This window comes from Bubalus bubalis, chromosome 2, assembly GCF_019923935.1.
Source record: "Bubalus bubalis isolate 160015118507 breed Murrah chromosome 2, NDDB_SH_1, whole genome shotgun sequence".
Classification (NCBI taxonomy): Eukaryota; Metazoa; Chordata; class Mammalia; order Artiodactyla; family Bovidae; genus Bubalus; species Bubalus bubalis.
The window spans coordinates 12,940,112-13,516,827 of record NC_059158.1 but is presented as its reverse complement, the minus strand read 5'-3'; the positions used below and the strand labels follow the sequence as shown (position 1 = coordinate 13,516,827).

At 40.8% G+C, this 576,716-nt stretch overlaps 5 protein-coding genes, 2 long non-coding RNA genes and 2 other non-coding genes across 23 annotated transcripts; 4 read left to right on the top strand and 5 right to left on the bottom strand.

Moving 5' to 3' along the window:
- The first annotated feature begins 71,830 nt into the window (after nucleotides 1–71,830).
- LOC123328241 lies at nucleotides 71,831–100,179 on the top strand. The gene is made up of 3 exons (XR_006543054.2): nucleotides 71,831–72,005; nucleotides 76,046–76,140; nucleotides 99,313–100,179. It is a non-coding gene; the product is annotated as an uncharacterized LOC123328241 (long non-coding RNA).
- A 34,453-nt stretch (nucleotides 100,180–134,632) lies between these two features.
- Nucleotides 134,633–261,512, bottom strand: LOC102410567. 3 transcript variants are annotated; one of them, XR_328789.4, is made up of 4 exons: nucleotides 260,570–261,512; nucleotides 242,978–243,106; nucleotides 158,437–158,528; nucleotides 134,633–134,782 (listed from the first exon to the last, which is right to left on the bottom strand). It is a non-coding gene; the product is annotated as an uncharacterized LOC102410567 (long non-coding RNA). The 3 variants fall into 3 exon arrangements; XR_006544348.2 differs by lacking the exon at nucleotides 260,570–261,512 and adding an exon at nucleotides 243,292–243,384; XR_006639925.1 differs by lacking the exons at nucleotides 134,633–134,782; nucleotides 158,437–158,528 and adding exons at nucleotides 221,872–221,933; nucleotides 222,326–222,383.
- A 33,794-nt stretch (nucleotides 261,513–295,306) lies between these two features.
- On the bottom strand, nucleotides 295,307–441,505 carry RNF144B (ring finger protein 144B). Of its 3 annotated transcripts, none has more exons than XM_006072525.4 (8): nucleotides 441,353–441,505; nucleotides 358,697–358,900; nucleotides 332,151–332,255; nucleotides 319,257–319,317; nucleotides 306,583–306,787; nucleotides 304,117–304,261; nucleotides 299,987–300,076; nucleotides 295,307–298,844 (listed from the first exon to the last, which is right to left on the bottom strand). In XM_006072525.4, the coding sequence occupies exons 2-8, from the start codon at nucleotides 358,862–358,864 to the stop codon at nucleotides 298,704–298,706; spliced, it is 915 nt and encodes a 304-aa protein (XP_006072587.1). In that variant the 5' UTR covers nucleotides 358,865–358,900; nucleotides 441,353–441,505; the 3' UTR covers nucleotides 295,307–298,703. The 3 variants fall into 3 exon arrangements, with proteins under 3 accessions (XP_006072587.1, XP_044783532.1, XP_006072585.1); XM_044927597.2 differs by lacking the exon at nucleotides 441,353–441,505 and adding an exon at nucleotides 371,615–371,635; XM_006072523.4 differs by lacking the exon at nucleotides 441,353–441,505 and adding an exon at nucleotides 370,829–371,136.
- Nucleotides 382,701–382,772, bottom strand: TRNAA-UGC. The gene has a single exon. It is a non-coding gene; the product is annotated as a tRNA-Ala (tRNA).
- A 16,271-nt stretch (nucleotides 441,506–457,776) lies between the features above and the next one.
- DEK (DEK proto-oncogene) lies at nucleotides 457,777–499,590 on the top strand. 8 transcript variants are annotated; one of them, XR_003103855.3, is made up of 12 exons: nucleotides 457,794–457,980; nucleotides 458,365–458,518; nucleotides 463,454–463,555; nucleotides 463,780–463,889; nucleotides 465,340–465,434; nucleotides 466,317–466,437; nucleotides 473,123–473,311; nucleotides 484,453–484,588; nucleotides 484,925–485,073; nucleotides 487,746–487,814; nucleotides 492,204–492,393; nucleotides 499,161–499,590. XR_003103855.3 is itself a non-coding variant. In XM_025266044.3 (11 exons), the coding sequence occupies exons 2-11, from the start codon at nucleotides 458,374–458,376 to the stop codon at nucleotides 492,219–492,221; spliced, it is 1,134 nt and encodes a 377-aa protein (XP_025121829.1). In that variant the 5' UTR covers nucleotides 457,794–457,980; nucleotides 458,365–458,373; the 3' UTR covers nucleotides 492,222–493,783. The 8 variants fall into 8 exon arrangements, 5 of the variants coding, with proteins under 5 accessions (XP_044783521.1, XP_044783519.1, XP_025121829.1 ...); XR_006544340.2 differs by lacking the exon at nucleotides 499,161–499,590 and adding an exon at nucleotides 493,138–493,783; XM_025266044.3 differs by lacking the exon at nucleotides 499,161–499,590 and having other exon boundaries at nucleotides 492,204–493,783.
- Nucleotides 490,162–533,246, bottom strand: KDM1B (lysine demethylase 1B). 3 transcript variants are annotated; one of them, XM_044927569.2, is made up of 23 exons: nucleotides 533,100–533,239; nucleotides 532,721–532,764; nucleotides 531,407–531,465; nucleotides 528,794–528,893; nucleotides 527,772–527,899; nucleotides 526,660–526,749; nucleotides 525,985–526,096; nucleotides 524,561–524,677; nucleotides 519,108–519,146; nucleotides 516,353–516,557; nucleotides 513,357–513,541; nucleotides 510,192–510,368; nucleotides 509,764–509,838; nucleotides 507,410–507,547; nucleotides 506,358–506,529; nucleotides 503,438–503,565; nucleotides 502,175–502,306; nucleotides 501,506–501,580; nucleotides 499,301–499,417; nucleotides 498,224–498,349; nucleotides 497,161–497,283; nucleotides 495,034–495,186; nucleotides 490,162–492,078 (listed from the first exon to the last, which is right to left on the bottom strand). In XM_044927569.2, exons 4-23 carry the CDS (start codon nucleotides 528,878–528,880, stop codon nucleotides 491,995–491,997), a joined length of 2,463 nt encoding a protein of 820 aa, XP_044783504.2. In that variant the 5' UTR covers nucleotides 528,881–528,893; nucleotides 531,407–531,465; nucleotides 532,721–532,764; nucleotides 533,100–533,239; the 3' UTR covers nucleotides 490,162–491,994. The 3 variants fall into 3 exon arrangements, with proteins under 3 accessions (XP_044783504.2, XP_006072579.2, XP_006072580.2); XM_006072517.4 differs by lacking the exon at nucleotides 531,407–531,465; XM_006072518.4 differs by lacking the exons at nucleotides 531,407–531,465; nucleotides 532,721–532,764 and having other exon boundaries at nucleotides 533,100–533,246.
- A 113-nt stretch (nucleotides 533,247–533,359) lies between these two features.
- TPMT (thiopurine S-methyltransferase) lies at nucleotides 533,360–556,629 on the top strand. 2 transcript variants are annotated; one of them, XM_006072519.3, is made up of 9 exons: nucleotides 533,360–533,506; nucleotides 539,652–539,835; nucleotides 540,974–541,066; nucleotides 544,076–544,208; nucleotides 548,007–548,059; nucleotides 548,712–548,786; nucleotides 553,823–553,908; nucleotides 555,476–555,520; nucleotides 555,931–556,629. In XM_006072519.3, exons 2-9 carry the CDS (start codon nucleotides 539,696–539,698, stop codon nucleotides 556,041–556,043), a joined length of 738 nt encoding a protein of 245 aa, XP_006072581.2. In that variant the 5' UTR covers nucleotides 533,360–533,506; nucleotides 539,652–539,695; the 3' UTR covers nucleotides 556,044–556,629. The 2 variants fall into 2 exon arrangements, with proteins under 2 accessions (XP_006072581.2, XP_025121866.2); XM_025266081.2 differs by having other exon boundaries at nucleotides 533,394–533,506; nucleotides 539,635–539,835.
- A 6,160-nt stretch (nucleotides 556,630–562,789) lies between these two features.
- On the top strand, nucleotides 562,790–564,226 carry NHLRC1 (NHL repeat containing E3 ubiquitin protein ligase 1). Its single transcript, XM_006072568.3, has one exon. The coding sequence runs from the start codon at nucleotides 562,879–562,881 to the stop codon at nucleotides 564,061–564,063; it is 1,185 nt and encodes a 394-aa protein (XP_006072630.2). The 5' UTR covers nucleotides 562,790–562,878; the 3' UTR covers nucleotides 564,064–564,226.
- An 8,832-nt stretch (nucleotides 564,227–573,058) lies between these two features.
- Nucleotides 573,059–573,165, bottom strand: LOC112583171. Its single transcript, XR_003107514.1, has one exon. It is a non-coding gene; the product is annotated as a U6 spliceosomal RNA (small nuclear RNA).
- Between the last annotated feature and the right edge of the window lie 3,551 nt (nucleotides 573,166–576,716).

The following is a 576,716-nucleotide window of genomic DNA, read 5'->3' as shown; positions in this document are numbered from 1 at the left end:
TCCTTTGCTGACTTAGTTGGCAGGAGCCATCTTGCATCATATGGCATATCCTACCCACACTAAAACAGTAATCAACAGCTACAGTCTTCTTGTATTCCTGCTCCGACAGAAGGTTTGCTAAACAGACCGAGTGTTTCCCTTATGCTTAGGCACATGGCTATTAAGTAAATTTTGACAAATTGAATTATAATTATGGAAGATTCGTAGAGTAGTGACATTACTCAAATATTAAGTCATAACTGAAATCATTAAATTGGTGAATCAAAAAATTTTGCTGAAATCTACATCTGTAGATTTAAAAGAAATCTGTAACTTTAAAAGAAAACTCTACATAATGATCAGTCAAATATATGGAGAGATAAGCTTTTATATAGTCAATCATGAAACCTACCTGATTATACACAAAAATGAAAAACAAAGAGAAATAATAATCTACAGGTTTTCTTTTGGTTTTAAAATATTCTACAAGCCTTCTATAAAAAGTGAAAAATAAAAATCATTAGTTTAATATATTAGAAACCTTCCTTGAACTTTCAAGTCCTCTAAAGAATGAAAGAGAACTTAAGAGAGATAACAAACATTGTTAAGTCAAGAGGAAGAGTCAGCAGCTGTTGTCTCAGTGGAATGATTTCCTCATGTCTCATGGCATCTTCCATTTTCTACGCCCATGGCAGGGAGCTACAGTCACTGGCAAGAGATGGGATTTTTGAACCTTCTCCAAGGTGTCATTCTACAGAGAGCAGAACAACCATAGTTATCCCTATAACTCTACTCATGGGCAAATTACTCTCCATGCTTCCCACCTCACCCTGACAACATCCACCCAATGAATATTTCTCAACAGATAGAAAGGACACAAGATTTCTAGGATACTGGGCAGCAAAAGGTGTAGATGTTTTTTGAAGGGACGCTTTAACAACTCTGTTCTGGCTACTTGGATGAGGATGTTGGTTTGCTAATGATGCATTTGTTTCAAGGATCAGAAGAGAATGATGTGTATAAATATCTGCTTAAATGAAACAGAAGATTAATGTAAATTCTTCAACAATAGAGATATGAAGCTGCTGCTGCTGCTGCTAAGTCACTTCAGTTGTGTTCAACTCTATGTGACCCCAAAGACGGCAGCCCACCGGGCTCCCCCACCCCTGGGATTCTCCAGGCAAGAACACTGGAGCAGGTTGCCATTTCCTTCTTCAATGCATGAAAGTGAAAAGTGAAAGTGAAGTCACTTAGTCGTGTCCAACTCTTAGTGACCCCATGGACTGCAGCCTACCAGGCTCCTCCATCCATGGGATTATCCAGGCAAGAGTACTGGAGCGGGGTGCCATTGCCTTCTCCGAGAGATATGAAGATATAAGCCTAAATATATAAAGGCAATAGCCTAGCAAGAATTTCTCTCTTTTTTCAATTCTGATGGGATTTTATCTGCATAGACTGTGAGAGCAACTAAGTAGTACAGAGACAAAGGAAAGCTCTTTTTTTAAAGATAAGGTGCATCTGGACCTACACTATGTAGCCTGCTCACTAATGGGAAGTTCTGTATCCTTAATAAATATGCCAGGTAACCTTAGCATTTTATGCCAAGTGTGCATGTTGATAATAATAGCTGTCTCTTTAAGCCACAAACAATCTACCTTGCAGCAGTAGGTTAAATGTGGAGAGATAAGACCCCTTTAAGAACCCTTGAAGGGAAAATTGGCTAAAAAAGAAGAAAAAAGCCTCAAGTATTCCTGGAAGAAGAGTGTGAAAGACAGAAGAAGAGATTCCATATTGGTGACTGTTATGTGGTTGGTAAATGGTATCACTCTCAGTATGTTTTAGCAGCAGCTGAAAATAGTCATGGCCTCCAAGAAGCATTGCCTACGTCTATCAGTACAAGTCCTTTCAAAGAGCAGTACAGGGACCTTGGCTTGATTTAGGGTAACCTGTACACAACACTAGATCAGGTTGAATTTCTCAGATAAGTGTGACTGGTGTTTTTACCTTCAACTATGTGTATCCTGGGGTGGACTTAGACTCCCAGCTTAGGAACCATGCAGATGAGAGATCCACTGAAAAGAAGTACTTTGAGAATTTCAGACTTTTGTCCTCTGAAAACCATGCTAGAACAGAGCTCTAGGATAAGAGGAAAAGTGCTGCTATTCATTCAAATCTCCCCTATCAGCACTAGATTTTCCAGGAGTTAATGCTTGTACCTGTTCTTGTTCCTGTTCTTCCTAGTTTCTTTTAGATCATTCTGCTTCCCGAGCTCAAACTGGAGCATTTTAAGCAGTCACTGAGCATCAGTAGCTGGGCAAACCCTAGAACACTGTCAACAGCATCCTACTTTCTAACAGGATGAAATGACCAAGTTCCTTCATTTTCTAGTCCTGGATACTAAAGTAAGAAAGGAATTAGCTGTCCTTCTCTAGTTTGGTAATCAAAGTCATAATTACACATCCTCACATGCACATAGTACTTTACCACTTACAAAGTATGTTCATGAACATTCTCTCATTGATCCTTCACAAACATTCTATGAGGTGAACATTGTTATCTCCACATTATGAATAAGAACACAGAATCATGGACTCAGATCCAGGATATTTGACAATAACCTTGGAGTACTTTCAACTCTTTTACAACTGTCTCTTTCACTTCAGAAATCTTTATTTACAAGTATGTAGCACACTGTGGCTTATGGTCAGTAAAGACATGATTCTAAATTGAATTTTTTTCTGGTGAAATTATGGTTGCCCAAGGCTGCCTAACCTTCCTCCGCCCTTAGTCAGTACGAGCTCAGGTAAAACAAAGTAATTGCACCAGTATCCTAAACAAAACATAATCATGAAGGTTAAAAATCACTAGGGAAAAAAAAAATTATCCATAAAATGTGTGGATCCAAACTTTACATTGGTTGCAGCTGGGAAAAAGAAGGAATTCCTTCCATAAAAATATGTGCTCCCAAAACCCCTCCCCCTAGAATGTGTGCACTAAACAATTCATTCATGGATAATTCACCAAGCACGTTTTCTTGAGTACTGTGTTAAGTGTCAAAATATAGCAGTGAATGTGAAACAGTTCCTGCAACCAAAGGTCTATAGTCCAATCATCAGGCAATTGCAGTAGAGTAGGAAAGTGCTTATACGCTAGGAACAGCCCCCGGAGCTACATGTGCAGGAAGAAGGGTCCTCTGCAAGTCTCTTAGAGTCAAGGAAGCAACACCCGAAAGCCACCTCTGAAAAGCAGTCATTATTAAGAAGGCATGGGGAAGGGAGAAGGGAAGTTGATGTTTTCTCAGATTGGATACACTCTGTGGCCTGGATATTTCTCTCTTACCTGCACTACAGCTTTTACTGGTTTCTCTGTTTTCATTTTATAAGCTCGAAAAGACATGTTCAGAAAATTTGAGAGACTTACCCAAGGTCGCATAGCTAGTATGTTAGAGATCCAAGAACTAATACCAAGTCTGTATGACCACTGTGGATTTAGAGAAGAAAGAGCACCGGACTGGATAAAGTCAGACAACTGGAATTCTATTCTGTCACCAAATCCCTGGGCAGCCTTCAACAGGTCACTGAACAGCTATGCTCTGCTTCCCTTATCTGTAAAATGAGAAGATTTAAACTGCATGACCTCTAAAGTTTCTGAGTTTTTAGTCTAATATATTTAACTCTCATCTCCTGATGAGAAAAATTCAAGCTCAGAAAAATTCAAGTTCAAGAAAATCCTGAGAAATGAAGAGGAACTACTAACAGGTATCTATAACAATATTAATTCCTCTCATAGACATATACAGGAGGGGAGATACACCACAATACTCTCTGAAGCATAATATAATTTTTGACATGATGAATGTGTTGCTTTGGACTAATCACTCTTTTGGATGAACAAAGAATATTGCAAAATGACTACAATTTGATAGTATTTCACCTCTGTGGTTGTTGGGGTGGTGAATGGCAAATCAGACCTATTAAGGGATTTTTGTGGCTACTTCTCATAAGTTTCTTTATTTTGCTATGTTTTTATTTTCTGGTTATTGTGTAGGCTGTACAAAAGCCAACACTCTAAGTATAATGAATAAGACACTCAAGCTTCCTTGGAAAAAAACTCATGTACTTAGGGGGGAAAATTATTTAAATACAAAAAAATGAAAGAAGACAGAAAACGAGAATATTTATTAACTGCTGATTTTTCAGGGTTCTACTAGAGATATTTTTGAAGGCTAAAATCTTGTAATGAAATATTTTTTAGTGATAAAAAGTATTGTAACAGAGTTTTAAATTTATCCTTTCCATAACACTGTCTGCTTTAAAGAAGTTCATTTTAGTTATATTTTAAGACATAGAAAGTTGAAGTAATCAATCTTTCTACAGCAATTTATCCTAATGTAATAGATCTAAGAACATTTTTTAACATTCATTATTACTTTTAGCTTCATAATACCACATAAGTTAGGTAGTGAATTCGTTTTTTAGGACTGCTATAACAAATTGTCACAGACTGGGTGGCTTGAAACAATAAACATTTATATTCTCATAGTTCTGGAGGCTAGAAATCCTAAGCCAGGTTGTTGTCTGGGCCAACCTCCTTTTGAGACTCTGGGTAAAAAACCTTCATCGTGTCTCCCTAGCTTATGGTGTCTGTGTAGCTTATGTGGCCTGCTCTCTGTGTGTCTCTATGTCCAAATTTCCCTCTTCTTGTAAGAAAAGCAGTCAGATTCAATTAGGGCCCACAGTAATGACCTCATCTGAACTTGATTACATTTTCAAAGACCCTGTTTGCAAATAAAGTCATATTCACAGTTTCAGAGGTTAACTTCACCACATTTTTTTCAGGTTACAACTCAACCTATAATAGGTAGTCTTGGGGTGGTTGTTATTTTCATTTTGTACATAAGGAAACTAAGACACAGAGCACCTAAGTGTCTTCTCTAAGGTCATACAGAATGTTACTGGCAAAACAGATATCGGACATCCTGGCTTCTAACACTTAAACCAGGTTTATCCTATCAAAGAAGTATCAAGGTTTCCAAATCAGTTATTTGCTTAGAATCAAAGTTTCCATCACTCATTTATCTATTAATAGAAACCTATCTTGCCTCCAGACCAAACCACGTGAATCTCTTGAAGGATGATGAAGAACATGCTAGGTTATTATTTACAAAAATCAAATCCAATTGCCTTTGAGTGTAATTGTACCTCATTGTAAACGTTTGCTGGGGGAAATATATTCACCTTCTGAAATACATTTTACAGTGTCTACTCTCAGCTAACCTGGTGAAATAATAGGCCATTCTTTATCTATCTCCATTCATAACCCCAAATATTTTTTGGCTGCTGTAAATGGTGCTGAAATAAACTTGAAATATTCTGTGGTAAATGGGACATGCTGGAACCTTCCTCTTAAATGCATATGCCAAAAAACATTTCATTTAGGGTCATGGGAGAAAAGGAACAAAACATGGATTCTTCAAGCACCAACTAGGTATCCCAAGGAAACGGAGCCATCTCTCCTTTCTCAATTCTTTGTCCTATTTACCAACTGTATCCTCCATCTGGACAACAGTCTTCACAGGCAGCCTTCTCCACTCTGAGAATTCACTTATTTATTGCTGTGTTGGTCCAGCTATGAAAATAGGCTGTGGGCAAGGGTACAAGGCATACATTAAACCATCTCTTGGCCTCTCCTCTCTAATCCAAGTAGTTGTTTTTTAATTAAAAAAAAAAAAAAATCTATTTGTGGGGAATTCCCCAGGAACTCTTTTGCATGACCAGCTGCCTATGGTTGAGTGAATGATTTCTGACTGAATGGAGCTTCTCTTGATGTTCTTACCTAGAGATACAGGCAACAGAAAGTTCAGGTGACTACTAAGACACAAAGGGTAAAGATTTAATAAAGCCAAGGAAAAAATTCAAACTCTACATGCCTTTTGATTTTGTATGTTATTTGTAGGGCTAAACACATTCGCTTTTCATGACATCCTGTAAACTGTACTTAATTGTGATCGATAGCTTTTAGTTCATTCATTTATTAAGTCTTTCACCAATATTTTCTGAGCATCTACTACATATCAGGCATTCTGCTGGCACTGGGGATGCAGTGGTGAGTCCAAGAGGCAAAGGCCTTCCTTTTATCATGGTGGATGCATTCTTTTCCAAAGGAATATTATCACAGCCCAAATGCAAAGAAAGTGAAATAGAAAGGTAGCCGGACAGCTTGGTTCTGTCATTGTCTGTGGGACTGTGCCCTCGGGACCTCAGGTAACTTGTTTACAACAAGAAAGAGAGGGATAAATAAGCTTTGAGACTTCTATTCTTCCCCTCCTATAAACTACTGCTTCAACCCCCACATGCCAGAGCCAATAGACTGTCGTGAATACCTGGAGCTTGTATGAAGGCTTCCTCCGGAATTCAGAAATGACAGGGAGGGCTGTAGCCTTCAGAGATTACAGTACAAAGTCAGCACACACTGAAGCAGAGCACAGGTACACACTGTCTCCTCCTTCAGAAGAGAGGCCCAGCACCAGACCGGTATGTCTTGACCTCTATAACCGTATTAGCTACCACACTATTAATAGCATTGTTTAATAATGTCAGCAGTCCACAAATACTTATTGTACAATCCTAAAATTCTGTACTATGTAGTTTTTTAAAGGAAAGATTTCTTTAAACAAAAATGTCTTTTTCACATAAAATTGGTTGCTTTTTTCTTTGTGAAATATAAATCACACTATTCTCTTATTCATGGAATTTCCATAAGAGTAGAAACTGTGTCAGTCTTGTTCATCACTGGAACCCCAAACTTAGGACAGTATCTGGTAGTCAATAAATATTGGCAAAATGAATGAACTAATAATAACTATAATAACGAACGGAAAAACCATCATGCACAAACAACATCCCTAAAGCATCCCCAGGAATCATTGCAATGTTTACTTCCAAAAGGCCGAAACAAATATTTTTAAACAATCTTAAATATATATATATCTAGACAGAGTTTTTGGCACATGCCTTGCTCTTCCTTTCCCTCTCACTCTAACCTGCCCAGTAAAGGATTCTGCTTTCCCATGCCTTCTGAGAACAACCTGCAGTACCTTTCTGCAGCACCTGAGGGATCCAGGGCAAACTCAGAGGCAGCCTGCATCCATCATCAGCGCCATATAATAGAGGGCTCCCAGTCCTCAATTCCCTGTTCACCAATATAAGAACTTCATATTAAGAGCACTGGTTTTAAATTCCTCTTGCATAAGGTATAACAATAAACAGAATAATACTAGGTCCATAAAGAATTTGGGAAAACAGTGTTTAAACAGTGAAAAATTAATTTCTAGTCACAATTCCAAAACATACCTTTAAGGCTTTCAAAGGCGTGAAACACGCACACATACACAGTGTACTGTTTTGAGTCCTAGTGTAGACTCATCTGCGATGTCCCTTGTCTAATATGAATATCCTGTGATGCATCACAAGATGTAGAATTTGGAGAAATTTTTATTTAAAGCCTATGCCTGGTCATTGTAGGAATCTTCAAGGTATTCCGTCACAGTTATGAAGCACATATTATTCAAGAGCCTGCTCTATAACTATCAATATGATAAACTAATTTTAAGAATTAAAAATCTGCTTAAAAAGTGAAAATTCATTTCCCGTTTTGCCTCCACAGACTCTATTCATCAGGAATGGCAACTACTTCAATTCATTACTACATCTTTAGGAACATCTTCTTTGATGCAGGGCTTCCCTTGTGGCTCAGCTAGTAAAGAATCCGCCTGCAATGTGGGAGACTTGGGTTCGATCCCTGGCTTGAGAAGATCCCCTGGAGAAGGGAAAGTCTACCCACTCCAGTATTCTGGCCTGGAGAATTCCAAGAACTATACAGTCCATGGGATCCCAAAGAGTTGGACAGGACTGAAAAACTTTCACTTTCACTTTCTTTGATGCAAGTCTAACTCAACTGACAAATGGCAATTTCCCAGTTTGCTTGTCTGCATTTAAATCTAGTTGACTGCAAGAACAAAGAAAAATAAAAATCTTGCCATGTCTATTTTTTCCAGCAAATAAGTAACATCTAGAAAGTGAAGACTAGCCTTGATTTATCAGTATAGAAAAGAACTAAAAGTATGAACAAACAAAATAATTGCAAAGGCCAAGCACCAAATGGATGTGGTTATTGATCCTCAATGCTCCACTGTACCTCACTCTACTAGTAGAGTTCTTATAGTATTAATTTCTATTGTAGGTACTGGGTTGTGAATTAATTCATTTAGAAACCAAGTTCCCACTCAAAATAATGTTGCTTAGAGTACCCGGCATAGAGCTTTGCAACAAGAAAGAAATGTTGAATGCATGTTTTTGGTTAGAAGAATCTGAGGCCATTTGCTCGCTGAAGAGAGAACAGTCACAGTGAGAAGTAGCATTATCTTCTATCATTTAAACCTTTCAGGTAAAAAAAGAATTAGTCATTCTTAGAGAGACAGTATTAGGCTTCCCTGGTGGCTCAGATAGTAAAGCGTCTGCCCGCAATGTGGGAGACCTGGGTTTGATCCCTGGGTTGGGAAGATCCCCTGGAGAAGGAAATGGCAATCCACTCCAGTATTCTTGCCTGGAAAATCCCATGGACAGAGAAGCCTAGTAGGCTACAGTCCATGGGGTCGCAAAGAGTTGGACACAACTGAGCGATTTCACTTTCAGAGAGACAGTGTTACATGGTAGAAATCATTTAGACTTTGGGATCATATAGAGCAAGGTTGAAATCCCAGTTTCAGTTATTTTCTCTGAGCCATGAATTCAATTCTCAATTTCTTACTTATTATGTGGAAAAGATACATCTACCTTCCTGAGTTGTAATGAGTACTTACAAGTTAATAATATAAATATAATATAAAGCACTTATCATATGAATGGCATCAGTTAGTCAGTGCAGTCGCTCAGTCGTGTCTGACTCTTTGCGACCCCATGGACTGTAGCACGCCAGGCCTCCCTGTCCATCACCAACTCCTGGAGTTCACTCAAACTCATGTCCATTGAGTCAGTGATGCCATCCAACCATCTCATCCTCTGTCGTCCCCTTCTCCTCCTGCCCTCAATCTTTCCTAGCATCAGGGTCCTTTCAAATGAGTCAGCTCTTCACGTGAGGTGGCCAAAGTATTGGAGTTTCAGCTTTAACATCAGTCCTTCCAATGAACACCCAGGACTGATCTCCTTTAGGATGGACTAGTTGGATCTCCTTGCAGTCCAAGGGACTCTCAAGAGTCTTCTCCAACACCACAGTTCAAAAGCATCAATTCTTCAGCGCTCAGCTTTCTTTATAGTCCAACTCTCACATGCATACATGACTACTGGAAAAACCATAGCCTTGACTAGACGAACCTTTTTTGGCAAAGTAATGTCTCTGCTTTTTAATATGCTGTCTAGTTTGGTCATAACTTTTCTTCCAAGGAGTAAGTGTCTTTTTATTTCATGACTGCAGTCACCATCTGCAGAGATTTTGGAGCCTAAGAAAATAAAGTCTGACACTGTTTCCACTGTTTCTCCATCTATTTTCCATGAAGTGATCTGAGTGGTGCTAAATAAAGAGTATCTATAGTTTTCATAGACTTCCCTGTAACTCAAATGGTAAAAAATCTTCCTACGATATAGGAGACCAGGGTTTGATTCCTAGGTTGGGAAGATCCTCTGGAGAAGGGAGTAGAAATCTACTCCAGTATTCTTGCCTGGAGAACCCAATAGACAGAGGAGCCTGGCGGGCTACAGTCCACAGGGTCACAAAGAGTTGGACAGGACTGAGCAACTAACACACACACATAGTTTTCATATTTTTGTCCCAAGTAGCATAACTGTTAATAGTGATGAGAGTTAGAAGTATAAGGAGGCTTAGTTCCGTTCGGTAAAGTAGGAATTTTCTGTAAGTTAAAACAGCCAAAGAGCAAATCAACTGGCTGCTTTATTATGAGGTGGTGACTTCTCCCTCATCAAGAGCCTTCAAGCAAAACCTAAATGACCTTTTACCAGGCATGATGAATAGGGAATTAAGTAAAAGGCTTAAATTCTAGACCCCTTTACATGCTATATTTCTATGATGCCTTGAAATTCTTGATAATTTCTGAAATGATGAGCACAATTTTTCTGATTATTCTTGAAAAGAAAAGATAATGAAGTTAGACAGAAGGGAGGGAATTTGTCATGAGACATTGAGTTTGGGTTAAATGGTAACTTTGCATGTCCAGAAAATTAGTTTTCAGACTCATGATTTTTCCCCAGCAATAGACTTCAGAAAAATAAAAAGATCTAAACATCCCCCAGCCTCTGGCTTCCAGTTGTCTATTTAAATAGCTCTCACTGTTCCACTTCATCTTTTTCTCTCTAGTTGGGAAGCAGACATGACAAAGGTCGTTAAGCGAGTGCTGTTGATTAGCCCAGGAAAACATCCATTTACTTCCCATTCATCAGGACATGTCCTGGGAATTCTCCTCTTCAACCCTCTCAGTTTCTCAGTTGGCTATAGTTCTCTCTCCCTTCTCCCTACTCCATTCAAAAACAGGGGGAAAAAAACCTCTCCTTGTCTCATGCACAATTTTCCTCTCCTAAGACTCAGCATATTCAGTCCTACACAGAATTGCTGACTCTAAGAAGGTCTCTCAAGGCAACTTTCCAATAAGACCAAATGTCTGGCTCCAAATGGAATCCTCAGACCATTCATTGAAAGAGCCATTTTCTTCATCTCATTGCAACACATTGTTATACAGTAGCTCAATGATTCTAGAGAAGCATAAAACCTGGTGGGAGGTAGAGAGACATAGACTCTTAAGGTTTCCATGGAGTGGCCTCAGAATGTTTGTGAAATCCCTGAAAATGTGAGGGTGCACTTTGCTGTATGAGATTCCATAATTCATCAGATTCCTAAATGTTGTATATGATACCAAAAAAAAAAAAGAAGATTAAAAATCAAAGTCTTATAGGAGAAAATATTTGCAAAGAATATACCTTGATAAGGGTCTCATACACACTAGAGTTCTTTATAGAATTCTTTGAGATCCAACAACAAAAAGGTAAATAACCCAATTAAAATGGGCAAAAGATTTTTTAACTTTTTATTTTATACTGGAGTATAGCTGATTAACAACACTGTGATAGTTCCAGATACACAGCAAAGCAACTCAGCCATACATGTACATATATCCATTCTCCCCCAAACTTCCCTCCCATCCAGGCTACCACATAACATTGAGCAGAGTTCCCTGTGCCATATTTTAAGTCCTTGTTGGTTATCAATTTTAAATATAGTGATGTGTACATGTCGATCCCAAACTCCCTAATTATCCTTCCTCCTATCCTTCCCTGCTGGCAATCATGTTTGTTCTCTAAATCTGTGAATCTGTTTGTATTTTGTAAGTTCTTTTGTATCATTTCCTTTTAGATTCCATATATAAGGGATATCATATGATTAAAATGGGCAAAATATTTGAATAGACATTTCTCCAAAGTATATATGTAAATAACCCAACCAATAAACACATATACAAGTGATTAACATCACTAGTCATTAAGGAATGGCAACTCAAAATCACAATGAGCTACAACTTCCCATCCACTAAGATAGCTAAAACCGAAAGGACAGACAATAACAAGTTTTGGTGTGGATATGGAAAAACTGGAAGCTGGCTCTTTCTAACCAGTAGGTTATTGACCACAAGTTGGCAACACAAATGGACTATAACAAATTACTGATTTTAGAAAATAGGCATTTAAGAAAACTCTCTTAACCATCTCCAGCTACTGGAACCTCAATAAGTAATCATCAGTGAGAAAGTCTTCAATCTGTACCACTGACACATGGGGAAATATTGGGATTGTCTCTGAATTTCTCATATTTTCCAATCCCACAATGAAGTAATGATGCCTTCCTTCATGGTGTTATGAAGATTAATGAAATTACATCTGTCACATAATTTGAGTTTTTGTCTCAAATGTTTCTTGTGACTTTAACATGACATCCACTTGCTTTTCTATTTAACAAATGAAATGTCAGCTCGAAAAGGCATTGAGGGAGAATGAATACATGTATATGTATGACTGAATCCCTTCTCTGTTCACCTGAAACTAGACAACATTGTTAACTGGCTATGCCCCAAAACAAAACATAAAATTCAAAAGAGAGAAAAAAAATAAAAATGAATTTTTAAAAAAATATTGTTTTATTCCAATAAAACTGAGGCCTCATGGACATTGATTTAAAAGCTGAGTGACCTAATGTTTCAATTATCTACTGCTGTATAACAAGCTAACCCAAAGCTTAGTGGTTTAAAGTAACTTCCATTCTGTTCATGACTTTTTGGATCAGGGATTTGGAAAAGGGTTGGCTTAGAGTTTTGTCTCTAATCTGTGTCATCTGCTGGGGTGACTGAAGTTAGAGGATTCACTTCAAGATGACGTATTACTACATGACTTACATCTCATTTGCCTTTGTATTCTGTGTATGTCAGTCTGTCTGTCTGTCTTTCCATGCAGTGTCTCATTATCCAAGGTTTCTCCATGTGGTTTGGGTTTCTCCCAGCACTGTGGTCCCAAGAAGCCACACTTCTTACATGTTGCTGGTTTCCAAGAAGGAGGAAGCCAAAGTTGCCCGGTCAATCAAGAGCTATGCCTGGAGCTGCACAGTGTCACTTGTACTGTATTCTATTGGTCAGAGCAGTCAGAGAGCCTTCCTAGATTCATGGGAGGGAGAAGATACACTCTACTTCCTAGTGGAGGGCTTGCAAGGTCACATTGCTGAAGCGCATGTAGGATAGGAGATAATGTTTCCAGTCATCTTTGGAAAATACAATCTGCCACAGCCAGGTTCTCATCTCAACACAATTTCTGTCAACCTTTCATAATGCTCCCAATATACCTATATTTATGCATGTACATAGGGCTTCCTCAGTGGCTCAATGGTAGAGAATCCGCCTGCAATGCAGGAGACACAGTAGACATGGGTTTGATACCTGGTTCAGGAACAACCCCTGGAGGAGGGTATGGCAACCCACTCCAGTATTCTTGCCTGGAGAATCCCATGGACAGAAGAGCCTGGTGGGCTACAGTTCAAAGGGTCACAAAGAGTCAGACACAACTGAAGTGACTTAGCACACACACACATTCATATACATATACCTAGACCGCTACTGCCTACAATAGGCTTCATTGCTTGAAAAATGCTGGAATTGGACCAGAGTTCTACTTAGGATCCTTTGATTTAAAGGAACAGAGAACTTACTCAAGATTTCTTAAGAAAAATAGAATTTTCACAGGAAAACACAATACATTGGCACTGAAATGAGCAAACTCTCAAGCATCAAATGTGCCCCTTGGCCTCTATTAGAATGTTGGAGTGTATCGTCTTCCTTTCTTGGGCAAGTGGCATTCTTACAAATGTGATTTGATCATTGTGCTAACCCTTCCTCACAAGTCCACGCTGTGTAGGGTCTATCAGTTTTAAACCACAGTTAAACAATTACATTGTCTCCTCTTCCAGATTAAAATCCACAGAAAATCAATTACCACCCCACTCCCGAATCTTTTTAGTCTTTCACATCTTTCTATGTAGGCAACTACATAAGCCTTGCTACTCCAAGGATTGGTTGCCTTTTTATTTTTTTTTATCAATTATACCTTTTTATCTAATCAGCAGAGGCAGTTAGGGAATGGTGAGGTTGGTGTTAAAGATAAAGATGATATTACTTGGTACAAAAAAAAGTGGCCATCTAGACAGCATGGTGATCCATGAGCAATACAACTAAATAACCTCCAAAGTCATTCCAGTTCCAAGCGCGTATGGATTTTGTGAAGGTAATTTCCATTAGCTTGTGCAGTAATACAATAGCCTACTCATTTCACAATGACTCACAGAGTTTTTCTTAAAAAAAAAGGAAGCTACTGAGCAGCTTCCATTCCCTAGAGAGAAGAAAGCGTGCTCCAGGGACCCAGCCTCATTTCCTATAGCCATTCTATTATCCCCGCTGTATCTGTGGTTTCTATTAGCCCTTCTGTGCTATTGATCAGCCTGGTCACAATGAAAGAGCTTTATTGAATTCCAAGTAATGGAAACTCATTACATGGCCTAGATAATTAATTACCAATTCTTTCCTTTTAGTGAAATTGAAACTGGCTGTGGAGAGCAAGCTGAGTGAGCTCAGTAATGCAGACTGTTAGAAGCTTTATTTAATGTGTATGAGGAACACTCTCCACTGGCCTTGGAGATGTGTTTGATGTACTGCAGACCCTTGAAACAACCAAAGCACTTTCCTTTAAAATAAACCATCTTTTCAAATGGAATCAATTGAAAGGAGAAGGCACTTAAACCATAAAAAGTAAAGGAAAAAAAAGCTAAACAAAAATATAAATCATATAAGGATATGAATGTAAGGCATCGCTTTACTAGCACGTTTAAAGCAGGCCATCAGAGTGTTTTTAGCAAACCACTAAGTCAGAGTAGGAGGTGGTTTCATGCCTTCAATCTTGCCTTTTATGCTCCTCGCCTCACATGACTGCTGGGTACATTGCCAATGTGATTGTCAAGTAGTGAGTTACTAAGCAGGCATGAACACCTAACATCATATGTGGAGAACTGATAACATATCATTGAGAGGGACTGAAGAAGGAGGAAGATGGCTACTAATAATAGATGACATTGATTACATGCCTGCTATGCATCAGGTACTGTGTTAGGCCTTTTGCATGTATTATATCATTTAATTCTCACAACTCTACACTCTAGGTTATATTAATACTTATTTTGATGGTGAGTATAACAAAATTCAAACCGCCCCAAATCACAAGGCTATAATTCTATAACCCAAATTTAGATTTGCCTGATTAAGTCTGTATGCACACTAGGTCACTTCAGTTGTGCCTGACTCTGTGCGACCCTATGGACTATAGCCCACCAGGCTCCTCTGTCCATGAGATTCTCCAGGCAAGAATACTGGAATGGGTTGACTTGCCCTCCTCCAGGGAATCGTCCCAACCCAGGGATCAAACCTGCATCCCTTGTATCTCCTGCATTGGCAGGAGGCTTCTTTACCACTAGCGCCACCTGGGAAGGCCACTGGTTGAGTCTATTCAATCCACTATACCATATTACCCTCCCCCCAGAATTAGTACAATAAGAAGACAAGACTCCAAAAATCGTTAACAAGAAACTGAGAAAGACTTGCAGTTTATAGAGTTCAAAGTGAAACATGGAAAACACATTACACTTAAAGTGAGAAGCATAAGAGGAAATAGCTCTTTTATTACCCTCACACCCCTGCTTATGGAGGCTACTGGGGACAACACAGAATGCACTGTCAATTTGTGGTTTGCAAATCTTGCTCCTGTGATATTTGAAGCCTGAATGACAGGTGTGAAAACCAGAAATGACAGACTTCCAAAGCTTACTCAATCTTCTGTTATAAGAATTTCATTCGTTGGATTCAAAGCCAATTTTTTCCAAAAGAAACACAAGTCAGACTCCGAGAAACATTGAACTGGCCTTGTTCTTCATTCTCTGAATCCAACTCTATTATAACCATAGCACACTGAATGCCGCAGCCAGTACGCTCTCCCATCCTTGGTACATTGACGTATTCTTCCACCACCAGTTCTCTGCTCATCTAGAGTCAATAGTGTTTGTCCCCAAACCAGCTTGTACCAATTGTACTTGTTACAGTGAAAATATCATTTAATGCATTATTATATAAATCAATGAAATGAAAAGTATATAAGGTAAAAGAGCTGGTGATTGTAGTGAAAAAGAAAGCAAGGTTGAATGCTTTAGAATACTTGCTGCTAAGTCGCTTCAGTCATGTCCGACTCTGTGCGACCCCATAGACGGCAGCCCACCAAGCTCCCCTGTCCCTGGGATTCTCCAGGCAAGAACACTGGAGTGGGTTGCCACTTCCTTCTCCAATGCATGAAAGTGAAAAGTGAAAGTGAAGTCACTCAGTCGTGTCCGACTCTTCACATCCCCACAGATTGCAGCCTACCAGGCTCCTCTGCCCATGGGATTTTCCAGGCTAGAGTACCCGAGTGGGTTGCCATTGCCTTCTTCATTAGAATACTTGAGTACTGCCTAAAATATTACCATTGACTTGGGTGTAGGTAAGAAAACTGTTAAAAATTAGGAATTATATAAAAACATACAATTATCATATACTTACATTATCTAACAGGGACTTTATTTGCTTCAAATAAAGAAAATAAAGATTGAAATAGCTAGTTATGGGTAGAATTTATGCAAGTAAAATAATTCAGACATCTTCTGACTCAAGCCCACTTAATAGCTCTTGGCCCTACCTCAAAGCATGTACTTCCAATTTAAAATTAAAATTTTCATGAAACCTTGTTCTCAATCCCCACAGTAACTATACATATTTTTAAATTAATTAATCAGTTACCAATTAACCAGCTTGTCTGGGCTAAGAGACTTCCTAATATAATCATAGATTATAGATGTATACCAAATATTTCTTTAAAGGAAACAAAATAAGACTATATCATATGCACTGTGAAGGCATCCCAAGCAGTCTTGTTTGGATATATCTTTCTTTTCCTAAAGCCCTACTCTTTTTTGTGGCTGTCTTAGATTTGTCTAAACCCCCCAAATGCCTCATTACTCAGCCATCTGATTGTCACTGATTTCTACCTTTCATTGGCTCTCCCTCACCTTTTCTCATATAGACCAATGGAGAGCCTTTGGATTTTTTTCCAGTTCTGCTTAGCTTATGAAAGGCCCAGGAGGTCCCAAAAACTGAAAAATCAAAGATTCTCCTTTAAAAAATAAAATAAAAGGTTACACCTACATTTATTTTAATATTTTATCCCCTTTACATTTGAATAACTAACTTAAGCAGACCTCTATTCATTCTGAGAAAGTCTCCCCAATGAACCTTTTACTTGTTAAATATAAAGCGAAGACCCTGGGCTGAAATGAATGTCTTTGGAGAAATTTGTCACTACCAAGCAGCCAAAACTCTGCTTTGATAATGAGGTAAGAAAATTAAAAACATTCTGTGGGGGAGAGAGAATTCCATGTAGGAGGAATATGTAGCTTTTCAGAAGTATGGATTAAGTGACGGGTACATGAGGGCAGTGAGGCACTGATGTGCAGTTTCTCAGTTAGGATCTGATTTCCAGCGATCAAAGGGGCGTGGACCAAGGGGGCATGGACCAGAAGCTAACAGAACTGTTCTTAAGGGTTTTGATGTGGTTCTTTACTTAAAGCAGGTTTGGGAGTGGAGGGAAGGAATTTCCACAAGGTGGAGGAGAGAGGTAACTTGTAGATGGTTTCTAGTGTTTATAGGGTGAATTAGAGGGCTAATCCCTGGTGGCTCAGATGGCAAAAGCATCTGCCTACAATGTGGGAGACCTGGGTTTGATCCCTGGGTTGGGCAGATCCCCTGGAGAAGGAAATGGCAGCCCACTCCACTATTGTTGCCTGGAAAATCCCATGGACAGAGGAGCCTGGCAGGCTGCGGTCCATGGGTCGCAAAGAGTCGGACACAACTGAGAGACTTCACTTTTACTTTCAGAGGCCTAAAATGAGGATGTGATTGATGAAGAAGCCAAGTGGCCATTTAGATATCTGCAGGAGGAATATTCCAGGCAAAGGCAATTCCAAAGTGCAAATGTTTGAAGCAAAAAAAAAAAGAGGGGGGGGCTTGGGGAGTTTGAGGAATCATGTAGGAGGCCAGGTGGCTGGGGCTGGTTGAGCCAGGAGGGGAGTGGCAGTTGATAAGATCAAACAATGAGTGATTACATTATTTGTGGGCCACTGTGAGGCTGCTTTTTATTCATATATAACCGAGAAGACTTTAATCTGTGAGACAGATTTAAAAGTCCATGCAAAACTGAATATTATGAGAGTGAATAGATGTGACATTTATTTTTCCATTATTCAAATGCTTACTATGTGTAAAGTTAAGCAAAATGAAAGTAAAGTACAGGCATTCTCAGATAAAAGTCTTTTAGGTACAAACGAAACACAAAAGTTTAGTCCTAGGTGTCTACCAACTAATAAAACTGTAGGTAACAAAGTGAAATTAAATTATAGCAAAGGGCTATCAAAAGAGCCTCAATGATGTCAGGTATGTAAATATGAAAAAATTGTCCTTGTAAACCTTAGTTTCCGAATCTTACAAAATGATTTAATTGATAGGATTCTCCCACACTGAAATTGAGGATTTGCTACTGATATTTGATGACCTGGGACTTATGTCTGAAATGAAAGGGATATGACAGAGTTTAAGAGTTACAAATCTGAAAGGAAAAGGAAGAAGGAAACACTGTATCAGGAAGGTATGTACATACTTGTATTTAAATTTACCAGATGAGCAATTCTATGAGCATACAGAAAGAAAAACTAATGCCATGCTGCTATAAGAGACTTCCACACAGAACCCAGACAATTAGAGGCTACAAGATAACAAATTTTTGTAATACAAATTACAAAGCTCGCACAGAAGCAAGATAAAAAGTCATTGGGGGACTGCTATTATCAGGGTGTATTTTGGATTTTCATCCTCTTATAAAGTAAAGCATCAGATAAATTAATGTCTTACTGATAATTTCAGCTTTCAGAAGATGGGGGGACCCAAAAGGGCATCATGGTTAAGATGGAAATGAACAAGGAAGAATAAAATTATGAATATGAAATTGACAGATATGCAACCTAGGTTTTAGGAAGGCAGACTTCAGAATAGAGGAAAAAATGAAATGCCATGGATAGAATACCCTGAATATGGATTGTGTGCAAAATGAGGCTTCAGTACCTGCTATTTTGACTGTAAGTAAGGCCAAGAAGAAAAGAGGAAAGAACTCTTAAGAACCCAAGAAACCTGAAGGTACTCTCAAGAAGAGGTGTTAAAAGTATGAAGGGAAGGACAGTTCATTGAACCACATTAACTTTGTCAGTGTTTGATAGATGGAATATGTTCAACAACAATCTTAATTTCATTCAGAGATCAGACTTGCATTGGCCAAGACACCGAGATACTTGTGGCTATTAAGATCTTGAAATGTGACTAGCTCAAATTGAGACACACCAAGTGTAAAATACATTTAGTAAAAATGATTAATATGGAACAAAGAAAATAATATCTCTGGTTAATAAGTACTCTTTAGCTACAGTAATCAAAACAGTATGGCATTGTCATAAAAATGATACATTCTTCAATGAAATAGACTAGAAATAAATTCACACATGTATGGTCAACTCGTTTTCAACAAAAGCACCAAGAATACACAATTGATAAACGATAGTCTCTTCAAGAAATGGTACTGGGAAAACTCGATATCCACATGTAAAAGAATGAAACCAGAAGACCATATTATACCATACACAGAAAATCAACTCAAAATGCATGAAGGCCTTATGTGTAAGACCTTAAGCTATAAAAATCCTAGAAGAAAACATAGGGGGAAATTGCTTTTACATTGGTCTTTGCAATTATATTTTTGATCTGACATCAAAATTATAGGAGATAAAAGCAAAAACAAACAAGTGGGACTACTTCAAACTAAAACATTTCTATACAGCAAGGAAAACAATCAACAAAATGAAAAGTTAACCCATGGAATGGAAGAAAATATTGGCAAGTTAAGTATTTCAAAAAGAACTAACATCAAAAAATACATAAAGCACACAGATGCGCGTGTGTGCTCAGCCCTTCAGTCGTATCCAATTCTTTGCGACCAAATGGACAGTAGCCCACCAGGCTCCTTTGTCCATGGGGTTTTCCAGGCAAGAATACTGGAATGCATTGCCATTTCCTACCCCAGGGGATCTTCTCGACCCAGGGATCCAACCCACATCTCATGCATTGGCAGATGGATTCTTTAATTCTGAGCCACTTGGGAAGCCCCCAAAGAACATGTAATTCAATAGCAAAACAATTATGGCAAAACCAATACAATATTGTAAAGTAATTAGCCTCCAATTAAAATAAATAAATTTATATTAAAAAATAAATAAATAACAACAACAAAAAAACAATTTAAAACTAAGAACAGGAATTAAAGAGACATTTCTCCAGACATATAAATAGAAAAGATTTATATGAAAGATACTTTACATCATTAATCATCTAGGAGATGCAAATCAAAACCACAATGAGATATCACCTCACTCCTCTTAGGATGGTTGTTATCAGAAAAGTCAAAAGATTGGCAAGGGAATACTGAGCTAGATGGATAGGCAAAAATGTTGGGAAGAATGGAATCATTGATAGAAAAAGGGCATGAGGAAACTCTCTTGGAGGATAAAAATGCCCAAGACTTTGATCTGAGTGATAGTTACACGGGTACATACCTATGTAAAACTTTGTAGAATGGTGCATTCAGTTTTGCATATTTTGTTGACTATACAGTATGGCTCAATTTATTTTTTAAAAGAAAAAAGAATACAAAGGGTCTGCTAACATTGAATCTAAGCCTTTCAGGCTCAGTCAAGTTTTCACAGAAACATAAGGGAAAAAAATTCCCAATACATATTGATTTTCTTATTTTGGTTCTGTTTTTCACCCAGAATACCTGATTCTCAACATATCATAATTAATTTTTTTTCACTTAATTAAACCAGCAGTCCTTGCTTTCCTAGAACTTTCTTTAAAATTTAAAAAAAAATTAGCCCATGCCCATTCTATCCCTTCAATTATAACCACTACTTGTGATAATACTTGGATTTACATGTTTTCAAAGGAATATACGACACATTATTTATGATCTTTCATAAGCCAATCAGCACAAACTTCCCTGTCACTATTCACTCTTCTCTTAAAGAAACCATTATTCTAACTTCTGTCACCATATAGTTTTGCCTGATTTGAACTTCATATAAATAGAACCACAGAGTATGTTCTATTTGGTACCTGGCTTCTTTCATTCAACTTAAGGGTTTTGAAAAATAGTAGTTTGACATATCCAGGCAGACAGAGTTAGCTGTACAAAACTAAGAGCAGGGGAAACTCAGAATCTGGAATGCATTCTCCCTACTGTTATACAGAAGGTCCTGGAGCAGCTGATCCAGCTACCAATGATGGAGACAAGTTTCTGTCACTAAACTAATTTGACATTACTAATATTTCATTCTAGTTTCAGGTTTCAGCTAAAATCCTTTAAAACTCTGAAATAAATGCAAAAATGCTTTTCCTTCATAGAAAGGAAAAGGCTGCCCAGGTGGCACTAGTGGTAAAGAACCTGCTTGCCATTGCAGCAGACGTAAGAGCCTCCGGTTCGATCCCCAGCTCAGGAAGATCCCCTGGAGGAGGCCACGGTAACCCACTCCAGTATTCTTGCCTGGAGAATCCCATAGATAGAGGATCCTGGCAGGCTATAGTCTGTAGGGTCACAAAGAGTTGGACACAACTGAAGTGACTCAGCATGCCTGCACACATAGAGAGGAAAAAGAAATAAGATAAAAACCAGAGATTTTCAGATTTGTATATATCTCATCAGTCAACATATTGCATAGTATTTGGGTAATGCCTAATTTTAAAGTATGAATATTTACTTATTATCTTTCACATTTTTTTAGATGAATGATTCCTCATTAAAGTTTTGCCAAAATAAAACTTTATTGTTTCATTATATTTTCATGGGTTTTTTTCTTTGACCACAGAATGAACTTCTAAAATTCATAATTTTAAAAGAACATTCTGTGGTTAAAAATCCTGCCCATGTGCATTTATAAATAATTGGTTTTCCCTTCAAAAGCCACAACATACTTTCAAAGTTTATCAAATATTTTGAATATCCCCACAGTCATCAGCATATTATAGGTTTTTTCCCCCAATGTCACATCACTCAGTGTTCCAGTGCATTGCATAATCAGTCAGTAGGTTTTAGATATGAAAATGAAAACTTTAATAGAATTTCAAAAATGAACACACCACAAGGGCCAACTGAGAGTGTTCCCAAACCTAATCCATTTTACAGTTTTCTATCTCCTTTCCATATGTGACAATTTTAGGCTATAGAGACCAAGCTTGGCTTGTCCAGCCACGGCTTCTATTGTTGTCAGCTGAGTGACAATAACGCACAGTGTGAATGAGACTCACAGAGGGTATGAATTATTCTGCAGGATTCAGGGAACATCAGTGATCCAAGCAAAGGATGGGAAATGCTTCTTTCTTGGTGAGAAAACATATATGTCCACTTCTATTCAGATCACACAAAATCTCACAGAATCTCTAAGGCTAAAAAAATTAATATTTGACTCCTCTGGATATAGACCAAGGGAGAAAGCCAGTAGAGTTTCCCTTATTATTAATGCACAGGGTACCAGTATAGTCAACTTTGAATTCCCACTTTACTCTTGGTCTTGAGATCGTTTTGTTCTTTAGTTTTGCTGAAACACCCTCAGGAGGATGAAACTTTGCTCGGACGAATTCCAATTATCATAAAACTTCAACAAGCCAACTTATGAATATTTAGCCTTCTCCTCATGTTCAAAAGCATCCAAATAAAGATGATAATATAAAGAAATGGCCCCTAACAGGCATGATTATCAACTCTAAAGAAATGTCAGTGTCTATGGATTTGAGACATGCAACGTATTTAATATTTAAAAGACTCTTTAACAAGGTATGAACTTTCCTCTTCAATTAATTATTGATCCAGGCACTCATCTTCCTTCCATTTAGAACTTTTAAACAACGTGTCTGAAGCACTTGGGTTTGCTGTGAGAGGAGGGGGCAGTCACTGACTTGAGTTGTTTGGAAGTGTGATCAGAAAGGACTTTTAGCAATGAGGAAGAAACCCCGAACAACAATCTTCCATTATTCCTACATTTGAGGCTGTTGGAGCCATCAAGAAAACACTAAATAACAACAAGTAAATTCTGTCGAAATGTTTAGCTAAATGGAACCAAAACAGTCACAGTTGACAATTTCATAAATACATTAATTAGAAGTGTCTCCAAATAGCATGTGATTTTGAATTATTAACATAAAACACTGCATTATAAATGACTGCAAATTGCATTCCTAGTGTTCTCCATGCTTAATTTATCATGCCGGTAGGAAAATTTGCAAATTACTTCACTGTTTTACACTTAGTGGCAACTTTTATGTGTATATTATTACTTTAAGATAAAATTAAATTAGTGTACATATGTGATATGTGACATGTTATAGGAGACACTCAAAGTTGGATCAAAAAGCAGCCAAATTCCCTTTCTTATTATGGACATATTGCATTCCCAGAACTTCATTGCTAAGATTCCACCAAGATCCTGGCTACCCTTCTCTGTCTCAGTGTTCACTCTCCTTTCTTCCCTAGGGATACAGTCTACCCATACTGGTATAAAATTTTTACTGAACTGTGCAAATCATGGCTTTTTGTCAGTGAGCACTTCTTGGTATCATACTTAGAAATATTCTCTGAGTATGAAAGAGCCAGGAATCTGGCCAAACTCAACCCTGATGGATGTTGTCATTCACACTATGAGGACACAGTCTGAATATTTTAGTTTATTTGAAAGCAATGATCTATGTAAAAATTTTCAGATACTACAGTTCTTATGATTTCATCTTTTATTTCACATTTATATTGCTATTTTATCTACATACTTTCTAAAGAAGTGATTTTTCATTTGTTCTTTTTTTAGCTATAGAAACCCTTATTAAATAAAACTTAAAATGTGGGAGACCTTGGTTTGATCTCTGGGTTGGGAAGATCCCCTGGAGAAGAGAAAGACTACCCACTCCAGTATTCCGGCCTAGAGAATTCCATGGAGTGTATAGTCCATAGGGTTGCAAAGAGTTGGACATGACTGAGCGACTTTCACTTTCACTAAAAGCCATTAATCCCAGTCTGAACAGAGTAAGCCTTATCCAGGTATTTAAGAGGCTAACATAGTATGAATATTTAAATTATATACAAAAAGTATTTATCTTAAGTGTAGGCATCTAAGGAGCAGAGCCTCTCCAGGTTTTCCCTTCTAAGACAGAGTCCTCCCCTCCTCTTAGGATACCAAGGTATTGATTTGCTCGCGTTTTCTATGATCACTGTGGTTTAAAAGCCATGCACCACACTGTGGTTCTCTATTCATCTTCATCTTCCATCTGTGTTGCCAGAACCACAAATTGAACTACTCTCCTCTCTTTGAATACATATGGTGACTGGTGGTATCATTCAGCTTTAGTTAGGGGCACAGAAGAGGTCCTTAGGCCTTGTCTGCTGCTGCTAAGTCGCTTCAGTCATGTCCGACTCTGTGCGACCCCATAGACAGCAGCCCACCAGGCTCCTCTGTCCCTGGGATTCTCCAGGCAACAACACTGGAGTGGGTTGCCATTTCCTTCTCCAATGCATGAAAGTGAAAAATGAAAGGGAAGTCGCTCAGTCGCGTCCAACTCTTTGCGACCCTGTGGACTACAGCCTACTAGGCTCCTCCGTCCATGGGATTTTCCAGGCAAGAGTACTGGAGTGGGGTGCCATAGGCCTTGTCTAGCATGGGCCATATGCTCACACTCAATTCACTGATGTCTGAAGTAGAGACCCATGTACATGCTCATAAAGTATGAATTGCCATCTTCTTAATTTCTTCCTCCTTTCTCAGCAAAGCTTATGCAAAGAGTTCTCTACATTCATTGTCCTTATTTTCCCATATAGTGTTCTCTCTTCAATCCAATCTACACTCTAATTTCAACCCTACCAGTCCATGGAAATTGCTTTTATCAAAATGGCCAATAAACTCCTGGTTACTAAATCTAAAAAAAAAATAATAATAAATGTGTTGTTGCCTTGAAATTTCTCACTTGTAGAATTCACTTGTAAATTCCAGAGCTGGCTGTTCCTGATTCATTGAAATTCTCTACTTTCATGACTTCCATAGTAAACACTGCCTTCCAACTTTGCTCCTATCTTTTTGGCCATTCTACCCATGTTCCCATGTGGTCTCACCTTTTCCTTTTTGTGCCCTAAATGGCAGCATTTATCCAAATGCCATCACATCCTATCTTTGGTTCTTTTTATCCTACCCAGTTGAAAGCATATTCCATCTAATAGACTTATTTCACATATCAGTACCTTCACCCCGATTCTGACTTTAAATTCCAGATTTGTATATTCAACTACCTGCTACAAATTCAAGTTTGAAAGAATCTACATGCTTTAAAATCAACAATTCCAGAAGTAAACACATTCTCTTTTTTGACACAAACTTCTTTATGACTTAAAGGTTCTATTTCTTCAGAAATAACACCCCTACCAACCAACTCATCTTCCTCATGAAATAATCACCACTCACTCTTTTTAATTTTCTGTAGTGTACCTCTGATCTGTCTCCTCCTCTAAACCTCCACTATCAACCCTTTGGTTCAGACGTCCATCAGTCTCAAACATCTGTCACCTCAATACTATAAAGACTTTTATCTGTTCTATCTCTAGTCTTACAAAATAAAACCCAATCGCTATGCTTATTCCAGAGATACAGATTTTATAAATACAAACTTATCATGCCCCTTCCCTCAGTTTATAATCCATCAGTGGTTTCCTGTTCCCAATAAGACTTCTTGCTACGACCTACAAAGCCCCCCTAAGGGTCCTTTCCTGTTAAATTCTCCGGTCTTATCATTTTTGGTGACCTCGGAATATACCTAAATACTCTACTTGTGATTACCCTAATATAATATATTCCTTCCCAATTCTATGGTTTTATACATATCTCTCTTGCTGAATCCTCTCCCTTTTTCCTAGCTTATCTGTCTATATAAATTAGACTTATCTTTCAAGAATCAACTCAGATGACAATTAACACATTGTCACATTACTGCTATATCATTGTCTCTTTTCTCTATAGCCTGAAAAACCCTCCATATTCAGAAATTGTTCCATTTATCCATGTGCATTCTGTGATTTTCCTTGTTTGTCACATTCCAAAATGAAATGAAAAAATATGTTGAAAATTCAAAAGACTGAAAATTCACAGTTGACTTGTATGGTCAGAAAAGTATTTATGGCAAAATGAGATCTGGACAGTAGATAAGAGGAAATAATGGGAAACTAGAATTTCTTGGGCTTCCCAGGTGGTGCTGGTGGTGAAGAGTCTGCCTTTCAATGCAAGAGACTCAAGAGACGTGGGTTCCATCCCTGGGTCAAGAGGATTCCCGGAGAGAGAAATGGCAACCCATTCCAGTATTCTTGCCTGGAGAATTCCATGGAGAGAGGAGCCTGGTGGGCTCCAGTCCATGGGGTTACAAAGCAACTGAGCACAACCGAGCAACTGAGCACACAGCACAGAATTTCATGGGCAGAAACAAATTGTGCAAATATAGTAGACAGGGAACAGTGACATGCACAACCAGACTAAAAGGGCTTGGTTAAGGAAGGAGAGAAGTCTTGAAAATGTAATTGTTAGCTGGAATGCCAAGCTAAGAATTTTATAATATATAGTGAGCAAGAAGAGAGCACACTCAAAGCAAAAGTAGTCCAGGCTAACAGAGCATCTAAACTTCCTGGAGTTGTGTGTTTGTTTTAAACAGAAAATGCTTGAGATCCACTCCAGGCAATTCTGATTCAGAAGCTCCCAGGTTACTCATATATAGATTTGAGAACTACCATCTTAAAATGATAACTTTTGAAGACTAAACATAATCCATAATATATCAGAAAGTAAACTTCATGTAACTTTTATTTACCTTGATAATAGCCTGAGTCATAGAGTTTGATGACCATTTACCAACATATTATCACTCACATTTAGCCACAATTTTTTTTTAGGAAAAAGAATATTTAATTTATTTTTAAATTCCTATGTACTGGCAAAGCATATATTTGGCCCTTAACAAATTTTCATCAAGTAAATAAATAAATTTCTTAAATGATGCTAAAAAATCATAAGTAGTAGTTTTCAACTCAAGATAGAGGAATGAATACAAGCATCTTTTCTTCTCCTGCTTTTGATTCCATAAACAACAAATAAAAACAAACGTATAAGTAGAACACTATGAAGAAAATGAGAAAGAGTCAACAATGGATAGGTGACTTCAATAAAGTTTTATTAGTAAGAGTAACTTCAATAAACTTCCATTAGATAGAAATTGGATGATGTAATACTAAACGCATACAAAAATAAGCAACAATATTCAGCATTGTTAATCATTATATAAATGCAAATAAAATCCAGAATGAGATATCACCTCACACCTGTCTAAATGTCTATCATCAAAAAGTTTACAAATAACAAATGTTGTCAAGGGTGTGGAGAAAAAGAAACCCTAGGGTACCATTGGTTGGAATGTAAATTGGTACAGCCATTCCGGAAAATAGTATGGAGGTTCTTCAAAAAACTTAAAGTAGAACAACCATGCATGCATGCTAAGTTACTTCAGTGATGCCCAACTCTCCGTGACCCTATGGACCATAGCCTTCCAGGTTCCTCTGCCCATGGGATTCTCCAGGTAAGAAAACTGGAGTGGTTTGTCATGCCCTCTTCCAGGGGATCTTCCCAACCCAGGTATTGAATCTGAGTCTCTTTATGTCTCCTGCACTGGCAGGCTGGTTCCTTATCACTAGCACCACCAGGGAAGCCCAGAACTACCATATGACCTAGCAATTCCATTCCTAGGTATATATGCTAAGAAAACAGAACACCAATTCAGAAAGATATGTGCACCCCAATGTTTACAGGAGCATTATTTACAATAGCCAAGGTATGAAAGCAACCTAAGCATCCATCTGTAAGAAATTGCAGAAAGTATGTACACCAATGAAGCGATTCAGAAGAAAAGACATATGATGCAAGAGACAGAGGAGACAATCATTGGAGTGATGTCCTACAGTAGTTAGAGGCAGACTGCACAAGTGCAGAGACTGGCAACTCATTCATAGTCACAGGACTCGAGTATACAGAAACAAATATATACATATTCTGATGTTGAAAAATTGCTATTTCATCTTGAAACTAAATAAAACTGACTGGACTGAGAACCCTACTTCTCTAGTCTTATTAAGAAATCCAAAGTCAAAGAGTCTTCATATTCAAAGTTTCTGATTTCACTTCTAATTCAGAAGGGACAGTAGAAGTTTTGACAAAACTTTAAGAAAAAAAAAACAAGAATTTTTTTTTAGCAAATAGATTTTACCCATAAACATTTAGATGACTCCCATAAATATTTTGATGATTCCAGTGGAAACAAACTAAAAGTAGTATAAAAAATGTGGTTTGTGGGGGTAAAGTGTTAGAAAAACACATCTTGCTTTTCCTTATTGCAGAATATTTAAAATTAAACTTTTGACTTTGTTGAATGTGCACAACAAATATACTGTCCACCTCCAGCTTCTGGCTTGCTTGCTACGTGCCAGAATTCTGGGAAGAACATGGGAATTATTAGCATATGGAGAATAAGACTGTGTAATCCCATAAGTTCACCAGATTCCTTTCAGGAAAAATCTGATCAATACCTTCAAAATTGTTTGGCTTCCAAGTTCCAAATATATTTAAAGCTAAAGAGAATAGTATGATGAATTCCATGTATACATTGCCAACCTTTAGTGATTATTAATTCATGGCCAGTCTTTTTTCATTTATACCTCCACCCAAATCCCCTTCTTATTATGTTAAACTTCAGACAATATATTGTCCCATCTTTAAATATTTCAGTGTACCTTGCTAAAGGCTACAAACCATTTTTCTTTAAATTCAACATCATATTATCACAACTAAAAATTAATAATTCTTTAATATCATCAAATATCTAGTTAGTGATCACATTTTCCTAGCCCTCATAGTCTATTTGAGTTTGATTGAGGTCCAAATGAAGTCCATGTATTACAATGTGTTGATACACTTCTTAAAACTTCTTCATGTAAAGGTTCCACCTAAATCTTTTTTCTTTTGCATTTTATTGAAGAAACTCAGTTATTTGTGGTGGTAGCATGTCTCACAGTTTCGACTTTTTATTCCCAATAGTTTTATTTAGACATGTTTCTTTCTTTTAAAATGTTAGATCTAAATATTAATCAGATTCATGATCCAAAAATTTAACAAAACTAGTTCATAGGTGGTGTTTATGTGCCTCCATTAAGAGAAACACAATGATTGCTTGTTTTATCTTTTTTGTGATGTGAGCAGCCCTTGGTAATCATTGCCTTGATTCACTGACATCCATTATGATATTTAAATAGGTGTTCTGCTCACCAACTACAATGTGTGTGCGTGTGTACGTATATGTGTGTGTCTGTGTGTGCATGTGTGTGTGCGTGTCTGTGTGTGTGTGTGTGTGTGTGTGTGTATAGAAGGAATCCCTACCACCAACAAGCAATTCTCTGGATACAGCTCAGATCAGATCAGTCGCTCAGTCATGTCCGACTCTTCACTGCCCCACAATTCAACTCAACTGGCACTCTCTGCTATCTTCTGGGAGATAGCATTAGATTTCACAGGTTAAGGGGTCAATCCCACAAAACTGCCCCTCCCACACACACTTTAGATACCAGTCAGAAGCCTGGATTACTAACTGTGCTTTTGACCAATCAGCCACAAATTGGTTGTTCCAACGACACCCTCCAACTCAGGATGCCAATGTCAAGTCCGGGTTGTCACCTGTACCTCTTACCAACCATCTGGCTATGAATCCGAGGTTTACCTCTAGTGTTCAAGTAATTTGCTATTGACTACTCTGAGATTCAGTGGTATAGGAAGAGCAAGAAAATGCTTTGTCTTCTCCCCTTATTTATTAATTTCCAAAATCATAAGTTCCCTAGTGTAGGAGTTCAGAACAAAATATGCCCCCCAAAATATGCCACATTTGCATGAGAATTATTTTGAGCTAAAGGCAATCAAGACCCTATAGTTTCAAAAGAAACTATTACCCCTCCCTTAACCACCTAGAAGAATTTAAATTAGGGATTTTTCCCAGGAAAAAATTTATTAAGAGCAATAAATTTTATCTAAGTGGCCCTATCTATATGGCAAACATTGAATTACCAAAAATCTGTTATCGTCCTGACAATGACCCTCCTATCCCTAGAAGCCCCAGGCCCTTATCCCATTCCTTAGCTCAGGATGGCCTATATGCCTCATTTTACTTTGCTGTCTCTAAACTTCTCATGTATGTGGAGTTCCCATACATACAAAATTAAATTTGATTTTCTCCTGTTAAGCTGTCACTTTAATTCTGAGACAAGCCAGAAGAACTTATAAGGGTAAAGGAAAGCTTTCCCCCTCCCTGATACCAACATCCTCCAATGGTGACCGAGTAGATTTCTCCCGCAAATACAGTTAGGAGCCCATAGGTTTAAATATAATTTATGTTTTGATCCTTTACAGTTATCTTCCTTACTACAGTTCAAATTATCCCATCTTTGGCCAGGGTAGACTTACCAAGATTACCAAAGTCTACCTGACCCAACTCATCTGGTCTTTTATGATAAGTTATCCCAGACCCATTTTTACATATTCTCTGACAGAGGCCTGAAATCAGCGATTTGACCAAGGAGCACTGATCACTTTTCATAGTAAATAGCACTGAAAGGCCACAGTATTGACATTAGATGGGCTCACTATGGCTGGGTTGTTCTAGATCTTTCAAAGGTGAGAGAGATTTTTTTTAATTCTTCTAACTTTTAATATTAAGATAATATTAGAGATTTTAAAAGTAGCAAAAATACTACAGAGAATTTCAATATATCTTTCATTCAGTTCCCCCTAAATTTAACATCTTTTATAACCATAGTACAGTTATTAAAACCATAGTACAATTATGAAACCCATGAAATTAATATTGACATAATATTAAGTAATCTATAGATCTTATTGGAATTTTCCACTTTTTCCAATAACACTATTTTTCCTGTCCAAAATCCAATTCAGGGTATCATGTTGCATTAATCGTCATGAGTCTTTCTCTAATCTGTGACAGTTCTTCAGCCTTTTGAAGACTTTGTGGGTTTTTTTGTTTTTGATGACCTTGACACTTCAGAAGAACACTGATCAAATTTTCTGTAGTCTCTCAAATGCTGTTTGTCTATGTTTTCCCATGATTAGATGAAGACTCTATGGTTTTGTGAAGAATACTACAGGAGTGATGCTGCGCCCATTTCTTTTCTTTTTCTTTTTTTTTCATGCATCATGCAGGACCTTAGTTTCCAGACCAACTCTCAAACCTGTGCCCTCTGCCTTGGGAGCTTGGAGTCCTGTCCACTGGACAGCCAGGGAATTCCTGGGCCCTTTTCTGTGTATCATTTTCGATAGGATCAGAATAGGATGGACAGCTAAAAAGTTTGAAGAATTCCTGTGATTCATTACAGTAACAATGAAATCAGTAATTCTGTTCATTTATTCAATCAACATTGAATTTTACTTGTGTCCACCTACTGCAAATATAAAACAAAGATGATAAAGTGACCTGTGTCAGAAGTGACCTGTGCCTAAGCAGGGAGATACCTGTTTTCCCTTTTAGAGAGACATTTTGGATGATAAGGCCCCCTTACTTTCAGAGCATTTTACTGTGGAATTAGTCTTTATAACTAGTGCTCTAAAGAAGTCTGCATTATCTCCACTCATCTTAAGAAAATATATTCATGGTGGTTTTCTACTTGCAAAATGATGTTAAAAGTAGCTAGCCAATCGTGACTCAAGTGACACTGAATTTAGCACCTTCATCAAAATCTACCAAGTTCCTAATATCCCTGAGTAAATGAGGATGGTCAGCTCATTCACTGAGTTGACCATTAGTAAATTAGCTTCAGTTTATAATACATTCTGCAGAAGGTCATACCTCAAAAATACCTACTTGGTACCATTTTGTATAGGGTTCTGAAAGTGGATAGCACAAAGCCTTAAACACAGGAGATCCAATAACTGTTAGAGTGTGTTGGTTGGTTGGTTGGTTTGCTGGTTTGTGTCAGTTGATCTCAGGCTATTTAGAGGAATTCAAAATAAGGAACTACTCTAACTCTTGCATATGAAACAACGAAATTGAGCCTTCTTAGCAGTAGACATTTCTATAAAGGAAAAACAGGCAAAATTGTTGAGTGCGTGCACAAAGAAGAATGTGACACCACTCATCCTTGCCCTCCCAACTCCACACCAAGTTTCCCATCCAAGGTCCCAAGACAGCAGGATTTCAAGTTCATTTTAAGCTGAATGAACTCAGAATTACCAAGCAAGAAAGAGGTGCTGGTGCACCAGGCAGCTGTGGTTCAGATTTCATGGGTTCCCTCCTCTTGCTCTTCGCTATCAAAAGCAAGGTCTACCCCCACTGGTTCATCTTCCCAAGGTTACTATGTCAAAAGTATGGACATAATTTCTCTACTTTTTAACTTCTAAGAGCCACTAATTAGAAGAAGAGTTAGGATAAACAATTTATTTTACTAAAAATTAGAAAGTTTTAAAAGTTTTGAAATAGTAGAAAAAGAAAATGCCCTTACAATTAAATCTTGTGGACCAATATAAAACTACCTCTATTGGCATACGCTCTTAAGTTAATAGCTATCATATCCTCTGTTCCCAAAAAAACATCACAACAATGACCTTTAAGAAAATTCCCCATTCACTTGTCTTTTTTCTAACTTTTTCCCATGACATCTTTTCAAAACCTAATGATAAATTAAGGCAGTTTTTCCCCAAATTGGATACAAGTATGCCTATGCAGCTGTTTGGTTGTTTTTTTTTTTTCAGATAGGTCATTCCTTAATCATTAAAGCATCAAAGTATGGACTTCTTCCTGTAATCAAATATTTTTGGTGAAAACATTTAAAATTAGAACAACCATGAGTACATTGTTAAACAGAATGGAAAAATTCACATTAATTGTTAAGATAAAATATTAGACTCCAAAAATATTTTTTTTATCTTCTGCAGAAGCTGGTATCTGACTACAACACCCCCTCCCCACCCCCGCCCCACCCCAGCCATTCTTTACTCTCTTTTCTCTGCCATTGAGAACACTTTAAGATGACCAGTAGAAAAGTCTGAGAAGCACGGTTTCTGGTAATATCTTAGGGTGAAGGAGGGATTGTAATTTTGCCTTGTAACTTAAGACATTTGGAAGACATCTAGAAATCTGAAGACTGAAGAGTTTCCTAAGTGTTTTGTCCCTTAGCCCTTGATTAGTCCTAATTTGGGGGGTAACACATGAGCTTGCTCTTTTAATTTCAGCACATTAATCTCCAGGAGGATATTTTAAGTTAATTTTTAGCTACTTAACATGAGCATATGTACAATTTGGACATGTTACACACACACTCACCCACACACAGAGAGAGAAATTTCTTGAAACAATAGGCCCAAGAGAGTAAACGTGGAAATTCAAGAGCTAGGTCCTTACAAAATACCCTAAGAATGGAGGTGACCTACAGTGAAAACATGAAGCCTAACCCTTGGGCCCCACAAGTTTTCAGAAAACTGTTTTTCTAGTTTTGGTCCCCAGAGCCTGGAATGGTCGAGGAGTTAAAAGTTGTCCCTGAACCTGAATGAGAGAGAGTAGGCTCTTTCCCAAGAAGTAGCCTCCATATTGTTCAGAAAATTTGGTGAATCTCAAAGTCTACCATTCCTTTTATCAGCCATTCTCTCTTACCCTAGTCCCCCTGGTGGCTCAGAGGTTAAAGCGTCTGCCTCCACCGGGTTCTATCCCTGGGTCGGGAAGATTCCCTGGAGAAGGAAATGGTAACCCACTCCAGTATTCTTGCCTGGAGAATCCCATGGAGGGAGAAGCTTGGTAGGTTACAGTCCACGGGGTCACAAAGAGTCGGACACGACTGAGCGACTTCACTTTCACTTTCACTTTTCTCTTACCCTAGTACCTGGGCCAGCAGTTTATCCTGGATCCATAGAGACTGGGACAAGGAAAGCCAAGTGGGAATGCTCTTCTGTCTCTATGAATCTGAGGAGGTAGATTGCTTGTGTGGGGTGGGGGAGAGGGGGACTTTAATCCATTTTAGATTCTTGATACAGGTGGTAAAGTCTGTGTTCAACAGCAGCTGTCTCAACAGCAGCTGTCTCAGTGGGCAAAGGCAGGCTAAAGCAGTAGATTTCTGGGGGTCTAGGGCCTGGAGTCTATAAAGGATTCTCAAGAGAATATGTGGCCATCTCCTGCTGTCATTGCAATTCTACTTGAGCTTTGTGCCCAAAAAATGCTTCATGAAAAGAACATACCACATTGTGCTTCAGTTCAATGTGATCTGAGAGGAATAACACCAAGGCATAAAGAGGATCTCATGCGCTTTTTGGCTTTTTTTTTTCTTTCTTTTTTTGCTATTGGTACTTTTGGATATTCACTGCCTCTTTGATTTTCAACCCTTATTTATTAAATCAACATTGCCTTAAGTCCCAGCTGGGCCTTGTCTCCATGGTCTGTGAGTTGGGAGTTAGGTTAACTGATGGCCTTGTAAGTCCATTATCCTCTCAAAGGGAAAGAGTCAGGTTTATGAATCCATGACTTTCCCCATGCTTGGATTTCATAAGCTCCAAAACCCTCAGACAGCTTGCTTCCCCACCTATTGACTCTCCCTCAAATTCTACTACTGGAACATCATATTTTCAAGTTTAATGGAATGTTCCTTATACAAATATAAAACCTCAGTGAGGAGTAACACTGAAAAATGCTTTAGCCATTTCAATTGTCTTTCCTTTCTAAGAGCTTAAGAGTGGGCTTTGATCAATTGAAGAAGAGAGAAATGAGATATTCAGTCCCACTGAGGAGGAAGGAAAAGAGGGCAGTCACAGTGGGGCATAATCAGCAACAGAAATCTCTCTCTTATGACCTGGTCAGAATGAAAATATGAATATCAAAGAGGAATGCTCTGCCCAAATCTCTAATATACTAGGTAACATATTATCCCTAGGAAAACAGACGTGACCTGCCTAGGATATATTCTCATCAATACCATTATAAGCTTTGTTCTATTTGTTTTATATCATTGTACATAATGTTTTAGATCCATTAAAACATAGAATAAACTTATAACAACCAGTACTTATTGAGCTAGTTTCTCTTGGTAAGTTACTTTCTAGGAATAGGCACATACACCCTGGGACATCTCATGAATCCTTGAGGGTCCCATTAAATGGATTACTAACTCAGTATATTAAGCAGTACCCAGGTGGCTTTACAAATACCTAACAATTCATAACAGGTAGTCTGTGTCCTGAGAAAATCTGTCTTGTTGATCATTTTTCTTGTGTCACACATATCAAAACTGACACTGCATCATTTTAGATGCCTGTATCAAGTTAAACTCTCCTAACCTAACTAAAACGCAAAACACAAACACACACATGTGTGCACACACACAGAGTACACACTGCAGGAAATTTTTTTCTTCTTCCTTCAAATATAATCTCCAGATACAAACTGAAAATCTGCATTTAAAGCTGTTCATTAATCTGAAAAATGTAAAGATCCAAACCAGTCTCATTTCCATATCCTCAAAGTCTCTTACTCAGGCATGTTTTTTTAAACCTAATGATTTAAGCCTCGCACCTCAGTATACTGGATGCCACATTTTCATGGAAGCACCCACACAGCCTGTGCTGGTCTCCTTTTCTTCACAATGCACACAGAATCCCCATCCTCACTTCCCCACTTGTATTCTTCCCCAAAGTACACTTCCCCAAAGTATTCTTTGCTCAGCTATTCAAGTAGATGGCGTATTCACAGTAACAGAGCAGTACAGCAGAGAAAAGTCCTTCCCAGAGAATCCTTGCTTCTTTGCAAGTCTCAGGCCTAAAACACGTGCCCTTCAAACTGCCCAGTCCTACAAAATTCATTGCTCTTTGTTTTCTCTGGAACCTACTCCTTCTAACTTTCCTGTAATGCATTTTTCTCATTTTCTTGCTCTTTTTCACCCTCAGGTGAATTTGTTTTTATTGAACCCCCCCCCTTTTTCCCTCTTTCCCCTCTCTCCCTCTTGAAAACAAGATCCATTTTCTTTTGCTATGGACTATAATTACTAAATAACGTACAAATATACGGCAGTGTATATTCTAAAGGAACAGCTGCAAAATTGCTAATATTAGGTCTAATTTAGCTACAATAAATTAGCAAATGTGTGGAAGCACAATGATGACAGCATAATTATAACAAAAGTCGATGTGTTGAAGTATATGGATGACAATACATACTAATTTTAGAGAGAGAAAAAAAGAACCCTACACCAAACGAAATGCATGCGATGAACAGACGGGACTAATAGCTCAGACGCATATACTTAATGCGGCCAGTCACTGTAAAAACAAAAAGATAGATGAAGCTGTTCAAAAATCTAGCGCTAACAAGCTATGTAGTCTGAAACCATTAACTGTCAGGGGTAATAACACTCAAAGTGTTGAAGTGCAGTAAAACAGCAGCGCTTTCCTGGGATGGTGGCGGGTGCACCAGCGCACACCTGTGAAGAGGGCGCTAAATCTGTCCCCGCATTCATTATAACAGAGGGAGGAAAAACAACACTAATAATGTAAAGTATAAACGGAAAGAGCAGACAGCAGAGAGTGACATTTGCATGGTCCCAGTCAGCTTGTTAGCTGAAGTGGGTTTTAATTAGCTATTTTCCAGCAAGCAAACGAGCAAATTAGTGGCAGCCATAAACAAGAAGAGACAATCAGGCCCCAAGAAAAGGAAAAAAATGATCAGGGTGCCTTTGCAGGAGGTGAGGAGGGAAGGGCAAGGAATTACAAAGCTTTAACTGAAAACTTTTCTCAATCAGAGAATTAAAGAAGGTTTTCTCTCGAATTCACCTTAGGGATTAGCCCATCCTCCTTTCTTTTACTGGTGAGGACACTGAGGTTCACAGAAGCTAGCTAACTTGTACAAGATTACACCTCTGAAGACAGCTCTAAAAAATAAAACAAGAACAATGAAAAACCCAGAAAGGGGCATCTTCCAAGTCAGGGTTTTCCCAGAACCTGATTTTGAAATACTGTGAGTTGATCAACCTCTTAGGAGGGCAGAGAAGTGTGAAACCATGTGGCAAATTTGCATGATAATCAAGGGATGCAACTGGTTCTAACTGTAGGTTCAACAGAATGATGGTAGTTTCATATAGTCAAAAGCACCTTTTGAAAAAGTATTGTTCTGAACCAATACTCATCCCATAGTCAGTGAGTGCTTACTATGTTCTGAGCCCAGTACTAGGGGCTGAGGGTAACTTTTACTGTCTGGTAGGATGTGCAGACAGACTTTACAAATGGTGGGATGCAGACTCTGATGTAGCACATCAGAGATGCTGCTAAGCTTAAAGTGGGGAGCCATGAGGAACATTTGAGAGAAAGGACCATCAAACCTGGACCCAAAGATGCACAGCAGAACACCAGCCTCCTCACAACTCCACAATAAGCAAGCACTGACGAATTGAAGGTAGTCACCTCTGTAAAAAGAAATTTAAAAGAACCATTTGTTTCACTGGACTAGACAGGAAAAGGACTCCAAATGCATAAACAAAGAAATGTGTCATATAGTTTTTGTCGTACAATTTCATCTGATTCACAATTGGAAATATGCTGTGAAAAAAGCATAAAATGATTGGGAAATGAGGGGAAATTTGAGGTGGAAAATAATAGAAGTCAGTGGGCTTATTCCCTTATGTCATAAATTCACTCGCTGTATTAAGATTTAAAAGTATTAAAGCATGATATAACCCTAGGGAAACGCAAAAGGAAAATATAACAGCCAGGACAAAAGACTGAAGCAAATATTACCACAACGTTTGACACTACTGCAGATAATAAACTCAGGGACAGTTTACATGAAGGAGAGTAGGAAATTGAAGGCTGTATTCATCAGGAGGCATCAAACACATAATCGTTAAAATGTGCATTTACAGATTCACTATGATATGGGAGATATTTCAAAGAGCAGAAAATTGGTCCTCGATCTTGACTTCAGTATCCAAAGAATGACTTCAAATTTTATATACACAAAGGGATGGATAAACACAGAAAAATGAAAAGAGTATGTGTCCTCTCTCAACTGCACAGTTAAATAAGATATATACACATATCATTTCAGTTCAGTTGTACAGTCATGTCTGACTCTTTGCAACCCTGGTGTGCAAAGACTGGTGTGTGGACTGCGACACACCAGGCCTCCCTGTCCATCACCAACTCCTGGAGTTCACTCAAACTCATGTCCATTGAGTCAGTGATGCCATCCAACCATCTCATCCTCTGTCATCCCCTTCTCCTCCTGCCCTCAATCTTTCCCAGCATCAGGGTCTTTTCCAATGACTCAGTTCTTCACATCAGGTGGCCAAAATACTGGAGTTTCAGCTTCAGCACCAGTCCTTCCAATGAATATTCAGGACTGATTTCCTTTAGGATGGCCTGGTCGGATCTCCTTGCAGCCCAAGAGATTCTCAAGAGTCTTCTCCAACAACACAGTTCAAAAGTATCAGTTCTTTGGTGCTCAGCTTTCTTTATGGTCCAACTCTCACTTCCATACATGACTACTGGAAAAACCATAGCTTTGACTAGACAGACCTTTGTTGGCAAAGTAATGTCTCTGCTTTTCAATATGCTGTCTAGGCATATACTACATATTAATATATAATTAAATACTATGTGTATTTAATTAATATGGAATCAAAGTATATATTAATTTTTCATTCATCCAACATTTATTAAGCTCCTACTATATGCAAACATTGAATTAGACACTGGTTACACAGATATGAATAACTCTAAAGGTCATTCATGCATATCTATTTCTTTTCTTACCAGATATTAAAAGAGCTAAAGACAATGATCATGTTCTCTGATTCTTCTTTTCTTGATATTTAACAATCATATTTACTTCATCTTTTTTCATATGCTATTTCCAACTACATTCAACGTTTCTGCTCTAGTAGTCAGATTGTTTCTATCCTTTCAAAAGCATGATATTCAAAATAGTATTCAAAATACTATTCAAAATAGTATTATCTGTGTAGTACAGATTTAAACCTAATTATCATCTCTTTTGATCTAGATATTACTTCATTAACCTAACCTAAAATCACATCTGTATTTTCAGCAGCCACACACAATGTTAACCATCTTTAAGTTTACTATTAACCAATAGCTCTAAAATAGTATCATATGATGATAATATCACACATTTGGAAGACAATTGCAGGATTTTAATCCATCAATGAAAAACTGTTAGATTTTATCTGTATTTCAGCCTATTAAAATTGTGTTGTTTCCAGGTCTATTATCTAACATACTCACTACACCTCCCCCTACACCAATACTATGTCATCTCCAAATCTGTTTAGGAAATTTCTACATTTTTACCCAATTATTTATGGAATTAGGAAAGATAAGGCAAAATACCTTTACAGGGTATCCATAGAAACATCCCTTCTGACATAAAGCAATTAACAATAATTATTGTTAACTGGTTTGTGAAATGATTCACTTATCTTAGACCCTAAACCATAATTTTCCATGTCTTAGGTTCTGCTTTCCCAAGAACCAGGCCTAAGACTTGGAATTAAGGAAAGGTGGTTTATTTGGGAAGTTTCCTCAGAAAGTGCTGGTGGAGGAGAGTGGCAAGGGAAGCAAGGAAGTAGATACAGGACTCTCCGTGGAGGGATGAGAAAACTGGGGTACAGAGCCATGAACATTCCTCTCTCACTGATTGAGTGCCGTTGACAGAGGAGTTAACTCCCTGGCCTGTACGTGGGCCAAACACACTGCTGGGGACCGATAAGTCCTCAGGCAGAAAGTGGCAGGTGCTTGCAGTAATGAGCTATCAGGATGCTGAGTGCTGAGGGGATAAGGTTGGGGCACCAACATCTGCTACACGGCAGCTCATCCAGTAAGACTGCATAAGACTTCTTTTCAAGTCTCCCTCAAATTGAGATACATAGTACCAATCCCATCACCCACACTCATTCATTCCTTTACTTGGTTTGAATATTCTTTGTTGCCTAATGTTGCAGACACAATGTTATTGTCTGATGCTCTCTAACTTGAGTAACCTTGTCCAAAAATGATATTCATCTTAAAACTTATAAGTCAATTTGAACCTTAGCTTTTACCTTAGGTATTTCCTACCAATCTTTTATTTTTTATTTTTTCCTACCAATCTTTTAATGGTGTCTTTATAATACTCTGGAGAACTAACATAGGCTAATCAATCACAAACCTATAGAATACTTTTTTCTTCATTTTCTTCTCATTTTTTATGTCATGCATCCCCATTATTAAATATTTCTTTTGATTTTTCAAGTTTCTGAGGCCCCCAAAGCATTTCTGTTTTCAGGAATGTTTTCAGGCCAAACAAATGAAGAAACTAGAATTTCTGGGGGAATAAACATAACAAGATAGCATATTTAAAAGCAGATATATTACTTTGCCAACAAAGGTCTGTCTAGTCAAGGCTATGGTTTTTCCAGTAGTCACGTATGCATGTGAGAGTTGGACTGTGAAGAAAGCTGAGCGCTGAAGAATTGATGCTTTTGAACTGTGGTGTTGGAGAAGACTCTTGAGAGTCCCTTGGACTGCAAGCAGATCCAACCAGTCCATCCTAAAGAAGATCAGTCCTGGGTGTTCATTGGAAGGACTGATGTTGAAGCTGAAACTCTAGTACTTTGGCTACCTCATGCGAAGAGTTGACTCATTTGAAAAGACTCTAATGCTGGGAAGGATTGGGGGCAGGAGGAGAAGGGGATGACAGAGGATGAGATGGCTGGATGGCATCACTGACTTAATGGACATAGGTTTGGGTAGACTCTGGGAGTTGGTGATGGACAGGGAGGCCTGGCATGCTGCGATTCATGGGGTTGCAGAGTTGGACATGACTGAGTGACTGAACTGAACTGAAACATAACAAATATACTTATAAATGCACAGCTGAGACTTTCCTTGTGATCTGGTGGCTAAGACTCAGCACTCCCAATACAGGCAGCCTAGGTTCAATCCCTGGTTCAATCCCAAAGGCTGCAACTAAGAGTTCACGTGTCACAAATAAAAACATCCTGCATGCTGCAACAAATGACCCTGTGTGCCATAACTCAGATCTGGTGCAGCCAAATATATAAATAAGCATTTTTTTTTAATGCACAACTGAATTTATAGGAAATTTCAGTGGTTAGGAGACTTGAATTTTAATAGTGTGTGGTGATAAATTTGGGCTCACACAAAATGGTGACTTGAAAATACCTCCTGTTTCCAACCTGAAAAAAAAACAAACCTAAATCTTCACAAGGCTATATCCTTAATTCAAAAGTTTAGCTGGAGAAAACTCCTGTTAACAAAAAATAGATAAAAAGACACTGTTCTGTCTAATCATGAAATCCAAGTAAGATAAAATAGTTTCCCCCCATAATTTGAGCCATGCAGGTTTGGGGCTAAAATATATATACACTATGATCCTCAAAAACTTAAGGCAGTGAAACTACCTTACATGATATTATAATGGTAGGTAAAGGCCATTATATATTTGTCAAAACCCATAGACTGTACAATAACAAGAGTGAACTCCATTGTAAGCTATGTGCTTTGGGTGATAATGATGTATAGACACAGGCTTACTCATTGTAATAAAGGTACTGCTCTTGTTGGGATTTTGATAGTGAAGGGGGCTGTAGCTATGTGGGCGTGGTGTATGTATGAAATCTCTTTATGTTCTGCTCAGTTTTGCCATGAATCTAAAACTGCTCTAGTTAACAAAATCTAGTTTACAAAATAAGGAATAAAGCCATAATCATTAAATACATTAATTTAAAGGAAAAAAATATAAATACCTATACCAAAAAATTAGGCTTCCCCAGTGGTTCAGCAGTAAAGAACCTGCCTGCAATGCAGAGATGCTGGTTCAGTCCCTGGGTTGGAAAGATCCCCTGGAGGAGGAAATGGCAACCCACTTCAGTATTCCTGACTGGAAAATCCCATGGATAGAGGAGCCTAGAGGGCTACAGTCCATGGGGTCACAAAGAGCCGGACACAGCTTAGTGATGCCAACAACAAATAACAAAAAATTAAAGTCTGGATAATTATTACATTGCTTCAATCAAAAGGAAAGATAAAATTCCAATTTCATATGAATTATTCCAAGGAATAAGAAAATTTAAAAATAAATCCATCTCAATCAAAGCTAATCATTACAAAGCTAATCATACTGTAATACTGAAAACAGAATCAAAGGAAAAACAAGTCACTGGCTAATTTCATTTTTGAATACAGATGACAAATCCAATGTATTAAAAACAGCCACCACAATATCATGACCCAATTGGATTTATACCAACAATGCAAGAATTCATTAGAATTTGAATATCTATCAATTTAAAATGAAAAAATAACATTTAAATACATAAAAGAAAGGTAAGTCTAATATCCCAAGACCAGTTTATGGTCAGAAAGAAAGTCTCAGCAAACTGAAAATAGAAGAAACATTGATAATCTCATACCTGTCCAGAAAAATACAGTGGACAATACACTTAAAGGTTAAAATTTAGAAATGCAAATGAGAAATGAATGCTATACTTGGTTGAAAATGTTTCTAAAATTATAAGAATTGCAAAGAAGCAACAAAAATCTCAGTATGGCTTAGTTTAAAAGCTCAAGAGCATTTTAACATGTTGAAATTAAAGAGCTCAGCAATGTCATGGGGTTAATGTGAAAAAAAAAATCACATTTGTATACACCAACAAAGAACAGAACACGCAATCCGCAATCCGTGGTCATCAGCAGCCATTCAGTAATCCTAGTGGGATAATCTTTGAGAGCCCTAGGATACAATGTTTCTGATCCATGGACTTGTACTCATTTTGTACCTGCGCTGACACATTCTTTTATATTCTCTTTACTCCTGCCTGGAAAATCCCATGGATGGAGGAGCCTGGTAGGCTGCAATCCATGGGGTCGCTAAGAGTCGGACACGACTGAAGCGACTTAGCAGCAGCAGCAGCAGCATGGATCCTTAATATTATACCATAAACTCCAAGCACAAAAAGTAGCATTTCCTTGTTTTTCTCCTCACCAGTCAAATTTTTCTCTTGCCCAGCTATTTTTCAAGTTTCATATGGTATTTAAGTTTCTCTGAAACTTCACAGTGTGGTTCAATTCTCTTATATTTGTTCTGGGCCTATTTCTTTCTATTTTTTATTTCTATCATTTTGAAATTTGAACTAGCTAGAGAGTTCTTTATTATTTACTTCAGTTTCTTTAGGTACTAATCAGTATTCTTCTATATTAGAAATATTTGCATAGCTGGTATTGTGTTATCTGAAGACTGCAAGATGTGTGAGGATTCTCTTTTAGTCTCATGCTGTGAATCTGCCCTTGTTTCCCCAAGTTAATCTTTCTGCCTGTATCATTTAGGATGGTCAAGCTTAGGCTGTGTTGACAATTTCAAAATCACAATGTTTTATGGCAAGTTAAATCTCTCGATCCTAATACATGTCATTTGTGTTTCTGCTATGGCTCAGCTTCATGTCATCATTATTCCATATCCCAGGATGATGGACCTGCCTCTATTTATAACATTGCCTGTCTCAGGAGAAAAGAGACATGTTATTCTTACAGTTTCTGTTCTAAAGTGACACATGACATACTTTTACCACTTTTCTTTAGCCAAGATATTCATATACACAGCCACTGCTAATTTGAACAGAACAGAGCTGAATAATGCCCTGGCAGGAAGGATCACTAGTCAAAAAATCTACCACAATCCATCCTCCCAATCACCGAATACTGAGCTCAGCACCACTTGACTGACAGGTCCTTTTCTTTCTTTCCTTTTAGTACTTTAATGATATTGTTCTATTGTCACTTGACTTTTGTAGCATCCGGTGATGTCAGCTGTCTTTCTTTGTCCCCTTTTGGCCTTTTCTCTGGCTATTTTTACAATTTTACAATTTTTTTCTTCTTTCATTTTTAGTTTTCAGCAATTTGATTCTGATATGCTTTGGTGTGTTTTTCATAGTTTCTTCTACTTTGAGCACAATGAATTTTTTCAATCTGTACATTTCTAATTTCTACCACATTTGGAAAATTTTAGGTCCTTATTTTTTTTAATATATATCTGTCCCTCCTCTTCCTTTATTTAACCTCCAATATAAATTGCCTGGGAGTTTCCCAAAGACTACTGGTGCTCTATTCTTTTTTCCCCAACCCCAATCTCTATTTCATTTTGGAAAAATTTTATTGCTAATTTCAAGGTCACTGATTTATTTCTGCCAAGTCTAATCTGATATTAGCCCAAATTGGTGTATTTTTCATTCTATGTATTTTATTTTTAATTTCTAGAAGTTTCATTTGAGTCTGTTTATATCTTCTAAGATCGTGGCATCCATTCATGGCATTCATTCATGAAGTGAAGTCCCATCACTTCATGGCAAACAGATGGGGAAACAATGGAAACTTTATATTCTTGGTCTCCAAAATCATTGCAGATGGTGACTTCAAGCCATGAAATTAAAAGACACTTGCTCCTTGGTAGAAAAGCTATGACCAACCTAGATAGCATATTCAAAAGCAGAGACATTACTTTGCCAACAAAGGTCTGACTAGTCAAAGCTATGGTTTTTCCAGTAGTCATGTATGGATGTAAGAGTTGGACTATAAAGAAAGCTGAGCACCGAAGAATTGATGCTTTTGAACTGTGGTGTTGGAGAAATCTCTTGAGAGTCCCTTGGACTGCAAGGAGATCAAACCATTCAATCCTAAAGGAAATCAGTCTGGATATTCATTGGAAGGATTGATGCTGAGGCTGAAACTCCAATACTTTAGCCACCTGGTGTGAAGAACTGAATCATTGGAAAAGACCCTGATGCTAGGGAAAACAGAAGGCAGGAGGAGAAGAAAAAGGGGACGATAGAGGATGAGATGATTGGATGGCATCACCGACTCAATGAACATGAGTTTGAGCAAACTCTAGGAGTCGGTGATGGACAGGGAAGTCTGGCATGCTGCAGTCCATGGGGTTGCAGAATTGGACACAACTGAGCAACTGAATTGAACTGAACTGATATCTTCTACATCTCTCAACCTCAACCTGTGAATATGGAGTATATTTATAATAGTTATTTTTAACATGTTTGTCTGCTAATTTGATCACCCTTGTTATTCCTGAGTCTGAATGACTAATTTTTTTTTTTTTAGTTATCAGTCATAATTTCCTAATTCTTTGTATGCCTTCCTAATGTCTTTTGTATGCAGGACGCTGTGAATTTTATGTTATTGTGTGGAGGATTTTGTTGTATTCCTTTATATAGTGTTGACCTCTTTTCTGGGATGCACTTAGATTACCTGGTATTATTTTGTTTCTGTATAGGATTGCTTTGAAGCTTTGTTAGGTTAGGTCATTATTCTAGACATAATTTGACCCTACATCTAAGATAATTTTCTTCTAAGTATTTTATCCAATGCATCATATATTATGAAATCTCATTTATTTTGATTGACACAAACAGAAACTATTCTCAGTCCATGGTTAGCTTCAGGAATTGTTAGCCTGAATTTATTTCCAGTGGTTCTTTCTCTAGGTTTGGATAGTTTATTCTCCTACATGAGCAGACTGATACTCTGCCAAAGATTCAAGGGGATATTTCTGCAGATCTTCCAAGCTCTGTCTTTGTGAACTCCCTTTGTGCCAATATTTTGGCCTCCCTAAATTCCAATCAATGTCTCTAAAACTCAGTGAGATTCCATGGCATTAATCTGCTTCCTCTGTCCCTGTATAGCAGAGAGTATACATGCTCTGTGAAGTAAACTGGAGCAATCATACAGCTTGCCTTATGTGAAAGAAAGTGAAAGTGTTAGTCACTCAGTGTCTGATTTTTGTGACCCCAGGGAATGTAGCCCACCAGGCTCCTCTGTCCATGGAAATCTCCAGGCAAGAATACTGAAATGGGTAGCCATTCCCTTCTCCAAGGGATCTTTCCAACCCAGGGATCAAACCCAGTCTCCTGCATTACAGGCAGATTCTTTACTGTCTGAGTCCCTTGGAAGCCCACAGCTAACCTTATAATCAGGGATAATAATCATGTGCAGTCTGTCATGTAATATCTGATATCAACTGCTTTATATATGTCCGGCTTCTTAGTTGATTAACATAAGAAAGTAAATCTGGTACTGTTACTCCCTCATGGTCATATCCAGAATTTTCTTACTTTTCATTTAGTAAAAGAATGACATTACACAGGATGTGCTTGTGGTTGCTGTGTTTTATTTGAGAATGCTGATGAGGGTTAGGGGCTTTAAGTATTAGCCCCACCATGTGGGGCTCACATATGTGAAACATAGTTCATACATGCTGTCTATCTTGAATAATGAACTGATACATATTAGTTAAGGCAATATTTTCAGTCTCAAAAAATGATGTCATATTTGCTTGAGATGTTAATATGAATATTCCCATGTGCAGAACTCAATCCAACATTGTGTGTTTTGAATGCCATTCAAATACTGGGGGGAAGAAAAGACATGAAAGGATAGGGAGTTTATACATATCAAGCAAAACTTGATTTTTTAAAATAAGATATAACACAAAGGCATGTAAACACTTTGGCCATATTTTCATAACTGTCCCTAGGTGAATTTAAAAATGCACTGTTTAAATATTTTTCACAACCAAAACTTGCATAATTTTATCATAAAACTTCCTTGAAAAAAACTTTCCCTCAAATTGCTGGCTCTATGAAACATTTGAAATGCTCATTTACAAATGCCAGCTATTTCCCTACATACCAGTGGGTCTCAGAGAATATAAGCCTATGCTTATGCCAGACACCCCACATATGTATTAGTTTTCATGCAAACCAAACAAAAATAATAGAAAGCAAAGGGCAAGTAGATTTGGTATGTGTCAGGATCCATTGCCAATCACGTCCTGTCTTTGTTTTATCACCAGATATAAACTTTGGTGTGAAATTTTTAATGGGTTTCACTTTAAAACCCATTTTATAGTGAATGGGTTATACTTTGATAGACTCTGGGCTTTTCTTGGTAAAATATATCCTTTAAAACATACGACCAAAAAAGTCTCTTGCTCACAACAACCAAAATATGTTTTTATCAGTTATATAAAATAGAGTCAAAATGTTAGTATTTGCTTATATATTCCTCAATAGATATTAAAGAAAGATATCACAACAGCAAAATGTTTGAACAACATGGACCTTGATTAAAATTCACTTTTTCTTCTCATGAACTACGCAGATTTCAACAGAACCTTCACCCCCAGCATATGGCTAAAGTAATCACAGTATTTGAAGGTTCTGGCATGTTTTAGTTTTATTCTTGACTTTTTTTTCATTACTATCCAAAAAAAATAGTACACCAGATTCAAATATATGAATATACTACTTTAAATTATCTGTCTTTGAAATATTAACTGGTTTTTTTAATATAGTTTTGAAATTAATAGGCATTTATATAGCTAATTTGATATATTTACAATCTTTTAAAACTTCTCTTTCAAATATCTCTGTCATTCTGTATCTAAAATATTATAGTATTTTCTTTCTCACAACATAAAGATACTTTCAATTGAGTTTATATTTTTTTAATTAAATAAATTTGTTTATGTCAAAAGAAAAAAAAGCATATAAAACTTATTTTATCTGGCATTAATATCTCCTTTGCCATTACATGCTGTTACATAATGTCATAATGGTTGGGCTATTTTCATAACTGATATTATATGCCCTAGCTAAAGGCCATAAGGTTTCTCTTATGGCTCCAAAGATATTCCTGCTACCTATTTTTCTAGTCTATTAGGCATTGTAATTATGGAATTAGATGTTCTTTAAAGACTATCTTAGGCACCTCATAGATCAAAATGGTTCCTCTGAAGCAGTTACCAGATCTGTTGCACAATTACATAATTAAGTCCGTGTAGTAAAAATCTTAACAAAACTCTTTTAAAAAATAAGCAGTGTGCACTGGAGCAACAGATAACTTAGACTGCAAACTGAAAGTAGAAAGAAAGTGGTAATATATTCAATGTAAAGGTCTCTCAATAATAATTTTTATATTGAGATCTCATCTCTCAAAAGAAATCTCAGGGGAGTTGGGTCTGGCTTCTCAATTGTCCAGAACATTGGTTGATGGCTTCATTAGTGACATTTCAAGAGAATTTCTTCTGCATAAACTTGTCCAACCATCTTCCTCAGAAATATTCATAAACTCACTATAATTGGGGGCTACCAAAAAGATAAACAGTGACTAAAACGCTAAATGAAATGAATGTTCTTCATATTATCACTTAGTATATTTTAAGTCAATTGAATTCTGCTATATCCTATGTAGCTCAAGTATATAATCTTAAATACCAATTACTTATATATGTTTGCAAAGTAGAAATAAAGCAAATTAAATAACATAATAAAATTTGGAGCTAGTGCTTGCCCCAAAACTCACAAATATAATACTTTTTAAAAAACACTATTGGCACAGAAATACATAGACATTATATTACTAAATTACCCAAATTTGAAATCAATATATCAACACTGCCTTCCAGTATTGCCTGCCCCTCATTCTATAAGAGCCAGAAACAAAGATCCATCTAATCTATAGGGGAACAAATATTCAAGGCCAAATAGTCATTTAACACTTGATCCTTTCAAAATATCCTATCTTTTAGACTCCACAAATCCTCAGGTGACTGTAAGCCTTGACTTGCGTATTGTATCCAACTGATTCTTAATGACCATTTTACCAGGTCTCTTTTAATTCTCCCTACCACCAACCCCATGTGAAATTTTATGTCCTATTCATTTCTTATTCTCATCAGTTAATTTGGAATGTTGTCTCCTGTTACTGCATTTTCACTTTGACAAAAACTATCAGTGACAACTCCAAGGTTCACCTGTTGCTAATTTTTAAAGAAGAAATATATCAAACCAAAGTGCTTGTGTTTCCTCTGTGTTAATTCACTGTGTTGGTTTTCTACTGTTACACAACAAACCACTCTAAAGGTTAGAGGCTTAAAACAATGATTTATTATTATCCCTCACAGTTCTGTGAGTTGACTGGGTTCATCTGGGTTGTAATCACTTCTGATCACTCATGTGGTCGTGGTTACACAGTAGCGGAGACCAGAGTTATCTGAAGATCTGACTGGACTTTAATGTTCAACATGACTTCTACACTCACATTTCTGGGCTTTCAGCTGTAAGATTTGAAAAACTAGGAGCTGGACACGTCTTCCCACGTGACCTCCCTCCATTGCTGGCTGCTGTTCCTCACAGCATGGCAGTTTCAGAGTGATAGCTGTTTTTTCATCTGAGAGCATGTTCCTTCCAAAAGACCACCAGGTATAAACCACCAATCTTCTTATGACCCAGCCTCAGAAGGTATGCAATGCAATACCACAGAAGTGGTATTCCTTGGGTTACTCAGGGAGAGACTACAAAAGGGTATAAATATTGGGAGATGTGGTTCCTTGGGGGATCACGTTTGGATAAACGGATGGTTCACACTCATCTAATATGTTAGCTCACTTGGCAAATATTTAACAAAGCAGGATAAACAATCTAGGGAATAAGATCAAGCAAGGTATAAGGCAGTAAAAACATTCCTGAAGTCACCACGGTAGTTACAAAAATTTGTATTGTCTCTGACGAGCTCCTACTTTATATAAGCCTACAGATTCCTCCAGCCCTATTGTTGTTGAGTGTGTGTTAGTCGCTCAATCAGGTCCAACTCCTTGCAACACCATGGACTGTAGCCCACAAAGCTCCTCTACCCATGGAATTCTTCAGGCAAGAATATTTGAGTGAGTTGCCATTCTTTTCTCCAGGGAATCTTGACCCAGCAACTGAACCCAGGTCTCCCACATCGCAGGCAGATTCGTTACCATCTGAGCCACCAGGGAAGTCCTCCTGCTCTTGCTGGAGCAAATCAATTTAGGCTCTCACTCACTCCATGCTGCTGCTGCTGCTAAGTTGCTTCAGTTGTGTCCGACTCTGTGCGACCCCATAGACGGCAGCCCACTAGGCTCCCCCGTCCCTGGGATTCTCCAGGCAAGAACACTGGAGTGGGTTGCCATTTCCTCCTCCAATGCATGAAAGTGAAAAGTCAAAGTGAAGTCGCTCCATCATGTCCAACTCTTAGTGACCCCATGGACTGCAGCCTATCAGGCTCCTCTGCCCATGGGATTTTCCAGGCAAGAGTACTGGAGTGGGTTGCCACACTCACTCCATAGTACTCAAATAAATTTCAGAGTTAAACTGCCTTAAAAATAATCATGCCATAACAACTATTTGGGAGAAGGAAATGGCAACCTACTCCAATATTCTTACCTGGAAAATCCTGTGGACAGTGGAGCCTGAAGGGCTGCTGTCCATAGGGTCGCACAGAGTCGGACACAACTGAAGTGACTTAGCACGCGTGAATGCACTGGAGAAGGAAATGGCAACCCACTCCAATATTCTTGCCTGGAGAATCCCAGGGACAGAGCAGCCTGGTGGGCTGCCATCTGTGGGGTTGCAGGGTCGGACACGACTGAAGCGACGCAGCAGCGACAACTATTTAAATTCTTCGGTGATCAAAGAACGAGAAACCAATGTTTCTATCCAATTATGTTATATACACACACATGCACACATACAAATATGCTATCTGCTGGCAGGGGTGCAGTGAAACAGTCACAGTCATACCCTGCTGATGGAAACTTAAATAGCTACAACCCCTTCGGAAAGAAATTTACAGTATGTTCATCCTGCTTGACCCAGTCATACTACTTTTTGGAACTGAGATAATTCAGAAAACACACTGAACTACAGAAAAGTCTTTTCACACAAAGATGTTTATCTCAAGACTGTTTTGTGGATGAAGGAACTAAGATTTAAAGAAGCTGAATTATTCCCTCAAGTTTGCAAAAACAGAGGCATAAAGGCTTCCCAAGTGGCTCAATACTAAAGAATCCATCTGTCCATGCAGGAGACGTAGGATGCATGGGTTCAATCCCTGCTTGGGTCAGGAAGATTCCCTGCAGGAGGAAATGGCAACCCACTCCAGTGTTCTTGCCTGGAGAATCCCATGGACAGAGGAGACTTGTAGGCTATAGTTCATAGTGTCACAGAGTCGAACATGCCTGAACACGCATGCACCTTCAGGCAAGAATTTGAACCCACACACCCTGTCTTCACATTCCTGCATTCATGACCACCTTGCTATCATTTCTGATGAACAGCTTTAGGTTAAAAAAATATATATATATTCACACACATACACACACACTGTTTTAGAGAGAATACAAATGCAACTAGTTTACAAAATAAAATATGCAGGAAACAGCAAGATTGGGAGGATATAAACTAAAATACTGATAACAGCTGCCTTTAAGTGGTGATATTCTGGGTTGTTTTCCCTTCTCCTTTATATGTTTTTAAGAAGTTCTCGAATAAAAAAGAAGTTTTTTAGGCCCATAGGGGAAAGGAGGATTTGTGTGTTTTTTTTAAATCCTGAGTTGCTATTCCTTTTGTAAAGATAAGGAGCCCAGCTCTGTGCATATTTATCACAAATAACCTGGGGATACAGAATTCTAACACAAGCTAGGAAAGTTGGAATTAAGAAAAGAACCTGGGGAGATCCTTAAAACTTAGAAAGACAAATGCCACCTTTCCCTTGATAAATGATAAGTGGTTATCCTTTCACATGATAAGAAGGAAGGCTCCAGGGGCTTGGCCAAAGTGCTGGGATCACAGAGTTCCTGGAGTTCTGCAGAATCAGATTTACCTGGAAAGAACCAAGACAGCAGAAGCTTTCCTGATATTAGTTGCAGATTATAGATGAGGTATGCAATCGGGCCTAGGTCTTTTGTTAATCATAATTGATTGATTGATTAACTCTTGCACAAAACTACACATAGATTCAACAATATAATAATTCCTTAAAATATTCATGTTCATGCTTTTATTAAAAATTAATTTTGTAAACAATAATATATTGAATGGAAAGCTGGCCTATCCTTATTTTCCCACTGAGTACATCTGGCCTTTTCAGTCTCCAAGAAACCAGTTGTGGTGGTTTATCTGGACAACTGACAATATAACATAAGTAGATCTGTGGACTTCCCTGTGGCTCAAGTGATAAAGAATCTGTCTGCGATGCAGGAGACCAGGGTTCAATCCCTGGGTCGGGAAGATCCTCTGGGGAAGGGAATGGCAATCCACTCCAGTATTCTTGCCTGGAGAACTCCATGGACAGAGAAGCCTGGCGGGCTACAGTTCGTGGGGTCACAAAGAGTCGGACATGACTGAGTAACTAACACACACAGATCTGTGGATATTAGCCTTACAAACTCATATTTCTGTTGACAGAAAATATCACAGAACTGTAAGTAATGCAAAGATTCAAGACGCTCATTTCACTATCCATCCCTGTGTTCGCACCTCCTTCTTTGGTGAATCCGAGGGAGAGCAACAAAGGGAAATAGTAACTTGAAAACAAATAGGCAAGAGCTCATCCTGGTTATTAGATTTCCCTTCTTTTCTATCACTATCTTTTATTGGAGGGTAATTGCTTTACAATGTTGTGTTAGTTTCTGCTGTACATCAAAGTGAATCAACTACAAGTATACATACATCCCCTTCCTCTTGTGCCTCCCTCCCACCCTCCCATCACTCCTCTAGAGCACCGAGCTGAGCTCCCTGTGCTAGACAGAAGCTTCCCACTAGCTATCTATTTTACACATGGTAGGCTTAAAGCTCAACATTCAGAAAACTAAGATCATGGCATCTGGTCCCGTCACTTCATGGCAAATAGATGGAGAAACAGTGGAAACAGTGTCAGATTTTATTTGGGGGGGGGCTCCAAAATCACTGCAGATGGTGATTGCAGCCATGCAATTAAACGCCGCTTACTCCTTGGAAGGAAAGTTATGACCAACCTAGATAGCATATTCAAAAGCAGAGGCATTACTTTGCCAACAAAGGTCCGTCTAGTCAAGGCTATGGTTTTTCCTGTGGTCATGTATGGATGTGAGAGTTGGACTATAAAGAAAGCTGAGCACTGAAGAATTGATGCTTTTGAACTGTGGTGTTGGAGAAGACTCTTGAGAGTCCCTTGGACTGCAAGGAGATCCAACCAGTCCATCCTAAAGGAGATCAGTCCTGGGTGTTCACTGGAAGGACTGATGCTGAAGCTGAAACTCCAGTACTTTGGCCACCTCATGCAAAGAGTTGACTCATTGGAAAAGACTCTGATGCTGAGAGGGATTGGGGGCAGGAGGAGAAGGGGACAACAGAGGATGAGACGGCTGGATGGCATCACCGATTCGATGGACAGGAGTTTGAGTGAACTCCGGGAGTTGGTGATGGACAGGGAGGCCTGGTGTGCTGTGATTCATGGAGTCGTAAAGAGTCAGACATGACTGAGCGACTGAACTGAACAGAACTGAGTGTATATACGTCAATGCTACTCTCCCAATTCATCCCACCCTCCCCTTCTTCCCCTGTGTCTACAGGTCCATTCTCTATGTCTGTGTCTCTATTCCTGCCCTACAAATAGGTCCATCTGCACCATTTTTCTAAATTCCATTTGTATGCATTAATACACAGAGGTTGCCTATAGGAGTTTCCCAGGCTTGTTGTCCCTCTAGTATCTCTGGGGTTGTTGCCAAAACCAAATTAACACTGAGCAATTTGAATTTTAGAGATGAAAGGAAGATTGGACACCAATAAAATCTGTCTCATAAAAACACGGTTGCTTTTCTGAGCTGAGGAAGTTTAATTATTGTTGCTTTTCTCAGAGTTTGCAGCCTGATTGTGATTATCCTTAGTAAATTAGAGCAAATATCTTCCTTTCCTGGAAAATGAGTCCTTTCCCTCTTCTCTTATTCATCATCCACTTCCAGCCCTTCTCCCCCTCTCCAGCAAGTTCTCCCCTCCCTTCAGAGTCAAGCTCAATTAATTCTTGACACTACTACGGGCCTTTTTCATCATTCCTCCCCACAACAGATCACCCCTTTCATAAACTTTAATGCATATCAATAACCATATCTTAATCTTTTTTCTTATAGAAAGATTATCTCTTATCTATGATAGTGTTGCCAAATAAAATAACAGATACCCTGCAAGGGGTTGAGTTGTGTCCTCCAAAAAGATATGTTGAAATCCTAACCTCTGGTGCTTTTTAATGTGACTTTATTTTTAAATAGGGTCTTTGCAGATGTAATCAAGTTAAAAATGAAGTCATTAAGAGGGCCCTCATCCAGTAGGCTCAGTGTCCTTAGAAGGAGAGGAAAAGACATATACAGGGAGAATAACATGTAAAGACTTAGCAGAAAATGGAGCCATGCATTTGCAAACCAAGGATATGGGGCTATTACCTGAAGCTACAAGAGAGAGGCCTGGAATCGACTCTCCCACAGAAAGAATAAACCCTGCTGATGCTCTGAATTCAGACTTCTACCTCCAGAACTGCAAGAAAATCAATTTCTGTAATACTAAGTCACCAGTTCTGCAGTCCTTTGTTATGGCAGCCCTATGAACTTGTACACCATCCACCTGCAACCCTTTCTTTTCCTGTATCACTAGGTTGTCTATTTCTAAGTCCATGCCTATATCCTTAATTTGTTTTTTAGAAAAATTTCTTAGAGTATAAACTGTATCTTGATCTTTTTTACTTATAGAGAGATTATCTCTTATCTATGGTAGGGCGGCCAAATAAAATACAAGATACCCAGTTAACGGGGCATCCTGTATTTTTATTTGCTAAATTGGGCAACCTTAATTTATGTTTAAGAAATGAAGATGAACAATAAATACTTAAGAAGTAAATGGTTGAATCCCTAGTTATCAATTTTATGAAAAGTTATTTCTTAATGTCTATAACAGTCAATACCTTCTATTAAATTTTGGTGGCCCACACCTGGAATATTGATTAAGATGTTATAAGGATACATCAGAAGTAGAGAAGATCAAAAAAGAATAATTACATTGGTCAGAAATACAAAGGCAGGTATTATTGTGAAGATAGGAACTAAAGAGTTTCAGACTCTGCTATATGGAAAGGTTGAGTTGAAAGATCCATGATCAAAATCTAAAATCAGAACAGATATTAGTGAAATGATTAGTTTGCCAAACTTATAAAGACTAGGCTGAAAATGAAACTAATATTAAATGATCACTTTTCTGTCATACCTTTTACATACATTAATTCATTTCACCTATGTTAGCACGTAGGTATTAATAGCTCTGCATTTCTGAGATACGAGAACAAAGGTTTGGAGGTCAGAGTTGGGATTCAAACCCAAGATCCAAGACCCACACTCTTTCCACACTCACAGACTGCTTCTCTAAACCTCTGTTCCCTGAGCAGCGCAAATGAGACACAATTGAAGGAAGCACATATTTACTAAGTGTATAATACATTTTAAAAATCCACTGATGCAGAGTGCAGCCTGGCAGCAAATATAAACTGATGCAAAATTTATGGATCAATTTATGAGTAAGAAAGCCATTAGGGCAAGATGATTCACATAGAACTTACTTTTAAAATTGACATCAGAAACTACTAGAACTTCTAGAACACCTGGCTAAATTGACATGGGGTCTATTTCAGGATGATCTTCTCCATATTCTTGTGCAAATGATAAACTTAATACAAAGTCCATTTACTTCATTATCATTTAGCGTTTTCTGGAGCTACAAAACTGAATCATGTATTATAAAGAGCACTGTATTATAATCATAGACTCTCAGGCTGCCTCATTCTGTTACTTACTAGCTATGTAACAACAGAATTAAGTCACAAGCAATCTGGGCTCAGTTTCCCTCCTCTGAAAATGAGGGACTGCTTTTTAATTCCTATCTAATGAACACTTAAGAGCAAACTATGTGCTGCTTTTATTTCATAATTATACCAATACTTTCTAACTATCAGTTCCCCCACATCTTAAATGAAACTCTTCTTTATGTCTTTGTATTTCATCCTTTTATCCTATACACTGATCTCCTACTCCATGTCAGGCACTGTGCTATGTGTGATAAACAAGAGAGACAAGGTCCTTACTTTTATTAAGATCAAAAATTAAGATTAAGAACAAAAAGGAATAATTAGAATGGTCAGAACTAGACAGATGTCATTGTCAAGAGACCCTAAAATAATAAATAAATAATTACAATCTTAATAAACGTTTTGAAGGACAATTATAGAGTCCTGAGAAACTCTTTAACACTTTAACTTGATATAAGTCTCTAGCGTGAGGGAAAACTTCCCTGAGGAAATTAACATGTAAATTTAAACTTGTAGGGTGATGAGAATTTGGCAGATAAAGAGGTTGAGAGAAAGCATTCCTGATAGAACATCAAGTGTGAAGGCTCTGATTCAGGAAGGAGTTTGGTACTAAGAGGAAACAGAAGAAGGTCAACATAATGAAGAGTAGTCCGGGTGGACTCAACAGCTGAGCTGTGACTGAACAGTCACAAAGGGATAACTTTGAACACGGAACACAGAGTTTAAAAGTAGAGAATGGACAGAGTTTACATGCTTATCAAAATCTGCTGTCTTTGAGGGTGCATTAGAGTTATCCAGACAGAGGAAGGCAAGGGGGCATTCTAGACAGGGATGAAACCAAGCAAAGCCATGAAGTTTAGTTGAGATAAAGGTAAGCTATTTTGAATCCAAAAAGACACTGTTGCCTCAAAGGATACACTCAACAGAGTGAAAGGCAACCCATGGAATGAACGAATATATTTGTAAATCATATATCTGATGAGGGGTTAATATCCAGCATATATAAAGAACTCTTAACAATTCAACAACAAAAAACAAAGAAGTCTGTTAAAACTGGGCACGGGACTTGAATAGACATTTCTCCCAGGAAAAGAGAAAGCACTCTGTGAGTCAACCTGGTCGAGAATTGAGCTGCTTTGGGGACTTCTTGTTGCTGTTTTTATTCCCACTACATGACAGGCTTCAAACACCTTTAGGGCGGAGGCTAATTAATAAGAGGGTTTTCCTCAGTGTTTGTTCTGCCTGCAACTTCAGGTCTTTTCTTTGCACTTGCACCTCAGAAAGGGTCTCTTTATATCTTATACCCCTCTCCCAGCAGTAACCTCTAGTACCTGTTACTCAGTGCCTGCTAGCTGGGTGGTGGAAACCAGGGAAGATTCTCTGTTTTCCTGGCTCAGCTTTGGTCTTTGCCGGATGCCATGTCACTGGATCCCAGAGGTGGACACTTCTTACTGCTCCTGCTTCTCCACCAGCAGCAGGACATTTCTCATGGTCAAGCCCAGGGCATCTTTTTTGTTCCCACCAAGGGATAGAATATTTTGCTGTTGCTCCTTTTTCAAAGCTGCATTGGGTTTTTTAACTGTGGCCTGAAGGCAATAGAGTTTGGTACCCTTATCACAGAAGCTGGACCCTTTTGATCAGTAGGCAAAATAGGAAACAGGGATGTTACATCTTCCTCTCCTGAGGGCCTTCACTGCAGGAAAGGCTTGCCTATCGGTCTTTCTCATGAGCACCCCATGGAGAACAGAATGCAAGGGTTTCTGAGCAACCCTCCTGTCTGCAGTTCTCACAGCATCCATACTTCATGCTGGCCAACATCCAGCGTTTAGAATTTATTAAACTTTGTAGCTGAAGCTTCCTTACACCATTGCATGAAATCCAACATGTGCTATGATGAATCAAGTGCTGGTTGTACTCCATTTCTCTTCAGAAGCACCAGTCTTTCCTTATAGATTGTTGGCCCTGAGACTTAAGCTCTTGGAGAGTTCAAGAAAAGCTGTGAATTTGCCAATTATCTGCCTTTTTGTTTTTGTTGTGTAAGAGTAAGAAGGATCTCTTTTCAGCTTTCTGCACCCCAAATGGAAGACAGAAGTTTCCCCGTCACTTTTAGTTATTACTGAATTTCTCTCCTTTTAATAGCAAAACCTAACAAAGAAATTGTCTATACTCACTTTCTTCCAGCTATCTCATCCCATTTTTATATTTTTCCCCTACCACACTCAAAAATGTACTAACTATAAAATTACAAGTGACCTACAAGTTACAAATCCAAGTCAATACTTAGTCCTTATCCTACACAGCATGTCAGTAGTTCTTGACACAGCTGACCTCTCCCAACCCCTGAGATATTTTCTTATTACCTTCCAGGGTGTCACACTCTCTGGATTCTTCTCCTCCCTTAATGGCTACCCCTTCTAAGTTTCTTCCCTGAGAAGATTCCTTACCTTTCAATCTTTAAGGGATATAGTATCCCCAGAATCCCTCTGGGGACTTCTCTCCTCTATCTACATTCATCCCATCTATCTCATCTAGTCTCAAGGTTTTACATATCATTTATAAACTGATGACCCCAGATTTATATCTCCAGAATTCAGTTCAGTTCAGTCGCTCAGTCTTGTCCAACTCTTTGCAACCCCATGGACTGCAGCATGCCAAGCCTTCCTGTCCATCACCAAGTCCTGGAGTTTACTCAAACTCATGTCCATTGAGTCAGTGATGCCATCCAACCATCTCATCCTCTGTCATCCCCTTCTCCTCCCACCTTCAACCATTCCCAGCATCAGGGTCTTTTTCAATGAGTCAGCTCTTTGAATCAGGTGGCCAAAGTATTGGAGTTTCCGCTTCAGCATCAGTGCTTCCAAAGAACATCCAGGACTGATTTCCTTTAGGATGGACTGGTTGGATCTCCTTGCAGTCCAAGAGACTCTAAAGAGTCTTCTCCAACACCACATTTCAAAAGCATCAATTCTTCAGCGCTCAGCCTTCTTTATAGTGCAACTCTCACATCCATACATGACTACTGGGAAAACCAAAGCTTCGACTAGATGGACCTTTGTTGGCAAAGTAATGCCTCTGCTTTTTAATATGCTGTCTAGATTGGTCCAGTCTGTAATTCTCCTCCGAACTCCAGATTTACATGTACAACTTCCTACTTGATGTCTCCATAGCTTTGGATTTCTCCTAGTCATTTCAGTAGGAACATATGCAGGACTGAGCACCCGATTGTCCTGGTCACACTGCTCCTCCTATAGTCCTCCCCAATGCCATAAATGGCAAAATCCATACTCCTCTTTGCTTAGTCCAAAAAACTCTCAGATCTTCCTCCTCTTCCTCAATTCGTCTACTTCTTTTGCATCCTTATATCCAATAAGTCAACAAAACTTATCAGATCTACCTTCAAGATATGTGCAGAAGATGACCACTTATATTTGCCAGAATTATCACCTGATACAAGCCACCATAACTTCTGTCTTACTGCAGAAGCCTCTAAAGCTGGTTTCCCTGCTTAACTATTCTGAAGCCAGTTTCTGGTAGGCATAAACTAAGATCTCATTTGCAGGCTCTGAATCCTACAATGTCTTTCCAGTTCACTCAGAGTAAAAGCCGAGGTCCTTACCCTGACCAGGAAGGTGGCACAATCTGACCCCACAGCACAGCTCTGGCTTCACCGTCTCCTACTTTCCTGAGGTTTCTCTTGGTTTTAGCCTTACTGCCATTTGTTAACTACTGTTGCTCCTCCGATAAGCCAGGTAAGCCTCTTGTTGTTTCAGGGCCCTTGCAATTTCTCTTCTCTTTCTTGAGACGTTTTTCTACCAGAAAATCTACATATTTTATTCCCAAACCTCCTTCAGGTTCTGCTTTACTCAAATACCATCTCCTCAGAGGCCTTCCCTGGCCACTAATCTAACACTGCAGCCTCCCTTCCAACTAGGTCTTACCCTCATTTTTCCCTTTATTTTTCTTCTTAGAACTTACAGCCATCTAACAAGGTACATGTTAAGTTATACATGTTTATTGCTTTCATTTATCCCACAAGAATATAAAGGTATGGAACGTTGTATGCTTTGTTTACTGCTATATTAGCCAGGGAAAACATTCACAGCGCATAGTAGGGGCTCAACAAATATCCATTGACTCGGTGAAATGTGTCACAGTCTAAACGTTTTTTAATGGCTGGGAACTTCACTCTCCTCTAGCCTTTGTGTTAGAGCCACTTTTCTCCCCCCCACCCCACCCCCCACCCCCCCCCAACCCCCCCACCCCCCCACCACCCTCCACTTTAAAACCATGAAATGGTGCTGCCATCCTCCTTGTTGCATTGGGACATTTGAAGAAAAGAAGTTTAATCTGCTCCTTGCACTGGCAGCTCATGCACTCAGATTTACTGATCTCAGAGGGTACTTATGTACCCACTGTTTATTTACTTTGAAATTATTTTATTATCAGCTTTATATGGTTATAAACGGTTGCCAGGATCGAACGTTCTCAGAGGACTGTTATTATTCATCCTCAGGATGCTCCCTGACCTGACCTTGAGAAATAACTGCAGCTCCTTGCAGAAGCTGGAGATCATCAAATCTTCTTCACTTGCTCTACTTGCTCTGGGCCAAAGAGATTACTACCCAGCACCAAGAACGGGCTGCTGTTAACCATGGCACACTGCGACTCTCAAGAATCATCATGCCCAGCCCACACCCAAAAAGAGATACACTGAAAAAGGCCACTGGAATCGCCTCAATGGTGTTTGAAGGTTTCCTTCACATATGCCTCTTTTTCTCCCCACAACAAACAAAAAAACAAACAAGAACACAACAAACACAATTTCTGTCTTCATTCTTTAACTTAAAAAGGAGGAAAATTCTTTAAATTCTGGGAAGGAAATAATTCTGCAGAAAGTTTCAAAAATAGAACAAGCAGCCTGTAATCACACCACCCAAGGCAACCAGCTTCTTCAGTTTTGTGTATCACTTTTCTGTCTCTTCTCCTATGAATTACTGACAGAAGGAAGCTTAATGTGCCTGCAATTGCATATCTTTTTGAAAATAAATATTACAGTCATTCATTGCTCAGGTGGACAACAAAAATTTAATGGAGACAAGCTGTGAGCCATGCATTCTCCTGGACACATGGTTTATATGACCGAGAGTTGCAGCCTCTCTGTCTTCAAGAGGCTCTAAAACCAGCACGTTTCAATAGCAACACAGTGTAAACCACATCTCTAAATTCAAATTTTCCAAGAAATGGGTAAAATGGATTTTATTGATATAGTTTAACCCAATGTATCTCAAATATCATCATTTCAACATACAAATGATGTAAATTGTTAATACATTATGTTTATAATTATTAAGAATTATTAAAATTGTTATTAAGGTATATTACTCTTTCACCATACTAAGTCCTCAAAATTTGGTATCTGTTTCACTCTGGTATCACATCTCAGTTTGGGTGAGCCCCATGTCTAGTGCTCAAAGATGAAGTGAAGTTGAAAGTCACTCAGTCATGTCTGATTCTTTGCGATCCCGTGGACTATACAGTCCATGGAATTCTCCAGGCCAGAATACTGGAGTGGGTAGCCTTTCCCTTCTCCAGGGAATCTTCCCAGCCCAGGGACCAAACCCAGGTGTCCCACATTGCAGGCGGATTCTTTACCAGCTGAGCCACAAGGGAAGCCCAAAGGTGAGGAGCAACCAAACTGGCTTGTGTGTGTTCTCAGTTGCTTCAGTCACATCTGACTCTTTGTGACCCCATGGACTATAAACCACCAGGTTCCTCTGCCCATGGGGTTATCCCAGCAAGAATACTGGAGTGAGTTGCCATTTCCTCCTCCAGGGGATCTTCCTGGCCCAGGGATCGAACCCATACCTCCTGTGCCTCTTGTGTTGGCAGGCAGATTCTTTACCACTGAGCCACCTGGGAAACCCCCAGTCATACTGGACAGGGGGAAAACTACTTCAGAGGGGAAGTGTCAGTTTCATTGCATCATATCAGAGGTACCTGATTTCGTCATGGTTTATTACTAATGATCTTATTGTATTTTACTTTAATGTATCCTTGGATTATTTTACCCATGGTTTTCCTCCACAACTACTGGTATTTCAAAAATTATAAAACAGTGAAGAGTGACATTTGAATGCAAATGATGATCTTAAAGACATCTAAAAAGTTACATTCTGAATTTAATTGTCTTCAAACAAGTCACCATAAGAAACTTCATTTTCCAGTGAAGCCACCACCATTTTATTTTTCCACTTTTATATGTTTTTTTTAAATAATCTTTGCAAGAATACTATAAATAACTTTTTTCCCTGAAATACTCAAGGATAATTTGATGACCTAATGTTCCATTACCCCTGAACACAAATCAGGATATTCTCCTTCAAAACCACAATACAGCCATCAAATGTAAATTACATTGTTCACTTACTACCATCTAATCCAAAGACTCTAAAACAGTTCAGTTCAGTCGCTCAATTGTGTCCAACTCTGCAACCTCATGGACTGCAGCATGCCAGGCTACCCTGTCCATCACCAACTCCTAGAGCTTGCTCAAACTCATGTACATTGAGTCAGTGATGCCATCCAGCCATCTCATCCTCTGTTGTCCCCTTCTCCTCCTGCCTTCTATCTTTCCCAGCATCAGGGTCTTTTCCAATGAGTCAGTTCTTCGCATCAGGTGGCCAAAGTATTGGAGTTTCAGCTTCAGCATTAGTCCTTTCAATAAATTTTCAGGGCTGATCTCCTTTAGGATGGATTGGTTGGATCTCCCAGCTGTCCAAGGGACTCTCAAGAGTCTTCTCTAGCACCACAGTTCATATAGTAGCCTACTGTCCTAATAATGCCCTTTCTAGAAGAAAAAAGATCCATGCAGATAAACAAAGCACACTGAGGTGGGCCATCTCTCTAGTCAGCTTTAATTTGAGCTGGTCTTTCAGTGTTTCCTTGACTTTTAAAAGTCCTGACACTTGAAAGTTATAGGCCAGTTAATATGTGGAATGTCTCTTAGTTTAAGTTTATCCAAAGTATCCTTGTGATTAGATTCAGAACTTCTGCACAATTGCACTCATCTCACATGCTAGTAAAGTAATGCTCAAAATTCTCCAAGCCAGGCTTCAGCAATACGTGAACCATGAACTTCCATATGTTCAAGCTGGTTTTAGAAAAGGCAGAGGAACCAGAGATCAAATTTCCAACATCCGCTGGGTCATGGAAAAAGCAAGAGAGTTACAGAAAAACATCTATTTCTGCTTTATTGACTATGCCAAAGCCTTTGACTGTGTGCATCACAATAAACTGTGGAAAATTCTTCAAGAGATGGGAATACCAGACCACCTGACCTGCCTCTTGAGAAACCTATACACAGGTCAGGAAGCAACAGTTAGAACTGGATATGGAACAACAGACTGGTTCTAAATAGGAAAAGGAGTACGGCAAGGCTGTATATTGTCACCCTGCTTATTTAACTTCTATGCAGAGTACATCATGAGAAACACTGGGCTGGAAGAAGCACAAGCTGGAATCAAGATTGCCGGGAGAAATATCAATAACCTCAGATATGCAGATGACACCACCCTTATGGCAGAAAGTGAAGAGGAACTAAAAAGCCTCTTGATGAAAGTGAAAGTGGAGAGTGAAAAAGTTGGCTTAAAGCTCAACATTCAGAAAACAAAAATCATGGCATCTGGTGCCATCACTTCATGGGAAATAGATGGGGAAACAGTGGAAACAGTGGCAGACTTTATTTGGGGGGGCTCCAAAATCACTGCAGATGGTGATTGCAGCCATGAAATTAAAAGACACTTACTCCTTGGAAGGAAAGTTATGACCAACCTAGATAGCATATTCAAAAGCAGAGACATTATTTTGCCAACAAAGGTCCGCCTAGTCAAGGCTATGGTTTTTCCAGTGGTCATGTATGGATGTGAGAGTTGGACTGTGAAGAAAGCTGAGTGCCAAAGAATTGATGTTTTTGAGCTGTGGTGTTGGAGAAGACTCTTGAGAGTCCCTTGGACTGCAAGGAGATCCAATCAGTCCATTCTGAAGGAGATCAGCCCTGGGATTTCTTTGGAAGGAATGATGCTAAAGCTGAAACTCCAGTACTTGGGCCACCTCATGCGAAGAGTTGACTCATTGGAAAAGACTCTGATGCTGGGAGGGATTGGGGGCAGGAAGAGAAGGGGACGACAGAGGATGAGATGGCTGGAAGGCATCACCGACTCGATGGATGTGAGTTTGAGTGAACTCCGGGAGTTTGTGATGGACAGGGAGGCCTGGTGTGCTGCAATTCATGGGGTCGCAGAGAGTCGGACACGACTGAGCAACTGAACTGAACTGAAGAACAGTACAGAAGTGATGCTGGAGTCTTCGCATTGCATCTTAACATGTGGCATGTGATGCTGCTGTGTTTTCTTACTGGTGATGTTAACTTTGACATTTTGACTCAGGTTTTGTCTGCCTGTTTTCTCCATTGTTAAATTTCTGTTTTTCCCCTGTGAGAAAAAGTATGTGTGGAGAAGTCCTTTGAGGTGGTGAAGATCCAATTCCTCATCAAACTTTCACCATTAGTTTTACCTCCATTGACTTTTCTTGATCAGATTAATTATCACTATGCTAGTCGCCAAGTGATCATTTCCTAATGCCATCATTTTTTCCACCCTTATTCACTGGCATTCTACTGCAAAAAGAGCTTTTTCTTCTCCTCATTTATTATTCTCTTATTTATGTATCAGTATGTACTCAAACACATTTATTTCATTCAATTAGTTATAATCCACCATCATTTGCTACATTTTGTTGTTCAACTTGCCCCAGCCTTGGCCAATGGAGCCCCTTTAAGATGGTTCTCATTATCTTTTGAAGTGTTGCTATCATTCTTTAAACACTTCTTTACTTTCTGGTACAACAAAATGCTCCAAGATCACCTTATACTTTCCCTGCCCACACCCTGAAATCAGTCACTTCTCTAGAGAGTTCGGGTTCCTTGTAGTGGAGAAAGGAATTTACAAACTATGCTCTGGGCACAGGGTGTGCTCATTATTATTAGGGCATCACTGTAGTCAGGGCCTCTGTGGACAGGGCCTCAAGGACACATTCACATCTGTATTTATTTCTATCACTAGTCACATGCATTGAAAAGTGAGTTCCGACCGTCAGTTCAGTTCAGTTGCTCAGTCATGTCCGACTCTTTGCAACCACATGGACTGCATGCAGCACGCCAGGCCTCCCTGTCCATCACCAACTCCTGAAGCTTACTCAAACTGATGTCCATTGAGTCTGAGATGCCATCCAACTGTCTCATCATCTGTTGTCCCCTTCTCCTACTGCCTTCAATCTTTCCCAGCATCAGAGTCTTTTCCAATGAGTTGGTTCTTTGCATCAGGTGGCCACAGTATTGGAGTTTCAGCTTCAGCATAAGTCCTAATTAATATTCAGGACTGATCTCCTTTGGAATGGACTGGTTGGATCTCCTTGCAGTCCAAGGGACTCTCAAAAGTCTTCTCCAACACCACAGTTCAAAAGCATCAATTCTTCGGTGCTCCGCTTTCTTTATAGTCCCAACGCTCACATCCATACACGACTACTGGAAAAACCATAGCTTTGACTAGATGGACCTTTGTTGGCAAAGTAATGTCTCTGCTTTTGAATATGCTGTCTAGGTTGGTCATAACTTTTCTTCCAAGGACCAAGTGTCTTTTAATTTTGTGGCTGCATTTACCATCTGCAGTGATTTTGGAGCCCCAAAAATAAAGTCTGTCACTGTTTCCACAGTTTCCCCATCTATTTGCCATTAAATTATGGGACCAGATGCCATGATCTTAGTTTTCTGAATGTTGAGTTTTAAGCCAACTTTTTCACTCTCCTCTTTCACTTTCATCAAGAGGCTGTTTAGTTCTTCTTCACTTTCTGCCATAAGTGTAGTCTCATCTACAGATCTGAAGTTATTGATATTTCTCCCAGCACTCTTGATTCCAGCTTGTGCTTCATCCAGTCCAGCATTTCCCATGATGTGCTTTTCATACAAGTTAAATAAGCAGGGTGACAATATACAGCCTTGACATACTCCTTTTCCTATTTGGAACCAGTCTGTTGTTCCATGTCCAGTTCTAACTGTTGCTTCCTGACCTGCATACAGGTTTCTCAAAAGGCAGGTCAGGTGGTCTGGTATTCCCATCTCTTGAAGAATTTTCCACAGTTTATTGTGATCCACACAGTCAAAGGCTTTGGTGTAGTCATATTTTTCTGGAACTCTCTTGCTTTTTCGATGATCCAGTGGATGTCGACAGTTTGATCTCTGGTTCCTCTGGCTTTTCTAAATCCACCTTGAACATATGGAATTTCATGGTTCATGTACTGTTGAAGCCTGGCTTGGAGAATTCTGAGCATTACTTCACTAGCATGTGAGATGAGTGCAATTGTGCGGTAGTTTGAACATTCTTTGGCATTGCCTTTCTTTGGGATTGGAACAAAACCGACCTTTTCCAGTCTTGTGGCCACTGCTGAGTTTTCCAAATTTGCTGGCATACTGAGTACAGCACTTTCACAGCATCATCTTTTAGGATTTGAAATAGCTCAACTGGAATTCCATCACCTCCACTAGCTTTGTTTTTAGTGATGCTTCCTAAGGCCCACTTGACTTCTCATTCCAGGATGTCTGACTCTAGGTGAGTGATCACACCATCATGACTATCTGGGTCATGAAGATCTGTTTTGTATAGTTCTTCTGTGTATTCTTGCCAACTCTTCTTAATATCTTCTGCTTTTCTTAAGTCCATGCCATTTCTATCCTTTATTGTGCCCATCTTTGCATGAAATGTTTCCTTGGTATCTCTAATTTTCTTGAATAGATCTGTAGTCTTTCTCATTCTATTGTTTTCCTCTATTTCTTTGCATTGATCACTGAAGAAGGCTTTCTTCTCTCTCCTTGCTATTCTTTGGAACTCTGCATTCAGATGGGTATATCTTTTCTTTTCTCCTTTGCCTTTCACTTCTCTTCTTTTTTTCAGCTATCTGTATGGTCTCCTCAGACAACCATTTTGCCTTTTTGCATTTCTTTTTCTTGGGGATGGTCTTGATCACTGCCTCCTGTACAATGTCATGAACCTCCGTCCATATTTCTTCAGGCACTCTATCAGATCTAATTCCTTGAATCTATTTCTCACTTCCACTGTATAATCATAAGGGGTTTGATTTAGGTCATACCTGAATTGCCTAGTGGCTTTCTCCACTTTCTTCAGTTTAAGTCTGAATTTGGGAATAAGGAGTTCATGATCTGAGCTACAGTCAGCTCCCGGTCTTGGTTTTGCTGACTGTATAGAGCTTCTCCATCTTTGGCTGCAAAGAATATAATCAATCTGATTTCAGTGTTGGCCATCTGGTGATGTCCATGTGTAGAGTCTTCTCTTGTGTTGTTGGAAGAGGGTGTTTTCTATGACCAGTGTGTTCTCTTGGCAAAACTCTGTTTGCCTTTGCCCTGCTTCATTCTGCATTCCAAGGCCAAATTTTCCTATTACTCCAAGTATCTCTTGACTTCCTACTTTTGCATTCCAGTACCCTATAATGAAAAGAACATCTTTTTTGGGTGTTAGTTCTAGAAGGTCTTGTAGGTCTTCATAGAACCGTTCAGCTTCTTCAGCATTACTGGTCAGGGCATAGACTTAGATTACTGTGATATTGAATGGTTTGCCTTGGAAACAAACAGAGATCATTCTGTCATTTTTGAGATTGCATCCAAGTACTGCATTTTGGACTCTTTTGTTGACTATAAGGGCTACTCCATTTCTTCTAAGGGATTCTTGCCCACAGTAGTAGATATAAGGGTCATCTGTATTAAATTCATTCTTTCCAGTCCATTTTAGTTCACTGATTTCTAAAATGCTGATGTTCACTCTTGCCATCTCCTGTTTGAACACTTCCAATTTGCCTTGATTCATGGATCTAACATTCCAGGTTCCTATGCAATATTGCTCTTTACAGCATTGGACTTTACTTCCAATACCAGTCACACCAACAACTGGGTGTTGTTTTTGCTTTGGCTCCGTCTCTATATTCTTTCTGGAGTTATTTCTCCACAGATCTCCATTAGCATATTGGGCACCTACCAACCTGGGGAGTTCCTCTTTCAGTGTCCTATTTTTTGCCTTTTCATACTGTTCATGGGGTTCTCAAGGCAAGAATACTGAAGTGGTTTGCCATTCTCTTCTCCAGTGGACCATGTTTTGTCAGAACTCTCCACCATGACCCATCTGTCTTGGGTGGCCCTACATGGCACGGATCATAGTTTCATTGATTTAGACAAGACTGTGGTCCATGTGATCAGGTTGGTTAGTTTTCTGTGATTGTGGTTGTCAGTCTATCTGCCCTCTGATGGAGAAGGATAAGAGGCTTATGGAAGCTTCCTGATGGGAGAGACTGACTGCCATACAGGTGCCTTCTCCACTTGCTCGGGTGGCATTGTCCTGCACTAGGCCTCTACCTCTGTCACATTCTTTGCATGGTGCACTCCTCATCACATTCAAGGTCTGACATCCATGCCAGGGTGCCATTCCCAAATGCCCCCAAATGGGGACGTCTACCTTGCTCAGCCCTACCCAATAGATTTTATGAGGAATTAATCAGGGAAGAAACCAGGAAAGGGGTAGAAAAGAAGCATGATTTGAAATAGTTTTTGATTCTTGCCAAATAATATATGAGTTGAATTCTTTTAAAGGTCTCATTACTTTATAGTCATATTTTGCCACGATATTATTCAATAAATTGACTACTAATAATCAACCACTTGCTGCAATCATGAAATCTACCTCCAAAGGATAAAAATCACTAAAGAGAATCAGAAGAACATTATACAAGCTCTGTCATACCCATTATAATGGCTACCATCAAGAAAAAGAACAAAATAACATGCAATGGTAAGGATGTGAAGAAATTGGAACCCTGTGCACTCCTGGTAGAAATGTAAGATGGCTAACTGCTACAGAAAACAGTAAGGAACTTCCTCGATAAATCAAAAATAGAATTACCATATGATCTAGCAATTCCACTTCTAGATTTATACCCAAAGGAAGTGAAACAGAGACTCAAAGAAATATTTATCAACCCATGTTCATAGCAGCATTATTCAAAGTAGCCCAAAAGTAGACACACCTCAGTGTCCATCAATGGATCAATGGATAAACAAAGTGTGGCATACACATACAATGGAATATTATTCAGCTGCAAAAAGGGAGAAAACTATGACATATGTTAAAACATGGATGGACTGTGAGGATATTATGCTAATTGAAACAAGCCAGTCACCAAAGCACAAATTCTTTATGGTTCTACTTGTATGCAATACCTAGAGTAGTCAAATTCATAGAGACCAAAAGTTGATTAAAGATTCTTGGGCACTGAAGGAAAAGGGAAGGGGAGTTATTGTTTAATGGTCACAGAGTTTCAGTTTTGAAGGTGCAAAGAGTTCTGGAAATGGATGGTGGTGATGGTTCCAAAACAATGAGAACATACTTTTAATGCCACCAAGCTATACACTTAAAAATGTATAGATGAGTTAAGGTGATGAACTTAATGCTATGTTTTTTCTTAGTTCTGGCTGCTATCAGAAAATACCATGAACTAGGTGGCTTATAAACAACATGAACCTGTCTTCATAGTTCTGGAGGCTGGGAAGTCAAAAATCAAGGCAGATGGGGTGTCTGGTTAGGATCCACTTACTGTTTTGCTGATGGCCCTCTTCTCTCCATGTCCTCTCACCATGGAAAGGGTAAGGGAGCTCCCTGGGGTCTCTTTTTCAAAGGCAGTAATCCCACTCATGAGGGCTCCCTCTTCAAGACCTAGTCATCTCTCAAACCCCGTCTCCTGATACCATCACACTGGGGGTTGGGGGTTTGGTTTTAACATATGAATGGAAGAGCACAAATATTCAGCCTATAACACACGCATTTTACCATGATAAAAACATTTTCAAGAATATTGTACAAGCTCTGAATATTATTTCAAAAGAGATGTTTTAGAAATACGCCAAGCAGGCAAACATTGATGGAGCAAGTGTATAATTCCTACGTGATTATGTGGTGCCTACACTGAGAAAACAATACTCATATTTCTAAACTATCTCATTGAAATACCCATATATTTACGGTAACCATTACAGCTCTATTTAAATACAAGAATAAGAATCTTTGAGGGGGTAATATTCTATTTTGGCCTTGGATAAATTAATACAGATTCAATTTATTCATATTTTTAAGAAACATATTTCCAGAATAATTTTGGCTAAACACATGTTTGAAATGTCCATAAAATTCCTTCAACCATGCATATAGTAAAAAATGTGTGAGAAAAACAACAGATAATGCCAATAATAAATTCTTCCAAGTCTATAAAATATATTGATGCTGATTTGAATAGTGCAATCACTCTACATGAATGTTTTAGGCAACTTGGTTTAATTCAGCAAACTTCCATTGAACAGCTGTTTATGCCAGAATACAGTATTAAATAATGAGGCTATAGAGATGAATATAACATGATTCCTACCCTCTAGGATTTTAAATATCCTAGTTGGAAGAAGACGGGGAGTAAGAGGACAACTGGCATTTCCTAGGAACCTGAATACAATATCTAATGTAATCCTCACAACCTCTCTTCAAGGAGGTTACCCCCATTTCTTCAGATGAGGAAACTGAGACTTACAGATTTAAATAAATCACCCAAAGATAACTATTAGTGAAATACAGATATCTAATTTCAGCTTCACTCCATCTTATTCTGAAGTGTATGCTCTGTCTCTAGTCTTACTGTGATGTATTAGATTATACCAAGCTTCAGCACGCAATAGAGATAGTGTGTTCCTCACTCAGTAATGTCCAATTCTTTGTGACCCCATGGACTATAGCTCACCAGGCTCCTCTGTCCATGGAATTCTCCAGGCAAGAATACTGGAGTGGGTTGCCATTCCCTTCTCCAGGGAATGAGCTAGGCATAGGAGTAAATAATTATAACCCATCTCAGATGTATGTCTATACATATAGTACGTTTAGTACAGATGACACTAAAGAGCATGCAATGCAGAGAAGTGACACACAAGGTTGTGATCAACTTTGTTCCTTAGGGCAGGCTCAGAGACACTTACTTTAATAAAGTGATTAATTCTGCAATGCGATTTGAAATTAGATAGGAATTTTATAAGTGACAAGGGAGGAAAGAATATCCAATAACAATGGGAAACATTTGAAATATTTTCTTTGTCCTTTCAGTATCAAAGTCTTGCCTCTGGTAGAAATTATCCTCCTTTTCTTTCTCCTTGTCTGTATCCTTCCTCTCTTTGAAAAACTGGATTAAAACTCTGCAGTGCACAATTCTTCCTCTAATTAAGACATCTTTTCTCATTCGTTCATCCTGCTCTGCAACTCGCCCATAAGAAGGTATCTATCCCATTGCATTGGCCTTTGCTTATAAATGTTCCCAAATCTTTGCCAGGTGAGGCTGCCAGTTTGACTGTCCCTGTTATATAAATAGAAGCTTACACATATGTGCCTTTGAGTATGTTCTTTATTTTTGTAGTATGTTTATACTTGGCATATCTTGATGTGTATCATATATGCTGGGGTATAACATCTTATATCTCTTTTATATCTGCACATCATGTCTGAAATCATTTTCAGTGCATGAGGGATGCTCAGGAGATATTATTAATTGATTTTAAGTTTTCTCAAAGAACATTCATTTTCATTATCATTATCATTATGCCCACATTGGAAAAGTGTCAGATGTCAATGTCTACTTGATAGAAAGAAACTGACTCATGAATGTTAATATCTTGGTGAAATATTTTTTCATAGCTAACCATTTTCTAGGAAAATGATCTTTTCATGTAATGACTGCATTCAGACTCATTCTTCCTCTAGGGGAAAAAAAGGACATTCCTACAACACACATCTCCCAGACCGTGGGTAGTGATGGGGCTAATACAGATGCCCAGAGCTACATCCCCTACCCAGACCTGACATTCTTTTTATCCATCATACTTCAAGGATCAGATCACTAATTCATGTACAGGATAAGACAACTGCCAAATTATTAGACTACAGAGAGAAGCGCCTCAGACACCTGTCACGTTGATGAAAGCAGCACCGTCCTCTGACCTTTGCTGGTTCAAGGTCGATAACGAGCCAAGTCAGGCAGCGTGTGCCGACTCCATTAATGTGCGCAGTGTGCACACTCAGGAGCGCCGCGTCTCCTGTCAATTAGTGTGGGGAAACTAGGGACTGCTGATTACCGGAGATGTGGCACAGCGAGCCGCGGTTACCTCTACTTCTGTACCCTGCTGCATTTTAATTAGCCCTAGTCCCTCGACAACTTCTTCAGGGCTTCGTTATTGCCATCTTCAAGGAACTCAAGTAAGGCTTTTTATATTTCATGTCGCTAATTGGAAAAAATGTTGAACATCCTAGTAGTGGGGCTTGATGAGGCGCTTCTTAGAACAATACAGTCTTGACTTGCTCGGAGGGTGTGTTGCGGGACCAGGGAGGGAACCACAGGGAGAGATGGACAGCTTCCAGTAGGGAAGCCGCGGGGATGCAGCTGGGAAAGAGACAAAGTAGACGTGATGTGACTCCACGGACAGGCGTGTCCACGGAGGGTCTGTCTGTACTCTTACAAAGAAAAAGGCTGTAAGCAAGCAGGCTTTGAATCCCCAATTCAAGAAATTTTAAGAGGAATTAAAACATCTGGAAAGGGAGAAGTCTTCAGATTTCTCATACTGCTCTCTTATAATAAGAAACGACCTAAATCTTGACAAAATAATTCTATCCAGATACATTTAGCAGGGAAGTTTAAAATGTAAAAGTCAACAGAATTTGTTCTTATAAACCAACACCATGGTTCTTCGGGAACAGTGGTTCTTAAACTCAAGTGAGCATCAAACCACCCAGACGGCTTTGAAAAACAGACTCCTGGGTTCACACCCCACCTTCTTCAAGTCTCTGACTCAGTAGGTCTAGGGTCCACTCGGGGATCTGCATTGCTAACAAATTCCCAGGTGCTACAGATGCTGCTCATGGGAAGCAGAGGACCACACTTCAAGGATCTCTCTCCTAGAGACAGCTAACCAAAGTGCAGTTTGCGTGCCTGAAAGACACGGGTCCTTGCCTTTTAAAACAAAGAAAATCTTACATGTGATCACCTAAGTCACTGAAACATCAGCATGAACTTTATTTTTTTAATTTATTTATTATAATTGGAGACATTACTTTACAATATTGTAATGGTTTTTGCCATACATGTGTCTCCCCGTCCCGAACCTCTCTCCCACCTCCCTCCCCATTCCATCCCTCTGGGTTGTCCCAGTGCACTGGCTTTGAGTGCCCTGTTTCATACATTGAACTTGGACTGGTCATCTATTTCACATATGGTAATATACATGTTTCAGTGCTATTCTCTCAAATCATCCCACCCTCGCTTTCTCCCACAGAATCCAAACTTTATATGCACTAACATCATTATTTTATTTAATCATATCAACAAATATTTGGAGGGTGGGCTATGTTGTGTGAAGTTCTTTAGTGCAAGAATGTTCCTAAGGAGTTCCTTGCAAAGTAAAAAGGGCCTCTCTTTGGTAATAATGCCTCCTTCATGACACCTTCTTACTCTGTCTTTATTCATATAGGATATATCATAACTAACCACAGACCAAGCTATAGGAACAATGACCTGGGAAGTATTTGAACTAGTTGAATACATGTGTGCCATTATTGTCGAAGATTAGTTGGGTATTCTATTTCGGGACTTAATCTAAAAAGTATTCCAAACACATAATCATTATGACTATGGAGCAACATGTTTTAATATATGTAGACTTCAGTTCCATATCTATAAGATATGGAAACTCACTTAGCAATCTTGGCTCTTTCTAGCATTCAGAGTTCATGAGAGGGCTCCCCCTTCTCTACTTGAGTCAACATGTTTAGTGCCTGGTGGGGTACTCAGATTAAAGATGAACTTTTAAAATTCTGGGCTCAGTCTCTTTAGCAAGTGTTTTCTTTAATTTGGATTAGCGCCAAATTGAAAATACCTCTTCAGTTGCATCTCCTCAGTGTTCCTGGAGGCAGAACCTCAAAACCGCACTTCACATTCCAAAACATCTACCAACCCAGACGCCCCTGGAATAAGTAATGCATAAAAAGGTAACATCTATACCACAGGAAGATTTCATCTTTTGAGAAATTATTCCTAGGGCAGAAATTGTCTGTCCGTTGACATCCTTGAGAAGAGTACTGGGAGAGCATTACTTTCGAATTCGACTGAGAAATTACTTGAAATTCATACATATTTCCTCCATCTACTTTATTTCAATGAAATATTAGAATGTCCAATGCAACTGATTTAATAGCCTAGCATTCTGGAACTAGTGAATTCTGAATTCCCTCTACAACATCAAATTTATCGAGAGCTTCCAGTCAATTTCGAGTTTCATGCTGATTACATAAGATAGACTAGTACATGGTCTGTGTCCTTCAACACGTCAGGCACAGCTCAAGGTTTCAGAAACTGAAAGTCGAACCGTGACACTTTCTTCTCCCTTCTGTCCTCAGGATTTCTGTCTTTGAATGGATTGCTCAGGCACCACTCTTTTTTTTTTTTTTTTCCAGAGAGTTCGTGTAGTCCTTATTTTGCCTCTCATGGCTTTAGATAATAAAGCTAAAATTGACTTTCTCTCCACCCCAGCATACCTCAAAAACCACTAAGCTTGCATGTAGAAAATTCCCTTCATTTACCCAAACCTCTGCTCGGGGCAGAGTGGGACTTTCAGGTGCCACAGACATGTGCAGTCAGGAAGGTGAGGAAGAGGAAAAGCTCACACCCTTTCTTTTCGACATTAACCTTCCACTGACATAGGGAACATATATAAAGTCTGCAAGGATATAGTCAAAATACCAGTATTTTTAGAGGAGTAAAGCAATAGAGTGCGGGAACAGAGATGATTGCAGTAGTAGAGAAAAATAAAGACGGCTTATAAAATTTTTAAATGAAACTGGAAAATTCTTGACTGCTGGAGTCACACGTCTTTCACAGGGATCCCAGAAATGAGATGTCTTATGCATTTCATGTCTTATACACTCAAAATCTCACAGCTCAAGTTTTCATTTTCACTGTGTATTTTGGTAGATTTTGAGATTGTTTTCTTCAAGAGGTCAGAGTAAGACTCTATATACTCCTGACATAAACCTAGAGAAGACTAACTTCACAGATCAAACCATTGAGACTACATGCCGGCACATAGGCAATACTGAAAGAAGTTTAAAACCAAAAGGTTTCTGTTTTGTTTTGTTTACCATCTACTTTCATTGACATCCTTCCTGGAAGAGAGTTGTAAAGAAGGGGGAAAGAGAGGAAAAAGAGGGGTGAGTTGGGGGCTGGGTGTGTGTGCGTGTGTGTGTGTATATGTGTGACTGTGTGTGTATATGTGTGCGCACGGATGTATGTGTGTGTAGGATCAGACTGCCCTCTGGTGGACATAATTTATTTCTTTATTCTTTTAAAATACAACAAAGGAGAAAAGCAGCAAGAAAGGGAAATTAGAAAATGAAAAAGGGGGAAGAAAATAGAAAAACAAAGTAAAAAAGAAGAAAATAACAGCTTAAAATATAAAATTTAGAATGAATAGGTTTCATAAAATCTGGTTTATTACGTGGAGCTGAAGCCTATTAAAATAAGCTGAAGTCTTACTGACAATTGCCAATATCCCACACACATTCATCCCACTGCCAAATTTGGGAATGTGTGTCATTCATAGTCAGAAGAAGCTCACAGCACCATAGTCATGCCTCCGACCCTACAATGACCCAAAATAAGACCAACCAGAGCCACTGTCTCTCTGCCCGGGAGTAGACCTGGAACTGTCACTGCCCGCCAGATTGCAAGGGATTCAGGGGCCCACAAGACCAGCCCTGAAGCCCAGCCTCTAAGCTCCTCTCATTAGCCTGCACCAATGAAGGGCTCAGTGCTTCCTGGCCCTGATAATCTCTCGCTCCTCACCACTGAAGCAAGCACAGTGGTCTCTAACCTTGAGGAATTTGCAAACAATCACCTTCTGCTTGCAACACTGAAAGCTTCCTTAAATATTTAGCCAAAGGGCCATTTTGAAAATGGGCAAAATTAATTAGGTTCATTGAAAGCCATTAAGACGTCCTAGGGCAGTGCAACCAAACTGAAGCTAAGCGGTAAAGAAAGGAAACGCATGCACAGCCAGCTGTGACATATCACACACACAGGTGGGGCAGAAGGAAAAGCAAAGCAAAGACAGGAATTCTTTTTTATGCACGGATCTCTTCCTTCTATCCCAGAAAGGGCAGCCAGAGAGTCACATGAGCATCCCTCCCTGCCTACAGGTAAGAAGAGGATGTGACCACATGTGTTTCCTCCTTGTCTCTTCTCACAGGTGAACCTGGGGTCATTCTTGGCTGAGCTCCTGTTCACAAGACTGAAGGGAAATTCAAAGGCAATTAGGTTCGAGTGGACAAATAGTCATCCGGAGTGAGTGACTGACCTCTGGCTTTATGCTTGGATATTGTGTTTCTTTCAAACACTGAACACCCTGCCTAGTTTGATATATTCTAATTAGGTGCCAATCTAAAGGTGCTGATAATTTAAATGCATTTTGTTTCTGAAGTATTCAAATTTCTAGGGAACCAGGTCCTTGTCACCTCTTGGTTTGCACAAGTTACATAATATTTTATAATATGAATCTCTTTTTATTTCTCCTCTCCTCCTCCTCTCTCTCTCAATTTATTCACTATTATCATGCCTTTCCTTATTGAGAAATGAAACCTAATTATCTTCACTAAGAACAAGAGGGCGGCAGAGAATGAGATGGTTAGATGGCATCACCGACTTAAGGGACATGATTCTGAGCAAAGCCCTGGAGATTGTGAAGGACAGGGAAGCCTGGCATGCTGCAGTCCATAGGGTCGCAGAGTCAGATATGACTTAGCGACTGAACTACAAGAACCTTCACCTTGCACAAGCATGAGAAAATGAGCTTACCACTATGCCAGTAGCATCCCCTGATAAGGCAAGGACATCTCAACATCTCGACAAGATGTCCTCTTGGCGAGAAGGATACATTATACGCAGGAATCAGACAGTATGAAAGATAGTTCCACAATGGTGGAGCAGAAATTCTAAATATCATTAACAAAAAAATCTCCAAAATTTAGTATGATAAAGGTTTAATATCATAGTGAAATTCATTTCCCATATTTAAAAAAAAATTTAATTTGGATGATTACTATTGCTTGGTGGAGAGACATTGTTTACTGCAGAAGTGTTTACACTGGGAGGTAAGTCACCAACTTAAAAATCAGACAAAAAATTTTTTAATGTTTTCTTTTGAGAAACTGTGAATTTATCAAAACCAAAAATGAGGTTTTTCTTTCTCACTAAGCTGAAAAGGTCAATTTTATCAAATATCTAAATCAACTCGTGGTTGTAAATTGGACATTAGGATAAATATTATTTTAGAATATAAAGACATTACATTTAAACCTTATGTCTACCTTGTAGCAATATTGGGTGTTCATAAACAATAATATTAATTTTTGACATTTATTATTGTGTGTAACACAGTACCTCTCTAAACATAATCCAGGTTGCTAATGCCAAAATGATCTATTATAAATTGCAAACAATTTAGTTTATAAACTTTGTGCTTTTAGCAATTTTAGAAAATCAAAAATGATCTCAATTTTTGAAAATTACACCCCATTTAACATAATTCTAAAAAATGAAGCTTCCATCAATCAAGGTAGTTAGAAGAACACTTCTGTAACTAGATTAATTCATGCGATTATCATTTATAAGATTAATTTTACTTGAGGCTCATAATTATTTCCTTAGTACTAATTACTAGCTTAGGCCCACAGCTATTGACTCAGAGTTTCTTATTCATTCAGAAAATATTTATTGACTACTGGGTGGTAGCAATACATTATTTTACTTCTAACTGACGTTTTTCAAATGCTGACATTAGAGAAGAGACAGACAAGTATTTGATACAGTTTTATAAAGGTCTTCACAACCCATTGCAGTAGCACAATAAAGGGCTACCTAATCAAACACAGAAACATCAGGAAGACTTCCTAGAAGAGAAGACATCTGAGTGAAGTTTTTATAATAATAGCAATAACAGCATTTATTCTAAATGTTTCAGATTTTCAGTTAACACTCACAGCAGCCCTATGATAGATGCAATATTATTATCCCATTTTTCAAATAAGAAAGTGGGGGCAATAAGGGTTAAGCTACTTAATAAAGGCAGTATAGAGAGAAAGTAGATAATTCTGCATAAAAATATAGACTATCCTGAATCTGTAGCCCATTCTTAACCACCCACTATGATGAACTCTTTCCTATTTCAAGCAGAGGGAAGAAGGGTTCAAAGGTCCTGAGGTATACAAAAAGACTAAGCGTTCAGAGACCGGCAAGCAGATTAGTACGATTAAAGCACAGAATATAAGATGGGTGCTAGTGCTCAAAACCAATCTGAATATATCAATAAGAATTACAGACCTTGCTGGTTATAATGCTAATTCAAGCAATTGTACTAGTCAGGAAATACTAGTCTGAGCTACAGTAACAATACAGCTCTGAAATCTCAGTGACTTCAAACAACAAATGTTTCTTTCTTTCTCCTGTGGCAAGTCCAGTATGGGAAGCTCTGCTTATCACAGCAACTCAGGGACCAAGGAGAATCTGGGCTCCCTCTGAACTCTTGGCTTCGAGGATAGTTCTGGAAGGAATGGGGAAATTGCAAAGTCAAGCCCCAGCTATTACTAATAAATGCCTTGACCCAGAAGGGATGTATATTTTTTTTTTTTTTACTTTTTTTTTTACTTTTTTTTACTTTTTTTTTACTTTTTTTTTTACTTTTATTTACTTTGCACTGTCCAACACTAATTACATGATCACATCTAACTTCAACAAAGTAAGAAGGACACTCCCCCTTGTACTCAGAAGTTGAGCAGAACCAGATATTGGCAATTATGAGCAACGCACACCACCATGACTTTTTTTTTCCAGTATTGAGAGAGAATAACATGCAACATATAAAAATCTGATTTTAAGTTAGACATAGAGAGGTTAGAATCCTAACTCCACAACTTGTTAGCTTATTCTAATTAGGTACTTAACCCTCAAAACTGAAGTTCTTTTTTTTAATTTATTTATTTTTAATTGGGGGGTTCAGTTCAGTTCAGTCACTCAGTCGTGTCTGACTCTTTGCAACCCCATGAATCGCAGCACGCCAGGCCTCCCTGTCCATCACCAACTCCTAGAGTTCACTCAAACTCACGTCCATCGAGTCAGTGATGCCATCCAGCCATCTCATCTTCTGTCGTCCCCTTCTCCTCCTGCCCCCAATCCCTCCCAGGATCAGAGTCTTTTCCAATGAGTCAACTCTTCGCATGAGGTGGCCAAAGTACTGGAGTTTCAGCTTTAGCATCATTCCTTCCAAAGAACACCCAGGACTGGTCTCCTTTAGAATGGACTGGTTGGATCTCCTTGCAGTCCAAGGGACCCTCAAGAGTCTTCTCCAACACCACAGTTTCAAAGCATCAATTCTTCAGCGCTCAGCTTTCTGCACAGTCCGACTCTCACATCCATACATGACTACTGGAAAAACCATAGCCTTGACTAGACGGACCTTTGTTGGCAAAGTAATGTCTCTGCTTTTGAATATGCTATCTAGGTTGGTCATAACTTTCCTTCCAAGGAGTAAGCGTCTTTTAATTTCATGGCTGCAATCACCATCTGCAGTGATTTTGGAGCCCAGAAAAATAAAGTCTGCCACTGTTTCCACTGTTTCCCCATCTATTTCCCATGAAGTGATGGAACCAGATGTCATGTTTTCTGAACGTTGAGCTTTAAGCCAACTTTTTCACCCTCCACTTTCACTTTCATCAAGAGGCTTTTTAGTTCCTCTTCACTTTCTGCCATAAGGGTGGTGTAATTGCTTTACAATGTTGTGTTGGTTTCTGCCATACATCAACATGAAACAGCCATGGTTATACATATGTCTCCTCCCTCTTGACACAGAGCACTGGGTAGAGCTCCCTGCATCATACATAAAATTCCCACTGGCTATCTATTTTACATATGGTAATGCAGCTGCTTTTTATTAAATATAGAACATTATCCTTCCAAGATTGTTGTGAAGTTTAAATGAGAGCATGTATAAAAAGCATAATGTATGTGCTCCATTCAGTCAGTTCAGCCTCTCAGTCGTATCTGATTCTTTGCGACCCCATAGACTGCAGCACGCCAGACTTCCCTGTCCATCACCAACTCCCGGAGTTCACTCAAACCCATCTCCATTGAGTCAGTGATGCCATCCAACCATCTCATCTTCTGTCATCCCCTTATCCTCCTGTCTTCAATCTTTCCCAGCATCGAGGTCTTTTCCAATGAGTCAATTCTTCACATCAGGTGGCCAAAGCACTGGCATTTCAGCTTCAACATCAGTCCGTCCAATGAATATTCAGGACTGATTTCCTTTAGGATGGATTGGTTGGATCTCCTTGCAGTCCAAGGGACTCTTAAGAGTCTAATCCAACACCACAATGCAAAAGCATCAATTCTTCGGCACTCAGCTTTCTTTATAGTCCAACTCTCACATCCATACATGATTACTAGCAAAACCATAGCCTTGACTATTCGGACCTTTGTTGGCAAAGTAATGTCTCTGCTTTCTAATATGCTGTCTAGATTGGTCATAGCTTTTCTTCCAAGGAGGAAGCGTCTTTTAATTTCATGACTGAAGTCACCATCTGCAGTGATTTTGGAGCCCAAAAAATAAAAGTCTGACACTGTTTCCCCATCTATTTGCCAGGAAGTGATGGGACCAGATGCCATGATCTTTGTTTTCTGAATGTTGAATTTTAAGCCAACTTTTTCACTCTCCTCTTTCACTTTCATCAAGAGGCTCTTTAGATCTTCACTTTCTGCCATAAGGGTGGTGCCATCTGCATATCTGAGGTTATTGATATTTCTCCCGGCAATCTTGATTCCAGCTTGTGCTTCATCCAGCCCAGTGTTTCTCATGATGTACTCTGCATAGAAGTTAAATAAGCAGGGTAACAATATACAGCCTGATGTACTCCTTTTCCTATTTATAACCAGTCTGTTGTTCCATGTCCAGTTCTAACTGTTGCTTCCTGACCTGCATATGTATCTCTCAAGAAGCAGATCAGGTGGTCTGGTATTCCCATATCTTTCAGAATTTTCCATTTGTTGTGATCCACCCAGTCAAAAGCTTTGGCATAGTCAATAAAGCAGAAATAGATGTTTTTCTGGAACTCTTTTGCTTTTTCCATGATCCAGCAGATGTTGGCAATTTGATCTCTGGTTCCTCTGCCTTTTCTAAAACCAGCTTGAACATCAGGAAGTTCACTATTCACATATTTTTGAAGCCTGGCTTGGAGTATTTTGAGCATTACTTTACCAGCGTGTGAGATGACTGCAATTGTGCGGTAGTTTAATGTATGTGCCTAAGGCATAGTAAAAAATAAATAAATAAATGGTGGTTTCATTTTGAATTGGCTAAGAATTTGTCACTCAGGAAGCAAACTTCTTGAAAAGCATTATAGGAAAATAATTGATTAGACTGGTTACCTTAGGTTATACAATGAAATATTCAGTGAAGCTGCAGGAAATTCAAATGTATATGCTACAAACAAGAGATACTCTACTTTGGTCCTCCCTCATACTTTTTTAAAATTTATTTATCTTTAATTGAAGGATAATTGCTTTACAATAGTGTCTTGGTTTCTGCCATCCATCAACATGAATCAGCTATATGTATATATATGTCCCCTCACTCTTGAACCTCCGTGCTACCTCCCACTGCTTCCAACCCCTCAAGGTTGTTATAGAGAGCTGGTTTAGATTCCCTGAGTCATACAGCAAATTTCCATTGGTTTTTCTTATTGCTGTACAACAAATCACCATGAAGTTGGTGGCTTGAAACAATTCCCATGCATCAGCTTACAGAAGTCCAGACCAGGTGCTCCTGGGTTCTCTGGCTCCTTGCCAGACTGAAATCAAGGTATTGTCCAATCTGTGCTCTATAGTGGAGCTTGTGGCCTTCCCCAGTCTTCCGCAGTTACTGAAGAGTTCAGTTCCTTCTGGCTATGAGCTGGAGGTCCCTGACCTTTGCTGTCGGTCCGTCAAGAGCTGTTCTCAGCTCTTAGAGGCTTTCCAGAGTTCCTCACCACATGGTCTACCAAGGTAGTTTAGGATACAAACATGTGCTTTCTTCCAGATCAGTGTATACTCTTCTCTCTTACTTCTTCCTCTGCTATTAACCAGAGAAAACTCTATGCTTCTGAAAGGATCACTTGATTAGTTCATGCCCACTCCAGATAATTTTTCCTTTTATAATATAATGTAACATAATCATTGGAGTGATACTCATCATATCCAGCAGTCCCACCTACACTCAATGGAAGAGGATTATACAAAGATAAAGAAGGTCTTTGGTAATCACCCTAGAATCCTGCCTACCACATCCCTCATGGTTCTTAGAGGTTGAGCACAGCAGTGTCTTTAAATACAAATAGTGGTTCATGGAAGTAAAGCATAGAAGCATCTATGGCATAGAACACACAATCCCGAGTGCCACCTAACCTTTGATGACAAATATGATATGTACAATACTTAGTGCCAACTAGCCTAGAATTCCTGAGACTTGTTTACTTGGAAACCCATTCCCAAGTAGAATCTTCACATATTTGTTGTAAGGCAATTTTCCATGTGCCTTGTATTTCTGCACATCTTGCAAGCAGAGGTACACACCACCATTTTTTCTAGACTATCTTTTAAAAGATATCTGTAGATCAAGGCAATCTTCGAAGATGGAGATAGTGTCTCTCTCAAGAGCAAAGAACATGTTTGTTCACTAACCTATGTGGAAAAGGTATCTCCTTCTAAAGAAAAAGGCATGCATGCACACTGCCCACTAGAAAAGATTCAGATTCCATGAGTCAAGAGTTCTCTCCTGAAACACAGCACACTCTGTTCAATCCATCCATCTGGAGTCATCTGCTTTCATCCCCATGGAATATGGAGACAAAGGGAAACTGACCAGTCCAGCTACTGTGACTTCTTCATCTCTGACCTAAGATACTCATGTCTTCTGGCAGCATCCATGAAATTGTGGCAAGATAACATATTATTGTGCAAGTGGAGTAAAATCTTGGACCTTTCATAGCTCTTGACAATATTCAGTGTTTTGGAAGAAAGGATATGTTAGTTAGGCATCTGTAGGGAAAGGATGGGGTTAAACCAAAGTGTGCTTTGTTTTAAAGAAACACAAGATGTTCCAAAAAAGTCATAGTACATTCCAGCCAACAAGATACCATAGTGCAGACAAATAACAAAACACCCCAAGTGATGGACCCATTGAGTCCTCTAACAGATATAAGGAATGGACAGTGGGAAAAAATTGCTTTTAGAAGTAAAAAAATTACAGCATTTATTTGTAAAGAATTATACACACATATTTTCCCCCTTAGGTGATAAGCATTCTGGCAGAATGTACTTAAAATTACATAGATTGATTTAAAAACTAAAAATAAAGAGTTTCCATATGATCCAGCAATTCCACTCCTAAGCATATATCCAGAAAAGATGAAAATTCTAATTTGAAGAGATACATGCACATCAATTTTCATAGCGGCACTATTCACAATAGCCAATACATGGAAACAGCTTAAATGTCCAACAACACATGAATGGATAAAGAAAATATGATATACACACACATACATATACACACGCACACATACACACACAATGGAATTCTACTCATAAAAAAAGAAAGAAAGAATGTCATTTGTAGAATCATGGATGGACCTAGAGATTGTCATACTAAGTGAAGTAAGACAGGCAGAGAGGTACCACTTATATGTGGAATCTAAAAAATAATAAAAACCAATTTATTTACAAAACATAAACAGACTCACAGACATTAAAAAAAAAAAAACATAGTTACCAAAGGGGAAGGGGAGTGAGAATAAATTAGAAGTATGGGGTTAATAGAAATATACCACTATATATAAAATTGATAAACAACAAGGATTTATTATATAGCATATGGAACTATACTCCATATCCTGTAATAAGCTATGATGGAAAAGAAACTGAAACTGTATACCTGAAACTAAGTCAATATTGTAAATCAACTACAGTTAATTTTTTTAAATACTTTTAAAATTATCTAGATTGAAAGATAACTTGAATAATTTAGATTTAGATCGTCTGGTTTTATTTATTAAGGAGGGAAATCACATGAATTTTACATGAATATATTCAATGTATGCTCATTTTTCTTTTCTTCAGTACTACTAATACAAATAATATTATCTTTATTTGCATAAAATAACTTTTAAATATATCTTTGTTTAATGTCTGCATTTAATTGATTTGTAATCTACAAATGTAATTCCAACATTTGTAGACTACAGATCTTACTTTTAGAAAATGTTCCACTTCAATCCTAAAAGAAACCATTCCACTATGACCAGAGTTAACAGATTACATGAGGCAGATAAATTAGTTTTTCCATTGTTGTTGTTTTTAGTCACTGAGTCGTGTCTGACTCTTTTGTGACCCCATGGACTGTAGCCCACCAGACTCCTCTGTCTATGGGATTTCCAATGCAATAATATTGGAGTGGGTTGCCATTTTCTTCTCCAGGGAATCTTCCCGACCCAGGGATCAAACCCAGATTCTTTACCATTGAGCCACCAGGGAAGCCCAGTTTTTCCACGGGAGTTTTTAAAAACAAATGAAAAATTCTTAAGAGTTTGGTTGTTGTTGTTCAGTTGTTCAGTAGCTCAGTTATGTCCAACTCTTTGCAATCCCATGGACTGCAGCACACCAGTCTTCACTGTCCTTCACCATCTCCCAGAGTTTACTCAAACTCATGTCCATTAATCCAGTGATGTCCTCCATCCATCTCGTCCTCTGTTATCCCCTTCTCCTGCCTTCAATTTTTCCCAGCATCAGGGTCTTTTCTAATGAGTCGGCTCTTTGCATCAGGTGGCCAAAGTACTAGCACTTTAGCTTCAGCATCAGTCCTTCCAATCTTATGAGTTTAATTTCTCACAAAACTTTTTCCCTGCCCCTATCCATTAGTGCTACTACTGAATATTGAAATACACACATACACACACACACTTACAGCCACCTAGAATTCTTGTATGGAAAAGGAAATTTTTTAAAAAGCAAGGATGCCTTTGGGAGTTCAAAAAAAATTCTCACATCTAGACTTATGCTGACGTGTATTTAATATATCTAGCACATTTATTTCTCATTGTCTAGCATCAAATCCAGAGAAGGCAATGGCACCCCACTCCAATACTCTTGCCTGGAAAATCCCATGGATGGAGGAGCCTGGTAGGCTGCAGTCCATGGGGTTGCAAAGAGTCGGACACGACTGAGCGACTTCACTTTCACTTTTCACTTTCATGCATTGGAGTAGGAAATGGCAACCCACTCCAGTGTTCTTGCCTGGAGAATCCCAGGGATGGGGGAGCCTGGTGGGCTGCCATCTATGGGGTTGCACAGAGTCGGACACAACTGAAGTGACATAGCAGCTTAGCAGCAGCATCAAATCAATATTTTCAATGGTACAAGAAATGTCCTGGCCTGTGGTTTTAAAGGCTTCAGTATCTAGAATCAGGAAGGCTACAGGACACACTCCACCCCAAAATCTTTTGTCCAGCACAATTTGTTAGCTCATCACTTTTTAAAGTTTTAATTTCAGTTATTTGATTTGATGCAGCATCAAATCTTTGATTATGTTTTGCTTGGGTGTGGGATATCTACCAGTTTGAGAGTCAATATAAGTTTCTATTTCAGTTGATCCAAGTTAAAATGATAAAACCCTTTTCCACAGAGGGCGTTTACTTACCATCGGACTTGGCCGCATCGCAAACTAAAAATCATTAAGCTTGATTCAAAATTAAATCAGAAGTCAAATGAAAATATTTCCTGCATATAAGAATATTCATGGGTCATAGTTTACAAAGAGTTCATTTTGAAGGGAGAGTAAGGACTGAGTCATAATTTCTTAGCTTAGAGCTTTCTATTTTATTCTGTTACTCAGCTTTTCTTTTGGAAACTGATTCCATCAGACATCAGTCATACTCACAATGGTATCTTTTCTATATCATGGAGGCCAGGAGATATGTGTCATTCTTTGCCCTTCTATTTATTTGAGAAGACAGACATGATACAAAAAAATCAGAAATCAGATTTAAGAAGGTTAAGAGAATGGCATGGTATTAATATATGTCATTCTTAAAGTCTCAGCTTTGAAAATTTATTATATAAATTAGGTTCTGGAACTTGGAATGCTAGTATTAATTCAGTTTTGGAAATGTAAAATTATAGATTGGTATGGCTAGATAGAGATATAAACAGCCATATTTACATCCATGTTGAATGTAACATGTTGAACTTGTTGAAATTTTTGAAAATATAGAAAAATGTAAAACACACACACACACACACATTGAAGTCATCCAGTATCATGCCATCAATAATGGCCCCTATTAATATTTTGGTGCAATTTCTTCTAATATGTTTTAGTATACAAACACATATATATATATTAGAAACTGGAATGTTAGCTTTTAATACAGGCTTGTACCATTTTCCTGGGGCATAAATATGTTCCAAGAATGTAGGTGTTAGATATGGAAAGTACAGTAAAGTCAGGGTGGCCTCCAGAAGGAACAAGAATTAGGCTTGGAATGAAGTTTATTACAAGCATATCTCATTTTATTGCACTTCACAGATACTGTTTTTTTACAATTGAAAATCTGTAGCAACCCCGTATCCAGCAAGTTTATCAGCTTCATTTTTCCAACAGCATTTGCTCACTTCCTTTTTCTGTGACACATTGATAATACTTGTAGTATTTCAAAATTTTTGACTATTACTATATATTTTTTATAAATATAAAACTTTAGCAGGGGAAGAGTTGCTTCTTATGAATGAGCAAAACAAATAGTTTAAAATGAATTTATTCCTGGTAAAGAGGCTGTGAAGACTGTTGAGGTGATCACAAAGGATTTAGAATATTACATAAACTTAGTTGATAAAGCAATGGCAGAATTTGAGATGACTGATTGCCATTTTGGAAGTTCTACTGTAGGTAAAAGGCTATCAAACAACTTCGCACATCACAGAGAAATTGTGAAAGGACATGTCAATTGATGCAGCAAACTTTTGCCTTATTTTAAGAAATAAAATTTAACATAAAAGTTCATAGCCACCTCCAGTCTCCAGTAACCACCATCCTGATCGGTCAGCAGCCGTTATTATCAAGGTAAGACCTTCCAGCAGCATAAAAGACTACAGCTTGCTAAAGGCTCAGATGACGGTTGGCATTTTTTAGTAACAAAGTATTTTTTAATTAAGGTATGTACATTGTTCTTTTAGACATAGTGCTATTGCATACTTAATAGACTACAGTATAGTGTAAACATAACTTCTGTATGTATTGGAAAACCAGAAAATTCGTGTGACTCCCTTCACTGTGATATTTGCCTTATTGTGGTGGTCTGAACCAAACCCACAGTATCTCTGAGGTGTGCCTTATACTCACAGGTCTCAGAGAGGCGGTCACTATGTGCCATGCAGAACCACCGAAGAAGAACCAGAGTGGTCAGCAGGCAGTGGACAGGAGTGAGCGGAAGATCTCGGCCAGAGACTTTATTGGGATTTGTACAGGAAAGGTGAGGCAGGGCAGGGCAAACAGCTTAGTGTGAATCCTTCTGATGAGCTTTGGGACACAGAGGGGTCTTTCTTTAGTTTCCTGGTTCCTGGCACTGGGCTGATTTAGGGCAGGAGGAATATTGGTTTGGTGTGTGAGACACTGATAAGGAACGTATGTGGGGGACATGAGCCTGAAATGTGTTGGTCTGTGTATGGAAGACATGCTACTGGCCAAGCCCTTTGTTGTCTCCAAGAACTGGCTTTTAGATTACCCGGGGATGGGCAGTCTCGCCCCTGTCGGCAAGGCGACGGATTCCAGAGCATCAAGAATACGAAATAAGAAAGTGTAGCTAATATAACTGGCCTGTGGCAGCAATGGCAGCCCACTCCAGGACTCTTGCCTGGAAAATCCCATGGATGGAGGAGCCTGATAGGCTGCTGTCCATGGGGCCATGAAGAGTGGAACACGACTGAGCGACTTCACTTTCCATTTTCACTTTCATGCATTGGAGAAGGAAATGGCAACCCACTCCAGTGTTTTTGCCTGGAGAATCCCAGGGACGGGGGAGCCTGGTGGGCTGCCGTCTATGGGGTCGCACAGAGTCGGACACGACTGAAGCGACTTAGCAGCAACAGCAGCGGCTAATAATATAACTGGCCTGTGATAGATAGATATGAAATGGACAAACACAGAATTTGAGAAAATACAGAATAAAAGGTATGATCTCTTCATGACTGCCCAGTAATTCAACACAGAAACATCCCACAAGTTACAGCTACTATTAGATTTTTTAAATACTTGTTTGGCGTTTCAAATAATTTCACAATGACTGGATAGAGAAGAAAAAGACAAAAAAGAAAGAGACAAGTTCATTTATTTAAAATATAAATACATATAAATGTATATCATACATAATTACATATTATGCAATATAGTATGTATATACATATGATCATATCATTATGTTATCATTACAATATATACAAAATTTTTGTGCTTTTGCCTATATAAGGAAATTGGAAAAATAAGTTAGACTTGTAATCACTGACTTCTAAAAATGTCTACATCTTATGGAAACACTTTGTTTAATTTCCAAATGTCTGCCTTTGAAGCAATAACGAGTCTCATAGCAAATTTGGTGGTATGAGGAACTGTAGTTCACTTTTACAGAGTTAAACTCTTTTTTACTGTAGTATAATTGGCATACAATCTTGCATTAGGTTCTGGTGTACGACACAACTATTCAACACTTGTAGACATTTCAAAATGATCATCACAATGTCTATCACTACACAAGTTACAGACATTTCTTCTCGTGGTGAAAGCAACTTTCAAATTTGCAAGGTAAAGAATCTGCCTTCAATGCAAAAGACCCAGGTTCAGTCCCTGGGTCAGGAAGATCCCCTGGAGGAGGAAATGGCAACCCACTCCAGTATTCTTGCCTGGAGAATTCCATGGACAGAGGAGCCTAGCAGGCTATAGAGTCCATGGGGTTTCAAAGAGTCAGATATGACTGAGCAACTAAGACAACACAATACATTATCAACTATAGTCACCATGCTATACATTAGATCCTCATGACTTATTTATTTTATAATTGGAAGTTTTTACCTTTTTTCCCCTTTAGTTATTTCTCCCACTTCCCAGTGACCCCCTTCTGGCAACCACCAATACATTTCCTGTATACATGAGTTTTGTTTTATTTGTTCTTATTTTTTTTTAATTAAATCTTGCCATTTGTGACACAACAGACTGACTATGAAGGTATCTTAGATCTACTATTTTTCTATACCTCACTAATTTTTGCTTTTGTCTTTGCTTGTTCTTTCTTTACTTTACTTCATAGTTTTTTTCCTAACTCTTCCAGCTGAAAATTTAGTTCCTTTATTTTCACTATTCCACTTTGGCAGACAAAAGTGTTTAGTTCTATGAAGTTTCCTCTAACTGCTTTAAATGTATCCCAAAAGGTTTTTTTTCTTTTTTTTTTAATTTTATTTTATTTTTAAACTTTACAATATTGTATTAGTTTTGCCAAACATCGAAATGAATCCGCCACAGGTATACCCGTGCTCCCATAAGTTTTAGTATCCTCTAGATGTAATAATCATTATGTCTTAAGTATTCTCTAATTTCTGTTTGCATTTTTCATTTCACCCACGAGTTTAAGAGAAAGCCTTATAATTCCCAGCTTTAATTTTGGTCACTTTGTCTCTTCTCTTGTGAACTTGCCTGGAGTGAGAGCTGATGAGAATCGGGACACTGCATGCTCTCCAGAAGGGCTTGGGGCAGGAGCAGAAGTTGATTGTTGTGCTGAAATTTGGTGTATGTTTTACTATTTATAAGTGATTTAAAGTTGATGGTGTTATTTTCCTTCTGGCTAGGTTTTATGGATTGTATTTGTTCTTATTGATCCATATAGTTTTTGGAGAGTGCATGGAGAAATTCAAAGTCAGTAATAGCCATTTTTCTAAGCTACCTGGAAATCTCTGCCTTTGTTTTTAACTGAAAAGTTTTATCCCTTTGATCCAAACTTTTAGTATTTAACATTTAACTGATATTTCCCCAGCATTGGAAAAGACCCTGATGCTGGGGAAGATTGAAGGCAGGAGGAGAAGGGGACGACAGAGGATGAGATGGTTGGATGGCATCACCAAGTCGATGGACATGAGTTTGAGCAAGCTCCAGGAGCTGGTGATGGACAGGGAAGCCTGGCATGCTGCAGTCCGTGGGGTCACAAAGAGTGGGACACAACTGAGCGACTGAACTGAACTGACTGATGTGACTATCTTACAAGTTTCTTGTTTCTCCCATCACTTTTCCTTTCCTTGGATGCCAAATGTAATCTCCAACATTAAAGCTATCCTAGACTCAAAGAACTCGTAAATTACCCAGTTCAGCCTAAACTTACAGCAGAAATCTCTTCTATAACTGATCCAAAACCATACAAACAAACAAACCTGAAAATGACTATTCAGATGCTGCTTTCTTATTTTCAAGACAACACAGCCAATATTTAGAAACTTACATATATTTGGTGTTTTGACTTGGAATAAGTGAAAAAATATACTCCTAGGAACCAATGAGCAGAAGCCCATTGGCCTCATTTCAACTTATAGTATGGATACCCAGGCATACTTGTGTATGCCAGAGAACAAAAGATAGTGCAGAATAAACACAAATGCTCTTTCCTGAAGATATGAAGGGAAGGGGAAAAAGTACCATTTTATATTACAACAGAAATATACATTACAAAGTAGGTTGTAATATCTGGATAATGCTTTTAAGTGAAATGTCAGTTCTTAAAGAAATTTGACAAATATCATTAAGCATACTTTAGTGGGAAATCTGAGAAGCAATTCTCATCTAGGGTAACAGAAAAAAAAATCATTTGTCTTGTATATAAGGATTGTACACATGGCTTCCAGTGTTTTAATGTCTCCTAAAAATTTCCTGTTCATAATCAGCATTCTTATTTTCCCTAGTTGTTCTCTGTAAGACATAGTTTTCACTGACTTGACTATTCCAGTCTCACTTTTTTGCCTAGTCTCTATTTGAAATAAAATAAAATTCTTAGAATAGTTATGACACTCCAGATATACCAGATAGTCTTACATTATCTCAACCTTATTTAGGCTTTTGTAAGTGCAGTCTAACATTTAATTACAATTGTTTCTAATTCTTGAATCTCATCTTTGGTTCTGATTACATTTGGAACTCCTAGGTATTTTTGATAGGCATTATTCTGTGTAAGGAAATCCAACCAGTCCATCCTAAAGGAGATCAGTCCTGGGTGTTCATTGGAAGGACTGATGTTGAAGTTGAAACTCCAATACTTTGGCCATCTGATGTGAAGAGCTGACTCATTTGAAAAGACCCTGATGATGGGAAATATTGAGGGCAGGAGGAGAAGGGGACGACAGAGGATGAGATGGTTGGATGGCATCACCGACTCAATAGACATGGGTTTGGGTAAATTCTGGGAGTTAGTGATGGACAGGGAGGCCTGGTGTGCTGCGGTTCATGGGGTCACAAAGAGTTGGACACAACTGAGCAACTGAACTGAACTGATTCTGTGTGTAAGTGTGTAAATATATCTACAATATTTTTATATAGATACATACATACCTAAAAATGCTCATACAACTCATTTCTTAAATATCAAATTTTATATTTATCCATTTATATTTTACCCTGTCAATTTCAACCCCTTTTCCTGACCATTGAGATAATTTTGATTCTTAAACCCAAAATCCAAGGGCACAAAATAGGAGTGGAGATGAGGGTAGTTAGGAAAATAGTACTTCCATTTTTTTGAATATCAGGCCTAAGATTACCCAGCGTAGTTACAAAAACACAAAAATATTTCTTTAAACTAGCATTATGGATTTCACCTACAATGCAAGTAGGCTTCCCATAGGTTAGAAAAACATGTTTTTTAAGTATTGATTTAACTGCCTGACTTTGAAAATATGATGAATAGGACATACATAAATAGGAGCCCAGTGGCATGCAGCTAGAGGCTTCCCTCCAGCTAGACATCAATCTCTACAACAAACAATATATTCAGTTGCTGGGGTATTTCTGAGATGACCTCACTTGATTATTCTCCATCTCCACTTATCTATCTAATCTATAAGACTATTACAAAATGCATTGCTTAGATGGTATTTCTTTTTTGATTTGGTAGATTCCAATCGGTGCTCGTTAACTAAGATATGGCCTATTCACACTACTTCCTTCTGGAGAGAGAAGGAAGGAAAGGAAAAAGGGAGGGGAGGAGGGAGGAAGGAAATCATAACGGTGGTACTAGAATATGTGATGCTTTTGAACTGTGGGGCTGGAGAAGACTCTAGAGAGTCCCTTCAACTGCAAGGAGATCCAACCAGTCAATCCTAAAGGAAATCAGTCCTGAATATTCATTGGAAGGACTAATGCTGAAGCTGAAACTCCAATATTTTGGCCACCTGATGCAAAGAACTGACTTCTTAGAAAAGACCCTGATGCTGGGAAAGGTTGAAGGCAGGAGAAGGGAACGACAGAGGATGAGATGGTTGGATGGCATCACCAACTCAATGGACATGAGTCTGAGCAAGCTCCGGAGTTGGTGATAGACAGGGAAGCCTGGCATGCTGCAGTCCATGGGGTTGCAAAGAGTCAGACACGACTGAGTGACTGAACTGAACTGAGGATATGTGAAAGTCACAAAACTAATAATTAAGCCTTGAGTCAGTGTTCTCAATATTTAGACAGAAACCAATACTGGCTCAGTAACAACACCTTTGATTGCTGATTACTGCCCAAGACATCCCTTGAGATATGTGTGTCATTTTATGACATTAAAATGAAACCCTTCCTTAACACTGAATTGTGGAAAGAATTCTTGTTAGTTGAGTACATAGACACATGCATTTATTACCACCTCTCCCAAATCCAGCTAAAATGACAGAAGTAAGATTTTTTTTAAGTTAAAAATCCTCATGGACAAAGAAAATGGGAAGGAGACATCAGCAAATTAGAAACATCAACTGTTTTTCACAAGATAGAAAAAGGATACAGGAATGGTGTTGACTTAAACCTATGGACCCCAAGAGGGTAGTATCAGTGAGAAGCAAATTGCTTTATTGTCAAAGAAATTTTAAAAGTTTAAGTAATTTTAAAAAATCAGGTATTACACAGCAGGGGGTTTAAGTCTGGAGGTAAGAAAAGGGAAACTGACTTTATAAACGTGCATAAGAAGTTAAACCTTCAGGTTCCCTCTTCTGCCTCACACTTCAAGGAAGCTACCTGTTTCCCATTCTTATAGGGTAATAAGTGTCTCTTTCCCAAAGAAATTGAACCAGAAATGCCACAGCTTGAAAATGTCAGGCACAACTAAAAGCAAGGACAAGGTGCTAGAGGGAAAAAAATAGAGAGTAAGTCTATTGACTGAGAAGGTGACACAAGCCTTACAATCCCTTCCTCTATCCAGTTGCCAAAATGTCTGTAGACTGAATAATAACCCCCTGGGCATTGGAGTTGACAACCTTCCAAAATATTCCAAATAATCCCTGTCTCCTGGCACTCACACTCCATGTAACAGCCTTCTCTTGTATGTGGGTTGGACCTAGTGACTCACTTCCAATAAATAAAATATGGCAAAAGTAATGGGAAGTTTAATTTATAAAAGACGGTGATTCTCTTCTTGCTGGCCCGTTCTTGTCTTATTGGCCTGCTTACTTTAATGAAGTAACTCATCATGTGGAGAGAAGCAAGTGGCAAGAAACAGGGCAGCCAACAAACAGCGAAGAACTGAGGTGTTCAATCCAATAACCTATGAGGGACTGAATGTTAAAAAATGGTTACTTGGCTCAGTTGGTTAGAGTGGGGTGCCAACAGCACCAGGGTCACAGGTTCAATCCCCACATGGGCCCCTATAAGAATCTTAACAACAACCTTGTCGTTAAGCCTGGAACCGGATCCTTCCCCAGTTGTGTCTATAGAGTTCTAGCTAATACCTTGTTTGCAGTCTGTGAGAGATCCTGAAACAGAGGAGACAGGAAGCCATGCCCAGGTAACTGACATACAGAGGCTGTGGTATAATAGGTGTTGCTTCAAGCCACTATGTTTGGGGATCCTCTTCTATGGAGAACTGGGCTTCCCTGGTGGCTCAGACGGTAAAGTGTCTGCCTGCAATGCAGGATACCCGGGTTTGATCCCTGGGTCAGGAAGATCCCCTGGAGAAGGAAATGGCAGTCCACTCTAGCACTCTTGCCTGGAAAATCCCACGGACAGAGGAGCCTGATAGGCTACAGTCCATGGGGTCGCAAAGAGTCGGACACAACTGAGCAACTTCACTTTCTATGGAGAAATAGATAAGTGATCCAGGTATTTTTTTAAAACAACTCTCTATCAAAAATTGAGTGATCAAGAGAAAAGACCTATAGAAATGGACATATGATGGACTCTTGAGAAGAAAAAGAAATAACCCTGACCAACTTACAGTGAAGTCCATGAGGTAATAAAGTCTGCACCCTGATAAAGATCTACCACACTGCTCTGTCATAAGAACAGGTAGCAAGAGTCACCAGAAGTTGAGAGAAATCTCTGACATGGAAGGCAGGCTAAAGCAAACATACAAAAAGAAAGAAACTTCAAGGAAATAGAGACAATTCAGAAGACTGGCAAGAAGTTAAGCTCCAAACAAACTAAAATTACTATTCTCTGGAAGATTAAAAAAGATACTACATCTGTGAAACAAGAATAGAATTCTAGAAGAAGAAAAGAAGGGTCAGGAGGAAGAAGAGAATGGAGGAGAACGGGGAAGAAGAAAAGGGGGATGGAGAAGATAGGGAGGCAGAAAGAGAAGAAGACAAAAAAATAACTACTGAAATATAATTTCATAGGACTGAAAATATAATTGAGGAAAACTTTCAAACTATAAAACAAAAGGGAAAGGAATGTGTAATGTGATACAGAAGGTTAAAAAAAAAAAAAAGACAATCCACAAAGTCTCAGTTCAGTTCAGTTCAGTCGCTCAGTCGTGTCTGACTCTTTGCGACCCCATGAATCGCAGCACGCCAGTCCTCCCTGTCCATCACCAACTCCCGGAGTTCACTCAGACTCAAGTCCATTGAGTCAGTGATGCCATCCAGCCATCTCATCCTCTGTCGTCCCCTTCTCCTCCTGCCCCCAATCCCTCCCAGCATCAGAGTCTTTTCCAATGAGTTAACTCTTCGCAGGAGGTGGCCAAAGTACTGGAGTTTCAGCTTTAGCATGAGTCCTTCCAAAGAAATCCCAGGGCTGATCTCCTTCAGAATGGACTGGTTGGATCTCCTTGCAGTCCAAGGGACTCTCAAGAGTCTTCTCCAACACCACAGTTCAAAAGCATCAATTCTTCTATACAAAGTCTAGTATCTGACTAATGTGCTGGGTGCTTAATCACTCAGTTGTGTCCAACTCTTTGCAACTCCGTGAACTGTAGTCTGCCAGGCTGCTCCTTCCATGGACTTCTCCAGGCAGGAATACTGGAGTGGGTCATCATGCCCTCTTCCAGGAGATCTTCCCAACCCAGGGATTGAACCCAGGTCTCCAGCATTATAGGCAGATTCTCTACTGTCTGAGTCACCAGAGAAGCCCATCTGACTAATAGGCATTCCAAAAAAAAATTTTTTAAGGAGGGATTAATTTAAAAAAATGATAATTAAGCTTTCTCAGACTGAAAAACATGCTTCTCCATTTAGACAAAGTTCCCTGAGAGCTCAGGAAAGTGATTTAAAAAAAAAACCAAACCCTAAAGTATATAATCATGAAATTTCAGGACAACAGAGATAAAAAGGAAAACTTCATGGCTTCCTGAGAGAATAGATATAAATCATCTGCAAACAATATTGAATAAAGACAGCCGTGGAATATTCAAAAGTAACATTAGGAGCCAAAATACAAGGGAATAATGACTTCAAATTTCTGTGAGAAACAAATTTTCAACCAGAATTCAATACCTAGACAATCAACTGACTGTGAGAGCAGAATAAACTGATATGTAAGGTCTAAAAAAGTTGTAAACAAAATGCCTTTTATGTAAAGCTATTGAAATTCATGTGACAGCTAAATGAGGGTATAAATCAACAGAGAGGAGAAGACCCAGGTAAAAGGAAATTCAGTATGGGAAAAGGGATAAGATAGACTCCAGAATAAAGCAGAAAGAAGTGCCAAGACAATCACTGTATAACAAATCTAGAAAGGTTACTGCCTCGTCTGGAGCAGGTGGATTATGGGCTCCAAAACAGAAAAAATAGAATCTAACAGTTCACCTGATAATCATATTGAGCAGCTGCTGAAGATATGAGAAAAAGTTGTTGGATGTATGAGAAGAATTAGAACTAGTTTCATGCAGACAAGTTGAAACTATTTTTAAACGCAAGGAAAGAAGTTTTAAAAGAAAAAACCTTGACCATAAAATACTACTGGACTCAGCAGTGAACAATATTTCAGGAATTATTATGCTATTTCATAACTGTAAAATGTACACTCAAAATATTTTAATCAAAACTTTGAAATATAATTGTATTAAAAAGAAGGTATAGGAAATAGAGTGAGGAACACAGGTGTAAGGAGAGAAATCCTCACATACCATAAAAGGAATTTGATAAAAATACTACGAAAAATGATAAAGAAATGACAGCATCATGCATGCTAAGTCACTTCAGTCGTGTCCAGCTCTGTGCAACCACATGGACTGCAGCCCGCCAGGCTCCTCTATCCATGGGATTCTCCAGGCGAGAATACTAGAGGGGGTTGCCATTCCCTTCTCCAGGGACCTTCCTGACCCAGGGATCGAACCCATGTTTCTTACATCTAATCTGCATTGGCAAGCGGGTTCTTTATCACTAGTGCCATCTGGGAAGCCCAAAACGTCAGAATTTGGCAACCCAGGAATACTATTTATAATGTAGAATGAGATACTCCATAAGACAGATAAAATAACAGAAAATACTTTTCTATGAGAAGTGAGATAAATGGAGGAAAGTACTAGTGTTCTTTGTTATAAGCCTTTTCATTTGTCTTTAACAATATGTATATATTACCTTAATTAAAAAGAGTTTTTTAAAAAAAAACAGAAGATAATTACATAAATCTGTTTTTCTCAAAGGATGTTCCAAATCCCTAGTTAAATGAAAAAGCCATGATGCACCTTAATGTATGTGGTAAATTTTTTGATTTTCACAAAATCAAAAACAAATAAATATAGTTTATATGTGTATAAGTGAAAGGGTACAGACAATATTGAAAAATACACTCATGTTCATTCTGATGCATTTGAGAGGAGCAGAACTGAACTGGAGGAGAGAGATTATTAATTTCCATGCAAACCTTTAATCTTTGACTTGTTATAAACATTAAAGTTGAAAAGTCAATCATTTGGATTCTAAACCAGATAATTTTTATATTACAATAAAGGACATTTAATGGGAAAATTGGTGAAATTTGAACAAATTCTGTAGATTAAAGTACTACATCAGGGTTCATTTCCTGATATTAATAATTATACCATTATTGTGTTAGAGAATATTCTTGCTTTAGGAAATACTTAGGGGTAAAAGGAGCTTTATATCAGCAACTTATTCTCAATGAATTCAAATAATATACATATAAAATAAAAAGAGAAATCAATACAAAAAAAAGAGAGAGAGAAATAAAGTAGATGTGATAACATTTAGGAGAATCTAGATGAAGAGTTTAAGGGAATTTTTTGTACCATTTTTGCAATGTTTTTGTACATCTAAAGTTATTTAAAAATAAAAAGTTTTTTCAAAAGTCTAACCATGTACAAAAAAGACTCTTAGGTTACTCCCAAAAACATATCCTTGAGATTAGGACAAAAATATATTTTTTGTCATAATGTTATTAGCAAGCTTCCACCATCAGATATTCATTATAAAAATCAGTTAGGAGCCAAGAGATATTATAGCTGTGTTCTTCCTAAGACAGAAGGAAGTTAAAATGACAAATAAGACTCACCAACCTGGAGTGGTTTAAAGAAAATGCACTGTAATTGTTTTAGAAAGAGTTATTTGGAAAGAGAAATATTTTTTGCTCTGCCTCTCATATTGCATCTATATCAGACAAGTTGATCTTATTAAAGATAATTGAAATGGGATTTTAAAGCATACTTTTTTAGGTGCTTCAAGAGCCCTGAATAAATTGAAATGGAGCGAGTTCCCCTAGACACATACTTGGAGAAATTTGTTTCTCAAACTTTATGGAAGGCATTTTGAACTAGGTCAGAGTTTTGTGTTAGTTAACATTTTCTAATATTTTACTCTTCTTTAATGACAGCCACTGATTACTAGACTAAATTTAATGATGGACAAGCACATTTTACTGAGTGGTAAGCTCTATTCAATTGCTCCTCAGAGCTACCCACCAAAAACTGAAGACCTTATATTAAAAAAAATTTAGACAGTCACCATTAGGCATATGCTCTCTCTTTTACAATCTGCTTCTCTGGGTGTCGCTTTATTCACATATGCAATAAATACGATGTGTGGGAAGTGCAATTACTTAACTGGGTAATTTAGGAAAGTCAATTTGTTTCTCTGGATGTCACTTTTCCTTGTGATTAAAAAGAAGAGCATTAGATTAATAACTTCAGGTTCCTTTCCAGCTCTAAGAATGTTGTTGTTGTTGTTCAGTGACTAAGTCGTGTCCAACTCTGCGAGCTCTAAGAACACAAGCGCTAAGAATACTTGTATCGGAATTCTCCAGGGAAACAGAAACATCAGGATAGGAAGGGAGAGAAAGACAGAAATCATTTTTAAGAAACGAAGATGATCATGGAGGGGACAGTCAAGAATCTACAGAGTAGGTTGGCAGGATAGAGACCCAGGAAAGCACCATAGTCTGAGTCCAAAGGCAATCTGCTGTCAGATCCCTTCTCCAATGGAAAAGTCAGTCTTAGTTCTATAAAGGCCTTCAACTGACTACATGAGTGAGTGAAGTTGCTCAGTCGTGTCCGACTCTTTGCGACCCCGTGGACTGTAGCCCACTAGACTCCCCCGCCCATGGGATTTTCCAGGCAAGACTACTGGAGTGGGTTGCCATTTTCTTCTCCAGGGGATCTTTCTGACCCAGGGATCGAACTCAGGTCTCCTGCATTGCAGGCAGACTCTCTACTGTCTGAGGCACCAGGGTATCCCTGACTGCATGAGGCCCACCCATGTAATGGAGGATAATCTGCCTCACTTGAAAAGATTTAAATGTTAATCTCATCCAAAAACACCATCACAGAAACAGCTGAAACAATGTGTGACCAAATATTTGGGCATGATGACCCAGTAAAGTTACATATAAAATTAGTCATCATGATACTTTGTTATAGAGACAATTATGTTAAATTTTTTTTAATTAAAAACAGTGTGAGAAGGACTGTTATCTTTTTATTACAGAAAGGCCTGAGGAACTCCACCACAACTGGGAAAGCATCATAGTTTTTAAACAACTGAGATGTTCTTTATCAGTGGGCTCCCCTGGTGACACAGATGGTAAAGAATCTCCCTGCAACGCAGGAGACCCAGGTTCCATCCCTGGGTTGGGAAGATCTCCTGGAGAACGGCATGGTAACACTCCAGTATTCTTGCCTAAAGAATTCCATAGGTAAGAGGAGCCTGGCGGGCTACAGTCCATGCGGTCACAAAAAGCTGGACATGACTGAGCAACTAACATTTTCACAGTTGAGCCATGGCATGGAATGAAATTAACTCTCAAACAGTGTTTTCAGCTACCAACAGGACATGTTATACGATTTCAAAATACCGTGACTTACACAAAACATATTGAATCGTACTGTTGAATCCACCTCATATTTACTAAAGATGGTTCCAGCCTGAGTCCCAAAATGTATATCTGGAAAGGATTCAGAGGCCTGTCCCTGCATCTTTTCCTTACAGAATTGTATCTAGAGGCTTCCTTAGTAAGACTCCAACCCAGCATTTCAGTGTTGTGATGATATACTTGGAGTACTCCCATCTCAATAAAATTATTTATCTCAGAAATAAAAATACATTAACTAGTAATCACATTGTCACTTATTTAAAAATAAACATGTAGTTTTGAAAGAAAAGAGCAATAGCAATGTTATATTAATACTACTAAAGAAAAATACAAATATTTTTTATTTGTCCTTTGACTATTTTTCTTCCATGGATTCTAAGACCTTGGGATGTGGAACCAACTACAAACAAGCAACAATCAGGCCTTCACTAGTATTCCCTCATTATTTCAGAATAACTCTGACCAAATTCCACTTTAACCACTGTAGAGACCAATGAGAAAATGTAAGTGAAATAAAAGCTGTAAGTTGAGAACGTAGCACTCTCTGGTCTGTATAATGTTTCTTAATCCTTTATTCACATATGAACCTGAGGACTTTCGTTATAAAGCCAAGAAAGAACCCATGTGGTGGTCTACTTGTATCAAGATTAACTTTCTTGTTATTGAAATGAATGAAGAATGACCTTCAGAAGTGACCTTTCAGTTTGCCGGTAAGTCCTCAGATGAGCTTGAATGAAGACACTAGAGGTAAGTGTTAAGCTTCCATCCCATGTGTTACTTAGAGGGGCTGACTCTAGCTGTTGGACATATAGTGGAAGTTTAAGGAAGGAAAAATTTGGCGAGCCTTATTCATAAATATCCTCTAACCCCTCCCCAGTAGCCAACATGCCTATATGCCCACTACTCCCCAGACTGAGTGAAAACAAGTCACTCTTGTATGTTTGAAATTCCTCATTGAGTGCTATGGTAAATTCGTGGGTACCTTCCAAAAGTGTAGCTGTTCAATGATCAGTTTCTTTCCAGGGGGCTTCGGCATGAGAAGGCACAGCCTAGATGCTCTAAACTATTTATTTTTGCTAAGCCTCTCCTCTCCACAGACCACATATGATAACAAACTGATGTCAAGTTCAACAATGTGGTCATTTGCAACATATATCAAATCATCAAGCGGCGCATTTTGGACTAATGTGTCAATTATATCTCAGTAAGACTGGGGGTGCAAGGAGATCCACCCAGTCCATTCTGAAGGAGATCAGCCCTGGGATTTCTTTGGAAGGAATGATGCTAAAGCTGAAACTCCAGTACTTTGGCCACCTCATGCGAAGAGTTGACTCATTGGAAAAGACTCTGATCCTGGGAGGGATTGGGGGCAGGAGGAGAAGGGGACGACAGAGGATGAGATGGCTGGATGGCATCACTGACTCGATGGACGTGAGTCTGAATGAACTCTAGGAGTTGGTGATGGACAGGGAGGCCTGGCGTGCTGTGATTCATGGGGTTGCAAAGAGTCAGACATGACTGAGCAACTGAACTGAACTGAACTGAAGACTGGGGGTGGGGGAAACAGTGTGGCATCCATGTTTCCACACATTAAGAACCATTGTTTGCCTGTAGTTTCAAGGGCAAACGAGGTCATTATGGTCACTGTGGGCAATACAAAAAAAGAGCGGTTTAAAAGACATGAAAAAGTTCTTCAAATGGATAAACGTATACAAGAAGTGAGTGTAGCTATTAGCAAACTCGAGTGAACAGCAAGAAAGTTGGTGCCACCCCATTCCTTTCATGAGGTGTTAATTGGAAAAAGGAGATAGAATGAATCCTCACCTTCATGCCTGTGGGATAAGGAAAGAGTGCCAAATGAGTCCTGGGTCAAGGGCCCAGGTCAAGAAAGTTCCTTGCAGTAGCCCTAACCATAGCTGTTCCAAGCATGAGTGTTCTGAAGTGTTCTGGGCTTGCAGAGCCCATAATTCCTTCAACCCCCAAGACACACTAGAAAATACCTGTGACATTCAATGAAGTCCCAGCTGCCCATTTGGGTCTCTTGATATGGAACACTCAGTGAGATAGGAGGTTGTTCTCTTAATTAATAAAATAGAGACTCTATTAACTACTTCACAGGGACATTATGAAGGAATATAAAAGTGAAATTCGCTCAGTCATGTCTGATTCTTTGTGACCCCATGGACTATATGGTCCATGCAATTCTCTAAGCCAGAATACTGGAGTGGGTAGCCTTTCCCTTCTCCAGGGGATCTTCCCAATCAGGGATCGAATGCAGGTCTCCTGCATTGCAGGCAGATTCTTTACCAGCTGAGCCACGAGGGAAACCCAAGGAATATAAAGGTATATCCTAAAGGAAATCAACCCTGAATATTCATTGAAAGGGCTGATGCTGAAGCTGAAGCTCCAATACCTTGGCCAAGAGCCAACTCATTGGAAAAGACCTTGATGCTGGAAAAGATTGAAGGCAAAAGGAGAAGTAGGAGGGAGAGGATGAGAGCGTTATATAGCATCACTGACTCAATAGACATGAATTTGAACAACTCCAGGAGACAGTGGAGAAGGGAAAGACTACCCAGTCCAGTATTCTGACATGGAGAATCGCAACTTTCACTTCACTTCTAAACCACCTTGAAGTCACTCACAGCAGACAGTGGAGGACAGAGGAACCTGGTGTGCTCTGTGGGGTCACAGAGTCAGACACGACTTAGCAACTGAACAGCCATACAGTTATATGTTTTTACACATGAAGTAGGGCTGGTCATTGAAAAATCAAAGCTTTGTGTACATATGGTGTTGTGATAGAGACACAAGACACACTGCCTTTTTCTTGGACTACTTTCAGTCTTAATTAGAAGAGTTTTCTTAAAAAAGTACACTCTTAAGCTTCATGACATGCACTCCTTGCTCATTCTGTTGAGGTTGGTACTCAGCAATTTTGACTCATAAATTAATTTCTGATAAGCAGATGTGGAATTTCAAAATGGGTATTAGTTCCATTTGGGGCAATTCCTTTGTACAACCAACATGGTTCTTCGTAAACAAAAACTGCCATTACAAATCTTAGGTTCTTTCAAACAAAATGATCAAACAATGTCTGCTTTATTTCCAAGGAAACAAGCGGTCATCCATTTATTTAACTTCTGCTTCTATGGGAAATAAAAAGCAATAAATCTAAGAATCAAGCTCTTGGAGAATACTTGAGCAAAGATAATTTAGCGTCACAACACTACTGCTCAAAGTACACAGATTTTCCTGTGATTTTTTACAATAATGTCTGTAATTATTAATAATTATAGGGTACTTGACAAGGTACCCAGCAGTATATTAAATGTTTACTTTCCCTGATGGGTTTACAATCTATGAAAATGTTGATCTAACTTTTCCAACATTTACTTTGCCAGCCCCTCCCCTCTTCACCTTCACTCTCACCGCATTACCTTCTGACATATATATGTATTTTTATACATATATCCATTTATAAAACAAACCCACCAAGAGTTCTACACAGGAAGCACATCTGTCTCTGTTCTCTAGCTTCTCAATAACTTTGCCCCCACCTCATCATATTCCCTACATTTTTGGCTTTTCCAATTTCCACCCTCTACCCTCTTTCTTCATGTCTTCCTTTCCCCCTCTGCAGGCAAAGTTCCTACTTCCATGGCTACCTTTGTCTAATTGTCTAATCATTTTATATAAACATTTGAAGAAGAGGAACTTTCCAGAACATTCAAAAGGAAGGAAGGAAAGAAAGAACTTTAAAAATGTAAAGGTGGCATTGCTTAGAGAGCACCAACCACCTATTACAGAGAATAATGGCAAGTAGAACTTTCAGTCCATCCTCCCTGCCTTTCTTAACTGGGAGCCCTGTTGTTATCAGCTACAGATTGATTCAAGCAAATCACCACCCTTTGCCGAGCTCCGACAGCCAGTTTGAGGGACTGGAACATTCTGGAAAAGTTCTTTGTGCAGTCTGAAAGAGTTTAGAACTTGGAGACTCAAAAGGCAGAAGTGATGTGCCCGAGTAACGAAGGCTAAATAAATAAATAAGTAAATAAGCATGGTGAGGGGAAAAATATGGTTTCATTAGAAAAGTCCTCCAAGGTAATAGAAAACTAAAGAAATACTAGGAGAAATCAACCAAAGGAAAATTAGGAGCCACAAAACTGGAGCTAAAGTAGAATTAGAGGTGAAAGAAGCCAAGGCAGGATACAATCTCTAAGGTCAATTGATAAAATGTGTAGCAAGCGCTGAACCAACACCAATCAATACGGCTCGGGATGAACCGAATCACAGCCTAATAACCACATCACATCCATTTTATGGTGCCATCTATCACGCGAACCGCAGGAAGCAGTGGCAATTCAGCTCACTGCACACTCCAGCGAACTGGCTTCCCAGCATCGTTTGAAACCAAGAGTGCGGGAGTAGTTGCAGTGATAAAGGGGCAAAGGAGCAGAAATGGCTCGCAGAACGGCCTGTGAGCTCCTAGAAATATGAACCTGGGGCAACACTGGGAGAGAAGAGGGCCAGCGAGCACAAGGGACGCAGATAGGGAACTTCTTGCAGACTGCCTGCTCAGATTCCACATCCAATTAGAATCCTATTTGGATAGCTCTTGGACACTTTATGGAGAAAGGAATCAACAGCCATTTGAAGCAGGGGGTGAGGGAGAGGGAACAGCTGGAGGAAACTTGAATCATGAACAGAATTATGAAGAAGAGACTTGTGAGCTGGTCAAGTGATCTCAATGGAGATGAATGGACAATGGTCTCAGAATGGTGGGGGTGGGGGGGATTATATAGATTGTATTTTGCTTCTCTTTTTACACCACTGTGACATTTTGACTTTTCTCCTAAAAAATACAAAATTCTGAGAGGAAAAAAATACATACATGTTCATCAAGCAAAATCCAGAGTGAGTGCTGCACACACTGTCATCGAGGCGTCCACCGGTACATTCACTGCCTGCACACCGTCCTCCCTTCCTGCTTGTCTTATTAAGAGGCTGTGTTCTTCCCCTGGGGTGAGAATGGCAGAGACAGCTGCCAAACCTTCAAGAACTGTACCACAGGCATTCTCCAAATCTGTTTGATAAGAATTTTTTTAGGAGTTTCCTGGCAGTCGAGGGGTTAGGACTCCATGTTTCCAAGTCAGGGGGCGTGGGTTCAATCCCTGGTCTGGGAACTCACATCCCACATCCCACGTGCCATGTGGAGCATCCAAAAAGAAATCTTTTAATAAAAACTCAAAATATAGCCTATTTTGCTTCACTATGACCATTATATACTATTATCAGTTCAGTTCAGTCACTCAGTCATGTCCAATTCTCCATGACCCCATGAACCGCAGCACGCCAGGCCTCCCTGTCCATCACCAATTCCCAGAGTTCACCCAAACTCATGTCCATCAAGTCAGTGATGCCATTTAGCCATCTCATCCTCTGTCATCCCCTTCTCCTCCTGCCCCCAATCCTTCCCAGCATATCACTTGTCTTCAATTCGCTGCATTTTTACTTCCTTTCTTAATAGAGATGTCGTTTGTAGTAAGCTCAGAGTGGAGATGCATGATGTAAATACTTCAAGAGAATTAAATTCATTACAGTGTTGGGGTGCAGTCACCGTAACTATGAAAAAGGGCACAAAGTGAAAGTCTTGTTTTCACACTTCTCTGATATCTCTAGGGAATAAGTGAAGCATTTAAGTTGATTAATCAAACTGTACCTACTTTGTAAAGTATATATATAACAAAGAATATTTGGGGTCTTCCCTGGTGGTTCAGTGGTAAATAATCAGCTTTCAATGCAGGAGATTTGGATTTGATCCTAGGGTTGGGAAGATCCCATGAAGGGCATGGCAACTCACTCCAGTTTCTTGCCTAGAGAATTCCATGGACAGAGGAGCCTGGCAGGCTAGGGTTGCAAAGAGTTGCTAGGGTTGCAACCATGGGGTTGCAAAGAGTCAGACATGACTGAGTGACTAAGCACAGCACAGAGAGAGGTGATGGGGGCACTATACTGTGAGAGCACTAAATGCCACTGCATTTTCTACATTCAAGTGGTTAATCCTAAATTATATGAATCCCATTCAATTTTTTTTAAATACCATATTAGAATGGGATTGAAGATTCTGAGAGGGAAGGGCCTAATTCACCAGAAAAATCTACCTCCTGACCCATAAGACACATAGCATTTTCTTTTCTGTGCCTCTTACAGAGAAAACCTGCCACAGCCACACTCAGAGGCACATGAGATAATCTTTCCCAATCTTCCCAACAGAGAAGACTTGGCCATGCAGTCAGTTAGTCAATAGTGACTACTCCTCTGGGGCCTGGCAGTTGGCAATTAACGTCTTCCTTCCTTTTGAAGCTCAGAAGACAATGGAAACACTGTCTTCCGCTTTCAGACTTGCCACAACTCTCACAAAAATTCCCCATGAAGAGGTTTTTGTCCAATGTACTGACTGAAGTCTGGCCAGTTGTTATTGATATTGTACTTTTCCTCAGACTGATTTCTTCAATGACTTACAGCTATAGGATTTCTTAAAACAAAACCTATTAGAAGTCATCTAATCTATAATGCAAATACTTCTCATTAAAAGAGAAACAGAACAGAACAAAAACACTAAATTCATAAAAAAAAATCAGGTCTGCGGTTAAGGGCAGGGAGTTGCAGATTGGAGGAAAGCAATCAGGAAGTAACCTTCCAGTTATAAGATAAACAAGCACTAGAGGTGTGACATACAACGTGATGCCTAGAGTTAACACTGCTGCGTGGTATACAGGAAAGTCAAGAGAATGCATCCTAAGAGCTCTCATCACAAAGATAACCTTTTTTCTTTTCTTTCTATTGTATGTACATGAGATGATAGCTGAGCCTATTGTGGTAATCATTTCACAATATATGTAAATCAAACCATCACACTGTATGCCTTAAACTTACCCAATGATGTACATCAATTACTTCTCAATAAAACTGGGGGAAACAAAAGAAAGAGATGATTTTGAAAGGTGTGTTTGGTATCACTTGGTGTGTTAACCAGCGTTCTCCAGAGAAATTGAATCAACAGAATACATATATATACATATATATGTATGTGTGTGTATATATATATATATATATATAGTCATACATCATTTTATTGCACTTTGCCTTATATGCTTTGCAAATACTGTGTTTTTAGCAAATTGAAGGTCCATGGCCACCCTGCAATCCACAGGTCTACCAGTATCATTTTTCCAGCAACATTTATCTCTGTTCAGTTCAGTTCAGTCTCTCAGTCGTGTCCGATTCTTTGCCACCCATGAATTGCAGCACACCAGGCCTCCCTGTCCAACACCAACTCCCGGAGTCCACCCAAACTCATGTGCATCGAGTTGGTGATGCCATCCAGCCATCTCATCCTCTGTCGTCCCCTTCTCCTCCTGCCCCCAATCCCTCCCAGGATCAGAGTCTTTTCCAGTGAGTCAACTCTTCGCATGAGGTGGCCAAAGTACTGGAGTTTCAGCCTCAACATCAGTCCTTCCAATGAACACCCAGGACTGGTCTCCTTTAGAATGGACTGGTTGTATCTCCTGAAGTCCAAGGGACTCTCAAGAGTCTTCTCCAGCACCACAGTTCAAAAGCATCATTTCTTTGGCCCTCAGCTTTCTTCATAGTCCAACTCTCACATCCATGCATGACCACAGGAAAAGCCATAGCCTTGACTAGACAGACCTTTGTTGGCAAAGTAATATCTCTGCTTTTTAATATGCTATCTAGGTTGGTCATAACTTTCCTTCCAAGGAGTAAGTGTCTTTTAATTTCATGGCTGCAATCACCATCTGCAGTGATTTTGGAGCCCCCCAAAATAAAGTCTGACACTGTTTCCACTGTTTCCCCATCTATTTCCCATAAAGTAATGGGACCAGATGCCACGATCTTCATCTTCTGAATGTTGAGCTTTAAGCCAACTTTTTCACTCTCCTCTTTCACTTTCATCAAGAGGCTTTTTAGTTCCTCTTCACTTTCTGCCATAGGGTGGTGTCATCTGCATATCTGAGGTTATTGATATTTCTCCTGGCAATCTTGATTCCAGCTTGTGCTTCTTCCAGCCCAGCGTTTCTCATGATGTACTCTGCATAGAAGTTAAACAAGCAGGGCGACAATATACAGCCTTGCCATACTCCTTTTCCTATTTGGAATCAGTCTGTTGTTCCATGTCCAGTTCTAACTGTTGCTTCCTGACCTGCATACAGGTTTCTCAAGAGGCAGGTCAGGTGGTCTGGTATGCCCATCTCTTGAAGAATTTTCCACAGTTTATTGTGATGCACACAGTCAAAGGCTTTGGCATAGTCAATAAAGCAGAAATAGATGTTTTTCTGGAACTCTCTTGCTTTTTCCATGATCCAGTGGATGTTGGCAATTCGATCTCTGGTTCCTCTGCCTTTTCTAAAACCAGCTTGAACATCTGGAAATTCACGGTTCACATATTACTGAAGCCTGGCTTGGAGAATTTTGAGCATTACTTTACTAGTGTGTAAGACGAGTGCAATTGTGCGGTAGTTTGAGCATTCTTTGGCATTGCCTTTCTTTGGGATTGGACTGAAAACTGACCTTTTCCAGTCCTGTGGCCACTGCTGAATTTTCAAAATTTGCTGGCATATCTCTGTGTTACATTTCAGTAATTCTTGCAGTATTTCAAACCCTCCACCAACAAAACGATTATGAGTCACTGAAGGCTCAAGTGACAGCATTTTTTAGCAAAAGAAAGTATTTTTTAATTAAGCTATATACATTGTTTTTTTAGACAGAATGCTATTGCATACTTAATAGACTATCATATAGTGTAAATATAACTTTTATATGCATTGGGAAACCAAAAATTTCATGTGACTCACTCTATTTCAATATTTGCTTTATTGTGGTAGTCTGTAACTGAACCTGCAATATCTCTGAGGTATACTTGAATACACACACACACACACACACACACACACACACACACAAAGAAATTCATTGTAAGAAACTGGCTCATGTGATTATGGACGCTGAGAAGTCCCTGGATCTGCATTTGGCAAGTTGGAGGCCCAAGAAGAGCCCATGTTTCAGTTGTCAGTTTGAATCCAAAGGCAGGGAAAGACTGAGGTCCCAGCTCGAAGCAATGAAGCAACAGGTCTTCAGCTCAATGGGAGAGATCCACACACATTAAGAATGTTATTACGTTACTCAGTCTACTGATTCTGATTCAAATGTTCTTGTTCTTGTTCTTGTTGTTCAGTTGCTCAGTCGTGTCTGACTCTTTGCGACCCCATGGACTGCAGCACACCAGGCTTCCCTGTCCTTCACCATATCCCAGAGCTTGCTCAAACTCATGTCCATGGAGTCAGTGATGCCATCCAACCATCTCATCCTGTCATCCCCTTTTCCTCCTGCCTTCAATCTTTCCCAGCATCAGGGTCTTTTCTAATGAGTTGGCTCTTTGCATCAGGTGGCCAAAGTATTGGAGCTTCAGCTTCAGCATCAGTCATTCCAATGAATATTTAGGACTGATTTCCTTTAGGATTGACTGGTTGGATCTCCTCACAGTCCAAGGGACTCTCAAGAGTCTTCAACACCACAGTTCAAAAGCATCAATTCTTTGGCACTCATCTTTCTTCAGGGTCCAACTCACACCCATACATGACTACTGGAAAAACCAAAGCTTTGACTATTCAGACCTTTGTTGGCAAAGTAATGTCTCTGCTTTTTAATATGCTGTCTAGGTTTATCATAGTTTTTCTTCCAAGGAGCAAGCATCTTTTAATTTCATGACTACCATCACTATCTGCAGTGATTTTGGAGCCCAAGAAAATAAAAGTCTGTCACTGTTTCCATTGATTCAAATGTTAACATCATGCAAAAACACCTTCTCAGGCACAAGGGGCCACACATCTTGTGGCCCAGTCAAGCTGACACAACCATCACATCTGGCCCCAGAACTTTGGACTGAACGTCACATGCCCCATACCTCCCAATACCGGTCCTTACCCAAAAAAGGAGAAATTCAAATATTTATTAAATGGAGAATGTAGATCCTTTTTTCGTCAAATTTGTTTATTGTTTACTACAAGTAGTCCCCAAGCCAAATGAATCACTTAAACTGCATTAATTTTATTAGTCTTGGATAAAGGGTGTAACTGCTTACAAAAATAAAAATTAGAGTAAGGAGAGGGTTCCTGGTAGCATACACCACCTTCTTGATAACTTTTCATACCTATCAAAATATCCAGAGAACAGTAGGTAAAGAACTGGATGAAGACAGGCCCTGGAAAGAGCTGAAATAACGTGGACTAAGGATTATTACTGTCATATATTCATGTAACTAGTATAATCAGAAGACAATGTTCTACACCAACAGAGAAACCATATATTAAACATGTTCTTATGTCAGTGGCATAGCGGTTTAGGGTACAAACTTTGGAGTGAAACAACGTGACTGAGTAACAAAACCAGGCAAGGTTTTAAAGCTCAGTTTCTTTCATGGTAACCTAGGAAGGATTTGAGATGCATTTGAAACAGACTGCCACTGCCCTCCTCTTTCAATACTTCTCCTCCGCTCACCTGTACTGACATGTGAAGGACTCCAGTGGAGACCATTACTTGGAGAAAGACAAGATTTTGTTGCTAACATTCAGATATTCCAGAGGAAAGAGACTGTCAAGCAATTTAACATGACGCAATTGACAGATAACGGAGAACAGATTTTAGGAGTGAAGGACAATGAGAAGTAGCAGAGGAAAAAAAAACAAGCACAGGACACTCGACAGTTTGGTTCAGGACTCAGGGGCACCAAGGCGAGACTGAGTGTCTCAGACTGAGACATATCTGACAAAGTGATGATAAAAAGGAAAAGAAAGACTAGTCTGGAATGGGAGGCAGGAGGTCACCAGAGAAAGGGCCCCTTTGCTAAAAAGAGGCTTTCCCATATTCTTCCTCATTAAGCAGAGGAGTCTGAATGCACCCTATGGATCATAAGACAGGGAACATGATAATGTCCTACAAGGTTGGTTGATAAACAACCCAACGTTTTACAACATGGGGGAGAGGAGTGATAATGGTTTTTAATTGCCACATAAATTTTGAATGGTTCTTCAGCTCTAATCCTAGCTGCAAAGCACTGGATCATGTTATTGCTCCTCTTTCACACAGCTTGCCTCCACGATTTCACTTTCTTCGATGCGCCTCTCTATATGCAACTTGAGTCAATTGATTCCTAATGCATCAAAACTCACATTTTGCTGTAGGCCGGTGCTGTCTTGAGAAACTAGCATCCTAGGATGTGTTGAAAATAATGTGTCACCCACCCCCTCTCCCTTACAACACCATTCTCTCTTAGTAGAGGAATTAAGTTCAAGGATCTGAGTTTCTAGAATACCTATAAATTTTGATTCAGGTAGCACCACATTAAACAGAAAGCTGAGATGTTGAGAGGAACTTCCAACAATCTCCATGATTTAGAGCTGTATATCGCAAACATTAACATGCATACAAACCACCTGGGGACCTTATTAAATTGTAATTTCTGATTTAGTAGGTCTACAGCCCTAACAGGGCTTCCCAGGTGATGCTAGTGATAAAGAACCCACCTGCCAGTGCAAGTAGACTTAAGAGATGCAAGTTCGATCCCTGGGTCAGGAAGATCCCCTGGAGGAGGGCACCACAACCCACTCCAGTACTCTTGCCTGAAGAATCCCATGGACAGAGGAGCCTGGCGGGCTGTGGTCCATGGGGTCGCACAGAGTCAGACACGACGGAAGTGACTTAGCACACATGCACAAACAGTCCTACCATGGTCCTAAGTGATGCTGCTGATCTATAGTAGCACTTTGAGTAGCAAGGATTTGGAGAACATGTGACAGCCGATACTGTCACAGGTTGAGTACGAGTGATACTAACACAGTTACAAAGAAACAGAGTTAGAAGGATCTTTAGTGACCATAAGCATGCAAGCATTCTTGAGATCTTTCAAAAAGTCACCAGAAGAGAAAGGAATCTTCTCATAACTTTTAATTCTCAGGTCAACTTATGGTGCTCTAAAATGTAAAACCCAAACTCTTCAACTATACAAGCTTTTCATTCTTAACAAAGGAACAGATCAAAGTTTGAATTTCCCACTACAGTTTTATCCCTTTCAAATCTCTGGTGGAAAGTGATGGTGATAAGAGTTCAGGGAAAGGGGGGCTATTGTAATCTAGAGACTAAAAAGAATTGAAAAGACATTATCTAATTTCACTGTCTGGTTTCATTAGTAAGGAAAATGATCCCATTATGATTTCCTCAGGGTCACCCAGCAAAAGTCACATAGCTAATCACTGAAAAATGTGAGACGAAAATCAACAACTCCTAACTCTTAATTCATTACTTTGACTTCTACAGTGTTAACACTTTTCATGTTTAAACTTTAGTTTTTACTGAGTATTTTACAATGATAAAAACCTTAAACAAAAAAATAAGAAAAACTGGTTCTAATAGGGGTTTTGCATCTCAAATGGTTTACAAGCAAACAGCAGACCTGATGACCTATTAACGTGACCATCCAGCTAAAATCAGTAAGAAAGTCATGTCAGTTTATTCCTAAGGTAACAGAACCAGGAGCAAGAACCACATGCTTTTTAAAATATATTATCAGTTATGGGTCATTTGGGCTTATAATAAGTGTTCCAAAGAACTAAATGAAGATGAATTTATTGGGCAAAGCCAAGCGCCAAGGGAACTCACTAAAGACAGGAGTTATATCAAAACAAGAATTGTGTTGTCTAGTACCAAGGAAAACTGCTAAGGATGCTTCTGCCATGTAGAAATAATTTTATTGTATTTGTGATACAAAGAATAGATTTGATTAGGTTTAAGACCAGGTAAGAAACTTTACTTGAAGTTCCATTGAGGAGATAAACGTGTACACAAATAGGAAGTGAAGAGACTGGGGAAGCTGACCTTGACTTGGCAGAAAAAGAGAGTCTCGCAGGCATAGAGAACAGACTTGTCATACTGCGGGGGAAGGAGAGGGTGGGATGGATTGAGAGAGTAGCACTGAAACATATGCATCACCATGTGTAAAATAGATAGCCAGTGGGAAGTTGCTGCGTAACACAGGGAGCTCAGCACGTTGCTCTGTGACAGTCTAGAGGGATGGGATGGTGGTGGGGTGGAAGGGAGGTTCAAGAGGGAGGGGACATATGTATACTTACGATTGATTCACATTGTATGGCAGAAACCAAGAAAACACTGTGAAGAAAGTATGCTCCAATTAAAAATAAAAATAAAATAAATTTTATAGTAAAAAAAAAGAGTCTCAAACTACTAAGATGGATGCTATATAGCCAAGTAGCTAAGAAGACAGACTCTAATCTTAGATTCTCTGTGTTCAAATCTTAGCTCCTCTATTTACTAAATGTGTGTGACCTTGGGCAAATAACATATGTGTCTCTCAGTTTCCCCATTTGCACAATCACGTAAAAATAGTAACTTCCTCATAGAGTTGGATGAAGATTAAATGAAGCAATATATAGAAAGTCTTTAGAATAATGTCTGACACGGAGTGTTACCTAAGTATAAGCTACTCTAATTACTGTTCTGAAGAGGGATCTATTCAGTTCCCAATGACTTCATCTGCCATAGAATCCTCCTAGAACTGACACGGCAAGAGAGCAAAGCAGATGGCTCAGGTCTTCATTCGGTCACATAGTGACCTGCTCTCTGCCATGGTCTTGGGAGTAGTGAAACAGTACATCTCCAAATATCACATAAGCATAAGAAAAGTTTGCTCTGGGTGGTTAATATTTTTCTCACTTGGGCCTTTGAACTAAGCCAACTCCGGTAAACTTAGTATGTTTCTAAGCACAGAAAACAGACTCAACCCAGTGGGGCTGAATCTGTTACCGGAAACCTTGGCAAGGACTCTATGCTCAGAGCAGAGCTGATTTACAGTAGGGTGAAAAAACAGGAGGGAGAAATATTAAAATAAAGTGCAATCATGTTTCTATTTAAAAGTGGTTACTGCCAGCACATTGCAAAATAATGCTGGCCAGCAACCAGGAAGCCGCACCTGCACAGATTCCAGCTGAGAATCCCTGGAGCTCTCACCGTGCTTGCTCAATAGCTCTCCTAGTTAGCACCACTGGCAAAAACCTGGCAAGTCTTATGTATCCACAAACACACACACACACACACGTGCTCACACACTCACACACACCGGCCTTTCCCAAGGCCTTTCCACGCCTCTCTGCTCAGGGTGGAGATGATCTTCTCTCCCCACTCCATTTTTAGACATGTCCCTCTTCTCTATTTTCAGGTTTAAGGCATCTCCATACAGTTTTTCATGAAATCCAAAGAGAAGGGACTTGTGGGATCCCTGGCTTAGAATCTGCTCCTGACTGCCCATCTAAGCTAGACTAGAGTCTGAACCCCTTACCTTGGCCTGCAAACCCTTCAGAGTATTTTTCTCTTAGAAAATATTTTTTTCTTTTACTGTCTGAATTGAAATTATACACAGGTTTATATCCTGCCATATTGAGTGCCTCCTAAATCAAGTGCCATTTAAATTATGCATGTGCCTTTATTTTTTGCCATTTAACATCTGTACACCTCTAGAAGAAAGAGTGTGTCTACCTTTAGGAATAGCCATTAAAAAGTGAATGTTTGAGATTCTTTTATGTAATGCCCTTTTTGGAGGAGCTACTGGTGCAAAATGTACCAGCAGTAATAATACTGTAGCAGTAAACGTGCAGCAAGTTGAAGAGCTCATTCTGGTGTCTAGATGTGAATCATAAAAAGAAGTACTGAAGCAGGAAGACTAGGTGTTGAGTATCACCCCCACCACTCAGCAGCTGCCTGTCTATCTGCCCTTCGACCAGACACTCTCTGTTCCTCACTTTGCTCATCTGCACGATAGGAATTAAAGACCTCGTTTGGCTGGTCCATAGGTTTGCTGTGGAAATTGTAATGGAAATATACATGAAGGGAGTTGTAAACTACCCAGCACCTCATGGATGCCTGCCAAGTCACTTACCTAACTCAAGAACTTATTTAAAATCCCATGAAAGCAACTCAGAAAAGAGTCAATGTGTGGGCGCCATTTTTTTTTCCTTTTTGAAAACTATCTTGGTCACTTATGAAACCAAGTATTTTCTCTTCCCAACAAACATTCTCAAAATATTCTATAGCATGGCTATGAAAGACAAGATTTAATCTGATGAAAGATTAAATTTTATCCTTATAAATATATATTCTGGGGACTTCCTTGGTGGTCCAGTGGTTAAGAATCCACCTTCCAATGCAGGGAACACAGGTTCGATCCCTGGTTGGGGAACTAAGATTCCACATGCCACAGGGCAACTAAGCCCACACACCACAATAGAGAAGCCCTCATATAACTCGAGAAAGTCCACACCCAGCAACAGAGACCCAGCATAGTCAAATTTTTTTTTAATTAAAAAATAAAACAAATATACTTTCTGTTTGGTAATTTACATGTCACTTTAAAGTAAATGACTGGCAGGAGGGAGAGAACAGGGAACATGAATAGGGTCTCTAAGACTTTCTGTGAATAAGACCAGAGGGTAACTAGGGAGACTCAAGGAGTTTTAAAAGACATAAAAGAGGGGAAATATGATAGAAAGATTGACATTGATTTAGACTTATCTATTGTTTCTTCCTTTAAAGTTCTGCTGACAAATAAGATCAACTATTCCAAATATTTGTGCTTATTTTTTTTTCTTAGTATTGCATCTTCAAACAGAAAAGAGCAACCATGTAAATGAACAATTTCAATAAAATGTGCTAAGTCCATCGATGGAAAAATACAAAGGAGAGATACTTAACACAGTTCTTAGGGATCAAGAAAGACTTCTTCAAGAGGAAATTCCTATTGAGCCCTCAGGGAATTAATCCCCAAGAAACACTACTCTTTCCAGTCCGAACCGAGCCTTATTTTCTCCAATAAGCTTTATAAAAACATCTTCCACGCTTTATGTTGGACTTCTTCCATGCCCAACACCAAAGAAGAGGTTTAAGGAGCCTCCATCTTGCTTGCAACTACAAAAAAATTTTATTTTAATAATCCACAGTGTGGATTATTAAAGGCATTATTATAAAAGGCATTTCAAATGAATAAGAGAGTACACCTAGGGCCTTGAGCAGAAATCAGATAAGTTCTAAAATACATATCCAAGTTTCTAATCTTAAATTGGAGAAAGACTAAAATCTTGGTCAAGTTTATTTAAACCTCCATGACTCCATGTATTCCAGAGCAGAATTATTTTAGTAATCTGGGATTGATGAGAGAATGAATTAGTGTTTAATGTGTTCTGAAACTTTAGAATGGAAAGCTTTTTAAGTAGAATTCTTTTTTAATAATCTCTCTGGCCCTCAAGATCTTCTTCAGGTGGTTATTTTCAACTTTGTTCTATTTATAATAACTCTACAGGCAAGTAGACCAAAAACACACATTTGGACATAGCAAACTCAGGTACACATACATGATGAGTTCAGATTTATTTGCATCAGTGGATGCTGGAAGAGGAACTGCCAAGAAACAAAAAAGGATTCAAGCCCCCATTCTATTGCAGCCTTGTTGCTTTGCCATGAGCTAGGCTACTACTTTCAACTCAGGAATGTAGGTCTCTTATTTCAGAAAGGAATTCATCAGAAACTCATCAGTAAGGCTGTTGATTTGACCTTGGTGCCTGATTAGTAGTTTGTTCCTTGGTACTATACCATAATCAGGATTTAATGTTTCAAGGACCACAAGAAAATCATCTAGAAAAGACTTGAAATTTGGTTCTGATTTTCCCACTAGTACTCAATTCTTTTGAAAATAATGTGAGCCTTCTCTGTGTGCTCAGCCTACTAACACAGAATTGAGAGCCCAGGGAGTGAAATCCTGACAGTTACTATTAAGGTAAAAATGGGGTTACAGAATTCATTTTCAAAGTTTCTTTCCAGTTTAGTTAAAAAAAAAATTAAATTGGCACTACCAAATTTAATGACATGGCTACCCTGCTGAGTTCTGAGCCCAGAAAGCTATTGTCTCCCTGGTCTATGCATCCTGCTCTGCTCTAATGTTTCCTATAATGCGACTAATAACCAACCATCAGCAATAAATGCCTTGTCATCTCATTGTTGCACACAGCAATAGCTGAAGCAGTGATACTGATAAATGAACCTGCGTAATCATTTTGGATTTCTTTGTTACATCTCACAGTGTGAAGATGGCTTCGGCTCAGCACGTCCCCAAAAAACAAACAAGCGCTATTGCCATCTCCTCCATCAATCTCTCCTTATTGTGTCATTCAAACCCCTGTGCTGCCCTTGCTACCACCCATCTTCTCAGAAAAGGAACTCATCCCAGGTCTTTGAGTTTAGACCTTTGATATCCTTCTCCCATTGTTCCTTTGCCAACTGTATCTCTAAGAAAGAAATGAAAATCCAGAGAGTGAAGGAGAGAAAGGATGTGAACTTTCTCTACTTTCCAGGCTGTTGTCCTTAGGAAAAAAACATAAGCTCATTAAAATCCAGTTGAGTCTGACATTTTCCCTTTTACCTTTTCAATCTTTTTATAGTTTCAAATCATTAACGATCAGCATGAAGCTCAAAGGTAGCTCTCGCCATCTATGAAATGGTGACGCATGTGACAATGATGCTTTTGAAGAGCCTGTCACATTCTCTCCCCAAACAAGTCTCATTAATGCTGAGACTGTCTTTCTTTTCTCTCCGCTTCTTTTCTCCTGATTTCTCTCTAATTAGCTTGTTTTTTTATGTTCCCTCGTTCCACAGTTTGAGCTTAAAAAAAAAAAAAAAAAAAGAGGTGGATGTCATTTCCATGAACCCCAAGGCCAAGTTAATCAGCAGAATTAATGACTCTATTACCCATTAGACTGGGAGCGGTGGCGCTTAACGCTGAGTACCCAGTGTTCGCCCTCTACCATGCTTCTTCATTTTGCTCTGACAAATGTAAACTTTTGCTCCCTTAGAACAAACTGTGAGGTCCAGCCTATTTGTAGAGCATTTCTTTTCCCCTTCACATCCCCCAGGATGTGAACTGGGAGGAAAGGTTGAAAATGTAGCCACCTCTGTCTGCAGTGTTCATGCTATAAAGGTATCATGCCATTACATGAAAATGGATAAAAGGAAGTCTTAGGAAAGACTGAAAAAGAGGCATCACATGTATGACTCTCCACAATCCTTAATTCCTGACTGTAGAATATTTCATAGGTACAGCATCACAGAAAACCTCCCAGTATTTTTTAAAATCATACTGTAGAAATAAAAGATACATAGAAATTTAAACCAGCAGACAGTTGATTTGATAAACTTTTAACAAACAAGCATGATTGGAGGGTGTATGATTTTGAAATTCACTTTTAATGAATAGAAGGGCAAAATCTTCAAATTGTTTCCCCTTTTAACAGAATTGAGAAATAACATCCTTTTATCCTAAATGTCAGCACTCACACAAAACCAGGTACACATTTTGTATGTATTCAAAATGTTTTATTTTAGAAGCATCTGCCTAGACTCTGTCAGAAGAATAGGAAAGTTTCTACCTTTCATAACTCAACAAAAGCATCCCCTATTTTACTGTTTTTCTGTTTGAATTTTTAATGATACTGCTATCAATATAAAGACACAGAAGGCTAACACAGATTTATCTGGGCACTTAAGTAGACTTCCAAATTTTAAAAATATCAAGACTATTTCAGAAGAAACAACTGCTTTCATCCTTTTTCAGTTATAATGCCACCCTCATCTAATATAAAAAGGGTTTGGTACCATTGGGTGGGTTATCTTTGCCTAAAGAGATCATTAGCAGAAAAACTTCTTTTTAAGTGAAAATCCTGCCCTAGCTAGGTCTGAAGTACCTTGAGCCAAAAAGGAAAGTCTGTGCTTATGTCTTCCAGCCTTTCCTAGTCCTTCACCCTCAATTTATTCTACAAAATATACCTGAAAGGATATTGGCAAGGATGATAATCATAACATAGACTTCATTCTTTTGCTATATCTATTCATGGAGACAATGTCATTCTTGTTAAGTGTTCTTTCGTTTTCTTTATTTTTATTATTATTATGAAAGGAAATCCCCAGGGCATTTTTTAAAAAAGTTTAAGTCAATAGCAGAACTCAAACTTTCAAGAAAAAAGACTGATAAAAAATAAGATTTCAATGGTTATTAATGAGAGTTTTGCGTTACAAAAGGGCATTTGCAGTACTTGGAAATGAAAAGAAAAAGTTTGCAATGCTTGGAGAAACACCACGTTTAGCATAGCTGTCTTCAAATAGCATGGTAAATATAAGCCATTCAACTTCCCTTTGATGTGTAGATAGCAACAAGTATAAAATAAAGCTTATCATAAAAATAAGCAATAAAGTTTATTCAAAAAAGGAAACCCAAACACTTCATTCCAAGAGTCAATGTAGTACAGCAAGCTTTGCCCCAAATCTGAAACTTGAGGAATAAGAATTACAATCCCAAACGGCAAGCCTCTCAGAATGATTCTAGAAGAGCATGACGTGGGGATGGCAGTGCAAATTTCACCATCTTATTTGCCTTGTCTCTATACAGAGAATAATAATAGAATACAAAACCATATATTGGCAAATGAAAAGTAGAACATAGAAAACATTACAAAGATTTCTAGGACATCACCCCAAAATTTACACACATACACACAATGAGAACTGTATTCATGTGTGTGTGTGCGTGTTAATCCTTTGTCACAAAGAAATACTCATTTTATCCCATATCTTCTTTTTTTGCCTTTGTACAGGTGATGCAAGACAATGGACTTCGGGGAATTTCTGAAATGTTTTTATGTTAGGTTCTCCTCCTAAGTGCTCTCATAGAATCCTCTAGTTATCTTGAAACATTTATCTCATTTGTCTCTCCCTCCCACTAGAAAGCAACAAGGCCAAGAACAGTGTTGTTTTCCATTGTATCCTACATACATACTCCATGGCTTCCCTGGTGACTTAGGTGGTAAAGAATCCGCCTGCAATGCGGGAGATCCAAGTTTGATCCTTCAGTTGGGAAGATTCCCTGGTGACTTAGGTGGTAAAGAATCCGCCTGCAATGCGGGAGATCCAAGTTTGATCCTTCAGTTGGGAAGATCCCCTGGAGAAGGAAATAGCAACCCACTCCAGTATTCTTGCCTGGAGAATTCCATGGACATAGGAGCCTGGCAGGCTAAAGTTCATGGGGTTGCAAAGAGTTAGACACGACTGAGTGACTATGACCCACAACTGATATGACCAATTTGTAGAATACACAAGTGGAAGAAAATTGAGTTGATCAATTTAAGCCTAAAATAGCAGTTGTAAACTTGATTTTTCTTATAGATTCATCCATCAGTTCAGTTCACTTCAGTCGCTCAGTCGTGTCTGACTCTTTGCAAACCCATGAATCGCAGCATGCCAGGCCTCCCTATCCATCACCAACTCCCAGAGTTCACCCAAACTCATCTCCATCAAGTCGGTGATGTCATCCAGCCATCTCATCCTCTGTCATCCCCTTCTCCTCCTGCCCCAATCCCCCCCAGCATCAGGGTCTTTTCCAATGAGTCAACTCTTCGCATGAGGTACCAAAAGTATTGGAGTTTCAGCCTCAGCATCAGTCCTTCCAAAGAACACCCAGGACTGGTCTCCTTTAGAATGGACTGGTTGGATCTCCTTGCAGTCCAAGGGACTCTCAAGAGTCTTCTCCACCACAGTTCAAAAGCATTAATTCTTCAGTGCTCAGCTTTCTTCACAGTCCAACTCTCACATCCATACATGACCACTGGAAAAACCATAGCCTTGACTAGACAGACCTTTGTTGGCAAAATAATGTCTCTGCTTTTGAATATGCTATCTAGGTTGGTCATAACTTTCCTTCCAAGGAGTAAGCGGCGTTTAATTTCATGGCTGCAATCACCATCTGCAGTGATTTTGGAGCCCCAAAAAATAAAGTCTGACATGGTTTCCACTGTTTCCCCATCTATTTCCCATGAAGTGATGGGACCAGATGCCATGATCTTCGTTTTCTGAATGTTGAGTTTTAAGCCAACTTTTTCACTCTCCTCTTTCACTTTCATCAAGAGGCTTTTTAGTTCCTCTTCACTTTCTGCCATAAGAGAGGTATCATCTGCATATCTGAGGTTATTAATATTTCTCACCAGCAATCTTGATTCCAGCTTGTGCTTCTTCCAGCCCAGCGTTTCTCATGATGTACTCTGCATAGAAGTTAAATAAGCAGGGTGACAATATACAGCCTTGCCGTACTCCTTTTCCTATTTGGAACCAGTCTGTTGTTCCATGTCCAGTTCTAACTGTTGCTTCCTGACCTGCATATAGGTTTCTCAAGAGGCAGGTCAGGTGGTCTGGTATTTCCATCTCTTTCAGAATTTTCCACAGTTTATTGTGATCCCCACAGTCAGTCTTTGGCATAGTCAATAAAGCAGAAATAGATATTTTTCTGGAACTCTCTTGCTTTTTCGACCATCCAGCAGATGTTGGCAATTCGATCTCTGGTTCCTCTGCCTTTTCTAAAATCAGCTTGAACATCTGGAAGTTTATGGTTCATGTATTGCTGAAGCCTGGCTTGGAGAATTTTGAGCATTACTTTACTAGCGTGTGAGATGAGTACAATTGTGCAGTAGTTTGAGCATTCTTTGGCATTGCCTTTCTTTGGAATTGGAATGAAAACTGACCTTTTCCAGTCCTGTGGCCACTGCTGAGTTTTCCAAATTTGCTGGCATATTGAGTGCAGCACTTTCACAGCATCATCTTTCAGGATTTGAAAGAGCTCAACTGGAATTCCATCACTTCCACTAGCTTTGTTCGTAGTGATGCTTTCTAAGGCCCACTTGACTCCACATTCCAGGATGTCTGGCTGTAGGTCAGTGATCACACCATCCTGATTATCTGGGTTGTGAAGAACTTTTTGTATAGTTCTTCTGTGTATTCTTGCCATCTCTTCTTAATATCTTCTGCTTCTGCTAGGTCCATACGATTTCTGTCCTTTATTGAGCCCATCTTTGCAAGAAATGTTCCCTTGGTATCTCTAATTTTCTTGAAGAGATCTCTAGTTTTTCCCATTCTGTTGTTTTCTTCTGTTTCTTTGCATTGATTGCTGAGGAAGGCTTTCTTATCTCTCCTTGCTATTCTTTGGAACTCTGCATTCAAATGGGAATATTTTTCCTTTTCTCCTTTGCTTTTCGCTTCTCTTCTTTTCACAGCTATTTGTAAGGCCTCCTCAGACAGCCATTTTGCTTTTTTGCATTTCTTTTCCATGGGGATGGACTTGATTCCTGTCTCCTGGACAATGTCACAGCTTCCCTGGTGGCTCAGGTAGTAAAGCATGTACAGTGCGGAAGACCCGGGTTCAATCCCTGAGTCAGGAAGATCTCCTGGAGAAGGGAATGGCAACCCACTCTAGTATTCTTGCCCCCCACCCCCAAAAAGGGGCTCAAAGATTCATCCATAATTACCTCCAAATTACCTAAAAGCCCAAGACAACATCTTAGAATGCATAAAAGTATGTGGTCTTTTTGTGATTGTTCAAGATGAGTAACGTTGATGAGAAAAATACAAGCTCATGTCAGACATGTTACTTCATTAGTTACTTTTTTATCCTTGATTTTCTTTAGTATGTAAAATGTCAATAGTATGAGAAAATAAAAGAAAATATTCAGGTATCTGTGCTTCCATGTTGATTGCAGCATTATTTACAATTCCTTTACAATATCTGAGATATGAAAGCAACCTAATGTCATTTATGGATGAATGGATGAAGAAAAACGTGTGTGTGTATAATTCATCCTTAAAAAGGAAGGAGACTAAGTCATTTGAAAAAATATGGATGAACTTGGAGGACATTATGCTAACTGAAATAAGCCAGACACAAAAAGAAGGAAAAAAAAAAAAAACAACCGGCATGATCTCAATTAAATGTGCAACTAACAAAAAGTCAATTACACAGAAGTAGAGAGTAGAACACTGTGGGTGAGGAGGTGGGGGCAATGGGAGATACTGGTCAAAGGGTAGAGAGGTTCAGTTGTATAGAATTAATAAGCTGAATCTAATGTACACCATGATGACAAGCATAATAATAGTGTATAGAACACTAAAAACTGGCTAAGACAATAGAGTTCAAGTGTTCTCTTTAAAAAAAGATGGTAACCATGTGAGAAAATGTTACCTTGACTGTTAAAACCATTTCACCATATCTGTGTATCAAATCAGCATATTGTACACCATAAATATATTCAATTTTTAAAAAGAAAGGCATAAGTACAGCATAAATATACAGAAACATCTACTTCTTTCTGAAATCAAACCCTTTCCATGGTACAATAGAAAGCCTTTGGACTCCACCACATCTGCACTAGAATTCTAGCTTTACCATAATTAAGTCATGTGCCCATGAGTAAACTGCAACTGAGAAAAAGAAGATAATGAGAATATTCCCACAAGGGTTGCTGTGAACTGACAGGCAGCATAGGTCACAATATAGATGACCTATGCATGTTAGTTCCTTTCTCCAACTTCCTATCCTATCAATGTGACTAGTAGAAAAAGAATAAAGGAAATAGGTAAAATAGATAGAAATGCTGACATATAAGGAAAATAAACATAGAATATGATTGTTTCCTTTAAATCGAAATAACTTCCAATAACTAAAGGGCAAGAAACTCAACTAAATTTCTCTGGGACTCAAACCACTTACAGATTAAATTATTTTCTGAAATATTTTGCTGAACTCAGGGCATAGCCATGTTTAGCTGAATTTGGTAAAGGATTTGGAAACAATTCAGAAACTATGACTCATAACAAATTCATGAAGGCAAAAAATATTCCATTTGAAATTGCAGGTGTTGATTATGAAAAAGAATGATATAGTAAAATCAGGTCCCTCTGCCTTCTAGAGCTCTACATAGCTCTTCGCAGAAGGAAATTGGCTTCTATTCCTTTATTCCTTTGCAAAGCCTCCCCCAGAAAGTCTCTTCCAAACAAGATGAGTTCAATTCAACCAGTGTTTACTGATCAACCATATGTTTTGGCCATAACTCCCAGATTACCTGGAATCTGCCTCTACTACTGCACTTTTACTTCATTTTGTAAATGTCTACTTCCTTGTTTCTCTCCCCTACTAGATGGTGTGTTTCCCCAACACAGAAACCAAAGAATATTTGTCTTTAAATTGCTCTTGCTCAACACAGGGCCTGACACAAAGTGGTTTTAGAAAAAAAAAACTTGGAAGGAAGAGTGCTAAGATTATCTAACAACAAAGTATTGTGTATCCAAATTATATGTGGGTATGTACCAAGCATTGGACAAAGACCAACCTCATTCATAAAGCAAAAAAAAAAAAATTCTAAATAAAATGTTAGCAAGTTGACTCTAGCAGTACACCGAAACAAACAACAAATGAATCATTGCTAAATGGAGATCATGTCAGGAACACAACAATGGTTCATAATTAGAAAATGTATCCTGAAAATTCATATTAAAAACTCAAATGGAGAAATATAATATTATCTCATCAGATGCTAAGAATGCACTTGATAGAAAGATACTCCCATAACATGATAAAAATTTAAACTCAAAGCATATGCCAGAGCTTCAAAGTTAATAGTGAACCTCTAGACTCATTCCTATGAGAGTCAAGAGCAATAATAAATAGTAATTTCTGCTATTAACTCCATTATTTAGCATTTTAATGTATATGCATACACAAACACTTTTTAAGAACATAATTATGGGAATGGAAGAAGGTAAAATTACCATTGTTTAAAAAATGATATATTTGTAAGCTTGAAAGAAGCAAAAGATTCAACTGAAAAAGATGGGTGGAAACAGTGCTGAGAATATCAAGGAACTATGAGATGACTTGAATCATTCGAATATACTTTTAAATGGAGTTCCAAAAAGAGAGGAGAGAGTAAACAAATACATTTTTAAAAAATAATGGCCAAGAGAAAGTCTGGCCAAAGAGGGCTTCTGATCACCAGCTACAAAAGGCTCGAAAAAAGATTCTGATAGGGCCATAACTCCTGGAGTGGAGACAGTCCATGTCCCTCCACACTTGGCACCACCAGGATCCCCACAAGCCAAGCAGCTGTGCCACCTTCATGCTCGACCCTCATTGGGGCAGAGCTGCCACAGGCAAAATAAAAGTCTTGCATCTATGCATACAGGGTCGCTTCAGTCGTGTTCATCTCTTTACAACCCTGTACTGTGGCCTGCCAGGCTTCTCTGTCAGGGAAGGGGGCTCTCCAGGCAAGAATACTGGAGGGTATTGGCCAATACTGGCTGCCATACCCTTCTAGAGCACTGTATTGCCTGCTGCCCTAACTGCCAACTCCCCTGAGTACCTGGTGCTGTCAGAACCCCTGCAACCCAAGCAGCTGCACCACCTCCACACCTGGCACTCACAGGGGCAAACCAAAGTCCTCCAGGGCAACCTCAGCAGCAAACTCCAGTGGACAGCCCATATCCAGAAGTGGAAATAAAACCACAACTGAAACCCAGGGGCAGTGTGTCTAAGGAAGAACACCCAACACCTTCCCACCATCTGTACAAGCTGCAGATTAAATCCACATGATCAACTAGGCAGGCTCTGTGCCTATGGAATATATAAAAGGCTATTGAGAGTTCCCACAAAAGAAAACGCACTAGTTCTGATAGCTGTGGACATTGGAGGCAAGAACACACAGGAGTAGGAGCAAATTAGAATCTGAGTTGCCCTCACAGCAGGTCCAGAGATCAGCACAGTGTTAGAGGGCATCCTAGGGAGTCAAGATGGACCTGCGACTCACAGTGAGGGAAAGGACTCTGACAGCAGTGACTCAAGAAAAACATTTATTATTCTTATTTTTTGACTTGTTCTGTAGATACTTTTGGATTTTTTTTTCTTTACTTCCCCCTCTGTTGTAGTTGTTGATTTTATTGGCACTAAGAAATCCAATTAAGCTTTTGAGCTTATTTCTTTTTTCTCAGTCATGTTTTTTATTGCTGTTATAAATCTCTGCCTCTACATTGGGCTTTTGCAGTTCTATGGAGTTTTCCTATTTTTTTTCTCTTTTTTTAATTTTAATTTTTAATTTTTTAAACCTATTATTTTTTCTACATTTATTCCTTGTTTTCTTTTCCTACTGTTCTTTTCCCCTTGCAATTAATCTTTAGCATATATAAATCTTCTTTATCTACTTCTATTTAACTTTGCACATCTATTCTTTCTTTCTTTTCTTTTCTTTCTCTCCAATCCTCTCAACATATTTGTTTTACTTTCATTGCTTTATTTCCCAATTGGCACCTTGCTTTAGTTATGTTTCCCAGTTTGTGCTTTAGTTAGTTTTGTTCTAGTAGATATAATTTTTGGTTTCCTTTGTTTGCTGGGTCAATCTATTATACTTTACTTTTGTTGGACTGTTTTGATTTTGCTTACAGGTGTATACGTATATGTGTATATTCAGTCACACTTTTTATTGTTGTTATAAATCTCTTACTCCATGTTGGGCTTTTGCAGCTCTGTGGAGTTTTCCTTTTTTTTTTTTTCTCTTTTTTATAATTTTAATTTTTAATTTTTTAAACCTATTATATTTTTTCTACATTTATTCCTTTGCCTGCCTTTCCTACTGTTCTTTTCCCCTTGTAGTTAATTTTTAATGGATATAAATCTTCTTCATCTACCTCTATTTAACTTTGTATATCTATTCTTTCTCTCTTTTCTTCCTTTCCTTTCCTCTCAACATATTTGTTAGTTTTGTTTTCATTCTTTTATTCCCCACTTGGCACTTTGCTTTAGTTTTGTTTTCCAGTTTGTGTTTTAGTTAGTTTTATTCTTAACTGGAAATATAATTTTTTATTTCCTTTGTTTGCTGGGTCAATCTACTGTACTTTATTTTTGTTGCGCTGTTCTGACTTTGCTCATAGGTGTATACGTATATCTGTACATTCCATTATTTTAATTATCATTTGCTTGATTTTGTAGCTGCCATTTGTCTGGGGGTCATCTTTGGTTTCTCGTTTTTGAATATTTGCTTTAATCTCACTTAAAGCCATAACAAACCCCTTGTGGAATCTTCCTTCCTGACCAGAGATCAAGCCCTGAGCCTTTGGAGTGGGAACACTGACTCCAAGACCCTAGGCTATCAGAGAACTAACCCTAGGGAGTATCAAATAGTTAAGAACTCACACAAAGGAAACCACTTGAATACAACACCGGGCATCACCCAACCACCAGTAGCACCCTGTGCAGGATACCTCATCTAAACAATAAACAAAACAAAAATACAAACCCAATCATCAGCAGACAGGATTACCACCTCCCTCAGCCTTGCCCATCAAAGGAAAAACAAACAAACAAACAAAAACTCAGCACAAATCTCACCCTATACAAAGCTTACACAAACCACTATACCAACCTTAGGAGGGCAGAAACCATAAGAAGAAAGAATTCAACCTTTTTCAAGCAAAGAATTCAACTTTCCTTAAAGCTTTGGGAAAGGAGACCTCAAACACAGTAAGTTTTAAAAAAAAATAATGAAAAGGCAGAGAAATACTATACAAATGAAGGAACAAACTAAAAAACACCAAAGTCCAAATAAATGAAGAGGAAATAGGCAAATTACCTGAAAAAGAATTCAGAATAATGATAGTAAAGATGATCAAAAACCTTGAAAGTAAAATGAAGAAAATGCAAGAATCAATTAACAAAGACCTAGAAGAATTAAAGAATAAACATACAGAGACAAACAACACAATTACTGAAATCAAAAATACTCCAGAAGGAATCAATAGCAGAATATCTAAAGCAGAAGAACTAATCAGTGAGCTGGAAGATACAATGGTGAGAAAAAACTTCTGAAGAGCAGAATAAAGTAAAAAGAATGAAAAGAACTGAGGATAGTCTCAGAGACCTCTGGGACAATATTAAAAGCACCAACATCCGAATTATAGGGGTCCCAGAAGAACAAAAGAAAAAGAAAGGGTATGAGAAAATTTTTGAAGAGATTATAGTTGAAAATTTCCCCAAACATGGAAAAGGAAATAGTCAATCAACTCCAAGAGGCACAAGAGTCCCATACAGGATAAACTCAAGGAGAAACATGCCAAGACACATGCTGATAAAACTAACAAAGACTAAACACAAAGAAAGAATATTAAAAGCAGTAAGGGAGAAGCAACAAATAACATACAAAGGAAATCCCATACACTTAACAGCTGATCATGCAGCAGAAACTCTGCAGGCCAGAAGGGAATGGCAGGATATATTTAAAGTACTGAAAGATTTTAGTACTGAAAGATTAACCAAGATTACTCTATCTGGCAAGGATCTCATTCAAAATTGATGGATAAATAAAAAACTTTTCAAACAAGCAAAAGTTAAGACAATTCAGTACCACCAAATCAGCTTTACAACAAATGTTAAAGGGATTTATATAGTCAAGAAATACAAGAGAAGATATAAGATCTACAAAATCAACACCAAATAATTAAGAAAATGGCAATAGGAACATGTATATCAATAATTACTTTAAATGTAAATGGATTAAATTCTCTAACCAAAAGACACAGACTGGCCAAATGGATACAAAAATAGGACCCATATATATGCTGTCTACAAGAAACCCACTTCAGACCTCAAGACATATAGACTGAAAGTGAGAGAATGGAAAAATATATTCTTGCAAATGGGAAGAAAAATAAAGCTGGAGTAGCAATCTTCATATCAGACAAAATTGACCTTAAAATAAAGAATATTGCAAGAGATAAGGAAGGACACTACATAATGATCAAGGGATCAACCCAAGAGGAAGACATAACAATTGTAAATATCTATGCACCCAACAAAGGAGCACCTTGATATATAAGACAAACACTAACAGACATAAAAAGAGAAATTGACAGTAACACAATAATAGTAGGAAACTTTAACACCCCACTCACACCAATGTACAGATCATCAAAACAGAAAATTAATAAGGAAACACACGTCTTAAATGATGCATTTGATGAAATGGATCTCATTGATATCTTCAGGACATTCCATCCAAATGCAGAAGCATATACCTTCTTCTCAAGCACACATGGAACATGCTCCAGGATAGACCACATCTTGGGTCACACATCAAACCTCAGCACATTTAAGACAATTGAAATCATATCAAGCACCTTTTCCAACCACAATGCTATGACATTTGATATCAATTACAAGAAAAAAATGGTAAGAAACACAAACACGTGCAAATTAAACAACACATTTCTAAATAACCAACAGGTACTGAACAAATCAAAAGGGAAATCAAAAAATTTCTAGAAACAAATGACAATGAAAACATAACAACTCAAAACCTACAGGATGCAGCAAAAGCAGTCCTAAGAGGGAAGTTTATAGCAATACAATCCTACCTTGAGAAACAAGAAAAACATCAAACAGACAACCTAAATTTACACCTAAAATAACTGGAAAAAGAAGGACAAAAAAATTCCAAAATTAGCAGAAAGAAAGAAGTCATAAGGATCCAAGCAGAAATAAATGAAAAAGAAATGAAATGAACAATAGTAAAGATTAATAAAACTAAAAGCTGGTTCTTTGAGAAGATAAACAAAATTGACACACCTTTAGCCAGACTCATCAAGAATAAAAGAGAGAAGAATCAAATCAACAAAATTATAAATGAAAAAGGAGAGGTTACAACAGACAATGCAGAAATACAAAGGATTATAAGACTATTATGAACAACTATATGGCAATAAAATGGATAACCTGGAAGAAATGGACAGATTCCCAGAAAAGTTCAATCTTGCAAGACTGAGCCAGGAAGAAATAGAAATTATGAACAACCCAATTACAAGCACTTAAATTGAAGCTGTGATCAAAAATCTCCTGAAAAACAAAAGCCCAGAACCACATGGCTTCACAGGAAAATTCTATCAAACATTTAGAGAAGAGCTAACACCTAGCCTTCTAAAACTCTTTCAAAAAATTGCAGAGGAAGGAACACTTCAAAACTCATTCTATGAGGCCACCATCACCCTGATACCAAAACCAGACAAAGACAATACAAAAAAGAAAACTACAAGCCAATATCACTGATGAACATAGATGCAAAAATCCTCAACAAAACTTTAGCAAACAGAATTCAGCAACACATCAAAAAGCTCATGGAGCATGATCAAGTTGGGTTTATTCCAGGGATGCAAGGATTCTTCAATATATGTAAATCAATCATTGTGATACACCATATAAATGAATTGAAAGATAAAAACCATATGATCACCTCAATAGATGCAGAAAAATCCTTTGACAAAATTTCTGCACCCATTTATGATTAAAACTCTTCAAAAAATGGACATAGAAGGAACCTACCTCAACATAGTAAAGGCGTATATGATAACCCTAAGCAAACATTCTCAATGGTGAAAAACTGAAAGCATTCCCCCTAAGATCAGGAACAAGACAAGGTTGTCCACTCTCACCAGTAGTATTCAACATAGTTCTGGAAGTCCTAGCTACAGCAATCAGAGAAGAAAAAGAAATAAAAGGAATCCGGGTCGGAAAAGAAGTAAAGCTCTCACTGTTTGCAGATGACATAATACTGTACATAGAAAACCCTAAAGATAGTATCAGAAAATCACTAGAGCTAATCAACAAATTTAGCAAAGCTGCAGGATACAAAATCAATACACAGAAATCACTTGCATTTCTATATACTAACAATGAAAAATCAGAAAGATAAATTAAGGAATCAATCCCATTCACCAATTGCAACAAAAAGAATTAAATGTCTAGGAATATACTTACCTTAGGAGACTAAAGAACTGTACACAGAAAATTATAAGACACTGATGAAAGAAATCAAATACGACACAAACAGATGGAGAGATACTCCATGTTCTTGGGGAGGAAGAATCAATATTGTGAAAATGATTATACTACCAAATGCAATCTACAGATTCAATGTGATCCCTATCAAATCACTAATGACATTTTTCACAGAACTAGAATAAAAAATTTTCACAATTTGTATGGAAACACAAAAGACTCCGAATTGCCGAAGCAGTCTTGAGAAAGAAGAATGGAGCTGGAGGAATCAACCTTCCTGACTTCAGATTATACTAGAAAGCTGCAATCATCAAGACAGTATGGTACTGGCAGAAAAACAGAAATATAGAGCAATGGAACAAGATAGAAAGCCCAGAAATAAACCCATGCACCTATGGGTACCTTATTTTTGACAAAGGAGACAAGAATATACAATGGGGCAAAGACAGTCGCTTCAATAAATGGTGCTGGTAAAACTGGACAACTAATGTAAAAGAATGAAATTAGAACACTTCCTAACACCATACACAAAGATAAACTCAAAATGGATTAAAGACCTAAATGTAAGACCAGAAACTATAAAACTCTTAGAGGAAAACTTAGGCAGAACACTCAATGACATAAATCAAAGCAAGATCCTCTATGACCCACCTCCTGGAGTAATGGAAATAAAAACAAAAGTAAACAAGTGGGACCTGATTAAACTTAAAAGATTTTGCACAGCAAAGGAAAGTATAAGCAAGGTGAAAAGACAGCCTTCAGAATGGGAGAAAATAATAGCAAATGAAACAACTGACAAAAGATTAATTTCAAAAATATACAAACAGCTCATACAACTCAGTACCAGAAAAACAAACAACCCAATCAAAAGGCGAGAAAAAGACCTAAACAGACATTTCACCAAAGAAGACATACAGATGGCTAACAAACACATGAAAAGATGCTCAACATCACTCATTATTAGAGAAATGCAAATCAAAACCACAATGAGATATTTGTCAGAATGACGATCATCAAAAAGTCTACAAACAATAAATGCTGGAGAGGGTGTGGAGAAGACGGAACACTCTTGCACTGTTGGTAGGGATGTAAATTGATACAGCCACTATGGAAGACAGTATGGAGATTCCTTAAAAAACTAGGAATAAAACCACCATATGACCCAACAATCCCACTCCTAGGCATATACCTTGAGGATACCAAAATTGAAAGAGACACATGTATCCCATTGTTTATTGCAGCACTATTTACAATAGCTAGAACATGGAAGCAACCTAGATGTCCATCAACAGATGAATGGATAAAGAAGATGTGGTATATACACACAATGGAATATTACTCAACCATAAAAAAAGCATTTGAGTCCATTCTAATGAGCTGGATGAACCTAGAACCTATTATATAGAGTGAATTAAGTCAGAAAGAAAAATATAAATATTGGATTCTAATGCATATATACAGAATCTATAAAAATAGTACTGAAGAATTTATTTACAGGGCCACAGTGGAGAAACAGACATAAAGAATAGACTTATGGACATGGGGAGAGGGAAGGAGAGGGTGAGATGTATGGAAAGAGTAACATGGAAACTTACACTACCATATGTAAAATAGATAGCCAATGGGAATTTGCTGTATGGCTCAGAAAACTCAAACAGGGACTCTGTATCAACCTAGAGGGGTACAATGGGGAGGGAGGTTCAAAAGGGAGGGACTATATGTATACTGGGACTTCCCTGGTGGCTTAGACGGTAAAGCATCTGTCTACAATGCGGGAGACCCAGGTTCAATCCCTGGGTTGGGAAGATCCCCTGGAGAAGGAAATGGCAATCCACTCCAGTACTATTGCCTGGAAAATCCCATGGACAGAGGAGCCTGGTAGGCTACAGTCCATGGGGTCACAAAGAATCGGACACGAATGAGCGAATTCACTTCACATATGTATACTTATGGCTGATTCATGTTGAAGTTTGACAGAAAACAGAAAAATTCTGTAAAACAATTATCCTTCAATAAAAAATAATTAGTTAATTAAAAAATAATGGCCAAATAATCTCCAAATTTGATTAAAATTACAAATTTACAGTTTCAGCAAACTCAAAGCACAAAGGAGATAAAGCAAATGACACCTAATAGAAAAAGTAAAAAACATATCATAATCAAATTATTTCAAAACAGCATAAAAGAGGAAAATCTTAAAAGCATCCAGAGGAAAACAGCGGTGCATTAATTATGGAGGTAAAAAGTAAGAGTGACCCCTGACCTATCAGAAACAATGAAAGCCAGAACATAGTGGGGCAACACCTGTAAGGTAGTGAAATTACACAACTGTTAACAGAACCATCAACCCAGAGAAAATATCCTTCAGAATCACAGTCAAAATAAAAACATTTGCATGCATAGAAAATCTGAAAGAACGCATGGTTAGCAGATCAGTACAATATGAAATTATAAAGGAAATCCTTCAAGCAAGAGGAAATGATCCAAAGGAAATTTGGACTTAGGCAAAGGAATGGAGAAAACTAGAAATAGTAAATACATAGGTGGATATAAAAGTTATTTTTATAATTTTTTTAATCAGCTTAAATGATAATTGTTTCAAGCAAAAATAACATAATGTACTGAGTTTATTCTGTAGGTAGGAGTAAAATGTATGACAAAAATAGCAGAGTGCCAGGGGAAGTAAGTAACAATATATGGTTAGAGGAGTCTTATACAACATGTGAGCTGATATGATTCCAGCATGCTTTTGTGTGGAAACTGACATGCTGATTCTAAAATTTATAAGGAAATGCAAAGGTCTGGGAGTAATTTTTAAAAATAAAAATAAAGAGGTCTTACATTACCTGATTTCAAGACTTACCATAAAGCCAGTAATCAAGACACTGTGGTTGCCATAAAGATAGACATATGCTTTAATGGAAGAGAATAGTCCAAAAACAGCAACCAAATAATGACATATATACGGTCAGTTGATCTTTGACAAAGTTTCAAGGCCATTTAATAAAAAAAAAAAGGTATCTTTTCAACAAATGATACTGAAACAATTAATTAGATAGCGATGTACAAAAAAGAAATGAAATTTGACTCAACTCACGACATATATAAAATAACTCAGTTAAGAACACAGAACTAAACATAAGAGCTTAAAACTTATAGAATAAAACATAGACAATGCTAGAAACCTTGTGTTTGGCAAAGATTTTTAAAGTAGGACATCAAAACTTATAATCCATAAAAGGGAAAAATTGATGAATTTAAAAAGAAAATCTTTCACTCTTCAAGGGACAATGTAATGAAAATGAAAAAGCAAGGCACAGACCAGGAGAAAAATATTTGCAAAATACATACCCAAAAAAGAACTTGTACCTAGAACATATTCTGATGTCATACAACTTAACATAAGACAAAACAATTCAACAAAAACTGGGCAAAATATTTGAACAAACCCTTCACCAAAGAAGATACACAGATGGCAAATAAATCTATAAAAAGATGCTTAACGTCATTATTCATTAGAGACAAATTAAAGACACAATGAAATACTCCTACACACCCATTAGAATGCTTGAAATTTAAAGGTTTCTCTCCACACCAGAATAAAGTTAATACACTTTTTGTCATAAAAACCAAGAAACATTAAACACAGAGAATGATACATTGACTACATAAAATAAAACACTTCCTTATAATGGAAAAATAAAAGCACTACAAACATCTTTGGAAAACAAAGTTAACCTGGGAAATAATATTTAGAAAACATACGACAATGGGTTTCTGGCCTCAGTATGCAAAGAATTCTTGAAAATTATGTTTTTAAACTCAAGAGGACATAAACTGACAAGTCCCCAAACAAAAAAGAAAGTGACCAACAGTAACATAAAAAGATGCTCTTTCTCAGTTATTATCAAAGAAATAAAAAAGCAACTAAATAACATATTAGTAAGCTGGCTAGAGAAGGCAATGGCATCCCACTCCAGTACTCTTTCCTGGAAAATCCCATGGACAGAGGAGCCTGGTAGGCTGCAGTCCATGGGGTCGGGAAGAGTTGGACACGGCTGAGCGACTTCACTTTTACTTTTCACTTTCATGCATTGGAGAAGGAAATGGCAACCCACTCCAGTGTTCTTGCCTGGAGAATCCCAGGGACAGGGGAGCCTGGTGGGCTGCCGTCTATGGGGTCGCACAGAGTCCAACACGACTGAAGCGACTTAGCAGCAGCAGCAGCAGCAAGCTGGCAAACTGATTATCAAGCCTACAACACCCTATTAAAGGACATAATAGAAGAAAGATGTAAATAAATAAATGAATAAATGTTCTCTTATACAGAATTGCATTATAAAAACATAAATTTCTCCAAATCGTCACATATTGAACCCAAACATTACAAAAATTTATTCAAATGACCATTCAAAATTCCAATTAAGTACCTTGAAAAATGGGGAAAACAGAGTTCAAAATAGTTGTAATTATTATTCAATAAAGTCAGTATCTCATTTATTTAAAGAGTAAAATTAAGCCATAAAATTGCAAACTGAAATTTAGAAGGTTTTGTTTGTTTGCTTGTTTTAAATACTCACATAGTGGGGAAAATCTTTTAGCATACCATAAAATCTCAGAAGCATAAGACAAAATACACCGACAAATTTATCACGTAAAACTAAGAACTTCATTATAAAAGGGTAATAAAGCACGTTGAACAAATTTTTTAAATAAAAATACAAACTGGGAAGTAACATTCATAAAGCATATGACAAAAAAAATAATTTTTAATTTGCAAAGAGCTCAAAGAAATTCTTTAAATTTAAAAAAATATGACAAGAATAGGCAATTACTCAAAGGAGAAACTTAAAAATGGTCAGCAATCATGAAAAGATGTTCTTTCTTATAATCAAAAGAGACGAAAATTAAAGCAACCATACTAGTAGACTGGCAAAGGTGGAAAATATCAAAGATCTGGATTGAAAAGGGAATAGAAAATCAGGCACTTATGATCTGCTGATGAAAATTTCGATTAATATGCCCTTCCTGGAAACCATTTTGACTGGTACCCAAGCAGGAAGGCAAGGAAGAAGGGAGGGAAAAAAGAGAGAAAGGAAAGAAAATGTGTTCTCTCTTAAATGTTGCAGCCTTCCAGGCTCCTCCATCCATGGGATTTTCCAGGCAAGAGTACTGGAGTGGGGTGCCATTGCCTTCTCCGGTTATATAGGATAAATAAGGCAATATCCTGCAAGCATTAAAAGTAATATAGAATCTTTCTTGTCATGAAAAAATGCTCAAAATCAGTATAAATATATTATATATATTAATGTACAGTATATTTAGTGCAATCCCAATTTCATAAAACAACGTGTAGGAACATATGTGTGTGTGTAGGCATTCATAAGAGATAACAAACCGTTTTCATCAATAGATTAACAGTGGTTATCCCTTGGTGAAGTAATTCCACATGGTTATTTTCATATTAATCTTTATACTTTTCTAACTGTTTTTGTTTACTTTAGTTACTTTTCAGCTTTACTTTAAAAACTGAGTTTTTTAAATAACCAGTGTGTTTCAGATTTAAATAAAACTATTTTTTAGATTTAACTCATCCAATAAGATGGGAGGAAATGTTTAAGAATAATGTAGCAATTGATTCAATTTATCACATATATAAAATTACCTAAAAACATGTATTCTCTGAACAATTCTTCTATTAAGTTCATTTTCTTCAATACTCTCCCTCTTCAGAAAAGACAGAGGAAAAACAAGAAGCATTTGATAATATTCCAAATATGAAAGAATATTTCATATTCTTTTTAGTGGTTTTAGTAACTGAATTGCATTTTGGGTCAATACCCCTTTTGATATTTAAGAAGAGACAAAATAGAAGGAAACTTTAATAGCTCATCAACATGTTTCTCGTATTATTAGTGTCCAAGCAAAACAAAGCATTTGTCATGGCACGCAAAGGAAAGGAAAGAGGTATAGGAAAGCAAGATGATAAACATTTATCCTGAGTAGGTGGATTGGAAAACCATGAGAGATTCTAAAGCAGAGATAAAATCAGAAAACAGTTGAAAAAACCAAAGTCACGAACTATAGTACAGGATGGATTTGGAGGAGTAGTCTGAAAGAATAGTTTAAATAAAGTAAAACATTTATAAATCAGGATTTACAGCCAGTATTCATTCATTCATCCTTTGGTCCAGATCCAACCAGATACTATCTCCAGGTGCAATATTTGGCACTGAGATGAAAATTAAAATTAAATATTTATTGGTGCCTTAATATTATCAGAGTCTTATTCCAATTATGACCCAGGTTAGTTTCTATCTAAGTGCTGTATGATGCTAAATCCTGATCTCCCTAAAATACAAGAAATATCATCATAGAGATCTTGTTGTCTAGTGTCAAGTCTCAGAGGCTGGCTGTCTTTTGTGTTAGTGTCTGGCAATATCATACTCTTTAAATATTTAGGTGAATTTGGATTATTTTTACATTGAGGTAAATTTAACCAGTATGGCAGATAATGATTCTTCCAAACATCAGACACTTCAAAAAGTAGACATTCTATATGACCAGTCATTTAAAACACTTAATACTTTCACCCAGCCACTCTAATTCTTATGATGTAGGTGCATAAAGACTTATTTACAAATTCCAGTACAAGATTGCTTTTGACAGGGAGAAAATAAGATATGAAAGCATGTTAAATGCCCAAACAAGAACACTCCAGATAAAGAAATTTGGATTCAAACATTCTTTGTCATCATTAAACTCCACTGAAGTTATTCTTCTTTAAAATTTTGATTTTCAGAAACAACTTGTGTATCCTAGGATAAAGCAGTTCTGTGGCTCCCTGTATGGCTATGCCTTTGAAATATCTGATAATCACAAGCTGACATCCGTTCTATGTTCCACATGGAGAGCGATGACTAGTGTGGTTGGTATTTATGACTATGACTGAACTCCCTCAGATCTGCTACACAGGATGGCATGAGTAATCTTTACCATGTTACTCTGATTGCTTTGTGCCTCCTTCATTTAGGGTTTTGGTCTAAGAATACCTTCCTGGCCCATCTTTCCTAGTTGGTCACACTGTATAACCAATCATAAAAGATCTCAGATTGGTCCATGTTTTAAAGTGAGTTTGGGGGATGTTTGCTGCTGCTGCTGCTAAGTCGCTTCAGTCGTGTCTGACTCTGTGAGACCCCATAGACGGCAGCCCACCAGGCTCCCCCGTCCCTGGGATTCTCCAGGCAAGAACACTGGAGTGGGCTGCCATTTCCTTCTCCAATGCATGAAAGTAAAAAGTGAAAGTGAAGTCACGCAGTCATGTCCAACTCTTCGCGACCCCATGGACTGCAGCCTACCAGGCTCCTCTGTCCATGGGATTTTCCAGGCAAGAGTACTGGAGTGGGGTGCCATTGCCTTCTCCGTTGGGGGATGTTTAGGTACATGTTAATACAAAAAAAAAAAAAACTGTGTGTGATTCAAGCTGTCATACTGTGATGCCTGCTTATAAAGGGCATGTATATGGAGTGGTCTTGACATTGTTCCAAAGGCTGTCATCACATTATCTAGGTCACACTACAAGCAATGTACTTAAAAATTGTTCACTCCTAAGTTTTGGATAAAGAAGATATTTTAACCTGAAATTGATGATAAGTCTAAAAAAAGTAAAGCAGCATTGCACATGCCACATTACTGATTATGATCCAAAAGAGATAATTTTCTCTGTCATGGAAAGTATAAGTAACTAAGAAGCCTTACTTAAAATTTAATACTTTGTAAGGTCATGTTGATTATGACTGGCTTCTTCTTAAAGAAATAATTCCATCATAAACTTCTGATGCAAATTTTTGAGTCAATTATTTGGAACACAAATTTCCAGACAATCTAGATTCTGGAGGTAGTTCTGTTTACTTAGTTCAGTTCAAGGATTCTATTTTGCTTTTGCCACTTCTTCTCATTCAAGCAACTGATATAATTACAGCCATAGCACAGACTAGGTGACATACTTTAGTGAAGTATCGAAAGAGACTTACCTAGTTCCTCTGTCGCTCCAAGTTCAACAACTGTTAGATTTCTAACAGGAAGCTATTTTAAGTCTTGCCTTGACCGGGGTTCTATCTCTGGGTCAGGAAGGTCCCCTGGAGAAGGAAATGGCAACCCACTCCAGTACTCTTGCCTGGAAAATCCCATGGACGGAGAGGGCTGGTAGGGGGGTCACAAAGAGTCGGACACGACTGAGTGACTTCACTTCACTTTGACTGGTTCTAGACTTCTTTGGGAAAGAACAATATGGAAACAGTATACCAGATTTGAATACAACTTACTTCTCTGTGGCCCTTGAGACTCAGTTTCCCCATCTGACAATGACATAAGGAGTCATAAGGATTAAGTGAGGATGTGCTGAATAAATCGTAACAACTATATTAGTATTCATTATTATTTCCACTTTGTCACGTATCTTGGGCTTCCCAGGAGGCAGCAGTGGTAAAGAACCTGTCTGCCAATGCAGGTTAGACATAAGAGACATGGGTTCAATCCCTGGGTCTGGAAGATCCCCTGGAGGAGGGCATGAAAACCCACTCCAGTGTTCTTGCCTGGAGAATTCCATGGACAGAGGAACCTGGTGTGCTTCAGTCCATAAGGTCACACAGAGTCAGACACAACTGAAGTGACTTAGCATGCACGCACACATATCTTTGGGTAGGCATGGCATTGATAGTGAAACCTCAGCAGAACTATTAAAAACATCTCTTCTAGAACCATGAGGTCCAGTTCTCTTGCCTCCATATATAATCATTTCAGCTATCTATTACTGCATAAAATGGCACCAAATGAGGAACTCAACAACCATTTTATTTGCTCACAATTCTATGAGTCATTATTTAGAACTAGACTTTAAGATATACAAGAGGACAGGCAAATAAGCAGATCTGGAGTTCTACGTTTGAACACTATAAATATTAAAGGTTTATAACATCAAATTGCTGGAGCAGGAAATGGCAACCCACTCCAGCACTCTTGCCTGGAAAATCCCATGGATGGAGGAGTCTGGTGGGCTACAGTCCATGGGGTCGCAAGGAGTCGGACACAACTGAGTGACTTCACTTTCACTTTTCACTTTCATGCATTGGAGAAGGAAATGGCAACCCACTCCAGTGTTCTTGCCTGGAGAATCCCTGGGACAGGGGAGCCTGGTGAGCTGCCGTCTATGGGGTCACACAGAGTCGGACATGACTGAAGCGACTTAGCAGCAGCAGCAGCAACATCAAATTGCAAACAAAGACCACCATCCTATACTCTGGTCTTTCTTTTAACTTGGAGGGCACTGGGGGTCCAAAATACAATACAGTCAGCTCCAGTGCAGAAGTAGGTGGGTTCACAAAGGTTACCATGATATTTACTGTATGTGGCTTCATGAAAGAACAAAGACTCAAAGGAGAAATGGGGTAGCAGAACATTCTTTCTCTCACCAAGTTCAGAGAGGTGAGTCAGTTTCTGTTCCCCAAATCAGGGGCTCTCTTCTCCTCCTTTACCCACATTCTCGCCAAAGGTCTCACTAACACTCTTAGTGAGAGGAACTCCATGGGAAGTAGCGCAGACAATGGCAGACTTGGTGGACTGCCCTTTTACTCAGCTGTCATGTTGCAGGAAAAAATTCCACCATTCTCTTGGTGGCGTGCTGCTTAGAAGGTGATTTTAATTAAACCGTAAAATGTCAGACATTAGTATGGAGGAGGGTCAGCCTGCAGGGACAGGGGATGAGTCAGATTTATTATTCACTGAGCAACAAGCTGACAGCCCTTCTCTTAGAGAAGATTATAAAAGAAAGCCAAAAGTTCATATTGTATATAAAGCCACTCTCATTTCTCCCTGGACCAATCAACGTAGATCCATTTACACCTCCCTTCAAAGTGCGCCATGAAACTATTGGGGCGTTTGTGAAGAGGAAGGCCTGGAGAGGACTTTTCCAAGCTCATGTTTAGTGTCTAACGGTGAATGCTGGGTATTCTCTTAAATATCGTTTTTCAAGCTTTAAAACCATTTTGTTTTAGAAATGCAACAGGATAGAAATCATTTCAAGAACACTTAAATAAGACCATTCCTCACTCATCAAGACACAAGATTCTGGTGGGCTCCTACTCTTAAGACCAGTAGGGAAGGAAAACCAAACCATAGTGATTTCTGAATCTTAGTTCAAGAAGTTTATGGTCATACTGTTATTATTTGTCCCTCCCTCTTTGCCTGTATTTGCCTTGACTTAGAATCCACTTCTTCCTGGAAGGTTTCTGGGCTCCTAGCTGGGTGAGCTCCCCCTCCTATAGACTTTTACATCACCCTGAACTTGAGCCCATCAAAACTCATGCTATACTCTGCTGTAATTATCCATTTATTTATCTGTCTCTCCAACTGAACGACCTCCTCTAAAAGCAAGACCAGGCTTTACCCACCACTGAATCCCCAGCACCTGGCACAGTATCTAGTACAGGGCAGTTATGTAATGTTTGTTGAATTACTTAACCATCTTTCAATAGCACCATCCTATTAGGCCTTGACTACTTCCTTGTGATTAACTCAGTGATCTGTGTCATGGCTGAACCATGGCCAGATCTCCTCTAAAGACCCACTGGTCTTTTCTCCACACTAGACTACATCAATATCAGTAACACATAGAGTAATCTAGACAACATTCTATTCAGTCTTTGTGCCATGAACGCATAATGCTCGGGACTTTCAGAAGCACAGAGAGCTGGAGTAGAAAGGGCCCTAGAGACTTCTCTCGTTGTCCAACTGCAGCCTTTTACCCAAATGAAACCAATCCAGAGAAAAGTGACTGGGAGCAGACCTTGGGTTAGAACTCAAGCCCATCAGGGCCTCTCCGTTTTCTTAGCTTTGACAGAAAGTTACCAAAGTACGATACTGGATTAATAAACACACCTCTTTGCCAAATTTGGGCCTTTATCCCAAGCCTGTCAATGATATGCAAGCAAGGGAATTTGAAAAAGAACACCATTTTCCATTCATCTTTCTGTTCTGGCCCCCACATGCTGCAAATGGAAACCATTTGGTGGGGGCTACAGAGGTGGCGAGAGATTCACGACGATACAGTTCTGCATCGCCGCGCCACAGGCTTGTCAATAATATCTTACTTAACACGCTGTCACAGAAGTTTCCTTCAGTGTCACCTCGGCCGCTACGGTAACACTCCATAAGAAATAACGCCATCTGTTAGAATACACAAGGCAGGGAAACGCAGCTGCTGCCATCGGACAAAGATGGAATTAACCGACACTAGGCAATTACTTTCTTTTTACATTTCACAATTAGAATTTTAGTCTTGCTTTATTTGTATCACCAAAGTCACCACAACACTGGGCCTGTTGAAGTCACAACACGGCTCTCCTGGTGAAAACATGGAGGAGGAGGAGTTTAGTTGGGGATAATGGTAATTGTTACTCTGTTGTCTTTTTTTATAAATATTTTTACAATTCTGTTGGGCCATGTTAATTATAGGTAGCAGTACTAAGATAATGGATTTGTACCTAGCATTCACGTGGAGGCTCTCCTAGTACTCAACTAAAGACCAAAAAACAATTGCCAAGTGAGGTTTATAGCTGATGAGATGACCATTATGCTACACATTCAAGATCCTTTTTTCTTTTTCTCTCTTTGGTGGCAGAAGATTTAATGGAGAAGGAAGGGCCCCGGCTTATAGGAGATAGGTTTCTCATTTGAACAAAGATGAAATTCTGCCTCTCTGCTTTTATTCCATTCACTGGAAGGGAGCAGATTGCTGGCTGACTAACAGAAGGGTGGACCTATTCAGAGCTTAACTGCTGAGCTAACTCTTCAAAAAGCTGTAAGAGATCAACAATTGCCTTGGCCATACTCCATTATGAGAGTGTCAGCAAGCTGGTGTTTCTTTCTTTGACGCATTTTTTGCATGGAAATTATATGCTGTATTTTCTAGGGGCAGAGCAATAGGCAAAACCTGTCTTAACTGGTTTCCTGATGGGCAGAGTTCCCTAGAGTAGAGCAAAATCAGTGGATGTAACAAAGGGTTAAAATTGTCAGCTTTTCTCCAACTTCTGTGACTGTTTATGAATCACTCAAAGAGACCACATAACAATGATGCCACAAATGTGGAAATATCTAAATACTTGTTAACCTGAGCCTCGAGAGGAATCCTCAGAGTTCCACCCTTCTCATAATACCCTTCATAACCCTAACTTTCAGTACAGTTTCCATCCATTTGTTTTCAAAGATCTTTCATAGTTATCTGGTTCATAAACAGAATGAACCATATACCAGTTCACAGATAGAAGGGCTCTCAAAGCTCCTGGTAGAAACACTTATTCTACTTTAAGTTCACTCCAAACTCTGCAGTCAAGGCATATGCTTTTTGTAACAAAGCTACTTAATAAATAGCATACATTTGGTGAGTGCATGCATGTGTGCTAAGTCGCTTATCGTGTTTGACTCTTTGCAACCCTATGGACTATAGCCCTCCAGGCTCTTCTGTCCATGGGGATTCTCCACATAAGAATGCTGAAGTCGGTTGCCATACCCTCCTCCAGGGGATCTTCCTGATCAGGGATCAAACCAGTGTCTCCTGTAGCTCCTGTATTCCAGGCGGATCCTTTACCACTGAGCCACCAGGGATTAGCTGAAGGAATCTGCAGGCTTTGCAGAAGTCAAGTTCAAATACAGATTTTAAAAAAATAAAATATATATTTGAGCTTGACTTCCCAAAGCCTGCAGGTTCCTTCAGCTAAGACCACCCCTTATCTTTTTGGATGCCCCATCAGGCATAACAGAGCATCATCAGTAAAAAATGCTCAATGTTTATGGACAAGCAGCTTCAGACTTTAAAAGCTAAGGTGTTTCTACTTTGAAATTATATATGCTACCCAGTAGGTTTCTCAGTTGAAGTAGAAGAGTACATGACAAAATCAATCTCACAAATGAAATGTGTCTAAATTCATCACGCAAACACACGGATTTTTCTTGGCTCTATGGACCAAAATCTTGACAGACACAATGATGTCTGGTATGTAATTACATGAAGAAAACAATTTTATTACAGACTGCAAGCCTCCTCAGATCCTCAAATACAAAGGATGCTACTTAGAAAGAAACTACAATCTGTAAACATAATCCACAATCAAGGGTCTCAAAGTCACGAAACAGCACTGTTACATTTCTGATTACTAATTCAGTCAAGTACTACCAGCACTCCAGTGAAGACCAAGCAGACAGAGGAAGCCTCTAGACCAAGCTTGTCTGCATTTTATACCACAGCCATGTGTCTGGACAACCTTCAGTTCTAAAAGATGCTATTTCTGTTTGTAGCATGATTTATAAAAAGAGAAAAGATGATGTGTTAGGCATTACACTAATATTTTCAATTAATTTAGCACTAATATTAATAGTATGATAATTAATAATGATCAACTTTGTGTCCTTACTGGCCAGTGGCAGATCCAAAATCAGGGTTCAGTCACAACATTGAGCTCCTGTATTTTATTACCTTTTCTTTTCTGCTGTTTTAAGTCGTTAAGTCATGTCCAACTTTTTGCAACCCATGGACAGTAGCAGCCTGCCAGATTCCTTAGCCCGTTGGATTTCCAAAGCAAGAATACTGGAGTGGGTTGCCATTTCCTTCTCCAGAGAATCTTCCCTACCCAAGGATCGAACCCACATCTCCTATTTGGCAGGCAGATTCTTTACCACTGAGCCACCTGTGATATTGATCCTGAGAAACAAGTCAACTGGTGTAGTGTTCAACCAACATAATGCTACTGAAAAACCTGAAAGCCTTAGCACTTATATCTTAGACTAGATCAAAGAGACAATTCTCTTTAAGCTACAATTTAATGAAAATTAAATAGAAACTCACTGTTCTTCAGACAATAAATTCATACTATACTACTATTTTTAAGTTACTTCTACCTCTCTGTAAAGAAGGAATCAAAATAATAATTAGAATTTTTTAAAGTAAAAAAGTGAGATTCGCTACAAGTTCTTTTCTGAGCCATGCTTTAAAGAATGTACAGCAATGATGAAAGTACATAGTTAAGAAACTAAAAAGAAAGTAAAGATTATTTTTCCCCATGCAACGTATAAGACGAGATCTTAGGGGTCTCAAAGAGGAAAATATATACACAATCTGTTCAAACCACCCAATTTCTCATTTAATCCCCTACTTGCCCATTTCATACTAGCTCTTCATTTCTAAAAAAAATCCCTTGCCTTTCCTATCTTCCTACTGTTGTTCTCTTTTGGGTCCCATAGACTCGCTATATATCCACAGCAAGACTCAAGTTCTCACAGACATTTAGCATAATCATTTCACATAACATATGAACATTGCTCAAAGCTGCACACAGGGGAGAAGCATATACAAACCATTCTCCCCTTGATCCAAAGCAATAATTGGAAAAAAACCTCCAAGTGTGAATGAAATAAAGTCTTTCCCACTCTAGAGTTTAGATTTCCTCAGATATAACTGCTTTATTTTTTTCCATTCCAACTATTTCACTAAAAATGAACGCCTTTATGTAAGTAAGAAAGCAGAAAAGAGTAAGCTTAAAGATGGGTGTAAGAGATTCGGACTTCAGCTGTAATTCTACCTGCACCCAAGTGTGATATGAAGTGGTAAATAAGACACAACTTAGGCGAGCTTAAGACTTTAGTGTTAGCTGGAGTCTCACCTACTCCTACCCGTGAGCACATACCAGATGGTTCCATGGCAGTCAGGAGGCTTGAAATGAAGCTATCATTTAGTCTGCAGCTGGAATACACAGTATTGCCCACTTAAAAAAGATGCTCATTTATTCAGATGGATCCCATGTAAAAGGATTAGATCTCACAGGACAGGCAGTTTTACTTTTTTCAAGTTTTTAAGACATTTTAAACCTAGTGAACAGCACTCTCACCCCATCCCAGCCAATTCACTTTCAAAACCAAATTGAAATATTCCATTTCACTATGTGTATGATAATTTCTTTATACTCCATAATATTTATATGGGTTCTTAGGTTAGACTTGGCATCAGTGTGTCATCATGTTTTCATGTTTGTCTCACATTGTCATAATTACAAGTATAGCAGCCAGTTTGCCAAAGTCTATGTGAAGGTTTACATAAATTTCAATCTACCATCAATTATGCCAGCATTTTCTCAGAGTTTCAGCAATCTCCTCACTAACTTTGTATCAATTTGGCTTATCCTAAGTATCGACTGGGTTTTATCCTAGGCATATGCAATCACAGCCATATTTATGCAATATTTTTAATTTTTTATTAAGTTATTCAGCCACTGAATACTGTTACCCATATAGTCCCACTTATTCCTCTTTAGATTCCTAAAAAGATATAAAACAAGACAATAACTTAATTCATACATGATTCTGCCCAACTAATTTTCCTATATGTTTAATATAAAGGAAGCCTTTAACTTAGGTAAACAAGCACCTAAAAAATAGAGTATAAAAATGAAACGTAGGTAGTTTATAGTTCTTTAGTTGCTAAGTCATGTCTGACCCTTTGCAACTCCATGGACTGTAACCCACCAGCCTCTTCTGTTCATGGGATTTCCCAGACAAGAATACTGGAGTGAGTTGCCATTTCCTTCTTCAGGGGATCTTCCTGACCCAGGAATCGAACCTGTGTCTCCTGCAATGCACACAGATTCTTTACCATTGCACCACCAGGGAAGCTCAGTTTAGGTGATGGAAAGTTTTCAAATCTCCTGGTCCCGCCAATATATTACTTATTTAACAGTATGCAGATGAATTAACAAGAATACCTGCAGACTTCCTAGAGTAAATAATTTCCTTCTCTGTCACTACCTAGAAACCATCTTTAGTACCTCCTAAATATTCACACCTACAGAAACAAGCAATAGAAGGAGTTAAAGGGAATCACCTCCTTGGTAGCTCAGACAGTAAAGAACCTGCCTGCAATGCAGGAGACCTGGGTTCAGTCCCTGGGTTGGGAAGATCTCCTGGAGAAGAGAATGGCTACCCACTCCAGTATTTTTGCCTGGAGAACTCCATGGACAGAGGAGACTGGAGGCAACAGGCCATGGGGTCACAGAGTCAGGCACGGCTGAGCGACTAACAGTTTTATTCACTTTCATCTCTTACCAACATTCTCTCCTAAAGAAGAAAGGGTGAGAAGAGGATTGAGAGAAAAGGACACAGTGAGAAGGAAAAAAAGGAAAAAAAAACTTTTCCTTACAATTTTATTCTTCATCTTTTTTTTAAAGACTTCGACTTGAGCATCTTGGAATTAAGCTTGTGCCATGGGAAATTTCTGAATATCATAGTACAATGCACATTGAAAGTATAAATTTTCTGTAAATTTTGCGAAGCAAACTCCTGAGAAGAAGGGACTGTATATGATTAGCATTCGTGTTACCTAGCCCAGTCATTATGCTAAGGAAAAGGCCTAATCCCAGTTTAACTTATCAGCATGTTTGTGCCCCATTGTGTAAATCAAAAAGAGAAGCTACAGCTTTGAAAGAATTTTCAGATCCTGTCCTCCCCTGAACAATTGAAGGAAGTTCCCTTTCCAGAAGTTCTAGTAGAAATATAAGGTAAATGCAAGAAATGCAAGGTAAACCCAGAGCAGCAGGAACACTGCATAGTCTGTCTATAAACACAGCTCTACACAACAGCCTTAGAAGCCTTCTCAGCTACAAAAAGAAAAAATCAATTCCTTGAGTATCTTTGTATACTTACTATCTTAATTTTTCTCTAGTTTTCACCAATATTGTTACAGTAGCTACATAACCTTACTGGCAATTGATTCTATAGCTTATTCTATATAAGTTCACTTTCTGGACTTCTCTGGATAGAATAAAGCAGGTGTTTCATGAAATTGTATATAATATAATAGGTACCTAGAACTACACTTTTCGAATGCAGCAAAATAAATATACTATACAAGCTATATAATTACTTTCCTTCATACCATGAAGACAGAGTTTATTTTAAATTGACTGATATGTGCCCATTTTAGGTATCTATTTTTCCCAATTGGCATAAGAAGAAATGCTAGAAAAGCTATGACTTTGGCTGATGCATACTTTGTTCCAAGTTATAGGTTACCAGGGCAAAGGGGCAAGTCTGTTGAGATCGGTGGATATGTTTAGTCTGTATAGGAGTGGAGACAGCAGGAAATCATGGCAAAGAATCTCCAGGAATCTGACTTTCTTCTGCAGCATAGCAAGGTTAACCTGTCCCACACGATAGCACTCGGCTGTCATGCTAGAGAGATGAACAAGATTGTTGCCTGCCCTGAGAGAAATACATGAAAAAATATAGGCTTATAAAACAGAGTCGCTTGGAAATTTGGAGCTGATTATTGTAAGAAATGGTTTATATTTTAAATTCAGCATCAAAAGCAACACAGGTGGCAATTGGAATTTTAGGCTGCAAGAATGTAAAAAGAAATACTTGAAGGAGGTGTAAGAAAAGTAGCTTTAATAAAGTAAAAAGGAAGGAGAGGGAATGGAGACGGGGCAGGTTCCTCTCAGCCTCACCTTCTATCACTTTTCAGAGACAGAGTAAGTCAATTATGGACCACAGCATCACCTAATACAATTCTATTCCCTGGCTGACCTTCTCTGAACATACTTTCCTGCAGGATGTCTTGACAAGTTGCCCTGTACATCAGCAGAAAAAAACTTTCGCTACCTGTAGATCCAGAGAAGCTCATTAAAAACACATCGAGTGTGGCACAGAGATGTAAATTACTTTAAAACTCTCAGAATTTTCTCTTCTCTCCAAAGGTTACGGATCAATTATTAAGCTTTGCCACAGAAAAGTGGATCATAGTATCTGTTACCATATCACAGTTTTATCAAGCTGCCAGTCATTATCCACAACAAAGAACACAAGTTTATGACCACGCTAAACCAATTATCATCTTGGAAGGAAGAAGCGGGGGAAGGAAGGGAGACAGGAAAGGAAACAAAAAGAGATTAAAAACTATTTACTGGGTAAATAAAGAAAATTTTAACAATAATTAATAAACCAACATTTACTGCAGTAATTAGTATCTCCTAGAGGGATCTAAATGTGTTTATATCAGTTAAATACTGTCTGATATGACAAGAAAATAGCCGCATATCTAACATCAAAAGCATGTCTTTCTTCCTTCTCTTCCTCCCTTACTGTAGCAAGTGCATGATGAGCACATGAAGGAAGGTAGAATAATTCATTAGTTTGTCTCCCACAGCTTTGTATCTTCAACATTTTTTTGAATAAATACAAAGTCATAAATTAGCTTGTAGCAAAACAGAATTAATTGAATGTCTTAAATAGGATCATCAAACCAAGGTCTGAGTCAATTTATCTGCCTAAGATTTTGCTAATGTAGTTTCAGCTCATTAGGGCAAGAGTTGATGCTAAGGATGGGATATTATTAGACACAGAAAGGGAAAATATAAGATCAGGGAAATCTGACTTGCTCTGTTTCCACAAGAGAATTTCTTGCAGGTTATCTGACATTTGCTACAAATCATAAAACGCTCCCCTTCAAACAATAATCCATGATTGAAAAAAAAAATGAAGATGCTTTCATAGACTCTGAAGATATTTACACATATTCTGACACTGAGAAAGCTCTGCCCTTCATTCTCTCAAAAGTCCTTGCCAGACTCTAAAATGTCTTAGAAATACTGCATGGAACAATTGTGTGTCTGTGTGTGTGTGTGTGCATGCACACAAGTGCATGCACAACAGCAAAACACATATATATAATAAAATATATTTATTGAAAAGCAAAATACACTCTACATGTGTGTATTATACATAAACAGAGACGGAGGTCTTATTCTGATTATTTCCTTAGAAAATAAATTTTTCAGGTGTCCAAGTGAAACAAGAGTAATTGTACACAGTAAGAAAGACACGCAGCAAAGTTGTGGGGGAGGGGCATTTCCCCTGCATTTCTAGTAACAGAATCAATAACACTCTGTGATTCTTCCAGCAAAAAGGCTTCCCCACAGGAGAAGTTACAACAGTCGCTGAGCAGCCCGCCTGACCCAGGTCAGGCAACAACTGCACAAATGCCTGGTCCTGCTCCATCCCCACATTTCACTACTGTGAGCTCTCTCCTCACAGACAAGATAACATGATCTTGGCAGAACGACTTGCAATAAGTCACAATAAATTGAGGAAAATCAAACTGTTAGCCTAAGGCTTAAGTAATATTAGTTGGACCCAAAGACACCAGATTAGATTTTGATTACATTTTTTCCATTTGGTTAATCCAAATACGAAAGAATCCATATAAATGGAGCAAAACATCACCAGGGTTGCATAACTGGAATAAAATGTCCAACAGTAGTTAAAATTCTGGCTTGGTAGACAAATGAAGTTACTTATTAGGCTTGACCATTGGCAACCTACGCTGTCCATCAGCTCAGTCCTCATCACAGTGTCACCGTCAGCCAGGGAATGGTGGCATCCATGATACACACAGGTGTGTTGAGAGGATTAAAATAGAGGATGTATTCAAAGCACTTGGGCTTCCCAGGTGACGCTAATGGTAAAGAATCCACCTGCCAGAGATGTCAGAGACGCAGGTTTGATTCCTGCATCCAGAAGATGCCCTGGAGGAGGGCATGGCAATCCATTCCACTATTCTTGCCTGGAGAATCCCAGGGACAGAAGAGCCTGGAAGGCTACAGTCCAGTCCATAGGGTTGCAGTCAACACAACTGAAGCAACTTAATACTCACGATTCAAAGCACTTAACACGAGGCACATAATAAGCACTTGACACATGTCAGCTACACTATTTTTATTATTATTTACTAAATAATTCTCATTCTCATTTCACTTAGCCTTTTCAAATACCCTATGATGGTACAACAGAACCATTGTTAAATGCTCCTTGTAACTTTAAACACAACAAATATAAAACTCAACTGGTTTTAAAAATCAGGTTTAAAACAACCTAACTTAATAGAATTTATATTTCTCTTCTGCTGATGCGGAAAAACTAATGGCTGAAGCATCTCCATTTACCAGAGATATGTGACATGTTCAACTTAACAATACATATACTAGGCACAGCCTCAGATTTTCTTAGGTTAAGCAGGCTGAATTTTGCCATAATAAAAATAAAATATCCAAAAACATAAATAGACATTAATATTGTTGTTGTTTAGTTGCTAAGTCATGTCTGACTCTTTTGCAATCCCACAGACCGGAGACAGCCAGGCTCCTCCTGTCTGTGGGATTTCCCAGACAAGAATACTAGAGTGGGTTGCCATTTACTTCTCCAGAGTATCTTCCCAACCCAGGGATCGAACCCACATCTCCTGCATTGGCAGGCAGTTTCTTTACCACTGAGCCATTAGCGAAGCCCTGTATATTTATAGAGGGTTAAACAAATTTGGAAAGCAAAAATGAAAGTCAAGAAATACCTGGAGTAACCCGCAAATTTGGCCGTGGAGGACAGAATAAAGCAGGGCAATGGCTATTAGAGTTTTACCAAGAGAATGCACTGGTCATAGCAAACAGCCAATTCCAACAACACAAGAGAAGACTGTACACATGGACATCACCAGATGGTCAATACGAAAATCAGATTGATTATTTTCTTTGCAGCCAAAGACAGTAAAGCTCTATACAGTCAGCAAAAATAAGACCGGGAACTGACCGTGGCTCAGATCATGAACTCCTTATTGCCAAATTCAAACTTAAATTGAAGAAAGTAGGAAAAACAAATAGACCATTCAGGTATGACCTAAATCAAATCCCTTATGATTATACAGTAGAAGTGAAAAATAGATTCAAGGGATTAGATCTGATAGACAGAGTGCCTGAAGAACTATGGACAGAGATTCGTGACATTATACAGGAGGCAGGGATCAAGACCATCCCCGAGAAAAAGAAATGCAAAAAGGCAAAATGGTTGTCTGAGGAGGCCTTACAAATAGACTGAAAAAAGAAGAGAAGCGAAAAGCAAAGGAGAAAAGGAAAGATATACCCATTTGAATTCAGTTCCAAAGAATAGCAAGGAGAGATAAGAAAGCCTTCCTCAGTGATCAATGCCAAGAAATAGAGGAAAACGATAGAATGGGAAAGACTAGAGATTGCTTCAAGAAAATTAGGGATACCAAGGGAACATTTCATGCAAAGATGGGCTCAATAAAGGACAGAAATGGTATGGACCTAACTGAAGCAGAAGATATTAAGAAGAGGTGGCAAGAATATACAGAAGAACTATACAAAAAAGATCTTCATGACCCAGATAATCATGATGGTATGATCATTCACGTAGAGCCAGACATTTCTGGAATGCGAAGTCAAGTGGCCCTTAGGAAGCATCACTACGAACAAAGCTAGTGGAGGTGATGGAATTCCAGTTGAGCTATTTCAAATCCTGAAAGATGATGCTGTGAAAGTGCTGCACTCAATATGCCAGCAAATTTGGAAAACTCAGCAGTGGCCACCGGACTGGAAAAGGTCAGTTTTCATTCCAATTCCAAAGAAAGGCAATGCCAAAAAATGCTCAAACTACTGCAAAATTGCACTCATCTCACATACTAGTAAAGTAATGCTCAAAATTCTCCAAGCCAGGCTTCAACAGTACATGAACTGCGAACTTCCATATGTTCAAGCTGGATTTAGAAAAGGCAGAGGAACCAGAGATCCAGTTACCAACATCCGTTGGCTCATTGAAAGAGAGTTCTAGAAAAACATCTATTTCTGCTTTATTGACTATGCCAAAGCCTTTGCTGTGTGCATCACAACAAACTGTGGAAAATTCTGAAAAAATTTTATGGGAATACCAGACCACCTGACCTGCCTCTTGAGAAGTCTGTGTGCAGGTCAGGAAGCAACAGTTAGAACTGGACATGGAACAATAGACTGGCTCCAGATATGGAAAGGAGTATGTCAAGGCTGTATATTGTCACCCCACTTATTTAACTTACATGCAGAGTACATCATGAGAAATGCTGGATTGGATGAAGCACAAGCTGGAATCAAGACTGTCAGGAGAAATATCAATAACCTCAGATATGCAGATGACACTACCCTTATGGCAGAAAGTGAAGAACTAAAGAGCCTCTTGATTAAAGTGAAAGAGGAGAGTGAAAAAGTTGTCTTAAAACTCAACATTCAGAAAACTAAGATCATGGCATCTGGTCCCATTACTTCATGGGAAATAGATGGGGAAACAGTGGAAACAGTGTCAGATTTTATTTTGGGGGGCTCCAAAATCACTGTAGATGGTGACTGCAGCCATGAAATTAAAAGATGCTTGCTCCTTGAAAGAAAAATTATGACCAACCTAGACAGCATACTAAAAAGCAGAGACATTACTTTGCCAACAAAGGTCCATGTAGTCAAAGCTATGGTTTTTCTAGTAGTCATGTATGGATGTGAGAGTTGAACTATAAATAAAGCTGAGCACCAAAGAATTGATGATTTTGAACTGTGGTGTTGGAGAAGACTCCTGAGAGTCCCTTGGACTGCAGGGAGATCCAACCTGTCCATCCTAAAGAAAATCAGTCCTGAATATTCATAGGTAGGACTGATGTTGAAGCTGAAACTCCAATCCTTTGGCCACCTGATGCAAAGAACTACTTATTTGAAAAGACCCTGATGCTGGGAAAGATTGAAGGTGGGAGGAGAAGGGGATGATAGAGGATGAGATGGTTGGATGGCATCACTGACTCAGTGAGTTCTAGTAAACTCTGGGAGTTGGTGATGGACAGGGAGGCCTGGCGTGCTGCAGTCCATGGGGTCACAAAGAGTCAGACATGACTGAGGACTGAACTAACTGAAACATATATGTGTATATATGCATACATTCCTGTCATTTGAGAGCCATTATACAATCCCTAAGTATGGAATGCTTTCTATAACTATTATTTTGCATTTTATGCCCTTTTAAAACTGTGTTTTTCATATTTCTAGTTGAGTTGGAATTGTAACTAGTGCAAATTTCTAAAGTTCATACTCTGGTAGGGGAAGAGTGTTGCTGTTTGTAACAATCAGAGATGACCTTGCCCTTGCTCTGGGGAAACCAAAGATTGTTTGTTCATGGTGAATTTATTCTTATGGCCAGCAAAAATATTTCTCTGGTGCTTCAGAGTCTCCTCTCTGGTACTCTGAGTAGGCAACTTTGGTTAGTTGCTCCCACTCACATCTGAGCAGGGCTGCAATAATAGCAAATGGTCCTTGGAAATCACAGTCGCATTAGGCTGCTGTTCAAATAGCTTTTAGGGTTGTGATAATAGGAGGCATTCCTAATAACTGGTGACTCTGCGAGACCCTGCCCAGAAGGCCTCCAAATGGCAGCACACAATTTAAATTTTAATCTGGAAACAGTGGAAATGATGAGATTCCAGCTGGGGACCTTCTGGTCTGAAGGCCAGTGTTCAGCCTCCCTATTAGATGCCCCAGAGGTTCGTTGAGTCAATGAGTGAATGCCCTAGCTCTTTTTACTCTTTCCCATACTCGGTGACGTCTTCCACCCCACGCCCCAGACAGAAGCAAGTTGCATTTCTTTGCTTCCACAGAGGCTTTATTGGAGCTGATGAAGCATTCCCACATTGCTGTGATCCAACTAACACATTTGTGCCTGACATGAGTGGCATGATAATTTCATCTTTCTGACAAGTGATAACTTCCTAAACTTTTTTCCTTCCATGTGCTGGGTGGGCTTTGGGACATACGTACCCACTTAAATCTTCCAGTGAAAGCTGGCAGATGCATGCCATGGGCAGGAGGAAAGCACTTTATTTTTTCCTACAATAAGCAATAACCTTTAGTATAATAACTCAACACAAGTTAAATAGCTAAAGGGAACTTTAGTGAGACCCTGTAGGCATAGAAAAGAACAGCTGGCCATGTTAGTAATCACTGCATGTCATTACTTGGGAAGTCCACTCCCAATTCTACTGCCGACTTATATTTCCTGAGTGTTTAGCCAGTATATCACATGACAGATGAGAAAGTATCACAAAAGAACATTGGAGGCAAAACTCTAGATGTTGACATTTGGCAACGCCAGATTTGGTTTCCAATGAGCAGAAAGGAAAAATATCTTACTAACTGAAATAAAGTTGGCAAGAAAATTTTGAAGACTCCTGTAATATCCCTTGTATCTCTGTCTAAATCATTTTTAATAGGAAATTTTTTATCCCCAGTGTATGACAAGGGCTCCCAAGAATGGTGATTTGTCTCTCAGACTAAGAGTGTGAATCTAACGAAGGGATGAACATTAGTGCCTGGAAGCCTGGAATTTTCAGCTGCTTCCACTGGGCTCCATTAGAAAACCCATTCCAGCACCCCAATACCCTTGGCAGCAGAACTGCAAAGTTGTTTTGATTTTTTTTTTAAAAAAAAACACACACAGGAGCAAATTTCTACAAGGTGGAAATGGGAATAAAAACCAGTGTTTTGGAATTTTTTCTTTGCAGATAGTCATCAAATGAGGTACAATATTTGCTAACAGAGGGTAATTTGAATTATCCACGGATAGTTCAAAAACACAAAGAGTTCATTACCCAGATATCTCTATTTAAAATAGATTTGCTTTTGTTCATCAGTGCAGTGCACATGGCTGGGAAATGGCAAAGTGCCAGAATGAAACTGCTCCTAATTTTCAGAGGAGGCCACCAGCTAATTACACAGACTGCAGGTGTGAAGAGAGAAGCTCAAAGTAATCAATAGCAGTAATTAATCTGCTAGACTGGAGCTAAAGAGCTAACAGCTGGACATCAGAAATGGACACATGCAACAAGATCAGCAATAATTACCTCTTTAAATATTGAATTTCCATAGCAACAATTAGGCTTATAAATAAAGGCTGGAAACCAAGGCTTTGAGGCATGACACTGCATGGCAAACACAACATTCCCCAAATCAACCCTTTTAATAAAACACCAACAATATGCTCGGGCCGGGTCGACCAGTTGCCAGGGTGGTAAGAAGCTGAATGTAGCTCCTCTGGCCTCAGTTTTCTTGGCAGTTGGCCACTGGCTCTCAGACCTCTGTTCTGAGTCACAAAGATGGCCCTAGAAGTTTGCTTTGGGCAAGAAAGAGAGCAATGCCCTTCCATGTCACCTAGCACCACAGAGCTATCAGCTACAAGACATATGTCTCATCTGTGAAATGTGTTCCTATTTTTAAAATCACAAAACCTGTAAGCAGAATGTTTAAGGTGCTGAAACCATCACTCTTGAAGAAAGTAAGGTGTTTTTTTCAAGACCGATAAGACAGACAAGAGCCCCAGACATTGAGGCCTTTGTGACTATCCTTAACTTTATAGAAAGAATAAAGAAAACTTCTTGTTAGTGGGTTTTGTATTTGTCAGTCAATGGAAAGGGGGAAGTTAGTTGTTATTAATGTGGACTAAATGCCTGACACTATGATCTTCATCAATTTGAGCCTATTATCAATTTGTCTGATGAAGCCAAAGAGGCATAGGGAGGCAAAGACTTGCCAGGACCCCATAGCCAATAGAGGGGAGATGGGAGGGCCGTAATTTGAACTCAGCCCTGTGAGTTTTTAAAACATTTCAGCAAAATACTCAGACATCTTTGGGAAGAAAATATGTTCTCCAAAACACTACAAATTATTGTTGTGATTTGAAATGCAATTTAAAATATGTTGTTTATATTCTATCACTACCACAGAAAAATTAGTGATAGTTTGATTACTCAATAAATATTTGTTTAATTTTCTTTCATGCTTTCTCATTATGATGTTAGCTCACAACTTCCATGGCTCTTATGCAAACAAATAAGCATTCAGTAGAAAAATATGATGAACAATAATCACCAATCATTTACTTAACCAGAATCAAACAGCAGAGAAACTCTGAAATATGGAGTTAGCCAGGCACATTTCATCTTAATCATGTTCAAAACAGAGCACTTTTTATTGAGCTACTGTTCTCCGCAAGGCACTTCTCATGCATTATCTCATTTAATTCCCATGATAATAATATTATAAACTATACAATATAATTAATGCCCATTTATACCTGAGAAAATGAGGCTCAGTGAGATTAAGCAATATTCCCACGGCTACTTCTGTCAGTACAAGTTTTCTTGAGTTAGAACTTACAGTCCATCTATCCTTTCTCTCCTTGCATGCTACACTCCCTTATATTGACACTTTTTACTAATTATTATACACCTTTTACTAATTTACTAATTATACTGACACTTTTTACTAAATATGACTTTGTACTTTAGATCTCAATTTTTGGCACTTTTATAGTAAGATGCCTATTGTTTGGGCTTCCCTGGTGGCTTAGTGGTAAAGAATTCACCTGCCAATGCAGGAGACGTGGGTTTGATCCCTGGATTGGGAAACTCCCCTGGAGTAGGAAATGGCAACCCACTCCAGTATTCTTGCCTGGGAAATCCCATGGACAGAGGAGCCTGGAGGGCTACTGTCTGTGGGTCGCAAAAGAGTCAGACACAACTTAATGACTAAACAACAAGAGCCTATTGCTTAAGAAATAATACACGAAGCGAATATGAAGAGGTGCATTTTAAGAGGTGCAATCTCTTTTACAAACACAAGTGGTGGCATTCTTCTGTTGATTTAAAGTAAAACAGGGACAGTGGCAGCATTTGGCTCAAAGAGCATATGGTTAAGAATTTAGACCTTGGAATTAAACACAGGGCTTGAATTCCAGTCCCTACAGTTGGTAGCTCAGTAATTGTGGTTACTCAACCTCCCTGTAAAATGCGCATTATAATGGAAACTGCAGAGTGTTGTTAAGGGCTAAGAGTTTAGGTGCTTAGCACAGACCTGGCATATAAAAGGAACTCCTTTAGCAGTGAAATGTTACTGTTGCTATCTGTCTAATCTTTGCTATCTCATCCTCCAACTCTTTATTCCAGTCGCTCCTTTTTATTTCCACCGTTGCTAATCCGGTCAAGGCCCTTATTCCTCTAATCATGCCTTCTTCATCTCCCAGTGCCTGGCACCTCTAGCACGTTGCCTACACAGACCAGGAGAGGGCTGATTCCTGCTGTTGGGTAAATGTGGGGATGAAGGAAGCACAGCAGTACCTGTACATAAGCACACGAATCTGTGTAGACCAAGACTCAGCCAGATGGCTTCAATACGACCATCAATTGTCCCTTAGCAACACGAATTCTAAAACAGCCAACTCCGGGAAGACTTTCTGAGATTGTATCACAATGTCTCATTGCAGAGTGTCTCAGTGAAACTGAAGTGAACCTTAGGAACATGCTAAGTCTAGGTACACAAACTCACCTTGTACAACACACAGAGATGTATGTAAACCTCAACTGGTCTCAAGTTAAACTGCTTTGCAACTGCATGTTCAGTATAAACACAGTATACTCATACACATACACTACTTTTTACATTAATTCCTTACTCTCACCATTAATTGTGGGAATTTGAGGTGTGTAAGCAAAAATTACAAATATAGGAAAAGGGACTATATTCTAAGAACTTACCAAATGAATCATCATATTACATTCATATTAATCTGTGCCCTAAATAATAAACGTATATTATTTTACCAAGCTAATTAAAACATGCTATTTTTTGACTTCTGTTGGAGGCTGGATCAGAACAGAGGGAACAAAGGATATTATTCTGAATAAGACAACTCGTTTTATATTTCTTCATTCAAGTCTTTAAAGTACAAAGTATTGATTTGTTCAAGAAATTTCTACAGATAAAAATACCTCAAATCACCTCAGGTTAAATATCATTCCAGTTTTATATATATAAATAATGGTGATTCCTTTATAAATAATAAATCCATATTAATTTGCACAAAATCATTAATTCCAAATTTGTGAATTGAATAGGTACTTTGCCAAAGCTTGATATTTAAACTATCACTGGGAAAAGATGAGTAAATCACTAGCATTTGGAAGGAGAATACTTACCACCAAACTCCTCATGTCTCAGTAGATGGCAGGCAGACTTCCACTCCACAGTCCAAAAGGAATAGTTTGGAAGGGACACCTCCAGTCTCTGTCTGAATGAGAAGAGAAGCAATTTAACTGAGAAAAGAATTAAGGAGGATAGAGAAGTAGACAGAAATAAACAGTGAAGGTATGCAATGCATAGTTCCTCAAGGAAAATGCTGTCTAGTATTTAGTGGCAGATGGGTTTTGGAAGATGAAAGTAGATCACAATAATACAATATGTAATTTGATCTAAATATGACATAAAGAGAAACTTGTCTTCCAAAAAGTTAGCGAAGACTGTAATGATGTTAAACATCCAAGATTCTCATTTTTGAAAAAAAAAAATTCAAATCAAAGAAAACTGAAGGTGGCTTGGTTGCCATACTAATTCTAAAAGGAAATAAACTATCACTGGTCCCTATCACAGTCCCTACTCTGGCTCTCCATTAGCCATAGGGCTGGTAAACTGTAACCATTAATCAAACTCACGCCTCCTGCCATTCGTTCTTTATTTTATTCTTTGTTTTTGTTTTTCTGCTTCTTGATTATGCTTTTAATCTACTTTCATTATAGCAAAATACGCACAACAAATGTTCACCACTTAAGCCCCAGAACAGTTCAGTGGCATTAAGCACAATCATACTGCTGTGCGGTCAGCACTACCAGTTCAGTTCAGTTCAGTCGCTCAGTCGTGTCCGACTCTTTGTGACCCCGTGAATCACAGCACGCCAGGCCTCCCTGTCCATCACCAACTCCCAGAGTTCACTCAGACTCACGTCCATCGAGTCAGTGATGTACCATCAGCCATCTCCAAAATGTTCCCATCATCCCAAACTGAAATTCTGAACCTGTTAAATAATGACTCCCCATTTCCCCCTTCCCCGGACTCAGATAACCATGATTCTATCTCTATTAATTCGACTACTCAAGGTACTTATCATATAAGTGGAATCATGCAATGTTTGTCCTTTTGTGTCTGGCTCACTTTGATAATGTTCTCAACCGTTCACTCATACTGTAATGTGCGTCAGAATTTTATATCTTTTTAAGACTGCTATGTTACATTTTATGTATACGCCATATTTTGCCTATGTGTTCATTTACTCATGAAAGATTTGCTGCTTCTACTTTCAGCAATTGTAATGCTGCCCTGAACATGCGTGTACAAGTATGTGTTCGAGTCCCTGCTTTTGATTATTTTGAGTATGCATCCAGGATGAATTCTCTAGCTCATGTGGTGATTCTATGTTTAATTGTTTGAGAAACCTACTGACTGTTGTAAATAAAGTTTTACTGGAACACAGCCATGCTCATTTGTCTATGTGTTGCCTATGGTTACTTTCCAGCTACAGTGGCAGAGTAGAGTGGTTATAACAGAGAGCACATGGCCCACAAAATCTGAAAGTTTTCTTGCCCTTTAGAGAAAAATTTTGCCGATACCTGCAATATATCTCCAGGCACTTATAAAATACAGATGTCTGGGCATTCTCAGATACTTTGAATCAGAATCTCCAAGGGAAGGAACTATTGATACAAGGCTATATTCATATATTCTTTCAAAATGTTTCAGACACAGCTAATCTCTGAGTCGGCATTTGGGGACCCCTGAAATTGTTAAATAAAAGGATCCAATTGCCCTAAATTTTAGCAACTATAGAATTCAGTGAATCTCAGCAATTAATAAACTCACTAATGTACAACTAATCCTTGAAAGCATGTATACTGAGGATTCAGCTCAGGCTAAGCTTGATTTAAAACTTGTGTCTGAAAGATGAACATTCTGAGAATTGAAGTGAGCCTGATTTGGGACTGATGTAACACATACAAGATGAGGTATTTTAACGCTCTCCCTCTTATTGATCCATGTAATCAGTGAGCAGAATTTCTTCATCTCAGTAGTCTGTCTTATCTCTTTTAACTCCGCATCTCTGAACCTCTGACCTTTCGACAGCTTCTCTACTTTTCAATCCTGTTTTGTTTTGCTGTGTGTTTTTCTGAGTCTGCTCATTGATTTCACTCCTTTCTAGAGAATCTCAGGTCTCTTAGTCCATCTTAACATCGGTGTGTGTTCATTTTTGAGATCACAGAAGTGAAGCCCTACCTATTCTTCTTTCTCCTTTCTGATGTTCTTTTTCAATTCTTGCATGAGTTCATAGAAAATATCATACCACTGTGGACCTGTGAGCCAAATCACAAGTCAACCCAGATGTCTCAGTAATAGCACATACCATATCCCACTGAAGCAAATACAATTTTAGAATAATCTCTTTGGACTATAGAAGTAAACATTCTAGCACAATCAAAGTGAAAGTGAAAGTCTCTCAGTCATGTCCAACTCTTTGCAACTCCATGGACTATACAGCCCATGGAATTCTCCAGGCCAGAATACTAGAATGGGTAGCTGTTCCTCTATCCAGGGAATCTTCCTAATCCAGGGATTGAACCCAGGTCTCCCTCATTGCAGGTGGATTCTTTACCAGCTGAGCCACCAGGGTAGCCCAAGAATACTGGAGTGGGTAGACTATCCTTTCTCCAGTGGATCTTTCCAACCCAGGAATCAAACCAGGGTGTCCTGCATTAGAGGCAGATTCCTTACCAACTGAGCTATCAGGGAAGCCCAACACAATCAGAGTCACTCTTATTTCAGGCAATATTCATTATGAATTAATAGTATAAACTAAGATATTAGATTTTCTTAAAGTATCATTAAATAAATGCACAGGAGCTATAATTGACTAGGGCTAAATCTTGGCAGCAGCATATAACCAAAACCAGTTAACAGTTAAGTGAAAAATGTACTTTAATATGCATTTTGTCAAGTTAACAAATATTTAACATGGCCCCTATTAGGCACTAAAAAGACAGAAACGAACAAAGCATAGTTCAAAGATCCTCAGCCTTATTGAGAACAATTAGAATGTCAAGATTTTTGACAACATACTAACAGAGCTGGAGTTCATCCACCATTCATGTGGTCATCCTTCATAATGATGTACATGCTTGAGTAGATCTATGAACTTCCCTGACCATGATTTTTTTTTATTATTATCCTACAGGAAAGCTCTTACATGTTCCAGAAATCAAGCCATCTTTCTTGATTTCCAAATGGTGCTGTACTCTGTTACCTAATGCAGCCAGCTGCACCCACTCTGCACTGATTTACATGAGCTCAATGGCACCTCACTCCAGTACTCTTGCCTGGGAAATCCCATGGATGGAGGAACCTGATGGGCTGCAGTCCATGGGGTCGCTAAGAGTCAGACACAACTGAGCGACTTCACTTTCACTTTTCACTTTCATGCATTGGAGAAGGAAATGGCAACTTACTCCAGTGTTCTTGCCTGGAGAATCCCAGGGACGGGGAAGCCTGGTGGGCTGCCGTCTCTGGGGTCACACAGATTTGGACACGACTGAACCGACTTAGCAGCAGCAGCAGCAATCCTCATCCATCAGACTGCACTACACAGCTGTTGTTCTTGTTCAGTCGCTAAGTCATATCCGACTCTTTATGACCCCATGAACTGCAGCACATCAGGCTTCCCTGTCCTTGACTATTTCCTGGGGTTTGCTCAAACTCAGGTCCATTGAGTCAATGATGCCATCCAACTATCTTATCCTCTGTCGCCCCCTTCTCCTCCTGCCCTCAATCTTTCCCAGTATCAGGGTCTTTTCCAGTGAGTTGGCTCTTTGCATCAGGTGGCCAAAGTATTGGAGTTTCAGCTTCAGCATCAGTCCTTCCAATGAATATTCAGGGTTGATTTCCTTCAGGATTAACTGGTTTGATCTCCTTGCAGTCCAAGGGACTCTCAAGAGTCTTCTCCAGCACCACAATTCGAAGGCATCAATTCTTCACCACTCAGCCTTCTTTATCTCACTTCTGTCCATGACTCCTGGAAAAACTACAGCTTTGACTATATGGACTTTTGTCAACAAAGTGATATCTCTGCATTTTAATACGCTGTCTAGGTTTGTCATAGCTTTTCTTCCAAGAAGCAAGCATCTTTTAATTCCATGGCTGCAGTCACCAACTGCAGTGATTTTGGAGCCCAAGAATATAAAATTTGTCACTGTTTCCACTTTTTCCCCATCTATTTGCCATGTATGGATTCTCAAAGGCAGCAAATATTTTATAGTTAAATGTGCATGATACAGTTATAAATGGTTTAAGTATTTTATAGAAAAGAAGCAAACTCAGTGTTTAACCATTTTTTCCCTTCATGACTGAGGTTCATTTTCCTGAACTTCAGTTACTGTTCTAAAGCCCTCAAATGCTTCTCCAGTACTAAAGATTAGTTCTAATGGCCCCAATTTTTGCACTTTTAAAAATGTCCTCATTCATTCAGTGTTAGTTGCTATCTGTCTTTCTTTTCAGATATAGTGATATACTGGAAAATCCATAGGCTTTGAGGTCTACAGACCTGGCTCCAAACTGAGCTAATCACTAATTAGCAGTATAATCCTGAGCAACTTTATCAAATTCTCTGAGCCTCAGTTTCCCCACCCACAAAATGTAAATATTAAAACTTCATTAAAAACTTTGACAGCTTTTTTTAAGATTTAAAAATTAGAATTTAAGGTGTAAAATGCAGAACTAGCATAAGCACATCCTCCAAAAAAAAAAGCAACTATTACAAGTCTTTTTACTAGCCTTGCTCAAAACACTGCATTAGTCTCCCCTCTAATCTTTCTATTCATATCCTGCTCCTTTCCTCATGTGACCTGATTTCAAACCATTATCAAACTGCTTGCTACAGGTGTGGCTTTTCTGCAATATAATTCGGCTTCATGTTCTCTCCTGCTGAAAGTCATTCAATGGCTCACTAACACTATCCCATATGTATCTCCACTTGCAATTCCCTGAGAGGGGCTCTATTATTAATAACTTCCTACTGTCACCATTAAAAATTACCAATTACCAAAAACCACAAGTTTATTATTGCACAGTTATGGAATCAGAAGCCTAAAGTCAAGGTGTGCATTTCTTCTGGTGACTTGGGGAAATTCTGTTATCTTGCCTTTTGGAGCTTCTCAAGTCCACCTACATTCCTTGGCTCCTGGCCCCTTCCTCCAGCTTTAAAGCCTGCAGGACAGCATTTTTATCTCTCTCTCTCTGACTCTGACTTCCCTTCTGTCTCCCTCTTCCACTTTAAAGAATCCTTGTGATCACACTGCATATATCTGTATAATCCAAGAAAAATCTCCTTATCTTAAAGTCAGCTGACTAGTAAACTTAACTTCGCCAGCAGTTTTAATTTTCCCCTGCCGCACAACACAACATGTCCATAGGATCCAGGGAATAAGATGTGGACATGTTTGGGAATGGGGGAAGGACATTATTCTGCCTATGACAAGGACCATGCTTTGCCTTGTCCCTAAGCCTTCACACCTGCTGTTCCATCAAACTATAATGCTCCTCCCCTGCTTTTCCATCTGAGTCAATCTCCTTTCATTTGAGATGCAAACCAAGTGTCAAATATCATCTCATTCCGTAAGCTCTCGTACACCCTAACTCACTCCAGTAATCTTGCCTGGGAAATCCCATGGACAGAGGAGCCTGGAGGGCTACAGTCCACGGGGTTGCAAAAGAGTTAGACACAACTTATTTACTAAACAACAAATTATTTAATTAATGTATATCCATTGTTTTTTAGGCATAATGCTATTGCACATTTAATAGACCAATGGCACCCCACTCCAGTACTCTTGCCTGGGAAATCTCATGGACGGAGGAGCCTGATAGGCTACAGTCCATGGGGTCGCTAAGAGTTGGACACAACTGATGCGACTTAGCAGCAGCAGCAGCAGCAGCAGTATAGCATAAACATAACTTTTATACGTACTGGAAGACCAAAAAGTTCATGACTCACTTTATCATGATACTCACTTTACTGTGGTGACCTGGAACCAATCATGCCTTTTTCTGAGGTATGCCTGTATTCAAAGACATACTATTTGAAAAGAAAAAACACTCTGTGATTTTGAGCCACTCCTTTTTCTGATAAATTCTATACCTTCCCCTGAAGGAAAAGAAAGCAAAGTTTTATGGGTCCTTATTAAGTGGCTTTGTGCTGTGAAGTAGAAATCATCTCAGCCTCTGAGGAGCTAATTCTCTGTTGTTGCATGACTGGCTCATTAAACTTTAGTGCTTGGGCCCTTGCTTCCTATCCCTGGGCTCGGCCCGGGAGAGTATTGGGACTTACCAAAAAGAAAGACAAGTTCCCACCTGTGGAAACTCTCTGAGGCTGTACAGGGACAATATCTACTTCATGAGGCCTCCAGAGCCCAGACTTTTGCCAAATTATCTAATTTTTTTTTTTTTTGCCAATCTGTCTGTTGCCAAACTAAAAGCATCAATAATGATTTCTGAGAGGGGAAAAAAAAAAGTTAAATAAAACTCAAAGTGGTTGAATGTACTACATCTTGCTGAAAGGAAGCTGTCATCTGCAATCAGTATAACACTCATCAATGAACATTTCATAATGTCTGCTTTCCCTCCCAACTCCCAAATGTTAGTGTAGCAGACGACACACACAGGGAAGAAAACTGCTTTTAAAGTTCATGCCTGCTTAACATTTAAAGGCTTAGAGCAGGTTTGAGAGCATAGTATTTAAGGTGTGGTTTATAATATTTGCTAAGATACTATTACTGCCTTCTTGCTTCTTATACTAAAAAGAGCATGACTTGAAAATATTTTTAAAATATCGAATACAGATTGACTTTTTCCAATTATAAATAGATATATAGCAAATTGCATGAGATAGAATACCTACTTTATTTAAATTATTTACATGTATATAAATTACCTATTCCTGGGTAACAAATTTCTGCAAACTTAGAGGCTTAATATATACTTATTATGTCTTTTTTTTCTGTGGATTATGAGTCCAGGCACAACTTAACTGTGTCCTCTGCTCTGGGCCCCTAAGGTAGGACCACATTAGGAATACCAGATGATACAGAGATCCTGGGAGAGAATGATGAGTCAGTATGGGGAATCAAGGTGTCAGAGTCATGGTCTCATCTGGAAGCTAGACTGGGGAAGAACCCATTTCCAAGCTAACTCAGGTGGTTGGCAGAATTCATTTCTTTACAACAGGACCAAGGGCTTTGGATTAATCCAGGGTTTTATCTTCACATTTTACATGTCTTCTCATCTCTTCTCTAGAACATTGCCTTTGGCTTATAATGCATCACTCTAATCTCTGCTTCTGTCTTCATGTTGTTCTTCCTGTGTGTCTGTGTCCCAATTTCCCTCTACTTGTAAGGACACCAGTCACTGGACCAGGGCCTATCCTAATCCAGTAGGATCTCATCTAAACTTGCTGACATCCACACAGACCTTATTTCTAAATAAGGTCACATTCACAAATCCTGGGGATTAGGACTTCAACATATGTTTGGGGGGCAACACAATTCAACCCATAACAGGGAGAAACTACTCACCGTATACTTCTGGGCCCTAAAGTCAGAGTAAAGTGAGTCAGAGTTGGGGTGAAAGGTTAAGGTAAGACCACATTAGGGATGTAGGGTGATGCAGAGATCCCGGGAGAGAATGAGGAGTCAGCACAGGGAATCATCAGTGTTGCTGAAGCAAGAGTTTTTAATTTTAGGTAAAATTGGGTTGGTTCTCTGCCTCTTCAGGAGAGGATAGGGAACTAAGGTTAACAGAAAAAGGAGAGAGAGGCAGAGGAAGGCAGTTATATTAAGGTGACAAAAGTTAAAGTTTAGCCTGATTTAAAGAAAATAGAGGCCAAAGCTTCATGAGCATTAAATATAAAAATTCCAAAGCAATTATGTCTATAATGCTATGCCAAACAATTCACATAGAAGATCAAAACTGTATCGCTTAGTAAAAATGTGAATGTAGTTTTAATGAGTCACTGAATAAATATGATCTCATGAATTACTCTCATTTTTGAGCATACTATTTGCTAGGAAAGCAGTCACAAGATAATTGTACACAAACAGAAGGGGCCAAGGAAAAACCCCAGGCACTGACAATCTAAAATTGTGGAAACTACAAATGAGTAAAACTTTGTTCTTGGGATTACTTATGCTTGAAATGACGGCTTTATTCAGTCTTCAGTCTCCCTTCATTTCCCTTTGATGTCCCCACAAATCAGCGACAGCTACAGCAGGTCTGCTGAGGCAGCACTTTCCCCCCAAGTGATCTCATATTGTCTGAGAGAATATTTGGAACACTCCTTGATATGCAAAAAAAGGACCTTATTTTCAAGTGCCTCAAGCAAAGACAATGATGGCATAAATCATGTGACACAGAATAGAAATAACTACTCCATAGGGTTAAAGTTTCAAAATCAGTGCCAGAAAATGTTGCCACTGATCTTTGGAATCTTTGGAACAAAGATTTAACCATATATTTATTTTAATCCTTGATGCTGTATTTTCTACACTAAGTAAAGCAGTATGGAAAGAAAACCATCATCAATAGCAGGATACAATGAAAGGTAAAGAGGGAAATGGACACTTGATCCCTTCATGATGAAAATGAGTAGAGGTTTGTTAAATGAATTTGGAATGTGTGGTTGTTCTATTCCATTACATTCTTTATTATCTTTCTTCCTCTTTCCTACTGACCAAAGTATTAGTGTTACACAGTCTTTACTACTGGTTCTGTGATGCGATGAATCTGAGGGGTACAAAGAAGACTGAGGCACAGAGCCCCACTGGATGGAAGGGCACATGAAAATGATGTGTGCCTACCTTTCTACAGTCAGTAGATATACGAGTTGCTATGTTCCAGAATCATGACCAAGTTTACCAGTCGTTGTTGTTTAGTCACTAAATTGTATTCAACACTTTTGAGACCCCATGGACTAAAGTCCACCAGGCTCCTCTGTCCATGGAATTTCCCAGGAAAGAATAACTGGAGTGGGTTGCCATTTCCTTATTCAGGGGATCTTCCCTGACCCAGGGATCAAACTCAAGTCTCCTGCTTTGGCAAGGGGATTTTTTACCACTGAGCCACCACGGAAGCCCAAGTTTACCAGCAGAGGTTGGTAAAGTTTTTTTTTTTACCACTTTTTATTCTACAGAAACATGACAGGAAGGCAATGTGTCCTGAGAAAATAAAGTCCTCTGATAGAAAGGAGATGTTCATGGTCAGTATATGAGAGGAGGTTCCCATTATGAAATGACCTCTCTACTTTAGAGAATCCTAGGAATCATGGCAAATAATTGTTGAGATGAGATTTGTGCTTCAAGAACCAGGGAGCATCTGTGAAAATAGGCTGGAAAACTCTATTAGGAAGGCTTTAAGATTTACATCCAATGTTTTCAAAAGATTCCTTCTTCTAGACTGATTTCAACATTCCTTGTTCACCTTGAAAGAGTAACACCCTCAACCCACTGCTCATCCAAGCCTAAGCACTTACAGTCTATTTTCTGTCTCTGTCCCTGAGCTGAAGTAGCCATTGACCTTCGGAACAACAGATTCAATCGTCCTGTCTTAGTCCTCCTCCTACTCAGCCACTCTGCTATATTTGATTCTGTTGGTCTTGTCCTTCTTAAAACTCTCTCCTACTTACCCCTCACTGAATTGCATCACCTTCGTGGTCCATGTGTCTCTGATCACTGCTCTCTATCCTTCAATTTCTTGTCTTTTCCCAAATGAAAATATTTATCCTTAAAGTCTTAATTTTGCTTTTCTTTCACTCTATTTATTCTTCCTGAGCAATGTCACATATTCTCATGACTTCGATTATTATCATTGTGTGTTTGGTCTTCTACAGTGTCTCCCTAGGCTCAAGTTCTCCAAGTAGCTCTAACCTGAATTTCCAGCTGACTGCTCTACATCTTTAATGTCCCAGAAGCACCTCAAAACACTAGTATAAGACTGAGTTTACCTTAACACCACATATTCTGCAACTCCTTTGGATTTCCCTCTCTTTCTCTCCCCAACATCCAACCAACTGGGTCTGGAGATTGTTCCAGTACAGTCCCTTGTTATCATTCCCACCAACATTTTCCTAGTTTAATCACTAATTGTCACTTACAAAGGGAGTTGCTCGATCCCCTAGTGACTTCCCAGCCTCCAAAATGTCCCTGCTCTTATCTTTCCCTTACATTGTTTACAGCTCCTTGGATTCATAGTTCAGTTGCTAAGTTGTGTCCAACTCTTTACAGCCCCATGGACTGCAGCACGCCAGGCTTCCCTATCCTTCACTAGCTCCTGCTGCCTCTGCTGCTAAGTCACTTCAGTCGTGTCCGACTCTGTGTGACCCCATAGACAGCAGCCCACCAGGCTCCCCCGTCCCTGGGATTCTCCAGGCAAGAACACTGGAGTGGGTTGCCATTTCCTTCTCCAATGCATGAAAGTAAAAAGTGAAAGTGAAGTCGCTCAGTCGTGTCCAACTCTTCGCGACCCCATGGACTGCAGCCTACCAGGCTCTCCATCCATGGGATTTTCCAGGCAAGAGTACTGGAATGGGATGCCATTGCCTTCTCTGGTCACTATCTCCTGAAGTTAACTCAAATTCATGTCCACTGAGTAGGTGATACTATCTACCATCTCATTCTCTCCCACCCTCCTTTTGCCTTCAATCTTTCCTAGCATCAGGGTCTTTTCCAGTGAGTCAGCTCTTTGCATCAGGTGGCCAAAATATTGGAGCTTCAGCTTCAACAACAGTCTTTCCAATAAATATTCAAGGTTGATTTCCTTTAGGATTAACTGGTTTGATCTCCTTGCTGTCCAAGGGACTCTTCAACAGTCTCCTCCAGCACCACAATTTGAAAGCATCAATTCCTTGGTGTTCAGCCTTCTTTATGGTCAACTCTCACATCTGTATATAGCAACCCCTAACTGCTCACAGGAGAAGGCAATGGCAACCCACTCCAGTACTCTTGCCTGGAAAATCCCATGGACCGAGGAGCCTGGTAGGCTGCAGTCCATGGGGTCGCGAAGAGTCAGACACGACTGAGCAACTTCACTTTCAGTTTTCACTTTCATGCATTGGAGAAGGAAATGGCAACCCACTCCAGTGTTCTTGCCTGGAGAATCCCAGGGACGGGGGAGCCTGGTGGGCTGCCGTCTATGGGGTCACACAGAGTCGGACACGACTAAAGCGACTTAGCAGTAGCAACTGCTCACAAATTTTCAATGCCCTTCCTCACCTCCAAGAGAAATAAAGATGCCTCACCCAAGAACAAGCCACACAATGTTATCCCAAGCTACCTTTCTAAGTTTCTTTTTCATGATTGCCACACAAGACCCTACATTACAGATCCTCCCCCAGCTCCTACAACTTCATCTCTTAGCCCTTCTTCCTTTGCCCAAATTTCTGTGTCTTCTCTATCAGAGCTTATGCCTTCCTCCAAGGTCAATATCAAAGGTAATTTTCTTCATGAAGGCCATCTTCACCCCACTCCCACTTAGATATGAATATTTCTCTTTGAATCACCATTATAGTCTGAACCATTTCCTTTCTTATGGTAGAGTGTATTAGCTATTCCTTTTTTAATAGTACATGTTCCATTTTTTTTCCTTCAGTTGATTAGATTCAAGCCATCAGGAAGATAAAGGTCCTGTCTTATTCATCTTTGCATCTCCAGAATCGAGGCCAGTTAAAATTTAAGAAAATCCAAACTGCTTTTCTCTCACAGAAATGAAAGTTAAAGTAAACAAAGGCTAGAGGCTTTTGTGGATGCTTTCAAATGGCATTTGGATTCAAAATTAGTTTCTTTTCTATGTACAGAAATATAATCATTCCTCTGTCTTGTAAGACAAACTATTATCCCACTGATAACAAAACTGAAACTAGTTACCACTTTGAAAAACCTTGAAATGAAATGAAATGAGGTAGAAAGCAATGGGGTAGCTTTTTTGAAAACATACCATAATACATAAATTGCTATATTACTACAAAATCATGGTAACACATTTTCCAAATCAACTAAAAACAAATATTACTTGGGCTACTAGAAAACAATATACAATATGTACTCTACTTGTAAGATTTTCAAACCCCTAAAAATAATACTCATTCGAGAACAGCAATTTTTCTATTACATTAGAAGTTTAGGCTCACATCAATAAATACATTTGTGTTGTTTTATCTGGATACTTGAATAGTTCCAAGCAAAAGCATCCATTATACTGGTACCTTATTCTTCCCCCTCCTAAAATTTAGCTGTCAATAAGATGCCTCAGACCTTCCATCAGGACCTTCCATAATACAATATTTTTTTTCCTTTTTTTGGCCACACTGTGAGGCATGCGGGATCTTAATTCCCTGATCAGGAAGCAAACCAGTGCCTGCTGCAGTGGAAACATGGAGTCCTAACCGCCTACTGCCAGGGAAGTCCCAATACAGTCTTAAAATGGACAAATTTTTGCAACAACGTGAATAATCTTTGCAGACAAGAGGGACCAGCAAGCCTGGAGAGATGAGTGAACCTGTTCCTCTGGACCTAATTGCCTGGCTGCAATCTCATTTTCCATCACACTTTATTTAACTTTTCTTTACTTATATCACATAAATTAACTCAGCAGCCATGCAGAATAATTTTGCTTCATTTAGATCTAAATTAATGAGCGTGATCACAAAGCCATGTGTACAATTTCAATGAAGATACACTATAATTATTCTATTGTATGGGTTAGCATTTCAGCCGTGCATTAATGCATTTTGAATGCATAATATATGATGCTTTTGTGGTCTTCTGCCATAACACTCTACTAAAAAATGTCCTGCAGTTAAGAAATACTAAAATAAATTATTAAACACAAAAGAAGAGAGAAGAAAGGGGAAAAAATTTGAAAGACTAAAGAAATGACAAAGGGAGAAGTGCACTCCCAGGAATTCATTTCCTCATATAAATTTTATTTCCAGATCGCTTCATTAAGTAATGCATTAAGTTGTGCAACAATAGATCATATTTTTTTCTCAGCATTTAAGTGAGGGGTTTTGCAGAGAGGGAACTCTGGGCATTTGAGCATATGTAAGAAATGGAGAAGAGAAATCACAAAAGAACATAGGCATTTATGTTTCTGCAGTCAGTCATGAGTTATGCCAGTAAGTATCAGCTTGAGACCATGAATTATTTCTGCTCAGGCCATACAGTTCATGGAGCCCTGCTCAGGGAACACTACACCCTTAGGGCAGGCAATTATATGTTTTTAGGATTAATCCCAAACAAGACAATGTTTCAGAAATAGACACAATCTCTTTTTGAAGAGCTTTTAGTCATAAAAAGTCATTTTTTTTCTTCCCGACCCCTTAATGCCTTCTAACCCCCCTTCCTTTCCCCTCTCTATAAAAGGTATAAAACAGTGCTTCCACCTGCTAACACTCACAGACCAATAACTTTAATTTTTGGCACTTATTTACAGGCTGAATAGACCCATCCACACCTGCTTTCCCCTTAATTAGCTGGCTATCTAAAGGCTGCAGATTGGAGGCTGCCAGCTTCCTGAACGAAGAGGAAGATCATTTAGTTGCTTATGTAAGAGAAATGGGGGTGGGGAAAGGAGGGAAAAGGATCTTTCTCTTAGAGAAACCAGAGAGAGAAACATTAGTACAAAAGGAAGAATCACTCATGAAGAATAAGGGAGCAATATGTACATATTATTACATTATATATATATATAACATATATTATGATATATGTGTTTATGTTTTAAGTGACTCAAAGCCTGAAAAATAAACAACAGCCCTACCTGGCGTGATACAGTCATTTCTACTTAAGAACACCTGAAATCTTCCATGATATCGAGTATTTTTCCCAATGTGTTACTTAAGACGGCGCTCCACATGTCCTCCAAGAGGGGAAGTGACCCCTAAGAGAAGAAAAAGAACCGAGTTGGGGCCAGACGTTCCCAAGGCTCTGACGTCACTCTGCCACTGACCCACCTCTAGAATTTGGAGGAATCGCATCACTAGGGTGTCTCAGTGTCCTCATCTGTAACGTGTGGGAGCAAATAAGATGGACACCAAATCCTCCTTTGACCTGAATATCCTGCTATCATTTCAACCCTTCCCTTCATCAAGAACTACCACTGAAGCAACACGAAGACGCAGAGAAAAAAAAAAATAAAAGAAGAGTGCATTGTAAAACTTTGTCACTTTTTACCTAACTGGAATGTGTGAAAAGTTTCAAAGCAAAACAGGTGAATTTTAAGGCTGAGGGGAAATTTTCATGATGATCTACTTCAACCTTCTCTCATCGCAGATACGAAACCCAAGGGTTACAATGATATCTCTCCCAGCATCACAGAGGGCAGTCAAGACTAGAGATCAAGTTCAACTGCCTCGCTGCACAAATACCTGGTCATCTGGTGGTGAAAAAAACAATCTAACTGTACACACTTGTGGTTAAACTTGCACCGAAATACAGTCACACTCATTAGAAAAGAAGAGCACGCTGCTACCTAAAATTTAGGTGCAGGTTTATCTTTCCCTCAGAGTTTATAGTCTCTTTATATATGCAACGGGTGCTCAATATAAATTTGGTATAAATAAAAATGTACTCTCCAAAGGCCCTCCAAGGTGGGTACTAAACCAGCATATCTGTACGCTCCAGATATGCTGCAAGCATGCTGCTGGACCCTAGCCTTTCTCTCCTTAAATCACATAGATAGGTTCCACTGCCTTCAGGATCATTATCAAACTCCTCACTGTGACCTGAAGGCCTTCGTGACCTGACCACTGCCTCACTTCTGCAGCTGTATTTCTACCTGTTGCTCACCCCCCAGCCACTTGTGTTTCTCAACCGTATCGATCTAGTTGCAGTTTCACAAGCACAGGCCCCTCTCTCTTGTTTCTCCACTTCCCCTCTCATTTTTCACCTGCACTCATTTCCACTTGGACATCCTTCAGGTTCTGTATTTTACATCACTTCTCCCAAAAAGCCTTATATTTTACCTTTCTACAGCCAAGTTGTGCTTCCTAGGTGGCTCTAGCAGTAAAGAACGCCCCTGCCAATGCAGGAGACATAAGAGAGCCGGGTTCGATTCCTGGGTTGGGAAGATCCCCCAGAGGAGGGCATGGCAACCCACCCCGGTATTCTTGTCTGGAGAATCCCATGGGCAGAGGAGCCTGGCGGGCTACAGTTCACGGGGTTGCAAAGAGTCGAACACGACTGAAGCGACTTAGCACACACTCATGCACAGCCAAGTTAGTTGGTGCTGGTGCTTACGTCCACCTGATAATTACTTCACTATATTGTACTTGCATTTCATTCATCTCTCTCTCCCACTACCCAGGAAACTTGCTAAGAAAAGGAATTTTCTTCTTCTCCATCAAATGCCCCATAGCACTGTGATAGATGCTCGAAAAATATGTCAATTAAATTAATATCAAAATAGCTGAAATTATTACTATATTACCATGAATTCCTGCACTCATGGATATTTTAAAGAACTGAACATGTGTCCTTACAATTCACATAACAAAGAGTCTTTTTCTTTAAAAGTCTTTTCTTTATACTCAATAGACCCATTAACTTTCCCAGGATCCTTCAAGCATCTTCAAATATATGAGATTTGCTAACTGAGGTATGAATGCCTGGCTGTTGGCTAGGATCACCACTGAAAATTTACTATTGCACTCCAGTCTTGTAAAATAATCAATTCTAGTGTTCCCCGCAAGTCTACTGAAGAGAGTGCTTAGGAGCTAAATCCTGGCGCCCGACTACCTGATAAGTTTGTGCTCTGCCACTTAACGTAACCTCAAGCAAGTTGTTTCACCTCTCACTATGCTTCAATTTCCTCATCTGTAAAGTGAGATAATATTATTACCTATTTCATAGAGCCATTGGAGTTAAATTATATGTAAATTACATAAGTAAAAATCTTACAACAGTAGGAATTGCTCAATGCTTAACATTTTTGTGATGATAATGACCACCATAATCAGTGTCCCTAAGCATTTTATATGTATTATCTCATTTAATCTTCACAACAACTTAATAAAGGCAATATCATCTCCATTACAAATTAATACATGAAAACTTGTAATGTCATTATGTGATTGTAATATCATTGTGAACTTCTGGATGTTGTGAGAGTTGTATCTATAAATGTCAAGATTCTACTATATATTCTTTCCCTACCTCACGTCTTTATCCTCTAAAGATAATTGCACCTCAAACATCCTCATTCTATTAAAGTTAATATGATTAAAATTAAGACAATTCTCTCAGTTACCCACAAGCACAAAGCTTTGGAATGATCTTCAGTGTGTCTCTCTGCCCAACAGGCAACCAATTCTCTTCTTTAATATCTCTTGTATCCCACTCACCTTTCTGTTCCTACTTCTGCCCTCTTCACTCAGGTCCTCATCATCTGAAAACCAGATGGCTACACATTTAATAACTTTTGTTCTTAGTTTTAAAAGCTCATCAGTTTTGTAGAGATTGAGGCCCACTTTCACATATAAATTTTTTCAATTAAACCAATAAAAGTCAACCACAAACTTCTCCCAATTTCTGTATCTCTTTTGAAAACCTAAACAAAAAAAGTAAAATAAACCAGAAAAAAAAAAAAAAAAAACTCCATTCCAAAGGTTCCTACATCAACCACATCACACAGAAGGAGTTTCTGAAATAACCCAATTTGTCTGACGGGGAACATAAATCCCACATCAATTTGACTTCACTCTTTACTAGTGACTTATTTGTGCTTGGTTTTTTCAGGATACTTTAGCAAGAAGAGGTGCTTACTTAGTGAAACAAATTAACTTCTCTTCCACCATTTGGTTTCCACTGTACTGATAGCTTTTTTAAGGCCAATTATGCTCTGAGATATCAACAAATCTTTTCTCTCTACAGCTCTTATAAATAAACAGATGAAAAGAAAGATCTACCTCTGGTCTCCTATAGGGTTTGTCAGTCTTTAACTGGCTAAGACTCACCTCCAGTTAGATTTGTCTGATTCTTGTGACTTCTGGGTCATGATAAAATAAGAAAGAAAACAGTTCCAATGCTCATAAGCTGGAGAGCATTCTGGCGAGCAATCCAAGGACTACTCTCTATGAGCTCACAACTCCAGGGAAGCCACAAAGTTTAAATTATTACCATAGCCTGACTGTATGTCCAATATAATAGACCAAATCCTAGTTTATCTTCTTGAAAATCACCTCAGAGCTAGAGATGTATTTGTATACTGTCCCTGTATGAAACAGTGCATCATATACAAAAAAAAATTGTACCCAATGTCTGCAGACACTCAGTCTACAAACAGTACCTATTTACTTTGTTAATTGCAAAATATAGTGCACATTTTTAAAGATGAGCATCTCACTGAGGAGGCTTCCCAGATAGCTCAGTGGTAAAGGATTCACCCCCTAATGCAGGAGACACAGGTTCAATCCCTGGATCAGGAAGATCCCCTGGAGTAAGAAATGGCAACCTACTCCAGTATTCTTGCTGGGAAACCCCATGGACAGAGGAGCCTGGTGGGCTACATTCCATGGGGTCTCAAAGAGTCAGACACGACTTAGTGATTAAACAACAATCTCACTGAGGGGCTTTCCTGAGCCCCCTTGCTCCCATGGCTGCATTTAGAGAATTATAATACCTTTGTTTAATAATGACACCTTGAATCCACATAACTTCTCTTCACTCTAGATTCAGAATACTTTTCTACAATTTTATTTATTCTCAAAATATATCTATGATCCAAGAGTAAATTGTGAAAATTCTGAAACCATGGAGTCAATCAGAACTATTTTCCCCAGGTTTGAGCTTTAGGGTAAATGAGAGAGAAGGGATAGAAATTTGAGAGGAAAGAGGAACTTCTCTGGTGGTCCAATGGTTGAGAATCCATGCTTCCACTACAGGGGGCGTGGGTTTGATCTCTGGTCAAGGAACCAAGATCCCACTTGCTGTGTGGTGCAGTCAAAAAAGAAATTTGAGAGGAAATAAAAATGGAAATATCTTTGTATTTAAGGAGTTCCTTTAAAATACATAAAGATAGTTTATTTGAAGATATATGTTTCCTATAAAATTATTGCATTTGATATAATGATATATTATATTTAAAGAAAGTATAATCACATATCGGAGAAGGCAGTGGCACCCCACTCCCATACCCTTGCCTGGAAAATCCCATGGACGGAGGAGCCTGGTAGGCTACAGTCCATGGGGTCACTAAGAGTTGGACACGACTGAGCGACTTCACTTTCACTTTTCATTTTCATGCATTGGAGAAGGAAATGGCAACCCACTCCAGTGTTCTTGCCTGGAGAATCCCAGGGACGGGGCAGCCTGGTGGGCTGCTGTCTATGGGGTCGCACAGAGTCGGACATGACTGAAGTGACTTAGCAGCAGCAGCAGCAGAATCACATATTAAATTATTATTGAAATTATTTAGCCTTTCTAAGCCAATATTTAAGAAGTAGAGAAATTCCTCCTAACATAGAAAACTAATTGCCTAATAGTAAAGAAAGAGAAAGAAGAAAAGATGAAACAAATAAGATGTTTGGTTTTCTGGACTTAGTGTTAACTACTTTAAAATGTTTTCATTGAATTTGTTGAGAAAAAAAAAAAAAAAAAGACAGGGAGAATCTTCCAGAATACTCCTTTTTGCCATGGATGTTCTTTAAAATCATCTCTTACTCTGAACTGTTACCCTCAATGGCCTGAGTCTTCTAGTATTCTCTTCTTTACATCTCCACAGTCTTTTGAAAACTATCTGATGATTTTAAGGCTACTGTGCTTCAAAGTGTCCCAATATGTGATATTTCTAAAAGCAGACAAGTTACTTTCATGTTGCAAAGTCAGTTCAGTCACTCAGTCACGTCCGGCTCTTTGCGACCCCACGGACTGCAACATGCCAGGCTTCCCTGTCCATCACCAGCTCCCAGAGCTTGCTCAAACTCATGTCCATTGAGTCAGTGATGCAATCCAACCATCTCATCCTCTGTCGTCCCCTTCTCCTCCCGTCTTCAATCTTTCCCAGCATCAAGGTCTTTTCCAATGATTCAGTTCTTTGCATCAGGTGGCCAAAGTACTGGCCAAGACTATACTTTCAGGGATCACTTCTATAGTTCATATTGCAAAAGATGAAATAAAAACCAGACTCAAGCAAGCAGAGGATTCAAGACTGGGTCATGCAGAGGGCTTGTTGCAGAAAGCCATGGATGATGTCACACTCGACGAAAGCCCTGGGTGTGTGCTTTATTCTGCAGTAAGACAATGAAATCTTATGTTTCAAATCTAGTCAAATATGGTAGCAGCTTATTACCCCCACCTCTGCTTTTGAAAAGGATACTACTATAGATTGTTCCAGATCTCTTCTGTTAGCCCTAAATCCATCCTGTACTTTTCTCCACTGTGCACAGATCAGTACAGGAGGCTGATGTGTACAGACAACTCCATCAAGAAGCTTCTCACACTCTGGCTTCTGGTTGGGTTCTCTGGGGAGAATCCATTAGAGTAGACAGGAAATCGGAGAGTAGACAGAAATCAATGCGGACTACTCCATCAGCAAGCTTCTTACACTCCCCAGTGGGAGAACCCATTAGAGCAGACAGGAAATCAGAAAGAGGAAAAGATGAAGGTCAGGTAGTCATTCACTCAGGTCCCTTCTGCCGTCACCACAGGATGGATTCAGTCCTTACGCTGAAGGTTGCAGCTCCTGTCAAGCAGCCCTCTCCACGTATTTCTCTCCCTCTCAGGGCTCTGAGAAGTCCTCTTCTCCTCAGTCATCTGAACTATACCTTGTGGTTTGTCTACAATCTGAACACAATGTTGTAAATAACTCCCTTATTAAACACTGTTCAAATTAGCCAATTTCCCACCAGGACCTTGACTGACACAGATTATACTCAACTCCCTGTCTGAGAACAAATCAAGAGGATGAAGCCATAACTACAGATTCAAAGTCAAGAAAAGGAAATATACACAGAAGGCACAGCATCCATGTTTGGGAAAATAGCGCTGAGCTCTGAAAGCTAGGAAGTGCCCAACTTGTCTTTAAATGTTGTTCTGAACAGTCTGCTTTTAAAACAGAATGAACAATATAATGTTTCCTAACAAATAAGGCACAAAATAATTCTGAATAAACATCCTTAGAAATAGTTTGGTAGAATTTAAATTCTAGGTAGCAAAATACAAAATAGTCCTAATAATGATTTTTATGATTCTCAAATATTTTTCCCATCGAGCACTACAACACTTCCAAATATTTCGAGGGGAAATAGAAGAGAAATTTTGAAGTTTTTCCTCCCTCCTTGCCCATTAGTTTTTTCTTTTTTTTTTTTTTAAGCTTTCCTATTTCTAAATAGGCAGTCATTTTTAACCTTAGTTGAGAACTGGGGAAGCTGAGGCATGCAGAGATGGCACAGCTCACCAGTATTGGGAATAAATTTCCTTAAAAGTCATCCAGCTCTTCCTAGAATCCATACCTCTCAGCCTACCTGCTGAAAATAATATGATTATCACGACTCAACGATAATATCAAGTAATTCCTGATAGAAGTTGTCCTCCAACCCACAGTGCTGAAAACACTTACTCCACGCACACATTTTAATAGTCCATTTGGTCCTGAGCCAAGATACAGCCCTGAGCTATGGCCCTAAATGAATTCCCCTACACTTTTCATTTCTTCTAGGGAATTGGACTAATTATAGTGACTACTTTGGAGAGAGCGATAGTTTGAAAACATTGCCTGAGGGATACAAAAGTTGTTTTATTTCATAATTAGGCATTTCTGTCCCAGGGGCATTTTATAGTCATGGTTTGAAATAACAGCCATTATTTTATTACAATTTTCTATTTTTTTGCACATAAAAATATTTAGAACATGTTTTTTGCTGAGTTTTATTAGTCATAATGCCAGGAAGCGCCTGGTGTTATGGATGATGGAATTATCTTTGAGAGCTTCCCTTTAGTGTTATTTCTTCCTTATAGTCTGCATTCTCTCAGTGTTTGGTTCTGGAACTGGAATTTAAAGTGGAAATTTAATATTCCATCTGCTTGGGGAAGTGACCTGTAGATGAGGATAAAGTGGACCCCACCCATATGTCTTTCCAATCCCTTGCCCCTAGTCAGTATTATATCTCTTTTGCCACATGTATACCTACTTATACCTTGGTTAATGCTCTATTAAGAACTAGAAACATGGAATCAATTCAGCAGGCACAGACCTAACAACTCAAAAACAACAGGTGTTAAACAATGCCCTCATCAAGCAATTGGATTAAACCTCCCTCTTGGGAGATTTAATAACCACAAGGTTGTGTGTATGCACTGGAACACACACACACACGTAGAAAATAGGATAATAAAGTCATGGAAATAGAAGGGATTGTCTCATATACCTGGGCAGTTCTTTAATACAAAACAAGAATTGCCTCTATAATATCCATCAAATTTTTACATAAATTCTAGCGACAGGGCACAAGTTACCTTACAACACACACCATACTGGTTCTCTATGAGAATAGTATTCCTTATGTAGAAACAAAAATCTTATTTCCCCTTCACTTCTGCACACTGATACCAGTTCTCCCCTTTGGGGATACATAGAAAAGTCCTAATCCTTCTAATACATGACAGCCCTACAAATGTTTGGAAAACAGTTATCAATCCTTTACGGTGAAGAATATCATTTTTTGCTAGCTGGTACCCATCCTTCTTCTTACCCTTCTTCCGGTAACAGCATCTAATTTTCTATCACTGTGAAACCTTCCTCATTCTTACTCCATGTGGCTTTTTGCAATTGGAGGTACACACCACTGGAATTGTCAATAAACATATACGAATTCCTGTCCCAATGGTCAGTTTATAACTGGGCATTTGGTGAAAACTAAATCAATGAGACCCAATTCCATGTATTTTTTCATAGAATCTTTGAGGAAGAAAAGCTCTCTTTTGGCTCTGGGTTATTAGTTTTATTTCTTTTTTTAAAGACTTCTTTTGATGTAGATCATTTTTCAAGTCCTTCTGAATTTGTTACAATATTGTTTTTGTTTTATGTTTCAGTTTTTTTGGCCCTGAGGCATGAGGAATCTTAACGCCCCAATCAAGAATCTAACTTGCACTCCCTATGTTGAAAGGCGAAGTCTTAACCACTGGGTCACCAGGGAAGCCCCAGGTTATTAGCTTTAGAACAATGAAAACTCAAAGTTTCAGGCATACCTCATGAAGAGATTTTTTTGCTTGAGGAGGAGGCAAAACAAATCTGAGTCAAAGACAGAGGAAAGAGACTACATAACATGATTTGAAATCTGGATATTAGTTGAACTTCATGCCAGGCCTAGTCCTGGCCTTTTCAGTTACATAAATCAATCTATCCTACTTTTTGCATTAGTAAATGCTAGTCAGTTCCAACCACAAGTTCTGAATAATATAGGATTTTATCTGGATATAGGATAATATCTGGATTTTATTCTTTCTAAGCATATCATGTCAGATATGCTAAGTTCCAGTTCCTCCAGCTGTTCTTTAAATGATATGTCTTTCTATTTTTTCACCAACTCAAACTCACTGCTTGACCTGTTCCAGCGGGAATGAGCTTCATAAACTCTTACCCAGAGCTAAACCCAAATTATGAGATGTTCACTGTTAACTCATCTGAATCTGATAACTCATGAATAATATTGTGATGGTTAATTTTTATGTTTTTTAATTTTTATGTTAATTTGGCTAGAATATGAAACCCAATTGTCTGTTTAAACACCAATCTAGATGTTGCCATGAAGGGTAGACTTGGAGTAAAGCAGATTACCCTCCATAATGCAGGTGAGCCTCATCAAATCAGTTGGAGGCCTTAAAGAAAAGACAGAAGTCTCCATAAAAGAGAGAAATGCTTACTCCAGACTACCTTTACACTCAATCCTGCAACACTGACTCTTGCCAGAATGTCTAGCCTGACCGATTTTAGACTGGTCAGCCATCCTCCAAACAATGTGTGTGTCTGTGTATTTTTTCTACAAAACTCTGACTAACTCAAATAAGGATAGCATAGTCTTTGCTTAGGTAGAGCTCTCAGACAATAGAGACACTCAGTCCTTCTACTTGCATGAAGACTGCCCATCTTATAATTGCTCAATTCATTGATTTCAACTAAGCTCTTTATACTTTATATATAGTCCTACCACCATACTTTCCATCAACTGAGAATTTTTTTTTTAACTATTCCCTTCATCTAGCTTATTCATTAAGGTTCCCAGTTTGGGACCTACATACACTTGATAAGAAGGCTTTGATCTCTTCATTCTAGTAATTAGAAAAATGTTCATTAACCTATAGCTTATATTGGAGCCCTGCTGAACACAACTCAAGGCTCCCATCAATCAGTATCCTATTGCGTGAACTCTTTAACCAGTTGTTAATCCACCCAACAGGATTATCACCCAGCCCAAACTTCTCTGTCTTGCCTACAAAAATAGAAAACTTCCATGTCCTGTGGAAATAAAATGGCCTATGTTCACAGAACTCTTTCCATCTTTGAATCTAATAACCTACGCAAAAATACTTACTTTGACATAAATTACTGTTTGCGGACTCATTCTGGTTTTCACCAGTCAGTGTCTTCTTTTGTGAAGAGTCCTCATAGAGAATTCATCTAGAATTTTGCCAGAGTGACATCACAATACCAGCACAGTGAGCTTGGATCCTATGCTGCTGCTGCTAAGTCGCTTCAGTCGTGTCCGACTCTGTGCGACCCCACAGATGGCAGCCCACCAGGCTCCCCCGTCCCTGGGATTCTCCAGGCAAGAACACTGGAGTGGGTTGCCATTTCCTTCTCCAATGCGTGAAAGTGAAAAGTGAAAGTGAAGTCGCTCAGTCATGTCCGACTCTTAGCGACCCCATGGACTGCAGCCCACCAAGCTCTTCTGTCCATGGGATTTTCCAGGCAAGAGTACTGGAGTGGGGTGCCATTGCCTTCTCCACTTAGATCCTATAGTTTTGGTCGTTTTTAGAAATATCATGGCCCTCAAAGATTAACGATATTATTTCCATGATTGCATCTCCAAATTTTTCCTCGAAAAGTACTTTACCAAAGAATTATGTTTCACTCATTTGAAGAAGGAAGGTATGAACTTCTCACCTTTTTGAGTTTCAGTTCCCCTCTACTCATGTTATTTTCACTCGTTACAGTTTAAATGTTTTTCTTCTTGACAAAGAAAACAGATAAAACTAGGTTAAGTAAGAGGCAAGTAACCAGGAATGAATAGATAATTCATGAAAGGAACTACATCTGGATCACAAAACATGGGAAAGGTTGTACTTTCTTAATATTCCATGATACATAAAGATAAAGATTTCAAGCTCGGCCTATTAAATTAGCCAAGTATTCTTTTCAATATAACACACAGTACTGATAGTAAAGTTATCGCTCATATTTACATAAACATACACTGGATAATCACACATATTGATAACAGAAATATAACCTGCTACTACTCTTTCACAAAGCTATATATCAATATTCACAATATCCCAAGAAAATATTTTGGAATGCAGGAAAATCTTTAGTCACAAAGATTTTTATTGCATATTTATTCATGATTAAGAATAGACACTACCTATTAATATATAATCAAGAACATAGACTAGGTTACCATGTAGTCTATAAAATGATGATTACTATGAATTCGATACAACAGAAAGTCTTATGTTACAATTCGGGGTTTAATAAAAAGAAAATCTGCATAACCTGCATGATAACAGCCATGCTATACAAATCAGCAAAACTCTTCATTGAAAGGAAAAACTGAAGAAAATACACCAAATATAATATGGTTGTGGCACACTAGATGCTAAGTTTCTTAATAGCAAAAGGTATTATTTTAAAAACTAGGTTTGGGAGGTCTGTTGTTTTTTATTTTTTCCCAAAACTCTCAGGATCTGGGCATATTTTTTTATAAGAGCCAGTTAAATAGTCAAGAAAAATGATGAAAGTGATCACAGTTTCAGAATAGCATGAGAGAGGGGAAGATAGTGGGTCAGTAAAATTAGGTCATAATCTATAAAACCTTAAGAAAAGCTCTCATTTTTTCCACCACCCACACCTCCAAAAATGCATCTTCCTAATTGTGTTCTGCCGTAAGTTCTTTTCAGCCATACTTAAAGGCATTGTAACTGGCCCTTAACAGGATTTCAGTCATGAGTTAATGGTTAAAGCAGGCAGCTCATAGCACAGTCCTAAGCATGCAAGACTGATCCGTTTTGTTAAGGATAAGAGATAGAAGGAGAAGATAATTTGCCATATGTAAAGCAGCTCCCCTTCACTTCTGAAATGCACTCCTGTGAGTCCTGAACACAGAATTCATGGGAATGTAGGAAACATCAACATACACTTAACACATTGAATTCCTTGTATGAAATCACACCCTCAGAACTAATACCATTCTAGGCTTAGTGGGAGTGAGCAAAGTCATTCTGACTTGAGCCTTATATTAGTGACTTGCTGGAGCATTCCTCCAGTAAAAAGTGCCATGAGATGTTCAGTATCTCTAATTATAGAAACACATAGCACAAGATGAGAAAAAAATGATTCCCATATAGAAGAAAGGAAGAAACTAAGATTGTACTGTGACCCAACATATGATATTTATTAACAAAACTACACTGACTGAGAAAACTAAATCTCAGATATCAGAATTTTAGAAATGGCAATTTTCCAGATGCTATATGCAGAGACAGGATAAAGGGTAGAAAAGGCATGTGTATATGAAGAGAGAAGGACAAGTCCATGGAGAGGGTGCTTCCCTGAGAATTGTCTGAGAGGCGACAAACCAACGCAGTAAAATGAGACTCAAGGACAAAAGATACTAGATTTGCACTGAACTGATCGGTGGGCTGGAGACAAAGTGGCTGATGGACAGTGGGATAAGGAAAACAAAGCAAAGAGCACAGCAGAGAAGTTCCGATGAAAGTGTGCAGGAAAGTCCATTAGTCCAAGCATACAGAAGAAGCGTAGTCCTTAAAACTTCCAAACTGAGCTTAGGAGAAAGAACTAAAATTTATCATCACACGTTAAAGAAAACCTATTCATTTCATCTCCCAATAATTAAGTGATAAGTGACTGTTGACTTGTTTTTTAATAAGAAGAATAAAAGATGAAGTTTAAACCAGTGAACTGCCTGAGCCAAAGTCAGTATTTCTAGTGCCTTCGCAGACGCTGCCCAATCCTTCATGATCCTCCTCCTGTAGAACTACTCCCCCCAACCTCCCCCCCCCCACCTCCAGCTCTGCTCTGCTTCTTACAATAGAATGTGTGCATGCTAAGTCGCTTCAGTCATGTCTGACTCTTGGCGACCTTATGGAAGTGTAACCCAACAGGCTCCTCTGTCCATAGGATTCTTTAGGCAAGAATACTGGAGTGGGTTGCCATTTGCTCCTCCAGAGAATCTTCCCAAGCCAGGGACTGAACCCGCTTCTCTTAAGTCTCCTGCACTGGCAAGCAGTTTCTTTACCACTAGCACCACCTGGGAAGCCTATGTATCCATGATAAGTTGGGATAATTTTTTGTTCTTATCCATCTGCAGTGCAGGAGACCCCTGTTCAATTCCTGGCTCGGGAAGATCTGCTGCAGAAGGGATAGGCTACCCACTCCAGTATTCTTGGGCTTCCCTTCTGGCTCAGCTGGTAAAAAAATCTGCCTGCAATGTGGGAGACCTGGGTTTGATCCCTGGGTTGGGAAGATCCCCTGGAGAAGGGAAAGGCTACCCACTCCAGTATTCTGGCCTGGAGAATTCCATGGACTGTATAGTCCATGGGGCACAAAGAGTCAGACACGACTGAGCGACTTTCACTTTACTTTCACATCGTGCTTATGTAGAAGAATGCCTTTGTTCTTACAAAACACATCCTGAGCTATTTAAGAGTGATGTTTGCAATTTCCTTTCAAGCTGTTTAGAAAAAAGGAAAAAGAAGTGTAAAGAAGAAAGATACATCCCTCATGGAATGGGGAGGGGGGAGGGAGGAGGGTTCGGGATGGGGAACACATGTATACCTGTGGCGGATGCATTTTGATATTTGGCAAATCTAATACAGTTATGTAAAGTTTAAAAATAAAATAAAATTTAAAAAAAAAAAAAAAAAGAAAGATACATCTATGCATATCTTAATATGCATAGAGAGAGATATGTGCCATCACTTCATGGCAAATAGATGGGGAAACAATGGAAACAGCAACTTTATTTTCTTGGGCTCCAAAATCACTGCAGATGATGGCTGCAGCCATGAAATTAAAAGATGCTTGGTCCTTGGGAGAAAAGCTATGACAAACCTAGACAGCATATTAAAAAGCAGAGACATTACTTTGTCAACAAAGGTCTGTAAAGTCAAAGCTGTGGTTTTTCCAGTAGTCATGTATGGATGTGAGAGTTGGACCATAAAGAAAGCTGAGCACTGAAGAATTGATGGTTTTGAACTGTGGTGTTGGAGAAGACTCCTGGGAGTCCCTTGGACTGCAAGGAGATCCAACCAGTCCATCCTAAAGAAAATCAGTCCTGAATATACATTGGAAGGACTGATGTGGAAGCTGAAATTCCAATACTTTGGCCACCTGATGTGAAGAACTGATTCATTTGAAAAGACCCTGATGCTGGGAAAGATGGAAGGCAAGAGGAGAAGGGGATGACAGAGAATGAGATGGTTGGATGGCATCACCAACTCGATGGACATGAGTTTGAGCAAGCTCTGGGAGTTGGTGATGGCCAGGGAAGCCTGGCATGCTGCAGTCCATGGGGTCGCAAAGAGTTGGACACAACTGAATGACTGAACTGAACTGAGAGAAAGATAAAGAGAGAAACAGGGAGAAAAACAAATGTGGCAAAATGTTAACAACTGATAAAGAATATAATGGTGATATAGTATTTACCATTCTTTCAATTTTATATAGTTTTTTTTTTTCAAAATAAGGTTGGGAAAAACACATGCAAAACAAATACATAACCTATGATATAATGGGGGAAGCTTAGAAGTCCAAAGACTGAGTTGTGAATACAGCTCAGACGAATGTATCTTGGTGACCCTGGACAAGAAGTCTAACTTCTTGGGCTTTAGTTTCCCCTTCTATAGCATAAGGTGGATAAACTGAATGATATCCAAGGTCTCTTCCTGCAATATTAGTAGGCATTTGGGGATAAAAATAGTCACATGTCTATGCATGTTGTATTGACATATGCAGACAGCATAATAAAATTGCTATTTCTCTTCATAAAATTACTCCCTGGTAATTTCATAATTTATAAATTATTCCTCCTCAGCACCTTAGCTAATTGTGTGTGTTTAATGATATTAGCTCACTTGGCACTGAAATTGTGTTTCTTGTTCTAAGAATCAGAGTTCTTATCTATCTTAAAAAAAAAAAAAGAATTCTATGCAAAAAAAAAAGGGGGGGAAAAGGACACAAGAAAGAAAGAAGGAAGAGAGGGAGGAAAGAAGAGAGAGGGGACAAGGGCAAGGAAAGGGCAGGATGGAAGAGGGGGAAGCAGGAAAAGAAGAAAGACCTGCAAGCTGAGGGTGGCTCCAAAGAGGGATACTTTTAACACCAGAGCTGCATGGGAATGAAGGTTCCTGTTTAGCATCGTGAATCCCCCAGGTGATCCTCTCCAATTGAGAGTTGGAAATGGGACCAGTAGCCACTCTATTACCCATAAACATACTCATCTAATACATATGTGTAAAGCTCAATGGTGTCCACTAGGAGCCAAAGCAATAAAAGCAAAATGAATGATCCCAAGAAAGAGAGTAGGCCAATTTGTTAAAACTGTATATATAACTTTCCCAAAATTTCACCTAATGGACCATTTTTCAAAATTAGAAAAAATTTCAAACCTATTAAGTAGATCAATTTGTCTAATACCCTGCCTGCAGAACAAAACAAGAGAAGCTTCGTTTATCTTTTTAAAATGCAGGACGGCAGCACAAAAACCATGCTCAAAAAAGTGAATATTTATAAAAACCACTCTAACAATTTTTTACTATATACTTTTTTATATATTCTGGGGTTTTAGATAATATGCTTTTTATTACTGCATATTCTGATTTTTTTTTACTAGGGCTATACATTGTCTTTTAAAATAAATTTAAAACTTTAAAAGGAAACAAAGAAAAAGCCTCCATGTAAAATAGCATTATTATTTACCTCCGTTGGAAATGAAGAAATTTCTAGCACTATCATAATCTGAGTTGCTAAATAAATATACTGCCATCCATAAAGTGATTCAGGAAATTTTCTGAAACATAAGAAATTATGTTAACTAACATGAGAGGGTATTCATTCTTCCCATCATTGGGTAGACTGTTTACTTTCATTATTCTTGGTGACCTGCGTTGGAGTGGCCATTAACCCACGGAACAAATTTTTTTCTAATTCTTTGAATTCCAACATATGGATACTTGACCTTATCGTTGGCAAGAAGAGGAACGATTGTGGCAGAATGAAGCTGTACTCGCTCCGGTTCTCCATCAAGGGGGATGGAGCCCACCCTCTCTCCCAATCTCACCCTCTTTATTCTGCCTCCATCTTCTCTTCACCTATGCCAAAAAAAAAAAAAAAAAAAAATCCATAAAAGGATTCTTAACCACCCACATTGTCAATGTGTCCTTGGCAATATTTCAAATGCAATATAGGTGAGGATTTACTTTATCATAGAGACTGTCCGCTTGGGAAGGGTTGGAGCACACTCACTCAAAAGTCACGCCTGTCGTGGTAGCTTTCTATTGCAGCTTCTACTCTTTGTTTGGGCCAGTGAGGGACCCAGAATCTTGCCTGGAAGAGTCAAAAAGAGTCCACCCAGACCAGGTATTCAACAACACTGAGAGTTTTAGTAAGACAACAAGGGGATATGTTAAAACCCACACACTGAAGTAAGACCTCCCCAAGCACACACCTGTATAAACCCATAACAGGGATTACACAGTGTTTCCTGCTTCAATACTAGTTCCTTCTCATCCAGCTAATAGTCTCTTCTGTTCTCCAACCCGAGTCTTTCCAGAGCACGATGGCTCTTCTGCTTGTCCCTATCTTGCTCTGGAATCTCTTCAATATGATTGTCCCTAAGAGTGGCCCCCAACGCTCAAGCTTTTCATCCAGAAAGGCTGAGCACTCATTTTAAATCATGATTCTTTATAAATTGATTGCTCCAGGAGATTATTCTCCCTCCAATATGCTGTGCAAAATGAGCAAGGTGTGCAAAATGTTGACTGCTGCCATTATTTATTAACAGGAATAACTGCATGATGCGGTAGCTCTCTCTCTTACTTTTTTTACAAATACCATCCTGACCCAGCCCTCCTCCCCCAAGACCAGTATTCTGTGTAGTGTGACAACAAAAAGAGCATTTTAACCCACTTTGGTTAGGGAGCACGGTTTATTTAACCTTTGTTGAATAATATCATGACTGTCCTTGTAATACTTCCTCCAGTGGTAGCAGCAATCTGGAAAGGTCACTGGCAAGCATCACCTAATACATGGGAGCTATTCTACCCTGGCATGCACCCCAGCCTAAGCTGCTGCATGAACCATTTTAGTGGCGTGCAGGATGACTGCCATGCATCCTGACCATCATCTTACTCTCGTGAGCATGCCTCCCTTCTCCAGAGGCCTTCCCATCAGCTCAGGTCCTGGAAGTGTGGTGTCTTGATAGAGCATGTGTACTCAGTTGCTCAATCGTGTCTGACTCTTTGCGACGCCATGGACTGTTGCTGGCCAGGCTCCTCTGTTCATGGGATTCTCTAGGCAAGAATACTGGACTGGGTTGCCATATCCTTCTCCAGGGCATCTTCTCGACCCAGGAATGGAACCTGTGCCTGCTGATTCATTGGCAGGCGGGTTCTTGACCACTGAGCTGCTTGGGAAACCCACATCTTGATAGAGAGAGACATAACTATATATTGGGTTGGCCAAAAAGTTCGTTTGAGTTTTCCTCAAGATATTATGGAAAAATTGGAGTGAACTTTTTGGACAACCAGTATTTGGCTATAACTAAAGCACTGAGGTGACTTTAAGATCACCAGACTACCCAGTCCAAGTTCTTCCTCCTCCTAAAATTCTCCATAAAGCACATTGTTCCACCATACATAGGAAATACTAGGTACCTCTTATCTAAGTCATCATTCTCATATCATTTCTATATAAAAGGCAAATAAATTCCTGAATGTTTCCCCACCACCCACCAACAGCGTCCTCTGGCGGATCTCACTGGTGAGTAGAATTTAAGGCCAAAATACAGACATTGTTCAAGAAAGAACAAACCTAGTGACCCTTGCTATGCTGAGCTGCCAATCATAGCAGTGGAGTCCACACAGCTGACAGTGTGGCCTCATGCAGTGAAGGAGTTACCACCCAAAAGAGAGTATTTTTTACCTGAGCGGTGATACTAGCAGCTGAGAATTACACGAGTTCATGTAAACAACACAGTGGAGCAGTTTGGGGAAAATAAGCAGTAACTGCAGCCAACTACCAGACCAATAGACACACAGTCCTGAAAGACTCCCTCATTTACACAGCCAGAGCTGAACCCTGGTCAAAGCCAAGGGGAAGTTTAAGCAAAACCAGAGCAAAGGCCACTGGCTGAATTGCAACTCCATCACTATACATTCAGGGTTCAATACACATGGTATAGAATGTCCTGAATTTTATATATACACACACATATACGCATAACATATATAGATAGGTAGATATATCACTCTAGCACTCTTGCCTGGAAAATCCCATGGATGGAGGAGCCTGGTGGGCTGCAGTCCATGGGGTCACTAGGGGTCGGACACTACTGAGCAACTTCACTTTCACTTCTCACTTTCATGCATTGGAGAAGGAAATGGCAACCCCCACTCCAGTGTTCTTGCCTGGAGAATCCCAGGGACGGGGGAGCCTGGTGGGTTGCCGTCTATGGGGTCGCACAGGGTCGGACACGACTGAAGCGACTTAGCAGCAGCGGCAGCAGATAGATAGATGCACAACAAAGAAAAAAGTCATCTATTGGTAATCAATATTTTGATAAGCTACATTAAATAATCAATCTTGATTAAAGGCTATAGCCAAGTCTCATTAGCTGCTATTGTTTCCCCTTGGATTTTTGTTGGCTTGCTGGATTGTTTGGCCATTTTCACCAACTTCAATTAAGGAAAGAGAAAGAGGCAGAACTTTTGGAACTTAGATGGAGAACTTTTGCCCTATTCCTGTAAGTCTTTTTCTTTCTTTCTTTCTTTCTGTATTTTCTGGCTTGCAGTCTCCAATGAATATGCCCATCATTATTTTAAAAAAAATAATAATTGGTTGTTAAGGAATGAAAGCACAAAGCGTGTATATTTATTTATCTGCCTTTCCCCTCAACTCAATGGCTATTAAAGGGCAATGATAGTCCCATGGAAATAGGGTTCTTTTAACTGCACCAGAAAATGCATTTAAAAACCCAAACAAGCTAACTGCGGCCATATCTTTGTTTGGCAACCTGAGTATTCTCTTCACTTAGTCCTGCTCATAGCAACACACAAAGGATTATTCTGCAGCCAGGGATAATAGCTGATCCCATAATCTGGCACTAACACTTAGAAAGATTAATTACCCTATTAAAATCTCAGACATTACTAAGAAAATCTTTGTATAAACCTTTTAACTCACAACAAATGCACCCTCCTTGGTGCCTTCAGTTTGTTACACAATACAGGTCCTCCCCCTCCCACACTTTTCACCATTGTTTCCGGCCTCTTCAGAAATATCCAGATGCACATACTCAACAGTGCCCACATGTCGGCAAGCCCGCACCGAGCAACAGAGTCGAAGCATCTTCCTGGTATGAAGGCAGAAAGTGGGAGTGTGGTTGGAACAGATAAAGTAAAAACTCCTCCCGTCCTTAAATTGGCTCTACTGGAGATTAAGCCACAGGGGAAAAAACACTCAGTGATTCAAAGGCTGCTGCCGTGTCAGAAACCAGAGGTACCTAAGAAGATTCATGTTGTAATCCTCACACAAACTGTATGCCCAATATGTGGAACGATGAGGAGGGTTGAATTCTCGATGCTTACTATCAAAGTTTCCCTCTGGAGTAGAACATTGGCAATTAGACTTTAGGGACACCTCTGTGTTTTCATTTCCACACTCACCGTCAGCTTGTCATGGTTTCCTTTCTCCTGCAGGGTTGCCACTTCCTCAGATTTCTTATCACAATTTCGAGGAAAACTCATTGGTTTCAAGATATAAACATAATCAAATAAAAACAAGAAGCAGAGGGCCAGGGTCACAGGGTATGTCATTTATAGGTCAAACAAAAGAGACATCGAACTCCCTCCATTCCTCTGATCAATTATGGGATTTCACTGACTTTGTCATCAAAGGACCCTGATCAAGTGTTGTCCTTGGGAAAATGCTGGGATAGTGTTGATAATAAATTGGTTAAGGGTGTATAGAGTCAAAATTCCACCTCCAGACATACCGGCTGCATGAGCCCATCTGTAATATGAGTTATCTGACCAGCTCAAGCTTCAGATGCCCCATCTGTAAGATGGGAATGATAGTCATACCGAATGCATAAGAGTGTTGCGGGACTCCCGAAGGAAGTGCGTGGTGGGTGTGGCCAACCAGCTGACTCTTCCTCTTTTAGCAACATCACCACCATCATTGCTGCCCAGACAGTGAACCTTTTCAGGCTCCTTATGACCCAAGGGCTCCAAAGCATTGGGTTGGCCAAAAGGTTTGTTCAGGTTTTCCATAACATCACACAGAAAAATCTGAACAAACTTTTTGGCCAACCCAGTAATTCATCAACCACTTCAACCTCGCACACTGCTTGTCCTGATTGTCACTCTAACCACGCAATAAGATAGTGACAAAAGGTCATTCTGTAAAAGAGTCTTCATTCGACCTGCAAATACAGTAATGTAACTTTACCTCAAAACTAAGATTCCCAGGAGATACCATTTATTATGCTAAGTTGCTAAGTCACTTCAGTTGTGTCCGACTCCATGAGACCCCATAGACGGCAGCCCACCAGGCTCCCCCGTCCCTGGGATTCTCCAGGCAAGAACACTGGAGTGGGTTGCCATTTCCTTTTCCAATGCATGAAAGAGAAAAGTGAAAATGAAGTCATTCAGTCGTGTCTAACCCTCAGCGACCCCAGGGACTGCAGCTCTCCAGGCTCATCCATCCATGGGATTTTCCAGGCAAGAGTACTGGAGTGGGGTGCCATTGCCTTCTTCACCATTTATTATGAGACAACAATAAACTTTCGTCATTCTAAGTCTTTATTGTGGCAGCACCTAATTTTTTCATTCCAGCTTGGATATGCTGAATCCATGCTTTATGAATCCAGAAACTCATAGTGACAACTGACAATGAATTCAGACCTGCTGCTGATTACTTTACATGAATTATTTTATTTATCCTCACAGCAACTCAGAGTTAGGTATTATAGTTAGGCCCATTCTACCCCTGACAAAAGATACAACTGAAGCCTTAAGAAGCGAATTAACTAACCCAAGGTCATATGACCAGAGAGTGGTGGGGCTGAGATTTGAAACATGACGTCTTGACAACAAAGCATTGCCACCATGCTGCATCAGATTCCATTTTATAATCCTAGGTTTTACAGCTAGGATTCATTTTTCAACAAATCTTATTGATCATACACCATGTGCCAGTCACTGCCCTAGCACTGGTAATAACACAGACAGAAGGCTGCTTTCATGGAGCTTACTTTCTATTTGGATAAACAGAAAATAAAAAGAAAAATATATCCGTAGTAAAAAGTCATGTAGTGATTCATGCCTTGAAGGAAAACCAAGTGCAGTCAGGGACCATGGAGGGAAAGTGCTGTCTAGCTCAGGTAGACACATGACCATTCAGTTCAGTCCTGGTCTTCAGGTAGGACATGTAACATTATCCTCATCCAACAATTAGCTAATGAGGAATTGAAAAAGTAAGTGACTTGTCCAGAGCTTGCCAGAAACGAAGTATAAACTAAAAGTCAAAAAAAAACAAAAAACTAAAAGCCAAATCTCCTACTTTCTATGGCTTTTTTAGTCTGCCGTATTTAGTTTGCCTAATAATACTTCAACCTGAAATTGCACTTCCATAAATGTGTGTTTTTAAGCACAGATAATCCCTGTGTACTCATTTTTCCTCGTTGGTCCCAATAAAATGAGATCATCTAATAAAAAACAGAGTGGAAAGGGGAAAAAAAGCATCTAAAAAAAGAAAATCCTCTGAACTCATGAATAAGAACCTAAACTGTCCAGAATGAGGCCTCTCACCCTCAATTTTAAATACCTTGATTAATAGCTGATGGGATGTGCTGCAGTGTAATACTCATGGATTTGGCTCTCACGAGTAGAAATATCCTGGATCCAACACTTCAATTACTAAGGGAAAATAAGAGCCCCCCAAATCACTACTAACAGCATTGACATAATTTCCAATCCTGCTCTTTTCTTTGTCTGGGTAGTGAACAAATGAAATTTTTGTGATAAATTGATTGCTCTGTCCCATGCTGTAAGATGATGGGCATACTAATGGGCTGAATTGCAATTATGTGGTTTTGACATGACAAATATTAATCAGCTTAAACTCTCTGAAGACTATTTGGAAAACATGACCCAGTAGGGAGAAATAAACCCCATTCTTGTAACTGATTAAATGTCTTTATGGTTATTTTCTTCCCGTGCCGATTTTTTTTTTCTTTTTTAATATTGGCAGGATAACAGATTATTGACAATTGTAAATCTCAACTACAAATCGTATGACTTGAAACAAGCAGGGAAAGACTACATCTGTGAACTGAGAAAAATCCAAACTTTGGGCTGAGTTTTTCCTGGGCCGGGCGTTTGGTTAGCTAAAATCAATTGATCCATCAGTCTGAAAGTGTTAATTATCAAACATTTGCCTCTCTAAAAGTACAAATGTGACATAGATGTCAACTAGGGTGACCCTGCCTTTGAGAGTGTGATCTTGAATCTCATTCTAACTATCTTGGGTAGCACAGCAGGCCACTCAGCATTTCCAGGGGTTCTAGGGAGACATGTTTCTCCTTCACATGTTCAATTCCAATTCTCTGTTAAAGCCGTAATGTCTCTCTCCTCTCTTCTTCTCCTTTCTTTTTTATGTCAGCCCATTTATGGAACATAGCCCATTTTCCTGATTTTCCAAAAAGAATATTCGTACCTGGTCATAGGATGTAGTAGATCTTTTAGAAAAATACTTATTTGGCTATACCAGGCATTAATTGTGGCACACGGGATCCTTAGTGGCAGCACGCAAACTGTTGGTTGTGGCCTGTGGGATCTAGTTTCCTGACCAGAAATTGAACCTGGGCCCCCTGCATTGGGAGCGCTAGTCTTAGCCACCAGACCACTAGGGAAGTCCCTGTAGCAGATTCCTCACTGAAAATGCAAGACACTGCTGGCAGAGGATGTGGGATGGTTACAGTGTATTAAAAAGCAGAGACATCACTTTGCCGACAAAGGTCCCTATAGTCAAAGCTATGTTTTTCCAGCAGTCAAGTATGGATGAGAGATTCGGACCACAAAGAAGGCTGAACGCCAAAGAATTGAAGCTTTTGAACTGTGGTGTTGGAGAAGACTTGAGAATCCCTTGGACTGCAAGATCAAACCAGTCAATCCTAAAGGAAATCAGTCCTGAGTATTCACCGGAAGGACTGATGCTGAAGCTGAAGCTCCAATACTTTGGCCATCTGATGTGAAGAGCCAGCTCATTGGAAAAGACCCTGATGCTGGGAAAGATTGAAGGCAATAGCATAAGGGGGGCAGCAGAAGATGAGATGGTTAGATAACATCACCAACCCAATGGCCATGAATCTGAGCAAACTCCAGGAGGTAGTGAAGGAGAGGGGAGCCTGGTGTGCTGCTGTCCATGGGACCACAAAGAGTTGGACTTAGCAACTGAACAACACGGATCAACAGAAGACAGGCTTCTGTTCCTCTCCTGACATGTTCTGTAGCTCTCATCTACCACCATCGCTCCATCGCTGCAGGATTCTCCCTGCCTTGTGTTAGGACTCTTTCCATTTCTAACCACACATTCACACACTTATCTTCCTCCTCTTCTCTACTTACTTCACTTGCCCCTAGACTCCAAATGCCCTGTTCACTTCTCATTCAGAGTTGTTTATATAAGACCACTCTAATCCATAACATCTGAGCCATGAGGGCGTTCTTTCCCAAGTCAAAACGGTCAACACAGATAACAAGCCAAACAATGGAACTTGCCCATAGAGGAAATTCTGTGGTCATTTCTTAAAGTAAGACTTTTTTCCTCCTCTACATGTATCCCATGGAGAAAGCAATGGCATCCCACTCCAGTACTCTTGCCTGGAAAATCTCATGGATGGAGGAGCCTGGAGGGCTGCAGTCCATGGGGTTGCTGAGGGTCTGACACGACTGAGCGACTTTACTTTCTCTTTTCACTGTCACACATTGGAGAAGGAAATGGCAACCCACTCCAGTGTTCTTGCCTGGAGAATCCCAGGGATGGGGGAGCCTGGTGGGCTGCTATCTATGGGGTCTCACAGAGTCGGACACGACTGAAGTGACTTAGCAGTAGCATACATATCCCACAGTTAATATTATCTGTCTTCTCAAAGGATGGAGGAAAAGCCTTACCTACCTTTCTGTCTGCTTTGTACCTGCAGTCAAAGCCTATAACAGTTCTAGTGATTCTTCTTTCATATCCTTCAACCTACTTCCCAAGGATAATTAATACTGCCACTTCACCAGCTGTGGTATTTACATCTGAGTAAGAAAATGCTACCAATACAAACTGAAGAAAGGCTTATAAACCTCATTTGTTAAGCAGTATTGCCCAAGCTGGCAGGCCTCCAATTCACAGAGGATTTTGTGCCTGCACAAAGCACTGGAAGTCAAAATATTGTAAGACAGATCTCATTTATCTTTAGAAACCATGTGTTTCATAATAGCTGCATATTCTTGACCAGGAGTCTGATTCTCAAATGTTATCCAGGTATAGTCACCCTTTGATTGAGTGTAAAGAAGACACATATGTAGCATTATCTAAATAAAAAATACTGATTTTGTGACTATTCTTCATTATAAAATTTTTTCTGATTATAGAAACACTAGGCTTTATGAAAAAAAATGTTTTACAGGAAAGAAAAATTACGTTCAAGCTCACTGCCAAGAGATAACCACTGTTAACATTTTGCAATATTTCCTGTAAGTTTATTTTCTCTGCATATTTTTACAGATAGGAGATCACCACAATATAGTTTTGTCTTCTGATCTTGGTACCTTATTTTACATATTGATCATTTGCTATTTGTCAACACAATTGTAATGCCTATATATTAATCATTTGTATATACTAATTTACATAGCTTCACATATTATTCAGCACTCAGATTTTATAAAACCCAAGTTAACACCTTATTAAATCAGCTGTTTGATCAACTATGATAAAAATGTGTGTATATATTTAAAATGTATATACAAGGCAAATTAGAGTACAAAGGACAACATAAATAATCAATAACTTTTTTCCATTTTTTTAATGTGGTAAAATAGCCATAATATAAAATTTATTATCTTACCTGTTTTTAAGTATACATTCCAGTGGTATTAAATACATTCATAATGTTATGCAACCATCGTCACCCTCCATCTCCGTAACTCTTTTCATGTTGTAAAACTGAAAGTCTATACTCATTAAACAATAATTTCCCCATTTCTCCCTCCCCCCAGCCCCTCACAAACATTATTCTATTTTCCATCACTATGATTCTGACTATTCTAAATACCTCATATATGTCTAATCCTACAGTATTTGTCTTTTCAGTTCTGTTCCATTCAGTCACTTTTAGTGACCAACTTATTTCACTTAGCATAATAGCCTCAAGATTCATCCACGTTGTACTATATGTCAGAGTTTCCTTCTTTTTTCAGGCTGAGTAATATTCCATTGTATATACTTGGGTTGTTTGTTTTGTTGCTGTTGTTGAGTTTCAGAAGTTCTTTATATATTCTGGAAAATAATTCCTTATCAGATGTACGATTTGCAATTATTTTCTCCCATTCTTTGGGCTGCTGTTTTACACTGCTGACATTGTCTTTTGATGCACAAAATTTTAATTTCCATAAAGGCCAGTTTGTCTATATTTTCTTTTGTTTCCTATGCTTTTGGCATCATATCCAAGAAATCATCGCCAAACCCAATGTAGTTAAAACTTTGGCTCTGTGTTTTTTCTTCCAAGAGTTTTACAGCTGTGGATTTTACATTTAGGTCTGTGACTCATTTTGAGTTAATTTTTGTACATGGTGTTGGGTAAGGTACCGATTTCGTTCTTTTGCATGAATCACGTAACTTCTTAAGAAATTTCTGTAGCCTAGATGAGAAACAGAGTATTGAAGTTACAAAGAACTGAGCCAGCATCAAAGCAGCCTACATGTGAAGATGGGAAACAGAGAGGCATCCACCTCTACATTCAACCCCATCCCTGCTATCCAATACTGAAACCATACATTGCAAGGGTGGGAATGGAGAGAACTGAGATCTTGAAGAAGAAAGACATCATATTTTCCAGTGGGGTATGTCAACAGTGGACTGTCCAGGATACATGGTTTCCATTCTGCCTACTCAAAGTGCCATAAGTGGTTCCAGGTGTGAACAGATACCAACCGATTCATGATGCACTGGAGCCAGCCATAAGCTACACATGTACATATGATGTCATTTACTCCACTAATTAATCTTTGCCTCTCAAATGCATGATTCAAATTATGTTTCCAAAACTATACTCATTAAAATGCCAGCATCCATGGTATTCTGAGATTTTATGTTTGGCTTATCATCTAAGGAAAAAATCAACTGCCTCACAGTTTAACATACTCCAGTTAAATCAGCCCAGTGTCTCTAGCATAGCACCATTCTAATGACTTTGCGACTTTTAAGGCTGGAACATACAGGAAATATAAATGGTGTTGATAGTATCTCAAAATGGTATTTCCACCCTTTTTCAAATCCCAATTCCACCATCCTGTCAAAATCCTAAATTCTCTCTTAGGGCTACTGGTACCTTCAAAGACCAGGGCTTTTACTACTATTTCACCCCCAGAACTGTGGAAAAGAGACTCAAGTCATATTGTTTCCCAAATGCTCTCTGTAAAAGGATCAGCTAAGAGTTCAGGGGGAAACATCAATCTCTTACGGCACATGTGAGAGAAGCTTTTCAGGGAAATGGTTATCAGCATCACATTCAGACTCATAAACCAAGCTAAAAGGATTTGGAGGGAATAAACAGAAGAGTCTAGGGGATGAAAGTCTGTGCCCCCAAAGCCAGGTTTATTTTGCAGTGGCTCTTTATAGAACACACCAGGATGTGAGCATCTCAGCCTCCCAAACTTACCACTCTCAACGCTGTCCTGCTCTCTTGTGAAGCAACTGAAAAGGACCCATAACCTAGAGATGAATCCTGAACAAACTATACAGCATTGACCGGCTTTACACGTGGGAATCCAAAGGCACGTCCTAACAGGAAATGCTATGACTGTGTAATGCACAGTTTTATTGGAGCCAAGGGCCAATAAAGTCAACGCAGTGCTGAATAAAAGGGGATGACAAAATAAAGCAGAATAAAAAGCCATTAAGTTCTGAGATGCCACAGGTTTTCTCCCTCACTGAGCCACTCCAAGTGTCAACATGGAAAGTCAACTCTCCCAAAGTTAGCACTATGCTGTAACCAGTCACCTGTCTCCCAAGGGAAACAAAATCTGACAACAAATCCATTATGCCTTGTCTTCTCCCAGGAGATTCCTTGCTATCAGAAGGCAGAAAACTCCACAAAAGACTCACAGAGGATACTGGGCATCAAGAAACATCCCTGTAAATGGCTAGTCTTGGTATTTTCCTGAACCGGGCAACTCATGGACAAACCAAGACAAGGCATATATTCCTCCCCAACTCTCATGCCCATCTCACCTTGGTTCTAGCAGCTCTGGTTTATTTCTAGATTTCCCTGCAAACACACTGCAACTCCCAGATAAATTCTCACACTTCATTGGAAAGTTGGCCTCAACGGGTACTATTTATACTACCATCCAGGAGACTGAAAGTGAAAGTGTAAGTTGCTCGGTCATGTCTGACTCTTTGCAACCCCACGGACTGCAGCCCTCCAGACCCCTCTGTCCATGGAATTCTCCAGGCAAGAATACTGGAGTGGGTTGCCAGCCCCTTCTCTAGGGGACTTCCAGATCCAGGGATCAAACCTGTGTCTCCTACATTGCAAGCAAATTCTTTATCATCTGAGCCACCTGGGAAGCCCAAGAGACTGTGCACCCCTAAACCTGCACATTTATCCACAGAAGGAAGCGGGACAGAATCTCTGACATAAAGTACAAGGGCTGTGGAAGGGGGAAATGGCTTTATTTTCCCTTAATTACTTGAATGGAAGAGATCACCTAACCAATATCCCTAAATGATAAATTTCACAGCTTTTGTCTTTGATTTGGGGATAATTCAACAGAAAACTCTTTTTTTTTAAGTTTTTTTTTAATATGGACCATTTTTAAAAGTCTTTATTGAATTTGTTACAACACTGTTCCTGTTTCATGTGTTTTGGGGTTTTGTCCATGAGGCCTGAGGAATCTTAGCTCCCTGACCAGGGATCGAACCCACACCCCCTGCATCAGAAGAAGTCTTAACCACTGGACCACTAAGGAAGTCCCTCCACAGAAGGTTCTGGTTTCACTGTTTTTTAATCTAGGTGTGTTTTCTAGCCCAATTCTCTCTGAATCCCTCACCATACTTTTAAACTCTCCCACTGGCCTCCCATAGAGACAACTACCCTAAAGGCCCACCTGGCAGCCTGTCCGCTCCCTCTAGCCGGATGACGCAGAGAGAGACCGGCAGACTGCGGCTGGTGCATCCCGGAGATGAGGCAGAAGAGGCGGCTGGCCCTTTTCTTGGCAGCAGCTGGTTCAACCTTAGCAGGCAGCTGGCAATAATAGCCTCTTGTTTGAAGCTGGGGCAAGAAGCAGTGATTCCAACATCCTCTTCAGCATTACCCAGCTCCATCTCACATCTCCTTCTGGCCCACACAGCTCCTGTCACAGTGATTATGGAGGCAACAGTTGTGCCGTAATTAGGATCCTCCTGGGCAGGCCAATCTCAGTGACAGCAGGATGCCAGCTGCTCCATCGCCAGAAACATCTCCTTGGCATCCCTTCCTCCTTGGCATTCTTGCTCTCTCCCAGATCCTACCCTGTCCTTCCAGCTGCTGGAGTCAATAAGTTAGACTGAGACCAAGTGGACAAAATTCTCCTCTACCCCAAAGCCAAGGTTATTTATTTTCCTGATTCACTGGGAGCAGCCTCAGCTCAAGACCCAGTGGAAAGGTGCTGGGGTGTCACTCATTCTCAGTGACTCTTTGGTTGAAGATGGGTTTCAGAGATTATTGTTGTTGTTGTTGTTGAGTAATAAGTTGTGTCCGACTCTTTTTGACCCCAAGGACTGCAGCATACTGGGTTTCCCTGTCCTTCACTATCTCCCGGAGTTTGCTCAAACTCATATCCATTGAGTTGGTGATGCAATCTAACCATCTCATCCTCTCACCCACTTCTTTTGTCTTCAATCTTTCCCAGCATCAGGGTCTTTTCCAGTGAGTTGGCTGTTGGCAGCAGGTGGCCAAAGTAAAGTTTCAGCTCCAGCATCAGTCCTTCCAATGAATATCAGGGTTGATTTCCTTCCAGAGATTACCTGAGCACTTTTTGCTTTAATTCTCTCCCTCCTGACTACTTGCACAGTGTCACAGTTTCTTCTGGCCAGTGGACACCTGATAGTCACGATCCTGGTGTCTCCTCAACCCCAGGACCTGTCAAAGTCAGGATCTGGAGAAGATCTGGTGGCACCATTCATGGGACATCTGCATGGAGGAATGTCCCCTCTAGGGATGCCCAGAGTCACTTCTCATTTTGCTTTCTTATTTCTCCCCTCTTCTCCTTTTAGGGTCTTGAAACAATAATAAGCAGGAGATTCCAAAAATGCTCCCGCATATGTCTCCTGACAAAAGCAGGGGACTCACCTGGCAATGAGAGAAATCAGCCCTCTCGCTTCTCCCATTCCAAGAGAATGCGAGAAAAGAAATGCAGCGATAACATCTGGCCATGCTAAGGCAAGCCAGGAGAAGCCCCACTGCCTGCAAGACCATGCAGATCTAACTGCGCAGCTCAAGACCTAAGACTCAGCCTTCTTACTACCCCCACTTCCACTTTCTCTCCCCTTGGTTAGCCAAACTAACCATAATGAACAATTTTATGTTACTAGGGATAGAGGGTATTTTTAAATCCCATGCTCTGGCCAATGACTCAACATAAGGACAATGTTAAAAAAAAAAAGCTTCCTCATTCCCTTGAGCCAATCCACCCAGTCCTATGAATACTTCCCTCCAGGAAGAAAGCCAGACTAGAAGGGAGTGAGGCCTGTGAACCCACAAGTCCCGGGCAGAGTGGAGGGTGGGGCAACCCTCCCCACCCCCAGCTTTCTTTTAGACTTTGAAGTGCCTCAGGCACCACTTTAATCCCTGATAGATACAGAAATGAGTCCTGGGGAAGAGAAACAGGAAAAGACCACAAAGAAAGGGTTTGATTGTATTTAACAAATGGTCATGCTAATAGCTCACTGCCTGCAGGCTCTGCCATCCTGTCCCAACTAGGGGAGGAAATGACCAGCCCTTTCCAGGGTGTTCAGCTGGCAGCCCCAGGCATCTACACATCAGAACAAAGTCCTCCTGGGTTGCCAGCAGAGCAGGACGGGCAGTCACCCTACAGCAAAATGTCACAGGCTGCACCTGGCTCTCAGCCTCCGCTAAGCTAATGGACGGGTGGCGAACGGGCAGTCCTGGTGGGGAAGCCTCGGCAGTTATCACGTCCAGCAAAGACAGACTTCGCCAGTCACCCTGTCACTACGTGATCAATCAGCCGGGGCGTAAGGCAGGCGTAAGCCCTGTCCTTGGGACTGGGTGGTTGAAGAAACAGCTCAGAATCATACAAGAAGGAACCTGTCCCAGCCTAGCGTGCTGTGTGATACACAAACATCCTCAACAGCTGAGCGAGGCAAATGACTATATGACTTGCAGTGTGCATTTTCACAGCAAGGATGGTACAGCTCTTACACCATGTAACAACACTGGAAAAGTGTTGGCCCCTATAGCTTCTTGTGAAATAGAAGCAGCAAATCATTTAATACAGGCAAGAACATCTAAAAGGCTTTTTTAAAGGTATAAAGACTCAGGCTAAGGATGAGACTTGCCTCTAGCTATCCCCGGTTTGAAGGCTGTACTGATTCCTAACTAAGTGGGAGTATTATGCCATGATACCTATAATATTTAGACCTAAGTTGATCAATTAATAAACCAGTAGAGACTTTGCTGCTATTTTTTTTTTTTTTTTTTGGAGGGCCTTGTTCAATAATAACTCTCTTTTCTTTAGTGCCAGAATACGGAACCGCTCCTCACTCATACCATCGGTACTACGTGTGCCAGTTCAAGACTTGTGCCCAACTTTGGTGCCCGTATGTACAGATGGATTGAGCCAGTTGACCTACAGTTGCACACATGGACCCAAAAGAGGCCACAGCCTTTTTCAATCTTGTTCAGCCTTGGGGTCGGGGAAACAAACCTGACATTGACATGGGCACTGACTTTTCACTTGATGCGTAAACAAGAATGACGCATGTCATTCCCTCCCTAACTTTTATACATCATCCCTCACTCCCTTTCTTCCCAGCTTGCTCTTTCTACTGCATCAGGTTAATAGAGTGTTATTTCAATGAAAGCAAACCTGCTAAAAGCTTCAAAAATCTTGCAAGAAATTGTTGTGATTCAATCTTTCAAATTTTGCCATGTTAATAATCTCTTTAGACTCATAAAGAGCTTATTGGAACCAACATTGGAATTAATTGAATTGGTAGCCTCACCAAACAGAGCCGGCGACTCTATCATTAGTATTAATATAATTATGGTAGGTTTTGATATTTTTGCATTCTTTATATTAAAGGGGCAGTGTCAAATTAAGCACAAAGCAGTCTCCATTCTCTCTTTATGCCCTCATTCATAGTTCCTTCTGTGACTCAATCCAAAGCAGGATATAAAACATGTATTTATTTAATGTCTGTATCTTTGTTACTAACAGTTCTAAATGAGTAACAACTAAGTCTTCTCATTCCATAGTTTATTTTTAGGCATTTTTTGTTTCCTATTAAAATTACTCTCTTTATGGAAGCCTTACTTTTTGTGACTTGGTTCATTTTTCGCTTAGGAATATTTTCCAACTGAGCTTTCTTTCCAGATTCTAAGTCTTTACACAGTTTGGCTTCACAATCTGGTAGAAATACCAACTTCTAAATGCTAGGGACAGCTTGCACTGATATTTCTACTGCCGGATGTAACAGAATGGGCTTGGAGCCAAGAGACCCAAGTTCTGGTACCAGTCACCAATAACCACTTGTGTGATTCCTTGGTATCAGTTTTTCCTTTATCTGAAAACAACACAAAAAGAGGAAGAATGATTTCTAATGTCATTATCATCTTTAAGCTTTTTTTCTGAGTTTCTATGTTTTATGTTATAATTGCATAATGTTAAAACAACCTGTAAATACTGCTCTCACTAGTGAATCATAAATCATTCCTTTTTAAAATTTATTGTACTGCTTACTATAGCTTTATGAGAATAACTTTACACAATCGCTTGTTGTCTCGCATAATGCCATTTGGTAAAGATTTTTGCCTTAGAATCTGAATGTGTCTCTGTGTGTTGTGGAATATGTGTACCTCTGACAGGCTTAGATTTGTATGTATGCTGGGGAAGCTGGTTATAATGGGGACCAAAGGAGTAGTATTTCTGACCCTTTTGTTTAACCATTACCATCCTAGCTTCAACAGAGTTTTAAAAATCTGTATCAAGGAGATACAGTTACATTCCTTGAGAGTCAAAACTATGTCCCATTCTTTATAGTGCTCCTAGATGGCAAATAATCATATAAATAAGCCAGTTTTATCAACTACTTTAATCATGAACTGTTATGGTAGCATCTGTTAAGGGGTCATCCTTGGTAGTAGATGCTCTGTCTCAGCTATAATTCCTCACCCTGAAGAAGTTAACACTCCAGTTGGGGAGATACAGAATCATAGAACATTAGGGTTGGGAGCATTACCAAAGTTCTTCTAGTCCAACATCTATCCCATGAAATCATTATAATCGATTCTTTAATTCAAAAGAGATCATCTTAAAAAGGAAAATCCATGCACACTGCACAAAGCTGGGCAGATTAGAAGGAGGGCCACTTACTCCCTCCCTCTATCATCCAACCAGATCTGTACTAAGCTTATTAGTGAGGTTTGCAAAAATAAAAAAATAATATCCATACCATAACCCCACTGAATAAGAAAGATGGAGCTGGCACGTACCGATAAAACACATCCCCCTACGTTTCCACTCTCTCAAAAAGCCAAAGAAAATCAGGCTCTATGATTGATTGATTTGTTGTCAAGACGAGCTTGAGGAGGGAAGAGTGACCGTGTGGCTGGAGAAACCGCCCTCTTAGCTGAGTAATTCCGTGTAATCGCTCTCCCTCTAGTGGTCAAAGCAGAGATGGCAGCTCTCTGTTTCAGCCTGTATGAGGCAGGAATAGGGGTACCCAACCCCCAAAGTTTTGACTGTCTGTTTCAGAACCCCAGTGCTAAGTTATAGAACAAGTCGCCTTACAAAGACTTCTTAATTAGAACATCTTGCTTGTTTATACTGATCATGGCAGTTACAACAGACCATATGTCTTTGAGACTGCTGCTTGGCAAGACTCCTCCAATGTTTACCAAATCTATTTTGTATCCCATGCTAATAATAGTCCAGTGGGTCCCCAGGCAGAGCAATGGAGACTGAGGACTTCTTGTTTCTTCTATTACTCAGTATTCTGCCTCCATCATGTGAAAGGCCTCTTAGTTCCTGTGAAAGGATTAAACAGAGCTCTAAGTTTCCCAAATGCTGTTATTTTGGGAAACGTTTATTTCAAGAGCTAAATTGTAATCTTTTGACAAATCAACATTGAGCAATGCTCTGCACTTTGTTACACATACTTTAAACTATTCCTTTAAATAGAAAATTTCAAATGAGTGGTAAACCATTTTCTACAGTATCCATAGATAATTCTATCTTCTAGAGCCAGGATCTTTTGCTTCAGGAAGGAACAGTAGAGATACACTCCAATTTGAGAGGGTAGAACTGATGCCTGGTGCTGGTAATAACTGGTTCAAGGTCACACAGTTAGGCTGTCCCCACTGTAACAACTTGACCATGCTGTGTAACTAAAAATAAACTGAGTGGAGTGGCTGAACCTGTATTATCTATTGCCAACAAAACAACAAACAAGTGATCGATTTGTTTTATTTTGTTGACTTAGCAATAAATTACAGAGAAGGCGATGGCACCCCACCCCAGTACTCTTGCCTGGAAAATCCCATGGACAGAGGAGCCTGGTAGGCTGCAGTCCATGGGGTCATGAAGAGTCAGACATGACTGAGCGACTTCACTTTCACTTTTCACTTTCATGCATTGGAGAAGGAACTGGCAACCCACTCCAGTGTTCTTGCCTGGAGAATCCCAGGGACGGGGGAGCCTGGTGGGCTGCTGTCTATGGGGTCGCACAGAGTCGGACACGACTGAAGCGACTTAGCGGCAGCAGCAGCAATAAATTAACATGCTCAGTTCATTCCTTTGCTCCCTAGGTCTGATTTTGGTCATCCAGAAAACTCGGCTTCTATTATTCATTTTGGCACAAAGTTAGATGACAGTTTATACAGGGATCTGGGAATTAACAGCTTGGGTTCAGTGTATCATCCAAGATCTGCTTAATTTATGGGAGTCTCTGAAAAACCCATCAGACATTTGTTGTGTGCAGAATACATGTTTGATAAACTTTTCTTCCTTTAAATTGTGAACATATAATGAAGCCTTAAGAATTTTCGTTCTTGCTTCTGACAGCTCTACGCTGTCGGTGGCAATAATCCTTCTTTGTAGCATATTTTATGTCCTTGGAATGACTATTAACCAGGTATTTCTCCCTGCTTGGGAAATGTGGCAATATAGCAACTATCTGTAAAGAGGTTTGAAATAGCTTACAGAGATGAGAAATGATCATTGAAAATAACTAACACATACTGACTGCTTAACCTGTGCCAGCCGGTATTCCAAATGCCTTATCTCTATTAACTCATTTATTTTGAACAATAAACCTATAATGTAACTACTGTCGATGTGTGCTGTGTGCTGTGCTTAGTCACTCAATCGTGTCCAACATTTTGTGAGCCCATGAACTGTGTAGCCCACCAGGCTCATCTGTCCGTGGGGATTCTCCAGGTAAGAATACTGGAGTGGGTTGCCATGCCTTCCTCCAGGGGATCTTCCCAATCCAGGGATCGAACCCAGGTCTCCCACATTACAGGCAGATTCTTCACTGTCTGAGCCACCAGGGAAACCCAACTACTATTGATATCCCCACACAAAAGAAATATTCACTTTCATCAAGGTATCTCCAAATTTGTTTATCACGTGATCCCACTAATCATGATAACATTCTTCTGGGATGACTAACTGCTTCATTTTGCATTTCCTTTACCATATCAAATACCTATATTATACTCCTTTTGATTCAATACATGCTTTAATTTTTTTAATATCCACTGATGCCTTGAATTCCTTGAGGGCAGGGTTTGTGCCTTGTTTCTTTGAATCTTCTTGTTATAAATAACTTTATTATGTGCAGTGGGTGGATTTTCTGAATAGGATTTGTTTCTTCATATCTAAATTGCCTGCTGAAATTTTACAAATCAAATGGAAGAGTTTGCACCGGAAAGATTCTTATTTCCCAAAGAGTAAAAGCAGAATTTCATTGAAAGTTTCATGAGACACCAATCAAATTTAACTCTGAGAGCGTAGAACCATTTTCTTCAGCTATAAACGTACTTTGGAACTAGCACTGAAGGGGAAACAGCTGGAGAAAGTTATTCTCTGATGCGACCATGTATTCTTTAGAGATTGAAAAAAAAGTCATAATGCACGTGCTGGCGCCAGAAGATGTAACAAGAGCGAACATTGGTGGCGAGTCATTACTTGAGGGCCAGGGCTGTATGGAGGTTTTATGGTGGTGGTTTTAGTCACTAAGTTGTGCCCAACTCTTGCAACCCCCTGGACTGTAGCCTGCCAGGCTCCTCTGTCCATGGGATTCTCCAGGCAAGAATACTGGAGTGGGTTGCCACTTCCTTCTCCAGGGGATCTACCCGACCCAGGAATTGAACCCCAGTCTGCTTCATTGCAGGTGGATTCTTTACCGACTGAGCTACGAGGGAAGCCCAGGGCTGTGACTCTAGGGAATCTGAATCGAAGCCAAGCTGGGAGGTGAGATATATGTGTCAGGTTTCAGGGAACACCAAGACAACCTCTCCTAGGACACAAAAATACATTGTGTAAAATAATAGGCCACACACACACTCCGAGGTTATTGTTATTTTTTTAATCAGTTTGCCAAAACTTGGACTTAGGTTTCTCACCAAGGACAGGCATACACCTACAAACACATTGTGCTTCTTTATATTCACAATTTTGACGGGTTTACACAACATGTCCTGGGAAGAGGGAGATATTTTGCATTATACCGCTGGTTGTTACTATATGATTTCAAAATCCAGTTGAAAAATAGGGGGGAACATTTAGTCTAGTAAACTGATCATTTTATTCCAAGGTATATTTGTGTTTTCCATCAATGAAACTTTTTGAGTTAACAACTCTTAGACAGCTTTTGGTTGAAAACGATCAAGGGAGCAAAGTCCTGCCTCTTAAGATGCTTATAGCCTAGGAATACTGGGAGATAAACAGCAAGGCCCAGTAAGGGTAAACAATATGGCGATGGCCATGAGGAGTAGTGAAAAGGCTGCAAGATTCCAGAAGGATTTCATAGAGAGGGTGAGCTACTAGCTGAACATCGAAGAATCATTAAAAATTTAAAGAAGCTGAGCTGGAAGAAGACCTTCAACTAGAGCTAATCACAGAGAAAAGACTTCGAGAGGAGACTGCTAGAGGCAGACACGGGGAACATCATCACACTTAAAATAGAATGCCGGAATGTGAAAATTAAAAGTAATTTTATAGCCAGGCTAAATTTTTCAATCAATTTTTATGGTGCTCTGTAACCACGACTGAAAATACTTAACAGCAAAGTTGAAGTGTAAGGCCAGACCCAGAAAGGAGCCCATGTGCAACAAAAGTTCAAATCATTTGGCGAGCAAGAGGCAGAACAAAGGAAAAGGAACCTTTCCAAACAAGTTAAATTAAAGTTCTGGGGACATTAATACAAACAAGGCAATTAGGACAAATGCTGCTTAAGAGCCTTGTCTCTATCTCTGGAGACAAAGCAGGATACTCCACTAATCATACCAAGCTGAACTCTAAAGAATAGGATGGGAGAACTTTTTTTTTTTTTTGAAGTATAGTTGATTTATAATGTTGTGGTACTTTCTGCTGTACAGCAAAGTGATTCAGTTACACACACACACACATTCTTTTTTATATTCTTTTCCATTATGGTTTATCACTGGATTTCTTTTATTTAGTTTTAGTTGAAGGATAATTTTTTTACAATATTGTGCTCATTTCTGCCATACATCAACGTGAACCAGTCATAGGTATATATACGTCCCCTCCGTCTTGAACCTCTCTCCCACCTCCCTCCCCATCCCTCCTCTCTAGGTTGTCACAGAGCATCAGTTTGAGTTCCTTGAGTCATACAGCAAATACAGGATGTGGGTATTTTAAATGGGGAATCTTTGACTCCGGAACTATGTCTAAATTGGCTGTAACTTTATTGGCCCTTAGGGCATAAGGTCAAGACTCAATTTTTCTATCTAGTCTTCTACAATTATAATGAAGATGCTTGTTGTTTTGTGACGTAGACTGACTTTGAGTGAACACACCCAGTAGTTGACAAATAATGAGAGCATCTTCCTCTAATCAAACAAACAAACAAATGGAATGAGGGGCTCATTCCTTTCCTAGAAAAGAAGAAAAGTTTGATTTTTACTTGATCATTTAAATGACTTAATGGAGAAATAAACTCCTTCACCACCAAAGAAAAAACCCTAGATGCAATGTATGAGCACAATTCAACAATGAGAAAATCGAGAGGATCCTTAATGTTTTCGTTTCAATACTCTTTTTCCTGAAAAAACTACTTTCCCACACCTTAAGGGTATAAAACAGTTAGTACAGAGAAGAGTGAAAGCTTCATCAAGGGGCTTCCCTGGTGGTCCTGTGGTTAAGAATTCACCTTCCAGTGCAGGAGACCCAGGTTTGATCCCTGGTCAGAGAACTAAGATCTCACAAGCTGCAGGGCAACTAAGCCCACATGCTCCAACTAAGACCTGACACAGCCAAATGTATTTTTTTAAAAAGCCTTGATCAATAAGCATGAACAAGATTTTAATGCCACTGTGTCATTTATTCAGCTCCAGCCATGACCGCTCCTTACTTAAAGTTCATATCAAGTCCAGTTGGCTCTCGGGTGTTCTGGAAGGTCCTCTTCTGCATCAACTGGCGATTATTTCCTGCATTTTGTCACTTTTATTCCTTTCTACCATGGAGGTACAAATTTGATCTGCGAGTACATTCCCATACTGCTGCTTTTGTTTTTGTTTTCGGTGTGGTCAGCATCTACATTCACTTATAAAGCTCATAGCTTGGATCATCCACGATGTGCCAGGGACTCAATCTATTCATTCATTATTTCTCTGTTGTTATTACAACCTCAAATTCTGCAGATATTTTTATTGACATAATTTGCAATTTAATTTTCAGGTGATCCAAGATGACAGATTTTGATCAAAGAAATACTTGAGGAAGGACAGGTATGCTGAGATGGCTACACCACCATCTTACACACAAGGATAGTATTACCTTTTCAACAGAATTGCTCAGAAGAACTGAATTTTGTCCCCTGGATTTTACCTTGAAACGCATAATTATTTCTCAGGAGCATTTGTTAAAGTATTCAACTAATTATGATTTTATATTCAAGTAATCATTATAATGCCAAGGATAATACTGGGTTAGCCTGAACTATCTGCCATCAAGATAGGAAATAAAGCACTATCTTTCTTGCATCAACACAGAATGAAGTAAAATAAAGACTCAGCTGTGAGCTGCTTTGTTTACTGATCCACATAGAGGACCGAGGTGAGAGGTGAAATGACTCTGCTCAGATTAAATTAACAGATGACTTCCCACCTATCTCCTTCACAGTCTCAGAGCTAATACTCATCTTAGCCAGCTGTGTTAGTTAGCAAATACCTAACTAACGTGTTAACAGGGTTTCCCAGGTGGCTCAGTGGTAAAGATCTGCCTGCCAAGGCTGGAGACGCAGGAGACATGGGTTCGATCCCTGGATTGGGAAGACCCCCTAGAGGAGGAAATGGCAACCCACTCCAGTATTCTTGCCTGGAAAATCCTGTGGACAGAGAAGTCGGGTGGACTCCAGTCCATGGAGTCCCAAGAGTCAGGCACAACTTAGTGACTAAACCACTACACTTCTCCAGAGTGACTGTATCAATTTGCATTCCCACGAACAGAGCAAGAGGGTTCCCTTTTCTCCACATCCTCTGCAGCATTTATTATTTGCAGATTTTTTAATGATGACCCTTCTGACCAGTGTGAGGTGAGAAGATAATTAACTTCATTATAGTTTTGATTTGCATTCTTCTAATAATGAGTGATGTTGGGCATCTTTTCATGTGCTTGTTGGCCATCTGCATGTCTTCTTTGGAGAAATGTCTGTTTAGCTCTTCTGCTCATTTTTTGATTGGGTTGTTTGGGTAGTGATTTTTAAATATATTATTAGTAGCTATTAACAAAAGTTACTGAATGCCTACCATATATGGAATTAAGAAAAAAACATACTTACCTAGTTGTTCAGCAAACATACATTGACAGCCAATTATGTTTAGACTCTGCTGTACCAGAGGCCGAGGAGATGGGAGATAGTCTTTATTTTTGAAAGGATTTCAAGCTGATTGAAGATATAATATAGATCCCATTCCAATTAACAGAGGAGAGAGACATACAGAAAATACTTCAGGATTTCTAAGGAAGTATTCCAAAGCCTACAGGCTGAGAACAATCTTGTGTGCAAAATGAGACTAGACCTCAATGGGTGAGCAAAAAAGATCTTCACCTGCTCTCTACTTCACCACAGAAATTAAATATGTTCTTCCTTGAATTTTGTTTTCACCATGTGATGGATTTCAAGATTCTTCTCCAGTTGTCCCCCGCACTTTCTGGCAGTGGAGACCTGAGCTATGTTGAAGGAAGAACAAGCAAGAAACTGACCAGTGAGTCAAAAATGGAAGAGAAAGGCTTTGGAGGACTACCATCTGCTCATACACCCAAACCTGAAAACTCTCAGATGAAAATGAAGAAGAAATGAGTAAATAAGAAAATCTAAATAGTTTGTAAAGCTACATACTGAGGACAAGAACAGGCATCTATGCAATTTGGGATTACATCAAAAGTCAAAACACAAATTGCAAAACAATTGAAAAATACAACTTGTAAAACATCAGGCTAAAGACTGAAGCCCCAGTGCAAATTTTCCAACCATAGCCAAGGGAAATTAAAGAATTATGAAAGAGATAAAATATTTTAAGACATAGGCAAAAGGAAATGTTAAATAGTAGAGGAAATATAAAATGGAAATTTTAAAAAGAAGCACAATGAAATCTGTGGACAGATCTAAAACACCAACTCATATTCCCCCCTCAACCTTTCTGAGAAAATCTTAAGAAAAAGAATCAGCATTCATCAACTCAGAGTCTAGGAAAGCAATGCTTGTGACCCACCAATAGGCCAAAAGCAAGAACATTTCAGATTTAAAGGGCCGGAATCCACCGTGAAGATTTTGAATGAAGAGGAGAATTCAAATCAAAAACAGAAGTAAGCAGCAAAACTGGACCATCACTATCGACTCAACTATGTATTTTCAAGTGTTAAAAATAGCAAGGGGAAGGATATAGTCTCCAAAACTTTTTTTTTTAATGGAAACAAATGCCAACTGCATTCAAAATAACAAATTCCAACAAGAAAAGGAAAACACAATCTGCTAATTCAAACATAATTTATTAGGGGAAAGAAGGTTGTTGGGGAGTAGAGTACTCTGGAAACCCCTTAGCAAAAGTGAAAACTCTACAGATGGCAGGCCATTGGACGGCAATGATTTCCTGATAGTGGTAGAAAGAGAACTGCAGGTACTTCAGGGGACAGACAGAGAGGGGAGGCAAATGTAATACATCCTCAGCCTAGAAACCCAGTTCTTATGGGTGGGGCGAGGGGGACAGGGGAGGAGAGTTTCTTCCAGATGATTCATATTCTCTCCCTCTCCTTCTCCCTGTCTCCCTCCCCACCCCACACACACAAACACACATACTTTGAAACTCAACTTCCCCTCTTTTTTCCTTCAAAAAATTCACCTGTCTTGCCCATTACCACTTCTACACCATATGTTTGCTGATAATGACGTTGTATTTCAGCTAGCCATAATAAACGCTCGGGCCCTGCTCTGGCTTGGGTTCTCATCTCAGCTCTGAACTACTGTGTGACTTCACCTCCGTGAGCCTCCGTTTCCCAATCTGTGAAACGAGAGCTTAGAAAAGATGAGCCCTAAGGTCTTTTCCATTCTTATCTCTTCCTCTAAACAGTCAGTACAATTCTGCTGACTGTTTAGAGGAAGACATAAGAAATTTGCATAGAGCCTTTGAAGTCTCTGTGCAGGAGGAATGCGCCATTTAGTACCTGAAGATTGCAATTTATCTTTTTATTATTTATAAATTTATCTTTATTTAGTTAAAAATGCCCTATTAACACTTTTTGGGAGACCTAAGGGGCTTCGCAGGTGACTCAGTAGGTAAAGAATATGCCTGTAATGCAGGAGACATGGGTTCAGTCTCTGGGTCAGGAAGATCCCCTGGAGGAGGGCATGGCAACCCACTGCAGTATTCTTGCCTGGAGAATCCCATGGACAGAGGAGCCTGGTGGGCTACAGCCCGTGGGGTCAAAAAGAGTTGGACACGACTGAGCAACTGTGCATGCATTCACAGAAGACCAAAGAGTGCTCTTCAAATATATGGAAGGCTCTCACACGGATACTCGTTTCCTCAAATGGAATTGTTTTATATACAAGCCCTTAAGGCAGAACTGAAACTGATGGGTAGAAGACAGATTTAAGTTTAATATAGAAGAAATGTTTTATTCATTTGAGGATGGTCCAGATAGAGAATGAACTAAAAGAATTCCACAAATGCACTGCTTTATCCCAAGGAGATCTCTAAGAATGGGAGTGTTTGACTCTGCAAGTATGATTTGATGGTTGCTTTTACACTGACTTTCTTAGATAAAGGATCCTTCCCGATGCTTCTTGCTGCTGCCTGCCTCAGCCAACATCCTGTCCAACAGAAGGGCTTTTTAGTTCTCTGATCAAAGCCGCCCTGTGTGCAAAGTGCCCATTGTTCATTAGTGAAATGCGACTTGCACCTGCTCCGCTGAGGTGTGCTCCTTTCACTGTGTCCCTCTCGGTTTCAGCAGGCTGTAGCAAGATCACAGGGCCAGTCACCTCGGTGACGAAGGAAGCCATGCTCTGCCAGTCAAAAGCTGGACCAGCTGTGCTGGTCCTGTGTGAACCAGGTGCCCAGTGCTTCCCCAGGAACCTGCTGCCAAGCCTTGGCAGGCGGATGGACCAGCAGCTGCTCCTCTAGCTTCAGTCCTGCTCTCTCTCTCTCTCTCTCTCCCCTCCTCAATCTGAGAATCCAAGTGCAATCCCTGGGGAGACCCATTACAAGGAGGAGGAAAGAGACCTTTGAAAGAGGGAGATACAAGGGCAATGATTACAGCTGGTTGACTGAAGGCAATGAAAACCAGGAAACAGTCAACGTGAGAACTAAGACAAACTTCAACCAGTCTAAGTTTCTCACTTTCTGAACAGCATTACTCTTAAGATAGGAAAATTCACAACTGAAAAAGAAATCACAGTGAGAAAATTAACTGTTTATTAATAATATCATTGATATTACTACTCAGCATAGCTTTTTGTTGTTGCTTTCCAGCATTGGGTTAGCGTCTGCTGTACAGTAAAGTGAATCAGCCATATGTATGCATATTAATATATTCCCTTTTCCTTGGCTTCCTTCCCTTTTAAGTCACCACAGAGCATCAAATGGAGTTCCCTGTGCTATACTGTAGGATCTCATTAGCTAACTATTTTTAGATAATCCATGGCAACATGGACCCCCAATAAAACAACTGATGATGATAAAAATTAACAGCCTCAATCTAGATTATCAGGCAGCACCGTCTGCCCTGCAAGGATGCTTATTTTCTTGAGGTTTCATGAACCGATACAGACAACAGCAGCAGAAAATAAGATTACCATTGGTTCCTGCGAGCTTTCCTGGTTATAGGTTCTCTCTGTGCCATGACTCAGGAAACACTGTGAAGATGTAACTAACTTGTATGGATTTGAGCTGTGAATTGCATATTGCTTGTCCTTTTTCTAGAAAACATTTAAGCATCACTAAGCCACTCAGTCAAGGGAATGACTTCCTCCCCTGAAAGGCTCTTCCTTGCACACTGCCCTTGGAGAGGTGGCAGAGGGCACCTTCCTGAGCAGTAAATCCCAGTCCGGGGTGGGAGGGGGAAGGGAGGGGGGCTCGGGGGCGAGTGTAAATGACACTGTTGTGCAGTGACTCATCCTTTCACTGACTTCATTCACTTCTGTGTTTGCAGCCAGTTGGACAGCTGTGTTGGCCATGTGAAGTCAGAGAAATTTTTTGTTCCAAAGACAGGAAGATGGGGGTGGGGAGAGAAAAACAGATACAACAGTGGATGCGTGTGTGTGGAGCCATAATGGCTGCATGACTTCAGCCTCTCTGACCAGCTAAGAGTCACCGCATTACTCACCAGTCCTCAAAGGATGAGACGGGGCTGGGTGGACCCAACATGAAGTGAGATGGGCCTGGCAGCTGCAGCTCAGGTCCGGAAAAAGGTCTGTCCTGTGTTGCAGTGAGGTGAGGACCAGATGCTTTTCACTAAAAGGTGATTAGCTAGAAACTGAGGGAAATCAAGTTATTACAAAAATACATGAAGTAAGAACCTGGGCCTCAAAGCGTCCACAGTCTCAGGGGAGGGACGCCTGTGATCCGCCAGAAGTGTAAGCAAGGCTCTGGGCTCACCAAGAATTGCTAGAGGCTCACAGAGCGATGCAGACAGGACCACAACCAATGAACACATCCTTGTTCGTGTCAGTGGGACCCTCAGCCTCAGCTCGACACTGTCCCTCATAACCGACCAACACTCACTCTCTCATTTCCCACAAAGACGATTCCAACCCCCGCAACACTCACTTTCAGGCCTCAACCTTCTAATACAATGGTCGGCAAACTTTGGCTCACAGACCAAATTCAGCCCACCACCTCTTTTGTAAATAAAGTTTTGCTGGAACACGGAATTCATGCAGGGTAACGTCCGTGGCTGCTTTCCCACTAGAATGCCAGGGCCGAGCAGCTGTGGCAGAGACCACACGGCCTGCAAAGTCTGAACCACTGGTCATCTGGCCTTTCAAAAAAGTTGGCTGACCTCTGCTCCTCTGAACCATGTCTCTTACCCCATCAGGAAAATGTGAAGGTGAATTCTCTCAGCCTTTGGACCCAACACCTAATAAATAATCTATAGCTATTTCTGTTCCCATCTGGGTCTGTCTGGACCCAAAGCCTCCTCGGCTATTCAAGACCAGTCCCTTCATGCTGGCCCAGGATGCCATCACCCATCTTCCCTCCAGGTGTTTGCTTTCACATCTTTAACCTGAAACCTGAGGATTGGTCTTCAGCCCCCTTTTCACTCCATCATCTCTCTAACTTCACCCACCCTTAAGGAAATGTCCGATGCTCACTGTCCTATGCTTCCCTAATCCGCCTTCTCTCCTTTCACCTGAACAATGGCCCCTTAACCAGAGATCTGGCGGCCTCCTGTCTCATTCTCCACCAGTCCGATCTCCACACTGTTGCTTGAAGGCCCCCAGTCATGCAAACCTCACCATTCATCACTCCCGTTTAAAATCCTCTATTGACTCTGTATGGCCTGTAAGTTATAAATCCCTTAGCCAGTCCTCCATGACGGGATCTGGAGCTCTCTTTCCAACCTTGCCTCCCATATGTGTGCCCTGCCCTTGGCCTGTAACACAACCTAATCCCACCGTTTATGGTGGCGGTATAAATGGTGAGCCCGTTTTCTGAGTCCATCAGTTTATGAAGACAATAATAACCCACTAGGTTTTAGAGGTCTCTCTCTGGACCTCAGCCCCTTAATCGATCTACACTTGACTTTGCTCTGATGCCATTTTTTCCTGACTCTGCATTTTTGGCTCTGGGTTGTAGACCAGGATCCCACTGTGGCCTTTTGAGTTTGGTATTTATAATTAATCATTCTGGTGAATCTTGACTTTCTTCTAACCATCTTCAGCTTAGATAGTTCTTGGAATCTTTGTTTGCTTTGGACATGAACATCATGTACCAACTCTTTAAAACTCTTTGGATCCAAATCTAACTTATAACTCAACCAACGCTTAACAAGACTAGCCCCAACACCCAGGAATGAGACATCAAGAAATCTCTGTCTTTATGTTTGTTTGCTCGGTACCAAATTATTTATAGTTCCATTACCACTTCCATGGTATTTTATGCCCATGCTTGGTTCGGGATAATATTTTAATTTCTTGTTCACTTGAATAAATAATACTAGATAGTCGACATTCATCTCAAGTGTCCCATCGCCCATATAACTCACAGACTAGTGACAAGTGTTGATCAGAGGAGAAATATGGAAGAAAACCTGGATGCAAGAAGAGGGGAACATCAAGAAGTTAAGTTAACAAATTTAGGAAAAACTACAGGACAGCCCTACCTTGAGGAGAGAGAAAGAGAATGAGAACAAACAGAAAAAGTTATAACTACAAAATGACTCACATGTTTCTAACTTTAAAATAACAAATTAACAAAATGCCAGAAGGATTCTGGCCAAGGAGAGGTAAAGAATGAGCTAAACTAACATTTTCTCTGGCAACAGAAACAAACCTCATAATAATAGCATTGTAATGAGAAAAATCAAGTGTAAATGAATTAGAGATGCCGTGTTTTCCAATTAGTTCTATCTTGCAGGGGAGAAATCTTACAGCTCTATCTGAAGAGAAATTTGTGAGGTGTTAGGGACATAGAAAAAAACATGGAAATAAATAAAATTAATAGGACAAATAAAGGAGTTAATTCAAGAGTGTATATTCAAGAGAATTTTAAGATATAGGTAGTTCTCTGGCTGCCCTTGGTCTGAGCAGTGCTTGGGAATATGTGTGCTGTGCTAAGTTGCTTCAGTCACGTCCGACTCTGAACAACCCTATGGACTGTAGCCTGCCAGGTTCCCCTGTCCATGGGATTCTCCAGGCAAGAATACTGGAGTGGGTTGCCATGCCCTCCTCCGGGGGATCTTCCCAACCCAGGGATCAAACCTGCATCTCTTTGGTCTCCTGCACTGGCAGGCAGATTCTTTACCACTAGCGGCACCTATACTGACTCTTAAATGCCTCACCCCACGAACTGCATTCACATCTCAGGATTCAAACTCTTCACCTGGTTCTAACTCCTGTGCAGAGCTGAAAGACATCACCTCCTATGTGTTCAGAAAGGAGAAGAATTCAATACAAGGAGCCCTGAGAGTTTCTATCACTGCAATCTCTTTGTCCCTGTGACCCCAACACCTGGAAGATGGGTGCGTGCCCACGAGTTATTGAATAATGGCTGGCTGAGCTGTGTTGAGTCTGCCTGGTGAACTTAAGGGACATCTTCACAGAAGATGAGATCAGGAAGCAGAGAAAAGTCCCCTTCAAAACTCTAATCCAAGAAAGGAGCTTGAAACAAGATAAGAACCAACAGAAAGCGTTGTTGAGGAATCCCAAATGAATGAGTGAAGATAAGAATAGTCAATAGCATCTCGTGCCACAGAGGAAATAAATAAGAACATGACTGAAAACAGGCCATTAGATCTGACAATTAGGTCATTAATGGCTTTTCTCTGGTGCAGGCCAAATCTCATTATGGTGAGTTTTAGAGGGAATCCAAATCATTTCAGTGAGCTAGAGTTTCATAGCAGGAATGTTGCTCAAAACAGATGGCTGTTTGAGATTTGTGGATGTTTTGTTTCTCTGAGATGTTTAACCTTAATAAAATGTCTTGCCATGAAACAGTAAGAATAGCTACCATTCATCATGTACTTGCGGAGGACCCAGCACTCTGCTAAATAGTTTATCACACTATTCCTCATATTTAATAACAATCCTAGAAAGAAGGTATTGTTACATTCTGGCCGCATGGTTAGTATACACTGCAGTGAGGTGGGGACCCAGCTCCTCGGTTCCAAAGTTTGTACTCTTTCAACTACATCACAATCTTATTCCCCCCAAGTATTATGTGATTAAAGCTGTATATATTAGATCTGGGGCATTTCTTAATAAAATCACATGTCAAGGTAGAATAGCTCTCTCATGTTGAATTAGACTATTCTTTTATCTTTAGCCTCAAAATCAGTCCATAGCAAGGCACAGGGATTGTTATGAACACTCCGAATTATCCTAAAACTGTCCTCACTGAAAGAGATAAATTATGCAATGTATAGGGTGTCCAAACGTTCTTCAGTTCTTTCCTGGTTTCCTTACTTTTTGTGAACTCAGCCTCCCTTTTACTTATGTAAGTAATGATTTGGTAACCCTAAATTATTTGTGACCTTGGTTAATCCTCAGAGGTTTTCTCTTTCACACAAAATGGTGAACAGTGTGATATTTGTGGTAATGACATGTTCACAGTAAATTAACAATAAAGCAAATGTAAACTTCTCAAATTTTGTAGGGAAAACATTATCAAGTGCATATTGGTTGAATTGTAATTGGACTGAGAGAATGTCTCTGGAAAATTCTTTTTGAGTCCCTGGGGAACTGGTAAGGCAGACTCAGAAATACTATTTTGGCCCTATCAATAAGCAAACAATTCAAATTTCATTTAAAGCTCTCAGAGAGAGCTTGGCTAGTAGAGTCCTACAGTTCTATGCTGCCTGATTATTTAACCATCTTAAAATGGCTACAGTCCTACAGGTCTCTGGCCCATTCTTTCTTTTCTTGAGTATCCAGAATTGTCCCACTCTCTTCTGGGATTAATTTATATCTTTAGAAAAAGTCTGATGCCCACCCAATTTCATTCTGCCATAAATGACTTTATACTTTTATCTGCTTGCCCAAAATATTCTTTCTTTCTTCTAATCACTAGATCAATTTTCCCTGGTATACAGAAGCCCTTTAAACATATCAATTCATGCCTTATTTTGTTTTTAGAAAAGTTTCCTTGAACTGTATTTTTAAATATTGTTCTGTTATTTTGGTTTTCTTTTTGGGAGACTCCATATGCGTAAGTTTGCTGGTATTTTATTACTATAGTTTTGTCTCTAATTCTTTTTATCTCTGTATTTCTTGTTTGTTTCATTCACTCTTACCATATCTACATACTTTGTCTCCTTCTGTGCTTTCAATGGTGCCTGCTCCTCTTGTGTCCTAATTTAGTCTTCTGAGAAAACTTTTTCCTGTTTCCTTCATTTCTTCCATGATTTCTGCCAAATGCCATTTCACCTCTTCCTTTACTTATTTCATCATTTCCTGTTGTCCAGTCCTGAGTTCTTACATTTCTGCCTTGTACACCTTCATTAATCATCATTATTACTTGTTAAATAATCAAGTAATATTATGTTAGAATTTTTATCTGCTTCTTAGCAATACTTCTCTGATGCATTTCATTGTCTATAAGAAAATTTTCCTATTCTTTTCCACAGTTTGATAGTATCTCTGAATAGCTGCTTTTCCAACTCCTTTTGCTGTTACTCATATTTGAATGAGTTTAATTTTCCTGGACTGGCTTTTTGCAAAGCTTACCAGGGATAGAAAGGAAGGACTAAGGAGTTCCAGTCTGCCAAGCTTTACAGCTCATAGGCTCTCTCTGTTTCTGTCTGTTGCAACAGACTATTTCTTTTAAAAATAATGCCAGTTATTATTTAACCCCACTCCCTTTGTCTTTAAGGTTTAGAATGGTTTCTACTGATGTGATCATCCGGCTTTTTCACTGCCACACAGGACATACCTCTTACTTTCTAAGGTAGGACTCCACATTTGTTGGCACATTCTGACTTTTACTTTCTGCAGTCTGCCACCTGTGTGGCCTCAGACCCTTCCCATCTCCCCACAGTTCCACACCCTGTCACATCTCATCTAGGGTGAATTAGGGTGAACACTTCTTGGTTTGCCCCAGGATTGAAGAGGTTCCTAAGAGATGGGACATTCGAGGCTAAGGCTAGGAAAGGTCCAGGCAAACTTGGACCAGCTTGTCACCCTGAATTCATCCTTGCTCACTGCAGTTGGCATTCAGGATGGGCCCGCCACATCTGAAAGTAAACACTTACTGTCGTTTCTGAAATTCAGCACAGTTCATGCCCTGTTCACCGTCCTTCTCATTGTCCATCACCATTTACCATGCAGCTTCTTGCCTGCTTCTATTGGCCTCAGTTGTTCCTGGCAGTATGTATACATTATTCAGAGTTTAAGAGATCTCTGGGTCTCCAGGTTCTACTGAAGTTTACTCCACAAATGTCATAAAATGGAATTTGTGAATTTTTTTCATTCAACCTGCTCTATATAATTTCTGAGAGGAGAAGTGAAAAAATTCAGACTAAGCCTCTCTCATGTTTCCTTGGAGCTCAAAAGATATTTTCTATTGTCTTCATAGAGTTCTATGTTGAAGAGCCTCACTTCTGATAGAATTGAATTTCTTAACCAAGAGAACTCTGCAGTTAAGACTTTGATGCTTAGAATAAGCAGACCATGTTAGCAATACCCTACACAGAATGATAAGCCAACAAGATCAATCTCAGGCTGTGTATGCTACACATTACAAAGCACACCAAGGCACATAAAAGACAAAAGCACAAGCACCAAGTGCTATGTGGATAAAATAATAATAAAAATAGCTTGAGAAACATTGACAACTAAAAAATAATAATGGGAGTTAAATAACAGCCTGAAGAGAGGGTAGTGGAACAAAGAACCAGGTTTTGAATAAGTCCTCTTTGAATAAAAATTTGCTGGTTTTCTGGGGGCTCTGTAACAACCTAGTACTCTTGCCTGAAAAATCCCATGGACAGAGGAGCCTGGTGGGCTGCATCCATGGGGTCTCTAAGAGTTGGACACGACTGAGCAACTTCACTCTCACTTTTCACTTTCATGCATTGGAGAAGGAAATGACAACCCACTCCAGTGTTCTTGCCTGGAGAATCCCAGGGACGGGGGAGCCTGGTGGGAGGCCGTCCATGGGGTCGCACAGAGTCGGACACGACTGAAGCAACTTAGCAGCAGCAGCAGCAACAACCTAGAGGGGTAGGACAGGGAGGGAGGTAAGAGGGAGATTCAGGAGCGAGTGGACATTGGTATCCCTATGGCTGATTCATGTTGATGTTTGGCAGAAACCAACATAATATAGTAAAGCAATTATTCTTCAATTAAAAATAATTAAATTTAAAAATATAGTCAGGTTTGTAATCTAAAAAAAAGTTGCTGGTTTTTTATTTTAGCCAATTCATAAATACAGGTATAAGAATAGGCAGAATAAGCATTCCTATATGCAAAGTCTGTGCTAGATTGTGCAACTGAGCTGAACTGAACTGAACAACATTTCAAGGTAAGCATAATAAGACTGAGTGTCAGAAAAGTTACAATATCCAGTATCATTCAACTAGCAAATGCCAGAGCTAGGATTCAAACCTGGGCATCTCTGGAACCAATGTCCATACTCTTCTTGCTATACCACTCTGCCTCTTTTCTGTGAAAGGGAGAAATTAATGTAAGTTCAGTGCATGGAAGAGACACCTTGAGGGAGATAGGAACTTAAAAGAGGGGTCTGTGGAGGGCAGTCATTGAGTTCTAACCAGATGCGGCAAAAGCTCAAGTGTAAATAGTATAACTGCAGCAGGAACACAGAGGGACCAAGAAAGTCAGCAACCATATTTATCAAGATTTTTAATGCGATTGCTTCAACAAGCTAGAGAGACATTTAAGACTTGAACAACTTGGTGCATCTGGTTTCATCCCCTGACAGAAGCCCATTTTGACGAGGTGGGAATTAAATTCACAAATGTAAGAAACCAGAATAGTTTATCAGATTTCTTCCTGCTGTTATGAAAAATAATGTTGTGATAGGGAATGAGATTAAATCTCTCAAAAATCAAATTTAGGTTAAAAAAAGAGAGAGAGTGGCAGGCTAACTGGTCTACCAGAGGGAGCAGAAGTATCAGGTCTAATTCTTAGAAAATGGTTTGCAAAAGAGAAAGTCTGATTCTTCATGTCACAGAAAAGCTATTAAAATTAGATAAGTTCCAAGCTTTTAAAGTGTTAGCTTCTAGCCCCTTCCCAAATTACAAACATAATACATCTGAAGACTCAGGTGGTTAGGATGACATCATCGGAATCATGTTCCTCTTCAATCAACCCTCGTAGAGACCCTGTTAGGAGCAAAGGCCTCGCATGTCTAACCTTGGCTTCTGCATAGAGCCATCACGAATTGAAAGAAATTTCGGGTTGCAAGCCTTTAGCTCATAGGAGAAAACTGCACCATGCAGGAAACTAAATGATTGGAGGGACATATACAGCCTTGACCAGAAACCTCCCTACAATGCCATATATCTTAATTCCATTAATTTCCAGCTAGTCCAGTGAGTTACTCCATAAGAAAATATTAACCCTTTATCTCCAGATATCAGTGCATTTGGATTCCACTAGTCTTTCTCTAGCTACTCTTTTGAGTAACTACCTACTGCATACTGACCTCTTCTTTCTCTGAAAATTATTCCAATGGCTCATATAATATGAAAGTGAAAGTGAAGTCGCTCAGCCATGTCCGACTCTTTGCAATGCCATGGACTGTAGCCTTCCAGGCTCCTCCATCCACGGAATCTTCCAGGCAAGGATACTGGAGTGGGTTGCCATTTCCTTCTCCAGGGGAAGTTCCCAACCCAGGGATCGAACCCGGGCCTCCCGCACTGCAGGTAGACACTTCACCATCTGAGCCACCAGGGAAGCCTCTTAATTAGTTTTCAAATTGTTTATATAGGTAAACCTGGATGCAAACTAGAGGATAATTCTTTAAGCATTAGATCTAAACATTGTGATAATCTAGAGAGAAATCTTGGAGAAAACAGAAACCATCAGAGAGGAACTCTCTCTGCTGCCCAAAGACACCAACCACATGCATACCCATCTTTCATTCCTCTGCTGCTGCTGCTAAGTCGCTTCAGTCATGTCTGACTCTGTGTGATCCCATAGACAGCAGCCCACCAGGCTCCCCCATCCCTGGGATTCTCCAGGCAAGAACACTGGAGTGGGTTGCCATTTCCTTCCTCTAATCAAGGTCAATTCTTCCCTCTGCATTCCAGATTCTATTCTTTCTGATCTGGTCAAGAACCTTGCGTTATTAAGTGAGTATCTCTTGTAGGGTGACTCTTTTCTTTTCTATTGGTCCCTTTCTATTAGATTCAAGCAAGTTCAAGTAGCCCCAGGTTTTCAAACTTTTCCATATACTTTTTCCTCATTCTCACTAAACACTATTACTCTCTCCTCCCTTCATGGAAAACTTCCCAAGTGTCAAAGTTCCTCTATTTTCATATCCTAAAATTCCTTATGTACTCCAGTCAGGTTTCTGTTTCATTTGAGCCATTTAATTCCATCCAAAGAATTGTATAAGGTAATCAATGACTTCCATGCTATCAAATTCAATGGAGTCAATTTTTGTTTGACATCTGAAAACACACAACACTGTTCTTCACTCCTTCTGACCAAAACAGCTTCTTTGCTATCTGACTTAACACTGTTCTAACTTGATTTTCTACTCAATATACTTCATTCTCTTTTCTTCAATGCTCATCCTCTACTAACTCTTTAAATGATTGTTGCTGCTGTTTAATCACTAAATCATGTCTGACTCTTTTGTGACCCCATGGACTGTAGCCCACCAGGCTCATCTGTCCATGGAGATTCTCCAGGCAAGAATACTGGAGTGGGCTGCCATTTCCTTCTCCAGGGGATCTTCGTGACCCAGGAATCAAACCCTCATCTCCTGCACTACAGGCAGATTCTTTACCACTGAGACACTGGGAAGACCTTTTTAAATGATAGAGTTCATTAATTGAATTTCCTTGGGATCTTTCTCAGTGTATCAACAAGTGGCCTGTCACTATTGGCTTTATTTTTCATGATAGGCTGAGATTCCAACTATATAAGTGTGTTATTGTTATTTATTTTTTATGTTGGAAAACGTTTTTTCCCCTGAGTAGCAAAGCTAACATTAATTTTTTGGCATAGTATGAAAAAAGTATTTTAAAATTTCCAGGACTTCATCTTATCTGTTATTATTTGATTTAGATTTTCAGGTAAAAGGGTTATGGACCAAGGGGTGATGTCATGAAAATAGTTGACCATTGAAAATTCTCTCTCTGTGAATACAAGATTACTGGCAAAATTGTCAGAATCAAATTTTTCAGAACTCTAGAAATTAACCAAAGGCTTTCAGCAATCCAGGGAGCACTTATTCAAAAAAAAAAACAAAAACATGTCTCTTCATAAGAATAGTGAACTTTGCAGCATTTTTATTTCCATCACCCCCTCCCCACCTCCACAGTAACTTTGAAAGCCGGCAACTTGCAATCACAGTGGAAACCAGGAGCCTAGCAGCTGCTGGAGGAGGCAAAGGGAAATGGAGCTCCTCAAAGACCTGTGGGACACCGTCGAGCATCCCAGTACACATAATGGGAGTCACAAGAGAAAGAGAAAGAAGTCGCCTCTTTTTCCATTCAATGAATATTTATTAAGTAGAGTGTGCCTGGCACTATGGTTCACAGATGAAGAAAACCAGTATCCAGAGAGTGGAAGGGTTTTACCCAAGACCACTTCAGTTCTTGAGAGTCGGACATGACTGAGTGACTTCACTTTCACTTTTCACTTTCATGCACTGGAGAAGGAAATGGCAACCCACGCCAGTGTTCTTGCCTGGAGAATCCCAGGAACAGAGGAGCCTGGTAGTCTATGGGGTCGCACAGAGTCGGACATGACTGAAGTGATGCAGCAGCAGCAGCAGCAGCAGCAGCCCTTCAGTTCTTAGAGGAGAAACTGAAGGTTTTGGAAGTGAACATCGGGCACAAGGATTTATAAAGAACACCACTGAGCCACATAGTCCTGGGAGATGAGAGTCCAAAGGGCCAGAAATCTGTCTCCTCTGACCTCTCTGGACCTCAGTTTCCCAACCTTTATTCCTGCAAAGAGGAGTGGTAATATTTCCCTGAGTTTTGAATAATTCCTAACATTATGGATGAGATGTCATTTTCCATAATCTCCTGGGGTCAAGCTTTGCTGGATTGCTACTGCAAGCAATCCTGGGGGAATTGTACGTACTCACTAAATTCTTGAGTGAAAGCATATTTGAACCTCCTGTTTTTTTAAAACTGAGTACCATATCCTAAACATTTAGTTTGCTTCTTGCTTTTGCATTATGATAAATGTCCTAGTTCCTAAATCTTTCAGTATATCTTTATTTCCATAGAATAAATGCCTAAATGAAAAGGTTCTGAATAAAGCTGGTATTCTAAATGCATATGAACAGATTTTTCTCTCTCAAGTTTGCATAGATTTTTCACTTTGACCAATAATAAAAGAAAGGTTTTCACCAAAATTTTGCCAAAACTTAGTTTTATAATTTTTAATCAATAAGATTTAAACAGGTATGCCATTGTTTTAATTGGCATCCTCTGCATTACTGATAAGGTTAAACATTTTCTACATGAATGATACATTATTAATTCTTTGAGAAGCAGGTATTCATGTTCTTTCCAAGTTTTTCTATTAGTATGTTAAATTTTTCTTCATTGAGTCTTAAAAACTCTTTTTATCTTAAAGCTGTTAAGGTTTGTGAAGTGTCTCAAACACTGTAAATATTTTTTCCAACTGTTGTTTTTTTTTTTTCCATTTTAAGCCATTAAAGCATAGTATATATAATATCAGCCTTTCGGACAGGAAGAACTGAATTTGAACACCAGCTTTGTCTCCTCATAACAGTATAATCTTGAGCAAATTATTTATCCTCATAAAGCTTCAGCTTCTCATCTGTAAAATGGGAAGTATAATACCTACTGTGTAGGACTTGTTTTAAGCAATGTTAACTTGACTAATTTAAGCAAAACAATGTACTGGAAAGATACTGAGATAATTCAGCAAATTATGAAAGAGTGGTAAACAATCAGGCCTTAGGAAGGGCAACAACCACCAGCACCCCATGGGTGAGCAGCAGGAGCCCTTCCATGGACGGCCCACTAAGGTCCAGCCATCTCATGACCCAGCTCTAGTTGTTCTTTGTTCCCGGCATTGACAGTCTATATTCAAATTCCTGGTTGAGAGAATGTGACTGTCCTAATCTACATTACACACCTCTCTCTATAATCAGGAAGTGGGGCTTGATTATAGAAAAAAGAGGTGATATATGTGTGTGAAGCGTGCAGCCGAAGCATGCTTCGAACAAAAAAGACCCGGGGGAGGGACGGTGAAAAGTAAGAGAGGAGAATAAGGGGGCAGCGAAGGGGAGAGGAAAGGTCAAGAAAGACAGAAATAAGGGAGGAGGGGGGAGGGAGAGAGGAAGCTACTCCAGTACTAAGCTCCTTATCTGCCCCTTGAGTAAACTGGTAAAAATAGTACTCATTCGTAATAATGTGCAATATTTTTTCTCTGGATTTTATATATATTTAGAAAAAAAGAGATTCCATTGAAGTCAGAATCTTTAGTAAGTTTCTCATGGTAAGTTATCTTTTACTCTTATTGAACTTATTCCCAAGAGAGCCAGCCCTTGAATCAAGCTGAAAATCTTCTCAGCACTGTCAGGGCTTAATCCTCCGTAGTAACCATAAAGCACAGCAAGTCTATTCCATTGACTCTGCTGCCCTGGGATATATTACGCGTGTTTGAGTGTATTCTCGAATAGAAAGGAATCCTGAATGGAACAAGGACTTGAAGACAACCTTTCAGAAGATCCACTGCTTCAAAGCCAAAACAGAAATGCCTGAATATCAAGCTTTCAAATTTGTATAAAATAACCATGATGGAAAATTCTCCAAAAACGCTACTCTTGGAAGGGACTTAATGCTTTCTGGACTTAATTTCCTGTATTTAAATGAGTTTAATGGTATCTACCTCTCATGATTACTCTGAAAATTAAAACAAGATGAAAATAAGATTAAAATTGTAAGCACCTTTTAACAGAAATCCACATTATGCCATCTCTTTTTCCTTTGAGCCAGTTGACAGCACTATGAAAGCTTTCCTTGCTTGATTTCATACACACATATATATATTTATGTATAAATATATAAGTGTATAATACTGGGTTAACCATTAAAGTTCATGTGGGTGTTTCCGTAAGATGGTACATAAAAATCCAAACAAACTTTTTGGCCAACCCAACATATCATGACTAGTGAATATATTAATAAAGACCATAAAATATTTAACAAGAGGTCTACAGAGCATCTTAGCACTATCCAAACATGATACTACTCTTCACAGCAACCCTGCGAGTTCCATCTTACAGATGAGGAAAACAAAGCTCAGAACGGTTAAGCAAGGAGCACGTGAAAGTTCACATTTATCTCTCAGTCAAGAGCTTGTGCTCTTTTCACATTTATCTCTCACTCAAGAGCTTGTGCTCTTTCCAGTGAGCCACATTATCTCCTAGGAAGATACAATGATCCATAAGCAAATCTTTATAGAACGAGACATCACAGTAGTCAGCTTCTCAAGAATGTGATTTCTCCAGCCAGTTCTGAAAGAACATGAAGTAAACCAATGAGTGGTTTAGTGTATCCAACCTTAGCCCTGGCTTAGTTTGCAGAAGATGTTGGATGTGGGCATATAGAAAAAAAAAATCTTGTCTGCAGTTTGGGGGAAGACTCCTTGAGGGACAAGGGATTCCAAATACTATCAAACACTTCTTGAAAAGGGCTTGAGAAAACCATCAAATTTTAGGTAAGTAAGATTTTTAAATTCCTCCTCCCTCCACCCCCATTCACCAACCCAGCAATTTAGACTTTTATTTTTGTTATTAAAGAAAAGGAAGAAAAATAAGAAAGACAAAGTGAAGGAGGAAAGGGAAGAAGAAGAGGAAGAGGGTGGGGAGAAGAGAAGGCTAACCAATGTGTACAAGTCTCTTATCAGTAGTTTTCAGAACTGGTAACTTTTGATTGGGCTTCCCTGAAAGGAAAGTTATGACCAACCTAGATAGCATATTCAAAAGCAGAGACATTACTTTGCCAACAAAGGTTCATCTAGTCAAGGCTATGGTTTTTTCAGCGGTCATGTATGGATGTGAGAGTTGGACTGTGAAGATGGCTGAGTGCTGAAGAATTGATGCTTTTGAACTGTGGTGTTGGAGAAGACTCTTGAGAGTCCCTTGGACTGCAAGGAGATCCAACCAGTCCATTGTGAAGGAGATCAGCCCTGGGATTTCTTTGGAAGGAATGATGCTAAAGCTGAAACTCCAGTACTTTGGTCACCTCATGTGAAGAGTTGACTCATTGGAAAAGACTCTGATGCTGGGAGGGATTGGGGGCAAGAGGAGAAGGGGACGACAGAGGATGAGATGGCTGGATGGCATCACTGACTCGATGGACATGAGTCTGAGTGAACTCTGGGAGTTGGTGATGGACAGGGAGGCCTGGCGTGCTGCGATTCATGGGGTCACAAAGAGTCGGACACGACTGAGCGACTGATCTGATGGCTCACTTGGTAAAGAATCCGCCTGCAATGCAGGAGACCCTGGTTAGATTCCTGGGTCGGGAAGATCTGCTGGAGAAGGGATAGGCTATCCACTCCAGTATTCTTGGGCTTCCCTTGTGGCTCATCTGGTAAAGAATCCACCTGCAATGTGGGAGACCCGGGTTTGATCCCCTGGAGAAGGGAAAGGCTACCCACTCCAGTATTCTGGCCTGGAGAATTTCATGGACTATATATAAGTCCATGGGGTCGCAAAGAGTCAGACTGAGCTACTTTCACTTTCTTTCAAGCTTTGATTATTGTTTTTCTCCCCAAAGGGTCATACCATTTAAAGTCAATCTTTCAAAGAATCTGCTATATCAGCAACACAAGGGAAACTCCAAGGTACCAAGTTTTAAAATTTTATAGACATCAAATTATTTCTATGATATAAACCTGTTGGCATCACCAACTCAATGGACATGAGTTTGAGCAAACCCCAGGAGATAGTGAAGGACAGGGAAGCCTGGTGTGCGGCAGTTGATGTGGTCACAAACAGTAGGACACGACTTAGTAACTGAACAACAACAAACATACTAGAAAATCCTCCAAGGAGATTGATCCTAAAGTTTATCTCATTTGGATAGTCATAGCCTTAAATGACATTTCCTCAAATTCTCTGAATTGGAGTTCAAGAAATAAATATTATACATATCTCCTTTTTTTTTTTTTAGTATTTGGAGATGAAATTTTTTTCAACCAATGTTAGGAAAGAGTCAATCAGATTTGTATAGGGAACACCGAGGGGGCTTCAAAATGCAACTCTCCTCTCTTCGAATCACACCATCCAGCTAGACTCTGAATGAGGCTGCACTCCAACGGGATTGACATCAGCCCCACCTATCCCTGGTGGAGTCTTGTTATTAAATTATTTCTCAAAGATTCATCTTCCCCTAGTCTTCGGAAGCAGTACAGCTGGGAGTCATTAGCTGTAATCAGTGGGCAGCACACAAAAAGAGGAAGCAGTGGGGGAATGCTCTGTCTTTCTGTAGAAGCCATCTGGGCAGAGGGAATTTGGTTTTAAACCCTAGGGGGTGGGGGAAGTTATTGGGATCTTGTTATATTTGGACTTGACTTCAGACCCTAAACAAAAGAGCTTTTTTTTCCCCCAGAACTTTGCTGTTTTGAAACAGAAGTAGAAGATAGCAGTAGCAAGCTCGTGGCCATCTCACGGGACATTATGATCAAAGCAGACAACAATCTGAAAACAAAAGACAAATGCTAGTAGGTCAGGAGCCTGCTTCTGGTTTCGAGTTTTTAAAAGAAAGAAGGATCTCATCCTACTGTGAGCAATCTCTTTTTCTCTCCCCTTCCTCCCCATGCTCACAAAGAAAGCATAACTCTTCCACTAGGGGAAAAAAAAAAAAAAGAGGATTATGTGTGTCCATACATAATCTCCATAAGTACTCCATACAAAGAGACCACTTTTGACTTCTTTCATAAGAGGGGAAGTATCACATGTTTTCATTTCACCTTTTCTCTCTTTTCTCTGAGGATGCTGGTAATATGGTTTAAGAAATAAAGAGCAAGAACATACTTTGAGGCCAGAATCCTGGGTTTAATCCTGGTTCCACTACTTACTGACTGTGTGGTCTTAGCAATGTAGGCCAACTCGGGGCCCCAGCTCCCTAGCCTATAAAATAAGCTTAAGGATAGATATCTCATAAAATGGCTAAGAGAACTAGTGATGCTGTGTGTTAAGCACCTACACATACTCCCCGGAACATAGCAGACCTCCAACAATTGGCTGCTATTCTTATTGATGTTACTTATACCAAACTTTCAATAAAAGTAGCAAAACTTACCAAATCACTTCACAGGACTGGGGGCGGGCAGGTGAACAAGGGGAGAGAGTTGACAGAGTTAGGCAAACATGGCTCATACCTCCAAACCAGAAGTCCCTAACCTGAGGATATATGGGAACAAGACCACCTATAGCTGTGTGTTTTGGTTTCATCGCGGAGTATTTTTTCACTTATTTTGAGCATCTTAAAATGCATATTTGCTTTTAAAATGTATGTTTCTAGCATTCCTTGAAAAGCTGAAAATTTCGCAGCCCTGGGCCAGCATTCCTGAAAAGCAATAAAGTGCTAAGGCTGAATAGGGATCAGAAATGACATGTGTTCTTCAATTTGCCACAGTCCCCGCCCCCCTTGCCCCCCACGCCCAGCTCTTCCCAATTATAGGATTCTGAACCTGTGTCACCAACTTGTCCTGCCTGGTCTTTTTAGGCATTTGAACCTGCAATGGCTTCTCTAGCCCTCTACCCTTAAGTGCAGATGGCTGAGAATAAGAGAAAATAAAGATGTTTCGTGAAAGAAGAGTTAGTAGTTGCAGGGCAGGGAATGAAAAGAAAATCATGTAGCATCTTGATTAAGGGGTTAGTGGGCCAAGGGCACCAGACCCAGGGCCTCCTCCAGGAACTTAGAGACTTACCATTTAACTTCAACAGGTCTCAACATGCCTTCTCACATGTAAGAGGCAGCTGATATTTACTCTGACACTTTACAACATAGATATGAGGATCAAATAATATAATGTATGTGAGCAAAGTAGAAAGTGCTATGTATAAATAAAAGGTAGATGCCAAACAGAATGGACACAACATTAAAGGGAAGAAAAGCATTTGCTAGCCTATTTCTAATATTTATTATATCTTCCACAGAAATCACACAACTAAAGGAGATCTTTAAAATAATTAATCTAGCCCTCAATTTTATAGATGAGCAAAGAGGCTTCCCTGGTGGCTTTGATGGTAAAGAATCTGCCTGTAATGCAGGAGATCCAGTTCAATCCCTGGGTCAGGAAGATCCCTTGGAGAAGGGAATGGCTACCCACTCCAATATTCTTGCCTGGAGAATTCCATGGACAGTGGAACCTGGAAGGCTGCATACAATCCATGGGGTCGCAGACATGACTGAGCAACCAACTCACTCAATCTGAAACATGGGCTTCTCTGGTGCTCAGTGGTAAAGAATCTGCCTGCCAATGCAGGAGATGTGGGTTCAACCTCTGGATCAGGAAGATACCCTGAAAAAGGAAATGGCAATTCACTCCCATATTCTTGCCTGAGAAATATCATGGACAGAGGAGCCTACTGGGCTATAGTCCATCAGTCGCAAAGAGTCAGACAGGACTTAGTGACTAAACAACAATGAACTGAAACACAAGAAGCAGCTTTCATGAAGCTTACAATATAATGAAGTAAGTCACGATGTAGGAAAAGGATATGCACTGAAGAGATACCTGAAACCACGTGAGCCTCTGTTATTAAGTTTAGGGGTGGAAGTAGCAAGTCACCTGGAGCAAAAAATAATGATAATAATTGCTTTTAGAAAACAATTGCTTTTAGAATAACCTAAAAAAAAACTGAAATTGCTTCTGCCCTGAACTTCAACCTGTAAGGGTGATAGGCACCCCTGTGCTCAGAGAAAAGGATGTAAAGGACACAGGTACCACACGCAGACACAGAAGATGTCTCCCTTTGACTGCTGAGCTCTGGATGAGAGCTGATGAGCAGTGAAACAATTTGCAGACACTACAAGTCTTCTGAAGAGGGAAAACTCAAAGTGCCTGAAATTCAGAATTAGGACATCTGTCAGCAAGGACCAGAAAGGCTCTTACCCAAGGTCCACTGGCAAGAGAGGAGAGTCCCAAAGTGGAGCTCACCAGGAAAGAAGGGGCGTAAGGTCAAAACAAGGGTCTAAGAGTTCTGGTGAGTACGGGGGAGGCTGGAACCCCTTCTGCATTATTTTGGATTGTCTTTGGAACATATACCAAGATAGGATTAGATACACAAGAGATTTCTATCCTTCCAATGCCCTTGGCTGACTCCCTTAATTGCCAAATCAGTGCAATTGACAGTAAATTCATGGGAAGTTAAAGGAGGGAAAGCTCTCATCCGGCTGAAGCCATCAGGAAGGCCTTCCAGAGCAGGAGAGAAGGGCTCTGCTTCTTGAAAGATGGGCAGAATTCAGAAGGACAAGGAGGTGCAGTTGGATGTTCCAGATGGGGAAACACAGGACACTGAGGAGAGAGCGAATAAAACAGCTGGACAGGTACAAGGAATATCAGAAAATAGGGAACGGTGAGTTGGGACCAAGCCAGGAATTTTACCCAGAAGTAAGCGGAAAGTTACTAGAGTTTTGAAGGAGGGGTGAAGCCATCAAAGCCTTTGAGAAGAACACTGTGACCAGAGCCCTCTGCCTGGTGGTTCAAAGGAGAAGGGGACCTAAGGTTTTGGAATTTATTTAAGCAAACTAACAAAAGGACTGGAAAATGATTATAATACTAGTGAATACAGAAGAGATCAATGTTAGAGAAGAAAGGACTGAGCAAATTCCCATGACAGAAATCACAGAGATGGTTCCCAGAAAGAAGGACTCAAAAACAGGATCAGATACAGATAAGAAACCATTCTGAATAGCTTTTATCTTAGGGAGTCTGTATTTGAACCAATTCTGAAGTAAATGAGGTTAAGAAATGTTTATGGTAGAAGATTTGCGTGTAGAACACTGTTTTCCTCTTCTTAGTTTCAGGGCAGTCAGTCAGAAGAAATTAAGTGTAATTAAACATAAAAAAGTATCAATTAGCTCTGATTCTCCCATCTACAGAGAGAAATGACCAGTTGGGGGTGGGTGATCTAATCCTCTTTCAAGTCTCAGAAGGAGTCAGAAACAAGACATATATCTAATCACATAGGGACGTAAAGGGTCCCCAGTACCAATAGGGGCTTTTTTTCCCCAAATTAGTCCTTATTCAGCAGGGCATTATAATCTCTAAAGTAGTAATGTTTTACATCCTATGGACTTATCCTAACACAAACCTGACAGACTTGGGTGAAAAGAAATCTTAGTCTTGAATGATATTCTACTCCTACCCATCACTGAATATGTAAAACCTTTATATATCTCACAAGAGGAAGCATAATCTGGCAGAGTAAGGTCACATTGAGAGGTTCAGGATAGACGCAGCTCTTGTTGGGGAGGAAGCTAGCCCACCACAGGCTCCACACATCTAAGACCCTTGGCCCAATGCTTGCCTGTGAAGAACATCCTTCCTGCAGAACCCTCACCCCAAAGGCCCGAGGTGCAGGAAGGCGATTCACTGGGTTTGTCCACTGTGTACCACATGGGCTCAGGGAACTCGGTTTCTTTACCTGAGGGCTGGCTGCCAGAGACCTAGTTTCACATGGGAGGGTTCTACCGGAGTGTAAGGAGGGGAATCTAACCAGTCTCACTTCATTTTCCATCTCCCTTAGCAGAATGGAAAGGGCAACTTTCACTTCTTTCACCTTCCCTGGAATTTGCACAAAATCAGTCCAGTTCAGTCACTCAGTCGTGTCTGACTCTTTGTGACCCCATGAATCACAGCACGCCAGGCCTCCCTGTCCATCACCATCTCCCAGAGTTCACTCAGACTCACATTTGTTGAGTCAGTGATGCCATCCAGCCATCTCATCCTCTGTTGTCCCCTTCTCCTCCTGCCCCAATCCCTCCCAGCATCAGGGTCTTTTCCAATGAGTCAACTCTTTGCATGAAGTGGCCAAACTATTGGAGTTTCAGCTTCAGCATCAGTCCTTCCAATGATACTGCAGGACATTTTCCAAACCATGATCTGCAGAACAGGAGACACTGCTGGGTGTTCCACAACTAGATGCTGTGAGAGAGTGAGCACGCACACAAGCTTGTTATAACAGTAGCTCTGAGAAGCCCCCAGTAATGTAGGCTTTATTATCTTACTAAAGAAACCTGGTTAACCACATTTAACCCAAAGTCTCTTGACTTCAAAGAGCTTTTTTTTTTTTTCTTTTTCACAGAGTATTTTTTTTAAATCTCATAAGACACTAATGTCCTGCATAATACATTTGGGAATTGTTTTTTAATTCGAAAAATGAGGAGTGAAGTAAAATCAATATTACATAAGCAACAGTTATTTCCAACATTAGAATACAAAGCTGTGTTTTTACGTCATCTTGGTATTACAGGTCTAAAATCAAAGTCTTCATCTGACTAATTTTTCTGCATAAAGCTGTACACCCTGAATTATCTGGCATTTGTAGAGAATGAAGGAACCAAACCAGCACAGAATAACCCTCAAAATGTTTTTGAAGACAGTGACACACCTCCTCATCTTCTCTCTCCAGCCTCTTCCCAATAACGGTACACTGTATGTAACAAGCACTAACTTCTCTCTAAGAACAAAGTAATGAGTTATGATGCTCCCTCTTGTACTAATGTAATCTATATGTGAGAAGAATATGCCCGAAATATTCTTCCTTTTACAAGCATAGTAGGATAATATTTCAGTGATTACTTATATACATTAATATAAATGAGAAACACTATGAGTTACAAAATAGATAATTTGCAAGCAAGTTTTCAGTGAGTCATTTCAAATTAGAAAATTTGATAACTTCAAGCATAGACACCACACATTGTTGAAAAAACAGTGGGTTAATGAACCTGATTGTAGGTCCCCACCTCCCTCCGCCCCACCCCCCACACTTCCTGAGCTGGGATATTGAAATGGACACGAATTTACATTCCCCTCAACAGTGCCTGGGGGGGAGAGGGGGGTGGGCGGGGGCGGGGGCAGTCCCTTTATTCCACTCCCTCTCCAGCATTTGTTATTTGTGGACTTTTTAATGATGGCCCTTCTGACCAGTGTGAAGTGGCACCTCAAGAAAACATATTTTAGCAATATGTAACAACTATTTCTAAATATCGTCCCATACCAGGCTTCCTGTGAACACTGTGGACTGAGGTACACCAATCAGGTCCTTGTCCCACAGAGGGGAGATAGTGGAGCACTGGGAAGAAGCCTTAAACATGATGTTATGTTGCTGCTGCTGCTGCTAAGTTATTTCAGTAGTGTCCGACTCTGTGCGACCCCATAGATGGAAGCCCACCAGGCTCCCCTGTCCCTGGGATTCTCCAGGCAAGAACACTGGAGTGGATTGCTATTTCCTTATCCAATGTATGAAAGTGAAAAGTAAAAGGGAAGTCGCTTAGTCGAGCCTGACTCTTAGCGACCCCATGGACTGCAGCCTACCAGGCTCCACCATCCATGGGATTTTCCAGGCAAGAGTACTGGAGTGGGGTGCCATTGCCTTCTCCATATGTTATGTTAACATTTTTGTTAATGTCAATGTCTTCCTAATATTAAGGCTATTTACAAATCCTTTGTCTTCAAAATATAAGTTTTGTTCTTTTAGGACCAGGAGAGGATGAAGTGGATTTGGAAAATTAATGTTTTTACAAAATGCCCCTAATCTAAACCACAGAAGTGAAGAAAGATATAAAACATTTTGAGAAAAAAATCAATATTAGATTTGGATTATAAAAACTTTACAGTAGTTATTAAGCATAACATTTTCAGAGCATTTTATAAAGAGAAGATGAAAATTCCCAGCAGTCTTTACATCATCAAGGAATGCATTTCTCCTTGAATTTACTTCAAAGAGAAAATAGAGGGACAGCAAAGGAATACTGGGTTATAAAATGGTCTTTGGTCCCAAGTGCTCAGGAGACTAATTAAATACTTAAAGACAATTCTGATCAGAATAGAGAGTAAGTAAAATCAACGAGGTACAGAAGTAAAGCTAAGACATTCACCTGGATAATAAAGTCCTTCTCCATATGATTCAAATTATAGCCACTGGAAAATGAGAGAAATAGCAGCAGTCAAGACAGGTCAAAAGATGAGAGGCAAATGCCAGGAAGGGTGTTTGAACTGCTCATCTATGTCATTGGGCCAGTGTTATCAATGAGACCATCGGCTCTATTTTGAAGAACGTTGCTAAAATGATTCAGGTGTTAGAGGGCCATACTGAATGGTTACTTGGCTTCTCCCAATTTATTTTCCCCAACTCCACTATCAACTGTTTGAAAGGACTTAAGATTCTGAAACTCTAATGTGCCCCACTCCCCTGAGTGGGTATGTTGCTATGTAACAAAGAACATGCCAGTTTATCTTCCCCAGCACTAGGCACAGCTGGAAGGAAAGAAAAGGAAACCCATTTTAAAACATTTTAAAGCTACTCTCTATTCCAGACTATGAGACTGCTCTCTTTAGGATCTAAAATATGCTTACTTTAACCCATCTTTGTTGATACAACCACAAACTTCAGCAAATACTGGAACCAGACTCAACTAGATTTCTTATAAACTTTCATATGTGAGCAAAATTCCCCTTTGATTTTGCCTAATGTTCATCTGCTATAATTTTTACCAAGTTCTAAAAAGGAAATCTTCTAGCGTTCTCTATTATGTATTTTACGGTAAAAGGAAAAAAAATGGCAATTGGACAACACTTAGCCATTTCAAGCTATAGTAAATTTGTCTCTTCATCCTCTCAAAAACTTTTTTCTGATAGTCATCATTTATCTTTATGTTTTATAAGCAGTCCTTCTAACCCATGGAACTCTTTTTTTTTTTTTTTTTCCTGACACTCAAAGCAATGAGGGTAATCGGACTTACTCTTACAGGAGAGAAAAATAAAACCAGGAGTCAAACCTTCAGGTTGTTGGTGGTAGTTGGGTTGTGGGGCCACTTTTTTTCCTGATACAACACTTAACATGTTCACAACTGGCCTACTCTCCACTGGAGACAGGCGCTGTCCTACATGCAAAGCTGAGAGCTCATGTCCTCTGCCTTTGGCCTCAGATCGTCTCTGAGACCTGGCATCCCACAGAAAGCCAGGAGCCCTGCCTTGAGAGATCTGAGAGCCTTCTATTTCAGGCATCAATTGGCTATGTAACCCTGGACCAATCTCTGGTAGCTTCTCTGAGCTTCAAGTGCTATTCAGCCTTCCCTGACTTCCTCCAGTAGGTCTTTCTCCCTACTGTCCACTTCTTCCTTATGGAACTGTTCATATTTGTGTGGTATCAGAGAGATTTACATACAGCTGCATCTTCTCTACCAGATGTAGACAGAAACCAAGTTCACCCATATTTCTAGCTCCCTCTTCTCTCTACTCCAAGGCCCAGAGACTTGACCTTTAATAGATATCAATAAGTACTCATTAGATTAAAAACAAAACTTATAAATATATTGGGTTGGCCAAAAAAGTCATTTGGGTTTTTCCATAAGATGTTAAGGGAAAACCTGAACAAACTTATCGGCCAACCCAACGTTTCACTATGCCAGTCTCTCTTCAAATATAAGTGGGCATAGAAAAGGGTGGTCATAATTGCTAACTAGCTTTAGGCTATTTACCAGAAAAGGAAAGCCATATTCATTATGAAATTAACAGTGCTATATGATAGATAAACTTACATAAGTGTTGTATGATAAGGAATACAGGGACATCAAAATCTTGATTCCAGTTATGAAAACTTTGGGAAAGAGCAATGTGTGTGTCCTGCAGCTGGCCTCCCATATTGTTCCCATGGTGACCCTACTCTTCGGCATGTCCCCTCGGCCAAGTTTAGTCAGCAGAGAACAAAGTGCTCTCCCCCTAGTATAGCTGAGACAACCTCGGCCTCTTTTGGTACCTGGAACTCCAAGCTCTCTCCAGCATTAAAAGAAAGCACACTCACTACTACTAGTATTAAGAGAAAGGGAAGGGGCCTTAAATGTGCGACGAAATATCAACCTTGAAATCAGATGGGGGAATTCATACATTTTTAATGCGTCTCCTTTGTAAGGTGACACATTCCTACCCAGTAAGGAACAAGGCTGCCAAGGATATGGTTTCCTTTATAAGAAACTAAACACCTGTCATCTTAAAAAGTCCCCTATGACACCTCAAGATTTAAAAATCAGTTTCCTTTCACATACGTAATGACATATCCAAGAAACATGGGCTTCAGAAAGGAGCGGGATCAAAGGCCCTATGTCTGAAGACTCAGATTATATTCACATTCACACTCTAGTAAGGCACAGCCATGGCACCCCACTCCAGTACTCCTGCCTGGAAAATCCCATGGACGGAGGAGCCTGGTAGGCTTCAGTCCATGGGGTCGCTGAGGGTTGGACACGACTGAGCGACTTCACTTTCACTTTTCACTTTCATGCATTGGAGAAGGCAATGGCAACCCACTCCAGTGTTCTTGCCTGGAGAATCCCAGGGATGGGGAAGCCTGGTGGGCTGCCGTCTACAGGGTGACACAGAGTCGGACACGACTGAAGTGACTTAGCAGCAGACCTCTTTGAAGCAGCAGCCTCTTCCTCCCAGAGATGCTCCTGAATCCACCCCTGAGTGGCCTTGCCACCAGGCAGTACACAATCAGCTGGACCACATCCATGACCACAGGTGGGAAGGATGGGGAGCGTTTCTACTTCAGAAGGATGTGTAAAGCCAGGGGCTCAGTACCTGTGACTCGTGAAGTTTGACTCAAAATTCTCAAATCATTCCATTACCCCCCAAATGGCAAGAACAATCTAGTGCAAGTGGTGGTAAAAGTTACAGAAGCGTTGTAAGTGAATCCACTTTGGAAAATGGCTCTTTGTGAAATGAATGCCCATAAAATGCTTGTTAAAGCTAAAAAAAAAATAGAAGGCACAGCCCACAAGGCCGTCTCTGATCTGGCCTAGTTACCCCCACATTCTTGAACACTGACACATTGAGCAGCTCATGACCGGACACATGGGGCATCTTCTCGGCTCCTTCCTCTTGTCTGCTAGTTGCATCCCTTTAAGGCTCCGCTTGCTGAATCCATTCTACAATGTGGTATTTTCCCCTGCATCTGTGCTCACGTATGACTTTATTTAGTACTTGGATATCATGTTTGGTTAGTTGAGGATCTGTGTGGCCCTCAGCACCCTAAAAGACAATGCTTTATCCATTGTTCATTTTCAGAAATTAGCATAGTGCCTGACATATAACTGTGTCTATGCATACCCATTCTCCCACTTTTTTGGAATAAAACTTGTCACTTCAGAATATCCATGCAGCCCAGGACTAAGAATCTCACAAGCCACCTTGCATCTGGGTGGGGCCATCTAGTCAGCTCTCCCCAGGGTAAGGGATCAGAAGTGACATTTGCTACTTTCAGGCCAAGTTGGTTAAGAACTGGCTGTGCCTTCTTAACTCTCTGCTTCCCTTTATATCAGCTGCATGCAAAAGACTCAAAGATTTGGCAGGGTCACAGGATAGAAGGAACCTAAGTTTCTGAGTTGCTACATGGAGGAAAGCCTCTCACCAACTAGGAACACCCTCTTTAGATTGTTACAGGGCAGGAAATTAACTTCTATTGTGTTAAGCCACTGAAATGTGGGGCTTCCTTTGTTATAGCAGCTTCACCCTGACTTGTACAGATTAATTTTCAAACTGTGTATTTTATTTTATTAAATAATTCTGTGTAACAAGCAATGCTTAGTCCCTCTAATGTCTAAATCTCAAAGCATGGGTATAGGAGAGTAAAGGAAAGGGAATGTGGGCAGGGGAAGGAGAGGGAAGGAAAGAGGAAAAAATGGAGGAAGAGAGGAAGGAAAAAGAAGCTGTATACAGTGAAAAATTGTAGTCAAGCTGCCACCTCAAGCGTAAGCTGCCTATATCCTTATCATCAATCAAGTACACTGTGACAGGTCATTTGCTAACTTTGCTGCTGTATCTGCAATGTCTGAGATTTCCTGAGATGTAGTAGGCATAAACACCGATTTAATCAGTGCTGAATTAATTAATAAATAATAAAATTATGGATTAATACCATGTCTTTGAAAAGGAAAGGGAAAGTTAGTCACTTAGTAATGTCCGACTCTTTGTGATCCCATGGACTGTAGCCCACCAGGCTCCTCTGTCCATGGAATTCTCCAGGCACGAATACTGGAGTGGGTTGCCATTTCCTTCTCCAGGGGATCTTCCCAACCCAGCGATTGAACCCAGGTCTCCCGCATTGAGGGAGGACTCTTTAACAACTGAGACACCAGGGAAGTCTTTGCTTCTCTACAAAATGACCCCAAGAAGTCACACCTCCTATGATACTTAATCAAGCGTAAAATAATTTCTCTCCTCCAGAAGTTTAAAAAACAACACGTAAGATGGTAACATTCATCTGAATGCCTATGATGTTCCATGGGCCTTATGGAATCTGTGTTCCCTGCAAGTGTTCTTCTGAAATATCAGCATATTGCTTGCTGTTAAAGAGCTGATGCTTAATGGTTGGCTCTGAAGTAAATGAAAGGCAGAATTGTTCTCCCTTTCTTATCCTAATCTCCAGAACAAGTTACTTATTATTAAAAGAATTTTTAGGAAAACCTTCAGAAGATATTTTTGGGAAGGGAGAGTGGGGGAAAGAGAATTTTCTAAAACAGGAAAAAAAAAGTAATAATAATCCAACCTTAATATCAAGTAAAGAGAAAAGAGATCGAAAGTAGTGATAAGACCAATTGAATCTACATGCTATGGTCCTATGGTCCAATTATTGCAATATATATATGATACTAAATTTTGCCCAGTCCTGCTAATCAGACAGCAGCTCACTGCGTCTGTTTATCTCCAGGCCATTACCCATTTGTACAGTAAATCTGCATTTCCAGAGATGGCCTAAAATAGAAACCCATGCTGTCTAAATTTGTTTGGGGACATATCAGGCAACAGTTAGAAATTTTTAAATGACCAACTTGCATTCCACTGAGGCACTGAATGAATTTATTAGGAAAAGCTAAAAACTGAATAGTATTTTCTGGAGTAGGCTAAGGTTAGCGCTGCCAGTGAAAATGTGTAACTACCAAGAGAATGGCTATCAATCAGCGCTGATTTTCAAACAGAAATGTGGAAAAAATGAAATTAAATGGGGAAGGGGAATGTCTGTTTTCCTCTGTATGGCCCTTTCCAACTAGGTCAATGATATAATTAATTCCTCAGGAAGACACGCAAGCTCCCACCACTAAAATTATGATAGAAGATAACAAGTTTTCCCACAAGCCAGAGGGTATTTCTCGGCTGAAGCAACCTTTGATCAGAAGATGGACACGCAGGCTCTGAAAGGGCTGATGCTCAAAGGACCGATATTGTGTGATTGATTGGTTTCTAATAGAGAGTATGGTGCTGCCGTGGGGAAGAGGGCTCTCGAGAGAGACAAGCCCAGCTATTGTTTGGCTGCTCTCATGTTAGCGAGTGCCCTGCGGTAACCCTCATGCTCTGAAATACTCATATTGGTTATTTCAAAGTTGGGTGCAGAATTGTGCTTTCCCGTGTCTGTCACTAATGGCTTGCAGCTGTTGCTAATCTGTGCCTCTGATTTCCTTTGATTACTATGTGTATTGATGCCTGTGGTAAATAGGCATCTGCCAGGTGCCAGCACAATCAGGGGAAAATATATAAAAAGTTCCCTGTTTCAAATTCAATGTGACATTGTGCAAGTTGAGAGGCAGCCATTTAACTATTCAGAGGAAACGGCTTCCTGGGGCACCTCCGGCCTCCTGGCCAGGGACATTCCTCCCATTTCTCCCCCCGCCCACCCCATGAGGCTGGTTTTCTTTACCATGGTTTTCGGCCACAAGGAGAGGGTTTCCTTCTTGTAGCCCGAGACATCAACAGAGAGGAACATCTAAGATGGGTGGTCCAGACCCAAGTTTCTAGAGAGCACCTCACCCCTCAGCTGATTTGAGGCTTAAAGCACCTTACCTGGACCGTGAACTGCCCCCAGACATTCTCCACGACCGCTCTCCTGTGCTTTCCTCTCAGGAATACACCTTTCTCAGGAAGGGCTCTGAGTCACCTCACCTTCTCTTTTGGGAGAACCCTGGTGATAATCTGGAGGAAAACCAAGCAAGAGGAAGGCTTTCAGGGGAAAGATGCAAAACTCATCAGGATCAAAAAACCAACACCTGCAGGTACAAGGGAATGTAGCTTCTCTGGAGTACTTTCATCTTGTTTTTTGGTTCTAAAGGGAGGTACAGACAGAAGTAGAGTAGAGTTAACCCATTTCTTACTCTTACACAGGAATGTTGGAGAGTAACACTGAAGAAAGAAAGGAGCCTCTGGTGTCCCCAGGTAGGAGTTTTTCTCCAGGGCTTCCTCGACCCTCCTTTACTACAGCAGTTAAGAATGATGATTTTATCACTGCCAGGAATAGAGGGGAAGGCAGGTCTGCTCCGGAGTTAGCTGTTAGGTTGCAAAGTTGGGCACCCCAAGGAAGGGACCAAGAAATTTAGGCTGGCCAAATGACGCAAAGAACATTGAGAGGAAAGTCCATGAGATCCTCAGATATATTGATATTAAATAAGTCATTTGAACCTTATAAAAATCTTATATGAAAATGAGCATCTGACGGATTCTTATCATTTCTGCCTGGGCAATTTTAAAACCCAGACTGAGGGTGGGTCATTGATTTACAAGTAGAGTTCAGGAATGTTTGGTCTTCTTCCATCAAACTGGAACAAAGTGCCCACTCTAGACATTTAATCCCTGTAGCTTCAAAAACCCACCAGTAATATAGTATGTGGGCTTCCCTGGTGGCTCAGTGTTAAAGAATCCACCTGCCAAGCAGGAGACACAAATTTGATCCCTGAGTTAGGAAGATCCCCCTGGAGAAGGTAATGGCAACCCACTCCAGTATTCTTGCCTGGAAAATCCCATGGACAGAGGAGCCTGGCAAGTTACAGTCCATGCGGTCACAAGAAAGTCAGACACAACTTAGCAACTAAATGATGACAAAGACAGTATGATTCAACAATAGATAAAAATAGAACATATATGAAAGAGGACCTCATACCTAAATCAGAAGAAATGATCTGAAGAATTTAGTAAATGCCTGTTACCCCAGTGATTAAGGGAAATGGATGCATCCCTGTAATCATCTGGACATTGATTGTAAGATTCAGAAAGAAACCTCTGGGACTCCCCTACTGGCCCAGTGGCTAAGACTTCATGCTTCCACTGCAAGGGGCTGTGGTTCGATACCTGGTCGGGTAATTAAGATCCCACATCCCAGGCAGCATGGTCAAAAAAATAAATAAATAACAAAAAAAAAAAAAGAAAGAAAACTCTGAGTCGAGCAAAGTACAAGACTGATAATAAGGGTGAGTGAAGTCGCTCAGTTGTGTCTGACTCTGTGACCCTGTGGACTGTAGCCTACCAGGCTCCTCCCTCCATGGTATTCTCCAGGCAAGAGTACTGGAGTGGGTTATCATTTCCTTCTCCAGGGGATCTTCCCAACCCAGGGATCAAACCCCGGTCTCCCACATTCCAGGCAGACGCTTTAACCTCTGAGCCACCAGGGAAGAAGATAATAAGGGTATATAGCTAATAAAAAGCAAAAGTAAGAATCAACATTCTTAGAAAGATATTTTATCATTCCTTGGATATTCAGACAACGAATCCTTCAAAACTATTTGACCACACTGCATTTTATTTTAAGACAACAGTAAAAAAACAAATTCCTCAGATCCAAACTGGAAGCAAGTCAACATCTACACGGGTCCTGATGGAATGAAAAGAGGAAAGACTTTAATGAAATACAGAATATGCTGCCAAGGAGACTGACTGAAGGTAAAGACATCAAAGAGTTTTGACTCCGCTGCTGCCCTTTTAATCCAAGTTTGAACAAGTATGTAAAAGCATTTCTCTTCTCATTGACAGTCAGAAAAGAGATGGAATGAGATGAGGTGTAGAATTGATAATCATCCAGAAAACCAGTAAAAAATAAATTAAAAAGGGCTAGTTAGGGACATGTATGTCTTTTAATGCCAATTCACACAGCCACATTCCCACCATCCCCATTCCCCAAAGGAATTCAATGTCAGGCACAGCATCCTCTTGGCCTCATAAACTAACCTGCATGGCAGAGAAATATTTGGTTTTCCATCTCCTTGATATGACCTCTTGCAATTACCAGTAATCTAAGTAGTGGGATTTAAATTGCTACCACACATCTGAACACATTATATTCCAGAAAGATCTGTAAAAGGAAATGTCCCACTGGAGCTCCATCAAGGGTCTACGTCCTGCTCAGGCAATGAGGGTTGACCTGAATCCTTGGACAGCAAGGGCTAACCACAGCCAAGTGAAGTGATCAGTTGGGTCTTTTGTCCATCAACTTCCCTGCTCCATCCTAAAGAAAGCTCTTAGTAACTTGGAGGAATCAGAAATTACAAATCTACTATATGCAAACTTGAAGTTGTGACCATGAGTGTTGCTTTCATTATTGGGTGAAAGTATAAGATATCATGGAGAAGGCAATGGCACCCCACTCCAGTACTCTTGCCTGGAAAATCCCATGGATGGAGGAGCCTGGTGGGCTGCAGTCCATGGGGTCGCTAAGAGTCGGACCCGACTGAGCGACTTCACTTTCACTTTTCACTTTCATGCATTGGAGAAGGAAATGGCAACCCACTCCAGTGTTGTTGCCTGGAGAATGCCAGGGACGGGGGAGCCTGGTGGGCTGCCGTCTATGGGGTCGCACAGAGTCAGACACGACTGAAGCGACGCAGCAGCAGCAGCAGCATAAGATATCTAATGTTTAGTGTTGATCAGTTTCACATTTAATTCAGGCCATTGGAATGGCAACTGCCACTTTTCCAAATATTTGAACAGGAGTTTTGCGAGTGGGTTCCCAAATAATAATGCAAGGAAGTTATCAATGTGAGCTGCTCTGCAAATTAAAATAAAATAATTGAAGCATAAAAAGAATTGGGAAAAAATGCTGAATATTTTATGCTCCCTTTTAAAGATTCCTAAAATACACTACTACACAATAGACTCTGAGGAATCCTGAAGTTCAATAAAATTTAATCTAGAATTTTCTAACTTTATTTGATGAGAAAATTACTTTATACAGATAATGCCTATAAATACATGAGACAGTGTTTCATGTTCATGCTGTCTTACTATATCCATCTGTCTACATCAAACCAGACATTTTATTATTTACAAATTGGCAGATGTAGGGAGTACTTCTATAACAGATTGTTATCTATATAATTTGGTATATAAAGTAGCCATCATACCTAATTAATAAACCTTGGCAATAATCAAGATGAGACAAAAATCACTGTTCAGTCAAAATCCTGTGGCATGATAAGTTAACTAGGGGTCTTTCTTAATTGCTTATAATATATTTTATGAAATATTTCATTTGTATTAATGAAAGTAGGAAATGTTATGATTTTTGCCACACAGAAATGTGATCTCAGGGAAATTCTACAAGTGTTTCATAATAACATTTATCTTCTACGTCCTCACCTCCCAAAATCTCTATGTAAGTATATACTGATGAGTTTCAAAGAACTTCCACGTGAAAAGCATGTGATAGAGATTGAGGGGCCTCATTCCTTGCTTTTCTGCTGCTAAGTCACTTCAGTCGTGCCAGACTCTGTGCGACCCCATAGACAGCCTCCCACCAGGCTCCCCCATCCCTGGGATTCTCCAGGCAAGAACACTGGAGTGGGTTGCCATTGCCTTCTCCATCATTCCTTGCTTTGGAGCTTGTCAAATTCAATAGATAAGACACGATAACTGTGCTAATGCTTCAAGACATAAACCTGTAAATGCTGTAAAAGAATAAAAGAGGGCAAGCTCCCAACTACAACTGGGAATATCAGGCAAAGCTTCATGAAGTGGATGTCATTTCAGCAGAGCCCATGAGAATGTGTTGATCATTAATAAATAGAGATGAGGGGAGGACAAGAAGAGTGTTACAGCCTGACAAAGAGAAATATCAGGAAATGAAAGAGAAAGTTGCATTCAGATTATTAGGTCTTGAATACTAGGGGGCTTCCCTGGTGGCTCAATTAGTAAAGAATCTGCCTGCAGTGTGGGAGACCTAGGTTCGATCCCTGGGTTGGGAAGATCCCTTGGAGAAGGGAAAGGCTGAATACTAGGTGTGGGCGTCCTCGGTCGCTCAGTCGTGTTTGACTCTTTGTGACCCCATGAACTATAGCCCACCAGGCTCCTCTGTCAATGGGATTCTCCAGGCAGGAATACTGGAGTGGGTTGCCATGCCCTCCTCCAGGGGATCTTCTCAACCCAGGGATCAAACCCAGGTTTCCTGCATTGCAGGCAGATTCTTTACTGTCTGAGCCACTAGGGAAGCCCAATACATATGTATATATGTACACATACACATACGTACTATTGGAAAGATACATGAAGTGGCTCACAGAAAATTTCAAAGGAAATTTTGAAGAATAAGGATCTAATAGGCCGACTGAGCAGGGGACGCTACTGTCTCATCAGGAGGGATCAAGCCTCCATGTTTTCTATCCTCTACCACTCAAATCAAGATTCCTAGTCCTAGAACAGACAGCATGGCTTCACACACCCATCTCTTAGCTAGAAAAAGGCAGGGCTCCCTGATCAACAGCACATCTCAGGCAGCATTTCTTACAAAGATGTCAAGGTGGTACTATGGCAAAAGAGAAAAAAAAACAGAAAAGTGCACCGCATGGAGTCAATATGCATTTCTACCAAAAAAGAAGAGAGAGAGAGAAAAGCAAAAGGAAGCAAAAAAAACCATGGACATTGACATACAACATGAATCCAGTCACGATCCCAGAAACTGGAATATCTTCACATTCACACCTTTTGATTATCTTAAGAAAAGATTTTTCCATAACTTATTATTGACTCAGAAGGACTCCTCATCAGATTTGGAGGATTTTTTCCTATCAATAAGAATGTGACAGGATCATTTTGTCTTGTTCTTACATTTCATAAAAATTAAAATGAAATGGAACAAAGGGTATTGTTGACCTTATGCTTGAAATAAGCCAACAGTATACTAAAATGCTAATGTAACCTTAGGAGATGTGAATTGGAAAATTAAGTCCAAATGACAGGAAGTATAGTCCCAGTGCTTTCTGTGCTATTTAGATGGAGTACTGTTTTCAATTCTGAGTTTTATAATTTAGAAAGGATGCAGCTAATTAAGAGTATGCTCAGAGGACATGAGAGTATAGCAAGGAAACCATCAGAATAACAATGATGAGAAAAGGGAACAATTTATATATAGAGGAGAGGACCTGGGAAGTAATGGCAGTGGTCTTGAATGTACTATACTGTAAGGTAAAGAAAAACTAAATGTGTACCTCAAAGATCTAGAATCTAGTTCTTACTCTTTTTCTATCCTGCAGTGTGACCTGGGACAAGTTGCTTAGTCTCTCTGGGTCTTGATTGTCACATCTATAAAAGGAGATGATATGCTGTAGCCAGGGGCAAGAATTTTAAATAGACCCAGGTTCAAGTCCCATTTTCACTTATTATTGGTTGTATGATTTTGGTCTGAGCTTCTATAAAATAAAAATAAATAAAGATGAAATCTCCCTCACAGTTTATTTTCACAATAAAATAATGCAAATAAGATGCCTGGCACAGTGCCTGACACACTGCTGCTGTTTAGTCACTAAGTTGTGTCCAATTCTTTTGTGGCCCCATAGATTGTAGCCCGCCAGGCTCCCCTGTCCATAGGATTTCCCAGGCAAGAATACTGGAGTGAGTTGCCATTTCCTCCTCCAGGGTATCTTTCGCACCCAGGGATCAAACCCACATCTCCTGCTTGGCAGGCAGAATCTTTATCACTCAGCCACCTGGGAAGCCCATCTAACACACACTAGATCATAAATTTAGAGTATTCAATTATCAACAAATGGTAATTGCACTATTCAGTAGTATGCTGTTGCTGCTGCTGCTGCTAAGTCGCTTCAGTCATGTCTGACTCTGTGCGACCCCATAGACGGCCTCCCACCAGGCTCCCCTGTCCCTGGGATTCTCCAAGCAAGAACACTTGAGTGGGTTGCCATTTCCTTCTCCAATGCATGAAACTGAAAAGTGAAAGTGAAGTCAGCCAGTCGAGTCTGACTCTTAGCCACCCCATGGCCTGCAGCCTACCAAGCTCCTCTGTCCATGGGATTTTCCAGGCAAGAGTACTGGAGTGGGGTGCCATTGCCTTCTCTGATTCAGTAGTATGAGTCTAGGAAATATCTGGAGTGCCAAGAAATAAGCAACAGAGTTTCCTGTCTTGCCATGGGACCAGTTGGTTGAAGCTGTAGGTAGGTGGATTTTTCTCTGATTAAAGAAATAACTCTAATAGAACAAGAGAAAAAGCTGACTTGTGAAGTAGCAAGATTCCCAACACTGCAAACAGTCAAAAAGGACAAGATGAGCATCAACTGGAGAAACTACAAAACGACTTCCTATATTTTATATGAGTATATAAGTATATGAATTCCCTTACTGATCCAAACATCTATGAATTTCAGCTGAGCGCAGTACTAAGCACCTCCATAGTTTATAATATTAATGTACCACTGCCCTCTAGTGTGTAACCTAAGAAGATAAAATCATGGATACACACACAAAAAAGAAAAAAACTGCATAAGCATCATGCAAAATTATTTTTATTTGCAAAAGTTATCTCACTAATCATTGAGTAGAACCTTCTCATTTTCAGATGCAAAAGCTGAAGATAGAAAGCAAAATGATTAGCCCAAAATCTGCTGCAGAGCTTAAACTAAAACACTGGCCCGATCACTCTCTGGTCAGGGTTCCTCCCGTTACATCACATGCCTGGCATTGCAGGCCAGAGGCCGGTCTTCCCTGGAGAGCATCACTTATTGGAACCGAAAGTCCTTGGTTCTAGCTATCTAACAAGTTTCCCTTAGCACCACGAGCCCAGTGCGTCCTCAATCACAAGTTCAAACCGTTACGACTATTTTGCTGAAAAAACAATGGTTAATGAGGCCCTGTTGACAAGAGCGGTCCGTTATCAGCAAGCTAATGACCACTCAGGCCGCCACAGGGATGCCAGCCTACAATTAGGTCTGCAGTGATGTACACACAGAAAGGGACTCGAGTTATAATTAAACCTGATCCTTTGGTTCAATCGCTCATTAGGGAAGAAAAGAAAACAAAACACAGACCTCACAACAAGAAGGCCTAAAACTAATACTTTGGTCAAGGGATGAAATTCTAGGCCATTGATTCATTAGTCCATGTCCACCTACATCTCTGAGTGAGGACTTAAGCTTATATTCTTATTCAAAATATTTCGCAATGGAAGAGGGATTGTTTTAAATCTTTTGTTGCTGTTGTTCAGTCGCTCAGTCATGTCTGACTCTTTGTGACCCCGTGGACTGTATCCCACCAGGCTCCTCTGTCCATGGGATTCTCCAGGCAAGAACACTAGAGTGGGTTGCCATTCCTTCTCCAGGGGATCTTCCCGACCCAGGGATCATACCCATGTCTCCTGCTTGGCAGGCAGAGTCTTTACCACTGAACCACCTGGGAAGCCTGTTTTACATCTTTGTGATTTTAAAAATCATGGCACATCGGATGGTGGATGATCTTTTATTTTCTTCATTTTGCTTATGAGTACTTTTCAGTGGTTTTCACCATAAACTGTATCACTTGTGTAACTAACCATATTTAAAACATACTAGATCTTGGCAAGATATCATCAAGTGATGAAAATACCTATATATTAAATACCAGAACACATAAGAAAACAAATCTTTCATAATTAGGAGACAGGACACTCTGTTGAATGGCAATGTGATGTAAAAACACAGCCTGAGTTCTGGCTTCTGGAGACCAGAGTTTGCGCAATAGCTCTGCTAGTTAATGCCTTTGAGACTTTACACAGACATTTAAAATCTTTAAGGAGGATGATTGTGATTAAATGAAACATCTTAGGTAAAGATCCTAGCAGATGGCCCCAAAAAAGTGATTATTAACTGTGGGTTTCTTCCTCTTCCCCATATTCCCCTGTGTTACCATTTCTTTTTCCCCGTAATTCCAAGAATATGTCTAAATCTAAAAAGAAAGATGCCTCACTAAGACCTACCTACTTAAAGCCCTAGATTGCCAAGAAAAGTAGTAGGAAGAGGTGGACAAAGAGAGGTAGGTGTTAACTGCAAAGAAGAGGGAACAGCTTGCACTTGAGTTTTAACTCTCTGGAGTGTTGAGAGGTGAAGAAAAAGCAAGAGAGAGTGGAGTGAGTGAGATTACAAAAGACTCGTTCTCTCCATTTCTTCCCATTTAGTCCCCTTCCTTCCTTATTGCCTCTTTTGGATTTTCCCAGGGAAATAAATGATGAGGGACTTTCTTATCCCTGCCCATTTGCTCTGCATCTGCAACCTCTCTTTGCTCCTTAATAAGCCTGCCCCCTGTTCCTGGGCTTCTGAGTCAATTTCACCAGCCTCTGGAACAATGTGTCATAAATATTCTTTTCATTACATTTTACCTTCTCACACAGTCCTTCAATCTGTTCATCTCTACTAGTGTCTTATCCATCTGCCTAAAAGCATTCTTAGGTTTCCTCTATACTTAATATTCAATCCTGTAAGTTTTTTAATTGCCACATTCTCCTTTCTGGGTAACGGAAAGGAGAAGCACTGTGAAGAATACATAATTTTTTAAAAACTGGTTCCTATGCTCAAGGGGCTTATAATTCAGTTGAGACAACACTTCTACTTCACTAGAAACAGTGGTGATCAGTAAAAGGCAGTACATATTTAAGTCCTAAACTGTGTTGTGAGACTCTTGAGTTTCTATTGTTTGCAGGGTGCGGGAAGAGGAGTTCCCTGAGGTGGTATGGTTAGCCATGACTTGAAGGATGTATACAATCAGAATACTACACATGGCAATTACCCAATAAGTGTTTGTTATTTTGGTTCTGATTTGATTTGAAGTGAAATTTAAAATCAACTCTACTCCAATAAAAATTAATTAAAAAAAAAAAACACAACGAAACAGAGTGTTGCAAAACCCCATCTGATATCTAACATCTTTTTTGAAAACAAGTTGAACTTTACAGCAAAAGCTGGAAAACATAGCATGGATTGAAACCTTGATCTCAAAAGTCAGCAAACCTTTTCTATAAAGGACCAAGTAGTAAACAATTTCAGCTTTGTGAATTATATGACCTCTGCAGCTGCAGATGTTTGGTTGCTAAGTCATGTCCAACTCCGTGCAACTCCACGGACTGTAACCCACCAGGCTCCTCTGTCCATGAGGTTTTCCAGGCAAGAATACTGGAGTGGGTTGCCCTTTCTTTCTCCAGGGGATCTTCCCCAACCCAGGTATCAAACCTGAGTCTTCTGCTTGGCAGGCAGATTATTTACCATTGAGCCACATGGGAAGCGTATGGCCTCTGAAACAGCTCCTGAAGTCCACTGTTATAGCACTAAAGCGGCATGAATAATACGTGCACAGGTGAGCGTGCCTGTGTTCCAATAAAGCTTTATTTACAAAAACAAGTCACAGGCTGGACTGGCTCTGTTCTGCAGTTAGCTAATCCCTGGACTAGCTAGCTGCTCCTCCAGACTGCTAGAACTCTAGAATTCTTTGACTCTGAGGTTTGAACCTGGAGACCTATCTACCCAGAATCATACCCAAAATCGATAGGAACCTCAGATTTTTAGGAAGACTCCAAAAGCAAACAAGAGAAAAAAACAGCAATTTGATGGTGAGTAATGAACAGAGATGAACCAGTTTACAAGTTTTTGATCGAAGACTTGTAATTTAAACTCCTCCCAATACAATATGGCCTTCCAGACAGATTCAGAGAGTCCCGCGCTAAAAAGAAGAGACGTCTTAGCAGCCACAGGTAGGAGGTGAGCAGGTGATTAGTGAGTTTTGTATCCTTAGCTCTGGCTTGTTCCTCTGCGGTCAATTACACAGCTGGTTACAAGTGTGTGTTTGCACCTGTTCAAGCCTTTAAACATGCTGATCTCATATTAATTAAACAACTCCTTAGAAGCAGGTTAGAAAACAAATTAGACCCTGCCATCCTCTGCCCGTCCCAGGCGTCTCCTGGTGGCCCTTCATCTATTAGGGATCACAGGTAAGGAGCAGGGTTTCTTTGTAATTAGGGAGGGGCTCATTGTCCTCCATCAATTAATGCTGGCACCGCTTAGTGAAAACAGTTGTTGCTACACAACACAGATTAGTGACTAATTAATAAGGGCTGATTAGCTAAGCTCCCTCACAAGGTAGGACAGACAACAGCTCCCTTCCACATGGACCACGGATTGATTGATCAAAGCAGTGACATGAAGAGTCTAAAGCGAAAGACAGGCATGATAAGGATCCTCATCGTTCTAAACACCTTAGGAGACAGCTGTTCATCGCTAACCAGTACATCTACCAAACGGAGCATTTTCAAACCACTTGCATTATCGAGGCTCTCTGGCTTGGAATCAGTTAAAAAGGGAGGAAACTAAAACCCTGACAGATAAATGTGGGAGGTAAAAAAAATTGACTGTGTATATATAGGATACCCAGTATACTATAGAACATGAATCCTTACCCATTTCAACATCCCTATTGATATTTTTAAATGTTATTTTTATTAGGAGCATGGAAGAGTGGACTGAGATTTGGATAGTTTTATCAGTTACAGATCAACCAAAATGTTCATGTCCTATCTCAGCAGTTATTGTGGCAAGTCATAATTATCTGTCTATATATACATTACTCAGGCACACAAGCAAGACTTTGCTACTGAGAGTCAATACATTGATAAATTGCACACAAGGCACTTTCCTATATGAATCACTAAATAAATTACCATGATTAATCTTTCATTTTTGAAACTCTATGATGCTGAAAAGCAGATGGTTTGTAGCAGGTCTGTCATCCATTCTCTTCCTTTACCAGGGGGCCTCCCAGCAAATAAAAAGAGAAATATATATTCATTGACACCAACTATATACCAGCATTGTGCTGGGCACAGCAGCTTACTTTCTCTGGGGTAGACCTCACGCTGTGAAAGGTAACATAGGAAAAATGCAGACCTTCACGTGTATAGTTGCAAAGAGCAGCTGAACTTCAAGTACTCTAAACACAGACACTTAAAATTCTCTATTCCTTCGATCACTCAGGCTTCTATGTGGATTTTTTTTCTCTATCAGTTGTCATTATTATCCTTTAATTCTTCCTTTTCTTTCTTCATCTTTAATACCTTAGTCACATGCAGTTTTTCTTTTATTATTCTTTGCCTATCTGTTTGGGTTTTTTTTTTAATTTATAATATCCATATAAACATGGGTGTGAGGATACAGGTACACTAATACACTGCTAGAGGAGATGTGTGAAAAGGTGAAAGTGAAAGTTGCTCAGTTGTGTCCCACTCTTTGCAACCCCATGGAGAAGTCCACGGAATTCTCTAGGCCAGAATACTGGAGTGGGTAGCCTTTCCCTTCTCCAGGAGATCTTCCCAATGCAGGGATAGAACCCAGGTCTCCCTAGTGGAGAATAATTTGAAAATATGTTGAGCCAGCATTTCTATTCTTAGGAGCTTAGCCTTCAAAGGCAGTCCCATACAATGCAAAGTTTATAAGTAAAAAGGTGTCAACAGCACAAATTTCCTTCAATACCAATATGACTAAATAAATTACGGTTTATTTACACAAAGGAAAACTATACAGCCATTGAACACAATGATATATAAATAATGTGCTCATATAAAAAGATGCTCAAGAGATACAGCTAAGTAAAAAAGGAAATTGCAAAAGAATGTTATTTCACTGTAATACAAATAAGGATAGCAATTATGGCAACAATAACATAAAACATGATTATACATTCAAGAAAAAGAAAAGAAGGTATCAAAAAATCTCTCAAATGGCTGATCATGATCATCTCTGCAGAATGGTACTATTATAATAAGGACTTTCACTTTCTATGTTATTTATTAAATAAGTTAATGTTTGTAAATTATTAAAACAGATTAAACATAGTATTGTATCAGTTCAGTTCAGTCCCTCAGTCATGTCCAACTCTTTGCGACCCCATGAAGCGCAGCACGCCAGGCTTCCCAGTCCATCACCATCTCCCAGAGTTCACTCAAACTCATGTCCATCAAGTCGGTGATGCCATCCAGCCATCTCATCCTCTGTTGTCCCCTTCTCCTCCTGCCCCCAATCCCTCCCAGCATCAGAGTCTTTTCCAATGAGTCAACTCTTCGCATGAGCTGGCCAAAGTACTGGAGTTTCAGCTTTAGCATCATTCCTTCCAAAGAAATCCCAGGGCTGATCTCCTTCAGAATGGACTGGTTGGATCTCCTTGCAGTCCAAGGGACTCTCAAGAGTCTTCTCCAACACCACAGTTCAAAAGCATCAATTCTTCGGCACTCAGCCTCCTTCACAGTCCAACTCTCACATCCATACAGGACCACAGGAAAAACCATAGCCTTGACTAGATGGACCTTTGTTGGCAAAGTAATGTCTCTGCTTTTGAATATGCTATCTAGGTTGGTCATAACTTTTCTTCCAAGGAGTAAGCGTCTTTTAATTTCATGGCTGCAGTCACCATCCACAGTGATTTTAGAGCCCAGAAAAATAAAGTCTGACACTGTTTCCACTGTTTCCCCATCTATTTCCCATGAAGTGATGGGACCAGATGCCATGATCTTCGTTTTCTGAATGTTGAGCTTTAACCCAACTTTTTCACTCTCCTCTTTCACTTTCATCAATAGGCTTTTTAATATTGTATAGAGTTCATTAAATAAAACAAAAATAAAAATATATAATGTAGTATTATGCATGTTCAGTTCAATTCAGTTGCTCAATCAAGTGCGACTCTTTGTGACCCCATGGACTGCAGCACGTCAGGCCTCCCTGTCCCTCACCAACACCCAGAGCTTACTCAGACTCACATCCATTGAGTTGGTGATGCCATCCAACCATCTGATCCTCTGTTCCCCTTCTCTCAACCATCTGATCCCCTTCTCTCACTTTCAGTCTTTCCCAGAATCAGGGTCTTTTCAAATGAGTCAATTCTTCACATCAGGTGGCCAAAGTATTAGAGTTGCACCTTCAGCATCAGCCCTTCCAATGTATATTCAGGACTGATTTCCTTTAGGATGGACTGGTTGGCTCTCCTTGCAGTCCAAGGGACTCTCAAGAGTCTTCTCCAACACCACAGTTCAAAAGCATCAATTCTTCACCACTCAGCTTTCTTTATGGAAATTAAAAGACGCTTGCTCCTTGGAAGAAAAGCTATGACCAACCCAGACAGCATATTAAAAAGCAGAGACATTACATTGCCAACAAACGTCCATCCAGTCAAAGCTATGGTTTTCCCAGTAGTCATGCATGGATGTGAGAGTTGGACTATAAAGAAAGCTGAGCACCGAAGAATTGATGCTTTTGAACTGTGGTGTTGGAGAAGATTCTTGAGAGTCCCTTGGACTGCAAGGAGATCCAACCAGTCCATCCTAAAGGAAATCAGTCCTGAATATTCGTTGGAAGGGCTGAAGCTGAAACTCCGATACTTTGGCCACCTGATGCGAAGAGCTGATTCATTTGAAAAGACCCTGATGCTGGGAAAGATTGAAGGTGGTATGATAAGGGGATGACAGAGGATGAGATGGTTGGATGGCATCACTGACTCCATGGACATGAGTTTGAGTAAATTCTGGGAGTTGGTGATGGACAGGGAGGCCTGGTGTGCTGCAGTCCATGGGATCACAAAGAGTCGGACATGACCGAGCAACTGAATTGAAATGAACTGAACTGAAAAACTCACAGGCTAGTAAAGTAATGCTCAAAATTCTGCAAGCCAGGCTTCAGCAATATGTGAACCATGAACTTCCTGATGTTCAAGCTGGTTTTAGAAAAGGCAGAGGAACCAGAGATCAAATTGCCAACATCTGCTGGATCATGGAAAAAGCAAGAGAGTTCCAGAAAAACATCTATTTCTGCTTTATTGACTATGCCAAAGCCTTTGACTGTGTGGATCACAATAAACTGTGGACAATTCTGAAAGAGATGGGAATACCAGACCACCTGATCGGCCTCTTGAGAAATTTGTATGCAGGACAGGAAACAACAGTTAGAACTGGACATGGAACAACAGACTGGTTCCAAATAGTAAAAGGAGTTCGTCAAGGCTGTATATTGTCACCCTGTTTATTTAACTTATATGCAGAGTACCTCATGAGAAACGCTGGGCTGGAGGAAGCACAAGGTGGAGTCAAGATTGCCGAGAGAAATATCAATAACCTCAGATATGCAGATGACACCACCCTTATGGCAGAAAGTGAAGAGGAACTAAAAAGCCTCTTGAAGAAAGTGAAAGTGGAGAGTGAAAAAGTTGGCTTAAAGCTCAACATTCAGAAAACGAAGATCATGGCATCCGGTCCCATCACTTCATGGGAAATAGATGGGGAAACAGTGGAAACAGTGTCAGACTTTATTTTTCTGGGCTCCAAAATCACTACAGATGGTGACTGCAGCCATGAAATTAAAAGACGCTTACTCCTTGGAAGAAAAGTTATGACCAACCTAGATAGCATATTCAAAAGCAGAGACATTACTTTGCCAACAAAGGTTCGTCTAGTCAAGGCTATGGTTTTTCCTGTGGTCCTGTATGGATGTGAGAGTTGGACTGTGAAGGAGGCTGAGTGCCGAAGAATTGATGCTTTTGAGCTGTGGTGTTGGAGAAGACTCTTGAGAGTCCCTTGGACTGCAAGGAGATCCAACCAGTCCATTCTGAAGGAGATCAGCCCTGGGATTTCTTTGGAAGGAATGATGCTAAAGCTGAAACTCCAGTACTTTGGCCACCTCATAGGAAGAGTTGACTCATTGGAAAAGACTCTGATGCTGGGAGGGATTGGGGGCAGGAGGCGAAGGGGAGGACAGAGAATGAGATGGCTGGATGACATCACTGACTCGATGGACATGAGTCTCAGTGAACTCCGGGAGTTGGTGATGGACAGAGAGGCCTGGCGTGCTGCGATTCATGGGGTCGCAAAGAGTCAGACATGACTGAGCAACTGATCTGATCTGATATGAACTGAAAAACAAAATGAAAATGCAGAAGTTTCATTATTTCTCATATTTCTTTGAGGGAAAGACTGCCTCTTTTGTATGAACATTTTGAATCTTACTAGAAATCCAAAATTATTGTTTTCAGCTTTTCTTTACAAGAGAAACATCACCCAAGGGTTAAGAAGGCTTTGCACACCTATATCTTACCCAAGAAATGGTAGGATGCAGAGGAATGTTGTTAAAGTCCATTAATTTATTGTCCTGGGATGTTTGCCATTCTTCAGCTTAGGAGTCATTTTTGGCAGTAAGGCAAACACACTATCTTATTCTCAAACATTCTTTTATGAAAGGTAATCTTCTGTAGGCTAGAGACAAGGGCGGCTTGAGCTAAATAGATGACTGTGGACTTAAGAAAGGTGGACGGATTGTAGAACCATTTAGGATGTTAAAAATAGCAGGACTTATGTCTTGTTGCAATTCAGAAGTAATCCTGCAGCCCGTGGGAAGCACAGAGAATCTACCAAAATAATAATAACTGGACCATGGCTGTAGCTTTTGTGAAAGTAATAGGGAATCAGAAGAGGAGAAAAAGAGAAGGGGGACGGGGTGAAGAAGGAAAGAAGGAGCGTGCAGGGGTGAGGAGAGCAGTAAAAGGGGGAAGAGAGCAGAGGAGGAGAGAAGGGAGAGGGTGAGAAGGAGGAAGGGCATCTTCAGGCCAACACAACACTTCTAGAGGTGCTTTCTCCCTGCATACAGAGACCAAAAAATGCTTTAAGAGTACAAAATATCATTAAAAAAGAAAAAGAAAAATTGATGGCACCCATTAACTCAACCCAGAATAATGCAGCAAAATTCCTTGGGTTCATTGCTGAGGGCAAGCCAAGTTAAGGACATTTATTGGCACACCTACAACCAAAGAATTCTTTCTTTTCCTTCCAGGAAAAGAGAGAAAGAGAAACCAAGAAGTCAAGGGCAGAGAGCAGAAAGAAAAAGCTACTTGGCAGTTTGTAGGACAAATCCCAGGAGGTTTTCCTACTCATTTTCAAATTTAAGTGCCCTTGGTTAACAGAGTAAAACATGAACAGCAATGTCCACCAAGGAAAACATTCAGTAGAGCCCTAAGGAAGCCGGGACAGAAGTGGTGCCCGTCACCAAGCTTTCAGGTCTCACGAAGGCAACCGACTTGACTGAGAAGTTTCAGTACATGCTCTATTATCATGGGAATTTTACTAAGATTTTTTTAATTGTCAAAGCAAATGCTTTATAACATCTAAGGACCAACGGGCTGAAATTGCCTTTGGCAATGTTTCCCGAATTTTTAAAGCGTGAGAACTTCCTAAACATCAAAATACAGTTTTGTACATCTCCCATGAGTAAGAGTTCTGCTCTGAATGTCCATTTATTTAAAAATATTTGACACACTTTAAGAGAATGTTGCCAAATGCATAGATGGTACTCCATAAATATTACTGAATGAATGAAAACTAACAGCACATACACATACACATACACAGTTTTTCATCTGCAGACAGTGCTTGTGGGGATTGGCTCCTGATCTCCAGATGAGGCCATTTTCCTCGGAGTGGAAATTACAGGCCACCTTTGCCCATTTGTCTGTGTGTCAGAGCAAAACTAAAGCTATTATTCAAGAAGAGTCTTGATCATGCCTGGTCTCCACCCAATTACAAATGGAAACAGGGGAGCTTTCCATGTGGCATGTATCCTGCTGGGCTCCTCAACTTACACAAACTGCCAAACTTATACGTACTCCCCGCTTAGCTCTGAAGTGCATTGGTCTGCACTTGCCTAGCAACATGACTTACCTGTGCTTCAGCAATTACTGAAAGGATAATGTTGCATTCACTGACACTGAATTTTATCAAAACCTACTTGAGAGATTTAATTTATAAAGGACTGTCAGGCAGTCTCTGTTTTCCTATAGATATAAGATGTATGCTCAGATTGTTGATCCCACTTATAGGCAAAACCTGAAACAGTCAAACTCGTAGAAGCATGGAGTAGAATGATAGTCGCCAGAAGTTGGGAGCAGGGTTGGGGTGGGTGGAAATGGGGAGATGTTGGTCAAAGTGTGCAAAGTTTCAGTTACGTAAGATGAGTAATATCAGAGATCCAACGTATAGCATGATGACTAAAGTTAACAATATCATGTGTAGTTGAAATTTGCTGAAGTTAACAATACCAGATTATATAGTTGAAATTTGCTAAGACAGTAAGTAGATTTTATGTATTCTCACCACAAATACCCGCCCCCCCCAAAAAAAAGAGAAAGAGAAAAAAGATGAAGAAAATGATAACTGTGTATTAATACTATATGTATTAATTAGTTTCATTGTGGGGATCACTTCACAATGTATACATATATCAAAACATCAAGTTGTTCACCTTAAATATATATAATTCCTTTTTGTCAATTATACCTTAATAAAACATTTTTTAAAAAAAAGTCTATGCTCACATCAATGTATTTTGTCAAAATGCAGCTTACCTAATCTGGACACAGTGGTCTGCTTCCTTCCCACCAAAGAACTGCTTTCACCATACCGCATTTTACATTTACCCCGTTGACTCACATTATGGAAAGAAAAAAGTTACACATTAACTTTGAGGACATTGTTCGCTGCAGAAAATAGGGTTCTCTCTATCAGAGCCAAGGGAGCAGTTTATCTCAGTACCAGGAAAAGTTTTACTTCTCAGCAACGACTTTGTTTTCCTTAAAGATAGACGAGTAAAATTGTTATGAGTGATGGTTTTTTCCTACTATGTCCAGAAAACACACAGCCAATTACGTAAATTGAGCTACCCCCAGGAATTTCAAAGAAGTAATAGCACACATTTTGTGTGCTCACCTGTCCCTAGTTTTTCCTGTATTTTTACTAATTTTCTTCATTAGTTCGAATTTTCAAGGCTAGGCGCTAGAAGTGACAGAACAGGTGACTAGCTGAGTCATAGCTGAGAACAAGTCTCTACGGAGAGAACATCCTAAGTGCTCAGGTGGCCTTGTAGCCAGCCACTTCCACGAGGTACCTCCTGAAAGGGACCAGTTTAGCGCAAGCAGCACTGACATCCCCACCTCAACGTTCAACGCTGCTCCTCCTCCTGGTCCATGTAACAGGAAGACTGCAAGGAAGCTGGAGATCACCTTTTGAGAAAAAGCTACTTCCTCCTCCACTTAAAAAAAAAAAGAAAAAAGAAAGGGCTTGGTTCACCCAGGCCCAAGCCAAGGGAAGAGCTTGTGCTACCAAGAAAAAGCCCTTAAGTAGAGGATTCTCAGAGAGCATGAGTGCCAGGAAGAAGGTGAATGACAAGGAAGAGTCTAGATTTCTGCAAGAAGGACGGGGGTAGAATGATAAAGGAAGAGAGCTTGAACAGAATGTGAAATTTAAAAATGAACAGGAGTGACTCACCTAAATGTGATTGTTTTACCAGCCAGAGAGCTGTGGTTCGAATATTTAAATGACTCTGTCTTGGTAATAGGATTGGGGTGATTTGTTTTCCTTTGTGTTTGCCTGAATCATCCAAATTTTTATAACACATTTGTGATACATTATAGTAAAAAACAAAGTTCATTTTGAAAAAAGTAAACTCTTTAACATTAATACCTTCAGATGACATCACAAAATCATACAATCCCATGAGTCAGCCAGAGCTTCAGCAGCTACTAACACAAGTTATTACACAAGTAATGAAGTGAATTTGCACTACCAGATAATAAGACATGTGTTGACACTACAATAATGGAATATGGTACACATGCAAGAATTGATAGTGGAACCAAATACTCTAGAAATGGAATCTAATGCATACCTATCTAAAAAAGGCCTTGGTATATGATAAAGGTGGCATCACTAATCATGGGGTAAAAGAAAGTATTATTTTATAAGTGGTGCTAAAAATAGCAAGTTAACTATTTTAGCAGGAAAATAAATCACTACCTCCCAATGTACAAAATATATATTTTGGATAGATTAAAATGCTAAGTGTAAAAACTACATTCGGGAGACCTAATAAAAACACATGTGAATTTATGATCTAAGATTTAGGACAGCTTTCTAGGCAAAATACTAAAGTAAGAAAATAAACCCAAAAGAGAGAAGCCAATTTTCTTATGAACAATGGTTTATCTCTCCAGTTACTTAGATTTTAATTTTTGCTCCCTTTCACAGGGATCTATGGATGTTGGGGTTCTGGATGCTTTTCTTTCTCGTATTTTAGTTATATTCTGAGGTTTCTACAGTGATCATATAATCCTTTCATTATAAATATTTTTAATATTTAAGGAAAAGACTAATTAAAAAGATCTTATATGTACTCTAAACCTTGTTAAGTATCAAATGTCTGATCAGAGCTGAATACAAAGAGGAAAGTTGTGCATGAACAATGACATGGCTCTACAGAAAGATTTCAGAAGAAACCACGCTAGTCTAGAGAAAAGGGAATGAAGGAGAGCTTAGAGAATAATTAATTTTTTGTAATAATGCTCTCAATTCAGCTTTGATATCATCTACCACAAATCTTTGCCTGCTTCTAATAAGCAGGGAGTGGGTGTTATTTCATGCACCAGAGAAAATCAAAGCAGCCTCTTGCAGTTTAGGCAAAAAAGAAAATCCAGGGTACAGGGGACATTAGTCAAGCGGCTGCGGTCTTTATTATCTGTGCACCGTTTTGATGGGCACTGAGGGGTGGCAAGGACAGTGTGACCTTGACAGAAGCAACAGGCAGGTTCTAGAAGCAAGGAGACAGTGCACGGCTGCTCCACAGCTCCAGGGTGTACTGGGAATCTTTGTTAAGCTCTTGGAATAATATCACCCTTTGGAGACATTGCTGCCCTTTTTTTTTTTTTAATGCCTTCATTAGCCCAGAGTTGCCCGCAGACACAGCACACACTCAAAGACTCTACATCACTTTGCCTCTGAAGAGAGTTCTGGCTCCAGGAGTTGCCACAGACCACAGACGTACCGCAGGAAAAAGAGACACCTTACAGGAAGGGAAACGTGTGCTTCCCACCTCTGCGTCCCCTCGACCCTGATATACAGAGTTTCAGATTCTGAACCACTCAGGATGGCTGGGATCACCCTACCTCACTCCCACTCCTCACAAATCTTATCTACCAGAATGTTCACAAAGTTCACCAGACCAAATGGCAGTGTATCAGCTTCATTAATGGCTGATAATTAATCTTTTAAAACATAGAATAGGAGCACATCTCTAAGGCCAAATCTGGACTCCCTTCTTGCATCTGCTCTTTGAAATGCAAGCTTGCCCTCTTACACCCTGTCAGGTACTGGCAAAGAAGCTGGGCCCGATGGTGAATTTACTGAAGCAGGTTCTGTTCAGTGTGCTTACCTCGTGGGGAAAGTCAGTCAATCCCTTTTGCCCTTCCTGCAGAATTATAAGACAGGCAGGAAAAGAGTGAAGTCAGATTCTCATCTTGGAGGCATAATAACTCTACTCATTGGGCTGTACATGACGCTAGACTTACACTCCCAAGTCAGCTATTCACCTTCCTTTCAGAAGCCTGAGCAAAGGGTGGTCAGAGAAACAAGAAATGTAATTCCAGAATAGCCTAAAACTAAGGTGGCCTTATAAATGAATGGATCAGAGCCCTGGCAGAATTGAGCATCCTGAGACTTCAAGATCTCCGTTTACTGCAAAGCTCAAAGAATACATTTTCAGCCAATGTTAACAGTGAACATCAAGGTGAGTGATGCTAGCGAAGGGAGAATTCTCAGGTCTCCCCAGTTTCTGATAGGAGAGGCACTCAGGCCGGTGACCACGGTGTTCTGTCCAGGGAGAGATCCTGCCAGGTGGCATGGAGACCTAGCACTGCTTTGAATAACTGCCTTCAGTTCAGTTCAGTTCAGTCGCTTAGTCGTGTCCAACTCTTTGCAACCCCATGGACCACAACAAGCCAGGCCTCCCTATCCATCACCAACTCCTGGAGTTTACTTAAACTCATGTGCATTGAGTTGGTGATGCCATCCAACCATCTCATCCTCTGTCATCCCCTTCTCCTCCTGCCTTCAATCTTTCCCAGCATCAGAGTCTTTTCAAATGAGTCAGCTCTTTGCATCATGTGGCCAAAGTATTAGAGCTTCAGCTTCAACATCAGTCCTTCCAATGAACAGTCAGGACTGATTTCCTTTAGGATGGATTGGTTGGATCTCCTTGCAGTCCAAGGGACTCTCAAGAGTCTTCTCCAACACCACAGTCCAAAAGCATCAATTCTGCAAAAGCTAACATGAGTTACCACGTGATCTGGCTCTACTGTCCAGCTCTCAGGGCATTCATTCACAACCCCATTGGCACCATCCAGCTTCACTCTCCAAGAGAGTAAATAAATAGATGGGCAGTCACGTGACAATTGTGCCATGACCAGGCCACATGCTTGCCCAACCAAGTATCTAAGAAAAACTGAGCACAGACCTATCCCCTTTTATATTATCCCCTTTTATTTATTTTTAAATAGAGCATAATTGCTTTGCAACATTGTGTTGGTTTCTGCTGTACAACAATGTGAATCAGCCATGAGTACACGTAAGTCTCCTGCCTCTTGGACCTCCCTCCTACCCCTACTCCCCACCCCATCCCAGCCCTCTAGGTTGTCACAGAGCGCTGGGTTGAGCTCCCTGTGTCATACAGCATTTTACAGATGAAGAATTTAAGGCAGAGGATGGTTACATAACTATCCAATATCACAGCCAATGTGTTGTAGGGCCAAAATCTGAAGCTAAGTCATCTAGCTCCAGAATTCATACCTAACCATGCAGTGCCATGTTGCGAAACTACCTATGTATGTTCCTAAGGAAATATACCCTCCTCAGACTAAAACAGAGTGACCTTTGCTCTGGCTAAAAGAAAAGATTAGCCTCCACTCAGATAATTACCCAAAGCCACAGACTTAGAATTCAGAAGAGGCTGAGCCATCACCTTGTCCAATCCCCAGTCCAAAGCATAAATCCTTTCTAGAAACCTCCTGACAGATCTTATTTCTTCTAGCACTGTTGGAAATATCACAACCAATAAAAGGCAGTATTATTAAATACATACTTGGCACAAGACTCTCCTGAAAGCTTCATGTAAGGTATCACATTTTGTCCCCATCAGACAAGAAGCACAGAATCACCATTTTCAGACAAACACATTTAAGTGTGAAAGGCTGTTAAGTCCTTGGCTTGGAGGGTCCCTCTCCTTCAGAAAGCTGAGTCATTGTAGGAAACAGGAGGAAGAGAGAAAAAGGAGTCAGCTCAGTTAACTGGCTGTGAGAAATGACCAGAGGTTCTGGTCGATACAGAGCCACAATCCCTCTTCTTAAATCTTTGAGGCAGATATGCTTTAGAATGGAGAACTTTTTTGGAGCTTAGAAAGCAAATATGGTGAATTACTAAGACCTCCAATAGGATCTGGGGACTTATCCCATAACCAAATATACTAATATTTTATCAAATATTATCAAAGCAAAACACAAATATTCAATCTAAGTGGGATAAACATAACGATCATAAATAACTTCATAAATAGCTTCCAGATGGGTTTTGCTGCCAGTGAATTTTGGCGCCAAACTTACAGTAAAGTACTTACTTTTCAGAGTTTTGAGAATTAGAATTTTGGATAAGGGACTGTAGACCGGATCAACCTTTCAGCTTCAAACCCAAGAGAAAATCAGTGGTACTCTCCCATCCCTTTCCACTCTCCCTCTATCTGTGTTTGGTTTACTTCCTAACCTTGAGGGAGATCGCCTTTCATGTTCCTTTCAAACTTCCTCCAGCCATATAACAATGACAGTATTTTGGAAGGAGTTGGCTTGAACTGGTTTCTCTCCCTTACCTACGTCCTTAGGTTTCCCCACCTCACCCACACAGAACTTACTTGGAAGTTCATAAACTTCAGTGTGGGTCACAGTCACCTGAGGAACTTATTAAAACAGAGTTCTACACGCAGAGGACTGATTCAGTAGGTTTGGGGTGAAGCCTGAGAACTGCAGTTCCAACAAGTTCCCAAGTGCATCATGTAGACGGTGCTGGTCCTAGACCACACTTTAAGGACCCAGTGCTTTACTTGATGGAGCTTTCTCTACCACACCGAAGTGAAAAAACAAAATCAAAAGCCACTCAAACTCATTTTTTATTTGCATAAAGATTATCTCCTAAATGACCCCTATGTAAATGTGATGACTCACAGCTGTCTGTCTGTCCGACACACAGGGAGATAGAAAGACAGCTGGCTACTTGTGAAAGACTTGGTTACCATGGGATTTGGGATGGGGTGCCACCCTGAAAAACCAGGCTAGGCTCTTTACTGCTCTAGGCATCAAAATAGCAATGCTAAAGGGGACTAGGGAGTGGGGTTAGATTTCGATTTTAAAGAAAATTCCTGAATTGAAATTCCTTCCCCAAACCACTGGATCATGTTGCTATGTGAAAAGAACAACTTTGCAAATGATCTTCAGAAGTCATTAAACATGAAAAATACTATTTTCCTGTTAGCATACATAACTGTCAGTCAACATGGAAACTAACAGACATAGATTTACTTCCTCTGAGAATCAGGGAAGTTGTACAAACTCTCATGAGCTGATCTCTTAATTCCTCTACTTACAGGCCACTTGTTAACTTCGAGTCATCTCTTTCTCACACCCATACAGTTTTTTCAACTCTATTCTTCAAGCACCTTTATTTTCTAGATCTTTCCCACTAAGTCCAGAAAAATCTTTGTTCTTTTTACTCTGTTTTAATTCTGAATGGAAAAAAAATGGCCAACTTTGAGAAGTAAAATCTAGTACAGATCTATACAAACACAAGAAAACTACCCATGTATAGACTTAGGTACATGAATCAGCGCCACCAACATCCCAATACAAAAGTACTTTATTTCTTCATGTTTCTCTAACACTACACTTATTCAAACATCTTAACAATAACTAAAAATATACTTCTAATGAATCTATCATCTCCTTTATAATGTTGACTATTCTAGCTGTATTCACTTTACTTGCTTCAGTTACAAATTTTATTATTTAACCTACCTCATGGCTTTAATCAGAGAAGGCAATGGCACCTGACTCCAGTACTCTTGCCTTGAAAATCCCATGAGCGGAGGAGCCTGGTAGGCTGCAGTCCATGGGGTCGCTAAGAGTCAGACACAACTGAGCAACTTCACTTTCACTTTTCACTTTCATGCATTGGAGAGGGAAATGGCAACCCACTCCAGTGTTTTTGCCTGGAGAATCCCAGGGACGGGGGAGCCTGGTGGGCTGCCGTCTATGGGGTCACACAGAGTCGGACACAACTGAAGTGACTTAGCAGCAGCAGCATGGCTTTAATAGCTTTTGGAGGGTTGATCTGAAAGTTTACTCATGATTTATACTTTTTTAATAAAGGGACATGCATTTTTGACTCAAATATCCATAAGCTAATCCATTTTTTTTGTTCAAGGACTAAATGAATCTCTGTAATACTTTAAACATGGAACATGTAGTTAACAAGAGAGACCCTTAAAGGAACGTATTTTGGCCAACTCATAAATTATCAAGTTGAACTTTGTGATTATCTACTTTGTAAAATGATTCTTTGTTTTTCAAAAGAACTAACCAATTTCCTTTAAACAGTCACATGTAAAAGCACATTCTGACTCACATACATTTTCATGCACATAGCAATTGCTAAAAGCAAACGTAAAAAGGAAGTAGAAATGAAAGGTAAGTATCATCACTCTTACTTTAGACCACTCTGCCTCCTTCGATTGACTCCCACTTCCTGACAGAAAGGCTCAAAGCCGGTACCTTCCCATGTGGATGTTAGATTGAACGTCAGCAGACACAGCTGCACACCCCACCACGGCTCAACCATAAGTAGCCAGGTGAACTCTAGGGCTGCAGATGTTTAGTGATGCCTTATACATAGGGTCACCAAGAGCAAGAATCAAAATGTCTAAAGAGAAAAAATAAAAAAGTCTAAAGAGCAAACTACAGTTGACTCAGAACATGCAAGAAAGTCAGGCACCAACCCTGTGCACAGCAGAAAACGCAAGTATAACAGTATAACCAACGCTTTGCAGATTCAGTTCCTCTGGAACCATGGTTCTGCATCTGCAGATGCAACCAACCTGGGATCCTGTAGTACTGTTGTTGCTGCTGCTGCTGCTAAGTCACTTCAGTCGTGTCCGACTCTGTGTGACCCCATAGACAGCAGCCCACCAGGCTCCCCCGTCCCTGGGATTCTCCAGGCAAGAACACTGGAGTGGGTTGCCATTTCCTTCTCCAATGCATGAAAGGGAAAAGTGAAAGTGAAGTCGCTCAGTCGTGTCCGACTCTTCACGACCCCATGGACTGCAGCCCACCAGGCTCCTCCATCCATGGGATTTTCCAGGCAAGAGTACTGGAGTGGGGTGCCATCGCCTTCTCTGGTAGTACTGTAGTATTTGCAATTAAAAAACTCCACATAAAAGTGGACCTGCATGGTTCAAACCAGTGTTCAAGGGTCAGACGTATTTTTTCCAAGTATCTTTTCTGAAGCTCACTCTTAAGAGGTAAGAGTTGTGTCTCAGAAAGCTCTGCCTCAGTGGAAACCATTCTAAAATTAAGGCCCAAGCCTGCTCTATCCCTCCAACTAGGGCCCCTGACTCTAATGCTAATTCCAGTTTTAGGGATAGGGCTTAAAAATGAATTTCTTACATTCTCTCTGTTTTATGCCTTAAACGCTCTTTTCTTTTCATATACCTTAACTATCCTTTAAAATAAAAATTCAACACTGTTTCTAGAAAAGAACCAAGTCGATATTTGCCTCAAAGTTATAGGCCCCCCACACTTAGGATACCGGTGAGTGTGTGTTAGTTGTTCAGTCGTGTCTGACTCTTTGCGACCCCATGGACTGTAGCCCGCCAGGCTCCTCTGTGCATGGGATTCTCCAGGCAAGAATGCTGTAGGGGGTAGCCATTTCCTTCTCCAGGGGAATCTTCCCAACTGAGGGATCGAAGCCAAGTCTCCTGCATTGCAGGCAGATTCTTTATGGTCTGATCCACCAGGCAAGCCCACTCAGGCTACTTGCCTCTGTACAAATAAGCGAAGAATCCCATAATTCACTAATTATCTGAGAATACCTCTAGCAAGCAGGGTGCACATCCTGCTTATGCAGACACTACTGTGGTGAAACCATATACTCACTGGTATCTACTATGTGGCCAGTGTTTGCTAGGCTGGTGGTATAGACATAACCAACTTGGTCCTTACCCTCAAGGGATACAGCATCTATTAAAAGGGTCTCTTTCTTGGGATAAATTATTGTTCTTTCTCTGTAGCCCTTTTGATATGCAACGATCCCTGGGTAAAATGAATACTATAACAGGCCATGAATTTGTTCATCGGATCTTTCCTCCCAATCCCAATGAAGCACCTCTGGAAGAAGGCGGGTTTTAAATAAAACAATTCTCTCAAACCTCTGGAAATAAACACAATGACCCACAGAGCCCAGTTTAAGAGAAACTCAACTCTGGCACCTCAAAGACTCACTTTGCTGCCACCAGGGTCCTTTGATGACCGAGTCACGCCTCTGCCATTCCTCCAGGGAGACACTAGATGGCACCAAAAAACCGAACAAGCATCCTTGGCTTATGAAGTCTCCTTTCTCATCAAAGCGTCTGGGCGTTTCACACACAGTGCCTCAAATCTGCCCTCCTAGGTATCATTTTCCTCAGAGAGCAGCTAAAGAAACAAAAATTCACTGATATTCTAACCAAAGAATACCCTGATTTAGCTGCGAGGGGTCAGCCATGTGGCTTCAAGGCAACTTCACGATTTTCCCAGCAACTCCCGAGTTCTCACTTCTTCAAATACTAATTAGGTCCAGAATCTCATCTAGCTCCTGGAGAGGAATGTGTGAGAACCAGCCACCGTAATGGATTCGACAGGCTTCTGTGGACTGTGCCTGGTTATCTGTTAATTGCCACTTGCACGCATTTCCCCCTAAGATCAGAGCTGGTCCTGAGGCAACGTAGGCTGTGGCGGGAGAAGCAGTTTCTGGGCAGAAGGCATGAGGAGCTCTGCCCGGGAATGCAGTGTTTCCATTGAGCTTGGCCAGCACACTCACAGCACACAGTGAGGGAACAGAAGTGTTATTCAGTTTCTAGACACCAGAGATTTGTTCTCCTCACTCTCTGGTAAAAGCATCACCCCTGAACTCAATTGCAGTCCCAGGCAGAAGCCTCCGCACGCTCATTCCCTATCGTCTCAGCAGACTCCAAGTGAACCTCAGTCCTAAAATAAAACGGTGAAGCAAGTGAAGTCTCTAAAGTCTTCCTCCTCCTCCACGCCCTGATTTAACGTCTCCTTCACGGATAATCCTATACCATCACTTTTACACAGGTTGTCCCTGTCAAGTTGGAAAATGAACAGAAAAAAAGGAATAAATAGCTTAACATGTTACCCATTCCAGACACATCTATATTTTATAAAGACAGCGTTTCATCCAAAGGAATAAATCTCTAACAGTTGAATGTGAGGCATTGTGGAGAGAATTTGTTACCATCTCTTCATACCAGAAAAGTCATATCTCACAGCTTTTAACAGAAGACCCAGCCAGCTTTTTCTCCTTCTGCCCTCCACCCTCCAACTTTTTCTCTATGGTCTATGCAACCGATTACACTCTCTGCCTTCCTTTCCTTAATACCCCTTAGCAATCACACTTTTAACTTTAGAGCAGCCTTCTTTCTGACACTAAACTCAATGTTGACATCTTCCTCCCTCCCTAAATATACATGCTCAACAGAAATCAAGCTAATCACCATGTAAGTGCTAGAACTACAACTCTTTATACTAATTTAATTTACAATTAAAAAGTGTTCCCATCTGACAGATAAAGGGAGAAAAATGAGATACAGTGAATTACCTGAGGTCACAGTAATGCAGGAAAGGGGACCCCTTCCAGGGCCCGAAACTGGGCTCTTGTCTAACACTCGGAAATGAATTGTCTAAGGAGACACATCTGCTGACAAAGCAAGAGATTTTATTGGGAAAGGGCACCCAGGTGGAGAGCAGTAGGGGAAGGGAACCCAGGGGAACAGCTCTGTCACATGGCTTGCAGTCTCGGGGTTTTACGGTGATGGGATTAGTTTCCGGGTTGTCTTTAGCCAATCATTCTGACTCAGAGTCCTTCCTGGTGGTGCACACCTTGTTCAGCCAAGATGGATGCCAGAGAGAAGGATTCTGGGAGGTGGTCGGACCTATGGTGTCTCCTTTTGACCTTTCCCGAGCTCTTCCGGTTGGTGGAGGCTTATTAGTTCCCTGTTCCTGAAATGGCAACCCACTGCAGTATTCTTGCCTGGAGAATCCCATGGACGGAGGAGCCTGGTGGGCTACAGTCCACGGGGTCACAAAGAGTCAGACATGACTGAGGGACTTCACTTTCACTTTCACTTTCCTTACCAGAATCTCCTGTCGTAAAACAGCTCATGCAAATGGTTACTATGGTGCCTGGCCAGGGTGGGCGGTTCCAGTATTGTGCTTCCCCTAACAACAGGACTAACTGGCAGCAGGATTCAGAAGCAAATGCCGACCCCTGGCTCCCAGCAACCCAAGAATTGTTCTGCAAACTATGGAAGAAGAACCTGAAGACCAGAATGACACTGCCATGGAAATGCCCTAAGGCCCCACACCTACACCTCCAGGCCCTCATTCTTCCCGTGGGAACCAAAGGCAAATCATATCTACAGCCGGTGCTGGTGGCCTCACTATCGCTGGAGGGTGTGGGAAGGAGACCAAAGACAGAAGCACTATCTCTGCTCCCAATCCCCTTAACACACTTCAGGACAAATCCCACCCTGAGCCCAACAGGACCCAGAGTACCATTTCCATACCCAGACTCAACCTTGGACCTTAGATGCCTTGAAAGACCATGAGATGGGGGAAGAAAGAAGACTTCTAGAAAGCAACAGATTGGGGCAGTAAAACCAAGTTCTTGGTTCCAGAGTTCTTAGCCCTCGTTGAGGGCGGCTCACGTAAAAGAGCACCCCACGCTGTCTTAAAAGACATCCTCCTTCCACTGCCACATACTCTTTGGGTTTTCACTGACACCCCCTACTATGATTTAACCATACGCCCACCAAACACCCTTTCCTCCCATTAGGCCATTCCTACTTGGGCTTCCTCTTTGGCCCACAACAGCGCTGCCATGTCAGGTCCTGGGCCAGCCCGTCGGGACACCACACAGCAAAGCCTTTGTAAGAGCTGGCACTCCGTCCCCGCTGGGGAGAGTCCAAGGCCTGGGGAGGGATCCTCTGCCCTAAAACGGGAATGAAGCGCCTGAACACCTTCCAGTCCTGAGTGTTTCCAAGCGGAGAAGGAGGTTTTAAACGGGAGTAGGAATTGGAGAGAGTTATTAAGAAGGGCCAGCCATTTCTGAGGGTGGAGTCCTGTCAGTGGCCCCTCTTAAAACTCTACCATATCCATGGAAAATGCATTCATCTGAGAGCTGGGAAATGCCCTCCCCCTTCCTCTAGTCTCTAGGGCAGCTCACTCCCCAAATTCCCCTCCCCTACTATATCACACACCTAAAGATAACTTCCAAACAAGTTATCCAAAGGCAAAAAAAGGAAAAAAAAAAAAAACAAGACCTGAAGCTTATTCAGTTAAGAACACATCCAGGGACTTCCCTGGTGGTCCAGTGGCTAAAAGGCCACACTCCCAGTGCAGGAGATCTAAGCTTGATCACCACACGCTGCCACTAAAGTTTCCTTATGTGGCAGCTAAGACCCAGCACAGCCAAATAAATAAATATTTTTTTTTAAAGAACAGACCAGAGCCCTGTCAATGCAAAGTAGAGGCTGTGGTCACTGCTGCCCAGGGACAACTGTGCTTTAGTGATCTTTTTCCATGAGTCATACTGCTGCCCTGGCATAGCTTTGCTTCCAAAGGCCCAGATAGATGCTTTTGAAATGTATATGTATATGTACATTTACATACATACCTGTGTATACGGGTATACACATATTTACATACCTGTGTATACACGTATACATGTATTTATGTATACTTCTGCGTATACATGCCCAGAGACTCACATAGAGTCTGCCCTTGCAATCCTTCTGGAGCTTGGTGCCAGGACACACAGATACCAAACTTCGTGAATGCACAAGTCCCTTACAAACAGGTTCCTGCCTCACCAGTTTCCACCTCCTCAGTTTCCCTCTCCGCAGGTTCCGCCTGCCACTGTTTGGAAATTGACACGCAATCCTTCAAACGTGTTACTAAACAGGACTACAAAGGAAAAGAAAATAACAATGCCCTATACTTCTGTAAAACCTTCTACCTTTATCAAAAACTTTTGCATCTATTACTGTCTTGCTTCATTCCTAATTTGTGAGGTACACTGCCTGCCTGTGTGTTTAGTCATGTCGGTCTCTTTGTGGCCCCATGGACTGTAGTCCACCAGGCCCCTCTATCCATGGGATTCTCCAGGCAAGAATACTGGAGTGGGTTGCCATGCCCTCCTCCAGGGGATCTTCCCAACCCAGGGCTCAGAACCAGTGTCTCCTGTACCTCATGCATTTCATCTTTACCCACTGAGCCACCAGGGAAACCCCTGAGGTATATTGGTGGTGATTTAGTCGCTCAGTTGTGTCCAACTCTTTGCGACCCCATGGACTGTAGTCTGCCAGGCTCCTCTGTCCATGGAATTTTCCAGGCAAGCATACTGGAGTGGGTTGCCATTGCCTTCTCTACTGAGATAGATTGGGCAGATGTTATTAGGAGCCCTATTTCACAGATAAGGAGATTAAATTTCAAGTACTGTGTGCTGCTTTGAGTCATAACTAGAATCCAGGTTGAATGACATCCATGTCACCCTGCACCAAACAGCTCTCGCTTAGTAACTGTGCAATTAAATATGGTGCAGTTTGGGATACAAATGTTCCATTTTTTTAAGGGTTCAATGCTTTTATAAACCCATTTTAAGAATTATTGTTGCTGATAATAACCCCTGAAGATCACTTTTTATCTGTATAATTAAAATCAGAGTAGAAATGAGCAAATATTTCAATACTACCTATCTAAAAAGAACCATCTAATCTATTACTCTCCAACCTACCTGAATATTAAGAATCAACTGAGGATATTTTTAAAATAACAATGCCTGGGCTTTAGTGTATGACATAGCTCATGGGATGTCTTGAAGCCCACGTTGAGTCAACACCACAAACCAGGTCAAATGAATCCCAAGGGTTGCAGGTTACTGAGCAGAGCTTTCCAGATAAACAGACCTCTGTTGTCTCCACATTCCTATGTTTAATTTCCAACACAGAGGTTCCTTCACAGACCAGGAGGCAGGTCTGGGTTCTCTAACTGAATCTGACCATTTGGCTTTTCTATAGCATGCTGTTCAGCACTGTGTTATACACCCTGATGATTTTAAACATTTTTTGTTTTGTGTCTTAGATTTCTTTTCTCCCTGAAGATCAGTTATAAGCACCTAAAGTGCAGAGACTACATCTCATTTGCTTTCAGCCCCCACAAAGCCCTGCACAATATTTAATATACAATAAGGAATCAGTACGTATTGGATTTATTGGTCAAATAAAGAGCAATATTTTTTAATTTATTTATTTTAATTGGAGGATAATTACAATATTGTGATGGTTTTTGCCATACATCAGCATGAATCAGTCACGGGTACATACGTGTCCCCCCATCCTGAACCCTCCTCTCACCTCCCTCCACACCCCTATCCCTCTGGGTTGTCCCAGAGCACTGGCTTTGGGTGCCCTGTTTCATGTACTGGTTATCTGTTTTTCATATGGTACTATACATGTTTCAATGCTATTCTCTGACACAGCCCAAAAGTCTGTCTTTACATCTGTGTAAGAGCAACAGTTTTTGCGCCAGATGAAGAGCAATAATTTATTACAGGCTTGGCCTGTGTCAAGAAAAGGCCTGTCATCTTTTACAGACAGGATAAAGTGCTTTGCCCTTACTCAGCATCACACCTAATAGCAACAATTGCTCATATTTGTCTGGCACTTCATAGCATGCAAAGTGCCTTCAGAAAGATTTATTTGTACAGGTTTCTTCCCCTAAAACTGGCAAACATGATCCTGAGATGATAGCCTCTCCTGTCAGGGTGAATGGAATCATAAAATCCACCTCATTAAGTATCATCTCTCTCTCTCCAATCCTCTCAGGCAAAATTTACAAGATTAAAAGTGTGTTGGGACTTCTCTGGTGGTCCAGTGGCTAAGACTCTGTGCTCCCAGTGCAGGGGGCCCAGGTTTGATCCCTGGCCAGGGAATAGATTCCACATGCCACAGCTACGAGTTTGCGTGCCACAACTTTAAAAAAGATCCTGCATGCCGCAATCTCAAAGATCCCACGTGCCACAACTAAAACCCAACACAGCCAAATAAATAAATGTTTATAAAATAAAGAAAGAAAGTAAAAGTGTGATGCTTTAAAAGTTCTATATACTCAGAGGTAGGAGACACAAAAGAGAATCTCTATGTGTGACCTGGACATGGAAAATTATTTTTAAAAGCAAACATGATCAGCTTCCTCATATGCAAAACTCCCCCTTGATTGAAGGCTAAGATTGAGAGCCCTCCATTCCTAGGAAGGCTGGAGAAGCAGACGCCTGGGGCGTAACCCTACAGGAGTAGAAGGCTCTTGGAGACAGGTAAATAGTTTTACCTATTTCTGTTACCAACAATAGAACCAGACAACCTTCAGGGCAAGAGTAAATCATAAAATGATAACATCATATTTTTAGCTAGAGGGGGATATGTAAAACAGGAAAGAGGTTGTCAAAATTCCTAAGTCCAAAGTTTAGCATTTAAAAAAATTAAACGAATAGAAAAGATTACTTCAATAGAAAACAGCATCTCACAGTCAGAAAGTAAGAACTGCTTCATAAAACTTCTGACATTTTATGTATATGAAACTGTACTGGGTCTTCTTGTCAAGCATATTTCTCAGTGTAGTGTTAGACAAAAAAAAAGTTTGAAAGTTTGGTCCCAGCAGGAAGTTTGCTGGTGGAGTAGTAGTTTGCATGCTCTTTTTTCCTGGTATTAGTTCAATAAAAGAATAGTATTGTTTGTTTTCTGATTGAGCAGTACTTGCCCTGGGAGCAGCCTAGGCAGGGTGGTGTAAGTCCTGGATTCTGGCCCATGAATCATGGCTGCTTCACTGCCCAATAGATAGGCCTTAGGCAGTTACTTAACTTCTCAGAGTCTTTCTTCATCACTCAGTAGTGATTGATAGTGATTGTTAGTCACTCAGTCATGTCTGACTCTGTGATCCCATGGACTGTGCCAGGGAGCCTGCCAGGCTCCTGTGTCCATGGAATTCTCCAGGCAAGAATACTGGGGTGGATTGCCATTCCCTTCTCCAGGGGAACTTTCCAACCCAGGGATGGAACCCGGAACTCCTGCATTGTAGACATATTCTTTGCCATCTGAGCCACCAGGGAAGTTACTCACCATTCTATAGGGACACCTGCTATTTCACTCAAGAGACTCGAAAAGTAATGAATATATTGCCTGCAAGGTACCTCCCCAAGTACCTACAAAGATATTCAATACATGTGACTTCCTACCTGCCCTGTCCACACCTCCCACCCCACACCACCTCTCCTGTAGGGCATTAGGGATCACCTCTGCATTTTCCCACTTTTCTAGGAGGGCCTCTGTCGACCCTGAAAGATCCCACCTAACACTCCAACCAAGTCATCTTCAGAAGCAGTCACTGACTCAAAGACAGGCAAAAATAAGAACATCCAATTCACTCAAGTGTTTGGAAACATGCGTCTCAAAGAATATATGAAACAAGACCTCCAGAAGGACTGCTATTTGTCTTGGCTGGCATGGAGTAGAGGCGTAAGAGAAATGCTTTGTTAGATGAATAGCTTCAGTGCCTTCAGGGGCTCTGAAAAATATGAGTTTCGTATTCTAAGCAATAAAAACAACTTCCGTATCTCCTCCATTTGATTTCACATTCCTCCTAATCAGGTGGTTTCCACAACACCTAGGAAGGACTCGCAGTAAATATTAACTCAGGAAAAACTGCTGCTGCTGCTGCTGCTAAGTCGCTTCAGTCATGTCCGACTCTGTTCAACCCCATAGACGGCAGCCCACCAGGCCCACCAGGCTCCCCTGTCCCTGGGAATTCTCCAGGCAAGAACACTGAAATGGGTTGTCATTTCCCTCTCCAATGCATGAAAGTGAAAAGTGAAAGTGAAGTCGCTCAGTCGTGTCCGACTCTTAGCGACCCCATGGACTGTAGCCTACCAGGCTCCTCCATCCATAGGATTTTCCAGGCAAGGCAAGAGTACTGGAGTGGGGTGCCATTGCCTTCTCCGCAGGAAAAACTACTCATCTCCTTTTCTGGCTTAGGCATTTAACTCTGAAGGGTTAGAGGCCTTTGTTGTCATCCATTCATTTGGAAACTCTCCCAGTGAGAATCCACTGATGTTTAACCTGTTTCAGACTCTCAGTCAGGTGTTCACTTTCTCTGTGAGAGATTAACTGTCCCAAAGTCCAATACCCTGAGGGAAGCAAGTTCATCACAGGCGGCCTCCTATGGTGTCACCCATCCTGAGAGAGTTTTCCTATTTTCCAGCTATATGTCCAGCTATATGTCAGAAACTTCCAGTTCCTCCTCAGCAAACAACACCATCTCTTCTCACAGTCATAGGCTTCCCTGATGGCTCAGTGGGTAAAGAACCCGCCTTCTAATACAGGAGACACGGGGTTGATCCTGGGTCAGGAAGATCCCCTGGAGGAGGAAATGGCAACCCACTCCGGTAGTAGTCTTGCCTAAAAAAATTCCATGGACAGAGGAGCCTTGTTGTCGACAGTGCACAGGGTCACAGAGAGTCAGACACGACTGAGCGACTAAGCACGCAAGCGCCCAGTCACTATCTTTCCCTTGCCCTTCTCTCCCCAGGTCAGTTCTTTCCTGAAACCTCCCAAGGTCTCTTGTCAGAATACTTTTAGACTTGTGTGTGCACTGCCTGCTATCTGGTTTATGCCTTCCCCAGATCCCTTTCTACACTGGGGTGTGTGTTACAACTACCTGAGAAGATGCCTGCGCTCCCTCATGGACTGTGCTTCACGTGTTATCACCCCTCCCATGAGCTCCACTCATGTCACTCAAGCCCGGACTCATCACGTACATTTAGTGCGTTGCAGAAAGGGGGACCCCTTCCAGAGCCCGAAACTGGGCTCTTGTCTAACACTCGGAAATGAGTAGTCCGAGGAGACATGTGCTGACAAAGGAAGAGATTTTATTGGGAAAGGGCTCAGGAAAGGCCTCCCGGCCGAAGAGCAGTAGGGTAAGGCAACCCAGGAGAACTGCTCTTGGCTCGAAGTCTCTGATTTTATGGTGATGGGCTTAGTTTCCGGGTTGTCTTTAGCCAGTCATTCTGACTCAGAGTCCTTCCTGGTGGTGCATGCCCTGTTCAGCCAAGATGGATGCCAGTGAGGAGGATTCTGGGAGGTGGTCAGATTTGTGGTGTCTCTTTTTGACCTTTCCGAAACTTCTTCCAGTTGGATGGCTTATTAGTTCCGTGTTCCTTACCAGGACCTCCCGTCACAAAACAACGCATGCAAATGTTTACTGTGGTGCCTGGCCAGGGTGGGCGGTTTCAGTCAGTGTGCTTCCCCTAACAAATGCAGGCTGTTGAACTGGCTTGACGACAGTTCTGTTACCATTTCAGTTGTTCACTGTGGCCTAAAACCAAGTCCCTGGGACTTCTTTCTTCTCAATAATATCAGGAGAGAGTATTTGAAACAGGAAAGAAACAGAAGGGCCAGAGAAGAAAGGAAGCCAGAGAGCAAGCAAAGAAAGCTTCCTTCCGTAGCATTCATAACTGTATTCCTGGCTCTCTGTCTGCCCCAGCTCCGCTCACACTGCCTCTTCAACTGTGATTGAGAAACTGGTTTTACCTGAAAAGCAGCTCACTCCTACCGGAGTTTTCAAAGGCCTCCTGGATCACTAATGAGAATGACACTGCATTTCAATTTAGAATCCTTTTTTACCGTAATCTCTAAGCATTGTCTAACCTAAGCCCCAGTCTTGATTAAATTACGTATTCAATTTGCCTCCCACCCACATTCCTAACATTCAGGTCTTTGAAGGCAGGCTGAGCTAAGAGACCCTGAGGAAAGGGAGGGTATCCTACAGAAAGGTGACTGCCTGCACAAATTTCTCCATGCTTCCAACCCGGCCTCTGGTCACTCACAGGCTGGCCCTGCCGCTGCTGCTGTCACCAACGTAACGCATGATGTTGCCGGGGAAGCGACGCTGGGAACCTTTTTGCAGGGGCTGGAACGTTGTTTCTGACATATGTTCCCACGGCCAGAACAATGACAAGGCTCCTTTCAGCTCGCTTTTTTCCCTTGCAGATTTGGAGAGTGCTTTGTGGGGCCAGGCTGAGTCACAGATGGGCACAGGGCTTAGGACCACCCCCCTCCCAGCCCTCCCCACCAGGATGCCTAAGGCATTTGCATATAGTGAATCCTCTTGCCCGGCTCTTTACAAAAGCCAAAGAAAGGCTTTTTTCCCTCCTTTTCAGAGCCAGGTGGCTTTGACGGTTAGAATTTGTTCCGTTAGCAAGAGCAGCCCGAGGAGATTAGACGGACAGGCCAGTTTCCCTCCACAAAGATTCCACCATGCATATTTGTAGAGGTTGAGTAGCCCAGCAAAAGTGGCTCAGCTGAATTCAGTTTAGCCAGCACTCTGCATTTCTAGAAGGAGGTAGAAACCGAGGCTTTAAACTAGTTACAGGTCTTCACAGAGAGCCCACCCAGACTTGCACAACTGTCTGGGGGTTGTCACCTCTGTTAGGGCTCTTCTCAACCAATATATCTGAAAAAATACACAAAACAGTCCAGACCCCCACATATTTGTCCTCAAAAACAAAGGCACTTATTCACATCTGTCAAAGTTTTTGGCCCCACCATGAGCCCAACTATTGAAATAGAAGCCCAGAAGTCATTCTGATTGCTTCACTTTTCCTTATATTTAGTATTATCTCTATCTAAATGGCTCTTTTCCTCTTCCTCTCTTCTCCATCCTGTTGTTGGTAAGCTATATGGCAATCCATTCCAGTGTTCTTGCCTGGAAAATCCCTTGAAGAGAGGAGCCTGGCAGACTACAGTCCATAGGGTTGAAAAGAGTTGGACACGACTGAGCGACTGAGCTTACATACGAATAAGCAGCTGATAGTATTAGGTTCATTGCTTTCCTTCCTGCCTCTCCGTGAACCTCCTTCCACAAAGGTGTCAGAATAATTTTTCCAATGTTTAAGTCCAATTCCATCACTCCCTTGCTCAAAATTCTTCAGCAATACCCGTCCAACACAGAGATAAAAGCTGACTCAGGTGGCTTCAGGATTTCATTCTTCCCTACCTGTTCATCCAACCTTATATACCAACACCTCCCTAGACTCTAGTGATTCTAGATGGCTTTGGGCTCAGCATTCCTGACAGGCTCTTATAGATCTCCAGAGATGCTCTTTTCTCTGGAATGCATCTACTCTCTGGTTTGTTCCCAGTTCTCAAGATCACCTAATATTCCATTAACTCTTCTAATTCTATTCTGCTCCCCATGACCAGACTAGGACACATGTCAGTTCATTCTTATCTCTGTTGTTTCCTTAATTGGTCAAGATTAGCAGAAGTGTGAAAAGTCCGTTTTGCCCACTCCACTGTCCCCAAACAAGAAAACCTTAAGGGATACCCCACAGGGTAGAATCTAAGAGTGAACATAATCAGGTGGCGGGTAGAACAGAGGCAAAGAGGAACTGGGTCCTTGGTAACTTGAGTGACTGAGTCAAGCCTGTTTGGAGCCTGCCTCATATCGGGACTTTGGAAGTTCATCAGCCTATAAATTCCCCACAAATAAAACAAATCAGTATTGTTTAAGGCTGTTTGAATTGGGTCTTCCATCTCTTACAATGCAGAGAATCTTATCTGATACAGTAGAAATGAATAGTATTCTCTTTGAAATAAGCAGCTTTCCTTAGAATAAATGATAAAATAATACGAAACCAAGGGAGTTCAGTAAATGCAGCATTGAATAGAGTCAAGAAGCTTGAATTCTAAATTTAAAAATTGCATGGAATTCCCTGACGGTCTAGTGGTTAAGACTCAGTGCTTCCACTGTCATGGGCCTGGGTTCTGTCCCTGGTTTAACACTCTCTGCCAAAATAAACTTTAATCCCAATAGCTTAAAATGTGTGTGTGTGTGGGGGGGGGGGGGGGGGGCGTGCCTAGGACCCCCTAATTTTCCTTGCCTTATTCTTCTATCTATAAATTGAGTCCATTCCTACCAACTCCTTCCTTAATTAAAAGCACAATTGATAGTAATAAAGTCTCAGAAGATGTTTTAGTCTGTTCTGGCTGCTATAATAAAATACCATATATTGGGTGACTTATAAACAACAGAAATTTATTTCTCATCTTTCCTGAGGCTGGAGGGCCTATATCAGGGTGCCAACATAATACAATTCTTATGAAAGCTCTCTTCCAGGTTGCAGACTGCAGGCTTCTAGCTGTGTCCTCACATGGTGGAAGGTCAAGCTAACTCTCTGAGGTCCCTTTTATAAGGGCATTAATATTTTCTTGAGGTCCAAAATCACTGCAGATGGTGACCGCAGCCATGAAATTAAAAGACACTTGCTCCTTGTAAGAAAAGCTATGACAAACCTAGACAGCATATTAAAAAGCAGAAACAGCACTTTGCTGACACAGGTCTATATAGTCAAAGCTATGCTTTTTCCAGTAGTCACGTATGGGTGTGAGAGTTGGACCATAAAGAAGGCTGTGTTGAAGAATTGATGCTTTTGAACTGTGGTGTTGGAGAAAATTCTTGTGAGTCCTTTGGACAGCAAGGAGATCAAACCAGTCAATGGTAAAGAAAATCAATCCTGAATATTCACTGGAAAGACTGATGCTGAAGCTGAAACTCCAGTACTTTGGCCATTTGATGCAAAGAGCTGACTCATTAGAAAAGACCCTGTTGCTGAGAAAGATTGAAGGCAAAAGGAGAAGGGGGCGACAGAGGATGAGATGGTTAGATGGTATCATCGACTCAATGGACATGAGTTTGCGCAAACTCCAGGAGATAATGAAGGACAGGGAAGCCTGGAGTGCTGCAATCCATGGGGCCGCAAAGAGTCAGAGACAACTGAGCAACTGAACAACAACGATCCCATTCATGAGGACGCCACCCTCGTGACCTAATCACCTTCCAAATACCATCACAGTGGGCACTGTTTCCAATATATGAATTTCAACACATGAATTCAGACCACAGTGAAAGAGTTCTTCTGTTCCTTCATATATACATTTAGTCATCAAAAAAAATGTTATTGAGTACTTACTGTTTGCTTGGAAGTAGGTATTATATACATAGAAAAAACTGAGATGTCCTCTAGGCTAGGGTTTGGCAAACTACAATTCACAGGTCAAATCCGGCCCCTTTTGCTGTTTTTGTAAATAAAGTTTTATTGGAACACAGCTGTACCCGTGTATTTACATAATGTCTATGGTTACTTTCACAATACAACAGCAGACTTGAAAAGTTGCCATGGAGACCATATGGCCTGCAAGCCTAAATATTTACTATCTGGCACTTGACAGAAAAAGTGTGCCAATCTCTGCCTGAGGCTATTCACCACAGCTAAAAGTTCTGGTTACAATAAACCTCTCTTTTCTGAAGAGCCATAGTGAAGTATTCTCCACCAACTTCTGCATAACACAGTCCTGAATATGAAATTACACTTCTCCCCCCAAAAAAGAAGGAAAAAGGAAAAAAAAAGTTTTTAAACATACATTCAGTTGAATGCATTTGGAGTTTCCAGAATTAACTGGTACCGCAAATGAGATACAGACCCTGTGAATCATCATTCGGATCCTCCTTGAGAGATGGGCCAAAAACCATCCCAGCTGGTGTCAATGAAAAACCAAGCACAGACAATATGACTCATGGACAAAGAAGAGAGGTTGGGTTTTTCCTCCTCTATCCTTTCACCTGGGTGTAGTTTACTTCTCAGAACAATAATCCGATTTCAAGGAACTATAGCCCAGGACTAGAAAAGAAAAGTAACTCCCAGTCCATTTCTAAGTATGAATGCCTGCATGCTAAGTGGCTCAGTCATGTCCAACTCTTTTGCAACCCCATGGACCATAGCCCGCCAGGCTCCTCAGTCCATGGGATTCTCCAGGCAAGAATACTGGAGTGGGTTGCCATGCCCTCCTCCCAGGGATCTTTACAACCCAGGGATTGAACCCACATCTCTTATGTCTCCTGCATTGATAGGCAGGTTCTTTACCACTACGGCCACCTGGGAAACTCCTTAAGAATGAATACCAAAGCTGAAATCTAGAAACTAGGTTCCTAGTTTAATTCTTTCTATATTGGTCTATGATGACCCATAGGTAAGCTTCTAGCCTAAATATCCCCATTTTCATTATGCATTAGAGGCTTTTCCTAAGTTCTTTTCAGATGCTAGAGGGATTAACCCCTTAATCAGCTCACATTATCATACACTGGAATAGAAATGGCACAGACTACTGACTCCAACAGATACTTGTGTGAACTTGTTTTGGCATTTACAATGTACACAGTATAGAAGAATGAATTCCTCTTCTCTGAACAGTGATGGCCTCAGGAGTATGCAGAGACTCCTATTTTCTAGAGTTGTTAGAGAATACTTGTGTGGTCACACATGAAAATAAACAGTTGTAGGCACAGAGCTGTTTTCCAATGAAGGTGGCTTTCTTTCCTCTTCCTTTCAATTGTCTATACCTGAGAAAATAAAAAGCATACCCTAATCTAAACAACAGAATCACAGCCTCCTACTATAGTGAGTCTTTCCTGTGCTAAAAGCAAAACCAAAGTTAAAAGCGAAGTGATAGAAGGAGATTTAATTGTGTTCTGGGAATTCCCCTCACCCCAACAACCCCACTATTACCTCCTCTCCCAACCCCCAAATTAAAAATGAGAGTAGGTTTCTATTTCTAAATGAATGGAATGCTGAGGCATCAATCAGTAGTAACCACTAATGAAAACTTGGCCACCAGCACCCACTCCAAGGCTGTCTGACACACTGGGACCTAATTGGCAGTCTGCTTTCGAGCTGCCAAAAAACAGTGTCAACATCACAGATCAAAGTAGAGACAAACTTGTTACTGGCCATGGGGCTTTGATTGCCAAAATTAGATAGGCAGGTCTGTGGGTTTTGTTTCGGGACAGGTAAATGCACATTAACTTATTTAGAGAAAAACCTCCAGAGGACCCTGGTTTAGCTTATTTGGACCCAAAACACGGAGGTACAAGAAAAAGCATTCAGAAGAGCCAGCCACTTGGGTGGTCAGAAGGAGAGACCAGCTTATTATGTTCAGTCCGCCACCGTGTATGATGGAAATTAATTAATATTCTGGGCTTCCATATAATGAGTGACTTAGGCTTTTCAGTAAGAAGTATGCCTCAGTGTCAAGCTCAGAAATGTCAACTACACCTAAAAATACTCTTAAATCCATCATTTGTAGGAGAAAACAAAATTTCTCCTTTTACTAAAAATCAGCAAAAGAATTCCAGCATCAGGCTTCCCTGGTGACTCAGTGGTAAAGAATCTGCCTGTCAATGCAGGAGATGCAGGTTTGACTCCTGGGTCAGAAAGATCCCCTCGAGAAGGAAATGGCAACCCACTTCAGTATTCTTGCCTGGAAAATTCCATGGACAGAGAAACCTGTCAGGCTCCTGTCCATGGGGTCGCAAAGAGTCAGTCACAACTTAGCAACTAAAGAATTCCAGCATTATGCAGAAATACCTACCCACCAGAATGTAAACGACATTATTAAATGTTCCCATTTAACTGTTAATCTTTTTAGTGTCACAACTTCCTAAAAATTGTGTAAACCTCTTTCCAGAAAAAAATATGTACACGACACAATTTTACCTCCAATTTCAGTACTGACAGACTTTGTGAGGACTTCGCAGGACCCTCTTGAGCTATATACTTTCTAGATTAAATATTAACCTATTAAATCATTTAAACAGAAAAATAAAACCATTACTAAATGATAGTTCACCCCTATAGGTCGGTCCTTACTTCTAATTTACGACAATCATAGCAAATTGCCTATTCCTACAAGGACCTCCAGCTCCCCAATCTAAGATTGCATGTTCAGTCATCTCTGACTCTTTGTGAACCATGGACTATAGCTGGCCAGGCTTCTCTGTACATGGAATTTCCCAGGCAAGAATACTGGCATGGGTTGCCATTTCCTCCTCCAGGGGGTCTTCCCAACCCAGGGATTGAAGCCAGGTCTCCTGCATTGCAGGCAGATTCTTTACCAAGCTATTTGTCATAGAGAAGACCTAGTCTCTGATCATTATATGCAGCTATCCCTTTTTTTTTTTTTCCCTCTATAATACTGGGTATTGATTAACAAAAGCCATGCTGGCCAGAATTCTGTGTTCCTCCTCTCTCCTTCCTAGGGTCTGTGTTCAGCTGTAATTAGCAAGGCTCCAACAGCTACTGTGTCCAATGTACAGACAGCAAATTATTTCCCTGGGCAAAGGGCAAAAAACTATTCTGAAAAGAATGGGTTAGTCATCCTTCGTAAAATAGAGTCACCGAGGTAAGTGGTATTGCTACAAGCTTTAGTTCTTTGCATACAATAAATATTGTATGCTAATATATATATAACACATGCTAAAATATATAACACAAGATTACATCAGTTGATCTTATTAGCAGACTGAGTGGCAGCTAAGAAAGGGGAAAGACACACCTCACCGCACTTTCACAGGGAATTCCTTTCCAAGCAAATGAAAACAGCATGGTCAATTAACTTCCTCAAAGGACTTTCAGAACTCAGTCCCATTTCCGGTCTTTGTCAAGCTGGTTGTGTACTTCAGTGCTCGGAGCTTTCCCTAAAAAATGGAAAAGGCAACCGGGTTGAAAGCATTTCTTAAACACTAACGAATTCATTAATGGAAGAAATGCTCCTGTGCCCTCTACTTTCTCATGAATTACCTAAAGTTACAAAACGAAGTAGAAATATATCTCCCACACCATTGTTCTGCATTCAGCCTGGTTCTTTGATCATGCGCTGTGAGTGATTTTATTTATTCTCTGCTTTGTTCCAAAAAGGACTTAAGGGTAAGTCCTATGATTAAGCCTCACGTTAACATAACCTTTTCTAAACTGACTCTAGGTAAAACTGATACCATTTTGTACGGAGGCTTTAAGATTCAATACAGTAATCATGTTCAAGTAAGAAAATAATAGTTTAATACTTTTTAAAAGCATTTATTCTGTAGGTGATAGAACCACCAAAACGCTACCGAATTATATATGCATATATAACACACACATATACATATATTACTTCCCTGGTGGCTCAGACGGTAAAGCATCTGGCTACAAAGTGGATGACCCAGGTTCAATCCCTGGGTCGGGAAGATCTCCAGGTGAAGGAAATGGCAACCCACTCCAGTATTCTTGCCTGGAGAATCCCATGGCCAGAGGAGCCTGATGGGCTACAGTCCATGGGGTCGCAAAGAATCGGATGTGACTGAGCGACTTCACTTTCACTTTCTTTCATATATAACAAAATGCCATTGAATTATATATATATAACATCTTCTTCATTTTCTTTTTCTTTTTCTTTTTTTTTCATTCCCTTCTCTGCAGACACTACTCTGGACCAGGTCTTTAGTAAATCAGTCATGTTCGACTCTTTTCGACCCCAACGACTGTAGTCCACCAGGCTCCTCTGGAGAGAATTCCATTCCTGTCCATGGAATTCTCCAGGCAAGAATACTGGAGTGGATTGCCATTCCCTTCTCCAGGGCATCTTCCCGACCCAGGGATTGAGCACTGCAGGCAGATTCTTTATCAGCAGAGCCACCATGGAAGCCCATCCTCTTAACTGGTGATGCTATTTCTAGCTTTCTCCCTTATAATACAACCAACACAGTGCTGTCAGACGAACCTGCTAAAGTGCACCTTTGCACATATCAATTCCTCAAGCTCAGAACTGTTACTCAGCTCCCCACTGCAATAAGAACCCACCAACTCCTGAGCCTGGCACCCAAAGTCCTTTTCTCCTCGTCATTTTCTGGCTCTCTACAAGTGTATTATTTCCACTTAATCAGGCTTGTTATCACTCCCCAAGCCGCCTTGCTCTCATCATGTCCCCTCTCTGTGAATGCCCTTGTCTCCTCCTTTGCAATCACAATCCTGACAGCCTTTCACAGCCCGGATCCAGGACTGTTGCTATAGAGCCCTAACCAAAAAGTTTCAACAATGCCTGTCCTCCCCTACACGCTCCTCACACATATCTCGGCCTCTCAGCTGGCATCTATCAGGCATGAGCCGATATGGTAGTTCATCTTTTGATACATGCTCTTTCTCCTAATCTAAGTCACTTTAAGAAACTGATGGTCACATTGGTTTGTACAAAGGACACATGTTTTGTAAGGAGAATGGTAACCTAATAGACTTGCTTTCTTTAGTGTGCCAGCCTTCTCAAACTGGCTTAGGTGTACCCCAGGGGTACCCTGAGAGGTCCTGGAGGAAACAAGATAAAGGTTTTTTTTTTAAAGAAAGAAGAGACTTTCACTTAGATAATTTATGATGTCATCTTCAAAGTGAAATCAAAGTAATATGGAGTAGATTTTGATATGAATGGTAAAGATAAAAAGTGACACAGGAGATGTCAAAAAGTTTCTAGTCCTCAGTGGTTCACTGTGGACAATGAATCCTGGTCATTCTTTTCCTTCCAGGGGTGAGTTTATGTTCTTATATCAGTTGAGGATGTTTACGTGGAAATATTTGAGAAATACCCTGTAGATTATGAATGAGTAATAAGGAAACAATACAATCATTTCTCTTTTTTTCCCCTATCATTTTTAAGATGCAATCAACACACATTTTTGTTTTCATTAAAATGGATAATAGAAACTAAGCCTGAAGATTTTTAACAAATCTTTATTTAAGTTGCTTGATTATAATATATTTTGACATCAGATTTAAGTATTAGAAATGAGTTATAGTGTGACCATTCTCAAAATTAAATCTCAAATATTAAAAGCCCTAAATGGAAACATTTTGTGACAAATGGGAGTAATTGTCTATAAGAACACCTTACTGTGGTTTCAAGTAAAACTTGGAAAAATAAACACATTTTATTTAAAAACTAAAATTTTAAAGCACTTTTTGAACACTGATTTAACTTTTGCTGTTTATTTTTTTTTAATATATTATTATTATTTTTTGACCACACCATGCAGCTTGCAGGATCTTAATTTCCCAACCAGGGACTGAACCCGGAACCACAGCTGTGAAAGCACTAAATCCTAACCACTGGACTGCCAGGAAACTCCCTAACTTTTGCTTTTTAATTTACTATTTTTGAAAACCAGAAGTGGTTTTGTGTTCTACTTTTGAAAACAAAATTTATATTTAAGTCTGAATAAAAATTTCTTTGTTCCTAAGTAGGTGTGCCCATTCATCCACTTGTCTATCTACTACTCATTCACTTTCACACACACACACACACACACACACACAGACAACAGATACATAGATAGGTAGATAGACAGTCTACTATCCTATATACCATCTATTAACATGTATACATATGTACCTTAAATTTAATTCAGTTTACAGAATGTGCCATGTGTACAGGAAACACAGAGAAAAATTAATCAATACCAAGCAACTGAATGTTGCAAAGAATTCTCAGACTGACTGACACACTCAGAATAAATAGCCTATTGTGGGCTTGAAATGAGAATATTAAGGTTCTGATGGTTTTAATATAAGTACTAGAGGAAACACATGCCTGAAAATTCTGCAAACAACTTTTGTTGCCATCAAGAACTGTAAACAAACCTATGAAGCTCAACCATTGTTCTTTGAATCTGCTTATTTTAAATAAACTTGTAATGTATTTCACATGCTTCTGGAATCATCTATAATTTTGTGCCTGGAAACTTCTTCCAGCGATTACCAGTTCCTTGTCTAATAAGGAGAATTTCCCTTTTGGACCTAAAGAAACCTGAGGACTGAAGAATTGATGCTTTCAAATTGTGGTGCTGGAAAAGACTCTTGAGAGTCCCTGGGACAGCATGATCAAACCAGTCAATCCTAAGGGAAATAAGTCCTGAATATTCATTGGAAGAACTTATGCTAGAGCTGAAGCTCCAATACTTTGGCCACCTGATGCAACGAGTTGATGCATTGGAAAAGACTCTGATGCTGGGAAAGACTAAAGGAGAAGAGGGTGACAGAGGATGAGATGGCTGGAGGGCATCACCGATTCAACGGACATGAGTTTGAGCAAACTCTGGAAGACAGTGAAGGACAAGGAAGCCTGGGGTGCTCAAGTCCATGGGGTCACAGAAAGTCAGGCGCGACTTAGCGACTGAAGAAAAATTCATGTGTGTGAGACTCACAGTGAGTGCTGGTGATCTTTTCCATCTTAACACAGAAGATTAGATTTGAATTGGACCTAGAAAGCAATGGCTTCCAGTTTTCTAGATGAGGAAACTGAGGCCAAGAAAAATTGTAAATTGTCTGAAGCTGGAAGGGACTGGTGGAGTTCTCACACCTCCCTCTAGTCTTCCATTTCCAGTTGGAAAAATGACCATTCTTGTTTTATTCCCAGAGAATTTTTTTCTTTACAGAGGAGACATTTTTTGAGTGACTATATTGTACTGATCCAAAACTTGATCCCACACCATACGCTCGTGACCCCTCATTTATAACTTAAAACTCTTTAATCTCTTCCATTTATCTGCAGATGGCATTTGAATAGCATATCAGAAAATCACATCTGAAATTTTTTTTCTACTTTAAAACATCTAAAGCATCTGGTCAGTATCTGTATTCCTGTATTGGTGTGGGAAAAGGGAAGAGGTGGTGACCCTGACTTCAACAGCTGGTTAACCGAAATCCAGTCTTTATACGTCTGGCTTGGGTGGAATCACCCTCCTGTACTTCAAGCCAACTATTGAAAGGAGTTGTCCTTCCTGAATCCAACACAAGATCCAGTCCAATCATGAACCTTCTGAAGGTTTGTTTAGAAAGATGAGATCAGGTTTTCTTCTAAGCCCATGTGGAAAAATCTGCTTCATGTAAAGATCAAGCAGATCTTCCCAGGACGCCAGCCAGAAGTGAGGTTACAATTAACACCTTGACCATGGCCAGGCTTAACTGAAACTTCAGAGCAACAGTTCCCCTTCAGGAAGATAGATATTGCTCTTAACTTTTCCCTGAGTTTGTGGTTTCTTCCAGCTGATGCTATCATATCTGCAAACTGCTTAGCATCACGGGACAGGGAAACAACAGCAAAAAGTTAAATTTCCTATTGAAACTGACAAATGCATTCCTATTGACCACTTAATTAAAAGTATGGAAGTCAGAAAGATGCAGCTGAAGAAGACGTCAAAGAGATCTGAATTATGGGAAGGACTCGACACAGCTTGAAGACAGAGGGCACCACATGGAAGGTGTGAGAAGGAGCTGGATTCTGCCAACAACCAGTGAGCTTGGAAGAGAACCCTGAGCCCCAGATGAAAACACTCCTGGACCAACACCTTGCTCTTGAGGCCCAGCGAGAGCCGGAGCAGAGATCTAACTACATCATGCCAGATTTCTGATGTACAGAAACTGAGATTAATGGATGTGTGGCTTTAAGTCACGACTTTAAAAATTAAAATAATGCTAAGAGGCCCTGGGCTGGCTTATGCAAGGTGTGGATTCAAATTCTAGTTTTGTCGCCAACACACTTCATGAGCTTATGCCATGTTGCCTAGCCCCTGAGTCTCTGCTCCCATCTCTAAATCGGAGGAGGGGCATAGTAATATTTACTTCCTAGAATAGCATGAAGAGTCAAGGGAAATGTGTTTGAAAGTACTTTGCCCACCATGAGGCATGTTGTAAATGCAAGTTTTTTTTACCATATACTACCCCTGAGAAAAAGATTCATTGTACAGATGTGCACTCTGCATTTTTCTCTCTAAATCCCCCATTCTAATTGAGCACAAAATCAGCCAAATGCTTGTGAACTATTCGTGAATAAGCAACGTGAAGGAATTTTTTTGAATCTAAAAAGATAACATATTTCCTGAGGAAGTCATTCCTCCCTAACACACATTCACGAGCTTGAAATGTATTTTGGGGAACCCCCTCCCAGTTTTCTTTTCTCCTTTGGAACACGGTGGTACTAGTAGTAAAGAACCTTGCCTGCCAATGCAGGAGACATAAGAGATGCAGTTTCGATCTCTGGGTTGGGACGGTCCCCTGGAGGAGGGCATGGCAACCCACTTCGGTATGCTTGCTTGGAGAATGCCATGGACAGAGGAGTCTGGCAGGCTACGGTCTATGGGGCCGCAGAGTCAATGTGACTGAAGCGACTTAGCAGCAGCATCCCAGTTCTTTTCTCATTTGGAAAGTGTCTGGCTGCAAACTTGCTCACTCAAACTCAGAGCCACAGAACACCTTGTACGCGGGCTCCCTCCCCTCCCCCTCCTGACAAAGAACACTTAGATGCGCTTTGACATTCATGATCCCAACCTATCCTCCGAAGCCTGAGCTAAGACTGATGAGATGACACCATGTGATAAGCGGTTGGCCCCACATCACACCACTGGTGAAGAGCAAAGCCAGACTGGAACTGAAGCCACTTATGACAAGGCAGGTGTCTGCCCGCTCCCCCTCCCAGCCCCACGCTGCCAGGACTGGCAGAGGGCAGGGAGGTCAGATGATGTTGCCTGCGGGTTCTATGCCCGGGGTGACACAGGTCGATCAACACTCTCCCAACTTTGTTCACGTGCCCTTGTGGTGCATAAGTCCTAGGACCAGGCTGGAATTTGGAACACACCACGTGGGGCAGTGTGTGGATTTCTGGACCTGTTTGCTTTTATTTAAACAAACTGGCTTGACTTCAAAAAAATTCAGCCAGGGCCGATGAATAATCAAAAGTCTCAAAACTCACCTCGAGAAAATCTTCATGTTCATTTTATTTAAATATGTTCAATAGCATAAATGTCAACCATCCACTCCCCTCAAAAGAAAATATATCCCCTCACATCATGCCAGGTCACTAGGGAACCACAAGATGAAATGGCTAACATCAGACTTAATCTGCTGCTGCTGCTGCTGCTAAGTCGCTTCAGTCGTGTCTGACTCTGTGCAACGGCATAGACGGCAGCCCACAAGGCTCCGCCATCCCTGGGATTCTCCAGGCAAGACTACTGGAGTGGGTTGCCATTGCTTTCTCCACAGACTTAATCTGCTTCTCATCAAAAGCCTGAATCCTAGTTTTAATACACATAAAAAAGGAAAATTGACAAAACTGAAAGACAAACTTTATGCAGAAAGTGAAATTCAAAGCACTTCTTTTATATAGCTCTGAAATTCATTAATTTCTTTAGCCCTCCTTTTCTTGCTTTTGAAACTGCCCATCGATTGATTTATTTAATGCTAGGCTACAAATCCACTTTAGAGTACAAGTTAATAATGCTAAGAGGGAAAGATCTGGATCTGCCTTAATCACTTTTGAGTCTTGATTGTAAACATTAAAAGGAACTGATGACAATGTACCTCGTATTTGTGGGGAAGAGGTAAACACTTCGGCTTTTGGAATAAGCACATGGACCCAGCTATATAGTTCTGGTTCCCGTATCAGCAAGTCAGATACATGCCATTCCACTCTTCCTCTAAGGAATCACCATTCGCCTCCTGTCTCCTGCTCTTCTCCTCTCACTGAACCCCAAGCAGTGACGGGTTGATCTCAGGGGTGGCCCTTTGCCCTAGGTATGCTGTCAGACACACCAAAACACAGACTCTAATAAATTCTCTTTAATAGTAAATTCCACTGATACAGGTAATTGGAAGAGGAGGACATGCTCTTGGGACTCACAGACTTCAGAGTAAATGCAAGCTCAGAATTACCAACTGATGAAGGAACATTAACGTACTTCCAAGGAGTCTGCCATTCTTTTTTTTTTTTGGTCATACTACTTACAGGATCTCAGTTCCCCAACCAGGGATCGAACCCAGACTACAGCATTGAAAGCCCAGGATCCTAACCACTAGACCACCAGGAAGCTCCATTGGCATTCTTTTTCTAACTGCCACTTATCAATAGTATGACCCCTGGCAGGACATGTACACAAAACCATTGCTTTCTCTATGAAGTAGATCCAATATCTGCTCCATTTATTTCATAACACTGTTCTCAAAAGTTCTTTAGAAAGCATATGAAAAAATATATAAGTAAAATATACTGTAATTGCTATTAAATTATTCAAAGAAATTAATTTTTTTCTCATAATGTAGAACTGGATGCTATCTTTAGGGTCTAAAAAACTAGATTATCTAACAAATGAAAATAACTGAATTACAGGAAAACCTAATTATAATTCTCCTCCTAATTCACTCGGTTCATAATTTACATTGCAATGAATTTGCTGGTTAGGGGATTAATTAAAATCACTGCTGTAAAAAAAAAAAAAGGGTTCATTCAATAATTCTTTGGGAATGCAAATTCAAGTTCAGCAAATAATAAGCACATTTTGAAAACGAAATAATGTTCACATTTTAGGAGACGATTAAGCAAATTAAGAAATCATAACCCAAAAGTGTTTTTAAGTGATCTTACTGATTTCCTCCAAGCCGAATGTTTAGAAAATGAAATTTGAATTATAAGTCAATTATAAACCTCTGTACTCAGGTATCGTGTGTGTGTGTGTGTGTGTGTGTGTGTGTGTGTGTGTGCTCAGTCACTCAGTCATGTCCGATTCTTTGTGACCCTATGGACTATAGCCCACCAGACTCCTCTTTCCGACTCGGGATCTTCCCAACACAGGAATTGAACCCATGTCTCTTGCCATCTCCTGCATTGGCAGATGGATCCTTTACCAACTTAGATATTGTATAAGAAGCAAATAACATTCAATAAAAAGTATTGTAAATTTTAAAAATAAAATAAAATTTAAAAAAAAAAAAAAAAAAAAGGTATCAACACCAGTATAGGAATGTGAGCTTCCAGTTTTGCAGAGACACAAGTTCTAGTTGTTAACCAACTTCTGGCACTCAACTTCAGGCTAGTCCTGCCTTGAATACTAATCAAATGGAAATGACCTGAAGTTAACCCTCCACATGTAAACCCTTTCTTTAAAAAATTATAACAAGGAAACACATTCTTCTAACAGACTTTTAGGTTAGAAAAAGTGCACAGAGCCCAGCATAAATTTAACAGAACTAATAGCTCTGCTGCCTGGCAGCATTTTTTATCAGGATCATCAAAGACCTAAATTATTTTGGTTATTTTTCTGGATAGTAATCAGTGCCTGTGTATTGGCAGTGTGGAATATCACACACACAACAAGAAAGTCTGCAGCAGGAATCGCAGACATAGAAAACAGACTCGTGAACACAGTGAGGGAAGGAGAGAGTGGAATGAACTGAGAGAAGTATGGAAATATATACATTACTATATTTAAAACAGCTAGCTAGTGGGAATTTGCTGTGTGACACAGGAAGCTCCATCCAGTGCTGTGTGACAACCTAGAGGAGTGGGATGGGGTAGGAGATGGGAGGGGGCTTCAGGAAGGAGGGAGGGGACATATGTATACCTGTGGCTGATTTATGTTGATGTACGGCAGAGGCCTCCCTCATAGCTCAGTCGGTAAAGAATCTGATTCCAATGCAGGAGACCCCAAGTTGATTCCTGGGTCGGGAAGATCCCCTGAAGAAGGGATAGGCTACCCACTCCATTATTCTCGGGCTTCCCTTGTGGCTCAGCTGGTAAAGAATCCACCCACAATGTGGGAGACCTGGGTTCAATCCCTGGGTTGGGAAGATCCCCTAGAGAAGGGAAAGGCTACGCACTCCAGTATTCTGGCCTGGCGAATTCCTTGGGGTCACAGAGAGTCGGACACGACTGAGTGAATTTCACTTTCACTATGGCAGAGGCCAACACAATATTGTAAAGCAATTTTCCTCCAATAAAATAAAAAAAAGTCTTCAATGAGTGAAGGCATCACACTTGCTCTTACTTCTTTTAAGAAACAAGGTAACAAGAGTTACTTCCACATACGATATTACAGAAGTTACTTTTTTTGAATTCCAAACTTGAGATTTAATAGTGACCCGGTTGGCGCCTTCACGATAAAACTGAATGTGTCTAGAACTACACACCATAACAAAAAATAACACACTTGATTTCCTGCTCCACATTTATTGGGGCCAGAGAGGCCAGGTGTTTTCCTTTCAAATACTTGGAAAAATATAACACAACAGCAATTTCTTAAATACAGAACAAAACTTTCTGGATCATGAATCAACAGAGATGTAATAGCCTATAGATAGCCACTGTAACAGTTTTATAAAATGTCATTCATCTAAGGCATTCTGAAACTCTTTCAAACCACACATATACACATATTCTATATACATGAAGGTATCCATTCATGAACAGTTGTTTAGAAGCACTGTGTAGGGAAGGCTAAAGTAATACACATTTAGATTCTATATAATTTTTAACAGACAATTTGGGGTTCTAAGAAACAGTGATTAACATTCAAACCAACATAGATTTTCAAACCTGAATAGGTAAGGATTTTTGTGATGCCAGCTACAAGAAAATTTATACTGTGAATTGTTTGTTTTTTCAAAGGCCTCTTTCAAACTAGAGATTTCAAGTCAGGAGTAAACATTCACGGCATGAACAAACAGGATGCCTAAGGTTCTAAAATTTGCTTCCATATGGTTTTCTTCTTCACCTCCCTACCTCACCTGGATGCTGAGTTATTCCTTCCAGATGACAATGCGGTGAAGGATTTTTTGAATTTCTCTTTCAAATGGACTACAATACTCCAAACACAGATTTTTGCCACGACATCCAAATATCATTAAATAGACCCATATTTCTTCCTAGGACAGACAGAGATCACTAGCAAAGAACAGAGCTGACAAACAGGAAGGAGACAAGGTTCAACCCTTTCTCTGGCCAGTTATACAAAACGAAAGCATCAGTCTGTTATCAAAGTTGTCAGCTTTCCCCATTATAAACACAATCTCTAGACTGGCTTGCAGCTTCCCCTCTGATGCACCAGAGATATATTTGGGTTAACCAACCAACCCGTTCCTGTTGATTCCAACAGTCTCACACAACCCAAACTGTTGAGCGATTTAAGGAAGAAATCAACCAATTTTCAGGCACTTTTCAACATTTAAAAACTTAAATCCAGTTATTTCAAATCTCTTGGACAAACACTCCCCACTCCCCACAAAAAAGGAAGCTAATTCTTTCATAGTATTTCTGTGAGAAGACATATTCCTTCAATTTGCCAAGGAAACAGCATTAATGCTTTCTTCCTCCTTGTCTTCAAATTCCAGAGCTCTGCTTCTGATAACGTAGCACTTTAGGTTACGTGAAATCAGCCCCTGTTTAAAGATTCTTCGTGGATCCAAGCTTGGAGTGTATATCAATGTGAGGGAGTACATTGCCATGACGGACATTCTTGATACAAAATTTCAATTTCAGTTGAGTCCCTGTGATCCCCTGAGCAGCTGTAAATGCCCTGTTCTATAATGAGGCAGTGTAAGACAAAGAAAAGTATTCAAATCTATGTCCATTTATATTTATACTAGTACAAAACAGTGATAGAAGAAGATACTGATTTTTTTTTTCTGACGTATTTATAGTTTCAAAGGACAATAAAGACACTATTGAGAAATCTCTAATGAATGATTAAAAATAGTTTGGGGTGGGTTGCCATTCAAAATTTTTCCCAGAGTTCTCATCTATGTTCTATACAAACTGTAAATAAAAATGTACACAACCAACAGATGTATTATACATACATTGGATATCAATATGTACTTGTGAATTAAAGTTCCTTAATATACACATCCCCACTTAGAATATAATCCATTACATAGGCAAAGCATCATTCTGTAATAACAGGTCAGGGATAGCAGCAATACAATAGTCTAGTTGTCCAGTGACCTCAGAAAATATCCTAGGTCCTGATGTGGTACTCCGAGCTTCAGAAAGAGCCGTCCACTAATATTTAATACCGTTCTCATGAAGTACCAGGCTACTTTGCTAATGGCAATTATAGTAAAAGGTACTGTCTTTTCAACACTCGTCTATTCAAAATCTGACTGGATGGTACAACAGGAAAAATAAGCCACCATGAGGTGATACAAACACAAAGTGTTAAAGATACAGAAGGCATGGACATTTTGTTTCTCAGATATTTTTTGTTGTTTTATCACTGCCCTGTATATACAAAAGGTACTCAAGATCACCCGAACAGATGCTGAAAGAGCAAAACTTTGCTGGGAAGAGGCCTGCTCCGAACTGTGTTCGAAAATACATAAGTAATTTGATTATCGATCTGTGTTTTACAAACTGACAGGGCATCATACTGAGTACTGCTTTAAGAGTTATGAGTCGAAACCTTTGGGTAACTTAATGCACTTGTAACCAAAACTGACATATATAATATGCAAACAAAATTAGGTTGATTTATAATAAACCATATTAGCCCCAGAAGACAGAATGGGTTTCAAGTAAACACGTATTTTGTGTGTACTATTGGAGATATCCATTCATGCCCAATGGATTCAAACTTTAGTTAAGCGGCAAGTTACATAGATTCTGGATATATCTATGACTTTAATATTCACTCTTGGTGTGTACTTGTAGGTCCAATTGTAAACCTGTTGGGCACATGAACAGAGAGCTCAAGAAAGGGCCCTGATACCTATGATGACGATTTTGAATCTCTGCCACTTTACCCAAACTTCATATTAAACAATCCTGCAGACCACCACTACTGGCTGGAGGCAAAGTTGATCACCCAAGGGAGAGATGCTAAATTAGACCAGACAGTTTCACCTGCTGCATGCAGCCCTTTTTCTGGGAAGGGCCAACTCCCTTGGCATAGCAGTCTCTCTGGCTTGAAGCTGAGATCACACAGGAGAAACCTATTGTGTTTCTGCCAACTTACTGGCAAAATCAGCACGCCCAGTAACCGGCAGAACCACCATATCAACTCCCAAGATAAGCAGCCCTCTTATAATTCCCATGAGAATAACAATTCTTACAAGAATTTCCCCTTAAACAGTCTTATTCTTCCCCTCCTACAGGAGGTTTTCCTTATGCTTCTTGTGATGGTCAAATCAACCCAGGACAGACTCTGGCTTCTCAGTGAGAGTGTGTGTCGTGATGGTTGGCAGTGCATTTATTATACCGAGTGTTCATTCAGGCTTCATGGATTTGGTTGGAAGTTGAACAGTCCACTGGGGAAGCCTTTGAATGATAACATGATGATGTGTTAGTTCTCTTCATCAACCCAGAGCTTCTCAACACACTCCACAGACACAGTCTGGACTGTTGAACCTGGGCTCTCTTTACACAGGAACACACACAAAAGAGCTTGGCCTTTATGGATGCCAAAGGTGGGCAGGCAAGTTCAAAGTCTGGACACAGAGGCACTTCCAAAGTTTGGCAGGGAGGAGAAGGTGAGTTCATTAAGTGGGGTTTTAGCGCTGCAGTCTTGTATAACCCAGACACCTGCGGCACGTGGACACGAACTGAGCTCTTTAAGTTGTGGATGGGTCATGCTTTTTCTTCTTGCCCCGGCAGGACTTGCAGACACAGCAGATGATGCACGGGGAAGCCAGAAGCAGCAAGGGCGAAGTCACCAAGGCGATGATGCCCAACCCCACAAGAATCCCGACCACCTAGAAATGTAGAAGAAAAGCCTATTTAGCACGTCAGTCTATGTATATACTCCACCATCAGCTGTGGACTGTTCTTGCCCCCTGCTAAAATTTCATAGATTGAAACTCTAATCCCTAAGTGGAGGACGATGTGTGGAAATGGGAACCTTGGTAAGTAATTAGGCCATGAGGGTGGAGTCCTCATGATGGGATTAGCACCCTTATAAGAAGACACACAAGAGAGCTGGTTTCTTCTCTACTCTCTGCCATGTGAGGACACAGTGAGAAGAATGCCATCTATAAGCCACAAAGGGTGTCCTTATCAGAACCCAACAACACTGGCACCTGAGTCTCAGACTTTCAGTCTTCAGAACCATGAGAAATAAATTTGTGGTCTGAGTCTTCCATTCTATGGTCATTTGTTACAGCGGCTCGAACTAAGACACCGTCTCAGGCACGTGACGCAGTTACAAATATGAGAGCTTCCATCCAGTGCCCGGCAATGGTCCAAACTGGAGATAAACCAGGGAGACACCAAGGACAAACCAAATGCTCACTCAGGCTCTGGCGCAAGCTCAGTGGGATCACGAACTGCCTCTCTACTTGTTTTCTCAACAGTCTCAGAGGAAACAGTAACATCCTCAGAGGGATGTTAATAATGGTTACCAGGCTATGAACACCAACTTCCTCAAAAGGAACATGAAAAACTCTCAAAAATAAATCAGGACTCCCTTTGAACCTGCCACGTAAACACACAACAGTATGTACAGAGGCTTCCAAGCCCCAACACAGCTCATGGGATTTTAAGACCTCTGCCTTCCATAGCAAACATGCCCCAAAGGGCTCTAGGGAATTCACTCTACCAGTTTTTTTCAGGAGGAATGAGCATTCGGCTTTGCCTTTATTCTGCTGGAGTTTTTTCCATAAGGTATTACAGAAAAACCTGAACGAACTTTTTGGCCAGTCTGATTCTTGTCTGCTCTGTCACCCTGACTCTCCACTTCTCTAGGAGACTGGGCTCCTGGATTAACTTTACGCCCAGAAGTTCCCCAGAACCTCTCAGGCTGGGATGAGTAAGAAAGGAATAGAGGGGGCAAAACTGAGTAGGTGGGCTTTTCAACCCATTCAAAGCCTGGCTTCTCTTATGCTCCTTCTAAGGGTACCTGTGTTCGGTTCCACATCACTGAGGCTCTTGAGTGGCCAAGCTTATTCCTACACGGCCCTCTGTCATAGTGTCTGAGGAAAATGTCATTCTGAAAAACAAAGAGAGAGGTTTTGGTAAACACACAGTTTTTTAATCAAGAGACGGGTACTAACCCCATCAGATCACCTCAGTGGATAAAATTAACAATGGCCTCTAAGAACTCCCAAGTGACAATTCTTAGATGATAGTAGTTTTATAAATCATTGTGTGAAAACAGATTACAGTCCCTGAGACTCTTTATTGATTCTAAAGATTAACGACCTGACTGATTATCTTTGAAAGGTAACTCTAGTAGAAGCGCAGTATGGAATGAAAGGACCTTGAAGGAGACAGCTGAAAGGCTCTGTCATAAACCAGCTGAGATGACACACCAGTGGCTGAGACAGACAAGAGGTAAAAACAGTCATGCAGAATTATGTAGGTAACTAACGGGATGGGGAACCAGGGAGAAGAAACCCCAGATGAGGGAGAAGCACTGGGTAGGAGGCAGGGACTTTGTTGAGGGAAGGGACCACGTAGAGAAGGATTCTGTTGGGAAGATGACGGCCACAGTTTGGACGTGTTGAACTTGAGACATACACGCAGTGCTGTTCAAAAGGCAGCTGATTACACAGATCTGGATTCTGGGAAGAAGACTTGGGAAACAGTGTCCTTGGGTGAAAGAATCCACAGAAGTAGATGAGATTACCCAGCGAGAGGGTATAGAACACACATATTTAAGAGCAGGCCAAGGGGAATACCTGTCTCCCTGACCACTTCAGCTGGAATACTGATCTTCTCTTGCCCTTGGCACTTCTGTTTCTCAAGCATTCAGACTTGAACTAGAATATACAACATTGTTCTCTGGCTCCCTGAGCTTTGAAGGACACCGCTGGTTTTCCTGGGTCAACCAGCACACACACAGCTGCTCATGGGACTTCTCAGCCTCCAATACCATGTGAAAAAATACCTTATGCTAAATCCCCAAGAATCAATCTATCTACCCACCTATCTATTCTATTGGGTCTGTCTCTCTGGATAACTTTGAGTAATAAAGTGACTATTCTACATGAATTTGGGAGAAAACAAAAGAGTAGACCAAAGAAGAACCTGGAAAGGAAATTGAGCAGCGGCCAGAAAGGAAATCAGAGGAGATGGTCTCACTGGAACAGAGGTGATCAAGATGTCAAAGGCAGCAGAGAATCCAGGAAAGGTGAGGACTAAAGTATCCATTGGGTTTTACCCAGAAGGAATCTCTCAAAGCCTTGAGAGAACACGGTCAGGGTCTGGCTACTGAGTCACTGCAATGACTGGAGTGTCAACAGCTAGAGGCTTGGCTTCTAAAGGAAGGAGAGAAACAGAATGGTAGTAAGGCAAAGCTGCAGCCTTGAGAAAAGTGTTACTTGTTGTTAAATGGGACATAACTGAATCCATGGGTAGGTTAGAGAGCAGGGAATGGAAGCTGAAGTCATAGGAGAGAGAAGATAGAACCGAAGGGGACAAGTCTCTGAGGATCCCAAAGCACAGGATGAAGACTATCTCATCCTCTGAAACAGTGGAGATGAGAATCGAGGCTGGAACAAACCCAACTCCCCAGAGCAAAACTCAAAATCACTCTTTTTGGTGTTGGTCTCAGGCTTGGCTTGTGGACAATCCCCCTTCCTCTAGACCGACACTCTAAAACTTCCCTATAAACAAAGACCAACACCATCATCTGACACGGAACACTTGGCTACAGAAACACATCGTGACCCACAAGCCAACGGTCTCTGGCTAAAATCCAAGAAAATGCGACCTCAAAACACAATGACCAGAAGATGCCATGCATCTAGCAATCTCATGTCTGTACCATTTCACCTCGAGTACCAGAACAGTTCAAGTGACAACACTGTGTTCTTCGCAACACCACACCCAGAACACATCTCAGCCGAAGGATGCAGCGGTCTGGCACACATATTTATTCCCCTAGACTCTTGCCTCCTAAGAGAACCTCATGGGCTCAACCTCCTGTGGATGTGAATCCTATTAATATGCTGGTTAAACCTGAAGGGGGAAAAAAGGGATTTGTTTCATGTGTAAAGCATGAGGGGTACACAATCATGAGTCATACCCTCATCCAGAGTATCACTCATTTGGAATTAGGAGACATCTCAAATATCAAACATTATTATAATTCAAACTTAACTGTAATTCAAGGGATTATAACAAATCACATTTTTTAACAGAATGAACACCTGTCTGTCAACCTGAGTCATGGAGATTCTAGAGTCTAAAAGGTCAAATTTCTCCTCCCCAATGCATATGCCTTCCTGAAACCCTGACATCAAGCTGATTAAGATTCTTACTAATAGAGGTCGGCCTAAAGAACTTATCTAATTTTTAGTTAAAAACCAGGCATGTGGTGGCCAGCATGCAGGCCATGTTAACTGCACTCACTGAGTATGTATAATACTAAAGACCGATACAAACTGAAGCAAACAAAGCAATTAAAGGGTTTCCCTTGTGGCTCAGCTGGTAAAGAATCCGCCTGCAATGCGGGAGACCTGGGTTCGATCCCTGGGTTGGAAAGATCCCCTGGAGAGGGGAAAGGCTACCCACTCCAATATTCTGGCCTGGAGAATTCCATGGACTGTATAGTCCACGGGGCACAAAGAGTCGGACACAACTGAGAGACTTTCACTTTCAAGCAATTAAAACAAAAAATTGCAAAAAGAATAGGCACCCATCCAACTGTGACTGAGGGCTTACACTGATACAAACATATTTTAAAGGTCCAAATTGCCAAAACAGGGAATAACTATAAACAAACTGCCAAAATAGGGAATATCTAAAGGGAATATGTCACCGCAAACTGTAAACACTAGAATTGAAAACAATAGAATTCTCACCAATTCTTCATATTACCTTTTAACTCTGAGGTTACCATTAGCCTCAGCACTGGACTGAATGGAACTGCACCGGAACTTGAAAAGACATACCTCACAAATAGCTGGGGGAAAGAACAATTAGACCAGATCCCTTATGTGGGAAGGGAACCCTGGGAGAGCAGTAACAATCTTGCTGTCACGCTCATGAACGAAATAGTAATTAAAAGACGCCACCCATTTAAATGGCCTTTCTCCTTAAATTAAAGAAGAAAAAAGCAATCTAATTGTGACAGGCAGAATAACTGATCCCCTAAAGATGTGCTGTGCTGTGCTCAGTCATGTTCTTTGCAACCCCATGCGCTGTAGCCCGCCAGGCTCTTCTGTCCATGGAATTTTCCAGGCAAGAACATTGGAGTGGGTTACCATTTCCTACTCAGAGGATCTCCCGTAAAGATGCCAATGATCTATGCCCCAAAACATGTGAATGTGTTACCTTACATGGCCGAAGGGATTTTGCAAGTGTGATTAAAGACCTTGAGACGGGGTGGGGTGGGGTGGGGGGATTAGCCCTTATTATCCTGAAGGGCACGATCTAATTACATGGGTCCTTAAAGGCAGAGACGTTTTCTCAGACGTTTTCTCCCTCAGTCAGAGGGAATGGCTCTGGAAGCTAAGACCATGGAAGAAGGCTCAGAAAGATGCGATGCTGTCGCCTCTGAAGATGGAAAAAGGGGCCACAGCCAAGGAATATAGGCAGCCTCTAGAAGCTAAAACAGGCAAAGAAATAGATCCTCTCCAAGAGTCACCAGAAAGAACACAGTCCCAAGACAACTTGACTTTCATCCAGGGAGACCCATGTCAGACGACCAATGGACGGAACTAATGATAACACATCTGTGTTGCTTTAGGCCACAAGTCTGTGGTAACTCGTTACAAGAGCAAAATCAAACTACCAGGCTAACAGTCCTTTAAACAACAGAATGAGACAATGCCCCCAAAGCTGCAAATGTCCCTAAAACAAAAGCTTGCCTTTAAAGGTAGGACGACACACTTAAAGTAATCAGAGAGAGGTATGTGAAGAAGCAGGCTCAGGATGTTTCATTAAGGAAAAATAACTTTCTTTGGCAGGAAAAAAAACAAAACAGGTTCAATGTTTTAAAAGGAAAGTCCATCAGATATGGGCTGTCGCATAGACACGGGATGGAGGAGGATACACGGGGAGACTCTTCTGGGCTGCACTTACGTCCAGGTTCTGAAGGCAGTACCAGCAAAACGTGTGTTTGCAGTTTTTACACATCATCTGAGCACAGCCTTCGTTGCGCTCGATATAAACCCGGCACACTGGGCACTGCTTAATGGGGGCTTCTGCCTCCGTCCCAAAGAGGGTCCTAGAAAGGAAATGAATGAGAAATTATAGTTTAAGGATCAAGAATGCTGAGTGATTTTAAAAATCAAGGACAAGATGTACACCAAGCAGAGCTATCGGTAAAGTGGACTGAATATAATTAAACAGCTGAATGATGCTCTTCTAAGACTCAACTCTGTGGTCATCCACTAAACTCTCAGGGCTCCTGATAGGTAGGGAGTGAACTCGTTGCTGGCTGTACTTAGCTTCATGTCCCAGGAACAGGGTGGGGGTAAAAGCAGGCGCAATGCAGATTATTCCTTGTTCAGATAACGCAAAACAAAGAACCTTAATTTATTTATCTTTAGCTTTGAGTGAATTACATAATTGTATTTTCCATAGCTGATTGAATCCATTGTTTTGCCAAATTAGTCTTTCATTCTCTGAGCACACGCTGTCTGACTAAAAAGTACAAGAAGTCTGCCACGCGGTGGAAAAACCAGCTCAGGATCCAATAGGGGCAGAGATCATCTATACAACGATCTGTGCAAATAAACAAACGGATGGGAATGGGAGGGAGTCAATCATCAATACTTTCAAATAAATGCCCAATATCATTGAAAAGACCTGCTTCGGATAGATGAACAGGCCAGCAAAGCTTACAGGCTCAAGGGGCAGAGAAAATAAGTAGAACTGAGGTGGAGGGCGGCCTGTGTGAGCCAGGCCTGGATTGCATTTTAGCTACTATTCATCAAAACCACCACTCAGCACATGAAGACATCAGATTCACAAAGGGTGGTCAAACCTATGATTGGATTCCATGCTCATAATAACCCTATAACGCAGTGGGACAGCCACCATTTTCATTCCTCCCATTTTCTTTTTTTTTTTTTAATAGAGCACTAGACTTCAATCCCTGGGTTGGGAAGACCCCCTGGAGAAGGGAACAGCTACCCACTCCAGTATTCTGGCCTGGAGAATTCCATGGACCGTATAGTCCATGGGGTCTCAAAGAGTCGGACACGACTGAGTGGCTTTCACTTTTCACTTTCAGACTCATAGAGGCTGAGTGACTTGCATAAAGTCACAAAGACACCAGTGGCAACGTCAGAACTCTGTCTCTCCTCTGGGATCTTCACATGGTCCTGTGATTCCTGGAGACCTTGCTGGGTGGCAGTGAAAATGTGCCTGGTACTGGTTAAGCGGGCACATGCCTGCCACATGTGCTAGCTCTTTTTCTCCTCTTGATGTATTTGGTCTGCGACTCAAGCACAGCATCACACCAAGTAGCATTTCTGTTCCTGGAGAATGGCCCTCCATACTTCAAGGATGCAGAGTGATTAAGCCAACTAGCCAACACTGTTATTTCTGTTCTTGCTGATGCAAAACAGCCGTAGCCTCAAGCAAATCAAGGGATCAAACACAAAGTTCTCTCACTCTGGGCCCTGCTGCTGCCATAAATACCCTCTGTCCTGCAAGGTACAGAGTGAATTGCTTCTCATCATAGCAAATTCTCAACCTCATTATTGTTTTTTTTCAGAGCATAAAATATCAAAAGATAAGCTCTTTTCCTCTAGTAAGCATGAATTTTAGCAGCATACTACCCTGAAGGGCTGTTGTTTCTATTGCTGTTTCTTTTAATATGACTGGCACACCCCACAAACCGGCAATTGAGTCAGCTAAGAAAATCATTTCTGCACCTCTTCACAAGCAAGAATGAGGTGTGTCAATTGTAGGCAGTCATGGTACCTAAGCAAATGGCTGTGGACAAAAGCTATGACTTCCTGCATACAGAGAACCAGGGGACCACAGCCTCCTACCTAAAGAGAAATCAAAACTCAGAGAGACTACCTCTGCTGCTGCTGCTAAGTCGCTTCAGTCGTGTCCAACTCTGTGCGACCCCATAGATGGCAGCCCACCAGGCTCCCCCGTCCCTGGGATTCTCCAGTCAAGAACACTGGAGTGGGTTGCCATTTCCTTCTCCAATGCATGAAAGTGAAAAGTGAAAGTGAAGTCGCTCAGTCGTGTCCGACTCTTAGCGACCCCATGCACTTCGGCCTACCAGGCTCCTCTGCTCCTGGGATCTTCCAGGCAAGAGTACTGGAGTGGGGTGCCATTGTCTTCTCCTGAGACTACCTCTAGCGTACCTGGAAAGTTATTCGCGGGTAATTAACTAAAATCCATTTACACCTGCTGATTTGGTGATTCTTAGTTAATAACGTACCCATTCTGAGATACTTCTCAGGAAAGCCTTGCAGGTAAAGAACTCACCTAGACATTTCATCACAATATGGCTCTTTCTCCAAGCAACAGATTTCTAAGAACACGGGTGAATGATCCCAAAGATCAAGTTTCCTTCCTTACCCATGTTCTGTTGGCAGGATGCCGGGCTGACTGTCCCTGCAGGAGACTTCTGCATGCCAAGCATCCTTGCAGCACGAGCAGAACTTCAGGTGGCAGGAAGGGCACTCCACCAGCACGGGCTGTCCTGGGTCACTTGTTGCAACAGGGCACACTGTCTGACAGTCTGCGACGGGACACCACGTTCTGCAGGGGTCCAGGTGGACTTCTAAAGAGGAAAGAAAGAAAACACAATGGTCTATCTAGCTTCCATTCAAGCTTGAGCTTTCCTTTCTGCCTTCTGTTTATTCTTTTTTATAGGTCAACATTCATAGATGCTCAGTACCAACAAGGGCAATGATTTCTATCAGAGGTCTTCACAGTGGATCCAGTACCATTCTACATCACAGGTCATTTAAAAGTGTGATGATAAAGGAGGGAAAGAAAGGGAAAATTAGGACATATTACATTTAAAGTTTGGAGGAGGAAATGGCAACCCACTCTAGTATTCTTGCCTGAAAAAATCCCATGGACGGAGGAGCCTGGCAGGCCCCAGTCCATGGGGTCTCAAAGAGTCCGACACGACTGAGTGACTAAGCACCATATTTAAAGTTTAGAGTGGATCCAGACCTGCACAGTGGATCTAGGTCACCCAGCCCTGCCCTACTTCTCAAAGTAGGTTCTCATGGAATAGATCACCATTGCCCTTTTGAGCAAGAGAAGGAGCCTTCTCACTAATCAAAATACACAACTTTTTTGGAATATTTCTAACAGTTCAGCACTCTAAACAGGCAAATATCTCAAGTCTCTTCTTCAATTATTTTGGGTACTATCTTGGAGAAAAATAAGGACATGAGGAACCAACCAAAGCAAAAGAAAAAAAATTCATAAAAGATTTTGTCCTTTCAGGCACTGAGAGATAGTGAGGCTTCTTCTGTTGTTCAGAGAGAAATTAAAGAAGAAACAAACAGTGTAGTGACGAAACAGTGTCTAGTGTGGCTCAGCCAAGAAGGCAGATGAGCTGTCAATCTGGATATTCTGCTGCCCTAGGAATGTGCTACTGAGGTTGTACAGGTTGTAAAAGATCCACACATTCTAGAAACAGAGGGTAGGGACCTTCACAGGCCATAAAATGATCATCACACACTACACTGGCTAGACCCATGTGGCACACTGAAAAGAAAGTAAGGTTTGTGGGTGGACAACTGTCTTCCTGTGTGAGTGTTTACAAATCTTGTTCCACCTTCCATTTTCCAGTCAATAACAGTCCATATTCTTGTCACATAACATAAACTTTTGGTGGAAAATATCATGTGGAAAATGATGTAAGAAGCAGAGGAGCCCGTTTTTCTCTGAACTAACGTATTTTGCAAATTTTGAACTGGTGGGATTCTAGTTTCAAATCACTTAAGGCTTGTGATTCTTGGAATTTCCATGTGGAACGCAAACAAATCCAAAGAGTGGTGCAAAAATGAAATGAAGGTATTAAGTAGGAGCTTAATGTTTAAGATAATAATCTTACAAATTCAGTATGGAGGGAAAAAGACTGAAATCCTCTAGGAAACACTGTCTCCAATAATATTTCCTCTAGAAAATGCAACAATTGGACCTATGCTTATTACAGGTTTTCATTCAAAAAGAGCATCCTTAAACATATCTTCTTATTCAACAATTCTGGAGGGCAGGAGTTAGAGAATGATGGGTCAGGTGAAATCAGAAAAAAGAAGAACCCTAAGATTAACACATCTTCAGACTCTAAGAGGGATGAACCCCTCTAAGATCCCTAAAATTTGGGGACAGGCTGATCAGAAAGTCAAGGGGACACTGATATACATATGGCTCCAAGATCTTGAACTTTGATTTCCACACCATTTGTATTTTTTTTCTCCAAACTCTTCACTGCTTCACAAACACAAAGCCCAAAGAAATGAAGTCTGATATGTAACTTAGCACTAAGGATTCCCACATTAAATATCTATTTACCATTCTAAATCACAGGTCTTTCAAAAGTTTGATGACAAAGGAGGGAAAGGAAAATTAAGACATATTAAAAGTTTACGAGGCTTCTCTGGTGACTCAGACAGTAAAGACTCTGCCTGCGATGCACGAGACCCAGGTTAGATCCCTGGGTTGCAAAGATCCCCTGAAGGAGAAATGGCTACCCACTCCAGTATTCTTGCCTGGAGAATTCCATGAACAGAGAAGCGTGGTGGGCTACAGTCCATGGGATCACCAAGAGTCGAACACAACTGAGTGACTAATACTTTCACTTTCATAAAGTTTAGAGCATCCCTAGTTAGAACTGGAACAACAGATTGGTTCCAAAGAGGAAAGAGAGTATGTCAAGGCTGTATAGTGTCACCCTGCTTATTTAACTTATATGCAGAGTACATCATGAGAAACGCTGGCCTGGAGGAAGCACAAGCTGGAATCAAGATTGCCGGGAGAAATATCAACAACCTCAGATATGCAGATGACACCACCCTTATGGCAGAAAGTGAAGAGGAACTAAAAAGCCTCTTGATGAAAGTGAAAGTGGAGAGTGAAAAAATTGGCTTAAAGCTCAACATTCAGAAAACTAAGATCATGGCATCTGGTCCCATCACTTCATGGCAAATAGATGGGGAAACAGGGGAAACAGTGGCGACTTTATTTTTCTGGGCTCCAAAATCACTGCAGATGGTGATTTTAGCCATGAAATTAAAAGATGCTTTCTCCTTGGAAGGAAAGTTATGACCAACCTAGACAGAATATTAAAAAGCAGAGACATTACTTTGTCAACAAAGGTCCGTTTAGTCAAGGCTATGGTTTTTCCAGTGGTCATGTATGGATGTGAGAGTTGGACTATAAAGAAAGCTGAGCACCAAAGAATTGATGCTTTTGAACTGTGGTGTTGGAGAAGACTATTGAGAGTCCCTTGGACTCCCAGGAGATCCAGCCAGTCCATCCTAAAGGAGATCAGTCCTGGGTATTCATTGGAAGGACTGATGTTGAAGCTGAAACTCCAATACTTTGGCCACCTGATGTGAAGAGCTGACTCATCTGAAAAGACTCTGATGCTGGGAAAGACTGAGGGCAGGAGAAGAAGGGGACGACAGAGGATGAGATGGTTGGATGGCATCACCAACTTGATGGACATGAGTTTGAGTGAACTCCGGGAGTTGGTGATGGACAGGGAGGCCTGGTGTGCTGCAGTTCATGGGGTCGCAAAGAGTCAGACACGACTGAGCAACTGAACTGAACTGACTGATCACCTTAAAAGGTTCAACTGGGCAACTTGTCTTCAAAACTCTAATCAATTAAAATTATTTGGCAGATGTTCTGACTTGTTTCTACCAACTTACTATGTCAGGTATCTGGGTGGCATGACAGAAGCAGAAACAGTAAATAGAGGAGCAATTAAAGATTTAACGAACTCCTATCAACAAAAGGGCCTCAGTATACAGTGCAGCTACAACACACAGGCCAACACAAAAAAGCAAGAGAAGGTACTTCCGTGGTGGTCCAGTGGTTAAGACTTCACCTTCCAATGCAGGGGGTGTGGGTTCGATCCCTAATGGGGGAGCTAAGATCCTACATGCCTTGCAGCCAAAAAAAAACCCAAACATAAAAAAGAAACAGTATTGTAACAAATTCAATAAAAAAGACTTTAAAAATGTCAACATCAAAAAAAAAAAGGAAAAACGTCTCTAAAGAAAGAAGGAAAGGGAGAGTCGGAGCCACAGAAAACAGCGATCACTATGGCAGTACATAACTGCCAGTGTTAAGGCTCTATATTGTCCAGCCCTGCATTGAGCTATTTCCAGAGGAAAGACACAACTCTCCAGAGATAGAAATTTGTCTAGGGCACCTTTGAGTCTCTTGGAGAAGAGCATCCCACAATGGGACGGGGATCTGCACGTACCAGTCTGGCCGGGTTACACTGAAAGGGTTCCTGAGTACAACACGGCACCTGTCCTTCAGATGGTCCTTCAGCCGGGCTCCCAGAAGAGCAGCACCGATAGAGAAAAGTCAGTAGAAGCTAAAAGGGCTGTTTTGCTTTTTTCTAAATTATTATAATTCCAATACGAGCTTCATTTTGCTTCATATACCTTGTGGTTCAAATAGGCCCGAGAAGCCAGGCTGGTAGAAAAGAGAAAAACGCTGAAGAAGCATCAGGCATTGGCAGCCCTGGCAGCTAACAGGACTTCCCAGAACCCAAGCCAAAAAGGAACAGATTAATGGACAGCAGGCGGTGGCCAAAGCTCTGTCACATGAGCAAACACCATCTTCTCCTTTCTCCTCCACACCAATTATCTGAGGGGAGTCTGAAGGGAAGGAGAGCCCCCAGGGCTAACGCAGGACTCTTCTAAACTACTTTTTATTACTACTACTATGAATGCAGTTCTACCTCCTGGCTTTTGGCTCAGGAAACACAGTTATTATGCAGATAAACAAAATGCACATTATCCAAAACATTTACGGTTCAGTTTCTTCCTCCTTCCAATTTCTATTCCAAAGATAGAAAAAAAAAAAAAGGAACTGATGCATATTCAACTAATTTCTTCTGTATCAGCAGTAATGAAAGCTTCCTGTAGCTTTGAGATGAGCCAAAGCTCAGAAATCTAGAAAAAGAGAATAGTGCCTCCAACACGTTAATATGAACATGATTTAAAAGTGATTGATAGTAGCAGACTCACAGCAGAGACAGATGAAGTCATAGACGAACTGGAATTTACTTATGAAAATTAGAATTGATTACTGAAATAAAGCCTCAGGACTATTTGATCTTCAGATTCTGCTTGTTCATGTAAATTACACAAGGCAGGAGATGCTATTTAAAACTATTTTGTACTTCTGTACTCTGACAATTATTAGGACATAAAAGCATTCCAAGAAAATAAAACTGCCATGAAACCTAAAGACCACGTCTGACCCCAGGAATTGTTTTTAGTTTTCAAAAACTAAATTTTGGACCCTTGGATTTCCCACCTAGAACTAGATATGTGAAGCTTGCTTTTCATTTGGTTATATATTTTCTCAGATGATACAAGTGGTTTTTCTGCCGTCTTCTACCGTGAGGCTGTGCCGAAAAAGACATGGTATGAAATTTTATTATTGCGGGAAACACTATGCACTCAAGCTAATTTAATTATCAACTGAGATAAATCAAACTGTTTTAACTTTTATGACCCACTGCATTTTTAATTATGCCAAAATTAATTTGCTTTCTGCTATCGCAAAGAACAAAGGTCTTCTGCAGATAGTTAAAATGCAATTAAACTAAACTGATTGGAATTAACATCTGCCACAGTAAATATACCCAAACAGAGGTGGCCAACAGCAGAAGAGTTCTTCTCAAGATAGCTGATGAGAACAACAGAATTTCAAACTTGGAAACAACTTTTGAGGTTATCTAGTCTAAAGCTGTTAAACTGAGACCAACAGAAATTAGAAGTTTGCATAACACATGGTTAGTGAGTATATGATAGGATCAGGCCTTTTTTACTCCAAGAATGTAATTATTTATGTAAAAACAAACTCATGCTATTAAACAGATTTTAATCCCTCCATCACTTTTATCTTTGAAGCAACAACTTCAAATGCTCCATCTCAGCAAGTCATGATCTCCTTGGAGGTGAATTCATGCTTTCAGTAACAATATACTGTGTGAAGGAAACCGCTATGACAGGTGGGGTAAGGAATTTGCCTTGATTATCAAGCTTCTATACAACGCTATAGAAACTGGGACAAATAAGGATGGAAACACATGGGAAAAGATTTGAATTAAGATGAAAACAAAGTGATATAATTGTGTACTCAATCCAAGGTATGATCTGGATTCCGGAAGATGCTTTCTTAGTTTAGTTCAGAAAAAACTGGGGCCAAGATTTGGAGGTGGCAGTAACAGTAACGAAGAATAACAATAAAGGCAGTGATAATATATCAGAAGCACCCTGTGACATACACAGTGTTAACTCATGCATTCTCTGCAGCAGCCCTGGGACAATCATTCCATTACTATCCTCATCTTATAGGTGTGGAAATGGATGGACAGATGGGACAAGGCAAATACCAATGAACACTGTGCCTCTTATTCAAGTCCCTTTAGAAATTTCACCCAACCTACTCATAAATATTTTTTCTTACCGACACTTTAGCTCTTCAGAGGAGAGCTGAAAACATCTAGAGACTGTTTTAGGTTTAAAACTGATCAACAAAAAAGAATGGGAGGGTGAAGCTGAGGAGAAAGGGTTACCATGTAAAAGCATAAGATGGCTTGGGAAGGAAACCCAAGACTTAGTCATACATTTACCATGAAACACCAGAAAATCAGACTTAGAAAGAAAACACAGAGAGATGATAAGGATGAGCTTGTGATCAGAAACTATGAAAAGGAAGGTGACTAATGAGAGATAGGAGGTGTTAAAAAAATAAAACTGCACTGATGATTAAGTCATTCAGTATCACCCAGTCTTCAACCAAAAACGCTAGAAGAAACCAAATAGTGACGCAGGGCGCTCTGGTGAGAAGAGACCTTAATAATTAGAAAAGATGGAGTAGAAACATTTTACCAAGGACAAACACAAGAGTGAGATGAAATTCGAAGAGCCATCTCATAAAGGTTAGGGCTCAAAAATGAAAGGAGGCTTGGGGGAAAAGCTGATAACGAAAGAACTTTCAAAGAAAGATGGAACCATAGCTTGAAACCGCATCTAGAGTTGTGCCTGGCACACACAGATGCTCAGTACATAAATAAGTACACACTGAATACACCAGTGAATGCAGGAGAATTAACAGATAACAGGAAAATAAAGTCCTACTGTATTCACTTTTTTAAGACGGAGAACAATGGCACTTAAACCATTTGTAAGAGTTTGTAACCACTCTTTGTTGTTGTTCAGTGGCTAAGTTAACTCATGTCCGACTCTTTGGGACCCCATGGACTGTGTATCCTGTCAGGCTCCTCCGTCCATGGGATTTCCCAGGCAAGAATGCTGGGGTGGGTTGCCATTTACTTCTCCAGGGGATCTGCCTGACCCAGGGATGGAACCCATGTCTCCTGTATTGGCAGGCAGATTCTTTACCACTGAGCCAACAGGGAAACCCCCTGCAACCCGTCTGTGATAATGCAAATATCAAGAATAGACACATTCACCTACCAAGGAATTGAAGCAACTAGCAATTACAGTAAGTAAAAAGGGTCACAAAAATTAGAAAAAAAAAATGCTTAAGGACTAGAGATGGATAATCTTAACCCAGCTTGCAAAAAAAAACTAGCTTGAAAAAGTAAGTTATGGAAACAGAGACAAACAAAATTCTAGTTTAATCAGACATGTGCTTTGAGAACCAGTAGAAAGTACAGCAATAATCACTAACACATGCCAAGTTTAGTATTCCCTTTTCTTTGTTAATATTGGAAGACAGACACAGAAAAGAAAACCCAGAAACATAGAAGTAGCCAATGGAAAAATCACAGATGCATGGAAAGCGGATCCACAGAATAATCCATCAATGCCAAGTGACGTTTCTCCGCTTTGTGGAAAGAGTGATGCCTAGGGACCATTCCTATTCAAAAGATTCCCCCACAAAGACACACGTGAAAACAAAGACACAAAAGACAAGCTAATCATATATGTAACATAAGGTAAAAGAAAGTTAAAACACTGGATGACAAGTTAAAACTAAAAAAAGAACCTGGTCAGTTAGTTCAGTTGTTCAGTCATGTCCGACTTTATGAGACCCCAAGGAATGCAGCACAACAGGCCTCCCTGTCCATCACCAACTCCCAGAATTTGTTCAAACTCATGTCCATCGAGTCAGTGATGCCATCCAACCATCTCATCCTCTGTTGTCCCCCTCTCCTGCCTTCAATCTTCCCCAGCATCAGGGTCTTTTCCAATGAGTCAATTCTTTGCATTGGCAGTCAATAAAAATTGGACAAAACAGATGATAACTCTTCTTACTAAGATAGAGATGCCACTAATCTGACTCTACATTTTTTTCAGAGTAAAAACAATCTCTCCAATTCTGTCTCAAGAGGCCAGCCAATGAGTTTTACTTTCCACCAGTTAATTTAATGTTAATAAATGTCTAATTAAACTACAGAGTTTTACAGTTTGGCAATTCCTGACTTGCCCTATGGCCTGGCAATTCCACTGCTAGCTATATACCCACAAGAATGGAAAGCAGGGGCTTGAACAGGTATTTGTGCTCCAATGTTCACGCAGCATGATTCACAATAGCCAAAAAGTAGAAACAACCCAAGTGTCCATCAACAGATGAAGAGATACACAAAAAGTGGTAGGTATACACAATGGAACATTATTTAACCATAAAAAGACATGAAGTTCTGATACATGCTACAACGTGGATGGAGATAAGCCAGACACAAAAGGAAAATATTGTGTGATTCCACTTACATAAAGTATCTAGACTGGGCAAATTCACAGAACGGAAAGTAGATAAGAGGTTATCAGGGGCTGGGAGAAGTGGGGAAGGAAGTTACTGTTTAGATATTACAGGGTTTCTTCTGCCTGGGATGATCAAAGTTTTGCAAGTGGATGGTGGTGATGGTTGTACAACATTGTAAATATTCTTAGTGCCATTGAATTACACACCTAAAATGGGTGAATGATAAATTTAATGATGTTTCTAACTCCAATACAAAGTATAGGGACTTCTCTGGTAGTCCAGTGGTTTAGGCTCCATGCTTCCAATGCAGGGGACATGGGTTTGATCCCTGGTCCAGGATCTAAGAGCCCACATGCCACACGGCCAAAAAATAAAATAAAAAAATTTTTTTAATTACCCAATTCAAAAAATGTTATAGATGAGGAAGCTGAGACACACCTGTATGGTCCTAGGCAAGTCTCAATCCCTCCAATTTTCTTAATTCATTTAATCCTCATCTCAAACCCATGGTATGGGACCATTAATATCCCCATTTTATAGATGAAAAAACTGAGGTACAGAAATCAAGGTTACACAGTCTAGTAAGGGGTGGAGCCAGCATTTACACTATTTTTAGAATGCACTAAAAATTTATATTCATCCATAAGAACCGACTTACAGAAAGCTTTAATGCCTGGTACTATTAGAATTTGTCTAATAAATCACAAAAAAAGACATTTTATCTAAAAAAAATGTTTGTAAACAATGAGGAATAAGGCCTGCTACTGACTGATGGGGAAGTGGGTAGGGGGAGAGGCGATGGTCATGGAGGAGGGGAGGTGCATCGGGAACAAGGGAATTCTACAGACAGGCTGAGCCCTGGTCACTGAATGGGGCTGGTGAGATTGACGGGTCTCACCATTTAAGAAGTCTGAAAATGCAACCTACCTCCTTAGACTTTCTCTAGGTAAGAGCCCTCCAATCATGGCACTGGCTACCAGCCACATCCATTCACGAGGTGAATGCCTTTATTCCAGCAGTAATGTATTTATATAGTGGAGGATATTGGGATAAAGTGAGAGAATGCCAGAGCAGATGTTTGACACCATTAATCAGCATGTGATACTGCAATGCTCAATCTAAGCAGCCCACGTGGATGGATTAGGGAGGGCTGATATATAAACTATCCCATCATCAATTCCTCTGGTTAGCTCAGAATCCACACAGGACAGTATAGACAGTGTATCAGCCTATGTCTTTATCCATTAAACCTAAAGTTCATCTGACTCTGCTGGTTCTGACAGCATGTTCCACAATATCCTATTTGCATCTTCCTATAAGTTGTTTTGCGACTGCAAAGTTTTTATATCAATTCAGTTCAGTTCAGCTGCTAAGTTGTGACCGACTCTTTGCGACCCCATGAATCGCAGCACACCAGGCCTCCCTGTCCATCACCAACTCCTGGAGTTCACTCAAACTCATGTTGAGTCGGTGATGCCATCCAGCCATCTCATCCTCTGTCATCCTCGTCTCCTCCTGCCCCCAATCCCTCCCAGCATCAGGGTCTTTTCCAATGAGTCAACTCTTCGCATGAGGTGGCCAAAGTACTGGAGTTTCAGCTTTAGCATCAGTCCTTCCAATGAACACCCAGGACTGATCTCCTTTAGAATGGACTGGTTGGATCTCCTTGCAGTCCAAGGGACTCTCCAAGAGTCTTCTCCAACACCACAGTTCAAAAGCATCAATTCTTCAGTGCTCAGCTTTCTTTATAGTCCGACTCTCACATCCATACATGACCACTGGGAAAACCATAGCCTTGACTAGACAGACCTTTGTTGGCAAAGTAATGTCTCTGCTTTTCAATATGCTATCTAGGTTGGTCATAACTTTCCTTTCAAGGAGTAAGCATCTTTTAATTTCATGGCTGCAATCACCCATCTGCATTGATTTTGGAGCCCCAAAAAATAGTCTGACGCTGTTTCCATTGTTTCCCCATCTATTTCCCATGAAGTAATGGGACCAGATGCCATGATCTTAGTTTTCTGAATGTTGAGCTTTAAGACAACTTTTTCACTCTCCTCTTTCACTTGCATCAAGAGGCTTTTTAGTTCCTCTTCACTTTCTGCCATAAGGGTGGTGTCATCTGCATATCTGAGGTTATTGATATTTCTCCCGGCAATCTTGATTTCAGCTTGTGCTTCTTCCAGCCCAGCGTTTCTCATGATGTACTCTGCATATAAGTTAAATAAGCAGGGTGACAATATACAGCCTTGACGTACTCCTTTCCCGATTTGGAACCAGTCTGTCATTCCATGTCCAGTTCTAACTGTTGCTTCCTGACCTGCGTATAGGTTTCTAAAGAGGCAGGTCAGGTGGTCTTGTATTCCCATCTCTTTCAGAATTTTCCACAGAATTTTATAACAATTATATTAGCAAATACCCTATAAAACATCCCTTGTTATTGCCTCTGGGGAATAAGGACAGCATTTTGCTTTAGCATGTAAGTTTTTATGATGGAATAGTCTCACTTGAACTCAAAACACTCCCCACTCTGTTGCTTCATAAATTATGTTCTTTACTGGCTCAATGGTAAAGAATCAACCTGTCAATGCAGAAGACGCAGGTTTGATCCCTGGGTTAGGAAGATCCCCTGGAGGAGAAAGTGGGGCAACCGCCTCCAGTATTCTCGCCTGGGAAATCCCATGGATAGAGGAGCCTGGTGGGCTATATAGTCCACAGGGTCACAAAGAGTCAGACACGACTGAGCATGAGCATACAAAAGAGGGCAAAAGTGCAATGCAAAGCAATGCAGCCCAAGAATTGTTTAATAATTAAATTCCACCTTAATATACCAGTCTTATACATTTCGTTAAATGACGTATCCATGAAAGATGAATCTGCTTTTGGCTTGCTGAGAAAAATAAGCCTATGAGACTGAACCAAACATTGGTCAAAGGCAGTGAATGCCATCCTGTGATTCTCCTGCAAATGTTCCTATCCTTACCCCCTTAATGCTCTTTCTGTTTTCATGTAAGAATTTTCTGTCAGGGTAATTGCAAAAATTAAATGAGATAAATTGTGTTCTCCAAATTTACTGGCCCATTAAAAAAAAAATAGTTCACTTCTTTCCTTACTCTCTTACCTCTGGACTTTATTAATCCAGATTCAAAAGCTAGCAATCAGGAAAACTGGATGTTCATGTTAGAGTTTATTTTACATACTTGATGAGATTACACAGGTCCTGTGAGTCCCAGGGAAAACAATCTTCTACTTCTCAGATATGGAAAAACACACCACACCTCCCCCCCAAAAAAAAATGATTCCTACAGATAAACAGGTAATACAAATAGAAAAGCTATATAAATTACCCCAAGTCTAAGATCAGAAAGAAAATTAGTCCAATACACTGTAAATAGCAGGGCTCCTCAGCTGGCACTAGTGGTAAAGAACCTGCCTGCCAGTGCAGGGACAATAAGAGACATGGCTTCAATCCCTGGGTCAAGAAGATCCCCTGGAGGAGGGCAAGGCAACCCTCTCCAGTATCCTTGCCTGGAGAATCCCCACAGACAGAGTAGCCTGGCGACTCTAGTCCATAGGGCCCCAAAAGAGTCGGACACAACTGAAGTGACTTAGCACGCAATTGCAAATAGCATTAGAATGATATACTCAGTCGCTGGCTATGATTACAAGTATAATCAGAAGGACAGTGGATATCACAATGAGCAGTGAAAATGTTTGGGTGGATTAATGTTTTTGAAGTGATCTTCGAAAGCAGGGAAAGTGGTGGTAAAACTGATTTTGAGGGTCACTTTCTATTTGTCATGGACTTCCCTTGTGGCTCAGTTGGTAAAGAATCCGCCTGCAATGCAGGAGACCTGGGTTTGATCCCTGGGTTGGGAAGATCCCCTGGAGAAGGGAAAGGCTACTCACTCCAGTATTCTGGCCTGGAGAATTCCAGGGACTGTATCGACCATGGGGTTGCAAAGAGTCGGACACGACTGAGTGACTTTCACTTCACTTCTATTTGTCATACTGTTATTGTGAAAGTATTTAACTTTTGCAGAATTTCTCTCACATAAGCCCAATTAAAACTACACAACAACCAACATAAGGAAAGTTCAATTTCCTGCTAGTCTGCATTTTTTTCTGGCTGTGGTTGAGAAAGTTAACATTTTATGTTGCAATTACAGTTTGCCTTTTTCTGAGTACCCTTGTGGCTTTGCTGACAGTTCACAGCTGCCTTAATCTTACACACAGGTTAGTGTAAAGAGGACACATGTAAAACCACAACCACCCTCAGGATGAAAAGAAGAGCATGTACATACCTCGTTCAAATTTTAACCGCTGATAAAGCTGAAACTGATCCACAGGTACCAAACAGGCAATCTGAAACCAGAGACATTCAAAAGATGAGATTTCACGTCTTTCCTTACTTTCATCAGGGAGCCGCAAGTTACCAGTCTTTTTATGATCCCTTTTTCTTATCTGGTTTACTGTATCTTCTCTATACCAGCTATCTGCAAATTTCATTTTCCTTATACTGTTCATGCAGTTAAACAGAAGCAGCAGTTCCCAAATCATCCCCAATCCTCAGCCATGGTTAGGATTCCCTGCTCAAGGCATCAGTGACAGAACTCAGTGATCATCTTCCATTCTTTTATCAGAATCGAGACTAGTGGGAATTGGCAACCCACTCCAGTATTCTTGTCTGAGAAATCCCAGGGACTGAGGAGCCTGGTGGGCTACAGTCCATGGGGTGGCAAAAGAGTCGGACACAACTTAGGGGCTAAACAACAACAAACAAGACTAGACAACCAAACGTTTGGGCTTTGCAAATTATCTGTGCACATATAGTAACAATGCTCCTTTTCTCTCTTCACTTAATACATTTTTAAAAGATTTTCACTTAACCTACTGAGCACCATTCTTTAAATAAAGCCTGATGATTCAAGTGCAGGAAGTAGCTGGGGTTTCTATGAAAAAAGAAAACAAGATTATAATTCTAGCTTTAAAACTTTAAGATCAGGCAGATACTGCCTCAGGAATAACATAACTTCATTCATCAGCTAGGGAATAGTACTTTCTAAGCAATAGAAACACCATTTCTTTTGACGAACATCACTTCACAGGCCTCTGGTGATCATTCATTGTCATCCATGCCCTGGCAGAGAAGACGTGCCTAAAGATATTTCTTGTGGCTAAGCGCCCATTTCCATTTCAGATGGCACTAATAAACAACAGTGATTCATATCTAACTAAATGACATTTCAGATTAATCATTTTAAATTGCATTTCAAAGGCAGATGCAGGAAAAGCAAACTGCTCTTAAACTGGCATTCTAAAAATAATAATTCCACTGACGTCAACATATAAATATATTGACATTGCTTCAAAGACTTACAACTGAGAAAAATCAAAGGACTTTAGGTTTCCAGACATTCATCAAGTTGATAAAGCACATAGCCTTAGCCTTGGAAATTGCAACTGTAAAACATGACATACTTTTGCTATAAAATCTATCTAGATAAAAGCTCTTGCAACTAATGGCAGTCTGCTTTGAGAAAACCTGAGTTTAAAAATAAGGTATCTAACATGGTATTTAACAACCATGATACATTTTAAAAGGTAATGAAAATCTAATTCTCCTCCTTACAAAAAAAATCGATTTGTTTATTCTGTAAATGAATCAAGCTGCTGCTGCTGCTAAGTCGCTTCAGTCGTGTCCGACTCTGTGTGACCCCATAGACGGCAGCCCACCAGGCTCCCTTGTCCCTGGGATTCTCCAGGCAAAAACACTGGAGTGGGTTGCCATTTCCTTCTCCAATGCATGAAAGTGAAAAGTGAAAGTGAAGTCGCTCAGTCATGTCTGACTCTTAGCGACCCCATGGACTGGAGCCTACCAGGCTCCTCTGTCCATGGGGTTTTCCAGGCAAGAGTACTAGAGTGGGGTGCCTTTGCCTTCTCCATGAATCAAGCTAAGTTAGCTAAAATGTATGAAGAACAACAAAACAGGCAAGTTCAGCCTTCTATGTACCAACTAAAATCAGGTAAAACATAACTTAATTATAACATTTTTTTTTTCCAATGGGGAGGGGGGAAACGTTGCATTTTCAATCTGGCACCTTAAATAAAAGCTCATTAGCTTAATTATGGAAAAGGCAATGGCACCCCACTCCAGTACTCTTGCCTGGAAAATCCCATGAATGGAGAACCCTAGTGGGCTACAGTCCATGGGGTTGCTAAGAGTCGGACACAACTGAGCGACTTCACTTTCACTTTTCACTTTCATGCATTGGAGAAGGAAATGGCAACCCACTCCAGCGTTCTTGGCTGGAGAATCCCAGGGACGGGGGAGGCTGGTGGGCTGCCGTCTACGGGGTCGCACAGAGTCAGACACGACTGAAGCGACTTAGCAGCAGCAGCAGCTTGATTATGGTTAATTTTATGTGACATTGGTTTTACTCTAATTTTTTTTTAAATTCAGTTAGGCTTTTATCATACTGAAAGTATTGTCTCATCTGTTATAATACTATCTGGACCTCTTTGCTGAAAGACAAAGGGGTCTCAAATAATATGCAGAGTTGGACACAGAATGTACAGGCTTGTGAAGCGAGACATTAAGAAATCAGTAAAATTCTTGACAGTCACTGATTCACTGCAGGTGGAGGACAAATAATCTAATCGTACATTAATTTGGGGGCCAAGGGTACTTGGAGAATGACGTCATCTGGACCTAAGAGACCTCAGTGATATTTTAGAAACCTATTTTTAACAATCCCCCCCAAAACCCACTTAAGGTTTTTGATTCTATATGACGGTCTTGTACTCTGCCTGTGAAAGTGTAAGTCGCTCAATCATGTCTGACTCTTTGCGACCCCATGGATTATACAATCCTTGGAATTCTCCAGGCCAGAATACTGGAGTGGGTAGGGTTCCCTTCTCCAGGGGATCTTCTCAGCCCAGGGATCAAACTCAGGTCTTCCACACTGCAGGTGATTCTTTACCAACAGAGCCACCAGGGAAGCCCTGCTACCACCTAAAACAGATTCTGAACTGATGAAGACCTTCAAACCCCTGAAAGTCAACCCCTAAAAATTCTGATCAATAACAAGCAATTTATATAACAGCTAAGTCCAACAGAGTTGATAGAAGACAAAGCAAACAAGAGATGAGATAATGTTTCAGACAGAGATGAAATTCTAATGAGAAAAATGACAGAAATTAATTCAGTAAAAAAAGTCAACCATGGTAGCGATGGAAGTTTAATTTTATATTAGAAAGATAAATTTCATCTGAGCACACATTACTGCCAACAGGGAAGTCAGAGGTCTCTAGCTTTTTCTGTCTCTTCCTCTACTTTGTAGCTCCTATTTTATTATTTTCTAGATCAAAATTTTGTATGGAATTAGGCCTTAACACAGTAAATCAATTTTCCTGTTGAAATCTGTGATCACAAAGAGTTAGTTCCATCACTTCTCACTCTGTTTGATCCTTTTGGAATCAAGTTAACACAAAACACACCACTCCCTTCTCCAGAGCCTCCCTCCTGGACTTACATCTTCTCTATATACTCATTTAGAGTCTATTATGGGTAAAGTGTTGGCTGGAAGCTTAGGATACAAAAGAAGGAGATACAGAAGCTGCCTTCAAGGAACTTAAATTACTCAGGAGGTAATATGTACACATAAGTTAAAAAAAAATCTATTCCTTGATCTTATCGTCTGTTAGATTTCACAGATTAGAGCTAATTTTCTGAAATGTTTTTTTATATACTTTGACATTTTCTGTTTTTCTTTTTAAATTAATTTTTATCAGAGTATACTTGCTTTACAATGTTGTACTAGTTTCTGCTGTACAGCAAAGTCAATCAGCTGTATATTTACATATACCACCCCCCCCACCCCGCCTTTTTGGAGCTCCATCTCATTTAGAGCAACACAGGGCACTGAGGAGAGGTCACTGTGCTACCCAGCAGGTTCTCATTAGCTATCTATTTTATGCACAATATCAACAGAGTATATATGTCAATCTCCCAATTCATCTCACCTCCTCTTCCCCCATGGTACCCATACGTTTGTTCTCTACATCTGTCTCTATTTCTGCCTTGCAAATAAGACCACCTATCTCATTTTTCTAGACTCCACATACATGCATTAATATACAGCATTTGCTTTTCTCTTTCTGACTTACTTAACTTTGTATGTATAAACTTTAGTTAAAAAAAAAAAAAGATGATTCAGAGTATTAAATTCCTGGTTCCATTGCAATCTGAAGCAAAGTCACTACTGCTCAAGGTCTTTTACAATTATAAAACTGAAATAAATGTTTAGGATGATTACTGAAGGTTCAATCAGGCTACAGGTTAAGGAACTACTGCTTAAAAAAAGAAATAAATCACAAGGACACTAAAATTGATTGCAAAACAGAAATCCTAGAGAATAATAGAACAGATTATAATGAGGTGTGTTATGTATTCAATTATCCTCTTCCTGTGAACAAAGCAATTCCAAATCATTCAAAGATATATCAGGACATTCCTTTTTAACCTTTTTATTTTGAAATAACTTTAGACTTACAAAAAGTTGCAAAAACTTGTATAGGGTTCCTAAATGTCATTCCCCTCAATTTCTCCTAACAGGAACACCTTAGTTACATAACCACAGTTAATTATTAAAATAATGAAATTTACATTGATATAAAATAATCTGAGGGCCATATTCAAACTTTACAAATTGTCCCAGTAATGTCTTTTTTCTCAGTCCAAGATCCAATTCAGGATACCACCTAGCATTTAGTTGCCATGCCTCCTTAACCTTCTCCAATCTATGGCAGTTTCTCGGTATGTTTTTGGCTTTCATGACCTTAACATGTTTGAAGGGTTCAGGCCACTTATTTTGTACAATATTCTCCAGCATGGATTTGTCTGATTCTTTCTCATGATTATGCTGAGGTTGTGCATTTTTAGCAAGAATATCACAGAAGTGATGTTGGGCCATCAGGAGATACATGAGGACAACCTATCTCGTTACTGTCAATATTAACTTTTTAATTTGGTTAAGGTGGCTCAGTGGAGAAGGCAATGGCACCCCACTCCAGTACTCTTGCCTGGAAAATCCCATGGACAGAGGAGCCTGGTAGGCTGCAGTCCATGGTGTCGCACAGAGTTGGACATGACTGATCGACTTCACTTTCACTTTTCGCTTTCATGCATTGGAGAAGGAAATGGCAACCCACTCCAGTGTTCTTGCCTGGAGAATCCCGGGGACAGGGGAGCCTGGTGGGCTGCTGTCTATGGGGTTGTGCAGAGTCGGACACAACTGAAGCGAGTTAGCAGCAGCAGCAGCAAGGTGGCTCAGATTGCAAAGAAACCGCCTGTAATGCAGGAGACCCAGGTTGGATCCCTGGGTCAGGATACCCTGGAGTAGGAAATGGTAACCCACTCCAGTATTCTTGCCTGAAGAATTCCATGGACAAAGGAGCCTGGCAGGCTACAGTCCATAGTGTCACAGAGTTGAACATGACTGAGCATAGCACAGCAAGGTGATTTGTCAGATCTCTATATTTTTTGTAACCAGCAAGTATTTTGTAGGGAGATATTTTGAGTCTACAAATATCCTATTTCTCATCATAGGTTTTCCTACTAATTTTTGTATTTATCAATAATTCTTGCCTAGGGACTTCCCTTGTGGTTCGGGGGTTTAAGACTTGGCCTTCCAATGTGGGGGGTGCAGCTTCAATCCCTGGTTGGGAAGCTAAGATTCCACATGCCTCACAGCCAAAAACCCAGAACATAAAACAGAAGCAATATTGTAACAATTCTGTAAGACTTTTTAAAAAATAATTCTTGCCTATAATTATTATTGTGGCATTTGTTCAATAATGATTTTTGATTTTTATCATTCTGTATTTGTAAATTATAATTCTATTATAAGGAAAGATTGTCCCTTATCCCTCATGTATTTGTTTGTTCATTTATTTATTTAGATCAGTATGAACTACTGGTACTTATTTTATTCAGTGAGTTCTAATCCATTACTAACTGGACTCATATTCATGCAACAGAAACAAAAATTTCTAAGTATCCTTTCAAATAGTGAGAGAACATTCCCCTCAAACCAACTACTAAAAAAATCCTGCACTTGATTGAAAGTGATTTTTAATTATTTCTCCTTTGGAATTTGTACTAATAAATGACAACCCACTCCAGTATTCTTGCCTGGAAAATCCCACGGACGGAGGAGCCTGGTTGGCTACTGTCCATGGGGTCGCAAAGAGTTGGACACGACTGAGCGACTTCACTCACTCACTTTCACCTGTTAAACAAAAATTTATCTCTCCTCCTATCCAAGAATGAAAGACCACATTTTCTCCTCATCACTATAGAAATTCTTTCCAAAAAGAAAAAAATTTTAATTCAAAGAAAAGGCAAATTCAGTTTCATTTTAATAGAACAAAAACAATAATACCAGAATATTAACAGCAAAAACCTACTGATTACCTGAAGCCCTGAATCACTGTCTTTGTTGTTGTTGTTAAAAATAAGCCTGGGGATACTTATTAAATCCTCAGTTCCTACTCTGCTGAAAGTCTTCACTTTTCTAATCCCCTCCACCTACACCAGAGCATAAGCAGGGAATTCAGAATATACGTATATATGGGGTGCTATAACTATTATACATACAAGTTAACTGGATAGATCTAATATCCACAAATGGAAGAAATAAAAGACATATCCTTGTGTACCATTATGAACTATGCCCATCCCATAATATTTAAGCAAGCATCACCATCTACATTGACACGAACCTTACAAAGACTAAAGAAAAAGAGAGGGCAGACAGGACTGCTAGCCAGAGAAGTGTTTCTGCTAAGAGTGCAATGTGTTCTCATTACAATGACACATACAATATATACTGTCTTTTAGTTGGAAAAGTGAAATGGTTAAAACACAAAAGCTGGGGACTGGCTTTCATGTATATGTACTACCATCAAGGTCTGGAAAGGCAAGACAGAAGGGGAAAAAGAAAAAAGGCCAGACCTTACTTAGATTTGACCCTTTAAAGCACACTTCTGGTACTGTTGCTTTTAAAAATTAAAGGAACAGGCTGAACACAGAATACAAAAGATCAGTATATCTAGAGACGGAACTGACCATGGAATTGATCATGACAGCATGTTAAGGTTTTGGCAATTTTTGAAGAGCTATGCTCAGATGGTAAAGAATCTGCCCACAATGTGGGAGGCCTGGGTTCGATCCCAGGGTTGGAAAGCTTCCCTGGAGAAAGGAATGGCAAACCACTCCAGTATTCTTGCCTGGAGAATTCCAGGGACGGGGGAGCCTTGTGAGCTACAATCCATGGGGTTGCCAAGAGTTGGACACGACTGAGCAACTAACACACACATACACATGACTTGCAAAAAAATACAAGAGAAATAATACTGGCCTTGTGATAAATGCCCTATTGCACTAACACAGAAACTAAGAATGTTTCCTATCACAACCCAGAAAATAAGAACCGGTACATTTGTCCATTCATCTGACCGTAGTAAATAAGCTCATTGCTGTTGCTGTTTAGTCACTAAGTCATGTTCAATTCCTTTGTGACCCCATCGACTGTATCCCACCAGGCTTCTCTGTCCATGGGATTTTCCAGGCAAGAATACTGGAGTGGGTTGCCATTTCTTTCTCCAGGGGATCTTCTGACTCAGGGATCAAATCTGCATCTCCTGCATTGGCAGGCGGGTTCTTTACACTGAGCCACCAGGGAAACCAAGCTCAAACCAGTTATCAAATCATAGCTGAGAAAACAAGAGGGCATCATTGTCTTAGAGCCAGAAGGCAGGGCTCATTGGGGAACTGAAAGGTGGAGGAGACCTGGAATTCCAGGACCAGGAACCTCTCAGAAAAGGGCTGCTTTTGGTCTTCTTTTTTCACCTGTTCTACAGACACCTTGGGCTTCCCTGGTGGTTCAGTGGTAAAGAATCCATCTGCCAGTGCAGGAGACACAGGTTCGATGCTCAGGTCAGTTTTCTTGCCTGGGAAATTCCATGGACAGGGGAGCCTGGTGGGCCACAGCCCATGGTATTGCAAGGAGTCAGACACAACTTAGAGACTAAACAACAACAAGGCCTCAGGACATCTTCCCACGTCATGCCCTGCCTCCTGCCCTCAGCCCACTGATGGGTAAAAGGGATGTTCCCACGTGCACAACCATCCATGTGATACATTCCCTCCACCACTGCTGAGTCTTCTTTTATTTGCCTTCAGTTAAAGAAGAAGCTTAGAAACCTCACTCTCCACTCACATGCAGTTTTAACACAAAGCCTTAAATATGTTCTAAAACAAAAGTCAGCTTGGAATCTCAAAAGTGTCTATTGACTCCAGCATAGCAGATTCCTTTATCCTGTGCTGCCCCAAAGTTTTACTCTTTTTCAGCCAACACATATTACAGCCAAAGACTGTTACAGACACATTCAGTCCCTTCCCATTCAGACCCTAAAACCACAGGAGCGGCAATATGGCCATTTGCCCCAGGGTCATACTCTTGATAACAGGAGGAAAACAGAGTTAAATAAAAAGATGGTGAGACTTCCCTGGTGGTCCAGCAGCTAAGACTCGGTGCTCCCAATGAAGGGGGGCTGGGCTCGATCCTTTGTCAGGGAAATAGAGCCCACATGCTACAATGAAAAGATTCTAGATGCCACACCAAGATCTGGCGCAGTCTAACTAATTAATTAATTACTTAGAGGGCAAGTGGAGACAGTGCTAAAGGGTGACTGGGGGTAACTATGGGATCTGTTACAATCCCAGCAGCCTAGCTCAGCTGGTAAAGAATCCGACTGCAATGCAGGAGAACCCGGTTAGATTCCTGGGTTGGGAAGATCCGCTGGAGAAGGGATAGGCTACCCACTCCAGTATTCTTGGGCTTCCCTGGTGGCTCAGCTGGTAAAGAATCCACCTGCAATGTGGGAGACCTAGGTTCAATCCCTGGGTTGGCAAAATCCCCTGGAGAAGGGAACAGCTACCCACTCCTGGGTAGCTATTCTAGCCTGGAGAATTCCATGAACTGTAAAGCCCATGGGGTCACAAAGACTTGGACAAGACTCAGCGACTTTCACTTCACTTACCAAAACTACCCTAAATAAACATGTGATATGAGGAAAAACTAAGGGGCTTCCCTGGTGGCTCAGATGGTAAAGAATCCACCTATAAAGCAGGAGACCCAAGTTCAAGCCCTGGGTCAAGAAGATACTGTGGAAAAGGGAATGGCAACCCACTACACTATTCTTGCCTAGAGAATTCCATGGACAGAGGAGCCTGACGGACTATATCTCATGGGGTCACAAAGAGTCAGACATGACTGAGCGACTAACACTTTCACTTCCATGAATAAAAACTGTTATTTTGCAAATGCAGCTTTAAATTTCTTGGCACCCCCCACACCTCCCATCCCAGTCTTTCCACAGCGTCCCACCCTAAATCCCTTCCTATAGAGATTCTGGAGCCCCTGTTCTTTAGAAGAACATTTGCATCCATTTGCCCTCTGGTACATGCTATAGCACCAGCAGCAAAGGTGGGTTGTTCCAGTGCCCTCGGACTTGGAAGGAGGATGGATAGGTGAGAAGCTGTTCCCAGCCATCCACCACCAGCTGGCTACAGGAGAAAGTCCCACTTCTCAGGTCCTGTGATGGTAGGCATTTATGTGCTTGCTGCTCAAATCTGACATGAACCAGACACATGGTTCATGCTTCCCTGTAAGTGATGGTTATGTTACTTCCCTAACACAGTAAGGAAACTGCTTCAGTGAGTTACCGCCTTTTTAATAGGGCTACTAACTTCAAGCAAAGGCTGTGCCTAAAGTAATGCTATCAGAACCAACCATCTGTGTCCTGCCTTTCATAATTCCATGTTGGACAAGATTCCTGGATCAAACACTGCTGAGCAACAGCTGGAAGGACCAAATGACGCAAGAGAGGAAAGTTTTTCTTTTCCTTGGCTCTCAGTGGGTGCCCCTCTAGGACACAAGTTCTCCAGTCACTACCTCCCACCAGCTTCCATGACATTGAAGGGGAGCTGCCTTTTCCACTGTGTCTTACATAAGCAAACAGGTTTTGGATTGGGCATTGAATCCTTTGCTGATGAAGCTACTCCCGATAAATTGAAGTGAAGGCAAAGAGCCACGGCTGAGCCAATTTGGAAGCATTAAAGCTTGCAGGAGACACAAATATGAAGCAGAGTCAACTCTGTGAGCTAGACCTACATAGGAAAGCATTCAGAGGAAAGAACTTAAATTCCTGGTGTCCTTTAAGGAGGAAAAATTTTATACTTCCATGCATTTTATAAGAAAATGAACAGTGAAGGATCATGTATTGTAATACAAACAGAGCATCACAAAGGGAACCTCAGCCTTAACCAGAATTATTCTTAACAAGCAAAGTATATTTATGTGTTACCTATAAAAATAAGTGTGTGTGTTTTTTTTTTTAATGATAGGAAAAGTAGTCACAGAGACAGAATCCAGAGAAGCATAATCTGGATGTACCACTGTGATAGGCTCAATAATATATAGATTAAGAACTATGTATTATAATAACAACTGTATATGAGCAAAGTATGATGTCAAGCGAGTCAGAAAGGGAGACGGTATAGCCCAAGTTCATGTGTGTGAGGTATTTGCTTTGAAAAGAGTCACCCCATATAAACTGATGAAGCCACCAATAGCTCCGTTATAATCTCATCATTTCTCAGTTCAAAAATGAGAGACAATCACCACCACTGCATTTGTTTTTTATTCTGGGGGAAAAAAATAGTGGCAAGTTGGTTAAGAACAGTTGACTACTGCAATTCATGCCCATCTTCAGGCAGGCTTTTAGCATGACCTATGAGGACAGAAATGGTCCTTCAATGCCCCAGAGTGTCTCTTACTCATCTAATGGGAAAGAGACTTTGGAGAATATAAGAAATACCATAGTTTAGGTTGGAGTATGTTTTTGTTCTGTTTTTCAGATATCCTTTTGTCATTTTTAAGAGCCATTATGGGTTTATTTGCTTTTAATGCAGCCTAAAAGTAAAACTGTTTTTAAAGTAGAGTTGGGTAAATGGAATCAGCACTAGGGAAGTGTGAATGAGAATGTGAACAGCGGGAAAAGTCAAGATTAAGACGGAGAAAAGAACTATGGGGGAAGATGAGCAGAGCATGTCTGTACTAAGAAAATCAGAAAAGTGAGACTCTGCTCTAGAGATTTTTAGGACAAACCATGGCCTGTTACTTGTCTATACACATTAGCCCTAACATTTGATATCCAAAGGCCCAATGGCTAATGGTTACCATTCATTTAAAGTCTAGAGAAAATAAATAAATAAAGTCTAGAACGCCGCTATGTCATGAGCTTTCTGTAAAGAGGGAAATGTTCTATTCTGTGCTGTCCAACCTGGTAGCCACTAGCCGCACGTGGCAACTGAGTACTTAAAATGTGATCAGTGCAATCAAAGGAATGAATTTCTAATTTTAATTTTAATTAGTTGCAAATAGCCACATGTAGGCTTATCTAGAAAAGAGATTGTAATTAATTTCAAAGGCTTGTTTAGAAAGGTCACTTCATTTATGTTTTAATAGCTTTCACACACAAGCACTAAATAAGATTCCACAGCAGACATAACTCCTGCTGCCTGCTCCATCTCACACTTTTTGCTCTTATAATTAATTATCTGGCTCATTATCTGTTGAAAGTCTCTCTTCAAAGTCAGAAGCTCCAGGAGAACAGTACTGGGACTATCTTATTCACCTCTCTATCTTGACTGGGAAAGAGCCTGGCACTTTGTACACTCAATAAACATCTGTTGACTGATCAGACCTCACAGAAGCAAGTCAAAAAGGAAGCATGTTCCCTGAAAGGGTCATGTCTAGAAAGACGCTCCTGCAAACCTGGGTCTCATTTTTAAAAACCATTTCCAAGTTGTACAGATCAATAGTATTCATGGTAGATAACCAAATCTTTCCCCCTTTTAATTTTCTTCTACCCATTTTTCACACAAAAGTTAATATTTCTCACCACAGGATTCACCCATTCAATACTACCTCTTTGTGTTAAAAATTCCATTTATTTCATGACTTTCCTAAAATGAACAACTTCTAAACCAACATGCATTCCTTTTATTCTTCCCCTCAAATCACTTCGCACTCACTTACTTGGTATTTCATAAGCTAAACACAGGGCACCCAGATGCAGACTGGTTAAAAATGGTCTATACCATCTTTCTGACTGCTTTACTTACAAAAGATATTTGTATGTAAAAGCACATCTGTGTATATATAAAGCACATGTGTATATACATGGATACACACACCTTCATACAGACACAGGCATATAGACATGCACATATATACCTACACATATATACCTACACACATATATACACTCCATTGGACTTTCAATTATCAAGACCTTTACTCTGCACTATATTTATCCACCAAGTTCTACTTTTAAAGCCATGCAATCTGTCAGAAAGAACTGGATTGGAATTCTAACTCTTTTGCCTTTTAGATATGCACCCTTGAGCAAGTTATTTAGACACTCTGAGCTTCAGTTTTATAAATCTATTGAAAGTATTAGATAGAATACTGGCTTAGAAAGCAACTACATGAAGGCATACAAGATTTGAAATGAGCAGAACCTGAAAGTTAAAAGCTGATTTAAGGGCAAGCTATTAAATGGGGATTGAAAAAACAAAGAGACATGTCACAGTGAGAAGAACTCATCCAAAAAATACATTTCTATGCCTGATAAACACTGAAAGAAAGGTCCTTCTCTGCTCTTTAGAAATGGTCCAACCCATTTCTCTGCAGAATCATCATAATTTATGTTATCTATAACTACGGCTAATCAGTCATCTGTTTATCTTTGAAGTATTAAAAATCCCCAGGCCACTGACTATTCAGCCTCCAAAGCTCACCTTTGGTAAATTGGATTTCTAGCCCCTTGGCCTAGTCTAGAACTTCTTCAACACTCAGGGGGCATTTATAAATAGAACCAAAGTAAATAACAGCTTTAACAGCCTCTATAAAGAATCCAAGGTATGTAGCAATAAAGTACTCCTTTAAAAAGTTAACCCCTGTATTTTGTTTCTAGACTCCCTGGTAGAGATGTACATAAAGAGCCAAGATCCCAGGAAATCATGTCAACAGGGAAAAGGGGAAGATCAAAGCACCCATCCATACCTCAGCTTCCTGCAGGGTCCCATGGTTTAGGCACACCATGTCCGGGCAAGTGATGGGAGACCCACATCCTTCTCGGATTGCCAGCTGCATGTACTGTTTCAGACACTAGAAGTTAAGAAGAAAAGAGACAATTACCCACCACATTACAGAAGCCCCAAGGTTATATAACTGCCACTGCCTATTCTTCCTTAATTGGCAGTCCTAGGGCTCCTGCACTCAGGAAACCAAAGTTATCATGAGTGTGAATACTAAGTGCCATCACTCTGGAAAGAACACAGAGACAGGTAATTAATTATGTATGACTTCATCCTAAGAATATTGAGTTTATCCAAGGTAACAAGTCAAATTCCTGTATGCTCACACATTTTATTCACCATAGATTGGGAAAAGGAGAAACACTCTCTTGCACCAATGGCAAAAGCCTTCTCTGTACTTCAAAAAGAAAAAAAACTCATATAATTTCCTATCTCCATTTTTACCCAGAGGTCCTCTCTCTCAAAATTTGCCCAGAAGTAGAATTCATGTCAAGCTCACCAAACAGAATCAAAATAAGATTAAGGCACTGGCTTATCTACAAATACTCTCAGAAGCAAATACACCTGGAAAAGGAAATGTTAAAGACAATTTGAGACCCTCAAATTGAGACCCTCAAATGAGACCCTCCAAGAACTGTGGGCCTTTGGCAGATGCTAAAATGGAGGGGGTTTGAGTAGAATCTGAGAAAAAAAAAAAAAAATACATAGGAAATAAGAAACCTAGAGAGAAGTGATACAACATGAAGGACAAACGTGTCACTAGTAAAAGCATAACTAGTAAATAAATCCTAATGACATAATTGTGAAGTCTTTTCCTTTCGTTGACCATCTTTATGCATTTTCCCCATCTGAATCTAAAACTATCACAACTTTACTATTTCAGAAAAATAATCATGTATTCATATTTATCTGTTGAAATTACTGCTACAACGTACTAATGAATTAATGACTAAGGCAAACCATTTAAACCAAATTTTTTACTCTCTAAATATTTAAAAATTCCCTTCTTCAAGGAGTCAATCATTTTTATCACAGAGAAAACTAGAAAATAGCCTCATTATCCAAAATAGAAAAACTCATCAGTAAATTATGCTAAATTCCAGCAACTGAATGCTGAGGAATCAAGAAAAGTACTTTCAAATGATGTTTAAAGACAATGGGGAAATGCATATGATTTAGTATGAACTGGGGAATAAAAGATGATTTAGTATGAATTGGAAAATAGACAATATCTGAGAGCAGAGTCCTCTTAAGTCACTCTTCCCCTACAATCGACCATAATCGATATAATATTTTAATTTTCATTTTTTTGCTCAAGAGAAGAGTGAACATTCACTTGGTCTTGGGGTTACTGAGCCAAATATGGGCTCCAGTATGAGGAAGAATGAGTCAAGAAAGCAGCAGCAAGAAAACGTGAGGAAGAATTTCAATGCACAGGCAAAACTCAAGAGGAAGTATACAAGTGGCTCAAGAAAAATAATGTCACGCTAAGGGACACATGAGTAAATGATGCAAAGCCTTGTCCACCCAGCTCTGCTTCTGAGCACCTCTCGACCTTCCAGCTGCCACTAGATCCCAGCCGCCACTTGAATTGAACTAGAAAGTGAAAATGTATGGTCTCTAGGCTTAAGGGGAAGACATCTGAGAAAAACAACGTGAATGGTACAATGAGCATCGAATCCTAATTCCTGGGCTCTAGCCCCAGCGCCACGCTATCAGCTGACAATGGGAACATTACCTAAACCATGACCCAGACTGGCCTTCCTTCATTTTTAAAAAATGTTTAATTGGAAGATAATTGCTTTACAATAGTGTTTCTGCCATACATCAGCAAAAATCAGCCACAGGTATGTACATGTCGCCTCTATCGTGAACCTCCCTCCCACTTCCCACCTCAACTCATCCCTCAAGGTTGTCACAGAGCACCCCTTCGAGCCCTCTGTGACATACAGCAACTTCCCACTGCTATTTCACATCTGTTACATGTTACATATTTTACATATGGTAATGTATATGTTTTTATGCTACTCTCTCAATTTCTGACACTCCCTTCATTTTTAAAATGGGGATAATAATACCTATTATGGTTACTTCTCAGGGTTTAAAACACTCACACACACAAACCCAGAATTTTGTACGTGGAAGCCCTTTGGAAATGTGCAAACTGCAGAATACTTAGTCATATTTTTACTGCATTTCACATGGTCTTGGTCTTGGCTGTAAAGAATCCATCTGCAATGAAGGAGATCCCGGTTCGATTTCTGGGTTGGAAAGATCCAACGGAGATAAGATAGGCTACCCACTCCAGTACTCTTGGGTTTCCCTGGTGGCTTAGCTGGTAAAGAATCCGCTTGCAATGTGGGAGACCTGGGTTCGATCCCTGGGTTGGGAAGATTCCCTGGAGAAGGGAATGGCTACCCACTCCAGTATTCGGGCCTGGAGAATTCCATGGACTATGTAGTCCATGGAGTCACAAAGAGCCGGACATGACTGAGCAACTTTCACTCACTCAGTCACCTAGTCTTAGACTTCCAGTAACTTTGTGGAGAAATGTTAATCGTTTAGTCTTGTGAGATTATTCTTTCTCTGCTCCCTTCAGGAAACCAGTTAAACCACTTGTGGTAGAGAAGTTCCATAAACAGAGCAGACATTTACAACAGAACACACACCTCTATTCAATTCTCTCTGTAGAACTATTTGCATCTATAGACAAGACTGAAATAGGAACTAAAGAGACTATGTGTATCTTTAAAAGCAAAAAAAAATTCATTTCAACTTTTATTGTAAATTTGTAAAGCTGAAATCTAAGCTATCCCAAGACTTTATAATGGATGCTCTATTTGCTAAGGAAATGCTCTTAGGAAGGCTGCAACCACAATATATAAACCAATGAATTTTGAAGCTTCCCACGAAGTCTCTCCTGGCCATGATATTTTCTGACCCATGCTTCGAGGAGAGAAGTTAGAACTGTGTACACTGACTACAGGCTGTAAGTATAAGATCCCTTTTAAAAAAATTATGAGAAATAGTGGTTCAAGATAGAACTTTGCAAGTGCAAGTTGCAAAGTGATGGTACAGCACAGGCACCCGACACTCCATCACTAAGGGCGTTTCTACTGAAGGCAGAGAGGGAAACAACCAGCTCTACTGAATTTTCAAGGACCTTAGGTTCATTACATATCTTACATTAGCTTTCACTAAAATTTAATCTCCCTCTCTTCTTTACTACCTCTGGCTAAAGCACAAAAGAACCAAAAGCAATCACATGAACCCCTGTGCATGTTACACAAACCATACCTACGTAAAATAGTTAACAATTCTGGGAGAAATGGAATCAAGCTTGTAAATAAAAACAGAGAAACACGGAAAAAAGAAAATATTATTATTTAGTCACATTTTAAAAAATCACATGCCATTAAACAATGGCATTAAACAGAAGTCTAAATAGGCAATTTTCATAAGAGCTAATATATTCTAAGGGAAAATGTTTCAAAAATTGAACTTTTCAAAAATCTTGATGACACAAGAAAGAAACGATTTCTCCTTTGAAAGCATCAATGTTTCACTTAGTTTGATAGAACACAGAAGCATTTTCAGGCCGTTAAGAGCATGTGTAACAATAAGGATTGTTCCTCAAAATCATTCCACAGCACTCAAGGACTCAGATGAGATTTAATCAAGGATTTAACCATCAAACATCTGTTGAGCCAGATGACCTGTCTGTTTCAACCCTGAAAGTCTACGAATTATGTAGTCTTTCCATAAAGGGGTTTCTTCTAGGTCCCTTTCAAGGATGCTATTTTCCAATTTATCAAAGGGCATTCTTCATGAGGTATTCTCATCTATCAAGTAGACATGGCACAAGAGCTACAACATTCAGACAAAGCTATGTATCCACCACCAGAATTACAGTATGCACGTGTGTGTATGTATAATACATACATACACTGTACAATTGTTCTGTGTCACTAGGTTATATCTTAAAGATTTTTCTTCTAAGAAAAAAAGCACTACCATGAATTCGGTTGATGGAATTGAATTTGAATTTTTAAGACTGAAGTACCAGCTCTACAGTCTCCTCTGCATTTTGGGCAAGTCATTAACCTCTCTCACTGCAGCACTCACAATTATAAAATGGGACAGTAACACCTGCCTAACCTACTCTCAGGGAAGTGGAGAGTCCTCCATGAGAAAAAAATACATGAAAACTGAGAGAGGCAGCAAATGTAAAGAAGGAATGGAATAGATGTCTCTAAACTCTAGGCAGGCACGCAGAAATCAAAGTCTCAGAAGGGATGCAACCCCCAGACTTCCCTGGTGGTCCAGCAGTTAAGAATTTGCCTGCCAAAGCTGGGGACACAGGTTTGATCCCTGGTCTGGGAAGATCTCACGTGCTGCAGGGCAACTAAGCCTGTGGGCCACAACTACCCAGCCTGTGTTCTAGAGCCCATGCTGTGCAAAAAGAGAAGCCACCACAGTGAGAAGCCCGAGCTCTGCAACTGGAGAGCAGCCCCTGCTAGCCGTAACTAGTGAAGGCCCCCATGTATCAACAAAGACCCAGCACAGTCAAAAATAAATAAATAAGTTGATTTTTTTTAAAAAGAGAGATGCGACTCCAAGAGGATGGGGAGGGGAAATAAGAGGATAATAGGTTTGGTTGCGAGAAAAGGGGTAAGACGTGCCATTAATTGAAAGTTTACATTGACCACCAGGACCCTGAACACCTCTAGATGCAGGGGCTGGGGTTCTGAAGGCAAAGGAGAGCTGGCAGCCCACATGGCTTGAAGCTGAGCTGGTGACGTATTGACCTAGGGTTTCCCATCCCTTGCTCAGCGATGGCTGGGAAAGGAGGTGATAAGGGGAAAGTCTTAAAGGCCAAAATCTGGACTGGCCTTGAGTAAGTATCTGTTTTGCTTTTTATCTTTGCTGGTACAAGGCTGTACACTAAAATGGATATTTAATAAAATGGAGACTAACGCTTCTCAGCTTCAGGACACAATTACATCACAATGTCTCAAATGTGTTCTAAATAACAGCTCTTACTGAAGCCAGGATTCTGCTTACTTCGGTTCAGACTACGATGTCTGCACAGGATCCAAGAATAAAGCCTTCTTTGTTAGATGCTGTTGACTTAAATTGTTAGTAAACTCAAGATGGTATCTCTCCCAATTCAAAAGTCTCTTAACACACCCAGGACATCCTGGCTTGGACACATATAATGGTCCAAAAACATTCAAATAAATCAACAAGCCATAGCTAAGCAGTAAGTCGTTTCCTGGTATAGCGTGGTCCTAAAATTTTTTTCTTATAAAAACCCTTTCAGAAACCTTGGCTTTTCGCAGATATTATATTACTAGTGACAGGGATCCCCTTCATACCTCTTTGCCAACCACAACATCAGAGGACTGATAAGAAAACCCAGTCAAACAATAAGCCATAACTAATGTTAAAAAGAGACCTGAGTTTTACATTTCTTATCCTTAAGCGTCTCTGATACGAGGAAGCCTTGTCTTGGACCCCAACTTGATACAACGCCCAGCTTGTCCACTCTCACAGACCTTGGTGCCTAGCTAACACAGTACGCAAACCGGGTGCAAAGGTGCATTCCTGGGAGCTTAGTTCTCCATGCCAAGAGTTTTCCCCCCCCCGTTTTATGTTTATTTAATGATATGAATAAAAGAGAACACCCATTTCTCCTCAATCTCAATGCTCACACTTGTGTTTGCACTGCGGTTCTGTTTTTCCAAGTAGGCATACTTTCGCTGTCAGAGGCAGATAAAATAAAACTATGGAGGAGGTGTCTGGGCCAAGTGTAAGCTGTACAAATCAAGATTCCAGCACAGAAAGGTGGCACGATTACTGAATTGCTACTTGTTAACTGGAACACACCAAACTCAGAACCTAAATGTTAAAAGTGATTTAGTGGAAACTAAACACCATCCTTCACATTAATGTTAAGTTAATGTTAACTTAAATTTCACTGGTCTATAAAGTGAAGATAGGAAAAGACAGGGAAACCTGATGTGCTGCAGTCCATGGGGTCACAATAAGTCAGATATGACTTAGTGACTGAACAAAAACAATTTTAGTTAATATTCAGCTTATGCATTTACTCTGATGTTCTTAAGAGATACAAGTCTAAATGTGCTTAAACTGATATGTTTGTATCAGGTTAAGGGAGACCAAAATAAATTTTTTTATTTTATTTAAATTTTAAAATATCTCAGTATTGGGGTTCAAATTATTTTCCCCTCCAAAGGAATCCACATAAATTCATCAGAAGGTAGCAAACAGTAGGGCTGGGGGCATGGCATTTTCCCTTGAGGACGTATCAGAACAACAGGCGCTACAAAGAGGATTTTATAGACTATACGACCGCCTCCTCTCCCTCAATTCTCTGAAAGACTTGGATTTTCCTCCCTACTGGCCAATAATCCCATCAACACCTTAGGTAATACCAGATGCTAACAACTGAAGCATGTTGTACATGAAAAGCTGTATCACCCTGCATTGCAGGAGACTGTGAACTTACGTCTCCCAGGGCAAGGTCTGCGTCAAGGTCTGGATCATATCTTATGTCTTCATATCCTCTGGAAATACCCATCAAAAGCATCTGGGACATGGCAGACAGTTAGACCTCTGTAGGAGCTGGAAGCCAGAATCTAGCAGCTTTGCAGCAGAAGTCAGCTCCCATCACTGAAATGTAAGCCCATCCACCTGCAGTCTTTGGGTTTTCTCCTTTGACACATATGAGCCACTTCCACCTTCCAGGGCCAACTCTACTATTTTCTAGTTTCCATTCCCTGCTGCCTTTCAGGAAATTTACCCCCTGCTGCCTTTCAGGAAATTTACCCTCTTGATCATCTATTTTCTTTCTTGCATCTTGAATTGTTCCCTGAGTTCTCCTTCAGCAGTTAAACATGTCTAAAAACATTTTAATTAAAAAATAATAATAATAATGAAACAGTAAAGAAAATAGCTTTCCCTTACTCCTCTTGCTGGCTTTATACTGCCATGTTCATTCCTGTCATTCCTTATATGCATATACATGTATATAAATATGTACATGGGCTTCCCTGGTGGTTCAGTGGTGAAAAACCCGCCTTTCAATACAAGAGATGTGGGCTCAAACCTTGGGTAGGGAAGATCCCCTGGAGAAGGAAATGGCAACCCTCTCCAGTATTCTTGCCTGGAGAATCCCATGGACAGAGGAGTCTGGCAGGCTACAGTTCATTGGGTCACAAAGAGTCAGACACGACTTAGCAACTAAAACAACCTCAACAAAAATATGTTCGTGTGTGTATTATACATATATTGTTGTTGTTTTTTGTTGCCCAGTCGTGTCTGACTCTTTGCAACCCCATGGACTGCAGCAGGCCAGGCCTCTCTGTCCCTTACCATCTTTTGGAGTTTGCCCAAGTTCATGTATTATACATATACATATGTATATATAAGTTTTATATGTGCATATGTTTTTATTGAGCTATAACTCACATGCCATATAATTTGCCCATTTAATGGCTTTTAGTCAGTTGGACTTTTAATATAATCACAGAGTTGTAAAACTAACATATCAATTTTAGAACATTTCATAATCCCAAAAGAAACCCCAAGCCAATTAGTAGTCACTCTCCATTCCCCCCAAAACTTCCCATCCCGGCTTTAGGCAACTACCAGTCTATCTGCTCTCTCTGTGGATTTGCCTGCTCTGGATATTTCACATAAGTGGAATCACACAATATGTGGTCCTTTATGACTGGCTTCTTTCAATAGCAGATACACGTTTTCATTTCTTTTAAGTATACACTTAGGAGTAGATGTGGGATATGCTATTGAATAACTCTATGCTTGTCTTTTGAAGAACTGCTAGATTATTTTCCAAAGCAGTTGCATCATTTTACATTCCTACCAGCAGTAGGAGAGTCCAATTTTCTTCAAATCCTCACCCGAATTTGTTTTTGTCTTTTTTATCCTAGCTATTCTAACCTATGTAAAGAGGTATCTCACTGTGGTTTTGATTTGCATTTCCCAGATGGCAAATGATTTTGAGGACTTCTTCATGCGCTTATTGGTAATTTGGACATCTTCTCTGGAGAACAGTCTATTCAGATCCTTTGCCCATTTTTGTGTTTTTATTGAGTTTTAAGAGTTCTTTATTCTACATATACCCCTTATCAGATATGACTTGCAAATGCTTTCTTGCATTCTGAAGGTTATCTTTTCACTTGCTGGATGGTGTCCACTGAAGTATAAAGGTATTTAATTTTGATAGTCTACTTTTTTTTTCTTTTGTTCATCCTTTGCCTAAGTCAAAGTCATTAAAATTTTCTATATTCTATATTTTCTTCTAAGTTTTTTGGTTTTAGCTCTTAAATTAGGTCTGTAATCCATTTTGAGTGACTGTTTTTAACTGTGAAGAAGCAGTCCATCTTCACTCTTTTGCAAATGGATATCCAGTTGTCTACCATTTGTTGAAAAACTATTCTGTCCCCTTTGAATTGCCTTGGCACCCTTGATTAAAAGCAACTGACAATACATGAATTTACTTCTGGACTTTCAGTTCTATTCTACTGACCTGTCTGTCTGTCCTTTTGATGGTATCGCACAGTTTTGATTATTATGGCACTACAATAAGTTTGAAAGCAGGAAGTGAGTTCTCCCAACTTTATGCATCTTTTTCAAAATTATTTTGACCATTTTAGGTCCATCAAATTTCCATATGCATTTTAAGATCACTGCATCAATTTCTGCCAAGAAGAGAGTTGAAACTTCGATAGGAACTGTGTTGACTCTGTAGATCCATTTGGGTATACTGCCATTTTTAACAATAGTAAGTCTTCTAATCCACGAACAGGGGGTATCTATTTAGTCTTTTTTAATTTCTTTCAACAACATTTTGTAGTTTCAGAGTATAAGCTTTGTACTTCTTTTGTTAAATTTATTTCCAAGGATTAATATGTTATTCCTTTTGATTTTAAGTAGAAATGTTGTCTTAATGCCATTATCATATTATTCTTTGCCAATGTATATAAATACAGTGGATTTTTGTATTTTACATTCTGAAACCTTGCTGAACTAGCATCAGTTATTTTAAACTCTGAGAATGATTCCAGTGTGCAACCAAGTCAGAACTGCTAGGTTCAATACCATCTATGCCCTCGAGTCTAATGAAGGAAAACATATCTATCATTATTGCTTTTAAAAAATTTCAGAGGCATGATCTCTATAAGAAGGAAGGACTCTTTTCTAATCAACATCTTTATAAAGAATACAAGGGGCTTCCCAGGTGGTGCCAGTGGTAAAGAACCTGACTGCCAGTGCAAGGGACATAAAAGACCCAGGCTCGATCCCCAGGTTGGGAAGATCCCCTGAAGAAGAGCATAGCAACCCATTCCAGGACTCCTGCCTGGAGAATCCTATGGACAGAGGAGCCTGGCAGGCTATTCAGACCACAGGGTCACAAAGAGTTGGACAAGACTGAAGCAACTTAGCACACAAGCATGCATCAGCTAGTCCCAGAAGAAACAATAAAGGAAGTTTAAAGGGGAAATTGTATATGCAAATTTTAAATACCTATGAAAATTTAAAGTATCTTGAAATATTTTACCCTAAAATAGTGCTGTTCCTTTTTCTGGAAAAGGGTACTAAGATCCACCCTGTATGTCTGAGAACAGTCATTCAATATGGGAGATTAAATCTGGGCCCCAGTCAAAAGTACCTCCAGTTCTCACCAGGCAAGAGTGATCAAACGCTTCTATCTTTATCTCAAGTGATCATGAAACATCTAAATTAAGAAACTTAGTGACAGTAATAGCTCTGAAGAGAAATCCATTGGAAATGCCGCAGTCCTGTCTAGTCCTCACGGCGAAGCCGCGTAAATCTGCTAAACTGGAAAAACGTTTCAGTCAGAGCAGGGAGCAGGCACCAGGAGCGTAAAGACCTGCTTCCAACAGGAGTGATTCAGTAACTCTTCAGCTGACCTTTCTGAAGTCTTCCCTTTCGTCTCACGTGCGCTGCCTTATTGAACAGAGGGAGGCCCCAGTTCTGATACTCGTTCCAAGGAGATCTATTTGTGCCAGCTACCTTATGACACAGTTCACTCAGAAAAGCAACCAACGGTTCCAGGAGGAAAAAAAAAAAAAACAAGAAAACTTGCCAAGTTTGCATCCTTCCATTTCCTCCAAAGAACCATTAGCCCTCAGAACTGCCAGCCCTCAGCTGGCCCCAAGGCCCCAGACAACAGGGCCAGGACAGGCAGTGAGAATATAAGCACATCCCAGATGAAACATGGGTAGACTCCACTGAACTCATTTATCACTTTCTTCCTCCTCGGCCTGTGCCCCTGTAGAGTCCCAGTTTGAACTCTCAAGCAGCTCTGACTCTCTCAGAATGCACACGCAGTCTCAGGAACACAGAAAGGAAAAAAATCCCCAATTATTAAAGGGTCGAGAAGCTCCTTTAGCCATGATGTAAGGCTGTGCAAATTATCTGCATAAATACAACCATTCAACCAACCTAAGTAAACAACTGGAGAATGCAGTGCTTACATTCTACTAGAGAATTCAGTATATTAACACTATACCATACAAAGCATAAAAGGATCAATGGACATCCAGATATGTGACAGAGCAAGGAGAGTAAAAAGCTAATGTTAGAATCTGAGAGGTGGTGGGAATATAGATACTCACTGTTAAAATTCTTTCATCTTTGTTGTATGTTTGAAAAATTTCATAACAAACATGTACAATTTTTTAAACTAAAAAGAAAATTGCCATTCACTAAATCTCAGATTTTAATGTTCCTTAAAGCAGGAATTATGTGTGTTATATTTTATATAAGACTCCAATATCTGTATTAGTATTTAAATCAGTGTTTGAATAGTCTATAGCAAAATTAAGTCTTATTAATTAAGATTACTGGGTATAACATCAATGAACAATTATCTAAATTTTGAAATTTTTAAAAAGAATATTTACACTGGATAAATGAGAAAATGAAGCTAATTTATTGTCAACTATGTTTTTTTCCTACAGGATATAATCTATAAAGCCAGCATGAATAACTCACATCAATCACCCAGAAGTTGAACAACAGTGATGCTGTTAACTTCCTCGAGAGGATACTCTTTCTCTACACGGAGTGATGGTTAGGAACTAAGTATCCTCACTTTTGCACTATGATGCTGGAGAAGACTTGAGAGTTCCTTGGGCAGCAAGGTGATCAAATCAGTCTGTCCTAAAGGAAATCAGTCCTGAATATTCATTGGAAAGGCTGATGCTGAAGCTGAAGCTCCAATACTTTGGCCACCTGATACAAAGAGCTGACTCACTGGAAAAGACCCAGATTCTGGGAAAGATTGAAGGCAGAAGGAGAAGGGGATGCCAGAGGATGAGATGATTGGATGGCATCACCGACTCAATGGACATGAGTTTGAGCAAGCTCTGAGAAATGGTGAAGGAGAGAGAAGCCTGGCGTGCTGCAGTTCATGGGGTCACAAAGAGTCGGACACGACCAACTGACTGAACAACAACAATCCTCGGTTTAGTAACAGACCTACTTAGTTGCCTTAGGCAAACTTCCTCCTTGGCTAGAAGGAGAATTTATCAGATTTACGAAATCTGAACTCTGTAAAAGTTGGACAAAGACCCACAGTGGCTAGACTGAAGATAAGCAATCTTGTTTTATTCAAAATTAACTTGAAATGATCTTAGCCAATTATCCATAGCAAAATCAGAATGCCCAGCTACATATAAATTAGATGGTAACAAAATTGCAACTATTCTCACCTCATAATTTTCCAAGACTTTATTCTGCAAAAATGTGAATCTCTTTGAATATTTCCTAAACAGCAAGTATCTAGAACCAGTAGGGTTTCATGTGCTTTTTTTTTTAATTGCTATAATTTGAACCAGTCTTCCTTTTCTTTCTCTTAGTAAATCCATAGGCCTACATAGCTAAGACTGCTTTGACTCTCTTGTTAAATTCTAACCTAGTTACTATCCTTAAACTGCCTCTTTCCAAATGATCTTAGTTAGCACCATATTCTAGCAAATCAGACTATCAAAGCAAAGATCACAAATCAAAGCCACATAACTAGTTATTTCAGAAATGTCTGTCAGTGGTCACAAAAGAGCCAGAGGGAGCATAGTATTTCATAGCATGAGATAGGGAGCAACTCACATGTGCTTCACCCAGAGTGCTCTGCAAAATACCCTGGACCGGAGCATCAGAACCTGCTGGAGAAGGAAATGAAACAGCTCGCTGGGCCCCACCCTCAGAGTTTCTGATTCAGTAAGTCTAAGGTGGGGCTCAAGAATTTATCATTCTAACAGGTTCACAGCTGCTGCTGCTGCTGCTGCTAGTCTGAGGACCAGTGGCCTAGAACTGAAATATTCATTACACGAGAGGCAAGAGAAAGGAGGAGATGATGATGGGAGTGCGAGTATTTGTCAAGCTCCTGTGATAGCTGTGGTGTGCGTCTAAAAATTATCTTATTTAATCTTCACAGCAATTCTGAGATGGTATTATTCCCACTTCACACAAAGCAGTTCGGTAACTTACCCTCCCATGTTCCCATGACTGGTAAATATAGGAATTGAGATTTAAACCAAAATCTCAGGAGTGTCTGATGGAGACACTCCTTGCTTGCATTCCCCCCAATCTCACCATGATTTCCATGTTATTAGAATGAAAGCATGAGAAAATACTAGAACCTTAAACAAACTAAAAATACTCCTATTGTTTCCTCTGAAGATTATCAATCCCATAAACCATAAAGTTTTTTAAAGACTAGACACCATTCCATATTAAAAATGATCTATATTTCACATAGTACCCAGGAAAGCAAATATTACAGCTATAAAATTTTTTCCCAGTTGCAGGAAAGATCTCCTTGCTTTAGTCCCTCATTCATTAATTACCCTCAGCACCCAGGAATCACTTGGAAACAACTAGAAGACTAAATCCTCTGTTGCTGCTGCTGCTGCTAAGTTGCTCCAGTCATGTTCGACTCCGTGCGACCCCATAGACGGCAGCCCACCAGGCTCCCCCATTCCTGGGATTCTCCAGGCAAGAACACTGGAGTGGGTTGCCACTTCCTTCTGCAATGCCCGAAAGTGAAAAGTGAAAGTGAAGTTGCTCAGTCATGTCCGACTCTTAGTGACCCCACGGACTGCAGCCTACCAGGCTCCTCCGCCCATGGGATTTTTCAGGCAAGAGTACTGGAGTGGGGTGCAACATCCTCTAGGGAACACTAGTAACTCCACAAGCAAGATGCAGGAGGAAGGTGAAAGAACACCCATTTTTGAACTAAGTAGTCTCGGCTTGAACTCAGTTTCAGCATCTGAATATATACTAAGTGCACTTGAAGCTTCCAGGTGTTTGTAAACCAGAGCTCTTAAACTCTAAGCCCTAAATTTCCTCAAATAACTTGCCTGAGGTTACAGAGTTGAAAGTTTATAGCATCCCTCAATCCCTTCAACCTGGGGCTATGGCCACCAGTGTGTTCAGATTATGCATGTCCACTCTGGTCTCTGGAACCCCCTGGATTTTTTAAAGTCATTTGCTACTTACATCTTCTTTAAAATAACCTTTTATGTACGTTAAAAAAAAAAACAAACAGCTGTCAGTTTTGCATTATAAAGATATTGTCCAGTTTTACAAACTTTTAGGATCATAAAAACCTAATACGGGCCTCATCCATCATTCATGCTAACAAATAAAATTTAGAGAGTACATACAATGTGCTAGGCAGTATGTTATATATTTTCACAGATTGTTTCTTGTCTCATCCAAGATACCCTACGAATCAGGAACGAAGAGCATGGACCTGGGGCAAGCAGCTTAATTCTGCACTGGTTTCTTGATCTGCAAACTGCAGGGTAAGAGGAAATGGGGGGAAATAGTTCTCTTGCAATACACATATTACCTGGGCTTTCCAGGTGGCGTAGTGGTAAAGAATCTGCCTGCCAATGCAGGAGACGCAAGAGATGTAGATGTGTCTTCCTGGGTGGGGAAGATCCCCTGGAGGAGGGCATGGCAACCCACTTCAGTATTCTTGCCAGGAAAATTCCAGGACAGAGGAGTCTGGCGAGTCCATGGGGTCACAAAGAGTCAGATACGACTGAGCACACACACACACACACACACACTACCTAGTAGGTACCACATGCTCCTGCTTGTCCTTCCTTGATTTCTTTTTTAAAGGGAAATAGGGCCAAAAAGATTGAGTTAAAATCCTACATTCATGTGGCTAACAACACATGTGCTTTCCAGAAGAAGTGAACCAAAAGGATCTCCTTACTGGGGATGGGAAATGACTCAAAACCATCGAGGCTTTCAGTTAACATAGAGCTATCTATGTCCACAAAACAGGGCACTGACTAGCCTGATTCCAAGAGGCCTGATGTGTATCTGAAATCCACATCCTAACCAATCTCTTATTAACCTAAATGTTCAGAAAATCGTGTTTTAGAGGTCACAACAGTTTCAGCTGTCACTTGTCTGAACTGTTTTGTTCCTTTTCCTACTTAGTAACGTCTTATCACTGAACATAGAGTTTGTGTGCGTGTGTATGTGAGATATCACATCTTTCATCACCTTAGGACCACTACTGTGTTACATTTTCATTCATTCATGTCTCCTATGTGTATACTTTTCCAGACAACGCCCATTTTTCTAACCTGATAGTACCATGAATACCAACGTGTAAAATCAGCTGAAACTGTCCTGGAATTGGACAAGTCGTATATTTTTTGAGAGATAGATTTATGAAATGAGTTTGTTTGGCTGTAATTAACTTCCTCCTTTAAAAAAGGAAGCCAAGATTAAATGATGAAACATGTTTTTTTCACATCAGATTAGAGAAGATGAAAATTTCAAAAAAATACCCAGAATATCAAAGAAAGGGTTTTTTCTACACCATTGGTGGGACCGTAAACGGGCATAACACTCTGGAAAGGCAATGTGGCAACACACGATGCTTTAAAATGCACATTCCTTTTGATTCAGCAATTCTACTTCTAGAAATTCATCTTAGCTATATTTTCATATTTATATAAGTACAAAAAAGTTCATTTATTAAGAGCAAAAACTGGCCCATCATTAGTAGGGGCCTAGTTAGATAAAATTTTGATATAGCATACCATAGAACATAATGCAATACTTAAAAATGAAGGGAGATGTTTATATTCTTACATTGAAACATGTCCACAAAACACTAGGTTAAATTTATTTTAAAAAAAGTTACAGATACCATTTCTCTATTAAATGATGTCTATGAATATATATCCATCCATGTATTTCTATAAGGACTTCCCTGTAGCTCAAACAGTAAAGAATCTGCCAGCAATGCAGGAGACCCAGATTCTATCCCTGGGTTGGGAAGATCCTCTGGAGAAGGGAATGGCAATCCACTCCAGTATTCTTGCTTGGAGAATCCCATAGACAGAGAAGCGTGGAGGGCTACAGTTCATGGGGTCGCAAAGAGTTGGACAAGACTGATGACTAACACTTATATATTTCTATATATTAGCACAGAGAAGGAGTCTAGAAGAGGGCACAGGTAGACCGTTCATATCATCAATACTTCGAAAGATTTTCTGTTTTAATGCCAGTTCATGTTAACATTTAAGATTAGAAATGAGTCTTTAATTTAAAAAGGAGAAAACGAATATGGACTAGGAGAGAAGACAATAAAAGTTACTGCAATGTCACCATATTTCTAGTAATTAAATTCTCTACCCCCATCAGCATATAGAAAGCTGATCACCACAATCTCTGCATTGGGCTGAGGTCTCAGTCTAAGACTGAAAGCCATTCTGAATTGACAAGCGAAGAGAAGAGAGAAGTCAGCCAAACAACTTTTTCTTCTCACGCTTCTGCTGGGGGCCTTCATTTGCCTGTTGGCTTTCTATTTCTATAGAAATAAATGAGGAACAAAAATCTTCCGCGTGTCATCCTGCAATTACTGCAAATGTTGAGGAAGTACTTGAAGTTAACTGGAATACCACCTGGAGCTGGCACAGATGCCCCTCCTCATCCCAGTACTTTTAGAGATGGGCAGTTAGGTGAATGATTTGCTTGGGATGGCTGAGTGGGGCTCAAAACATGGACACACAAATCCCTCCCCCACCCCAAAACAGTTACACTCACAAACAGGCAATTATGGTGTTATATACTTCATGTGCTTTAAAATGGGGATATTTTTCATGACCGATTTGGGTCATTAATTATAAAGAGGAAAAGTGAAAGTACTTGGAATGACACCTCGCCCTAAGTTGGATAAAAGCTTGCTGCTGCTATTATGACAATAACAATGATGATTAATGATACTTAGTTGCTTTCCTGCATTTCAGCCCTCGTGAACTTCAAGTCCAGGTGGGACAAATGACAATATGCCATCTTTTCATAACCTTCTCTGTGAAAAAGAAATTAAATCTCGTTCCATACTCTACCCTGATACCACATGGTTTTTTCTAAGAGAAAGCAGAAAAGCCTGAAGTAGTTGTTCAACCAATGATCAAAGTCAAGAATGTTGTGCAAATGAAGCTTGCTCCAAAAGAATTGTGTCAACCAAAGCAGGGGAGGGGGGAACAAATTGATTAATATTCCCACATTGGGCAGAGCCCTGTGGGTGAATTTTTAATGAGTAACCTTGTTCTTGGCCTCTAACAGAAAGATAACCTTCATTCAAATAACATAGGGCCAGTGAGTAGGAAAAAAATTAGATTTCAACCCATTTTATTCTAAAGAACAGAACTCATACTAATAGGTAGAATTTATAAAGAGCCAGTCGTGCATGCTCAATCGTGTCCAACTCTTTGCGACCCCATGGACTGTAGCCCAAACCAGGCTCCTCTGTCCATGGGATTTCCCAGGCAAGAATACTGCAGTGGGTTGCCATTTCCTTCTCCAATAATTTATATAGAAACAGGCTTCAACTCAATACAGAAGAAAAATATAGTTTAGAATTAGAATTTCTAATCACTGAATAGCCAGTGTTGTTGTTTGTCTCAAAATCTACATGATTATACCAAAGGCAGTAGAACTTCACATGCCTGGTGTATTCCAGGTACTGTACTGTGTGCTTTATCCAGATTATCTACTGCACTCTTCTCTCCAACCTTAAAGGTTATAGATTTATTATTTTCCCTAAAGTATATAAAAGAAAATGAAGACTCAGACTACCCAAAGACATAAATGTCTAGCACCTGCTGGCCCAATCCACTATCATTTCTGACCTGGATTATCATGAAAGTGTTAGTCGCTCAGTCATGTCCAACTTAGCGACCCTGTGGACTGTAGCTCGCCAGGCCCCTCTGTCCATGGGATTCTCCAGGCAAAAATGCTGTAGTGGGTTGCCATTTCCTCCTCCAGGGGATCTTCCCGACCCAGGGATCGAGCCCAGGTCTCCTGCATTGTAGGCAGATTCTCTACCTTCTGAACCACCAGGGAAGTTGTCTAACCAGTTCACATGCTTTCACCCTGGCCCTGTGGGCTTCCCAGGTGGCACGGTGGTAAAGAATCCACCTGCCAATGCAGGAGATGCAAGAGACTTGGGTTCTATCCCTGGTTCAGGAAAATGCCCTGAGGAAGGAAATGGCAACCCACTTCATCTTCTGTGCAGCTGGCAGGGTAACTGTGACCGTTAATTTTATGTGTAACTTGACTCAGCCACAGGATACCAGGGTATTTGGTTAAACATTGTTTCTAGGTGTGTCTGTGAGGGTGTTTCCAGATGAGATTAGCATCTGAATTGGTAGACTCAGTAGTTTCCAGGTTCTCCAGGTCTTTGCTTACGTACAGTCATCCCTCTGCCTCCATGGGGTGGGTTAGTTTCAGGACCCCCGGCAGATAACAAAATTCATAGATGCTTGAGTCCCTTATATAATACGGCATAGTACCGTTGACCCACTGTACCCCTGCATTTTGCATCTGCAGAATACAGAACACTGACTATAACACATTGTCAGTGAGACTTTCCTGACCACCTAAGATAGAAACGCCCTCTCCTTTCACTTTCCTATCCCCCTCCCCCTGCTCTGTCTTGGGAGCCCATATCATCATCTGACTTCTGACTAACTTGTTTTTGTCTGTGTCTTTCTCTGACATGTGACCTCTCTGAAAAACCAGACCCTAATCTGATTATTCACTACGGAATCGTCACCATCAGAATGATGCATGGCACAATAAACCTGTGTTGAATAAATGAAGCCCAGACAACCAGATTTGACATCTAGTCTCCTAAATGTCAAGCCATTTTCTGGCATTCAGGAAAAGAACTTCTTTCATGAGAAGGGTGGGGGACTGGGTCTAAGGTGACTTCCAATTCCAGGACTGTGATGCCAAGACACCATCATTAGGGACTTACGAATAAGGTTCTCTTTGCTGCTCTTTTCTCCGACCACATTTTACCACTCTCCTTGAATAAGGACGTGGTAACCATTAGGCAATGGATGAGATCATAGGTTCAGAAAGCCACCTCCCCCTTGCGTCATCTCTAATCCATTTCTCAGGCTGCTACACTTTGCTCTTAATTCTCAGATGCTATCTGACCTGCAGTTGCTCAGTTGTCAGTAGAAAAGCAGAGTACCAAAATTTGTGCTTTTAAACCAGCAGCTTACCCGACAGACACAAAAGTCATCATAGTTCTATCATTAAAACTCTAAACAAACATAAGCAGCAAGTACATTGAAGTCATTTGCAAACAAACAAAGACAAATTCACCAACTCACTGTCAATCATCCAAGATAATAAAATTAAGGGAGAACATAAAACCAAGTTGCCAAGTCCATATATTTTAGTATCAGAAACCAACAGAGCCAGAGCAAGAGAGGGTGCTGACCTGGCAGAATTTACTTCTGCCTACTTAATACTAGAAGAAGACAAGGGAATCCAAAGAGCTGGAGATTTTTAAAGCATCAGGAAAGGCTGGCAGGTCGTATGACCAGAAGAGTCATACTAAGTCACTTCAGTCCTGTCTGACTCTGTGCAACCCTATGGACTGTAGCCTGCCAGGCTCCTCTGTCCATGGGATTCTCCAGGCAAGAATACTGGAGTGAGTTGCCATACCCTCCTCCAGAGGATCTTCCTGACCCAGGGATTGAAACTGTGTCTCTTGTATCTCCTGCCATGGGGTGTCTCTTAAATCTCCTGCCTGCCCATGGGATTCTCCAGGCAAGAATACTGGAGTGGGTTGCCATGCCCTCCGCCAAGGGATCTTCCCAACCCAGGGATCAAACTCACATCTCTTACCTTCTCCTGCCTTGGCAGGTGGGTTCTTGACCACTAGCACCACCTGGGAAAGCCAGAAGAGGAGAAGGAAAATTGTTCTAAAACACTGCTGGAGTAAGATGCCTTGTTATTTTCAGCAGTTCCACAGATTCGCAATAAAAGATGCTTAAAATGATAGTAAATATATCAAGACAATAAGTAATGCAATTATGATATTCTTATTGGGGGTTAGCAGCTCTTAACAGTATTCATAGTTTGAGACATTCTTCCATGTCAATCATCTGCATCCACCAGAAATGCATTCCTGTTTTCACTTTCCAAGTTGTACTGGGTCTTTGTTTCTTGTCTAAGTCCTTCTTGGAGGTCTTCAGTTGAAACATCCAGCCAGGAGCCACTCTTTGGACAAATCCAAAAGAGAAACTTCTCTTTCTCAATCCTAACCTCTAGTCTGTGGGTGTTGCAGAATAGCAGTGAGTTGAAATCACCTATATACCCACCTCTTTATAAAAGGCTAATGAGGAAGCGAGTCAAGTCGTTACAGGATTCCTTCCTCTAAAACATTTTTGAAAAACAGAACAGCTCAGCATCCTGACAGAACTTAGGAAAGAGAGGAATAATAATGTTAATTTACCAGGGGCTTGGGACTGTGCTAATTTCTCTTTAAAAGTCTTTATTGAATTTGTTACAATATTGCTTTTGTTTAGTGTTTTGGTTTTTTTGACCACTAGGCATGTTGGATCTTAGCTCCCCAACCAGGGATCAAACCCACACTTCCTGCATCGGAAGATGAAGTCTTAACCACTGGACCACCAGGGAAGTCCCTGGGGATTCTCCTTGGATGCTGCCTATAACACTCTAAGATAGGTACTACCATCCACTACCCCCTCCTTCCATGCTATAGGTGAAAAACTAAGTTTTATAGAAGCCAAGAATTTGCCTAAAGTCATATACCAGTAAACAGCAAAGCCTGAACATGAGCCTGGGTCTTCCTAGCTCTGTGTCTGCACTTTAATCATCATGCATGTGACACTGGAAGGGAGGAATGGAGGTGGGAATAGAAAAATGACCTTCCCTTCTCTTTATGCAGGTATTGGTTTGAATCCAGGAAAGAACCACTATTCGTTTTTTGCATCATTTGAAGGTGCTAAGTAGCTTCAGTCATGTCTGACTCTTTGCAACCCTATGGAGTATAACCCACTAGACTCCTCTGTCCATGGGGATTCTCCAGGCAAGAATACTGGAGTGGATTGCCACGCCCTCCTCCAGGGGATCTTCCCGACCCAGGGATTGAACCCATGTCTCTTGCATCTCCTGCACTGGCAGGTAGGTTCTTTACCACTAGCACCACTGGGAAGCCCTACACACAGCACACAGTCGGTGTGGGTGCACATGTGTGTGTGTGTACGTACTCAGAAACATACACACACACGCATGCACACACACAGCAAATCTTCCAAACTGTCAGATGTCTCCCAGGCCATATGTGGGCTTTGCTTAAAGGTCACCCAGCAGGCCCCAAGGAAAAGAAGGGCTTGGTCTAAAAAGCTTTATATTTCCTCTCACTTTTTTAAACACTGGAAAATCCATTTGGCTCTGAGAAATGAATAGTAAAAGGAGCTCTAACTACTTAGGGCCAACAAAATGTAATGGAAAAAAGGCAAGAATATGGCTGGACTTTATTTTCTTTTTGCTCAGCACATCCTGTCTTTAATCTGAATGGTAAATAGGCCATGCCAACATACCAACTCTTTTCAGGTGAAATTATCTAGGTTATAAAAACAAGCAACAACTGTGTTTTCATTATTCTTTAATTCATGGCTGACAGAAATAGCTTCCAAAATAAATCAGAGAGGCAAATATTGCTCACAAGGGAGAAACCCACAAATTTTCCCTCCTTTGATAACCGATTTTTGTGAAATTTTTTTCCTTTCACTTGAATTATAATTGTGTGTTATTATCTGAAAGAGTGTGTTGCAAAAGCTAGGAAAGTTGCATTATTTAAATCCACGGGGGAGGCGGGGAGAGAGAGAGAGAGAGACTTCTTCCACATTATCAGTCAGTAGACTAACATCCCTGAGATATTTGTCCTTTAAGTTCAAAAACATGCAATGCTTGTTGATGCTTGGTAGAAACCAACACAATACTGTAAAGCAATTATCCTTCAATTAAAAATAAGTAAATTAAAAAAAAATTTTAAGAAAAAAAAAGAACAAGTAATCTTGCAACACCTCTCTCTGTAACCCCACAGCATCAACCTCTTTGGCTCCATGATACACCTAATGATTCATGACCTCAGTCAGGCCAGTGAGAGCCCCACCCATTTTTGTCCTGATTATTCAGCTTTCCTTCCTTTATACAATATTTTCTTCTCTATGCTAAATCTGAGCAAAAAGTCTAACAGAAACTATCTTCCCAAACAGAACATGGTAAAGCTTCCTTTTAACAAGAAACTAGACAAATCAAAGGATTATTTGAAGCAACGTCTATCACATTCCTTTCTCTGGATGTCATTAAATCAAGAACTACCTCCATGGAATAAGTTAAAGCAATATTCTTCGATGCACTGGTTGTAGGGAAATTAAAAGGTATTCCACTTTAAAAAAAAAAAAAAAAGGGGGGGGGATAGCATTAACAGAACAGAAATACTTCATCAGGAGAAGTTCAACTATGTCCCTTTGCTTTCTTTCTAACCACCAGGTTTCACAGAGTCTCTAAAATGCAAACATGCATTGCAAGCCTCCAAGAGAGGAATGTAAAATATATCCGCTTCCAAGCTAATTTGACTCTGAAACACTTTATGCAAGGATCATCTCTTTCACGGAGCTGGAGGTTCACAGAATACACGTGGGTTGGGGAGCAGCTACTTACAGGCCAGATCTGAGCTGGCTAACAGCCAATGGGCAAGTCAGACACCTCATCTCTGTCCACTCTGCTCTCCCCACGCACACGGATCATACTGTTTCTTAGGGGAAACAAGACAAGGATAGAATGGAGAAAAGTTCACTGAAATGGTGAAAATACAGCACTATATCTAGCAGGAGAACCATTACATGTAGACATTCCTCTCAAGAGAGGGGGAAGAGGGAACTCTCTTAGCAAGACCATTTTAAATATACGGTATGCACAAGAGGGCTTTCCCAGCCAATAACTGGGAAAATGGCATCCGATCATACTAAAATTGGAAATTAGGAGTATATGGCTTATTTTAAGATGTCACAGGTTTCTTTTCAGCCTTGAAAACACAAAACACATTTAATACCTTTAATTTGAATGCAAATCAAAATCCAGCGGATCAGACACATTTTTTAACTGGTTTTTCACATCAGTAACTCTTAGACACATGTTTTAACCAGTTTTTAAAATGAAGAAAGAGATAAGAGCTTCAACAAAAAAGTTACAATAGTATTTCAGGTGAAGTACTTCAGGTATGAACTGCAAATTTATAGACTAATGTCATCAGACACATGGTGGTGGTGTGGTCACTCAGTCACACCTGACTCTTTTGCGACCCCATGAACTGCAACCCAGCAGGCTCCTCTGTCCATGGGATCTCCCAGGCAACACTACCAGAGTGGGTTGCCATTTCCTTCTCCACGGGATCTTCTTGACCCAGGGATCAAAGCCGCATCTCCTACATTATAGGTGGATTCTTTACCCCTGATCCACCAGAGAAGCGCAATAGAGCTTACTATTTTGATCAATCACATTGGGAAGCCAGGGAAGGTTCATAATTATAGCTATATAGAGTTCCCAAGTTAGAAAATACAAAAATACCAAGCCATCTGACCTTCTACTTTTACATACTCCCCAACAATGGGGATGTATGGATCTAGATGACAGAATAATCTAATTGTATTAACCCCTACTCCCAAACTGCTAAAGGAGAAATAAGAACTATTTGTGCAGTCTTTAACTGGGAACTTAGATCTACGGAAACAATAATAGAGAGGCGTCAGTTCCTTGTGGATATGAAATACGGCCTTTGCTTGTGTGTGTGTACTCTTTGCCCAACAATGATGCACACATTTGACTTCTGCTCTATGAGATCTCTGAAAAAGTGAATCCCATACCCTGCTTTTAAACATCAGTAACCTTCAGACAAAAATTTCCATTCCAGCTTTAACCAAACATTGCTTCTGACTCATTTGTTTCAAGGATTAGCAAGGCTCTGAAACCAATGTGAGAAAGTCAAAGAAAATAGTTTTGAAGCACAACACTCTGAAACAAAGCAAGACCAAAGGAAACTGAAGCTGCCCTGTGATGACAAGGCCATTTCCTCACTTCCTGTAAAGCAACTCACGCTGACAAGATGAGGAAGAACCAGGACAAACACCCGTTTAAACTAAGGATGGATTAAGAGTCAACTAGAAGAGTTGCTGCTGCTGCTGCTAAGTCGCTTCAGTCGTGTCTGACTCTATGCAACCCCACAGACGGCAGCCCACCAGGCTCCCCCATCCCTGGGATGCTCCAGGCAAGAACATTGGAGTGGGGTGCCATTTCCTTCTCCAATACATGAAAGTGAAAAGTGAAAGCGAAGCTGCTCAGTTGACTCGCAGCGACCCCATGGACTGCAGCCTACCAGGCTCCTCTGTCCAGGGGATTTTCCAGGCAAGAGTACTGGAGTGGGTTGCCATTGCCTTCTCCAGGAAGAGTTGAGCATCTACTTAAACTAAGTTGGGCATCTCGGCATGGTAGAAGGAGAGCCTGATGCCTAAATTACAATAATCACATTTTTGCTTTGGGAAGCCTTGTATGGTCTGATTAATATTTGATATTAATGGTTAATATTTATTATACAATAAATGTAATAATCACCAAACAACAAGTTTTACAAGTGAAATTCGCTCAGTTGTGTCTGACTCTTTGCAACCCCATGGACTATACAGTGCATGGAATTCTGCAGGCCAGAATACTGGAGTGGGTAGCCTTTCCCTTTGCCAGGGGATCTCCCCAACCCAGGGATCGAACTCAGGTCTCCCACATTGCAGGCAGATTCTTTACCAGCTGAGCCACAAGGGAAGCCCAATCACCAGACAAATGTGGGTTTAATACCCTTGACTTGTGAGGGAAATTTTTTTCAAATTTGTGCATCAATGTTGAGTAAAGAATATACACACACACACTTACTGAAGCCTCCTCCCGTCTACCCAATTATCACTGAACACCCTGGCCCTACACCCCTAACCTCCTGCTCTTTTATTTTCTAAGCCCCTATTTCCCACCACCTCCTCCGTCTACCCAATTATCACTGAACACCCTGGCCCCACACCCCTAACCTCCTGCTCTTTTTTTCTAAGCCCCTATTTCCCACCACTCTATAAAGTTACTATTTATCATGTAACTCTTTTGATAGAATATAAGATCCTAAAAGCAAAGAACTCAGCTGGGTTTTGTTTTCTGCTACATCCTACTGCCTAGAACAATTCCCAGAACAAAGATGCTGCTTACTAGATACCTAGATATCTGTTGAATGAAGGGATAAATGATACTATTCTTTGCCATCTTTGGATGCTACAGTTCAAAACAAAAGGAAAGGATTTTACTCACTTTCCTTTTTTACCTAAGAATTATTCCAAGCTTTCTCTCTACTCTAATCTTCAGTCCAAAAGAATTTAAGAAAACTGATATAAACTAGCTGGAAAATGTGTCACGTTAGTTGAATAAATTAAGAAAAAAAAAGAGATGGAGTAAAATTTATTTCACCTTAACTATTTTTTAAAGTATGCTTAGTAAAATGCCTTTTTATAAATGATTCTAGAACTTCCTAAATAATTCCTTTCTTCTCACTCCCCTTGATTTGAGCAGTGACTACTGTAACTAAACTGGTTGATTTCCCTCACAAGTCAGGGCTATTAAACCCACATTTGTCTGGTGATTATTACATTTACTGTATAATAAATATTAGCCATTGGACTATACAAGGTCCCTTCCCAAAGCAAAGATAAACAGTGATTATTGTAATTTAGGCATCAGGCCCTCGCTCCACCATGCTGAGTTGCCCAGCACTCTTTCTAGTTGACTCTTAATCCATCCTTAGTTTAAAAGGGTAGCTGATTCAGCTGTAGCAATAATAAAATGTGATATCATGTTTTCCAAGGGGAGGGGAAAGGGTAGCTGATTCAAACACACAGGAGAGAGGTGAGTGCCATAAAGAGAGGAAAGATTCTTCAGTTCTGGGTCTATGAATACAGGCCCAGAGAAGCTCTATCTTACTACGTTTTCATTTTTTTATGAAAAATTTATCGTTATTTGAAATTTCCCAATGGGAGACACAAACAGAAATGTGTTGAGGCCAGGTGCGGCCCAAGGGCATCAGCTTACAGTCTCTTGTTTACAGCCTCAGGGCAGACAGCATGGCCCTCACGAAGCCTGCTCCCACTTCTAAAGCAGGTGAGGCTCTCCTGCAGTATGCGGCGTCGAGCCACCCAGATTCCACCAAACTCCTGGCCAGTTCCTTCAACGTGCACATCTTTTCTGTGAGGAGTTCTCACTAGCACACAGTAAGAGCTCAAAAAATGCTTGAATAAATGAAAATCTGAACAAGATCACCTGGTTCATACTTCTAGTAATCCCATGGAACCCATCAGTCTGTTTCCTATCTTTATTCTTTAACCACTGTGTCCATAGGGTCGCAAAGAGTCAGACACAACTGAAGCAACTTAGCACATTCTTTAACCAACCAACCTTCAGGCATACATGCCATCAAGGTCACCAGCACGGATACCAAAGTGTCAAACTAAAAGAGACAAGTCCACCCTTGAAGATCTATAGGGTGATATCTATTATGAGGAATAAGCAGCATTCAGAATATTGTGAAAATAGAAAAAAAAATTAAAAAGGAGATTTAACAAAGTAAAACAGTTGCATACCATGCGCTTTGTAGGAGATGAGCACGGAGATGAAAGAAAATTCAGCAAATTGCTACCTGATTTCTCCATCATTCAAAACACCTGATGAGCCTCTTACAGATGGTAGTTAACTAAGGCAAGTTAAAAATGTCTCTATTTTGTTCCTTAGCTAAAGCGTTAAGAATAGAAAGGCACAGCTTACGCAACCAATAATTAAATTTCATACACATGTTACACTTTGCCTAAACCCCAGCAACTATCAGATTTAGCATTCAAAACAGTATTTGGAATCTTATCCAAACATGGACTCGCTCTCCCAAGCAGGATCATAGGGTAATTTGGCTTCTCCTGAGCCACAGAAATATCTCCTATACTTTCACAATTTTTCCCTTCATATTTTTTCATGATGAAAGCATCAAGGAAAACTTACAGCTGTGCAAAAGATGCATCGGCATTCCTGGAGCGTGGTCATCTTGTCCAGAGACTGCTCACACAGGCAGAGTTTGCAAGTGACAAGGGGCGCCAGGGCCAGGTCTCCAGGCGTGGGATTTTCAGCGGCCGTCATGGTCAGACAGTGGAGCCTACCCACTGAGCCCATCAGCTTGTCCTCAGCCTCCTTCAGTCTCCTCAATCCCTACAGAAAGGCCCAAGGCAGAAAACATCCATTGATACAGCTATTGTTTAATCAACATCAGGACGCAGCAAATCCTCCCCCTCAGTGATCTAAACGTACAGCGAGTGCATTTCTGAGAGCCATGGGCTAGAGAGCTAGCCACCTTGACAAGCTTTCCCTGGAGTTCCGAAATGTAAGGTGACCTCACTGTCCTGACTCACTCAAGTGACCTATGGAAATTAAAATACTATGAACAGACACACCATTTTGGAATGGCATTGCTAAGATCAATTTAACAGACTCAATAAACACTTAGAACATCACTCAAAAAGTTAAACACGTAATTGCCATATGACCCAGCAATTTCACTTCTGGGTGAACACCCAAAAGAATTGAAAGCAGGGACTCAAACAGATACTTGCACACCCATATTCATAGTAGCATTATTCACAATAGTCAAAAGGTAGAAAGAAACAATCCAAATGTCCATCAATGAATCAATGAATGAATGAACAAAATGTGTTATAAGCATACAATGGGATACTATTTAGCCTGAAGAAGGAATGATAATCTGACACATGCTACAGCAGGGATGAACCTTATAGACATTATGCTAAGGGAAATAGGTCAGACACAAAAGGGCAAATATTGTATTTATAATATTTATAATTCTATCTATATGAGGTACCTAGAACAGCCAACTTCACAGAGACAGAAAGTAGAAAGGTGATTACCAAGAGCTGGAGGAAGGGCAAATGGAGAGTCATGACTTAATGAGTGCAGAGTTTCTGGAATGATGAAAAAGTTCTGGAAATAGAAAGCATGATGGCTGCACAACCTTTTGAATGTTGTGATTATAATGTCACTGAATTATACGTTAAACAGTTGAAATGGTAAATTTTGTTTTGCATATTCTATCCCAATAAAAAATTTTTTCAACATGGTATCAGTGTTGTGTTCCTTCACATGCCTTGCTTTATTTAATCTTTTACAACCGCAATGATCACTTCCTTCACTTTACAGATGAATTGAGGTCCTGAGAAGCTGCACAATCTGCCAAAGTTCTCAGAGTTTATACACAACACAGCAAAACTCAAACCTCTATCTTTTGAGGCCAAGTCCAGTGCTGTCCCATTACACCAGAACCGCCTCACAGACGGATATTATGTGGAGAGATGGAGCAAGGAGAGAGGGCTATAAGAAGGGGAGAGAGAGAGGGGAAAAAAAGATGGAAGGAGACCTGAATTCCATGACTACAGCTATCATAAGATCACTGAAACTGTACAAGAATAAAATCTGTCTCTACATGTAGCATGACTATAGGAAAGGATATTTCTACACCAAAAAACAAAAATTATAATGGAAGCCCTTCCATTAGATTTTTATTCATAATCTTTATTTTTATTCATATAAAAATCATATAAAGATAAAATCATTAAAATATCATATAAAGATATTCATAATATCTTTATTTTTATTCATAATATCTTCTGATTAAATAAAAGCAAAATCTTTAAGTTCTTACTATTTTAAAAGACTATGCGTGCTTAGTCAGTCAGTCACGTCTGACTCTTTGCGACCCAATGGACTGTAGCTCGCCAGGCTCCTCTGTCCATGGGGATTCTCCAGGCAAGAATACTGGGTGGGTTGCCAAACCCTTCTCCTTAAACGAGTATGGGCAATTCTGATAAATTTGGCCACAAAAATAATTATATCCTCTCCTTCCAGAAGATCCAGACTCTCTTCCTCCCAATTTTCAGGCAAAAAAAATTATTTTACACATTCAGCACTTGTTACACAGCCTCACAGTGGCTTACGTTTCATTATATTAGTATGAAAGTACTAAAATAAAAGAGTGAAAAACAGACTGGATTAGATAGAAAATCTATGAGATCTAATTGCATTAACTTTCTTAGTGTCATATCAGAAAGAGTCAGCAGTTTCTAACTCTAGTGACCTGAAGTATTTAAGGTTTATCACCTATTCCTTGAGAAGTAGTAGATCTGATTAAAAAGAAATTGAAAAGGAAGCTAATCAGTGATTGGCTTCCAATACGATAGGTATTTCTTGGGAAAAGACCAATATGGTTCAAGATACCATGCTCTTATTCAATTAACTATTGGTGACCTATTATTCAAGAGCAAATTAAATTCAAAACAACTTGCACATCAAATTCAGGATTTTTGAGTTAAAAAAAAAACCAAAAAAACCTCTTTAGGGTCAGTTACAGGTAAAGGTGAATGATTTTACTTCTTTCCTGTCCCAGTTTATGCTTACACAGCTACTATCTGCTTTCTTCTCAAGACTTCCTCGCTGATAACACACATCTTACCAACAACGTATTCTCATCCGTCTTTTCCCAACACTGCTCATACAACATATTCTGAATTATTTTTCCCCTCAAAAAGAGAAATCCCAAGTCACACAGTAAGAAGAAATGCAGCCAGCAAATGCTTCCTGAGTACGGAAGATGGGAAGTGACACAGGCCAGAAACATCCCACACCACAAATGTCAACTACACCAACAGCCCGTTTGGAGGAAGCTGTTGAGAATAGATAAATCCTGTTGCTCCAACCTAACAAGAGAGCTAGGTGTTCTTCAAGAAAGTCATTCATTTCTCACCGTCTCAAACTATACTATTTTTTAGAAGGAGACACTGAACAGGCCAATGTACTCGAAAAACGAAGACATAATGGGATACCTCTTAGAAGGTTATGTCTCCAAAACAGTCTTCTTTTAAGGTAGGGTGGGAAGTTGTGTGAAATCAAAGCCATCTGAAATTTAATCTTGTCTCTTGCCATATACATAAGGTTTTACTCCATAGTTTGTGAGTAACATGCCTATGGGCTATGGAATCAAAGTTGTAAAAATAGAAAAATATCTAACCCCTCCAAAAGTTTCCTCCTGTCCCCTTTATTTATTATTGTTGTGTTTGTGTGTGTGCTCCGTGTCTGTGATTAAGAGGAGTTAACATAATATCTATCCTTGGCAAATTTTTCAATATGCAATTCAATTGTTAACCATAGGCATCATGCAGTTCCATAGGTGTATATTTAATTCTCCACTATATACATTAACTATGTAGTTTTTGGTCTGTCAATCCTACCTCAATAAAGTGCCTTAAAATTTAATATATATAAATTTAAAGTATATGTATTATATGTGTGTGTATATATATATATAAAGTTTTTTATAACATAAAAACTTCTTACAAAGCAGAGACTTACTTTGTTATAAAAAACAAAAAATTCCAAGCATTCCAACCAAGGCAGAACTTGTGACTGAGACAGGAAAGAAGGCACATATTTCATCTCTTTGAGATGTGAACAATCCAAAACAATTCATCAAAGAAGTGATTTATTTTTCTGTGTACAATAACCCCAGTTCCCCAAAGTGATGGTTTTCAAATAGTTTTAAAGCAATGGAATTTTATAAAAACAAAATCTTAAGTACTCCGCCACTGGATAAAAGAGAAATTGCAGACTAGTGCTCATGGAAGCAGTACCAGGAAGATCCCAGCCAGGCGCCCTTGACCTTTTCCTCAGCAGTCTTCCAGGCACCATCACTGAAGCTGAAGGCTTCACCAGGCATGGTTCAAAAGCCTGCCTTTTGGTTTTCACTCTGGGCAAAACTAGTAATGAATGTTTGAGAAATGAATGACTCATAGTTGCACTCCATAGAAAAAGAATATCCAGCAAGAAATCTTTTCACCATTGACTCATTAGAAATTGAGCTCTTAAGCAATAATCAGGAGAATCCCAAAGTCCTCTAAATAAATCTCCCCTACACTTGAGATGTCTGTGAATAACTCCAAGATGTTCTATTGTTTCTTCACCTATGTCTTAATAAGATTCACTGGTCTCCACGTAGAGAACAAACTTATGGTTGCCAGGGGGAAGGATAGAGGAAGGGATAATCAGGGAGTTTGGGACGGACATGTACACACTGCTGCATTTAAAATGGATAACCAACAAGGACCTCCTGTATAGCACAGGGAACTCTGCTCCATGTTATGTGGCAGCCTGGATGGGAGGGGATTTGGGGGGAGAAAGGATACATGTCTATGTACGGCTGAGTCACTTTGCTGTTCACCTGAAACTATCACACATTGGTTGTTAATCGGCTATACCCCAAGACAAAATAAAAAGGTAACAACAAAAAAAGATTCACTGGTCTCCATTACATAAAACCACCAGCGGCAGAACTCCCTCCCAGAAGCCTGGCATGCTGCAGTCAATGGAGTCGCAGAGAGTCAGACGTGCCTTAGCAACCGAACAAGGAACGGCATGAGGCACAGAGGGGACGGCCAGAGGCTGACTGACCCTCTCAGGGAGCATCCTCGTAGGTACACTGGCAACACACACGCTCCCCTCCAGGTTTCCAGGAGTCTTCCTTCCAGAGAGCCCATAACTCACTCTCACTGTCTTGCTCGACTTGTTTTGCCTCATACTTCACATTTTACCCAAGCAAGTGACTTGAACATTCCACCCTCCAGCCTGATTTAAAACAGTAACAATCATAATTACTTTTACAGTTATTACATACAAGTGTAACTGAGCTTCTTCTTGGATGCTAAGAACCCAGTGAGAAAAGAATTTTGGTAGAGAACGTAAGAGTCATTACGGAAAAAAGAAAAACCTGACAAGCTGACTTTACGTTCAAATGTTCTGAAGTTGGCGGCAAGGCTGAGGGTGGACCGGGAGGGCAGGCTTCACCCAGATTGTAGATGTCTCACCTGCTTAACTATAAGTAACCACACAGCACAACAGATTAGTGCAAGGAAGGAAAGTGTTAGTCGCTCGGTCATGGCCGACTTTTGGTGAACCCATGGACTGTGAATTGCCCAGGCTCTCTCCAGGCAAGAATACTGGAGCAGGTTGTCATTTTCTCCTCCAAGGGATCTTCCTGACCCAGAGATCGAACCTGGGTCCTGCATTGAGGGGAGATTCTTTACCATCTGAGCCACCGGGGCTCTAAAACATCTGATTTTGCACTAAATAGCCAGGAAAAGGGAATCAGCAGTTCTAGCTACTCTCTGAGTGTCTCCTGCACTACAAAGTGTTCATTATATGAGAAGTAACTACCTTTTGCTAGGAAAGAACAGGAAAGTCACTTTTTCCCTCCTGTGTTTTCATTAGAATTGCCAAAGAAAGGAATACTTCAGAAACTGTGCTGGAAAGCTCAGGATGTATAAGGAATTTTCATATTCTGCTGGCCGCCTGAAAAAGCAATCTGCTCCAAAAAATGCAGTGGGTGAGAGAGCCAACTTTCGAAGTATTTTTCACTAATGTAGTTTATGTCTGTTTCACTACCCAAAATCATAGCTGTTATTCCTCTACGCAAAAAGATAATGTGATTGGAGAGGATACTGTTTTACTAGGAGACTCATCTGGCTATTTAGGAATTCTTCCACCATCTGCAAAGACTGTAAGACTCGGATAAACTGGTAAAGCACAAGATTAAAGGGACAAAGAGAAAAAGAAAGCTAACACAACCAAAGGGCTGGATATTACTGATATAATAGAAATGTTAGCTTATGTAAAAATCCAGTTGATCTACAGTGAAGGGTCTTAATTCCAGGCCATGGTAAGAAGTCTAAGACTAAACAGAAGACGAGACACATGAGAGCTGTCAAAATGTTTATGTGCCAGTCAAAGATACTAAGTCGTCCCTGAAAAAGCTTTCATAAAAGATATGAATGCTTGACAGTGAGAGGGAGCTAACAAAAGGAAGCATTTTCAGAAAGGGGAGGTGTTGGGGAAGGTAGGGCTGAAGTGCTGCCTGTATAATGCAGAGAGATTCTGAGGAAGCCAATACTCTAGCACAGCAGGAAGAAACAATAATCCAATGGTCCCATTTCTACCTTGTTAGGAAAGCCCTCCAGATACCAACCAAGACTGACATGTCAGGCAACCAGCTCAACACGATCTGAAAATTAGTATTGTGTTGACCTTGGCATTTCTATCCAATGCAATGATTAATTTCACTGCTGGTTCATGTTCTCAACAAAAGCTGTTAGTGACTCAAATGGTACTAACTGAATCTAATAAAGTGCTGACTATCATCAGCCACTGGCCAATTGCTGAAGTTCTACCCTCAATACAGTCTGGAATGGAAGGCAGACCAGCAGGCTGGTAGAGTAGCAAGGGCTATAGATACTGGTGATAAGTGGGGCAAGGATTTATGTGGATCTCCATACTGACAAGTCTTGTGATTCTCTTCCCTTCTCGCATCTTTGACCCACTCTCTGGCCATTCAGGGACTAGATGAATCAGTGTACAACCAGTAATATCAGAAAAACAGTTCTAATACATGTCTTGAGAGGGCAAGAATAAATGGGAAGACAGTCAGCCTCACTAGTAATCACAAAAATGCAATTATTCAAGTATATTTTATATCTGTTTTTCAAAAGGATAATGCTCAAGACCATTAAGTAGATACATCACATATCAGATACTTTAACAGGGCTTCCCAGGTGGCTCAGTGGTAAAGAATCCGCCTGCCAAGGCAGGAGATGTGGATTCAATCCCTGAGTCAGGAAGATCCCCTGGAGAAGGAAATGGCAACCCATTCTAGTATTCTTGCCAGGAAAATCCCATGGACAGAGGAGCCTGGCGGGCTTCAGTGCATGGGCTAACAAACAGCTGGACACAGCTTCGTCACTGAGCACCACACACATCACACATAAGATACTTTAATCATTAGTTGAAAACAACAGCACAGATTAGAAACTATTCTGTGGTATGAGATCCCTAGGTGGCTATGGGGATTGGTTCCAGGACCCCTGGAATCCAAGAATTTTGGTATCTGCCAGGGGAATACCAAATTTCCTTATATGAAAAGGCCTGGTACCATTGGCCCTCCACACCCGTGTCTCCACATCTGCAGGTTCCGCCAACCACAGTGCAGGACCCACCAGTATGAAGGACTGACTGTGTAAACAAACCCAAGACATGCTTAATTCTTAGAGACCACAGGTAACCTACTCAGGCTTTGTGAGATGGTGGCATTGCTGCAAAACAGTTTATCACTGTGCCAGGAAAGGGAACTTCTGCTCTTTTCCCCTACCGTTTCACAGCATCCTTCAGGGGAAATCAAGAAACGAAAAAATATTCAGTTTAAAATTCTTCAGTTTTAACATCTTCATCTCAACAGGTTCCAGGATGGTAATAAGATGATAACTCTAACTTGGAGACCTGGTTTTTCTCTAAAAAATGGAACTGATATACAAATATATCTCTATTAATTTTTTTTGTGGATGAAAAGGACAGATACATCCTTAGGAAGGAAACCGTAAATATTATCAAAAGCTGTTTTCTATGTAGTCTCTCTGCTATCTGAAATTATGTAACAAATGAAGTACATTATTTTAATAAGATCTATTTTCCTAACTGTACTCAGATATCATTAAGAAAAAAAAAATGTGTAACTTTAAGGTATAAAACCCAATGATTTGCTACAGATATGTTTTGCAAAATGATTACCACAGTAAGGCTGCTTAACACTTCCATCACCTCGGTTACCATTTTTTTAAGGTGACAGTAATCAGATCTAATTTTTACATTTTGCTACATGCATGATATATAGAAGAACTATATGGAAAGAGATATGAGGTCATGACCAACAAAGTACATGATACTGTGATAAGCTTACTCTAAACCTTCTGGAGTACGGGACATCTGGGAGGTCAAGTTTTAACATTTGCAAAATGCCTACTCTTCTGAAAAGCAAATTTATTTTTTTCTTGCCTTCTTTCTCTGTTCTCATCACCACTATAAGGTAAGGCCCAAGAGGTGGAAATCCATTTCCAGATTTCCTAACAAAACTTTCAAAGAAGGTAGAAGTGAAAATGAGAATAACAGCTCAATGATATTCTTGACATTGTAATTTTACATTCATCATCATAGGTCCCTCCCCAACCCCACCACTGTGCCCTGCCCACCTCTTTTTTAATCAGTGGTTCCCTGGCCTCCCACAATTATTCACCCAGCCCTGCTGAATAATTTTCTTCCCCCTGCTTGGTATAACAACAAAGCTCAGAAGCAGGAAGGAATGCCACTTACAGGCAGGTCAGACAGTGATGTAATTAACAGATCAAGGAGAAGTGTTATTTCAGAAAGCCCCATGGAGCAAGAGACGGGCTGATTTCCTGGGTCATGACATTACCAGGAAACTACAGTTACTAAAGGATGAATATCTAAACCAAAATGTTTTCTTCAAATGCATAAAAGGTTGTATAAATATTACCCTCTCCTGTGAAAATTAAAAGTTTTATAGAGACATTTTATAGATACAAATTTAAAACTAGTTAGGGGAAAGAACTCCTCCATCTCACACTAAGTGAAGTGGAGGGGTATGTATTTTTGTATGTTTCTGCCAAATCAATTTCTCAAGGAATAAAATGCAGGAAAATACAAAATGCAGGAAATAAGGTCAACCCACAAAGAATTGAATTCCACACACGGAATGTGGATGTAAAGGTGATTAAACATAGTCCCCACTTATTACCAGTAAACTAGATGAGAAGGTTGTCATCAGAGAGTTTCATATAATCATACTCCGAGTTTACAGCTTCAGCCACAAGTCCAACAAAAAAAGAAAGGAGATGGTCTTGTTCTACCTTCCCAAGAAAAACAAAGAACCAGTTGACTGAAGATCTGAGACTCAAACTCGTGACTGCAGAGGAATGAGAAACCAATGAGACACAGCTTTTAAAGCATGTTCTTTGATACCACAAGCCATACAACCAGAAATATGCCTGGCTGTGAATAAGAGAAGTGTATTTTAGTTAGATCGTTGTGCTTTCCATCTCAGGAAGGGATTCAGTCACAGATGAGAATTTTCTCACTCCATGCTGCAAAAGTATTGACCACTTTCACTCTCTTTTACAGCTTCCCATGTTTTAATAACTACTGAAGCACAATGCATTAGGCTTAGAAGTACTCATAGACCAAGTAAATAATAAATCCCAACGATAACAGAAACAAAACATTAGTACAAGACCTCCCACATAGGCCTAAAGGTGACAAAACAAATTAAAACTTGAAATAATTAAATAAATTAACTTAGGTGGGCCTATGCCTCTTCAAATTACTTAACACTCAGGTGACATCAGGGAAACGTCAAAAAGACAAGACATCATTGAGATGACCAACTTCAAAGTATTTTTCACTCTCAGGTAAAACAACATGAATTAAAAATTACCATTCTGGTCCAAAGTCACTCCCAAGCCTAAGCAAATTTCTTCAGGACAGAGGCTACATCATATGCATCTTTATTGGCCTCAGCCTCCAGTCCCTCAATACCACAGAAGATAACTTCTCTACTGTACATGGAGGAGAGAATATATTCAGGGCCTGATTCTCATCTGTAGTCACTTCCAACAATTCAAAAGCTGAAAAATACTGATAATTTGTTGTATCAAAGGTGCTTCAGTAAGTCAAGACAGGCATTCCTGAAAAAGAGTCTCAGTACTCAGGAGCAGTGGCTACCGATACCTACTCCCCAAGCTCAGCTTGGCCTAGTTTCCATCTCCAAAGCAATCAGCTGCACAAAATAGGTTTAGTCCCCAAACCGTAAGGACTTTGTTCCTCCAGCAACATCTGGGTTCCGCATGACTCCTGACCTCTACCTCAAACTAGAGATTTCAAACACTACGAACTTCACTCAACAAGAAAGTAGAATCATAAGTCAATCCAGGAGAAACGCAGAAGCCAAGACTAGTGGAGAGAGTACAGAGGAATGAGTATGGTGTCCTTAACAATGTTCCTGGAAGTGTATCAGTGGCTCAGTTGGGTCTGACTCTTTGCGACCCCATAGACTGTAGCCCACCAGGCTTCTCTGTCCATGGGATTCTCCAGGCAAGTATACTGGAATGAGTTGCCATTCCCTTCTCCAGGGATCTTCCTGACCCAGGGATGGAACATGGGTCTCCTGCATTGCAGGTAGATTCTTTACCATCTGAGCCACTCGGAAACAACTTTTCAAAAGGGACAATTTAAATATAAATATAAATTTATCAGATTAAAAGTATTTGTATTATGGAAGACAAAAGACAGCTTCCAGAAACCTTGGTGGTCTTACTATACAGCTAAAATAAGCTTTTTTTTCCTGATAGAGCATACTTTCCTCTCTGCTGCAGGGTTTGGCTCTAAAAACCTGGATCATAATCTGGGAGACCCAAAAACTAATTATTATGTTTAAAAAAAGACATCTCTTAAGCTGACCTAGTTTGGAAGCCTGGATGCCTTTAAATTGCCAATGAACTGAAACCATTCATGAGAATGGGGCTTTTGAATGCTGAGAATGTTCTTTGGGGCTCAGCACAAAGATATTTGGCATAGATGACTGTAAATATTTGTAAAACTCTGGGTAAATGGACAGTGTTTGACCACACTCAAACCTCATGTCCAGCACAGTACTGTAGAAGCAAGTTATCTGGGGTGATTGGTTTGTGGGGAGGGGGGGAGGGGGTTGGTTGAGGGACTTTTTTTTTTTCTATTTGTTTTAAATTTTAAAAAGCCAAGCAACTCAATTTTGTTACAGGACATCTTTTTACATTTTCTATACCTTGAATTTGTTTACTCATCAAGACAGTTCCAATTAGTCAGAGGCTCCTTTTGGAACAATTTATTTTCTTTCCCACTTTTCTAACTTTATGCCCATCACAAAGAATAAAATCCCAGTCACAGGCATGCAAAAGGAAGGCTGGAGTTTTATGAAAATGTGACCTTGGAGTTCCTAATACAATTCTCTCCACGTGGCCTTGTGGATGGCTATAGATGTTTTTTTCCCTCCTTCTCTCTCCTCCTCAAGATATCTTCAGAAATACCTAAGGGACTGCTACCCATGAAAAGGACTAGGGCTGAAAAGGGAGGACAGAGGAAGGAGAAGGAGGGACCAACAGAGGGATTAGATGTAAAAGGGACTGGGGGCCAAGAGGCTCATCTCAGTGAAAGCTGCAGTACTCCGATACTTTAGCCAGCAGCTCACTGAAGACTGGCTTGGGTTCCTTTTGCCTCTTTATCCGCACCCTAAAAACTGAGTCATGGCAAGGTTCATTTATTTTGCTTCGGGGCCTAGACACCCCCAATTGGCTGCTTCAGAAATGTTCTTTAATTCATATCTGGCAACATTCAAATAAACCTCCAGAAATGCCAAATCAGAAGAACACTGCTAGCCTTACTGCCAGCCTTAGCTAATATTTTGATATGATACATGCAACAGAAAGTAAGAAAAAAGTGAGACTGTTGTGCAAGCATGAAGAGAGAACATATTGCCAGAAAGGGGAAATCATTTCTGAAAAATCTAAATGTGAGAAGTACATTCAAGAGTGGACTGACAACAGAATCTCTGAAACTCCTTGTAAGAAAAACAAAAGGTACCCTGGAAAGGGTCAGCTAAAGATATCTTTTCTACACTGATAGAGGGATCAGTTTCATTTTAACTTCAACTTGAGAACAGCAGTGGAAGATCCAAGTTTCACCCTGTTTTATCAGCAATTACACAACAAAATAATCAGCAGAATGTAGGACCAAGATCCCACGGATAACATCTTATCCATATGTAGGTATATCTACCTTCTGGCATGCATTCCCAAACAGCAGAAGGTAAGTATCTGAGATTCTGCCTACTCTGGTCTCCAGCTGCAGACACTGGGAGGTCTGCTCTGATCTTGAATTTTACAATACATTCTGCAGAGACTAGTTTTACAATAAATTAAGCTCGTTCCTTTTTGCCCGTAAACGGAGAGCTATTGTTGTAAAGTTCACAGGTGTTTCAGGCATTCAGAATGAATCCGATTCTGCACGGTTTCAGTACGAGAGGCAGAAAATAAAGCCAAACAACCCAGATATCAGAGTGAGTCTCCCGTCCCTTTTTCTTTTCTTAGTCCAACCCCACCGCTGTCTTGCAATGCCCGCAGCACTTTAAAAGCTGCCTAAACCTACCTGGCCGGAGAGCTCCGTCCCTCCCAGCCGACGCCGGGCTTCTCAGCAGCCTCCCTCGCGCGCACCGCCAGCCGGGGCCGCTCGCACCCCGGGGAGGAACGGCTGTTCCATGCCCTCCGTCTTCCGCCCTGTTCTGCGGCTGACAGCTTTGCGCTCTGCAGGATTGCAACAGGGCTCGGGCTCCCAGACCGATCCGGCCGGAGAGGGAGGAGGAGTCCCTCGAACCGCCTCCTGCCTCAGGGCGCAGCTGCGCTGCCCGGGGAACCTCGCAGAGCGCGGGGCGCAGCACCGCCAGCAGCAGCAGCAGCAGCAGCAGCAGCAGCGACGGGAGCCGTGCGTTTATTTATACAGGAAGCTCAGGCGCGCACTTCCTACTTCCCATCTGGGTCGCACTTCAGCTGCAGGTGATGGTCTTAACCCTGTCCCAACCCGGCGGCCCGCGCGCCCCAGCAGTCCGGCCCTCCTGCGCTCGCTCCGCTTAGCAAGACCTCTCTCTTGTCCTCCTGGGACGCCCGCTGCAGACAGCCAGGGCAGGACGATCAGCATCATCGGCCCCTGGTATCCTTCCTTCCTCCCAGACCGGGACACTTATTCACCTAACTGGCTTTCAGAACTTGCTGCTTCTCCTCTGCACGCGTCCTCCCGGGACACCTGTCTTTCCCTTTCCTCTCAGCCCTCCCAGTCTCTTGTTTCTAACGACCCAGACCTGCCTTCCCACCCTGCCAGAACACTTGCTTCTGTAGAGCCAGTCCCCACGCACGTCTCATCTATAAAAACATCGTGTACCTGATTTGTCCTTTAGCATCTAATGATAAAATTAGAACGCAGGCAAATCAAATCAGGACAGTCTTCATGGACCTCCTGTAACACAGGCACACTTTTAGGAAAAAAACTGATTTTGCCGGAAGTGCTTTGCCAACAAATTACGTAGGGACTGCTTAGTAACCTAACAGGGAGTACTCCAGCTAAAGACAATGTAACAGAGTAATCCAGAAGCTGCGGGGGTGGTGTGTGTTGCGGGGGGAAGGAGAGGGGGGCGGCGGGGGAAGGTCTTATGAGGTCTTCTTCACCCCAAAACCTCAGACAGTTTGTGCGACCTCTTTAACAGGTTACCCACTGACTCACTCCCCACACCCCCACGGGTCACCATCACAGTCCCAACTTTGTCGAACGTCGCAGTTTAGAAATGTCCCTGCCCAGACAGGGGAACCTTTCTGTGCTCACTAGGCACCCTCACTCGACTTTTGCAACCACAGTCAGGAATGTGCTTCCTAAAAGGAAGGGACTCGCAGCCCTTTGTGGAAGGAATACTGAGCCTGCCAGTGAAGGATCAGCAGTCGGCACCGCGCCAAAGGACACAAGCAAAGTGCCTCTGGGCTCTCCATGTTGAAGAAAACCTTGAGGTCAAAGCCAAGTGCGGAAGAACACAGTGTATCTCTGTGTATGATGGCCGGACAGACAGGAGGACCAGTTTTGTTTTTGTTTGAGTGACTGAAAACGACGGAAAATCATTCTCCTACAGTTCTTGGGCCCAGAAGTCCAAAATCAGGGTGTCAGCAGGGTTGGTTGCTTCTGGTGGCTGTGAGGAAAAACCTCTTGTGTCTTTCTCCTAGCCTCTGATAGTTGCTAGCGGTCTTGGGTCTTCTTAAGCTTGTGGCTGCATCGGTTCACTGATGCCTCCATCATCACATGGCTTTTTCCCTTGCATGTCTCTTTGTCCACATCTCTCTCATATTTTTTCTTATAAAGACACTAGTCATGGGATCTAGGGCCTGTCATAATCCAGTATGACCTCATCTTCATTTGATTACAAATGACGACCCTATTTTCAAACAAAGTCACATTCTTAGGTAATGATAAGAATTTTAGAGGATACTATTCAACCCAGTACAGTACAGCATGTAATAGAAAACTTTTGATTTAAAGGATAATTCATTTGAAAAAGCTAGTTTCACAAAAGCAGATTTTTTTTAATAAAAACAGGTTTTCAAGGTTGATAAACATCTCTTTTCATGGACTTCCACTTAAACCATTATCAGAGTTCTAAATGACAGGTTATGACCAGTATTTTTGGAAATGATTTTCAAGTACTTGTAGGGGTGTGTGTGTGTGTGCTCAGTCGCTCAGTTGGGAGGAGGACCAATCTTCTAGTGGGGGAGGAAGGGAAGGAGGACAAGGGAGATAAGATTACAGTAAGAGAACATACAACAGAGTCCCAAAAAATAGAACTGAAGGATATTTGAGCTTGAAAAGTCCTTCTAGCTAGTTTAGCCCAGGCATTTAGCTTGAAAGATGAGTAAACTAATGTCCAGGGAGATTTAAGGGGTCAACTTCAACCAGGTATAGGCAAAGCTGGAATGAGACCTAAATCTGTGTTAGATGAAAAAGGTATTTGTTAATGAAAACTGCCCCACAGGTGTCTAACTTCAAATTTTGCATTTACCAGTGTAAATGCTTTAGCAGACCCCAGATAGCCAAAGCAATTTTGTGAAAGAGCTAAGCTGGAGGAAATCACATCTCCTGATTTCAAACTATATTACAAAGTTATAGTAATCAAAACTCAGATCTGCCTATCATAGGTTCTGAGATAATCAATCTCAAGGTATTTTCTTGGCGTAGTGAACATTACTGATGGACAGGAATCAGGAAAGATAAACAAAGCACCTTTAAAGAGGTTACTTTATTCATCAATGCCAGTGCAAAACTTTGGTGCCTTAAACCAAAGTTCAATACAGAGTCCACTTTTTCAGTTACCAGGCAATTAAGCTATAATCTCTTGTCAACAGGATAAGGGATGAAGCTGCTGCTAATATGAATGAAAACATGGGTTAAGCAATAATCATGCTATCTGCTGCTGCAAGTGGCAGATGGAAAGAAAAAATATATTGTGTAATTAAATAATATCAGCATTGATTATTTTCAAGTTTATAAAATCTGCATTCGACTTTTAATAGGACTAAATGAACATGTAGAACACTATAGTATTATGTGAACAACTCTTTCAGATCTGGAATAAAATATCTAAGAACAAATGTAACCAAGGAGGTGAAAGATCTATATACTGAAACCACAAGACACTGATAAAAGAAATTGAAGAAGACAAAAATAAGTAGAAAGACATTCCATGCTCATGGACTAGAAGAATTAATATTGTTAGGATGTCCATCCTACCCAAAGCAGTCTACAAATTCAATGCAATCCTATCAAAATTTCAATGGCATTTTTTCATAGAAATAGGACAAACAATCCCAAAATTTGCATGGGACTACAAAAGACCCCAGATAGCCAAAGCAATTTTGTGAAAGAACAAAGCTGGGGAAATCACATCTCCTGATTCCAAACTATATGACAAAGTTACAGTAATCAAAACTCTTTCAGAATGCCTCATGAATCCACAGTGAGCCCCAGCCTCTCAAGCATGTATTGATCTCCTCCCAGACAAGCTGCTAGATGCTAGAAGGACAGACATAAGTTGGACATGGGCCCTGTCCTCAAAGAGCTTTCAATCCAGGGAAGGAGTCAGACAAGCAAATCAATTATCAGGGTACTACGGTGTGTATGTACGTGATATGAGAGACTTAAACATGATGTGCTTTGGAAGCACAGCGAAGAAATGAACTAAAGCAAAGGAGCTGGTGAAAAGAATCGAGGGAGATTTCCCTGAGAACATGAATTAAAGCTGACACTTCAAGTAGCCAAGTGGAGAAGGTGGGAAAAGATGAACCAGTCAGAGGCACGAGCCAGTGTAAATGCTTACAGTTGTCAGACTTCGGGTGATGCTTTTCATAATTCAGACAGAGCAGATGAGGGCAGAATTAGAGTGAGGGTTTGAACTAATGTAGCAGCAAATGGCATGGTAAAGAAAGGAACAAATGGAGGGAGATCTCAGAAACAGAACTGAATGGGACCTGATCCCTGATTGGATGTAAGGGATGAGGGAGAAAGAAGACCCCAGGCTGCCGGTACCACTAACTGAGAGTAAGAATAAAGCAGCCATAAATGATGGCTTTCCTTAAGCCATCATTAAGGAAAATGATTTAAAACCTGTAGAATCTGAGGTGTCTCTAGGACTTATGGAAGACTTGTCCAGTAAACCATCAACAGAGATCCAGAGTGGAGTGTCTTTTAGGAATTACCATCATTTAGGTGGTGACCACGGATGAGATTAACAAGAGCTGAGGTCACCCACAAAAGGTAGCATGCTGTAGAGTGACAAAGGGACTTTCCACACATACACAAACTATCACCCACTCATTATTACGTAACCTTAAACAAGCTATTTAAACATATTCAAAACTCTGTCATGTCCGACTCTTTGCAACCCCATGGACTGTATAGTCCATGGAATTCTCCAGGCCAGAATGCTGGAGTGAATAGCCTTTCTCTTCTCCAGGGGATCTTCCCAACACAGGTTTTCGCATTGCAGGCAGATTCTTTACCAGCTGAGCCACACAGGGGAAGCCCAAGAATACTGGAATGTGTAGCCTATCCCTTCTCCAGCAGATCTTCCCGACCCAGGAATTGAACCGGGGTCTCCTGCATTACAGGTGGATTCTTTTTTTTTTTTTTTTTTTATTTTATTTTTAAACTTTACATAACTGTATTAGTTTTGCCAAATATCAAAATGAATCCGCCACAGGTATACATGTGTTCCCCATCCTGAACCCTCCTCCCTCCTCAGGTGGATTCTTTACCCACTGAGCTATCAGGGAAGCCCTCAAACAAGTTATTTAACATATTCAAAACTCAGTTCGTTCATGCATAAGAGAGGAATGATGATACTCATCTCACAGGTTGTGGTGAGGCTCAGTGAGAGGTTTGTAAAGTAGCTAGCACAGTGTCTGACGGCATTATATGAGTCTTGAAGGTGGGGCAGTGAATGTCACTTCCTGGAACTGTGCAGTACACAACCTGCTCAGCTGTACAGCATGGCCCTGCCCTGATACACAACAGGAATGCGCTCAGTGTTGTTAAGTGTTATTAATCTTAGAAGGAAGGAGAAAGGAGAGAAAAAAAAGAAAAAATTCAAAAAAGAGAACCCATAGAAACACCAGTATTTATAAGGTAGGTGGAAGAAGAGTCCTCATATAAACCTAAGAAGGAACTGCTTCTTTTAGACTACAAAAGTAGATGTAACATGTGATATCTCAGACTGAGAAGTAAAATCCAGTCACTGCAATCTACAAAAATACTTTTTATCTTTCTGAACAATGATAAACATAATACTATAAATTGTTCACCAGAGTTTGCAGTCATGTTGACCTTCGCCACAAGAGAGAATTTCCTAATCTGAATTACAGACTTTCCTTTGTTATTGTTGTTCAGTTGCTAGGTCATGTCTGACTCTTTGTGACCCCAGGCAAACAAAATCTTGACATTGATGGTAAGTAATCCAAACTGTAGGCATTGTATTAACTTGTAACATACCTAAAGTCATGTAAAAGCAAGACCAAAATAAATCTAAAGCATACTTAGCCAAAAGAATATATATATATAGAAATATACATATTAGATTACTAGATATATATGATACTTATATAATATAAAACATATTATATAATATGTAATATGTAACACTATATATATATACACACACATAAAACATACACTCTAGTCCTATATAAGGAAATCAACAAATGGATTTTCTTTTTAGAAAATTAATTAAAGAAAAATTATATTCATTCTGATGCTACTGAAATTATTCTTTTCACCTGCTTTACTCTGTTAGTAACAGCCATTAGTCTTGACATCCTGATTACATGCTGCATTAAAACTTTTTTCTATTTTTTTATTGAAGGATAATTGTTTTACAGAATTTTGTTGTTTCCTGTCAAACCTCAACATGAATCAGCTATAGGTATTCATATATCCCCTCCCTTTTGAACCTCCCTCCCATCTCCCACCCCATCCCACCCTCTAGATTGATAAAGTGCCCCGTTGGAGTTTCCTGAACCATGCAGCAAATTCCCATCGGCTACCTATTTTACGTACAGTAATATGTTTTCACGTTACTCTCTCCATCCATCTCACCCTCTGCTCCCTTCTCCCCATGTCCATAAGTCTATCCTCTATGTCTGTTTCTCCACTGCTGCTGTAAATAGATTCTTCAGTACCGTTTTTCTAGATTCTGTATATATGCATTAAAATACTATATTTATCTTTCTCTGACTCACTTCACTCTGTATGATAGGTTCTAGGTTCATCCACCTCATCAGAACTGACTCAAAGGTGTTCCTTTTATGGCTGAGTAATATTCCATTGTAGATATGTATCACTACTTCTTTATTCATTCTCTGTTGATAGACATCTAGGTTGCTTCCATATTCTAGCTATTGTAAACAGTTCTGCAATGAACAATGGGATACATGTCTTTTTCAATTTTGGTTTCCTCAGGGTATATGCCTAGATTAAAACTTTTTAAAACATTTTGTTAATGATTTGTTCAGTTTTAATAAATCAGACGAAAGAACACATGTATTGGGAAACCAACTTCTGCAAGAGGTGTCATTCTCTCTCCACGAGAAAAATTTAATGCAAAGGTCATGGTATTCTGCCACTGACAGTTTGGTTACTTGTCATTTCCAAAGACCTACCATTTCATTCACATTTTTCTGCTGGATCTAACAGGGCTCATCTTTCAACATTTATTGACAGTACTGAATATAAGAACTAAGAATAAGACACAATATGAAATAAGGCTAAGAACATTACAAAATATTAAAAAAAAAAAAAAAAAAAAACTACGCGAGAGATTCATTAAGGGTGACATGGTGGTCAAACGACTGATAAATGGAAAGTCAAAATATGACCCAGAAATGATTACCCAGTTATGTCTGCCTTGATGACAAAAGTTTTCAAAAAGTTGGAGACATGTCATTTTGGTTCTGTTTCATACATACAAGAGCATCTCAAAATCAGCTGGGCTGCAATAAGAAAAACCTGACTAGAATGACCATCATCAAAAAGTATACAAATAGTAAATGGTAGAGAGGGTGTGGAGAAAAGGGAACCCTCCTACAGTGTTCGTAGGAATGTAAACTGGTACAACCACTATGGAGAATAATATGGAAGTAGCTTAAAAACTAAAAACAGAACTACCATATCATCCAGCAGTCCCACTCCTAGGCATGTATCCAGAGATAATCACAATTCAAAAAGATATATATACCCCCCAGGGTTCACTGCAACACTATTTACAATAGTGAGGATACAGAAGCAGCCTAAATGTTCATGGACAGATGAATGGATAAAGAGGATGTGGTACATATACACAGTGGAATATTACTCAACCACAAAAAAGAATGAAATCATGCCATTTGCAGCAACATGGATGGACCTAGAGATTATCACACTAAAGTAAGTCAGACAGAGAAAGACAAATATTATATGATACCATTTATATGTGGTGGAATCTAAAAATGTCATACAAATGAATTTTGTATGATATAAATCTCCTATTTACAAAAGAGAAACAGACTCACAGATTTAGAGAACAAACATGGTTACTGGGGCAAAGGAGCAGGGAAAAGGATATTAGGGACTTTGGGACAGATATGTACACACTGCTATATTTTAAATGGATAACCAACAAGAACCTACTGTATAGCACAGGGAATGCTGCCCAAAGTTATATGGCAGCCTGGATGAGAGGGGAGTTTGGGGGAGAATGGATACATGTATATGTATGGCTGAGTTGCTATGCTGTGCACTTGGAACTATCACAACATTATTAATCGGCTATACTCCAAAATAGGAGAAGGCAATGGCACCCCACTCCAGTACTCTTGCCTGGAAAATCCCATGGATGGAGGAGCCTGGTGGGCTGCAGTCCATGGGGTCGCTAAGAGTCGGACACGCCTGAGCAACTTCACTTTCACTTTTCACTTTCATGCATTGGAGAAGGAAATGGCAAGCCACTCCAGTGTTCTTGCCTGGAGAATCCCAGGGGCTGGGGAGCCTGGTGGGCTGATGTCTATGGGGTCACACAGAGTCGGACACGACTGAAGCGACTTAGCAGCAGCAGCAGAAGCAGCATACTCCAATATAAAATTTAAAGTTTATAAGTAATAATAAATTGAAAAAAATAAAAGAAACAAATTTACTACTTAATTTTTCCTTAAACTTTGCATTCCTTTAGCTCATTTTCTGCCAAAGGGGATTATCCCACAATAAATGTTCAAGTTTTCAACAATAAAATAAATAGCTATAGATTTGCACCCTGCAAGTGACAAAACTACCGTATCAGGAGCAGTCAAGCTTGCTACACTGCCACCCACCTCACCAGCAGTCAGCCTGGCAGCTTCATGCTTTTCATAGGCCACAGTGGGGGTCTTGGCACAAGTGGTCCACTAAGGAGCTGACAGGGTGAGCAGCACCAAGTTCTCCTCCCACTCCCTGAAGACTGGACTGAGTTCGTTGTCCTCAGCCACCAATGCTGGAACGTATTTCATTTTCTCAGTGAGTGCTCTGAACACTGTCCTCCAGAGGGAGGCATAAGTTAACTTGGAATTAGAGAGAATTGGTGGGGAAGACAGGGTTATATGTACCATCTTTCACATTTAAACATGTGTTAAAGTGCAAACACTCTTTTCAACACATACCTCTCACATACTATGCGAGGAGACCACAGTAAATCCTGAAGTTATAAGGAGGAAGTCTTCTATCTCGTTTTATTTTCTTGTTGTTCAGTCGCTAAGTCATGTCCAACTCTTTGAAACTCCACGGACTGAAAAACATCAGACTTCTCTGTCCTCCTCTATCTCCTGGAGTTTGTTCAAATTCATGTCCATTGAGTCGGTGATGCTATCGAACCGTCTCATCCTCTCATCTGAGTCAGTGATGCTATTGAACCAACTCATCCTCTCATCTTATTTTAGTGTATTTAAAAATAATATTTCCTTAAAGTCCAGAACCAATGCCAAATGGGATACAACAACCAGCACAAACTGGAAATTATATAGTAATTATCTGTTTAAAATTTCTACATGAGTCAATATTGATCTTTTATGTTTTACTTATAAAAGTGTCCATTTCTTCAATATTTTCGATTTGTTTCTATAGAGTTTTGTGCATAGTCTTCATGTATAATTCTTATAATTTCTCCAACGTCCCTGCTTTATGTGGTTGTGTCTGTTTCCTCATTCCTAACTGTGTATATTTTTTCCAGCTTTTAAAATCTTATTTAGCCTTTTTCTCTATTTTTTCTTCATTACATTAATTCCAACTTTTAAAACTTTATCAGTTCTTTAATAAGTTTTCCTTTGAGTAAAGTTTTGGGTATATGCTATGCCCTAAAAATTTGGATATGTGCAATTTTTTATTGCTTTCTCTTTATTCTTTTATCAAAGGTTTATTTGGAAGAGTTTCTTAGTTTCCCAGCGGTTTGGGGGTGGGGGGCATCATATTTTTATTATTAGTTTCTAATTTAGTTGGCTTATGATAAAGGAATATGATCTAAAAAAACTCTACTTTGGATATTTTTTCTAGTTTTACTTTGTTTTAGGCCAATTTAATAATTCTATTTCTAGTCATTGGCGTTTGGAAAATTGCACATCTCCAAAGAAATGCTCCCTGAAAGAGGACTTACTTGGTGATGTGACTGGGTAACCTGCACTGCTCACCTAAAATCTAACCCCCAGACAATGGCTCATGTTGCAAAAGAATTCTCACTTGCAAATCTGGAACTGTTACATCTCTAAGTAGAAAACAAGGCAACTAATTATTTTTAACAGACAGATGGATTGTGCCAGCTTGGAATTTAATCAAAAAAAAAAACCCCAAAGACATACAATACTCCTGAATGGTGCCCAGCAAGCACCTCATTCAAGTTTTTATTTTTCCAACCTGGCATCTCAATTTCTCCTCTGCATTAGTAAACATTCATAAGCATCAGGCAAACCCTCTGTGCTTCAAATCCAAGAGAAACACATTTGTCTTGCATGTCAAGATTGCCTCGGCGTGATTCACTGAAACCTGGACATGAAAGGGGTTAGAAGTATTTCAAATGCAAGCATCTGCTAAAATATTTAGTTCCACCAACGCTTTGAAGATTCTGTACTCAAATCAAACCTTGGCGATCTAAGACACAAACAATCAGCACATTTAAGAGAGGAAATCTTGTTTAAAAACACCAAAGAAATTCCAAACTTTTACAAAAGAACCAGCTGATATTTCAGCAAAGATACACTTGCAGGCAGGCTGTTGTATTAAAAGCTTCTCCTGAAAGTTCATAAAGGTAAAGTGAAAACTCCCTCAAGCCTGGTGTGTTTGAGGAAGGAATAGATTATATTATTGAGCATCTACTGTGTACCAGGCAAGGTACTTGGTACTAAGCATTTTGTATACTTTCTCTCTTTGAACCTTCACAAAAGTCATCACTATAGAAAATAATCTTATTTCAGAAAATAGTCTTATGTACCTGCATTTTTAAATGATTGGTAATGGATATACAGGAAAGACTCATTAAAACATAAATTCAGCTACAAAGTTCTCTCATGACATAGTCCATTTAGAGTTAAAGACTCCAATATTTTTACCTCTAAGTGGAGAAGAGTCCCCTAAAACTTCTAAGATTTCAGTTTGTGATTTCAGCAAACTTTTTGTCTTAAACACGGACAAATACGCCCATCCATTTACGTTCAAAGAATTGTTGTGCAAAAATTAATTAAATAATAAGTCATCTAATCAAATGACCTCATGAGATCTAATCCCATCTGGTATTAACCGATTGACCCAGCAGATCACAGAGGTAATTCTGGTTAATAACCTAAACAATTTAAATTGGCACAAAGTTCAAAGTAACATGCAACCTATCTACCCTTTTAGATCCATCTTCTGCCCACTTCACTTTGCATCTAAATTCCAGCCATGCTAAGCTACTTTCAGGCACACGGAATTTCCCAAGCCCAGGCGATTCTTCCCCACCTCTTTCACCTGATGAAGAACTCCTCATTTACCAGAATATCACCCAAGGTGCCCCTTTTCTGGGACCCCCTCCCTCTATCTACCTTCTCCCGTATCTTGATAGATGGCCTCCTCTGGTCTTCCTCCCTTAGTACGAGGATCTTACTCTATTATAACACTCATTCTTTTATTCAGTAAATATTTATTAAGCTGCTATTATTGACCAGGTTATTTATTAAGTGCTGGGACTACAAAGGTAAATAAGCCTTCAGGTGGTGTAAGAAAAGACAGACATCTATGCCGGTGAGAGCAGTGCTAGCCGGATCCAGGAAGGCAGCTGTGTGAGCCCCGCCCTGTAGCAGAGGAGGAACCGAGTGGGTAGAAGTGTGAGAATCCAACAGGGAGGAGGTTGGGGAAAAGAAATTGCGTGAGTACGTGTAGAAAGATGGACAAAAGATAAGCTTTGTTGATGGCAGAAAATTGCTCCAGCAGAGGCATTTGATTAATAAACCGAAAATGACTCACAAAACTTGTTCAAGCTATTATAAAAGCAAAAGATAATCATAGAAATGTCAACCCTAATTTTACTCCTAATTGTTGTTAATATCCAGGGCTTTCTTAAAAAGGCTTATTAGTGATATGTTAAAACTTTCAAATTTTATCTAAAAACAAAAGTATTTAGAGTACAGTTGCTTTATGATGTTGTGTGAGTTTCAATTGTACAGCAAAGTGAATCAGTTTTATGTGCACGTGCTAAGTCACTTCAGTCATGTCCGACTCTTTGCGACCCCATTTACTGTAGCCCACCAGTCTCCTCTGTCCATGGGCTTCTCCAGGCAAGAATACTGGAGTGGGTAGCCATTCCCTTCTCCAGGGGATCTTTCCAACCCAGGGATCTAACCCAGGTCTCTTGCACTGCAGGCAGATTTTTTACTCTCTGAGGCACCAGGGAAGCCAAAACGGAACCATGTGGAGATGCCAAGGATCGAACCTGGGACCTCATGCCCGCAAAGCATGCGCTCTAGCACTGAGCTACATCCCCTAGTATATAAACATATATCCACTCTTTCTTAGATTTCCTTCTCATTCAGGTCATCACAGATCACAGATCATTGAGTAGAGTTCCCTGTGCTATATAGTAGGTTCTCATTAGTTTTCTGTTTTATACATAGTAGTGTTTATATGTCAATAAAAGGGTAGATATAACTGCTCTGATAGGCATTCGTGAATAAAGAAACCGTTCCATCGTGTGAGACGTTAACACAGCAAACTGAGAAATGGGGTCAGCAGGGGAGACTCACTCACCTTTCCTTGTCAGGATGAGAATGAAACAAGACAAATGGTACAAACGTGGGTGCAAGGCTCCTAGACCATTCTATTGGGATTAGGGGGCCCTGGTCAAGAATCGGTTTCCTTTCCATGACTTAATGCACACACACACTCCTCGGTTTGGAGAATCATCAATCTAAAAAACTGTATGCTCTTTGATCAACAGAGGCAAAACTTTTCAGAGTGACCAGTGTAATGACATTGTTACTTAAGTTCTGAAAAAAAACTTCCAAACTTTTTAACCTGCAGTTTTTATACATACTCCTAGAGGATCTTAGACGACATAGCATCTGCAGTACTTACCTCTAGCTACCAAAATGGAAATGAGGAAACAGAAATCAGATACCATCATCCTCAAAAGAACACGGTAGACTTGGGTGGCCGCCTGCCTGTTCATGCTGACTGTTTCAGTTTAACAGTTCAGATGGCTCCAGATGTTCCTCTGACATCAGCTTATGCCTGCTTATTATAAGAAAACATGGTAGCAATAAATGCCCCAAAGAAGCAGAGTCATTGTGAGCCACATCATGCCCTGAATCATGCTATCCTTGATTTCACGCTGCATTCAAGAAAGATCAAATGGTCAACAATAAAAAAAATTTAATTATTATGTTGTATGCCTGCAACCAATATAACGTGATATGTCAATTATACCTCAGAATAAATGAATGAATGAATGAACAGAAAACCAAACAAAAGATGAAATGACAATGGCATGTACATTACTTCCTCTTTTCTGCAAGGACTGAATGAAAGGCATTGAGCACAATATCCTAGTTTAAGAACAAATAAATCTTTAAACAAATGAATCCTTGCTACAATATATTATAAACTATTTCATTATAGAGGAAGATAGTTCTAACCTGTAAGAACTAATCAAAACCTAGGTTACTACAGCAATGTGACTTCATCTGAGTGCCTTCACAAATATCCTCTCATTGAATACACACAACCACCTTTCAGCTGAAATGGTATCGTTCCCCTTTTACAGATGAGAAAACTGAGCACTGAAAAATGAGCAGACTCTCCTGGGGTCCAAGAGGCAGTTATTGTCACAACAAGGACTAGAACCTAATAACCTCATCAAGTGATCTAACCCTTGCTTCCCAAAATAAACTTGTATGTGAAATCAAGCTCCCCTTGTTCTCAAGTTGGAATCTTTTTTGGAAAGAGGACAAAAATGGAAGGTTGACATAAAATGTTTAATTCTATTTTTAAATCTTTACCTCTGGCAAAAATCCAGGTGTTATGCCAAAACAAATTAGACAATACTTCTAGCTTAGCAAAAGCTCCATCTCGACCAAGAAAAAAAATAGAAAACGTTACACTGAAAAGAAAGTTCAGAAACGGAGTGCATTACTTCTCAGCAGTAGCCTTCTGCAAGAAGGAAGGGGCAAGTTTCCTGGAAGAGTGAACAGTCAAAAGAGGATGACTCAAAAGACTATTTTAGTCCGAGATCCTGTTTCACCCTTGTTGTCCATCTGTTTTGCTGAGAATGTAAAGCTGTCTAGGTCCAAGCCAAAAAAGAGAATGAAATCATCTGTTAAAGCCATGTATGCAGGAGCGCCATGAAGACACAGTGCTGACCTAACATGGCCATGCCCTCAGAGGCCAGTGCATACCTTTCACTACCTGGCTGGAGGAGGGTTCAGGAATTTGGCTAAATCAATGGGGGATACTGTAAAATTCATTCTTAATTTACTGCAGGCTAATTGAAGGCAAAGAACAACTGTATATGACAAGAAATAGCTAATAAATATTTTACACACAGGCATTGACTAATGACCACACCTATTTATCAAATGGTGCAGTTATCCTTCTCCTTCTACTCCTCCACCACCCCACCCCCCACTTTCCGATGTTTCTTATGAGAGTCACAAAGGACACCAAGCTCACTAATTTCCACCCTCCCCTTCCTTTTGTGCCATCTAGTACCCCTGGCATCCTTCAATACCTAGAGCCCACACCTATCGTTCACCTGTACACCTCTGTGGTTTCTCCCTTCTTCTTTAGACCGAGAAAAAAAAGGGAGGTCCACAGAGAATCAAACTAGAGAAATGCAGGGGAATTGGTATTCAGGAAGCTAGTGATTTCAGAGCTTTAGACACAGAAGAGTCCAGACTCTCACTTGACGGGCAAGGAAACCATTTCAAGCTGTGTTGTAGACCAAATGATCATTTATAGTTTGGCTAGAGACCGAAACTAGCAAGTGTATTATTGTTTCCATAGTAAAGTGAGTTCCAAATTCTAAACCACTGATCTGCAAAGAAACTTTTGGAACACTTAATATTCATTAAGTTTGGGCCACCTACCAAAAATTTGTAACAATCAATGTTTCCCCCTGAGTTGTTCTTTACAGCTACAGAAGAATATATAGAAGGTATACACACGCATAACTGGGTGCTGAGATTTGACCTCCTTCCTTAGGAGCTGCTCCAAGTGAGAAAAGAGTTGGTGACCATTGGTGCCCTAAGAATCCCAGGTGAATTTATTCTTCTCACTGTGCTCAGTGAGAGAAATGGAACTCACTTCCTGATAATTAGTGACTACAGGGGAAAGGACACTCAGCATTATCATAAAGAGACAGTAAAGACAATAGGTTGGAAGATAGTTTTACTCACTTTACACTGGCAAAGAGTCAGTGGAATTGCTGCCATTGCAGCTTAAGGCAGAAGTGAGTTCCAAGGAGGCATGTCATTTCTTCTGAGCAGAAACTGTAAACATACTCCAATGTAAGAGTGTGTGTGTGCGTGCGTGCGTGCGTGTGCGTGTGTGTGTCCGTGTGCATGTGCGTCTGTCTGTGTAGAGCCAATTGAGCTGGAAAGAACAAGATTAGGGGACAATGATGATGTACCTCAAAACAGGATGATCACTGATATGACAATATACTGGCCAAGCCTACTCTAGTTCTAATTTCTCTTCAAAGAGCTATAATCATGGGTCGAAGCTAAAGGGGAACTTTAAGACTTTCCCATGTAACAATTAGAGTACCCAGAATCAGTTGTAGTCAAACAATGTGAGTGAGAAAAAGACCAGAGTCAGACATTCCTACCAGCAAAGGATGGTGTCTCCAAACCCCATAGCAGCCAGGTTTGGATGATGTAATTCTGCCTCCTTTAGCTAAAAGCTGATTGGGCCCAGGATGGATGGATGTCTGAAGCAGAGCCAACCAGATTTTCTCTATCAGGAATGTGGAATTTGGATTTAGGGACAGACATCTCTGTGCTTGGCTGAAACTGTATGGTAGCCATATTCCATCATGTATGCAAACAACAGAATGAACTAGAGAGGAAGCAATAAAGCAGGTGTACAAGAGAGGAGGTAAGAAAAGAGCCAGGGAAAGAAAATGGTGATTCTCCAGTTCTCAGTTCCAGTTTCTTCCAGAAGCCGGCTGCATTCCTATCTTTGTTTCTTAAGACATGCCTTGTCCTTATGATAATTCTTTCCTGTTAAAGCTAGCCCAAATTTATTTCAGTTATTTGAAATCAGAAACACCTCGGTTAAACCACATTACCATAAAGTAAATCAACATACCATGAAAAAAAACATAGACTTTTGAATCTGTCAATGCTGAATCCAAACCTTAGCTCCACTGAATATTAGGTGTCTCATCTAGAGGAAGTTTCCTAGCCTCTCTGAGGCTTGGTCTCAGATAACTGTCATGCACAGTTTCTGTGAAAATCCGAAAATCATACACAGAGCCTGGGGACAGCACAGACTAAATGGTAACTTCCAGGAGAATCGCTGGAGCAGCAGTCGTGATATCAGTAGTGCTATGGCCATGGGTCTGGGGATAGCAGGGGTATAAAAAACCAGAATTACAGACACAGAAAGATACTTTTCTTAAATTCTTTACTTGACAAAATAACTCAATCCAACCCAAGTTTCTTTTCTTTTTTTGGCCCACCAAGCAGCATGCGGATCTTCGTTCCCCAACCAGGGAGCAAACCTGAGCCCTTTGTCCTGTCCTAAACACTGGACCACCAGGAATTCCTGACAACTCAAGTTTCTTTACTGAGCTTCTCTAGTATATGCCGAGTACGGTCTACGTGCTCAGTTGCTCGGTCATATCCAACTCTTTGTGACCTCATGGACTGTAGTCCACCAGGCTCCTCTGTCATGGGAATTTCCAGGCAAAAATACTGGAGTGGGTTGCCATTTCCTTCTCCAGGAGATCTTCCTAACCCAGGGATTGAACCCACATCTCTTGCATCTCCTGCATTGGCAGATGGATTCTTTACTACCGCACCATCTAGTAAGCCCAAAAAGTAGAGCTTCCCTGATTGCTCAGCAGGTAAAGAATCCACCTTCAATGCAGGAGATGTGAGTTCGATCCCTGGGTAGGAAAGATTCCCCTGGAGGAGGACATGGCAACCCACTCCAGTATTCTTGCCTGAAAAATCCCATGGACAGAGGAGCCTGACAGGCTATGCTCCATGGGGTCATAAAAAGTCAGACAAGACTGAAGCTACTGAGCACATATGAAGAGAATCTAAAAATGGTTTAAATTTAAAATTATTTTTAATCTATCATCTACCACAGGTTCCTTCATGGTGAAGGGAAAGCATGGTGTATTTGAAGGACTTACAGAATTCAATAAGGCTGGATTATAAAGAAGGTGAAAAAGATTGCTCTGAGATTAGGTTGAAGAGGTAGACCAGACAATGGAGAAGAAATCAGTAAGTTTAAAAGCTGAACTAAAAGACCATGGGAAGCTTTTTAAAGCAACTTGACATTAGCAGAAATTTATTTTTTTTTTAGTATCACCCAGGCTGTGGCATAGAAATAGACTGAACAGAAGCAAAATTTAATGCAGGTGCCTCTCGGTAAGAATATGTTTCAGTAGTCCAGGTGAGAAATGATGCTGGTGGTAGCAAGGGGCCTGGAGAAAAGTAAGCATTTCTTACATTACGTAAGACACAGAACTGGCAGGACTGGAGGATTAGTAGGATGTTAGACGTGTAGGATGTCAAGAAATCACTATTGGGACTTCCCTGGTGATCCAGAGGTTGACTCCAAGCTTCCAGTGCAGGGGGCACAGATCCGATCCCTGGTGAGAGAACTAAGATTCAACATGCCTTACAGTGAGCTGGCCAAAAAGAAAGTGAATAATCCTGACAAACACCAACTCAATCAGGTGATCAAAGCCAACATCAACAGTGGTGGCAAGTCGTATTGACAGTGTATACCCTTGACACAAGGACACCTTATTTCTGTGGTCATCCTCCTGAAAACCCATCAGTTCAGTTCAGTTCAGTTCAGTAGCTCAGTTGTGTCCGACTCTTTGCAACACCATGATCGCAGCACGCCAGGCCTCCCTGTCCATCACCAACTCCCAGAGTTCACTCAGACTCACGTCCATCAAGTCAGTGATGCCATCCAGCCATCTCATCCTCTGTCGTCCCCTTCTCCTCCTGCCCCCAATCCCTCCCAGCATCAGTCTTTTCCAATGAGTCAACTCTTCGCATGAGGTGGCCAAAGTACTGGAGTTTCAGCTTTAGCATCATTCCTTCCAAAGAACACCCAGGGCTGATCTCCTTCAGAATGGACTGGTTGGATCTCCTTGCAGTCCAAGGGACTCTCAAGAGTCTTCTCCAACACCACAGTTCAAAAGCATCGATTCTTCGGTGCTCAGCTTTCTTCACAGTCTAACTCTCACATCCATACATGACCACTGGAAAAACCATAGCCTTGACTAGACAGATAACCCCAGCCTAAGCGCTAAGAAGAGCATCAGAGAAATCCTAAATCCCAGTTGAGGGATTAAGTGTGTATGACCAGATATGTTTAGCCTATATCTGGCAATACTCCTCAAAAACAAGGAAAGTCTCAGAAACATAGCCAAGAGGAGCCTGAGAAGAGATGATGACTCAATTGTATGTGGTATCGTCCATGAGACCTTGGAGCAGAAAAAGAGGGCATAGGGTAGAAACTAAGGAAGTCAGAATAAAGTATGAACTTTGATTCATTTTAAAATGATGATGATAATCTACTGACAAATGTGCCCTACAGGTAAGGCTCCCTTCTTCACTCCTGCAAAGAATCTCAGAAACTGCTGCTGTCCAAGAGGATGGGAGAAATATGCTTATGAGCAGGAAAGGAGGCAAGCTCATTGTAGTGTACATGCCATACAGTTATCTGAGGCAACGGGTAGCAGGTGTCAGTGCTGAAATTCAAAGGCAGCACATAACACAAAGGGAGGTCACCTGAAGAAGGCCAACTGGCCACCCATTCAGTGACATTCCCTTGGTGAATTCATCTCTGCCTGGGGCCAGCCCTCAGCCTGACGAGCTCAGCAAACTACTCGCTGGTATCTTGAGCTTAATCAAATCCACGGATAATGACTCATACTAACTAAATATCCGTGAGAATGATACAGAGAAAGAGAATGCCACACTGTTAGGCAAACCCAACACACAGGGCTGGGCAGGGTGGGGCCTGAGAGTCTGCATTTCTAACAAGCTTCCAGGCGATGCCCATGCAGCTGGTTCATGGACCACACTTTGAATAACAAGGGTCTGAGCAAGCTACAAGAGAAACCAAAGTGTCAAGTTTATTGATGAGCTGAGTATTAAGTAGATCATGAGAGAGGTCGACCACTTAACTGTTAATGCCAGCAGGCTTTGGTTTCCTGATGTAGCCATCTCCAGAGCAGAGACAGAAACCCACTACTACCAGCTCTCAGCAGTTGTGGTATCCTTTCCTCTGGATGAGGCTCATATGGGATTGCCAACGTGCAGAGATTCTTCCTACCTATGCTTCCACACTTAATCTCCTCCCACCTCCAGTGGGAGAAACAGATTCTTCATGTGCAAATAAAACACCTTCAATTAGTTTATGACCTGGTTTTGCGACTCATTCACTCCAAGGGGACCTGGTAAATCTCTGCACTGACCTAGTGCATATAAATTTCCTAGATGGGCTCTCTAAAGAAATTGTTGTTTCCCTTAGTTTTTTCTTTTTGTGGTTGCACTCTTTGTTGCAGTGTGCGGGCTCTTAAGTTGCCTTGAGGTGTGTGGGATCTTAGTCCCCCAATCAGGGATCGAACTCACATCCCCTGCATTAGAAGGTGGACTCTTAACCACCTGACCGCCAGGGAAGTCCCTCCCTATGTCTTAATGGAGAAGATGAAACACTGCTCTTACACTGTTGCCACAGTAGAAAAGATTCTCATTTCTAAACTATTTATGGAGCCCCCGCGGAGGGAATGTAGAGCTGAGCAAAAAGCACACAAGACTCCAGCCCTGAGGGCAAGGTAGCCATCTGAGAACAGTGACAGGCTTCCTGTCTTCAGAAAAGCTCTGCAAAACTTCTCATCTTGTGAGCTTCTACTTTCTCCTTGTTGTCAGCTCCAGCTTTCTCAGACCTTGGGTTTAACAGCCCTGGGGACACAGACACCCACGCTGAACCACAACCTGCTCAGCTGGGTTGAATGCATCCTACAGCAGTTTCCCCCAGTCTTATCGTCTGCCCATTTATGTTCATGTGACCCTGCAAAAAAAAAAAAGAATAACTCCACAAAGTTCTGCCGGGTCAAATCAAAGCATATTAAAAAGGAGACAACTCTCTGCAAACCCAGTACCAATCAAGAGAGAGCAAATAATGAATTTACGAACAGGACATGAAGAAGTATATTTTTCTAACAGACTGGTTCAGCAGAAGAGGAAATAATTATTCCATTTCAGTCATTCAGCTGTTTCCACTCATGCCTACTAAGGGAAAACACCACGTGGTGGGTAGTTCTTGAAATCCAGCATGCAGAAGAATCATCTGGAACGTCTGTTCCCAGGGTCTCACTCTCTCTAATCCACCCTCAGCCCAGCCCATCCCATCCCCTGCTACCAGAAAGTCAGATACAGCAGGCTGGAGCTTAGAAATCTATGTTTTAAATACCACTCCCTCCTCCCCAGTTGATTCCGAGAAATACTGACTTAAGTCTGAATTTTCACTATCTATTTTAGTGGTTTTCAACTCTGGCTCACATTTGATTTCTATAATCAGCTTTAAAAAAAAAAGTTCTCAATGCCTGCACACAGTCCACCAAGACCCCAAAACAATCAGATCGGAATGCCCAGTGCATGAGACCTAGGCATCAGTGTTCTTTCAAGGCTCCCAGGGAATTGAATGTTTGGTGTTTCCAGGTGGTACTATTTGTCTGGGTTGTTAGACATCAGATTCCAAGGCCCTCCCTGAAGATTCTGATTCACTAAGTCTGTCTGGGGCACAGCCCTAGAATCTACCAGTCACACAGGTGCCCCAGGGGGATTCTTACAACGGGATTTGAGAAATGTGCCTATCTTGCTTAGGTGAATCACAAACTCCCTTTTCCAGCAAGGCTGGTCCAATAGGACTTTTGACTTCAGTTTTGGAACCTCTATTCTGTACAATCAACTCCAATCTAGCCCGTGTTTTCCCAAAGAGAGAGAGGGAACTCACCTTACTTGATGTTACATAGCAGTGAGAATCACTGCTTTATGTGGCCATGACTGCTGAAGACTCACTTCTGTTCCTGATAGAACAAATCCTCTCTCCCACTCACTGAGCACTGTGCGCAAGGTCTTATCTGCACCTTAGTATATTAGTAAGTAGTTAGTATATTCACTAATTTAATCTTCACAACTACGTTACCAATAGGAACTTTCTTGGTGCTACCTCTACCAATAAGGAAACTGAGGCAGAGAGGCTGAACAAATTGCCTGTTACCCACAGTCACAGGTAGAGGATGACTCTGAACCCAAACCTGGGGGGACCAACATCACCCTGTAACAGGGCTCACCAAACAAAAGCTGAAGAGCCTGCCTGCGTAACCACTTGCTGCCAGAAAGAGAACACAGAAAGGCTCAAGGAAGCTAATGTTTATGTGTCCCAAGGACTGGGCTAGAAGTTTATGTATATTATTTCATCTAATCCAAGAGTCAGATAGAGTCCCTATTGTCACGGACACAGTCTCCTGCCTTAATGAGTGATGGGAAGGGTTAACAGTTGTAGAGCATTATGCAAAAATAATAATAATAATAAAACAAAGCAGTCAAAGAAACCTTCCAAGTAGACTTGGCAGACGGGATACTGAAGAATTAGCCAGTTGTGGGTTTAGCGTGTTGGGGCAAGAGAAGGCTGCATGGAGAGGCACTGGGGTTGGCTGTGGACAGATTCTTCAGCGAGGTGGAGCCGTGGGGATCTCTGACTCTGAGAGAGGACGGGGCTTCCTGAGATCTCAGGAAGGGACGGGAGTTTCATGCAGACGCAATGCTTCTCATAATGAATCTTAACAAGTCAGGATAAATGGCAGAGGTCCACCATGTAGAACCTCCCTGCCAATGCAGGAGACGCAACAGTTTACGGGTTCAACCCCTGGTTTGGGGAGATCCCCTGGAGAAGGAAATGGTAACCTGCTCCAGTGTTCTTGGCTGGGAAATCCCATGGACAAGGAGCCTGGCGGGCTACAGCCTGTGGGCTCACACAGAGTCGGACACGACTGAGTGCCCATGCACACACCCCCTTGGAGGGATGACATGACACAAGCTGCCTTGAAAGATAAATTGATGTCTCCACTTCCTGCAGGGCAACACAAGAGGAATTCCTTTAGTCCTGCTTCCTGTTTCTCCCTGAGTAGTGGGAGGGAGAAAGGAGCTGCAAACCCAATGCCAAGGCATCTCAACTTTCAGCAAGAGGCCGAGAGACTGCCTGTGTCTTTATGGAAACAGTGATGAGTGACTGCTAAAAGCCACCTTTTTCCTACCTCTGTTTAGGGACACCCCACCCTGCCAATCCCAAGTAACACACCTGTTTAAGAAGAGCCACATGGAAATCTGTGGGGCCCCAGGGTTCCGGAGGTCAGTACTATTTGCTAGGTCCTGGCACACACAACAGAGAAGGCAATGGCACCCCACTCCAGTACTCTTGCTTGGAAAATCCCATGGACGGAGGGGCCTGGTGGGCTGCAGTCCATGGGGTCGCTAGGAGTTGGACATGACTGAGCGACTTCACTTTCACTTTTCACTTTCATGCATTGGAGAAGGAAATGGCAACCCACTCCAGTGTTCTTGCCTGGAGAATCCCAGGGACGTGGGAGCCTCGTGGGCTGCCGTCTATGGGGTCGCACAGAGTCGGACACGACTGAAGCGACTTAGCAGCAGTAGCAGGCGCACACAAGGAGGCCCTAGCAGAACTGGAGCTCTCCACTGAACAGCTGACCACTAAAGGCTGAAAAGAAAGCAGGAACTAGATACACAGATGAGTTCCAGACAGTTTGGAAAGGGAAGGTCTAGACTAGCTGGTTAAAGGAAAGAAAAATTTCTTATTTCAGGATAATCACTCAAGAGTAACAGCTGTCATGAATCAGGGAACTCAAGCCAGGCTCTGTGACAACCTAGAGGGGTGGGATGGGGTGGGCAGGGGGAGGGAGGCTCAAGAAGGAGGGGACATTCGGATACCTATGGCTCAGCCATGTTGATGTGTGGCAGAAACCAACACAATATTGTAATCATCCTTAAAAACAAATAGACTCAAAAAAATGTAACAGCTCTCTAACCCTCTCTCACCACAACTAAAGAAAGCCCACGCACAGCAACAAAGACCAGAACAGTCAAAAATTTGTTAATTCATTAATTTTTTAAAAAGTAACAGCTCTGATCCTAGACTATGGTCTTTTCACATGAGCTGTGGGCCACTCTGCACCCAGAGGCATTAGCTGGAACTGAAAGGTAGGCAGTTTGCAAGTGAACCTCATCCTGACCTGAAGCAGGGGCGGAAATGCTAAGATTTCCTTGAGAGTTGTGGTCCCATCCAAGACCAAGAGCAGGTAAGTTAGTTGCATGAGAGGGACAGAAATCTGAGAAGTGAGGCAAATATATAAGGAAGCAAAGTACAATAAAGTCTAAAAGAAGGGCCAGTCATCAAGAGGAAACAGATGCAATCATTTTTCACTGAAGGCAATAAATATTAAGCAAATATTTCAAATCATTCTATATTTCATTCCTTTCTTTATTGAGCTCCTACCACAATTTATTAGCAAATTTGCAAAACAAGCATTACCCCACAAAGGGGAGAAGGGAGGAGGGCAAAAGGAAAAAAAAAAAGAAGGCTGATTTAAGAGTTTATTATTTTCAAACCTTCCTCTATGTGTTTTATTCCTCCTGGGCATGTAAGACTGAGTGGACCATATAAATCAGGCAAACTAGAATTCATGCTTGAAGCTTTTTTCACTTCTTCCATCCAAGAAATAATAGCTGACAGCGTTTAGAATTGACCATTGTTTCAAGGCAGCCAGCACTCCCATGTCCCACCTTTAACACATTCTGTTCAAATCCATACCTATTGTCTTTCCTTTGTACATTATAAAGTCATCATTTCCTTTATGTGCTACATTGTTAATGATTTCTCCATTGGCAAACAATACAATACCTCTTGCAGCTCACTGAACCTTCAAAGCAAGCAGCCTTACTGAATTTTTAGTACGTCCTAGGCATGACAAATAAAAAACAAGTAAGAAGTATTTGACGTACATCCATAAACAGCAAACCTGATGAATTCTCAACCAAAAAAAAAAAAGTTTTGGAAACACCTGTTGGCTTAAGGAAATCAACCTTTCCCCAAACTGGACAAATCCCCTTGAGAGCAAATGACCCTGTATTTTACAGAGCCCCCTGTCTGTTGCCTATTCAGTTGTAACCATTACAAGGCAGAGCCTTCGTCTAGTTTTTTCACTCACTTGGCCTAATACACTGCACAGAACATAATACACACTCGGTAAACACTGGTTGGAAGAACAGAAGTCGCTCAACATAAAAAACCAAAACATTATGCATTTGTGAAATATCCTTGGTGCAAACTATTTTTAAAAATTAAAGAAATGGATTTGATTAGGCTCTCAGCCAACACCTACAAGTCTTTCTACACTGACGTTTGTCTGGCATTTAACACATTATTTGGTGGAAAAGAAGACCCGTAAGAGAGCCATCTCAATGACTCTCATCTGGGAAACCCTGGACCATCGTATTAGAATTCTGACTGAGTATCACTGTGCCTTCACCTACTGGCCAGGCTTCCCAGGAAACTTCTTGACCTTTCTAAGGCTCATATTTTCCTCATCTGCATAATAGGACAGGATTGCTAAAGATTATCTGATGACAGCTAATATTTACTGAGTATTTACTCTTTGCTAGAAACTGTGCTTAATTCTTTATAGGTACATAATATTTTCTATTATTTGTTATGTAAACACAGAATCTCATTTAATTCTCACAACAACCCTATGACTATTCTCTCCATTCTACAGATGAGGGAATGGAGGCAGCTGGACACTTAGCTATGGGCCCAAGTCACACTGGTCAGTGAGGACCAATACCAGGGCTAAAATTGATGTAGTCTGGCTCCAAAGCTGGTGCCCCCAACCTCGGCTATGCTTGTAACTATGGGCCTAGATTGTCTCTAGGCCCAGAAAAATAGGACGGTCCTGCCTCCCAGGAGAAGAACTGGGTATCTGTGATACAGAAGGGATCATTTTAGCTTATACACCCTTATGTATCTCTGGGACTTTATGCTTTAGGAATATACACCCTATTCAGAAAAAATAATATACTCCCAAAAGGTTTTGTGAAAGCTGAAATTGCTATAAGAATCAAGAAACTCAGCAATGATGCCACCCTTTATGTAAAGAGGTGAGGGGTGGCTGTCATTTTCATTGTTGTTTAGTCACTAAGCCGTGTCCAACTCTTCATGACCCCATGGACTGCAGCCCACCAGGCTCTTCTCTCCATGGAGTTTTCCAGGAAAGAATACTGGAGTGGGCTGCCATTTCCTTCTCCAAGGGATCTTCCCGACCAATGGATGGAACCCACATCTCCTGCATTGGCAGGCGGATTCTTAACCATTGAGCCACCTGAGAAGCATATCATCTTCATTATTTAACACAAAAGCCTGATAAAATCTTATAATCACACAAAGGGCCATTCATGTACCTGTTTACTACACGGTGAAGTTCCTAAAATAATCACTGTATTGGTTCTTTTTCTCCACTTGCAAGGTTTCGTTGACCGTGCAGGAGCGCGTTCACCTTAGGGTTTCTGCACTTGCTGCTTCCCCACCAGGAGCCTTCGTCTCCCATTTATCCAGAGGCTCCACCCTCGCCTGCCTCCTTCCCCTCCACACTTAAATATCTTCTCAATCATCCTCTTCTAAACAACAATTCCTTTATTTTTCTCCATAGCACATACCCCCACGCAATGACACACGATGTTTTTAACTTATTTGTTTTACTGTCTGTCTCCCCACTGCAGGCTCCTAGAATGATAGCTTCATGGAATTTCTGACTCTGCAAATCACTGCTGCTTCCTCAGCCCCTGGAAGAGCGGACCCTCGTTGAATTATTGGATGAACGAATGGACTCTGGCCTATGGAATCCTCCTAAGGTGAACACTCTGAAACTCTTAAATTGAAAAGCGCATCTATTTTACAGGGCCAGCTTCAGGAAAGGATGAGGAGTGACCAACATAGCATATTTTAAGAGAGAGAAAATTCTTTAGTCCAAAGTGGCACAGCAAGTAAAAGTCTGCCTCTGCAAATTCATTCTTCAGGGGTCTTCTGAAAACCTTTCAAACGTGTGTTACATCAAGCTTGCTCATTTGAACTGAGCTGGTGAAGTGGAAAAACCATGGAGATTGAATTCAGACTACAGATTTCCATGCCAGCATGGCCAGCAAGATATTTAACCTCCCTAAATTTCCTAATTTACACACACAAAAAAAGTTGATAATTATAATTGGTTGGTTAACTTTATAAACGTCTCATAAGACTCACATTGGTCAAAGAAGATCAAATGAGTTTACAAGCAAAGCACTCAGTAAATGCAGAGTATATGCTAACAAAATGTAAACTCTAAGAAGGAGTAACGTAATAGATGTTTCTCTCAAAGTTCTCACCAAAATAGCTAGTAAAAATTAAGTGAAATTTAAAGAACAGAAGAGAAAATAAAATTTAATAGAAAGTATGAACTTAAAATATCACTTAAATTAATACCATGTTCCTTAAACTTTGCATTTTTAAGCTTTATGAAGCAAATCTGTAACAAAATCTACAGAAAAAAGTGTGGTATGGCTGCTAGTTTAAGAATTTCCAGAGAGGGGGAAAAATGTTTTTAACGTCACATGTTCCGTCAGAGTAAAGCACAACCAACCTGACAAGTCACCCAGAAAATTCAATGGAAACAAGCATCTATTTAACATCAAAGAAGCAGTAGTGACTAGCTGGTTGATAAGAGAGGGGGGAAAAAAAAAACACTGCAAAGTCAAAATTCTCTTGTGCCTCTTTTTGTCTTTCATAAAAGTTACAATGACTTCTTTCCTTGGAATATTGAAAGTATACAATCTTCTGGAGGCCAGTCAACTTTCAATGAAAGGGTTGGGAATGTCTGACAGATGTTCAACAGTCCTTCAATCCTTATAATTTGCATTACAAATCAGAGCCTGTGAGAACAGAAGAGGTCTGAGCAGCCAGTCCAACTCTCATTTTATAGAGAAAGAAACTGACACATTGGCAAATTAAATGGCTTTCCCAGTTCTCATAGTCATGCATTAAAAATAGACACCAGGGTGTAAGTGTTTCATGTAATGTGGAAATTACTTTTTTTAGGGGAAAAAAAATAATTTTCCTCCCTAGCCCAAAGGATTTCAACACACTGGATGAATGGGTTAAATAAACAGCTCGATCACCTTCTCAGGATCTTTTATCAGAGCCTTCTAAAGCGCCTTACTAGTTCAATAGGGGTTTTTCATAAAGAGAGAGTTACAGTCTTTTTCTCCCTTTCACACTGAAAATCCTGAGGCTGATCATTTTAGCACAGATTCAGGTTGCTACTGTGTGCCTCTCTTGAGGTAGTCCCAAGACCCCGTATAAATAAATATAAGATATTCACCTGAGAAATATTCTCTTAACTTTATTGCCACTATATGTAAAACCACCCTCAACTTTAAGAGGCAAACGTTGACCTTTTTTCGGAGAGACGTTTTTGCCTCCACCCGACAGCATCATTCTTATAACCTTCAAATTATTCAGTCATCAGCATCATGTATGCTGGAAGAGACGCCAATAAATTCAAAGGGAGATGATTTAAGAATAATAAAACAATCTACACAAAGCAAATAATAAGCTAACATCCAGACTCATAGTTTCCAAGTGTTTGGGTACCATTTACTATTAAAAAGAGTTTACCTAGTAATGCCAAGGGAAACCAGAGCTTTATATTAGCTACCCAGGCAGAAGCTCAGACATAGGAGAAGGCTTCAGAGAAGCCTTAAGATGGCCCTAAATATCACAGTTACACCTGCTAATTAATACAGCTTACTAGGTGCTAAGTATTCTACCATCTGTTATCCTACCTAATTCAAACAACAACCCTGCCAATTGGAAATATCATCCTCATCTTGAAGATGAGAAAACTAAGATTCAGAGAGGTCAGTCATTTGCTCCAGATCACTAAACCTTCTTAGCACAGTGGGCAGTGCTTCTCATAATCTGAAGGTCCTGAGTTTGAGCCTCATAGAGGGCAGGTTTGGGGGCTTCCCAGATGGTGCTTGGAGAAGGCAATGGCACCCCACTCCAGTACTCTTGCCTGGAAAATCCCATGGACGGAGGAGCCTGGTAGGCTGCAGTCCATGGGGTCGCTAAGAGTCGGACACGACTGAGCGACTTCCTTTCACTTTTCACTTTCATGCATTGGAGAAGGAAATGGCAACCCACTCCAGTACTCTTGCCTGGAGAATCCCAGGGATGGGGGAGCCTGGTGGGCTGTCGTCTATGGGGTCGCACAGAGTCGGACACGACTGAAGCGACTTAGTAGTAGTAGTAGATGGCGCTAGTGGTAAAGAACCTGCCTGTCAACGCAGGAGATATAAGATTATGGCTCAGGTTCAATCCCTGGGTCGGGAAGATCCCCTGAAGGAGGGGATGGCAACCCGTTCCAGTATTCTTGCCTAGAGAATCCAATGGACAAAGGAGCCTGGCGGGCTATGGTCCGTAGGGTCACAAAGAGTCGGACACAACTGAAGCAAGTTAGCACACATGCACCAAGCTAAGAGGTCAAGGAACCAAGATTTATACCCTGGTCTGTCTAATGCTGAGGCCAGAATTCCTTCTCCATGTGACTTCTCCCCCTGCTAGCCTTAAATTTGGACCAGTGTTTGGTCTCCTTAAACATCTTCAAGAAATGTCTTGCTTATCCAAGAGAATGACACACTCTTTAGCTAACATATTCACTCAGATGAGCATCCCAGATTAACGGTTACTGTCATCTAAAAGAAAGCAGAGGGCTTCCCTGGTGGTCCAGTGGTTAACAATCTGCCTGCCAATAGAGGGGACACAGGTTCAACTCCTGGTCCGAGAAGATCCCACGTGCCACAAGGCAACTAAGTTCCAGGCTCTCTAGAGCCCAGGATCTAAAACTACTGAGCCCACGGGCCGCAACTATGAAGCCTGCACACCCCGGCGCCTGTGCTCCGCAACGAGAGAGACCACCACAGCGAGAAGCATGCACCCCCACTACAGAGTACCCCTCTCGCCGCAACGAGAGAAGGCCTGAGCGCAGCAGCGAAGACCCAGCACAGCCAGAAATAATTTTTTTACAAAACAAAGTAAAGTTGACACTGCAGGGAGAGACCAAAGAATAGGGAGCATTCACCTGTGCCCAACAAAGCAAAAAAAATAAAAGGATGGGGTGGGGGGCTCCCTGACCTCTGATAGCATGACAGTGACATCCTGGCAGCGAGCCACCCCGACCCCACCGTATACATTTTTCATATTTTGAACTAACAGATGAAGTTACAAAGAAGTTCTGTCCCAGCCACTCTGTTAATAGAGCTCTTTTGGAAAACACATTTGGGAAAACTCACAAGTGAATATACAGAAGCCTGTGGACAGGAAGAAATTCAAGAACTTGACAATGCTGTTCCACAGGATGAGTTCAAGAACATTCAGGAATTCCTGGTTGATTAGTATGGAGGTTGCAGAGTCCATCCATGCAGCCAATATAATCAAGCACATATTACGTGCCTCTTCCCAGACACGATTTCCATCTACTGTGTCCTAAGGCTACACCAGGAAAACCAGAAATGTCTTCATCTTTGGCCTGAGGAGTTCAGGCACTGTCTTTGGCAGGGAGCCTTTTGCTGTTTTGGTTCTAGCTGGTAAAGAAGTTGACCTGCAACTTCAGAGTTGTAAGAAATGAGTTTTAAGGTCCAAGGAGGATCTGTGAGGATGGAACAAAATCATTACAGGGCTGAAAGAAGCTATGCCCCCCTTAATCAGAGCAAGGAGTAGAGTGAGTTGGAAGAGCATCTATCGTCTCTGCTCAGGACACAGAATATTTCTTTAGGGGTGCTTTCTACTTTTTCTTTTAATAGAATAAAAAGATAAATGGGATTTAAGCATGCTGAAAAGAAAGTGGACAACTTTTATGTTCCAAAGAATATCTTTTAATTATCTGTTTTCCAAAGATTCTGATTATATACAGGTTTTTCAGGGACATGTCATGATATAAAAGTGAGCGAGATATGTTTGTTTGTTTTACTAAACATGAAATACAAGGAAAGTTATCAGAAAAGGTTAAAAAATAATAATAATGTGGTAATTATCCCAGAAATAATGTCATGCCTAACAAATATGACCTGAAATAAATCTAACATCACCCTTCTCTATACAACCAAGTTATCCTTTTAGTCATAATTATAAAAGAAAACAGTGGCCAGAAAAGGGGCTTTGGCAGGGACTTTTATTTTATTGAACTCAATACATACATATAACTATGTCAATAAAAAATAAAGAATAGAAAAAAGAAATTTTCATTCAAAAAAGGGGAAAAAGTAATGAATCAAATACCCCTTCACTACTTTAATATATTTTTTAGAATAAAAGGGGAAAAACAGATCTACACACCGGTCTCTCTATATATATGATCAATGGATGTGAATTATCTATATACATGATGAATAATATTACCATAATTGAATAAGAAATTTTAACAAAAATGAAATATCTAAAGAAGTTAGAGTTTGGGGAAACTACTAAATCATTGATGTGATATTGATTCTTTTTTTTTCCTTCTTTAATTTTAAAACAACTTTTAAAATAAATGCTAATTTTAAAAATGTTACTCAAATTCAAGAAAACACGTCATGTGTAGGCTAAAATACGACATGGTTACAGAGCTGAACTGAAAAGACAGACAGTGCTTTATCAGGCAGGAGGCAGGGAGAGTCCCTCCGATATATCACATCAGTACCAGTGAATGTCTTGTCAAATTACTTTATCCAGGAGTACCTTTAACCCAGGAAACAACTGCGTAAGGCAAAGCCCTCCTTTCAACATTGACCAAATCACAAAGCAAGTGGAGAAGTTAGTTACACGGGGAAGTGAGAAGATATTTTTCAGGACTGGAGGAACAGTGGCGGTTTTGTGGCCAGGGGGATCCCTACTTTCAAAGTCCCAATTGTTTAAGTAGCAAAAGGAAGAAAAACCTCTGCAGCTGACATGATTCAAGAAGGAACTTGAGACAATTTAACATCTCTGTGTGCTTCCTTCCACTTAAGGTTTTTCTGATGAACACAGTACGAAAACACAACAGACCTAAATGGACTCAATGGACTGAACCCAAAGAAAATGTCTTTCTAAGCTCAGAGGGCATCCAAATACTATCAAAACTGTTAAATGCTTGTATGAATTAAAAATGAGAAAGAAATGGGGGAGGGGAGAAAAGTCCATAAAAAACAAAGGCCCACTGAAATGCTAAGGTCAAAGATGGAGAATTTGACTTTGCCAGTTCTTCCTCTGAGTTAATCAAGACTCACCCCCGGCTTCCCAGTCCTGGGCTTGCTATTACTTACAGCGCATTGGTGGTCCACTTAATTTCTCCCCATCAACAGAAACAATCCCTAAACAGCTAAATCGAGGATCTTTGAATGTGGCACAATTTTCTTGCTTTTTAAGGAAATTATCTCAAATTGTGGTTGGAGGAAAAAACTGGCTAAGCGTTCTTTTAAAAGTTCAGAACAGTCTAAATTATGGGTTTGGACACACAAGAAGAAGAAAGTTTTGTTTTAATCTGATTTTAAACTGAATTAGTCGAGGCTGCCACAAACATGAACTATGTAATTAGAGTAATCTACTCAGTTAATACATCTACAATAAAGGAATATACATTCAGAATAAAGGGCAGAGACCCAGAAGCTTTTTTTCTGCTTTCTCCACTACTTTTTTTTACTTTTTGCAACAGGAAACACAAATACTATATTGCATATTTAGTACACACAAAAAAATACCTGATATTAAATTAAACTTAAAATTCTATTTCTTACAAAATATACATTTTATCACTTCTTGTAAAACAAATGGATTCTTTCTGTGGGTGATGGGGAATTGTTTTCAAAGTTTTACTAAATGCACTTATTTATTTTTAACTTAGGTCTCACACAGGTAAATCAATCACACTAACAATACATGTAACAGGAGGAAATTAATGCTGCCATAATAATCATTTTTAATGTTTTTAATTTTTACAATTAACTTTTAAACAATAATGTCTTGTCTATTAAACATTTTTAAAAGCCACACTTCATGGAATTATTATTCTCACTTAAAGTTTAGGACTGAAAAGAATCTCAAAGTTTACTGAAAAGCAGGGAAGGGATACGAAAATCAAATTTACACTCAAAAAATGAGCCTTTTTATTATGTCATACCAGCAGAAATGGGGTATGAGCAAGTTTTAAAAAAAGAAAGCCATGATGCTTGTAAGTTTGAACTTGAACTTGGAAAGTCTCTCTGATGCTCAGCCTAACATCAAATTAACAGAAGCATCCCAGTTTCAAAATACAAAGAGAACATATACTCTTAAAATGACTTTTTTTTTCATGTTTTTCATTGAACTTGAAACATAAAAAGCTATGTCAAACACAAAAAGTACACAGTGAATATAACTTTAGGGAAGAAATAACTAACTTGTTTAACAAGGAACCAGTTTTCAGAGTCGGTGAAAGAAAGCCGGATTAAGTGATGCATATTAATCACTATAAGGAAGGTGATTAAAGTGAAAAGATTCCATTGGTCCATTAAATATTAAAATGCAGCATGATGAACACAGCTGCTTTAAAGCCTTGACAATAAATATTAACTTATTCCTCATACAAATTACGTGTAAGATGAGGGTTTTATAATACTGGCAGCAAAGGTGCTGTTCCAACAATAAGCAGGCAACATCGTTCCTACGGGCTTACAAGAAAAGAGCCTAAGAAGGGGATTTTCAAGTGCGTATAAAATGTGGTCAGGAACTGGAAGTTGGGACATGGAAAAATTGAAAGGAGTGCAGGTCATTCACTTACCAGTAAGTGATATAAAAATAATCAACTCATTCAATGAAAACATAATGTGGAATTAGGTCAGCAACACAGACCCAGAAACCTCCTTCCTGTCCCCACCCCACGCAAACTACAGCCAAGGCTGACTGCCTTTTCACCACCAGTCCAGTGTGAAAAAGCCAAGAGAGCAGAGCAGTGAGGTGGAAAGAGCCCCCCCTGCTTTGACAGGGGCTGTGAGTATGGAAACCTACGTGGAAGGTTCTTCAGAATCACGGCCAGAGAAGCTCAGAGCTCAAAGTGAACGTGTGAGGACGGCTGAACAGAACAGAAACCATGTCCACAAAGAGCTTCTGTTTTGCACGGCTTGACCCAGAGGCAGCCTTGGAAACTTCTTCCACGTCTCTATCCCCAGAGAATCTGCAAAGAAGGAAGGAAGGAGGCTGCAAAATCCAGGTCTCCTAGGGCTTCCCTGGTGGTTCCATGGTTAAGAACCTGCCTGCCAACGCAGGAGACATGGGTTTGATCCCTGGTCTGGGAGGCTCCCACAGGCCGCAGAGCAACTGAGCCCGTGTACCACAACTATTGATCCTGTGGCTCTAGAGCCCGGGAGCCACAACTCCTGAGCACACTCGCCACAACTTCTGAAGCCCGAACATTCTAGAGCCCGTGCTCTGCAACAAGAGAAGCCACCGCAATGAGAAGCCCACGCAACACAAGAGTATCCCCTACTCATTGCAACTAGATAAAAGCTCATGCAGCAACGAAGACTCAACACAGCCAGAAATAAGTACAAATTATTATTTTTTTTAATGCAGTTCTCCCCACACCATTGCAAGACTCCAGGTGGGCTAGCCACCTGAGATGCTTTAAATGACAGTGAGCAAGGAGGTGTCCTGACTGGTGCTGGTGAAGACCACCGAGAGCAGGGCTGGCTCGTCCCACCACCTCCTCGTAACCCCAGCTCCCTCTTCTCTCCTTCCTTCTCCCCACATGCCTGGGGCCTTGTGCGTGCCTGAATAAGGCTGCCGTACCTGTACTCCAGAACTTACCCCATCCTTGACTCCAACTCCGTAAGTCCTATTTGCTTAATTCTGTTGAGGATGCTGGAGAACCAGAGGGTGACATGAATTCACATTCAAGTGCGAATAAGTAACACGTGTCTCCCTACCTCAACACTCACCCCCAACTCTTTCACTGTGAAATCAAGTTATTCTCTTAGTCCCTGTGTTTTGGAGACAAGGAATTGAGGGACAGATGGGGTGAACAGTGATAAATCACACCCCTCCCAGGCTGCTGGAAATGGCAAGGAAATAGCCAAGCATAAAGGTAAGTTGCTGTTCTCATTTTATCTGAGTCAGTTCATCATCATCAATTCCTTGCTCATTGCCGACCTGGGACATTTTTTATTCCCAGTGTTTGACACTTTTGCCCCACAAAAGTAGAGGAATGGGGTACGAGAGGATGAATTTACATTTTCTAATTTTCTCGACAGTTTTTTCATCACTTGTACTATAGTGGCCAAAACACCAGCCAGCCATCTGGCACATGCTAATCCAAACAAAGTTCTGCACCTCACTACAATTCTCAAGAAAGATATAATTTTTTTTAACTGACTCATTGGAAAAGACCCTGATGCTGGGAAAGACTGAAGGCAGGAGGAGAAGGGGATAACCGAGGAGATGGTTGGATGGCATCACCAACTCGATGGACATGAGTTTGAGCAAGCTCCGGGAGTTGGTGATGGACAGGGAGGCCTGGCATGCTGCAGTCCATGGGGTCACAAAGAGTCAGACACGACTGAGCGACTGAACTGAACTGAACTGAGGATCCAAAACTAAGCAGAAGTGGGTACAGCTGAGGGACATGGAGAGAGTTCATGGCCATATTCAAATCTCTGATCCACTTATTCCTACCCCCTAAGACTTCCCAATTATGTGAGCCCACAAATTCCCTTTTTTGCATCTGCTAATTTGAATGGAATCTCAGTCACCTGCAACTAAGAGAGACTTGACTGATAAGCTCAAAAATGATCTTGTTAAAAAGGACAGTGGAAATATTGATATCCATTGGATTCGTCTCTTCCCCCCAGTGTTATTTTTAAGGACAAGCAGTAAAATAAATTTTTGGATAAATGACTGAGGAAATGTTTGTACTCCTTAAGCACACAAAGGTTCTCTAAGGAACAGCAAAAATGGGTTTAGGAAACACTATCTTGAACTCAAGCCAACGTGTCCATCAAAGACGTTAGGATGTGTTGAAAGAGCTAAGAGCTCCATCTCTTGAAGGCACTTCTGTCTTCCCCAAGGTATATCTGCCCCTGGACCACAGGGCATACAGGACCAGGGTCCATGTTCCCTCTATCCACACCTCGGAAAGCCTGCTGTCCACCTGGAACCCGTGTCTTCCCTTGAAAGACATCAGCATATTAGTAAGGTCATCTCCTCATAACCTGAACCCCTGGGGCTCCCATGGCTCTCTTAGCATTGGTGAGACTGTCAACTGTCACGATGATTTTATCGTGGTTTATTTCTATGTTTGTTTCAGCAGCTGGTCCTTAAAAAGCTCAAAGGAACACAGGATTGGATAAAGAAGATATGGTACATATATACAATGGAGTATTATTCAGCCATTAAAAATAATGAAATAATGTCATTTGGAGCCCTGAAGATGGACCTAAAGAGTGTGATACTGAGTGAAGTAAGTCAGAAAAGCAGAAATATTGTATGACATTCTTTACATGTGGAATCTAAAAAGAAATGATACAAAAGAACTTACTTAAAAAACAGAAAGATACTCAGATTTACAAAATAAACTTATGGGTGCTGCAGGGAAGAAATAATTAGGGAATTTGGGAAGGTCGAATACACACTGCTGTATTCAAAATGGATAACCAACAAGGATCTACTGTATAGCACATGGAACTCTACTCAATGTTATATGCCAGTCTGGATAGGCGGGGAGTTTGGGAGAGAAGGGATACATGTATATGTATGGCTAAGTCCCTTCACTGTGCGCCTGAAACTGCCTCAACAATGTATCAGCTCTCCTCCAATACAAAATAAAAAGTTTAAAGTTTGGAGGGGAAAAGCTTGAAGGAAACACTTGTACATTCATGTCACCAATCATAGCACCTGGCCCAAACTAGGCACTCAGTACAGGTCTGAAGAATGGATGGGCAGCGTCTTCCTGCCCTCCACAACCTTCTAGGGTGATGCCCTGGCCCACGTGCCCAGGTTCCCTGGCGTGAGACGCATCCCAACCCCTGCCTTCCCTCCTCTCTAGTTCGGCCTCAGGGTCCCCCCCTCCCCTACTCTGCCTGCTGTTCCCAAGGCGCAGCTCAGACGTTAGGAGTCATGAAGAAATTGCCAAGAGATCAAAGTTTCCCTTGGGATCACCTTCATTTTGATTTCACCATCACAGATGGAGAACTACCAAGTGTCAAAAACTTCCAAGATCTGAAAAGAGTTAGCAGGCAGGAGTTACTGCATGTATGTGACTGTCAACATGAAGCATGATCTCACAGAGACACCTGCTGATACAAGGCACGCAAACACACACACACACACAGACATGCACACACACACACAAAAGATTACTGAAAATGTTACCAATGAGAAATGTGCGAAGCGTCACTTTCTATGTCTCTATACAACAGGAGTCGTATAACTCCACCAACCAAATCATTCTCCTTCCAACAGAGATGAATGTTGCAAACATTTCATTTTTCCATGTCAAGGGTACCCCATTCAACGTGTTTATTTTAGAAGCAGAACTCAGTTAGGAATGTCAGAGAATTCTTGGAGATCTAAACTGTGCAGCAACAATATTTAGTCAAACACCAGATCCATAAATTGTCTTGTCTCAAATATCTGAAGGCAGAGAGAGCTTATATCTGTCTGGCAAACGTTCATTCCAGGTGTTTTCATAACCTCAGAAATAAACTAATTGGACTTAAATGAAAATCTCCAGTGAGTTTTTTGGCCTCTTACTGTTTATCTAGACTGAATCCTAGCAGCAAAGTCAATGAATATAAACATCTGACCATCATTATTGCTTCCAGGGAAGTCTGAGGTTGGGGAGCAGTGCTTGTGTGAGTATTTTCTAGCAGGTGACAAAGACCTATCTGTTTCTAGGGTAAAATAAGCCATTGTAAAGAACTTAATCAGGACCCCAAAACAGGGAACCATCACCTCTCCACTTTCTCCTGAATCAAGTTTTCCCAGTGTCATGGAACTTTATGATGTGAGCTGAAAGTAATTTCTAAACAGGGCACGGATTTGTGAACGTAAATTTAAGACTAGCCAATGTTAAGCGTGAAAGTCAGAGTGAGAGAATTTTAGACTTGAAAAAGACAACTGAGTCATTTAGTTCAAGCCACCCCTTTACTAAGAGAGAGGCTCAGAAAGATAAGATCTTCCACAGTCACAGAGCCAAAGACAGAAGCAGGGCCTCCAAACTAGATGAAGAATCGATGTTTTCCCCATTGTTGATACTGCTGCCCTGAAGACTGGAGTCCTTGCCTAATAATCCACCCATAAAAGTGAAGTTGCTCAGTCGTGTCTGACTCTTTGTGACCCCATGGACAGTAGCCCACCAGGCTCCTCCATTCATGGGATTTTCCAGGCAAGAGTACTGGAGTGGATTGCCATTTCCTTCTCCAGAGGATCTTCCCGACCCAGGGATCAAACCCAGGTCTCCTGCATTGCGGGCAGATGCTTTACCATCTGAGTCATCAGGGAAGTCTTAACACATATAAGAACAGTGGTGCCACACGTATTTAAAACAATATCATCAAGGACTTTCCTGGAGGTCTGGTGGTTAGGACTTCCACTGCAGGGGCACTGGTTTGATTCCCTAGCCGGGGAACTAAGATCCCACATGCCGCGGGGCGCAGCCAAAAATAAATAAATAACAATATCATTAGGTTTATCGCTAAAGAAGGACAAGGTTATAGTTGTTTTAATGGGCTCTACAGCCCTCCCTCACCCCATCCCTCCACCAAGAAAAAACAAAACCCCAGGTAGTGAGGACAGATTACACCCCAATCTTTATCTCACCTTAAGGCAGGCACTCCTGAAGATTTAAGAAAAAAAAAAAAAGACATTCTGAAGTAAAATAAAAATAGGATTATCCTTATAAAATAATTATACTTCAATTAAAAAAATAATGAAATAAAATAGGATTATTATATCCTCCAGCATGGACGTACACACACACACTCCAAAACATGTGTTGAATTTGATCATGCCCTTAGAACACTGAAAATCAACTGATACGGATTTACCCACATTTTTATAAATATTCACTATTAAACTTTGTATCATCAAGCTGGTACAGTATTTCCTTGTGTAGATAAGCATGATTCTTAATTACAGTCTAGGGCGCCCTCTAGTGTTCCTATGTAAAAACGTCTTTTAAGATAAGGCTCCATCCTTCCTAGTGATAAATGGCTAGGACTTTTTGCCCTGGACAGTCTTGCTTTAGTCTTATTGCCCTGCCATCTTATTAGGCTTAACATTTGCCTGGGGAATTTCACTTTAATGAATTACTACTAGTAATAGAATTACATTAATAATCGCATTAAAATCAGACGTAATTGATTTAGTAGCCCTCCACTTAGTGTTTCTTTGCTCCCTCCATGGGCCTGTCCAGGAGCAGAGCACAAGGCACACAAGCCATGCCGTGAACTGAACGGTGCTCACCTCCAAACGTCCACAGGCTGAAGCCCCAGTTCCCAGTGGGAGATAATCAGGTTTAGATGGGGTCACAGGGGTGGGGCCCTCATAATGGAAACCGTGCCTTCATGAGAAAAGCACCAGTCAGTCTGTCTCTGTGTGTCTCTCATTGCAAACACTGAGGTCCTAACAAGATGACCATCAGCAAACCAAGAAGCAGGCACTCACCAGACACTCTCTGCTGGCACCTTGATGGACTTCCCAGCCTCCACAATTGTGAGAAATACATTTCTGTTGTTTAAGCCACCCAATTTATGCTACTTAGTAGCAACTCGAGCTAAGACAAGCAGCAAACAGAGCTGCGCTACTAACGTGGTTAAATCTCCAAGGTGCTCAGAGATGACCCAAACCTCCCGAACCCTTGCCAAACACTATGGAACTAACATCTCCCTTTCAGAGCACCAGGGCATTTATTTGCTCACAAAAGAAAATGTACTCAAACAGGAGCTGCCACGGTCAGCTAGACCCTCCAGCCTCTGGTGGTGGTGGGAGAACCCTGATAACTGCCATGCTGTGTCCTGTGGGTGTACAAGTTAGGTGTGCCAGGCGCATGCTGGGACCCACAAAACTGCCAAAGCACAGCTGGTGGGGTCAATGGGAAGGTGGAAAATTATGGGGAAGGGGTATGTGAAATATTTGCAGCAGAAGAGAGACTGAACAAGCTGCGTTAGAGCATGTAACCAACATGGAATTGGTCTTTTTTTTTAAGTTTTTTTATTGAAGTATAGTGGTTTGCAATGTTGTGTTAATTGCTGCTACACAAAGTTACTCGGTTATACACACAGATACATTCTCTTTTCATATTCTTTTCCATTATGGTTTATCCCAAGAGATTAGATATAGTTCCCTGTACTCGTTTCTTGTATGATATATCTCTACAACTATTACTTATGTTTCTGTTTGGCATTGCCTTTTTATTTTGCGAAAAAGCCCTTTAACAGCCATGAGCTCAAAAACTAGAAGTTTATATTTAGTAAAACAGTGAAAGTGCTGAATGTTCAACTCTCAAGTAAGTGAACAATGAGTGAAATTGCACAAAATGTCATCATTTGCCACATCCCAGAGCCATGAAGGAGAAAGCAATAACAATAATCGAGTGAAAACCCCAAAACACAAACCTGCTGAAGAAGCATTATAACAGACATCAAAAATTAGTAGCTGTTTTGAGAACCCTGTACTTGTATTTTGATTTATCACATGCAGCTGTAGAAGGTGCTTACATAACTTTTAGATCCAGTGATTGCTTTTTGAATTGACTTTGCCAATTTTTTATTTCAAATTTTTGTATTCATGCACAAAAAGGAAAGCAAAAGCCATAATGTGTTGATAAGTGAAAGCAGAAGAATTTTATAAACAGTTTGATTTTGCTAATTTTATCTCGGTATCATCAAGGCTTCATTTAGAAAGATGGGTTAATTCCAACAAGCATTTAATTTTTTTTTTAATCTAATTCATGGAATCAAAGCTTTTGGAAACTTAGCCTGTTTAAGATGAAACATCTGACATTACTGAGAATCTTCCTGTAAATTTAGTTTAAAAACTCAACAACTCAGGTTTGTAAACAAAACCTAGAAGAACATTAGAGATTTGTAAATAATACATGTCAGCAAAAACATACTCTTATTTTACACTAAACTTCATTGGCTAAATATAGCTGGTCATGCCTTCAGGTCTATAAATAAATAGATAAATAAAAATTAAAATATAAAAAAATTCAACATTAAAAGTAAAAGTACTTGTTTTTTAATCAAAACATATTATACTTTGATAATATAATTTTGGTGGACTATGGTGTCCATGGCAAAAACAACATTTCACTAAATTAAGATATCTAATTTAAAATTAAGATATCTAATTTAAAATTAAGACATTGTATAATATCATATAAGAAACAAATTGCCAGTCCAGGTTTGATGCAGGATACAGGAAGCTTGGGGCTGGTGCACTGGGATGACCCAGAGGGATGGTACAGGAAGGGAGGTGGGAGGGGGGTTCAGGATGGGGAACACGTGTACACCCGTGGCGGATGCATGTTGATGTATGGCAAAAACCAATACAATATTGTAAAGTAAAAAAAAATAATAATAATAATAATAAATAAATTAAAAGATTTGGAAATCAAAATAAAATAAAATTAAATTAAATTAAGATATGGAGCAGAAAAATAATTGGAATTGGCTAGAGTGTATATATAAAAGTAATAATTTCAAAAAAAATAATTTCATCCAAAAAAATTGCGTTATTTTACCAGTTGAAATGGAAACTAACATGTCAAATTTACAAAATTTGAATATGTCGAGTAATTAAATTACAAAATTTTTGTAATAAAGCTGATGTTGAATTAAAAAAAAAGAAACACTTCAGCATGGCAATACCAAACTTTCCTCTTTGCTTCCTGTCATCAACTGAAACGACTTAGAAGTCAATCTGTGTCCTATGTGTGATATTGAACTTTTCTGTAAATAAGTCCTCCCGATTTGGGGTGCATTTTGTTCAATATCGATTAAAGTTTTAATCAAGAATTCAGGGAGCGCCAAAAACCTTCAGCTTCTTAAGCTTTGGGGGAATTACAATTTTTGAAAACAAAACTTGCAAAAGGAAAACAAATGGCACTTAACTAAACTTAACAGCTTTGGCACAGCCAAGGAAATCATCAACAAAACGATAATACAGTCTACTAAATGGGAGAAAATATTTGCAAATGACTGATAAGGCGTTAACATCCAAAATATATAAAAAGCTCATACAACTCAATATCCAAAAAAAAAAACCTTGATGTGAAAATGAGCAGAAGACCTGAACAGACGTTTTTCCGAAGAAGACAGATGGCTAATAAGTACGTGAAAAGATGCTCAACATCACGAATCATCAGATAAGCGCAAATAAAAACCGCAATGCAGTATCACTTCACAGAGTATCACTTCAAAACGGCCATCATCAAAAGACCACAAATAACAAATGCTGGCAAAGATGTGGAGAAAGGGGAACGCTTGCACACTGTTGGTGGGTGTGTAAAATTGATGCAGCCACTATGGAAAACAGCACAGAAGTTACTCAGAAAACTAAAAACAGAACTACTATATGATCCAGCTATCCCACGCCCGAGCATATATCCGAAGAAAATGAAAAAAATATTTCAAAAAGATACATACTGTTCAAATAAGATATTATAAAGCTTTGTGGGCTTTTTTGCGTTAATGTACACAAATTTTTATTTTTTGGAAAGAATTTCATCTTTTAACATGTTTAAATAGAACTATTCTATGGGCCTATCCATAAAATAAAACCAGTTTTTCAGCCAATATATAATTATGTAAAATATATATATATATATATCTCATCTTAGTACCCTTTTTCATTTTTGAAAGTGTACTGGTTTGGACAATAAACAACCCTAATAGAAGCTACCAGTCAACCCTGAATACTCATTGGAAGGACTGATACTGAAGCTGAAGCTCCAATACTTTGGCCACCTGATGCGAAGACCCCACTCACTGGAAAAGACCCTGAGGATGGGAAAGATTGAAGGCAAGAGGAGAAGAGGGCAACAGAAGATGAGATGGTTAGAAAGAACTACCAATTCAATGGACATGAGTTTGAGCAAACTCTGGGAGATGGTGAAGGACAGAGAAGCCTGGCACGCTGCAGTCCATGGGATCACAAAGAGTTGGACATGACTTAGCAATATAACAACATTTATCAAGATCTTACTACTTATCAGGCATTGTGCTTGAATCACTTTATCAATTTAATCTCTACAAACACCCTGAAGAGTCAAAATTATCTTTGTTTTATTGGGGACAGGAAGTGGCAGTGAGGCTCTGCACCCAGGATGTCCCCCACCTTGGCCTGGACTCCCCAGTCACCACATTCTGCTGCCCCTCTCCTTACATCTCAGGATACACTTCAACCCAACACAGACTGAACCCTGCAGTTAGTAATCTTGAATCTGGTTCCATCATGACCTCTGACCCCATTACCCATGTGGCCTAGGCTATACACACTTTCGGGACAGCCGGCACAATTAGGAAGCTAAACTATAGCTGTGAAGCTAAGCGATTGACTGCCCCCAGTTACACTTACCTCCTGTCTTTCAAGGAGCAGGTGCCTTTTGCATGTATCATTGCCAGTTCTGCAAAATCTTTTATTTTTGCACTCAGTGGCATCCTAGAAACTTAAGGGGCAGACCATCATGAAGAGTTCACACCACTTAAGGGGCAGGCCATCATGAAGAGCTCTTACACTGATGTGAATTACATGCTTTTGACCTCTAACCTTATCTTTACAAAAAATTACAAATTCTTTATAAGTCTCTGGCTATTCTATAAGTCAGAAGATGCTATGAAAAGTAACAATAAAAGTATACTGATAAGTTTAGTCACTAAATTTAACACTTGATGCATATTCTGTTCTGTTTTAAAGTATCACCTTTCAGGACTTCCCTGGTGGTCCAGAGGTTAAGCCTCTGTACACTCAATGCAGAGGGCAAAAGTTCCATCCTTGATCAGGGAACTAGAATCCTGCATGCTGCATGGCACAGCCAAAAAAATAATAATAATTAAAAATTCAAAAGGTCTTAAGATCGGAGGGAAGAACTAAAAAAAAATGTCACTATTGAGACTGTGAACTCTTTAACATATGATGGTACTTAACCTAGGTACCTAGTTTTCCAATGCTCTTATTGTATTATATTTTCCTTGTTTCAATCATGTTTTAGATGCTGAAAAGCTTTCCCTTTTTTAAGAAAAAGAAAAATATAAAAGACAGTACTGAGTAGACGATTAACAATATGTGCTAATGAAAATATATCAAGTACCTGTTAAAATGGATTAAGCCAGGAGTGTTTTTATCTCCCTGGGATAACAGATGAAAATGTTGCCTGAAGGTAAGAGGTTTTAGATTAGGTATTGTAGTTCAGTCTGTATAGAATCTGCCTGCAGTGCAGGAGACCCGGGTTTGATCCCTGGGTTGGGAAGATCCCCTGGAGAAGGAAGTGGCAACCCACTCCAGTATCCTTGCCTGGAAAAATCTCATGGACAGAGGAGCCTGGTGGGCTGCAGTCCATGGGGTCACAAAGAGTCGGGCACGAGTGAGCGACTAACACTTACTTACTTATCCTCCAAATCTAGGATTTGATTTTATTTGATTTGAGACAAAAATTTGATTGCAAACAGTTTATTAAGGGGGGAATAGCAGGAAAGGAAGGATAACTAATGAAGGCTGTGTTGTTAAGCCATCACTAGGACTTAAATCCACCAGGAAACTTTGAGACAAACAAGCCTTGGTAAAGGAGATGGAGTAATTACACCCTAACTCCCATCAACCACAGATTAAGAGCCTTCTGGGGGTTGGTGTTAATTCACGGTTGAAACTCTGAAGCCAATGAAATGATAAAGGATATGGGCAGGCCACCCACAGTACCTGCTACACACTTCCAGGGGTAATATACATTCTTACATCAAGTAATTATGCAAATACTAAAATGCTAACTGCCTGCCTGCTCCCAAAACAAATAGTCAAAACCTAGCAGTGATAGTTTTCTTAAGTAATTATAGCTAAGGAAAATAGTTCTAAATTTAAACAACAAACAAAAAATGTCTAGAATATCAAACGATTTAATGTTGTACAGAAAGAACAGAAACAAGGATTTATACTTCGACTGGGCTTTGGGTTGCAAAATATTTTGAGAAAATCCATGAAATTGGCCCTACCAAAATGTAACGAGGATTTCTGAGTCCAATCAGATCCCAAAACAGTGTCAATGAATCATTCATGGATTGAGCTGGAGGTGAACAGAAACAGGATTCAACTGTGAATTTCAATACTTAATGAAGAGAAGGACTTGCTCATGGCCCCCTAATTGATACAAATATTCTCCTTTTTAAAGAGAAAAATCAAGGTTTTCGTGTGTGTTTCTGCTTGTTGGTGGGCTGGTAATTTACAGACTATGCAACAGTGCTGTTCTCCAACATGTTATGTTGCAACAGTACTTTGTATACACATTGTTCTTGTTTAGTCACTAAGTCGTAACTGACTCTTCGTGACTCTGTGGACTGCAGCTCACCACGCTCCTCTGTCCTGGAGATTTCCCAGGCAAGAATCCTGGAGTGGGTTGCCATTTCCTTCTCCAGAGGATCTTCCTGAGCCATGGATCGAACCCCCATCTCTTGATTGCAGGTGGATTCTTTATCACGGAACCACCAGGGAAGCCCTATGTATACATGAACACTGGATATTAAGAGAACAGGAGTGCTGCACAGGACATGTGGCACTGGTTTCGCCATATATACATGGCAGGAGAGAGAGGAATTTGCTCTGTTTTGGAAACAGACTGATGCTCCTTGAGTCTCCAAAGCCCTCCACATCTATGGCTGCCCCCAAGTTCAGGCAGATGAGAGCTGCTCAAAGGAACGCACTTTTCTCCAGATATCAGATGGCAAGCCTACAATCTGTTGAAGAATTTCTCACCTAGTTTTCACCTCTGCTTATCACTCACCAATTTTACAACTATACCCCCACATTGAAAAATGACAAGCATTCCCTTTGTCACATCCTGGGTGGATCTTTAAAAGTATTGGAAATAGCACAAGCAGCTGTTAGCTTCTCCAAATACACCATCCAAGTCACTGAAATGCCCAGTCTGCAATGCTGGCAGCTAAAGACAAGAATAACAGTTTTATTTTATTTTTTTTTAACCAAAGATAAATGCCACCGGATTACGCCTGAAAAAGGCAGGATCAGCCTGACTCCTTGGAACAGAAAAGAACAGCACCAAGGTCAATGGGAGGAAAAGGCTCCTGGGAAGGATGCATAGACCCAATTAACTGAAGGCCTTTGAAGAGGAAAGGAACTTGGTTTTTAAATTTTGAAAAGAAAAATACTGATCTCAACTGCTATTTAAAACTGAAAAGTAGATTTTGTGCTGAAAAAGTAGATTTTTCAGTCGTGTCTGACTTTTTGCAACCCCTGGCAGGACTGTAGCCTGCCAGACCCCTCTGTCCATGGAATTTGCCAGGCAAGAATACTGGAGTGGGTTGCCATTTCCTTCTCCAAGAGATCTTCCCAACCCAGGGATCGAACCCACGTCTCTTAGGTCTCCTGCATTAGCAGGTGGGTTCTTTACTACTAGCGCCACCTGGGAAGCCCTTGAAAAAAAATGAGGGAAAAACAAAATAAATAAAGATACAGGAAGAGAAGAGAAAACATGGAAGAAAAGAATCTGAGCTTCTCATTCATTCATTCACTCGACAAAGAATTATTTAGTTGGACATCCTGCAAGGGTATAATAACTGCAGGCTGTGGTGGGTAAGGAAACCAATACAGGGCTCAGACAGGGGCAGAGATTGCTATATGCATAGAGTGGTCAGAGGAAGTCTGTCTGAAGAAATACTTTAGCTAAGCTCCCAAAAAATCAAAGCTAACCCCGAGAAGAATGGTGGGGAGACAGCACATGATAATACTCTGATGCAGAAAAACCCTGATGCAGGAAAACCCTGATGACTGCAAACTAGCCAGCGTGGCTGGAATTCAAAAAGGCAGAGTAGACCGGAGGTGGATTCATTCAGGCATCTGAAAGGCCACTTAAGGAATTCACATTTTAATCTCAACATAATGAAAGCCATTAAAGGATCTTAAGCAGGAAAGAGTTGATCTTTCCCACTACCCAGTGGATGGTACAGGGGAGACAGGTTGTTAGGAAGACAGTGGGTGTAGTGACGCATCCTGCCACTTCCACCCTGGCCCTTGCCGATACCAAAATTCCTGCAGCCTTAGACCCTACCCACCTGGCAACACTGCCCCCAAAGTCTAATCATTCTAATCGCTCAGCTCCCTAAGTGTCTGCTCCCTGTAATCTTCACCCCAAACCCATGAGCCCATCCAAATTAATGCCCCCACTTCCTATGGCTCTAAATTAATGCCCCCACTTCCTACGGCTCCTGCCATACAGCCCCCTCTGCACACCTCAGGGAGGATGAAGGCCAATTCCCCCATAAGCGTCATCTCCTTTATTCCTCCAACTCCATGAGTTTTGTTCAAACTCATGCCATCTCTGTGATCCCGGTACTAGCTGGCAGCATCTTATTTCATGGAATTCTAAAATGCCCTGGGGTTGAAAAGCACTTTACAGATATTCTGGTTCAACCTCCAGGGTTTCGTAGTGAGGAAACAGGCCCGGCGTGATTAGAAGACTTTCCCAAGTCCCAAAGATTAAGACTTCTGACTTCCTACTTTGATAGTTCCTTGCAGGACTTTAAAGCAATTTTTTAAAAAAAAGAACACTTGCAAAGTGCTTCACGTTTTACAAAACACTTCTACACAGACCACCTTGCAGAATCACCACAGCCCCCAGGTACAAGATACAAACTGAAGCTGAGAATGATGAATTGCTAAGAGCAGGACTAAGCCAGGCTTGGACCCAGGTCTTCTGGCTCCATGTACAGCACGAACTATGAAAATGTCCCTATTGTTTTAGATGAAGCTAGTTCGGGGGCATTAAAGTTAGAGGTTTCCTATTTCTGGTCATTATTTTTGATTAATTGTACCTTTGTGTTTTGGTTTTACATTCCTTCTGAAGATCAGATTTTTTTTTTAAACTGTACTTAGAGAGGGACTTTGTCTAATACTGGTATTTTACTGGAATGAGGGTGAGGGCTTCTGAGCAGGAGAGAAAACTTAAAGAAAACGAAGAAAAATATGCAAACTTTACCAAGCTTATGATTTGACCTAAAGCTGGATGTGGACGCAGATTCAATCAACACAACAAATAATCACTGTCAGAAGACCTTCTCTAAAGCTGGTTGTTTGGGGTAAAAATGAACACAGCACAATTCCAACAGAGTGAAAGCACATGCATTGTTTCATGAGTTCATTATTAAAAGATCTGAGCTATATACAAACTGGATTATCTGTATTATATTGGGGGGGGCACATTTAAGGCTTAGAGTTTCAAACCCAATATCAAAAAGCTTCTAAGTGATTAAAAAAAAAAATCCTTGGTTGCTTTGCAGGATGTGGAAGAGATTACTGCTCTGGAGTAAATATATTTTGGAATGTACTGCATCCTCATGCTTCAATTAGTTCTATTCTTGTTCTGAAAGTGGAAAGGGGTCAGGGGCCCCGCATAGCTGACACTTAGCAACAGCAGCTGATGCAAACTGTGGACCCAATGCTCACCCAGGAGACATGGCTCACTCTTGCTCTCAGAGTCCAACAGAGATCCGTAAACAGAACATTTATGCAAGAATTATGGCTTGCCTGCTCAATTTGCTTTTACTTTGATGAGTTCCAACTTTTTTTTCCCTCAAATATCAAACCCACTATTGTCAATAATCCCTTAGGGCATGTAGGTACAGTTATTTAAGTATGTTGCAAAAGCTCTCAAGTGTGAATGCAAAAAAATCTATACTTACCTCAGATACTAAGTACCCTAACATACAGCTCATCCCCTCTGTGAACAGTTGCTAAGATAAGAGAAATCTTGTGTGTGCTCAGTCGCTCAGTTGAGTATGACTCTTTGCAGCACCATGGACTGTAGCCTGCCAGGCTCCTCTGCCGATGGAATTTTCCAGGCAAGAAGGCTGGAGTGGATTGCCATTTCCTCCTCCAGGGAATCTTCCCAACCAGGGATCGAACCTGCATCTCTTGCATCTCCTGCATTGGCAGGCAGATTCTTTACCACTGCACCACCTGGGAAGCCCAGAAATCTTACAGGTCTATTAACTGAAGGTCTAGAGTCATATATTTATTAGGGTTTGCTTAATAACATCCATTGAACTTGGAGAAATGGCTATAATCAAGCAAACGACACTACTTGTTTGTAGAAGGCTAAGAGAGAATGTCTAAAATAACAAGTGTTCCACTGAAAATAATCACACAAAATGCCAAAATGCACGTCTCTCTCGCACCATCAAATCTGAACACATTCAGGATGGCCTCAGTGTCAACTGCATTCCATCCGGTTTACAGTCCTCACCAATTAAGCCACCCAAGTTGTGACATGTGGATTCTGGCTTAGCTCAGTTAAGTGCTGGGGGCAGAAAGGAGTCAGTAAATACCTCACTCCACATACCTCTCATACCTATGGAGAGACCCCATGACTGTGGCTCACACATACACAGAAAGCTTCCAGTGCATTACCTCGGCCTTGGGGGCTTAAGCATTCCTCAGGGTTAAGTGAATCTGTAGGCACTGAATCCCTTTTTCTAACACTGCTCTCCATTGTAAGCAGCCAATGTTTAAGACAAGGTAAGATGAAGAGTTGGAGGTGATAAGACTGTACCACTAAGATCACTCTTTTCAAGCTCTTTAAAGCACTGAATGGTGCTTTTGTACAAGGGACTTTAAGCTCAATAAGAATTCCTGTGACTGAGTAATGTCTGTATCGTGTTTAGTTATTTTTCTTTCTTTGGGTAAATGCACCAAAACTGCCTTTATATTTAAGATTCGGTTGAAAGCAGAGAATGAAAATAATGTTTTAGGAATACAAAATAAGTAACAGTTGTCCAAATGTCACACTCTGCTTTCCCAAAAATTGAGTGTTATTTCATAAAGAGCATTTTATTTGCCTTTGAATCTGTGCAATTCAGTAGGCTTATATTTTCAGGCAGTTTTTGATTCTCAGAAGTGTATTTTACAAACAACAAGAGTGACAATCATTATGAGTAACTTTCTCCACCATTAATAGCTCCCTAAAGTAAAAAATATTATGCTGTAATACCAATTATATGAAACTGCAATACTAAAAAAAAAGAAAGACGAGTACAAATTGAACAATCCAGAACACTGTCTGTTCTCTGTGGCTTAGTTGCTGTCCTGTCTGACTCTTTGTAACCCTATGTGCTGAAGCCCACCAGGCTCCTCTGTTCATGGGATTTCCCAAGCAAGAAAACTGGATTGTCTACATGAAAGCACACAACTGAATTACGATTTCATAGATCATTTAGTCCCCTTACCAACGAGGATACCAATGATATTAATATAACTTAGATGTGCCTTTGGCCAGGGTCTGTGGCTTCATGGTTCTGTAGTGCGCTTACTCTGGGCTCTGAGAAAAGTCAGTCAGTAGCCAGAGCAAGAAACCTGTGACATTGACTCGACCATTAAGGCACATGACAATTGATCCTAAAAGCTTTGTCACTTGATCCTTTCAGCCAAACTGATGGCAAAGTATTTTGAAGATCTGATAGCTGAACTTTAAATGTTGCTACTGTTATATTGCTACCTTCATCAAAAGGGAGCCTGCCAATTCCCAGGGTCATGACTCAGTCAGTAAAGAATCTGCCTGCAAAGTGGGAGACCAGGTAAAATCCCAGGAAGATCTCCTGGAGAAGGGAATGCTACTCACTCTAGTATTCTTGCCTGGAGAATTCTATGGATAGAAGAGCCTGGTGGGCTACAGTCCATGGGGTCACAAAGAGCCAGACACGACTGAGTGACTAACACTAGAACTCAAGAGGAATAAAGTAAATTTAAAGTTGACTAATCTTGGCCTTGGAGAAGGCAATGGCACCCCACTCCAGTACTCTTGCCTGGAAAATCCCATGGATGGAGGAGGCTGGTAGTCTGCAGTCCATGGGATCTCTCAGAGTCAGACACGACTGAGCGACTTCACTTCCACTTTTCACTTTCATGCATTGGAGAAGGAAATGGCAACCCACTCCAGTGTTCTTCCCTGGAGAATCCCAGGGACGGTGGAGCCTGATGGGCTGCCGTCATGGGGTCGCACAGAGTCGGACACGACTGAAGCGACTTAGCAGCAGCAGCAGCAGCAATCTTGGCCTAATCATGGAAAAAGCAAGAGAGTTCCAGAAAAACATCTATTTCTGCTTTATTGACTATGCCAAAGCCTTTATCTGTGTGGATCACAATAAACTGTGGGAAATTCTGAAAGAGATGGGAATACCAGACCACCTGACCTGCCTCTTGAGAAACCTGTATACATGTCAGGAAGCAACAGTTAGAACTGGACATGGAACAACAGACTGGTTTCAAATAGGAAAAGGAGTACGGCAAGTCTGTATATTGTCACCCTGCTTATTTAACTTATATGCAGAGTACATCATGAGAAACGCTGGGCTGGAAGAAGCACAAGCTGGAATCAAGATTGCTGAGAGAAATATCAATAACCTCAGATATGCAGATGACACCACCCTTATGGCAAAAAGCGAAGAGGAACTAAAAAGCCTCTTGATGAAAGTGAAAGAGGAGAGTGAAAACGTTGGCTTGAAGCTCAACATTCAGAAAACGAAGATCATGGCATCCGGTCCCATCACTTCATGGGAAATAGATGGGGAAACAGTGGAAACAGTGTCAGACTTTATTTTTCTGGGCTCCAAAATCACTGCAGATGGTGATTGCAGCCATGAAATTAAAAGATGCTTACTCCTTGGAAGGAAAGTTATGTCCAACCTAGATAGCATATTCAAAAGCAGAGACATCACTTTGCCAACAAAGGTCCATCTAGTCAAGGCTATGGTTTTTCCTGTGGTCATGTATGCATGTGACAGTTGGACTGTGAAGAAGGCTGAGCGCCGAAGAATTGATGCTTTTGAACTGTGGTGTTGGAGAAGACTCTTGAGAGTCCCTTGGACTGCAAGGAGATCCAACCAGTCCATTCTGAAGGAGATCAACCCTGGGATTTCTTTGGAAGGAATGATGCTAAAGCTGAAACTCCAGTACTTTGGCCACCTCATGCGAAGAGCTGACTCACTGGAAAAGACTCTGATGCGGGGAGGGATTGGGGGCAGGAGGAGAAGGGTACGACAGAGGATGAGATGGCTGGATGGCATCACTGAGTCGATGGACATGAGTCTGGGTGAACTCCGGGAGCTGGTGATGGACAGGGAGGCCTGGCGTGCTGCGATTCATGGGGTTGCAAAAAGTCGGACACGACTGAGCGACTGAACTGAACTGAACTGAATCTTGGCCTTCCCTGGTAGCTCAGATAGTAAAGAATCCACCTGCAATGCGGGAGACCTGGGTTCGATCCCTGGGTTGGGAAGACCCCTGGAGGAGGGCATGGCAACAAACTCCAGTATTCTTGCCTGAAGAATCCCCATAGGCAGAGGAGCCTGGCGGGCTACAATTCATGGAGTCACAAAAAGTTGTACACGACTGAGCAACTAGGCACACAATCTTGAGTAAAAGTTAAAGATTCTGGCATCCACATCTCTTTTTAAAAAATGGAAAGTGAAGGGAAAGTCACTCAGTCGTGTCCACTCTTTGTGATTCCATGGCCTATAGAGTCCATGGAATTCTCCAGGCCAGAATACTGGAGTGGGTAGCCTTTCCCTTCTCCAGGGGATCTTCCCAACCCAGGGATCGAACCCAAGTCTCCCGCATTGCAGGCAGATTCTTTACCAGCTGAGCCAAAGAGTAAAAAGGAAACAAGTTGAACAAAACAGACATAACTCCACCACATCCTTGGGAAATTTTGTGAATGCCAAAGAAAAAAGTTCTTAAGTAAATGCAAGATATATTTACTCATCAGAAAAACCTGGTCAAATATATACTTTTAAAATCATGGATAGCACTTACAAAAGAACTCTGAAAGCATAGTATATCATGTTCTGGAAAAAAGTCTAGGATGATTTAAGGATCATTTATTCCTTGAATTGTTAGACCAAGATATACTTAAACTTGGTTCTTATATTTTAAAGTTGTGTCTAAGATCTCTAACCCAAAATAGCTAGCGGCATGTTACTCTGATTTCCTGGAATTACAGATCAACAGTGCTAGAAAGATATTCAAGACGATTTGTTTCAACACCTATTTATAGATATGGTTGGAAGACCCAGATAGGATGGAAGTCATGCAGTGGCAACATGAAAAGTAGGACCCAGAGCCCTCGACTCTTAGTTGACTGGGTCTTACTAGTGATTTAAAATAGTAGTTCAAAAAATTTTGAGATTGGTTGCAGCAGTCACTCCAGACATAGTTTGCTGAAGTGAACCTGAAGTGAAATCGCTCAGTCGTGTCCGACCCCATGGACAGTAGCCTGCACCAGGCTCCTCCGTCCATAGGATTTTCTAGGCAAGAATATTGGAACGGGTTGCCATTTCCTTCTCCAGGGAATCTTCCTGACCCAGGAATCAAACCCAGGTCTCCCACATTGATAGACAGACGCTTTACCGTCTGAGCCACCATGGGACCTAGTTTGCTACCATAGGTGATAAAAAATAACCAAAGGGGAAGATCAAAATAATGATACGGGGGGCTTCCCTGTGGTAAAGAGCCCACCTGCCAATGCTGGAGACCTGAGTTGGAACCCTGATCTGGAAAGATCCCACATGCTGCACAACAACTAAGCCTGTGCAGAAACTACTCGGCCTGCACTCTAGAGCTGGGGAGCCACAAACGCTGCAAGCCCACACGCCCTGGAGCCTGTGCTCCACAACAAGAGAAATCACCACAATGAGAAGCCCGCACACCCCAACTAGAGAGTAGCCCCACTTGCCACAACTAGAGAAAAGCTCATGCAGCAACGAAGACCCAGTACAGCCAAAAATAAATAAATAGAAAGATAATGATACAGAAACATTTCCACTTCCTCCCATCCAAAAAAAAAAAAAGCAAGATACCCTTAAAAAGCAAAAAAAAAAAAAAGAAAATCTTATCATTCTTTTTGCTCTAAATTGTCAAATGTGTTGCCTACATCCTTTCCCTTTAAACCCATAGACTAAATTGGAAGCATTTTCTTCCTTAGTGACCTGAACAGGGTTTTCTGACTCAGGCTAAATGGCCATTCTGGCTCAGCAGGGGGCGCTGTCCATCATTCTCTTTCAGGCCAATGGAGTAGCTAGATCCCAAGGGGTCTCTTACTGTGGGTTAAACATCACCCCTCAAAAGTGACACACAATTCCACTAACACATCATCAAACTGGTCACATGATCCCATCCACCACACAGGAGTCAGAAAATGCAATACTGAAGGCAGAAAACCAGAAATATTTGAAGAACAGCATTACCACAACACACCGTTATTTCTGAAACATGAATAACTGGATATTGACCTTCTCTGATTGAATACTCACGTTTATTAAGTACCTAGTTGTTGGTTTTTTCATCACAAGCAGAAGCTAGCTAAAAAGAATGCCACCAAGAATCAAACACCTTCAGCAAAAACCTTTATTCAATCACTAGCTAACTAATGGTCACTCGTCGCATTGGCCATGCTAAAATCAAGATATATTCTTTTGAAAATGTAATATTCAAATATAGAAGCCTTTACTTCATATGCTAATGCTAAGTCGCTTCAGTCGTGTCCGACTCTGTGCAACCCCATAGACGGCAGCCCACCAGGCTCCGCTGTCCCTGGGATTCTCCAGGCAAGAATACTGGAGTGGGTTGCCATTTCCTTCTCCAATGCATGAAAGAGAAAAGTGAAAGTGAAGTCGCTCAGTTGTGTCCGACTCTTCGCGACCCCATGGACTGCAGCCCACCAGGCTCCTCTGTCCATGGATTTTCCAGGCAAGAGTACTGGAGTGGGGTGCCATTGCCTTCTCCGTTACTTCATACACAAATGGTGAATACTTGACTATTGGTTTGGGGGTTCTGTTGTTGTTGTTGTTTGCTTTGTTTTGCTTTTTCCAAGTAGCCATGTAAGAGGAAATTCTGTTTGCTCAAGGAATTATGGCATGCAGCTTGCAAAGGGCTTGCTCCAAAGAATCCTATGCCACAGCTAGGAAAATTTGCTCTAACCAAAGCAAAAGTTTTCTGTTCATTCTGTACATGACTACACTTTACTACTATGTTTCGGTACACAATCGTTTTGTTATCTATTTCTCTCTGCTGCTATGTGTCCCTTTTCTTATAGTGTTGAAAGAATTGTAAGTTCTACAAGATATAATGTAGCATTATACTTTTTCTTACAGGGGTCAGTTCATGACATTTCGCTTGAGTCAAGGTCATTCTCTTCAACCAGCTGAAGAAATATGGACACTCACATTTACTTCTGATCATTAAGAAAACTCTTAACAGGAAAAACATTTACCTTACATATTACGGAAAGAACAGTAGAGGTTCCTCTTAGAGAAAGGAAAATGTGAATTTAAACATAGAACTCCCTTTAAATACTGAATCTGTTTTTGCAAACTATTACATATAGGGTGGATAAACAGCAAGGTTCTACTGTATAACAGGGAATTATATTCAATATCCTATGATAAATCATAATGGAAAGAATATGAAAAAAGAATGCATGTATAACTGAGTCACTTTGTTGTACAGTGGAAATTAAATACAGTGTAAATCAACTATACTTCAATAAAATTTTTTAAATGAAAAAAACTGAATCTGTTTTAATAAAAGGTAGGTTATAAAGCAAGTCACTTAAACCCAAAATACTTTGTTATTAAATATCTCGATCAGTGTTGTTACAGAAGCTAAATTTGGGGCCTAGTGAATGAAAAAAAGAAGCTTAGTTAGCTTTTGATCAACTATGGTGGATGATCTCAACTAAGCTTAAAATTAACTGCTCACTATTTGTTGTTATTGTTCAGTAGCTAAGTCGTGTTCAACTCTCCCTGTCCTCCAGTATCTCCCAGGGTTTGCTTAAATTCATGTCCATTGAGTTGGTGATGCTATCTAACCATCTCATTATCTGCCACCCCCTTCTCCTTTTGCTCTCAATCTTTCCCAGCATCAGGGGCTTTTCCAATGAGTTGGCTCTTCACATCAGGTGGCCAAAGTACCGGAGCTTCAGCATCAGTCCTTCCAATGAATATTCCGGATTGATTTCCTTTAGGATTGACTGGTTTGAACTCCTGGCAGTCCAAGGGACTCTCAAGAGTCTTCTTCAGCACCGCAATTCGAAAGCAGTGCACTATTCTCTTCCACAAATAATACAATCCTCCATGGGAAGAAAAAGACCCTCTTGCTTTCCAGTTGTCTCCAGGAGCCTGCTTTACTCATCTGAAAAAAAGGTAACTTTTATATTTGCATAAACCTCAGAATTTGTGAACTCATGCTTTAAAGTCATTAAAGACAATCGTATTGGGAGGTGAAGTTAAGTCATAAACTATACACACTGTTGTTCATCGCTTCAGATATACACGCAACACGTGTAAAATCAACTTAGAAGGTTAAACGATTATTTTCCTGCCTAGAATTAAATCTTGGTCCCATTTGCACTGTACGAACTTCAGTGTGGCTGCCAGCACACTGGACCCCGCAGCTCTGTCCGCTCCCCCTCCGCTGCAGCTGTTTGCAACTAACTTGAATTATTATCATTAAAAAGCTTCTCCCAATTTCTGAACCCAAAATAACAGTACAGAGCATTGGTCATTCAACTACATTACAGAAAAAGAGAGATTTGTTTTGAAAATAAAGATCTACCTAAAGCCCCAAGTCATTAAGTCAGAAATTAAATTGCAAGTTGATGGTAGTGAAATGTGAGCCCAGAACTGGAGAAACAGACTCATTAAAGCTTAACTTTTCAAACTGCCAATGTTAACCAAGGCAATCTTAAATTAGAAGCATTTTTCTTCCAAGGAAACTCTTTCATCCACACAATTAAGGGGCTAGACAAGAGAAATGATTCTTCACCAGAGGAGTGCATGAGATTACCTCCGAAATGGTTCCAAACACGCACACATCCATCCACACCTCAGACCTACTTAATCAGAAGGTGACGTGTCTGTTTTGAAAACCTTGCAGAAAAGGATTCTGATCTACATCTTAAGTCTGTAAATTCTAAATCTCTGAAGTTCTTTCCAGCCCTAGGTGCTACATCAATCAATGGAGACAATGAGAAAGGAGTTCTACAGAGCTGAATCAATAAGGCTCTGCAAGCAATAATGATTTGTTGATTACACAGTGAGATTGTAGTGAAAGAAGAGAGGCACCTGGCTTCTACTCGTGGTTCAGCTGTTGAAAAGGTTTTACTGTTAGATTTTCATGTCATACATAGTCTTGGATAGAGAAAGGGTGTAGGCTTTGGCCCAAGTTCAAATTTTCATTCCTTCTTTAGTAGCCAAGTAACTAAACCTGCACTGGTTACTGCTCTTAAGCCTTTTTTGAGCCTCAGTTTTGTGGCTCAGAGGTTAAAGCGTCTGCCTGCAATGCGGGAGACCTGGGTTCAATCCCTGGGTCGGGAAGATCCCCTGGAGAAGGAAATGGCAACCCACTCCAGTATTCTTGCCTGGAGAATCCCATAGACAGAGGAACCTGGAAGGCTATAGTCCACAGGGTCACAAAGAGGCGGACACGACTGAGTGACTTCACTTTGTCACTGCACAGTGCCTCATACAGAGCTGTGTGTGTGTGTGTGTGTGAGAAAGTAAATCAGTCATGTACAACTCTTTGCAACTCCATGGACTATATAGCCTGCCAAGCTCCTCTGTCCACAGAATTCTCCAGGCCAGAATACTGGAGTGGGTAGCCCGCTCCCTTCTCCAGAGGATCCTCCCAACCCAGGGACTGAACCCAGGTCTCCTGCATTGCAGGCGGATTCTTTAATCATCTGAGCCACCAGAGAAGCCCACAGGGCATAGGTGCTGGGTAAATGTTACTTCCAAACAGATCATATTCCCTTCTGCTTCTGCCTCCTTGTTTATCAAGGTAGGCCTTTTCCTTATCTCTATTAAGGCTTCTCTCATTATAAAACAGAGATCTGCCTGGTGGATCAGATGGTAAAGCATCTGCCTACAATGTGGGAGACCCAGGTTCAATCCATGGGTTGGGAAGATCTCCTGGAGAAGGAAATGGCAACCCACTCCAGTATTCTTGCCTGGAAAATACCATGGATGGAGGAGCCTGGTAGGCTACAGTCTATGGGGTCGCAAAAAAGTCGGACACGACTGAGCGACCTCACTTTCACTTTCATTATAAAACAAATCAGACATTTTTACTTAAAGATAAAGTACTGGTGGTTTAGTCACTAAGTTCTGTCTGACTCCTGTGACCCTATGGTCTGTAGCCCTCCAGGCTCCTCTGTCCATGAGTTTTCCAGGCAAGAATACTGGAGTGGGTGGCCATTTTCTTCTCCAGGGGATCTTCCCAACCCAGGGATTGAACCTAGGTTTCCCGCATTGTGGGCAGATTCTTTACCAGCTGAGCCACAAGGGAGGTTATTATATAGCAACTCTGATCAGCCTTTCACTAGGCTTCTCAGATACAACAAATTTGACTTGTTTTCACTCTCATTTTCTTTCATCTCCATATTTTAAGGGAGATGGTAAAAACAAAACCAATCAGCTGCATGTGAAGAAGGTATACATACTTGATAAATAAATTGATTTGTAACCATAACACCATATACAGATTCCAATGTTAATAATGCATATCCCATTTGTTTTCATATATGGATTTCACTTTAGTAAATCATATAATGAGGCTTTTTATTTCCCATAACCTCCCTAATGTGTTCTCAGAACAGTTGTGGGTGGAATCATAGTTTAAAAAACATGGATTAGGCTTTATATTTTTATTTTTCCAATAACATGAAAAAATAATGAAAATGAACAGCAAAGGTACAATTTTCTAAAATGAGCAAATTTTAATATAGGGTGCTATCTAAGCATAACAGAATAACTAAAGAGAATATTGCAGCCCAGAAATTCCTAACATATTATAAGATTTGCCCCTTTACGCTTGGTTGACTTGGGGATGTTCCATTAGATTCCTGTATCACCTGACATATGGTGGCAGACATCTATTTTTTTAATTAAAAGAAATGATAAATTTTGCAAAATCCTTCAAAACTGTGGGTACATGAAACCAGGGTAGACAGTTTTTTTCACTGCCAAGAGAGGGTGTGGTTTCAAAATTTCCACTGAAAGCCGCTTTAGGAACGTAACATTTCTGTTGTGTCTGGGCTGACTTCTGCCATATCCTAGCAATGAAGATGGAGCTCACTCAACGCCTGTTACCTAAATCTGAGCTCCCCAGTCTAGCCACAGATTCCACAATTCCCCTCTTTCAAGTTATCATTTCAAATCCTGATTCTGACATGCATCAAGTAAAAAAAAAAAGATAATATTAAACAAGAAAAAAAACCATACATATCAATTTATTTACTACTCTGTTAGTAGTTTCCATTTTTACCCATGTTTCAAAAAGCTCTATGCTTTTGCATACTTTATGCATTTGAGTCATTTTGATAAATGCATATTTTAGACTTCTGAACTATAGTAAGAGTAAATTCATAAATGAAAATGTTAACCTGAATTATTCCAGTAAGTTTGTCACTTAATATTCACTAAGCAATTGAGTTAAATAATAGTAATTAGTTCCACCAAATTAACACTATTATGATTAGATAATTTGCTCATGGTTATTCAACAAGCCAGGAATAATACCTAAGAATAAAGCATAAAACCTAGAACTAAATTTTGCAAGAAGAATACAGTACCCAAGTTTTTTTAGTATTTATTTTTAGTTTTGGCTGCACTGGGTCTTAGTTGCCACATGTGGCATCTAGTTCGCTGACCAGGGATCAAACACGGACCCCCAGCACTGGGTGCTTGGAGTCTGGATCCCACCAGGGGAGTCCCCAGTACCAATTTTTAATTGTAGTTTCAGTAGGACATTAAGGAGAAATTTCAAATGAAGGGTGGGATATATACCAGATTCACAGGTGGAAGGACTCAATGTTGTAAATATATAAATTCTCTCCACATTAATTTTTATATAATTCAATATAATTCCAATAAAAAGTAAAATGGAATGGGGAGGGGGATAGATCACAAAATGAAGTGAAAGACTTCTAGTCAATAAGGCATGCTGAGCCGACTTGGAAAGTCCACTTCATCACACCCCTTGTCACCCTATCCCATCCCCTTCTCTGCTAACACACAGAAGCTCTAGATAAATATAATGAACTATTTTAAGTGCATAGCTGGGCAGAAAGCAAGAAAAGGAAGTCTCCCAGAAACAAAAAAGAAACTCAAAACCCACAACAGTGATTAGAAATCAAAGACCTAGTAGGAATATGAGAATAGGATATTTACCTTTGAGTGTAGAATTTACCTACCAGGTGAGGCTTATATAAAGTCAGGAGGGTAGAAGGACAAGAAAAATTCCATCCTCTCCCTGGGTCAGGAAGATCCCCTGGAGGAGGGCATGGCAACCCAGTTCAGTATTCTTGCCTGGAGAATCCCATGGACAGAGGAGCCGGACAGGCTACAGTCCATGGGGTCACAAAGAGTCAGGCATGACTGAAAACGGCTTAGCATGCTCAAAAGGAAAGTAGTACAAAACAAAATTTCAAGAAGAACCACACAGAGATCTAGAATTGAAAATATCTTGAATGGAAAAAGAAAAAAAGTAGACCATTTTAACAGAGCCACACTTAGCTGGGCTGGAAGAAGCACAAGCTGGAATCAAGATTGCCGGGAGAAATATTAATAACCTCAGATATGCAGATGACACCACCCTTATGACAGAAAGTGAAGAGGAACTAAAAAGCCTCTTGATGAAGGTGAAAGTGGAGAATGAAAAAGTTGGCTTAAAGCTCAACATTCAGAAAACGAAGATCATGGCATCTGGTGCCATCAATTCATGGGAAATAGATGGGGAAACAGTGGAAACAGTGTCAGACTTTATTTTTTGGGGCTCCAAAATCACGGCAGATGGTGACTGCAGCCATTAAATTAAAAGACGCTTACTCCTTGGAAGAAAAGTTATGACCAACCTAGATAGCATATTCAAAAGCAGAGACATTACTTTGCCAAGAAAGCTCCATCTAGTCAAGGCTATGGTTTTTCCTGTGGTCATGTATGGACGTGAGAGTTGGACTGTGAAGAAAGCTGAGCACCGAAGAACTGATGCTTTGGAACTGTGGTGTTGGAGAAGACTCTTGCAAGCCCCCTGGACTGCAAGGAGATCCAACCAGTCCATTCTGAAGATCAGCCCTGGGATTTCTTTGGAAGGAATGATGCTAAAGCTGAAACTCCAGTACTTTGGCCAGCTCATGCGAAGAGTTGACTCATTGGAAAAGACTCTGATGCTGGGAGGGATTGGGGGCAGGCGAAGAAGGGGACGACAGAGGATGAGATGGCTGGATGGCATCACTGACTCGATGGACGTGAGTCTGAGTGAACTCCAGGAGTTGGTGATGGACAGGGAGGCCTGGCGTGCTGTGATTCACGGGGTTGCAAAGAGTCGGACACGACTGAGCAACTGAACTGAATTGAACTGAACACCAGGGAGGAGAATCTTAGGAGACATCTTGGAATTTTGCCTTCTACAGGGAAAAAGCAATATTTCACGATATGCCCCAGGTCACATCACTTTTAGCACTTTTGCTCTTAACCACTGCGCTAAGGGAACTGTACTAGAACAGCATGGCATTGTCCTCAGGATCTTAAGCGTACAGGACTTCCTCTACTGAAGACTGACTCACGCCCCCATACGAAGTAATCACCTCTCTTCCTAATATATTAGTCCATCTAATATACTACCACTGGATATCATTTCTATGGTATAAACCACACTTGCTGTCAATGTAAATACTCTGTGTGACTCAAATGTATTTTTCAAGTTGTCTTTTCAATTCGCAAAGAGTCGGACACGATTGAGTGACTTCACTTTCACTTTTCAACTCTAGGAATGCATTAATAAAAATATTATTTAGATTGTCCCCTTGTCACTCCTTGACCATAAAAGTCTTTGAATAACACTGCAAATGCTGCAAAGATTATATGGAAGCTAACAGTTTAAAATTCCCAAAAGCTGAAAAGAGGCATCCATTAGCATTCTTGTTTATTTTAGAGTTTATTGGCCTATGAATATCCTCTTTATCATTTTACAGGAACACATACACTTTTTAAAAATTGATCAGTGGCAGAATACAAATGGTGAACAATTCATCTTAGCTGTTTATTGCTTCTATGATTCTCTAGAAACAGAAGGTGGGAAATGTCTCATGTTGCTTATTACACAAAAGCCCTATCTCAGATCATTTCCCCAGCTGTGGAACAGATTGCAAACCTTATCTTAAAATTACCAAATGTGTACCTTAATTGATTAATTAAAATTCTCGTAGCATCACTTTAAGAAATGAAAACAGTTATTGTGACATTTCCCTGGATAAATCTGATTCCTATGATAACCGTATCTGCCTTTCCCTCCTATCGTGTTGCCAATTATGTATCATTGAAAAACTATAAATAGTTTTGTATGTGTGACTCTTAAAATGAACCAGCAAGACTCGTGGGATAGAATCAGAAAATGACTGTTTCCTCCACTGACTCTTTAATTTTATTATGTGGGGTTTTTCTTTTGTCCTTGGATGAAATTCGAAGACAGTTGTCATGACTTATAATCACTCAAATAATGAAGTCTTTTCAATTCACTCTAGATCCAAAAAAAATCACAGTTCTGTAATGTTTCTAATGGAATATAGCACTTAAAACTCTTCCAACTTCACGTGAAGTGACAAGGCTCCCTCCTGCAACTAGGTATGACCCACTGAACACTTCCCAGGTGTATTGGGAAAGGAATACAAAGACTCTCTCTCTGGCCAGATTGCTAATTGAGGTTGCCCCACTTTCTGATACAAAAGTGGGATGAGGTGGGGGAAAATGAGACAGAAAATTCTTCCTTGACTAATACAGACTAATTAGATCATTAGATCTAATGCTGGTGATCTGTGAGCATAGTGGGTGTTTAAAGCTTACTTTTTTTTTCAATTGAAGTACAGCTGATTTTCAAAATTGCTTTAGGTCCAGGTGTATAGCAAAGTGATTCAAATATACAAATATATATATATTTTCAACTGTTTTCCATTGTAGGCTATTACATGATATTGAATATAGTTCCCTATGTAAATCCTTGTTATCTCTTTATTTAGTAGTATGTATCTGTTAATCCTTATACTGCTCATTTATCTCCCACCTCACTTTTCCTTTGATAACCATAAGTTTTTCTATGTCTAGAGTCTGTTTCTGTTTTGTAAATAAGTTCATTTATACTATTTTTTATATTCCATGTATAAATGATATCACATGATATTTGACTTTCTCTCTGCCTGACTTACTTCACTCGGTAATAGTCATCTCTAGGTCCATCTATGTTGCTGCAAATGGCATTATTTCATTCTTTTTTATGGCTGGGGAATATTCCATTATATATTTCACAATTTCTTTACCCATTCATCTCCTGATGGACGCTTAAAAAGCTTCCTTTTTCTGTTGAGCCAGGAGTGGGATGCTGATGAAGATAACGGAAGTTAGAGCGATTGAAAACCTTGAATCTCCTCATTACCGGGGATCTCTCACCTACAGATCCCTTTTTGCAGATGGTTACTTACAACCCCCTCCTCAGTTTACCCAGCTGGGGTCCAAGGGCCCTCTTCCACATGACCTGAGGACTCCAGCTAGCTCAAGCTCTGGAGTGATGACCTACCTCTGTTCTTTAGGTAATAACCCATGCGCTCTGTGCCTGATCAAACTAAGGAGTGATGAAGTGACATCTCTTTCACTCCATCATCAGAGGAGCTAGCTAGCCAGTCCCTCATCCTTCAGATTTCTCAGGCCTGAATCTCTACACCTCTCCTTCTGAAGGGATACACATTAAACACTCCAAATGATCTGTAGAAAACCCTTTCACTAGATGTGAGCTGAGGGGTAGGTACCTCACACCATTCTGTTGGCGGCCAGGATGGAGGACTCAAATACACCACCAACTCTCTAAAAACCTTCTAATAATTATTTCCTTGGCCTCTCGAACCATGTTTTATCACCTGGAAGTGGCCAACAAGCTAATCATGAACAATTTGAACTGGTTCTCCTGTACTTCCTTTCCCACATGGGCACTGTGGTCTTACATCTAACTTTGGAATGAGGCCTCTCTTGTCTTGAGCCACACACAGCTAAAACTGAGAACTATCAACAGGTTCCACGTGTACTCATATTTCTCTCAAGTGCTCCATTTCTATTTTTTTTTTTTTTTCCCAAGTAGAAAACATGTACGCTGTTGGCTCAGTGACACCTACAAGCAGGGTTTGAACTTTCAAGAGTGAAATAATTCTAGAAACCGAGGTTTAAGCACCAACCGTGAAGGATGAAATGACAATGAGTGAGACAGGTAAGGTGGGGACCTAGTTAGAAGTACACTGGAGAAAGAGTCAAAGATACAGTCAGAGTTCGCAATCTATGTAGCCGGACTGAACCCAGGATCTTCTATTCTCCCAGCCTGGCTCCTCGTCCATGATACCAAGTGGCATAGTCATCGGGGAGCTATTTTAGATTCTTCCCTTTCTCTCATCTGCCAAGTCCAATCAGTAATCAAGTTTTATTACTGCCACATATAAAGCATCCCTTCTTTCCTGACACTGTTTAATTTTCGTAAGAGTTAATAGGGACCTTTTTTTTTTAAGATAAGAGAGTGGAGTATGTGTATATGTTAACGAAAAAGAATCAGTCCAGAAGAAGAGATTGAAAATATTTGAGAGAAAAGGCAATTAGTGAGGCCAGATCTCTAAAGAAGAGATGGAAACTTGAAAGTACTGATAAATCTTGAACAAGAGAAGAAAAACTACTATTTAAGAAGCTGACTTGTTCATAAAGCTAAATTTACTTAACTCCCTAATGTTGATATTTTCTTTTCTGAAATAAGATGAGATGGTAGTGTTTTTAATGTCCTTACTAGAAAAAGATTTAAAATTGGCAAACATTCAGTCCCTAAAATTCTGGGGTAGGATTTTTGCTACTCCCTCAAGTCCAAATCCAGTACCCCAATCTTGAGTGTCTGCTTGACGACTGACCTCTCTCTCTCTCCTTCCACCTAAGGGAGAAACATTTTTCTATTGGCTGTTTGTACTTTCCTATCTTCCCGATGCTCATTCATCATTCCACTTCCTTTTGTCTGTATCTCACAATGGAAACTGCCCACAGCTGAGGTCACACTGACCCAACTGCCAAACCCAATGGTACCTTCTTTGTCTTTGTGATGCTAATGAGAGTCCATCTTAAATTTCTCCGTTCCCTTTGATTCTCTGATTTCACGCTCTCCTGATCTTTGTCCTCTGTTCTGTCCACCTTTCCTCAGGCTCCTCTTGTTAACTGGCTTCCTATGTTCTCTGAGTTTCGCTGCTGAAGGTTCTCTTTGCTCCACTCTCTTGGCTTACTTCACCCACACCTTCTACCATGACATGTGTTCTGACAACTCCTCTATAATCACCTTGTGTGATCCGTACCACTCTTGGGTGTGACTATCACCTTTTCCAGATGAGGGAGATGAGGCTAAGAAAACTAATTTGCAAAAGCTGCATGATTCGTATTAAGGAATACTAATAAGCCACAACCTTCCGAATCCAAAGGCCATGGTCCTCTGATTCCAAAGGATAAAATAAGGTATACAACTGAAAATAGACATGTTTCAGGAACACATCAGACTGTTGACTAATTTTACACCTTGGTCTTGGACAACACTAAGGAAACTAAGGATTACCTCTTTTATAAGCCTACTTACAAACTGAAATATATTTATATACAAATTCACATACGCTATTCCAAATACTCTTACCTTTTTCTGCTCACATGGTTTCCCAAGAAACATTTCAGTAGTGATAAGTTGCTCAAGTATGCTAATGGAGAGTACTATTTTAAAAAGGGAAAAAGTCTGGACTCATTAAATAATATGGGAAATAAGCATGAAGTTACAGGACCTCGCTGAAAGATTTAAAGCAAAATTTCCTGAGGTACTTCTGCACTTTCCAAGAGGGGGCAGAAATGAGAACCAGGGCTACATGAGTTTCTGGCAGCAACAGTCCCAATTCGCAGACCTAGAACCTGAGCTGTATGAACAAGACAGTTGCTATATATACTAGGAAATAAATCTCAACATTCAAAAAACTAAGATCATGGCATCTGGTCCCATCACGTCAAGGCCAATAGATGGGGTAACAATGGAAACAGTGAGAGACTTTATTTCCTTGGGCTCCAAAATCACTGCAGATGGTGACTGTGGCCCTGAAATTAAAAGATGCTTGCTCCCTGGAAGAAAAACTATGACAAAGCTAGACAGGAGATTAAAAAGTAGAGACATTACCATACCGACAAAGATCCGTCTAGTCAAAACTATGGTTTTTCCAGTAGTCACGTATGGATGTGAGAGTTGGACTCTAAAGAAAGCTGAGCACTGAAGAATTGATGCTTTTGAACTGTGGTGTTGGAGAAGACTCTTGAGAGTCTCTTGGACTGCAAGGAGATCCAATCAGTCCATTCTGAAGGAGATCGGCTCTGGGATTTCTTTGGAAGGAATGATGCTGAAGCTGAAACTCCAATACTTTGGCCACCTGATGTGAAGAACTGATTCATTGGAAAAGACCCTGATGTTGGGGAAAATTGAAAGCAGGAAAAGAAGGGGATGACAGGACGAGATGGTTGGATAGCATCACTGACTGATGGACATGAGTCAGAGCAAGCTCCAGGAGTTGAAGGACAGGGAAGCCTGGCATGCTGCAGTCCATGGGGTCACAAAGAGTTGGACACGACAGAGCAACTGAACTGAACTAAATACGTACTAGGCGTAGCAGTGGAGCCTCTGTTTACAAAGCTCTGTGTACAAAGATGTTTTTAAGAACCAGCTAAATGCAGAGAATAATGTCTGCCTTTGGGGACATGGAAGAAAAGGATGCATTCCACAGGTGCAAAGAGTCTCTCCTGGACTAGCAGCTTTTACCCTTAAAGATTAAACTTTGAGATAACTCGTCCCCTCTTTACGTACGGTTTACTGTTGACCAGACAGAATAAACAACAAAGTCAAAAGAAGTTGATTAAAACAAACTTAAGAGACTAACGTTAAAACTTGAGAATCCCTTGGACTGCAAGGAAATCCAACCAGTCCATCCTAAAGGAAATCAGTCCTGGGTGTTCATTGGAGGGACTGATGTTGAAGCTGCAACTCCAATACTTTGGCCACCTGATGGGGAGAGCTGACTCATTTGAAAAGACCCTGATGCTGGGAAAGATTGAGGGCAGGAGGAGAAGGGGATGACAGAGGATGAGATGGTTGGATGGCATCACCGACACAATGGACATGGGTTTGGGTGGACTCTGGGAGTTGATGATGGACAGGGAGGCCTGGCGTGCTGTGGTTCATAGGGTCACAAAGACTCGGACACAAGTGAGCGACTGAACTGAACTAAACGTTAAAACTTACTGCTAAATAAGGCATCACCAACTCAATGGACATGAGTTTGAGCAAACTCTGGGAGATAGAGAAGGACAGAAAAGCCTGGCATGCTCATGGGGTCACAGAGATGGACATGACTTGGCAACTGAACAACAACAACAAATATAATATAAAGGAGACTTAAAAGACAGTTTAATAAAGGAATACACATTTTAATTTATAATTGCTCTGGCAGGACAACACAAGGAGACAGAATTTCTAAAAACTTTGAAGGAAATGAATGATTCAATGTAACAGAGAATCACTTATAGGGAGCAATGGAGAATGTAGCAAATAGTCACACTATAGATGTAAATCACCAAATGTCATGAAATTATAAAGTATATTTTTAAAAGCATCCTGATTGTTAAGGATTAATGCTACTTTGGAACACATATTTTCAATGTAGTAATTGTCTTTAGTCATTAAATCTATCTAAGAATGTTGAGTTCTGCACAATGAACACACTTACCCTGAAATATAAGGACAAGAGAAGCCTTTATAAGGTCTTTGCAGAATTAGGAAATTTGCCAGATATCCCCAAATTAGCATGCTATCATCTACAGATTCAATCAACAGCTTGTACTCATTGAGAAGCAGTGTGGGGTGTTGGAAGGGGTATGTGAGTATGCCCAAGAGGCTTAACTTCTGAGTCACAGATCTATATAAAACGGATGATAACGTCTATCCATTAGGGCTATAAAGATACTTTTTAATGTATATAAAATACCTCAATAAATAAATGGTAGAGAGTTGTAACACTAGCAAGAGTACTCCCCTAGAATCTATACGGTTTCTTAAGACTGGATCCAATCCTTTCAGTGACTATGTATTGGGATAAATTCTTTTGGAAATCTTCAACCATAGGAACTTGGAAAGATAGATCTTTTAAGACAGAAGATCCTGAAAGGCAGAAACATCAAGAAGTAGAACTTCCAAAAACCAAGTCTTATTTAAGTAGGATTTTGAGGACTGGAAACTCCAGTGATTGTCTCTACTATTTCAGAATAAAATCTCGAGGAGGGGTCTGAAGGCCAATCATTTCTGAATGATTTGCTGACTTAGTAATTCATGTTCTTCACATACCTCACCACTTTACTTTTCTTTCTTTACCATCATCTTGCTTAGGATACTCCTTTTCTTCTGTCAGTCAGTTGAAATAGACCACATCCAAAGCAATGCAAAACACAGGATGCTAGTTTACAATAATTCATTGGCTTTGTAAACAACCTACATTGCCCTTAAGGTCACGTTTTGAGTTTCGTTGAAAATCAGAGATTTGCAACTTACTTTACTGCTATTCCTGTATCATTGAACTTGTAAAGAAATTCATTTCAAATGAGCAAAGTCCTCAGTACTACAAGAACTGGAAAGAATATAAAATTGAATGCCTATGAAAAGAATATGAAACGTAAAGTCTATCCTCCAAGTTTGGATTATGGCTACAATGGCATCAATATTCATCTGTAGGAAGACATTATTAGAATCTAGATGGCTTCTAAAGTGTCTTCCAATTTTAATGCTGTATGACTCAATTATTTCTATGTCGGTGAATCATAGAAATTAAATTAACATAGCATGATTAAATAAGGCAATTTGTGAGCGAGGCTGCCCTAAGCCTACTCTCTCTGTGGCTAAAGGTATTTCTTAGAATACTGAGCTAAAAATGTAACTGCATTCTGCAACCAATGCAAACGTTGTAATTGATGGGAGGGGAAAAAATTCAACCCAGAGTGCCAACAATTCCTCTATGAGCTAGCGTGGCAGGGAGAGTGTGGGGTCAGTGAAGCATCAAGTTACAGACTAAATTAAAGGCCTGGAGAAGAGTGACAGGGTCTAATCATCCAGTGTCTGAGGTTGCCAGAATTGGATCTACCACCCTTACTCGCTCACAAACAATTGCTCAGCGGATGCTAAGCGCATAGACTAAGGGCTTCAAACATCTTTCATTAAAAAGCCTTCAGTTCCAAATAGCTCTTTATGGAATTATTTCCTTGAAGTTTTTAGTTCTGTCATATTAAAATTGGCATGAAAAAGTAATCAAAACCTAATGCTTACAGTGCTCTGCCACAAAGAAAAATATTGTGGGTTTTCATTCCTATTAAAAACATGTGTTACATATATATACATAATTATGTAAGTCCCAGACCCAGTGTACACACAAATACACAAAAACCTTAGGAAAATAATAATAGCTTTCCCCAAGCCAACAGATTTTATAACACAATGTTGTACTCTGTCCACAACTCCCCTCCTGAAGCCAATGCTTTGAGAATGTCAGTGGGTAATGAATATTTCTGCATATTTTGTGTCATAAGCTGCAAACACGAGATATGTAGGAAGGAATTAAGGTCACTGTTAAAACTCAAACACAGTATTTTCTGGACTTGGTTGGCTAAATTGTATGTATCTGCACTATTTTTCCTAGGGGAAAGTTAATTTTAGAAAGAAGAAAAAGTTTGCCAGGAAAGCAATCCCATTGGCTCAATACCTAGACAGTGACCCTGAAAGTTCAAAATGCTTTACAGACAGTCTCCTACTTGTCCTTAATATCCTTGAAAGCAAGTATCAGATACTATTCCTGTTTCATAACAAGCATCTTATTTCATAAAATGTTGTGTGATTTACCATTATACCTACGTCGTGGTGTTTGAAAAAAATTAGTCCTTCACCTCAAATTTCCAAAAGACAAATGCAAATCTTTATTTCCCCTAGCAGTTGCACTCAGAGTTTGTTAGGTACTTAGAATGGTTCAGGTATACATATACACGAAAAGCAGCAGGTGAACATCAATGACACAGTTTGAGATGGAGAAACAGTACTTGTGCAAACTCAAATACAATACAATTTACACTCTTAACCAAGTCAGGGTAGAAGAGCTTGGTTCAAATAGTGAGACCTAAATCAATTTATATGATAATTCCTCTTTTAGTTCCTAGAGATACAGTTCATTTGGGTCTTTAGCCTTAAAACAACCAACAAGGAAAACTGCCAGTGGTGACTGAAAGTCAGGCAGTGCAAGGACAATGAAGGAAGCGTTTCTGATTGCCAGGAGAATAGGCCTCAGTCCTCTCTAACAGCCAGAGTACTTGTGAAGCAGTTCTTACATTTTAAAAGTTGATGTGTAAAAGCTAACTCTTTAACAAGGGCTCTTAGAAGTGCAGTATTTCTCTCCAACCTATATCTGAATTTCAGAAGAACTGTCTCCGCTCTCTTCCCAAAATTGCCGTCTTAAAGCCAATGACACGCACCAAACTCATCAGTTTGAAGGGAACCAGCTTTCACTCCGTTTAAACTCCCTGTCCACTCTACGATTTTCAGCTGATGTTTACCAACAGCTGGGTGCCCACTCTCCTTCCCAGAAGGACCTGATAGATATTTTCAGGTAATTACGAGAGACAGCGCATCGCAATCACCTGGAGTTCTTTTTTTTTTTTTTCAATACACGGAAGACTGCTCGCACACGCACACACCTTGCCATTTCTTAATCAGGCTCTCGGCATCCGAGTAGGAACTATTGCTTTAAACTATGATAAAGTTCTAACGCCGCAATCACCAAGAACACCCTGTAAACTTATCACAGTGTTTCATTTTCAGGAAAAACAGAAATAAAACCAAGGCACCTCAATCCCTGTCTGGTGCAGATACAAAAGATAAGACAGCTACCTTGACCAGGGGTTATATCCTCCCAAAGTAAGGACAGTAACAAAAGTGGGGGAGGGTATGTGTTGGAAGGAGAAGAGTTGTGATCTCAGCCTGGCAATGACTAGACTCCGGGGAAAATCGGTGCGCCGCTGCTTGCGACGCACACCTGGGCAGGGTGGACGACACCCTCCCTCCCCCGCCGCCCCTCTCTCCCGGGGCCGGGGGCGCGGGGTTTCGGAGCTGCCTGGGGGGAAAGGGCGGTAAAGAGAGGGGTGAGGGCAGAGAGGAGGCGGGGGTCCGCGAGGGTCCGAGTCCCAGCGGGCCGACCGCCCGAGGCTCAGCCCAGCGCCTACCGGGCCGGGGAGGGGGCGAGGGAGGGAGTAGCCGGTGACAGCCTGGGGAGGCCGAGGAGGCACCTGGACCGGGGCGAGGGCAGCACCCCGCGCCCCTCCTTACCGTGCGCGTGAGGTCGGCGCCCCGGGCGGGGAGACTAGGACGGGCAGGGCGCGGGCGCAGGCCCGCGGAGGTCCGCTGTCAGCTTCCCCAGGCAGCAGTTCCAGGTACCGGAGGCGCTCCGATCTCCAGGCTACCAGCCCCTGCGCGCGGCTCGAGGCCCCTCCCCCGGCCCTTGCCCCCGATGCTGCCTCCCCAACCCCTCCCGCCCGCCTCGGCGCGCTCCCCTTCTCCCCCTGCTGTTTATTCCGGAGAGCTGGGGCCCCTCTCCCGAGCCTTGCCTCCCCCGCGCGTGCACGCACACACCTCCCCGAGAAACGAGCTCTCTTTAGGAAGCAGGCAGCGAACGCGATCCTTGAAATTCTGAGGCTGGGCGATTTCAGGAAAAAAAAAAAAAAAAACAACCTTTTAAAATCTTTGAGCTACCCTCTGAGGTTCAAAGCAGGAATCACTTCCATTCATCCCCTGCCTCCGTCCTCATTTGTTCTAATCACGGCATCTCTCGACAGTTGATGTTGATTGTGCTCTGAGAATCGCCTGCCAGTCAAATTTTTCCACAATAGCACTTTCCATTTCATTGTTTTAAAAATGTAGACGTCCCCACTAGTTACACTTAGGTTGCCAGGACTTTCGATTGGCCCCGAGAAGGATAGGTTCAGCTGTGCAAATCGGGACAGAGCTCTTTTGCTAGTATTGTCAATACCTACCACCTATTGTCCAAGGTAAGAGAAACCCAAGTAAGACGGTAGGTGTTGCGAGAGGGCATCAAAGGGCAGACACACTGAAACCATACTCACAGAAAACTAGTCAATCTAATCACACTAGGACCACAGCCTTGTCTAACTCAATGAAACTAAGCCATGCCCTGTGGGGCCACCCAAGATGGGTGGTCATGGTGGAGAGGTCTGACAGAATGTGGTCCACTGGAGAAGGGAATGGCAAACCACTTCAGTATTCTTGCCTTGAGAACCCTATGAACAGTATGAAAAGGCAAAATGATAGGACACTGAAAGAGGAATTCCCCAGGTCGATAGGTGCCCAATACGCTACTGGAGATCAGTGGAGAAATAACTCCAGAAAGAATGAAGGGATGGAGCCAAAGCAAAAACTACCCAGCTGTGGATGTGACTGGTGATAGAAGCAAGGTCCAATGCTGTAAAGAGCAATATTGCATAGGAACCTGGAATGTCAGATCCATGAATCAAGGCAAATTGAAAGTGGTCAAACAGGAAATGGCAAGAGTGAACGTCTGCATTCTAGGAATCAGTGAACTAAAATGGACTGGAATGGGTGAATTTAACTCAGATGACCATTATATCTACTACTGCAGGCAGGAATCCCTTAGAAGAAATAGAGTAGCCAAAATGGTCAACAAAAGAGTCCAAAATGCAGTACTTGGATGCAGTCTCAAAAACAACAGAATGATCTCCGTTCATTTCCAAGGCAAACCATTCAATATCACAGTAATCCAAGTCTATGCCCCAACCAGTAATGCTGAAGAAGGTGAAGTTGAACGGTTCTATGAAGACCTACAAGACCTTTTAGAACACCCAAAAAAGATGTCCTTTTCATTATAGGGGACTGGAATGAAAAAGTAGGAAGTCAAGAAACACCTGGAGTAACAGGCAAATTTGGCCTTGGAATATGGAATGAAGTAGGGCAAAGGCTAATAGAGTTTTGCCAAGAGAACACACTGGTCATAGCAAACAACCTCTTCCAACAACACAAGAGAAGACTCTACACATGGACATCACCAGATGGTCAACACCGAAATCAGATTGATTATATTCTTTGCACCCAAAGATGGAGAAGCTCTATACAGCCAGCAAAAACAAGACCGGGAGCTGACTGTGGCTCAGATCATGAACTCCTTAGTGCCAAATTCAGACTTAAATTGAAGAAAGTAGGGAAAACCACTAGACCATTCAGGTATGACCTAAATCAAATCCCTTATGATTATACAGTGGAAGTGAGAAATAGATTTAAGGGACTAAATCTGATAGATAGAGTGCCTGATGAACTATGGACGGAGGTTTGTGACATTGTACAGGAGACAGGGATCAAGACCATCCCTCTGGAAAAGAAATGCAAAAAAACAAAATGGCTGTCTGAGGAGGCCTTACAAATAGCTGTGAAAAGAAGAGAAGCGAAAAGCAAAGGAGAAAAGGAAAGATATAAACATCTGAATGCAGAGTTCCAAAGAATAGCAAGAAGAGAAAAGAAAGCCTTCCTCAGCGATCAATGCAAAGAAATAGAGGAAAACAACAAAATGGGAAAGACTAGAGATCTCTTCAAGAAAATTCGAGATACCAAGGGAACATTCCATGCAAAGATTGGCTCAATAAAGGACAGCAATGGTATGGACCTAACAGAAGCAGAAGATATTAAGAAGAGGTGGCAAGAATACACAGAAGAACTGTACAAAAAAGATCTTCACGACCAAGATAACCATGATGGTGTGATCACTCACCTAGAGCCAGACATCCTGGAATGTGAAGTCAAGTGGGCCTTAGAAAGTATCACTATGAACAAAGCTAGTGGAGGTGATGGAACTCCAGTTGAGCTACTTCAAATCCTGAAAGATGATGCTGTGAAAGTGCTCCACTCAATATGCCAGCAAATTTGGAAAACTCAGCAGTGGCCACAGGACTGGAAAAGGTCAGTTTTCATTCCAATCCCAAAGAAAGGCAATACTAAAGAATGCCCAAACTACTGCACAATTGCACTCATCTCACACGTTAGTAAAGTAATGCTCAAAATTCTCCAAGCCAGACTTCAGCAATATGTGAACCATGAACTTCCAGATGTTCAAGCTGGTTTTAGAAAAGGCAGAGGAACCAGAGATCAAATTGCCAATATCCGCTGGATCATGGAAAAAGCAAGAGAGTTCCAGAAAAACATCTATTTCTGCTTTATTGACTATGCCAAAGCCTTTGACTGTGTGGATCACAATAAACTGTGGAAAACTCTTCAAGAGATGGGAATACCAGACCACCTGACCCGCCTCTTCAGAAACCTGTATGCAGGTCAGGGAGCAACAGTTAGAACTGGACATGGAACAACAGACTGGTTCCAAATAGGAAAAGGAGTAAGTCAAGGCTGTATATTGTCACCCTGCTTATTTAACTTATATGCAGAGTACATCATGAGAAACGCTGGACTGGAAGAAGCACAAGCTGGAATCAAGATTTCTGGGAGAAATATCAATAACCTCAGATATGCAGATGACACCACCCTTATGGCAGAAAGTGAAGAGGAACTAAAAGGCCTCTTGATAAAAGTGAAAGAAGAGAGTGAAAAAGTTGGCTTAAAGTTCAACATTCAGAAAACGAAGATCATGGCATCTGGTCCCATCACTTCATGGGAAATAGATAGGGAAACAGTGGAAACAGTGTCAGACTTTATTTTGGGGGGCTCCAAAATCACTGCAGATGGTGATTGCAGCCATGAAATTAAAAGATGCTAACTCCTTGGAAGGAAAGTTATGACCAACCTAGATAGCATATTCAAAAGCAGAGACATTACTTTGCCAAGAAAGCTCCATCTAGTCAAGGCTATGGTTTTTCCAGTAGTCATGTATGGATGTGTTTGAGTGAACTCCGGGAGTTGGTGATGGACAGGGAGGCCTGGCGTGCTGCAATTCATGGGGTCACAAAGAGTCGGACACAACTGAGTGACTGAACTTAACTGAACTGAACTGAACCACCTATCAGGGCCCCAAGTCAGGGCAAGGGCAATTAATTTCACTTGGCTTTGGGTACTGAGTGTGCCCGGGGTCTCCGTTCTCAAGAGTGATGCAGTCCTGAAGTTCTGGGGAGGAGCAGCTGTATGTATTCAAAGAGAAATCTAGTTGGCAAATGAACTAGCAAAAAGCAGAGCATACTGAGCAATACTATGAAAGATGAGAGTGATGGAAAGGGGTTGTGAAACATCGCTGTATCACTAACAGGAAAGCTCTCCGAGTGACATATCCCTACAGGGAATATAGAAGGTGAGTTGTTGTTCAGTGGCCCAGTTGAGTCGGACTTTCTGTGAACCCATGGACTGCAGCAGCCAGGCCTCTCTGTCTCTCATCATCTCCCCAAGTTTGCCCAAGTTCGTGTCAAGTGCATCCATGTTGCCAACCAGCTATCTCATCCTCTCAGTGGTGAGTTGTTAAATGGCATTTATTTGTTCATTTATGTGTCAATATATGTATATGGAGTAGGTTAGAGTGTAGCATTATTCATAGTTAGATTGTAATTTAATAGTGATGGTTATTGGTGGTTTCAGTCAGTTCAGTCACTCAGTCGTGTCCGACTCTTTGTGACCCCATGAACTGCAGCACGCCAGGCCTCCCTGACCATCACCAACTCCCGGAGTCCACCCAAACCCATGTCCATTGAGTCGATGATGCCAACCAACCATCTCATCCTCTGTCATCCCCTTTTCCTCCTGCCCTCAATCTTTCCCAGCATCAGGGTCTTTTCCAATGAGTTAGCTCTTTGCATGAGGTGGCCAAAATATTGGAGTTTCAGCCTCAACATCAGTCCTTCCAATGAACACCCAGGACTGATCTCCTTTAGGATGGACTGGTTGGATTTCCTTGCAGTCCAAGGAACTCGCAAGAGTCTTCTCCAACACTACAGTTCAAAGCATCAATTCTTCGGCGCTCAGCTTTCTTTATAGTCCAACTCTCACATCCATACATGACCACTGGAAAAACCATAGCCTTGACTAGACGGACCTTTCTTGGCAAAGTAATGTCTCTGCTTTTGAATATGCTATCTAGGTTGGTCATAACTTTACTTCCATGGAGTAAGCATCTTTTAATTTCATGGCTGCAATCACCATCTGCAGTGATTTTGGAGCCCAGAAAAATAATGTCTGACACTGTTTTCATTGTTTCCCCATCTATCTGCCATGAAGTGATGGGACCAGATGCCGTGATCTTAGTTTTCTGAATGTTGAGCTTTAAGCCAACTTTTCACTCTCCTCTTTCACTTTCATCAAGAGGCCTTTTAGTTCCTCTTCACTTTCTGCCATAAGGGTGGTGTCATCTGCATATCTGAGGTTATTAATGTTTCTCCTGGGCAATCTTGATTCCAGCTTGTGCTTCCTCCAGTCCAGCATTTCTCATGATGTACTCTGCATATAAGTTAAATAAGCAGGGTGTCAATATACAGCCTTGACGTACTCTTTTTCCTATTTGGAACCAGTCTGTTGTTCCATGTCCAGTTCTAACTGTTGCTTCCTGACCTGCATACAGGTTTCTGAAGAGGCAGGTCAGGTGGTCTGGTAGGCCCATCTCTTTCAGAATTGTCCACAGTTTATTGTGATCCACACAGTCAAAGGCTTTGGCATAGTCAATAAAGCAGAAACAGATGTTTTTCTGGAACTCTCTTGCTTTTTCCATGATCCAGTGGATGTTGGCAATTTGATCTTTGGTTCCTCTGCCTTTTGTAAAACCAGCTTGAACATCTGGAAGTTCATGGTTCACGTATTGCTGAAGCCTGGCTTGGAGAATTTTGAGCATTACTTTACTAGCATGTGAGATGAGTGCAATTGTGGGGTAGTTTGGGCATTCTTTGGTATTGCCTTTCTTTGGGATTGGAATGAAAACTGACCTTTTCCAGTCCTGTGGCCACTGCTGAGTTTTCCAAATTTGCTGGCATAGTGAGTGGAGCACCTTCACAGCATCATCTTTCAGGATTTGAAGTAGCTCAACTGGAATTCCATCACCTCCACTAGCTTTGTCCATAGTGATGCTTTCTAAGGCTCACTTGACTTCACATTCCAGGATGTCTGGCTCTAGGTGAGTATCACACCATCGTGGTTATCTGGGTGGTTTAGTCCCTAAGTTATGTCTGATTCTTGTGCCCCCATGGTATGTAAACCTACAGGCTCCTCTGTCTATGGGATTTTCCAGGCATGAATACTGGAGTGGGTTGTCATATCCTTCTCCAGGGGATCTTCCTGACCCAGGGATAGTACCTGCGTTTCCTGCAATGTAGAGTTCTTTACCGGTCAGCCACTAGGGAAGCCCATAATTTATGGGTAGTAGGATTCATTTATAAGGACCCTGGTGGCTCAGATGGTAAAGAATCTGCCTGCAATGCAGGAAACCCAGGTTCGATCCCTGAGTCAGGAAGATCATTTGCAGGAAGATTTTCTGCAAATGTTGCAGAAAAACCCAAATGAACTTTTGGGCCAACCCAATAATTTGAGAAGCAACCAGTTCATAGCAGAGCTCTGGAAAATACAAATACCTATTAAATAGACTCTAAGTGAATCCTGTCTTTTCTAAATTTATCAGATAGCTTTCTAATCTAAGGGCTGAAGAAAAAAAAAAGGATACTTACTAGCATTGTCAGTTATCTATTGTACAGGAGGCCAGTGTCAGAAAATAAACTCTTTAAACAGGTTGCTGCAAATGAAAGGACCCCCTTAGGTAACAGAGGAAGAGGGGGAGAGGAGGTTTATAGAAGAGGTAACAAAAAAGATAACATCCTTTATCTCAGCAAGCTGCATAGAGGGATAGCCTAGCAGACATGCGTTTGAAAGTAGATGCTCTGGGACTTCCCTGGTGCCCCAGGGGCTAAGACTCCCTGCTCCCAACTCGGGGGCTGGGTGGGGTGGACTCTGGTCAGGAAACTAGATTCCCACATGCCGCAACGAAGAGTTTGCTTGCCGCAATTAAGATCCAGTGCAGTCAAATAAAGAAATAAATAAATAGACCATCCTCTGATGGAGGATGGCACTCAAAGAGGCACTCAGAGATGGCACTCAGAGAGCCCAGGGGGGGCAGAGGAGAAAGAGTTTGTGGGGGTAAGGGGGATGGTGGTAAGCGTGGAGAGAAAACCAAAATAAGAAAAACTTAGTAATTCAGAGAATTTAAAGAAGCTCATTGATTTTGGCTGGAAGATTGTTTCCTAGGGGCAGGAGTGGGAGTGTTTAGGAGGAAGAATGGAGAGACAGCTAGAGAAGTAAGCAGATCATACAGAATCTTCTAGGCCATGCTTGAAAATCAAACTTTATTCCACAAACAATAGCGAGGCATTGGAAAGATAATGACAAGATTAGATTTTTGCTTAAGAAAGACTACTTGCTGCAGGCAGGAAAAAAAAGAGGACAAGAGAGATAGGAATGAGAGAAAACAGGGAGAAGAGCTTTAGAAAGGGTACCTGGTCAATGAATATGTGGTTGCGTTAGTCTCCCAGTCCTGTCGGACTCATTGTGACCCCGTGGCCTGCAGCCCGCCAGGCTCCTCTGTCCATGGGATTGTCCAGGCAAATACTAGAGAGTGGATCCTCACGCCTTTCGGAAATCCACCCCACAACAAGCTCATAGAGAGACGACGGGAGGGTTGGAGGCAGGAGAGTCGGTGAGTGTCAACAACTGAGACACAATAGAGGTAACTAGAAATGAGAGAGAGAAAATGGTATGTTTGGGGTTTTGACTTCTTTTTTTTTTTTTTACAAAACACTTTATTTATACATTACTCTAGCTCATACAGGCTTCCTTGGTGGCTCAGATGGTAAAGAATCTGCCTCCAATGCAGGAGACGCAAGAGATGCAGGTTTGATCCCTGGGTCAGGGTCAGGAAGATCCCCTGAAGGAGGAAATGGTAACCCACTCTAGTATTCTTGCCTGGAAAATTCCACGGATGGAGAAACCTGGCCGGCTGAGAGTCGGGCATGACTGAGCACATCCTCAGTTTTCCTTCATATTTTTTCTTTTCTATTTCTCCTCTCCTCTTAATTTTAACTACCTCTTCACTTCTCTTTTTTCCTTTCTCCCTTTCCTTTTTGCTTCATTAATTGACTCACAGATATTTTTGTATCCAGTGTCTATTTTGTATCTACATGGTACAATCTACTTTGATACTGGGGTAAGAGCTGAATCTACAAAGAAGTCCAAGGCAAGAGCCTTATCCTTGAATTCATAGTCAGTGGATTGTATGACTCAGGAGTCTATGGTTGCAGGTAATAGAAATGCACTCAACATAACTTCGGTAGGGGGGAGGGGAGGAAATTGTTTAAGAGGTAACTGGGCTATCACCTGGAAGCCAAACATATAGATACAGACAGGCTTCCTCAACCATCCGAAATGGGAATTGAATACAATCAGGAATCTCTTTCCTTCTCTTCTTTTTTTTTTCTTCAAGTCTGAGACCTGACCTTGACTGCCTGCACACACCTTGGATCTCCCGGAGGGGCAATTTCTAAAATCCCATGTGACCATGTCACAGGAAGGCTCTACAGTGCTGGGCCTGTAACCCTTCTGCAAGGTCTTCCTGTCTCCCCCTGAGGTTTGACAGATGCTGAAACTCCCCCAGGTGGGAGAAGTGAACTGTCTGCTGCCCACAAGCAGGGAGACAGACCCCAGACTGGCTGGAACCAGCTTGATGATGCTGACTCACAACTGCCATATCACCAAGCAATCAGAAGAATGCCCACAAACTGATCACATCTTCCCCTTTGAACCCATGACGATAAAACTCCTCTCTGCCCCTTCCAGGTCAGGACACAGTTTTGAGGGCGTAGCCTGCTGTGGTCCTCTTTGCCTGGCAAAGTAATAAAGCTGTTCTTTTCTACTTCATAAATAAGTAAGTAAATAAATCTAATAAAAAGAGGAGAGGAAATTCCCTGGTGGGCCAGTGATTACGACTCAGCGCTTTCACTGCCATGGCCCAGGTTCAATCCCTGGTCAGGAACTACGATCCCGAAAGCTTCGAAGCATGGCCAAAAATAAATAAATGAAAATAAAAAGAGGAGAGGTATGCTAGAGAATGGGTTTCGCTTTACTATGTTGAATTTCAGATATTAATGCGATATTACGTGAAGAAATCTAATAGGTGATTATAAGAGTATGATGCTCAAAGAGCAAGTAAATTATTAAATATGTTGATTTGGACTTTATTAATCTAGACATCATTGATACCATGGGTGTGGATGAAATTACCCAGGAAAATCACGTGTAAGGAATGAACCAAGGGGCCTATGGGGATCCCTGAAGAACAGCAACTTTCAAGAGGATAACAGATGCAAGATAGCCATCAAAGGAGGAGACTCAAGAGAAAGCAAGGTCATGCAAGTCAAGAGAAAAAGCTTTTGAAAGAAGGAATGCTAAACAGTACCAAATGCTGCATAGAAACAAAGTAAAAATATAGGAGTAGGGCTTCCCTGGTGACTCATTGGTAAAACAACAACAACAGCAACAAACCACCTGCCAATGCAGGAGACATGGCTTTGATCCCTGGGTCAGGAAACACCCCTGGAAAAGGAAATGGCAACCCACTCCAGTATTCTTGCCTGGGAAATCCCATAGACACAGGAGCCTGGTAGGCTATAGTCCCTGGGGTCATAAAATAGTCGGACACAACTTAGTGACTAAACAACAATAAAAAGTATGTGTGTGTGATAGTCGCTCAGTCGTGTCTGATTCTGCAACCCCATGGACTGTAGCCCACCAGGCTCCTCTGTGCTTGGGATTCCCCAGGCCAAGAATACTGGAGTGGCTTGCCATTTCCTTCTCCAATAAAAAGGTATAATAAAAAGTATAGGAGTTTCTAAAGGAGTCTTTCAGTTGTCTATTCTGAGATCATTATTGGTCTTTATGAGAGCAATTTAACTGGAGTGCTAGGATAACAAAATATTATACGTTGCATTAGGTTAGGATTTCTTAATGTCAGCACCATTTTTTTTTGTTTTTTGACTGCACCAGGTCTTAGTTTCAGAATGTGGGATTTTTTTTCTTTTTTGAGTTACAGCATGTAGGATCTAGTTCCCTGACCAGGGATTGAAGCTGGACCCCCTGCACCGGAAGCCCCAGAATGTTAGCCACTGGACCACCGGGAAAGTCCTCTCAGCACTACTGATGTTTCAAACCAAATAATTCTTTGTTATGTGGCCTCTCTTGTGCATTAAAGGATGTTTAAACAGCATTGGAGCCTCTACCCACTAGATGCCAGTAGCATCCCCCCTCTACGTGTGACCAAAAAATGTCTCCATATTGCCAAATGTCCCCTCAGGGTATGATACCCTGTCCCCCACTTAAGATTCACTGTATTAGATTGAGATGGGAAGGGGAAAGAGACAAAACAAGTTTATTTTTTCCAAAAAAAATATTATTAGGAGGTAACATGGACGGAGGAGCCTGGTAGGCTGCAGTCCATGGGGTCGCTAAGAGTCGGACACGACTGAGCGACTTCACTTTCAGTTTTTACTTTCATGCATTGGAGAAGGAAATGGCAACCCACTCCAGTGTTCTTGCCTGGAGAATCCCGGGGATGGCAGAGGCTGGTGGGCTACCGTCTATGGGATCTCACAGAGTCGGACACAACTGAAGTAACTTAGCAACAGCAGCAGCAGGAACATCTTAAAAAAAAACTTTCCTTGGTCTCGTACCACAAAACAATTGATAATGATATATTAATAAATGTGTTACAAATGATATTTGCTAAATTTAGAGCAAAATTAGATTCTAGGGCCAAAACTTGGTAACCACTTATTCTTTGTTCTCTAACTTTTCTTGTCTCACCATGTCTCTCACCATTTCCTACCATTTACTATGAATAGTCTTCTCTGGCTATTGTCAGAGCTAGAATATTCAGTCTATCAACCAACTGGATATCATTGCATTGACATATTTTCTAATCTCAAATTACCAACCTGTGGACTTCGGCTAACTCCACCAAGATAGAGTATGATATCTGGTTTTTAGAAGAGCCAAATGTGTCACTATATTTATGTTTATGACTGGGTTAATATGAGAATCTGGTCATCGGTCATGAATAAGCCACGGTCATTTACGGAGCTGATATTGCTGGAAGGTCTTTAAATAGCATCCAGACAACAGCCTCATGCCACTGTTTTAGAACCCAAAGGGGATGCATTTCAATTAAACACATATTTTAAAAGTATTTTGTGTCAGGCATTGTGCCAAATACTGGAAGAGAATAATAAGTAGCATGGACATGGGCTCTGCCCCTGAAACCTGTAGTCTGAGAAAGAGAGATATGTGTGTGTAAGAGCTAGATGTGTGCAGAAGAAAGATAAGATATCAGTGTGCAGTAGATGTAAAAACTCCTCAAGGCACAAATGAAACAAAAAACTTAAGAATCAGGATTTTTAATGTTTCTAAAATAAAACCGACAAATATCTTCAAGCACATTCATTGATCTCAATGGTACCTTCAGTTCAGTTCAGTTCACTCGCTCAGTTGTGTCCAACTCTTTGCTACCCCATGAATCACAGCACGCCAGGCCTCCCTGTCCATCACCAACTCCCAGAGTTCACTCAGACTCAGGTCCATCGAGTCAGTGATGCCATCCAGCCATCTCATCCTCTGTCGTCCCCTTTTCTTCCTGCCCTCAATCCCTCCCAGCATCAGAGTCTTTTCCAATGAGTCAACTCTTCGCATGAAGTGGCCAAAGTACTGGAGTTTCAGCTTTAGCATCATTCCTTCCAAAGAAATCCCAGGGTTGATCTCCTTCAGAATGGACTGGTTGGATCTCCTTGCAGTCCAAGGGACTCTCCAAGAGTCTTCTCCAACACCACAGTTCAAAAGCATCAATTCTTCGGCACTCAGCCTTCTTCACAGTCCAACTCTCACATCCATACATGACCACTGGAAAAACCATAGCCTTGACTAGACGGACCTTTGTTGGCAAAGTGATGTCTCTGCTTTTGAATATGCTATCTAGATTGGTCATAGCTTTCCTTCCAAGGAGTAAGCATCTTTTAATTTCATGGCTGCAGTCACCATCTGCAGTGATTTTGGAGCCCAGAAAAATAAAGTCTGACACTGTTTCCACTGTTTCCCCATCTATTTTCCATGAAGTGATGGGACCAGATGCCATAATCTTCGTTTTCTGAATGTTGAGCTTTAAGCCAACTTTTTCACTCTTCACTTTCACTTTCATCAAGAGGCTTTTTAGTTCCTCTTCACTTTCTGGCATAAGGGTGGTGTCATCTGCATATCTGAAGTTATTGATATTTCTCCTGGCAATCTTGATTCCAGCTTGTGTTTCTTCCAGTCCAGCGTTTCTCATGATGTACTCTGCATATCAGTTAAATAAGCAGGGTGACAATATATAGCCTTGCCGTACTCCTTTTCCTATTTGAAACCAGTCTGTTGTTCCATGTCCAGTTCTAACTGTTGCTTCCTGACCTGCATACAGATTTCTCAAGAGGCAGGTCAGGTGGTCTGGTATGCCCATCTCTTTCAGAATTGTCCACAGTTTATTGTGATCCACACAATCAAAGGCGTTGACATAGTCAATAAAGCAGAAATAGATGTTTTTCTGGAACTCTCTTGCTTTTTCCATGATCCAGCGGATATTGGCAATTTGATCTCTGGTTCCTCTGCCTTTTCTAAAACCAGCTTGAACATCTGGAAGTTCACGGTTCACGTATTGCTGAAGCCTGGCTTGAAAAATTTTGAGCCTTACCTTACTAGCGTGTGAGATGAGTGCAATTGTGCGGTAGTTTGGGCATTCTTTGGCATTGCCTTTCTTTGGGATTGGAATGAAAACTGACCTTTTCCAGTCCTGTGGCCACTGCTGAGTTTTCCAAATTTGCTGGCATATTGAGTGGAGCACTTTCACAGCATCATCTTTCAGGATTAGAAGTAGCTCAACTGGAATTCCATCACCTCCACTAGCTTTGTTCGTAGTGATGCTTTCTAAGGCCCACTTGACTTCACATTCCAGGATGACCTTATTTGGTTGTAATTATGAGTCTCTCTCTGCGGATACAGCAATGTCACCAGTTACTTCATATGTGGCCCCAGGTTGCCTAGATTCTTTGCAGTTAGGTGGGGTGGTATGACCCATCTGGCCAATAGCCAATGAGCAGAACCCTGGAAGAACAGGTACAAGTTCTTGTCCTGTTCTGTTCCCCTAACACTGTGAACACTAAGGACTCATATGGAGATGATGAGACTTCAAGACCTAAAGGAGCTTAGAGCAGTCACTAAACCACAGGGAAGAAAGCCCCATGGAATTGCCTGAACTGACCAAGAGCTTTATAGAGCAAGAAACAAACTTTCCATTGTTAAACTTTAAACTGTTTAACTGCTATTGAGTAAACTTTTACCAAAAGAACCTATCTTATCCTAATATGTCATCCCATCACAATAAACAATAAAAAAGCTCTGAATCTTCACAATAAAAGGTTGTTTCCATGTCCACGCATTTGGCAAATCCCTATTTTTTTTGCAAATCCCTATTGATTACTTAGGTGTCAGGGCCTACTTCAGGTGCCAAGAATACTGTGATGAACAAGACAAAGTCCCTGCAGCCACAAGGAGCTTACATTTTAGTGGGGAAGACAGACAGTAAGGAACTAAAATTTTCAGGCAGTGATAAATGCAGCAAAGGAAATAAAGACCTTCCTTATTCATCCTGCCCATTTTCAGTACGTCTCACCCCTCTGTTGTTTCTTTTCTCCCTGCTCAGCTCTGATTCTCTGCTCCATCATTACGTTAATTGTCCCACCCACATCTTCAACTCACCTTTCTCTCCTCTATTTATACTTGTCTGACAAAAGGCCAACCTGGTTAAATCCAAATCTTCACCACCTCTACACCTACTCCTAATAGCTGAATATGGCTGCAGAAAAAATATAATCCTGGCTGGTCTCACTCTGACTTCATGGCCACTGACGTCAATGGGTCCTCCTCGCCTCTGCCTGGCAACCCTACCACATTCATCCCCCATTTTCCCATATGAATAGCTCCCATTCTGCTCTCTGAAACTAACAACTGTCCTCTTCCACACTCACTGTCAAGGATTCTACTCCGGATTTCACTGATATCTCAAAGGAGTATGAACTTCTAAAGCTCCCACGTATCTGCCAAACCCACTGGCTCATCTCCTTTGCTGCTTCCGCTTCCTCTCCTGTACCTCTAACCGCTGGTGAGATCCAGTGTACAGTGTTGACCCTCTCCTCACCTCTATTTATATTCACTCTGCTAGTGAGGCCCTTCAACCTAGACAGCATATTAAAAAGAGGAGACATTACTTTGCTGACAAAGGTCCGTGTAGTCAAAGCTATGGTTTTTCCAGTAGTCATGTATGGATGTGGGAACTGGACTATAGGAAAGCTGAGCGCCAAAGAATTGATGCTTTTGAACTGTGGTGTTGGAGAAGAATCTTGAGAGTCCCTTGGACTGCAAGGAGATCCAACCAGTCCATCCTAAAAGAGATCAGTCCTGGGTGTTCATTGGAAGGACTGATGCTGAAGCTGAAACTCCAATACTTTGGCCACCTGATGCGAAGAGCTGACTCATTGGAAAAGACCGATGCTGGGAAAGATTGAAGGTTGGAGGAGAAGGGGACGACAGAGGATGAGATAGTTGGATGGCATCACCGACGAAACTGACATGTGTTTGAGTGAACTCCAGGAGTTGGCGATGGACAGGGAGGCCTGGTGTGCTGCAGTCCATGGGGTCGCAAAGAGTCGGACATGACTGAGCGACTGAATTGAACTAAATGAGGTCCTTCAGGTGAAGGGCTTTCAAAATCATCTACTGGATGGCCATTCCCTTCTCCAGGGGGTCTTCCTGACCCAGGGATTGAACATGGATCTCCTGCATTTCGGGCAGATTCTTTACCATCTGAGCCATCAGAGAAGCCCTCTTATATATTGACAATTCCCACATCTATATCGTGAGCTAGAGCTTCTCCTGAATGTGACTTTCACATCCAATTGCCTAGTCTGAATCTCCATTTGGAGTTAACAGGAATCTCACTGGGCTTCCCTGGTGGCTCAAGTGGTAGAGAATCTGCCTGCAATGCAGATCGCAAGTTGGACATGACTAGCTGAGAATTCTTAGAATATATCCACTTTCTCCACTGCTCTCATTTATTAATACTTAGGATCTCTTTTCAAATGTTACCTTATTAACAAGATCTTCCTTAAGTATCAATATGTAAAATAAAACACCATCCATCCTACTGGTACTTCCCATCTCCTTTAATCTGCTTTACTTTTATAGCCATTCATTGTATAGTGTATTCACTAGTTCACTGTCTCAACTAGAACATAAGCTTGAAGATGGCAGCTGTTAGTGACTGGAAGAGAAGAGATTTGCAACAAATATTTTTGAATGAATAAGTGAATTACTGAAAAAGAATGTAAAGGGAATAGTGATGGTATTGGGGTAGGAGAAGCACTTGAGCATAGAGCTATTGGAGAGTTTTAAGCAAGAGTAAATGAAAACAAAAAACTCCCAAATAGATTATCTCGGCTGCTGTGTGACTAGTAGGTGGAGGTAGCAACGTGGAAGCCACCTAATCAGGGAAGGAGTATGTCAAAATCCAAGCAAGAGAGTGGACAGGATTGAGTGGCACCAGCAGAGTGGGAGATGGTTTAAATTTTGAGGGAAGAAATGACAGAATTTTCTTGTTTTCAGACAGAACTTGCTTATGTTTTCATAGGGGCACAAAAGGAAAAGAGAAGATTCAAAGACCATGTCTAATTTCTGCACACAAAGCGGAATCCATTCGGGCAAATTTAACTGACCCTGTTTCTAATATAAATACGTCCAATAAAAGGATCCTTTGGTCAGACAGTGGTGGGGCGGGAGGGGGGGATGTGAAACAACGGGAATCACAGACACAACGGTGGAGCATCGGAGCGAGGTGTAGGGGGAGGAGCAGTGTTCCGTTTTAACAAAGCCAAATGCGAGTTTATTGCGAGGGTTTTGACCTACAGGCCCGGAAACTCAAGGCTGTGGGAGCAGTGTGTTGTTGTTGTTTTTAAGTTTTAAAGGATTCTGCGGAGATGGCCCACGTCTCCAGGAGAAGTCTGGACTGGGCGATACCGTTTTTTCTTCTATTATAACGAGCACACACGACTTCCCCCTAACATTTACAGGTCTGGAAATCTTTTTGTCTCCGGTGACGCGAACTTTCTATGCAATAGGATCTTTTTCCTCGCGATGCACTTTGCAAGCGATGGGGTCCTCCTAACAGCAGATTCAGGAATCATCACCAGCGTGATCTCTGGGACCCAAAAGAGATCACTCACTTAGTAATTCCGCGCAACCTCTGGGAAATAACTGTAGCAGGGACTTAACTGGATGTAAACTTCTTCACCCTCCCTCCTTCCCGCCGCCTCCCGGACCCACGGCCGCTCCTCCTCCTTTCCGGGAACGAGCCGCGGAGACAATACACAGGCAGGCCCCCTAGCGTTCTTCCGCTCAGCGCCGCCACGCCGGCCCCGCGCCCGCTCCCGCCCGCCGCCCGCGACGCGGCCTGTCCGCTGTCCCAGCGGAGCGCCGTATCGGCGGCGAGACGCCACCGGGGCGACCCAGGAGCGCGCGAGCCCCCTGCGCCCGCCGCCGGGACGACCTATCGAGGCTCCACCCCGGCTCGGAGGGCTTTCCTCAGAGGCGAGCGCCCGCCCCGCCCCCCCAACCCCGCGCGCGCCAACTCCCAGCTCGCGGCCCTGATTGGCCGCCGCATTCCCGCTTTCCTTCCCGAACCGCCATTTTGAAAATCGTGTTGATTCTGGGCAGCCGAGAGCGCGGCGCGAGCGTCACGCCAGCGAGCGGCCCGTGCGCGTCCTCCTCGGCGCCCGTCGCCGCCTCCGGGAGCCTCTTCGTGCCCTCGCGCGCCAGGCCCGTGGCCGCCGGCACCCGCGGTGAGGGCCGCGTCGGCCTGGGGGAGGCCGAGAGGGCGCGCGGGGCCCCGCCCGCACCTCCGCGGCCATTTGGACGGCGGCCTGGGGCGGGGGGAGGGGAGGGGACGCGGGGCGGCCGGCGGCGCGGCGCGGGGCCGGGCGATGGGAGGGGCGGCGCGGCGCCCGCGCTTTCCCGCCTCGGCACGCGCGACGGCCAGCGGGGCCAGAGGGAAAAGCTGCCCCCCGGGGGAGTGAGCGCCGTCGTCCCGGATACGCGGGGAGGCAAACTTTGAGGTCCGGGCTCCTCGCGGCTCCCTGGGGCTACGCAGGGTGGGCCGGCCGGTTGGGGCGGCCGGGAGCGAGGGGAGACCGAGCCGAGGGGTTTGGTGTGCTCCGCGCCCGCAGGTCCACAGCATGTCCTCCTCGGGCACAGCTGCGGAGGGAGAGGCAGCCCCCGCCCAGCCCGCGTCCGAAAAAGAGCCCGACATGCCCGGCCCGAGAGAGGAAAGTGAAGAGGAGGACGAGGACGACGACGAGGAAGAGGAGGAGGAAGAGAAAGGTGGGGAGAGGATGTCGTCTTTCCTAGTGATGGATTGTACCGAAAACGCTTTTTCTGGCTCTTTGTGCACTTAGAGACGCTCAGTAGGAGTGATTTTTTTTTTTCTTCAGTAAGAATGTGGAATTATCTGTGGTTTGTGTGTGTGTGTGTGTGTGTGCCCGCGCGCGCGCGCTCCGAGCAGCAGCGGAGAAAATAACTTTGTGAATTCCAATTTAAAAAGAACAAAATCCTTGTTCCGTTGTTGTTGTTTCCGAGTGCAGTTTACTTCTCGCCAGCAACAGACGTTCATAACATTTCACTGTTTGACAGGAAGTTTGTAAGTTTCAGATCTGTTTTTTTTTTAAACTGCTGGCCTTGGGGTACTATGGTAATCTTTTATTTTTGCTCTTCAGTACACATCCTTTACGTTTCGAAATTGTAAGGCTCTGACAGTAAGAATTGAAGAAGTTGTTAATGCTAGACCTGAAAATATTTTAATCGTTCGAGTATATTTGCTGAGCTTCAGCAGACGTTCGTTTCAGAGGCTTAAGGGAGTTAACTTTCACGGGGAAACACCGGTGAAAGCGGTTGCTACTTAAAGTAGAGTACGAAAGCAGTGAACTGTGAAAAGAAACTTAAAGAGCTCAGAGTTGTCTCAGTTTTGGTGTAGAGGGAGAACAGTAGTGATCTATGTGACTGGACGCTTGAAACGGGGAGAACCTTAGAGAATTGAGGAGTGGTCCCGCGGTCAGTTTATCCAGGGGGCAGTGCGTGTTGAGGTATGCCAGCTTCATGAAATGATTCCAGCCTCTTAAATCTCCGTATCAGAGATCTTAGCATTCTCTGATGATATTAGCCCAATATGGATTTATTTAATAGTTGATTACAACTCAGCCAAACCAGGTTTCACTGTTTGGTTTTGTTTTTTTCCAAGCCTAAACCAGTCCATAATCAGCATTTTATGAATACAATCTGGGTTGAGATTACTCGGTGTGCTTTTTTGTTTGTCTAAAGTGGTAGGTGCTCTAAGAGGGGAAGCATGCCTGCATTTAAGTACAGAAACGCTTAGGAGAAAAATACGGATTAATTTTAAATTATTCATAATGTAATAACTGAAAATTGGCTGCAGTATCTCACTGCTAGTCCAAGACTTTCTCAGCATTTTTTCCTCCAGTTTTTGCTTTTGGATACCACTGAGATGATGAATTTCTTCACGTCAGGAAAAAATTACAGAAGTCATGTGTTCAATAAAGGCACTATAAATGACCAGTACAGTAATGCTTGGGAGATTGATAGTTCAAATTGCGATTTTTTTTTTTTTTAACATGAAAAATTTTTTTTAAATGCCCAGGCAGTTTTGTAGTTGTCTTAAATTTGTTACTGTTCTCTTTTCCTGCTCTGAGGTGTTTGTGTGACAATTTAAATGGAGGATGTTTTTATCCTACTTAGCCCTGAAAATATAACTCTACTAGTGAGGCATCTAGAAACACGGCACTGAAATTTGTGCCAAATACGGTGTGGAATTGACTTGACTTGGCAGCGGTTTGGGGAGTGAGGGAAAGGTGGCAGGAGATGCCTCGTAAAAGATAACTTCTAGGTTTCTGTCGTTGGCAGCTGGGTAGGTTATACTACCATTTTCTGAAAAGTAGAATTCACGAAGGTGAGTGAGTTTGGAGATGATTATGACTCCTCTTTTGGGTGCATTGAGTTTGGTGCCTATAGGACATGAAGTGGAGCTGTCCAGTGTGAAGCTCAAGAGAATGCTCTGGACTGGAGGTAGACCAGGGAAGTCATTAGCTTATAGATGGTAATCAACAGCCAGTAAAGGGCATAAATCATTCAGGGAAGGGAAGCTGGTCATCTTCAGAGTTGTTTTAGAGTGCTGTCTGTTCATTCTTCATTCAGCTAATACACGCCATGGCCAGGACACACCTGCTGGAGTCCCTTTTTTTTTTTATTAATTCTTTCTGGGCTGAGCGTTACATCTGCAGATCTTGCCTGTCCTTCAAAGCCAGCTCCAATGTTTTGATCCTTTTTCCATAATCCTAAAAGAATTACTCTTTCATCAACTCACAGAACTTCAATTTTATCTTTCTTGAAGTATATTAATCTTCTTTGGAGTATATTTGAGTCTCCTAGACTCTACTCAGATCAGATCAGATCAGTCGCTCAGTCCTGTCTGACTCTTTGCGACCCCATGAATCGCAGCACGCCAGGCCTCCCTGTCCATCACCAACTCCCGGAGTTCACTCAGACTCACGTCCATCGAGTCAGTGATGCCATCCAGCCATCTCATCCTCTGTTGTCCCCTTCTCCTCCTGCCACCAATCCCTCCCAGCATCAGAATAAGTCAACTCATCGCATGAGGTGGCCAAAGTACTGGAGTTTCAGCTTTAGCATCATTCCTTCCAAAGAAATCCCAGGGCTGATCTCCTTTAGAATGGACTGGTAGGATCTCCTTGCAGTCCAAGGGACTCTCAAGAGTCTTCTCCAACACCACACTTCAAAAGCATCAATTCTTCAGTGCTCAGCCTTCTTCACAGTCCAACTCTCACATCCATACATGACCACAGGAAAAACCATAGCCTTGACTAGACGAACCTTTGTTGACAAGGTAATGTCTCTGCTTTTGAATATGCTATCTAGGTTGGTCATAACTTTCCTTCCAAGGAGTAAGCGTCTTTTAATTTCATGGCTGCAGTCACCATCTGTAGTGATTTTGGAGCCCAGAAAAATAAAGTCTGACACTATTTCCCCGTCTATTTCCCATGAAGTGATGGGACTGGATGCCATGATCTTCATTTTCTGAATGTTGAGCTTTAAGCCAACTTTTTCACTCTCCACTTTCACCTTCATCAAGAGGCTTTTTAGTTCCTCTTCACTTTCTGCCATAAGGGTGGTGTCATCTGCATATCTGAGGTTATTGGTATTTCTCCCAGCAATCTTGATTCCAGCTTGTGTTTCTTCCAGTCCAGCGTTTCTCATGATGTACTCTGCATATCAGTTAAATAAGCAGGGTGACAATATACAGCCTTGACGTACTCCTTTTCCTATTTGGAACCAGTCTGTTGTTCCATGTCCAGTTCTAACTGTTGCTTCCTGACCTGCATACAGATTTCTCAAGAGGCAGATCAGGTGGTCTGGTATTCCCATCTCTTGAAGAGTTTTCCACAGTTTATTGTGATCCACACAGTCAAAGGCTTTGGCATAGTCAATAAAGCAGAAATAGATGTTTTTCTGGAACTCTTGCTTTTTCCATGACCCAGTGGATGTTGACAATTTGATCTCTGGTTCCTCTGCCTTTTCTAAAACCAGCTTGAACATCTGGAAGTTCACGGTTCACATATTGCTGAAGCCTGGCTTGGAGAATTTTGAGCATTACTTTACTAGCGTGTGAGATGAGTGCAATTGTGCAATAGTTTGAGTATTCTTTGGCATTGCCTTCCTTTGGGATTGGAATGAAAACAGACCTTTTCCAGTCCTGTGGCCACTGCTGAGTTTTCCAAATTTGCTGGCATATTGAGTGCAGCACTTTCACAGCATCATTTTTCAGGATTTGGAATAGCTCAACTGGAATTCTATCACCTCCACTAGCTTTGTTCGTAGTGATGCTTTCTAAGGCCCACTTGACTTCACATTCCAGGATGTCTGGCTCTAGGTCAGTGATCACACCATCGTGATTATCTGGGTCGTGAAGATCTTTTTTGTACAGTTCTTCTGTGTATTCTTGCCATCTCTTCTTAATATCTTCTGCTTCTGTTAGGTCCATACCATTTCTGTCCTTTATCGAGCCCATCTTTGCATGAAATTCTCTACTCAGAGAAGGCAGTGGCACCCCACTCCAGTACTCTTGGCTGAAAAATCCCAGGGACGGTGGAGCCTGGTGGGCTGCCGTCTATGGGGTTGCACAGAGTCGAACACGACTGAAGCAACTTAGCAGCAGCAGACTCGACTAGACATGGTCTCTTTTCAGGAAATGTTCAATTTCCTTTTTTTTTTTATATTATTTTTATTTATTTGGCTGCACATGATCTTAGTTGTAGCATGTGGGATCTAGTTCCCCAACCAGGGATCAAACCCAGGACCCCAGCATTGAGAACTCACCAGGGGAGTCCCTCAATTTCTTAACCATCTGTTGATGCCCCCTTAGTATCTAGTGCAGCTTTGCACAAAAAAGGCATTCAGGTGAATGAATGGAAGGCCTTCCAACAATATGTAATTAGTGTCCTCTTATTTGTCTGAGTTTATCTCAGTCAGAAAGTAAATGGGTTTTAGAAAATCCAGCTTAATGTTGTAAGTGTTAAAGTAAAAAACTCAGTCCAGACGAAACATTGCAAAACTTTTTTTCCCACGGATTTATGACCATTATTATGAATATCATTTATTGCACTACAAAGTAATGGCATCCCAGTTGATTGCCTTAAATGTTAACTTGCATAATTTTACCCTAGCTGTAGTAACTAACCTGGGTGCTCTGCCTTATTGTTCTTCTTTTTCTTTCTTCTGTCAGCTTACTAAATTACTGCTTTCCTTGGCTATCTCTTGAAATTCTTTTATCTCAATTTTAACTTGCTGTTTTCTGATGTACAGTAAACAGAATCCCTATAAATAGAATATGTCTAATCAAATTGTAGATTAACGAGCATCTTGGTGATTTTTCACAAATTGACTTCTGTAGCAATAATTGTAGCTGGATAAAAGTTTGTTTGCTTTCTGATTTTTTTTTTTTTTAAACACCAGTTCCTCTGTGAGGTTGGCTGGGTAGATAAAATTTTAAAAATTTCAGTGATGATACTAACTTACCAAGTATTTTCACCTCTGTTGTATCATTTGCTTCTCTAAATCATACTTAGAAGAATAAGATACTAGGTTTCTACAGTTTTTTTTCCCCTACATGTTTATATAATACATCCTTTAAGCTTTTTGTTACTTAAGAAGTGTTAAATTAACTTCTAGAAAAGAGCCTCATTGTGGAAGGCAAGAGGGAAAAGAAGAAAGTAGAGAGGTTGACGATGCAAGTCTCTTCCTTACAAAGAGAGCCATTTACAATCGCACAAGGTAAGTTTATATGCCTTTCATTCTGTAGTGAAAATGCCTCAGTATACAAAATGATGGTTAGCAGTGTTTAGTTTTTAGTGTTTACTAAGTACTAATATATTACAGGTGTAATTTAATTTGTTCTATGAGAGCAGAAGTTATATGTAAACTAAGCTCTAAAAATAATTCTCATTAAATGTTCTAACACATAATGGGTGTTTAACATGGTATTTTTTTTCCTCTAGGAAAAGGGCAGAAACTTTGTGAAATTGAAAGGATACATTTCTTTTTGAGTAAGAAGAAAACAGATGAACTTAGAAATCTCCATAAACTGCTTTACAACAGACCAGGAACAGTAAGACCTTTTTTATACGTTTTACCTAGTAGTGTACTTATGTGTTAAAATACTTTACAACAGGAACATAATTTTAGTTCTGGAAAGGACTTTAGTTCTAGAACTAAATCACTTACGTCAATCTCCATTCCATAAAAGTGAGCCAACTGACAGACAGTTTAATGACATATCCTAGCACATGTAGCTAGATATAGCCATTAGTATTGTAACATCCAGAGCTCTTTATATTGTTGTTTTTAAGTGAAAGTTGCTCAGTCGTGTCCAACTCTTTTCGACCCCATGGACTATATATAGTCCATGGAATTCCCCAGGCCAGAAACTGGAATGGGTAGCCTTTCCCTTCTCCAGGGGATCTTCCCAGCACAGGGATTGAACCCAGGTCTCCTGCCTTGTGGGCAGATTCTTTACCAGCTGAGCCACAGGGGAAACCCAGGAATACTGGAGTGGGTAGCTTATCCCTCCCTTCTCCAGCGGATCTTCCCAACCCAGGAATCGAACTGGGGTCTCCAGCACTTCAGGTGGATTCTTTACCAACTGAGCTACCAGGGAACCCCATAGTTGTTTTTAAGCCAAACTAAAATTTCAGATTGTGAAATCAAAGTTTTGGTTTAGTGATCTTTAACTGTGTTAGAAGAAATTTATTTTTTGAATGATTTCTAGCCATTCAGAATAAACGATACAGAATATTGTGTTTCATTTTTTGAGGAAATATCTGATAAATCGGGATAATTTTTGCTGACAGTTTGTTAAAATAAATCAGTGTTTCATTTACTGATCATAATACTGTACACACAACTTCAGTATTCCATACACCTGAGGACACTTCGCTTTGGGCTGTGCATGGGCAAAGTAAAGCTTGACATTGTTAGACTCTCTGAAGTGTGGTAAGCTTTGTTTTCATATGTGTTACTTCATTCAACCCTGACAATAGTCTGATCTACACAAGTCCCATTACTGCTAAATGGTATTGACTTTTGGAGGGACTCTGTTCTTTACTTTTTAAAGAATAAATCCCTGACTTTCTTGAATGAAAAATTAATATTACTGGTAACTTGTATTACTTAGGGAATTTTTTTTTTTCAGTTATTTATTTATTTTGGCTGCACTGCCTGGCTTGTGGAATATTTATTCCCCAACCAGAGAATGAACCTGGGCCTTGACAGTGAGAGCGGGAAGCCGGAACCACTGAACTGCCAGGGAATGAGAGTGTCTTTTAAGTAGTAACTTTCCACATCCCTGGGTGCTATCAGATAACATTTTGTTTGTAAACATTTTATAATGTTAATATTTTAGTAACAAATGCACTTTTCCATTGTGAATTTTAAAATGTGGAATAAACCAGTATTGTAACATGGAGACTGATGTGAAAAGAAAAATGTTGGCTTTGAAATTTTTCTTGTTTACATTACTGGGTAATAAGTAGCATTAATAATAGGAGAAACATTTTCAGGTGTCCTCATTAAAGAAGAATGTGGGTCAGTTCAGTGGCTTTCCATTTGAAAAAGGAAGTATCCAATATAAAAAGAAGGAAGAAATGTTGAAAAAGTAAGTTATCTTTATAAATAATCACGTTTAGATTAATGTGCTTCAGCTTTTTTTTTTTAACATTTAAGTATAACTGCCCTTACATTTTCAGTAGACTGCTGATTCTTTGCTTTAAATTCCAAGACCATGTCATATAAACTATTAACTTGCTTTCTGAAAAATAGTGGCTATCAAGATTATTGAAAGCTCAAAGACATTTCTGTTCCTTAGAAGAATAAGGTAAATCATTCACCCCCCCAAATCCAGAAGGTCCAAAGGGAATGTAAATGTAGTAAAAACTCTTCCACTCCTATTCTGTGTCAGCCACTCCATTCCCTCACTTATAAGTGCCATTTAAACTGTTTTGAAGATAATCAAGTTAATAGAAATAATTTCCACCCTAATGCAGACAAGATGATATATTCTTTAAACAATTTTTTTAATGAGATGATACATTCTTAAAAGTTTTTTATTAAGTCCCCTGTAGTTTAAAACTTGAGTATTAAACATGATTACCTGTTACTTTCTTTGAGACATTGTCAGTAGGAATACTCAGGGGAAAATGTAGTATTTAATCACCAGCCAGAAGAATTAACAAGTTTGTGAATTTTAAGTAATGAAATATTTTACATTATTTTCTAGTGAATGAAGTAAGTTTTTTCTTATACCACCATTAAAACTTATATGGTACATGATGTTTTCTGTTTATAATAGTACCTGGCTATATTTTGTGCATGCACCAGTCAAGATTATTGGGAGTACTTCTGAGATTCAGAGAAACACTGACTGCTTTCTTAATGTTTGTGGCTGAGCCAGTTGGGTTAGCTCTTATCTTTATATTGTGGAGAATGTTTATAAATTTTCCTATGTAATCACATTGGCTTTTTCCATTTTCTTTTTCAGATTTAGAAATGCCATGTTAAAGAGCATCTGCGAGGTTCTTGACTTGGAGAGATCGGGTGTAAATAGTGAACTGGTGAAAAGGATCTTGAATTTTTTAATGCATCCAAAGCCTTCTGGCAAAGTGAGGATCAATTTTTACTATTTCAGTAACAAATCAATTCTTTTTAGCCTATCCTTTCTCTCTTTTTTTTTAATGAACATTTTAATAGTTAGCAGCATTGCTGTCAATATTCAGTAATATCATCTGCATTCAAAGAATTTGCCTTTGGTTGACATACCCGCAACAATTTTGATAGAGAAAACAGAGAAGCATACAGATGTGTTCTCCCTTATCAAGCATAAAGGATTTAAGATTAAGAAAGATAGATAATTGTTATCTAAATGTCAAATGGGACAGAAATACAAAGAATCCAGAGTTATGCATCTAGAAGATACTTGAACAGAAGTAGGGCTGAGGAGGAAGTATTGGGCTGGTGAGGGAGGGTGTACAGCCTGTAATCAGATCCAGAAAGACAAGGTGGTGTGCTAGAGCCAGAGATTTACTAGATACTGGAGTAAGGTTATGAAAAAGGGGTGGAAAAAAGCTGGCCTTTTGAAGTTTCTTGGGTTGGATTTCCAGAAACATCAAGAGAGCCCAGGAGCTGGACAGGGGAGTAAAATGGTCTTATGGTTTTTGCCATTCTTCTAAAATCTGGATTCAGTTCAGTCACTCAGTTGTGTCCAACTCTTTGTGACCCCATGAACTGCTCCCTGCCAGGCCTCCCTGTCCATCACCAACTCCCGGAGTTGACCCAAACTCATGTGCATTGAGTCGGTGATGCCACCCAACCATCTCATCCTCTATCGTCCCCTTCTCCTCCCGCCTTCAATCTTTCCCAGGATCAGGGTCTTTTCAAATGAGTCAGCTCTTCATATCAGGTGGCGAAAGTATTGGAGTTTCAGCTTCAAATCTGGATTAGATTTGCCCAAATTAAACACAGTAGCAAAGGACATCACTGAATTGAAGTGGTAATTATCTGAACTTGCCTTTTCAGCTTAAGTCTTTTAGCAGTTATTTTCATATTTTCTCATCTTAATAGGAAAGAATTGAGAAGAGATCTAGAAGGCCTAGGAGCTCAGAGTCCATTAGTGAGGAGAGAAGGGCATTAAGATTAGAAAACTGGGAAATAGCTCTGGGACTTTTATTTTTGCCTGCTCTTGGTCCTGTTGACTATTAGCTGGACAGTGACGCCTAAGGATATTTTTATCATGTAGCTACAAATTGAAGAGGTGATGGGGATGGAATTCTCATTGGTTTATCTATAAGATGAGTTTGAACAGTTTCCCCAGAAGCAGTTACTAAGTTGTCTGAATTATGAGGGATGTGTTTAATTCAACTTTTCCTCAGTGGTTTTCAAATGTGTTTAGCTTCAAGACCCTATCACTTTCTTAAAGTTAATGAGGACCTCTAGAGCTTTTGTTTATGTGAGTTATTTTGATATTTGGTAGTGGTGACTTAGTCCCTAAATCCTATCTCTTTGTGACCCCATGGATGATAGCCCACCAGGCTCCTCTGTCCATGGGATTTCCCAGGCAAGAATACTGGAATGAGTTGCCATTTCCTTCTCCAGGGGATCTTCCTACCCAAGGGACTGAACTCAGGTCTCCTGAATTGGAGACAGATTCTTCTTACAGAATGAGCCACCAGGGATGCCCATTTTGATATGTCAATTCAGTTCAGTCCTGTCCGACTCTTTGTGACCCCATGAATTGCAGCACACCAGGCCTCCCTGTCCATCACCATCTCCCGGAGTTCACTCAGGTCGGTGATGCCATCCAGCCATCTCATCCTCTGTCATCCCCTTCTCCTCCTGCCCCCAATCCCTCCCAGCATCAGTCTTTTCCAATGAGTCAGCTCTTCGCATGAGCTGGCCAAAGTACTAGAGTTTCAGTTTTAGCATCATTCCTTCCAAAGAACACCCAAGACCGATCTCCTTCAGAATGGACTGGTTGGATCTCCTTGCAGTCCAAGTGACTCTCAAGAGTCTTCTCCAACACCACACTTCAAAAGCATCAATTCTTCGGTGCTCAGGTTTCTTCACAGTCCAACTCTCACATCCATACATGACCACTGGAAAAACCGTAGCCTTGACTGGACGGACCTTTGTTGGCAAAGTAATGTCTCTGCTTTTGAATATGCTATCTAGGTTGGTCATAACTTTCCTTCCAAGGAGTAAGTGTCTTTTAATTTCATGGCTGCAGTTACCATCTGCAGTGATTTTGGAGCCCCAAAAAATAGTCTGACACTGTTTCCCCATCTATTTCCCATGAAGTGATAGGACCAGATGCCATGATCTTCATTTTCTGAATGTTGAGCTTTAAGCCAACTTTTTCACTCTCCTCTTTCACTTTCATCAAGAGGCTCTTCAGTTTCTCTTTACTTTCTGGCATAAGGGTGGTGTCATCTGCATATCTGAGGTTATTGATATTTCTCCCGGCAATCTGGATTCCAGCTTGTGCTTCTTCCAGTCCAGCGTTTCTCATGACGTACTCTGCATATCAGTTAAATAAGCAGGGTGACAATATACAGCCTTGACGTACTCCTTTTCCTATTTAGAACCAGTCTGTTGTTCCATGTCCAGTTCTAACTGTTGCTTCCTGACCTGCATATAGGTTTCTCAAGAGGCAGATCAGGTGGTCTGGTATTCCCATCTCTTGAAGAATTGTCCACAGTTTATTGTGATCCACACAGTCAAAGGCTTTGGCATAGTCAATAAAGCAGAAATAGATGTTTTTCTGGAACTCTCTTACTTTTTCAATGACCCAGCAGATGTTGGCAATTTGATCTCTGGTTCCTCTGCCTTTTCTAAAACCAGCTTGAACATCTGGAAGTTCACGGTTCACATATTGCTGAAGCCTGGCTTGAAGAATTTTCAGCATTACTTAATAGCGTGTGAGATGAGTGCAGTTGTGCGGTAGTTTGAGCATTCTTTGTCTTTGCCTTTCTTTGGGATTGGAATGAAAACTGACCTTTTCCAGTCCTGTGGCCACTGCTGAGTTTTCCAAATTTGCTGGCATATTGAGTGCAGCACTTTCACAGCATCATCTTTCAGGATTTGGACTAGCTCAACTGGAATTCCATCACCTCCACTAGCTTTGTTCGTAGTGATGCTTTCTAAGGCCCACTTGACTTCACATTCCAGGATGTCTGGCTGTAGGTCAGTGATCACACCATCGTGATTATCTTGGTCGTGAAAATCTTTTTTGTATAGTTCTGTGATTTTGATATATACTGTCATAAATTTTTCAGTTTTTTTTTTTATTTAGAATATGCTACAGTACGGTATTTTGATATATACTGTATTCTAAATTAAAACTGAAAAGTTCTAAAATAGCAACAGACCCACTGCATGTTAACAAAAGTAATATTTTGTCTGAAAAATAGCTATACTTTCCAAAATTTTAATGAGAAGAATGACATTCTGTTTTTGCAGATCTGTTTGTGTCTTGATTTAAGACAGATCTATTCTCATTTGCTTCTGCATTTCCTTCTGTTGCAATAATGTATTGTTTTGCTTGAAGTATAAGAAAAAAAATCCAACTTCACACAGCTATGTAGTTAGAAAAAGGGGGGATATTTAAAAAGCCTTTCAGGTAATTTTGGATAGTCGCCTTTGATACAGCACTAAACCTCCACAGTTTGGTGGGGGGTGGGGGGGGCAGAGTCTTAAAGGTTAGTTGTAATGTAGTATCTAAAACCATGTTAATAAACTTGGATTTTTTACCTGTGTGTGATTTTGTAATAGGTACCCTCCATTTGGAAACTACTGATTCCCTGAATTACGCATCTTCCAAATGCTAGCACATTTCACTGTCAAAACACATTCATTAACATAACTATTATCAGGGGGGAAAAAATCTTCAAGTACTTGGGAGGCTGTCAGGCCCATGATAGTGGAGGTAAACTTTCCAAAATTTAATTTTCACTTGAAACTTTGAAATTCATCATTGGAAACAAGTGCTGTCAGTTGGTGTTTTTGTTTTTTGAGGTGACAGACTCACATTCATTTTTGACTATGTCTATCAAATACTAAGTCTGAATAGGCATCATTTTTCAATTATCCTTTAAAAAATGATGTTCCAAGGAAAAAAGGAGCTAACTTTGCAAGGCCATGGACTGTAGCAGTCCACCAGGCTCCTCTGTCCATGGTATTTCCCAGGCACTTTCGCTGCTCAGTTGCACAAATGCTTTTCGTCAAGAAAATCCGTGAACTTCCTTATGCAGCTGGAGTACTGTGTGTGAGCCTCCCATTTTGTTGTACAGATGTTGTGAAGATGTGCTCAGAGGTTGAGAGTCAACATCAAGGACTAGTGTGTGGTTGGTTATGAGGTGGTGAGGAGTAAAATGACTACAAACCCAAGTTCCTGCCTCAGTCTCGATAAGGTATCAGTAGGTTTGCCTACCTTCGTTTCTTGAGCAGTCACTACAAATGTCAGGGCAGTGAAAAGAGCAAATAAATACTTTTCTTGGTATTACTGTCAAAATAGTTCCGACCTTTAGGGCTTTTGGGAAGGTCTCAGGAAACTCTCAGGGTCTGTGAACCATACTTTGAGAACCATTGTTTGATCTTTTTTTTAATGACATCTTATTATATCCATTTTTCATATCTGATTTTGTGATGATTACCCCTTAATCTAATGGTATCAATCTCAGGCTATTTTCTATGCTACCATATGCTTTCATCATTTAAGGAAAACACTATAAAGTCATTAGTATTCATCTTCTAGAATAGTCTTAAACGTGCTTAAAAGTGTTGGTTTAACACTGTTTTACTTTCCTTTTGTACTTCTACCTTGTTTGTTAAATTTTGTTCCTCAAAGGGGATGATGCTCTTGCCACTGGTTTCCGATGAATATATTCAACTATTTTTAGAACCAATATAGGAAAGTTCTAAGGCACTTACATATTATTACTTTTTAAAAATGAAGATCTCTTCATTTATTTTTAGAAGTTGAATTTTCTTGATTGGGTTCTTGAATGATGAAACATCCTTTCATTTTCTCGTGTAGATTTATCCAGCACCCCCCTCCCCATTCCAGTCCTCATCTTAACTGATTTCACATACAGATTATTTTCTTAACACCTGCATCTGGTTCCTGAGCTGACATAGGGAGATCACTTTTTTCAAACATATTCATATCTTGGATTTCATTTAATTAGTAGTGAGTTTAGACAGAGTTAGCTTTTCTCCAGACACATATCAAAGAATTCATTAAAATGGATTGGTTCCTGGTAATAGATGGTAATGGCAATAGTTCACATAATGGAATTATCTATATATGTTTATTCTAGGAGATGTATGGAGAACCTCTCTGAGAAATATCTTTGTCCACTACCTTAGTTTCTGGAGGCACCTAGATTGACTGTTTCCCAGTCTGCCTTTAGAAGGGTAGGTTGGGCAAGCTGCAGGCTGTCCCGTGGGTTGTAGATAGCCTGAAAGTGCCACATGACACAAAACAGCCACTTGTAAATTTTGGTGTGGGTAACAGTGACTCTGAAGCCTGGGAGGTTCTGGAAGGGAAGGGAGCTGTGGTTCTGTTGTATTCGTGAGAGATACTACTGAAAGTTACTGAGAACGTGTACACAATGTTACGGAATTCTCCTTAATGTTTCTACTTATTGTAGAAAATAACAGGCAAAAACAAAGACAAAAGATAATCCATAATTTTAATTCCTTAGTATATATCTGGAGAGGGCAATGGCACCCCACTCCAGTACTCTTGCCTGGAGAGTCCCATGGACGGAGGAGCCTGGTGGGCTGCAGTCCGTGGGGTCCCAAAGAGTTGGACACGACTGAACGACTTCACTTTCACTTTTCACTTTCACGCATTGGAGAAGGAAATGGCAACCCACTCCAGTGTTCTTGCCTGGAGAATCCCAGGGACGGCGGAGCCTGGTGGGCTGCCGTCTATGGGGTTGCACAGAGTCAGACACGACTGAAGCGACTTAGCAGCAGCAGTGTATATCTTTTCAGAATCTTTATGCAAAGTTACTTTATGGTTTTCAATTTATGAAGTTACCAATTACTCCCCTAAGAAAGCATTTAAAAATTAAATTTGTTGGTTAATATAATCAAATCATTTTCCTTATGTGATCTCTGCTTTTTAAATATGCAAGGTTTAATTGAATATCAAAGTAATGGCAGTGGCACTTACTTTGTAGTTCCTAATTAGTTTCATAATTAACATACTCAACACTTAACTGCGTGTTTAAAATCATAAGTGAGAATATAATCCTGGCATTACTGAAAGTAGAACCCCTAGGTAATATGAATGTAAACTATATGGTTCATAAAATCAGGACGTGTAAAGTGAGGTTTTATTTCCTTTATGGATGATGTCTCTCAGTCTGTTGATTGAAGGGTCCCCTAAAGCAGGAAGACGGGGACAGTTTTAATGTTGATAGGGATGAAATAAATTATGAGTCTGACTGAAAATATTGTCCTGGTGAAGTGTAAATAGACGTCTTAAATGTCACACAGTGTGCACTCAGACTACTAGTCCTATATCAGTATGTGAAGAGTCTCTTGCCTAGGTGTTCAGAGTAATGAAAAGCTATTGGTAATGCAGGCACAAAGGTTAACATGACACGTGAAGTTAGAGGTGTATTACTCTGTGAAGTTGCTAAACTTGTGTCAGGAAAGAAGCGTGATTTAAGAAGCCGTTGAGTTGAGAAGTAGTTATGAGAAACAGGTGATTGACTTGAAACTGTAGTATCTCATTGGTATTCTTTATAAGACCTCATTGGTATTCTTTATTTTACGCAGCCATTGCCAAAATCTAAAAAAAGTTCTAGCAAAGGCAACAAAAAGGAACGGAACAGTTCTGGGATGGCCAGGAAAGCTAAGCGAACCAAATGTCCTGAAATCCTGTCAGATGAATCTAGCAGTGATGAAGAGGAAAAGAAAAACAAAGAAGAGTCCTCAGAGGATGAAGATAAAGAGAGTGAAGAGGAGGTAAAACATTGGCGCTTTTTCCTCATTTCTTTTCATGCGGAGAGTTAAATATTCATCTGTATAATAGATTGGTCAGAAAACATATATACCATGTTGGGGGGTTTTAATTCCAAAGACACAGATATGATGAAGTGTAAGCCCTTTCTTTTTCTTAAGGAGCTTTTAGTTTTATTACCGGAGTGTAAGAGTTGGAAGAGTGAGGTTGGTGTGGACTGGATTTGAGCTGGACCTTGGAGACTAGAGTACATAAATGAAGGCAGGACGGGGGTGTGTGTGACAGGACCATAAAGGAGATCTTAGGAGAATTTTTTCATAGTATATCAGTATTTTTTGATTGACTTGTGCTATTTTATTCTGTTTTATGCAAAAAAGCAAGGGATTTAAGGACCACCATTTTATCTCACTTTGGGATTGCTTAATGAGACTGGCAGCATTTGAAGTTTATTTTGTTGGTGGGCAAGTTTTGTATCACTTCGGAATGCCTGCCATTTTCTTTTACTTGGAGTATTTTTTAAATGTTGGGACATTCATGGTGGCTCAGTGGTCAAGAATACTCCTGCCAATGCAGGAGATACAGGTTCAATCCCTGGGTCGGGAAAATCCCTTGGAGAAGGAAATAGCAACCCACTCCAGGATTCTTGCCTGGGAAATACCATGGACAGAGGAGCCTGGCAGGCTACAACAGTCCTTGGGGTTACAAAATAGTCATACGACTTAGCAACTTAACAACAATGAAATGTTGAGAATATTTAGTTTCCAGAGAGTTCGGAAGGAGAGTTGCTGAACCATTTAAGGAGTTAGCTTACCCTCTTCTTGATACGTACCTTTGGCCAAGTAGATGAGGACGAGTGGGTACAAGGAATGATTTCCTGTTGTTAATAGTGGTTTGCTGACTCTGTTTTCATGTTTTAGTGCTCCCTTTTATGATCAGAACTTGCTTGGGTAATCTCCCTTGTTTTACTTAGGGACTTGGTTAACATGGCTTGACCTGGGTGGAGATGATTTTTCCGTGTGGAGGGAGGGCTGCCTTGTGCATTGTAGAGTTTGCCTACTAGAGGCTAGTAAGCACACCCCTGCCCCCAACCTTTAGTTAAAACCCAAAGTGTTTTTAGACATTGCCAAGTGTCCCCTGGGGACAAAATCACCTTCAGTTGATGACTATTTTATTAGAATAAAGATGTGGTAAACTATGTTTTTAAAGGTTTGTGCTTTGTGTTTGTCTTTGGGTATTTAAAAATCTGTGCGTGTTTTAATGTCAGAGTCTATAAAGACTTGTGTAAAGCTAACTATGAAACACTTCCTAGTTTTAAAAAGAATACTACAGATCCAGCAGGTGTTTCATAAATAGTATCTTAATATATATTTTTGGTGTGAAGGAAGATGAATAATCTGAGCACTGAGGTTTTTATGGAATAGATTTTAAGGAAGTGGGAGGAAAACATGTTTGTTTACATGTGAATATGTAATAGTAGCAATTCTGCAATAGATTTCCTCATTTAACACATTTTTGGTTATCTACTATGTGTATTCATTAAACTTTGCAAAACCTTTTCAAAGGCAGATTTAAAGCATAAAAAGTTGTCTTAGAATATAGACATTTAATTTTTTCTTAGAGATACTATGGTTAGGAGCATGACCTTTGGAAACTGAGTTCAAATCCCAGCTGTGTTCTGATCATCACTGTTTGGCTTTGGGCAAGTTACTTACAAACTCTGTATTTCAATTTCCCATCTGTATAACGGGGATAATAGTAGTAGTATCTTCCAAGGGTTGTATTAAGCACTTAGAGCAGTGCATAGCACAGTATTAAGTAAATATTAGCTGCTATTACTGTTAATATTAAGATGACATTTTATCATATGTAAGATTTCTAAATCCAATCTTCTGTCATTACTAAGGTGTAACTTTAAAAGTGAGGATATTTTACACTCGTTTTTTTCCTTGCTTTCCAGATTATTGTCCCTTTGTTCTGAGTAGAGTTAGTTGCTGTCAGTGAATGCAGATAACTCCTGATTTATGACTATGTTGGTTGTTGTATAAGGATCACACGTGGAACTGTCCCACTACAAATCAGAGCTTTTCTTTCTACAGTGCCGTAAATGAGGATCTTGTTAGAAATCCAGGTCAAATGATGAAAATCCATGAAGGAAAAAAATGCTTTTCAGACATTCATAATTAGGTTGGTGCAAAAGTAATTGCGGTTTTACATTGTTGAACTTTGCCATTTGATATTGGAGTATTTTTTTGGGGGAATACATTCTTAAATGTGGTTATATTATTCATTTTAATATGCATTTCTCACCTTTTTTTGCTAATGACTTATTACTTGCTGTTTATATTTATTTTAGACTATAGAAATGATTGTTAGACATAAAGCAAATTTGAGCAATTTTTTTATTCAAGTTCAAAATGGGTTGTAAAGCAGCAGAGACAACTCACAACATCAGCAACACGTTTGGGCCAGGAACTGCCTATGAAAGTACAGTGCAGTGGTGGTTCAAGAAGTTTTGCAAAGGAGAGCAGAGCCTTGAAGATGAGGAGCATCATGGCCGATCATCAGAAGTTGACAGTGACCAGTTGAAAGCCATCATCAAAACTGATGCTCTTAAAACTACACGAGAAGTTGCTGCAGAGCTCGTCGACCATGCTGTGGTCATGAGGCATTTGAAGCAAATTGGAAAGGTGGAAAAATTGATAAGTGGGTGCCTTGTGATCTGACCGAAAATGAGAAAGTTTTTCTTTTAAAGTGCTGTCCTGTCTTACTCTACATAACAATAATGAACCGTTTCTCGATTGGATTGTGATGTGCAACAAACAGTTGATTTTATACAACAACTGGTGAAGACCAGCTCAGTGGCTGGACCGAAAAGAAGCTCCAAAGCACTTCCCAAAGCCACACTTGCACCAAAAAAAGGTCATGGTCATTGTTTGGTGGTCCCATTTCAGTCACTACAGCTTTCTGAATCCTGGCGAAATCGTATCCGAGAAGTGTGCTCAGCAAATCAATGAGATGCACCAAAAACTGCAACACCTGCAGCCAGCAGTGGTCAACAGAAAGGGCCCGATTCTCTTCCACGCCAACACGCAACTGCATGTCACACTTGACTGACACTTCAAAAGTTGAAAGAATTGGACTACAAAGTTTTGCCTCATCCACCATATTCACCTGACCTCTTGCCGACTGACTACAACTTCTTCAAGCATCTCGACAACTTTTTGCAGGGAAGACTTCCACAACCAGCAGGAGACAGAAAGTGCTTTCCAGGAACTTGTCGAATCCCACAGCATGGGTTTTTTCACGCTATGAGAATAAAGAAACTTATTTCTCATTGGCAAAAATGTGTTGATTGTAATGGTTCCTAGTTTGATTAATAAAGGTGTTTGAGCCTAGTTATAATGATTTAAAATTCATGGTCTGAAACCGCGGTTACTTTTCAACCAACCTAATACACAGTCACACAATATAAAAGTTGTATCATCATGCTGTATGGTTTTTCTGCTTGGGCTGGTATTGACAGACTTCATAAAATATACTAGTAAAATCTGGACTGAGAAATCTTTGTTTTTCCTGTTAAATCACCCTCTCGCAAACAGTTATTTTCATTTAAAGACTTTCACATTTAGGGCCATTCTCACAAACTTTATTGCTGATTCCGTTACTGTGAAAGGCTCCAGTTGCCTTTGAAAGGTAAGTGCTGGTAGGAGGGATAGAATTTCTATGGTAACTTTGTTTTCCCTTTTTCTTCTATTTTTTGAAGACTCAGTTAAGTGGCAGCCTCATTAGGGACTTCATAAATGGAGATATTTTTGTTCAGTACTATGAAAAGACCTCTTATTTCTAAGAGGCCATACAGAAGAGTTGCTGATTGATGGGAAAATTTGAGGATTGCATATAGATAGAAATTTCTTTGCAGATTATTTTTCTGTGGAATATTACTTTGTTAATATTTTTTATTTTTATTTCCTGAAATGAATTTTTCCTTCATAGATAAAACTTTTCCCTGTTAAGATTAACTTCTTGTTCTATTTTAGATTCTTGGAATAAATAAATGAACTTTTTCCTTCTTTCCTCTGTAAATTGAGAGCTTTGGATCATATAATTAATATATTGCTGAAGTCAGAAGTCTTTTTTTTTTTTTTTTTTTTTTTTGAAGTCAGAAGTCTTAAGCAGACATCCAGTTCCAGTTATAGTGTTCACTAGCCAATTAAGTGAGGCTGAGTATTATTCACCCAGTCCTTTTGATATTTAGCTGTGTGAAAGAGCAGGATGCTTAATTTATAAGTAAGTTTATTATTTTTAAAATACAGGATTAAACTAATTGAAAACTGTACTTAAAGAATTGGCAGGTTTTTTTGTTTTTTAGTCTTTTATATGAAGTATGTCACATTTAGCATGTTAGCCAGCAATTGCTGAGATACTTTGTTTGAGGTTCTCTGTACTGTACCTCTGTTTCTGTGATACATAGTGAGGGGTTCACAACCATTTTTCAATCTCTTTTACTTTAGAATTAATTCAAACAAGAAGGTGCTCTTTCTGAGAGTGACTGGGTAATAATTTCTTTGTAAAAGAGCTGTTGTAAATTACCTCTCTATCATCTTGGCTCTTGGACATTTGCTTATCACTCAGGGTGGTAGAAGGAAAGCATTTTGGAACCAGGCAGAAACTGGTATGTGAGGTTTTCTTTACAAAGAGAGAATAGAGGTTTAATTACTTATTATGAAAATCAATTGATTCCCATATTGGAATAGATTTTTAGAGAAGATTGCTGAGATTAAACCCCACTCAGGCGTGCCTTTCACTACGTGTCACCTTAAGCACAGAAAACTCACTGAAGAGAACAAAGAAAGGAGAAGCAGTGCTTTCCACGTTAGTGAAGACAACTCTAATAATACTTTAGACCCTTAAGAGCTAGCTTAGTGCTTCTTCAGTTTTTGTTTCCTAGTGTTTTTATAAACACTCTTTTATGTCTAGGAAAGTATAAAACTAATTCTGAATATTTACTTTGTGAGTATTGAATTTATCTGAAAATTCTCAAATACATCAGGAATATCTTCAGCTCTGTACTTAAAACCGCTGCTACTAATGTCCGAAACGGGAGTTACTTTTTCTTTCAGGACAAGGAATCCACAAACAGGCAATTCTGGGCCAGGACAGCGGCTCAAGAAAAGTGTTAAGAATTTAGGGACTGTCTCTTCCTGAGCCCCCATCTTGATGTGTGCCATTTAACCTCATGATCTCAGGAAGATTATTTTACCTTTAAAATAATCCCTTTTACCTTTAGGCATTGTGTCCCGGTGCCAGATAGAGAAGGGTAAAAAGTTTTCTTTTGGTGTTTTCTCCCCTGGCAAGGATACTTTTCACCAGAGATATCCATGTGCATTGCATGGGCCAGAGCATTATTACCTGGCCACCGCTGGCTGTAGGGGAAGCTTGAAAGACCCAGGTGTTAGCTCTCCTGCGTCTGTCGGAGGAAGACAGATAAAAAGTGGGATGTTGAGTGAGCCATCATGCGGTGTTTACTCAGTCACAGAATTTTGCAGTTTTGGAACATTTGGACCATATGAGGAATTATTTGGTAGTGGTGGGAGGGTGAATGTGAAAGCTTTGTTAGCCCTTAATTATGTCTTAAAAAATAATCTCCCCACCCCACCCCCATATGATCAAAGGAATTACAGAATATATAAACTATTGGAACCTTTTGTTGGAAGGCAAAAGTGAATAATTACCGTAATAAAATCTATTTAGAGTTAAACTTGCTTTCCTCGTCTCTTGTGGGTTAGAGCAAGGCTTGCACATTCTTTACTCTTGGCGTTCTCGAGTTTTCTCAGCCAAGTTGTTAAAAGGATAGTGTATTAGAAGCTAATACTTATTTTGTTCATCTGTTCACCCAGTACAACCTTTCTGCTGTGAGGACAGGATTCTGGCTCTGTGTGACAGGCGTCTTTTTTGGAGACCCTCCTTCAATAGCCCTGCTCCCTATAAAAGATAGGTAAGCCTTCTCCCAAGGGTTTTTTTTTGCCTCCCTTCAAAAAGTGCTTGTGTCATTCCCCTGCTTCTGTACCTTCATGGTTATCAGACACGTGGAAAATCTTCAAATTTTTAAAAATTTCTATTATTACTGTACATTGTAAAAAGTTTAGATTACAGTACATTGTACTGTCTGAAATTACCGGCAGCAGTTAGTTGGTTTCCCTCTTATCTGTTTCCCTTTAGCGCATCAAAAACACCTATAATACTGATGGTTCTGATTGAACCACTCACAGCATCTTCAGAAATGGCAAGCCAGAATCTAGAAATAAATCCCAACTTGGAAACTAGCTTTTTCTTTATTCTTTTTTTTTTTCTTTTCATTTTTCACCTAATTTTTTTCCATACATTTTGCTGAAAGACTCAAAATCTTACATCCTGTTAAATGCAACTGTCATGAGTACTTCCAACATTTTTCCTGTATAATGCTACGTAATGTGTTTGTTGTAATTACTAAAATATTCAAAATACTTTTTAAAAGACTTAAAATAGGAGGCCAGATCTTAGTTTTTAATGTAATCACTTTTCGGTTGCTCAGTTCAATAAATTGAGAGTGTGCTATGTGCTGTTGGGGTTACAGAAGATATTTTCTACCCAAATATCATTTGCCTGATACTTGGTACAGGATTTTAAAAGAAAGAGCATCTCTGTGTTGAGGGAAAGCTTTGGGAAGAGGTTGGAAGAAAACCAGTTGTAATTGACTTTGTGGATAGAAAGGAAAGTTGGCCATGTGACCAAAGATGGGGCACAGAAAGGTACTCCACACTTGCCTGTGGTTAGGTGGTTTGTCCAGAAGTAAAGCAGCTACAGATGAAGCTAGAGCAGTATACACTGAAGCCAGACTACAGAGAACCCACGTGGTTGGGCCTTGTTGTGTGAGTAATACAACCTCTGGGGACAGATTCAGCATTCTCATTCCTTCAAAATGATTGCTTATTCTACCCGAGCATTTAGCTAAGTGGAGAAAAAGAGACATAGCTTCTGTCTTCCAAGAACTGACTGTTTAGGTGGGGAGAGCTACCAGTCTCAGTAAGCCTTTACTGGTGCATGACGAGGACGGGCTTCCGCAGTGGTTCAGCGGTAAAGAATCCTCCTGCAATGCAGGAGACCTGATTTGACCCCTGGGTCAGGAACATCCCCTGGAGAAGAAAATGGCAACCCACTCCAGTATTCTTGCCTGAGAAATCTCACTGATAGGGGAGCCTGGTGGGCCACAGTCCATGGGGTCGCAGAAAAGTCAGACACGACCAAGCTACTGACGACAGCAAGGAGGATACTATTGAGAATCTGCCATGTGCCATGTACTTTACATCTTGAACCTTGTGTAGTCTTGACTCCATGAGAGAAGGTGGTACATTCTTATTTTTTGCTTTGGCTATTAATTATCCAGCTTTCCAGAGCTGCTAGTTCATATACTTCTGTCTTCAGCTCTATATCCAAATCTGATTTTAGGCAGTAGCTTTAGGAAAGTTTAACATGGGCATATATCCACGTCTGCTGGTGTAAATTTCAACCTGTTGATCTCTCTGATTCTGCCTATTCTTTGTGTGTCTCCAGTAATTCATGACCTAGACCAGGAGTTGGCAAACTGTGGCCTGTATGCAGATCAGTTTCATACAGCCTAGAAGCCAAGGGTGGTTTTTCCATTTTTTAAATGTTTGTGAAAGACAAAAGAGGAAGATTGTACAACAATGACCATAAGGGGCCAGCAAAAGCTAAAATATTTATTATTTGCACTTCATAGAAAAGGCTTGGTGACAGACCTTAGACCATACATTTCTCTCATTTTACATAGTTTATAGCTAGGTGAGTAAGCTGTGGGGCTTTTAAGAAATACATAGGTCCCCAGCCCCCATCCTTAATTTTTTTTTCTCTTTCTCTTAAAGTATACAACCTATTTAGATAAGTTGTGCTGAAAGACAGATACTAAAAATTAAAAAGTTTGGCTAACTATTATTGATAGAAAAAACATCTTAGCAAGCAGAGTGATTCTAATGAAATAGAACCTTGGAATTAGAATAGATCTTGAAAAGTTATCTATAGTCTCCAAGGATCTTTTCCCATCTCAGTTTTCCAAATAATTACATAGCAACGGTTAAGTGGTAGTTCTAAACTTGGCAGTGGAGATCAAGAAACAAGATAGAGTCTCGGTGTTAAGCCGTTCAATCTAGTTGGCAGGAGGGGAGAGGTCAAAGCTTAGGAGGGGAAAAGTACGGGAAAATAGAGAGTTAAGAAAGTGGTTTGCTCAAGCTGGAGTATTTCTTTCTTTCTATGAGCAGGTAGGGAGCAAAGATCCAGAGAGAGAAATCTCACAGGAGGTAACAGTTTGATCTGAGCCTTAAAGGAAAAACAGGAGAGGTTGGCATAAGGAAAGAAAGGGGTTTGGAGAAAATGATACAAAATTGAATTACATGAAAGGCCCATGGTAGCATCACCAAAAAAAAATTCTAGAGAAATGATTGTGGAGCCCATACAGAGTTTGGAGGAAAGGGCCAGAGATAGTCCTAATACTGAGTTTGGTTACATTTTGTTGCCTTGCTGTATGTTCTCCCAGCACTTTTAATTCTTTGTTACTCTCAGTAACATCTGTGTGTGACAGTGAGTTAGATCATGGTATTGACTTGCTGCACTGGTTCAGTTCACAAGTTTGCCCTGTGGCTACTCGGGTCATCTCGATGCAGCTAGTGCAGTAGGAGGCACATGGACCTAACCAGGGTCTTGCTTCTTACTGGCTGTAAGGGATTGTTTCACTTAACTGCACAGATGTATTTTCCTCATTTATAGTAATGTCAGTTGTTTGTCATTGTGGGGTGTTTTTTTTTTTTTTTTTTGCTTTTTTAGGTCATATGAGCGTGTGTATATGAAAGCAGTGCTGTACGAATGCCTTTTTCATTTTCCTTTTAATTTTTAACCACATTCTGGGTTCAGAGTACAGATAAACCAGATCCTGCAAATGATACCGAGATGAACATAGCCAGAAATATTGAAGTGGCTACTTTATGGCAGGTGCTCTTGTAGTTTTTAAGGACAGAGCTAAATTAGATAGGTGTCTCTTCTCATGGAGATTGTCAGATAGGCCCCTAAGAAGCTTGCAGTGTAGTGGGAAAACAGAAATGTAAATACCTAGACTTTGAAACACATAAATACGTTAAATGTTTTCTTTGGTGCCTTTTATGTATTCACTCATCTGATCTTCACAGAAGTTCTACAGATATGGCCATAGTTGGTTGAATCTGCAGTGCCTGGAAGGCATCATTTAAATGTAGATTGTAAAATGTATCCCAGTGTCTAAGATGAGCTGGGGGAGGGGGGGAATGTTAAATTTAGCCAGGTCTAGTATTATTACCTCTACTTTGCAGATGCGGAATCAGACATAGGAACAATGAATGATTTGTCTGAGAATTCAGAATTGCTCACTGGTGAAGTCAGGACTTGAATCAGGAAGTTTGGCTCTAAAAACCTGTATTCTAATTCACTGCTTCACAAAACCTTCCATAAAGACAGAGCAAATAAATTGTAGGTCAAGTACTGTGGGGGCTGCCGATTAATCAGATTGGCCAAAAGATTTGGAGAAGGTGATTGCTGAGAGAGGTTTAGACTCCTGAGGGAAATTTTCCTAAGTAGAGGAGAGGGAATGAAAGTAATGAAAACTTAAAGGTTGTGTAGAATTTAAGAGGGTGTGGTTTTTTACTTTTCTTCGCAGTTTTCCCAGGGCCTCTTTTCATTACCTCCAAAGTACTAGGTGATCTTGTTTGCCTTAACTTCCAAAAACTGTCTACTGTTGCAATGTCAAGGTCTGTCTTTTTGAGATTCCCTGTTTTCCAAAGTACCTAACATCTCTTTCCTGTACCCAGTATCTTATTTTCAGGGTAGCTGAAGTGGTTTTTAGCACCTGTAAGGCTAAAGCACATGATGTGAATTATTTGATTGCCTCTCTGCTCAAGATGAAACACATGAGTTTCTACAGAGTTTATGTTACTATTCAGCTTTCACTGTTTCCCTGTGCCAGCACTTACATTATGAAAAAGATACTTTACTGAATTCCTACCATGAGTTTGTCACATAGATTAATGGCCGCCCCCTCCAGGGTTCTTGCCTGGAGAATCCCATGGACAGAGGAGCCCGGCGGGCTGCAGTCAGTGGGGTTGCAAAGAGTCGGACACAGTTGAGCAACTGACACACTAAAGATTTTTTTTTAAACTGTAATTTTGTCATTTTAATCTCCATATGTGTGTATTTTGCTTTTATTTGATTAGCTCTGAGTTAGTGTTTAAGAAACAGGATCTGGAGTAAGATCTGTTTGAAGCTCTTTGTTTTATCATGTGACTGGACAAAACCTCTCTGAGGCTTCATTTCCTCATATGTTTATAAAAAGTTATTGAGAAAGTACCTTGCACTATTGTAGGAGTTAGGGATACATCAGTGAACCCAAAAAGTTCAAAAAAATCCGTGTTCTCTTGGAACTTAACCTTTTAGTTGGGAGAGACTGACAATAAATAATAGAATATTAATAGTACTTATATTTTACACTTTTTTTTGCCCCAAGAGTAAAGTCTTCTGCATATAAAGTTTTCTCTCCATGCTGCTGCTACTGCTGCTAAGTCGCTTCAGTCGTGTCCGACTCTGTGCGACCCCATAGACGGCAGCCCACCAGGCTCCCCCGTCCCTGGGATTCTCCCGGCAAGAACACTGGAGTGGGTTGCCATTTCCTTCTCCAATGCATGCAAGTGAAAAGTGAAAGAGAAGTCGCTCAGTCATGTCCGACTCGTCGCGACCCCATGGATTGCAGCCTTCCAGGCTCCTCCGTCCATGGGATTTTTCCAGGCAAGAGTACTGGAGTGGGGTGCCATTGTCTTCTCTCTATAGTGTATAAGAAATGTGAGCACCTATTATTTTTAAAGTTTGATTCTTTACCTCACCTGACTAGTCCTGTGTTGGGATAAAATTAAGTTCCTTGAATGTTACTCATCTCAGAAGTGGACAGTTAGTAATAATTTTTCACTGGTGATATTGACTAATTAAGTTCCTCTAGTATTGTTGAGGGGTGTGGACAAGTAGAAGAATGGCAGTTAATCACTCATCAATGTATGTACTTTGTTTTTATTTCCAACAGCCACCAAAAAAGACATCCAAAAGAGAAAAGCCCAAACAGAAAGCCACTCCTAAAAGTAAAAAATCTGTAAAAAGTGCTAATGTTAAGAAGGCAGATAGCAGTACCACCAAGAAGAATCAAAATAGTTCCAAAAAAGGTATGTTAGAAATGACACATTTTTCAGCAACCCTAAAGATACAACTTATATGCTATAGTATGGTTTTTAAACATATATGAAAAATAGGTAAACTGTGAAGAACATTGAAGGGAGTATACCAGTTTTGTGTAGTTTATAATTTTTCAAAATTGACAAAAATTTCAGTGTGTGTTTTATAGGTACTATAGAGCGGTGATCTATAATTTTTTAAATTTAGTACCTTTTCAAGAATCTGATGAATGCTTATAGAATCTTTCCTAATCTGTCTTGAATATTAATCTACTTTTCTATGTAAGAAAAAACTTATTTTCATGTCATAAAATATCTTACTTTTAGAAAGTGAATCTGAGGATAGTTCAGATGATGAACCTTTAATTAAAAAATTGAAGAAACCTCCTACAGATGAAGAGTTAAAGGAAACAGTAAAGAAATTATTGGCCAGTGCTAACTTGGAGGAAGTCACAATGAAGCAGATTTGCAAAGAGGTAATGGACAGATACCGAGATTATTTTCCTTTTATTTGAAAAAAATCTTTCACCCATCCCTCAGGTCAAAGCTAGATTCTTACATTCTTTCATTCATTTATAGAACTACTACATGCCAGCTGTTGTTGTAGGTGCTGGGGTACCACTTTCAGTAAAGTAGTCAAAACCTCTGCCCTATTGGAGTCATTTTATAAACAAACAGTAGAATGTATACAGTGACTGAAGTTGAAGTGATACATTCCAAACTGCATAGGAATAATCTTTTTTCCTAACCTGGAAACAATTTTTATTGATGCATCCCTAGATTATGTTAGTTTAACCAAGCAGAAGCTCTTGGGCTACCTTACTTTGAGTACTACTATGATAAATGAGAAGGTTAGATTCCAGGTTAGATTCTTAGCTCAAACTTTTGTGAAATTCTTCTGATACTTCTCAGGAAATGATCTAGTCTTGAATATGATTCCATACTCTAGGTTGAGATTAGATTTTAGAATCTGGTTTCTTATGGTAAAATGAAACTAAAATTTTAAATGTACTGAAAGTGGAATATTCTTAACTTTTTAAAGATATTGATTATTGTTTTTCTTATTCATTCAACATTAGCTGAGCCTCTGCTACACATCAGGCACTGGGATAGGTGTTAGAAGTGGTATAGGGAAATGTACTCTCATCTTCTATAAATTGTAACAACTTTGGGGAGTTAGGTAATATGTTAAAATTTAAATGGCAAGTACCCTTTAACCTAGCAATTCCATTTCTAGGTCTCTATCTTAAAGACATAGTCACATCTACACAAAATGATTTCAATAATGTTCAGCCTCTCTGTAATACTGAAAAATCAGAAACAACCTAAATGGCCTTCAATAGGGAAGTGTTTAAACTGTACATCTATACTTTTGGAATACTGTGTAGCAGTTCAAAAGAACATCGAAAAACCTTCCAGGTATTTGCAGGTTTTTAAAACAGGTATTTCCCTGTTATGTAAATACAGAAAGACTATATTGCCATTGACACGTTTATATGTTTGTATATAAACTCAGTTCTAAAGATCTGGAAGAAGAATAGCAAACTGATAACTGGTCTCCTATGAGAGAAGAGACTGAAAGGAAAGTTGAAGGAAGACAAGTACTGTTCATTTTAATGACTTTGTGAACACATTTATGTAATTTTAAGGGGATTATTAATAACATGGAGAGGTCAGGTGAGAAGAACATGAGGGTTTTTTGGACTCCGCAAATGCAGAGAGAATTGTTCGCCTAATAGCAGTTTTGCAGGATGTTAGATGCCAGGGTTATCCCTTTGAGAATTAATAGGAAAGTGAATTAGTTAAAGTTTCTGTATTAGTAATTGGAGAAGGATACAAGCTGATAAAATATTTTTTAAGGTCAGGGAGGGAGAGTAGAAGCTTGTGTTCTGCTAAGGGACAGTTGTGAGAAAGGAGAAGCTGAAGGTCCTGAGCCTTGAGAGATGGGTCCCTGCAAAGGTAGAGACAGAACTGTTGATGGATCCTGTACACATGAATTGGAGGAGAAAAGGCAAGTCAGAAAGTTGAGGAAATTCAGAGTAATGCCTTCTCAACTGAGAGCAAGTGTGTGGGACACAAATAAGGGGATAAAGTTGCCGCTGGTAAGAATGCAAGGGGGACCTAATTAGAACTCCTTGGGATTTCTAGGGAGGCTGTGACGTTGAATACCACGAACTTAAAACAGGACCATTCTTTTAACTTTATTCAAGTAGAGTTGATAAAAGACCATTCTTTTCAAATTTGTTACATTTTCCTCCAGAACTTAACGGTAGAAAAATTGGTAGTTAGACAAATTAAGGGTTGGAGTTTTGCAGAGAAAGAACAAAGGGCAAACAATTAGAGTAATGTAAATGATTGACCATGTTCGCAGAGGTTGGCAAAATACAGCCTGTGGGCCATTGTACCACAGCCATAGCCACTCCTTTGAGTATTGCCCACGGGAGCATTTATGCTGCAGTGGCGTGGCTGAGTAGTTGTGACCAAAACTGTCATTGGAAAGCTGGAAACGTTTTCTGCAGAAAAGGTTTGCTGACCTTGAATTGAACAGTAGGAGTGAAGCCAGCCAGGTGTATATGGGCAGGTCAGGACCAGGAGTCACTGTGAAACCAAGCAGCTAGTATCAGGTTGAGAAATCTAAAGGCTAAAAATTTAGGAGTGGACTCAAAGATATAACTGGATCTCAGTGATAATAGCTTTGGGGAAGGGATGGAGCAGTGATGTGGAGGCTGAAATTCATCAGAGTTGAAGTTGAGGAATCATAAATGCATTAGATGCTGTAACAGAAGAAATAAAAGGATACCTTTAAAAGATGACTGACAGGTAACCTACCAATATAAAGAATTTAATCCACTTAACTAAGATCTTTCTAGATGGTTTCCTCATGCATGTATATTGTTAATTCAGCTGTACTCCTACTATATAAAACACTGAAAATATTTGCACGCTAGTTTATTTTCTGCTTTATATACAGTATTATTAAAACTACTCATTTGCTGTAGAATTCTACATGGTGAATGAACCAGTGGTTGGTTAGCATGTACTGTTCAAAGCTACATGTAGCTCTTTGTCCATAGCACCGATTTCATTATCCAAAGAGAGAATGTTATTGGATTTTTAAATCTACTTTTGTTTTCCCTTTTTACTATAGGTATATGAAAATTATCCTGCTTATGACTTAACTGAAAGAAAAGAGTTCATAAAAACAACTGTTAAAGAGGTAACTATCCAACTTTTCCAGTTTTGATCATTTTGGACTTAATAAGACGAAATTACGTGTAAATACTACATATTTTTCAAAATATTTATGTCACTAAATATTTGTTGCTCAAAATTTCCTCAAAATAGATAGGAGAAGATAGTAATTTTCATCCCCATTTTAGAGCTTAAAAATAGAACATTAGTGACAAAACTTGGCCTCAGATGAAGATACGGGCTCAGTGTACATGGGCAGGCAGTCAGCTCCAAGGAGCTCACGCGACCACTTGAGCACATGGTCCTTCTGTCCACCAAAGGCAGGAGAAAATCAACAGTAGCTGTAGTCTTTTATTGATCCCAGCTGATTTCCCGGGGTCACAGTAGTAAGGTAGAAGTTAAAAAATAAAGTAAGGTTTTGATTTATGTGTACCACATACTGCATTTTGGGTATGAGGAAGTGTTTTCTCTTCTGTTACAGCTGATTTCTTGAGAAAGAGGACAGAGACAGATGACCTGTACCCATGGAGCTAAAGATCTGATTTATATACCATTCATTATACCAGCAAAGAGAATGTATTTCCTTTTCTAAATCTTTGCAAGCGTTGTTGGTAGAACTTCCTGCTGACCTTTTTATCTTGAGTGTTAGGTGAATTGCGTTTGCCGTTTTAAATTGCATTTTTATGCAGTTTTTAGTTTAAATTTTTGCATGGCTACAGTAATTGTCCCTTGCTTTTATAGTTGTATTTTGTACATTTTGGATTTCTTTATATAAGACTATAGATTCTTGAACTGTTGTAGTTTTTAGTGTATGTGCGCAATATTAGCTTAAGTCATACTTTTAATCAAGTAGAACAGAAACTAGGGTAATTGGCATTTATACATGCAGAGACTGTTGCAGTATTTAGTAGATAAAATATTTTGAATACACGTCTGTCAGTGTTAAAACCAGTGGCAGTGTGTTCATCATGTTAAAAATATATGAGCTTCAGCTGCCCAGATGACTAAATTGGAACTTTTCTCCTGCATGTATATATATGTCAAATTGTCAGCATGACAGGAGTGACAGATGTTATTTTTGTATTTTTAAAAACGAATTTGTTGTATATAAAGTTTTTTTATTTCTTTTGTGCAGATCAATTTTTAAACTCATATAAGTAGGTATCTTTACAGTTATAAACTATGAAATGACAGTGTTCAACCAGAAGGTATGACGGAGCAGTGAAAGTCAGAATTCAGTGAAGAAAACACTGAAGCAATAGATAGTTCTCTGCTTTGCCTCGAAGTGTCATCAATTTATAGTTTTAGTGTTAACTCTGCAAGTGTCTGTAGATACATTTTATATTAAGGGTAGACCAAAATCAACACATCAAAACTTCAAAAATTGGGGGGATCTGGATCAAGTAGAAGCACATTTGGCTTCAAATAAATATACTGATTTTTAACTGCTTTTGCCCACATAAAAAGCTGGTATTTACAGGAAACCTGGCTACCTTTATAATTATGGTTGAAAGTATCAATTATAATGCCAGAAAATGATAATGTGTAGACAGTAGTGGGTATCTGACAAAGTATTTTTCAAAAGTGATGGACTTAAAATGTTAAAGAAACGTAACATATTCACAGAATCAGGGGTGTTAAATTTTGGCCAATCAGGATTCTAGGTGATCAACACATGGACCACTCCTGAATGAGACTAATTTTGTCTTTTAATTGTCTTAATCAACTTATTAAATAATCTGAATTTTAAAACTGCTGCTTATGTGAGAATTAGGCCCTTGGTGAACCATTGAGTGTTTAAAATACCTTTGCATCATAGTACAGAAATTTATAAAAATATGTTGACTGCTAACAGGTATTTTCACAGGTTTGACTTGTTTCTTGATAAAGTTATTAAGACGTTAAAGAAAGGCTGAAATAAACAACTAAATGAGACTTGAGAACTGGCCTTTGGTTTTAAATACTTGATTTGTTCCTATAAACCTTGTCAATAAAAACAATAAATCAACACCTCTGTCTCTTTGCATTTGATATCTTAACATGTATTTCAGAGTAGAGATTTTTTTTAATGGATTCATTAGCCTTGTAGCCCATATAATTTGGAGGGCTCATTGCTGGTAATTGATCGCTTTTACTTTGAAAAAATACATTACAAAGAAATCGGGGTGGGGGGAGCTTGTGCTCTCACAAAAGTAAGTTGATCAGAGTTAAATTATCTGTGATCATTCACTTGAAAAGGGTACACAGTAATGCCTATGACCTGCACAGTCTAAAGAGGTTTGGAGGTTGAAGGGATAGAGTTGGTGTGTGTGAAACACTGTGGTGAAGATGTATCTGCTGAGGAGTGTGTATTCACTACAGTGCACAGTGTATTTGAAAAACACGTTTTATTAAGCAGTTTTACACAATCAGCTAGCTGTTCACAGTCTGCAGTTGAAACACATACATATTCACTGCTATTAAATCTTCAGGCAGCAGTGAAAAACATACTCAAATAAGAAAAAAAAAAGTACCGTGGCTCCTTAAAGAACAAAATGTTAGGTGATGTCACTTGAGACAGGAAATGAGGGTTTACCGTACTTTATTTAGGTAGGTCTCCCCTCTTGTTTGCTTATAGCACTAGACAAGTTTAAGTGCCCAGAAACCAAAGTAATGATGGACTGTGAACCATTTCAACTTAAAGTGTTTTGCATTTATCACTTGACACATGCTATTTAAACATTTTAATACAGGAAACAGTTGAAGCAGAATACTTCCCAATCAGTACCAATGACTTTCATTAGATAACCCTAAATATCAGCCTTTTCCTGTTAACTTTGAAACCAATTTACTGCTTTTTTCTTTCTTTAAGTTGTATCATACTTCTGGGGAGGGAGGTGGGTCTAAGCTTTTTCTAAAGTTCACCATATAATCTTTGCATAAAATACAATTTCTACTTACAACCTGACTTTAAATTTTAAAAATACCTAATATTTTGAAAAGTGGTTTCAAAGTCATTTTGAGTCCTTTTTTAAGCTGACCAACATACTGAAAGAATTCTTCAGACTTTTTAAAACAAAAGCACTTAAGTTACCCATATTTCTAACCTGTAAACTGAAGTTTCTTGGCAAGATGGGCATCCTGAAGACCCTGAAATCAGTGTGTATTTATTTGTCATGAATGAAAGAAGGAAAAAGTAAATATTTACTATGTTCTCAGGCTTTTAAGATATGGCTTATAAAATGTGTAATATTTATCCCAGGATATTTCACATTTTTCTGCAGTTTTCCAGTGGACCTGCCTATGGAATACTGAAAACATAATTCTATAAAAAAATATTCCTAGAGACTTAATCAGTTGTTTTAAAAAGAGGCAGTAGGGAGAGACTTTTATTAAATTATTCTGACAAGACCCTTATGCTAGTGGTTGCCAAAGTTAAGGCTATTTAAAATGTGCCATCTGCACAAACATGGCTCTAAGAAAAACAGCCATATTCTGCGTCTAAAGTACGAAGACCACACAATCTCTTCTCCATTCTTAATACCACACCTGTACTGTTGAATCGAAAATTTTGCCAATGAGTGCACAGATCTAATATGTTTTATTACAAAAGATACCTGAATTTAAATTTGTTTTGAACACCTAATGGGAGGAAATACGTACAATATAAAATAGAAGCTTTATTTACCTTGGAAGAGTTTGTACTGTGTCCAAAAAGGGGAGATTTCTATCTAAATTTAAATAAAAGCTCAATATTAGAACTATATAAAAATCTTAAGGCTCATTGGCAAAGATACTGATAAACTGTCACAAAAGTACATGGCTTTTTTTTTTTTTTTTAATGATTCCTGCTTGACTTGGTTTTTCAATGTGTGAAAATTGGTCAGCCAAAAAAAAAGTCAGATTTCAAGGGAATCTCTTAACCATGGAAGAATAGTATCCAAGGTCTTAACTGAAGGTTATATTCTGCCTTACTCTGAAATTGGAACATTTAGCACTAGTCAGACCAATGGAAAATGCTATTAAATATAAGTGCTTATAAAAGGATTCTTGTAACCCATGCTTTCAGAATGGTAAAAACTGGTTTATATTATCATACCACCTCAGAACATTCAAGTTTTGCTACCTAGAGAGGATTGTTTGATTTTATCAAAGTGAGGTCTAACATGTTTTTCAAACCTTTCCCTTTGGGATACAGAAGAAAGCTGTGTCCAGACGAACTCGATTTAAAATGCTGCAATCTTGCTTGCTTCTCGAACACCACTCAAATATGCCCCTGTAACAGTCTGTGGGAAATGCCTGTTTGTTGCCTGTTAAAAAAAGAAATTATAATTTGAGATCATGTATAAGAAATTTAGATGACTATCAAAATATAATACGAATTTACACTTTTCTCCCATCCTCCTAAAATGTTGCCCCTCCTGTGTGCTCACAGGAACACTCGACTCACTGATCACAGCACCTGAACATTTCTGGCTTATCTCACCGTGTTTCACCAAATTCATTCTACACAGTCAGCACTCGTGTGAAGTAGTACTGTGTGACATTCATGAAGGTATTATCCATGCCAGGTACTGGAGTTAAGAATGAGTAAGACACAGCCCCCTCCCATCAGACAATCAGTGGTAAGTCAAACAAGCACAAGAAGTGAATCAGTTCATCCTTGTCTGGAGTTTTGCTGGATGAGTATTAACAAGAAGTTTAACAAACGGAAGGGAAAGACAAAAGGTGACTATCAACAGAGAAAACCTCACCTGCAAGGAGGTTATAGTGGGAAGAGAATAAGCAAACCAGGACAGGAAAGTTAGGCTTGGATTTACAACCATTAGGTATTCTTGCCTGGAAAAGTCCATGGACAGAGAAGCCTGGCATATATAGTCCTTGAGGTCACGAAGAGTCGGACGTGACTGAAGCGACTGAGCCCGCATGCAACCAAGACAAAATCTGGGATGTGATTATGGGAGAAGAGTAGCTAAAACGTAGCCAAGTAGGTCATAGAAAAGGGAATATAAGAAACACAAAGTTCCATGTGAATTTAGGTTACATGTCACCCAAACTGATAGCTGGCATGAAATGGAAAAACATCCTGGTGCCAAAGACTTTAATGAGTGGGAGGATGATCAGGAGGTCAGGGGGAACACCATTATTCGGGGGAAAAGAGTAGCAGAGTAATAGAAACCTCAAAAGAAATGGGTTAAGAAGTACTTAGTCGCTTCAGTTGTGTCTGACTCTTCGACCCTATGGACAGTAGCCCGCCAAGCTCCTCTGTCCATGGGATTCTCCAGGCAAGAATAATGGAGTGGGTGCCATGCCGTCCTCCAGGGTATCTTTCTGACCGAGGAATTGAACTCAGGTGTCCTGTGTTGCAGGCAAATTCTTTACCACTGCACCACAGCCCTTTTATAAGAAGATGAGGTAGTAACCAGAGAAGACTCTTGAGAGTCCCTCGGACTGCAAGGAGATCCAACCAGTCCATCCTGAAGGAAATCAGTCCTGAATATTCATTGAAAGGACTGATGCCGAACCTGAAACTCCAATACTCTGGCCACCTGATGTGAAGAACTGACTCACTGGAAAAGACCCTGATGTTGGGAAAGATTGCAGGCAGGAAAGGGGACTACAGAGGATGAGACGCTTGGATGGACTGACTTAGTGGACTTGAGTTTAAGTAAACTTGGGGAGTTGGTGATGAACAAGGAAGCCTGGTGTGCTGCAGGCCATGGGGTCACAAAGAGTTGGACACGACTGAGCAACTCAACTGAGGCAGCAATTGTATCAAAGCAGCAAAGAAAAGTCAAATCTTCTAAAGCCTGTTCATGGCCCTTTGGCCCTATTAGGGCCGTTTTTTGGAAGCAGTTGACACTTGTGCCCTGGAATGCAACCATTATGTTCTGTTCCTACAAAGTTGGTGCTTTATAGCCCAAAGAGGAAATCAAAGTCAGCTGGTTTTAAAATGATATTCTTTTGTAATAATTCAAAAACCCTGAAAATATTAAAAACACTATTTTAGATGAATCGAGACCAGTATAATCCTAAACGGTATTAGGGTATGAAGACCGATGAAAAGAGTGCTGAGAATTTACTCTCTTTTGATGAACTACAGCGATGTGGGGGGTGGGGAACAGCAAAAGCAAACTAATTCAACCCCAGAAATCTTTTTTTGTTGTTTATCATAATTTTAAAAAATACTGAAAAGAGGGTTCTAGGAATTATGAACCCCAACCCTGGAAAGTGGTAAGGAGGAATCCTGGGAGGATAGATCTGTAGGAGTCCCCAAGATAAACTAGAGCAAAGAGAAGATGTCAGGAAAGGGAGTTTCAAGGAATGGAACCTACAGGCTGCCCACAAAGTGGGGAGGCTTTCGACTTCCCTGGTGGTCCAGTGATTAGGATTCTGCAACTCTGTGTTTCCATTGCAGGGGGCATGAGTTGGCTCCCTAGTTGGGGAATTAAGATTCCCAGGCATGGCTCAACAACAACAGAAAAAAGTGGGGAGGCTTAAGAAGCGGTATAAAAAGAGTTATGAAGAAGGAAATGGCAACCCACTCCGGTATTCTTGCCTGGAGAATTCCATAGACAAGAGGAGCCTGATGGGCTGCTGTCCATGAGGTCGCACAGAGTCAGACATGACTGAAGCAACTTAACATGCATGCATGCATTGGAGAAGGAAATGGCAACCCACTCCAGTGTTCTTGCCTGGAGAATCCCAGGGACAGGGGAGCCTGGTGGGCGGCTGTCTATGGGGTTGCAGAGAGTCAGACACGACTGAAGCGACTTAGCAGCAGCAGCAGCAGCATAAAAAGAGTTAAGCTAACGGAAGAAGAGGCTACTATGACTGAAGAGGAAACAGCTGTGTAAGAAAAGAATCAGTGGTCGCCTTCCTGGCTCAGCAGTAAGCAACCACATCATATAAGCACTGACACTAATTTAAAATTAAATTGTGAAGTAAACAGAGAAGGAAGAGATGAAACAGGCTAAGTCTTTAACCTGACAGGAAGTCTGGAGGTAATGTCTTAACTTCTTAAATCCAAAGACAACAATGTAAAAATCTTAAGACATGAAGTAAACTCCAGAAGAAAACAGCAAAAAGAGTTAAAAACGGCTGCTCAGGGAATTTGAGGAGGATATTGTCAGGGTACCTGCCGTTCGCTGCCACAAGACTTTTGACGGTATTTGACGTTGCTTTTAAACTCTGAACGCAGACCAGTTCAGCTAAAAGCAAGTGATCCAAATGAAAGCAATCGGGGTCGGAGTGACGAAACCCACCTCGCCAGCAAAAAAGACGGTTCCTTGTATTTCCTCAGCAAGGATGTCGTAGGCCTCCCCGCTGCCCCCCGTCTTCACGAAGCTGTAGGCCATCTGGATCCAGGGGTCCGTGCTCCAGCGGGTGACAAAGTACTTGGTGGGATCTGGGACCTCCTGTGTCAAGCAGAAGGGATCGGAAGGGACTTGGACTGGTTGCAACCCAACCGTTCTAAAATTACAGCCCTCCCTCCATCAGGAAAGTGAGTTAATCCCTGTGGCATTCTGGGACAGCAGTTCCCATATGACCCTCCTGCCTGCCTGTTGCTCTGCCCAAGCCTCCGTATCTGTGTCTCTTCCTTTGTCGCTGCCCCATCTGACTTTGCCCAACACCCACATGTCTCCTTACTTCAACACCTTGTCCTTCTGCCAGAGACAATTTCCCCACCTACCAGGGGTCATCACCAAAGGCTAAGAGTCCGGGCATTCCTCTTCCCTGGGGCTTCCCTGGCGGCTCAGACAGTAAAGAATCTGCCTGCGAATGCAGGAGACCCAGGTTCGGTCCCTGGGTTGGGAAGATCCCCTGAAGGAGGGCATGGCAGCCCACTCCAGTATTCTTGCCTGGAGAAATCCATGGACAGAGGAGCCTGGCGGGCTACAGTCCATGGGGTTGCTAAGAGTCGGACATGACTGAGCGACTAACACACACATTCCCCTTCTCGTCACCTGGAACACGCTGGACCAGAGGAGGAGAGGGACGGGCAGGGTCTGAGGACCTCTGACTGGAATTCTAAACAGGCTTCTCCACAGAACAGCTACACCGGTCATGTTTCACTCTTTAAGTTTCAGATAATTCTGTAGGTTGACCACTGCCAAGCGCCACCATGAAACAGATTTCTGTGCAAACTGTGTGCTAAGTTCCAAATAACTGATTTGAAAACAAATTTTGAGACAAAAGTCCCAGGCAAGGGACTATGGTGAGAAAGAATTGCACCATGTAAAATAAGCAATACCCCGAGGGCCCCCCTCTTTCTAATGTACGTTATGTTCTGTGTCATTTCTCTTCTTTCTACTTCTGCTCCTTTATCGGGAAAAGAGATACATCGTGCCATTTATAAATCTCCAGAGACGGTGAGATTTAGTAAACTGGCGAATAGAAAGTACCTTGAGCTTCTTGGAGAAAAGGGAAAGAGACTAGCAGTGGGGGGTGCAAGAAAATTCTGGCCAAGGTCCCTTTGAATGGAAAACTGCTGTCAAAGCTTGTGAGGGTTTGGGAACAGGATACCCAAATATAGGATCTGTGGAAAATGCTGAGTCTTTTCCCTCTTGAGGAGAGAAAGGGGGTGTGCATGATATGAGGAAAAAAAGGAAGAGAGTGTAAAAGGAGGAATGGGGTACTATTGTGAGCTTCACTGTGTCCCCCTACTCAAATTCAGAGGACGAAACCCTAACCCGCAGGACCTCAGAAAGCAACTCTATTGGAGATAGGACTTTGATGAGGTCATTCAGGTGGGCCTTAATCCAGGATGCCAAGTGCCCTTCTAAGAAGAGAGGATTTGAACACAGACAACATAGACAGAGGCGAGACCACACAAGGACACAGGGGAAGCAGCCTTCTGTGAGCCAAGGAGGGAGGCCTCAGGAGAAACCAACCCCCGCTCCCCAACCCCTCAATCTGGTGTCTAGCCTCCTTAATTGTGAGACAATGAATTTTTGCTGCTTGGACTACCCAGTCTGGGGCAGTCTGTCATGGTGGCCCGAGTAAACTAATGCTTAAGAGGGACTTTGGGGCTTCCCTGGTGACTCAGATAGATGGTCAAGAACCTGCCTGCAATGTGGGAGACCCAGGTTCAATCCCTGGGTCAGGAAGATCCCCTGGAGGAGGGCACCGCAACCCATTCCAGTATTCTTGCCTAGAGAATTCCATGGACAGAGGAGCCTAGCGGGCTACAGTCCATGGGGTCGCAAAGGGTTGGACACAGCCAAGCAATTAACACTTGGATATTAAAAGAGAGAGGAAGACTGTGGCCCATGGCCCTGAGCCCCTTCATGCTCGGTACGAACGGATTTGCTTTGGGCCCGTGCCACTCTGAAGAGCACGGGAAGTCAGCGGCAAGCGTTGTTTTTCTCTCTTCAGAGGGCGTGTCTGACCTGCTCCTTGAAGAGCTCGCGCAGGGTGGTCATGCACTGCTGCAGCACCTGCTTGTCCTCCAGGCTCCGGACGGCCGCCACCGCCTCCCCCGCGATCACCGACATCAGCACGCTGTGCTGCTTCTGGGCACATGACGGGGAAAGCACATTACAGGCCGGCCTTTGAGGACCCAAGTCTCCAGATGCTCGAGTCTAAGCACTGGGTTGGCCAAAAAGTTCATTCGGGTGTTTCCATCCGATCTTGTGCAAAAACCCGAATGACCTTTTGGCCCTCATCCTCACAGGTCACAGATCGTCGTTTCCTACTGTCTTGTGGCCCGGGCCACCCACCTTCATTTACGCATTTTATTGTTCCCTGCTGGAAAAACTCCAGAAGTCACTTACATATCAAACCCCCGGATTCTCTTGGCTTTTCCCTTCTAAGAACTTGTTTTAGAAGAAATGCAATGAGACTGAGAAGGGAACTCTGCATATAAAATAATGGGGGGAGAAAACCCCCTTCTTAAACAGTAAGGACATTCTGCTCTTGGCTCCCATGTGGAACTTTTGAAGATAAAGTGTCTTGGGACAAATGGGCCCGAGGAAAAACAACTGTGAAGTTTTGGCAGGACATAAGCACAACCATCACGTTCAAGCCCAGGTGGTCCTGGGTCCTCCTCCCCCAACCAATCACGTCCAGTGAATCCCAGACCCGCCCTCGTGTGGGCCAATCATACCTGCCCCTCTCCCCACCGGAGGACCCTTGGGGAGTATATTTCAAGTACCATTCATTACTGTGCTATCACCAACTCTCCCTAAGAGGAATTCGGAAGAATTCTTCCACTTCCATGGCAACGAATTCATTTCCCAAGGACCAACATTAGTCCTTTAAGAAAATATGAGAGATACAGGGGCTCCTTTCCTACAGGAAAACGTGCCCTGCAAGTGTCCCCCCAGCATACAGACATCCAGAGTGTCCATAATGTCCATTAGCTCCTGGGCTTGACATGGGGGTAATTACCAAACCAAATTCTAAACTCTTAACAAGGGAATTCAAGCCACGTTCTAACACCCATGACTTTACCTGGGGATCCATGTCATAGAACACGGCAAAAAGCCCTCGCTTGCTGGCACTAGGAGGAACGTGACCAAAAAAGTCAGCCCCTTGAACTTTACTGTCCCAAAACCTATAAGGAAATTGCAAGGCAATCTGGAAAGCAAGCAAGAGAAAGGTGGTTATTAAGAGTTCACTGAAATCAAAAGTGTGGCAATCTCTAAGAAGCCACCCATAGCTCTTAACTACTTATGTTAAAAAAAAAAAAAGAGATGTTCCAAAAAACTCAAAACATACTCCCTTTCCATTCTTCTATCCTTTGTTCTCTCTGTGAACATGTTTTTTAATGCCATTCAGTCCTGTCCTCCCACGGATAATGGTGGGACCCACTGACAACCTCTAGGCTAATCTGAAGATGCAGAGCACTGCTGAGACTTAGTCTTGAAGCTTATGTTCAGGAGATAAAAGTCTTACTACTCATAATTCTGCTGGTACCTACCGCAGCACTGGCAGATTCTGCTAATGCAGTTTTTCAAGGCACAGGAAGTGAAACACTCCTCATTGGGGCTAATTAGTGAAGGGTACGAGGGGTTCCCTGGTAGCTCAGTTGGTAAAGAATCTGCCTGCAGTGCAAGAGACCCAGATTTCATCCCTGGGTCAGGAAGAACCCCTGGAGAAGGCAATGGCAACCCACTCCAGTATTCTTGCCTGGAGAATCCCGTGGACAGAGGAGTCTGGTAGGCTATAGTCCATGGGGGTGGCAAGAGTCAGACATGACTTAGCGACTAAACTATTACTGCTACCACTAGTGAACAGTAGATATGAAAAGCAGGGGGGAAAAGAATTGCTTATTTATATACCCAGTTCAAACCCTGAATAATGAAAAGTCTTTCTCCTGAATCAAAACTTGCAGAGCTCAGTCCGCTCTGCTCTTTTTGTTTTGATGATATCCTTCTGTATTCTTCAGGAACAATTACTCAAAGGAAAAGGAAGTCTTCAAATGTGATATGGATTCAAAAATCACCTATTTCCCAATACCAGAAGTTTGGGGATCCCTGTCATCTGATCCTCATCTCTCTAGTTTCCAGGCTTAAGTAATTCAGTCACCTTTTCAATGATGCCTGCTCCTAAGCTGTTGATGGCCTTCATCTTCTTGTCTGACAACGGTGGATTAAACTGAATGGCACCTTTCTGCAGTAAAGCCAGCGGCACAGTGACTAACACCTGTGGGAAAGAATGAACCGTTTACAGTCTGTCAAGTGTTTATCAATGTACCCTGTTGGGCTGGAAATCTTTCACTTATAAGCTGGGGTAACTTCTAATTGAAACTGTGTGATGCGTGCTGACTACTAAAAATACCTGCTTTCGTCATTTCAGAGCAGGCTTTTTGAATCACAGCCTGAAACTCTACTCTAATTTCTCTAAAAGCCAGAATACAAAGAAAGAGTCAATGGGCCAGGTCAGGGTCAGGCAGAGGGGGACACAGCAGGGTTAATACACCTAGCGTGTTGTCCTGAGCCACGCGCTGACTTGCGGTTTCATAAGGCCTGTGAGTGTCAGTCACTCAGTCAAGTCTGAGTCTATGCGACCCCATGAACTGTAGCCCACCAGGCTTCTCTGTCCATGGGAGTCTCCAGGCAAGAACACTTCGGCGGGTTGTCATGCCCTTCTCCAGGGGATCTTCCTGACCCAGGGATTAAACCCAGGTCTCCTGCATTGCAGAGAGACTCTCTACCATCTGAGCCACAAGTTCAGTTCAGTTCAGTGCAGTCGCTTAGTCATGTCTGACTCTTTGCGACCCCATGAATCGCAGCACGCCAGGCCTCCCTGTCCATCACCAACTCCCAGAGTTCACTCAAACTCATGTCCATCGAGTCAGTGATGCCATCCAGCCATCTCATCCTCTGTCGTCCCCTTCTCCTCCTGCCCCCAATCCCTCCCAGCATCAGAGTCTTTTCCAATGAGTCAGCTCTTCGCATGAGGTGGCCAAAGTACTGGAGTTTCAGCTTCAGCCACAAGAGAAGCCTATGATTTTATAAGGTAGTATTTAAAAAATTTTTTTACCATTAGGAGGCATATTAGATATTGGCCTGATTCTCACCTGGGGAATCACAAATATGGATGCTACTGACAAGTGGTTTTCAACTCTGGTCACATGTTGGAATCACTTGGGAAGCTTTAAAAACATGACCAGATGAGTTCAGCAAGAACCTATGTGTGGTGGGGCTTTGTAACCTTTCTGTTAAGCACCTCCCAGGTGATTCTACCCAGGGAAGGAAATGACAACCCATTCCAGTATTCTTGCCTGGAAAATCCCATGGACAGAGGAGCCTTGTGGGTTACAGTCCAAGGGGTCGCAAAGAGTCAGACATGACTTGGTGACTAAACCAGCACCACAGGTGATTCAGAAGCGCAGCCAGGGCTAAGAACTGCTGCTAGTCCAAAGTCTATATGACCAACACTCACTACCTGGCTAGTTAATGGCAGGAACAATATGAGGAATTATCCATCCCCCCTGGAATTATACACTACCCTGTCTTTCCCATTTGACATGTAAACCGTCATTTCTGTATGAATACCAAGGACTATGAAATATTTTTAGTTACCTGAAAAAGCATAAAACACAGCTAATCTAGGAACTAGTGGTAGTTCATCAGTTACACTCTTTGGTAAACACTTCAGACATAATTAAATAAGTCGATGGGGTTTATTAAGCCCCCTCCACCCCCAATACTTTGTTTTCCAACACTACAGAAATCTCAATGTGATTTCATTTATTACATTACAGCACCTTTCACAGTCCACCTACTAAAGCTGTTTACAAAAAATTCAAATGACATAAAAGTACTTCTGCCAGTTTCAAGATAAAAACACAGAGTGTTCTCGACCTGAAAAAAGGTTCTCTGGTACAAAAACAAAGACACCACCCACTTAGAAACCACTGAATTAAACAAAGGAAAAGAGGTTGCTAAAATGCAGGACTTCTCAGAGCCTTTAAAATGCTCTTATTTAACCCGAAACATAGACTCATATATCATACTTTACAAACTTATTTGGCCAAAGAATTTCTTCCCTTGTTCAACTCTCAGAACTAATGCAGACTACCCAGAATTCCATCTGCCATGAATCTATATGCTGGTCAAAGAATTAAATCTGATGTGTACATCTACACACAACTAGTGGAGATACAGAATTCTGCAGAGGTCAAATAAGGTTCCAGGGAGATGGCTAGAGGCAAACTGCTTGGTGGAAAAGCCTGGTCTCCCTCAGTCCCAGGCCCCTGGCAGCACGCAGCACAAGCACAGCGCTTACCTTCTGCGCTGTACACACCGCTCCATCGGTAGTGGTAACTTGTACTTCATCTCCAGAATAGTCAATACTCTGTACCTGCTCAAGAAAAGCAATCATGGAAAACATAATGAGGGATGGAACCACACGATCCGGGGTCCTCTCCAATTCTTTGATGATGGGAGTTTACATTTCCAAGGCTATGGGGAACCACTTCCTGGCATTCGAAGAACTAAACAGTTATCACTTCCTTCAGGGAACTCTCCCTCAGTCATTAAAATTTATAAACATTATGTCAGAATATGGAAAAGTCTTTATAACTTCGTGTAAGGTGAAATACAGACACATATATGTAATTGCCTCTATGATTATAACCATGTACAATATGACTTCATAGAAATATATATTTGAAGGGAAAATTTAAGCATGAAAAGAACCGCGCTGGATCAGGGAGGTGGTGAGCAACCCGAACGCTTGATTATTAATAAAAGTGCATCTCAGTCACTATTGTTTCCAACAACAGCAGCGACCTAATCGACAAGGATAATACAACTAATCATAGTATCAAAAGTACCTGTAGACACTGGCTGGACATCAAAGCAGGCGCCTGTCTGCTATGTAATCTACAAATCCCAAACTTCACATGCGCCAAACGCCACCAAACCTGAGCCACCCACCGCTGTGGACACTCACGGGAGACCTGAGCCGGATGTCCAGTCCCTCAGCCAGTTTTTCTAAGATGACGGAGTATCCGGGAGTGAGGAGGGTGTGGTCACCGGCAAACTGGGCAAAGAATTCGTTGTGGTCCCAAGAGCGAGCAGACACCTGGGAAACACCAGGAGAGGTTGGAAAACAAGAGATGGTGGAAAACCTGCGGCCTGCACCCAAGGGACGAGAAGAGGAACCCAGGGTGGGGAAAGCCATCCCAGGCAGGAGGACAGAGGGTGAAACAGGAAGGGAGCGGGGGTGACGGACGAGCAGCTGGAGCCAGGTGGATACTGCTGCCAGGGGAAGGAAATTTCTCAGTAATGCACAGGAAAGCTTATTTTAGAACAAAATGTAGATATGATTTGGCCATGGGTACCACTCCCTGACAAAAAGATGTATTATACATCAACAACACTAGAAAGGGAGAATTCCATGAGAGGAGACCCGCATCTGATCAACTCCATATAGAAATATGCCACCTAGATGTCTTCAACATGGAAATTCCATAGAAGCTGAAATGCAGCATGATTTTGGAAAAGTGTTATTCCAATTGCAAAGAATCACTGAATGCAAACATCAGTTGTTGTCCCTCGCCCACCCCTACCAAAGAGGATAATTAAGTCAGGGATCAGTCACAGAACCGTGATTCAACGTGCAGCATATCCAAGTCGTATGATCAGAGTTGGTGACATGAATGGAAAAGTGAAAGTTAGTTGTTCAGTCATGTCCAACTCTTTGCAACGCCATGGACTGTCGCCTGTCAGGCTCCATGTAATTCTCCAGGCAAGAACACTGGAGTGGGTAGCCATTTCCTTCTCTAGGGGATCTTCCTGACCTAGGCAGTTTTAAATTTATTTTAGCAAGACAAACAGATCCTAATTGCAAAGATGCTCTATTCTGGCTTCTTAATAAGAACAGTGTTTTCAGCTCCCAGTTGCACAGGCACGCCTTGAGGGCCCCCTGAAGAGGGCAGTGGACAGACACAAGCTTGTGACTTCTGCCCCTCAGCACAATAGCCTTCCTGTATTCAGGTTTATAGCGTGAGCATCTTCACAATCATTATTTGCAGAAAGGCTTCTCCTGCTTTAAAGAATTTGTTTCAAAACCACCATGGGATTTGTATACTCTAAAGCTGTGGTTCTGGGACTTTTAAGCAGCAGACCCATTGATCCCCCATTATCCAGACCATTGCAGGCTCAATGTTTTGATATGTAAACACACAGAGAAACAAGCATGTTCGAAGCCCACCTGATGGAGGTTGCTGCCACAGGCATATTCCAGGTTGCTGAGATGGAACTGAAGCACCTGCTCCTCCAGCTCACTGAACTGGATTCCAGACTCTTTGATAAAAGCTTTGTAGATCTCCTCTATCTTTTCTGCAACGGGAATGGAGCAAAGCAGGAAAAAAAAAAAACAAAACCAGTTTGGACATTATGGTCCAATTCCTTATCCTTTGCGCTCCACCTCCTTCAACCCGCAAGGCCCCAAACTTTGGAAGATCTTTCCCAGGTAGTCCCAGGGGAAAGGGTAAATGTCTTGACAAGGTTGGTTTCTCTCAGGAAGGAAAAGCGTATCTTAATGGGGCACGAAGCTATGAGGGCCCTATGTCTTCAACCCTGTTTCACTTCTGCTTAGTGGAGAACCAATTTTTTCTTTTGCTTGAGATAAAGGAAAAGTAACCTCCGTATATATAAATACAGAGAGAGAATTCCCATTCCCTTTCCGCTCCTACTGCACCACCTTAAAGTCAAGTTCTTATAACAGCTCACCTCGACCAAAAGATCTATCATAGACTGATGACTGGCTATCATGTCTTGCAAACATTCCAAATATTCCACCATGGACTTTCACAAAGGCAACTTTCTAGCTCAACACCTTTAATTACTGGTTCTCCATTGCCTATGTAATAAATTCCAAAACCCACAGCCAGACAGAGTGAGCACATTTTTAGCCTTTCCAAAGACAGCAAACCCCACCTGCCCACTCACTCAATCTTTTCCTGGTAAATGCCAACCCTGCAACGTCTGCTACTACCATGCTTCTCCTTGGAATGCCCTCCCCCCGCACCCCGGTCCCATCCATCCTTTATAGACCAGCATCACCTGGTCACTACCAGCCTCAGCAATCGCTCCCTTGGTTATCAACCCCCAGCACTTATCTACCCCATTCAACTAGAACTTTCAACTACATATGCATGTCCTTGTGTTATCATTCCGATGATTGTCTTAGATTCCTTTTGGCGGGAGGTGGAGGGGGAAAAGGCTTGTGCCTGACAAATATCTCAGCAAAAATGACTTCTTTATAATGTTCCCAGTGATGACAACCATCCAGCGGAGACACAGCAGACTCAAAGCTTCTATAAGGTATTCTGCACGTGCTTGACTAGAAACAGAACTGGGTACCAGTTAACTTTTTTTTCTGAAGGTTCTCATTAATATGTTCCATTCTTTGAGCCGCTTTTTTTTTGGCGGGGGGTGGCAGCAAGAATACTGGAGTGGGTTGCCATTCCCTTCTCCAGAATATGTTCCATTCTTACGCTAGACTGCTGTATGAAGATGTCCACAGCATCTTTGTGCTATGCTCTTGTTCCTAGACCTCTGGTTTTTTTCCCAGTTTCAGTACCTTCTCATACCAATCCCATCCTTGTCTCCCGCCATGCAGTTTTTGTTTTCCTTTAGGTTTCGTAAAGGTGTGGGAAGCACCAAGATTGCTAAAATAGTACATAAAATTAAAGTAGAAGCAGGCTGAGAGAAGCCTTAATGTGATTTCTACGTAAAGAACATTTTAAAGCGTTAGTCCACTTGCTTTGTGAAATTCACTCTAGCTTCTAACTACTTATACTTTTGTCTTCTGAGCTAAATCTAATGAGGTGAGAGCTCCGCCAGCTGAGATACCACTAGGCAGGCTCTGATGTAACCTCATGTCGAGATGGGGGCATTATTACTAAAGCTTTTCAAAAAAATATATCACTATGATAAAACAACTACTTATAGAGTAAATATTGTTGGTCCTCCCGTAATAACTTAAGTAAAGCCAAAACAACAGTATTAATTTCTGTAGATGATGACCCTGAAAGAATCGTAAAGAGAACGCCGCCCAACAACTATCACACAAACACTAACCAAATTCTGAGAACATCCTGCAAGTCTGCCTAGTCACTGTCTTCCAGAAAATTCAACAACTTGCCACTTGGTCTGGACACTACCACATTTGGCTAAATGATCCCAGTCAACCCCAGGACGTTTCTAAAAATGTTCTGTTATGGTTTGTCTGTCAACACTTTTACTAAGGGCGGTTAGAAAGTGGGTCGGTCTCAGAGGTGAAGAACTGAGGTCATGGGGGGTGGGGTGGGATGAGAGGATTAAAAGAAGAGACAGACAATCCCTGCTGAGAAATTTACCCCAAACGGAGATGGAGCGTATGCCAGAACCCTCACACAGAAACACAAAGTTGAAGCCAATTAACACCCTGACAGTTGAGTTAAAATGCTCACAATGTAAGAGACTCCAATATGCTCCCGAGAATTACAAATGAATACATTCAGGTCATGAAATCATAGGTTAAATAAATATCAATTTAAGAAGCAATGTAGTAAGATCTCAGCTGGCACCCTCAGGGAAATGAGCTGTTACTGTTAGGTTTTCTAGGGGGTCGTGGTGAATATGGTCCATTTGGTACCAAAGCCTGAAAGTTTTGGATTAAAATTCTTAAATTATAATACAGAGTCTTGCATTCTTAAACAAAATATATATAAAAAAAAAAATCTTAATCTTCTGTCTGAAAAAGGAAAAGAAATCCTGGCACATCGAAACTCTTATCTAGAAAAGTCGTTATATGGTGGCTAGTTATTCACATAGAGCTTATCACATGCTTTCTTAAAAGCAAGCTCTTCTGGGAAATTGAAAATTAAACATTTATGTGATTTTTTTTAAAACATTGGCTATTGTGTGAAGTAAGCTGTGTGTGTGTGTGCATGCACACACACACATCTAAAGGTCCCTGAGGCAGTTTAGCTCCCCTTTGTGGAATGGCCAGTCCAAAAGGGATGTTCCGAAGGACTATTCTCATTGGGTCCACCCAGGCTCGTGGATGAATGATGCTACCGCTGATCAAGCTTAGGTTAGAATGAGACTCAGATGGAACAATCAGAACACCATTCTCCCCATACCTCCTAAAGGGACATCTTGGAGCTGAGTCTTATCCTTCCTCCACTCAGAGACCACATCCAAGAGAGCATTAAAATGAAAATCCATGCGCTTGTCAATAGTGGGGTCAGTTATTCTTCCACCTTCCTGAATTAAGTCACATCTTTCTCCAAACTTATGCATGCTGATGCCAAGCTTCAAAATAATAAGAATAAGAAGGTGAAAAGTTTTCCCTGGAAAAAATAGGTACAGGTTCTAAGCTGCAATCAGACAGAGCTCTCGTGGAGCAAAGGGTCAGTCAGGATCTCTCAAAAATACAGGCTGATCAGGTCATGACCACAAAGGAAGGCAGTGAAAAACCAGCATGGCACCGGAGAATGGGGGGGCGCCAACAACTGCTTCCGGGCCATGCCCTCCACCGAGATTTATCCATGCTTCCGACGCTAGTGCTGCGCACCGCCCTCCCTGCTCTGACGCCCTCTCTCCTCTGCGGGATCTCACGGGAAAGAGCACACAAAAGCACAGACACTCACAGAAGTTGAGGCTGAACTGATCGTCAATCGATAGTTCACAAAAAGCCTTGGTCTTCAAAGAAATCAGGTAGGGTTGCTCAACGAGAGACAGGAAGCCCAATTAATTCTCAGATAAACAATGAATACTTTTTTTAAGTATAAATAGGTCCCAAATAGTGCATGCAAAACATTCCATGTGATACTGGGACATACTTATATCAAAAAAATTATTGGTGTTTATCTGAAAGTCAAATTTAAATTGGCATTCTGTATTTTTGTTTGCTTAATCTGGCAACCCTACAGCAATAAGCTAATTTAGTGGCCTGCAAATTAACACACAAATATAATTACAGACCGAGGAGGGGGAGGGGAGATTAAGTCTTCCAGTTCCACCTTAGGAGAAAGGAAGACTGTACTTGTTCTTATTTACTTTTCAGAGGGGATGAGGGGCAACAAATCATTCTGTGTTTATTACATGTTATCTAGAGGCATATTAATATTGCACACAAGCAAACTGAGACCATCTTTTGTTCATCTACAGTACAAATCTTAAAGAAACTCACTTGTTCACACATGAGTGCTACTGGGTTGTTAACACAGCCGTTGACAATCTGGGCTCCTCGTCCCACCGTGACGCCTGTGAAAGACTTATCATCCCATACTCGGCCTCCGATTCTGTCTTTGGCCTCCAGGACAGTCACCTAAAAAGACAGACAATCGGAGAAGCTGAAGAAGATGGAACAGTCATCCCAAATGCAGTACAAAGGTAAAGTGACACAATAAGACGAGTTTTGCATCTCGTTAATATATTACCATATTATTAGAAAAACGACTTTAAAAAGAGGGCAGTGTGTCAAGGATCCAGCAATTCCATTCCTGGGCGTCTCTCTGGACAAAATTATAATTCAAAAAGATACACGCATCCCCATGTCCACAGCATGTCCATAGCAGCACCATTCACAATAGCCAAGATGTGGAAACAACCCAAGTGGCCATCGACAGATGAATGGAAAAAGAAGATGCGGTGTGTGTATATGTATACACACACACACACACACACACACACACACACACACAGGAATACTATTCAGCCACAGAAAAAGAACAAAATAATGCCATTCGCAGCAGCATGGATGGACCTAGAGATGATCATACTAAGTGAAGTCAGAAAGAGAAAGACAAATACCATATGATATCACTTATATGTGGAATCTATGACACGAGTGAACGTATTTGCAAAACAGACAAAAAAAAAATCACATGTGATTCAAAGCATGACCCCATGGGCTTGGCCAGCACAGACTGGTCCCACAGCCAGATTACTTTATCTCCTCCAGATTTCTGATGCTGGAGGCGGGGGAGCTGCTCTCAGGTGGATAGCCCTGTGCCTCAGACAGTGACCCTGCCCTTGGTTGTAGAAGCTGAAAATGGGAATCCTCTTCCGTGCAAAAGCTGTCCTTTCACCTCTGGAGCCCTAGGAGCGCTCCTTCAGAGGGCTCCAGGAGGCTCCCCGGGCTACGCATCTCTGAGGTTACTCAGAGGCATCTATTTCCTAACCAGGAGGGGTGTTTCCCCAGAGAAAGGGGAGAACAACAGAGGTCTCTTGAATATTCTTCTTCCTCGGACCTAAACTCCTCATTTCCTCCAACTAGAAAGGCTACAACTCATGACTGTCCACCTTCTTTCTGACTTCAGATGAACCCAGAACCATCCATTTCTAGTTTCTTTTTTCGTTTATAAGAGGAAGGCTGAATGCTAAAGAAATCTCGTCCTCCCCTGACTTTGGCTAGAAATAACTTTTTTTTTAATCGAAATATAGTTGACTTACAATGCTTCTGGTGTACCACAAAGTGATTCAGTTATACATATAAATATATATGTATACATAGAGTTTTTTTCAGGAATAACTTTCCCTGTAACATAATATGAGTTTCCCAAGCGAAAAACAAGAAACCTTGGTCCTAATATCTATTGCTGAAATATACATATGGCCAATTAAAATACCTCACTGCTTAATACCTCTTAGACAATATTTTGAAATGCTAACACACTTCCTATAAACTCAACTCAGATTCTCCCGTTTTTGTCAGTAGTATATATAGAATCCAAGATGCAGATCTTGCATTCCACCAAAAGGAAAACCTCTGAGGCATAACCACTGAAAACTTTCTCATTTCTGAAACTCCGCCAGCACAGAAGATGCTGTGAAAAATGTTGATTCTTTTAGCCACACAGAGCACAGCGAAAGACTAATTCAATTCTACCAAATTGATTTTCACGTGTGGTTTAATGGAAAACCCAAGTCCTTGCAAAACAAATTTTTAAAAAATGGAGAAATGAGTCAGACCTAGGAAGTCCCAGAAATCTGGGAGACTTGAATGAATCTAATGGAAATTAGATACTGAATTGCACAATTTTTTTGTAATCGACTCTATTTCGGCTAATTTTTAACAAGTAGAATAAGGCAACACACTAGATAAAAAGAAATAATATAGCTAGCTAGTGGGAAGCTGCTATTTAACACAAGGAGCCCAGTTAGGTGTGTTGTGATGACCTAGGGATGCGGGGGGAAGAGAGGTCAAGAGGGAGGGAATATATATGTATAATTATGGCTGATACTCATCATTGTATGGCAGAAACCAACACACACACAAAATAAAGGATTCCTAAAATTAATAAAAATAAAATGCATTTTGATATGAAAATTTAAAAAAGAATATCTTTCCTCGGGGAAGAAGGCTACCCCAAATATGGTAGTTTAGTCGCTAAGTCATGTCTGATTCTTGTGACCCCGTGGACCATATAATATATGAAGCATTCTTTGCTAAAATCAGGAACTAGTTTCCAAGTCTTGGAAAATTTGGACCAAAGGAGCAGTTAACCATCTGTTTTCGCCTCCATGTTCCCCAAGTCTTACCTTAATTCCAAAGTTATGCAGTTGCCTAGCAGCTGCTAATCCGGCTGGACCAGCCCCAATAATGATGACTGATTTCTTTACGAAAAGAAAAAAAGAAACAAAAATCCAATTAAAGCAATGAAAAAAAAAATGTACTAGAAGAAGCCAACTGCCAAGCAATGTTAGTTCATCTGTATTTCTTTGCTGTCCCGTTTGTAGAAAGTTATTTCCCTAAAGAACACATCAGTACTTGTCCTAAGCCATCCGCCCCTTCCTCTTTTCTACCGTTGAGGGGAACGGTGGTTTATATTCTTTTCCCTGAAGAAACGCATAATCTACAAAAGTCTCGCTAAAGCTTTTACAGCGATAATGTGAGTTTTACTTGTATTATTAACGTACGATCATGTATCATGACCGTTGGTAGCACTGCTCGAGTTACGGTCACCTACGTTGTGGTAATCTTTAGGCAGAAGATGCTGGTCAGGGCCGACGCTGAGAACTCCTGTGTTGATGAGACCTTTCCTCGTCATAAAGTAAAGTATCCTCTCCACCTCCTGAACGCATCGAATGCGCACGAGACCCCGGACGATGATGTGAGGAATACATTTCTGAGGAGTAAGAGCTTCCTGTGTTTGGAAATAAAACCAGATTGTTAAACTAACTAACCGAAAACAAGTCTTGGTTCCTCAAAAAGGGAAAACACAGGATGACCATGTGACCCAACAATTCTATTCCTATGTATGAAAGAGCTCAATACATGAATTCTATTCCTGTGTATGAAAGAGCTCAATGCATGGCAGCATTATTCGAATTGCCAAAAGGTGGGAATGATCCAAGCGTCCATCAGTGGATGACGGTATAAAGCAAAAGGTGGTCTATCCATACACGAAATATGATTTGGTCATAAAACGAAATAGAGTACTGACGTATGCTACAACAGGGAAGAACCTTGAAAATGTCATGCTAAGTAAAGAAGCTGGTTACAAAAGCCACGTGTTATAGGATTCCATTTATGTGAAACACCCAGAATAGGCAGATTTTATAGAGACAGGAAGTAGGCAGTGCTGTGCTTAGTCACTCAGTCATGTCCAACTCTGTGGGACCCCATGGACTGTAGCCTGCCAGGCTCCTGTGTCCATGGGATTCTCCAGGCAAGAATACTAGAGTAGGTTTCCATGCCCTCCTCCAGGGGATCTTCCTAACCCAGGGATTGAACCCAGGTCTCCCACATTGCATGCGCACTCTTTACCATCTGAGCTACCAGGGAAGCCCAAGAACACTTGGAGTGGGTAGCTTATCCTTTCTCCAGGGGAACTTCCTGACCTAGAAATTGAACCAGGGTCTCCTGCATCACAGGCAGATTCTTTACCAGCTGAGCTACCAGGGAGGCCCAGAAAGTAGGTTAGGGTTGCCAGAAGCTGGGAGAAGAAAGGAGTGGGGAGTCACTGTTTAATGGGTGTGGGGTTTCCTCTTGGAGTAATGAAAAAGTTCTGGAACTGCAGAGAACTGATGGTTATACAACACTGTATATGTACTTAATGCCACTGAATTGTACATTTTACAATGATTAAAATGGTAAAAATGATAAATGTCACGTGCACGTTCTGTATGGTGTGTTCGTGCTCAGTTGTGTCCGACTCTTTGTGACCCCATGAACTGTAGCCCACCAGACTCTTCTGTCCATGGAATTCTCCAGGCAAGAATACTGGAGTGGATTGCCACTCTCTTCTCCAGGGGATCTTCCCAACCCAGGGATCGAACCCTGGTCTCCTATACTGCAGGCAGATTCTTTACCATCTGAGCTACCCAAAAAAAAAAAAAACCTCCCAGGGTAACTGGAATCTACCATTTATCACTAAGACATAGTAAGACCAAAGGGAGGTCTGCCTGGTGAAGGAGGAAAGAAAGGAACAAGAGGCACATGGCAATCTCTGTTTTATCACCTAAGTTTCCCCTTGCAGAGAATGACCGATATGGGGAGTGTGGGTGCAGAGCACACCACAGATATATTCCTGACTCAAAAAATCACACAACAAAGGCCGTTATAGAAACCCAGGCTGCTGCCGGCCCTGGGATCTGAAAAAGCTGGGTTCTCATCACTGATAAGATGTAGGAGGAACGGACTTAGGAACTTTTCAGAAAAAAAAACAAAAACAAAAACAAAAAAAAAGACCCTGACTTTGTTTACTCCAGAAGCTTTGGTAAGGGTTGGTTCATCTCAAAGATTCAAGAATAAGGTGGCCTCCTCGCAGGGTTGTGAAGTCAGAACAGGTTTGGGCCATGGGGTGCAGCGGGGAGGTGCCCACTCTGGCCTTTCTTCTACTTGTCCCCAACCCCAGCTCCAAGAGAACCTGATCAAACACAGGAAGATGACTACAGGCTCAAAATACGAAAGAAATAACATGTACAACATTGGCTTGGATTGCTGCAGAAGATTAAAAAATGTGTTTGTAATCATGACTTAAAAAATAAATATTTAGTCTGACTCCTTGTTTGTTTTTCTGACTCCTTAAAAGCAACCATATTTGAGTTTTCCCACTAGAGTATTAAATAGATACATCTTATGATCTTATGACAAATTAAAATAGATCCACACTGGTAAGCAGAGGACTTTTTAAATCAGAGTCTTCCACAGTATAAGTCCAATTTCAAAGTCAACTAAAAAGAAATGTCAAGAAAAATGAACCCAAGGCTGTTTCTGAAAAGTGCATCTTCCTTCACAGCTTATTTACAGGAAAATTCTGACCACAGTTTTGTTTAGTTCAGCAAATGTTTGCTACTTAGTTCAATACCTGCTTTAAGGCGGCTGGAGAGGAAATGCCCAGCCCACTCACCTCGGTGCAATTCATAGCAACTGCATTTACAGCTGTAACTTAATCAAATCATCTAGGGCTGGGGTCTAATTCAATGAAATACCAGGGCAGACCCGGAATATCTTTCTTTAACCAAGACTGGCAGTCTGGCAAAATGTTCTACATTCAGCAGTCACTCAAATAATTGCAGAAGAAATTAATACATTGGAAAAATATGAGGGTCAGGGAAGACTTTGCTTAAAAAAAAAACAAATTGTAGTCCCCCCACCCGGTCCATCCCCCAATTTACCTTCATCCCTTTCAAGGCAAGTGCTGTTTGAAGCCCCTCACATTCATTCAGTCCCAGAAAAGCACCAATCACTGGTTTCAGTTGCTTGAGGATAACAAACTGAGGAAGAATTCCTGTCCTCCGGGGGGTTTAGGATTCAGTCTTCAATGTTGTATTCTTTTTTCTCCCGGCATTGTCATCGGAACTCCCTGACCCAACTTTGCACTGTACACTCACTCACTAGCGTCAAGAATTCTGTGACACGTGGTCTAAAGCGGTGGTTTTCAGGTGGTGAGACTTTGCCCCATTTGGCAATATCTGGAGACATTTTTGGCTATCACACTGGGTTGGGGGGATGGTGGTTGCTAGGGCATCTAGTGGGTACAGGCCAGGGATGCTGCCTAAACTCCCTACAATGCACAGGACAGCCCCCACCCAAACGTGTGGTGGAGACGCACAGATCTGAAGATCAAGCCACTCCTCTAAGACAAGTCTGCCTCCACGTGCTGCTGGCCAACCTGCCCCCGACTCACCTTGCAGTTAGTGAACCACAGGGCGAGGACGAGATTCCTCAGAGCCAGGTACATGGTGGGGTCCCGCGAATATTCCGGGAACTCGTAGAGCTCATCCAGCTCCATCACGTCTGGCCTCACACACAGGGCTTTGCCGCACTCGTTGGGTTGGTAGAAAGGCTGGAAGTACCGGTTCATGCCTGGAACTGAGGGGAGAAGCAAAGGAGTAAATCTCACAGGCTGTAAATTCCAAATCTGGGTGAGCGTTAGTCACTCAGTGGTGTACGACTCTGCGACCCCATGGACTGCAGCCTGCCAGGTTCCTCGGTCCATCGGATTCTCCAGGCATGAATACTGAAGTGGGTTGCCATTTCGTTCCTCAGGGGATCTTCCCAACCCAGGGATTGAACCTGGGTCTCCTGCATTGCAGGCAGATTCTTTACTGTCTGGGCCACCAGGGAAATCCGGGTAAGCTGAAGAGCAGAAACAAAACCAAACCAGAAAGAAGGTCCTAGACAAGCTTCCTGGTCTGTCCTACGTAAATGCCTCCACTTCTCTGTCCAATTAGACCTGCTAGGTGGAAATTTGGAGAAGGAAATAGCAACCCACTCCAGTATTCTTGCCTGGAGAATCCCAGGGACAGAGGAGCCTAATGGGCTGCCGTCTGTGGGGTTGCAGAGTCAGACACGACTGACGCGACTTAGCAGCAGCAGCAGCAGGTGGAAATTAAAAAATATTTCCCCATTCTTTCTTCACAAATTCAATTTCTGTGGCACAGAAATTTTTTTTTAAGTTTTTGTTAAAGAAAAACATGTGCTATAAAATCTGCCATCTTAATCATGTTTGAGTGTTACATATTCACATTGTTTCTCAACAGATTTCCAGAATGTCATCATCTTGCAATCTGTGGTGTTGGAGAAGACTCTTGAGAGTTCCCTTGGACTGCAAGGAGATCCAACCAATCATTCCTAAAGGAAATCAACCCTGAATATTCATTGGAAGGACTGATGCTGAAACTGAAGCGCCAATACATTGGCTACCCGATATGAAGAGCCAACTCACTGAGAAAGCCCCTGATGCTGGGAAACATCTAAGGCAGGAGGAGAAGGGGGCAACAGAGGATGAGATGGTAGGATGGCATCATTGACTCAATGGACATGAGATTTAGCAAAGTCTAGGAGATAGTGAAGGACAGGGAAGCCTGGTGTGCTACAGGCCACAGGGTCGCAGAGTTGGACATGACTCAGCAACTGAACAACAACTTCATTTTGCAAACCTGAAATTCCAAACCCAACTGAATGCCAAATCCCCATGGAAATATATCTTAAAAGAAACTATCATTGGAGTTTTTCTAATTAGAAGACTGCTGCTGCTGCTGCTGCTGCTAAGTCGCTTGAGTCGTGTCCGACTCTGTGCGACCCCATAGACGGCAGCCCACCAGGCTCCCCCGTCCCTGGGATTCTCCAGGCAAGAACACTGGAGTGGGTTGCCATTTCCTTCTCCAGTGCAGGAAAGTGAAAAGTGAAAAGTCAAAGGGAAATCGCTCAGTCGTGTCCGACTCTTTGCGACCCCATGGACTGCAGCCCACCAGGCTCCTCCGTCCATGGGATTTTTGAGGCAAGAGTGCTGGAGTGGGGTGCCATTGCCTTCTCTGAATTAGAAGACTAACCCCTGATAATCTTTGAGTGGTGTTAAACTCAGTCTAACCTACGTTCTGTTTCTAGGAACGAAAGAAAAAAAGCCCAAAAAATGCACTGAAAAGGCTGTTTTTCTTACCTGCTTTTCAAGAACATTGTCCCATGTCATTAAATATGACTTTCAGGGGCATACAATGCTATCTTATTTATTATCTACTCCCCTATTTCTGGGCATTTTTATTTTATCCAATTATTTTACTACTATAAACAACGCCACACATCTTTGGACTTACTTTTGATAATCTTTGATAATTTAGGGTAAATTCCTACATCCAAAGAGGATCTATTATAAGGTTTTTGATTTACACTGCCAAACTGCCCTTAATATATGTACATACCGACTAATTAGCATCTTAGGGCCTGTTTCATTCCACCTTCGGTAACACTGGGATTTATCACTTCAGTTGTGATTTTGACCACATCCACATTTTTAGAGGGTCCAGTGCTACTAGTTAAAACCTTAGTAAAAGCCCACAATGTCAAAATCTACTTGCACCAAAGATGAAGTCTGTTAGTGTGCAATGGCACCCCACTCCAGTACTCCTGCCTGGAAAATCCCACGGACGGAGGAGCCTGGAAGGCTGCGGTCCATGGGGTCGCTGAGGGTTGGACACGACTAAGCGACTTCACTTTCACTTTTCACTTTCATGCATTGGAGAAAGAAATGGCAACCCACTCCAGTGTTCTTGCCTGGAGAATCCCAGGGACAGGGGAGCCTGGTGGGCTGCCATCTATGGGGTCGCACAGAGTCGGACACGACTGAAGTGACTTAGCAGCAGCAGTGTGCAGGAGATGATCTAGAATTCTCGCTTGTGCACAGAGAATTCTGATGGAGAATTTTTTAAATCCCCTGAAAGTAAACAGTCATCAGTCTGCTTGCCTTGACCTGAAGTTTTTTCAAGAGTGGGTCATTTGACTATAATTATCAATGGCATAATTAGAAGCAGAATGACTCAAAGAGAAAAAAGAAGAGTGGCTTGAGTCAAAACTTTCTTCTGGCGTGTCCGAGTGAGTAGGCACGATCATCAAATTACGCAGCTATCCAACTTTCAAAGAAATGCTCATTAAACTCCGTAGGTACGATTCCTAGACAAGTGTTACAGGTCCTCCCAATGATTAAGGGGAAAATGAACAAATGTATATAAATAATACGAGTGATCCACAGTAAAACCAGATTCATGAAATAATGAGGTGCTTTGTACTAAGTGAACACATTTAAAACAACCCAACAAAGAAACCATCTTTTCCATTCTGCTCACCCACACATTTCCAGGGCAAGGTAGGGGAGGGAAGGCAGGGAGGGCCAGGCCCAGCTCTCACCCAGCACAGAGGGGACCGCCTTGGGGTGCTCCAGCTTCCCGGAGCTGGCGTCGCTGGTCACGCGGTGCGTGCTGGTGCAGGATGGACTCATGCCCACACAGTCTGGGTAGTAGGCCGACAGCAGGGGTGCGGCCACACTGTCTTTCAGCAAAGGAGGTAAGATGAGCATGGAGTACCACCAATGGTTGGACACTTCCGACACTCTCTGCAAGGGGGCAGAGCAAGACAAAGAGGGACAATGGCGGACAAGAAATGAACTTGCAGGGTCCACCAAGGACAGAGGGTTCTTGCCATGTCATTCATCCTCATTCATCCCCAACCCTTCTCCTTTGCCTTCGCCCACTCCTCAGTCCTAGGCCAGAGTCCTACATAGGCAGATTCAGAAACAAAGACCCCTGAGGAGACCTGGAGAGAATGTTTCTTAGGCCAAGTTCCTTCAGATCTACAGCAAAAGGTCTCTCTCTCCCCTGCAAAAAATGCCACCAACACCAGTTAAGTCTTTTTTTTTTTTTCTGGCTGCGTCCTGCGGCATGAGGGATCCTAGTGCCTTGACCAGGAATCAAAAGCGTGCCCCCTGCATTGGGAGTACAGAGCCTCAGCCACTGGACCACCAGGGAAGTCCCAACATCAGATAAGTCTTAATGGTGCCTCCACTGACTCTCCTGGAAGCCTGGGTTTGTTTAAGTCTAACACGAGGAACTTCTTTCTGTTCAGGAACCATTTATCACCTGGCCCTTCCCCCTTTTAACTTAGGATCTAAAGACAATGGAAACTGCAAAATTCAGCAAAAAAAAAAAAAATTCTCTGAAGTAGCAGTCAAATATTACTGCTTTTTTGCCAGAGGTTACTAAACATGTTTTTCAGAGGGAAAAGTACATGACAATCAGCAAAATAAGATGCTCCATGTAGACTGAAGAAACTATTTTTGGTCTTAAAATATGTGATCCTATTCCAGATTTTGAATTAACATATGGAGTCATTCGATCAAGGCAGCCTGGTGATGACGGTTGTGATAAAAATAGAATTTACCTGCTTCTAAAGCAACACTGCCAGAAATCCGACACTAGTCAGACTTTGCTAAACATGATCTTGAATGTATGCTCCAGGAATTCTAGGAATCTAATAGAGGAGAATCCTGGGCTCAGGAACCCTCTGATGTTAGTTCTCCAGTCTCCAAGAAAATGCCACCTGCCATCAAGCTGTGGTTTGTGAATTAAAAATGCATTATTTGCCCTTCAGAGTCCAAATCTCAGGCAAGCATTTTCTCAGCTTACTACAAGCCCCAACATCCCTCATAAATTATTCCCAGCTGCGTCACACATTTTTTTTTTCTATTTTTGATGCAGACCTTTTTTTTTTTACTTATTAAATCTGCTACAACATTGCTTCTGTTATATACCTTTTGTTTTTTTCGGCCATGAGGCATGTGAGAGCTCAGCTCCCCGACCAGGGATCGAACCCCGACCTCCTGCACTGGAAGGCAGAGTCTTAACCACTGGACCACCAGGGAAGTCCCTCACACACTCATTTTACTTGCCTGGCCCCTGATGGCTTTTCAGTTTGCAATCTTTGTCCTCAAGGCTTGTTTTAGGTTTGGCTACCCTTGACCAGCCTGGGCTGGACCACAAAGAAGGAAAGTTCCATTTCATAAACCTGCCCCAGACTCTTTCTCAACTGAAGACAAAAATAAGTAACTGGCATATGAACATCCAGGGATGACTCTTCTGAACTTTTTAAGGTTCTTATATCCCAAGAATATGGCCCCTGTCCTAAAGTTCAGATTCCTTGAGAGCACAATGGTCTGAACAGTAGGGGAAATATTCATAAAGTAATTTTTTTTTAACTGTATTTAAAGTTATTTTTTCCTTTCTTTCTATAATGTCATCTCATTTACCCTGAATCCAGAAATTATTTGGGCCACTGCTTTACTGTAGAAATGCTTGAGGGTACAGCTATTTTTTTTTAATGTGGGTGTATGTGTGTGTAAGCTATTTATTTATTCTTTTTAATGTGTGTGTCTCACGCAGCCCTTTATGTAACAGAACAGACCTGCCAGGTGTCATTTCGCCCTCTGCCTGAACATCAATCACATTCCCTGAGTTTCACATCTAGAAAAACTACAAACAATCCTGAATCACTGTCATGCAGAATAACTCAGAAACCCATAATTTAAAAAAAAAATCATCTTCTGAAATAGCCGTAGGATCTGGCTTACGTGGCAAAATCAGTCAGCTCAGGGAGCAACGTTTCCTAAGACGAGCGACACGTGGCCAGACTTTGCCAGCTGCTGCCCCTTCCACATCTGGGCAGAGACGGGACAAAGCAGTTACACTGAGGTCAGAATAACACGAGAACCCTCTCACAGCTGAATCTGGGCCAAGACCATCAAATCATGGGCCTCTTGTTCGTTTCCTGGAACGATTCAAGTGGCGAGAAGGTCATAAAGTCCCCCTTGGAAAACAAGTATAACAAGTCTGATCCTTGTAGGAAGGCACGGTGTCAGTTTCTGCCTTTTTATTTCCTTTAAACATAAAGCAATAAAATTTGAGTGTGTTTTTTTTTTTTTTCAAGTTGGGTGAGGATCACTCACAACACCATTCCTGCTAGCATTTTCATCACATAGTTATCACGGGAGATTAAAAAGCCTTTGATCAGCAACCAAATAAAGACACTCATAACACTGTTACTGTGTTTCACTTGTACTTATCGCTGAAAGTGTGATGCTGGCTAATCTGAAACATGCAGAAATACTCACTAGATCCTCTGGGAGGGAACAATGGTCTGAGGTCTCAGGCTGCAAACAAGACAAAAAACATTAATCAGGTTTAATTATAAAATATAGTCTTTTTCTTTTTTTTTAAGAGTCTTTGATGTAGACCATTTTAAAAGTCTTTATTGAATGTGTTATACTATCGCTTCTGGGTTTTTTGGCCCCAAGGCATGTGGGACGTTAGATCCCTGACCAGCACTCGAATGTATCCCCCCTGCACTGAAGGTGAAGTCGTGACCACTGGACCTCCTGGGAAGTCCCTAAAATACAGTCCTAAGTGTCAGTTTACCTTTAATAAGGTATCTCTTTTCATCAATTAGACTGGAAAAGAGAAAGTGTGATAAAACACCCACATGAGTGAGGGTGCGAGGAAGACAGCTCCTCTTGCAAGGATGTCTTCGGTGGCAACCTACAACAATGTGTAATAATTCTGGAGAAGAATCTGACAAAATAGGAAACCTTTAAATGCGTGATAATTTGGCAGTATCTTGTATAACTGAAGATGTACATACTGCGATCAGTTCCACACCCACAAATTCAGTCAGCCTTGGATTAAATACTCAAAAAAATTGCAGAAAGTTCCAAAAAATAAAATCTGAATTTGCCATGCACCAGCAACTATTTATATAGAATTTACATTATATGAAGTATTAAAAGTAACCTAAAGATGAACTAAAGTATACGAGAGGATGTGTGTAGGTTATATGCAATACTATGCCATGTTATACAAAGGACTTCAGCATCTTCAGATTTTGATACCTGCAGGGTCCTGGAATCAAGCCCTGTAGATATGACTGCATTATGCCCAACAGTTCTAGTCTTGCTATACAGACATATCTCAGAGACACTGTGGGCTCAGTTTGAGACCAACCATCGCAATAAAGCAAGTGTCAACAATAAAAGTGACTCAGAAGAATTTTTTGGTTTCCCAGTGCATATAAAAGTTATGTTTACACTATACTATAGTCTGTTAAGTGTGCAATAGCTTAAAAAAAGAAACCTGCACATACTTTAATTAAAAAATACCTCAGGGACTGCCCTGATGGTCCAGTGGTTAAGAATCCGCCTGCCAATGCAGGGGACGGGGGTTTGATCACTGGTCAGGGAAGATCCCATATGCCTTGGGGCAACTAAGCCAGTGTGCTAAAACTAAAGAGTCCAAGTGCCCCAGAGTCCTTGTGCCAAAATGAAGATTCAGCACCACCAAAAATAAATAAATACATAAAATAATACTTTATTGCTAAAAACGCTAACCATCATCTGACAATGCAGAGTTGTCACAAAGCTTCAATTTGTAAAAATGCATATCTGTGAAGGGCAAAAAAGCCAAGTGCAATAGAACAAGGCATGCCTATATTTTCTAGAGAGACGCTCGTCCACGTGCACCAAGAAAACGATTAGAAAATTCCTGAAGAAGCATAGTTTGTAAGAGAGAAAAGCTAAGCACAAGCCAGAAGTCCATCAAGAGTAGAAGACAGAAACAAACTATACTACAGTCAAACAATGGCACAGCAATGAGAGGAAACTGCAACGCACATTAATTACAGTACGGATGCACCTTCCAAACATAACGGTGAGTTGAAAGAAGCCACACCCAGAAGCATGCATACTGTATTATGCCATTTCCATAAAGTTCGAAAGGAAGCAACATCCACAGTGCTGTAAGTTGGAAGGGTAAGTAGGGACCTATAGCCATACCACCCTGAAAGCGCCTGTCCTCTCTGATCTCAGAAGCTAAGCAGGGTCGGCCTGGTTAGTATTTGGATGGGGGAGAAGAGGAAGTAAGTAGTTACTCTGGGCAGGGGAAAGGGATGGACTCTTTGAGTGAAAGGTGGTGCAAGGGTGCTTCTTCGAGGCTGGTCAATTTCTTAACTGTTCAGTTCAGTTCAGTTGCTCAGTTGTATCCAACTCTTTGTGACCCCACGGACTGCAGCATGCCAGGCTTCCCTGTCCATCACCAACTCCTGGAGCTTGCTCAAACTCATGTCCATTGAGTTGGTGATGCCATCCAACCATCTCATCCTCTGTTGTCCCCTTCTCCTCCTGCCTTCAATCTTTCCCAGCATCAGGGTCTTTTCCAGTGAGTCAGTTCTTCACATCAGGTGGCCAAAGTATTGGAAGCATCAGTCCTTGCAATGAATATTCAGGGTTGAGTCTTCTCAGATTGACTGGTTTGATTTCCTTGCTGTCCAAGGAACTCTCAAGAGTCTTCTCCAACACCACAGTTCAAAAGTATCAATCCTTTGGCGCTCAGCTTTCTTTACTGGGACCTGGCTAAATGTGGACTCTGAAAATTCACTGAGCTATGGCATTTTGACTTGTGCGCTTCCTGTTTGTATATTTCAATTTAAAAAGTTACCTAAATAAACTGAAGACTGGCATACCATATGGTCTGGGAAATCCAGCCCTTGGAATATATTCCAGAGAAACTCTCTGCACGTGTGCACTAGGAAAACTGGAGCAGGAAATGGCAACCCACTCCAATATTCTTGATGCAAAATTCCATGGACAGAGGAGCCTGGTGGGCTACAGTCCATGGGGTCACAAAGAGCTGGACACGACTGAGTGACTGAGCACAGCCCAGCGCAGCACTAGGAGAGACATGAAAGAACATGACAGCCCCACACTAGAAACAACCCTCACACGCCTATGAACAAGAGAACAGACACGCTATGGTAGACTCACACAATGCAAAATTACACAGCAGGGACAATTAATGACTCAGAGCTGTAGGCATCAACATGGAGGCAACCAAAAAACCTCAGTGTTAAGGAAAAGAAGAAAGCTGCAGAAGAACGCAAACAACAGGGTACAACTTCCAACCGACATAAAATATGCAAAACTTCACATGTTATTTAGGGTTTCATACATATGTATCAACTCAAAAACAAAAAGCAGAGGAATAATAAATACGAAATTGGAAATACTGCTTGCTCTTGAAGGAGAGGCAGAGGAAGATAACCACTGAAGGGCACCCAGGGAGTTACAGAGGCATTGGTCACGCTCTGTTTCTAAAACTGGGGGTGGGGACACGATGAGTGTTCAACTTCATTCTTTATCCTTTACACACAAATTATAAATCCTCTTGTGGGTCTAAGAATTATTTCAAAGTAAAACAGCTTGATAGGACTTCCCTGGTGGCACAGAATATAAGAATCTGCCTGCCAATGCAGAAGACACAGGTTCCATCCCTGAGCTGGGATGATCCCATACGTTTCAGAGCAGCTAAGCCCGGATGCCACGGCTACTGAGTCAGAATTCTAGAGCTCATGAGCCACAACCACTAAGCCCGCAGGCTGCAACTACTGCAGCCCGTGAGCCTAAACCTGTATCTGCAACAAGAGAAGCCAAGGCAGCTCGAGGCCCTCGCACTGCAATGAAGAGTAGCCCCCGCTCGCCGCAACTACAGAAAGCCTATGCGCAGCAAGGAAGACCCAGGCCAGCCAAAAATAAAAATACATAAATAAAACTTGCACAGGCACGAAGCTATTCACTACAGCGCACTCACTGACGATAAACATTTAGATGTCACCTAAATGCCCTTCGACCACGCCAAATTCATCATGATCTATCCATTCAGTGGACTATGTATTACACAGTCTTTACAGGGAAAGAGATCTCTATGCACTGAGACGGAAGCATCTTCAAGATACATTAAATGACAAACAGTGAGCTCCAAACAGTGTGTGTTGTTTGCTACCATTCTTTTTAATGTTGTTTTACAAATAAACCTTTCCAGACTTTGTCCTTGACAGAAGACCAAGCTGAAAACCAAAGGGCCTCTGAGTCAATAAACACCATTTAAATAAATATTTCAAAAGTTGAGGCTAATAGATGGTAATCAATTAGAATGGAGCTAGAGGGTCTCAAGAGAGGATTTCTTGGGCAGAGGGGATTTAAAAGATATATCATCCTTAGAGGCTATGATCACTCTGAGCTATACTTCTTTAAACCTTTAAAAAGTAGTTTAGATACTTGTTTCCAGTGCTTTAAAAAAATGTGCCTACCATAAATATATAATGAGAGCATAAAGAAAGTTCTAGTAGGATAAATGAATCATTACGAGTTGTTATCTATTAGAGTGGGAATAAAGAGATGGTTTAAAGGGGACTTTCATTTTTCATTTACATATTATGTGTGTGCATGTACTTACCTATGCACACATATGTTCAATTTACTTTTTTAAACTTGAGATTATATTCATGTAATGCTTATGTAAAATTTAAAACTATAGAAAACAGAACTCCTAAATATTCATACCATTTTTCTCACCAGTTTACTTTGCAAAATCGCCCAAATATATTAATAATTATGAGTCACTTCAATAATATTTGTATCTTAAATCCCAGGCTTTGAAAAACTTGATCATAAACTTTATAAAGCTTTTCAAATGTTTCTCATTCATTCTTTAAAGAAGAATTTGAACTAAGAAAATATTTTGCTGGTGAAAACTGCATATCTGTGAATATGTTAATACCACAAACCACTGGATTATATACTTTAAGAGGGTGAATTTTGTGAATTAAGTCAAAATTTTCAGAAAGGAAAAGCATCTTGCATCTGAGATTACAATTCCGAATATTCTTTAATGTACTGATAAAATAAGACACATTCTATAGATGAATGTTTTAACACTTTGAAGCTATTAGCACATTTTTAAACGCTAAGCAACTGTCAAATCTCCAAAGAGGCACAATATACCAATTAAGAAAGACTGCTAATAGCCCAAACATATTGTTGTTTTTGTTCAGTCGCTAAGTCTTGTCCGACTCTTTGCAACCCCATGAACTGCAGCATGCCAGGCTTCTCTGTCCTTCACTATCTCTCTGCATTTGCTCAAACTCCTGTCTATTGAGCCCAAACATATTCATCCTTTTCTCTTTCCTAACAGGATCCTAATTTTGATGCTGTTATGAAAGATTTCCCTCCAGTTATAAAATATAAAACATGCAACAGTTATGGAATATCTTCTTCCTTTGTCCCCACTGTTGTTCAGAGTAGCTGTGAGATCCTGTCCTGGCCAAAGAGCTATAAATAGAAATCTAGTGCCAACTTCCAGGAAAGCTCCTGGTTTCCCAGTAAAATGAGGAGAGACTTGGCTTACGATACTCCAGCCTTTCCCATCTTTTCTGCTTTGACCTTGGAATGATGGCTGACGGTGCAGTAACGATCTTGTGAGAGAGCTGGAAACTAGAAGGAGAATTCCCTGGACAACTATACCAACTCTGGACTGCCTGCTTCTAAACTGTTTATAAATGAGAGAAAAATAAAAGGCTTAATCGGTTAAGCTATTGTAATGGAGGTTCTCTTTATACATGGGACAGTACCATCCTGATACAATGATCAATACGATAAAGGAAAAATATACACCATTACTACCGACTGACAAGTAAACTAACCCATCAATTAATTCAAACAGAAAACCAAAGACATCATACCTTAACAGCAGTATTTGGTTTCATCCCACATCGGTAGGTCTTTGCTATCTGGGGAGTCAGCTGGATCTCCTTGGTAAGCTGCCTCCATTTCCTACACTCAGGTTTTGTACATTGAACCTAGATGGAAAGTAAGAAGTCAAGGTCAATGAATTAGCACCTCTTGAGTGGGCATTTCTTCCATCTCTTCCTTTGCCATCTCCTCCACATGATCTGGGTTAACAAGCGTTCAGCATCAAATGCATGAGGTTAAGTGAAAGAAGCCAAATGTAAAAGGTCACACACTGCCTGACTCCTTTATATAAAGCATCCAAAACGGTAAATTCAGAAAGGCAGAAAGCCGACCAGCGGTTGCCAGGGGGTAGGGGTAGGGAGGAATGGGAGGTAACAGCTGAATAGGCACAGGTCTCCTTTGTGGATAATGAAATGTTCTGGAATTGGATATTGGCAGTGATTGGACCACACTGTGAATGTACTGAATGCTGAGTTGTACATTTTAAAAGGGTTAATTAAAAAAAACTTTTTAAAATTTTTTCTTTAATTGGAGGGTAATTGCTTTACAATGTATTGGTTTCTGCAGTACAACAATGTGAATCAGTCATAAGTGTGTGTGTGTGTTCTTTCCTCTTGAGTCTCCCTTGTGAATATTTTGTGAATTTAAAGTTATGTAAATCTCACTTCAATTAAGAAAATTTTTAAGGTATGCAGAAAAGCTCAAATTATCTATAACATTAAATAAATTAGCAAATAATTTATTGAATGATGGTATATTTATATTATATATACAGTCACTAAAGTGTGTTTTCAAAGAATGGCTAAATAGAAAAAAATAAAGTTAAATTAATAAAAAAAACCTAAAAGCTACTAAAAACTTACATGCAAAGTATGATTCTAAACCTAATTAGGATTTGCATACTAAGTGCGAAACTGTGTTTAAATAAACACAGAAAAACATGAACAAAGAAGAGAGATATGGACCAGACTTAGCAATAGCTATCACCAGCTGGTAATGAGTCTGTAGTTTCTTCTTTATGCTACAGGTCAAGTGAGGTGATTTTTGCACAAAAATAAAAAAAGTGATTTGCTTTCATAGTTACAGAAAGAATAAATGTAATTAAAGAAAACTTTCCGTTGGAATTTTCATCCATTCCTCTTGCATTTAGTGCCATAAATGCTTTTGCTGTTTAGTTGCTCAGTTGTGTCCAACTCTTTGCTACCCCGTGGACTGTAGCCTGCCAGGCTCCTCTGTCCATGAGATCACCCAGGCAAGAACGACTGGCGTGGGTTGTCATTTCCTTCTCCAGGGGATCTTCCTGACCCACGGATCAAACTCCCATTTCCTGCTTGGCAGGTGGATTCTTTACCCTGGAGCTACCTGGGAAGTGCTATAAATGCTTCACAAAATCATACAGTTTTATCTTTTTTACCCAGTAGGGGAGCTGCTGGTCTGCCATGAAAGCTTTGGGACTAGGCTCAGTTTTTCCATTGCTTGTCCATATTTTTTTCCATGTAGTATATTTGTCATATCCATCCTTATGGCTGAAAAACAATAAAAATAAATATATCAAACAATAAGCTATTCAGGTTTTCAAAACAGGAGGCAGATAGAAATCTTACGTGAAGGACCTAACTAGCCACATTATAAGGGGGGAGGAGTAAATTATCATAGCACGCATAAAACAGGTTGCATTTTTAGTATCTAAAACTATCAAGAAGGAATGGTTACCTGTCTGTCCAGCACCCTCTAGCTGTCAGCATCCCCCACAAAACCTTTTCATTCCTGCCCCTTTGCACTGGCACAGAAGAGCAAAGCAGCTCCTAAATTTTTCAGAATTTGTGAACTACAGAGAATAACTGTCTCATGGCAGATACTTTCTGAGCTCTGAGTGTGCACACACAAGCATACACACACGCAAACTACAGTATCAAAGTTCTGGCACACCTGTAGTCAGCTCAGGTATGGATGAAACAGTGAAATAATTCAGTAACCACCCCCCGGGGAGGGGGGTGCTCAGACTTAACTATCTGACCCCCACCACTGCCCACTGCCCAAACCACCATCCCTTCCACCCCAAACACTTCCAACAATCATCAGAACAAACCTTCTGTAGTAATGGTCAAAGCATTCATTACAGAAATGCTCCCCACAGGAGAGGTGATACCATCGGGATGTGTAGCCATTTTTGGCACATCTGAAAACAGCAAAAACAGATAGCTTTGGTAACGAATAAACACGTCTCGCTTTTTTTGTTAACATTTATCAAACACCTCCTATGAGCCCATCTTGCCTTACCTTCACTTAGAATCCTAATGACTGGATATTACAACAGAAGAAATGAAACGGTTGATTGACAGAGAACAATGCATGGGGAGGACACAGGGACTTAGATCAGAGGTACCCAGCTGCCTGCTCATCAAAAGGCCCTGGGACTTAGTTTTATCAGGACTCCATGGAGTTATGATACGGCTTTAGGACGTGAAAGAAGGGACGGCAGCAGGCTTGCCGCATGTGTGTGAAGAAGGGAAGTGTGGTCTCTAGTAGCAACATCTGGCCAGCTGGGATCGGACCATCCCGTGGGCAATCTGGCAAATAAAACCTGCCACGCAGCCAATAATGTAGCAAAAGAATGAACTATAAAGCCACTATGAACACTAACACCACCACTTCTTTGTGATTTAAAACAAAGAAAGAATTTGTTTTCCAGGTTTCACTGAATCTTAACTGAAGATTTTTTTCCACTGGAAGTAAAAGGTCATGCTTGGATCATCCCAACAAAAATGGCAAGAGTGCAGTTAGCTACGTAGTTTGAATGAGCCCTGTATGTATCTTTGGAGGCGGAGGTGTGCTGTAAGAGGGAGAAAAGCAGCCCAGAGAAATAAGCAAACATTGATCTCTGTAGGAAGCTCAAGGTTCTCGCTACTCCCCCCTTACCTCTTACCCCATCCCATCCTCAAACTATCCCCCCATTCCCATCCTCCAGAGGTACAACTATGGGGGATGCAATGTGAGCACAGGGGGTTGGTCACTGTGCAGAGCTGATACAGGCTAGTCTAACAGGGGAGTGAGTAGTGGGGTATGATGTGTACAAAATGTACCAGCAACGTCTCTACTGCAGGATAGCAGTATCTCTATGTATCTTTAGGAAGACTATCTTTGAGGATGAATGTGCTCATTGGGAGGAAGGTGAGGCCAAGACACGCCATCTAAACAGACCTTTCAGAAGTACTTGCAAAGCACACAGGACATGTGGCTGTACAGCCTGCTTTTTCACATTTCCTGTACTTCTTCTCTGACCCACCATCTTCATCCTCATCCGTCGTCTCCGTGGCCTTTTTCTTTGCCTGAGAAAGAACCAGCTGAGGTTAAGATCAACACTGGCGTGGCCCAGGGTGGAGGTGGTGGGAGGTTTACTCCTGAAATCACTTCCAGGTTAGAAGTTCTAAGTGTGAAGATCAACAGCATCCTGGCAGTGGGGTAGAGGCTGACGGTAACAGCAATTTCCTTGAGACTGCATTGTGCAAACAATTCACTAATCTGCTAGAAATCTGGAACCAGCACTTCGAAAACAGGTCTCTGAGTAGAGACCGAAAATGCATACTAGCTTCTTTTAGGAAAAAGCTGTTTCAACTCTACTTCAATATTGATTATCTAACCCAGATAGTCTAACCAATAAAAAATTAAAAAGAAATTTTTTTAGGCTGTATCATAAAAAACGAAAGCCACTTTCAAATTAAGATTGTTCTCTTTGCTTGGAAAAGTTCTATCCTCTCAGTATTGTAGATTTTAAAACTACAATAAAAATCTGTAGACAAATTCTAGAGGAAGAATTACATCATTCAATATTTTCCTTAAAAAAAAAAAAAATGGCCCTACAAGAAAGATGGCAGCAGGTAAGCTATCAACAGCACCCAATTAACTATTACAAGCTGAGGTCCAAATTCCTATGAATGACATCAAGCCAAGCATGATCTGGCCCCAGCTCACATCCTGGAGGCAACCACACAACTGAACCACCCTGTGCTGTTTCACAGCAATGCCTTTATCTCCGCCAGATAAGCTTTTTCCCCTACATTCTACCACTTTATCACACTGGAAGCCCCAAGATGAATTTTTCCACTAGACTGTAAGTTCCTTGAGGGCTGGAATTCTACTCTTTCATCTCTAATTCTTCAGAACCAATCACAATAAGTCTGTTGGCTCAAAACAGGGTCAATGAATGAACAAATAAGCGATACCTGCCTACCGGAACTCCTCAAAGGAAGGCTATCTGGAGAATGATCAAAAGATGCTTTTTTCTTCGTTCTCCCCCGTGAGGACGCCATTGTATCAGAAAATCTGTCAAAAAAAAAAAAAACAAACCCAGAAAACATTAAATAAGAGCATCTGCTAATACTTTCAACACTCTGGAGTCAAGTTATTAAGTAGTTTTGCTGGTAAGAGTACATGCCCTACAGTTAGATGGCCTGAATGTAAAACCACTGTTTTCAAGTTATTTAAGCTAAGACTAAGCCTCAGTGTTCTCACACAGAGTCGGACACGACTGAAGCGACGCAGCAGCAGCAGCAGCAGCAGTGTGTACCCTAGTATTGGTGTGAGGATTAAGTAAAATAATTAATTGAAAGTACCAGGCCTACTATAAGTACTCAATAAATGTTACCCATTAGTAGTATATACATTTTACATATATAGAGAAATGAATGATCTATAAACAAAAGACACTACTGTTTATAAAATTCAATGAGTAAAAATATTTTTGTTTATGTTCCTCTCTTTCTCACTATGTCTTAGTTCCCAGATTTTGATCTATTTTACTTTAAAAAGTATACAGGCTTCCCTCGTAGCTCAGTTGGTAAAGAATCTGCCTGCAATGCAAGAGACCTCGGTTTGATTCCTGGGTTGGGAAGATCCCCTGGAAAAGGAAATGGCAACCCACTCCAGTATTCTTGCCTGGAAAGTCCCATGGAAAGAGGACCCTGTAGGCAGGCTATAGTCCATGGGGTGGCAAGAGCTGGACACGACTTAGCGACGATACCACCACCCACCACCATACTTCAAAAAGAAAAAGCATTCATTCCTTCTCAGTAAAACCCAACAAATAAATCTCAGGCACACTATCTGGTCACTACTGAATATAGGAATCTCAGTTAGACAGTCACTGGACAAACTGAGTTCTCAAACTAGTTTAATCACAGCACAGTTAAAACATTAAGAATCAAAAGTCTACGCAAAAAAATAATGCATAAATCCATGAACAATTGACTTGTCGTACTACCATTTTTTTCAATTAACTTAAATAAGGAATGAAAAATGCTTAGCATAACTAAGTACTCGCTAGTATACGCATCCTACAGTTATCAGACAGCTCCTTCCCTGATCCGTATTTACTCCACACACATACTCACAATAGCATGAAAAATAAATAGGACATACCTAAAGATAAGGAATTGAAAGTGGAATTTGAAAGTGGAGAAGTGTTGTTAAGATACAAATCCCACATATATGATCTTAATCTTGGGGCAAAGCTTTGAAGGGCTTGTAATGCTATTACTTCACTATAAACTGTGATCCTACTATTCACACCCGGGCTTCCCTGGTGGCTGAGAGGTTCAAGTGTCTGCCTGCAATGCAGGAGACCAGGGTTCGATCCCTGGATCAGGAAGATCCCCTGGAGAAGGAAATGGCAACCCACTCCAGTATTCTTGCCTGGAGAATCCCATGGACGGAGGAGCTTGGTAGGCTACAGTCCACGGGGTCGCAAAGAGTCGGACACAACTGAGCGACTTCACTTTCACTATTTACATTAACATTTGTAAGTTATGGATTTATGAACATCACATGTAAAAACTTTCAATCTGCCATCTACATCAACTTTGAGAAATCTTGACACCAACGTTATGGATGGTTTTTCTTTGACTCAGTCTTCACTTTCTCAAAATCATTACGTTAATATAGGAACAAATATACTGTATACATATTCTGAAATGCATTACAGCTCTTAGCCATTTAAAAAATTGCCATTAGTCCTACAGTACTCATTATGTAGCTGGATAAAGCACTGCTGCTGCTAAGTTGCTTCAGTCGTGTCCAACTCTGTACGACCCCATAGACGGCAGCCCACCAGGCTCCCCCGTTCCTGGGATTCTCCAGGCAGGAACACTGGAGTGGGTTGCCATTTCCTTCTCCAATGCATGAAAGTGAAAAGTGAAAGTGAAGTCGCTCAGTCGTGTTCGATTCTTAGCGACCCCATGGACTGCAGCCTACCAGGCTCCTCCGCCCATTGGGTTTTCCAGGCAAGAGTACTGGAGTGGGGTGCCATTGCCTTCTCAGGGATAAAGCACTAGGTGGTTTTAAAAAGTACTACTGTCTACCTTAATTCTTATACCCTAAGAAGGGCTTCTGGCTCACATTTTCAAAAATAATTTACAATCTCTTTACATAAAACTTATAACCTACATTATTCATAAAATGAACCACGAATAAAGCCTATGTAAACATGTACACTGTATATGTTAAGTATCGCAGCAAAAATATTTGAGCCTAATGTGCAGTTTAGGAACGCAAATAAAATCAGTTTAAGCAACATTTGACCATGTTACCTGGGAATGCAAGCACTCTCAAAAGAAAGCATAATTTCTGGAAATTTCATCAAACATTTTTAACCCAACTGTATACTGAAAAACATATTTTTGATTGCAAAAGAATGATGTAATCCAAGAAATGGTTAAGAGGAAATGAAAGCATTAGCTATGAAAGCCGTTAAGAAATCTGTGTGGTCTGGGATAAATATGATTGAAGATTTTCAGAGCAGTACATTTTCACCTTTAATTATACAATTAACAGTTATGTACCTTCATTCTTTTTTGACACTGTAATTTCTTTATTTTCACTGTTGCTGGGTTCTTGGGGCCTCAAATGGAGGAAAAAATTTTAAATTGGGAGGACTACAGTTACTTATGCTTTTAAATATAATCTTAGAAATACTGACCAAGTGTTAGTAAAACAAATTAGTATACTGGAAGTGCTTTCCCACCTGGTTCTTCAAATTAATAAACACACCTAACTTTAAATACAATCAATTTGTTTCAGGTTCAGCATGACCTTATAAGCATAGTTCTTCCTAATTTTAAATTCGTAGCTTTGGTTTTCTCTTAATATTACAAAAGAAAGGAAAAAATGGTTGGGAGGGGTACCTAAATATGTGTGAATATATCAATGTCTCGATTTCTCGTTTAGTAAGTTCCAAGATTTTTTCAGAAGTAACTTATTCAATCCATAAAAATATGAATTAAAGAACTCCAGGTTGAAATAAAAATGTATAGTGGCATTAACATAATTTCTCGAAACTGGACAAACTACTAGAAACTTCTCCAGAGACAACAGGGGCAAAAATTTCCCTTCGGGCCACTTAAAACTGCACCCACAAGAATCAACTTTCAGACATATGGATCCAGTGCAATTGCCCGAATGCTTTGTTGACGACTTTCTCTGCAGGAAGGATAATTAATTATTGATGGTCATTTTCTCCCGTACCTCCTGAAGAAAACCTTCCCTCGCACTCACCTTTCTTCCACTAAAGTCGGTTTAAAAAAAACAAACCACCAACCAATCAAAGTGTAAAAGCCTTGAGCTGTGTGTGCACAGGTGGACTGACCGATCCTCCAAACGCTTGTACGCTCTCCGGAGGGAAGGCCTGGCCTCCATCTGGCTAGGTTCCAGGTCACAGAACCCCCATCTCGCTACAGCTGGGCCTGTCTCTTCCTTCCTCTTTCACCTGCCAGCTGCTGGGCTGTTGACTAACAGCGACCGAAATCGGGCCGCCCCCATCGGGGTCCCGGGTCCCGGAGGAGTCACCCAGCAACCTGGCAATGCCGATCGCGTCTTAACGCGTGGTCCCTGCGCTGCAGTCCAGCTAACAGCACCTGCGAGGCCGTACCGGCTTCTCGCCACCACGCTCTCAAAGCTGGGAGGCAAGCGACAGAGTTCCAGCCCCCGGACGGTGGGTGCCCCCTTCCTCGCAGCAGCCTTTCCCCGGGTGACAGGGCTCTGACAGCGCCAGGAGGGAGCCCCCAAAGGCTCCCTGTGCCAGCGGCAGCCGCCTCGCTTTCCGAAAAGCTCTCTCGACTCCTCCGAAGTCGGAGAAGCCGCAGCCTCCCCAGGCTCACCTTTGCGCTGGAGGCGTGCAAGGAGTCGCGGGGAGACGGCACCCCTGTACAGAAAGCAAACATTGTGGGGAGGTGGATTAACCAGCAACACCGCGAGGAATCCGGGAAGCCGGTCGCTCCAACACCCCAGGCCAGGAATCCACCCCTCCCGCCCATTCCTCGGGCTGGGACCCTCCCCCGCACCCCTCGCCCCTTTCCAACCCGGGAACGGAGGTAGAGCCCCAAGGGACCAGTCCACCTTCCACCCGGGCGAGGAGCGCGGCTCAGGGGCAGGAGAGCTTGCACCCCGGCCAGGCTGCTTTGTGCAGAGCTGTCACCAGAAATCCGCCGCCGCCCCCACGCCCGCCCCCGGAGCCGCGCGTCCCCCCCGCCCCCCCACCTCGGAGCGCAGGCGAGACCGAGAGCGCCGCCCCGGACTGCGGGCGCCTCTCCGGAGCCGCGCACCGCGCGCACAGGACAGCAGGATCCGCGCCGCGAGCCGCAGCCTCAACTCGGCCGCCGCCGCCGCCGCCGCTTCCGCCCCTGTCACGACGTGACCCGTGGTGGGAGGAGCCGGCAGGACCGGGGAGGAGCCGGGTCTCCGCCTTCGCCTCCGCCGCGCGGCTAGCCCCGCCCTGGCTATTTCCGCCGCTGCGCAAAGCCAGGACGCCTGGGGAGGGGGGCGGGGTCTGTGCGCCGTGGGAGGGGCGAGCCCGGGGTGGGGCTGAGCCGGGGGCGCGGGTCTTCAGCCGGTGCGGCCCCTGGGCAGCGCCAGAGTCAGCGGCCGGCGGGCGGACAGCGCACGAGGTAGGGGCCGCTGGGCGCGGAGGAAGGGGCGGTGACCAACGGGCCGTTTGCGAGTGTGAGTGTGTGATCGGAATCGGGAACGGGGCACCCCACCGTGCGCGCACCGCCCGGCAATCCTTGCCCTGAAATGGACTCGGGGAGCCTAGTGGGAATGGGTAATGAGTGACCTTTCTGAGTCCCTGATTAAAGTGATCTCCAAATCACTGTCGGGTATGGTTGATTTTAAGAAATGAGAAATACTTGCCAGAATAATGAATGGTGCGTGGGGGCGGGGAAGTGGGAGAAATGGGGTGTTGTAAATATCCTGTGTCTTGCGCCATGGTAAATGCGTAGGTGTATGCATATGTAAAAGGAAATCACTGAGCCACACTCTTAAAATTTGTGCACTTGAGTTTAAAATCTTCAATTTTAAATTTACTTCAGTTTTCTAAATTCTACAATCTACCAAAATTTTAAAGTAAATTTACTGAATTTTACTAATTTTAATTTAGGAAAATTTAACTTCAATTTACTAAATTTTCAATTTGCTAAAATTTTAAAATAAATTTAAAGCAGAAACGTGGTTTTATTGAAAAGGTGAGGAGGAAACCAGACTTGGGAGAACACCCAAGGAGATTTGTGCACATCTGCTATTTTTGTGTATGGGTAAGATATGATTGTGGAATTAGCCTGTCCTGATTCTTATAATTTTGCAGTTTTATCTTGTTATAGAAGGAAATTTTTTCTTTCTCCAGAAAGGGACGTGGACAAGTTAAGCACATGTTGAGAAGCTATGAGAGCAGCTAAGAAATGACTAAATTATATTCATGATACCAAGTCTGTGTGAGAGGGGTATGTGTGTTAAGTTGCTTCAGTCGTATCTGACTCTTTGCAACCCCATGGACTGTAGCTCACCAGGCTGCTCTGTCCATGGGATTCTCCAGGCAAGAATACTGGAGTGGATCATCATTTCCTTCTCCAGGGGATCCTCCTGACCCAGGGATTGAACCCAGGTCTCTTATGTCTCCTGCACTGGCAGGCAGGCTCTTTACCACTGGCGCCTGCTGGGAGGAGAGACTGTTACTGTTAGCCACTCAGTCGTGCCAGAGCTGAACTATTCCAGGCTGCGTTTGTGCTTTGTTCAGTCATGACTCCTGTGACCCCATAGACTGGAGCCTGCCAGGCTTCTCTGTCCATGGGATTCTCCAGGCAAGAAGACGCAAGTGGGTTGCCATTTCCTTCTCCGGGGGATCTTCCCGACCCAGGGATCGAACCCTGGTCTCCTGCATTGCAGGCACATTCAAAGAGAATATTGCTTGTGTCAGTCTGATTCTTTACCGACTGAGATAGAAGGGAAGCCCAATAGGCTGCCCTTGTTCTATGATAAAATAATGCTTCCCTTTTAAGTAGAGAACTGTTTTAATCAGGCTCAAGTTCAGGTGTCAAAATTTGTGGCTGAAAATGGAAATGGGAAAACTACAACTCGCTTCTCTATACACGATATAGTCAGATACTCCTCCCACCTCTCAGAAGACTCAAGAATCACCTCCTGACATGTCAGGGCCTTTCAAAAGCCATTTGTTAACAACTGTTTGCTGGAAAGTGATTTGTGTTCTTAATTCCAAGGGAGGTGCCTTCTCCATTATTCTCCATTAAATCCTAAGCACACTGAAGCCCAATTTGTCAAAAAGGGAACTTTTTCTTGAAGAACTTCTTTTCCGTGATGTTTGCTGTTCTCATAGATGAATCATTAAATTAACTCCACTAAGATTAGCCTGCTAGTGTAATCCAAACCAAATTAGTTTCACTAATGATTCAAAGGATATGTTAGAACTATTGTGTTGTATTGTCCTTATGTAACAAATTTCATATTGAAAAGGCAGACATTTTCCACATACCTTCAGGTAGATTTGCAGTTATGTTCGCATGTCTTTTTTCCTTAGTCCTCTTTGTAAAGGAAAAAAAAAAATAAGGAACAAAGAGTATTGCTCATCATCCAGTTATACTAAGGGTTAAATTGCAACCCCCTGCAGAGAGTGATATTCCCCAAGTGTTTCAGGACTTCAGGAAGGAAAATAAGAGTGAGGCATTATGTGTTTTGGATCAATGGCCCCTAGATAGCATACTTCAGGGAGAATTACAGTGGTCCCAGATTTCTGCAACTTTTTGTACACAGAAATCACTAAAATCATTAACTTGAAGTATCTGTTCTTTGTGATTAGCAGTAATCTTTTACCAAGATGTATGCTAGACTATGGGCTTCCTCAGTAGCTCAGCGGTAAAGAATCTGCCTGCAGTGCAGGAGCCACAGGAGACACAGGTTCAATCTCGGTGGGGAAGATCCCCTGAAGGAGGGCATGGCAACCCTCTCCAGTATTCTGGAGAATCCCCATGGATAGAGGAGCCTGGCAGGTTCTATAGGGTCGCAAAGAGTCAGGCACGACTGAAGTGACTTAGCATGCATATGCATGCTAGGCTACATATTTTTCCTAGTAAAAAAAAAAAAAAAATCTTATGTACAGAACATACATATTTGGAGCATTTTCCCGGAGCTATGCTCTGAAAGGCTGTGCCCCTAAAAGACTCTCTCCCAGGCTATTGTCCTCAGTGAGGTCCCCAAATAAAATTGAAACTCATAACTCTTAGGTTGTGTGTTTTTCTTTAGGTCAACACCTTTGTATGCATTTTCCCATTTAAAAAAAAAACGGTTTAAGAAAAATATTTGAAAATGCAGACTTGTGGGAAAGAGGTGGGATACTGAATCCATGCATCTGCTTTTATTCCTTCCTGAAACTCCACCAAAACAACAGGATTTTTAAAGGCTTAAAGGAAGGACAGAAGAGAAGAATAAAATGTCTAAATCAAGGAAGCAGATGGACAAGTGGTGAAGGATTTTGCAGACTGAAGAAAGCTAAATTCTAAACCAGCAATGGGGAAGCCAGTGAGCAATCCTACTTGTAGTGTAGAATTCCCCAGTGCTCACGTTAGCAGCACCAGGTATCTCTGGGAAATGGAAGGGTCTGGTCTAAATTAAGGCAATTGTTTGAAATTCTGATTCCTGAAAAGCTAAGTTCCTGATCCCTTCCTCAACTTCCTGCTCCTCACGGCATCAGCAGACCATTGCAGGTTTATTCCCTGGAGAGGGTACAGTCTTTGGACTGGGAAGATACAGTTCACAGCTGGGGATGGGAGTACCATACTGAAAGTACAGAAATTAACTGAACACAAGCAAATGAATGCTGGCATCTCCTTCCGCTTTTATCCTTTTCTCGTGGGCGGAGGAGCCTGGTAGGCTGCAGTCCATGGGGTTGCAAAGAGTTGGACACGGCTGAGCGACTTCACTTTCACTTTTCACTTTCATGCGTTGGAGAAGGAAATAGCAACCTACTCCCGTGTTCCTGCCTGGAGAATCCCAGGGACGGGGGAGCCTGGTGGGCTGCCATCTATGGGGTCGCACAGAGTCGAACACAACCGAAGCGACTTAGCAGCAGCAGCATGTGAGTATAGAATCATGGTCTCAAGGACTCAAGCTTTCAACAGAAATTAGAAGGTCCATTTTTGGAAAGTCTTGAATCCAAATAAATAAATAAAGATCATGACATCTAAGTTTCCAAATGATATCTGCTCACATCATTCTACACTAAAGTTTAGAGTCAGTAAGCTCCATCCACAAACTTAACCTTATAATCAGCTTTTTGGTTTTACTCTTAAATGTGAGTAGGTAAGGGGGCTTCCCTGGCGGCTCAGTGGTAAAGAATCCACCTGCCAAGCCGGAGATGCAAGCTCAATCCCTGGGTCAAGAAGATCCCCTGGAGAAGGAAATGGCGACCCACTCCAATATTCTTGTCTGGAAAATTAAATGGACAGAGAAGCCTGGTAGACTGCAGTCCATAGGGTCACAAAATCAGACATGACTGAGTGACTAAGCAATTGCTAGGCATTTAAGGACAGTCACTAGTTTGGAAGACAGAAGACAAAACCAACAGAAAAAGTGACTCAGTAACAAACCATGCGAGTAAATAAAAGAAAATATTATGGCCATTCTGTACATAAAAATAAAATGAAAAGAGAGCATCAGAAACAAAAAGGAGCTCTTAAGAAGTAAAGACTTGAAAGCAGGAAAGAAGAACTAAATAGAAAGATAAAAATAAGGTGATTTCTCAAAAAATACAGCCAAACAGTGAAGAGCTAGAAAATAAAAAAAATATGAGCGATTTACAGTATTGGGTCAGGAGATTCTATTGTTATTGTTGTTTAGTCGCTCAGTGGTGTCTTACTCTTTTGGGAACTCATGGATTGTAGCCCGCCAGGCTCCTCTGTCCATGGGATTTCCCAGGCAAGAATACTAGAATGTACTGTCATTATTTCCTTCTCCAGGGAATCTTCCCAATTCAGGGATCAAACCTGTGTTTGCTGCACTGTAGGCAGATTCTTTACCACTTGATCCATTTGGGAAGTTCTACAACCACATAAAAGGGGTCTGAGAAAGAGAAATAGAAAAAAAGGGGGGAGGGGATCAAAATCATCTGAATAATTCAAGACTTCTTCCAGAATTGAAGAATATGAGCTTCCGGATTAAAAGAACTACACCAAACAGATGAAAGTGGACCCAGAGTAAGGCATAGAATTATGAAATTGCACCAACTAAGGAACAAAGCAAAGCTTTGAGAGAGAGAAAAATATTGGCCACGTGGAAAAACCATCGGAATCCAAATGTCTTTGAATTTAAGCATTAACTCTGCAAGCTAGATGATAAGGGAATGATTTCTTCAGAATTGTGAGTGAAAATGTTTTCCACCTGAGAATTCTTACCCAGCAAAACTATACATCAAGGATGGGGAATGCTTAGTGGCTCAGTCACGTCCGACTCTTGGCAACCCCATGGATTGTAGTCCTCCACGCCCCTCTGTCCATGGGATTTTCTAGGCAAGAATACTGGAGTGGGTTGCCAGTGGGTGGGGAATAGTATGAAGATATTTTATACATGCAAAGTTGCAGAAGAAACCCTTTTCTCCCATACGCCCTTTCTCAGAAAGCTGCTGAAGGTTATACTTTACCAATATAAGGGTGATAACAAAAAAAAGAGGGGGATAGCCAATTAAGGAAACAGGGGATCCAGCACAAGATAAAAAAGAAAGCTTCAGGATGATGATCGGGAAGGACCCCAGAAGGCCAGCTGTGTACCACGAGAAGAGAGCATCCACGTTAGAAGGCTCTTCTCTAAGATGACGTTGATAGGATATCTGATAACTGAAGAGACTGGGATTGGGAGAACTTAGTGCTGAATTAGTAATAAATACATAGAAATTTTATAAATGAAAAAGCCAGATAGTTATTAACTATAGAATAAAAAAGTTGTACAGAAAAGGAAAAGTAATCATAGAATTCTACATGTCTTAGCTGAGAATAGTATTTACCTAGTCATTGTAATGTGTACTTGAAATATTTAATCACAAATATGCTACATGTGCATGGATGCAATAGGAAAAATGAGAAGGTGGTGTGTGTGTCTGTGTGTGTTGGCAAGTTCAAAGAGGGCTAAATGCTGATATTTTCTAGATGCTTCCTAGAAGTGAAAAATTAAGATACAAAATAAGCATGGTATTTGAGTCATATTTTGAGTTATATGTCAAGATTCAGCTAAAAGAATTAAAGATGGTTGCCTCTCGTTAGAAATGGGGACCTGCTTCCATAACTCTGTTGAACTCTAAATTGTGTACAACATAACATTGGTTAAAAACAATAAGTAAACATTAAAAGAAGTTTTCAAAATTAAAGAACGAGATGTTAAAGGGACTTCCCTAGTGGCTCAGTGGTAAAGAATCCGCCTGCCAATGCAAAAGAATGAGATGTTAGAAAAAATTCTCAGCTAACAAAAGTTATACTGCCTGTTTATTTATTTTTTTACTCTCTCTCTCTTTTTTAAAAAGTTAAACTCTTTTACTCTAAGATGTAATTCAATTTATTTAAAGATCCTTCCTAATATGGATTATGAGGTATGCCGTTACCATCAGACTCACTGAAAAGTAACTTTTGTGTGGCTTTTCCTTGAATATTGAAATATTTTTTTAAAGCTACACTGCTGGAAATATTAGAGTTTTGTTTCATTTATCATAGAATTGAAATGCCCTTACATGACACCATTACAGACATTTTTCATTTTTAGGCACTGGGGACATTTGGTTGTGAGCCAGAGCCATCTACAAAATCATGGGTGATACAAGAGCCTTACTTGACAGTGAAGAGTACCCAAACACTGAGGTTCAGAAAGACCGAGTGCTGACTCTGGAAGAATGGCAAGAAAAGTGGGTGAACCACAAAATTGGATTTCATCAAGAACAAGGACATCAGTAAGAAATGTTTATGTTTATATTAAATGTTGGTCTATAACAGAAATGCCCCATTAAAAACTGACTTTGGAAATAGAAATAATAATATAGGTACACATTATTTGACTGATTTTTAAGATACACAGGTTTAGTTTTTCACATTTGAGCATCTTTGAGGTCAGAATGCATCTGTGGCATGTCATGGTTTAATTGGCAGTGATATTTCTTCCTGTGGAGTATAAATCATGGTGCGACCTACAGTTGATGGCATCTTCAATTTTTGAAATATGTCTTACTTTAATCCCCTGTAACACCTATTCATTGGTCACGTGTGTTTATACATACCCAGATGCTCAAGCTATGTTAATGCTACTATCTCTTTATACTGAAGAGTAGTGGTGTTATGACTGCTTTCCAATAGCATATGTTCAAATGTTAAAGTACTGTCTACATGGTGGAAGAAGAGAAGTTGAGAGAAATTAATGTGAGCTTCATGCTGAGCAATAATGGTAGTAGAAGTCAGCTTTGAAGCAGCAGCAATAAATGATGGCCCATTGGCAAGTAAAGTGGTCATGACAGATGTTCCTTCGTCCAGGCAGCCACCCTGACTGCCCAGGGAACATTGTTATTATTATTACATTTGCACACTGAGTACTAGTTGGGATATCATTCCAGAACCATTGTATGCGTTCTCTCTGTTGTGTAGCTGGCCTTAGAACATACACACAGGTCGTGATGGGTGGTCTGACTCTTACGACCCCATGGACTATGTAGCCCATGTAGCCAGGCTCCTCTGTCCATGGGATTCTCCAGGTGAGAATCCTGGAGTAGGTTGCCATTCCTTCTCTATCACATAGGTATACATTTTTAAAACATATCAACTAACGAAAAATAAAATTTTGATTTTAATTACTAACCAGGAAAATCCCAGGTTTGGGTCAGGTTAACCCCTCACTAGCTACATGACTGAGCAAGCTGCTTAATCTTCTGTTTCTTCATATGTAAACTGGCGATTTTAATAACCAAGGTTCTCTACTGAGTAAAAGTTGTTGGGAAATATTATGTGAGATAATGCATGAAAAGTACTTAGCATTATATGATTGTAGTCCTTTCCTCTGTGCCTTGGGCTAATTAAAACATTTTTTTTTTTTCTTCCCAGGCTATTAAAGAAGTATTTGGATACTTTTCTTAAAGGCGAGAAAGCACTGCGGGTATTTTTTCCCCTTTGTGGAAAAGCAGTTGAGATGAAATGGTATGAGCAGATAAGCATGAACATACTCTCTTGTCTTGATGATAAATACTGTGGGTGAATATTTAATAGGATGTAAGTTTTAAAAGTTCCTTTCTCAGGAAATGTACAGGGATTCTATATTTAGTAGACTACTATGGATGGGTTCATAGAGGCAATATTTTCAAACAGTTAAGACACTGCCTAAACAGAGGGGTGAACTTGTCTTTTTCTTTATTGCGTTAAGAAAAAGAATTAGTTTAGAACCATTGAGATGGGAGAGGGGAAGATGGAACCAGTTTTTCATCTTAATTCTCCTTCACCTTTGTGCACGGTTTAGTTTTTGTAGGTGTTTTAGGAATGTGGCTAAGTTAATTTTATGTATTTTAAATAGAGGTGGACAGAAAAATGAATTACAGCTTTTTGGCAAGAATGTATATAGTCCACAGTTCAGCTCAACCCTCCCTCCCTCAACCAGCACGTAGGAGTTTTTGTTTTCATGAATCATTGCTAATAAAACCAGTGATAAAGAAAGTGTTTCTTGTGAGTAATTCTCTGTGAAAAGAATTCACTTTAACTAACAAGCCACCCTCACTATGGGTTACCCTGACAATTGTTTCCTATACAGAATTTGTTGTAATGATTGATGTACAGATCCTATCTATGTGCCAAGATGTACTATTTATTTATAAGCATGAACACTGAGAACTTTGATCATCAAGCAGGAAAGAAAAATAAAATATATGAAAACGATTAGTAAGTGGAAAAATACAGTAACTTAAAAATGCTCTGTTCCCTATGAAAATATAGATGGCCAAACCACAGAATATGTGTGCATTGGGAGTGGATTTTTGAGTGGGGACAGTGACATTTTTGCAGCCTGCCACCGCTCCCGCAACTTGTAGCTGAGAGCTTTTGCAAGTGGCTGCTGTGCCTTAAAGAGTCTGCTGCTGCTGCCGCCAAGTCACTTCAGTCGTGTCCAACTCTGCGCAACCCCAGAGACGGCAGCCCACCAGGCTCCCCCGTCCCTGGGATTCTCCAGGCAAGAACACTGGAGTGGGTTGCCATGTCCTTCTCCAGTGCATGAAAGTGAAAAGTGAAAGTGAAGACGCTCCGTCATGTCGGACTCTTAGCGACCCCATGGACCGCAGCCCACCAGGCTCCGTCTAGGTGGCCACAAAATTGAGAACATTACATCCTAACTGACTCACTGAATCAGACAAGAGAATTTCTTTGGAAACTACCTGCAAGAAAAACATTAACTCTATGAACAGATTGTTTTATTGTCATAAGTGTTAACAACCTGGTTCTAGCAGAAGCTTTGAGGCAAGATTAGAAAATGGTATAAGGAAACAGCCGATTAAATGTGATTGCTGAAGATTCCTTTAGACTTTAGGGTCTAAAGTCATTTATAATAAGAATGCCAGAACTCAGCTACTGTAATTGTGGGCGGCTTTCTAGGTGGCTCAGTGGTAAAGAATCTGCCTGCCAATGCAGGAGACATAAAAAAGGGGGTTCAATCCCTGGATGGGGAAGAAACGCTGGAGTAAGAAATGGCAACCCGCTCCAGGTTACCTGGAATGTTCCATGGACAGTGGAGCCTGATGGGCTACAGTCCATGGGGCTGCAGAGAGTTGGACATGACTATTATTGTATAAAAGTTGTTATGTTAGAGGATTTTTCACTTACGTAATAAATTTGTGTATTAAAGGTCTATACAGATATCCAACGTGAATAGATAAACTATTAGCTGAAACTCAAAAACATTAACATAGTGTTTAGGACATTTTCTTAGATTTTGGGTTTTCTTAGGGCAATGTATTACAGTATAATCCAGTCTGTGTGAGTCTACCGTAGGCTATGCTTCATTTTTCCACGTGTAAAAATTTGTACTTTTTGACTTCCTTCACCCATATCACCCATCACTCACCCCCACGCTCTGGCAACTACTAGTCTGCCCTCTGTATCTATAAGCTTGTTTTTGTTTTTGTTAGATTCCACATGTAAGCGAGATTATATGCTGTTTTTCACTGATTTCATTTCACTTAGCGTAATACCCTCAGAGCCCATCCATGTTGTCATAAATGGCAAGAGTTCAATTATTTATGACTGAATAATATTCCATTGGGACAGTAAAGTTTTTTTTAATGTGTATCCCAACTCCCATCCCCATAAACTTCATGATTTTATTGCATGATTTTGCATGGTGCAGTGGTTTTTAAGAAGGCCTGTATTGCATCATAGCATAAATGACTTATGTGTTTATTTAATGTGGCATAAAAATCAATACTGTACCTGGGTATTTGTGCCACCAGTTCTGTTTTCCCTGAAGTCTAAGATCCCAAGACTGAATCCTGTAACCATAAAGCTAATCAGGAGAATACTAGCTATTTGCATATGGTAATGAAACAAAATTCTGGGTAGGGTTTAGTGTAGATAAGTGGAAATTTTAGCATTGTTACAGAAATGGATGCTCATGTTCTAGCCCTGTGTACTCCAGTACTATATCTTATCAGCCCCATGTGGCTATTTAAACTAAATCACACAAGCCACGGCTCAAGGGCCCTAGGCTACGTGGTTAGCGGCTGCTGGATTGAACAACACAGGTAGAGATTCTTCTCTCATCACTGAAAGTTTTAATGGACAGAGCTGATTTCGAGAAATTGAAAAGCATATCAAATTCATAGGATGCTGTTAAATCAAAAACTCTTCCAATCCAGTCCATTTTTAGTAAATCAGCATTTTAAGGTATAGTTTTCCAAGCTTTTAAAATTTCCCCAAGGTCCTATAAAACCTTTTCTCAGAACTCCACATAGCATAGGGTTTGTGAATATATAGATTATGTTATATAGAATATGTAGAGAATATATAAATCTGCTTGCTGTGGATCTGCATGTTCTGTGAAACCCTGTGAGTCTGAATTCATACAAATCTCATAAAATTAAGGAAAATATATGCTCACTGGTGTATATGCTTTTATTTAGTATTGTACTCGAAAGAAAACTTTAAGTGTAATTATATGATTTGATGCAGGGTTGCAGACCGAGGACACAGTGTAGTAGGCGTGGAAATCAGCGAACTTGGGATACGGGACTTTTTTACGGAGCAGAATCTTTCTTACTCAGAAGAACCAATTATGGAAATTCCTGGAGCCAAAATATTCAAGGTGTGTTTTGGTTTTGGCAAATATTATTTCCATACCCCACAAAAAAGGTTTTTCTCAGCATGAGTAAGTGAAGACACTATACACATCAGATGACCCCTCTTAATCTTCAGATTCACCAGGACTTTATGTAGCATAAGGAGCAGAAAAAGATAAACAATATATAAGTGAAGACACTATACACATCAGGTGACCCCTCTTAATCATCAGATTCACCCAGACTTTGTATAGCATAAGGAACATAAAAAGATAGACCATAGCTAGATGTGAACAACTAGACATGACAAGCCAAGATCAAAGCTTATTTGTCATATTTTTGGTTTGGGTTTGTTGGCTTTTTAATTTATCAACAAATGTTTCTGAGAACCTGTCAAGTGCCACACCCTGCGTAAGACACAGAAGAGATGAAAACACTGTCCCTGCCCTAAAGAATCACTTAGTTTAGGAGAAAAGAGAAGCATAGGAGACTGTTTGTCATACAGGGAGCTCAGTGAAACGACTTGGGGTATTAAGCAAACCGAGAGGGAAGTTTCCTAACCCAGCCTAAGGGGAGCTTCCTGAAGTGTGGTGACAGGGCTGGGACAGGCAGGGCGTCAGGTCAGCCAGCTCAAGTGCCCTGTGAGGCTGGTACCTCATTCTGCACCACAGGGTTTTAAGTGGGAACGTGACAGCCAGGCTTTCTTTTGCAACCAGCCACAGTGGCTCAGATGGTAAAGCATCTGCCTGCAATGCTAGAGACCCAGGTTCAATCCCTGGATGGGGAAGATCCCCTGGAGAAGGAAATGGCAACCCACTCTAGTACCTTTGCCGGGAAAATCCCATGGACAGAGGAGCCTGGTAGGCTACAGTCCCTGGGGTTGCAAAGAGTCAGACTCGACTGAGCGACTTCACTTTCACTTTCACCCTTGTAGCCTCAAGGGAAGTGAGTTTGAAGGGCGGTAGCCCCCTGGCAGAGAGACCAGATAGGAGGTTGTGAGCAGTGGTCCGGGAAAGAACTTGAAGGGCTGCACTGGGAGAGTGATGGGGTGCTTAGAGGAACAGATGGCTTAAAGCCATGTTTAGGGTGTCACACTGGGAAGGCTTTGGTGATTAACTGAATGGGAATCCAGAGGGTGATGAGGTTACATTTCCAGCTCAGATGACTGGTTGGATGGCAGAGAGTACAGGAGAAACAAGTTGAAGAGCAGAGAAAATGAGCATTGTTCTGGAGATGATTAGTTGCAAAGATGTGTGGTATGAGAAGGGGGTTCTGGCAACTGTCTCCAAAGCGTGGGGCAGTGTCTGGGCTGGAAATGATAGATTTGAGAGTTGTCTTCTGCCTGTGACCAGAATGATCCAGTGAAGCTGCTGCACTAGCTTGGAATAATAATGTGGAAATAAACAGAATCTACCCAAATGAGAACAAGTAGAGACTGTTTGTTCAGAGGGAGTCAGCCAATTGCATTTGGCAGAGGCTTAAAGCCTGGCAGTGGGGTGGGAAAGCTTCCTGGTGAAAGATGTGAAGGCTTCAGGTGCTATGGGCTAACTCGGAGCAGCACCCCGGTGACTGCTTTGGGAAGCATGTTTGAGTTGGAAGAGACGGGGAGGAGGGGTGGTGTTATAAATCAGGGAGGATGGCGGTCAGCTGACCACCACCCTGCAGGGCTGAGGTTTGACTTCCCAGGCTGCTTGCTCCAGAGGCTATGGGTCTGAGTTCTCTTATCAGACATGAGTTGTTGGTAGGTGCAGTCTGGCCACTGTGTGTTTGTATATTCAGTCTCTCGCTAAGTACTCTGTTCTAAAGATTGAAATTAATCGCTCAGGTCAGTAGGAAGCTTGAGAGTACTTTATTTTACAGCTTCCTCCCAGTTCATTTTTAGATCGTCTAAGAATCCCAGTTGCCTCGGTCCAGAGAGGCTAGTCCTCCTGGGGGCCATGGTTCTCAGCCCCAGTTGCTGCTGCTTCTGCTAAGTCGCTTCAGTCGTGGCTGAAGCCACGGGGCTGACTCTGTGCGACCCCATAGACAGCAGCCTACCAGGCTCCCCCGTCCCTGGGATTCTCCAGGCAAGAATACTGGAGTGGGTTGCCATTTTCTTCTCCAATGCATGAAAGTGAAAAGTGAAAGTGAAGTCGCTCAGTCGTGCCTGACTCTTAGTGACCCCATGGACTGCAGCCTACCAGGGTCCTCCAACCATGGGATTTTCCAGGCAAGAGTACTGGAGTGGGGTGCCATTGCCTTCTCCGTCTCAGCCCCAGTGGCACCTTTGAAATTGTCTGTGGATCTTTTAAGATTCCCAGTGCTCAGGCTAATTAAGTCATAACCTCTAGAGGTGGGGCCTGGCACCAGGTCTGTGTAAACCTCCCCAGTGAGTCCCATCTGCAGCCTGAACTGACATTCATGGGCTGTTCTCCTGGCCTCTAGGCCCCTCCTCCCTGTGTTTCCAGACGGGTCTTCAAAGGCCTGTGCTTCTCTCATCGTAGCCTCTGTTGGCACCTCATTTCAGAATAAAATCCAATATTTTCAGGCCCTTTAGTACCTCTCCTACCCTGCCCCTCTCCTAAGCCCAGGCTCCTCACTGCCCACCACTGTGATATCAGCAGATGCATCTAGCTGGTTCATCCGTGGCCACCTTTTGTTCCTCCTTTCCCCGAGCGAGGGCAGTGAAGTGAAGTCCCCGCTCTGTCTGCTCTGTTCCCACAGTTCTGGGCACACAACCAGAACAGCACAGCCCATCCTGTATCGTGGTGGCTCTCTGTTCCCACGCCTCGCTGCCCCCACCAGGCTGTCCTTAGCGGGGTCAGGGCCTGTATCAGATTTACTGCAGTCTCTAGAACCCGGGCTAATCCTGTCCACTAGACGCTTGGGAAATAAATGCTCATTGGCCAGTGAAAGAGAGAAAGTGGGGAGTCAACAGAACTGCACTTTTAAAATGTCTGCCTGGTAACTGAGCGATCTGTGTGCTCGTCTTTAAGGGAGTTAAAATGTCAAGATTCTGCTAAAGGGAACCTTGCTAAAATTTAACAAGTTCCAGAGTAAGTGCTAATTGATTTTCAGGGTTAACCAATCTCTGATTTTCCTTTTCTTTTTTTTTTTTTTGAGTTGATTCCAAAGAATCCCATACTGGTTTTTAATTTTTTTTTTTTTTGGTTTTTAATTTTTTAAAGTGCCATTATTTTCAGTTAAAAAATATTTGTGAAAGTTGCAAGGTGCAGGAAGTGAGAGGGAAAAAATCGAGAGGAGCTCACCGAAATGATTGAGAATCACTGTTCAGATGGTGGCAGGCAGGTTTTTTCTTTATTATGTAAATTCTTTATGCTGCTGCTGCTAGGTCGCTTCAGTGGTGTCCGACTCTATGCGACCCCATAGACGGCAGCCCACCAGGCTCTGCCGTCCCTGGGATTCTCCAGGCAAGAACACTGGAGTGGGTTGCCATTTCCTTCTCCAATGCATGAAAGTGAAAAGTGAAAGTGAAGTCGCCCAGTCAAGTTTGACTCTTAGCGACCCCATGGACTGCAGCCTACCAGGCTCCTCCATCCATGGGATTTTCCAGGCAAGAGTACTGGAGTGGGGTGCCATTGCCTTCTCTGAAATTCTTTATAATGTGGTCCATATTTATTTTACAATTAAAAAAATAAACATTTAACAAATGATGTGTGAAGATGATTTGCCGTGAAATTATGTCCTTTATGTTTTTAATTACATATTCTTTACTACCTACGCTCTGTTTTGTCCCCTCTTTTTCTTTTTTTTTTCCTCTGACCATTCAGGTACCTCCTAATAAAATGTTTTGTTTGGTTTTTTTTTTTACTTTTTCATTGCAGAGTTCTTCAGGGAACATTTCATTGTATTGCTGCAACCTTTTTGATCTTCCCAGGTAGGACTGATGTCTTCCTCTCCACTTTTAAAAATCTGAGTGTTTGCTAGACAGTGATGAGGTAGGTTGAGAATCTTTTTATCACTTCCATCCAATCTGCAGTAGCATCCATGAAAAACATTCATTTGAGTCTGTGTTCTGCAGCTGTTTTTACTGGAGCCTACATGTCTGCACACATGATATCTTTGTCCTTGGGTAACTTCTAAGCTCTGGAAAGATTATTTTGATCCTAGGAAGGTAGGGAAAAGGAGGGGAAGAAAATGTCTTCCACTTCACACCTGTGTCTGTAATGGAAATGCGTTTCAGTCTTAGACGGACAGAGGGGAGATCTCTTCTGAGAGTTCCTGTACCTGTTCCAGGGGCTGAGAGCAGAGCTGTTGCAAAGTGTCCCTCGTGCTTCCTTTGCTCCCAAGTCCAAGCTGCTGCCACCAGTGCCCAGAACTAGGCGGAAATGGACAGCTGCACACACACACACACACACACACGTGTACACATGTGTCAGCACATCCCTAGAGATTCTGAAGGAAAGCATCTGTGAGATCCCAATTCCTTAACTGCTGGTGAGGTTCCAGCACATTCCGTGGGGAACCCTGTCTTGTTAAAGATTCGGTTTTTCTTACAGAATTTTTTTTTCTCTTTTTCTTTCTGGTAGAGCAAATATTGGCAAATTTGATAGGATTTGGGACAGAGGAGCCTTAGTCGCTGTTAATCCAAGTGATCGCAAACGGTTAGTGATTTGGTTTCTTTAATTATGTTGTTTCCCCCCTTTCCCCTTTTTAGCCTTAATTCAGTATCTCGTACTTTTTCTGGTTTATAGAAGATTCCTAGACTTTTACTAGTTTGGAATAGCTTGTTGTATTTGGAATTAGAAGACCTGTATCCAACAGTATCTTGGTCTAAAAAGTATAGGATTTGGCTGTGGGGACACAGGCACAAGACTTGTGGCTGTGTCACTTCTAAGCCGTGTTACTCTAGTCAGAACATTCAGTTCCTCTAAGCCTCAGTTTACTCCTCTGTAAAACTGTAATATTTCTACTCATACCACCCTCCTCACTTCCACTGACCCTGCTGCTGCTGCTAAGTCACTTCAGTCGTGTCCGACTCGGTATGACCCCATAGACGGCAGCCCACCAGGCTCCCCTGTCCCTGGGATTCTCCAGGCAAGAACACTGGAGTGGGTTGCCACTGACCCCACCAGCTAATAATATTTGTTGGATTATTGCCATGTGCCAGACTTTGTTGAAATGCTTTATGTTGATCAACAAGTTCATCTACAAAGTTGCCCTGTGAGGTATTAGGCCATCATTATTCCCATTTTACAGATGAGGAAAGTAAGGTCAGAGAGGTTAAAAGTTATATGTCCACAGGGTGGCAAGCAAGAGCATGATAGAATTGAGATTCAGGGACATCCCCGCTGGTCCAGGGGATTAAGATTCCACACTTGCACTGCAGGAGATCCCTGGTGTAGGAACCAGATCCCACACGCTTCGCAGTGCAGCCAGAAGATAAAATAAAACAAATAAAAATAGTTAAAGCCACGCCCATGCCTCAGCCCCCTCATACGGCTGTGGTGGGAATGGAAAGAAATGACACATGCAGAAAATACCGTGTCGACCCTAAATGACAGTTTAAATATTAGCCGTTACTGTATTAGGGCTTTTGATCTGGGTATTTTGAGTGGCCATTCATCTCTACCTGGTCTTATGAGAAAATTAAACTATGAGAAAACGTACTGAGTGAAATGTGATCCTTCCTGTGTACTTTCCAACCCAGATGTCATTCACAGACTCATGTGGGTGTAGCACATAAATATTGAATTATTTAGTTTTATGGAGGCAGACTCATAGCACGTGGCCAAAAGGGTTGGGACTACACATCAGTGAAATGAAGTCTCAGATTTTAAAAGTGAATTGTTTGACGAATTAGGCTTGTTGCCACACCTCATCTTTTTTTAATTAGACCATGCCGCATCCTCAATATGTATTTTTCCCTTTTCTTTCTGACACTGCGTCTCTCTTCTTCCCTCTCTGGGACCCTTCCCTACCTCATATGCTTGGAAGTCATCGTTCCCTGAAGGACCATCCTTAGCGGGACTGTTCCTGCCTCTCCCCTGTACGCCCTCCTTCAACAATCGCTTCAGTTCTCCTGTTACTGGAAACTTTCGTTCCAGTGTTCAACAAATAACGCGTTAAGTTCCTACTGTGTCTAAAAACACACGATGCTGGGGAAATAACTGAACAAGTGCACGTTGGTATTGGCCCTCGTCGTTTCTGTATTTCCAGTTCTGTTCTTTTCCAAAAGCTGCTGTGGAAAAAACCCAAACAAACTTTTTGGCCAACCCCAAATAGATATAAAACGTTAACTCATAGTAAGTGAAAGTGAAGTCACTCAGTCGTGTCCGACTCTTTGCGACACCATGGACTGTAGCCTACCAGGCTCCTTTGTCCATGGGATTTTCCAGGCTTCAAGAATACTGGAGTGGGTGGCCATTTCCTTCTCCTAACACATAGTAAAAGGTTAATAAGTATGTGTTGAGTCAATAAATGAGAACAAATTAGACTGAAAACCAGGGAAATACCGTTTCCCAGCAGCTACTATTGCCTCTTCCGTCCTAGAAATGAAGGCCTTCCAAGTGGCCCCTGAACTGTTTAATTCATGGTAAGAAAGAGTCATGAGGCTCCTCTGGATTCTGTATTCCTGGTGCCCTTCTTCTCTTTTCTCCCCTTTCAGCCATCTCTGTGTGTGTGTGAGTGTGTCTGTGGTCACAGACCCAAGAACTCCTGAGAACACTGGCCTTTGTTTCCGGAATAACTGTTTATTTTGAGCCATTGGACAGATCCACAACTTTATCTTACATTTAAGGTACTTAGTGCTTTATCCCAGTCCTGCCTTCAGTACTGGGTGTCTTCCTGCTGAGATTACATGTGGGCGAGAACTGCTGTGTTTTCTGCTATGACTCTTAGGCCTTTTGTCTAACATCAATCATATCTCTCATTTTTCTGAATTTTTGGAAACAAGTTGAGAAAGTCTGCATTCCAAGAAGAAGGATGCTGGTGAGCCCCAGGACACCCTGCCGAACCCATCTGACTCATCACTTCATGGGAACAGCTAGTTCTTTCTTCTTAAAAATGATAATCAGAAAGTTAAGACGCGAAGGTTTCTGCTCAGAAGTTTGCTTAGGGCTGGTTCTTTTGCATGTGAGGAAGAGCGACCAGCTCAAACCAGCTGGAGTTTTAGGGGCGTTTATGTCGTGGATGCCGAAGGAAGAAGTCCCTGACTTCTTAACACATACTGTGCTTAATACAAGTGCTTACAAGCACATACAAGTGCTGAATACATACTGTTCTAAGCACTTTCTATGTGTGAGCTCACTGAATCCTCACAACCGCCTGTGCGTTCACTGCTAGTCTTATCCCCATTTAACAGATGGGGAAACTTGAGGCACAAAGGGGTAAAGACTTCGTCAAGCTTACACAGCCAGTAGGTGGAGAGGTTGAACTTTGAGCTTGGGGACCTTGGCGAGCCCGCCCTCCTAATCTCCACCCTGGACAGCCTCCCTGATTTCTCCCAGGGCTCCAGACAGGGCTGGCATCACAGCTGGACCCGGTGGAAACCCGTATGCCAAGTGCCAAAGCGCCTTACCCAGAGCTCTGCAGCCTGTTGACCTCTGTCTGTCTCTCTCGTGGCCACTCACCTCCTTGTGTGCATCTCCTCTGTCCTCCTGCCTCAGCACTCGGCTTCCTCCACCGACACACTCCTGCTCACACGTATCTGACTCACAGCCCGTAGCCTTCTCAGCTCCAGCCACCGCCCAGAACAGCAACTTCAGGGTTTAGTTCAAAGACCACAGCAAACCATCAACTCCTCTTTTTTTTTTTTTTCTTTTGAACTTTTAATTTTATATTAGGGGCTTCCCTGGTAACTCAGTGGTAGAGAATCCACCTTTCAACGCAGGAGACATGGGTTGAGTCCCTGGGTCAGGAAGATCCCCTGGAGAAGGGAATGGCCAACCCACACCAGTATTCTTGCCTGGAGAATTTCATGGACAGAGGAGCCTGATGGGCTACAGTCTGTGGTGTCGCAAAGAGTCAGACACAACTTATCCACTAATGACAACAAACAATATTTTATATTGGAGTATAGCCCATTAACAGTGTTATGATATTTTCAGGTGGACAGCACAGGGACTCAGCCATACATATACATATAGCCATTCTTCCCCAAACTCCCCTCCCGTCCAGGCTGCCACATAACATTGAGCAGAGTTCCCTGTGCTATACTGTAGGACCTTCTTGGCTATCCATTTTAAATACATCATTGCGTCCATGTCCATCCCAAACTCCCTAACTATCCCTTCCTCCATCCTTCCCCTCTGCCCCTGGTAATGGTAAATTTATTCTCTTAAGACTGCAAATCTGTTTCTGTTTTGTAAATAAATTCATTTGTATCATTTCTTTTTAGATTCTGTATATAAGGGATGTCATAGGATATTTATCCTTTTCTGTCTGACTTACTTCACTCAGTATGACAATCTCTAGGTCCATCTATGACCAACTTCCCTTTGGATCTAACTCAGTTTCCCAGTGGAGTCATCTGATTGGTCAAATTCATCATTCTGTCTCCTGGTTGGTCTGCTGATGGGCCCTGTTAGCATCTGGTCCCCACTCTGAACCCATCAGACATGGCTGGGAAGTGGTATTGCCTGCCGCCCAGGACACCTGCTCCAAGGGACAGCTGCAGTGGCGCTCAGGGGTCATGCCATACTTGCAGAACTTTAATGTTCTTGAATTTTGACCTGTTTATCAGTCTTGCACGCGGGCGTGCTAAGTCACTTCAGTTGTATCTGACTCTTTGTGACCCTGTGGACTGTAGCCCACCAAGTTCCTCTGTCCATGGGATTGTCCAGGCAAGAAGACTGGAGTGAGTTGCCATGCCCTCCTCCAGAGGATATTCCTGGCCCAGGGATCGAACCTGCATCTCTTATGTCTCCTGCACTGGCAGATGGCTTTTTTACCAATAGCGCCACCTGGGAAGCCCGTTTATGAGTCTTCTGTCCAGCTAAAAAGAGGAAAGGGATTGTTTTGTGCCTCTTATCTGAGCCCCCTGGCAACCACCCCATCACCCTGAATATTTGTTAGACTGCAGCATCCCCAGCCCCACAGCAAACCTACTGACTCAGTTTTGGGATGACTGACGCCCAGGCATCTTTTCTTCCCACGGATGCCCAGGTCATCTCGATACCAGCCTGGTCTGGGAACCACTGCCCCAGAACTGGCAGTGCTTCGGGAAATACATGTTCAAAGCTGACCGGCCTCCGGGGTCCAAGTCACTCTGGAAGGAGCCTCTCCTCCACTTTATTTGACATCTTCTGGTCTGAGGGGCTCTTTCCTGAACCTGACTTCCTTTTTTTTTTTTTTTTTTCCGGTCTGTTCCCTGAGGCATTTGGATCTTAGTTCCCCTATCAGGAATTGATCCCACGACCCCTGCTTTAGAAGTGCGGAGTTTTAACCACTTGACCTCCAGGGAAGTCCCAAGAGCTCCTTTTGATTCCCATCTTGTTTATCTCCCAGCTTAGGTGGGTAACATCATTTGCTGAGCCCATTTCTGGCTGTTTAGAATAAGACTCGACTCCATGTGATTTTTTGGAGAATTAAACTCAGTAACAGAGGAAAGGAAAGCTGGGCTTCCCTCCCTGCATCTGGTCCTCCACAGGCCTTGACTTTGTAAAGAAATGTAACGCATGTCTTTTTGTATTCTTTTCAGCTACTCAGATGTAATGTTGTCCCTAACAAGACCTGGGTTTCGGTACCTCTTGTCTGTTTTTTCTTACGATCCAACTAAACATGCAGGTACAGTTTCCTTTTTGTTCTTTTTCTGGTTGCCTTGTTTCCTGATTTCTATGACGGGGATAGCATTTTTTTCTCCTACTTTATCTCATGGGAGGCATCCTGCCTATATACATGAAGTCTGTGTCAGCCGTGATGGGGGGATGGATGCGTTGGGCTGATGCCAACAAATACAATTACATCTTCATAGGAAGATGGGGTGAGAAGCGCACGTGGGAAGGTAGGAGGTGGGCAGGAAAATCTCTAAACTATTGCTGCTTTTTAATTGCTGGAATTTTATAATTTATTGCATGTTCTTGTTCGGTTGCTAAGTTGTGTCCAACTCTCTGTGACCCCCATGGACTGTAGCATGTGTTAAAAATAACTGTATATTTTTTGAATGTGTAAAAGGGATGTTTTCTTCTGGATTCATTTAAATGTGTTTGAACATTAACGCTTGACCTTTTAAGTCATGGCTTTTCAGGAAGAAGTGAAAACCAAGTGCATAGACTTTCAATTCGTAAACATTCCCGTTTGGATTTTAATAGAGCTTTTTAAAAAGTGCCTTGTTTTATACATATTAATGTTAGTATTTTTTTTTTTCTGTTTGAAGAAGTCAGTTCTTGAAAACTCATTAAAAGATGAGACCTAGTGGCTATAATTAAGTCTGGGAACATTCAGATGGAAATAAAAACTAAGGGAGACAGATGTCAGCCCTGCAAATGTGATTTAGCAACTTACTGACCAGAGAGATGTTAACACATCTTTCGTTTGTGTGTTGTGTGTATGTGCTCAGTCGTGCCTGGCTCTTTGCGACCCCATATAGCCCAGCTGGTTCCTCTGTCCATGGGATCTACCAGGCAAGAATACTGGAGCAGTTTTCTATTTCCTTCTCCAGGGGATCTTCCGGACCCAGGGATGGAACCTGTGTCTTTTATGTCTCCTGCACTGGCAGACAGATTCTTTACCACTCTGCCACCAGAATGTTACTGACTGAGACATTTCAAAATTCACTTACATAATGAATCGCCAGCCACAGGTGTTAGTTTCAGCAAAAATGCCCCAGTCAATAATGTGTTAAATTCCCTTCCTGAGCAGTAGGCCTAAGGAAGGGCCTGTGGGAAGCAGACAGAGCAGGCTCTGTCTGGGGTGGAGGCTCAGAATACCTTCTAGAACGGGGCAGAAGTTGTTTCCTTTAAAGTGCCTGCAGCAAAATGGGCAGAGTGTGTAGAATGAGGGACTGTGCACGGTCGAAAATCTATGCTCTGGAAGCAGCAAGTCCCAGGGGAATTTGTTCATGAACTCCACTCTCACGTCCCTGCTCCCAAGTGCCATGGCTGACTCAGCGTCTCATGTAAGCTGGAGGTGCGCGTCTGCCATTACCAGTGGTTAGCTGGTCTTTGGTATAAGATGTGCAAAATAAGAAGCAGAAAACGTGTCCCATCCTCACCTATTTGGATAATCGAGTTGTATGTGGAAGGAATATCCCTAGATCATTGGGAATAAGCTGAGAAGTGGGCCCTGAAGATTTGTTTCTCTTTAGAATTAGATCTGTAGAGCTTGCTCTTCACCATGTTTCTCTTTTAATTAGGTCCACCATTTTACATTACAGATGAGGAAGTTAAAAAATTGTTCGGTAAGTTACAGATGTGTGCTATAACTTTCTAAGTAAAGTCAACTGTTTTGAGCTGTTAGCAAACTATTAATATCTGAAGTACTTAAAAGTCCAAAGCCATTTTATTGGAGACTATTTTAATCCCCCAAAAAGGGACCCATCTCTGTAATATGCCTTTTTAGCTAAATGGTATGTTTATGTTAAAGACATCTCAATTCTTCTAGAGAGATGGTATATTTATTTTAACTCTTAGGAGTTAAAAATGATAATAACATTCGGAGTTGAGAAAATGTACTCTTAGTATTTTCCCATTTTCATTAAAAAGAAAGGAAAAATCTTCAGTACACACAGTTTTTAAATCACGATATGTTTTTGAAGAATTGATTGTATTCGTCATAAAATTTTAACTTGCCACTTTCTTTTTGTTTCAGGTTCAGTATGCAATATTCAATGTCTAGAGAAGGTTGATGTTTTTGAAGAACGACATAAAAGTTGGGGAATCGACCAGATTATTGAAAGGTTATATCTATTTACAGAAAAGTAAATGAGACCTAAATAGAAGCAAATAATATCAAAATGTTTTTGAACAATTGAAAATTGTGCTAAGGCATGAAAATGGATGACTTTTGGGGAAAAAATTGTTCACAAATCATATCACAGATCTTTGCTAAAAAATGCTTATAACTTTTTAGAAAAAGCACATATTTTGGAAAGAAGTGTATGACTGAGAATAAAATATTATACTTGTATGTCTTACTGATTGTAAGAATTTTTTACAATCAGCATGTATTACTCATATAATTAAAAAATAAATAAATGCAATGTATGTAACAAATATAATAGAAAAAAATGGTATCTTTATGAAGTTTAGAAGCATTGAGGAGATGTAGCACTTTTAACAGGGTTCAAGGTAAAAGCTAACCATCTAAGACATTCTAATAAAACATTAATTTTTACTATAAACCCTCAAATTGTACTAAATCCTAGCATTCCTTTTCACATTTTTCTTCTTATATAATTTTATATGCAACAGAATGAAAAAAAATTTTTTTTAACTAATGAAATTGACCACTCTATAGGGAACAAAATATTTTTCCCAAACTGTAAAAATAAATCATTTTTAGAAGTTTTTTCCTGTGTTTGGCAGTTTTTTGTTTCTCTTAATTTAATCTTGTTTAAATGATAAAGTCTTAAGAAGTGAAGGTGTACTTAGGGGTGGGTTCATGTCTGTTCATTATGAAAGTTTAGATTCAAAACTTTTCAGTTTTCACTAACAGTCACATTTTGTTAAATCAGACATTCCTCTCTTACTGCACCACCTAATACCTAAACGATTCAGCTTGTTTAGCTCATTTTAGTAGGCTGGGGTGCATTATTAAAATTATTTAATGGTGTGTGTGTGAAAATTTGAGAAGCGTTGACATTTCCAGATTCTCATTTCCAACCATACAGCTCCAGCTCATTTTTCTGTGGGTGCTCGAAACGTTCAAGCCTCTACCACTTACCCCTCACCACCAATCCCTCACCACTGGAGCCCAGCACATGGTGGGGGCACAAGTTTATGAAATTAGATAGGCGGGTGAGTGCTGGAGGGCAAGGTACCCTTGGGGGAAAGCAGAGCTGGAGATGTCACTGGACCCCAGGTCGGGTCCAGGGAATCACGCAGGTGACGGAGACCTGCCTATTACGGAGGTCCCCCAAGGCTGGCCTGAAACTCAAACCTTGCCAACCCAGGAAGGGTTCAGGCTGGCAATGGTAGCGAGTTTTTGCTCCTGTGAGCTCCCAAGCCCGAGCTAAGGTGCCTACTGTCTTTGCTCCTTCTCGGTTCAAAAGTTGCGTCTCTCCTCCTGGACTGAGATGCTTCTAGTCTGTGCCACTGGCTGTCTTCCTGCCTCTGGTCATTGTCAGGTACACTCTGCGACATAACTGTGTCCTTGGACTTGTTCTGGGATTCCTTCTTAACTGCATGTGTGTGGCGTGTCTTTCCACGCTTGCAAAACCAGCAGCCCGCCTGCTTGAGCGCTGACTCAATCCCCAGACTCCACGGCCTGTCACCCTGCACCCCCTCTCTGCTGTCACCGCTTGAGCTGGGTCTCCATTTCCCCTCCTCTTCCGCCTGGTACTTTGCACAGCAGTCAGCCACTGACCACAAAACCCGTTCTTCAAACCCTTTGTCCCCTTTGGGGCTCCTTCTAGGTGGAAGCAGGAAGAGATGGTTGTGCTATTCCTGGGCCCTCTAAGGGAGGAGTATTGGAGGAAAGTACAGAGGAAATCCATGGAGACTTCACCACAGAGGAGGAAAGATTCTTCATAGGAAACTCAGAGTTAGGCTCAAGGAATTTCTTTTATTAATGATCATGTGTTTATATGTGACAAGGATTATACTCTATAAGGTACTTGAGAAACCTTTCAACATGGACTTTAGAGATAAGCAAGTGCTTAGCATGATTCCTAGATAAATGCTATTTTCCTAACAGTGCTTCCTATAAATACTAGAGAACCATCAAAGGAAAGTTTTAACATTGGGGTTTGCTGCCTGTATGTTGCATCCTTTTAAGTGTTCATTAGTTTATCCATTTAAAAAACATGTGTTGGAAGAAAAGCTATGACCAACCTAGACAGTATATTAAAAAGCAGAGACATTACTTTGCCAACAAAGCTAGTCAAAGCTATGGTTTTTCCAGTAGTCATGAATGAATGTGAGAGTTGGACCATAAAGAAGTCTGAGCACTGAAAAATTGATGCTTTTGAACTGTGGTGAAGACTCTTGAGAGTCCCTTGGACTACAAGGAGATCAAACCAGTCAATCCTGAAAGAAATCAACCCTGAAAATGCATTGGAAGGACTGATGCTGAAGCTGAAGCTCCAATACTTTGGCCACCTGATGCGAAGAACTGACTCTTTGGAAAAGACCCTGATACTGGGAAAGATCGAGGGCAGGAGGAGAAGGGGACTACAGAGGATGAGATGGTTGGATGGCATCACCGACTCGATGGACATGAGTTTGAGCAAGCTCCAGGAGCTGGTGATGGACAGGGAAGCCAAGCGTGCTGCAATGCATGGGGTCACAAAGAGTTGGACACGACTGAGCAACTGAACTGAGAACTTCCCTGGTGGCAGTGGTTAAGATTCCACATTTCCACTGCCGGGGTGCAAAGGTTCCATCCCTGGTGGGGGAAGTTCCACATGCCACACGGTGAGGCCAAAAAAATAAAATTAAATAAAAAATAACGTGTTCGTCTCCCTCTGTGTACACAGGCAAGCACTAGGCATTGGTCTTCTGGAACTTCTTCTCTCTTCAGAAAAAGAAAGAAGGGTTGAAGATAACAATTTTAAGATTAGATAGAAAGGAAAATTGGACTCCATACACTTGGTAAAGTAGAAAAAGAACAAGTGGCTGGGGGTGGGAGGCGGTTGGGTGGACAGGAACGCTGGAGCAGTATCCCAGCTGTGAAAGGCTGCAAACCTACACGTTTTTAGTTCTGAAGCTTTGTGTCACTGAGAAGGCCTCAGCTCCGGATCAAATGCCACAAAGTTAGATTTCCATATTTACCGATTAGAGTGTTGACAGCAAATGGTTAGAGTCGATTGTGTGTGTATGTGCCATGGGGCTTTCCAGAACCACTGTGCTGTCTACTAGGACAAATGATAGACCTATTATTGTGACCATTCTTTTTTTTTTTTTTTTTTGTGACCATTCTTATAGAAGGCGGATTTCTTGCAGGTTCGTCTGGTTTACCTTGCTGAACACCTCCAACCTCTTGGCGCAGTGCCGCCGGTTGCCACGCGAGGGCAGCACAGGATCAAGAAGAAGCCAGGCTCCTCCCCAAGCGGAGTTGATCGTAGGATAGAGGCTCCGTCAGTCAGCAGTGAGTGGCAGGGCTTGGGGTGGTGGTCTTTGGATTCGTTCTAAAACAATGTGGAACCAGAGACAAGTTAAAGGCACATCAAACATCCACGAAATCCGTCTGGAAAGCATCTTGAGAAGGTAATACACCAGAGACTTGTTCTAGATCTCTTAACTAGAGGTCTAACTGTTCCTCTGCCGTAATCACTCGCTGCATGGGGTTACTGAGCGGAAAAAGGATGTGCTATAAATTCAAAATACACACTGGACTAGCGCTAATAAAACAGAGAGTGTAAAATATCTCACTAATTTTTACAGTGATTATATGTCATAAGGATAGCATTTTGGATATTTTGGATTAAATAAAATATGCATATCCAATTCAGCTCATTTCACTAGCTTCCTTTTTAAAATCTGGCTACTGGAAAATTTAATATTATATACATGGCTCTTACTATATTTCTATTAGACAACATTAATTCTAAAAATATTCCACTTTTAGGTGGAAATTTAGGTTTCCTGAATGTTTTTTCTTAAGGATCACTGCAGAAAGCAATTTCTATTTGGAATGACAATGTATTATAGTCTGAAATTATAATATTAAGTTGATTACTATGTCCCAATACACAGATCATCTTTGAATCTTGTAACACTCGGTAGGAAAATGTTCTTTCTTATCTTACATTAAATCTTCCTCCAGGGGATTTAATGGGATAAAGATTTCCTGTTTTCTCAGAAGTCTAGCAAATAAGAGGGTGAATGATCATGGTAATTATCTCTAAATGAGGAGAAATGATCTGATAAGTGATTTTGCCAAAGACAATGTTCATGCAGGCATTGAGGGGAGAATTCCTGAAAGTGATTTCTTGTAGTTCCACAGTGATTCCTGAGAGACTGTGTTACCTCCTGTTTGAAGATTTTTTTTAAAACATATTGTATATTCTCTATGTTTTCCATATTGATTGAAGTTGAAAGAATTTAACTTGATGTCATTTGAGGGACTTTTGTATCACTGGTTCTCAAACTTGGCTGTACATGATAAGCTCGAAGGGAACTTTAAAAAAATCCCAGCTGCCCAAGGACTTCCCTGGTGGACCAGTGGCTGGGACTCCACACTCCCAGTGCAGGGGGACTGGGCTTGATCCCTGGTGGGGGAACTAGATCCCACAGGCCACAACTAAGACCCGGTGCAACCAAATAAAAATAAAACATCCCAGCTGCCAGACCATACCCTGGACAAATTACTCGTTGGAGGATGAGACCCAGGTATTTACCATGTGCAACCAACATTGAAAATGACTGGGATAGTTAAGACTGTGGGCTCTGAAAACTGCCTGGCTTCAAAGCCCAGCCTGGTCGCTTCCTAGCCCCGTGACCCTGGGCAAGAAACTTAACCTCTGCGAACACTATGGCAGAAACAGGGTGATGAAAATAACACATCTTGTAAGGACTGTCATGTGGTTTAAATAAGATACCTGTGCAAACCACTTACAAGAGGGTGGGCATGCAGTAAATTGATGATTAACTATCAACTTTCTAATTTCATATTCATTTCTCTGGAACACACTTCCAGCCATGGTCCTTGCCTCTAACACAAATTCACCTGTGTATTTCATGTATTGTCCTATGACATTCCTTCGTTCACATTGTTATTGTTCAGTCGCTCAGTCATGTCCAACTCTTTGCAACCCCATGGACTGCCGCACGCCAGGCTTCCCTGTCCTTCACTACTATCTCCCTGAGTTTGCTCAAATTCATGTCCATTAAGTTGGTGATGCCATCCAACCATCGCATCCTGTGTTTCCCCCTTCTCCTCCTGTCTTCAATCTTTCCCAGCATCAGGGTCTTTTCCAGTGAGTCGGCTCTTTGCATCAGGTGGCCAAAGTATTGGCGCTGCAGCATCAGTCCTTCCAATGAATATTCAGGACTGATTTCCTTTAGGATTGACTGGTTTGATCTCCTTACTGTCCAAGGGACTCTAAAGAGTCTTCTCCAGCACCACAGTTCAAAAACATCAATTTTTCGGTGCTCAGCCTTCTTTATGGTCCAATTCTCACATCATACATGACTACTGGAAAAACCATAGCTTTGACTATTGGGACCTTTGTTGGCAAAGTGATGTCTTACATAAATTCATTTTTCAAGTGTTCATTGAGCATCTACTTTACTATGAGAGGGCTTCCCTGGTGGCTCAGTAGTAAAGAATCCACCTGCCAATGTAAGAGTCACAGGTTCGATTTCTGGATTGGGAAGATCCCTGGGAGAAGGAAATGGCAGCCCACTCTAATATTCTTGCCTGAGAAAACCCATGGACAGAGGAGCCTGGCAGGCTACAGTCCGTGGGGTCGCAAAAGAGTCGGACATGATTTAGTGACTAAACAACAAAAACAACAACTTACTATGAGAATTATAGAAGGTCTGAAAGAAAATGCGTGCATCTGCCTCATCCACTTAGGTTTTAATTTCCCTCGTGCACCTGTGTTTTCCCAATAGATCATAAGTATCATGAGCTCTGAGACTAGGTTTCACACCTGGCCAGTCCCAGCCCCTAGCATCCAGCGCTGCTGACGGGAAATCGGAGGGCACTTTGCTGGGTACCAGGGAGCAGCCTGCTTGTCCTCAATAGGTGTCCTCAAGTGTAAAGGGAAGATGCTCCATCCATGACTGGTGTGACAATTACAGGTCTGACTATGTGCTGTGGATTGTTTTTATTCAGTCACTCAGTCATGTCCGACTCTTTGCGACCCCATGGACTGCAGCATGCCAGGCTTCCCTGTCCATCACCAATTCCCAGAGCCTACTCAAACTCATGTTCATTGAGTCGGTGATGCCATCCAACCATCTCATCCTCTGTCGTCCCCTTCTCTTCCCGCCTTCCATCTTTCCCAGCATCAGGGTCTTTTCCAATGAGTCGGTTCTTCGCATCAGGTTGCCAAAGCATTGGAGTTTCAGCTTAAGCATCAGTCCTTCCAATGAATATTCTGTGGATCAGTTCAGTTCAGTTCAGTCCCTGAGTTGTGTCTGACTCTTTGCGAGCCTATGGACTCTGCTAAGTCACTTCAGTCGTGTCCAACTCTGTGCGACCCCATGGACTGCAGCCTACCAGGCTCCTCCGTCCATGGGATTCTCCAGGCAAGAGTACTGCAGTGGGTTGCCATTTCCTTCTCCAATGCATGAACGTGGAAAGTGAAAGTGAAGTCGCTCAGTCGTGTCTGACTCTTAGCGACCCCATGGACTGCAGCCTACCAGGCTCCTCCATCCATGGGATTTTCCGGGCAACAGTACTGGAGTGGGGTGCCATTGCCTTCTCCGACTCTGTGATTAGAACTTGTTAAAATCCACTGTCCGCCTCTCCGGATACAGTGTGGCGCGCGCCCACAAGGGGGCGGCACGTCTCGGCCGAGCGGCCGAACAAAGTGGACGTCAGGCCCAGCGGCCCCGCCCCGTGACCGTGACCCCAGGCCGCGCCGGCGCGGCGTCCAGCTCCGCCGGCAGACGGCGCGGCCGGAGCGTGCGGGGCGGGGGCCGCGCGATGGGGGCCGAGGCTGCTGGGAGCGGGCCGGCGCTGCGGGAGCTGCTGCGCGAGGCCGAGACCAGCCTGCTTGAGTGCAAAGTGTGCTTCGAGCGGTTCGGCCACCGCCAGCAGCGGCGCCCACGCAACCTGTCCTGCGGCCACGTGGTCTGCCTGGCCTGCGTGGCCGCCCTGGCGCACCCGCGGACGCTGGCCCTCGAGTGCCCCTTCTGCCGGCGGGCCTGCCGGGGCTGCGACACCAGCGACTGCCTGCCGGTGCTCCACTTCCTGGAGCTCCTGGGCTCCGCGCTGCGGCCCGGCCCCGCCGCCCCGCGCGCCGCCCCCGCCGCCCCGGGGGTCCTCACCTGCCAGCACGCCTTCGGCGGCTGGGGGACCCTGGTCAACCCCACTGGGCTGGCTCTGTGTCCCAAGACGGGGCGGGTCGTGGTGGTGCACGACGGCAAGCGGCGAGTCAAGGTCTTCGACTCCGGGGGAGGCTGCGCGCATCAGTTTGGAGAGAAGGGGGACGCTGCCCAGGACCTTCGGTACCCGATTGACGTCACGGTCACCAACGACTGCCACGTGGTCGTCACGGACGCCGGCGACCGCTCCCTCAAAGTATTTGACTTTTTCGGCCAGATCAAACTCGTTTTGGGAGGCCACTTCTGCTTGCCGTGGGGTGTGGAGACCACCCCGCAGAATGGGGTCTTGGTCACGGACGCGGAGGCGGGGTCCCTGCACCTCCTGGAAGTCGACTTTCCCGAAGGGGTCCTCCGGAGGACTGAACGGTTGCAGGCTCACCTGCGTCGCCCGCGGGGGCTGGCGGTGTCCTGGCTCACCGGGGCCATCGCGGTCCTCGAACACCCGCTGGGGCCCGGCGCCTGCAGCGGCACCACGGTGAAGGTGTTCAGCGCGAGCATGCAGCTCATCGGCCAGGTGGACTCCTTCGGGCTGAGCCTCTTTTTCCCTTCCAAGATCACTGCCTCCGCCGTGGCCTTCGATCACCAGGGCAACGTGGTGGTTGCCGATACTTCCAGTCCGGCTGTCCTCTGTCTAGGCAAACCCGATGAGTTTCCAGTGCTGAAGCCCATCATCACCCACGGTCTTTCGCATCCCGTGGCTCTGACCTTCACCAAGGAGAGTTCTCTTCTTGTGCTGGACAGCGCGGCCCATTCTGTAAAAGTCTACAAGGTTGACTGGGGATGATGGGGTGTGGTGGGGGTCCTGGGACCTGCTCCAGAAGCCCTGGAGCTGCCCCTCTTGAGCCCTGGATCAATGACTTAATCATCTATTCAATAGAGATGACTGTAACTGCCTGGTAGACTTAACAAAGGTGGGGGCCATTATTAAAGAATAATAATGAAATCTACCATTGATGGATTATGTACTCCTAGTGCTAAGAAATTTGTGAATATTAGCCCCTTTAATCCTTTCAGCGGCCCAGTGGTAATTTCTATTACATATCTCATTTTAAGGATGAGAAAACTAAGACCCAGAGAGCTGAAGAGATTTATCCAAGGTCACATTTACTTACTCTGATAGTCACAAATGGAACTCAATTCTGACTCCAAAACGCCTTGCTCTTAAATAAGACAACAGATGTGGAAAAATATATATGAGTGTATATTGTTGCTACATGTACTCTATTTACAAGTAGCTAATTTCTTAGAGGCATAGAGAAAGGAGACTTCGTAAAGTTCAAGAGAAAAAGGATTTTGTGGTGGATGTCAGTTTAGTTCAACATACAATTCCTCTGATGTCTCTTTAGATGAGGTTACTGTGGATCTTAAGTTACTTGAAAAACAAAAGCAATCAACTTTGCTTATTCAAAAGGTCAACACTTCTCTTAGTACCTGTAACTCCTCTGCTATAGGCACTTAGGAAATACTACTTGGTTGGTTGAGAAAGGTTTGTGTTTTTGTTTTTGTGTGTGTGTTCTAAGAAATCTTGACTTAATCAAGATAACTAAGATTTTTTTTTCTTATGTTTTCTTCTACAAGTTGTATATTTTTGGGTGTCCCATTTCGAGTTGATTCCTGTCTACAACATGAAGTATGGGTTGAGGTTAATTTTTTTTTTTTTTTTGATATGAGGGTGTCCAATTATTCCAGCACTATTTGTTGAAAAGACTTTTTTTTTTTTTGCCTCCTTGTGGCATGAGGGATCTTAGTTCCTTGGCCAGGGATCGAACCCGTGCTCCCTGTACTGGGAGCACAGAGTCTTAGCCTCTGGACTGGGAGGGAAGTCCAGGAGAAAGACTTATGTTAGTGTAAGTTCTGAACTCCTGTGGAATGCTCTACACATGTACTTGTGTTAGAGGGCCGGATGATATTTCTGTTAGTGTAAATATAGAGATAAGTCACCACAGTCAGTTCATGGCAGAAATGATTTTGCTTGCCTCTTTATGATCAGTGGTAATCTGAAGAACTTTGGTGATGGGGTTTTTCTCTGTCTATTTAAATCTGTCCCATATGTTGCAAACACCAGGCACTCAATAAATAATTCCTTTGATCCTGAGTTGGCATTTAACCACTGGCAAATCCCTCGTGGCTCAGACAATAAAGAATCTGCCTGCAATGCAGGAGATAGGGGTTTGATCCCTGGGTCAGGAAGATCCCCTGGAGAAGGGAATGGCAACCCACTCCAGTATCCTTACCAGGGAAATGCTATGGATCTAGGAGCCTGTTGGGCTACAGTCTGTGGGGTTGCAAAGAGTTAGACATGACTTGGTGACTAACACTTCCACTTTTCACTTTCAGACACTTTAACTACTTCTTGAATTGACATGATGGCTTGACCAAGATGATGCCTGCATTAAGGTTGCATTGATTAAGTGAATAGGTGGAGATTTTGGGTGAAGTAGCTGCTTCTCTATAAGCTGTATGTCTAGCTGGTATAACATTTCAGAGTTAAGGGCTGTTGGAAAAATACCAAATAGCCAGCACCTCAGAAGCAGTAGCAAAACTTTTTCCTCAGGGAAGAAATAGTGGTTTTGAAAGGTGAGGGTTTGCTTTAGGTAATAGCTGATGCTTTATCAACAATAGGATTCTAATTTACAAAGCATTTTCATAGATATAATGTACATTCTAGACACAGCCCCCAAATTATGAAAAAGATTGTAGTTTGTTCTTTGAAGCTAAAAGAGAGAGCTAGGCTCCCGTACCAGTCTACAGAAGCCCATTTTGCTTCAATGCTCCCATCATGTAGCACTGATACGATTTCAGGCATCATGGACCAACCACCATTTGTAAATGCATCATCCCAAATAGGGGTTCTGGGAAGAGCCCCCACCTTCCCCACCGACACCCTATCCTTAGAAATCACCCTCAGGTCAGCGACATCACAGGAATTCTGAGTTGTATAACAAGAAAAGTTGTCTTAGATGGAGATACAGGTTCATACTTGGTCATTTGTGAATAGGGCAACCGTGGATTGATGTTACAAATGTTTTCCTTGGGAACAATGACATTTTAAGGCCTTGGGGTCCATTGAGCCAATCAAGAGACCTTCTCTTATTTGAAATCATCAGTGGTATCATGTTTGCCTCTAGAGCTGAGTGTGTCTTTTCAGGCCAGGTGTGGAATATATGCAGCATGTATGGAGAGATCCCTTATTACCATGTGGATTACCTAGCTGGAAGAATGGTGTGTGAGCTCCCAAGATGACATGGGAGCGATTCAGAGAGGTGATCACAAGTGATCTTGTTAATGGCTACCTTTACTTGGTAGATGATCAGGCTGCAGATAGACAGCAGGGTTTCCAAAGACACCAATTTTGCTGTTTCTGATCCACAGGCATGCACATGCTGAGGGGTAGGTTCAGTAACCTGTAATGGAGATGTTAAGTTCACCTTCTGGGCCGTGCTCTTTAAAGCAAGCTGGTTAAAGCGCTCAAGCCGCACCCTGCTGAACACCACCAGATTGTTAGAGGAACTGGAGAGTCTGAGGTGGGCCAAAGGAAATCATCACAGCACAAAGAAAGAGGTCCCTCAAAACTGTGTCTTTTGCAGCGACCTGGATGGACCTAGAGTCTGTCATACAGAGAGAAGTCACAAAGAGAAAAACCAACACTGGATATTAACACATATATGTGGAATCGAGAGAAATGGTACAGATGATCTTATTTGCAAAGCAAAAATAGAGACACAGACATAGAGAACAAACACATGGCTACCAAGGGGAAAGGAGGGGGTGGGATGAACTGGGGGATTGGATTGACTATATATACTATTGACACCGTGTATAAAGTAGATAACTAATGAGAGCCTGCTGTGTAGCACAGAGAACTCTCCTCAATGCTCCCTGGTGACCTAAATGAGAAGGAAATACAAAGAAGAGGGGGATACATGTAACAGTAACTGATCCCCTTTGCTGTACAGCAGAGATTAGCACAGCCTCGTAAAGCAACTAACTGCAATAAAAATCAATAAAATTTAAATAATAATGAAGTAAGAGGTTCCCAGGTGATGGAGGAGAGTTGGAATGACTTTCCAGAGGTCAGAGACAAAATAACCACAAATAGCTGGAGAAGGAAAAGGAATGGGCTTTTCCTGAAAATCCCCCTCAATCAGATGCCTTTACGCCAGCGCTACCCACCATGGCTCGCCACCTGGTGCGTCTGTAAAAGCAGGCAGAGGGCCCGTCAGCCACGCTCACATCACCCTCCATTTGTTCTTATTTTGCCCAATTCCTGAGGCTCGGACTGTCTCCTGGTTTTGGCCTTGTTCTGCCCTCTGGACTTGATTTTCACAGTCTTCTTCCTTGGCGTTTCCTAAGGATTGTGGTTCAGAGTCATATTTCTTCCCTCTACTTAGACACACTCTCTCTGGATCCCGGGATGCAAAGCATCACAACTTGTTTGTGCCTCATCCAGACCCTTCCTGGTGAGTCGGGTGAAGACCTCACTGAAAGTGAATTGTGTGCCTTTTGAGGAAGTATTCCGTATACCTCAGAAAAATGGGGAAGACCCACTGATGATGGCAGTTTAACCATCCTCCACCGCCACTGAGAGACGAGATGTAGGCTGGTGGCTAGCGCTCCACTAATAGCAACCTGCTCCGGAGCTTCTGGGGCTTCCCTGGTAACTCAGTCGATAAAGGAGCCTGCAATGCAGGAGACCCAGGTTCGATCCCCAGGTTGGGAAGATCCACTGGAGAAAGGAATGGTAACCCACTCCAGTATTCTTGCCTGGAGAATCCTGTGGACACAGGAGCCTGGTAGGCTACAGTCCATGGGGTCGCAAAGAGTCGGACACAACTTAGTGACTAAACCATCACCACCCTGGTGGTGTACTATGGTTGATAAGGAGGTTAAGTGTTTTCTTTAAGAATATGTAGGAAATATGAGAGCGAGGCTGCCAGGACTCACCACAGCAACTGTGCTGAGCCATCATGGTTGTCTACCATGCCCACCGCCCCTTCTAAGGAAAACCTACTCCCCTTCCCAACAGGCCCTGCTGATGAGCTAGCCCTTGGCCGCCATGTTTCCTAATTGGATAGGAGTGCCCACCAATATGAAGAGCAACCTGTCGACCAATGTCCTGCCAAATATATTCAATTAGATCAGGAAGCTAGCCTACAACTTGGCCTCAGATGAACAGTTTTTCTCAAAAGGGATAAAGAGATCCAATTAGATTCTTTTCTTGAGGTGGCAGGGTTGCCTTTTTTTTTTAATTGAAGTATAGTTAGTTTTTTGGGCTTCCCTCTTGACTCAGTCGGTAAAGAATCTACCTGAAATGCAGGAGACCAGGGTTCAATTCCTGGGTCAGGAAGATCCCCTGGAGAAGGAAATGGCAACCCACTCCAGTATTCTTGCATGGAGAATCCTGTGGACACAGGAGCCTGGAGGGCTACAGTCCATGGGGTCACAAGAATCAGACACGACTTAGTGACTAAACCACCACCAGAGTGGTTTACACTATTGTTTTTGTTTCAGATATACACCAAAGTGGTTCAGTTACACACACATCTTTTTTAGATTCTTTTCCCTTATAGGTTATTATAAAATATTGAGTGTGGTTCCCTGTGCTGTGTAATCTATTTCCATTTTCAAACTGCTGGTGGATAAATCTGGACGGACTAAAAGTGATGATACAGGAAGGCCAATTCCATTACATTTTGGAGTTAATTTCCGCAAAATTGTACCAGTCCCCTCTGGTGGACACTAAAATGTAAATCTTAAAATTAGTAACTTTTCTTCTCTGACCAGTCAGTACGAAATACATTATGTGAATTTGTTAAATTTGCTAGCAGCACTATCTGTACAAGTTGAACACAGGATATTCGAATGCATTCTGATTATAGACAAAACCTATTAATTCATAAGGGTTTTGGGGAAGAGGGGAGAGTTATGTCTTTGTCAGGTTTTACTGTTAGGGTGGTGCTGGCCTCATAAAATGAGTTGGGAAATGTTCCTTCCAGCTTTATTTCCTGAAAGAACTTGTATGACAGTGTTGGCATTTCTTCTTAAATGTTTGATAGAGTTCACCAGTGAAACCTAGTGGCCCAAGAAATTTCTTGATGTGTGTACATTCAGAGTTTATGGTTGTTCTCTGTAGAAAGATGGGCCAGTTGGAGCTTACTCAATCATACTGGAACAGGAATTTTAAAAACCTTTTAAATTTCTTTGATTTTTTTTTTTTTTTTGGCAAGCATTTTATCACTGACTATTTCCTGTGTGCTCATTTTGTGTTGAGCAAGGTGCAAAGCTGTGAGGATGTGAAGGTTCCCAGGCGCGGATGGTTGGGGGTTGGGTGTGGAGATGGACAAGCTAATCAGAAGAATATGGCATAGGATGGTGAGTGCTCTGGAAAGCACATGCTGGGGGGATGGGGCGGGAGGGGGAGAAGGGCCCAGTAGCCAGAACAGAACAGATATTGGGAGAGATGACATCACCCTAGAATTCCAGACTGATTGATGTCATCAATGCTGGACACTTCGTCCAAAACAAACTAAAAAACTAAAAGTAAACATTTGTCTTTAAGTATTGATTCTTCGTGGTCCCGACGTTAGGATCTATTTTTCTGTCGCTATAGCCTGTCAGCATTCGGGGACCGTGTAAAGAAGGCAAGATGACAGCTGATGGTCAGTGATGCTCAGCTGAGTTTCTGAGCATCTCGGGGTATTTTTTGATATTTTTACATTTAGCTAAACAGCACAGTAGTAAGTGTATTCTAAAAAGGTCAAAAGTGCCCTCTTTGGACAAAGCTCATTTGTTGTTACAATGAAATCCTCCCCACAGGGAAACATTTTATAATCCTCTCCCACATTTAGTCCTTTCCCATCATTGCGGCAGTGACAGATTTTATGGGAGGAGGAGTCACGTGGACCTAACACGTACGTCCCTGATACAGAGATGCTTGCTGCTGGAGAGTCCTCCTGTGTCCTGTGGTCTTGACACCTCTGCTTTGTTACTAAATCAGGACCTTGCTGGGCCTCTTGGCACTAATGACTCGAGTCCTCGCCTCCCCTAGCTTCAGCCACTCAGGGGACATCCCTCCTGTGCGGTAACCGGTCAAACAGGCAAAATATTCAAGAGAAAGGCACTGCAGCTTTTCACCTGCAGCTGTTTTTCATGAATTATAAACTGTATGTCAAAAGAGGCCAGAAACAGGGACTGCTTTCAAAGAACCATGATGGAGAAACATGAAACATTAGAAGAGTTTTGGCTCCAGGCACCCAGCACTTGGTCAGAATATGAGGAAAGCTTCTCCAGTTATTGAGGGTTGATTTGATGGGATATTTCACAACTGAGTTTGAAAGTATTTTAGGGGGCCAGGGGTACCTGGCACCCCACTCCAGTACTCTTGGCTGGAAAATCCCATGGATGGAGGAGCCTGGAAGGCTGCAGTCCATGGGGTCGCTGAGGGTCGGACATGACTGAGCGACTTCACTTAGACTTTTCACTTTCACACATTGGAGAAGGAAATGGCAACCCATTCCAGTGTTCTTGCCTGAAGAATCCCAGGGACAGGGGAGCCTGGTGGGCTGCCGTCTATGGGGTCGCACAGAGTCAGACATGACTGAAGTGACCCAGCAGCAGCAGCAGCAGGGGGTGCCAGAGCGTGTGTCTATAAGATCCTGTATTTGTTATGAAACATGCCAAATAATTTATGAATACTGCTTAGCACCATGTCTTCATGTGCACACCATCAATGAAAGGCTTCCCGTCAGGATGTGACCTTTGCTTGGGTTCCATGCTCTCTCTCCCAGCCAGGTCGACTCATTACCGTCTCCCTCTCAGGGAGAAGGGCTCCTGCCTGCAGCTGTCCTGTGGACACACTCTGAAGTTGGGCCCCGGCCCCCCAGGAGCAGTATGAGAGGCTTCCAGTTAAAGGTTTTCCTGTCTGGTGCCTGGGGTCTGCCATCCAGGGCATAGGCCTCACTACTGGCTCCCATCTAGGCTCCAAGGGCAGCCTGGACTTGGCTCTTACCCTCAGCACTGTAGACCAACCCAAGTACGACATCTGGGCCCCAGCTTTGCTCTCGCTCGGCTGCTGTAGGCATCCTTGCCTCCATCCTTAGCTGTGACCCACAGTGACACTTTCTGTCTTACCTAATGCTGTTAGAGACCAGGGAGTGTATGAGGTTGAGTATTTTTGGACCATTACTGAGACAGAGGCAGAGGATAAGAGAGTAGCAAGTAGAAACGGTACCAAGAATGAATGGCTTCTCATTGGATGCAGAGACTCTACACCGGGCCCCAGCCTTCAGTTCTTACACAGACTCATCTCATCCTCATCATAGCCTAGGAAATATCGGGTTGGCCAAAAGGCCAATTTGGGTTTTTCTGTGAGATGTTATGTATGTCCATAAGATGCTTTCCATAATGTCTTACAGAAAAACTCAAAGGAAACTTGTGTCCAGCTGGTAGTTGCTATTGGCATTTTTACAGGTGGGGAAACTGAGGCACAGAGAAGCTAAGTAATTGGCTGAAGGTCACATAGACAGACAGTAGATAAACTGTTTAATCTCTCTGAGATTAAAGTTTCTTTCTGTAAAATGGAAATTTAATAGTACCCACTTTCTAGACTTGTGAGGCCTACAGAAGTTTATACATGTACAGTAGAACACTGGTAGGTGTCCAGTCTCTCTTAGCAATCATTATTTTGCCTGAACTATTTTGGGGTAAGGCAGTACCTCTGTTTTTAAGCACAGAGGTTAGTGATCATGAAGGTTAGACCTGCATGAAGCCATCTGTGCTCGAGTGTAGGGAGAACCTCCCTGACAACAACATCCGCAGAAAAGAAAGCGGAGCTGAAAGCCGGAGGAAGATGACATCCGCGTAACGTCGTTGGGTCTCCCAGTTTTTCTATTCCCAAAGCCGGGTATCACCCTGGAGTCATGTTTATCTGAGCTGACAAGTTTCCTGTTCTAAAACAAGTTTGAGTTGTGTGTCTGTGTTGTTATTGTTTAGTTGCTCAGTCGTGTCCGACTCTTGTGACCCGTAGACTGTAGCCCTCCAGGCTCCTCTGTTCATGGGATTCTTCAGGCAAGAATATTGGAGTGGGTTGCCATTTTCTTCTGCAGGGGTTCTTCCCGACCCAGGGATGGAACCCACGTCTCCTGCATTGGCAGGTGGGTTCTTTACCCCCGAGCTACCAGGGAAGCCACCTGAGTGTCTATGACTTTCATCTAAAGGAGCCTCAAGAGAGTCCAAGGTCAGGCTCCTAGAAGACATCATGTATTCTTATTACAAGGACTTTGCTTTACACCTTATGTCAAGGCAGCACAAAGCTGGCTTTCAGTCTATACTCAGAGATCCACAATAGAAGAAAATGATTGGCTCCTTTGAGTTTTGAGTGAGGTGTCAAACTACAATATGTTGTTGGACTCTTTTGTTTGTTTGGCCACACCACATGGCATGTGGGATCCTAGTTCCCCGACCACTTCATTTTGAAGTGCAGACTCTTAACCCCTGGACCACCTTATGCTGTCTAATTTTTTTTTGAGGAGTGGGAAGAGAGTCACCTGCTACCCATTGAAAGGATTTTTTTTTTTTTGGATTATCAGAGCTCCTGTGATACAAAAGGTTTTCAAGTTTGGTAGGATCATAGAAAGGGCTTCCCAGGTGATGCCATTGTAAAGAATCCATCTACCAGTGCAGAAGATGCAAGAGACACAGGTTCAATCCCTGGGTCAGAAAGATCACTTGAAGTAGGCGATGGCCACCCACTCCAGTATTATTATTTAAAAAAAAAAAAAAAAGATATGGAATGCTTCAGGAATTTGCATGTCATCCTTGCTCAGGGGCCATGCTAATCTTCACTGTATTGTTCCAGTTTTAGTATATGTGCTGCCAAAGTGAGCACCCGCTCCAGTATTCTTGCCTGGGAAACCCCATGGACAGAGGAGCTTGGCAGGCTATAGTCCTTGGGGTTGCAAAGAAAGAGTCAGACACGACTGAGCTGGTGCACTCACACACACCCACACACACAGCCACACACACAGGATAACAGAAATCTTGACGTGTAAGTCCCTCACTTTCTAAATAAGTAAATTGAAGCCTGAAGAGGTTAAGTAACTTGGACAAGTGATTAATCTTCTTAGGAGAAAACCCAGAATTCTAAACCTTGCTGCCGTTGGAATTCTCTCTGATTTTGGATTTTCAGCAACATAAACTGCACACAGTGTATTTTCTACGTAGATATGCAGAATCGGAGAGTCAGCAGCTGATGTCAGCTCTGCTGACTCCTAACCAAGTTTGGTTTTCCCATTGTTATCCTGCTTTTTCCTATAAGTAGACACTTTTCTTATAACCATGGTATTTACTTATCTTACTGTAATGTGTATAAGCATGTGATAAACATATAATGTATAATTCTAACCCTACAGGATGTTACTAGGTGGTATTGTGGAAAAAGAGGTTCTGTATTTAATTAAATTTATGAGTTAAATGGGTTTCTTTATTGCAATTGATCTCAAAGCCATCAATAAGCTATTTTGCATTATAAATTGCAAAATAAAGGGAATGGTTAGATACAGAGTACCGTGTTTTCCAAACTTACCCGACCCCAGGTCTGCTGCTAGAAATACTGTTTTGGCAGCCTGAATTTTCACATTTTTTCCTTTCTCCCCATGCTTCCATTCTGCCCTTTTCTTTGGTATTTTTGTTTCTGGGTCTTCATTTTTTAATTCTTACCTTCAATTCTCATCCTCCCCCCCAGTCTTCTGTCACTCCAAGTTCCTACATTTGGGTGCTTTTCTGGTGATAATTCTCCTTCTCTCAGTCTTTGTGGTGGCCTTTTTTTTTTTTTTTTTTTTTTGCGAGGGAGAGAGGGTGAAGGAGGGTAACGAGCTCCAATGAGCCAGTGTCTCTTGCAGGTTTAGGGAAGAATGACCAACCTGGGCTCACTCAGATCAGCCTTGACTTAATTGTTTCTCAATATATCTGCACCCTGAGGTGGGCTTGTGGGAAAGAGCAGCTCATACCAATGCCTTCCAGGGCTTGCCCAGAAGTGCCATGAAAGCCACTGGCCCCCCTTTGTTGAATTCTCCTCACCTTTCCAGGAACAGCCCAGCAGTGAAACTTCTCTGCACATTATCCAGCCATTGAAGGCTCCCTCTAGACATCAGGTGTCTCACCCGCAAGCCAGTTCCAGCCCCACATTCAACCTTTTGTCTCCAGACAAGGTAGCTCTCTGTCCAGGGTGGCATTTACACTTTTACTTGTACTCTGCTTTGTTCCTGCTGTTGCTTGGGCACTGCTTGCGGGATCTTAGTGCCCTGACCAGGGACTGAACCCACGCCCCCTGCAGTGGAAGCCTGGAGTCCCTACCACTGGACCACCAGGGAAGTCTCAACATTTACACTTTGACTGGGAGAATCAGCCTCCCTGATTAAGAGCCCCGGCAGTTGTCTCTGAGTGTTGCTGTCTTTCACCTTTCCCAAGTGTTCTGTTTTCTACATTTGCCTTATTGTATCCACAAAATTCCTGCAGTGATTCTGAACTTGTTTTATACATGGGTATGATTTCTCTTCATTTAGAGTTTTAAGATTTAAAATTCCCTAATTTTCAAGGTTCTTTACAGACTTCATGGTACAGTTTTGAGTAGTACCATGCTTCTTCCATAGGATAAATGGTATCAGAACCTACATTCATGCTGATCCAATTGAATGAACACCTCATGGACTTTTCTACTTCTCACAATTTGTCCCTCGGAATTGTTCCCATTCATTCTGAAACTGAGATGCATCCTACACAAATCACTTTTTTTGAGGAGTTTCAGGCCTGTGTCCTCATTGTGGAGACCACAAAGCCAAACAAGCCATTTCCAAGGCCAGGTATGAATCATTGACAGGTAGCACTTTGTGGCAACCCACTCTAGTTTTCTTGCCTGGGAGATCCCAAAGACAGAAGATCCTGGCGGGCAACAATCCATGGGGGTCCCAAAGAATCAGACACGACTGAGCACACACACAGCAGTTTGGATAAACTTTATACTCATCCATTTTCATTTCAAAATTTGATACTATCTGTAAGAGTAAATCAGAAAGCAAATTCTGAAATGTTGATGGTAAGTAGATTTTTTGTGTTTTCTATTTTAATGGCTTTCCTGGAGACATACATACCCTCCTTACTATTTTATATTGAATCAGACCTTCCTATGGCTGGTTCTTGTCACACAGGACTGTCAGCTAGCAGCTGACCCTGTGTCATCTTTAAGCATTTTGGTATGCGTTGGGATTTGTCCATAAGGAGCATAGACTGTAACTGGAAATAGGTAGAGAGCTACAACCAGCCACAGACTATTTACCCCTCATCCAGCCATCCAGCCATGCCTCTGGGCCTCACTAAGTGGTGATAGCCAGTGCATACTCGGAAGGCCCTCTCCAGGTACAACTGAAGGAAACCGTAGCAGAAATGATGCCTGATCTGATAACACCCAGATCCAGGAAAGAAGAAGCTAAAGAAGGTTACTTCTGCTATATACCTGAGCCTCAGGTAATCTGATCGGTACTACCTGGCTGGCCATTAGTTTAACTAAGTTACTCGTTTGGGCTCAGGTATCACATCAAGGTGTTAAATTTAATCTCTAAAGACTTCTGTGGTTTGGACTCAGAATGTTCTGTGAACTCAACTTCTTTCCTTTCTAGTGTTGCATCTAAACTCTGTAACTGACCCAGATTTCAGGACTTGGCTGGGAACCACAGGGAAGGTCTGAGGCAGATACAGGATTCAGTTCAGGATGCTTTCAGTTCTGGTCTGGCTCTTTATTTATTTACTTTTTGGTTGCACCAGATCTTCATTGCTGCTTTCTCTAGTTGTGGCAAGCAATGGTGGCTTCTCTTGTGGAACACAGCTCAAGGGCTTCAGTGCTTGTGGCACATGGGCTCGCTCGTTGTGGCTCACAGGCTTAGTTGCTCTGTCGCATGTGGGATCTTCCCAGACCAAGGATCGAACCCATGTCCCCTGCATTGCAGGGTGGACTCTTAACCACTGGGCCACCAGGGAAGCACTGGTCTAGCTCTTGATACCCCAGCTTGTCCAAGGTTTCCAGTTTTATGTCTCTCCTGTGATCTGAATGAAACTTAAAACCCTTGGACAGTAGAGTACCAGACTTTCATCATGAGAGTCCAGGGTTGAAGTCTGTTCAAAACCATGGCTCCGTTCCTTTCTTCTATCATCATAGATAAACATGGCCACAGTGGCGAATTCAGATGGCCAGTTATTAGCTCACACTCTCTTATGGTATTATTAATCACTTTGTAAGCATTCAAGTAACTTTTTGTTTGTCTTCTTTTCCTTCCTTGGACTAGAGTGTTCTCTTTCATGCATAGAATAATTCAAGCAATTTCTACCTCTTTTCTACATAGAAATTTTGGCCTTGGACACACCACTAACAATCATAAATCCAGAGGT

Coding starts and splice junctions, on each gene's coding strand:
- RNF144B (XM_006072525.4), bottom strand. CDS start 358,864: ATGGGCTCAGTGGGTAGGCTCCACTGTCTGACCATGACGGCCGCTGAA. Junction 319,318..332,150: donor GGACCCTGCAGGAAGCTGAG/GTATGGATGGGT, acceptor CTCTGGTTTCAG/ATTGCCTGTTTGGTACCTGT. Junction 306,788..319,256: donor GCGGTTAAAATTTGAACGAG/GTATGTACATGC, acceptor TTTCCTCTTTAG/AAGTCCACCTGGACCCCTGC.
- DEK (XM_025266044.3), top strand. CDS start 458,374: ATGTCCTCCTCGGGCACAGCTGCGGAGGGAGAGGCAGCCCCCGCCCAG. Junction 465,435..466,316: donor AAGGAAGAAATGTTGAAAAA/GTAAGTTATCTT, acceptor TTTCTTTTTCAG/ATTTAGAAATGCCATGTTAA. Junction 466,438..473,122: donor ATCCAAAGCCTTCTGGCAAA/GTGAGGATCAAT, acceptor TATTTTACGCAG/CCATTGCCAAAATCTAAAAA.
- KDM1B (XM_006072518.4), bottom strand. CDS start 528,880: ATGGCGTCCTCACGGGGGAGAACGAAGAAAAAAGCATCTTTTGATCAT. Junction 513,542..516,352: donor GGCGGTCCCCTCTGTGCTGG/GTGAGAGCTGGG, acceptor TTCTCCCCTCAG/TTCCAGGCATGAACCGGTAC. Junction 499,418..501,505: donor CGGTGTGTACAGCGCAGAAG/GTAAGCGCTGTG, acceptor TCTTTCCCACAG/GTGTTAGTCACTGTGCCGCT.
- TPMT (XM_006072519.3), top strand. CDS start 539,696: ATGGGTGATACAAGAGCCTTACTTGACAGTGAAGAGTACCCAAACACT. Junction 539,836..540,973: donor CATCAAGAACAAGGACATCA/GTAAGAAATGTT, acceptor TTTTCTTCCCAG/GCTATTAAAGAAGTATTTGG. Junction 544,209..548,006: donor CTGGAGCCAAAATATTCAAG/GTGTGTTTTGGT, acceptor TTTTCATTGCAG/AGTTCTTCAGGGAACATTTC.
- NHLRC1 (XM_006072568.3), top strand. CDS start 562,879: ATGGGGGCCGAGGCTGCTGGGAGCGGGCCGGCGCTGCGGGAGCTGCTG.